Source organism: Rhinolophus ferrumequinum, chromosome 11, assembly GCF_004115265.2.
Source record: "Rhinolophus ferrumequinum isolate MPI-CBG mRhiFer1 chromosome 11, mRhiFer1_v1.p, whole genome shotgun sequence".
Taxonomy (NCBI): Eukaryota; Metazoa; Chordata; class Mammalia; order Chiroptera; family Rhinolophidae; genus Rhinolophus; species Rhinolophus ferrumequinum.
The window spans coordinates 75,563,168-76,139,883 of NC_046294.1; the positions used below are offsets into that span (position 1 = coordinate 75,563,168).

At 36.1% G+C, this 576,716-nt stretch overlaps 1 protein-coding gene and 1 pseudogene across 2 annotated transcripts; both read right to left on the reverse strand.

Moving 5' to 3' along the window:
- Positions 1 to 124,574: 124,574 nt before the first annotated feature.
- Positions 124,575 to 411,491, reverse strand: GUCY1A2 (guanylate cyclase 1 soluble subunit alpha 2). Of its 2 annotated transcripts, XM_033119793.1 has the most exons (9): positions 411,390 to 411,491; positions 406,100 to 406,190; positions 362,814 to 362,875; positions 354,918 to 355,039; positions 322,414 to 323,132; positions 225,788 to 226,273; positions 203,208 to 203,351; positions 148,450 to 148,604; positions 124,575 to 130,299 (listed from the first exon to the last, which is right to left on the reverse strand). In XM_033119793.1, exons 1-9 carry the CDS (start codon positions 411,410 to 411,412, stop codon positions 130,092 to 130,094), a joined length of 2,010 nt encoding a protein of 669 aa, XP_032975684.1. In that variant the 5' UTR covers positions 411,413 to 411,491; the 3' UTR covers positions 124,575 to 130,091. The 2 variants fall into 2 exon arrangements, with proteins under 2 accessions (XP_032975684.1, XP_032975683.1); XM_033119792.1 differs by lacking the exons at positions 406,100 to 406,190; positions 411,390 to 411,491 and adding an exon at positions 391,546 to 393,233.
- A 56,422-nt stretch (positions 411,492 to 467,913) lies between these two features.
- LOC117029777 (UPF0538 protein C2orf76 homolog) lies at positions 467,914 to 468,401 on the reverse strand (annotated as a pseudogene).
- Between the last annotated feature and the right edge of the window lie 108,315 nt (positions 468,402 to 576,716).

A 576,716-nucleotide genomic window follows, 5' to 3' on the forward strand; every position in this document is an offset into this window, starting at 1 on the left:
GAATAATGATTGATTAAAACACATGTAATATACAAAAATCTATGCATTCATTATGATATTTTAAAGAGAGAAACCAAAACTCATTGGACATTGGACATCCATTAGAGATTGCCTGGGCGCCAGTTCAATATTCTGAAAATTGGCAACTAAAGAAAAAGAGTTAAACATTTGCCTTGTTTTTCTGCAGTAAATTTTATTTCAGGGGATCCCATAAGTTCTGTGCATGTAGGAAAGAGTTTCATATAGAAGTATTTCAGTTAATACATGCAGAAAGAATGATAGAATTAGAAAGTCATTATGCAGACCCTAATGAAATAACTGACTTAGTAACTGTCATCAGTAGATGATAAAATTATTAAATGTGAAGTTCATGGGTAATTCATTGTCTAAACAGAGACATTTTGTGAAAGGTACACTGTTAATACTTTGGCCAGGAGCTCAGGCATAAACTGGTGCAATTCCAGGCAAAGGTATGTCGGATTATTCTATGCTGGGGACCTTGTGAAGGAGAGAACAGTCTGTCACTGACTTCCTGGTCAATTTTAGCAGACTAAAAGTAAGGTAACCATGATAGGCCTCTTGATTTCAGAGAATGTGAAGAATTCAGCACTGTCTGTCAATTATTGTTTCTATATATACATATTCTAGACTTCAAATCTTTAGTCAGCAGGCAATACAAGGGATGGAAAACAAGACAAAGGAAACCATGGAAAGTGTTTATCCAAATCTGGATAAATGGGACCTGCTACACTTCCTTCAACAATGCAATAGTGTTTAAAAAATGATGAAAGCAGGTGTAAAAGAGACTTTTTTTAAAAAAATGTAATTTAAATAAATTAATTGAAAAGGTATTTGGGGGAATAGTTGGATAAAATTTAATATAAATTGGGCATTAGATGATATTAAAGAACTGTTGATGAGTGGAAATGTTAGACAACGGCATTGGGATGGTATGAGAAATCCTTCCTGTCCTTTTTTTTGAAATTTGATGAGTTATTTAGGAGTGAAAGAATAATGTTTGGAAATTGTTTTAAATGACCCTAGCCAAAAAGGAGGGGGGTAGGTGAAACGGCTTTGGCAAAATAATGATTATTGTTGAAGACAGGCAAGTGAGTAAAGGTTTGATGTACTCTCAACAATGTTTCTCCATGTTTCCAATCCTGTGCACTGCGCCGTGGGCCACCGTGGTCCCTGTGCTGTGGGATGTGGACCAGCAGTAAATATAGGCAATCCTTGAATCTCCTGTTGATGCACCCATCACTTTCCCGAGCTATTTCCACCCAAAATAAGTTATGTTGAACTTATTGAACAGTTGAAGGGAGGACAAACTAAATGAAATGACCAGACAGGATATAATGCCTCTCTAACTTTTATTCTAACATCTATTTTTGTAAAACTCCACCAATCTTTTTGGAAGTTGATGGTACATTGTACCTTTGTAGTAGTACATTTCTCTGAGTCTGAGTAAAATGGATGGATCTCACACACAGGCATAGGTAAATACACACACACACACACACACACACACACACACACACACACACACACACACACACACACACACACACCCCTACCTCTTCCAAAGGATTGTTGTTAATACTCCACCGTTTCATAGCTTACTGAGGAAATGAAATATGTCTGCTTCATAGCCACAACTCAGCTTCTACACTTTGTAAATTGGTCCTTTGTACTATTATGCAAAATGGTGGTAGTTCCTTCTTTTCAGCAGCATCTTGGTCCAAAATATGTATTGTTAGAAATACTAGAAATAATAAAAAGGCTCATCCTTGAGCCACATACCCTTTAATGACATATCCCTTAGCTATAAATAGTTCTTATCATGGATTTAACATTGTCATTTGTAAAGACTCAATTATGTCCCCAGACCAGATGCCGTCCTTTCCCATAGTCTGGTGTAGAGGTGAGGAGATGGGTTCCAGTCTTTCAGTTATATTAATTTCAGTCAAGTTAAATTAAACTGAAATCTCTGAAAGTCCTGTTTTCATGTGAAGTTTGAGATTTGAGTTATTCCAGGGAAAGTAACACCAAAATTACCAACATAAGGACAAATACTATTACAGTTACTTTAGGGAATGGGGCAGACTCTCTGGAGAGTGTTGATTCTATTTCAGTAGAAACACTGGAAGCCATGGAAACAAATCCAAGCCGTTTGCTAACGACTGCCTACGTGAGAAACGAAAGCTGACACTGAACCACATCCCACAGGATCACAGATTTAGGCACATTTTCTGTAACCTAAGAACTTTTCTTAGTGGCCTGGGGATCACAGTAAAAGAAGCTGTGAAGTTAGAATGGCGTTTAATACCTGGTGTGTCACCTTCTTTGCAGCAGTGGCTTCTGAACCAACTCTAGTAACCTGATAATAGGCATTGGACTAGGTCCTATGTTTAAAATCTAGTGACATGAATGAAGGGAACGGAACATATGTTTAGATAAAACAAGCCCAATCATATGAAAAAGTCACATATGAAAAGTCAATACATAGCTAATTTTAAAACTGACAAAATAAGCAATGCTTTGAGAATTAATACAATTTTCAACACAGAGGTAAGAACAGTGAGCTCTGTAAGAGAAGTGGATAAATTCTATTAATCCCAGGGGACCAGAAAGGCATTAGAGACGAGCTTGGTTTTGAAGCAAAAGTGGTAGAATTTAATAGAGACAGAGAGAGCATTCTGGATAGTGAGAATATGTGAAATACTATTAGTGTTTTACTCAACAGCCAATGGTATTTGACAGTTCACAAACAAGCTCCCCTGCAGTAGAGAATTAACGGGAAATGACAATGGCAAGATAGGCTGGTGATATCTTTTTGGGTTCCCTTACATAATGCTTCCCAAAGGTTCAGATCCAGGACTGTCTTAGTTACACGTTAAACCGCATAACGCAGTAGCTCACTGCAAACTAGTGAGTCAACCCTGTTGCTGAACAGTGTAGGACTTTGTTCTCAAGGGTTTCTTATTCTCCCCTCCCCTGCCCCCATAAACTAGTAATCCTTTAGCTAGACCTCGCCCAACCATTTGCCTCTTGATGTTTCAGAAACAAACAAATCATTCATGAAATTTCCAAAAGACTCCCATTCCTAATATGACTGACGTGAAGAATTCAAGACTACAGTTTTTAATACATTTATTTTATTTACACAAACTCAGAATTCAGACTTCTGATGTTAATGTAACTTTTCCATTCACAAACTAAGATATTGATTAATTGTATTTATTGACTGTGCCTTTTTTTAATCTATATCTAATGTCCCTTGTTATTTTTTATTTATTTACTTTTTTATGCTGTCCAGTGGAATCAAGTTTTCTTGTTTGTTTTGTTCATTGGTTCAGGAGTTTACTTCATGGACTGCTTTTTCCTCAATTGGGCTAATTTAAGAATATGGTCCCTGACTGTTTTAGCTAATTGCTTTTAACAATTTACTATCATGCAAAACTTTGTTAACTTTTCCATCAAATGCCTCCTTGACTCCGAACAAGCAAAGCGCTATTCATCATCCCTGACTCCTCCCATGGATACCAGCAAAGGAACTAGGTTACATTAAGTCCTAATAGGATCTTTGGTTGCTTAAAGTTGATGGCTCATTTGTTTGCAATGGACAAACATTTCACACTAGGTCAAAGAAAGGATAGTTTATTCTGCAAATACCAATGAACTGGAAACTAAACATTAACAGAAACTAAGGCAGCTCTTGGGATTGGCTACTCATTTTCTCTCTCAGTTATCACAGGGTAGCCTCCTTTAGCTTCCTGATTTTCTCTGAATATGTTCTAGGCACCTCGCTATTATCAGTTAGGGATTGTTGTACTTTCAAAAATTCTGATGGTTCCAAATTTCAGCTTTGCCTGTACTCCTCCTCATGGGATCCCTCTGTGCAAATGTTGCCTTCTCTAATAGTCTCAATCCAAGAATTCCTGGAGAGGAAATTGGTTGCTTCAGAAGATCTTTTCACACCAAGCCACGAATTTAAAATTATAGGTCATTCAGTAATTTGTTTTTCAATTGACTGATTGTACTTGTGTCAAGTTTCCAACCTTTGTCTGATGGCCTTTGACTAAGGGGCCAGGATATCTTAGTACAAAATTTGGTCACTGTTCCTTCAGCAGTGCCCTAGGTGGAGCTATTTCTCTTTGAAGGGGAAGTAGGCATGGAAAGCCCTAAAACCTTTAAGTATAGAGATGTGCCACAGTCCCTGAGAAGTGCACCTATGAGAAGAGAGTGAAAGGACTGGCCTTTGTATGCACCACAGGAAGAGGAGATTCTTACATCAGAGTCAATCTTAGGAAAAATTGGAACAAGTGGTCATTCTGGTGTATGATTTTAGGGGTGCTGGTGAGGCTCTGGTTGTCAGTCATAATAGTTTCTTCTTTCAGACTCTGAATGATGCCTCAGGATGCTTTGAAGAAACTTCCTTCTGAACACTCCTCTCCAGTATTCCTGACAAGTGGTTATTTCGTTTCAACTTGGATTCCTCCAGTGGTAGAGAGCTTATTTGAAGGGGCTACTAGCCTTCTAGAAAGGAGCTACTAGCTCTCAATGTAATAGCATCTTCCCTTGTGTTAAGTATTTATGTTCAATTATTAGGACATTTCATAAGTGCTCTCAATTGCCTGTATGTACTAGTTAAGATATAAATAACAAAAACAGACTGAGCTAAAGCAGAAAGTGAAATGTATTGATGGAGTATTCATGTGTCTCACAAAATCCAGAGCAAGCTTCGGAAAAACAGGAATCGCAGCATCCCTGGGAATATAGAGTGGCAATTAGTCGATCTTTCCTCTGAGCACTGCAAGTAACATTATTCAGTTGCTAATAACTCCTACCCTTGTGTTTCCGAATTTAAAGCTCTGAATTCCTAATGTGGAATCAGTTGACTAAAAATGGGTCAGCTGTCCACCCTTCAAGAGTTAGTTATGTATGTCTGTAGGGTCAGTTGTCAAAAACATGGCTTCTTGGAGTCTTCTTGAGGGAGGGGAGCAGTTCTCAGAGAAGGGTTATGCAAAACACACAGTAAGTAGACACCACAGGAAAACATTAAGGTCCATATCCTTTAATATTGTATTCAAATGCCTCACTGATCTGCTCTCAACATTTGTTTTCAGCCTCATGTTTTACCACTTATTTTTATTTGGGTCACTGTGTGGCATGATAGTGATTAATGATGCCATTTGCCATCACACTTTTTTACCTTAGCTCATACTGTCCCCTCAGCAAGGAAACCACATCCATAACTGTCTCATCAACACCTCATTTAAATTTTAAATTCCTATCAGTTAATTGAAAAGTGTAATCTAAAAAGTAAGTCATCCCTTACCTCTCCTTAATCTCAGTTATGCTTCCCAGAGGCAACTGCTTTTAGCTCTTGTGGCTTCTTCTTTTGATATTTACATACATGTTGCCAAATAAAATACGTATGCTTCCATTGTGCTTTTTATATTGCACTATGGGAGCTCCCTCAATATCCATGTATACTTTGTCTCTCTTCTGTATGCTTCCAAGATAGTGTATATGTTTATGAGTTTTGATTTCATAACTCTTCAGAGTGTACATTATTATAGCAACGTAAATATTATTTACAATTAAACCACATAGTATGCATTTACTTGCTTATATAATCTTTTGTTTTCCCTGGAGTTAATAATTGATTTATTCTTGGTTGCTTTATTTTCTACGTACTTATTAATTTATCCACAATTTCTCTACCATAAGTATAAATCTCCCTGATGTGCTACAACGTGTTGAATAATGTATCCATTTCGTCTTTTTCTTTGACACATTCCTTCTGGAGCCTTCCTTCTTCCCAGTACAATCTGGATAGGCTGTTTCCTAGAACTGTGGCAACGCTGTTATCCTTGGACATCTCTTTACCACCTTGAAGATTATCTTTCCCTTCCTCGAGTAGTAGATACAGTATCTTCCTTTCTCTTGGTTTATTCCAGTAGCTAAAAATGTGGATGGTAAAATATAAGATTTATGATAGAAAATATCTTTATTCTGTCCTCACCTCTGATTATTTGGGCTATATACAGAATCTGTGCTGAAAATTGTATTTCCTCAGAAGTTTCAAAGTATTGCACCATATTATTTTACCTTCCACCTTTGCCATTATAAATTTGATGGCATTCTAATTCTAGATATTTTGAACATAATCTCTTCTCTTCCTCCTTCTTTCACTCTCATGTATATTTGTATCTGTTTCAGATTTTAGGATCATCTCTTTGTTTATGGTGTTCTCAAATTTCATGTTGATGTATATTGCTGTGTGTCTTTTTTTATCCGCTTTGCCAGACACTTGGGCACTTTCAGCCCCAAAATTTTTGCCCTTCAGTTCCAGAAATTTCTTTTCACTTATTATTTTGATAATACACTCCCTTTAAATAACTCAGTTCTATCATTCAGAAATTCCCATTTTCAATTTTAGAATCTGTAGTAGTCATCTTATATTTTTCTAGATTTTTTCTTCTTTTCTGTCTTATCTTTTTGTTATTGTCCTACTTTCTTGGGGATTTCTCCATGATATTCCCTCAAAGGAAAGGATTTGTGCTGAAACTGTGTGTGTTTGTGTGTCTGTGATTCATAATGCATAAATTGTAAATATTTTCCAACAGAATGCCTCCAAGTTCTCTAAATCTTCAAATCAATTTCATAATTCAGTAAAAGTTTGTTAATGGGTGCTTGCTTCATCATACTATACTGCTCAGAGTGGTCAAATACTTACGGTTTTTATGTTAGAATCAAAACCAAGGTACAGGCTTTCAAAAGGAAAGCTAAAGCTGTTATTTAAAATGCCTTGTCTACTGAATAATTTATTAAGAAAATTTAAATGGCCCCTTGCGTTATGTTCTCCAAAATGCCATTCTATGAAGGGCTACCTTGTTTCACAAATAAGGAAGTTAAAAATAGTCTCTGATTTGCTTTCCTGTTGGATTCCTTCTTCAACTCCAACAACCCAGACCATCAGACAGCACAATCATGCTTGCCACTCCACCCCTATGCAGACTCCCCTCTCCAGGTAATTGGAGGTTGATTATCACCATCAGATAACATATGTGCAACTTGCCAGAGTCCTTCTTTTCCCAATGCTTTAACCCAAATGATAGTGATGAATAGTGGCACCTGAAATCACCCACCTCCTCAAAGGTATATGGGAGGAGGAGGAATATATAGAGCCTCTGAGATCACATTATATAGGCAGGACTGTCTAACTCTTGTACTGTATGTGCAGCTGGAATACAGCAAAATAAAGGAAGTTCTCTTTCCCCCAAAGCCTGCCTCTTCCTGAATATTTTATTTTGGTAAATGGCTTAATCTAGAATGATTCCTAACTCTTCTCTCTCATTCATATTATTGGTCACCAAGTCCTTTAGTTATTCCTCCTAAGTATTTCTGGAAATTTTTATCTCTTCTCATTGCCAGATTTTATATGGTACTAATTCTTTTCTGAATTACTACAGTAGCTCCCTCATTATTTCCCCACCTCCAGCCTTGCTCCCATTCAATTCATTCTCTAATATTTCAACCAATGTTATTGTTACAAAATGCACAACCGATTGTGTCCACACCCAGCTCAAATTCTTTTTAGTGGCTACAATTACTTTTCTAGGAAAACTCAAACTCTAAACCATGTCGTTGAGACTGTGTTATGAGATAGCCTCTTACAATCCTTCTCACTCATTCGTAACTTATGTTCCAACTTATCATTTGTCGGGCCCCGATGCAAAATGAAAATACAGGTGCCTTGTTCAAATATTATTAAGAATTTTAAGATGAGGACAGCAGAGCATTAAATGAAGCATAGGGTATTTCTAAACATGGGATTCCTGTGAGTGCACAGATTGCATGCTCATGAAGCCAGCCCTAGCCCCAGCCATTAAAAACTAAAATTGATAGTAATAATAATAATAATAATAATAATAATAATAATAATAATAATAATACCACTAATGAAGACCCTTTCTCCCACCACTATTTTCAAAGCCCCAAATGTGCCATACTTATTTTTTTCTTCCTCTGCTCAGACCGCTCCCTCTGCCTCCTGCCCTTCCTCCATCTTTACCTGTCTAAATCTTGCTATTATATTTCTTATAAACTCAGTTCAGATAGCTAAAACTCTGGGAATGCTTTTCCTAATCTCTTCCCTCCTCTTCTAGCTTTGATTAAATGTCCCTCTTATAAATTCCTACGATCCCATGCACGTGCCTTTTCATTACTTTATGTAGATCCAGGTTTTATTTAGTATTACTTTTCTTCTTCAAGGATTCCTTTAACATTTTGTGTAGTAGAAACCTGCTGGTGGTGAGTTTATTTAGCTTTTCTGTTAGAAAAAAATGCATCACCTTTATTTTTGAAAGGAATTTTTAAGGAGTAGAAAATTCTAAATTGATAGTTTAAATTTTTCTTTACCTGAAAAAAATGTGTCCACTGCTTTCTAGTTTGCATTGTTTCTTATAAGATGTCTGCTGTCATCCTTATCTTTTTCCCTCTATGTATGTCTTCTTGGGTAGCTTCTAAGATTTTCTCTTTATCTCTGGTTTTGAGCAATTTAATTATGAAGTGTCTTGATGTACTTTATGTTTCTTGAACTTGAGGCTTGTTGTGCTTCATGGATCTGTGGGTTTCAAATTCACTTCAAATTTGGAAATTTTTCAGCTTTATTTAAATACTTAGAATAATTTTATGTTTCTCCGTTCCCCCTTTGAGAATTTGAATTTTGAATTTACATATATATATATATATATATATATATATATATATATATATATATTAGGCTTCTTGAAGTTGCTCCACAACTCACTAATTCTCTTTTCATTTCTCTTCAGTCTTTTTGCCCTGTGTGTTTCACTTTGGGTATATTCTATTACTATTTCTTCAAGTCCACTACTTGGTTCTTCTGCAATATCCAATCTGCCATTAATGTCCTTCAGGGTGTTTTTTTTTATCTTGGACATTATTATTTTCGTCTCTAAAAGTTTGATTTGCATCCTTTTAAAATATATTTTCTGTCTTTATTTAACATACTCAGTCTTGCCTCTAGCTTCTTGAACATATGGAACATTTATATATCATTTTCTATTAATTTCATCAGATAGTTCTTTCCCTGGGCTTATAAATTTTACTCACAAGGTTGTACATGTAAATTCTTAGCTAAGCTTACTAGGAGGACCATGCGTCTATCTCTGGAGTGATCTCTCTGTGCACCTTCTTCATTTCCAGTACTGTGTCCTGTGAACTAGCTGCTTTGGTTTCTTTATACTTCCTGCTCTGTCGTTTCACCTCTGTCAGTTCGCCCAGAATTACATTGGTCCTCCTCCCAGGACCCCTGTAGTCAGGCCTAAAACCTCTCTCAGGACACTAAGCTGGAGCAATTGTAGGGTTCATCTCATTTCTTTCTCCTGTCTAGATGATAATTACCTTTTTTGCCTCATGTCCAATATGTTGAAAGTCATTGTTTCACATAGCTTATTTAGTTAATTTAGTTGTTTCACATGGAAAGGTAAGTCCAGTCTGGTTACTCTTTCTTGGCCAGAAGCAAAGTCACTGTTTTTGAAATTTGATTAATTTACCCCCTAAGATTTAGCCCTGTTTCAGGTTAGCTAGCCGAGCAGTGTATTTTGTCTCCTCTGTCATCTTCCTAAAATGATAGTCTTTCAGAGAGCAATGTTTGACATGACCACACCAAATATAGGGTCCTCATTTATTATATATCAGAGATTTAAAAGGATGTGAATATTATATTCTGCAATGGAATGACACATTCAGTGTATTTCAAAAGCTCACATTCTGTGTTTTAAGTTTCTGTGATCCTAGTAACTAAAGAGAGAGAGAGAGAAAAGATTGATTAAAAATGGTTCCCATTCACAAGGTACTTCCATATTAATATGGAAAATACAAAATCACATATAAAGACCCATAAATATGACAGGATGCATCATTATAAAGTTATAGAAGTCATACTAATGGGTTTCTTAAGACAGGACAAGTCATATCTTCTTGGAGGAAAATCAAGAAAACCATTAAAAATCTTCCACACATTTCCACCACTGCATCTTTTAACCTGCCTATTTCTGTACCCAGGTACTCTGCCTTCTCTTTGGCTACTATTAATGATCTTTCAGTAACCTAAACAAATTTCAAACTCTCTTATTTGTGCAGTGGATCACATATTTTCTATTCATGGACATTGCCCCAGAAATTTTCCTTTTAATTTCCTGCACCAAGAATTTTTCATTCCTATTTTATTTTTTCACCAGCATAAGCACTACTTTTAATACTTTCATAAAACAAAGAAACAAACAAACAAAAAAATAACAATAAAAGGAGTTTCATATTTACAGTAGTCCTTTTTCTTCAGCATGCTGCTTATCTCCTTTCCCCTTTGCTGGTTCAGACCTTTACTCTCTCCCTTTTTATGTTTTTTTTTTTTATCACAAATTATCCCTATTTATGCTGTGAGTTGATTTCTGTGTTGCAATAGCAAGTTGTCTTTTTCCTCTTCTCTTAAAATTTTTTTTTCTTTACTCTGTATGTTATGTTGCTCAATATCACTAATCAACAGAGAAATGCAAATTAAAACTACAATGAGATATCACCTCACACCATTTAGAATGGCTATCATAAATAAGACTAATAATAACAAGTGTTGGAGAGGCTGTGGAGAAAAAGGAACACTCATGCACTGTTGGTGGAAATGCAGATGGGTGCAGCCACTATGGCAGGCAGTGTGGAGGTTCCTCAGAAAATTAGGAATAGAATTACCATATGACCCAACAATCCCTCTCCTGGTATATAGCAAAAAAACCTGAAAACATTTATCTATAAAGACATATGTGCTCTGATGTTCATTGCAGCTTTATTTATGGTGGCTAAGACATGGAAATAACCAATGTGATCTTCAATAGATGATTGGATAAAGAAGTTGTAGTATATATACACAATGGAATAGTATTCTGCCATAAGAAAAGATGAAATAGTGCCATTTGCAACAACATGGATGCATCTTGAGATTATTATGCTAAGTGAAATTAGTCAAACAGAAAGTCGAGAACCATATGACTTCACTGGTATGTGGGATATAAATCTGAAAGCAACAAGGGAACAAAACAAAGAAAGAAAGAAAGAAAAACTCATAGACATGGACAATAGTTCAGTGGTTACCAGAGGGTAAAGGGGGAGAAGGATTCGAGAAGAGGGTAAATGGGGTCAAATATATGGTGATGACCCCATTTATTTGACTTTGGATGGCAAACACACAATGCAATTTATAGATGATGTGTTACAGACTTGTACACTTGAAAAAATCAGGTGTGGCCATACTGATAGCAGATGAAACAGACTTCAGGGTGAAAAAGATAACAAGAGACAAAGATGGACATTTCATAATGGTAAAGGGGACTATACAACAAGAAGACATAACAGTCATCAATATTTATGCCCCCAATCAGGGAGCACTGAAATATACCAAGCAACTACTAATAGAACTAAAGGGAGAAATTGACCAAAACACAATTATACCAGGGGACCTAAATACATCATTGACAACTATGGATAGATCATCCAAACAGAAACTAAATAACGAAATGGCAGGCCTCAATGACACATTAGATGAAATGAACATAATTGACATTTATAGAGCACTTCATCCTAGAACATCATATTATACATTTTTTTCTAGTGTACATGGAATGTTCTCAAGGATAGACCATATATTGGGACATAAAACTACCCTTAGCAAATTTAAGAAGATTGAAATCATACCAAGCATATTCTCTGATCACAAGGTTTTGAAATTGGATATCAACTGCAAAAAGAAAGCAGGAAAACCACAAATACATGGAGATTAAACAACATACATTTAAAGAACAACCGGATCAAAGAAGAAATTAGAGGAGAGATCAAAAGATACATAGAAATAAATGAGAATGAAAATACATCCTACCAAAATTTGGGGGATGCAGCAAAAGCAGTTTTAAGAGGGAAATTTATATCATTACAGGCCTATCTCAAGAAACAAGAAAAATCTAAATAAACAACCTCATGTTACACTTTAAGAACTAGAAAAAGAAGAAAAAATGAAACCCAAGGTCAGCAGAAGAAAGGAAATAATAAAAATCAGAGTAGAACTAAATGAAATAGAGAACAAAAAGACAACAGAAAAAATTAATGTGACAAAGAGCTGGTTCTTTGAAAAGATTAACAAAATTGACAAACCTTTGGCTAGAGTCACTAAGCTAAAAAGAGAGAAGACACTAGAAATGAAGAATCAGAAATGAAAAAGGGGAAGTTGTAACGGATGCCACTGAAATACAAAGGATCATCCAAGAATGTTATAAAGGACTATATGCCACCAAATTCAATAACCTAGAAGAAATGGACAAGTTCTTAGAAACATATAGCCTTCCTAAGCTGAACCATGAAGAACTGGAAAATATAAACAGACTGATCACCAGTAAAGAAATTGAATCAGTCATCCAAAACCTTCCCAAAAGCAAAAGTCCGGGACCAGATGGCTTCACTAGTGAATTCTACCAAACCTTCAAAGAGGATCTAATACCAATCCTGCTCAAACTCTTCCAAAAAATTGAAGACGAGACGGTACTCCCTAACTCATATTATGAGGCCAACATTACCCTGATACCAAAACCTAATAAGGATAACACAATAAAAGAAAACTACAGACCAATACCTCTGATGAATACAGATGCAAATATCCTAAACAAAATTCTAGCAAATCGAATGCAACAATGCATTAAAAAGATTATTCATCAGGACCAAGTGGGGTTCATCCTAGGAGCACAAGGATAGTTCAACATAGGCAAACCTATCAATGTAATACATCACATAAACAAAATAAAGGACAAAAATCATATCAGTAGATGCAGAAAAAGCATTTGACAAGATACAACATCCTTTTATGATTAAAACACTTAATAAAATAGGCATAGGAGGAAAATACCTCAACATAAAAAGGACCATATAACCCTCAGCTAATCTCATAATTAACGGTGAAAAACTGAAGCTCTTTGCTCTACATTCAGGAACAATACAGGGCTGTCCCCTATCACCTCTGCTTTTCAACATGGTGTTGGAAGTCCTCGCCAGAGCAATCAGGAAAGGGAAAGAAATAAAAGGCATCCATATTGGGAATGAAGAAGTTAAATTGTCACTTTTTGAAGATGACATGATGCTATATATAGAAAACCCTAAAGACTCCACTAAAAAGCTATTAGAAACAATCAACAAATACAGTAAAGTTGCCAGCTACAAAATCAATGTACAAAAGTCCATTGCATTCCTATATACTAACAATGAAATCTCAGAAAAAGAAGTAAGAAAACAATTGTTTTTGCAGTTGCAGCAAAACAAATAAAATACCTAGGAATAAACTTAACCAAGGACGTGAAATACATGTATGCTGAAAACTATAAGACATTTTTAAAAGAAATTGAAGAAGACACAAAGAAATGGAAAGACATTCCATGCTCATGGATTGGAAGAATCAACATAGTTAAAATGGCCATATTACCCAAAGCAATATACAGATTTAATGCAATCCCCATCAAAATCCCAATGGTATTTTTTAAAGAAATAGAACAAAGAATGATCAGATTTGTTTGGAACCACAAAAGACCCCGAATAGCCAAGGCAATCTTAAGATAAAAGAACAATGCTGGAGGTATCAAACTCCCTGACTTTAGCTTGTACTACAGGGCTACAATAATCAAAACTGCATGGTATTCGCAGAAAAACAGACATATAGACCAATGGAATAGAATTGAGAGCCCAGAAAAAAAACCACATAAATATGGACAGATAATTTTTGACAAAGAAGCAAAAAACATACAATGGAGAAAAGACAGCCTCTTCAATAAATGGTGCTGGCAGAATTGGATAGCTACATGCAAAAGAATGAAACTGGACTGCTATCTGTCACCATGTACCAAAATTAATTCAGAATGGATCAAAGACTTAAGCATAGATCTGAAACAATAAACGGCATGGAAGAAAACATAGGTATTAAACTTATGGACCTTGGGTTCAAAGAGCATTTTATGAATTTGACTCCAAAGGCAAGGGAAGTAAAAGCTAAAATAAATGAATGGAACTATATCAAACTTAAAAGCTGTGCACAGCAAAAGAAACCATCTACAAAATAAAGAGGCAACAAACTGAATGGGAGAAGATTTTTGCAAACAGTGCCTTCGATAAACGTCTAATATCCAAAATATACGAGGAACTCATACAACTTAACAACAAAAAAAACCCAAACAACCCAATTGAAAAATGGGCAGAAGACCTGAAGAGACATTTCTCCAAAGAGGACATACAAATGGCAAACAGACATATGAAAAAATGCTCGACATCACTAATCATACAGAAATGCAAATAGAAACTACAATTTGATACCACCTCACAGCAGTTAGAATGGCTATCATCAAGAAGACAAATAGTAACCAGTGTTGGAAAAGCTGTGGAGAAAAAGGAACCCTCATACACTGTTGGTGGGAATGCAGATTGGTGCAGCCACTATGGAAGGCAGTGTGGAGGTTCTTCAAAAAATTACGAATAGAATTACCTTATGACCCAGCAATCCCTCTCCTGGGTATCTACCCCCAAAATCTGAAAACATTTATCTGTAAAGATATATGTACCCTTGTGTTCACTGCATTATTCACAATGTCCAAGACATGGAAACAACTAAAGTGTCCTTCTATAGATGATTGGACAAAGAAGATATGCTATATATACACAATGGAATACTGTTCAGCCAAAAGAAAATATGAAATACTGCCATTTGTGATAACATGGATGGATCTTGAGATTATCATGGTAAGCGGAATAAGTCGGATAGAAAGTCGAGAACCATGTGGCTTCACTGATATGTGGGATATAAATCTGAAAGCAACAAACAAGCAAGGTAAACAAATAAAAACTAGTAGACACAGACAACAGTTTAGTGGTTGCCAGAGGGTAGGATGGGAGGGTAGTGGTAGAAGAAGGAAAAGGGGTTCAAATATACGGTGATGGAAGGAGAATTGACTTTAGGTGACAAACACACAATGCAATATATAGATGATATATTATATAATTGTACACTTGAAACCTATATAACTTTACTAACCAATGTTACCCCAATAAGTTTAATTAAAAAAATAGAACAAATACAGGAAAAAAACACAACCTCTTGACAATAACTCCTCTTCATCTACAACTCCATTTCTCTCCTTTACATATTCAAACTTCTTACTTTCTCCGATATCTCTCCTTGACACTCTCTGTGTCCCCCTCTAATCTTTCAACTTCTACAGCTCTACCAAAATCAAAGTCACAAAAATATCTCCATTTTGCTAAATCCAAATATAAGTTCTCAGTTTTCATCTTCCATGAACTAACAACAATATTTCACACAGTCACTCACTAATCTCTTCAAGGAAAATCGAACAAAAAAAAATTCTTCTTTGCTTGCTAAAATACAACTCTACAATCTTCTTATCATTCTGGGTGGTCTTTTTCAGTAATATTACTAGTGTCTTCTCATTTCCCAGCCTCTTAGTCTCAACCTCAAGTCTCAGAAGGGTTGGTGTTTTGGATTACTACTCTTTTTCTACCCTCATTTTCTTAATCTCATTTATAATTATTTTAATAAAAATATCTGATATCTTTATCTGATATCTTCTATTATCTATTTTATAATATGTATAGTATATTTTATAAAGCAGAGGAAGATACATTTAAAATACTAAAATATCACATTATTTAGCTTTGCTTTATATTTATAGAATTATATGTACACATTTTATATATTTGTGTACACTAAGAGGGTCTATTGCTCAGCTTGTAATTCTTCCCATTAGATGTTTTTGCCCAGCTATCAGTTATTTTCTAACTATTTGTATCTAAGTAACTAAGGCAATGATTTAAACCAGACCAAATTTCTTCCAGGTCCTACCATTACCATCTCTATAGCTTTTAAAAATCTACAACTGGCTTTATTTTTACAAAGTTCACATAAAGCATATTTTGCCTTCTTTTATTTCTATTTCTACTTTGCTTTATTTAAAACTTTAGCTGAATAATTTATCTTTTTTATTAGCCTACATTTCCAAATTTCTTCTTCATGATTTCTTCCTGCATTGAAAATTTCCATACTGTTAGGAAAACGACAGGATAAATAACTTATGAAATAAGCCTTCTACAAATGATGACATGTACAACGGTATTTTTAGGTAGGACATGTAACTCTGATCACTGGCAACAAATTTACAACCTTAGCAACAAGAGTGGGTGCTTCTTTTTCCTAGTTTTTCCAACAACGATAGCTTCCCTTTTAGGCCATTTTCTATTATTGAGGAAAATATTAACCCAAACTGAACCTAAATAAATTGTGCACTAGAGTCTGGTATTATTCATTTAAATTTCTAGAATGGAAAACAAATAATAAAACTAGTCAAATAAACGAATTTATAGAATGTTACATTATGAAAAGCAATGAAGAAAAAAATTAATGCAGGAAAAAAACACAGGGATTGTTTTTAGGAGAGGGTAATTTGAGTTAGTGTGGTCAGAGATGGTCTTAGGTAATATAAATAGCCTAAAAAAGGTAAAGGAATTCAGTCTTAGAGATATCTGGGGAAATGAAGAACAGAAGTGGGAACAGTAAGTCCAGAGATTCTTGCTTGGCATGTTTGAAGGACAGCAGGGAGCCTGCGTACTAGCAGATGAATACCTCAGTGAATAATAGGAGATGAGAACAGAGAGGTAAATGGGTTAAGAGAGGGAGGAGATTGTGTAAGTCTTTCAGGCCTTAAGTAAGAATTAAGCTTTTTCTCATAGTCAGTTTAAAATCTATTCTGGGAGTGGGGGAGGTATATTCAGTAGAGAAGTGGCATGATCTGATATAGATTCTGCTATGGACTGAATATGTGTGTTCCCCAAAAATTTGTATGTTGAAATTTGTAAGGTTATTTGCAGGTGGGGACTTGGGAAGTAATTAAGTCATAAGGGTGGAGACCTCATGATGGGATTCGTGCTTTATAAGAAGAGACATGAGTGCTTGCTTCCTCGCTTTCTGCTCTTAGACTTCTAAGGATGCAACTAGGAGGTAGCCATCCATAAACTAGGAAGTGGGGTCTCAGCAGACACTGGACTTTTGACTTCTCAGTCTCCAGAACTGTGAGATGTGAATGTTGTTTGAGCCACTCAGTCTGTGGTATTTTTGTTATAGTAGCCTGAACTGACTAAGACTGGTTTGAAAAGAAGCATTGCATGTTACGAGGTGTGGTTAGAAAATATGGTGAATGTTTAAATAAAAAACTAGTACAGTAAAAGACACATTACCATTAATCCCCCTCAAAATATACTCCCTTGCTTCAAACACACTTATCCCATCATTCTTGCCACTGTTGGAAGCAGTTCTGGAAGTCCTCTTTCATGAGTGTCTTTTTTAATTAAACACACAGTGTGATTTATGGATGATGTGATACAGAATTGCACAACTGAAATCTATGTAATTCTACTAACAATTGTCACCCCAATAAATTAAAAATAAATTTAAAAAAAAAGTTTATTGGGTGACAATAGTTAGTAAAACTACATAGGTTTTAAGTGTACAATTCTGTAATACATCATCTATATGTCATATTGTGTGTTTACCACCCAGAGTCAGTTCTCCTTCCATCACCATATTGATCCCATTTACCGTCATCTACCACCTAGCTCCCCCCTTACCCTCTGGTAACCACTAAACTATCTCGTCTATGTCTATGAGTTTTTGTTTCTTTGTTTGGACATTTCTTCAAAGAGGACATACAAACAGCCAACAGATATATGAAAAGATGCTCAATATCACTAATCATCAGAGAAATGCAAATAAAAACCACAATGAGATATCAACTCACACCAGTTACGATGGCTATCATCAACAAGACAAATAATAACAAGTGTTGATGAGGCTGTGGAGGAAAAGGAACCCTCATACATTGTTGGTGGGAAAGCAGACTGGTGCAGCTGGTATTGAAGGCAGTGTGGAGATTTCTCAAAAAATTAAGAATGGAAGTACCATATGACCCAGCAACCCCTCTTCTGGATACATACCCCAAAAATCTGAAAACATTTATCTGTAAAGATATATATATCTGTAAAGATATATATATGTTCCTATGTATGTTCATTGCAGCTTTATTTACGGTGGCCAAGACATGGAAACAACCAAAGTGTCTTTGATAGAATATTGGATAAAGATGTAGTATATATGCACAATGGAATACTATTCTGCCATAAGAAAAGATGAAATAGTGACATTTGCAACAACATGGATGGATCTTGGGATTATTATGGTAAGCAAAATAAGTCAGACAGAAAAAATCGAGAACCATATGATTTCACTGATATGTAGGATATAAAACTGAAAGCAACAAAGGAACAAGACAAACAAAGAATCATGAGTGTCTTTAGTGGTGCTGTCGTGGCTGCCTCGATGTCCTGAATCATTTTGACTTTGGGGAAGAGCGAGAAGTCGCATGGTACCAGATCCAGTGAATAAGGTGAATGAAGACACATCGCAATATTTTTATTTGGCAGAAATTGCCATATCAAGCAATGTGTGACACGAAGCATTGTCATGATGGAGGATGATTTATGGCACACTTTAAAACACACCATCTCTCAACCCTAACTCACATCCAACTGACTGCATTGAACAAGTTGAAACTTGTCACACACTGTTACTAAAGTTTGACATGCTGCTTCTCATTTTGAAGATCCCTGCATTTTCACTGAATGGCACTGGTCCACAGCATTCACCATATTTTGTGATCACAGTGGGAAAGGCTCCATTTCACACATGATTTCTGCTACAGCAATTTCTGTCAAATAAAAACATTGCGGTGTGTCCTCATCCTCCTTATTCACCGGATCTGGCACCATGAAATTCTGGCTCTTCCCCAAAGTTAAAATGACCATGAAAAGTAAACATTTTGAATCAATTCAGGACATTGAGGCAGCCACGCAGCTCAACTAAAGACACTTATGAAAGAGGACTTCCAGAAATGCTTCAGAAAGTGGCCAGAATGATGGGATAAGTGTGTTTGAAGTGAGGTGGAGTATTTTGAGGGGCATTAATGGCAATGTATCTTATACTGTAATTTTTTTTTAATTTAAACATTTACCATATTGTTTGATTGTACCTTGTGTATTGAGAATAAACTATAGGTGGTTAAGGATAGAATTAAGGAGACCACTTAGGGTGCTATTGAAATATTTAATGACAGATTATGATGGTCTGGACTAAAATGTTAGTGGTGGTGAGAAATTGGCAGGATTCTAGATATGCTGATGCATTCGATATATGCATGAGAAAAAGGGAAGATTCAAGGGTGACTCCTGAGTGACTGGAAAAACTCAGTTGTCATTTGCTAAGACAGAAAAACAAATCAATAAATCAATTTTGGTTATGCTAGGTTTGAAACATTTAGTGGTTTATGTTAAGTAGACAGATGGGTACATGAGTCTGGAGTTGAGGAAAGTAACACAGACTGGAAATGTAAATTTGAAAATCATCAGCATATAGGTTGTATTTAAAGCCATGATTCTGAATGAGGTCACCGAGGAAATGGGAATAAATTGAGAAGAGGGGAAGTCCAAGTATTAAACCCTGGCACATGCTGATATTAACACATTGGTGAATTAGACAGAATAGCTAAAGGAGTAGAACGAAAACCAACAGAAGGTTCTGGCAGACCAGTGAAGCAAATGTTTTAGAAATAGGAAGTGGGAAATAATTGACCATGTCAAATGCTACAGTTAGGTCGAGCACAATGAGTAATGAGAATTCACTCTTGGATTTCACACTATAGAGGTCTTGGTGACTTTGATAACGGAAGTTTTTATTGGAGTCTTATAAGAGAAAGCCAGATTAGAATGGATTTAAGATAGAATAAAAGTAAGAAAATTGGAAACTCAAGTGTAGAAAACTTTTCCAAGGATTTTTGCTGTAGAGAGAAGGGAAGAAATGGAGCAATCTCTGAAAGGGAAATGAAGTCAAAAAGGAATTTTTAAAAAAATGATGCAAGTAATAAGAGCACGTTCATTGGCTAAGAAAAATCCAATAGAGATGGAAAAAACTAATGACACATAAAAAAGAAGAATTGCTGTGGCATATCCTTGTGTAAAGGAAAGGGGCGTGATCTAGTGTAGGGTGTGGTATTTATTAGAGTCACTGATACTATATTCATGTAGAGAGAAGGGGAAGCAGATTCCATGGACACAGATACAGGCAGGGGAAGAAATGTGCTGGTGGGAACTATTGAAATTTCTCTTGATCATTTGTACTATTTTTCACAGCAAAATTGAAAGGAAGCCATAAGAAAAGATGAAATACTGCCATTTGCAACAATGTGGATGGATCTTGAGATTATCATGCTAAGAGAAATAAGTCACTCAAAAAGTTGAGAACCATATGACTTCATTCATATGTGGGATATAAAATTGAAAGCAGCAAATGAACAAGACAAATAAACAAAGAAAAACTCAGACACAGACAACAGTATAGTGGTTACCAGAGGGTAAGGGAGGAAGTGGGTGATAGAAGGGGAAAGTGGGTGATGGAAGGAGAATTGACTTTGGGTGGTGAACACACAATGCAATATATAAATGATGTATTATAGAAATGCACACTTGAAACCTATACAATATTACTAACCAATAAGTTTAATAAAAATTTTTAAAAAGAAGAAAGGAAGTTCATTAGCTAAGCATGGAAGTGGGAAAGAGATGTTGGAATTTGAGAGAAAAGAAGGTATGAAATAGTCATCTATTTAATAAGAATGCGAGGACAAATGAACTAGACAAATATAGTAGACAGCAATCAAATAAGTTGTTATTTGAATTCAACTTTTGGTTTACAAAAGGGGATGCAAAAAAGAAAAAAAAGGGAAAAGGAGCAGGGGATGTAAACAAGGAGTGATTATATAGACCAACCATGGCATTTTGGCAAGGTATGGAAGGAAAAGAGGGCGTGAATGTGGAAGAGACAGTGAAAAGTGGATTTTAGCTTCCTTGTGTTGAATGTTCAAATTTGGAAAATTGGAGAGAATGAGCTAAATAGGAAGTGGGGTTAAAGAGTGTAGTGCTTGAAATTGAGCCTGTAGAGATGCTTCAATTACTGGTAATTTTATAGTAATAGGATGTATCCATGGGAGGGAGTGCCTGAGGTGGGGTGGAGGACAATATTATTGGAAGAGAAATGGTCAAGGGACTGAAATTAATGAGGATGATGTTAGGAGATATGAGTAGAGATCCCATAAGCTGTCTCTTCCCTAGTCTCCATATTTCTTCTATTAGCTGTAGTTAAAAGGGATCCCCAGAACTTAATGTGTTCCTGGCCACGTTCTTATATCTATCTGTCATGTGACCATCAGCAATTAACATGCCCTTTCTTCCTGTTTACAAATGTCACCACAAGAAGCCCAAGATTTCTTAGTCATCCACCACACTCCAGACTGTAATTCCCATATGACTCTGCACATTCCTTTTTCTGACACCATCTTCCACATGTACCTACCTTCTGAATCCCTTTCATCGTACTCCTTGGGTCTCAGGATCAGTCATCACTAAAGTTTCGGTGTACCCAACATCTTCTTCATTTTCTTTCTCTGACTTAAACCTGCCTTTCCTCTGAGGATCACTTCTCCATTGGTCTTCTTTTTTTTTTATGTTTTTATTAGGGAAGGGGAACAGGACTTTACTGGGGAACAGTGTGTCAATCTTAGTTGTGGAGGATGCCATTCAGCTTCAAGTTGTTGTCCTTTCAGTCTTAGTTGTGGAGGGCGCAGCTCAGCTCCAGGTCCAGTTGCCGTTGCTAATTGCAGGGTGCAGAGCCCACCATCCCTTGCGGGAGTTGAACTGGCAACTTTGTGGTTGAGAGGACGTGCTCCAACCAACTGAGCCATGGTGGGGGGTGGCGGAGGGGGCGGGGGGGCAGCTCAGCTCAAGGTGCCGTGTTCAATCTTAGTTGCAGGGGGCAGAGCCCACCATCCCTGCGGGACTCTAGGAGTTGAACCGGCAACCTTGTGGTTGAGAGCCCACTGGCCCATGTGGGAATCGAACCGGCAGCTCTTGTAGGTAGAAGCATGGAGCTCTAAACACCTGAGCCACCAGGCTGGCCCCTGGTCTTCTTTTAGTGGTGCTACTAAACCTCCTGAAATGCACAGGGCAAACCCCACAACAAAGAATTATCCAGCCCAAAATGTCTATAGTACTGTCTATAGTAGGGGTTGAGAAATCCGGGTCTAGGGTGGTGAGTGTTGTTCACTTTAAGATTTTCAGCCATGAAGATGTAATGATTTATCTCTCTTCAGTGTGAAGTAGGATACTAGCAGATTTAAATAGAATAGGAATACATCTATGTAACACACAAACACACACACACACACACACACACACACACACACACACAAACCTCTGGAGGATTAAAAGAGTTTTAAAATATAAAATATAATGTTCACACTTTCAGAGCCTCCAGGTTTTTAAAATTTCCTTCCTCATGGGTATAGAAAGTCTAACTAGGTGTTTTATCTAAAGTTGAAGTGGGGCTTAGTTCATGACTCCAAGTTTCCATTTTTTTTCCTTCATAGCCTAAGGAGCTTTTCACTTAGACTCTTTCCTCCTCGGCTTCCATTTGGAAGAAAAAATATTTTCAAACAGAATGTGATGCCACTGGCACACAGAAATGGTTCTGTTTGTGAACCAGGCTAGGACTCTGGCCTGGTCCTTTGAGCTGCTTCATTTAAGAGTGGGTGGAATACTAGGATTGTTAACCTCATTACTTTATAGAGTGACTGGCTCCATCCCACTGTCACTCATTTATTCATTCATTTTCCTCCATTCAGCACCCATTCATCCATTTATTTAAAAGACATTTATTGAATTTCTACTATATGCTAAGCGATGTATTAGCAGTGGGGATACAAGAATAAATAAGGAAAGGTCTCTGACCTCACGTTGCATTCACTATGGTAGAGGAGAAATCCACATAAATTATAATTATGTAATAAATTATTATTTAATAAATTACCTTAATAATTTAATACATTGAGATAAATAATAAAAAGTATGATAGTAGCACACAGAAAGGAACAACTTATAATTCTGTCTGGCGTTGAGAAGGAGTCCCAGCAGATTTACAAGATGAAATGACAATAGAGTTGAGATTTATGGATACAAAGAAAGAGGAATTTAATATTTTAGGGGTATCCACCACGAACCAATCCCTATGCAAGTCACTTAATTATCTTTTTCTCATTTAATCCTCACAGTAACCCTGCATGGTACATTATCCACATTTTATACACGAGAAAACAGAAACTCAGATATATTGGTCAAGGTTCCCATGGACATAAGTAGCAGAACTGAGATCTCGGTGTACATAGATTCCTTACACAGTACTCGTATTTTTTCCAATAAGCTGGAAAGAGGGGACAGGTTTGAACACTGAGGATACAATGTACTCACATTTTGCCAAGTATGCCAGACTTTTCTTTCTCATTTAACCTGCCTTGCTCATAGCTCCTGAAACATCTGATCCCCTTTCTCCTGCCAGCTGTAGCTGACTTGACCCACCTATCAACAGGCAGAACTGAGTCAGTGAGGTTCTCTCTCAAGAACGCGAACAAAAAGACTATACTGGTGATGGTGTACGTGACTGATGGTATGTTGCTCCGTTGGCCACTTTATGCTGAGGTTGAAGTGGACTGAAGAGAAGGAAGTGAGCCAATGTCACATGTGAGTCAACGTACTGTAGGATCGGAACCATGAGAAAACAAAGAAAACCATCAGAGGAAGAAGAAAGGGAAACAGACAAAAAGCTTCTGGAGAACAAAAGAGACTGAGACAGTAGCAGCTATATGTTTTGAAGAAAGCTTTTTGTTTCACATTAAGTGTGGCTGTACTTCTCAACATCTTACACTAGTACCTTTCTCCCCAGCGTCCACGATATATACCAGGTCAGACAATTAAGTTTGTGAACTTGTTACTACAATGTTGCTAACCTTTTTTTGATATCAGAGGGATTTTTCATTATGAATTTGTATCAACTGGACAAACAGTTAACCAAGTTTACTATTCGGAAGTGCTGAAAAGGCTGTGTGAAAAAGTTAGACAGCCTGAATTTTTCACCAACAATTCATAGCTCTTGCATCACATCAATGCACCAGCTCACACAGCACTGTCTGTGAGGGAGTTTTTAGCCAGTAAACAAATAACTGTATTGGAACATCCTGCCTACTCACCTGATCTGACCCCCAATTACTTCTTTCCTTACCCGAAGATAAAGAAAATATTGAAAGGAAGACATCTTGATGACATTCAGGACATCAAGGGTAATACAACAACAGCTCTGATAGCCATTCCAGAAAAAGAGTTCCAAAACTGCTTTGAAAAATAGACTAGGCACTGGCATCGGTGCATAGCTTCCCAAGCAGAGTACTTCGAAGGTGACTGTAGTGATATTCAGCAGTAAAGTATGTAGCACTTTTTCTAGGATGAGTTCGTGAATTTAATTGTCTGACCTCTACAAACCTTTAACTGGAGCTAAAATTTTATTAGATTTCTCTTTATAAAAATAGATTTGAACTAGACCAACACTAGTAAAAAAACAGAGCTCTGAGACAATAAGGGACAAATTTGTTAGAATCGCTGGAGCAGAATGGGCACCTATTCTACACTACGGAATCTAAAGAGGGAGGAGGCCAGGGTGAGACCATGAAGTGCTTTTTATGTTGGGCTGAGGATTTGGCTGAAGCTTATTCTAAATGCTTTTGGGAACCTTTGAATGCTTTAAAGCAGTTCCTTGAACTATAATAGTTGGTTTATTTATCCCTGTATTAGTAGCATTTGGGTGAGAGACTTGTGCAGTTTATATTTGATAAATATTTGTTGCTATCAATGAAAAAAATAAATAAGAGAAATAAAAATAACCAGAGAGCTTAGTACTACATCACAATTTTAATGAGTAAAATGATGGTTGAGATCCAGTTTTACAGAACTTTGAGGATGGGTTGAGTATTAAAGAATAACTGAGCATAAGTCAACAGAGAAACATGGAAGTCCCCCCCCACCAACTATGATATGAAGGCATGAGACAGCATTGTACATGCAGAAAATGATGAGTAGTATTATATAATTTTAAAGACCAGGGAAAGGGTTGTAGAGGGGGAAGTGTGAGAGATCAGTAGGGATTTGTTCAAAGATTTTGTATGACCTGCTAACAATTTTGAACATTAATGTTCTACTGTTCACAAAGAACCACTGAAGAATTTTCCATAGAGGAATTAATTCTTTCATTCCTACAACAAATACTTATTGAGAACATAGAACAAATGCTATAGCCCAGGTATTATTTTTTAATGTGAATGTTTTGGTGAACAAAATAGTAAAAACAAAACCAAACAAAAAACCTAGTGGAACTTACATTTTATTGGAAACAGACTGATAATTGACATAATAATAAGGAAGTTTGTAAAGTTCTAGAAGTGAAAGTACTATTGAAAAGGAATTAAGTAGGGTAAGGGGAATTAGGAGTGCTAGTGGGGAGTGTGCTGCAGTTTTATCAGGGTGGTTGGTGGAGGCCTCACTGAAAAGATGATGTTTGAGCAAAGGTGTGAAAGAGATGAGGGAGTAAACCTGGCTAATACCTGGTGGAAGGACACTCCAGGAAAGGGTTTCCTCCAGCCACTATGAATGGTCAGAGACAAGAGAATATCTAGACAGTCAGAAACAGCCAGGAGAAAGGTAAGAATAGAGCAGACTGAGTGAAATAGAAAGAAGAAGGAGGTAAGGTTAGAGAAGGAATGTGAGTCCAGAGTATGGTGGTTGTTCTGGCAGCTATGCAGAAGATATATTTTAGGATGATAAACTACCTAGAATAATTTTAGTTGTAAGTAATAGAAATTACAATAAGGAAATTTATTAGGTCATATTATACTATCTGAAGGTAAAGAATTTACAATAGATATTGCAAAAGAAATGATCTGTGAACTTGAAGATATACCAATATACTAACCAAAATAAGGCACAGAGAGGAGAAGAAATTTTGGGGGGAAAATGAACAGAACAGCATTGACTTGTGTTGTTTAATATATGAGTAATTGAAATCCAAGAAGAACAGAAAAAAATTGAGAAAATTATGAAAAAAATTTTCTAAATTCAATGAAAGCTATAAATCCAAGACTCAAGAATTTCAGCAAGTCTCTAGCATTATGATGAAAACCACATCAAAGATCGTCATAATCAAAAGTGTTGAAAAACCAATGATAAAGAGAAAATTATAAAGGAGCTAGAAAAATAATACAAAGTTAAGGAAAACTCTAGACTTGTTTGATGTGAGAACCCATGCAATCCAGAAGACAATAGAGATACATCTTTAAATATCAAAGGAGAAAAGTAAAGCTGACCTTGAGTTTTCTACTAGGCAAAAATACCTTTTTTTCAAAAAAACAAACAAAAAACAAACAAGAGCTGAAAGAATTCGTCTCTAGTAGACTGGTACTACAAGAAAGATTAAAGGAAATTTTTCAGGCAGACAGAAGGAAAATTCTACCAGATAGAAATTTGTATCTACACAAAAGAATGAAGATTACTAGATATGTAAATGTTTCTGAAAAAAGATTTTTTTCCCCCAAAATATCAATTATTTTTCTATCTCACATTACCTCCCTTGCTGTCACTCTGCTAGCCTACTACATCAGGGCACCATCATCTATCAATCTTTCATCTGGATTTCTGCATTAGCCTCCCAATTGGTCTCCATGGTTCTGCCCTTACTCCTATTCTCAGCATAGCAGAGAGACTTTTAAAATATATCTTGCAGATTATATCACCTCTTTGCTTAGAATCCTCCAATGGTTTCTCAGTTTATTTACACTAAAAGCCAAATTCTTCACGATACAAACAAGGCCCTGTAACATTGGCTCTCTCATTATCTCTCTGCTTACCTCTGAAACCTTGTTTTAGGAAACCCTCCCCTTCTCCCCTTCATTCATTCTATTCAGCAACATTGACCTTTGCGCGTCCTGGAAGACACTAGACATTGTCCTGTCTCAGTGTCTTTACCTTTATTCTCCTCTCCACCAGAACACTCTTCTGCAACATATCTACCAAGCTTGTTTCCTCATCTCCTTTGGTTTTTGTACGATACCTCAAGAAAGCCTACTTTATTCATATTTTAAAATCACACACCCCCAACTTTAACATTCTGCCTCCTCCTTCCATATTTTTTCTTAAACTTTATTTTTTAGAGCAGTTTTAGATTCATTGCAAAATTGAGAAGGTACAGAGATTTCCCATCAACCCCCTGCCCCCACTTGTGCATAGCCTCCTCCATTATCAAATCCCTCAGAGTGGTCCACTTGTTATAATTCTTCCATGAACATTTAATTTAGCATTTATTACCATCTGACATTCTCTATATATTTCTCTTATTTTGTTTATTATCTATCTCTTTTTCTAAACCATAAACTCCAAGATGACTCAAGTGTATCCTCTCTGAAAATTTCTTAGACTCCTCCCAGGACATTTACACTCCTCAGCTTCCCATTTAGACCCCAGTGTATGAGAATTGCAATTGATTGCATCCTCACTAACACTTGGTACTGTCAGTCTTTTTCTCTTTGGCCATTCTCGTGGAAGGGAAAGATTAGCTCCCTGAAAGATGGGAGGTATTGCTTCTGGAAGAAGAAATTTATGCTACGGGACAAAAGCACCAAATACACACACAGACCAGGGGAAATACCACTATATACTATACACTGAATTTGTAAAAAAAAAAAAAAAAAAAAAAAAAAAAAAGAAAGAAAAGAAAAAAGGTGGAATGAGCTCATTCCAATCCAGACTTCTCTAGGTTAAACATTCAACTGAATGACAAAAGGACAAAAAGGTGGAAAATTTTAATGAATTGATGACATGTACTAAATTATTTCTCTTGTTCTTCAGTAGGCACTGACAGAAAGTCCTTGTCAGCCTTTGGAATGTGAGGCAGATAGTAATTAATTTTATGCTTTTGAAAAGTTTGAGAGTTTTTAAAGTTCAGTGATTTAAATTATCATTAAATTCACTACAGCAAATTGTAACCAGCACTGTGGAGAATTCCTAATGTGTGTGTGTGTGTGTGTGTGTGTGTGTGTGTGGGTGGGTGTGTGTGTGTTTAATATTATTGAAGTAAAATTTAAGTACAGGAAGTGGCGCATATAACGGTACAGCACAATCAATTTTTGCAAATTGAATACACCAATGTGGACATTGTCCAGATCCAAAGCAAAATATTTCAAGCATTAAGGAAACTCTTTTGTGTTCTCTTCTACTCACTATCCACTGTCAAGAATAACCTCTATTCAGACTTCCTCCTGATTACTTTTGCCTGCTTTTTTACTTTTTGTAAGTGCAATCAAATCATATTCACCATTTTGGTGTCCAATCTCTTTTGTTCAACATTCTATTTATGAGATGCATCCACATTTTGATGGATTGTGTATTCTCATTGCTATAGAGTACTTAACAATTCATTTATTCATCCTACTAGTGGACAATTGTGTCTTCCCAGTTTGGAGTTATTGTACTGCTATTAACATTCTTTCTAGTGCATCTTTTGGTGAATATGCCTAAGCAACAATTCTGTTCGATATATACCCAAGAGTGGAATTGCTATCTTATGGGTCACACATACTCATATGTTTAACTTTTGAAGATACTACCAATGTTCCCATTTAACTTCTTATAATAAATAGTGGTTTTGATTATAGAAAACAAAGAATTTTACTTTCTGGCTATTGCAAAAATGTAGGTAAGCTGCTGATATGTGCATAATTTATTTTGGAACTATACACCATAAAAAATTCTCTTACTAGCTTTCTTTCTTTTTTTTAAAGTTTATTGGGGTCACAATTGTTGGTAAAGGTACATAGGTTTCATGTGTACAATTCTATATATCACATCGTTTGTTCACCACCAGAGTCAGTTCTCTTTCCATCACCATATGTTTGATCACATTTACCCTCATCTACCCCCAACCCCCTTACCCTCTGGTAACCACTAAACTGTTGTCTGTGTCTATAAGTTTTATTTCTCTTGGGGATCTTAATCCTGTATTTCATATTGCCCAATATTTGTTTTATATATTGTTTCCAATTTACCTTTTTTCCAACTTTACTGAGGACTAATTGACAAATATAACTGTATATATTTAAAGTGTACAATTTGATAATTTTATATATGTAGTTTTTGTAATTATATATATTAAAATCTTTATATATTTATATATGACTGATTACCAAAATCAAGATAATGAACACATCCATCACATGACAGAGTTAACTCTTTTTTTGTGTGTGTCTTGAGAATGCTCGTGATCTACTCTCAGAACTTTGAAGTATATAATACTGGAGTATAACTATAGTCTCCATGCTGTGTATGAGATGTTAAGAACTTATCCTTCTTATAATTGAAGTTTGTACCCTTGACCTACATCTCCTCATTTCTCCTGACCGCAGCACCTGGCAACAACCATTCTATTCTCTATTTCAATGAAATCAGCTTTTTTAAATTATTATTATTCCACATATATTGTTTCCACTTATTTACCGCAATAGAGCAAATCAGTTAATCTACAGAGCTGGAAAGGTAGTCCTCTTTTTTCATTCTTACTTTCTCTCAACCTGTTTTGAAGTTTTCTATATAGAGGTCTTGCATAAAATTTATTTATTCTTAAATACTACATCTTTTAAATTTTTTCATTCTACTTGTTTTTTGCTAGTATATAGAAATACAATTGATTTTTAAATATTAACCTGGTATCCAGCAACCTTGCTAAAATCAATGATTAATTTCTTCTTCCAGAAACAATACCTCCCATCTTTCAGGGAGCTAATCTTTCCCCTCCATTCAATTTTGTGAATGTCCCCATTCACAGGGACACACAAAGTCCCTATGTGTCAAATCAAGGAATTTGTAAGTTTTCCCGCTCCCACTTGAAAATCATTAACGTATTTTTAAGCAGAAGAGTAAAGCAGTGAGTTTGAGGTTTGAAGACTCTACTCCTGTGGCCAGTGCTGTCATGTATGAATGACCACAGACATTATGCTTGTACAGTTTCAAGGGGTGCCATTAACCTCTACTGCCATGTAAGTGCCATTAAGTGGTACCCCTGAAATTGTGCAACAAAGCAGTCCTGCTTGTGGAAGCATGAGAGATGGACTGGAGAAGTGTTCCTGGAGACAGGGAGGCTACTGTGCAGTATAAACAGACCCAAAGTTAAATAAAGAGAGGCTATTTAAAAGACTACTATAATAGGGAGAACACTCTTGACTATAAGATCTGCAAGTATCTCAAGGCTCAGATAGGAAAGGGTTTTTCTTATATAATAGCAAAGCTAGAAAGAACCAAAATCAGGGCAAGCAGAGCAGAGAATTGTCCCCATGCCCCCATCATCAGATGCTGCATGGGAGGGGTCCTGAAGAACTGCACTGCTGGATCACTTTCAGCTCAAAGTTCAGAGTTCATGGGTTAGGGAGAAGCTTAACTAAAGTTTGGTCAAGTCAAATTAACAAATACTTTGTTCCACTTGACCAATAAGGACAAATAATTTAGCTAATCACTGATGAGGCAAAAGTTTGGAGGAATTTGGAGGGTCTGTGTCTGGCCTTGTCCTAAAGTAAACAAGGGGACTAATAATTCAGGAGTCTTATCTAATTATGTAGGAATCCTGGCTGTTTGCAGTAAGTCATTTCCTGGAACACAAGGGATACGGTTATTCCTTGAACGATTGCTGTTTTCCAGGATTAAAGGAACTCAAGTGAAGTTCAAAATTATCATTACTTAGGAGATGTCACAGCTAAAAAGAGTCATTAGAAATAAAAATATTTTAAATGGAAATATTACAGGTATTCACAACCTTCTTGGTTTCTGAGCCACAATAATGTCAACAAAGCAACATCCTTATCTGGAGAAGAAAACAGAATTAAGGTTTTTCCTGAAAAAATAAATGTCTCTGTCTCCACAGTCGACCGCCTTTCTGTGGTTACTTTTATCCAGGGAGAGTCTCATACTCTGTACTCCCACTATCTTATTAGGGATGTTTTAAGTATTGAAAATTATAATGAACATAAAGCATTAATGCAGAGCCTGGTATACAGAGCGCTCTCAATAATTGTTAGCTGTTTTTACATTTTTTTGTTCTTGCTCTTCTGCCTGTTAAGGAATATGTTGTAACTAAGTATACAAACCCAGCCCATGCCTTATTTAATTCATGGATATGATAGGCAAACTAAAGCTAGATAAGTCTGATTATTAATTACTGGTCAGATTTTGTAGGAACATGGCAAATCCAGTGTATATAAATCCTTGTCCCAAATGCCAAGAATAAAAGATAGATTCTTACTCCCCCACTTCTCTTCCACACTTTTCTGCAATGGGAACTCCCAGGTGTGAATTATTTCCATCTTTTATTTTCAAATTATATGTACAACACTATGTCTTGTTATAATTCATTGTCTACAAGTTGCTGGGTGCTAACAGGGAAGCTTTTTCAGCACTCTCTATTGTACTATTATAGTAGTCCCCCCTAATCCACAGTTTCAGATACCCACAGTCAACCACAGTCTGATAATATTACTTGGAAAATTCCAGAAATAAGCAATTCCTAAGTTTTAAGTTGCACACCATTCTGCATCACATGATGAAATCTCATGCTGTCCTGCTCTGTCCTGCCCACATAGGACATGAATCACCTGTTCAGCTGATCCACACTGCATACACTACCCGCCACTAGCCCTGTTGGTTATCAGATTGACAGTCACAGTATCACAGCCTTGTGCTTATTGATAAAGTGATTACCATACAATAAGGTATTTTGAGAGAGACCATTTTCAATATCACTTTTATTATAGAAAATTGCTATAATTATTCTGTTATTACTTATTAATATTTATTAAATAATTATTATTAATCTCTTACTGTGCTAATTTATAAATAAAACTTTATCACAGATACTGCGTTTCCCCAAAAATAAGACCTAGCTAGACCATCAGCTCTAATGCATCTTTTGGAGCAAAAATTAATATAAAACCCGGTCTTATTTTGCTATAAGACCCGGTCTTATATACTATAATATACTATATACTATAATATAAGATTCGGTCTTATATTAATTTTTTTCTCCAAAAGACACATTGGAGCTGATCATCCGGCTAGGTCTTATTTTCGGGGAAACAGGATATGTATGTATAGGCAAAAACATAGTATATTTGGGGTTCAGTACTATCCAAGGTTTCAGGCATCCACTGGGGGTCTTGGAACTTGTACAGCTAAGTGGGGACTACTGTACTTCCAGTAATGACTTCTAATTATGACTCCAACTGAGATAATTAGTAAATAATTACAAATTCCTTTTCTAATAATTTTGGTGCTATTTAAATTCTGAAATGCTGTGTTAATTTTGGCAGCTTATAATAATTTCTCTCTTTTCCTCCCCTAAAGAAAAAATTTAATGCTCGCAAAAGCTTGCTTAATAGTCATTGCATATTAATGAATTGCATGCAATAAACAAGACTAATTTTCTAAAATAAAAGCCAAACTACCTTAATGAAACCACTGAGACCGCAGGGTTATACCTGAGTGAAGGAAGGACACTGAAACATTTCATAAATACTTGTTTATGTTCATAATAATTGATTGCCTCAGTTTGACACAGTTATAGTTAACTATTCAGCCATACATCTATTGTTATATTTCTTTTTTTAACAATTGTTTTATTTTTCAATTACAGTTGACATAACAATACTATGTTACTTTCAGGTGTACCACATAGTGATTAGACATCCATATAACTTATGAAGTGATCCTTCAAAAAATCTAGTACACATCTGACACCATACATAGTTATTACAACATTATTGGCTGTATTCGTTATGCTATACTTAACATCCTCATGACTATTTTGCCACTACCAATTTGTACTTCTTAATGCTTTGCTCTTTTCCACTCCCACCCCCAAGCCCCTCTCTTAGCTGGAAACTAACTATCAAAATGTTCTCTGTGTCTATGAGTTTGCTTATTTTGTTCTTTGGATTCCACATGTAATGAAATCATATGGCATTTGTTTTTCTCTGTCTGACTTACTACACTCAGCACAATAACCTCTAGGTCTATCCTTGTTGTTGCAGATGGCAAGATTTTGTTGTTTTATATGCCTGAGTAATATTCCATTGCATGTGTGTAGCACCTCTTCTTTATCCATTCATCCATTGGTGGACTTCCAGGCTGCCTCCACATCATGGCCATTGTAAACAATGCTGCAGTGAACTATGGATGCACAGGTCCCCTCAAAGTAGCTTTTTGGATTTCTTCAGATAAATACCCAGAAGTGGGATTACTGGGTCCTTCCTTGTCTCTTATTATAGTTTTTGTTTCAAAGTCTCTTTTGTCTGGTATAAGTATTGCTACTCCAGATTTTTCGTTTGTTTCCATTTTCATGAAATGAGTTTTTCCATTTGTTTACCTTTCTGTCTATGTGTGTCTTTCAATCTGAAGTGAGTCTCTTGTAGATAGTATATGTAAGGGTCTTGTTTTCTTATCTATTCAGCCACCCTATCTTTTGGAGCATTTAATCCACTTACATTGAGAGTAATTGTTGATAGATATGTAGTAATTGCCATTTTATTATTTGTATATTTGTCTTCTTTCCTCCTCTTCCTCCTCCTCCTCCTCCTCCTCCTGCTTCTTCTTCTTCAAGAAGTCCCTCTAACATTCCTTGTAATACTGGTTTGGTGGTGATGAACTATTTTTGTTATTTCTTGTCTGGAAAGCTCTTTATCTGCTCTTCAATTCTAAATGATAGCTTTGCTGAGTAGACTAATCTTGGTTGTATGTCCTTGCTTTTTATCATGTTGAATATTTTGTCCCAATCCCTTTTGGTCTGCAAAGTTTTTGTTGAGAAACCAGCTGACAGTCTTATGGGAGCTTCCTTGTAGGTAAATAATTGCTTGTCTTTTGCTACTTTTAAAATTCTATCTTTGTCTTTAATCTTTGGCATTTTAGTTATGATGTGTCTTGGTGTGGGCCTCTTTGGGTTCATCTCGTTTGGGACTCTCTGCACTTCCTGGATTGTTTGTCTATTTCCTTCATCAGATTAGGGAAGTTTTCCATCATTATTTCTTTAAACAGTTTTTTAGTTCCTTGTTCTCTCTCTTCTCCTTCTCGTATCCCTATGATGCGAATGTTGGTACACTTGATGTTGTCCCAGAGACCCCTTAAACTATCCTCATTTTTTGGATTCTTTTTTCTTTTTGCTGTTCTGATTCAGTGTTTTCTGCCACCCTGTCTTCTAAATAGCTGATTCGATCCTCTGCTTCATCGAATTTATTATTGATTCCTTCTAATGTATTCTTAATTTCAGTTATTGTAGTCTTCATTTCTGAATGGTTCATTTTTATGTTTTCTATCTCCATTTTTATGTTTCCATATCTCTTTGTTAAAGTTCTCACTGAGTTCATCTACTCTTTCCCTAAGTTTATTGAGCAGCCTTATAACAAGTGTTTTGAACTCTGTGTCTCATAGATTGCATGTCTCCATTGGGGGCTTCCAGTCAAGATGGAGGAATAGGCAAATGTTGTGCTTGCATCCTCTCATGACCACATCAAAATTATGACTAAACTACAAAACAACCATCATTGACTATCACCTGAAGTCTAGCTGAACAGAAGTCCTACAAGTAAGCACTTACAGAAGAAGTCACTGCGAGACTGGTAGGAGGGGCAGAAATGTGGAAAGAGCTGGTCCAACATCTGCATGTGGCAGTTAAAAATCAGGAGGGATATCTTGGTTGCAGAGGTTCCCCCAAAAAGCAAGGAGTCCCAGCCACACACCAGTCTCCCCAGACCATGGTTTCAGTGTTAGGAAGACCAGTACCCACAAATTCTGGCTGTGAAGACCAGAGGCTGAGTTAAATGGAGGGCTGCTGGAGTTTCAGGTATTCCTTTTAAAGGGCTCATGCACAGACTTCCTGATAGATTCACTTGCTCTGAGCTCTAGCTCTGGAGAAGCAGTGCAAAAGATGCCAGGGATATAAGAGGAGAAACTGAATTATCTGGCTTTAGGGGTAGGGCTAGTGGGGCAGCTTTCTCCCAGACAGAAGTGCTGTCAGAATCCATTATTTCTTTGTTGAGCCCTCCCACCTCCTGGCGTGCATATGCAGGAGATTGCTATATCTGAGACTCCATGAGTCTGACTAACACTGTTCACCTCGCCATAGTGATTTCCTGAGACCCACCCCACCCAATTTTCTGGCATACCCAAGCCATTTCCAGTGGCTTTTCCATACAGCAGGCTGTCTTGGCTCATGATGTGAACTTTCCTAAAATCTCTCAAAGGTTTACAAAACCCAAACAAGCAACATCTGGCCTTGACATGTCCTGTACCACTTGCTGAACAGCCCCTAGCCTGGTACTAGTGGCAGCCAGCCTCAGTTCATGCCTTGGCCTCTTCCAGGAACCTCCAAGCCCCGCCTGCCATCTGCAGATTGTTTTATGGCTTATGTCAGGTGGTCCTGGACAGGGCACAGGCTGTGGCTGAACTTCACCTGAAGCAGGGACTATCCTAGGAGGCTCTGGGACCAGCATCCTGGGTGGCTGACTTTGAACCACATCAGATTACCACCTGGCTGCTTCCATGGATGACACATCCAAAGGACAGACTAGACAGGCACCAGAGTCTTGCTAAAGGAATTCCTGTTCTGTAGGGTCAATCCCTGCACAACAGCTTCTTCACTATAGTCACGGCCAGTCCTTACAATCAATCAGCCTGAGGATCAACCCTTCCCATTGACTTGCAAACAGCAACCAAGTCTCAACTACAATAGGAAGTCACACATAACCCGCACAGGGCATACACTTGTAGCACCTGGCTCAGGTGAACAAGGAGACTACACCACTGGGTCCCACAGGACACTTACTGCATAAGGCCACTCTGTTAAGACCAGGAGATATAGCAGCCCTACCTAATTTATAGAAACAAACACAAGGAGACAGCCAAAATGGGGAGACAAGGGAACATATCCCTAATGAAACAACAGAACAAATCTTCAGAAATAAACTAAACAAAATGTATATTTCTTGAGAGAAATTTTTTAAAAAGAAAACAGAAAAATACTTACTTGCTTAAATGTCCTGCTTTCAGATGTTACTGTATGTTCTTAGAGTCCCAGGTACTCTTATATGTAAAATTTAAATAGCAGTTCACTCTGTAGTCATAACATATACAGTCATATCCTACCAGTTCACTTATAACAAGTGTTATAACCAATAAGATAACATATATTTAATTTAGACCCTTGCTCTCAAAGTGTGAAAACAGTAGCTTTATCACGCAGGAGTTTGTTAGAAATTTAGAATTTGGGGCCCACCCTAGACTTCCTAAGTCAGAACTTGCACTGTTAATAAGGCAAATGAACTTAATATTTGAGAAGCTGTGCCCAAGGATGTACATCTCAATTACCTTTAAAAAATGCAGCTGCCAACCTCCCAGGCAAGATTTACTGAAAGCAACTCTCTGAAGGTGAGATGCAAGAACTGCTAAAAGTTTTAATAGGTGATTTTAATAAAATGCCATGGCTTGCAACCACTGATGTAAGGGAGTCTTTAGTGACACAGTGATTTACCTTTGATGCTAATTTACTATACCACTTATCTGCATTATAGATAAGCAGATTTTCAAAACAATTAAGATATTAGATTCTATGGGCTCTCACAAACAAAGATTCAAATATAGAAAGTATCTCAGTAGGATGAAGGTTGTCTAAAATAAATATTTATGTAAACAGTTGCATAGTAGTAATCTTTTTGTAAAGGAGAAATAAATGAAAGAATCCTTGCTTGCTGAGTAGTGAGCAGCCAACGTGCTCAAATTTCAATAGACTACCTAAAGACAATGGATTAGAGTTGGCTAAGAAAAAGTACAGAAAAGTGACAGAAACTTGTATGAATACTAATACCCAAAAACCATTTATTTTTTTATTCTTTATTTTTTCTCATGTACTTATTCTGACAAATATTTTGTTATATTGAATGCATCTTAAGTGTGGACCTCTGCACCAGGCACTGAAATAAGCTGACATGTAAAAATGTGAACACAACATACACACATATTCTCACAGCTACGTTCAGATCAATGAGTTTTGAATAGAGGATCAAACCATTGCTTGGATAAAGGTATAATTTTAACAAATGACAGAGTAAGCAGAGTGACTCAATGCTTATTTTACTTCTCTCTTCTCTGCTGTTAAGAACAATATTCTAACAGTAAAGGATAGATCAAACATTTTATAAAAGGAATTAAAACCCAAAAAAGAAATAGTTATTAAGAGAACACATAGTTATTATAAATTGTCATCCTGGCAAAATTACCTACCAATGCATGGCCAAAACTTTCAGGTGTGTTCCCAGGAATACTGCAAGCATAGTGAATGTTACCATCACAGATGACACTTGCTGTAGGGCTTTGGCTCCCAGTATTTGCCTTTTCCACTGCACCATGCTACCATTATATCCCTTTAATATTGTTTAACTGAATTTTTTCAACAAACCCTTTAGTTACAAACAGCACAAAATGGCATTTAACCTGGTTGTGCTGAAAACACTATAATTCAAAATTAAGGGACACCACTTGTGAGGTTTTAAATCTGTTACGGATTATAGGTTCCTTTCAGAGGTACACTGGAGCGAGTTCCTACAGGCCCAGGAGAGCTGATTGTGTGTATCTCTTCCCAGCTCTGAGTTCAGCAACATCCTATTGGATAGCTTGAAATTGGCCATGGTGGGAGTATTGACACTAAGGAAATCAGTACAAGTTAGGGTCTTTTTTTTAAATAGATGGTTTACTGGCACATTATCAAACATTCCTGATGAGTATATTGGTTCAGACCAATAAAAAAATGCACTGCCAAAACAAAAATTCAAGCAAACCTAAAAATTGTTTAATTTTCATAAGAGTTTTGTTTTTATTTTTAAATACCAGCCCTCTTTCTTTTCCAGCTGCTATCATTCTAAAAAAGACATTTATAGTTTTCCTGGATACGATATTGCAATTGCCCCCTTAATTCTTATAACTCCATAGATTGATTAATTAATTTTTGCAACTCCATGGATTATTATGGAATAAAATATTTTTAAATATTTTATAAATGAATTCATTCACTGTATATTATTTTATGTCTGGTGTCCTTTGTTCAATGTTATGCTATTGAGAACTATACGTATTGTTTCATTAAACTAGAGTTTATTCATTTTCATTACTGTATAATGTAACTTATAATGTACTACAATTTCTTTTTCCATCTACTGTTCATAGACATTTGAATTTATTCTGTTTGGGACTATTACAACTGCACATTTATTACATGCCTTTCTGTTGGATATAGCTAAGACTGAAATATCTGAGTGGAAGAATATGTGTATGTTCAACTTTAGCAAGTATTGCTAAAGAGTTTTCCAGAGTACTGTAGCAATTTACATTCCCATCAGCAATGTATGAAGATTGAGTTACTCCACATTCTCATAAATAGTTGACATTGCCAGTCATTTTAATGACTGGTGGTTGCGTAGTGGATTCTCATTATGGTTCTAATTTGTATTTCGCTGGTGAGAAAGATGGGTAAGCATCTTTTCAATGGACATTGAATGTGCTTGTTTTTGAAGTTCCTCTCCAAGATTGGTTTTTTTATTTGTTTTTGTTTTTCCCAATTTTTCAACTGATTTGACTACATTTTTCTGTTGATTTATAGAAGTTTTTTATGTATTTTGGAAATGAGCTCTTAGCCAGATATAAGCATTTAGAATATGTTCTAATTTGTAAATTTTCCTTTTCACTCTCTTAATGGAATTTTTATTAATAGTAATATTTCAATTTTAATATAGTCAAATTAATGCTTTTTGTGTCAAACTTAAAAATAAAGTATAAAAACTATATTTTATGTTTTACTATCTATGTTTAGATCTAATTTTATCTGGAATTTATCTTTAAGTATGAGCTAGAAATCAGATTTCCTCACACACCTCCACAATAGACAATTATCCTAGTACTATTTTTAAAATAGATAATCTTTCCCTATAATCTTAAAATATTTACTTTTTTATAATTCAAATATCCATATATGTAAGGATCTGTTTCTAGAATCCCTATTCTAAATCATTAATTTATTTGTCTATCCTTACACAAATGGCATATGGCTTAATTAAGGCAGTTCATAGTAAATGTTGATATATAACATAGTGTGTCTTCCATATGTGCTCATCTTCATCAAGATTGTCTTAGCTATTATTGAACTTGGAGTATATATATATATATATATATATATATATATATATATATATATATATTAGGAAAAAGCTTGCCAATTTATACACACACACGCACTCCTGGGATTTTGAAAGAGATCATATTGATTCTATTATATTTTCCATTTTTGTAATGTACTTGTTAGTTTTGATATTATGATTACATGGATCTCATAAAATGTCTTGGTAAGTATTTAATTCCTATTCACTCTCTAGAAAAATTTTTGTAAGATTGATATCATTTCTTTCACTGTTAGAGATCACTAAACATTTGGTAGAAAATACCTGGACATGAAGATTTATTTTCAGGAATGTTTTGAATAACGAATACAATTTATTTCATAGTTGTAAGACTAATCTGTTTTTCTCTTTCTTTGGGGGACAAATTTAATAAGTTGTATTTTTCTAGGATTTTGTCTATTCCATTCACGGACAGCCATAAAGTTTTCTACTTTATTTATAATTCATATATTTCTTTCTTTCTTTCTTTTTCTTCTATTATTTGGGGGTTAATTTTATGTTCTTTTCCTAATTTCTTGATATGGATGTTTAGATAATTGATTGTAATTTATAATACACACATTTAAATTTGTAAGTTTCTCTGTAGGCATGGACTTAGCTATGTACTATGCATTTTCAGATGTGTTGTTTTCATTATGACTCAGTTCAAAATATTTTCTAATCTTCGTTGTGATTTCTTCATTGAACCCTGAGTTGTTTAAAGGTACATTTTTTAATTTCCAAATATGAGAGAATTTTCTAGTTATCTTTTTTTTAATATAATTTCTTACATCATTCCATTCCACTGTGGTCAGAGAATATACCTGGCATGATTTGAATCCTACTAAATCTGTTCAGACTTGCTTTATGACCTTTCATATCGTCAATTCAGTAATTGTTCCATGTGCACTTAAAAAAACAATGAGTGTTCTAGAGCTTTATATACAGTGTTGTATATAGTCAATTAAGTTAACTCTGTAAATATGGTATTCAAGTGTTTGATAGTTTGGGTGACATTTTTTTAATCTTCTTCGTCTGTTAGTTAATGAGATAAATTTATTAAAAATTTCCATTTTGAATGCAGAGTTATATATTTCTCCTTGTTTCACTCAATTTTTTTTCTTGTATCACTAATTTGTTTTATTATAAATCTCATTTTAAAATGGCACCTTGAAGAATTAGATATGAAAAATCAAAGAGCTTATAAAGCAAAGCTTTTCATTTCAATATTTTATCAATAAAGCATAGTTATAGTCTATCTATATCTTGATTGATACAGTGTGATGGACACAAATGACCAAGTTCCTGCTCCTGAACACTGGTGGCTTACAATGGTATATAATAGACACTAATCCAGACATATACAAGCTAGAAGAGACTGGATTCAGGGCCACTGCTAAGGGCTGGCACTGGTGAATAGCAGGCGAGGTTTTGTTACTCAGTCCAAAATAGCTATGGTACCTCCATCGGTCCATTGGCCATGGGTCAACTGCATGTGAAGTACCCAAGGGAAAATAATTGATATACTTAAGTTGCTACTGCAACACTGGAAATATAAATTGACAACAAAAGTTTCACAATTCTTGGACATGAAGAAACCTTAAGTATCAGATACAATTAACTGAGTTCTTCAAAGACAGGGACTATGCTTTATGGATTATTTTATTCTCAGCACTGAGTCTTCTACTTGGTATTTGGTGAGAGTTGATAAATATTTATTGAAGGAAACTCTTGGTCCTGCTTCAACAGAGAGGGAAGAACAATACGTCATGTTTCAGCGAGCCTGGAAACCCACGACAGCACAAGTAGGTCTCTAAGTCTTCAGAAAATATTACATTTCCCTCAGCTGAATGCAAAAAGCACAAGACAGGAAATGTTACCTAGAGTAGGATCACCTCTCCTATGACTATTACCTTCTGATGCCATAAGTCATTGGAGGAAAAAGTTACATTCATCATCCCGGGAAAGTGGATCGCCCAGTGTAAAATAAATCTGGGCACCTAATAATGCTTCTTTCTTTCTCCTTTTCTTCTCCTGGTGAGCAAACCTGCAATGGCTCCCCTGCCGATTACCCTTCAAAGACAGCATTCATTTTCAAGAATGACTAATGAAGTTGCAATAGAACAAAGATATATTTAACCTACAGCCCCATGAATTAGTCTCCATTGCAGTATATCTTCAGAGATAATTATTTATAAAGTAATACGCCCTTTAGAAAACACTGTGGTCATGTAACCAGTCCTTAAAAAGAGAGTAGAATCTAAACACAAATGAGTTCAAGAGTTAAGTCTCAGTGTATTTGTACACTGGGCTCTTTAAACTTATTAGGTGGCACATCTTATACCCAATGCTCTTACTCTGTCTCCTCACCTCCTGTTCTTTCCTCTTCTCTCCTCTCCCTTCTCTTCCCCTCCTCTCCAATTTTCTCCCCTCCCTTTCCTTGTCCCCTTCTCTTTTCTTCTCTCCTCTCCTCTCCTCTCCTCCCTTTCCCTTCTCTCTCTCTCTCTCTCTCTCTCTCTCTCTCTCTCTCTCTCTCTCTCTCCCCCCCCCACCCGGGCCACCCCACCTTCACACTAAATTCTGGATAACCTTCTCTTCCACCCATTCCAGATCCCATTTCCCAGCATAGACTATCCCTTGCTTCTTTCCATTTATCTTTCATTTATAAAAACTAATTTGAACCAAGATGTTTAAAACTTCCCATTTTATCTTTTCTGGTTTTGTTTGTTAACCTTTTCCAGGTAGCACTTTAACAATGGTTTTTATTTGGCTAAATCCAGAAAGAAAAATACCTTTAATCTAGGAAGACATGATAACAAAAACTACAGAGAATGCTATAGTTTTTACGTGCTGGAGAGAGAGGAGAAATATATTTATCAAATTGCTATACATTAAGCAAATAAATGGAGAGAATAAAAATAATCCAAGTTGTTTTGTTCATATTATCTCAACTATCTGTGTGATAGAAACCTCAGTGGCAGAGTTCCCTGAGAAATGCATGAAATCTCAGGAAGTCAGCTTTCATTCAGACAATACTTTGGGGTTACCTGGGAAGAACAATCAACGTCTAGCCCCAATATTTATTGCAGATTGCAATTTTCATACATACACTTCTCATTCATTTTACTCAACCAGAATGTCTTCCTTTAATCCTCAGATCCATAGGGTGATTGAGTCTTATATTCTCTTTTGTAAAATATGAAAAACAGTTTGTATTTTATAGGGTAACTGTGAAGTTTAAATAGAAAAACAGATGTAAAAGTATCTAGCAGAACCTAGTGCATAACAGACATTCTATTAATGAAGTATTATTTTTATCCTTTAATTTTTTTATTAAAGTTTATTGGGGTGACAATTGTTAGTAAAGTTACATAGGTTTCAGGTGTACCATTCTGTAATACATCATATATATATATATCACATTGTGTGTTCACCACCCAGAGTCAGTTCTCCTTCCATCACTATATATTGGATCCCCTTTACCCTCATTTATCACCTCCCCTCCCCTCTTACCCTCTGGTAACTAGTAAACTATTGTCTGTGTCTATGAGTTTTTGTTTCTTCATTTGTTTGTCTTGTTCTTTTGTTGTTTTCAGTTTTATATACCAGATGTCAGTGAAATCATATGGTTCTCAACTTTTTCTGTCTGACTTATTTCGCTAAACATTATAATCTCAAGATCTATCCGTGTTGTCACAAATGTACTATTTCATCTTTCCTTATGGCAGAATAGTATTCCATTGTGTATATATACCAAAACTTCTTTATCCAATCATCTATCGAAGGACACTTTGGTTTCCATGTCTTGGTCACCGTAAATAAAGTTGCAATGAATATTGGAGTTATCCTTTAATTCTTGAGCCCGAAAGTAACCTCTCTCACATCTGCTCTACCCTAGTATTTGTATCACTGCTTCTCTGCCTGATCTTTCATGAGTACTATCAAAATAATTTCAGAAAGAAGCAGACTACTTATGTAATGAGGCCCTAGAAATGGGGGAGAGTAAATATTCTCAAATCAACTGTGTATTCTTTGGAAATTTCAAGGAGACAAGAAAGTATGTACAGTTTCGACAACATAGGTCAAGTGGATTGAAAGAGAACTTCCCTTAGCTGTTAAATATTTGGGGTCTTCATGAAACCATGCAGTATCCCCATGCACACAGGGAATTTTCTGTAGCCCTGTCAGAGCCCAGAGGATGAAGACCCAGTATGGAGGCCAACACACTGACATCTGTAAATTCAGTAATGATCCCTCAGCAGAAATGATGGCCCGGAAGTAATAGCCTTGGCAGGTAAGTAAGTCAACCAGGCTGCCAAAATACTTTCCTAGACGAAGACAGATGGCATTCATTCTGCCATTCCAAGTGGTTTCCTATAATTGTTTACTTCTATTTTTAAATCATTGGAAGAAACAATTCAAGGAGTAGGAATTGCCATGAGCTTTCCTCAAAAATCTCCTCTTTCAGGGAAACACCGACTACTTTCTTTGGTTTATAATTGTCTAATCTGTGTTTGGTAGCTGGCCACTGCTACCTCTAGAAGATCTGCTTCTGAATGAGCTGTATCCCACCCAACATATGGTCTTAAATCTGGGCACTGTATGTTCACTTCTTTGGACAAACGTCTAGTCTAAGTACTGCCAAATGACACAGATGTGAGATCTGGCTTACTTACATTAGGGCAATTACACTGAAAACTTTGATGGATTGAGGCTGACTGGTTATAATACTAATATTCAGGTCCCTCTGGCCTCACTGAATTATAGAACCAGTACAAAGGCAGTAGAGCCCTGGGACTTCCCTGATTCCCAAGGTTTTCCAGGGTGAATCATCATCCTTGCCTTCTGTCACCCAAATCCATTGCAATAACTAGTCCTGTCAAATTTACCTTCCAAATACATATTGAATACACGCATTTCTCTCTCTCTTCACTCTATCTGTCCCAGCTACCATCTTTTCTCTTTTGATTTACGTTAATGTCACCTAACTGACCACCCACTCACTGTCTGCTCCTACCTCCCTCAAGTCCTTTCCCACACACACAGAGTGAGAGTAAATCTCTTAACATATAAATGAGATCTTATCACTGCTGAACTTAACATCCTTTAATGATTTCTTATATTTAACTCCAAAATTATTATGTCCCACATCTTCTCCTTTATTGGGATGTAAGTTCCATGAGGGCAGAGACTTGTTCACCACGGAATTATAGAGCCTAGAAGTAATTAATGGGTCAACCTAACTAGAATCCAGCCTTCTTCATAGCAGACACATGGCAGCATCAGTGGAGTGGAATTTAAGCCCAATTTCGAAAACCCTTTTCGGGTAAGACCCTGAAGGCCAGGGCCTGGAAGCCTGAGTGCAGGCTAGTCTAAGTACTGCCAAACTGCAGAGACATGAGATCTCTGTAGGCCAGTGGTGGTATTGTCCCTGCCCCTTTTTTGCAGCATGGGAAGCAATGGGAGAGTTACTGAGAGCAATGTCCAGAGGGATTTCCAGACTGGACTCGAACTGAAAAGGAGGCAGCAAACCAAGTAGTGATAGACAATGAATAGATAATTACCGGCAATTAAACGGAAGAACAAAGAGGACGGGTGGGGGGGGGAAGACTTTTTGAATCAGGTGCTGAGAACAGAGACTTGAGAAATTCCTGCTGCTGAGGGCACAGAGAGTCCTAGACTTTAATACTCAAGGCATGACCCTGCTGGAAGGGAGAAACGTGTCAAGAGCAGAGTACGCGCAAGTTTCCAGCCCTCACCACCATTTTCAAATCTGCACAGTTCACTTCAAAATGAACTTACCCACTCACTAAATGAACTAATTCACTCACCCACCCATTCGTTCATTCATTCATTCATTTATAATACAGTATTGATTGAGAATCTGTGACTATCCATGGAAACATTAGAATACACTGAAGTGAAATTTATTTCAAATCATCCTGCCGTCCATGTGTAACAAGCAGACTGATATTCCCAGGTTTAATATTCTTCCTTCTCTCACTCATCACTGAAGATTCAGCCAAAGTCCTTCTGTCGTCTAGCATTTTCTAAATTTCCTTCTGGTTTTCCATTTTCTAAGCTCCCTTTTCATGTACAACGGCCTCACATCTTTTAAGTCTTGAAAAATGGCTATCTGTGTTATGTTTAGATTGTATATACCTTAAGAACTGGCATATTTTATTATATCTGTTGTTTTTCTCATGGAACTTAGCTCAGATATGGGCGATTAGTGCATGATAAATGCTTGGGAAATATTTCAAATCTGTTGGCTAGTTAGCAAGGACATTATCTCAGATCAGAACTTTAGTTGAACTTTAGTTGAGTTAGTTCTCCTATTCTCTAGCTAATTGGGATATATAAGACCTTTCTCAGCAGTTTTTGACTTCTGTTGCATCTGTCTGCCAGCCAGAACCCATTCCCCTGTTCTCCCCACTGGCTCCCATAGCACCCCTTGGACTCCCTGAGTCATGATGGATTCCTATTTATACTGTTTGGTGATTGGCTACCTTGAATCCTTTCATGTTAACCAATCTAGGAATTCTCAAACTTCAAAAGTAAATACATTTTAAACACATACACACACATAAACACACACATGCATTTAGAGACATTGATAAAATAGTATTTTTCCAAGTTTATTATACTTTCTTTCATTTTAACAGTAACACATGGACATTAGAACTGTTTGACACAGAAAAAAAAAATCCTTGTAATCCCAGCTTCACAATAAACTTTGCATTTCATGATAATGTTTGCATTTTTTTACGTTTCTATCTACCTTTTTTATCTATTCGTTTTAGAGCCTGCCTTTTTTTTTCCCTCTTCATATTGAAATCGATCATGACACACTTACTTAGCTCATATTCTTTGTTACTCTTTCTGTTTCGAATCTGTGAATTTGCTTTGAGAGGATTGAATGAAATAAAAGGGAGGTGCAGTGTACTGAATATTGTATCAGAAGCCTTTTCTGTGTTGCTTATCCTTCCAACAATTATTTTTAATATTTCTTTGGTATTCTATGAACCACATGCATACTTTAACTGTTAATGGTATTGTAGCCAGTGATTCATGTGCCGAAGCAGCAGTGCAAATACTGCTTCATTTTATTTGGGCTTTTGTAACTGGCCTCCTGTCCCCAGATGTCTGTTGTAAGGTCACTCTGCACACACGCAAACACCTGCAGGATGTGGCTCTGTGGGGGGTGGTCACAAGAGGCATATCAGTCTCTGGAAGGGAGAGGGAGGGAAGACACACAAGTTAGGATGAAAGGAACTCTCAAGTGCAGTCTTCTTCACATTCAATTGTTTTTGCACCTTTTCTCTCACTCTTTGTGCAGAGTTGGAAGTGTGACATTTTAAAGTTAGTTTTTATAGAAACAAATGTCAGGAGAGATGAGTCATCCTAATATCTCTAAAAATAAACCCAGGTTGTCAAAGAAATAAAAACTTTGCCCTCAAGCTTAGCCAGTGAGAAAGCAAGATTCTTCCTACCCGTGGGTTGAGCAGCTGCTCGAGGTAGTCCCAAAACCTGAGGGCAGTATGGGGCTGGACAGGTTGAAAATAAGAAGCAAAAAGAACTTGGGATTTGGGTTTTATTTAAGTGAAAGTGGCCCTCAGGAAATGCACTATATTGAGAAGGAGAGAAATAATTTGACTATTTCAAATGAGGGCCAAGATTGGCCTCCTAAGGGAATACCCTCCCTTGTTCAGATTTGAGATGTAGCTTTATCAGCAGCCCAGAATATGTGCTAATAAGCATCCACAGTGGTCTATGTTCAGAAGTAGAAAAATATCCTCCAAAGCCCATCAATGTCAAAAGGAAATAAAAACTGAATTCCAACTTTGGAGACAGTAAACCTGACTATTTTTGTTTCCTCTCACATTCCTTTTCTGTAGCTCTCTCTCCCATTTCCAGTCATCCAGACAGCCAGTAACCATTAGCCTCCCTGCTCAGGCCTGGCCACTGAGTACCTGAATACTTCCCCTTGCCTGCTCTCTGGAGAATACCACGTGGTCAAGTTTTTTGGGGTTTGTTTGTTTGTTTTAATTGAGAACCCCCCCTGCCCTGTGCTAGGAACGGGTGATACAATGGTGAGCAAGACAAGTCCCTGCCATCATGGAGCTTACATTTTATCATGAAAGCCAGACAGTAAACATATTTACAAATAAATATATAGTATAACTTCATTATCATAAAGATAGAGTAAAATAATAGTGATTTCCTGTGTATGGATTGAGGTGGGGAGGTCTTAACTAGAGATGTCCTTTCTCTCATTTTATATATACAGAGGGTGCCAAAAAACGTGTACATAGTTTAAGAAAGGAAAAAGCTGTATTAAAATTATGCTGATGATAACCACCTTGAGCACATCTAGTAATTGCAAAAGTCAAACGTTATTTGTATTCATCTTTTGTTTCAGTATATATTATTATAATTTTAATACAGATTTTTCCTTTCTTAAAATGTGTATACATTTTTTGGCACCTTCTGTATATACATATCATACATACATGTGGTGTATATTCAGAAGTACAAGAAAGTGTACAATAAAAGGGAGCCTCTCTGCCATGAGGTATACCTCTAGGAGGCAACCACCGATACTGGCTTCTCAGATAACTTTTCAAAGGTATTTTATGCATATGCAAGCATAAATTAATTTATATACTTATGCATATATATTATTTTATTATGAAACTTTCAAATATATAGCAATATTGAATGAGTTTTACAGTAAACACCCAGATACCCACCACTTAGATTCTGCCATTACCATTTCACAGTACTTATTTTACCATTTATCTACCCATATATCCATCCCTTCATCTGTCTTACTTTTCATGCATTTCAAAATAAATTGCAGACATCACTATACAACTCCAAAACACTTTTGTACATCTGTTGTTAGCTAATAAACAAATTGAGCAAAGTTGCAGGATGCACAACATTTCTAATTATGAGAGAAATACAAATCAAAGCCACAATGAAATACCACTTCACATTCATTAGGCTGGCTATCATTAAAAAAGAAGAAGAAGGAGACGGAGAAGAAGAATTTAAAAAAAAACAAAACAGAAAATAAAGAGTTTAGGTGTGGTTTTGGAGAAATTGGTACCCTTGTGCACTAGTAGTCAGAATGTAAAATAAGGCAGCTATTATGGAAAACAGTCCAGCAGTTCCTCAAAAAAATTAAAAGTAGAATTACCATATGATCCAGCAATTCCTCTTCTAGGTATATACCCAAAAGAATTTAAAGCAAGAACTCAAATAGATACTTGTACACCCATGTTTATAGCAACATTATTCACAGTAGCCAAATGTGGAAGCAACCCGTGTCCATCTGTTAGTTACGTGGTATATATGCATAATGGAATAGTATTCAGCCTTAAAAAGGAATGGAATTCTGATACACGTTACAACATGCATGAGCCTTGAAGACATTATGCTAATCAAAATAAGCCAGACACCAAAGGACAATTACTGTATTATTCCACTTATATAAGACATAGTCAATCCATAGAGACAGAAAGTAGAATAATGGTTGCTAGGAACTGGTGGGAGAGAAATGGAAGTTACTTTTTAATGGGTACAGAGTTTCAGTTTGGGATGATGAAAACCTTCTAGAAATGGACAGTATTGATAGTTGCACAATAATGTATATGTACTTAATGCCACTATGTTAAATATTTTATGACAATAAAAAGTAAAAATGTCATAGTGTGGGGGGAGGACGTACTGTAAATCTCTATATCTTCATCCTAATTTTGCCATGAACTTGACTGCTCTCAAAAATGTCATGACAATTGGGTTTCTTCTAGTTGTTCCCTTGCAAAGTACGGGGTTTGAGATGAATGTTAAAATATTTTGGCCAGGGACAACAATAAAGAAAAGGCACTGGTCCATCATATTCCCATAATTCCACTTTGAGATTGTGTTGGGGCCATTTTTCATTGACTGTACCATTGTAAAGTTGCTGTACCATTTTGCATTTCCCACCAGCAGCAAATGAGAGTTCTTGTTTCTCCACATCCTTATCAATATATTGTGGTGTTAGTGTTCTGGATTTTGGCCATTCTAATAGGTGTGTAGTGACGTCTCATTGTTGTTTTTATTTGCATTTTCCTCATGACATATGGTATAGAGAATATTTTCAAATACTTATTTTTATTTGTATATATTCTTTTGTGAGGTGTCTGATAAGGTCTCTGGAACATTTTTAAATCTGGTTGTTTTGTTTTCTTATTGTTGAATTCTAAATGTTCTTTGTATATTTTATATAATAGTCCTTTATCAGGTGTGTCTCTTGCAAATATTTTCTCCCAGTCTGTGGCTTGCCCTCTTATTTTTTTGACATTGTATTTAACATAACAGAAATTTTTAACAAAAATTTCTGAAGTCCAGATCATCAATTCTTTTTCCTGGCTTGTGCCTTTGGTGTTGTATATAAAAAGTTATCACCATTCCAAAGTCATCTAGGTATTCTTTTGTTATCTTCTAGGAGTCTTATTGTTTTGCATTTTACATTTAAGTCTGTGATCCATTTTGAGTTGTTTTTTTTGTGTGTGTGAAGAGTATAAGGTCTGTGTCTAGATTAATTTTCTTGTGTGTGGATGTCCAGCTATTTCAGCACCAGTGTTGAAGAAACTATCTTTGCTCCAATGTATTAGCTTTGCTCCTGTGTCAAAGATCATTTAACTATATTTATGTGAGTCTATTTCTGGGCTATCTATTCTGTTCCATTGATCTGTTGCCTGTTCTTTCACCAGTACCACACTACCTTTTTTTTTTCTATTGGGGAAGGGGAACAAGATTTTATTGGGGAACAGTGTGTATTTCCCGGGATCCATCAGCTCCATCCAAGTCAAGTTGTTGTCCTTTCAATCTTAGTTGTGGAGGGCTCAGCTCATCTCCAAGTCCCGTCGCTGTTGTTAATTGCAGGGGTTGCAGCCCACCATCCCTTGCGGGAGTCGAACCAGCAACCTTGTGGTTGAGAGCACGCGCTCCAACCAACTGAGCCACCGGCCGCCCGGGAGCTGAGTGGCAGCTCATTGTCTTCATTCTAGTTGCGGAGGGTGCAGCTCACTGGCCCATGTGGGAATTGAACCGGCAGCCACGTTGCCCAGAGCTCGTGCTCTAACCAATTGAGCCACCTGTCCGCTCTACCACACTATCTTGATTATTGTAGATTTATAGTAAATCTTGAAAATAGGTCAGGAGAGTCCTCTAATTTTTTTTCTTCTCCTTCAATATTTTGTTAACTATTTTGGGCCTTTTGCCTTTCCATATAAACTTTAGAATCAGGTTTTCAATATCCACAAAATAACTTACTGGAATGTTGATTGGTATTTCGTTGAATCTATAGATCAATTTGGGAAGAACTGACATCTTGACAATATTGAGTCACCCTATTCATGACCATGGAATATTTTTTTCTTTTTATTTAGTTCTTCTTTGATTTCTTTTATCAAAGTTTATACATTTCCTCATCTTGTTTCTATTTTGTTAGGTTTATACCTAGGTATTCAATTCTTTTGGGGGGATGCTATGTAAATGGTATTTTGTTTTTATTTTCAAGTTCTACTTGTTAACTGTTGGTATATAGGAAAGTGATTGACTTTTGTATATTAACCTTGTATCCTGCAAACTTGCTACAGTTTTTTATTATTTCAAGGAGTTTTTTTTATTTATTCTTTCCAATTTTCTACATAGATGATCATCTTAACTGTGAAAAGAGACATTTTTATTTCTTCCTGTCTGATATGTATACCTTTATTTCGTTTTCTTGTCTTATTGCATTAGCTAGCAATTCCAGTATGACGGTGAAAAGGAGTGGGGAGAGAGGACATCCTGTCTTGTACCTGATCTTAGTGAGGAAGCTTCAAGTTTCTCATCATTAAGTATGAAACTGTAGGATTTTTATAGATATTATTTATCAAGTTGAGGAAGTTCCTCACTATTTGTAGTTTACTCAGAGCTCTTATCATGAATAGATGTTGGATTTTGTCAAATGCTTTTTCTGCATCTATTGATATGATCATGTGATTTTTGTTTTTAGTGTGTTAATGTGATGGATTACATTCATTGATTTTTCGAATGTTGAACCATCCTTGTATACCGGGGATAAATCCCCTTTGGTTGTGGTATAGAATGCATTTTATACTTCATTGTATTCAATTTGCTAATACTTTGTTGTGTTCCTGTATTTTTGCATCAACAAAAATAAGAAATCTGGGAACATGCTAAAGGTTTGAAGCAGGAATCAGAGAGGAGAATGTGATCCTGCTTTTACAGACCAGTCCTCACTAACACCACCCCAGAGCTATAGAAGACATGGTTTTGGCTGAGAATTGTGAGTACTCTGTCCTGTAGATAGTTGCTGATTAAATTAGAGGACTATAAAAAGCCTTTTTAAAAATTATCGAATATATTTTTCACTATCTACTGCATGGTAAAATTGCTGTGAGGTAACAGAACTCACGAAGGTTGTTGGGACAAACATGCTGAAAACAGCGCTTTCTATATCTTTAGCTTGCTTCAAACACTATATGGATCATGGAGTGGTCAGAAATAGGATATATTATTTTGAATAGGAGCCACCTTAAGCAATAGGTCAAATGCTAAACAATTTTTTGGCTCTTCCAAAACTTTGTCCTTGTCAATTTTTTATTTGTAATTCTTTATTTAAATAAGTACTTTGGATTGAAGTGGTAGAAGGTTGGTACCCATATATCTTCTTGAAATAGACTGAATTTATGTGATTTTTTTTTCCAGACTAAGGTGCCCAAAGTACTTTACAACATTATCAAAATGTTTCATCAAATGCCATTTTAAAGAGAATAGGGACACCTTTCAATGGGAAATGGATGACTGAGAGGTAAAGTAATCTCTACCATATTACAAAATAAATTAGAAGTGGACACTTTAAAGAAAAAAAAGGTTATCACATTCTCAAATGGAATATGCTTTATGTGATTTAAGAACTGCTGAATAGCTCTTTCTGCTCCAAACTATTCTTTATTTCAGTTTTTTCTCTACCTGAAATTCTGCCAATTGCAGATTCATTTTAGATAATTCAGTATGAAATAAGAAATAACTTTTGGACTTTGAGTCTATTCATTGTTCACATGTTTGTTTGAGTTAGTTGAATCAGATTTCTTTTTTTTTTTCCTAATTGAGCTGAACTGTTTCGAAGAAAGTGATCATGGGTGATGGGAAGGAGTGAAGAGATGAGAGATAATTGAAAAGACTGGGGCATTTATAATGCTATCATTCCCCACTCTAAGGCAGTGGTCTGAATCCTGCAGCATATTAAAACTACCAAGGAAGCTATTTTAAATGATACAAAACCAAACCACAAAACAAAGATCAATACCTAAACTCTTCATCCCCCAAGGACAATTACATCAGAATCTTGGTGGGAGGCAGGTTTTTTGTGTTTTTCTTTTCAAGGCTCCCAGGATGGTTTTAATTTAACAAGTGAGATTGAGAACCACTTTCTCAGTGCTAACGTCCAGGTCACAGCCCCTTCCAATTAAATTAGGATACCTGGAGCAAGGGAGCTAGGCATTTGTGTTTTATTTGTTTGTTTGTTTGTTTAGATTCCAAAATAATTTCACTGTGCAGTGAAGTTTAGAAACTACTGCTCTTGAGTTGACATCATAATAACCTATGGACTAATTAGGACAAAAATTATTGGCCCTACCCTCAGAGTTTCTGATTCAACTAGTCTGGAGAAGGGCCTGTGAATTTATATTTCTAACAAGCCCCCTGGTGGTGCTGATAATACAAGTGTGGGAATGTATTGGATAGGATCTCTTTGGAAAACTGGTTAGTATTAACTGCTAAAAGTAAAGTTATGCATAGCCTACCCAATAATTCCTTTCCTCAATATGTCCCCTACAAAAATTAATATTTTTATACATCAGGAGATATGTATAAGAATGTTTCTTAGCCATATTATTTTTAATGACCAAAACCTAGAAACAAACCAATATCTACCAGTGATGGAATGAAAATCAACTCTGACATGTTCAGACAATGATATAACATACAGCAATAACAATGAAAAGCATGTTTACACGTAACAATATGGATGATTTTTTAAAATCTAGACCCATACACACACACGAACACATACAATATGATTTCATTTATATAAATTTCAAATAATATTGACAAGACTAAAAGATGTCTGCTTAGGAATTTACACTTCAGAGTTAAAACAATTTTAAAAAATCAAGTAAGTAGTTGCATTAGTGGTTTCCTTTGGGGGTAACAAAATATTTTTATTGCGAAATGCTTGGGAGGGCTTCAGGGTAATGGCAGCCATCCGTGTCTTTACCTGGGAGATTATTATATAGGTTTTTTTAAAATACTAATTCCAATAAGCTTTTGTTTTATACCTATCGTATTTCACAATAAAAATAATCAAATATCAAACAATCAAATTTCAAAGGCCTGGTAAGTAGTAGAAAAAATGAAGTAGAATCAAAACTAACTTAAAAGCTGAACAAGATGAATTTCAAATTGTCTATAGTACGGGAAATTTTATTAAAGTCAGTTCTACCATGTTTCCCCGAAAATAAGACCTAACCAGACAATCAGCTCTAATGCGTCTTTTGGAGCAAAAATTAATGTAAGACCCAGTCTATTTATTATATTATATTATATTATGTTATATTATATTATATTATATTATATTATATTATATTATATTATATTATATTAAGACCCGGTCTTATAGTGAAATAAAATAGGGTCTTACATTAATTTTTGCTCCAAAAGACGCATTAGAGTTGATTGTCTGGCTAGGTCTTATTTTCGGGGAAACACGATATGAACTAAGTAGATAGAAAGTATTTCTATTATTTTGTTTAGAAAGCTGGAAGGAAACTATTTTGAATGATTTTGAACTTTAAGGAGAAAATGATGACAACTGTGCCTTTTTGTGAGATATGCTGATGTATACCTGTTGTCCCAGTATAATTATTAACACTTTCATTCCCAAAGTATTTTAATTTGGACAATAAGTTATGAGTATATGTCTAATTTTTATCATTCTTTTGTTAAACACCTGAAACATTAGAAAAACATGTGTTTCTGATGATGAATTGTAGTCTATACAATAAAAATTTCCAACTGGGAAAATGCAGAATGGACTTTTCATATGTATATGGTTTTGCAAAAACATTATTCATTTCCAAAGTCATAATATTTCTTTTTCTACAATCTTTTTTCCTTTCTACACATCCAAAGATTTTGTCTAATTGATTGGTTCCACTGAAATTAATTACTTCAAGTGCTTGCACCCACGCTGCCAAAAAACAAGCTTATTTCTTAAGAGAAACAATGAAAAAAAGACCAAGTACACCAAGACCACCAAACTTAATGATTAAATATTTAACATCTGCAGTGCCATCTGCTTTAAAATCTAAATGTCATTTCAGAAGTTTTTCTGATATTAAGTGAAAATGAAATCATGTGAGAGAAATGCCAAAAAACAAGAAAGGGGTTAGAAAAGGAGATGAGAGTCAAAGCGTAATGAAGAATAAAAACCTGTGCTAAGTTTCTAACTCGAATTTCCTAAACAAAATCTCCAACTAAAACACTGGGAACATCAAAGTGTTCCCACATAGTCACATCCTCCTCTTTTCCAGCCACTCTTGAGAAAGAAACAGCTAAAGCTTTCAGATCAGATTGAAATAACTCAGTAAAATTTATTAATACTCACCTAATTCTTAGGCCCTCAGGAAAAACTCCCATTGACATCAGTGGGAGATTTTTTTATGCAGGCAGTTAGTTGTGAACCCATCTCAAATGTTTCAACTGTGTTATTTAGAGCACTGCCATTTAAGGATGGAGCTTCAAAGACCTCACCTACCACTGCTAGGAAATTGGCATTAAGAGCTCAAAACCCCCAGTTGTAATGACTCCATCCTGGCTGTTTCTGAAGGATGCTGCTGGAACTTTGTGTCTGAAATGGAGACTCTGCAATGGAGAAATAGGATGAGAGTTTGCCTGGAAAATTCTCTTTTACGGTCATTGTCAATTTAAAAGTGTAAGGACTGGTTAGAAGAAATGATGTTGCTGACTAAGGAGCCAAGAGTTCATGTATATACATTCAAGCTGTGTGTGCACATACAGACTGATTTGAGGAGAGGGAACTAGTTAACTTCAGCCATAGACCTTTTTATAAAATAATATATCAGACCAGGATTTGGTTGCAAGGAACAAAACCCAGTTAAGCCAGCTTAAATTGAGAGGAATTTAGTTTTAAGCTAAAATACATAAACTCACAAGCATTTAAGGATTAGAAATAAGAGTCATGCCACATGAGGACAGGCAATAACACAGGAAATTCTGTCACATGGTCCTTCTTGGTGTTTCTAAAGCATGAGATTCTTCATCATCTCTGCTCCTTTTTTTTCTTTCCTTTAGCTTTGTGTGGTCCTGCATTCTTCTACTTGTTCTGATATTTCAATTCAGTTGTCCACTACCATCTAAATAATAGCCCCTGTGTCTCCAAGTGCAATTTCTCAAGAGAAAGAATCTATTAGTTCAACCCAGTTTATGCACTGGTTCCTGTGTTTGCGTTCAACCCTAGCCAAGTCAGCTGGTGGTCAGGAGTCACTTCCTACAAAAGTGGTTGTGAATGGGGAACATTCTAGAAAGATTAGTGTGGACTGGGTGCTCCAAAAATGTCTATATAAGGAGTTTATACAAATTATTTAAAAGTATTATATCCTGATGGACCTGTGTACAGATGCCCAAAGGGCTGGCTCTTCTTCCCTTGTCTTCCAAATCAATATAAATTCAGGAAATAGATAACTAACTTTTGAATAACAAGGTTGAAGCCACAGTAGCAGCTTTCAGTCACCTGCAATGGAAATGTATTTTAAAAACACTGGATGATGTCTCTAACATCCATACCCAGAAAGCTCAAAAGGCCTGTGAGGTTGGATTCCTTCCATTCCCCTAATGAAGGTTTATACATTTTTAACATGTTTCTGTTTAACACTCCCGCCCAACCTAATCTAAAGTGAAGAGTTGCTTGTATATTCCATTAATAATAGCAGGAATATGTTTGGATTTTGCTAGAAAATAACAAGATTTCCAAAACAAGATACCTTTAGGTCTTACTGAGCTTCTCAGAATATATTTTAGGAACCAATGGAATAATGGAAATCTTAATCAATGGTTTGGTTGCCCTGTTTTTCAATAGCTTTGATCTCATCTTTTAACTAACTTTTTTCTCCAAATTTAGAATATTCAGTTTATTTTCTCTTATTAAAAGGAAAACAAGTATTAGTTTTTGGGGATTTTTTTGATCACTTTGTAATTAGGTTTTACAAAAATTTCATAGTCTGATCTGTTGCTTGCTGCTGCAGATTTACAAAGGGCATACCTGATCCATTTCCAGAAAGAACGAACCACAAGGAAGACAAAGAAAAGTCAGCCATGCAATGAAAAACATTACATTTCCCTCTTTTCATATAATGTATTTTCTTGGCTTTAATACGCAGAAGCTGAAAATTTGGGGTGCACAATAACGTGGGCTCAAACTCCGAGCTAACAGTTTGGGGCTTGATGTTAAGTACAATGGAAAACAATTCATGTGTTCTGAACCAGGGATGACATGACCTCATTTATATTCAAAATAATGCTGGAATGGATTAGAGAGGATCAAAGGTTAAAATGCAGTAAAGTGACTTTAAATTACAGTGGAGGCAATGGAAATGGGGAAGTGGACTGATTCAAGACATCTCCAGGAGATGTAGCCAATCTATCAGCAAATTCTATTATTTATATCAGGAAAAAATAAAACAAAACATGATCTGGGCTTAAGTAGTTGGCAGTAATGGCATTGTAATGCCATTTACTGAAATGGGAAAGATTAAAGAAAGAGGGTCCTCTGAACTGAATTGTTTCCCCTAAAATTCATATGTTGAAGCCTTAACCCCCAATATGACTGTATTTGGAGATAGGTCTTGTGAGGATGTGGTAAAATTTAAATGAGGTCATAAGGGGTGACTGTAATCTGATATCTCCCTTATAAGAAGATGAAGAGACACCAAAGTTCTTTCTCTCTTTCCACCATGGGAGGATACAGTGAGTAGGTAGCCATCTGCAAGCCAGGAAGAGAGCTCTCAACAGAAACCAAATTGGCTGAATCTCGATATTGGACTTCTAACCTCCAAAAGCGTGAGAATACATTTCTGTTGCTTAAGCCATCCAGCCTGTGGCATTTTGTTATGGCAGCCCAACCTGTTTAAGACATAGGGGCTTTGAAGGATGCTTCTAGATTGATATGGACGTGAGCTAATTGATATAATGAATCTGGAGCTCATAGTGAGACCTAAGCCACAGATCAAAAACATTTAAAACTTATTTGGAGTCACAGATATAAACTAGATAATTTAAAACAAGTGTGTAGATAGAGAAAAGAACAAGAACCAAATCTTGAGAACCCCCTATCGTGTGTCCCTGAAAATAAGACCTAGCTGGACAATCAGCTCTAACGCGTCTTTTGGAGCAAAAAATTAATATAAGACCTGATCTTATTTTACTATAATATAAGACCGGATCTTATAATATAATATAATATAATATAATATAATATAATATAATATAATATAATATAATATAATATAATATAATATAATATAAAAAAATATAGGTCTTATATTAATTTTTGCTCCAAAAGACGCATTAGAGCTGATTGTCCACCTAGGTCTTATTTTCGGGGAAACAGGGTTCAGAGTTTGGTGCAGGAGGAGTAGCCAGTCAAATTGAGAAAGAGGGGCCAAAAAGGTGAGATTTGTTATCAGGACTTTGTGATGTTAGGAAAGCCAAGAGAAAAAAGCATTAAAGCAGAAGATACTAGTCAATTATGTTGAATATTGCTGAAAGTTTAAATGAGAAAAAGATGAAGAAGCTTCCATTAGATTTGGCAATATGAAAGTCTTTGGTAACCATTGGGAGAATAGTTTTGGTATAATCGTGTGGTAGAATCCATACTGAGTGAGTGAAAGGTAAAGAAGTGGAGGCATCTTTCATAGACTGTGTGTGTGCATGCGCGTGTGTGCGCGCGAGCGTGTGTGTGTGTGTGTGTGTGTGTGTGTGACCGTAATAGGAAGCAGAGTAATAGGAGGGTAATTGCATCTAATGTGTGTTAATGACTCCCCAGGGTGGATCAAGTCTAGGATGAGTCACATTTCTTGCTCCTTAGGAAATGAAAATGACTCTCTACCAAGTATCCTAGAAATTATATAGCAAAGTCTTTCACTATCATCTCTTATGGAAAAATTACTTTTGACATGTTTATTTTGGGATTAGATTTTCAAGAATGCACCTCATTACTATGATAAGAGTTGTCTACACTTTCATTTCTTTGGAATCCTTTTATGTTCACTCTACAGTCCTTTCAAGCAGTAGCTTTGTGTACCTGAATCATGGCTACTTTGGTTGGGTCTTTGTGACATTTCCAGACCCTTTGAGTTGGCTACCTGACTCTCTAGCCGTCTTCCTACCTCCTGCTTTTTGGATTTCTTTACATGGACCTTGGCCCATCTTCAGTGATTTTTTCCTGCATACTTCGAGACCTCCATGACAACTTGACTTCCTGTATCACATTCTGCTACGTGGTGTTTGGACCTCTTTTGGCCACTTGCTCTGATTTTCCATTATAATGGCATCCAGACCACCTAAGGACTATACTCATAATGAGTTAAGAGCTCAAGTGTTATGGAATGAGATATGAGGGCATAATGACCACTCACCCCACCAACAGCTCTAGGTCCATGGCCATGTTTAGTTCTCTAAGCCTGGGATCCACGATAGTGTTAAATATATTAAGAACGAAGCTTCAGACCAATCTGAATACTATGAGTATTTCACATATGTAACTTCTATAGAAATCTAAATATAATAAATATAAAAGCATAGAAAATTTCTGGTAGCATACACATGAATGTGTTACTGATTATATTGGAAAGTAGAATTGGGGCTGGAGGTAGGAAGGTTAGTGAGATTTAATTTCACTAAATACAGTTTATAGTTGGTTCATGGGAAGTTAACAAATTTACAATCTACTTATAGAAGAGATGGGTAAAAATAAGTGCAATAAAGCTCTCTAAGTGCTAAAACTGAAATATGCATTGGGTTAAGCAAGGATATAAAGTAGGGAGTGTTCAATTTTATATAGAGTGGTCAGAAATGACTTTTTAAGGGGAAGTTATCTATGAGCTAAAATTTGAAAGCTGGGAGATTGAAAAAGGGAGCAGGGTAGTAAAATATCAGGGATATCAGGGAACTAGGGCTGTAAAGCATCATGGAATGTTCGAAAATCTGCAAGTGGTCCACTATATCTATTCCAGTTAGCTGTATATATGGGGGACAATGCAAGGAGGTATGGCCATGGATAAAATTGATGAAGGTGGTAATAATAAGCATATGTAAAATTTAATAAACCATGTTGAGTGTTAAATACTGTACTAAGAGCTTTGTTATTGCAGAGGATGGTGAGGAAACTGAGACAAACTTTCAGGAAAGACTGAGTGAGCAACAATATCAAATAATACATAAAGGATCAGCCATAAGATGCTTGGAAAGAGTTCTTTCTTTTAATATTATGAGGTCACTGGTTACCTCTCTTACAGTGTTTTGTGAGTTGAAGAAAGACGGGCATTTTGGCCAATGGTAGCAAATGACAGGGCTGCAAGGTGGTTGATTACTTTGGGAGCTCTGGTGTCAGGTAGCTTGAGATGCAAATTGAGATGATTAGATTGTCTTTGCCCCACGTGTGCACTAGAAGTTGCTTAATCCTACTCAGGCAGTGAGGAGAACATGCCACAGGAAGTTATAAGGACGAAGATTGACCTTCCTCTGGTACCTCTGCAATTCATGGTGGCTGGGCCTTTTACAGCTTCCGGATGTGGAACCAGAGAGGCTTGGATCATCAGGAGGACAGGACTCAGCTGGTTGGGAGGCCAGAAGCAGCTCAGGTAAAATAGCCCTTGAATAAGATACTTCTCCTTTGAGAGTTTTACAGATAATTTAGACCATCTCCCCCCTGCGGGTATTTCTGGGGATGGACATCTAAACATACTTACATTTGTTTCTATCCAGAGCTATTGTTTCCCATAAATGGCTTCTGTGCCTTAATTCAGATGTCCTGTTGAATTCACTTTTGATTTAAAGGTTAAGAGCTAGGTTTTGATTGTTCAGTACCCTGACTTAACAACCTATGAAGCAATTTCATACCTAAACTTGTTAACAGGACATTGCGATGGATGTTAAAATGTGTCAGCAGAATAAATGTGGTCTGGAAATACCAAACCAAACACAACAAAACAAAAAACTTTAGTGTTAGGCATCAGCTTTGCCACTTGGCTAGGTTATGGACTTTTTCAAGCCTCTATGGCTCTGCCACAAATTGGGAAAAGTGTGTGAACTACCTCATGAGGTTTGTTTGGAGGTTCAGTTGAGAGAGCGAATTTAAAGGCCTTAGCATAATGTCATTGAGAAAGTATGAACCTTAAAAAACAAAGCTATATTCTATTATTATTTTAAGAATTGATCACTTCCTAATTTTATCTGATAGGTTTTCCTCTGAAATGAACTCAGTATTTTTTTCAGGTGCCCAGCTGAAGACACTCCCAGGTTTTAATAAACATTACAAATGGTAAGCCATCTGAAATCCTTTTGGCTATAAGACATATTATATTATTTTCTAAAAATCTAATAACAGAGCACTAACTGTATACAGAAAATCTTCTATTTTCTATGACCCTAGACTCAAAATGTAATGAATTTATGTATTACTTATTGCACACTTTAAATTTATTTGAAATATCCCTCTGTTATGATTTGTGACTAGCATGGTATAGTGGAAAATGTGATTTTCATTTTGAAGTTATATAGACCCAGATCTGGTTCCTGGGATTTCTATTTACTACTTCAGTGGCCTTATTCAACATACTTTAAAGTAATACAAGCTAAGATATATTGAGTACTTACTATATGCCAGTGCATATCTAATTTGATTCTTACAATGCATCCCAGAAATAAGTACTAAGAATTCTATTTTATTAGTTAGAAAAGTGAGGGAGGCATTATGTCATTTGGCCAACATCACAAGTAGGGAGAAGAGCTAGGATTTGAATCCAGTTCTGTGACACCACAAACCCCACACTCTTTATCCCAAACTATGTACTGTCAGTACAATGAGGCTAAAGAAACTTGCTTTGCAGAGTTACTATGAAGATGGGTGATAATGTATGTAATTTCACGTGGTGAACTCAGTAAATGTTAGTGATTTTTAAATTTTCATTTCTGTGAACAATAGTAATTTAAAATGAAAACCAAAATTTGACACTTTGGAATTTATAATATACTCATATATTTCTGAATATACCTAACAATAAAATGCATTGTGGATAGAAGCAGTACTGAGAATGTCAAAAGAACTGAAAACATTAGATTTTTAATAAGGACAAGAGGTAGGAACTTCCATTTAGGTATTTACAAATAGTGGGCAGATTCTAATGTTTAAATTTCTGTCTGATGGCACATTTTATCCAGTGCTCACTTTGTGTGAAAGAGGAAAGACTTGACAGTTCCATTAGAAATTTTAATCAGCTTTACAGGAAATTTCTGTGTGTCCTTTTAAAAATGCACTTTTTATTCAAGAAAACCTAAGTATATTCACAATATTTTGTTAAACTTCTGAATAATCCTCACATGAACTCCTTGCATACTGGACATTTTATTCTTCATGTTTCCCTCTGTCTTTACCATTTATATGTCAGTAAGTGAGCACTTATTTACCAAATGAGCATTTTACACGAAAGCAAAAAAACTGATAACATTTTCAAACACATCAGATTATGCCAAATGAAATGCAATGTGCCACATATATTTTAAATGACTACTATTAGCATTGCTGTGTTTGTTTGACTTCAGAAATAGATAAGAAATAATTAAATTAATGTATTTTATTTTACCTCAAAAGAGTTCACCAACCCCCAAACCCTATAACATCCTTATGTTCAATCAATGCTGAACTATCAAAACTAACAGAGAGGAGCAGACATGCGTGATATTGATGGGTCCTCTTTACCTCGTGGGTCCTGCTCCTAGTGTTTTCCAGAGTTGGCCTCTCATGCCAGTACCAAGCGCTCCCATTTATAATCTTATCCCCTTTTTCTGACTGTAACTGCCCTGTACCTCCCCACCCCAAATTTCCTCAGAAGCTAAACAAAGAAAAATAAGCCTTATTCAAGTTGATGTCTTGCTCAAGGAGCAAAAATAAGCCCAGCTTCAACTGCTGTATAATTTTAGAGTTAGTGTACCCCATCAATCAAAGATGGGTGTCTTCCTTGATAGCTGCTTACCACGTTCACAGTATTTGAATACAAAGTTAGAACTCTAATTAAATTATGCCAAAGGACTCTCACCATACAAAAGTATAGGCATGCTTGCCTTTTAATGGAGTGTTTTATTTTATAGTCCCCCTATTTCTGCCAGAAATCAGCATTGCAAGCCTATTTCCTCATCTATAGTTAATAATGAAAATAGCCAAATTCAGCTCATTTAATTCAAATTTTGATTCTGTCATTACATATAACTACATATTTTAGAAAATCAGCCAAAATATTAAGTATTTTTCCAACATGTTCTAAATCATCTTAGCATTTTCCTACCCTTCCTATCTCCCCATCTTTCTTCCTTCCTTTCCTTTTTTCCTTTTTCCCTTATTTTTTTCCTTCCGTTTTTTTTCTTTCCCTCTCTCTCTTTCTTTCTGTTTCTTCCTTTTCACCTTTACTGCCTTCCTACATTCCTATCAGCATTTTGTTATGTGTGTTATACCAGGTATTATGTTGACACAAATAAATGATTAAGCAAGATCTTATCATGAAGGAACTCTTAATCCAACTGACCAGCTGATCATTCAGCTTACTCCGTAAAAGTTAATCAAGAAAACCTTTAAATGGTATTTCTAAGTATGACAAATCTTTGATTTATTGCTTTCATACAATGAAGAAAAAATTTAAATATAAATATATATATATGTGTGTGTGTGTGTGTATATATATATATATATATATATATATATATATACACTTAAAGACTTCATTCTAAAGTAGATTTGTATCCATAGTTCAGATAGCAGCCTATCTTCAGAGTCACAATTTTCTTCAAATTATGGGATGTTGTTAAGGAAACTAAGCAGAGAAAATATTCTCCCTTACAAAGCTTTTGTTAGATAGTAAAGAAGTACCCGAATCAGGGAGAGACTGTTATTTTTCTATTATCTTCATATAGAAGATGCTATGGAAATGCAATGCTATATTTTTCTCCATTCGAGCTTTGCTTCAAGCAATGTTCATCTACTTCTTTCTGCATCACTAGTACTGCACATTGTGATTTCATCAGGACATTTATTGCAAAGTACTCTCTTAAATGAAATTCAGGGGAAATGAGCTAAACATAAGATTCCGCTGGTTTGCCAGTGCCAATCTTCTACTCACAAAATTCAAGTGCTACTTGTCTTTGTAATTGCAAGTGTAGGAACACATCTTTCCTCACCTAGAAGAAATCACATAGTGCCAGATCATTATTGGGTAGGGCAGCATTTGTGTCATAAATTATCACCCATCCATCAATTTGCTCTATAGTGATTTGGGGGGAGTCAAGTAGGAAATAAGTTTTGGATTTCTCTTGATTCAGATAGAGGGTATAAGAGTAAGTTTAAATGTTACTGTTCTTTTAGCAAAGACCAGTAAATTATATGCTACAATTAATTTTTTGTTGTTGGGTAATATTGGGGAATAATGTGTTTCTCCAGGGCCCATCAGCTTCAAGTCGTTGTCCTTCATTCTAGTTGTGGAGGGCGCCCCTCAGCTCCAAGACCAGTTGCCATTTTCAATCTTAATTGTAGGGGGCGCAGCCCACCATCCCATTCGGGAATTGAACCGACAACTTTATTGTTAAGAGCTCATGCTCTAGCCAACTGAGCCATCTGGCCACCCCTCTGGCAGCTCAGCCGCAGCTCATTGTCTTCAATCTAGTTGTGGAGAGTGCAGCTCACTTGCCCATGTGGGAATCAAACAGGCAACCCTGCTGTTCAGAGCTCTAACTAACTGAGCAAACTGGCCATCCTTATGCTACAATGTTTTAAATGCACGCATCATTTGAATAAGTTGTTAGATTTTGACCATTGATTTGGTTTTCCTTGTTTTTTGTTTGTTTGTTTGTTTTTCCCTAATGCTAAGCAGTTTACAGAAGTCATCATGTTACAATTGGCAAGAGGACAAATGTCAAATGAAAGGATGAAGCAATGAAGTCTTCTCAGTAAAGACAGGTAGATGGAAGGGTAAAACCCCTCTTTTATATTTAATTTGAAATATATAATCATGAGCATGTATAAGAGCCATGACTTGGCATGTATAAGAGCTTTCATGACAGTGAGTGTTTCTTCTTTTTCTGGTGAAGCTGGAGAAACAGTGAGTGTTTCTTCTTTTTCTGTTGAAGCTGGAGTTGAATATGGTTACTCAGAAAAGTAATCTAAGCCTTTCTTCTGATGGATTAAAGGTGGTTAAGTCTTTCTTGAAAACAAAAAAGATGTAAAACAAAATAGAACAAAAATAAGAAGCAACTGGAAAAAATTTGACCCAGACTTGATCAAAAGCATCTTAGCTGTTTTTACCTCAGGAAAAAATTGAGCTTAGTTTAATAGATTTAGGATAAATTAGAAAAACATTTCTAATTAAGCTAGGATAAAACCAGTTAATTAGGCAACCCTGATGTTATCTGTATTTGTGAGCAACCTTGATGATATCTGTATATGTAGCCCAAGTAACATCAAATATTGATACTTAAAAAAAAATACATTATTAAGTTAAAGTTGTTTTAATTAGATTTTAATTGCATAATATTTAGCAGCATTCATTCATATCATTTTTAAGATTCTATTTCTTAAAATTTAAGACAACATCAATTGCAAGACCCACCATTATTTTATGAACCACTAAGAAAGACAAAAACTCTGCCACATAAAATATGGCACAATGCATTAAAAATTTTGTATGATGCATGAACTGTTCACACAGCCTCTTATTGCTTGGAAATTACTTTCCTCTATTCTGTGGATCTTGGTAGTTTCTCCTGACTGTGTTGCCTAAATTGTGTCAGGTGATTCTTTTGTACTTTTCTCACGAACAGAATGTAACTCAGTTTCATATACTTGTGACTGTCCTCCTTTTTTTGATCCTATAAAGCACTCAGTTGTTTTGCAAGAAAATATAAAGTTGTGGTCATTCTCCCAACAATGGGTATTTGCTTCATTCTCTTCTTTTCCGGTGTTATTTTGAATAAAGAGGAATTTTCTTTTGAATCCTGAAGGATCAGGTAATGCTTTAATACATTTTAAACAGAAATTAAACTCAACAAGGGTAAGAGTATGTTCATTACTCTAGAAATATGCATGGCTATGACCCAGTTCCTCCTTGTAGGAAATGAAAACTAAGGCATGACTACGGCCTAGTCAATAACAACCCTAGGCACCATAGATTTTAAGATACATCCTTATTTCAGAGATTTAAAAATGTACACCCTCAAAAGTGTAAATGAAATAATAAGAATAAAAAGAATAAATGGAAAAAATTACTTATTTACTTTATAAAAGTAAATATTCCCATAAGAAAAAAATGCATACATCCCATAAGTATATTAGTAAGTACTCTGGGAGCTTGGATGTACTTTTAAGTACATCCTTTTTTTTTTTTTTTTAAGGACAAGACCGTAAAAAAAGCCACCACGGAGTTGGATGCTTGAAAACAAAGTGCCCCAGAGGAAGGGAACAAATTCTAGAACACTTCCCGCAAACTCAAATCTCTAAAGCTATCCCAATATCAAAGGCCAATAATATATAGAACAGAGTGCTGATACTTTGCTAAAAATATTGCGGTGAAAAAATATTAAGGCGGAGAGAAAGAAACTGAGGGAGGCAATGTGGGGAAGTAGTAGTTACTTGTTACCAGTCAGTAAGGGAATAAACCACAGGAGCAAGTACAGTCATCTCAGTCACCTGAAAAGCATAGTCTAGGTCAGGGGTCAGCAAATTTTTTCTGTAAAAGGCCACATGGTAAATATTTCAGGCTTTGCTGGCCATATACATTCTCTGTGACATATTCTTCTTTGTTTAATTTTTGATTACCTTTCAATGATGTAAAAACCATTCTTAGCTCAGGTCCCTATAATAAGAGATCGTGGGCTGGACTTGGCTGTCTGGCCTCAGTTTGCAGACCTGGATTTAGATCAGTGGTCGTCAAATTCTAACATGGATCAGAGTCGTCTGGAGGGTTTTCTAAAACAGATTGCTACTCCCAGAGTTACTGATTCAGAAGGTCTGGGGTAAAACTTGAGACTTTGCATTTCTAACAGATTTCTAGTCGATGCTAATGTTGCAGATCCAGGAACCACATTTGGAAAATCACTGGTCTAGTGATAGATAAAACGTGATTTGGGAGCAGTAACAAATTTAATTTAAAATCCTCACCCTTTCACTTAGCACCTATGAGAACTTCGGCAGCCTACTGAATTCCATTCAAATGTCAGCTTCTTCAGCGATAGAAGAAACAGAGATAGAAAGTACTTTTCTAGGCTCCTAAGAAGTTTAAATAAGATAATATTTGTAGAGTACTTGGCAGAGTGATTGCTACATAAATGTTAACCATTATCAGTCACACCAGGTGGGACACTATTTTGAAGAACGCAAAATGGAATTTTAAAAAAAGTTACATTCTTTCACTCTATATCGATTTATTTGAGGCTAGGGAAAATATCAGTTAAAAAGAAAGTAGTAATATAGGCATTACTAAAAAGGATACCAGATTCTTTCACATGTGAAAAGGCATGACATTTTTCTGGAGATAGGTTTATGGACTAAAAGACTAGATTTTTCACAGTCTATGAGCGAACTTTGTGATGAGCTGCATGCATACCATGATGTTCAAGAAGTGAAACATCTGGAAGGTTCTTCTGAAGTAGAAATGTGGGACTCGTTTCTAATGACAGCACACAAAATTAAGCAGCTGCTGCTGTTTCCTCGTCTTAACGTTCCCGCCGCCCAGACGGTGATTGAGCAATGTCTCTGCTACCTGGTACAGCTGTTAGATGGTTGGAAAGCGCCCTGTTTCTGTTTGAGGTTCATTCCTGCTGTGTGGTAATGCCAGTAAAGAAGTAAACAGCTCAGCTGCCAAAGGCACCTTTGGGAGTTGGTGGAAGATGGTCCCTCTCCACCAAGATCTAGATAAAAGGAGTGGCTTCCCATATTCAGGAGCTGGCCTCTTCACCAGTGTTCCTGGTCTGTAAGATATGCTGACCACAAACAATTGGAGAATGAATGAAATTCTTCTAGCACCCAATGAATGGTACCTATTTGGCAGATTACCTTTAGAAACACCCATGGAAAAGCCAATGAATCCATCGTCTTTGCCTTAGGCTACTTTTATCACATGAGTGTGCATCTCCTAAGGCAAGCTTTCTCATGTCTGGGAGATTCAGGACCACAGAATTTGGGTCAGATAGCCTTAGACATGATTTATGAATCTACAGGAAGATCTTGGCAAATTGTTGAACTTCTCTGAGCATCTGTTTCTTCTACAATGACTCTCTCATGGTTTAATCAATTTGGCCTCATGCTTTAATCTTGCCCTAGTAAAAGCTATCACCCAGAGTACATTTTTTGAAAAAAAATAAATCATATCACTTCAATTCCCCCTTAAAACCCTTCTGTGGCTTCAATGACACTTGGAATTATATATTAATTTCTTATCAAAACCTGCAACACCTGATCACCTGGGAGCAGAATCACAGGCCCTATTGCAGACCTTCTGAAGCAGTTACTGTTTTTTACAAGATCTCAGATAATTAATAGGCACGTTAAAGTTTGAGAAGCATTGGCCTGTACGGCCCTCCTGATCTCCCTGTGAGTCTCTGACTGCAATCCTTCAACCACTCAACCTCTCCTTCAGTATCTCCAAGTACTCTTTCAATCTTAGAATGCAAGAAGCTTAGGGCCTTTGCCCTCTGCCTAGAATATCCAGATTAATTGATGATGAGGCCCTCCTTGTCATTTGAATCTGAGCTTAAAATTGGCTTTCTCAGAACCACTATCCCTTTGTTTTCTTACTTATCATATGCTTACACCCACCAGAACCTAAGAACTATAAGAGCTGGCATCTGATCTCTTGTTTATTGCTCTATTCCTAGTGCATAGAATGGTGCCTGATATATAGTACATGGTCAATAAATAATTCTGAATAAATCAGGAAATGATATTTGCCTCCTAGGATTATATTGGGGATTAAATGATAAAGGATCTAAGAAACATTAGTATATAATGATTGCTTACCTAGTGTTAGTTCCCACCCCTTGCCTTTTTCCTCCTCCTTTAGCATGTTGTGTACTGATATGCAATGGTGCCTACAAGCATCCCTGTAGTAGTCCAAAACACTTTACATCAAGATTTTGAGAGGGCCTAAGAATTTTGTCACCTAGTGACTTCTCTGACCATTAGTTTTTTCCTTCTGAAATCAACCCCTAACAATTTTCTCCAATAGATGGGTCAGAAGCACATTTAGGAAAAGAAATGGTAAAAGAGGGGATAGACACACTTCATCTGCCATATAGGAACACAGCTGCACCCTTTGCTTGCATCACAATGTCCCTAGTTCCTAAGTAAGGAAAATCCTAACAGGAATATGTGGTGTAAGTGATCATTTAAATATAGGAATGTTTGAGTGCTGAGAGTTGGAACCTATTCAGTTGATTCATTTAATTTTTCTGAAGTTTTGATTGTTAGAATATAGAACACAATATGTGGTAAATGTAGCCAATTATCTAGCCATGGTATTGGAAATACTTCACTTTCAATATGTAGAAAATATGAGAAGAATGCTGGAGATTTAGAACTGAGGGAGTGAATAAAGCCAGACTATCTGTGAAATCTCAGGAAATGAGTGAAGGATATGAAGATGAGAAAGGGATTGAAGGAAGCCTTGGAGTGGCAAACCGTAGGTTTTGGAGTCAGATGAATACAGGTTGGAATTGTTTAGTAACCAGGTGACTGTGGAATATTACTCAATCCCTCTGGCCCTTAGTATTCTAATCTGTAAGAGGTAGAAAATATTAATGCCAGCTCACAGTTGTAAGATGAGATCTAGGTGTAAGAGCTTCATGGTACATATGGCGGGCACCTGGCCACAGCAACAAATACACAGCAGCAACTGTTAGATTATGACGGGTCAGGAAGTAGACTAACAGCAACATTTATTCTGCCTCCCTGGAGCAAATATATGTAAGTATATTTTAAATGCCCCTATCTTCCTTTCCCTATGCCCTCACACCTTCCTCTTCCTTCTACACTTGTCTCCTTCCTCTGGACAAACTTCTTCAATGACTGGATGAATGGGTCAGAAACACAGTTAGAAATGGACATAGTGAAATAGAGAAGGAACCAGGCTGACAAGGTCCTTTTTATTCCTTGTCCAAATAATAAAACCTAAAAATTTATTCCTGTTACCAGATAAAATTGGCTGCCTATGGAAGTGGTCTTGAAACAACTGAAAACATCTGTGAAAGCAATGTAGGAGAAACATGAGACTACATAGAGGAATAATTTTATCTACACTGGAATCGATTTCTGTGACTGCTGTATTAACTGTAAGAAAAATCCTTCATTTCCCTGGCAAACTAAAATAAGATTAATATTCTGTTTGATTTTACTTGAAAAATTAAACATAAGTGGTACACAGATGGAATAATTTAAACAGTATCATGATAAGTGTATAATTTATATACTGTAGGACAATGGACATTGATATTCCATTGCGATAAAATATCTGATGTTTTTCTTCTCTCACCTAAGAGAGTTTTTATTACTTATGCTGTTGGTAAAGTCGAAATAAGTTTAACTTTTTTCTATGAGATTTTGGAGTTTGTTTTTGTTGAATATAATAATAAGGAGGAATATCCTAAATATCTTCTTTTCTTATCACTCCTCATGAACTTTAAATTCTGTGCTGTTTATTTCTCATTAAACAATGGAGCTATGAGCTATTTAAAATACTTATTTATTACTCTCCCAATAAGTTGACATAAATGTGGGCAAATAATGTGTCTCATTTTTGATAAAGAAACAAATGTACTACATGTAGCATTAAAAATCATTTACTTCAAATCCGATTCTTACATTTCCCAGTGAGGTCGAGAAGCGTGATAATTGAGATCTGTTTCACCTGAATCTCATTCAAGCTCTTACTGTGACACTGTACTGATTCTTTTGCATATATATGTACCATGTTTCCCTGAAAATAAGCCCTAGCCAGACAATCAGCTCTAATGCATCTTTTGGAGCAAAAATTAATATAAAACCGGGTCTTATTTTACTATAATATAAGACTGGGTCTTTAATATAATATAATATAAAATAATATAATATAATACAATACAATATAATACAGTATAGTATAATATTATAATATAATATAATATATACCAGGTCTTATATTAATTTTTGCTCCAAAAGATGCATTAGAACTGATTGTCTAGCTAGGTCTTATTTAGGGGGAAACACGGTATTGTACTTTATATAACAAATATTGGGGACTGCAGGATTTGAAGATTGAATTCCTGGTTGTTTCCCCCAGGCCTGGGGTTAATTCTAAAATCTGCTAAAATATAAACCAGTGAATATCACCAAACCTCTTAATAAGAGGACAACTGAGTCCTGATGAACCCCTTTATCAGACAAAGTATATTAGTTCAACATTGCTGCTGTAACAAATTACCAGAAATTTCCTGGCTTAAAATGAAACAAATTTATTATCTTGAAGTTCTGGAGGTCAGAAGTCTAAAATCAGTCTCAGTGGGCTAAAATCAGCAAAATCTGCATTATTTGTGGATGACTTAAGGGAAAAACCATTTCCTTGCCTTTTCTAACCTCTAGGTGTTGCCTGCATTCCTTGGCTCATGGCCCTGCATCATTCTGACCTCTGTTTCTGTTGTCACATTTCATTCTCTGACTAATTCTCCTGCTCTCTGACTCTAATTCTCCTGCCTTCCTCTTTTTAATATAAGGACCCTTGTGATTACATTAGACTCACTCATAATCCAGGATAATCTCCCCCATTTTAAGGCCCTTAATTTAGTCATAAAAGTCCCCTTTTTTATATAAGATAACATATTCACAAATTCTAGGGATTAGGGTGTGGCTTTCTTTGGGAGGACATCATTATGCAGCCTATCACGCAAGTGTACTCAAAATTCTATCATCTTTTGCCTTCCTTTAACTGGCTTACCCCCTAACAGATCTGTGCTGTGATTACTGATGATGGAAGTCATTCACTTGTGTTTCCCCAACTCCATTCATTCTGGGCAGGCTGTCTAGTTTGTTGTGATTTCACAACAAAGTGGCTATCTATGAGAACTCTCGCAATAACAGCATAACCTGTAAAGATGAATCAGCAGTTCCCAAATGTGTTTTATTCATCTTTGCCACATCTATAGGGAGGTTGATATTGCCTCTATTCTAGTCTGCCAAACCTGGAAAGTGTTCAATCTGACTACTCAAAAATGAATGTCTTTTATAGACGACTGAAGTGATAGCCAAAAAAATTGGCTCTCAAGAAGGAATTGCAGATTTTCTTAGCTAGGCACATCTGAAGTGCCTGTGTTATATGCCCAACACTCACAGCCCTCAGGAAAAAAATATGTGTCTGGAAAGCTCACCCCACATTCCATATACAATGTCACCTTAAAAAAATCTCTTTGTAGCATATATTGCTATTTGGGAATTCTACATGGATTTATTAAAAGTTGGCTCTCTTCCAGGCACTGGCCTATATTTTAGGGACACAAAAATGATGAGCCACAGCTTCTACCTTCAAGAAGTCATTGTTCAGCACAGTGGTTTTAAAAGTGTGGACCCATCAGCATCACCTGGGAACTTGATAGAAATGCAAATTCTGGGGCCTCATCCAAGACCTACTGAATCAGAAACTTGAAGATGAAGTGTAGCAATTCGTCTTGTAATAAGTCCTCCAGGTGATTGTGACCCATGCTATGGTTTGAGAACTACTGAACTAATGCACGAGACAGAAACATATAGAGATTGCAATACAGTGTAATCAATGCTTCAATATGGCGTTGAGTATGTGATGTGGAAATACAAATGAAATGGTTACTGGGAAAGTTAAGCAAGTTTCACATCAAAGATAACATCTGATCTGGGCTTGGAAGGGAGAGTACAAAGCTTTCTAAGATTGTCCTTAAAACCTTGATGTGCTCTGAAACTGTTGCAGTTCAACATGGCTGATTGCACAATGTAGTTGGGGTAGGGTAAGGACAGATAAACAGGAGCTAGAAAGGAGTTAATTTTTTCTTTTTTTTAAGATTTTATTGTGGAAGGGGAGCAGGACTTTATTGGGGAACAGTGTGTACTTCCAGGACTTTTTTTTTTTTCCCAAGTCAAGCTGTCCTTTCAATCTTAGTTGTGGAGGGTGCCGTTCAGCTTCACGTTGTTGTCCTTTCAGTCTTAGTCGTGGAGGGCACGAGCTCAGCTCCAGGTCCAGTTGTGGTTGCTAGTTGCAGGGGGCGCAGCCCACCATCCCTTGCGGGAGTCGAACTGGCAACCTTGTGGTTGAGAGCCCGTGCTCTAACCAACTGAGCCATCCAGGAGGCAGCTCAGCTCAAGGTGCCGTGTTCAATCTTAGTTGCAGGGGGCGGAGCCCACCATCCTTTGCGGGACTCGAGGAGTTGAACTGGCAACCTTGTGATTGAGAGCCCATTGGCCCATGTGGGAATCGAACCGGCAGCCTTCAGAGTTAGGAGCATGGAGCTCCAAACTCCTGAGCCACTGGGCAGACCCAGGAGTTAAATTTTGAAGGACTTTTTATGTCAAGCTAAAATTTTATGACATGATTTTATATATATATATATATATATATATATATATTTTTTTTTTTTTTTTTTTTTTTTTTTTTTTAGTTGGAAGACTCTGACATCAATACGAACATGGATTAGAGAAAGTAGGTATCAGTGACAAGGATATAAGATAAAAGCTTGGTGCAAAAATAAAAGTGAATAATAAAGAGGGCCTTAACTAAAAGAGGTAGCTAATAATTTTTTGTTAATATCTTATGACAACTTTCAAACAAAAAGCAAAATTGAAAGAATTTTAAAATGAGCACCCATATATCCACCTAATAGACATTATCATTAACATTTTACTAAACTTGCTTTATTATCATCCATCCAGCCATCCATCCACCCATCCATTTCTTTATTCACCCATCAATCCATTTTATTTTTTGATTCATTTCAAAGTAAATTTTAAACATTGCTTTCTCACTGTATATATCAACATGCATATTATTCACCAGAGCTCAATATTTGATACACTTTTACCTTTTCAGATAACATTTATGTACAATAAAATGCACAAACCTTAAATATACATTGGCTGAATTTTGACAAATGCCTCCATCAAGATATAAAACATTACCCTCACTTCAGAAAAATTATCTCATACTACTTTTGATTAATTCCTATGTTCATTCCCAGAGGAAAACACTGTTCTGATTTTCTTTGGACCATAGATTTGTTTTGACTTTATAGAATTTCATATAAATGAAATAATACAATATGTACTCTTTTATGTAAGATTTGTCCCTTTCAGCATAATTTATTTTTGAGATTCACCCATACCACTGTGTATATAATTAGTACATTCCTTTTTATTGAGCAGTAATATTCCTCTGTATAAGTAAATACAATAGTCTGCATGAAATCACAGTTTGTATCTGTTCTCCTATTGATGGATATTTGAGATGTTTCCAGTAGTTGGTTAATATTGATAAGACTCTATGAACATTCTTGTGCATGTCTTTTTTTTTTTCATGAATACGTTTATTTCTCTTGAGTAAATACTTAAAAGTGGAATTTTAGAATCAGGGGTTAGGAGTAAATATTCAGTTTTATAAAAAACTACCAAATAGTTTTTCAAAGTGGTTGCACTCCATTTACAATCCCACCAAATAATGTATGAGCATCCCAGCTACTCCATGTTCTCACTAGTTTTATAGTTGTCAGTCTGTTAAATTTTAGCCATTATGATGGATCCATTTGTGGTTTTAATTTACATTTTCCTGATGAGTAATTAGACTGATCATTTTTTCATGTGCTTATTGGTCATTTGTATATGTGCTTTGTGAAGTGTCTTTTCAAACCTTTTACCAATTTTTATTGTGTTATTTGTCTATTTTTCTTAGTTGTAGGAATTCTTTATATTCCTACACTGAACACTGGTCATTTGTTACATATGTGTTTTATAATGTCTAATAATTTAAGGATAAGCATATATAAAACAAAACATAGTATTGCCTGCCTACAGTGTACTGAAAAGAATTCTGAGTTTGCAGAAAGTTTGAACAGGAAAACACATATGATTAATTATCAATGCCTGACGTGTGTACAGAAAATAAATATATTTTTTTATATTCTTGCCAGTGTAGACTGAATGTATCTTAGTCACCCTGGGCTCCTGTAACAGAATACCAGAGACTGGGTGGCTTCAACAATGAACATTTATTTCTCACAGTTCTGGAGGCTAGGAAGTCCAAAACCAAGGCACCAGCAGATTTGGTGTATGTTGAGGGCCCAATTTCTGGTTCGTAAATGGCAACTTCTCTCTGTGTCCTCACAAGGTGGAAGCAGCAAGCTAACTCTCTGAGGTCTCTTTTATAAGGGCACTAATCGCTAATCCCATTCATGAGGGCTCCTCCCCCCACCCCAACATAAGCACCTCTCAAAGGCCCCCACCTCCTAATTCCATCACATTGGGCATTAAGTTTCGTGGTATAAATTTTGGAAGGACACAATAATTCAGACTTTAGCAGGAAGCAAACAGAATGAAAACGAATTTCTGAGGTAAAATACAGAGACTGTGGTCACAATATAGGTGATGGGACAGAAGGAGATGGAATAGTTGAGCATGATTTTAGACTGCTAGTTTATATGACTGGATGGACTTAGTTATAAGAAAAAAGAAGAGAAAGGAAATATAATGAATTTGATTTGGAATTGTTATATTTTGAGATCAATTTGGACAGGAAAGTGTAGCTGTTTAACGGGGAGTTGGACAAAAAGGTCTAAAACTCCTTATAGATGAGCTATTCCACACTTTATTTGACAGATTAAGAAACTAACATCCTGGAGAGGAAGAGTAACTTGATCAAAATCCTAATGGCAGGTCCAGGTATAGAATCCAGGGCTCTTGCTTCTTTGGCTTGTGTTTTTTTTTCCCTATAACCCAGGACCCTCAGACATGGCATTCCCACAGCTGAAGTCAGAAATTGAGTGTAGAAACAAAACTTTATTTGATAAACATTTAAATATTTTCTCCAAACACCAACACACCAAAGGAACTACCAGATGCATTCCTCCAGTTCATTAGCTACTTTAATACCAGCTGCTGAGTTTACTCACCTGTGGTGATTAGAGGTCCTGGTTGTTTCAAGTGATGCCAGCTGTAGTTCAAAATTATTTGGCTCTTTAATCTTTTTCTCTTTAAAAGAGAATGAGGTTTCAGTGCCAACATGGTGTAGCTTAATTGACTATCTGATATCTAACAAACGTGCCAAAAACAGGTGTTTCCTAAAGCAGATGCAAAAATGAGATAAACAAAACAATGACTGTGGTCCTTTGTTGACGCGTATTGACTCCCCATGTGGAGGCAGAGGAGACATGAAGCGCCGTTCAATCTTGATTTTGCTTCAAATGCCAACAATTTCATGCCTGCTACTGTTATGAAGGTCTTGAATTCCACCTTTCAATTCCTAAAACCAAGATTAATAATTTCTTAGTAGACTGGCCAGCAATACAGACTCAATCCTCCTGCAAATTTCAAGCATTATTAATATCAGTTCATTTCCAAGCATCACTTTAAGAATTCTGGGATTTAGAAAGAAATTTCATGAATATAACTTTATAATAGGGAACACTATAAGTTCCAGGTGGAGGATATCTCATAATCATACATAAAACAAAAATAGAAGCGCACCAATTGGATCAAAGAGTTGATGTTATGCTGTGGCAACAATTAAAATCCTATCTGCTTGTTAAAGAGGTCTCCCATCAGTTAGCAGAGGAGTAGAGATTTTCTTTAAATTGAGATTCCAAATGAGAATTGAATAAGAATTCTAACTAAATACTCTACAATCCCATCTCCTCTTCTGAATTCACTAATTTCTCTGTCCAGCCTGTGGTTCACCAAGTCAGAACAGCCACCTGAGATGTGATTCTTCCCCCTTCCCTTTCCCTCAGGTAGCAACAAAGTCTCATGTAGAAAGAAATGACTTTCAAAATAATAATAAGACAGTTAAGGAATTATTTTTCCTCGTCCCTTTATATCACCAATTGTATGGATTTCACCACTATAATCAGGTTCCAAAATTCATTTAACAAATATTTAAGTGCCAACTGTGGACCGTGAACTGTTCTAAGTGCTGGGAATACAGCAATAAACAAAATAGAAAGAAAAGTCTCTGGTACCTTGGAGTTTACCTTTTACTGGATAGTAAGTAATATTTATATAGTGCTTATTCTATGCTGGTCATGTCCTAAGTGTGTACATATGCTGTATGTATTCATTTTATCTTTACCATACCTTAGTGCCTCATAATACAGATAAAGAAACTGAAGCACAGAGAGGTTAAGTAACACATTCAAGGTCAGAGAGATAGTAAATGAATATCAGAGCTGGAGTACAAAGTCAGACCCTTGGTTTTCCTTTCTACTCTAGCCATACTCACTCCCACGGGGATTTCATCTAGTCTCCTGCCTTTAAATAACATTTATATGGTGATAAGCCCCTAAATCTATATCTCACAAGTTGTTCTCCTGAATACCAGGTTCGTATATCCCATTGCTTATCCAATATCTCCCCTTTAATTTCTATCATTTTATTTTAAACTATACCAAATTGACTTGATCCCCCCATGGCTTCCAAAACTACTCTATTTGCGATCTTTTTCATCTCAATTGACGGTATTTGCATCTTATTAGTTGCTCAGCCTAGAACTTCTCTTTGTGCCACATTCCACATATATCTTGATTCTATGTTCAAAAGCTTCTGACAACGAACACCAGCCTCACTGCTATACCCTAGTGTGAGCCACTTCATCTCTCTCTTGAGCTACTGCGGTGGACCTCTGACTTGTCTCTCTGCTTCCACTTTTGCTTCCATATCACAGCCAGATAACACCTCTAAAATGTTAAAAATTCACCTCATATTTTGCAGTCTTTTGCTCAAATCTTTCTGACCACTGCCTAATGCCCATTCACTCTGATGTCACATCGGATCACTTGGCTTTAGCAATGCTGGCCGTCTTTGTCTATTGAACCCCACAGGCTTTCACCCTAGGGCGTTTGTACAGTCTCAGTCCTGTACAGAAATGTTCTTTCCACAGATACCCACATCTTAAATCTTGAACCTCCTTTAAGCCTTTGTTCAAATGGTGCTTAAAATTCTGACATCCCCTTTGCTCAGGTTTTCTACTCCTGCTTTAATTTTTTTCCTATGACACTATTTTTGCTCTATAACTTTTCCATAGAATTTTTCACACTTTAAAAAATTGTGTAGTTTATTTATATCTCCCTATCTTATTTATTTTGTCTATTTTCTGCTAAAATGTAAGCACCAAGAGGATAGAGACTTTTGTCTGTTCATTACTATATCCTGATAATCTACAATAGTGTCCTATACATAATAGCTAGCTGTTCAGTAAATTATTCTTGCATGAATTTAAAGAGGGCCATTTATAAAAAGTCAGAGGAGCATCATTCCAGGATTAGAGAACAATAAAAGAGAAGCACTTAGGTGGGTATGAGCTTGACATCTTCATGAAATTGAAAGACCAATGTACCTGCAGCCTAGGAACAGGGGGAAATGGTATGAAGTTGTGTTGCAGAGGTCAGGAAGTGCAAGGTCATGGAGAGGTGGATTAGCAAGGGCAAGAAGTGTGGGCTTTCTTCTCAATGTGGGACTCATTTGAGGGTCTTAAGCAGAGTAGAAACATAATGAAGTTAACATTTAAAAATCTAAACTGGCTGCTATGTGCAGGGTGAATTGTAGGGAGGCAAAATTTGAAGCAGGCTGGTGAAATTTTTAAAAAGTGAGACCATTTTGGAAAACTGTTGGCATTATTATCTAATGTTGAATATAAGTATGTCCTAGACTCTGCAAGTCCATGCTTAGTTATATACAGAAAAGAAATATATTAACATGTACACTAAAAAGACAGGCACAAGAAGGTTTATGATAGATAGCATTATTCATAATAGGCAAAAACTAGAATCAACCACATAACCTCAGCAGTAAATTGTAGCATGTTCTATAATGGAATATAACAAAGACCCTGAACTCCAACTACATGAAACCACATGACTGAATCTTACAAATATATTCTTAATTAAAAATCCTGGATGAAAAACGAATACATGTATACAGTAACTAGTCTCCAAAAATGGCCCTTAATAACTAGGCTTGCAGGAATCCATACTTTTATATAGTTGCCTGCAAAAATGAATATGACCTCTGTTATGACTAATTTTAACCCATAAATGTGGTGGAGGTCACATGTGATGTCCAGGCCTAAGGTTTGAGAAGGCTTAGCAGTAGTTTCTATTTCTGTCCATTTGGGAACTCTGAGCCACGTATAATGCCAAATCAGCTACCCTGCTGGAGAGACTGCTTGGAGAGGCCACAGGGAAAAAAAGAGGCTACCTGGAGAGGGAGCTACTTAGGTGTCCTAGGTGTGCCATCTGACTCTGAGCACAGGAAACAGCCAAAGCAAGAACCATCCACTGAACCCAGTCAACCTACAGAACCATGAAAGATAATAAATTGTTGTTTTAAGCCATTAAAATTTTTGATGGTTTGTTGGGCAGCAATCGATCATCAAAATATAAATTGGAGGTGGAGTATTGCTATAACACATACCTAAACGTGTGGAAATAGCTGTGGAAATGGGCTGCATACTGAGGCCCAAAGACCTCAGGTTTAGTATCAAAGGAGGCTGTAAGGATAGGGAAGAAATTTTCAACAGAGGCTGCAATAATGGTGACCCACATAATGTGAGGACAAATAGTTTGTAAACACTGTTATCTGCAGTAACATGGAAAATAGAAAATATACCTAATACACTTTGTAGATTTGGCTAAGGAAATTTCCAGGCATAATGCTAGAAGTGCCATATGTTTTCCTTTAGTGGCACTTAGTAAGATACGGAAAAAAAAAAAAAAAGAACGAACTAAAGTAGGAGCTGTTCAATTTTCAAGTAGATAGAGAAAACATTTCCAAGTCAGGACCTTCTGGGTCCCTGGCAAAAGACCTTCAAAGTAAGAAATGGCCTTAGAGGAAATATCAAATTCAGAGTTTCTCAATTAAAATATGATTATTTAGGGTCAAGATCTCAAGATTCTTTGTTAAGTTCTTAGAAAAAACTAAAGGGGCCCTTATAGACCCTCTCATCTAGATGTAAGCTCTTTATAATTTTTAAAGGTGCTGTTTCAAAGCAGCTGACTCTCAACCCAATGAGGACAGGGACCTATCTTGAAAAGATATATGGGTATGGCTTTCTAATGTCTATGTCTAATAGAGCAAATTATAGTTTGAATCACAAGAAAGCTGACAGAGTATTTAAAGAAATTATACCATTTTGGACTGAAAAGGGAAGAGATTATTCAAAGTGAAAAAAGGCTTTTGGGTCCCTAAATCCTTATGGACATGAAGTAGGCTGAGAAGGCTATGAAACGAGTTGTTTCTTATGTCAAATGAAGAATGACTCAGAGGCTAGAGCCAAAAGCTTTGTGCATAGAGCCAAAAGTCTTGGAGAATGACTTCTGGGGAACAGAAATGGGCCTTCATCGGAAACTGGCAACATGTTCCTGGATGCAGTTCAGATTTGTTAGGAAAGAGTGACTGCTATTTGCCTCCTGTTTTTTTCTTTCTCCTTTGAATGGAAGTGGCTATGGTGGTTGGTTCTCTTGTTCCTTTCTCATTACTGAATGTTGGGTGGTGGTTGGGAAAGGGGGCATATGACATCTCTTTAGTTCACATGTCTTCACATTGAAAGGACTCATACCCAAAGAGCTTTATCTGCACCTGGACCTAATTTAGAAGACAAGATCCTAGAATCCAAGCCCTTAGTGCCATGCTGTATTAAAATGAGATTTGGTGTGTGTTGCTGGGGAGGGAAGGGCGGAGCTGGGGGCTGGGCACAGTGTTGTATTTTACATAAGAGAGTTACATGAATCTTTGAGAGCCACATGGCAGAGACTGGTAGCTCAACTCCAAAAATGGCTCCCTGGTGAATTCTTCCTGACATTCATACTCTTGTGCAGTAATTTTCAAGACCGCTTTCTCTAATTATTCCTTTACAATTCTGTTCTTGATTTATAGATACAGTATCTTCTTTAGTCTGTCTAAAGATACTACTTTGAGTTACTTTCATTTGAAGTACCCTGAATTAACTCTTGTTTTACTCATGGTCATGTTTTGTTTCTGTTTTTCTGTGTGTGCGTATTATGTTTCTTTCATGTTGTAACCTTTCTTCAAATAACAGCTGATGTTAGGTTGTCCATTTATATTTAAGGATTAGGCAGTAAAATGGCTGATGGGAGACACAGACAAAGCTTGTCAAACAGTAAGTCTTCATTTTAAGATCACAGTTGTTCCCACCTCAAACATGTGGACTTGTTGCTCCTTTTACCTGGGAATTCCTTGGGAGAATATCGTCATGCCTGGTTTTTCTGATCACTCAGGTGTCCCTTCAAATATCCCATATTCAGTCATGCCTTCCCTGACAAAACTTTTTAATGTTACCTACCACCATCACCACATACATACACATGCTGTCTTTCTACATTATATTCTTATTAGGATAGACTATCATTTTAAATGATCCTGTTGATTTGTTAATTCCATTTGTTTATTGGCTTGGCTCTTGTACTGGAATGTAAATCTGTAAGAACAGGGATCTCATCTGCCTTCCTCCCCACTGTGTTCTCAATATTTAGAACAAGGCAATGCATATTGTATAGTCTTAATAAATATTTGTTGAGAGAATTAATTATTAAAGGCCCAGTCAGCCATCTTGATCTGAAAGTCTCACATATATATCATAACTCCTAGTAGCAGAATCTTAATGCAACTTGAAGAAAATGAGTGTAAAATGTTATAGATACTGTTGGCATATGCTATGAAATGCTCTCCTTATGGCATTACTAATGCATCACAAAAACCCAGCTAGAGGAGACTATTTTCAGCAGACTTTTTAAAAGAAAGATGATTTTATACTACAGTGGAGCAGGCCGAGGCATTGAAGAAAAGAGCATGAGAATTAAGTCAGAAAACCTGGGTTTGAATCAGGGTTCTGTCATTTATTAGTGGTGTGACCTTATTCAAGTAGTTTAAATTCTCTGAACCAATATCTTCATATGCAATTTGAGGATGATAATACTCACACACACAGTGGAAGTTCTGTGTGAAAATGCATAGTGCATGTCATGAAGCAGAGACTTAATGAAAAATTCTTTACTTCCTATACTATATTTTATAATTAAGGAGCAATTCTTTTTTTTTTAATTAAAGTTTATTGGGGTAACAATGGTTAGTAAAGTTACATAGGTCTCAAGTGTACAATTCTGTATTATATCATCTATATATCACATTGTATGTTCACACCCAGAGTCAGTTCCCTTTCCATCACCATATATTTGATCTCCTTTACCCTCATCTACCACCCCCACCCCCTTACCCTCTGGTAACCACTAAACTGTTGTCTATGTCTATCAGTTTTTGTTTGTTTGTTTGTCTTGTTCCTTTCTTTCTTTCAGTTTTACATCCCACATATCAGTGAAATATTGTTCTCGACTTTTTCTGTCTAATTTAAATCCCTTTTGATCTTTGTTCTCTAGTGTGAAAATGGTAACAGTAGATACTTGCCACAAATGGTGCTTTAAAAGTTTTACATTTTGTGTTTTCTTACAATTAATTTTAGGACTCTTTGTTCTGTTTCTATGAAAAATGCCATTGGAATTTTGATAAGGATTGCACTGAATCTATAGATTTTTTTGGGTAGTATGGACATTTTAACAATATCAGTTCTTCTAATCCATGAGCACAGAATATCTTCTCATTTGTTTTTGTCTTCTTCAGTTTCTTTCATAAATGTCTTACAGTTTTCAGTGTACAGGTCTTTCACCTCCTTGGTTAAATTTATTCCTAAGTATGTATTCTTTTGATGTAATTGTAAATGAATTTTTTTTCTTAATTTCTCTTTCTGATAGTTCATTATTAGTGTATTAACACTATGTTGAATACAAATGGTGAGAATGGCAGCCTTATCCCGTCCCTGATCTTAGAGTAAAAGCTTTAATCTTTTCACCATTAAGTATCATGTTAGCCATGGGCTTGTCATATATGGCCATTCTTATATTGTGGTACAGTCCCTCTATACCCACTTTGTGGAGAGTTTTTATCATAAATGGATGTTGAATTTTGTCAAATGCTTTTTTTTGCATCTGTTGAAATGATACTATGATTTTTATCCTTCATTTTGTTAATGTAATGTATCACATTGACTGATTAGTGGATGTTGTAACTTCCTTTGTATCTCTGGCATAAATCCCACTGGATCATGGCATGTGATCCTTTTAATTTGTTGTTAAATTCAGTTTGTCAATATTTGGTTGAGGCTTTTTGCATCTATCAGGGATATTGGCCTGTAATTTTCCTTTTTGTGGTATCTTTGTCTGGTTATGGAATCAGGGTAATGCTGACCTCATAAGATGAGTTTGGAAGTGTTCCCTCCTCTTCTATTTTCAGGAACATTTTGAAAAAGATTGCTTTGATTCTTCTTTGAATGTTTGGTAGAATTCAACAGTAAAGCCATTGGTCCTGGACTTTTGTTTGTTGGGAGATTTTTTATTGCTGATTCAATCTCCTTACTAATAATCAGCCTGATCAGATTTTCTGTTTCTTCGAGATTCAGTCTTAGAAGTTTGTATGTTTCTGACAATTTATCATTTCTCCTAGGTTGTGCAATTTTTGGCACATGATTTTTCTAGTAGTCTCTTATAATCCTTTTTATTTCTATGGTATAATGTCTATTTATAATGTCTATTTCCTCTTTCATTTCTGATTTTACTTATTTGAGTACTTTCTCTTTTTTTTCATGGTGAGTCTAGCTAAAGATTTGTCAATTTTATGTATCTATTCAAAGATCTAGCTCTTGTTTTTATTGATATTTTCTATTGCCTTTTTAATGTCCACTTCATTTATTTCAACTACTTTATTTCATTCCTTCTACTAACTTTGAGCTCCATTTGTTCCCCCTTTTCTAGTTCCTTGAGGTATAAAGTTAGGTTGTTTATCTGAGATTTTTCTTGTTTTTGAGGTAGGTATTATTGCTATGGATATCCCTTTTGGAACTTCTTTTTCTGCATCCCATAAATTTAGGTATGTTTGGAGGCATCACACTCTCTGATTTCAAACTATATTACAAAGCTATAGTAATCACAACAGTACAGTATTGACATAAAAACAGACACATAGATCAGTGGAACAGAGAACCCAGAAATAAACCCACACATATATAGTTAATTAATTTACAAAAAAAGGAGCCGAGAGAAAGGACAGTCTTTCAATAAATGATGTTGGGACTAATGACAGCCTCATGCAAAAGAATAAAACTGGACTGCTATATCACACCATTCACAAAAGTTAACTCAAAACTGATTAAAGACTTGAATGTAAAACCTGAAACCATAAAACTCCTAGAAGAAAACATAGGAGATAAGCTCCTTGGCATCGGTATTGGCAAAGATCTTTTGTATTTGATACCTAAAGCAAAGGAAACAAGTGGGACTACATCAAACTACAAACTTCTGCCCAGAAAAGGAAACCATCAACAAATGAAAAGACAACATACAAAATGAGAGGACATTTTTGCAAATCATGTATCGGTTGATATACAATATGATAAGGGTTAATGTCCAAACTATATAAAGAACTCACACAACTCAATAGCAATAAACAAACAAATAATCCAATTAAATGGCAGAGTAACCTTGGCATATCTTTCCAAAGAAGACATACAGATGATGAACAGGTACATGAAAAGATGCTCAATATAACTAATCATCTGGGAAATGCAAATCAAAATCACAGTGAGATAGCACCTCACACCTATTATAGTGGCTATTATAAAAGAGACAAAAAATAACAAGTGTAGGTGAGGGCGTGGATAAAAGGGGGGCCCTTGTGCACTGTTGGTAGGAATGTAAATTGGTACAGCCAGTATGGAAAACAGTATGTAGGTTCCTCAAGAAACTAAAAATAGAACCACCATATGATCCACCAATTGCATTTCTGGGTCCTAATCTAAGGGAAACAAAAACACTAACTCGAAATAATATACACACCCCTATTGCAGTATTATTTACAATAGCTAAGACATGGAAACAACCTAAGTGTGTCTACTGATGGATGAATGAATAAAGAAAATGTAGTGTGTGTACACACACACACACACACACACACACACACAGGAATATTATTCAGCCATAAAAAAATAAAATCTTGCCATTTTGACAACATGGTTTTACTTTGAGAGCATTACGCCAAGTGCGATAAGTCAGACAAGATAAATACTATATTTTCTTACTTACATGTGGAGTCTAACCACCCCCGCAAAAAATCTCATAGAGAGAACAGATTGGTGGTTGCCAGATCAGCATGTGGAGTGGAATGGATGAAGCTGTTCCAAAGTTACAAACTTTCAGTTATAAAATAAATAAATCATTGGATGTAATGTGCATCATGGTTATTATAGCTGATAATACTGTACTGCATATTTGCAAGTCGCTAAAAGAGTAAAGTTTAAAAGTACTCATCACAAGAAAAAAATTCCGTAACTATCTATGGTAACAGATATTAATTAGATTTATGGTGACCATTTCACAATATATACAAATATCAAATCATTATCTTGTATGATTTGTTGAGCCGATACTAATATAACTGAAACTAATATAACATAATATATCTCAATTATACATCAATAAAAAAGTTGTACATTAGTTTTCTAATGTAGGGGGCAGCATATTTAGGGGGCAGTCTATTGGAATACAGCCACGCCCATTCTTTTATGTATTATCTATGGTATGGCTGCATTCATGCTACAAAAGTAGAGTTGGTCAGTGTGAGAGAGACTACATGAAATCTTAAAATGTTTAATTCCAGCCCTTTAGAGAAAAAAAAAATTGCTGACTGTTGTTCTAATCCATTGTCAAGTTAACTTTTAAGAAAATATAAAATTTAAAACAGAATTTCTCTTTTTTTAAAAGTAACTTTTTTAAAAAAAAAAGGCAAAAGTGTGTAGAAGTCTTAAGCCATTGACATGCAAAGAAAACTCTCATTAAAAAGTCATTTCAGGAAATCTAAAACACTTCTTCATAGTAAAGAAACCATCAACAAAACAAAAGGGCAACCAACAGAATGGGAGAAGATATTTGCAAACAATACTTCCAATAAGGGGCTAATATCCAAAATATATTAAGAACTCATACAATTCAACAATCAAAAAATAAATGATTTTATTTAAAAATGGACTGGAGCAGACACTTTTCCCAAGAAGACATACAAATGGTCAACAGATATATAAAAAGATGCTCAACATCACTAGCTATAAGGGAAATGCAAATCAAAACCACAATGAGATACCACTTCACACCTATTAGAATGGCTGTCATCAACAAGACAAAAAATAAGTTTTGGAGAGGTTGTGGAGAAAAAGGAATACACATACCATGTTTCCCCAAAAATAAGACCTAACTGGAAAATAAGCCCTAGCATGATTTTTCAGGATGACATCCCCTAAACATAAGCCCTAATGCATCTTTTGGAGCAACGTTAATATAAGACCTGGTCTTACTTTGGGGGAAACACAGTACAAGTACACTGCTTGTGGGAATGTAAATTGGTATAGCTACTATGGAAAAAAGTATGGAGGATCCTCAAAAAATTAAGAATAGAATTATCATATGACCCAGCAATATCTCTTCTGAGTAGCTACCCGAAAATTTTGAAAACGTTTATTCATAAGGATATATGTACATTTATGTTCGTAGCAACATTATTCATGTTAGTCAAGATAAGGAAACAACCTAAGTGTCCTTCAATGGACAATTGGATAAAGGAGATGTGGTACATATATACCATGGAATAGTACTCAGCCTTAAGAAAAGATGTAATACTGCCATTTGTGACAACATGGATGGATCTTGAAAGTATCATGCTAAGTAAAATAAGTCAGATGGAAAAGGACAAGAACTTATTATTTCACTCATATGTAGGATATAAAACTGAAAAGCAACAAACAAACAAACAAAATAAACAAACTCATAGACACAGACAACAGTATGAATATTACCGGGGGAGGGTGGGAGGGGAAGGAGCTGGGGGGGAGGATGGAGATGGTAAAGGGGTCAAATATATGGTAACAGAGGGAAACAAGGCTTTGGGTGGTGAGCACACAATGAAATATACAGATGATGTATTATAGAATTGTACACTTGAAACTTACATGTTATTAGCCAATGCCATGCCCATAAATTTAATTTAAAAAAAAATCTAAAAATTGCTGTTATTCAAGGGAAGAAATCTCTTTTGTGTACAACAGTGGTTCACAACTGGGGCAGTTTTCTCCCCAGTGGATACTGTCTGCAGACATTTTGTTGATGTTGTCATAACTGGGGGTCACAGTACTATCGGCACCGAGTTGGAAGAGGCCAGGGATGCTATCAAACATCCTACAATGCACAGGACAGGACCCCAGAAAAAAGCATCATTCAGTCCCAAATATTAATAGTTATCAGATTGAGGTTGATAGACCTCAGTATAAAATGGCTATATACATGATTAAATAGTTCCTTTGGAATCTGTCATTGTTTCTAGTGTGAGTTCCAAAACTTTTGTACATCCTGACTGGCTCGTCAAGGAGAATCCAGACAGTCATCCAAATCAGTCTGCCTTCTATTTATGAGTTACTTGCAGGTAAAAACCATATGATTATTTTTCAATCAACATCACACAGATGTTTTTGCTACCCCACATTTCCTCTTGCCAGAGGAAATGGAACCTTACCAGATTCCCAGATCTCTGCCAGCACCTGAGGTACTGGAACACACTTCCTCAGCCCCTAATGTTGTCCGCTGCCTGGAAATGTGCAGGTAACGTCGATGTGCTGCTGCTAGCATCACTAGCCAGCATATTCTTTATTCTCCCCGTTACAGGTTGATTCTAAATATAGGCTAAAATCTTTGTTTCTTCTTCTAATCAGGTAGTAGAGGAAATAAGAAGCAATGAACACTCCGTGGAAATCAGCAACAGTGTCTTATCCCCAAAATAGCATTCAGACACCTGAAAAATGCTTTGGGGAGAGCATAATGATTATAATGAACACTTAGTACATATCATTTTCTCTCCACAGAAGAGCAAAGTGACAAATGAACAATTTAGTGCATCCTCACTGTTTTCATCATTAAAAATGTTTTTTATGCAAAGACCATGCTAACAAAGGATCTCTATGAACACTTCAGGTGCATATCATGCCCAGATCCTTTCTTAGGTTGCCTCTGAGTACATTTCGATTTCAGTGCTTGAATACCAAGCTGGATTCATTTTTAGACACAACATTCTATGGTCATACTATAAAATATTACCTTACACTGAGTCTATTGTCTTCTTTACTGTCACCGATATTAATCAAGTAAAATGTTTACAGGCTCAGTTATTTAAGTTCCTGCAGTTTTATGCCCCCTCCTCGTTCCCAGTCACAACCAGGAAGTGCTGCAAAACACTCCTGGGTTACATATAAAGAGCTGGGCTTGTCTATTGTATTAGTCAGGGTTTTCCAGAGAAACAGAACAAATAGGAGATCTATCTATCATCTGTCTATCTATCATCTAACTATCTATCTATCTCTCTCTCTATCTATCTATCTATCTATCATCTATCTATCTATCTATCGTCTATCTATCCCGCTAAGAGAGAAAGAAAGATTTATTATGGGGACTTGACCTGCATGATTATGAAGGCTGAGAAATCCCAGGATCAGCACACAAAGGCCTGAGAACCAGGAGAGCAGACATTGTGAGTTCCAGTCTGGGTCCCAGGGCAGGAGAAAGCCTATGTCCCAGCTCAAGACTATCAGCAGAGAGCACATGTTCTTTCTTGCTCAGTCTCTTGTTCTATTCAGGCCTTCAATAGAGTGGATGAAGGCTGCTCATATTGGTGAAGGCAGTCTCTTTCCTCTCAGTCTACTGATGCAAATGTCAATCTCACCGAACACAACACTCGCACAGCTACACCTAGAATAATGTTTAACCCAACATCTGGACACCATGTGACCCAGGCACGTTTACACACTCAAAAATTAACCCTCTGGGTAAAAATTAATGCTGTTAAAAAGTATGGAATAGGTTCAACAAAATATAAATATAAATGTGTGTGTGTGTGCGTGCATACTCAGGTAGCAGGTGCATTTTCTAGCTGGTTTGAATTGAAAGAAGAGCTCACTGCAATTCCTTTTGGTTGAGAAATATCCTATTAAATCCAATATGATTAAAATTTATCATACTTTAATGTGTGTGTGTGTGTGTGTGTGTGTGTGTGTATCCAAAATTTAAACTGATTCTCATGTCAACAGCAAGTTAGGTAGGTCAATACTTCCTTTATAACAAACACTTGGGAAAATATTTTAAAGTCTGCTAAAATAGAGGTGAAGATTCTTGAAAATAGCTTCTTTTCACGCACTGATATTTCAGTTTTTCATGGCTAAGTGAAGGACTGGTTCAATCTAAAGAAATGGATCATCAATATTAGGATTTTGGATTGTGGAACTATTGAGGTGAGGTTAGCTGTTGGCTGTCTGCCCTGGTTGCTGATCAGGTCAGCATTAAGCTTTGACTTCCATCTCTGCTTCTGTGTCTCACACCTCTTCTTAATGATGGGTGGAGCACATAGAAATGAGATTAGTTTGATAGAACACAGTTCTGGAGCACCACATCCTATTCATTATTCAAGACCCTGCCCCCAATTCAAGGACTGGGGTTTTGTAGTCATTTCAGAAGGCAAAATGTAGAGATATCAAGTTAGCCAAGAATTTGCTTGTGAGCAGAGAGTGAAAAGAGCCACAGAAATTCAAGGTCATTTTTATTATGTAGGAATAGAGGCAACATTGCATTGCCATACTGAAGTCTAGAAAGTCTAGATAAACACAAACATTTGCAAAGAGTGTAAGAAAACTACTTCAGGAATAGTTCTGCAAAGATCATGAAGACTTCCCCTTTAATACCTAGGTAAGCTTCTCTGTGTCAGATAACAAAACCACCTGACACCTCTATATCCGATGATAAGGACTCAGGTAGGAGGTGCATTTAGTTGCTGGTTTGAATTGAAAGAACAGCTCACTGCAATTCCTTTTGGTTGAGAAATATCCTATTAAATCCAATATGATTAAAATTTATTTTGGAAAAGTTTAAATGCAGTCAGCCACCAACATCCATGGATTCCTCTTTCAAAATAATATTTGTATAGATATCCCAAATCGTGATTAAAGAGGGTCTAGAATAATCAAAGTATAGCAAGAACATGATTCAAATTGATTCACCAAACAATATACTTAGGACAAACAAGATCAGGGATCTAAGATGATTTCTTAGAGATTTCTGAGAAACAATTCTGGTATAATAGGAAGTGGGGAGGACTGGTGGATTCATTCAATTCAACTTTGTCATTTAAATATATTGTATGGTTCAAATAATACACTTTATGCCCATTAGTAACCCATGAACACAGTAGTTGCAAAAAGTCCTTAGAGAATCTGTAAGTAAACTAACAACCATGCGGAGATTAATAATCTTTCAAGGGAAAGTCTTTAACAATTATCCCTGGAGCTGGTAGTCTATTTCTTTATTTTTTAATAATCTTAAGGGCAGCAAATCTTCAAAGTATAAGAATTTATTTAAAATTTTGAACTAGATTCATTAAAATAAGTAAGAATTTTTAATATGAAACATTCCCCCAAAACATAGCCGTAGCCTTCATAACGCAGAGCTACAAAAGAGAACAGAAATAATAGACACCTAAAATAGGTGACTTTAACACACTTTCTTGATCTTAGAAATTTCAAATGTATAGCAAAACAGTAATTGTATAACACACTGTAAAAAAATTTCATAAAGTGACTATTCCAGGAAAACCTAAAACACACGTAATGGAGTGTGTACTTTACTTTTGAGTATACGTGGAACATTTTCAAAAATTAACCGTATGTTTGGACACAGGAATACTCAGTAATAGACACATCAATGAAATGAGTAGGTCATCCATTAATTGGGAGAAAATAGCCAGAGTACGTATATTTGAAAAAGAACTTACATCCACAATATACAAAGAACTCTTACAGATCAATAATAAACTTTTTAAAAATTGAAAAGTTAAGGAATAATTCCCAAAGGAATGGTCAATAAGCACATGAAATAGTTTTTAACATTATTAGTTATCAGGAAAATGCATATTAAAAGCACAGTGAGATACCACTTACTACATACCCACTAAAATGGTTACTATTAATAAAATTGACATCAATGGTTAATGAGCGTGCCGGGCAATCAGGACACTCATACATTGTGGGTGGGATGTAATATTGTACAACCAACTTGGAAACTATTTAAAATTTAATCATACATCTACCCTATGACCTGGCACTTCCACTTCAAAGTATTTACTCTAGAGAACAGAAAATATATGTCCACAGAAAGACTTCCACAGAATGTTTATAGCCATTTTATTCAAAATAGCCAAAAAAACAAACAAAAAATGCTTCAGCAGAATAAACAAACTGATAACTATTGATAAATCTCAAATACATTATTCTGAGTTAAGAAGCCAAATAAATAAGGATAATTACTGAATGTTTCAATAATATGAAGTTCTAGAACAGGTAAAACTGACCTGTTGGAATGGAATTTAATGAAATGTTGGTTACCTATGGGAGAGAGACTTGATTAGAAGTAGGCATGAGGGAACTTTGGAGGTGATAGAAATCTATATATTGATAAGACTATGAATTACCTCAATTTATGCATTCATCGGATCTCTTGGAATTGTACAACTTAAGATCTATATTTTTCACTGTGTATAAATCATATATAAAAAAATCAAATGTCAACACAATTTGGCTGATCTTTATCTATGGGTTGTCGTTATACTATGCTCTGGTATTTTTGTATATGTGAAATGTTTAAAATAAATACTAAGAAAGACTCAATCTCATTGTGACCTCATATGCATAAAACACTAATGAAACAAAATTTCAAAATGGAATGTCGTGCTATCCCTCATCTCCACTGAGAGAAGCTGAGACTCCTGTATCCAAATTACTGAACATGCAGAATTGAACTTTCCTTCACTTGTCTCCTGAGAATGCTAATAAACTCATAGACATGAATTCAGCTTTTTGGATTCTCTGATCATGGCAATGTCAGTAGGTAGTTTGTACTTCCCATAATCTTCATCAGTACCATAATTCCTTCAAATAATGACATTGACAGTGATAATGTTAAAAGAAGATATAGGTCTCTGCCTATAAAAAAAGCAATGCATAAAAACAATGTACTTATATACAAATGTTGCTTCAAAACAAATCTGTTAGCCGTTTCTTCCTAGAAATTGCCAATCCTAACTTCTTGTATATAAATTTCAGAGCTGCAATGGAAGACAAAATATTTCATTTTATCTTTAGCCTTCTACCACTCAAGTACTTCTTTTTTCTGTTGCAAACAATTCCACTGCTGAATGAGTGTAGTTATGAAAGATCATCCTTTCTGTCCAACTCCAGATACTTGGTATGTCCCCGTTGCTCCCTTTTGATATCAGCACTTTGGAAGTCAGGAAAGCCTAGAAAATTCTGTGCTTATTGACTGTGCTCAGGTTTCCTCAAAATCTATTTCTCTTTGCACACACTGTCCTGGTGAGTCAGGGTTGAGATTTGGATTCACAGGGTATCATTTACCTGAGGACAGAATATTTGCTTTGAACAGAAAAATCTTAGCAATCCCTGTGTCACAAAGTATATTTCAAACATTTCTCTCAGCAGAAATGTTTCCAGTCTTCTCCCTTTATATACCCGTATGTTTGACATTTCCAGCCTCTTCCTTTAACATCACTCTGGAAAGCTATTGTTCATTTTGGTTCTTTTTGGAGACCTACAATTTATCCTAGTTGTAGGATGTCAGATTCTTGTCTTAAACTTACGCCTTGTTTTTCCAGATTTCAGAAGGAAAACTTACACTTCCACTTTCTCAACTTTCTATCATTTAATTTACCTTTTCTTCACGTACCAATATGTATACTTACCAAGTTGTAAAAGTTTAAATTTAAATACTTACGACTTCAAGCAAAACTAGTTTGTTTACTCTTACTATTATTTGTTTTTCTACTTCCATTTGTTCACACATGCACACAGGACACGACTTAGATGACAAAAATGTAATGCATGCAGCAATGGACTCATATTTAACTGAGACTGTCAGCCTGCATTTCTGTTCACCCCTATATAGTGTTGCTTAATGTCACTAAATAGCCCTGAAGCACTTCAAGAAGTGAAAAAAAAAGGAATCACCAAAAAATTTAAAAAGTATAATCTGCATTAATTTGGATAAAGTTTAAGAACTGAATGTATTTCATTTTACCTATTTGTATGTAACCTGGCAGTTTTGATGTGGTGTGTGTAGGAGTTTACTGTAAACTAAAATGTTTGATTTTATCATACTATGTCAAAATAGGAGTGAGAGCCAAAATATTTAACAACCAGAACCGCACAGACAACTCAGTCAGAACAGGCATCAGTCATAAGCAACCAAGTGGACACACACACTTGAATTTCTATTATACCTCTTCTTAGGACTTTTGACCTCAAATATTTTTTTAGCTTTGTTAGTAGGCTGTCTCTCTCCCTCCGGCCCCCTACTACTCATATTAAGCTCTAAATACATTACTTATTGGCACTATGTGAAAACATTTCAATGAAAACACTTCAGATAGTTCAAGACATTTCAGATTACATAATTAATTTTGTTCTATATACTGTTATATCATCCAATCAACAAAACAATGGAAGGATTTATTGTTCATGGACATTTGGAATGTTTTTTGCTTTATAACAAGGCTCCTATAAAAGTTCTTGAAACTGACTTTTGGTGCAAATGGAAAAAAAATTTCTCATGTATGCACACGATAGTGAAATTAATAGATCATAAGTTATAGGTATGTTGTGTATATTCACCTTTAATAAATGATGCCAAACTGTTTTTCAAAACAGTTTAACTGTTTTACAATCCCATCAGAAGTGTATGAGCGTTTCCATTCCTCCACACACTCTGGTTATCATTTGATACTCTTTTACTTTTAAATATTGCCCATCTGAAGGGCAGAAACGGTATCACATGGTGGTTTTGATTTATAGATCTCTAGTTGTTCATGAGATTTAACATTCTTCCTGTGTTTGGGTCAATAGTACTCTCATGTGAAATTTCTTTTCCTTTTGCTCATTTACGTATTAAGTAGTTTACTATCTTCTTACTTACTTGTTGGAGTTTTTTTTATTCTAGATGTAAATGCTTAATTGACTATATGTCCTTCCATTTTGTACTTGCTTTACCACTTTCTTTGTGGTTCTTAAAATAAACAATTTCATGTAGATAAATATACCAGCGTTTTTCTTTATGATTTACACTTTTAGAGTTTCATTAAGACATCCCTCCGTGACCTAAGATCATAAAGATTTTCTGTTCTATTTTCCTCTAAAAGTTTTATGGTTTGTCTTATATATTTAGTTTTAAACCAGCTGGGATGTATATTGGGTATGATATGAACTAGAGGTTTGATCTAATTTTCCACATGAATGTTACAAGGATCACTAGAAAAGCTTCACAATTTTGAAATTATGAAGTTTAATGATTTACAGATCAAAGGACAAACCATAAGGGAACTTAACTAATATTTAAAACTGAAAGATGGCAATCCTTTGGAATTTGTTGACACATGTCTTATAGCCCAGTGTGTTACAATTTCAAACCTATTTTTTGCACTTGAAGAGTATTCTGCAGCAATTAGGTAAATCGTTTTAGTTACGTTGTTAAATGTGTTGTTCAAATCTCCCACATCCTTATGAATCTTTTGTCTGCTTGATAAATTACTGAGGGAAGTATCTGAAAAATATTTTACTATGATTGTTGATTTTCTTATTTCACCTCTTAGTTCTGCCAGTTTTATTGGCATATATATCACATTACTTTTTATGTATATTTAATTATGTAATTATATATCTTTAACATATATATGTGTGTGTGTGTGTGTGTGTATATATATATATATATATATATATATATATATATATATATATATAAAACCTGTTTTTATACTAAGTAAAAGTTTTCAATTTTTACGGTGAACTGAACATTTTATAATTATGGAAACAACTTTTCAACATCTAGTAATGCTTTTGACCTAAATATCTGTTTTCCATAATATGAATATAGCTAAAATTTCGGTGTAGCATTTTCCCAATTTTTTTTTCCATCTTTTTACTTCCACCCTCCATATTTTTATATTATAAACATATTTTATATAAATAATATATAGATGAACATTTTCCCACAGTCTGATAATCACGTCTTTAACTTGGCCTTTAAATTCATTTCCCTTTATTATAATTATAGACATATTTGGATTTATTTAGAACATTATTTTGTGTGGTTTTTTTTGTGTGTGTGTGCCCAGCATTTTCTATGTTTCTTTTTCTTTACTTTCTTGCCTTGTTTTGAATTAAGTGATTGTTTTGTTATTCACTACATTTTTGCTCTGCTAATATGATGACTTTATAGTCAATTTTATTATTTTAATGTTACCCAATAAATTTAAACATACGTACATATTTTACTAAAATCTCAGGTTAATCAAACAGTGGTACCTCAGTTTTCAAACGTAATCCGTTCCAGAAGACCGTTCAAGTTCTGAAACATTTGAAAACAGATGACAGCTAAGCCTCAGGATCTTGCACTCAGCGGAAGCCACATGGCATGTTTGACTTCAGAGGCATGTTTGGAAACCAAAGCATTTACTTCTGGATTTATACGGTTCATAAACCGAAATATTCGTCAACAGAGACGTTTGAAAACTGAGGTACTACTGTACCTTTATTTAGCCTTTAGCAAATAACACAAGGATCTAATCTTAGAACATATAAGGATATATAAATTTCCTCCACATTATCTCTGATTAAACTATCCCAAACTATATGCTACGAGTTCTGACAATTAAGTCTGTGAACGTGCCACCATGTGCTTACATTGGCAGCACTGTTCAAATAGCTCAGTAAGGTTTCATAATCTTGGTATATCAGTGTCTCACAGCTGTGTTCATGTAGACGTGTGGCGGTGTCTTACTGAGTGGCGTTTATTACTGTTGTTGCGTGTTTTTGTGTGAGAATATCTGAGCTTGAATTAGAGCAACAAACAAACGTTAAACTTCTTGTTAAACTTGGCAAGTGTGGAAGTGAAATCAAGGACATATTAGTCCAAGTTTATGGCAATAATGCCGTGAAAAAAATGGCAGTGTACAAATGGATTAAACATTTTTCTGAGGGGAGAGAACACGTCACTGATGAAGAGAGTTCAGGGAGGCCACTAACGAGCAGAACTGATGAAAACGTTGCAAAAATTCATCAAATTGTGCGTGAAAATCATTGGCTGACTGTGAAAATCATAGCAGACCAAGTAAACATCCATAGAGAAAGTTAGGAAAATCTTAACTGAAAATCTTGGCATGAGAAAGATGTGTGCAAAAATGGTTCTGAATGAGCTCACCGATGAACAAAAGCAAAGGAGAGTCGAAGTTTACCAAGGTCTTTTGCAGAGGCAAGACCATGTTTTGGGCCATGTTATCACTGGGGATGAGACATGAGTGTACCAATACAGCCCCGAAATAAAGTGTCAAAGTGCACAATGGAAGTCAGCTAATTCTCCACAACCAAAAAATTCCGTCAGTCCAAATCAAGAGTCAAAACGATGTTGCTAACTTTTTTGGTATCAGAGAGATTCTGCATTAGTACCAACTGGACAAATAGTTAATCAAGTTTACTATTTGGAAGTGCTGAAAAGGCTGTGTGGAAAAGTTAGATGAAAATGACCTGAACTTTTCACCAACAATTCATGGCTCTTGCATCACGACAATGCACCAGCTCACACAGCATTGTCTGTGAGGGAGATTTTAGCCAGTAAACTAATAACTGTATTGGAACACCCTCCCTACTGACCTGATCTGGCCCCCAATGACTTCTTTCTTTACCCAAAGATAAAGGAAATATTGAAAGGAAGACATTTTGATGACATTCAGGACATCAAGGGTAATATGATGACAGCTCTGATGGCCATTCCAGAAACAGAGTTCTAAAATTGCTTTGAAGTGTGGACTAGGTGTTGGCCTCGGTACATAGCTTCCCAAGGGGAATACTTCTAAGGTGACTGTAGTGATATTCAGCAACGAGTTATGTAGCACTTTTTCGAGGGTGAGTTTGCGCACTTAATTGTCAGATCTCATAGTGTTTTCAGATATGTTTTATCTTATGTTTTATAACCCAGAATATTGTTATAATTGCTTTATGTGGCAAATGTTTGTTTATATTTATCCACATTTTCCCACTTTCTGTTGTTGTTTTTTTCATTATTATGGAGTCTCAGATGTATTTTTCTAGGTTTACTTTTCTTCTGTCTTGAAACACATCATTTAGAATTTTTTTTAATAAAGTTCTGCCAAGAAAATTTTGGCCCATAGTGCCTTACAAAAAGGGTTTTATTTTGCATTCACTGTTGAAAAATTTTGCTGCATATAGAATTCCAAGAATTGTTATTTCTTTTCTTCTGCATACCGTGAAAACCCCTGATAGTCTTGTGGCTTCCATTGTTGCTGTTAGTCTACCTTACACTCCTTTCTAAGCAATCTTTTTTTTTTCTCACTAATTTAAAAATGTATTCCAAGTTCTATCTAGCAATAGATTTCTACTTATTTGTTCTTCCTTAGAATTGTTTGGGTTCTAAGTGTTCTAGAAAGTCTAAGCCATTTCTATTCAAATATTTCTTCTGCCCGTTCTCCACCACAACCCCATTCTCTCTCTTTCCAGTTAAACATAGGTTAGCTCCTCTAACTATCCTTCATACCTTTTAATATTTATTTTATATTTCCATCTTTTTCTCTCTGTTCCATTTTCCCTTTATTTTTTTATTCTAGCTTCCCTTTCACTACTCTTTTAAAAATTATATCTACTCTACTGGTAGGCCTAAAGATTGACTTTTAAGTTACATTATTATATCATGCATTTCTATAAATTTTGCTTATTTTTGTTTATATTCTGCTTGCTATAAAACCTTTCTAAATTTCTTGAAATGTATTAAATATGCCCTATTTTATATTCTGATTTGCATTAATTCTAACATCTGAAAGTTTTCACCATAGCTTTGCCACTTTTTTCACCTGACTCTTTCTCATAATGCTGTATTTCCTTTTGCATTTAGTTATTTTTATCTGTTAAACACTTATATTCTTTGAAACTTATCTACTCGAATGTTTTTGTAGATAAGTTCCTTTAGAAGTTTTCTGTTTGCTTCTTTGGTGTTGGGGATGTGGCCAGTCTGAGATAACTCAAAATAATTCTAGGTTTTATTTAGCCAACCCAGCTAATGTCAGCTTGGCTCTCATACCTGCATTAGAATCATAATATGGTTATAGTTGCTCAAGAGAGATTTAATTTCATCTTCCAATCAATATCAATGAATGAGACAGACAGATGTTTTTGCTATTTTCTGAGTGGTAGAATGTGGTAGGGGAAGGAATCATTAAAGGTATGGCCCTTTGTGATTTGAGTAAATGGAGCAAAGACAAAAACCTGGATTCATTTTCTGTTTTCTAAAGACACAACTCCTCAACTTATAAACATCCAGTTTTACTGAGCATAGCAAAATGTTCAAGAGAAAGTTGCCTGCATTTAAGAATATGATTTTTTTCTCCAGTCAAAATGGCACATTAGGTAAACACTGTGTTTGCCTCCTCTCACAACCACATCAAAATTACAACTAAATTACACAACAACCATCATTGAAAATTGCCTGAAGTCTAGTCCTACAACTAAGGATATACAGAAGAAGCCACATTGAGACTGGTAGGAGGGCCAGAGACCCAGAACGAGCTAGTCCCACAATCGTGTGTGGCAGTTAAAAATCAGGAGCGATACCTCAGTTGTGGAGGACCTCCAGAGGAGCAAGATGTCCTAGCTCTACACCAGGCTCCCCAGCCCATAAGTGCCAAGAAGAGGAGACTCCATAACATTGGCCTGTGAAAATCAGTGGGAATTTCATCCGGCTGAGACAGAGGGATGCTGGAGTCCCAGATATTCCTCTTAAAGGGCCTACACATAGACTTACTCACTGATGGACTCACTCACTCTGAACTCCAGCACTGGGGCAACAGCTGAATAGATGACAGGGACATATAGGGACTGAATTGGGTGGCCTCAGGGCAAGGGCTGGAGGAGCAGCTTTCTCCCAGACAAAAGTGCATTGTTCCTTTGTTGAGCCTTCCCCCTATGCAGCATGCAGACAGCATATCTGAGTCTCCTTTATCCTGGCTAACACTGTTTGCCCTGACCTGGTGATTCCCTGAGATCTCACCGCATCCAACTTGCAGGGCCACCCAAGCTATTCCCAGTGGATTTTCCATACAAACATATTCTTCTGGCTCATGCTGCAGAATTTTCTAAAATCTCTCAAAGATTCACAAATCCCAAACAAGAAGCATCTGGCCTCAGTGTGCCCTGTACCTCTTGCTAAGCAATCCCAAGCCTGGCACTAGTGGTAGCCAGCCTTAATTCACAGTTTAGCCTCTCTCAGACACATACAAGCCAAATACAAGTGGCAGACATCTGCAAAACACATTATTGCTCATAGTAAGTGGCCCCAGGCTGCACACATGAAGCAGCTTACCATGGCCTGAGGCAGACCCCCTTGTAAGAACCCCAGAACCAGCACACTAAGTGACCAGCATCAGACCATACCACAGCACCACTCAACCACCCTCACAAACCATACACACAAAGTACAGACTGAGCAGACACCAGAGCCCTGATAAAGTGAACCCGGCTTTCTATCAGCCCCTGCATAACTCCTCCACTGTAGTCACAGACAGTCCTCACAATCAATCAGCTTGAGGATCAATCTCTCCCATTGACATGCAAACAGCTACCAAATCTCAACTACAACAGGAGGGCACACACAACCTCTACAAGGGATGCACCTGGAGCCCCCAGCTCAGGTGACAAGGGAGACTATGCTAGTGGGCCCCACAGGACACCCACTTCATAAGGGCACTCTATCAAGACTGGAGACATAGCAGCCCTACCTAGTACATAGAAACAAACACAGGGAGGCAGCTAAAATGAGGAGACAAAGAAACATGTCCCAAATGAGAGAACAGAACAAAACTCCAGAAAAAGAACTAAACAAAATGGAGACAAGCAATCTACCTGATGCATAGATCAAAGCATTGGTTATATGGATGATAAATAAAATTAGGGGAAGAGTAGATGAACTCAGTGAGAACTATAACAAAGAGATAGAAAACATAAAAATGGAGATAGAAAACATAAAAACAAACCACTCAGAAATGAAGAATACATAACTGAAATAAGGATACATCAGAGGGAATCAACAGTAGATTTGATGAGACAGAGGATTGAATCAGCAATTTGGAAGATAAGGTATCAGGAAATACCCAATCAGAAGAGCAAAAAGAAAAAAGAATCTTAAAAAAATGAGGCTAGTTTAAGGGGCCTCTAGGACAACATTAAGAATACCAACATTCACATTTTAGGGGTATCAGAAGGAGAGAGAGCAAGAAATTGAAAACCTATTTGAAGAAATAATGGCAAAAAAGTTCCCAAACCTGGTGAAGGAAACGACAAGCAAGCCCAGGAAGCACAGAGAGTCTCAAACAAGATGAACCCAAATAGGCCCACACAAAGTCACATCACAATTATAATGCTAAAGGTTGAAGACAAGAAAGAATCTTAAAAACAGCAAGAGAAAAGCAGTTAGTTACCTATAGAGAGCTGCCATAAGACTGTCAGCTGATTTCTCAATAGACATTTTGCAGGCCAGAAGAGATTGGCAGGAAATATTCAAAGTGATGGAAAGTCAGTACCTACAACCAAGATTACTGTATCCAGCAAAGCTATCATTTAGAATTGAAGGAAGATAAGGAGCTTCCCAGACAAGAAAAAGCTAAAGGAGTTCATCAACACCAGACCAGCATTATAAGAAATGTCAAGGGGACTTCTTTAAGAACAAGAAGAAAAAAAAGATAAAAATATAAATATAAATAATAAAATGGTAACTACATATCTACTAACAATTACTTTAAATGTAAATGGATTAAATGTTCCAATGAAAAGACATAGGGTGCCTGAATGGATAAGAAAACAATACTCTTACATATGCTGCCTACTAGAGACTCACCTCAGATCGAAAGACACACACAGACTGCAAGTAAAGGAGTGGAAAAAGATATTTCATGGAAACAAAGAAAGCTGGCGTAGTAATATCAGACAAAATAGACTTTAAAACAAAGTGTATAATAAGAGACAAAAAATTATCCAGTAATCCCACTTCTGAGTATTTATCCAAAGAAACACAAAACACTACTTCTAAGGGACATATACATCCATTCATATGTTCATTGCAGCAGTATTTACAATAGCCAAGATATGGGAGCAACATGGGTGTTTATCAATTGATGAATAGATAAAAAAGAGGTGGGTACATACAGTGGAATTGTACTCAGCCATAAAAAGAATGAAATCTTGCCATCTGCAACAACATGGTTGGACCTAGAGAGTATTGTGCTAAGTGGACTAAGTCAGACAGAGAAAGACAAATGCCATATGATTTCACTTTGGAATCCAAAGAGCAAAACAAACAAACAAAACAGAAAAGGGAGGTGAAAAGGGGGAAGGGATTAAGAAGTACAAATTGGTTGTTACAAAGTAGTCATGGGGATGTAGGGTATAGCATAGGGAATATAGTCAATAATATTTTAATAACTATGCGTGGTGTCAGAGAAGTAGTAGGTTTATCAGGGTGATCACTTCAAAGTTATATAAATGCCTAATCACTACGTTGTACACCAGAAGCTACTAAAACATTGTATATCAAGAATAAGATTTTATTTTACATATATATGAAAAATGTATATATAAATATATATATTTTTAATATATATATTTACATAATATATATGTATATATATATTGTATATATATATATATTGTATATATATACTATATATATATATATATATATATATATATATAGTATATATATATACACTTTTTTTAGTTTTTCACTGGAAGTCTCGGGTACATAAACTGCCCTATTTCCAGATATTGACAAAGCATTTTTCTTTAATATCTAAGGTGAAAATTCTCATTATTTCAACTGGTGATATTGATTTGCATTATCATTACTCTTATTTTTGGATTTGTATACATTCTGCTTTGTATTTTTTCTTGACCATGCTTTTCATTCTCTTTTCCTATTTCTTTGTATTGATCAAGGTGTTTTTAGTCCACTTCCCCTCTTTTTTTCTCTTTTTATGTTTGGCAGTTTTACAATAATATTGTTTCTGTTGAGCTTGCTCTTCAATTTTAACAAGCATAAACTGATGTAGAAAATCTAATCTTAATCAACATTTATATACTTCTGTCAAACAATATAAGACCTTAAAGTACTTAACTTTGATCATTTATTCCCATCTTACATGTCATTACTTTTTATATCTCCTCTATCTTGATATTTTTAAATCTCTTAAATTAGCATTATGTTTATTATTTATTTATATAGTCAAATCTTGTTTGGATTTACTAACTTATGTATTGATATCTCTCCTTCTTATTCTTCTTACATCTCAGAAAGTCTTTCTGAGATCCTTTCATTTCCTCCAGAAATATATTTTAAGTAGTTCTTTTGATGTGTTCATCTTTATGTAAAAATGTCTTTATTCTGCCCTAATTCTTGAATTCTGAATTTGCATTCTTTTTCTCTCAGCACACTAACATATGCCAGCTGCTTTCTGGCTTATGTTATGGCTACTGAGCAGCATGATATGCAATTATTATTCTGTTGTAGGAAATCTATGTTTTTCCTCAGGTTGTTTTTAAGTTCTGCGCCTGATTGAGATGGTTCTGTTTACTGAGATCAATAAGCCCTCCCCTCTCCAGGTTTCCCCACACTATTGTTTGTTAGTTTTCCTGGTGGCAGTTTCCCCATTTCTGTTTTAAAATTTGAGACTGTGAGCTAATATTTTGGAGTGCTTTATCTGTAAGCATTCATTTATTCTGGGTCGAAGTACTATCGTTCCATATACGTTTGCATTTTTTTTCTTTTTGATAGCCATACAAAAGGAATCTCACCCATGTAGCAGTGTAGGAAAATTTTTATAGGAGTATAATTTAGAAATCCTAACTGTGGACTGGGGTTATCAGTTCTTAGGGGAAGCTAGTATTTTTGGCCCACCTGAGCAATACTGAGACAGAAGAACTTACTCCATGCAACGTTTTAGCATAGGGTGGATCTTTCTTTTTCTTTTTTCTTTTCTTTTATCTTTTCTTTTCTTTTCTTTTCTTTTCTTTCCTTCTTTTCTTTTCTGTTTTGCTAGTCCACCATTTTAGGACAGTGCAATCCTATGTGAGTTCTGGTTTTGTCCTGAGGGATCAAATTTCCTGTGGCCTATCCCTGTGTGTGTTAAAATCTCTTGTATAATGACATCCTCTTAGTTTAAACACCTCTTTTCTCCCTCCCCACACCATTGTAGGGCTTCAACAACATCAGCTTACATGTTCCTTTAACTTTTGGCTTCTAGTTCATCTTATTCTTCATTATTCTCAGTGATGTATTTCCTCATCTCTATTATGTGCTAGCACAATAATTTTTAAGTTTTCTGCTGCACATTATCTGTAATTTGTAATTATACATTATTGTGCAACTTGTATTAACCTTTATCTCCCCCACAATTTATTCAACTCTATCACAGGATGAAACATGTATATTTGGCTGATTCATGATGGTCCCAGGATCTAGCACAGTTCCAGGCACAAAATTTATGTTCAGTAAATATTTGATGAGTGAATGAATATAAAGAACCTGGAAAGGACAATAAAAAATTAACATATTATCTATTAAGTGTTATGTAGGCTCTGTACTGGAAGATGAAGAGAATTGGAGCTGATTTTAAGATGAAGAAAAGTACCAAAAGAAAAGACATTGTCCCTCTATAACTGCTGGAGAAATACAGAGAACTAAATTTTATGATTAGCTTTATAATTTACCAGGTGATTTTGAAAATGTTGCTCATGTTCTATTTTTTTAAGGACAGATAATAATGCTTATCTGGTAAGGTTGCTATGAGGACTAAGTAAAATAAAGGCTATAAAATGTCACCTAGCATATAGTCTGGATTTACTAATAACCATAGCCCTTCTTCATGAAGAAAACTTTAAAAGAGAATTTACTTAGATGAAAAAAAATAGACTCGTTTTTAAGAAGTCCTTCCTGAGTATAAAGATGTGCAAGAATGGGCCGGTGAGCTTTCCTGCATGTGGGGCCATTGTGATCATGAACAGTGGGTGTGAGTCAGCCTGTCTTGAGGTATGGGGTGGCTTAAGTGGCCATTTAACTCTTTCTTAACTATGAGCCCTGATTAATTGCACATAGCCAGGGAGAACAGCAAAGTTTCCTTGAAGATTTCTTTCCCCCTTAACTGACTGAAAAGCTTGTTCTACATTTAAAAGTGTTAGTATTAGGTATTTAAATCACTTCTCACTCTCTCACATTAGTACTAACATGCTCAGTTATATTACCTTAATGAGGCATCTTGATAATGATGTGCTTCACCTGTGATCTTGAAGAAGAAAAATCAGCCTACTGGCTATAGAGGGACAGCTGTTCCCACAAGCTCAGTATTCCCACTAAATATGAACTTCCTTCTAGAGAGAGCATGCAAGGACTCGTTCCAGGTGAAAGATGAAGAGTAGAAGGAAGGGAGAGAACTTTAAAAAATATCTGTTTAAGATTTTTATCATCTCTTCTTGGGTAGGTTCTATCCCAAAGTCCTTGACTTCAATGCACTTAATAATTGAAAAGAGGTATGATTCTGAAGTGATATTAAATCTCACCTTCAATTTGGCTGCTCAGAGAGCATGCACATAGCAGAAGGCTACCTACATGATGTGACTTAAAGGACATCAGAAACTATATTCTTCATCCTGAAATGTTAGTCTCTATATAGTAGTTCACCATTGTGGTTGATTCCTACTTTAAAAATGAAAATGGAAATATCTTTAATACAGATACTCTTGGACTTACAATGGTGATATGTGCCAATAAACCCATCATAAATTGAAAATATCATAAGTAGAAAATGCATTTAATACACTTAACGTACCAAACATTCGAGCCTTGCTAGTCCACCTTAAGCATGCACAGAACACTTATGTTAGCCTACAGTTGGGCAAAATTATCTCCCTGGTGCTGCCCAGCATCACAAGAGAGTGTTTTACTACATATTGCTGGCCTGGAAAAGATCAAAATGCAAAGTATGGTTTCTATTGAATGCACATCACTATTGCACCATTGTAAGGTCGAAAAACTGTAAGTTGAACCATTATAAGTTGGGACCATATGCCCAACTTTGAATTGGCTACACTAGGATACCAGATGTCTATAAAATAGGTTGCATATTCTAGGTGGCCCATAAAGAGATTAAATAATCCTGAAATATTTTGCATCATTATAGCTGCCTCCTTGAATCTACTTCATCCCTTCCCCATAATAGCCAATCAAAAGCTACACAGATGTTCTATTGCCATGAGCTAACAGTATAATTTGCTCCCTCTTTAACCATGGCGGGTTAAAAACACAGTGAGAACACAGTATTCCTCAGGTCAAAGTCATTACTTTAGATTTGTTTCAGGCTTTAGATCTACACACATTATCTAGAGGAATAGAGAGTGTCTTCTCTTCTTCAACAACTGAACAAAAGCACTTCCAAAAGCCATTCTGTTCCTACAAGGGAAGCCAGTGTGAAGATCAAGCCAATACACAAAGGAGGATAGACTCACAGATAAATACAGGCTGTGTTTATCACACCTAAAGTCTAAATTCTTACTTTCATGAGCCAATATGGATTTTTTTTTCCAAAAGCAAACAAACAAATAGGGTTGAGTTTTCTGTTAGTTGCTAGTATACCCATCTTGCTCTTTAATTGGTTATTCCAGGGGCACAAGGATGGATCAACATATGCAAATTGACCAATGTGATACACCACATAAACAAGATAAAGGATTAAAATCACATGCTCATATTAATAGATGCAAAAAAAGCATTTGACAAGATACATCCACTTATTATTAAAACACTTAATCATAGAAGCATAGAAGGAAAGTACTTCAACATAATAAAGGCCATATGTGACAAACTCTCAGCTAATATCCTAGTTAATGGTGAAAAATTGAAAGCTTTTCCTCTAAGATCAGAACAAGACAGGGATGCCCCATCACCACTGTTATTCAATATAGTATTGGAAGTCTTAGCCAGAGCAATCAGGCAAGAGAAAGGCATCCAAATTGGGAATGAAAAAGTTAAATTATCACTTGTTGCAGATGACATGATTCTTTAATATAGAAAAACCCTAAATACTCCACCAAAAAACTATTAGAAACAATAAACTAATAAAGTTGCAGGATATAAAATCAATGTACAAAAATCCATTGCATTCCAATATACTAACAACAAAATTTCAGAAAAAGAAAAAAAAATAACAAAAAATCCAATTCCTTTTGCAATTGCAAAATAAAGAATAAAATACCTAGGAAGAAATTTAACAAAGGATCTGAAGGACTTAGACACTGAAAACTATAAGACATTATTAAAAGAAATTGAAGAAGACACAAAGAAATGAAAAGATATTCCATGTTCATGGCTGGAAGAATCAACATAGTTAAAATGGTCATATTACACAATGCAATATACAGATTTAATGTAATTCCCATCAAATCCCAATGATATTTTAAAGGAAACAGGACAAAAAAATCATCTGATTTGTTGGAAATCACTAAAGACCCTGAATAGCCAAAGTAATCCTAAGAAAAAAGGATAAAGCGGGGCTTCGATTTACACTACAAAGCAATTACAATCAAAACTGCTTGGTATTGGCAGAAAACCAGACACACAGACCAATAGAATAGAAATGAGAGCCCAGAAACAAACCCACATATATATGGGCAGATAATTTTTGACAAAGCAGCCCAAAACATACAATGGAGAAAAGAAAGCCTCTTCAATAAATGGTGCTGGGAAAATTGGAAATCCATGTGCAAAATAATGAAACTAGGAGTGACGTCATAAAATGGCTGCATGAGGTGAGCCTCTTGAACTCTCCCCTGGAATTTAAAACAAATTGAACAACTATAATTCCACAAAGGACTCCCTGTGCAGCAGAAAGGCAAGACTAAGAGGCACACTACTGAAATCACCTAAAGGTGGGCAAATTGAGTGAGCAGGGGAGGAGGGAAGGGAGAAGTGCAGAGACGGGGCTGCACGGGCACAGGACACAGACCTAGCTTGGTGCTCCAAGCTCGCTGCTTTCCGGAATTACCGCAGCTGTGGAAGAGGGAAGAGCTTGGACTGCTAGGGCTCCACTTAAGTCCCACAAGGTTGAGGGGACAGCATATAACACAGCTGGACCCAACACTCACCGCAGAGACCTTGGAACAAAGACTAAGGGAAGAAGACTGAAAATGGTGGCATAAGACCTCACTGCCACAGAGAACAGAAGCCTTAGCCACTAAGTCTAGCTGCCCCCTCCTCACCCCCCCAGAGCTCACCCTGCCCCCACCTGCCCAGTGCTAGAAGCAGAACAGTAGCAATGTCAAATCAAAAGAACAGAATATTACAGTTCTGAGGACTGTGGTCCACAGACACGGACTTGCAGCCCAGTTAGTTCTGGCAAAGGGGAGGGAGCTGTGGAAGCAGGACTGGCTGTGGTGGTGGTCGCTGCCATTGCTCTGGGCCACCTCTCACAACTCACCCCACCCCTGTCCCCACCTATCTGGGCGTATCCCTGCAGGAGTAAACAGAACTTCTGAAACATACAGGTACTGAATCTGGTGCAGGAATTGCTTTAGAACTTCAGAAGCTCTCCACATCCCCACATGGAGGCGGCGCTGTATGACCCAGGAAAACTGTTCACAGAGGAGAAGCCCGCCTTCCAGGGAATCCCCTCATTGTGTGAGAAGCTGGAATAGTGTAGAGAAAACATAACACTACAGAGTGAGAGAGAAAAAAGGGCTGCAGCCAGAGAGAAAATAAAACATACTACCAACACCTACTGGAAAACAAAAGAAAGACCTCTTCCTATCAACCTGTTGCAGAACCCACTGCTGTAGATGTCTAGGAAGACAAATAATAAATTATTAATTGCCATGAATAACCAAGGCAACAAGACAGCTCAGAAAGAAAATGAAAAGACTCCAGAAAATGAACCTAAAGACATGAAATATGTGACTTAAATGACAGAGAATTCAAGATTGCAGTTCTGAAAAAACTCAACGAGATGCAAGAAAACAGAGACAGGTAGTTTAATGAACTCAGAAACACAATCAAAGAACAAAATGAATATTTTACCAAAGAGATTGAAATTTAAAAAAAGAACCCAATAGAATTTCTGGACATTAAGAATGCAGTAAAAGAAATGAAAAATGAAATAAGCAGCTTAGGTAGCAGATTTGACCAGATGGAAGAAAGAATCAGTGACATCGAAGATAGAAATCTGGAAATGACACAGATGGAAGAAGAAAGAGACTTGAGACTTAAAAGAAATGAAAGAACTCTATAAGAACTTTCTGACTCCATCAGAAAGAGCAATATAAGAATAATGGGCATACCAAAAGGAGAAGAAAGACACAAAAGAACAGAGAGCATATTCAAACAAATAGTTGATAAGAACTTCCCAAACTTGTGGAAAGAACTGGATCCTTGAATCCAAGAAGCAAATAGAACACCTAATTACCTCAACCCCAACAGGCCTTCTCCAGGCACATTGTATTGAAGCTGTCAAAAGACAACAACAAAGAAAGAATCTCAAGGCAACCAGGGCAATGAAGACAGTAACACACAATGGAAAGCCCATTAGAATATCATCAGATTTTTCAGCAGAAACTGTACAAGCCAGGAGGGTGTGGAACCAAACATTCAAACTATTGAAGAGAGAAATTATGAGCCAAGAATAATATATCCAGCAAGATATCCTTTAGATATGAAGGAGGAATAAAGACCTTTCCAGACATACAGAAGCTGAGGGAATTTTCTAACACACTACCTGCAGTACAAGAAATACTGAAGGAGGCTATTCGACCAGCATCAATAGGGATAATTTGTGGCAACCAAAACATAAAAGGAGGGAGAGTGAAGGCCTGAACCGGAATATGGGAATGGAGAAAGTAAGCGTGCTGAAGAAAATGGAGTACTCTAACCATCAAACTTTCTTTTACAGAAACTTAATGGTAATCACTCAAAAAAAAAAAATCCACAACTGCAACATATAATGTAATAAAAGAAGAAACAGAGGGAAAAATCATAGAATACCACCACACAGAAAAAATAGACAACAACAAAAAGGCAAAGAAACAATGGAGACACAGCCTTACCAGAAAACTAAAGATAGAATGATAGGAAATTCTCACAGATCAATAATCACCCTAAATATAAATGGACTGAACTCACCAATAAAAATACACAGAGTAGCAGATTGGATCAAAAAACTAAACCCAACCATATGCTGTCTCCAAGAGACACGTCTCAGCTAAGTGAAAGGGTGGAAATTGACACTCCAAGCAAATGGTATCCAGAGAAAATAAGGTGTAGCCTAACTGATATCAGATGAAACAGACTTCAGGATAAAAAAGGTAACAAGAGACAAAGGTGGAAATTTCATAATGATAAAGGGGACTATACAACAAGAAAACATAACAGTCATCAATATTTATTCCCCCAATGAGGTAGCACCGAAATATACCAAGCAACTACTAACAGAACTAAAGGGAGAAATTGACCAAAACACAATTATACTAGGGGGCCTAAATACATCATTGGCAGCTACGGATAGATCATCCAAACAGAAAATAAAGAAATAGCAGCCTTAAATGACACATTAGATAAAATGGACATAATTGACATTCAGAGCACTTCATCCTAAAACATCAGACTATACATTTTTTCTAGTGTACCTGGAACATTCTCAAGGATAGACCATATGTTGGGACATAAAACTAGCCTCAGCATTTAAGAAGATTAAAATCATACCGAGCATAGTCTCTGATTGCAAGGCTTTGAAATTGGATATCAACTGCAAAAAGAAAGCAGGAAAAACCACAAATACGTAGAGATTAAACAACATGTTTTTAAAGAACAACCGAATCAAAGAAGAGATCAAAAGATACAAGGAAACAAATGAGAATGAAAATACATCTTACCAAAGTTTTTGGGATGCAGTGAAAGCAGTTTTAAGAGGGAAATTTATATCATTACAGGCCTGTCTCAAGAAACAAGAAAAATTCCAAATAAATAGCCTCATGTTATACCTTAAAAAAAACTAGAAAAAGAACAATTGAAACCCAAGTTCAGCAGAAGAAAGGAAACAGTAAAAATCAGAGCAGAACTAAATGAAATAGAGAACAAAAAGACAATAGAAAATAATAAATATGACAAAGAGCTGGTTCTTTCAAAAGATTAGCAAAATTGACAAACCCTTGGCTAGACTCACTAAGATAAAAAGAGAGAAGACACTAATATATAAAACCAGAAATGAAAGAAGGAAAGTTATCATGGATGCCACAGAAATACAAAGGGTCATCCAAGAATATTATGAAGGACTGTATGCCACCAAATTCAATAACTTAGAAGAAATGGATAAGTTCTTAGAAACATATAGCCTTCCTAGACTGAATCATGAAGAAATGGAAACTCTAAATAGAGCGATAACCAGTAAGGAAATTGAATCAGTCATCCAAAACCTTCCCAAAAGCAAAAGTTCAGGACCAGATGGCTTCACTAGTGAATTCTACCAAACCTTCAAAAAGGATCTAATACCTCTTCAAACTCTTCCAAAAAATTGAAAAAAAGACAATACTCCCAAATCATTTTATGAGGCCAACATTACCCTGATACCAAAACCTGGTAAAGATAACACAAAAAAAGAAAACTACAGACCAATATCTCTGATAAATACAGATGCAAAATTCCTAAACAAAATTCTAACAAATCGAATACAATAATATATTAAAAATATTATTCATCACAATCAAGTGGAGTTCATCCCAGGGGCATAAAGATGGTTCAACATATGCAAATCCATCCATGCGATACACTACATAAACAAAATGAAGGACAAAAGTCATATGATTATATCAATAGATGCAAAAAAAGCATTTGACAACCTACAACATCCATTTATGATTAAAACACTTAATAAAATAGGTATAGAAGGAAAATACCTTAACATGATAAAGGCAAAATATGACAAACCCTCATTTAATATCATAATTAATGGTGAAAAACTGAAGCCCTTTGCTCTACATTCAGGAACACGACAGGGCTGTCCCCTATCAGCTCTGCTTTTCAACATAGTGTGGATGTCCTCACCAGAGTAATCAGGCAAGACAAAGAAATAAAAGGCATCCAAATTGGGAATGAAGAATTTAAATTGTCACTCTTTGAACATGATATGATGCTATATATAGAAAACCCTAATGACTCCACCAAAAAGCTATTAGAAACAATCAACAAATACAGTAAAGTTGCCGCCTACAAAATCAATGTACAAAAGTCCATTGCATTCCTATATACTAACAATGAAATCTCAGAAAAAGAAAAAAAAATTCCTTTTACAATTGCTGCAAAAAGAATAAGATACCTAGGAAAAAACTTAACCAAGGATGTGAAAGACCTTTATGCTGAAAACTATAAGACATTTTTAAAAGAAATTGAAGAAGACACAAAGAAATGGAAAGACATTCCATGCTCATGGATTGGAAGAACCGACATAGTTAAAATGGCCATATTACTTAAAGCAATATACAGATTTAATGCAATCCCCATCAAACTCCCAATGGCATTTTTTAAAGAAATAGAACAAAAAATAATCAGATTTGTATGGAACCACAAAAGGCCCCGAATAGCCAAAGCAATCCTAAGAAAAAAGAATGCTGGAGGTATTACACTCCCTGACTTCTTCGGCTTGTACTACAGGGCAACAATAATCAAAGCAGTATGGTATTAGCAGAAAAACAGACACACAAACCAATGGAACAGAATTGAGAACCCAGAAATAAACCCACATTAATATAGACAGATAATTTTTGACAGAGAAGCAAAAAACATACAATGGAGAAAACACAACCTCTTCAATAAATGGTGCTGGGAGAATTGGAAAGCCACTTGCAAAGGAATGAAACTGGACTGCTATCTGTCACCATGTACCAAAATTAACTCAAAATGGATCAAAGAGTTAAGCATAAGACCTGAAACAATAAACTGTATAGAAGAAAACATAGGTACTAAACTTATGGACCTTGGGTTCAAAGAGCATTTTATGAATTTGACTCCAAAGCAAGGGAAGTAAAAGCTAAAATAAATGAATGGGACTCTATCAAACTTAAAAGCTTCACCACAGCAAAAGAAACCATCAACAAAATAAAGAAGCAATCAACTGAATGGGAGAAGATTTTTGCAAACAATGCCTCCAATAAGGGGCACTGTTCTAATTATACAAGGAACTTATACAACTCAACAACAAAAAAACAAAGAACCGAATTGAAAAAATGGGCAGAGGACGTGAAGAGACATTTCTCCAAAGAGGACATACAAATGGTAAATAGACATATGAAAAAATGGTCAGCATCACTAATCATCAGAGAAACGCAAATAAAAACCACAATGAGATATCACCTCACCCCAGTTAGAATGGCTATCATCAACAAGACAAATAGTAACAAGTGTGAGAGGCTGTGGAGAAAAAGGAACCCTCATACACTGTTGGTGGGAATGCAGACTGGTGCAGCCACTATGGAAGGCAGTGTGGGGGTTCCTCAAAAAATTACGAATAGAATTACCGTATGACCCAGTAATCCCTCTCCTGGGTATCCACCCAAAAAATCTGAAAACATTTATCCATCAAGACATGCGTGCTCCAATGTTCATTGCAGCTTTATTTACAGTGGCCAAGACATGGAAACAACCAAAATGTCCTTCGATAGATGAATGGATAAAGAAGTTGTGGTATATATACACAATGGAATACTATTCAGCGGTAAGGAAAGATGAAATAGGACCATTTGTGACAACATGCAGGGATCTTGAGATTATAACGCTAAGTGAAATAAGTCAGACAGAAAAAGCAGAGAACCATATGATTTCACTGATATGTGGTATATAAACCGAAAACAACAAAAGAACAAGACAAACAAATGAGAAACAAAAACTCATAGACACAAACAATAGTTAGTGTTTAGCAGAGGGTAAGGGGGGAGGAGGTGGTAGATGAGGGTAAAGGGGATCAAATATATGGTGATGGAAGGAGAACTGACTCTGGGTGGTGAACACACAATGGGAAGTTTCTAAAGCAGCTGCTTCAGGATTTGGTGACAGCAAACATGTTATGTGTTATATCGAATTATGTCACAGATTTATCTGATGTGACCTCAACTCTACAAACTCAGTGACATTTTAAATTCAAATCATGTCTCTAAAGTTTAGGATAGGCCTTTATAGGCAAAAATGTCAAATTCATCACCTGGGCTGTGTGAGGCAGCACCCCCTGTGGTCCAGATGTCACGTAGGTCCTGGCAGAACAGCAACTCCAGCTTTGGCTTTTTCAATTGCTTCCTGTAAGAGCTCACACTTATTTTCTGGGGCCAGGATGGGAAACTGATACCATATTGAAAACAAATTTTCTTTGTTTTCTCATTTTTTAATTTCATCAAAACCTTCATATAAAATTCTTCATATAATTTCTTCATATAAATAAATCAGCTGATGCAAATAGACAAACAGGCTCATTCATTTTTCTTAAGCTTAACTGGGACATTTTGTGGCTTCTTTACTATAATCGAGGAACTAGACATTAACATTTACCCAGCAGAAATGCATTCATATATTAAAGCCAAGAACATACTGAGATGATGTGTAGAATAATAGGATATATTTAAATTTTGATTAGGAGGTAGATCCAAATAGCTGTATGATAGAGTAGGAAGGCAGGTAGGAGCACTGAGCTGATCTGTAGCGATGTTCTGATGAATGTACTCCTCGTTATTTCCTACTGACTGACCCTTATTTGGTTGTATAGAAGGGACCCATAAATAAATCTTGGAGACTGTAATTTAAAGACAGCCAATATTGTCAACTTAGCCTTTGGAAGGAGATGTAATTTGTCCAGTCTGCATAGTTACCTCTTCGTTTACCACAACAAACTTCATCATAAATCCTGAAACTGAGGCCACCTGAATCACTAACGCTGTCAAAAGAGGTTTGCACAGAATTCACTTCAAATCAACAGATTCCTTGCCATTCATTTGTAATATAAAAACAGAACACATGATTTTTAAGTTGGTCCCTCAAGCATTCTGTATCGAGTGACAAAAGCTTAGTCATAGATCCATCATCAAATGACATTTGAAAAGTAAACCATTGCCTTCTTGAAGTGAGAGCATCAGATAAATTACATGCTAAAATAAGGAAATTGATAAGTCTAAAAGAGCTTCCTTTTGTCTTAAAAGAGAGACTCAGGCCAGCTCCCCATGTTGGAGTTTAGCAAAAGGACTGAGAAGTTTCCCTCCAATTGAAATCTAGGCTGACAGAAGCACAATTATCAAATGAGACAGGAGTATTTTCTGACGGTTTTCTAGCTAAGAAGTCACATACTTGGATTACTATCTGGTCTGTATAATTCCAAACATCACGCATTTAAACTAACAACTTGTACTTACTTCTTTGCATATATGGTTTTATAAGCATAACCTTCAACTAAAAGGCATAAATTCAGATCAAATTTTGTAAAGTGCTTTCATATAAAACTTCCAGGCTTTGAAAGTTGAAATCTTATGTGCATTGCCTTTTCAAATGGAAAATCTCCTAGGCTTGCAATCCCAAATTGAAAACCCAAAACTGTGCATAATCCATTCAGTACTGGGATGATTAGGGTTTCTTACTTCTTCTGTTCTGGTCATTGCAATTCTAATTAAATTAATGCAGGAACTCTTATTTTGGTACTTTGCATCTACCAGCTTTTCATTCAACTAGATTGTTAGCCCCTTCTTACCTGCCTGGCACATACATAAGATGGGCTTTTTCTCCCGAGGAATTTACATCACCTTCTACCCTCTTATTTGATCATCGTGGTGATGACACTTGGCAATGGAGTCCCTTTGTGATTAGTAGACAATGAGAAAAGGCTCCATAGTACCTGCCCACCATACTTTGAACCAGGGAACTGTGATGTATTTTCTTTCTTCTATTTTCTGAATGGCAGTTTTCACTGATATTATCCTGCCTGTGTGGAGTGTGTGAGTATGTGTGTGTGTGCACTTCCTTTACTTTAGCCTAGTCAGTGTCACTTCTCTCATGATTAGAAAGTAATTCAGTGGCATGACTTCAGAGCAGCAGATACCAATAAGACAAGGGCAGAAGAGGAGAGCAGCTTTATTTGTGAACACGGGATGGAGATTCCCTTGGGAGCTGCTAGAAATAGCTAGAAATAACTGTGGATTGGTTGAGACCAAGTGGTTATGGAGGAGAGGACAAGAAAATAACAGAGATGGACTGATTTTGTATATGTACACTGCTGGAATATAGGAACACTGGATTAAAACGGTCTTCTCCCTATCAGTGTGTGCTGCATCTAATCTAACAGTTGGATGGGGCACTGTGGGCATTCAATTGGCATTTAATAATGATAGTAAAATGATGCCTTTTCTCTGTCAATCCTTTCAGGGAGGCAACTCTCTGGCAACAAGACATGTGACTCCTGCCTTTCCTGTGTGATGTATACTTGAAGTACATAAAACTACAGAAATTGTAACCCGTGTTGCTGAGTTTTATAAGAGAATTGAGATATTTCATATTATAAAAATAATTCAAAATTGTCCCTGCCTAATATTGTTTCAAAAGCATCATCTTCACCCATAATGATAATGCACTGAGAACACTCTGTTCATTCATTCATTCCCTATTCTTTCATTTATGTTCATTCCCATCTTAGTCATTGTTGTTCATGGTATGAAAATATAGGATAAAAAGAATCTAGAGACTCATCCATTTTTGGTAACATTTATTGATTTAAATATTTTATGTGACATTTTGGATTTATACCGTAAATAAATGCATGAATTAAACAGTTTTGTAATGAATTATGTAAATATAACACACAACAGTCATTTCTAATTTGTTTTATAAGAATCCCAGGTTTTTACCTCTCATTTTTCATATATAAATTTACCTTATTCTGCAGTCTGTAAATACCAAGACACTTCACATAATGAAACATGCTATTTACACTGTGCATGATTTAGCATAATTACAAATAAACATAATCAAATAAGTAAAAAGTGGAGTAACATGAAGAGCAAAGAAGATACAGTGGACATTTATAATCCTATAGGCGCTTGCATACTTTTACATGTACTATTATTCTTAAAATTCTAGTGAAATGAGGCATATTTTATGATTTCAATCAGAAAAAGTTTCTATAAACCTGTTCTACTGGATAAAGGAAAATATTTTAAAATATAATATGAAACACCAAATGGAACTTTCTTTTATTAATGTTACAGTTGTAAGAGATGCATTCATCTTTAAAAAAACAAAAATTAGCTTGATATTTCAAAATATGTGCAATTTAACCATGCCCTACAGATATATTAGTATATTTATCTGGTATTATTTGATGACATTGTAATTTAAGTTTGTGATAACTAGATTTTTAAAAGAAATGATTCACAAAGTATAATCTGATAGCAAAATAGCAGATATACAATATTATTTACACTGCAAGCCAAACCAAAAATTTAGACCCATGAAATTACAGCAAATGAATTGGACAAAATGTTAAAATAATTCATGTATCTGGTTAAGTAAAACTTACCCCATGCAGAGGAAGTGAATGAAGGTCTAACACATTAGAACTATGTTTTTTTATTAAGTGAGTTGGGAAATCTATGCGTATTTATTATTATATAGTGCTGGAGTGTTTGATGGAAATGCACTGGCTGTTTATCTTATACACTGAAATGAGCAGGCAAGTTTGTACTTTTTGAATCTAAAGTACTGTTTGGGATATGAGACCCTTTGGTTTTTAAATTGGCTACTCACAGTTGACGAGTCAGAATTCAGGTAGGTTGATTTTGAAGTGAAGAATGATATGCATTATTTCTGGAATGCACTTAATTGGTACATTTTAAAAGCATAATGAGACAGTTTTGTCACTTGACTACCAATGTTATAATGTAGTTACAGGCAGCTGTTATAAAACTTTGTAGTTTTTACAAGGCAAAACTCTCAGGAAGTTGTTTTTTCAAAATACAAAAAAGCTGTTCTTTTTCTCCATGGACCATTTTTCTGTTTGAACCTAACCTGACTTCCTAGTAGGCATAACCTGCCATGATGATGTGAATCAATTTCCACACAGTCAGAGTAATTGTTGCTTATCTCCAGATTCTTAAAGGAGACAATGATTAGTAGCTTGTACATTTTGCCAATCTGGGCCTTACATATCAATTCAGAAGGAGGCAACAAAACAGAGGGAAGAAATTGGGACTGTGGATCAGAGTTGTTCAAATTTCATCTTAATCTTTTGTTTTCCTCAACCATATTTCTTCTATTTTTTCTTTCATTATTAAAATGAAATAAAAATGGTAAAGATATTGAAGGCCGTATTCTTCATTTGAATAAGTATTAAGATTGTTTATCATTTCAAGACAAAGGCTTTCTCAATACTGAAAAATCACAGGAAGAAAATTACTGGTTGTTTCATAGATGTCAATTTATATGATAGCTGACTATTTTTTTCTTTTTCAAAATTTCAAAATAAATTAATCAGTGTGAAATACATAAAAGTTGATTAACACAGAAATTCTTTCCTTTTGAAGCTTTAAAGTTTTCTACATTTTTCATATCCCTTTATTTGTCTATCCGATTTGTTAGAGTAGAAGAACCCTGAAATCTATAACAAAGAAATCCAAATGAAAATAAGAACAAAAATTCAAAGCTATTTGACTTAGTGAAGCATATCTTTCTAGAAGGAAAAAAGCTATATTATTTCTATATGATTTTCTGTTAATGAACACAAACAAACTTATGTCATGGAGACAATTTGTTAAGTAGTTTGAATGTAATATTAATACACTAACTTAAAATACACGAATAAAATAAAATTTTCCGTTTTGGAGGGTAAAGATTATTTAAATCTTGTTCAAGACTAGTTCAAATTATTATAGTGTCGAGGGTACCTAAAATGGAAGGACATACTCTTCTGTGTTCCTCATTTTCTTTTAATTAAAATATTTCACTCCTTTTTTCCTTATGAATCAAAGACTCTGCTGGAAATGATCGAATGTTCCCTGAAAACAAAAATGGCTTTGGATTGGGATTTGTAAATAATTGATCCCTTGATATATCATAAAATTTTCCAACCTGTGTTTTTTTGTATTTAAAAATATGGTAATTTGTGAATTCTGGTGATTAAGTCACAACTGTGATTATAAATAGCTATCTGAATATATGCTAACATCTCAAAGGCATGGAACTAATAAGTACAAAATACATTGTATATTGCTTTTTTAATACAGTAGACTTATAAAATTGATGGCAAATGTTTTCAAATCCTCAGAAAAGAACCCAAACACCATGCTATGTCAAACTGAGCTGCAGAGCGGTATACAGCAAGCAAGACAAGTTTATTGGTTATCTCTAGATAAAGAGCCAGTAGAATCAAGTAGCATTTGGTGTATTCACCTTATTGGGAAGTAGTTTTTAGAAAACAATTTCCCTACAAACAGAAGAAGCTCCTTTTCTATTTCAATCTTTAGCAGTGTGATACTCAAGTAAAACTTTACTATTTGAAAGTGAGAGGAATTTTCTAAATTAAGATATATGTAGGGGCAAAAAATAGGAGGTTGTCCAAAACGTCGGCCCTGATACTTTATGAGAACATGTTTAAATTCAGTGAAAAAGAACAACATGTGTCTTTTAGACTCATGTTCCTCTTACTGATGAAGCCTCTAAAAGACAAGGTCTCAATTTTCTCAGTCATTTCTATTCCCAAATGATCTATATAAATAAAATATTTGACTTTTTTTTCCTTATGAATCAAAGACTCTGCTAGAAATGACTGAATTTTGCCTGAAAAAAAACGGCTTTGGGTTAGGATTGGTAAATGAAGATTATATATATTCACCTTTTGACCTTTGTTTTCTTACCTCATGAATTCACAAACTTAAATCATGTGAAAGTGAAACAGGGAGGCCCCAGCCAAAATAATGAAATACTATTTTCACTTCCTTCATGAGAGAGACAGAGGAAGAGGAAGAGGAAGAGGAAAAAGAAGAAAAAGAAGAAGAAGGAGGAGAAGGAGAAGAAGAAGAGAAGGGAAGGAGGGAAGGAAATAAAGAATCAAAAAGAAAGAGAGAAACAGAGGATTCTGACATAGTTTAAGGGCCTAATTAGTTTACTGCATGTAATATCTATACATATATCCCACTTATTTTACATTCAACAAGAGTTTTATTCAGAAATAATATCAAAATCTATTGATATTCAAGTTATAGCCACACTTGCTATTTGGACTCTTGCATCCTTGTCATAAAGACTATACTAGTGTTTAATTAGATCATACAGCAAATATTGATTGGAGACATGGCACCAAACTTTCCCAACTGAAAACAAATTCTGTACTGGTGGGCATATGTAATGCAATAAGTTTTTTTTGTCCCTTTTAATAGTTTCATTCTGATTAACATATTTCTTAAGTTTCTTGTTTGTTTTACCAAAGTCTGACATGCTAAATTTTATGATATTCTGTTAAATATAAATACTGCATTTAGATGTCTATACAGTTGGCCCTTGAACAATGTGAGGCGTTAGGGACACCAACCCCCATGCAGTTGAAAATCCCCGTATAACTTTTGACTGCCCCCAAAAACCTCAGCTGTCCCTGAACATCTGAGAGGCACTGGTTCCAGGACCCCGTGGATATCAAAATCCACGGATGCTCAAGTTGCTGTTATAAAACAGTGTAGAACAATTCATACAGTTGACGCTCTGCATCCACAGAGTCCCAACAGCAGATCAAAAATACTGTTTTCCATCTGCAGTTGGTTGAACCCGCAGATGTGAGATACAGGGTTACGAATAGCCAACTGTATATTTATTGAAGAAAATTCATGAATAAGTGGACCCTGTGTTATTCAAGAGTCAATTGTAATCAGTTAGTCTTACCATCTATTTTTAGCTTTCTTCTAGGTTAGCAGGGTTGGGCTATAGACATAATTTTAATGCAGGCAAAGTTTGACTTTTCTCTTTTTATCTTCCCTATTGGTGTCCTTTCTTTCTCTTTGTTGCAGTCCAGCTGAATCTATCTAAAATATTTCATATATGCTCATAAAATGGAATACCTCCTATAGTCAGGTACTTACTTGCATTTTAGTAGGAGAATTCTTTTAGACAGAAAAGAAAAAAATGTTTTCAAGGATCCAAAGAGGAAGCAATGAGTACCTATTTATTCCAGGTCTTTTGAGTTACATAATAAATAAAAAAGATGAATTTTACAAGTGCCTGGTGATACAATTAAAAAGATAGGAATAACAATTTTGGCTGCCAACCACTAATATTATCTTTGCACAACAAGAACAAAAATCAAAGGATTTAAAAAATAAAAAAAAACTCCCTGAATTACTGTAGATAATTATACAGTCATCTAGTTTACCTAGACCTTCTTGGCTAGAATGAGATCTACCATAAGAATTTCTTCTTGACAATACCTTCTAGTCAAATAATACAAAAGCAATTTAGCTGAGACTCCAAGCCAAGGTTAGGTTTTGATTTCAACACAGTAACTTATACCAGTAAAAGGTGAAGATGGGTTTCATGTTGTTGAAAAACTATCTGGTTGCTCCAATATTGTGCTTCACTTTAACTTTGATGCTTTGAGTTAAAAAAGCTAAAAAACAAACCAAAAAACCAGGAGAGGGGACTTTTAAGTGATTATGTATAAGTATATTGATACATATCACCCCAGTCTCAGAAGAGAGCCATACTCTCTTGCTAGCCTTGAACGTTAGTGATATTGACGATAAAGAAATGCTTTTTTGGAGGCAATAACAGAATTGTTCTACTAGGATTTGAGGTTTCATTGGGTATGGAAATGCACGGTTTCTTGTTAGAGGTAATGTAAAAATATATTTGTTGTTTGAATGATTTGAACTAAAATTAGCTTTGACTTAGATTTTATTCTGAGACGTTTGAGATGCTTTGCTTTGTATCCTAATTGCACAAGTCTGACAGTGTTATCTGACTGGTATCCTTAACCCTTATATTGTTAAAAAGTTTATTTTAAGTAAAAGAATGTTACCAAATTTGCAAACCATAGATCAATGCCAAAATTTGTAAATTTGTCATATTTATGATATCTTCTACATCTTTATTTTCTGCCACAAATAAAAACCATGGAGAAAAAAATAATTTAAATGTAATTTAGTTATGTGTTATCTCCAGGAGATAAAATCTTAAGGGGTCCATCAACAAAATTATTTTTCTGTCTGGGTGTTGAAGAACTTGATACATTTAGAAAACTCCAAAGTCTCTAACATTCTGACTTTTTGACATAAGTAACTTGACTCTTCTGAGACAGCAAATCTTTGTTCTAAATTATTTTTCTGATAATTCTGATTTAAAAATTGTTCAGGTTTCCTCCTTTTAAAAATTCTGTTCTAATCAAACTCTGCTTGAATGAACCAATTACATGTAAGTGAAACATGTATGACTAACACTAAGAGACTACCTAACTACTTTTAATTTTGGAAGACAGTGCATCTCCACTTCTCCCTCAGATGTAGGGTGAAGTGATGTGGGGTGACTCTCTCCCTGGTTCCAATTCTCTGGAGCATCCTTGAGTGAGATGGAGAGGACTGTGGGACCATAAAGGCTTCTATCTACTCTAACGCTGAGCACTTGCTTCGCTAGCAGCCAAACCCCCATTTGAGAACAATGTGAAGAAAAATATGGAATATAATATAGCCCCAGAAATGATTTTTTTTATAGATTTTAGGACACAGAATAAATATTTCTCATTCTTCGTGATTAAATTTTCCAACTAGGGAAAGATAGTTTTTATAATGTCAGAATTTTAAAAATGATGTATAAAATCAAATTACATTTTTCTAACTGGATGTTAGCTCAGTCAGGCATGGTATAAAAGGAAAAAAAATGTTTTGGTTATCACTATGTGAGAGATATAAATGATAAATGTCTATTACATTGTTTTGTACACCTGAAACTAATAAAAAAAAGGAAAATATGTTTTGTTTTACTACCATTTGCACACTGATAGTCTGTTCTTTTGTACTAATTTTAGCTGCTTTTCTGTGACATATGGCAAAGCTGGCATTTGGCCTTCTTTGTTCCTTTAGTCCAGATGTTCTGACACTTTCATTTACCTTCATCAATGTAAACCAAGATTAGTTCTATCTGCCACCTTCAGAGAGTTTCTATATATAGCTCTGTGAGTTCCTCATCCCAGTTTCACTGATACGTACAGCTGTTGAGATGATACTATCTCCTAAGAATACTGAAAATGGCTTGTAAAGGATTTTTCTCCTTTCATTTTAAAATAAGATGACCAACAGTCAAATCACTTCGCTTTCATTAAACCCATGTATCTATTATGGAAATTGCCTCTCCTTTAAGAGTATCTATACCTTCGTGAAGAAAAGAATTAAATCTCTTTGCTCAGTCTCATTTAAAGCTCCTGCCGATCCCACCGCATCCATGTGTCCCAGGGTCCTATGTCTGATGAGTAACTGCCAGGGAGCAAAAAGGGAGCAACTGCTTTAAAAAGTGGGGTGGGGTGAGAAGCCATTGAACACAGTTCTGATTTTACCCCAATTAATACATTGCTGTCCTACTTATACTTAATTACATTTAATAGACAACAGTAAAATATATATTTAATAGAATCCTTGCTTTATCTCCAAATAGTGAAAAGGTCACAGAGGAAGATTGAATAACTGATTCCTTTATTCTTATATTTTAAAATATGTATCAAAATCAGAAACAAGCTATTACTCAGACTTGCCATTTAGTTTTTCTTGTCTCTTCTGCTTTCAAATAATAAGTAACAGCACTGAGGTCTAACACTAAGAATGATCTGATTGATCAGCAGCTAGAATTAACTGAGAGGACACATTCACCGTCATTTAATAGATTCAAATGAACTACTTTTTATTATTAATAACAATCAAAAGCATGCATATTAAGGGTTAAGCACCCAATGATACACAAAAACATAACTGTCAAAACTTTCTCAGTGAATCAACAACCCAATTTGATTTTTACAAGGGACTTTTCTGAATTGTGGGCCGAATGCTAACGTAAGTTTTGCTATGGGTAATAGGAACTGAAAATACTAGCAAACCCGCCCACCATTCTAATTGTGTTCAGATTCATGATTAGAAGAGAGTTTACCTGGCTGGGCAGTGATAAGAGCTATAATCTTATTTAGAGGCTTAGGAATGGATCCTAAACTTACATGACTGCTGAGTAATAATCTGATGCTTAGATTCTCAGTGTAATATAAGTTTACCTGTTGCTTTTAGCTATAATCCTAATACATTATTCTAAATGATGAAAGAGTAATTTAAGCATTAAAGGATTGAATATTACTGCCTGTGCCACATTTGACTAAAATTATATTTTAAGAAGTAAAACTAAAAATGTAAATTATTCATTTTGAAATCTGCAAACTTTAGTACTATCATCAAAGCAGTTGAGAAGAGCAGGTTATTTTCAATATGACTACATAATCATTTTCAGATGTTTAGTAATTATACTATAGACGACATTCAACCATATTCTGAAGCCTTAATACTATTATGGTTACTAAATATTTGCCATCATAGAAAAAAGTCATAATAAACTCTTTTTATCTTTAATCTTTCATCTTCTAAGACCTTATCAAACCAACACTTAAATTAATCAGCTTGTCCCAAGATCCATCTATATTTTTGCAAAGGCTACTTCCTCCATCAACTCATCCAACCTATGTTCTACTTTACTCATATATTCATCCTTAACTGCTCCTTACTATTGTATGTTACAAAGATCTGAAAATCTGAGCATCACACGCACACACACACAATCTCTTGAGAGCGATAGAAACCATATTATGAGAGGTATTCTAAAAATTATTACAACAGAAGTAACCTGACAGGAGTATATTATTTTATAGCATGTGTGTAAATAAATGTCTTCTGAGACAGATTAAGGATGTTGTCATTTGCTCAGATAATTTTCATAAGCCATCACTTGCTGCTCATTTTGTTGTAGTAGAATGGTGAATAGCTTTTAAAAGTCCACACAAGCTTTATTATTGCTTATATGAAACATGTCTCTATTTCCCGAAAAGTTCTGTGAAGTGCACAGAAGTGCAGGTTTCAGATGGCATCACCGCCATGGCTTACATTATTGCTTGAAAGTTTGTTATAAGGTATTGCTAGGGAATCATTTTCAGATGAATGTACAGTTCAATGTGAAAAGTACAGAGTGAGAGTAAGTATTAAGTTGGTGATTTTTCATAACATAAACATCAAAGCATTCAGAAATAAGGCTGTCACTTCGACATTTGCTTCTCTGTTCAAAGTTCATCGGCGGTGAGGATCAGCAAACATTGTGATATACTTCACAGCTCTGGCAGTAATTAGGAAAGCAGTACCATATGCCTAATAGCCCTATAGTGAGCAATATTCATCCCTCTTGCTTATCAGTGTTGATTTCTGTCTCTGGCAAGTTTGAAGACTCATACTTAGGAAGCAGACCGTAAATGTGAAACCAAAGCTAAATTTAAAATTTGTGAAAGAAATAATGCTATGAAGCCCAGAGCATTTAGCTGTCAAAATAACTACAAATGAAATAATATATTTCTATCTCAGTAACTTGTATTTATTCCTAGGAATTGGGATTATTTGACTACTCTTCCATGATTCCCAAATCTGGCTATATATTAGCATCACCTAGAGTGATTTTCGAAACACAGATTCCTGGCTTCACCTGAGATCTACTGATTCCAAAGTTCTGAAGGTAAAACCCAGTAATGTGTATGCCTAAAAGCCATACCAAGTCCTTCTAAAATGTCACTCCATTTAATCTTGAAATAGCTACATTCAACAAATACACACAGAAACAGAGGATTCATTATTTTATAAAACTAAAACTATTTTACTAGATGAGATTGGCTGTGATACTTTCTGTGTTATAAATATATCAATGCCTTTTTTTAATGAAAGGAAGAAAGAAGGAAAGAAGAAACAAAGGAAAGAAAGAAACAAAGGAAAGAAGGAAACAGAAAAGTGACGGGACATTAACATTCAGGTTTCAATTGTTTACATCAAGTGTGAGGAAGGAATTTTGCACACTATCTCAATATATTCACACAAGATTTATGTTAATCTGTATATAATATCAGATTTTAATATCAGTGTCTGTTCTTCAGTCACCACCAGGAGGATCCTGAAATTAAGTCCAGAGATGGGGTCAATTTACCCATTTAACAATAAAATTTGTTCAATCATTTTAATGCAATTTATGTGTATGTTAAATGAGCTGGCTGTGAATTAAGTATATTCATATCAGAACTACCCATAAAGAAGCATCATTCGGAATGGAGTATGCTAAACTTTAATAGTTAAGTTTCCCATGCATCAGGTTTTGAGGCTTGATCTAATAAGATATGTTTACAGAAGCCTCTGAAATAACAATTTTTATAGTTGATGATCTGTAATCTCATAATAGAAATGCCCAGGTTACAATATAGGGCTTAGTTCTTGGACTTGAGTTTATAGGTATTATTGGCTGAATGACATCTGGTGCCACTCAAAGCCGATTTAGAGTCATCTATAATTCATTCTAATGGAACATTCAGTGAAGTTATACCAAGCGCTCGGAGTCGGCTTGTATTTTGAAGAAAAAGCAGAGAGAAGCTGTAGATGTAAGTTGCGTCCCAGCACCACTGGGGATGGTTAGTTCACTTCGGAAGTGCATTGTTACTTGGGCCTGAAGTTGTGTGCATCTTCTTATCGGCCTGAAACAGGCATTAGAAACTCTTTCTGTGGCCATGTTATGTTCAGAGGTACAGAGACGATGGTGTTTGATGGGGCCAGACTTGAGGACGTGGGATAGGTTCCAGGGACGCCTGGAGTAAGAGAGGGTCTGGGCATGGGCTCTGTAGTGTTCAAAATGCATGAGAAGATGGGAATCCGTGTGTAGAGACTTTACTCTCTGCCTGATGATCCACAACACTTGCCCTTAGCAAGGCAGGAACCCAAGGAGCCTCCCTGAAATAGATTTCACAATCTTGATACCTCACAACCTCAAATACACTATTTCAATTGGTAGCAGAGTGACTGTACAAAACCCAGCCTCTTGGTTTTCCAAATTCTCTGTGGCCTTGCCTGTTGTATGTACCGATTTAATTTTGCTTTATTGCTATAACCCTTTGGAGGAATTTGCAAAATTAAAAGCCTTGCTGCACTTCTGAATAGGAGTGCTTTTTGTTTAAGTTGTTGTCCTGGTTTGCTTTGTTTTTCTTAGAAAGGCACCCACTTCTACCTTTTCTCAGTAAAACACGATGTTCTTGAGACGATTGTCAGTGGATAAGAGGAACAAGTGTGAGACTATGAGCGTTTACATTGGAAGTGCAGCGTCCATGAACCCACTCTCAAGCTTTGTAGGTCAGAGCTCACTGAACTCCACATATAATCACAAATTAAAAAGGAAGCCCCAAATACTTTAAAATGTAAGATAAGAGATGAATATTGAGGCAGATTTTAAGCAGTTGGGTCCTTTTCCACACACATTGCACAGCCAAGAGACCCACTATATGTGTTCTCCAGGCAGAGTATTATTCTTTTTATGATGGCTAATGTTACCAATTTATTAAGGTTCACAAAGCACATACTGCACAGTATGTTTTGGATACACATGGGGGTTTCTGACTTTGTGAGACAACTGATTTATCTGCAAACAGTGACGATCTCTCTATCAAAATAATACTGATGCCAATGAAAAGCTTTGGTACTCATGGCTAGTCATAAAGTGACTTCTTCAAATTCATTGCTTGAAAGAACACTAAAACAGAGGAGCTGTAGGTGCCAAATTATATTTAAAGTATCCTTTTTAGAGTGGGTTAAAGCCATGTCCCCAATTTAATACCACTTGATTTCTAATGAGACATCCATTTAAATTCCTTTTAATCTGCCTCATTAAAATGCATAATGTGTATAATAGTTTGTAGGTGAGAATAATGTATAGATATTAGTCAGATGAAGTACCAACTACCACCCATTATTATAGTCACAATTCTTAATGGATGTACGTGGACTGTATTAAATAGGACAAAAATATAATGCTTTTTTGCAGCTTTTAAATTCTATGACTGCAGGTAGAATGTTAAACCATACCTTGCAAACACATATAGCAACAGTGTAAATATAATAAACTGTACTAAGTTAGCAAAATGGTAACAGATTAGACCATTGCTTCAGACTATAGCTTCAAAGATATATTTAGATTATATTATATGAAAAATGTAGTTTATATCCTGTCTGTGATATGTAAGAGATCTCTGGCATTTTCTGCTTTGTGACATTTGTGACAATGTAAACGGCTACTTCTTCACCAAGTAAAATCACAGAAACCAAGAAAGAGTTTGTTATTCTTCTGACAAATTGAATGTATATACAGTTCTCGTCTTGGGCCCTACTACAATTATTGGGTAAGAAAGTGGATAATTTTTCAATGATGCTTTTAAAATATGCTCCCTCTGGATGATCTTAAGTATAGAGAGAATAGCCATATGTTTAGAATAGTTGCTTAGACAAATCTTTACAAGAAGCAGAGAAATAGAGTGGGTGATTCCTGGAAGGCCCTTTCAGCCGTATGGTTACAGACATGTTGTTCGCCACCAAAACATGTACTGATTTACCTCCCGTATCATAATCAGCTCTAAGTGGCTGTCGTGAGCCTGGTGCTCTCCCCATGCTCCTGTGCTAGAAGGAGCCCATGAGCATAGCTCAGGTGTCTCCTCTTCCAGGCCTGAGGCCTGAGGTGTTCCCAGCCTGCTCTGTCCACACTGACTCTACACTTGGCCCTCTGTTCCCTGGGAAGGTAGTGTGTTAACCTCCTGGGCCCCTGAAGAGTTTTGTGAGCCCGTGAATGCACACTGTCCTCAGCCTACACGGCCTCCTGTGAACACTCTGGCCTTCTCACCCCATGTGGTTAAAAACAGAGACCTAGACTCAGGAAAGAGAGGGACAGGCAAGGATTCAGAGAATGCAGGGACAGTGATGCACTAGTGTCCTCATAAGTCCCAGGGCGAGAACAGTTCAACAGTTATAAAAGTCATCACCATCATAACAAATACTTTGCATATCTATGTGTGATTTCTAGCTACACACTTAGAGAACTTAAAAACACGAATTAGGCCTCACAGACTACATTGGACACTCGTTAACATGCTCCTTAGCTGAGTTATGTCATAACCAATCTAATGCAGCCGAAATGCCTGACCAGAAGAAACATATGGCATTCAGTAGACATAAGCTACCCATGAGTGTACCTACTGGAGTAAGAAAACGGCCACCCCAAGGTTTCAAGGAAACAAATGCTGCCAGCTCATTAACTTCAATAGAAACTTAGGTTTTGTATATCTGATCCAAAATAGAAAAACTCTGGACACACTGTGCTCCTAATTTCAGGGAGTGTCTGTAATAATATTTTCATGCAGTGTTAATTATTGGGAGCTGGTCTTCATTTTAGTGGAACATGCAATGGAAGCCTATCTGTAACTATGGTGATTACTAAGTCTGAAGGTTAGACCTGCTTCAGTATTCTGAAGGTGATCCACTGAATTTAAAAGCTGCAATAATCAAACTGCAGAAGAACATTTATTTTTTTTAAATCTCAAAGCTATACAAACAGGTAATTTCTCCTTGCTTTTTATTATGCAAGAAGAAACAACACTCTTGGCAAAATGTCTGGCACCTCTTTCTCACAAATGCCAGTATCTAGGAATTAGCTCCCAAGGGTGGCCTTAGGAGGCTTCCAACAGGAAGAGGGACGACGGGGAGCGGGGAGTGCAAACATGTCATTAGTAGAATGCTGTCTACTAGTTTAGTATGGTGCAAAAGCCACCTGTATTTGTAAGTGTTCAGTTGAAAAGGGTCCAATGTAGAAAGCATTTCATTTTAACTGATATTTGTTATAAGATGGCAAAAAGACCTTTCTTGGTTACAGACATATCTGCTATTAGGAAATTCCATTTCCTCCGGATTCCATGCTACTTTAATTAAATCTAAAAGATATATTTACTAAGCAGACATAGAATGCTTTCTCAGCATCTGAAATCCTTGGTTATATGTATTCTCAGTCCAAGCACTAATGTCTCTAGAGAACTAAAACTATATTGAATTAATATGTTAGGGTTACATAATATACCAACTATACAGTAGCAGATTCTGAAAATCTAATAATGTTGTGTGAAATGTAATTATCTAGAAGAAGAGATATGTATAAAAATAAGTAATATTCCTAAAATATTTTGCTGAATTATAGTTCTTCCTGCCGGGAAGTTTACCACACTGCCATGATATGTGTATGAAATGTTTGTTCAGAAAAACAAAATTAGAAAATATTCTTCACATACCAACTCACTAAATGTAGGAATATATAATCAAAACTGGATCTCAAAAGTGATATAAATATATAGGGCAACATACCTGTATGTGTGACAAACAAGAAAACATGATATCTATTTATCAGTTAGCTTTGAAAGGGGGCTCGTACTTGTAATTAAAAAATATATATGACCCAAAACACTCATACAGATAGATACGCCTACTCCCCCCCACCACCCTCCGGTTTTTTATTGACAGTCATCACCCACCTTTTTCTAGGATTATTGCCTGACATAACAGAAATTCTGCTGCTTGTTCTCAACAAAGCAGTGAAAAACAATCTCTTTCCACTCTCCTGCCGTGACCCATGCTCTGGGCTTGTGCTTTTGGAGAAGTCTTTGATCTGTAGCAGGTCTCAGAGGCTCGTCTCCCGGAGGAACATGGTGCCGATGTTGTAGGAAACCTTTTTGATTCTCGATGAAGAAAGAGAAGGCTTTGGCTGCTTAGGACCAGTCCTTACCTCCAGGAAATAGCAGATCCCAGGGATTTCCTTTGGAAAGTTGTCTGGAAGCTCTTCTCGGGACCGAGGAATGAATGTGAAACTTTCTTCCCGTTTTAATAATCTAAGAAGAAAATATAGATAATGAGAATCAAATCGGCAAGAGAAATGTAAATAAATGAACAGAAATGCTAAAAACTTAGGAAGCCAATCAGTGACTGTGTTCATGCTAACGCCCCTATTTCTTTGTATGGATGTGGCCTTCATAGGATTCCAAATACTAAGAAATGTTATTTCTCAGGAAAGATCTGTCATGTATTATTGTTATTATTAATAATAATAATAATAATAATACAAAGCTGTTCCTGGTACTACTTAAAAATATTTGTTCAAGCTTGATTTATTTCTAAAGAACATTACTTGAAAATATTTACTCAAATTTGAGTTTTTTCCTTAAACAAAAGGCTAAGGCAACTCCATAATACAAGTTTTTATTCAAACATGAAGGATTTACCCTTTATGTTTTTAAAACCTGCCCAGATTCTAGATCACTCCTTTTATGTCTTGTAGGCTCTTGATAAGTTTTAAATGTGTGTCCTATGTCTCAGACACGTAAATCAAGTACTTAGTTTTGTAGAACAACATGCATAACTCCAGTGTCTCTGATATCTGTTACTGATTTCTGGCAATCCACGTTTTCTAAACTCACTAGCATTACTGGTCCAACAGCTTAATCGTTCCCTTCCAGTCACTGTTAAAGACTCTTTCCTAGTACACTAACACTGGAAATTTAATCTTGTCCAGTTCTATGAAACGTTCAGTTTGATACTTATGCTTAAAAATGTGGACCAGCAATTCAATTTAATTCAACAACTCTCATGGGCTGCTTCCTATTGCACAATAAAAATCTCCTAGACACTCTTCTAAATATAATGATAAGTGAGCACAACCATAGAAGTTCAAAGATTTATCAATAGAGATAGAAACAGGAATAAAAGAAGAGGAAAACAATAACTGAATAAACAAACAAAAACCACAGTACTATAAAAAAGTATAAAACAGAATAGGCTACGTATCATAAGAAAGGTAGATACTTGTATAAAAGGTGCTAAAATGTTGAACAGGAAAAATGTTTGCAGTGGGAGGACCGCAAAGTCTTCATAGAAGAGATGGTACTAAAAGATGAGAAGATTCTCAACAAGTGAATGTGGAGTACAACAGAATCAAAGGTTTAGAAGCAAATTATAACAGAATCAACACGTTTCCAACCATTTGATAACATCACAGGATAAGGTAAGAATGAGAGTTAAGATTGAAGTAGTAGGTTAAGACAAAGTTTTGCAACGTTAAACTAAAAGTTTAGACTTCATTTGAAAGGCAGTGGAGCCAAACTCTTTCCCTAAAAAACGATTCATCCTCTTAAGACAGGTTAACGTTAACTAGTTGTGCAATGTAAGAGATGGGTTGGGGGCAAGGAACCACGGTGACAGGGAAAGCAAAGTCAAAAAAGGCAATGTGTGGAGGGAGAACAAAGGATATGTGAAAATGTACAAGCAGTGATAATCATCTATACACTAAGGAAAAGAAGAAACAAATAATCATTCTGTCTCAAACGTTGCTAATGGATAAAAAATATTCTCCGAAGATAACAGTTGGTGGTACTAAGAATTCTTGCAATATGAGCAATCTATAGTTACTTTTATCAACCAGAGTTGTAGTATTTGGCTTTGTAAAGGATTAAAAAATAGTTCCAATTCATCCTTCCTTAAAAAACATCACACAATGATTATATTAACTTGGGACATAAAGAAGTGAGGCTCATGCTAACATTTCAAAATTCTTTCAAATGCCTTATCTCATTTCATCCATATAACATAACCCCATTCAAAAGCCAAACATGCTCTCCTCTGACAATTCATGAAGGGCAAAAGTGAGTCCAGAATAAATTAGAGTGATTTGCTCGTGGAAGTAGCAAAACAGTGGTGGCACTAGAACTGGAATTGAGATCTGCTAATTCCTAATCAAGCTGAGCCCTACAGTAAATACTAAGACAACACGAAGATAGCTTTCCACCACAAAACAACTAAACTGGTATAGGTGGGGCATTAGTGACAATCAAAATGGAAGTTGTCAGTACTGTGTGCTTTGCTTTTGTTTTCACAGGTGTTGATTTTCTTTACATATATTATATAATTAGTCACTTCAGATATATGTTCAGATTCTCTAAACAATAGTTTAATTTAGCAATGAATTCCATAATAATTTTGCTTAGGTGCTTAGCTCAATTAGAACAGTCATTGGTTTGCAACACGTGGGTGTCAGTCAGTGATGTCAATCAATCAACACACATTTGTTGAGTGCCTGTGACATGCTAAAATAGTACTCTGAATGGAGGAGAGTAAGTGTGGATGCACAGAATGACTTCATCTAAAATTTAAAAGACAAAAAATACTGATAGAAAGAAATCAGCAATACAAGGCATTATATTGACCACACAGGATACAATGCAAAGGAGGAAATTCTGTAGGAAAATGGGAGAGATGATGGCTGTGGATCTTAATACAAAAGTCAGGAATCAGAGCATCAAGTTCACTTCCACCGACCGTAAAACAGACCATAAGCTCAATCTTTCTAGCAAGTTTCCTTAAAGACCCACAATCAACCAATAAAAGAAGGCTACATTTCTCGTTCCCTATATTTTATGCCCTCTAATTTCTCTCTTTCACTTTGTTTGCTTCACCAAGGTCTTTATATTTTTGCTATAACAGATTTTCTGACAGTGAAAAACAAATTGGGGTTACATCTATGAAAGTACATACTTGTAAATGACTAAAAATCAGCACTAGCTGATTTGGATACTAGGATTTCTAAATAATTCACTGCACTTTGCTGGGAGGAAACTTCACAGTGAATTGATCTCTAGACATTTTAAATATATCTCGTATATACCATGCTAAAAAGTCACACAGACAACAGCTTTTATGGGGTTTTATTCTTTTCTAAGTAAATATTTTGGTGTCAATAAATATAGTTTTATATTTCAATAATAAAAATGAGAGCACATATGGATAAACTGGTCCAAGCTCCTGTGAGAGCCAGGATTTAGCGGCTTTTGTATATACGAACACGTCTATGTGATTTGTATATATGATTTCCAGCCGGACAACCTGAGTGAGTCACGGGTGGGTCTGGGCAGGAGGTCAGGAGGAATGTTTGACACAGCCTGCCTGGGGAAGACACGAGTCATGGTGCTGAATAAATGATCACATGTGTACACAGGGATTAAGAATTCTAGACACTGATTACCCCAGAACCTCCGATCCCTCTGAAATGTTTTATTAAGCCCAAGTCCCAGGGCTGGCTCTAAAGCTCTGTCTAACAATTCATTTCTTCAGCAACTCAGGACTGATATGGAAGCTTAGATTCTGCATAAATCTAAATTAATCCCCAGCTGGTTGATATACAACCTGCGGGTTTCGGCAACACGTACAGTAAGTATTATGAAGCCACCCAAATCCTAGTTTACCTGCCTGTCACTCTCCCTTCTCTCAACAGAGTTTTCTCTACAAATTGATTTTCAACATGAAAATTCACCGCAGCTTTGGATCAGTGGGTGGCCGTGAAGCACGTGAGGGAAGCCTGATTCCCTGGAGGTTCACGGAGCTGCTCCCTCACCACTGCAGAGATGAAGCTGATCTCTGATTCACTCGGCTCTTGTTTGAGGGCCCATTTTCCCAGGTTTTCACCATTGCTTGTTTATTTTGGTCTTTCTCTTTCATGTTGAAGGCATTCAACAAATTATTAACATCCTTAGAAGTCTCTTTCTATTTAAGTGGGAGGCATGAAAACCTGATTGGAAGCTTTACGGCAAAATTTTACGGAATTGTGGGTTTCCCTTGACCATTTCATTAGGGCTCCATACATTTTGTGTCTTTCCCTTGGACCAATTTGCCCAAGTACCAATGTTCCAATCATGCCTGTGGGATGACACCTGGCTTCTGGCATTCTGGAAGTTCAATGGAGGAAATGGATTGGGAATCTCACTGTTCAGTATGCAGACTTCTACTTAATCTCCCGTTATTCACCTGCCTGAGTTTGCAGCCTCTTTGGCTCAATATCTCAGGAGAACAAACTGCATATATCCTACTAGAGTTACTTCCCCCCTAAAAAAATCTATTTTTTCTTAGTAATAGAGTTTTTGATGGCTCCCCAGCTGGAAACTACATTTCCCAATTTCCCTTGCACTAAGGTTCTAAGTAATTATTAGGTTCCCACAATTAGATTAATTTGCCCAAGATTTGAGTGGCAGAGGTGAAGTAGATTCTATTTTCCTTTGGCAACTGACTATTAACACTGGCGACCAAGGTTACAATTTTCAGAAGAAGGATCCAGTTTCTAGCTTCCTGTGTGTGAAGGAAATGGCCCAGGATTGGTGACATATTCACCTAACTTCCTAATCACTGGAATACATATTTAGGCATCCAGTTTTCAGCTTCTTGATGTTCAAAGGCTGGTCTGGCTGTGCCAGGGCTCCAGACCTAGACCATTATAGCTCCTGTGGTGGCCTCAGAGTTGGGAGCTCGCCTAAGAAGTCAGTTTTATATTTTGGGTACATTATTTCAATATATCCAGCTGAGAACCTGTTCTCTTATCCTTTCCATTGATTCCGTAAGCACAACATTACTTGTATTAAATCTCTTTCTGCTTAAAATACCTGGAATGGTTTCTACTTCTTGTACATTTTCTGGCATTCCTCTCAGTCACATGTTGGACCTCGTACATTAATCTTCTAATTAACTTTTCTCTCTCCTTCCCATCCTGCCCCCACCGGTTGCTATTTAGATTTAGAGTGAATATGTTTGCTTCTTGCTGTACCTTTTTCTGTAGGACCTGAGATTCAGCTTTCTCCTGTGTACTAAGACAAATACCACTCATGTATACACCTTCCATCTTGCTCTCTTCCACTGTTAAGTTCTTCTCCATTCCTTGTATGACCATGCTGGAAGAGGGTTATACTTCTTTTATATCTTTACTATCACTTTAGTATTGTTTGAGAAGAGATTAATGATAAACTCAGGTGTTCAATCTGCTATTTAAATTAGAACTTTCTATTGTTGCTAATTATTCATCTAAACATCTTTTTGCAAAGGAATGCATTTGGATTCTAATTATAATGGAATTAGACTCTATATCTGAATGTTTGAGAAGAATGACAATTCTGAAAAATGAAAATTAAAAAGATGAAAATTTTTTATGTTTTCGAAGTGTTCCTATTCACTTTCTTTTTCCTATTCACCTTCTTTTTTCTACCCGAGTGGAAGAAAAGAAGGAACTCTGTCTGCTCCGTATTTCTGCTTTTTGCTTCACTACTCTAACATCTGATGCAGTGTGAAGATAGGGCCAATGAAACTATAGTTATTCAGTCACACAGGCAGCATAAAATCTCCTGAAATTCAATGATTCATTCTCTGAAAATAACACTGCTGTCCACATAAGGAAAGTAAGTCTAGCTTACCATGAAATAAAACACAAGGCTCTCACCAAATTTTTAGGCATTTTAAGGTTACAAACATTTTAAGTTGCACATTTTGTGAGAATTTTATAAGATCGCTACTTTGTGGGTTTTACTATTTAGGTTAATGGATAAGTTCTCAAAAAGGGATACTTTCCCTGCATGTATCCTGAGAATTTTAAGACAAAAAATCTCAGAGGCACGACTGTAACATGCCAGCTCATTTCTTCCTGCAGCCACCCTGAGTCACCATTAAGGGCAAAGCACGCATGCTACGGATTCCACGGTCTGCATGCCTGATGCTTGCTACCCAGTGCACATTTCGGCATGCATTTCCTATCCGAGTGGCCTCCTAAGTTCCTGAATTTTAGAATGCTGAATAGCTAAAGATGCTTCCACACCATTGGCTTCCGTGCACATTGTCAACTTTGTCCATTAATAGCCTAAAAACTCCATTTAACAGACTAAATACCAATAAGATTAAAATTCAAAACACTCAAAAATGCTGTATGCCTATAGGCAGAACTTTTAAAAAGGTGAGAAATGAGGGATTATAAAAGATAACTAACTACAATTCCACTGACTCTATTCCTTATGCTATACTCCATATCCTGTTAATACTTAAAAAAAAAGATAACTATGATCCGTACTTGTAAATTAAGTAGTAATTACCTCACATTTTTTTCATTACTCAGACCAAAATCCTTTCATAAGAACAAGTTCATCATCATGCTGACCTTTCAGTAAAAAAGATAAGGGATGGAATGGAAAGAAGAAAATATGAACATTTACTTGTTTTTAAGAAAGGACAATCCTTCATTGATTTCATTATAAATAAAAAAAAAAAATTTAGAACCAGAATCAATTTTAAAGAATTTTACGTCCTATATTTTCTGTATTTCTGAACCAAGCAAAAACAGAATTTGCCTTGACATACTGTCAGAATACACAGAATTGTAATGACTTCAGTTCCAAAAAGGACAAATCAGCCTGAGGAAAATATTTAGTGGCTAGAAAACAAAACGTAAACTTTTTTCCTCTTCTTCAAGGAAACTTTTGTCCCATTTCTTTTCACCTCTGCTTGAACAATGTTTTACAGCAAACATTCCTTGCAAATTCCCCTAAACTGGTATCTCTCAGAAATACTAATTTTTGTGGCTAGCTACTAAGGTAAGGTAGTAAATAGAAATGAGATAGGTGAAGAGCTTGGTAGATAAACTCTATAAATCTGGTCTCTTACATTTTAGGGTCCCCCTACCCTGTACAGGTGGCATAGGAGCAAATTAGCTACTGACTCGGGTTAAGTCATTTAAATTCTCTGGTTCTCTCAGTTTCCTTGTGGAAAAAGAAACCTTTGGATCTAATTTATTTCAAAGATTATTTACAGCTCTAATATTTAGTGGAGATTGAGAATTTAAATACTACTCAGATTATAGAGGGTCATGTTAGTTTTAGACTTGCAAACCTAAATATGTCTCAAGTAAGATCTTCAGAGAAAAACACTGTTGTGTTGGCCAGTATCATTAAAGCTGACTACAAAGCAATTTTGATTTAGTAGTGGGTGACTAATGCATGAGAATCTTTGTACTTTAATCAGAGCCATGAAAAAGACTCTTGAGCATAGCATTCAGAGCAGAGATTTCTCCTAGAGCACAGTGTTACACACAAATGAACAGGGAGAGGAACTGACTAATAAAGACCAGGTCCTAACTGAGATCACTTAATTTTCTAGTTTAAAAATTACTTCTCCAAACATACTGTATTTATTAGATATTAAAATGTATTTTCATAATACAATTCATGGTCATTTTTTTTTCTGGAAGGTAGACTGCTTTGTTTCAAAGGGAATTGAAACATACCTATTTACTTAATGTAACAATACAATATACAAACAATCCAATATATGATATATTGTTATTATATATAATTATAGAAATGATATCATTTATATCAATTTTAATATGATATAAAATTTGTGAATTCCTTTCAAGAACAATGTGTTTAAATGAGAAAAAGGGAGAAAGGGAAATTGATTTAGAAGAAATTTGATTATATGCTAACCCAAAAGTTACCCAAAGAACTTCAAAAGAAAAAAATCAGTTCAGAAGGAATTATTTTTAAAAATGAGTAAAAATGACTTTCTAGTTCTAACACTCTGAGGTGACCACACAATACATAGACTAGTTATGTGTTTTTGCCCAGTCGGCTGTGTAATTACTTCTTTAAAGGTGTTCATACCTTGTATGCTTTCGTTCTATTCCTACTACCACAGTTCTAGTTCATGACCATATCTCAGGCCTGGAACAACACTGTGTCCTCTTAATAGTCATATTTCCTGTAATTTTCCTTATTCTAACATCACCTCCAGATAAGTTTTCCTTTGAACCTGTTTTTCCAGGCCCCCAAAAATTCACTGGTCCTCCAACAGCATATAAGATCCACTATTATCTAAGTTGAAAATAAATTCTCAGTCTCTCTAGATGTTAGAACTGCAATAATGTTTTAAATAAACGTTTTATTTTGAAATAATTTCAAATTTAAAGAAGCACGGTAAAGATACTATATACAGTTGAGTTCCCCTAAATTCTTTACTCCGGTTCTCCCCACGTTAACATTCTACAAAACCCTGGTACATTTTTCAAAACTAAGAAATTAATAAAAGCATATTATTATTAACTAAATTACAAACATTATTCAGGTTTCACTGCTTTTTCCATTGATGTCCTTTATCTGTTGCAGGATTCAAGTGTAAAATTTTTGGAAATAATCTAGATTAATTGTTTTTTTCTACTTCATGAGGAAAGGGAGGATGAGATTATAACTGTGACTTATCTAGGGTTAGAAATAATTAGTGGCAGGACAGTAATGTGCACTTCAGTCTCCAGATATCTTTTATTCGGTCATTCACTTATTTAACCAGCCAGTAGCAGTTCTCAATATTTTCTGTATGGGCCACTTTGGCAATCTAATGAGAGCACTTGAAAAACTTCTTTCCAGAGAAGTACATGTGTGAGTAGAGTACACACACAAAATGTGTCAGGGAACTCGTAAACATACTAACCCCGAGACTTACATAAATGGTACACAATACCCAACACCTCAACAACACTACTTTTACTTGTATTCTGCCTTGGATTTCTAAAGCCAATTTTACTTGAATTGGTTCCATAGCCAAGAAATGTCTAAAAATTACTTTTCTACTTGGTCTTTTTAGCTAAAATATGAACATCTAAAAATATTCAGAAAGTGTCCTTTATCTTTTGTTAATTGTAAAATAAACATTGGCCTTCAGGTCACCTGAAATGATGCCATTTTTTAAAGAAGAAAGAAAAAGGAAAACGTGGGTTGGTTTTTCCCTCTTTCTTTAGATCATTCTCAAGTATCTTAGTCATTTTCACTTTACAATGATTTAATGTCAAACATTTAGCTAAACTTTGCATTATTTATAAACACATTATTTATGGCCAATAAAATAACTATTATTTATACTTCATACAAGTTCCTTTCTGTGTGAAATTCATAGATGTCCCCCATGTAACAACTATTGACATGAATCAGATTAGTGTCTTTAAATTCTGAACTCTAAACTAGGTAATTAACTTTTCAACACTATTGTCATGGGAAAAAAGAAACACCCTTCAAAAATAGAAAGGAATGTTTCTTTATATAGGACCAGTAACACCTCTACATTCGATCATTGGCCTAATCATACAGACCAAGCCTATGCCAAATGATCAACTAAACTATAAAGAAAAGAATGTCAAAATTATCATACCCACTATTTAATTTCAGATTTATGAACAAATAAAAATAACTAACCATTATTATACAGTACTGTTTATACACTTTTGCATTGATTCTGACAACTACTTTAAGCAATTAGACTTGTAGAAGTGAGCTAATAGATAAATACAATCTTTACTATAAAAATAACTGCAACATTATATTCTGATCCTCAAAGACTTTTACTACTGTAACCTTAAATGTGTTGGTAAATACGTGGAATGATTGAGGTAGGATATTCTAAAGGTCAACAAGCTAGGCTAGATTTATTTTAAAAAATTAGGAAGGCTTATGATTTCCAATCTTAGAATTATATTTCCTCGGAAAAATGATACTTCATACAGCAGGGAGACAAAGAGCAAAATAAGAATGTCGAAATGAGTAACATATCTCATTCAATTTTGCTAGATGTGACTTTTATGGGCACATTTAAAAGAGTAATATTAATGTTGCTCTCTGTAATTCGATAAATACAAATATAATTTTTGAGGCACAGCTCAAGTTTTCCTTTTGGGAAAACTATTAAGTCATTTGTCTTTACTGATTATTTTTCTTTTGTAAAATATAGTGTTTTGATGCTTCTAGAAAGGATGAGATGATCAATAGAGTCATTTCAAAAGACTGACAGGACAGTCTTTTAATCAGCCCAAATACTTTTTATTTTCTCTAAATATCAAGTCACTAGTGCAGATGAACATTTTGATTTTTTTAAAACAGGTGGTTATAGGTGAACTACTACACAGGAATTTCCTAAAGTTTGTTGGATGTCTTTCCCCACCTTAAGCATTTATAGGAAAAAGAGTAAGTATTTACAGTATGGTATCTCAGTCTTATATAACAATTATATTGACAAAGGAATAGAAGATTTTCTAGCTAGTGTTTTTAACGAGTGTTATTATTAACTTTTACATGCAAAATATATGTACCTAACTAACTTCATGTTTCTTCTATTATTCTACGCATATCTCAATATACTACAAAGATGCATTCCTCTAAATTGTCTATAAAGTACAATTCTGAATAGCAAACCTCTGTGACACAAAATGTTTTAGGCTCACAGAAACAAAAGATGGTTTTCTGTTTAACTTGGAAGCCTCTATTTACCACAGTTTTGTCACATACACTTAGGTGTAGATCCAGAGATAGAGATACCGATAATGGTTAAAAATGTGGAGACACCAAGTAAATATTTTAGGAAAAACATACCTCTTCTTTATCACCATGAGCATGAAAAGAAGTCCAGACAGCAAAAATGCAACCTGGGCGTATTTATATGTACAGAGACAGGAAAGGAGATGAGTGGACCTTTGGACCTGTCCAAAATATCCATGGAAACACTTGGGCGACACCAAAAGGTCCTTGATGTTTGGTTCTGCTAAAAATGTCCACACTTAAAAAATGTCCCTGGGGTAAACTAGTCCATAGCACTTATTGATACTTTTTGTGTACAGGATTAACACATTAAAAACACTGTCATGTTTTATTAGTCCAATAATTGTGTTGTGGCTGTTTTGCCAATGAGGACCCTTCTGGCCTCTGTAGCCTAGCTCGTAATTGCACATGGCGTTAGGTAGATGAGTTGGCATGGACCAAATGTCTCCGTGGATATTTTGAAAAGGACCAAATGTCCTGCAAGGAGAAAGGAACGGAATCTTCCTTGCTTGCTCCCTACTGTTCCCTTCACTGTTCTCCACCAGAGGAAATCCTCACATCAAGGCAAGTATATTCAGAAATTACTATTCCTTACCACTAGTTAATCACCCAAAAAGTCAGTTTGGCCATGAATAAGAACTAAGGCTCTAAATAAGGCAGCTATGAATCTGAATTTGGACTCCCACACTTACTCAGCTGTGTGTTCTTGGTGACTTATTTAACCTTCCTAAGTCTCAGTTTCGTCTCTGCAAAATAAAGACAATAACCATGCTTAACTCACAGCTTTGCTGTGAAGATTAAATGAGGTAATGTGATAAATTGCTTAGAAAGTATAAGTTCAATAAATGTTTACTATTACTATCATGACATTTTTGAGCAAAAAGAAATTTTAGAGATTCTCTAGGTCATTTCCCTCATTGTAGAGACGAGGAAACCAAGCCCAGAAACATTACCTGGTTTGCCAAAAATTACACAGCAAATTAATATCTGGACCAAGATGAAGGTCAGTTCTCTTGATTCCTAGGGTAGGAATCTATATACCAAACTCTAGCCTAAACAATGTCGTTCGTGGACTTTTAAGCTTGGTTCTAGTGGTCTAAACATAGCTGCAAATTAAATATTACCACTTCTTGAGTGCCCAGCTTTTTAGAGATTATAGAGGGGTGGCTATGTCTGAGGGAGACTGCAAAATGAGGGGACTGCAATTATCTTTATCAAAATTCCATGTTTCTCAGGGCTGCTTCTTAGTCTCCTCCTGATACCAAGGACTTTGCCGCTTCTTAAATAGAGAAATATAATGCATTGTTAGGAACTTAATGTACTTGTCCTCTCAAAATGCATTTGTTGAAACCCTGCCCCTCAGTGTGATGGCATTAGAAGGTGGGGCCTTTGGGAGCAAGTGAGAATTAGATGAAGTCATGAGGGTGGAGATTTCATGAATACAATTCTAAGAGTCATGGTAGAGATTGCGTTCTCTCTCTTTCCACTGCATGAAGATAAAAGGAGAAATCACAAAGACGGTTCTCATAAGAACCTGACCATGCAAGAACCACGATCTCCAATTTCCAGGGTCCACAACTGCGCGAAATATACTTCCGTTGCCTATACACCACCCAGGCTATGGTGCTTTGTTATAGCAGCACAAAATGACTAGGACAGCCCTGTGGCAGCTTTCTCTTTTCAGTAATCGATCTCTTTAGTTCCAACAAAAATCCTTTAAAAGCCAGAGCACTCAGCTTGCAAAAGTTCTTTTCTTCCCAGATTTTTCTTTTGATAGGTTAAAAACATAATTGATAGGTTAAAAAGAAAAAGTATGCTTAACTAACCGGCTTGCTTTTCTTTACTCATTTTATAGTTGATCTACTTCTGGACTTTTCCAAATGCCTATTTTTCTTTCACTGTGAACCCCCTTCTGTTAAAAGCAAGCTGCCTTCTAAGCACTGTTTTATATAAACAGGTCACCATACCAGGAGATGGACAGTGGAGCAGGAAAGGGTAATGGCCAACTGCAAAGATGAAGAAGTGTAAGTAGGATTGGGACTCTAGTTGTAGGCAGAGTTCAGCCCTTAGATTTTTCCCTTGATGTAGGCAAACACTCCACCCCTTAAAAAAATGTCTATTTCAGAATCCCGGGCACCTGTTAGCAAAGACAAACTAACGTTGCAGAGAGAATTAAGGCTGCTCATCAGCTGACTTTGAAATAGAGAAATTATCCTGGATTATCCAATAGGCCTAAGGTAAACGCAGGGTCCTTAAATGTAGAAGAAGATCTTTTTCTGAAAAAAAGTCAGAAAAAGAAGATATAACAATGAAAGCCGTGGTGGAAAGTTGCAATATTATTGGCTTTATAATGGAGGAAGGAAGCCATGAACCAAGGAATGCAGGTGGTCTCTAAAAGCTGAAAAGGGCAAGAAAACGTTATCTCCTAGAACTTCCAGAAAAGAATGCATCCCTGATGACACCTTGATTTTAGCCCACTGAGACTCATATCGGACTTTTATCCTACAAAACTGTAAGATAAATTTGTGTCATTTAAGTCACAAAGTTTGTGGTAACGTAATTAACATAATATGCAATTATGTACCTCTTCTTAAATTGGAGGATTTGCCAAGAACACAGTCAGTTTTTATCACATGATTATGATTTAGTCATCAGTAAGATGTCTTTGCTAATAAAAACTTGTAGGAATAAGCTGATTACTGGCTCAGTACTGAGTCAGAGCTCAAGATGCCTTTGTCCAAATTACCAAACCCACTGTTTCTTTGGGATTGCCAAATGAGATCTGTAATCCAATTATCATACATAATTCAACATGGCTAGACCTATAAAATATGAAAGTCAAGTGCAGGAATAAGATAGTCTATTCCTTCATGGAAAGAAAAGAATGAAGCAATAAATAATGTCTAGTATGTTCCAAGTATTAGGAGCTTTATGAAAATCATATTTAATCCTAACAATACTCTTCTGAAATAGGTACCAATTTTAAACATGAGAAAACTGGGCCCAAAGAACTAAATTGCTAAAATTCACAGAGAATCAGTTTTAAAGCCTGGATTTCAACCTAGGCACTATGATTCTAGAGTTTGTGCCCTTAACCACTACCCCTATCCTGCTCCATTGTACGGCTCCTGTTATGGTGAGCTGTTTATATAACAGTGGTTAGAAGGCAGCTTGGTTTTAACAGAAGTAGGGGCCTTTCCCAGTGAATGAAAAATAGGCATCATGAAAAGTCCAGTAGATCAACTATAAAATGAGAATAGCAAAAATATTAAAAGTTAAAGGAAAATTTTATTCAAAATAAAGAGTCTCAACATTCTTATTTTGCACATAGCAAGGAAATACAACTAATGATTTGTTCAGGTAAATCATTTGATTATTCATGCTATTTCCAAAATTGCTGAAACTGTCCTTAGTATAAACAATTATTTCAGTTTCACATATCAGTAGCTTGATGTTAAAAGAGATTTGTTTGTAATGTGTGCATTATTTTAAAATTTGGATGAGTGGGAACAAAGATGAGTAAACATCACATTTATTGGAGAAAAACGAAAACATCAAACACGAAAAATTAAAAACTCACTGAAGATTTAGTTTTGTCCAGAAAAAAAACTAGTAATAAAGTGCTCTAAGTGAAGAGGAAATGGTCCTTGGGCATTATTGCATGCTATAAGATGACTCATACACTAAAAAAAAAAAATGAAGGTTATCATATAAAAGTTATAGCCCTGATTTTAAAATCTTTATTCCTTATATCCAAAGGAATTAATAACATCTGATCATTTCAATTCTAATGACCTATAGGAAACTCAATTAATTACATCAAATGAAATGTAAAGTCGTCTAACATAATGACAGGTAAGTAATATTCATAGGAACACACTTTGTAATAACAAAAAAGTAGGGGGGAAAAGCTCTCAGTGTTCATCAACAGAGAAATAGATGAATAAAAATTAAAATATGGTGTAGTCATACACTGGAATGTTGTATAGTAATTAAACTGTTGAGCTAGACACATATGTCTCAACATGGATAGATCTTAAAACATGAAATTAAAAAAGTTAGAGAAAGGTTCATACAAATATCACTCACAGAAATTAAAACATGTAAAATAAAATTGTATTGTTTATGGATATATCTGAGAAAGTTAATGGATAAAACAATGGGCTATTAAACACACCAAATTCATTAGAGTATTTGTCACAGTGAAAGAAAGGAAAAATTCCAAAGGAACTGTTTTATTTATTTTGATTAAATAATAACTGAAGCAAATATAATAAATATTAAACCACTGGTGGGAGTCATGGGTATTATATTATTATTTTTTAAATTTTTAATACTTCAAAATATTTTTTTAAATCAACTATTTAAATATTTTAAGCTAACTGTATTTGGAATAAATTATTCAGAAAATAATTTCACTTTATCATAATATCCAAATAATCCACTCTCTCAAAGTTTGACAATCAAATAATCTTACTAAAAATAAATTAAATATAAACCTCTCTGAAGATTTCAAGATCACCAGACAATATTGGACATTCTACAGGATTTAATTCAGAAAAGAAAACTAGAAATCTCAAGCTCTCATGAGCTTAAAACTCAGTTTCATTTCACAAATTCTTATTTGCTATAAGAAAGTGCAATTTTGTCTCCTAATAGAAAATGTCCCTCAGAAGTCAATCCTGGCATTTCACTGTGAGCATCCTGGGAAAGGGGAGTACACTGTACAACTGTGGGTTCAAAAATCACCTGTACAGTTGGGAATGCAACAATTATATGTGGCAGAACTGTCTAAAATGCATAGATGAAAGGAACAGAAAGTACTTAGGCACCAAACCAATCCAAAATCTGAAAACGCTGTCACACTGAGATCATATACCTACATTTAATTTTCTAGAAATTTACCAGGAGCCAAGGTGTTTTTAATGGCATCCCAATCCCAGATTAAAATGGATGTCAAAGGTCATTGTGTCCAACCCACTTTTCTGAAGCATGGGAAGACAAGCTGAAGTAGCAAATGGTTGGGACTCTAGGGTCTCAATAATCGGCTTCCATCAAGGAAATGGGGATAAGATTATCTGCTCTCAATCACTGGATTGTAACCCTACCCCCCTCTTAATCTGGTCTCCTTTCTACAACCTTAGTGATCTTTTGAAAGCAAATCTGGTTAAGTCACTCCTCTGCTCAAAACCCTAAATGTCCTTCATTGCTCTTAGGGTTATCTTGAAGCCCCTTAACTTGACTTATCAGCTTTGGCTGGTCTAACTTCAGTTTCTCTCTCTATCCTCATTTTAGCCCATTCCTCCTCATGCTCTAATCAGAGTTTCTTGACCTCGACATTACTCTATCGTAGTTAATTGTTTATTCACCTACCACTTAGTCGGTGGTTTCCTTCACCAGGACAGAGGTCATATTTATACTATTCATTGCTGTAGCATTAGTGTCCATCATAGTACTTCGAATATAGTGCTATTCAACAAGTATTTGTTGAAAGAAGGAAAGGAGGGAGGAACACAGGGAGAGGGAGGAAAAAGGTTATTTTGTAGATAGACTAAGTGTAAAAATATGTTTATAAAGCATTAGTAGAAATCACATGATTTGGGACCAATCAGAGAAACTGTCTTTTAGAATCTACTTGCTGGCAGCTGAATGTGTCTACCTTTGGCTCCATTTTTGTTTTTTGTTTTGTTTGGGGGTGGGGGAAGGCAAGAGCAGACAGTAACAGAACAAAATGTTTCAATGCTTGCAGTGGTTGAAATGATTCATTCCTTCAGACCTATTGATCAACCATCATCACAAACTCAATTAATGTGAACAAGATTATGAAAACTCCGGGACAGTAACCAAATCCACAGACCCTGTGTGCTTGCGAGGTTTCATTATGGGTCACATGTAAACAAAGCCAGCTACAGCTAGGATGACTAAGTTCAGGGCATGAACTCCTCCCACGGTTGATTCATTCTTTCCACATCATTTTTAAAAATTGAGTTTCCACAGCAGTTGTAAATCTACACTAAGTTACACAACCATGAAATGTAAGTATAAGCATCATGATGGGAAAAATCATAATCACGGTAAAAAGATTTAGGCGAGCTGGTTGATCTTTAGAAACATTTCTTCAACTCATGGACTAGAACACAAAATGTCAGAATCACTGATCTAGAAAGGTTTCCCAAATTCAAGTCAATATGGAAATTATTGTCAGATCAACTGCATTATGCCCAGAATTGTGTCAGGAAATTAGGAGAAATTTAAGAGGCAAATTCTTATATAAGTACCGTAAAAATGACAGGTAGTTCTTAAGCAACTTTCTCTTGATTTCATATTTATAATTTCAGTCCCCTTTCTCATCTGCTCCTCAGGAATCTGGAAATAACTTGTCTTTCATCTAACAGAATTTAACTTCCCTCTGTACAGATGTGGTATCCAAAGCTTCAAAGTATTTCCATTTTGTTTATTATTGTAATTAACTTTTGTTATCTATATATGTAAATTTTCTGCTTGAGGGGTTCTTTTGTAGCCATGTTAATAAAAAATGTCAGTGGTCACTATTTCTACTTTATAGTTTTACAATGTCATTTCTAAGTCATCTTAATCATGGCATAACTAAAGAGCTTGCTTAATGCACTTAGCATAACACCTTCTAGGTCAATCCATGTTGTCACAAATGGTAAGATTTCATTCTTTTTTTATTCCATTGTATACATGTACCACATCTTCTTTATTTAATTGTCCATTATGGGCATTTAGGTTGCTTCCATATCTTGGTTATTGTAAATAATGCTTTGGGGGCTGGATGACAAGGTGAAGGGATGAAAAAGTACAAATTGGCAGTTACAAAATAGTCATGGGGACATAAATTATAGTATAGGGAATATAGTCAATAATATTGTAATGCTATATATGGTGCCATGTGGGTAACAGACTTATCAAGAGGGTTACTTTGTGAATTATATAAATGTCTAAACACTATGCTGTACACCTAAAACTAATATAAAATAATATTGAAAGTCAACTGCAATTGAAATTTTTTTTAATTGCTAAAAATAAAAAAAGAGCTTGCACACCAATACTTGGCATAAAGCCAAAATCTAACCAGGAAGAGACAGTCATACTGTCTTTTATTCTAGAGAAGACCATCTTACTAATGCATTTATTCATTGATTCAATAAATATTTATAGAGTGCTTATGATGTGCTAAATATTCTGGGGATATAATGAAGAGCCAAACAGACATGGTCCCTGCCCATATGGAACTTAATATCTAGTGAGTAAGATGATATCTACCAGGCACAAAATAAGGATGAGTTCAATTGTCAAAATGTGTATATTTGTCAAATATGATAAATTGAGTTTGAAGCTTTAATCTATATCTAGTATATATTTCACTTGAGTGAGTCCTTACATTCATTATTCAAAAGAAAAAACAAACTACCATCTCTACCTTACTCCTTTGATTTTTATAAACATTGAGGAACACTGAAAATACTAGAATTTCTAGTGTAATGCAGACCTTTAACACTGGTTCTCCTGTATTTTAAACAGGTATATCTCAGAAGAACAGAGACTGTGGAAAATGACAAACCTGTATTTACCTCTCAGTCAAGTCAGGTTTTCATGTACTCTTTTCAGGGTGCAAGCGAAAGTTTTGTCACAATTGCTGTTTTTCAGACGGGGTGTATCTAATCATATTGTCTTAGAAAATGACGAGATCAAGAAAAGGAACAGGGTCTTACAAATGACAGGACATTAGCTAAAGGCGGTGCCAAAGACGGGGGTGGGGGTAGGGGGGTGGGGGGGGTGGGGAGGTGACCAGAGAACACTTACTGGTAAGTGGTTGGGCTGACATTGATGCGCCGAGGGTGACTTCCCGATTCAAATTTGCTGGCCAGAGTGACATTATTTCCAAATAGGCAGTATCGTGGCATTCTTACTCCAACAACTCCAGCTAGCACAGAGCCTGAGTGAATGCCTATCCTCATCTAAAAAAAAAAAAAAGAGAGAAAAAGGATGTATTTATGTTTTCATTTGGTATGCAACTATTTTAATGAGACCCACTGCTAATTATGTGAACTGTTAAACTACAAACTCCCCAAGACAGGGACTGGGTCTTGGTCATTTGTGTGAGCCCAATATCTGGATGAACATGGATGCTGTGGAATAAATGAATGAATGGATTTATTATAGGAAAATAACTACATTTAATTTGCTACATAAATCTGGTTATGTTACAAGTTAAATCATTTCATTTATACATAATATGTTCTAATACATGGAAAATGTATTATTCTCCCTCCAGTTATTTACACTCACATAAAACTCTATTTTCCCCTCCACAGCATTAAACAGAATTATAAATTAAATATTTATATTTCTGTTTATTTCACTTAAATGTTGGATTTTCCCATGAGAGAAGGATTCATTACTGCTGAATATTCAGCACTTAGTTCTGTACTAAGAGAAAAGTATACACTCAATAGTAAATGATGAATGTTGAATAAATTTCCTAAATTCCCCAACATAGTATTAAAATGGAATTATAGAGAATTCAACTCTTGAGTCTGTCAAGAGTCAACTGAAAACCCTGTAGAGTAAGATAAGTGCTGTATATTTTACTCTCTGAGAATCTGATAAATATTAGTCTGGCCCATGCTTTGAAAGAGTCCTCATTATGCAATTAACATACACTTAAATAAGATTATAGTGATGAAGTTGTAGCCACGTGATCTACACCAAAATAACCAAAGCTAATGGTGACCAACTGGAAAATGCTATCCTTATTTCTAGGGGAATGTGGGCAACTCTGGGAGAGGAGGAGGGGATCTGACCCCTAGATGCCCACTAGGTAGGCAGTGTCAGCCCTTCAATACCATGTCTGCTATTGCCACTATCATTTTGATGATAAAAAAGTCATTTTTAAACTAACCCTTGTCATTGGACTGGAGACTTCTGCATGTATCAACCCATAATAAGACAGGCTGAAAACAATGTGATCTAGCTGCAGCTTCTAATAACCTCTCCATCTACTCTTTGAAAACTGACTCTAAAATTTATTTGAAAATTTAATATGCTAAAAAGAGCCATGATACATTTGAGAAAGAAGAAAAAAGTTGAAATACTTGCCCTATGAGATATCAAGTCTTTGTATAAGCATATTTAATTAGTGCATAGATATCATAATATTGATGCATACAGACATAGACTAATAGAACAAATAGCCCAGAAAGAGTTCCTTGCATATATAGGTGATTGATATATGACAGAGTTGGCATTTCAGATTAGTGAGAAGAAGATGGCGGTTCTATTAGGAGGTTCTGGATCTTCATGTGGAAACTGTGTCTTCATGTGGAAAAAAACATCCAAGTAGACTAAAGATCTCAATGTAGAAGGCACAACTTTAAGCTTTGAAAACAGTTGTTTTAATTAAAGTAAAGGTCAATCTGAAGTATCAGAAAACCCTAAAATATAGACACCTAAACACTGTAGACTCAGTAACAGTTCCTGCATGAGTGATCCAGATTGTGAGGCAGCTCAGTTCTCCTTCCTCAGTCAGGGACCAAGTTCTTATCACTGTTTTCCTCCTCGTATCTTGTCACATATTTCTTTTGGAAAACTTGAAACTGGCTCCGAAGCACACTCATGTTCCAACTCATGATGTAGCAAGACAGATAGCAGAAGTCCAAGGTATGGGTCACGCAGTTACCATTTAAGGTGATCTTCATTCTTTTCTGTAGAGCCATATTTACATCTGGTATCATTTTACTTCTACCTAAAAGACTCCCTTAAACATTTCCTTTTTATTCTAGGTCCACTGGTAATGAAGACTTTCAGCTTTTTTATATGTTTCAAACAGGCTGAATTTTGCCCTCATATCTGAAAAATATTTTGGCTAGGTATAGAATTCTAGGTTAGTAATGTTTTTCTCGCAGTACTTTAATGATGGTGCTCTACTGTTTCCTCATTTGCACTGTTTTCTATGAGAAATTTGGTGCCATGTTTATCTTAATTCCTCCATATGTAATACAGATGGGCCCCAACTTACAAAGGTTCAACTTACAATTTTCTGACTTAATGATCGTGCAAAACTAATACACATTCAGTAGAAACTGTACTTCAAATTTTGAATTTTTATAATTTCCTGGGTGAAATTTTTATAATTTCAATATGTGCTACGATAGATACTCTCTCCTAATGCCGGCGCACGGATCACAACAGTAAACAACAGACATTCCACAGTACACTGAGTTGCCACCATCTCTTGTATATTGTGTTCTGAGAACATTTAAGGTAGGTGGGGCTAAGGATGATGCTCGGTAGTATAGGTGTATTAAATTCATTTTTGATTCACTATATTCTCAACTTTCACAGGGTTTATTGGGACATAACCCCATTGTAAGTCAAGGAGTATCTGTGTATCTTTTTCTTCTGGCTGCTTTAAATTTTTCTATTTATCACTAGTTCTGAATAATTTAATTATGGTTTCCCTTGATGTTTTTTCTTCATATTTCCTGTTTTGGAGGTTTGTCCAGTCTCTTGGATCTGTGTGTTTTATAGTTTTTATCAAGTTTGGGAAAATTTCAGCCATTTTATTCTTGATACATTTTTTTCTATTTACACTTCTCTCTCTTTCTCAGAGACTCCAGTAACATGTATTTTAGGCTGCTTGAAGTATTTCCACAGTTCATTATTTTCTCTGTTTATTTTGGATAATTTCTACTGCAATGTTTTCAAATTTATGAATGTCTGATCTTTTGTTAATTACATCCAGTATATTTTTCATCCCAGATATTTTTATTTTCTCCTCTAAAAGCTCAATTTGGGATTTCTTTTTATCTTTCAGGTATTAAATTAATTTTAGGAATATGGAATACAGTTTAAATAACTGTTTTTTAATATTCTTGTCTGGTAATTCTAACGTCTGTTTCAGTTTGATTGATTTTTCTCATTATTATGGGTCATATTTTTCAGCTTTTCTGTATGGCTAGTAATTTTTGGTTGGATGTTAGATATCAATTTGACTTCGTTTAGTGCTGGATATTTCTATATTCTTACAAATATTCTTGAGCTTTGTCTTAAGATGCAGTCAAGTTACTTGGAAACAGTTTGTTCCTTTCAAGTCTTGCTTTTTAAGATTTGTTAGGCAAGTCTTGAGTAGTGTTTCAGGTAGGGCTAACTATTCCCCACTACTGGGCAAGAACCTTCTGAGTACTACCCTGTTTCCCCGAAAATAAGACCTAACTGGACAATCAGCTCTAATATGTCTTTTGGAGCAAAAATTAATATAAGACCTGGTATTATATTATATTATATTATATTATATTATATTATATTATATTATTATTCTACCTGGTCTCATAGTAAAATAAGACCGGGTCTGATATTAATTCTTGCTCCAAAGACGCATTAGAGCTGATTATCTGGCTAGGTCTTATTTTTGGGGAAGCACGGTATATGCAATGTCCATGCTTTATGAAGTTTTTCAGTCTTCCTGATGGGAATGGGCTTTTTTGTAAGTCCTGTGTGAGTGCTAGGACCTTTTTCCTCTAATCCTTTCAGGATTTTCCTCCACTGGGCTCAGGTAGTCTTCTCACATACAAACAACAATCAGTACTCTGTAGAACATATAGGAGGCCCTTAAGAAGATCTCTGGTAGTCTTTGTGGAACTCTCTCTTCATTGGTACTCTTGTCTGTGACCTTTAGCTTCCTTGGTTTCCACAGACTCTGAGCTCCATCTCTTCAACTCAGGAAGTTTGCTGGGTTCCTCTTGGTTTGCCCCTCCTGTACCATAGCCTGGATATCTCCCAAGGCAACACACCAAGGAAATCATATGCCTCATCTTATTTGTTTCCTATCTCTCAGGGATCACTGGATTCCACTGCATAGTGTTCAATGTCATGAATACTGTTTGTGTGTGTGTGTGTGTGTGTGTGTGTGTGTGTGTATGTGTGTGTGTATTTTGTCCAGCTTTTTAATTGTTTAAGGTGGGAATATAATCCAGTCCCTGTTACTCCATATTGACTGGAAGCAATGAGATATACTTTTTTTTTTTTTTTTAATTTATTTTTAATTTATTGGGGTGACAACTGTTAGTAGAATTACATAGATTTCAGGTGTGCAATTCTGTATCACATCATCCATAAGTCACACTGTGTATTCACCACCCAGAGTCAGCTCCCCTTCCATCACCATACATTTGATCCCCCTCACCCTCATCCCCCCCCCAACCCCCTTACGCTCTGGTAACCACCAAATTACGTTCCCCAGATTAATTTTCAAACCCCGTGGCCATCTTGTGGTCACCGACTGCCCTCCAATCCCCTCACCCTCCCCCCCACCCCCCACCCCTCCCGCCCATCTAGCAACCCTCAGTTTTTCCTCATTGTCTCCCAAACTGTTTCTGATTAGTTCATTCACTTATTCTTTTCTTTAGAATCCGCAAATAAGTGAGATCATATGGTACTTATCTTTCTCTGTCTGACTTATTTCAGATACACTTTTTAAAATAAAGTAAACTATCTGAAAAATTTAGGCCTATTTCTGATAAGAGATTGTCTATTTGGATTTAAAGGTGAAGAAAATGCTAAATACTAATATTCATTTTAAACAAGATCAGAATAAAAAACTTTCCTCTAAAATTAACAAAGTACTTTCTTTGGGCTTATGTTTGCTTTCAGGAGGACTACTTATTGTATTAAATTACTTTGTGTAATACAGTCTTGCCTAAAAAACACCCAGGCCTTAGATACAAAGATTGTCAGTATGGGCCTGTGATCACTATAGTGGTATTTTTTAAGCAGGAGGAGAGCAGAAGTAAATATCACACTGACACATTTTAGAGCCTATTTATTCTGTGCTCTTTGTTTGAGAAAAAGAATCCACCCCCCCACACCAATTATGTTGACATTATTATTATTTTTTTTTTTTTTTTACAGGACTTTATTGGGGAATGGTGTATACTTCTAGGACTTTTTCCAAGGCAAGTTGTTGTCCTTTCAATCTTAGCTGTGAAGGGTGCAGCTCAGCTCCAGGTCCAGTTGCCGTTGTTAGTTGCAGGGGGTACAGCCTTCCATCCCTTGCGGGAGTCGAGGGGTCGAACCGGCAACCTTGTGGTTGAGAGTCCGTGCTCCAAACAACTGAGCCATCTGGCATTGGCCCCCCACACCAATTATATACAAGGCTTATACAGATCCACCTCTGCCTCCTTTCAAAAGAAGCTGTTATTTATTTATTTATTTATTTATTTACCAAATGATCAGAATGAGAATTATTATAGCCTGAAAAATGCCAAGGACAAAACCCCTCATATCCTTGAGGGAATGGATGGAGAAATGGTCATTTAAAAAAAAAAAAGTTTTCTCTTAGAAGGCCACCTAAAACATACATATCAATAACCACAAAAGTAGCAGAGATTCACTATTACTACCTTATAATGGAACAGGACTCAGAGAATTATTTAAACTTGAGAGTAAAGAGATACCATTGGGAACTTACAAGCTGAATCACCAGACTCTGCTTTCTTTTGCATTTCTTTTGACAACTTATCCAAATTGTCCAGGAACTGTTGCCTACATAAGGAAATGACGGAGTGCGTCATTCAGAATATGCCAAGAGCATCTACCAGTTATACAAAATAGAGAGATGCATTTAACGATCAATGAGGGATTTAGATTCATTTTGGTAAGGTTTAACATTATTTATACCAAGCAGTAACATTTGCACCCATCTGGGTAGTATGCCTTAGCTAAAAAGGGTTGCTTTGCACTAAACCAGTGGTTGTCAACTGGGGCCATTTGTGCCCCACAGTGGATACCTGGCAATGTCTTGAGACATTTTTTATTTTCAAAACCAGGATGGTGAGCTGCTACTGGGATCTATTCAGTAGACCTGGAGATTCCCAAGGCAGCTTCCCCATGGCAAAGAATTTCCCCATCCAAAATATCAATAGTGCCAAGGTTAAGATACCCTGCCCTAAACAGACCCCTGGCAACCTATAAATACTTAGTAAATGAACACACAGACACAAATAAAATAATAAATGCTTCAACTAGATCAAAGCTTTGATGAATATACTACCCTTCACTCTTTAGGAAAAGTTCGTGAAAAAAGTTTGTCCTAGGGATTTGAAAAACACTAACTTTAGGATCTATCCTGAGGTTAGAATATCTATTACTCAATCTCCTATATTTATATGAAATGTATGAAATAATGCAAAACTCTGGGACACATCAAAATTCCAATTATCATAGGATTCAGTTATTTTCATAATACTGTACTGATTGTTTATGAGCTGAGGCACATAAACTGCATTTTTAGATAACATTCCTCCTATAACTCTTAAAAAATAGAAGGTTCATAAGGTTTGACCTCAGCGAACCAATACTTCCTCTGGTTTTGTAAGGAAGGAATGCTAGGGTTGGGAGGGCAGCACAGATCCTTTAGTTCAATTCTCTCGTTTTACAAATAACCTGAAGTCCAGAGGAACACAACGAAAAAGCGCAACTACTGTAGAGTTGGGGCCAGCTCTAGACTACAGGTTACCTGGCTCTGGGTTCAGTGCACTATAAAAAGTACCCCAAAAGAAATGATGCCTCAGGCTGTTTCTACAAGGCACATCCGACTAACCATCCAATACAATAAAATCATTTAATCTGCTTTGCCTACTGTCTATACACAGAAGGTATACACTTTCCAACTGAAACTCAGAAAAAATAAGTTGTACATTCTTTAGATCCAACATCAGAAGATTTCCCTTCTTCTTCCACACTAAATCTTTCCTAACTTGTCTACTCACCACACCCCCAAAATGCCTGGCATATCCATACTTTTGCTCAGAGGCACGGACTGCCTCCCCTGAAATACCATCCAGACTTTGTGCTAAGTACTCAGGACAAAAAGGGGAAAACAAAAGATTCATATTCCTTGCCTTCCTGGAGTTTTCACTTGATGTAAAAGATAGAATAGCTGACTGAAATCATGATAAATGCAAAACAGTTAAAGTGTAAAAGAGGGCAACAGAGGGGGTGGGGTTGACCAATCTGGGAGATAAAGTCTCCCTTCAGAGTGTACCCTTTGAGCTTAATTCTGAAAGAGAAATGGCTTTGGCTGAGAGGGAGGGGGTGGCAAAGCTATAATTGGATTGGTGAGGGGGTTCTTTCCAGGTACAATGAAAATAACACACAAAGATTCTAAAGCCTAAAGAACTTCGGTGCATTTGAACTGAAGGAAGGTAGACCACACAGAATAAGGTTTCTCAGTCTCAGCACTATTGACATTTTGGTCGAATCATGCCTTTTGTGGGGGATCTGTATTGTGCATCGTAGGCTGCTTAGTGTACCTCTATCCATTAAATGCCAGTTGTAGATTAAAAGCAGAGATTATGTTTTGCTAGTTTTGTTGCGTAGCCTAAAGGGTACAGACTTTATATGCAATCCTGGCTCCACTATCTACTTAATGGTGGCATTCTCCAGCCAATACCACTATGTTTCAGGCAATTCACTTGCATCTATTCTCAGTCCTGCAAATTTTATGAGACTGACTCCACCTCAAGGTCCAGGATTAGGCCCAATGTGGGAAGAGTATGTCAGTCCTTCAGTGTTAGAAATAATTTAAGAATGAAAAGTGATCCAATGTAAGCCAATGAGAGAGCAGATCTCAGAAATTATGTGAGAGCTACAAGAAGAGATTCTCTTTTCCCCAAGACATTGTGGTGTTCATTTGGGTTTAGTAAGTCCTCACTTAATGTCGCCCATAGGTTCTCGGAACTGTAGCAAGATGACACATAACAACCCAATTTTACCACAGGCTAATTGACATAAACAAGGTAAGTTCCTAAATCATCTTATTGATGTATTAATGAAACAACGTTATTCAAGAACCTGCTATATAGTGTTTCAATGAACAGCTGGTGCCATTTTGGAACCATGACGGGGGGGGGGGGGGGGCTTGGAGCTGCAGGGAGGCCCCTGGTTGAGCCTGAGGAAGAAGCCAACTCCAGGTAGGCAAACTAAAGAGAACAAAAAAGAAGCCAAGTTCATGGTAACATGAATATAGCAGCTACCTCCAGCCTCATGTGAAGCTAGTCCTCCCTTTGAACTTTTCAATTATTTGACCCAATGCATTCCTTTAATTGTTTATTCTGTCACTTGCAAAAGACAACTCTTAAGTCTTTCTTTTCTCCAGCTATGTGAATTTAGTCAGGTTAACTAACCTCTCTGAAGCTATGTGTAAAATAATAATTATAATACCCTCTTGGTGGGGTTGTTAGCAGAACCCAATGAGATAAAGTACAGGCCCATACGAGGCACTCAAAAAACTTGGTTCCCTTCCCACACCTCACGGTCACTATTGCATTGTTTACGGTGTCAAGGACGATGCCACATACCCATGTACAATACAGTAAATACATTTACTAATTCTGGAATGTCCAGGTCAAACTGAAACCATGATTAGCATTATCAGCTAGCAAGTTAATTAATAAATACCAATTTGTGTTGAAATGGATCCATTTCAGCAACACAAAATATCCAAATTAAAACAGAAAGGCTATAGTAGAAAAAGACTTCTAGTAGAAAAAGCGTTAGTGACTCATGTTTGCATTTAAATATTGTTATTAGATTTATGTGATTAAGATTTTAAGCTTTTAAAAAATCTTTAACTGTTTTCATAGTAAGCAGATTAAAATCATTATTCACATTGTTAGGCAAGAGGGAGGGAAACAAGTACTTCATCCTTTTTACCAGTATTAGTAACATGCATTATGAAGTTTTCTCGTAAAATACTCTTTTCACCAATAACATGAAATACATAAATTTCTTTTCATATTTTTTGTCTTGGTCTTTTATTAATAAGCAATATTTCCCTGACAAGAAATAATCAATTAATATTTTAAATTTTAATTTCAAAAGCTCAAGCTTCTTCAGAAGGATATAATCAACTCACGTAATCTATGTAGCTTTTACCATTTCTCCTTGTTTCCCCGATGTGCAAGAAAACAGGGAGAAATATCTCAGTGGATGTACAGCATTTTTTCTTTTATCAGGGGACTCATCCTCCAGTTTGATGGTGTCAAAATGTCACATTCTCAAGGAATATGCTTGGACAAATAGCACTTTGGGCAAAATGTTCCACTGCATTTATTTTGAACATTACAGAAATACCATTCATAGAGATATTTCACTTCATAGAAAATATTTGACCAAAAAAATGGGTTTCCTCACTGGTATCGTAACATAATTTCAGATACAATAAGAAGTATAGTGACATTTATAAAATAAAACATACAGCGAAATTTTAAATAATTGGCACTTTGGAGTTAGGGGGAAAAGTGAGTTTGTAATCTTGTTTTCGTTGTTTTATGGGGAAGAATGGAACCCTACAAAAGATGGTTAAGAGGGCATGCCTAGAATCCTATAGAGGACGGCAGCATATCACAGACGGCTAACGGGGTACAACAGTTTGGCTCAACTTCACCACTGCCTTCATACAGGGCACTACTTAATGTGTGTGATTAATTAAATACATCTGATACCTAATGAAAAAATTAAATTTGACCCACCTTGTAGAAGTGTTATTAATGCCTATAAGCTAAATCTAAAATTTTCCTTTGTGCAGAAAAAAAAAATGCTTTAAGAATTGTTTTTCAAGGTAAGAAATTGATTTAAAGCAATTAATACACTTAAATATTCATGTATTCAGAAATAGCCAGCATATAATTTAGCAAATGAAAAACATACCTTTTTGTTGTAGAAATATGGACAGCTGATATATCATTTAACAACATAGTGTCATAATTTAAATATATATGGAACTGCTTATTATAATAAAGAGTAGCAGCCAAATTAAAAGATAAAGATATTTAAAGAATTTAAGAAAGTGATCGACACTATTTTTTATCAGCATTTATTCTCATTCTGATATGTAGAAAAGAGTAGAAGCTTTTTCTGACATCCAATCTTTGGCTATCTAACCATGATGCTAAGGAAATACTTACTCTACAAATCATATCTCTAACATTAATTCCATCATTCTGTGATACTTTACTTAGTTTATTAAGTACATCTGTATTGTTTAATTGCATAGATTGAAATCTACTTCTTACCAATATGATAAAGGCATTCCTTGTTAATGCCTTCATTTTTAACAAAATCTGTTAATTGCTAAAATTTCAAAGCTCTTAGAAGTTTCTATTTTGAGACTCTCACTAGAAAATATTGCTACTGACTTACTAATTCTTTCAGTTAACTGACAGAAATCATTTTCTGTCAAAATGCAAATCTTAACAAATATTTTGCAAGAAATTTCTATTACTAAAGAAATTTTACTATATTGTGCATTCAAAAAATGACTTAAAAAAATCTTACATATGTAGAGATGGAATCCTTCAAAAAGAGACAAAGGAATTTAGGAAAGAATTTTAATAGTATGAAGCATGTATTTATCAATTTATCAGTTAATCCATCTAAACTATCAGAAATTTAGTTATCTATTTATTTACTTACTTATCTGAATCTTATTCAAGACCAAGGACCAGAGTCAACCAACAGAATAACTTTCAACAAAAACATCCCTAAGCTTGAGCCCTTTTGATAACAACCTGGGAGATGCACAATTTTAAAGAACAGAAAATAACCTCTGCCTCTCATGCCTCAAAGGAAATGTACATAACAAAATGTGGGGTCTTGTTTGCCTTTCACTCCTCCTTTCCCTTTTCTTCCTTTCTTTCCTTTCCTTTTTTATCCTCTCTCTTCCAAAGGTCAGTACATAACAATTCAATCCCAAGTACTTGCTAGGCATTGTGGATGACACAAAGAAGTGAAAGACTTTATTCTTTTCCTTCAAGGAACTTGAAATCTTACAAAGTTAAGACAGAAATCTTATTTCTTAAGAAAAAATATACATGTAGTGAACAACTATCACCTCTCAAATTTTAGCTATTGAAATTATTTTGCAATTTTATAAAAACTGAAAATAAAAATTGCAAATATATGACGTTCCCCTGACAGACTACTTAATAAAAGTTCCTCCATGAGAAAAGGGCATGTAGTATAATGATGTCCACCCTTACTGTTGATAATTGAATTTTTTGGGGGAAAATTTAGATCATATAAAATTTTAAGAAGTTCTACATATCAGACAGAAAACAATGCATTTGATTAGATGTGTAAGCAAAAAAAGAAATTTAAAAAATGAGTTTGATTAAATTCCTATCCTCTTTTGTAAGCCATAACTTTTTTGTTTATAGATATCACAGACAAGTTTACCCTAGAGAATAAAAGCACAGTAATGACATTAAACTCCTGAGTTACAATTTAAAACTCTTGCCTACATATTAGAATTAACTTGAGGAGTTTTAAAATTGCTGTTTTGGATCTCACTTCCAGATTTTGATTTAACAAGTCTGGAATGAAGCTTGGGCATTGGGACTTTTAACCCTCTCCAGGGTTTCTAATGTGTATCTAAAGTTTGAGAACCACAAATGCGTCATTTAAGTTTCACAGATATATTTACAAACTATCAATACTGCAGAAGCCAAGTAGTTTATATAGCTCTACTCTTTCCCAGCAAATGGTTTTAGCCATCATGCATTGTGTAAATTCTTCCCCATGCATAAACACATACTATATACTACCTTTCAATTTTGAGAAGGAAACACAATATTCCATTCTGTTTCGAAGAGACACGATATTCCTGTATGCCTCTTGAAGACTTTCAAAAGCAATGAAAATACATGTTTAATTAAAATATCAGCAAACAGGGTAGAAATGTGAATACTCCTCAGACTTAATGCATTTCAGTTTGTTAGAGACAGAGGTTTCCTTGAGACTTCAGCACATCGATTTTGGGGTAGGTAGCAACCTAGGCTCATCTATCGCATTTTATAGGGTCTCATATGTCTAAGGGCAATGGAACTAAAAGAGAAACTTCTTCATCTCTGAGTGTTGGTCATTAAGGGTGCCCTAGTAACAGCATGGCAGCTTGTGGATGCTGAAAGGAGTGTTGTCTCTTTGGAAGTTGTCACAGACTTCGGAATCTGACCCATCACTTTGTTGTATGAATCCGGGCAAATTACTTCTCGAAAACTCATCATGTATAATATGGAGACAATAATAATGTGTACCAGCATAGGCTGGTATATGATAAGCATTTCCTCATATCCAGTATGAAACATTACGATTATTAACTTTTACTGGGTAAATAGTGGTCAGTTTTATTTACCTTCTCTTAAGGGCTGGGAAATTTTCTGGTTCACACACCTTATTCCACAGATGCGGTAATTGAAAGCAAAGGGTAAATGGCTTGCGAAAGAACACAACAAGTGAGGACTATTAGAGTCCAAAAGGAAACATAATTCTTACGGCTACTGAATTAGTCTTCCTACCACAGTATCTTGGCAGTTCTTTTTCTTTTTCTTAATCCCCTTCTTTTTTTTATTTTCAGAGATAAAAAATGCATAATGATAATCCATGTTTATACAAACCTCATAAATTCTGCTTAGTTATATAGCATTATCAAAGGAACAAAATAAGGGACAGTGTTTTATGAAAAAAGTTTTTTTAAGATTTTGAAAAATAACAGAAAACTACAATAAAATTCAGATACACACAACATCAAACGTAAATCAAACTATCATAACCAAGAGTAAGGAGACGTGATTACTAAATGTAATGCAGTATCCTAGATGGATTTTGGAACAAAATAAGGACATTAGGCATCAACTGAGAAAATCTGAATATAATATAGATTTAGTCAATAATAATCTATCCATATTGGTTCAGTAGTTACAAAAATAGTATCATACTATTTTTCAGGGAAAACTGGCAGTGGGGTATTTGGGGACTCTTTGTATTATTTTCGCAGTAATTTTGAAAATCTAAAACTGGTATAAAATAAAAAGTTCATTCAAAAATGTAAATCGCATGTTCCTTCACCAATAAAAAGACAAATTTACAAATGTTTCTTATCTTTAAAAATGTTTCTTAGTTTTAAATTCAGATAGTAACAACTAACTCAAGGGATTGTGATGTGGAATAAAATAACTGAATGTGATAATGTAAAAAAAATAATAATTTACAAATCCTAAAAAGAAATCAACCAACCAACCAACCAACCAACCAACCAACCAACCAACCAACCAACCAAATGGCAATAGCCCTAAATTCTTTGATACATACATACATACACTAACTCTGTTGTATACGCGTATTACTGTTATTATCAACATTTACTCCATTTGGGCATTAGATGGCGCTCATGCTTGCTTTACTGAGCAGTTTGGTTTAATATCAGCAATCGATCTCTTGTTCCGAGATGTTCCTGGAAGACCTGGCCCAATACTAATTTTAGGGATAAATCATGAAAACAAAGTTAACCCCCATAATAAGATTTAAATAAACCTTGGGTTGGATGGAAAATTCAAACAATGAACAAAAACTAGAAATTAAAAAATCATTACACAGGATTCATAAATCTTGTCCAAGGAGTCCAATGGTGGACTTCAAGGCACCCACAGATCCTCTGAACTTGTGTGTGGGTGTTGCATCCACAGCGTTTATCAGCTTTTCAAATGAGTCCATGGATTCCCCAAGATTTGAGAACCATAAGTTTAATATCCCTTTCAGTTTCAAATCATTTCTGTATCTTCAACAACTCTCTCCCACTGAATTTTACGTTTAGTACACAATCTTAAAAGTTTTATTCAATGAATGAATAAGTGAATTGATCAGAAGAATGAAAGGAAGTTTTATGCTGGGCACAAATGTCACCCTTTCATGCCTCTAAATACTTGCAGCACTATATTTTCCCTATTCAAGTCATTGGATACTCATTCCTCTTTGTATTCCTCATCAATATTTGCAAGCTCAGAATGAAAAACACCTGTAAACAAGAAGCCTTGAATCAATGTTTTGTACTCAATCCTACTTCTGCTTGTCACATTAGTTCAATAATTGGTAAAGTAACAACATCCCAGAACTCTAAACATTGTATCCTTAGCTTCTCCCAAATCTGGCTAAAAATTAGGTTCAACTAATTATTGGTTGCAAAAGAAAATAAAAAGCTTAGTCACTGGAGCTAAAATAACTACTCAAAACTCAAAATTGTTTTTTTTTAGTACTGTTTCAATCCAGATGGTATGTTTTAATTTTGATGGTGTCCTTTAGTGCAAAATGAAAGAATAATTGATTCTCAGGAATCAATGAGATCATGGACTAGAATAAGTCATCTGATTTAACTAAGCCTCTGCTTTGAAACTGGGTTTTGAGAAAAAGCTTGAGGTTTGAAATTGAAGGTTTTGTAGTTTTTATTTGTAATTAGCATGCCATTGATCCCATCCAAGCAAGCAAAAGCAAACTAAGTAGGAAATGTTCTTCTTCTAAAAGGGAACTTAATAAACAAAGAACCTACGCAAAGTAGTCATCAAAGACCAATTCTGTGTGTATGATACACACAGTGTCAATTTTAAGAATTTCTTAGCACATAGAACTATAACAGTTAGTGTGTACCGATTTATTTATTTTTATTAAAATATAGCTAACGTATAATGTTATATTAATTTCAGGTGTACACCATAGTTTTTCAACATTTACATAGGTAAAGAAGTGATCACCATGATAAAAGTCCAGCAACTATCTGACACTGTGCTATACTATTACAATATTATTGATTATATTCCCTATGCTGTACATTACATCCCCATGGCTTATTTGTTTTATACCTGGAAATTTGAACTTCTTATTCCCCTTCACCATCTATCCCCCCCGACCTTTTAAAATTTTTCAATTAGTTGACATTCAATATTAGTTTATATTAATTTCATGTGTATAGCATAGTGGTTAGACATTTACATAACTTAAGAAGTGATCCCCCTGACTAGTCCAGTAGCCACTTGGCACTATACATAGTTATTACTACATTATTCACTATATTACCCAGGCTTTATTTTATAGCCCCGTGACTATTTTTTAACTACAAATTTGTATTTCTTAATGTCTTTACCTTTTTCATCCCGCCCCCCAACCACACTCCCATCTATCACCCCAACAAATCTAGTAGCCATCTGACAACATACATAGTTATTACCATATTATGACTATATTCCCTGTGCTATACTCTACATCCCCATGACAACATTGTAACAACTGATTTGTTCTTAATCCCTTCCCTTTTTCACCCCCTCCCATCTGGCAATCATCAAAATGTTCTCTGTATCTATGAGTTTGTTTCTGTTTTGTTTGTTCGTTTATTTTGTTCTTTAGATTCCATGTATAAGTGAAATCACACTGCATCTCTCTCTCGCTGTCTGACATACTCCACTCAGCACAACACCATGATTTATTTTGTTTTGACCCCTTTCCTCCTGATACATGAAATTCAGAATAAGAAATCTGCAGTTTTAACCAAACCCATCTCTCTATTTAAAAATGCATTTCTGATTATTACTTTACGTTTGGTAATGTATGACTTTATGAAACTATTAGAATATACACCATTGTTTTGATATATCTTATCATGGTACCATGTTACCTGCAGATCCTTAAACACACCAATCTGCTTTACTTCCCTGGGCCTTTTTGTTGCTGTTTACCTGCTCAAATTGCCTTCTACCACTTCTCTGTGGTAATTCACATCATTTTCATAGACCCAGCTTAGCCATATCTCTGCTCCATGCCTGCGAATAAGTTGTTCCCTCTGCTTTTCTCAATTCTTGATCTATCTGAATGGTTTCTCAGTTTTCAGACCACAGCTTAGAAGTCACTTCCTCCAGGAAGTCTTTCATTCGGAAGTTAGGTATCCTGATATGATTTGTACTTGCCATATTTCCTAGTAGTTACTATACTTTAAAAAAATTATCTTGTTATTATCTGTCTCCTCTGCTTGGTCCCAAACTCTGGACAAACAAGGGTAGCATCTATCTGACTGTGATAGCACCAGCAACTACCAGCAACTGCACATAGTAGTATCTCAATAAATATTGAAGTGAAATATGAATTTAAGCCATTTCTTTAAAAACTTCAAAATATAAACTCATATGCCTTTTGAATTAGATTTTTGAAATGTATTTTGTTTTCAAATGTCCCTCTTCATAAAAGGAATATCCTAAAAACAATATAATTTTAAGTAAAGAATAAGTTGCCAGAAACTTGCGTAAGGTATGCCTCCATTGCTTTTCACTCTACTCTTTCTACCAAGTTAAAAATAACCACATGAACTAACAAAACAAGCTAAGTCAGGTTAAGAGAGTGTATCTGAGCAATAGTCTTGCCCTTTGGAACTATCTAAGGGCTGCCTGTGAGAACTGTATGCCGGGTGGCAGCCAGGGACACAGCAAAAGGTGGCCAATAACTGCCTCCTTATTGACACTGCCCACTGACACATCTAACTATGATATCTATTTGAATGGTGCATGTAGGAAGACATATATATCTTACAATTACCAAAATTATACCAAACACTTCAATTTTCAACGTACCAGGAGTGCCAAAAAATGTATACACATGACTTGTATTCATCTTTTGCTATTGGTCTATATTGAGTATCACAATTTTAATACAGTTTTTTCCTTTCCTAAAATGTGTATACATATACATTTTTTTGGCACGCTCTGAATTTTTAAAAAGTTATTTCAGTTAGGTAAGGGTATTAGCAAAACAAAAATCAAGCCATGGTAGAATGTTACTTTTCAGTATACAGTAACACATTTCAATTTGTAACTATTTTCTGTTTCAAGAGTATGTTCTCATTGAAAGGAGTTAGAAGTGTTTCAGGGTACTTTGAACCAAATATTGGAAGTGGTAAGATATCGAGTTACTTTATGATCTTAAAAGGTAGCTGGTGACAGACGTCTAAGTGCCTGAATCTCCAGTGGCATCGCAAGGACAGCCCTGGACCCAAACTTCTTACCCCAGATCATTTCCGTCTGCCTTTTAGATAGCCATGCATGGATAGCAGAGTACTTTCAGGGGGTAAAGCCAAATGAAAGCAAATCATACCCAATATAATTCCCATTTTTTCACTAGGTAGACAAGGACAGACCATGGATTTCAAGTATTAAAGGACTTTAGATATGATTCTGAAAACTATTAAGAGTAGAAGACTCAGTCAAGTCTATCTTGTTTATTGTGATAACCCTGCAACTTTTCACAGAGTCTGGCATGTAAATAGGTGATTGGTAAGAATATATGCACTAGGTAAATGAGCAAAACTTAAGTAGTACTTTGGCAGATTATATTTCTGATTTAGAATATTATTATGGGCTACAGGATGGAGAATGACTTCAGATTTATGGCTGAGCAAGAAACACTACAGGCTAAAAGAGTTCTTAGTTAAATTTGGACAGTTATGCTATGGAAAGGAGGAGACTTAGAGAGATATGTTGGTGGCAAATTGACAGGACTTGGTGACTGAGTGTATGTAAAAGATAAAAGAAGGGAGTTATAAAGAATGCCCTAAACTCTGTAATAGTGTGCTGGATTGAAATAAGGGCTAAAGGAAGAAACATGAGATCCTTTTGGGTGGGATGAAGATGGCGGGAGACTGTGAGTTAATTTTGAATGGCAAAGTTAAATGTGACTTAAATCGGAATTGGGCGATACCAGCTTTGAAGTGGTTCTAAGAGCCATGGCTGTGGCAGACTTATCAGAATGTGTAGCATGGGAGACTAATTTTGGAAATGTAATAGAGTCATGATCATAGTATAACCAAGGATCTGAAGTTAGGTCAGGAGTCTGAAATTTTAGAGCAGGCAGGTAGGGGTTGTAAGTCAGAGCAAAATGGAGGGACAAAACTAGGAAGTGGAAGATATATGAGAAGTCAAGTGATTACGTTTAAGGCAATGAGAAAAAGGGAGACCTTGACAGCAAAGCAAACCAGTTAGGACAAGGGTCAGTCCCTTAGCAGAGCCTGCCTAAGGTCTGGAGAAAGAAGAAAGCAGGGAAGAAGGATATCAACGTTATGGTGAGCAAAGGATCAGGGGCCCATCCTGACAATGGCAGACCAAATTCAAGAGATGTCCTGAGAGACGAGCCCATCTTCAGACTTGCCCTGCTCAGAGTCCCCTGAACCAGGCTCACTGAATCTGGCCAATAGAACCCAGCCACTGGCATTTTTCCACATCTGCAAGATGAGAACATGAATTGGATGACATGAGCTTCTCAGTTAGATGACCTTAGTCATTGATCTTAGAAGGAAACCACAGACATTCTTAATTTCTTAAGCCTCTGAAGAATTTCCAATCTGCTAAACACAGCACTAAGGTCACATTTTTGAATTGTTCTTTTGACCCAGTCACTTCAAAAGAATTCAACAAGACAAAAAAAAATACACTTATGGAAAAAATAGCACAGATTTCTTAAAAATAAAAAGAAAAACAAATCGTATTCAGAAACTAGAATTTTGTACGTTGAAACCACGTAGGAAGTGTCCTACCTCCTAAATGTCTAATTGGCTTTTCTTCTTCATTCTTGCTGTTCCTACCTTAGCAGGGGCACTCATTCTCTTACTTGGTCTATCACACTAATCTCCTGACTTGTCTAACTGTCTCTAGCTTAGTTCCTCTTCAATCTTCCAATACATGGCAACCAGATGGTACTTACTAAAACATTCTAAGACATTCATCTAAATAGGTTTCTCTCCCCAATTGGAGTCTCAATGGCTCCTAACGTTCAACAGAATATCCAGACGCCTTCACAAGGAATTTGTAATTCTTAATGGCCTGGTATCTTGCCAATTTCCCATCTCATATGACACTTCCTGCCCCTATAATTTTTTGCTCTTAAAACACTACGCATGTTGTTGTTTTTTAAATTCACTGATATTTCTTCATGCCTCTGGGCTTTTGTACATGCTATTTCTTCTGCTTGTACTGTCCTCCCTACCTTAATTGCCTAACAAATTCCTACTCAATCTATTAATCTTCAATACTCACTTCTCCCACCCTTCACCAGCCACAGTTTGTCGTCCTATCATCTCTGCTATCTTGGTTTCTTGCACATTCCTCTATTTTTAGCAGGTATAAATAATAGGAGACTGTTGAAATTCTACTGAAGAGATGAAGCGGACATCTATTTGGAAATCCAAATAAAACTTTGGAAATCTCTAAATTCACAATGCCACAGCATCAAATGATTTCTCCCAAAAAATGTTTATCTAAGAATGAGACTGAACACAAACCATGTGGACATGCAGATAGTAAACGGCCAGCTAGGCTCACTGACTAGTTCCCTATCCAAGCCTTGCAGCATGGTTGATTTAAATGCCTATCTAGGTGGAAATATTATTTACTACGTATAATTACTCTGCGTTCACTCGTGAACAGGTAAAACTGAAAATGCAAATTTTATAAATATCAAGGATCCCTATTATGACACTGACTTGTTTATACATTTGCCACCACATCTAAGTCTACATTCCATGAGAGGCACGACTATGTCTATGTGTCGTTGTGTGAGAACTAGCAGATGTTTCATAAATGTTTAATGAATGAATGAACCAGATACTATCACAGATGCTCATTCCCTTTTCCCCTGCTTTTGAGAAGCATGAGAGTGGGATACCTTCTTGTTGATGAAAAGTATGGTTGCTAGAGGAAGACTTACTTCCTTCAATATTGATTTATTTCACTTATTTAGTCACACACCAAATATTTTGTAGAGTTCTTAATATATGCTGCGCATCGTTCTGTGTGTTGGGGATACAGGAAAAAAATACGATAGATGAAGTCGCTGCTTTTATGGTGTTCACATTCTAATGGGGACACAACGGTGAGAAAATAAATAAAAATCCCATATCATCACAAATTCACGCTTAAAAAAAATGTCTGTTTGTTCTTTGTAAAACCTGAGAAGGAGTTAGATATGGGGGTTGAAGTTAGGAAGGAAGAACTGATGGGTCTACTGTCTTCTGCTGACACTACACAATAAAAACTCTTGAGTTTTGCAATTTCAGTGTTTGAAGACTTTTCAAATCCTTGTAGTATTCCTAACCTGTTTGTATAAAAAGCATTATCAATTGAAGGACTAAAATAATTTTTCATTTCTGTGGACTGGGCGTGTGACTTTGCAAATGAGAAACTTTTCCAGCAAACTGAGACCTTTAAAAAGGTCTTATTTTTGTCATAGGGACCATGTCTTCGCTGAGAAAGCAACATGGAAAAAATACACAGCCATGTAGCGAAAACTGCTCTTTAGAAGTTCAGTACAATTTAATGAGAGACCATTTTCTGCAATGACACAGCCAGCCTATTATAAAGTCAGCATGGAAATAACTGGCAGAATACCTCTTTTTGTAAATTTAGAAGATGTCGTACCTGCCAGAGTCATCACAATTAATTATGGCAGGCTAGGAAGACTGAATGTATCTTGATAGTTTCTCACAACTATTCTCTTCTCTGGAAAAGTTTTCCCTCTACGTGTCCTTCAAGATCCAGCTTAGGGAATCCATCTTTTATAAGTTCTTTTCTTGAACCCTTCTCTCAAGATATTTAGTCCTTCCTCAGATATTACTGTACTCTATGTATACTTCAATTAGTTCACTGATCACACTGTTCTTTAATTATTTATAACAAACCTGCTTCCTGTTCTAGATTGTAATATTGTGTCCATGAATATCTTTAATCCCCAGAAGTTATCTTTCTGGATTGGATGAAACAAATGAATAATTATAATCTATTTTCTATACTGGCATAACCAAGCATGTTATTTTAAAGAGATAAGAAAAAGAAGTCACTCCTTAAATGGCTAAATGACTTTCTTTAATTAAGATGGTACATTTTTATATTCACATTCTTCAATTTTATGTAAAGTTAACTTCAAAACACATTTATCCACCTTTGTTGAATTTGTTCACTATGACAAAATGGAATATTTAATGAATTTATAACCTGTGATAAGATATTTAAATATCAAATATTAGAACTGCCTTTTCATACTGTCAACGACACATTTAGGTGAAGGAGGAAGAGGAGAAGCAGCATTATTATTTTCTTGAAGGAAAACGAAAACTTTTATTCCTAACAATGAAATGTTTAATGGGATTAGACTTAGTGAAGAACCAATACCGAGGGCAGGAAATTCTGTAAGCTCTGTCTTTCGGATGGACAATTTGTCTCACTACAGAAAGTAAAAAATGAGAGACAAGTGACAAATTTGTGAACGGGATCCAGAAACCATCTCTTAACCAAAGCTAAGTGATAAGGAGGTCCAAGATAGTGTGGAAGGTAACAGAAAGAAGACTGGGAGAAAATATAGACTCGAGTTTATAAAAACAATGTCATTACTTTCCCCGTCTCATTTATCTGCTACAAAATCATGTGTAGAAATTTAGTTTCTGAGAGAAAAATAATATAGGAATGAAAAAATTCAGACTGGAAATAATCATAGACAGTTGTAATCTATGATTATTCTTCATACATTCTTTTCACTCTGTAATGCTTTCGGAAATATAACACTTATTTTCCAGCAAATTAACCTATTGGCTACCAAATGTTATTTCTGACCAAGCTTGCCAAAAGGACTTATTTTCTAAATCAGTGTTTTTTAAACTGCTGGTTGCAATCTTTCACTGACTTGTAAGGTTAAATGATGTTTTATTAATTTTTTTTGTTTTAATTATGTGTATCTTACACACACACATAAATAATACACATGTGTGCTCTGGGTCAGGGAGTAAAATGTATTTATTATGAGCTGTTGTCAAACAATTTGAAAGCCATCATTTTAAAGAACATGAATAAGTTAACTACTATGTTTAGCGGATGTTTAAATACTCTTAGGAAAGATTAACTCAAGGTATAAATGAACTAAAGGAATACATACAATACGTTGACGGAGGGGCATAAGCAATATTTCCTCAGGAAGTTAACTCCCCAAACACTGCCCAAGGCACCATTCTCTTTCTACCTTACCTTAAAGACTCACCACTAGTGCCTTTACCCCCTGTTTTATTGAGATATAATTGACACATAACACTGTGTTAAGTTTAAGGTCTACAATGTGTTTATTTGACACATTTATAAACTGCAAAATGATTGCCACCATAGTATGAACTACACCTTCATCCTGTCACATACTTACCATTTCTCTTTTGTGGTAAGGACACTCTCTTAGCAATATTCAAGTATATGATACAATATTATTTGCTATACTCACCATGCTGTACATTAGATCCCAGACTTACTCATCTTAGAAGTGGAAGTTTGTGCCCTTTGAGCAATATGCCCCCATTTCCATTTGCACTTCTTTAAGACTAAAAAAGTCTGCTTCAAGATCATTTTAAAAGTAATTTTTATTAAGATGAGATGAATTTTTAAGTCTAGTTTATGGTGTTAGCTATTTAGTAAGCTGAAGCTACAGAAAGCCTGGCTCTGAGGGAACAAAGATTCAGAGCATACAGACAGTGTCTTCCTAATGAGCCAACTGAGTGGTAGGGGACAAGCAAGGGGGAAGGAAGGGAAGCTCGGCCAGGGGAGGTCTTCAACAGACAGAAGGAAAGAGTTAAGGAAGCCCAGACTTGATTACCGGAGGACATCAGGGCATATCTCTTCCAATATTATCAGTCCTCTCCTTAGAATGGATTCACTAACTCCTCCTAGAGGAGTATTCCTCGAGCTCCTGGAGAATGAAATCTTTAGCCACATGCAGACTGGTTAATCATAGTGTACAACTGTAGGTGTGAACAGATAACAATATATTAATCTCCCCTCTCCTTATTTCCTCTCTATAAAATACTTCTTAGCTTCTTTACCAGTAAAACAAGAAAAAGAAGGACCATTTAATAGTAACTAACATTGCACAGCATTTTTCAAATGTGCTTTTTAACTAACCACCTTCTGAAGAACAACGCAGGTCTATTATCCCAAGAGAAAACTCAGAGGTGATACGACACACACAAGTTCACAAACCCAGCAATTATTGGAGCAGGAACTAAACCCTGAGTCTTTGCACTCCAAATCTTTTGCCCTTTGATTACACTGACCTGCTTTTCCATTTGAGAGAGAACAAAAGGAACCAAAAACAAAGACACATTTCTCTTACCTCATGGTTTTGGCCTAGGCCTGCCATGGCCTCCGGCCACATTAAGAGTAACCTGCAAACCTGAGGATATTATTCTGGACTTCATTTGTTTATTTATTCTCTTTCACAATAGGTTGTAAAAATACTGTGTTTCACAGAATCTAAGGTCTATAAATTATAGGATACATGATTATTTTATGTACCACTAAGAAGGGGAAAAATAAACAATTAACCCATTACATATACTTTCATATCTCTTAGAATGCCTTGAACAATTACTAAAATATTTCTTTTAAACTTATTTATAGAATTTTTATCATATTCGCTCTGTGCAGCCATAAAAAAAATGAGCAAAATAATTTGGTTACGTTATTCCTAAAAGTGTCTCATTTTCAGACTCTAAGTCTTCTGAATCATTTTTGAAATTGGACCTATTGTTGTCCTTGTTTTCCCATCTATGCGACCCTCAGTAACAAATTCAGAGGTTCCACTCGTTAGCAAGCTTTGATGTTAAAACTTCTGGATTTACGGGAAGATGAGCAAAAGAATGTTTGCAGACAATCACTAGGACACATAGTGTTTCTTCCAATAATCCTTAAATGCTTTGTAGATTGAAACACCTAGGGTCGCATTTGTGTACACGTGCTCCCGGAAATAACTGTACATAGGCCCAGACAATAACAGCTACCTCAGCCCAGCTGATTCTTATGACACCATCAACTGTCAGACATATCTTAGGTTCACGAATGTTAATAGAAGGAGGAAAAAATGTGTTTTGGAACTGATCAAATAAAATATTCTCTTTGTTTTGTCTTTTTTCCTTTCCTTTTAAAAATAACAGGTGAGATACTTGGATTAAGACACTTTACCAGCCCAATTCATTCCAGGAAATCAGCCAAAACAATTTTCAAAATTAGTTAACCAAGAGTGGGCAAACATAATAGGTGACATTTATTGAACACCACAAGGTGCCACGCACTATGGTTTACATTATTTCTAATTCTTACAACTCTGCACGGAAGGCTTTGTTATATACTTTTGTTACATATTTTACAGATCAGGAAACTGAAACTCAGGGAGATTAAGCAACTTGCCCACAATCAAAAGTCCACACATGCGGAAGCCTTATTTCAAACCCTGGCAAGACACTTCACTACCTCATCTATAACCCTCATTTCTCTTTTACTTTCCTTATGTGCTTATCTCTATCTATAAAACATTTATTTTCCCCTCTCCTCTTTTTCTTTATTCTTTTTTTTCCCTGCTCATCAAATACTTTATGGTGAATAACAAGATACCCTAACTCTCTGGAGACATACTATTGGGAATTCTACTCTTCTCTTCCCATTCCCTATAGGAGTTATCTATGGCGTCAGGTGAGCTCTATCTTACCTTTCCACCTCAGTAGCCATAACCAAAGACTAGCTCCTACAGTCTCCTGCCAGCATAACTGAAGTAGCATCTCTCCGGCCTGTCATAAAGCTGCACTGCCTCCTCATCCTCACTGAGAGGGGCGGGACTTTCTTGCTGGAAAAAGGCCTGGGTGGAAACAGATGCTGTAGAGGAGAACTGATAAAGGGCTTGCAATATTTTCCTGGTAGATTTTTAGTTTCTATGCTTGACCATAGGAAACTGAGGTTATTAAATAGTATTTAAGGAGACTATTTCAGCAGCCTCTTTCATATTACCAGGCCTTTACTTAGGTCGTTTTCTCTACTTGAAATGCTAATAACACTCCTGTCGTCCTCTTTCTATGATGGTTCAATATCATTTCTTGTATGGATCCTTCCTTAGATGCTCCGTCAGAAATGATTACCCGTTCTTCTCTTTACACCCATCTGTGGATCTTATCACATTATGATATTATAGTTACCTTCAATGTCTAGCTGCATGATCCCAGAGCAGAAAGCATACCTTCTTTAATTCTAGTGTCCTGTATTGCAGAGCTGCCCAACAGAAATGTAATGCAGACCACAAATATGTAAGAGACATTGAAATTTTAAAAAGTTTTGTAGCCATATTAAAAATAAGAAACAGGTGATATTAACTTGGTAACATATTTTACTTAACCTAATATATCCAAATTATTGCCTTTCAAACTGTAATCAAATTGAAAATTATTGAGACTTTCATATATATATATATATATATATATATATATATATATATATATTTTTTTTTTTTTTTGTAGAGAGTGTTTGAAATCTGGTACGTTTCATTTACATCTCATAGCAACGTCTCATAGCACAACTTCATAGCACATCTCAGTCTGGACTAGCCATATCTAAAGTGTTCACTGGCCACATGTGGCTACCATATTGGACAGAACAACTCAAGAGCTGAACACAAAACCTCAAACATGAAGAGGGAAATCTCACATTTTTACTGAATGAAAAAGGCAAAAAGGTAGTACAGTGAAAAGATGAGCAAGTTGTGATGTCATTGTATATCATGGGAGAAGGAAGAAGGTCAAAATAGAAAATAATCATAGACTCATAGACACTGAGCTTTGAAGATCAGATATAGTGTTTAGACACAGGGAAATTATTAAAAATTGGAGGTTTTGAAAGACCAAAATAAAAGGTAATAAGTTTTGTAGCACTGTCAAATTATTCTGAAGGAAAGAAATGAAATACTTTCAACAAAAGTGTGGTTCTTCTCCTAGCACCACCCACATATATGTATTTAGAAAAAAAATGTATAATGGTGATAATGAAGAGACAACAAATACATGCAACCTTCCCCACTTTGTAGATACAAGCAATTATGATGTGTGATCAAAAAATATGGTGAATGTTTAAATTTAAAAAAAAATTATTACAGTAAAAGGCACATTGCCATTAATCCCCCTCAAAACGCCCCCCTCGCTTCAAACACACTCATTCCATCATTCTTGCCACTTTCTGAAGCAGTTCTAGAAGTCCTCTTTCGTGAGTGTCTTTAGTTGCGCTGTTATGGCTGCCTCGATGTCCTGAATCATTTTGACTTTGGGGAAGAGTCAGAAGTCCCACGGTACCAGATCCAATGAATAAGGTGGGAGAGGACACACCGTAATGTTTTTATTTGACACAAATTGCTGTATACCAGAAGCAATGTGTGACACAGAGCGTTGTCATGAGGATGATTTATGGCACACGTTAAACACAACTTCTCTCAACCGTAGCTCACACCCAACTGACTGCACTGAACAAGTTGAAACTTGTCACACACTGTTACTAAGGTTCAACGTGTCACTTTCCCTATGGTAGATTCCTGCCTTTCTGTTGGGTGGCACTAGGCAGCAGCATTCACTGTATTTTGTGATACGGTATTTTGTGATACAACAGAAAGGCTCCATGTCACACATCACTTCTGGTACAGCGATTTCTGTTAAATAAAAACATTACCGTGTTTCCTCATCCACCTTATTCACTGGATTTGGCATCCTGCGACTTTGGGTTCATCCCCAAGTCAAAATGACCATGAAAGGTAAACATTTTCAATGGATACAAGACATCAGGCAGTCATGTCAGTGCAACTAAAGACAGTCACGAAAGAGGACTTCCAGAACTACTTCAGAAAGTGGCAAGAACTATGGGATAAGTGTGTTTGAAGTGTGGGGGATTAATGGCAATGTGTCTTTTACTGTAATACATTTTTTTAATTTAAACATTCACAGTATTGTTTGATCACACCTCATATTGTGAATATGAGAGGTTGTACTATTAAATAAAATGTCACAATCAAGGGTAATGAATTTTTTTAGTTCTTAATCTGGATAATTGCTTCATGAATTTGATTAATATTCATTCCACACAGTGCACATAGCTAAAGAGACAAGGCTGGATAAAGTTATGACATTTGAATATGTAACAAGGCTGCTCATTTTTCTTCTCTCAGACTAATTTATCATTTGATAAAAAGAAATGGCCCCACTACAGCTACTTAGTGCCACTTTACTTAGCAATTACTGTCTTTCAATTGAGGACCATTTGAGTTATTTTATCACAGTTCATGATATCAAAATGTATTCAACAAATTCAAGTAATAAGTGGAGAAAAAACAGGCACATGAAATTTCAAAACAGACTTCTTAATAAGTAATGAGATATTTAAGATGTTCTGAACTTCAGAAGTGCTCTTTTCATGAAGATTCAATTTTTGTTTGGTTTGGTATTTTTAATCTAAGAGTTTTCTTTAGGTTTTGCTAATAAGGAAAAGTATAAATGTATCTTTTGACCTTTACTAGGTTCTTGTTAATGTCATATGCGTAATCTTGCACTGCTAAATTGCTCCCACCCAAGCTAGGATTCTGGGAGCAGTCTTTTTTTCTTTCATGTACCTTCATCGAATCAAATAAGAATTTCTGTCAATTAAGATTCATATGTATTTTTTGAACCCTTCTCCATCTCCTCTAATACTACTGACTTGCATCATCTCTTACAGGACTCCTGCAATAACCTCCTAATTGATCTTTCTGTTCCCAAGCTTGTCCCTTCACATTCATAAGCTACCCATCTACCAGAGTGGTCCTTTCCCTGCTTGCAAACAGTCATGTTCCTTAGCCTGACCACAGAGCCTTCCATGATGTGGTCTCTCTGTTCCATACATCTCACTTTGTGCCCTGGATTGCCCTCCATTTACTTGTATCACCCATACTGAACTGGTGTTTTTCATGACAACAGGTTGGGGTTGGGTCCTCCTCAATCTTTCAAGTTACTCATGTACTAATTTTTCACTTGCATTTAATCATATGTTTATGTCTTGTCTCTCCCACTAATTTGTGAGCTAACTGAGGTCAAGGAAATTCATTAATATTTTGAAAAACCTTTAGTTCCTCATATAACATAGCATATGGCAGGATCTTTACTAGAGAATCTAATTCCTAGAATAGTATTTCTTACATAAGGGGCACTCAGTAAATGTTTATCAAAATGAATTAAATCTATGAACATGTCCTGAGTTGGATACAAAATTCCAGTGTTTAATAATCTGAAAACTGAAAAGTTGCCTTTTTTTGTAAGCCTCCAGTTTAAGAATCCACCCCAATCTTAGATGAATCATGTTCTAATTTAGAATTTAGGTCAGCAATTAACTTCCAAGAAAATCATGGATATACAATATACATCATTATTAAATTATGAGTATACCTATTTGTCATTCATTACTGCATTTAGTGAATGCTGTCACACGGAATTGAAAAAGCTACTGAAAACAAAGAAGCTGAGGAATGTGTGAGAACCTTGGGAAACTTCCAGTTAGGAAATGTCTTCCTGTGAAATCAAAATGAATGGCTTTTAAATTATCAGAACGGTCCTATTCTTGAAGAATTTCACTGTATCTTGTACACTCTTTCCCCATGCTTATCCTTGTGACCTTACATATTCTTAGACCTTTTTGGGAGACATGCTTATGAAAGGTAATAAGCAGAAAGGTTTCCTGTGTTTTATGAGCTATTTGAAGAGTAATTGTGGACCTGTGTTCCTGCATGAAAACAGAGCCTGCTAGGACTTCCCTAACATTCAAAAATGTACTTTGCCATCCCAGAATAATCATGGGGATAGGGGAGGCAGAACTCATTTTATAGTCCATGGAAAAGCAGCTAATTATATACTTCATCAAAAACCATATTTTAGTGGGTACTTATATTGTCAAAAATGGATAATGATTGATTGCTCTTTGTCCTTAAACTGCTATATTTTAAATTAGGCTTCCACTTGGACATTTCCAAAACGGTGGCCTAACAAAACTTTTTTTTTTTAAACTCCTGAGTGTAAACTGCTTTTTATGAATTATTTAAAATGCCAAAACACTGTTGATCATGAAGGAAAAGAACAAATTTTATTAGATTTAAGAGTGAGAAAAACAAGTTAAACTCACCACGAGTTAACAGAGAATATAAACGAGGAAAGGAAAGTTTGGACAATTTGACATAGATTTACCCCTTCTAAATAGTTCACAGTAAGTGTGACTAGTGGTTACTAAAATACAATATTTAGATTGAAAATTATTTAGCTCTTATATTTTTATTTAATGGCGTTTATATTTATAAGAGTCTTACTAAACCCCACGATGCTTCTTGGGGAATATGTACTGATACCTGTACACACACATACAGACGTGAAAAATAAATGAGCAGTGTTTTGTTTGATTGGTTTTTGCCTTCTTCAAAAGATAGGTTATTTATTAGTCATTTTATTTTATCACTGGGTATTATGGCTCTTATTAAATTGCATCCCATTTTTAAATAATAAAATCCTATCAAATGTTTATTGTAATTACCATTTGTTGCTACATATCAGTATTTCAGTGGACTAATATTTTAATATTCAAATCGGTTTTTTTTGCCATGGTATAAACATTAATCAGTGTTTATTCCATTGCAGTAAGCACTAATGGACACTTCCTCTTTACTACTCACCCATCGTACACAACAGATACCAAATAAATAATGACTAGTCATATGGAAGGACTGTGCTAATATGCAGCAGAGCCACTCTCAGAATAAACTGCATTTGCAATCTAAGCTCCAGATGGTCAACTTGACATCTTGCATTGGATAACACATTCTGTCTCTCGCAATAATTTCTCCAAGCATCCCTCAAATCCTGTACTAGTGGTTCTGCACTAATGACAGTCATAAGGATATATTCTGTGTCCAGAAAATATGTATATTATCTAATGTAACTTCAATATATATCCCTTTTATTAGGCCTTTGTATTCAAGCTTGCATGTTTTTGATTATTTTTGTAGTCATCAATATCCGTTAGAGAAACACATGGTTAAGTTTCCATCTTTAACTCCACTGCTAAGATTCAAAAACAAAAGTGTTTTCTCTTTGTCTGAACGTTCAGGCACAGGCCTGGTAAAGTAAAAGTTATGAGTGAAAGCCACAGAAATCTGGGAGCACATCAATGCCTGGCACCTACGAGATGATCAATATTGAGGAGCAGCAGGTTCTGTGGGGCGGGGGGAAGCTTTGTGCTAAAATGACCTCGGTTTGATTTCTGGCTCTGCCATATATTACCGTGTGACCGAAGGCAAGCCACTTCATTTATCAGAGCCTATTTTATTTATAAAATGAGGAAATCAAGGCATGGGGTTTATAGGGTTCCTGTGAGGAATAAAATAATTAACATTACATATTCTCTGACATAGTTGCAAATGCAGTTTATTCTGAGAGTGGCTCAGAATATTTGTATGTAGTAGATGATGTTTGAATGAATCAATTAAGATTATAATCAGGGAAGTAAGGCAATAACCATGAATAACCAATATTCTCTTTCTCCCTTTTCTTGCGCAACTCCATTCAGCTTTAATAATGATCCAAAAAATTGCTGAACGGAGGTGAGAAAGGAGAGGAGTTCACTCCTCTGGAGCGTGAAAAGTCACACTGATATGCCAAGTGAATCAAAGGACAAGAATTAACAATCAATATAGTGACATTTTTATTTGCATATACAAATAGCCATGAATGTGTGGTTTATAGTTAATATCACTGAAGTGGATGATGGTGAGACAATAAAATTATCCAGGAGAGAAAGATTTGTTGTTCAAAGGGATGAGAATTTTTCCAAGGCAACTTAGAAGGATAAAAAAGCATCATAGAGAAAGGAATCTTAAGGGCCCCCAAGAAACAAAAGGGCACTCTGGTTAGAACCTGTTTTCCATACTCAGTTGTGCAAATAACCACTGTCTTTCCAGATAGCAAAAGATGTTTTATGAAATCATATATTTGGGAAATACTGGGTTAAAAAAGTTAAACAAATTTCTTAACCTTGAGACTTTTCAGAATCTTTAAAATGCTAATGTGCTTTGCAAATCCTCTTGGAGGCAGCACTTCTCAAAGTTACTTCATCACCAAACTTTCATTTAATCTGACACCCAAGTAACATCACATGAGACAGATTTACAGGAGTGCTGGGTGGGGGTGGGGCCTCCCAGGAGGGGCTGTCTCCACCAGCAAAGGTGGTATTCCTATACGTGAAGGAGCTTATGGAAAAGTTATGGCTGACATGAGGGTTACCATCCCCTTACTTGTTCATTTACCCTTTAACTTAAACAGTGCCCTTTTCTTAGAATGTGTTGTAACAGCAGTGCTTGTGGATTCCTGTGGCAGTGATATACTTAAACACAATAGTTGACAGAAGGAAGAGGTAGCCAAACCTCATAGAAGCTTGGTGGGATTTCCCAGATTCTTAAGCTCTCATTTCCTCCTAAGAAAATGAACAAATAGAAAAGAATAAAGTAGCTTCTTAAAAAAAAAATTTTTTTTTTTGATTTTTGAGGGTAAGGTGGGTGGTTGGATTATTATGATACACCTTCAGAACATAAAAATTACAGGTAATTTTCTCTTTTCTAAAAGGTGATTATAATAATAGAGCTCTGCTCTTAGGAGACTAAAAGCTCTTTCTCTATGAAAGAAGAAAAGAAGCTTAAAAATGACAACTGTCAAAACAAAAAACCTGAAACAAACATAAAATGCAAAAGGATCCTGAAATAATACTAGCCAGCTCTAATAATGGAGCAGCATACGGCTGGCTGCGTATACGAGTATCTACGTGTACCTATGCAGAATGTACACACTAAGTCTCCTCACTGTATATACATGAATTGGGACAGTGGGAAATTATTCAGCCTTTCTGTGTTCTCATCCGGTTCACACTCTTAGGGAGCTAGATGTTCTTTCCCATTAAGAGATTCTCAAACACTGAGAAATGAAATTCTGAACCAAGGGACATCGTTGCTTAAGAATTCAGTCAACTCTCTTTTAACTGACCCAGATAGTATGATTTTTATTTCTAAAAACTTCACTGTATATGACTCCAGGTCACAGCATTTTAATTATATTAATATGCTATCTTTTAACTTCTTAGTAAATTAGTTTAATTATCTTTTCAACCAGTGTTTTTCCAAACTATGGGTTTTGAAATTAATTTAGAGTCTTAAGACTAGCCTTTTTTTGAATTAAAAAGAACAGAATAACACAGCACAGTATAGAATACAAAACATCATATTGCTCTGTACACAGTAAGGGTGCATATTATTTCATAAAATTTTGTCTCTGTATGCCCAGTAAAACCATGATATAATTTTTCCTTACTGTTGTTCATAAGAAAACTATTTGAAATCCATTCTTATAGGTGGTATTTGGATATCATGTTTTTATTTATGCTGCGGAATAAGTCATGTTATATACACCATGCCTATTATCCTTCTGGTTCCCACTTTGCAGCTCCTGGGTTCAGCATAGTTGTAGCAGACAGTTCTATAAGCTTTAGACTCGCTCTGCATTGATAACGTCTTGCCATAAGCACATCTGTTTTTGTTTCTTTGTTTTGTTTTTACTTTTTACTCTGGGGATTTTCGAATGCTGCAGAGTGCTCTGGGAGTACAGCCTGGAAGTGAGAGGCATTAACCTTCAGCCCGTATAGGATAGAGCCTGCCTTTCCCTAGACAGAGAGTTTAAGAGGCATTCTCTATGCCTCCGAGGACGAACTCCCAGGAGAATCAAGTGTACACTGCTCACAGGAGTGTGACCTGGAATATGTCACCGAACATTTTCCTTTCCTCTCTCTCTGTCTCACTCTCCACCCTCATTCCTGACACTGTATCACCTGCCAAAAAACCTACCTGCATCCAAGGCCTTATCTCAGACTCTTCTGTCAAGGAACTCAGGTATGATATTGACATTTAAACTTAGAATTATCAAGTATTCAGTTTGGAGATTCCTTACACGTTGTCTATTTCTAGCATCCAACTCGCATTAACTTTTCTGACAAAGATCTTTTATTTATCTTTGGAATAGCGGTGTTTCCAAATTAATATACACACTTCTAACAGTTGCACTGACATCTAGTTGTAAATATTTCTTAAATGTCTGAAAGGACCGTGTGCAGTATTCAACAAATATTTATCACGCAACTTAATTTCTATGGGAATATTCTAGTTAACGCTACCTACAATTGTCATTAATAAGTAGAAATAAAAAAATAAAGGTAGCCTGAAGATTTGTTTGTTTGCTTGCTTGTTTGTTTGTTTGGGAATGATGTTGTTTCCTTCAACCGCTTTTATAATTGTAGGAGAGTGAAGCTTGGGACATTGGAATTACATAACCGACTGCCCTTACTTATATGGCAGGTGGGGAAAGTTCAGTATCTTACGTAATGAAATACACTCCTCAATTCCACCTGTCACTCTTAATAGAATCATCAAACTATTGGTCTTAAATAAGGCACAATATGGCTTTCTTCAAAATTTTTTATAGATGGTGACAGAAGGAGACTAGCCTTCGAGTGGTGAGCATACAATAGACTATACAGATGTCATATTATAAAGTTGTACATCTGAAATTTATACGACATTATTAACCAATCTTACCCAAACAAATTTAATATTTTTCTTAATTTATAGAAGGGATTGAGTGTCATATCATTTTTAGAGTGACATTATATTCCAAAAGGATTGAAAAAATATTTAACCACAAAATAAAATCCCTAACAGAAATATATATGACATAAATTTAGGAACTCTTAAAATCCATATGCAAAAATATCATGCAAGCTATAAATGGATTTTTTAAAAATATGGTATTTAAGATGGACAATAATAACTGTTGGTGAGGATGTTTAAATATTAGAATCCTCATATATTGCTGGTCAGAATGTAAAATGGTGCAGCTGCTTTGGGAATATTTCGGCAGCTCCTCAAAAAGTTAAACATAGAGTTACCATATGAGCCACCAATCATATTCCTAGGTATATGCCCAAGAGAACTGAAAACACATGTTCATGTAACATCTTCAACGTGAATTTTCATAGCAGCAATAATTATAGTAGCCAGAAAATGGAAACCAAAAGGCCAATCAATTGATGAATGGATAAACAAAATGTGGTACATACATGCAATGGAATATTATTTTCAGCCCTAAAAATGAACGGAATATTGATACATGCTACAATATGAATGAACCTTGAAAACATTATGCTAAGTGAAACCAGCCAGTCACAAAAGGCCACATACTGTATGATTCCATTTATAGAAGTTTTCAGGTTAGGCAAATCCACAGAGACAGAAAGATTAGCAGTTCTCAGAGGCTAGGTAAAGGGAGAGAAAATGGAAAGTCACTGCTAATGAGTAGTGTTTCTTTTTGAGGTGATGAAAAATGCTCTGGACTTAGATAATAGTGATGGTTGAACAACTTTGTACGTGTAAATTAAATATACTAAAAACCACTGACTTGCACGCTTTAGAACAAGTGAATTTTATAGCATGTTAATTAAATCTCATTTAAAAAAAAAATACAGCACTAAAGCTCCCGTCTGTCTTACACCAACAAAAGGACATAGACAGTAATATGCCACATGGAACACAGGTGCCATGCTGCAGTTCTTTAGAAAGAAATGTACGTCAGTCTTCTGTGAAAGTGGGTGATGAAAACCACATCTATTTACGTTACTTAGAAGATATCCAATATAGCATAGCCGCATGTAAACATCTAGCACCAGAGCTACCAGTAATAAAATACTGCATATTTCAATAATCTAAAATTCTAAAATCTTATACATGAAGAATAAGCTACTGCTGCAATTAGAAAACACAATACCGATTCAAATTACATAAAAATACAGAATGACACTGTTAGAAACGAAATTAACTATGTAGCACTATACATGATTGATAAATAAGAATGAAATATTTTATTTATACCAATCACTCCACAACTGAGGCATTTTCGAGTCTAGTGCGTTTAGTGCCATAGTGGATGTATTTTATCTTAAATATGTTCTCAATCAGAAAGACAGCTTCCTTTTTCATCTTTTTCTCCATATAGTTCTTTTTTCTTCTTTTGGGAAATATTTTCAAGGTGTCCCTGAATTATAAGAATGTAAATGTACTTGTTAAGTCCTACTTGTCAATCAAGTTGACAGCTATAAAATAAAATGAGTTATTCTGTTAAACTTTAACATTTAAGGTAGCATTTTTAGATCTGGAATGAATTTAATCATGTGAGTGCTTCTTAAATGAAAAGTTGATGCCTGGTTAATTCTCCCCATGTGCCACTGCATATCAATTCACATGTCTCCTCTTTATGGATATTATCCTAATAGGAAAATGTTGCTATGTAAAATATTTGAATAGTCCAACTGTTGGTGCATTGTGTGCTTTTCACCGCAAAGGCTTGATAATGACAATTCTAATAATAATTAATGAGTAAAAGGGCTAATTATTCAATAATTGGTAACTTCAATGAATTTTGGAAGCAGCCTCTAGATTCAAGGCATTAAAATGTACACATATCACAGAGAAGAATATGCTTTATGTTTAGAGCCTTGTCAGCTTAGGTAGTAAAGGATGTACAGTAGAATTGGATTTAATCGGCTTAATTAAACTCAGCTTGGGAAGACTCTCTTTGAAGTTTTATTCTCCTTTAGTTAGTGTCACTGGTCTAGTCATTAGATTACATCACTTCTCTATCCCCTCAGAAACTCCCTTCCTGAGACTTGACACAGGACTCGTTTCCAGGGCGTCTGACTACTGACGTGACTAGTACTATGTGACAACCCAGGATCCTGAGTACGGTTATTAATACACTCGTGCAGACACCCCCAGACTTTTCTGATTTATTTTAAAAATAAACTTCTATCTTTTTCATTTAAAATATAAAGACAATATTATGTTCCCCAACTGCTATCATACTGGGCTTATTTATACAATGAAATTGTACAATGAATTATAGTTTTCTACACCGACTGGGTATCGGCTATCAAGCACATAGTTGGGTCTTGATAAATATTTTAGATGGAAAAGCTTTATATGAAAAAAATTAATAAAGAATGAATATATATTAGGATACCATTCTCCCTATTTGTCAGAATTAATACTCTGCATCAGTGCTTCCGTTTTAATTTAATTCAACAAATATTAATAAATTGCTTGCACTATAATGTATAAAGATAAAGAAGACATAATCCTAGAGGTGAAAGTTCTTACAGCCTAGTTCATAATACACAGGAATATACATTAACAATGTACTTGCAAGATCGATATGTTAAATATGCACAGTTAAGTGTGACAAAAGTTATGAATTTTCCAAAGAAGCAAATAATTATCATTAAAGAAAACAGGAGTGCTGGGGATGATGTAATAGGAGTTGAGCTGGGCCTAGAAGGATGAATAGAATAGGAAAACAAACAAACAAACAACAACACAAGACAAACAAAACAATAACAGCATGGATAAAGTAAAGAGGCAGCAATGTACCAAATAGCAATTAGTCAGATATGTTTAATGCCATAATATTATGGCGGGACATTATTTATTTAGTTTGATGTAGGTTTGAAGAGGTAGCTTGGGGACAGACTAAAGGTACTGATTAGGAGGTTGTCCTTATGTTATAGGCAATGGAGACCTAACAGAGTGGTTTTGTTCTGGTTTGGTCTAAACAGAAAAGCAGAATACAGCCTAGCTAGAGGGGATATCTTTCATAGAAAATGACAACTTTGTGTTATTAAGAGACGAAATTTTATTGACACATGGGGGCCAATTGACGGGGGAGAGATAAAAGAGGTAAATAAAGAAACATTTGAAGAAAGGACAATGTTGGAGAGGAGTGTGGAAGAAAAGTTGAGATCTTTCATGTTGACATATTCTATCATTTCATTTAACTATGAAAAAAATTTGTTGAGAATAAAAGTAGCAAGGTTAAGAGACAAACTTAAAGACAATAAAAAATACGTGCAACAGTCACAGCTAGGGGATAGTAAAATGGCATCCCTGAAAATTTAGGGACCAGTTGAGTTCCAAAGGTATGCGTTATTAATGCATATTTAATTACCTTGATTATATCCTCTCTCCGATAATGCTCATTAATTCCAGACCAATAATTTTATATTTAGGTAGTTCAATATGATGAACGATAAAGACAAGTGAAACTAAAGGGCTATTAGGAGAAATGCTGAGTGAGATAGGAGGCAATGGAATCCTGGGTAGATAAAGTATGATGGATTGGACTGTGTCCTCCCCAACCCAATTCATATGTTGAAATCCTAACCTCCAGTACCTCAGAATGTAACCTGATTTGGATATAATGTCACTACAGATGAAAATGGTTACGATGAGGTCATGCTAGAGGAGGGTGAACTCCAAATTCAATATGACTGGTATTCCCTATAAAAAGGAGAAATTTGAACACAGAGATAGACATGCATGCAGGGAGAATGCCATGTGAAGATTGGAGTTAGGCTGCCACAGCCAAAAAACTACCAGAAGCTAGACGAGAGACCTGAACCAGCTCCTCCCCTAGAGCCCTGCCAATGCCTTGATCTAACACTTCTAGCCTCCAGATCTGTTGAGATAATAAATTTCCATTGTCTGAAGCCACCTAGTTTGTGGGACTTTGTCAGGAGGCCATAGTAAACTAAAACAGAAGGCACAATAGCCAAAAGATAAACTCAGGAACAAAGAATGGATGAGGCTTGGAGGTCACAGTGACCAGTGGAGATGGTAGAGAAGGAAATGGCAAAAGAACAAGAGCTTGTGGTTAGGGAAGGACATATAGAGCTGAAATTCTACAGTTGCAACAGTTCTAAGCTATGATGAGTTCTGAGGCATCACTGTGTGTGAATTTCTGAATTCGTTTGTAACAACATGCTGACATCAACTATCATTTATGTGAGCATAAATTTTTATAATTGTCATAATTTTTCCTTAGGATAGCTTCTTAATAGGTTAATAGCATGTATAACTTGATATTTGGGCAAAGTGTGCAAAAATAATTACTCTCATTTCTTTGACATATTTGAAGATGGCAACAAATATTAGAAACAATGAAAAATGTTTACATCCTGATAAAACATCACTATACTCTATTATTTTCAAAAAGAAATATGTTGTTAGAGATGAGATCGAAAAACCATGGGGATGCAAAAGGGTACTCATTAATATTTCGTTGTTTTCCCATTGCAACCTAACAATCGACCCAGCTAACCAATAGGAAATGCTGAAGGATACACGAATAAATCTACATCTAACAATCGACCCAGCTAACCAATAGGAAATGCTGAAGGATACACGAATAAATCTACATCTTAACCTTGACCAAGTTCTAGTAAATAGTTGTCCCAAAATCATCATGAGAGGCTCTAGCAGCAGGACAACTCAGGAACTGGGAAAAATAATTCATAGTTTTTAAAATAATTAAAAGGGAACAGTAAAAATAGTAATACTCTGTTAATAGAGAAATGATACTCAAGAAGTCAAAATAATTGGACCTTCTGCCGCAGATTTGTGCAATGTTTTCTACTTCTTTCATTTAACAACCTCGAAAACCCCCTTTCCAATGATGATTCTGCTATCACAATGAACAGTTGCTGCGGGGGGGAAAAACAAACAACTTCAAAATTATTTCTCCTTCTGTTTGGCCTTATCTTTTTCATTAGCTTCTTAGTAAATTTCAAATGTTGATATTGCATTGCTAACAATTATAGCTACATAATTCTTTTATACCTGTTTTATTGCATGTGGAATGACAGAGTTGTCCTCCAAGTTTTCTTTTAAAATCTCACAATTCCCAATTGTTAATTATTCATAACTGAATTTCCTAAGCTCTTATGTAATTACCTTTTTGTAATTTATTTCTGGTTAGTTCTGGCTAAAGTAGACTATAAGAAAAGAAAAAAACAAAGAGAAGGGCATTTCAGCTCAAGTTCAGTAAAGCCAAAAGCTTAATTTTACATTGTAATTGTATTGCTTTATCAGACAGCAGCAGCACATCAGAAAACATCTGGAGTCTTCAGACAAATACATTTGGCTCTAGAATATGGCATTAATTGGCAATCTAAACAATGCCATCAAACTGGTTGAAAACACATCATCCTGTGATCATTTGTCAAATAAAAGTACCAATCTATTTGAACACTAATAACTTTTCCAACTTAAAATAAGGATTAGTCATTTTGGAGCAAATATTTGAAGGCATAAACAACCTTGAAGCTCCAAAGTTAAAAGGGACTGATTGTTTATGACTGATATATTACACTCAAACTTCTGATAGAGTTTCTATTTTAAAAATATGGTATGACTCTTGCTTCCTTGGGCATGCCATTTAAATAATAAGATGAGCATTCTCACAAACTAAAGTTAAAACAGAAAGATAAAGCAAACAAAAATTGTGGACAACAATGTTTGGATACAACTTGCTATAATAACAGAGCTAAATAGTGAAAACTGACTTCGGTATAACATAGGATGTGCCACTGCATAGAGTAAGACATCACAACGTATCATAACTTCAAAACATAAACTCCCAATACTGGCATAATAAAGCAGTCCACTTTATTTCATTATACTTTTGGTAGCAAAATTACTAATTTCTATCTTGAATGGTAAAGGTCAAATATGAGCACGCAACGCACTATTTTTCAAAAGGATGTGATTCTGAATATGAAAATTTAGAAAAAGAGAAACATGAGAAAATAAGATAAAAGGAGATTACTATAAATTTATATAAACATCAGAATTCAGTGTACATACTTGTACACTAGGTAAATTACATGGCAAAAAATTTGCAAATGTAAAAGAATATTGACTTGTACAGCAAAGGATCAAAGAGAAGAAACTACATAATACAATGATATATGAGGTCCGACAATTAAGTTCGAGAACTCATCCTAGAAGAAAAGCTACATACCTCATTGCTGAATATCACTGGTCACCTTCCAAATACTCCCCTTGGGAAGCTATGCACTGATGCCAGTGCCTAGTCCACCCTCCAAAAGAATTTTGAAACTTTTTCTGGAGTGGACATCAGAGCTGTCATCTTATTACCCTTGATATCCTGAATGTCATAAAAATTTCTTCCTTTCAAGTTTTCTTTTATTTTCGGGTAAAGAAAAAAGTCACCAGGGGCCAGATCAAGTGAGTAGGGATGCCTAGTTATTTACTGGCTAAAAGCTCCCTCACAGACAGTGCCATGTGAGCTGGTGCATTGTCATGATGCAAGAGCCGTGAATTATTGGTGAAAAGTTCAGGTCGTTTTCGTCTTTTTCACGCAGCCTTTTCAGCACTTCCAAATAGTAAACTTGGTTAACTGTTTGTCCAGTTGGTACAAATTCATAATGAATAATCCCTCTGATATCAAAAAAGGTTAGCAACATGGTTTTGACTCTTGATTTGGATTGACAGAACTTTTTGGTTGTGGAGAATTGGCTTCCATTGTGCATTTTGATGGTTTGTTTCAGGGTCGTATTGGTACACCCATGTTTCATGACCAGTGATAATATGGCCCAACACATCTTCTTGCCTCTCCAAAAGATCTTCGCAAACTTTGACTCTCCTTTACTTTTGTTCATTGGTGAGCTCCTTCGGAACCATTTTTGCACACACCTTTCTCATGCCAAGATTTTCAGTTAAGATTTTCCTGTTTCTCTATTGATGTTTACTTGGTCTGCTATGCTTCTTACAGTCAGCCCACGATTTTAACACACAATTCAATGAATTTTTGCACTGTTTTTGCCAGTTCTGCTCATCACTGTCCCCTTGACCTCTCTTCATCAGTGACGAGTTCTCTCCCCTCAGAAAAATGTTTAATCCATTTGTACACTACAGTTTTCTTCATGGCATTATCGCCATAAACTTGGACTAATGTGTCCCTAATTTCACTTGCACACTTGCCAAGTTTAACAAGAAATTTAACGTTTGTTCATTGTTCTAATTCAATCTCATTCTCACGACAGAACACAAAAAACACGCAACAACAATAATGAACGCCACTCAGGAAGACACCACCATACGTCGACACAGGAACAGATGTGAGACACTGATATACCAAGGTTCTGAAACCTTACTGAGTTGTTTGTACAGTGCTGCCAATGTTAGAGCACAGTGGCAAGTTCTCAAACTTAATTGTCGGACTTAGTAATAACTATCAATGTTATAACAATGGAATACAATTCTCTTTATTTGGTAAAATTTAATTTATTGAGCATGCATGTCTAGAACATCAAATAATTATTTTTATCTAATAAAACAGTTATAGTCGAGACATTCGGACCCCAGCAAAGGAATACAAAGTTTGAATGCATAAATTTTCCAATGCTGAAGAACGATCATTAAGAAATTTTTTTGGACTAAATGCCATTAAGTAAATTTAATTTCTTGATTTATTTTTCCTACAAAATGCAATTAAAATATTTCTAATGTTACATTTCCAGTTTTGCTCCTCTGAAAATATTTTAATTGGCATCAATTCTTTCCCATTTAAATTTTATAGTGATGATTTATGACTCATTAATCCGAAATTTGCTTGTATTAATTTCTGTCAGTATAGTTTTCTCTTGTGACCATTATTTCTATCAGCCCTAATTTTCTTGGCCAAATATTTTTCAGCACAATTGTGTCAAAATTGTTTATTCTTCCACCAATTTTTAGCCAAGAAACATTTTTACCCTGTTCAGTTTTAGGCACTGTTTCCTGATTATTCCTTATGATTTGAATACATAGGAGAGAGCCTGTGTTTACTTAATTTTAAACCTAGATTTATGAGTTTGTTAAAGTATAGATACCTGTAAAGAAGGAAAGAAACAAAATCCATGATGGCACCACCTGCATAATTCCCATTAATACTAAAAATGAATACATAAAATAATTCATCCCCATTTTTGGAAAATTTAAACATATATAAAACTTCCAGGTTATAAAAGCCCCTTCTCCTCAATTAACCAGTATCAACAGTTTTCTCTGCATTATACATAAAAATATGATTTGAGTAAGTAACTCTTTGGTAACCCATAGAAAAATGACAAGCACTTTTATGAAATTGAGAGAGAAAGGGAACCTGAGTGGGGCTGGCACGTGGGCGGGGTTAGGGATGGGGGAAGCAAACTCAGAAAGAAAGGTAAACAGAATCGGAAGAGAAAACACACACAGATCTGGGGAAACAATTGGTTGAAGTCTCAGAAAAAATGAACCTTGTGTTTTCTCTCTTCCATGTCTACCTTTTCTTAGGTAAGATGCCAAGTATGTTGAAATAGCCAAACACAGGCGACTGAGTACTTGACATAGCTTTCAGATAAACTAATAATTAAGGCAAACAAGTTGAATAAAATCCTGGAGTCTGAAAATCTGGGTGGCTGATTGAATTTCTCACTGAATGGATTTAAGTGACCAGATGTTTTGGTATTGTGTAGAGAGAATTTTGACTTAATGAGAGCTAAGGAAAAAGCAGATTAGCATTTGGCACTCCTGCAGTTCCTCTGCAACTCAATTAGGTAGCTTTGCACATGAGAGTAATTCAGTAAATGCTTGCTGGCTGAGTGATCAAACCATTTTACTGTATTTTTCACTTTCAATCGGTGCTTTGGTTACTGTAAATATAAAAGTAATCTTGGATAACTTAATATACAAAGGGATCAACTGATACAATCTGGAAAATAGTATGTCCTAAAGAGCAACATTTCTTTTGAATTCTCTGTTCTGGTTTTAAATCTCCGTTTTGTGGTGTTGGCTTATTATATTGCCACGAAGAGGAGATCATATCTTGTACTTTTTAATAAAAAACTAATATTACAGAAGTTTATATTTCAATATTATTCCCAACTTAATTTTTCCTTCAGAGATTTTGAAATTTTATCAACCTACCAATTTTTAGCTCCTAACATTAAATGCAGACATAATTATCCTCATTATTTCAACATCTCCAAATACAGGTACAGTCAGTAGAGTTTTCCTCAAATTAGAATGCCATCAAGTCATTGCATTGCTATTACATCTGAACATTTCTTTCCCAAGGAAGAGAGAAAAGCAATAATTTTTTTCAAGGAAGATTAAAGTTATTAACTTAGTCACATGTTTAGAAATCATACGTTGCAATTATACTGTGGAAGGCAGCGTAGGTTAATGGTTAAGAACATAGACTTTGAAGTCAAACAGATTTAAATGCCAATTCTGAATCTACTCTTAGTCGTTATTTACCTATTTACTCTTATTTGACAGTAAGTCAACCGAAAATATTAAATGGAAAATTCCAGAAATAAACAATTCATAAGTATTAAACTGAATTGTTCTGATTAGCATGATGAAATCTAACGACAGCCCACTCTGGACCGCTTAGGACATGTATCATCTGTTTGTCCAGTGTCTCCACACTGTGGACGCTCCCCACCCATTAGTCACTTAGTAGCCACATGGGTTATCAGATTGACTGGAGATGTATTGCAGTGCTTGTGTTCAAGTAACCCTTATATTACTTAAAATGGCCCCAAAGCACAAGAGTAATGATGCTGACAGTTCAGATATGCCAAAGAGAAGCCTTAAAGTGCTCCCTTAAGTGAAAGGTGAAAGTTCTCTGCTTAATAAAGAAAGAAAAAAAATCATATACTGAGGTTGCTATGATCTATGGTAAGAACAAATTTTCTATCCATGAAATTGCCTGATTTATAAATTAAATGTTATCATAGGTATGTAGGTATAGGAAAAAACATAGTATATATAGGGTATATTAAAATATGCTTCACACACATATAAATGTAAATAAATCAACTACGTGTGTGTGTGTGTGTGTGTGTGTGTGTGTGTGTGAGAGAGAGAGAGAGAGAGAGAGAGACAGAGAGAGAGAGAGAGAGAGAGAAGAGAGAGAGAACAAGTTTGCACACACTCTAGCTTAGCATAATGCCTGGCACATAATAAACACTCATGAGAAGCAACTCTTGTTAAGTATTCAGGTAACAATTCTACTCTGGGCATTCTGGTGAGGTATTGACCAGTCTGGTATAGGAAAGATCAAAGTATTTTTTTCAAGCAGATACACCCATGTTCAAATTTAATTCTGCAATTGTTTAGCTGCATATTCTTGGTCAAATTATGTAAACTTTCTGAATCTCAAATTTTTCAAATGTACAATAATAAGAAAACTTACTTTTCAGGGTTTTGGGGAACCAGATTAAAAGAGATAAAGTGTATAAAACACCTGGAACAAATATGACTAGAGAACATGTACTATATATTATTTTCCCCATGATCTTACATATGTTCTTTAACCCTTTCATGTCTTACTTCTTGAACTATAAAATATATAAAAACTGCATATGTGACCTTATAGGATTGTGGTGTAGATTAAATGAGATGATATATAAACTATCAAACCAACCACCACATAGCTGGTTTTCAATGTCTTTCAACTCCACTTCTACAAGTGGAGTTGTATATAAAATCTACAAAGACACCAAAATAACATATGTCTGAATGTAAAACGTCTTAAATATTCTTTTTTATAATTAATTTCAAGTGTGCAAAACAATGTAATAGTTAGACATTTACACCCCTCCCAAAGTGATAACTCTCCTCCCCCAATCTACTACCCCTCTGACATCATATGTAGCTGTTACAATTCCATTGATTCTATTCCTTATGCTGTACTCCACGTCCTGTGACTATATATTAAATTATAGTTGACATTCAATATATTCAGCTTTAGCTTCAGTTGTACAGTGCAGTGGTCAGGCATCTACACTGTCCATGAAGTGGTCTCCCTAATAAGACAAGTGCCCGTCTGACACCCTACAAAATCTTTACATTTTTCATTATATTCCCCAAACTGTCTTTCATACCCCCGGCAATACTGTGGCTACCAATTTGTGCTTTCTAATCCCCTCACCTTCTCTCTCATCCCCATCTCCCTCCCATCTCTAGCAACCCTCAGTTTTTTACTCTATATCTTTGTGACTATTTATGTTTAGTTTGCTCATTTATTCTGTTCTTTAGATTCTACATTTAAGTGAGGTCAACATATGGTATTTGTCTTTTTCCATCTGACTTATTTCACTTAGCATAATGTTCTCTAGGTCCATCCATATCATTGCAAATGGTTAAGATTTCATTCCTCTTTATGGCCGAGTAATACTCCATTATATAAATGTACCACAGTTTTTTAATCCTGTCATCTACGGATGGGCATTTTGGTTGTTTCCATGTCTCGGCTATTGTGAATAGTGCTGCAATAAACATAGGGGTGCATATATTTTTTCGAGTTAGCGTTTTGGATTTCTCTGGATAGATACCTAAGAATGGAATTGCTGGGTCATAAGGTAGTTCCATTTCCAGTTTTTTGAGATACCTCCATACTGATTTCCATAGTGGCTGCACCAATCTGCAATCCCACCAACAGTGCACCAAGGTTCCCTTTTCTCCACATCCTCGCCAACACTTGTTGTTTGTTGATTTATCGATGACAGCCATCCTGACAGAAGTGAGGTAGTATCTCATTGTGGCTTTTATTTGCATTTCTCTAATGACTAGAGAGATTGAGCATTTTTTTCATATGTCTGTTGGTCATCTATATATCCTCTTTAGAAAAATGTCTCTTCATGTCCTCTGCCCATTTTTTAATTAGGTTTTTTTTTTTTTTGGTGTTGAGTTGAATGAGTTTTTTAATAAATTTTGGATATCAACCCCTTATCAGATGTATCATTGACAAATATCTTCTCCCATTCAGTAAGATGACTTTTTGTTTTATTGATGGTTTCCTTTGCTGTGAAAAAACTTCTGGTTTGATGCAATCCACATATTTATTTCTTCTTTTACTTCCATTGCCCAAGGGGATGTATCAGTAAAAAGATTACTAAAGGTAATGTCTGCAAATTTGTTTGGTTGGTGCAAAAATGATTGCAGTTTTTGCAATTATTTTTAACCTTTTAAATCGCAATTACTTTTGCACCAACTTAAGACTTCCTATATTTTCTTCTATGAGTTTTATGGTTTCGGATCTTACATTTAAGTCTTTAATCCATTTTGAATTTATTCTTGTATATGGCATAAGGAGGTGGACCAGCTTCATTTTTTTGCATGTGTCTGTCCAGTTTTCCCAGCACCATTTATTGAATACTGTTTTTACTCCTGTGTAAATTCTTGTTTCCACTGTCATAGATTAAATGTCCATATAGCTATGGATTTATTTCTGGGCTCTCTATTCTGTTCCATTAATCCATGTGTCTGTTTTTATGGCAGTACCATGCTGTATTGATTACTATAACCTTGTAGTATGATTTGATGCCAGGTAAAAACATCTTAAATATTCTTTCTAAGAAGAATGTAAAGTCTGCCAAATCTTTCCAAAAACCTAATAAAAATCTGTCAGTATTAAGACGGAAACATTATTGAGAGAAATCCAAGTGTCTTTTTCCACTTGTTAACCAAGTCAGTCATTTATAGGTGTTGGTTCCACAGAATGTAATTTCTGGGAGGGTCAGGGCCAAATTCTGTTTGCTTACCCTTCCAGCCCCAGTACCTAACCCACTGTCTAGAAAATGGCAAGTATTCAAAAAACATTTGTTCAACAAATGAGTAAAAGTCACTCCTAGCAAGGATCATGCAGAATCAGGCTTCCTCTGAGTTGAAACAACAAACTGCCTCCGAAGTATAAGCCCTTTGCCTTCTGGAATATTCAGTCCAGGCCTATGTTCCTACAACATGCATGGTCACTTGACCATTTAAATAACTGTTTCTTCAACTTCAACAGGTCTACTACCAGGAACTATTTGCATGTATTTCGCACATTATTGTCAAAATTACCATATGTCCCCAAAGAATGAGGTCTGAATTAATGAAGTTTTACTAAATTTATATTTTATGCGTGGTTTAACCTTTGAACAAACACATGAAAGACAAGTGATAAAGCAGAATATTTCCTTAGAATTGAATCGACACGTAAATGTGATCTTGTAACATTTGCGCACAAGGTGACAATTTCTGATGCAGTAGGAAGCATTACAAATGTGCAGAAATCAATTCAGCCACTAGGAAAAAGCAAGAGTTGCTAGGAAACCACATTCCAAATAACGAATATTATAGTGCTGACCCAGGCAATTACCATATGCCTGACATAACATCAACACAAAGCTTAACAGCTTTTTAAAAGCACTTGTGACAGTGAAGTGTTCACACCATATTTGCAACTCAGCTGATTAAAGAGTTGCCGTTCAATTACTTGAAAATTCAATTGTATGAACAGGTAAATACGAAATCAAAGTGAATTAATAACAAGGAAAGACGCTTCCTAGGGCTTACGAAGTCTCCCTGCATATTTAGGGAGCATGTATATGTGTTATAACCTCACTTAACTGAATAAAGTCCATTCAATTTTTAAAGGGTTTATTTTTCAAATTGGCACACTCTATTTCTATGTGTTTGTATATTCAGAGAAAAAAGCCTATGAGAATATACAACAAAATGTTTACTGTAGTTATGGTTGGTTGTTAGATTACAGGTGATTTCTTCTGGGTGCTAATTTTCAGGGTCACTTTACTTTTAATAATTTCAGAAAATGAATAGTTACTTCGAAATAATTTTTAAACTTTTATTTGGAGCTAGATGTGAGATTTTGAGGCAGAATAACAAACCAAAGGCATAAAACCTAACAGTGTGGTTAGCAGGCAGATAGCCTATTACTATCTTACACGTTATTCTTTCTTGCTATTTTTGCATCATTTTTGGTAATGCCAGATTCAAGATGCTAATGTTGGCATATGTGTATGCGACAATTAGCCATAAAAGAGATTAAGTTAAACTGGCACTAAAAGATAAAGCTCTCTTGTTCAATTATGCCAGAAATAGAGACCATATTCCAAAAGATAATGGACTAAACTACCCCCAAAATGGGCTGATGAAATCGTATCTTAATGTCTCTTTAGGAGTGAGAATTAGCAGGCAGAGATTCTTATTCTTTACATAAAACTCAGGTAGGTAAAAACACGAGCTACCTATCTGCTTAGAGGCTTCACACTTCTAAAGCACACTACACAAGAATCAAATAAAAATGAATGCCTTTATTAATATAATTATTAGCCTTTTGTTAGGACACTGTACACATATTCCTGGGAGAGACACTCTCTGGAGACAGGCTAAAATAAATGAAATAGACTTTAACCTCTTTAGGAGTATTTACCCCATGAGGACATTACTTAACAGAGAAACTTTACGAGTATAAAATACTTAAACCTTGTCTCCACTAAAGAATGCATTTCTCTCCTGAAAATGTGGAAATGAGAAGATCACTGCACAAAGTCAAATTGAGCAATTTTGTATTTTACATGCATAGTTTCATGCAAATCAATTTAGCTTTCCCTCCCATTGCTTGGTTTTGTTTTTCCTTTTACTAACTTATTATTATCACTAACTTTTCATGTAGCAAAAATATGCAAATACCTTCACAAAAGAACTGCCTGACAAAAAACATGTTTGACAAATACAATAAAATTCTTCTGCAAGATCAGGACTTTTAGAAATGTGTGCCTGACAAACTATTTTTTCATAGACTGAAAATGTGAATAAAAGTCTGTGACTATATTATCCTAGAATCAGTCATGATTAAAGAGAAAAGCTAAAGTAAACTAGCAACGGAATTCTATCTCATTCACATCCACGTTACATATGTAATACTGTGTTTAAATCATTATGCTGCCAGTTTACAGAGGGATTATAAGGCATTAAGGGTGCTCCGCTAACATACCGCTCAGCATAACATACCGCATCACGCCAGAAGAGTAATTCTATGATTAAGACAAATGTTTTGTTCAGTACGTAAAAACAATTAATTAGAATATAAGACAAAATCTGTAAATTCAAAAACTATCTTATAAAAAACATAAATATAACATTTCAAATATGTAGCTTCTGCATTACAATCCACAATAAAAAGATAAACAAAGGGAAAATAAACCGAGAAAGAACAATGGCATAACATGGATAGTGGAAGCCCCCAACTCATTCTGGCTGGTCATATTAATTGTCAGAACAGTGATGGAATAATACCTATTCCCTCCCTCCACACATAACTGAACCTATCTCTCCTATTTTCTAATTAAAAAATTAATCATTTCTGATGGGATGTCTCTAAAATAGACTACTTATTTCCATTCTCTTAAGAGAACATCTAGTATAAATTTAAATATTCTTGAAGCCTACAGCCATGAAAAGTCCAATTTACTAGATAAGGAAAGACTAAAAGCAATAGGAAAATCTGACAATATACAATTTATTTAACATGCTTTTATTTAACAAGTCTATGGAGTGTAGCAATTAGGTCTGGCTAACTATTATTTTATTCTTCTTTTCTTCACCTGTAAAATGAAAACGATGGCAATACTTCCCTTATGGCATTATTGTGAGACTCAAAAGAGTTGAATACATAGAAAGCACTTGGAACAGTGACTACCTGGCATACCTTTAACTGCTTCAATACATGTTATTTATTATTATTCTGCAGTAGCTAGTTTAAATACAGTTAGCTGTTTCTGTCCTTTCTATTTAAAGATAATTTCTTCTGTAACTTGTGTTGAAAATAGGCATAAATGTAGATTAGTGAGAATGACTCAGTAGTAACATAAAACTCTTATAAAAAATATACATCACTTTGCACTTCCATTTCCAGTAAGAGCAGATTATATAATTTGAATAACCCTCAGAAGGTCAGCTCTCAAGGCAATGAAAAAGTACTGTAGCAAGATATGAGGGAAGATGAACCTGAGGAGAGGTGAGCACAAATTGGAGGGTGGGCTTTTCGACGATGGGCATCTGCTGACTTTAGAAATGACCAAAAGGGTAAGAAAAGGAGCAGGTCTTGTGACAACATCACAGGACTCCAGGGACAAAAATGGGAGTGCAGGTATTGCCAAGGGGGGAGGACTTAGTAAACCCTCCATAGTTTGAGATGAGACCCTGCCAGGAAACACAACAGGTTAAGGGCAATTGCATCAACATAAAATGAATCAGACATACATTGGCCCTCACAGAGACCAAAACCCAGGGTTGGTTGCTAGAGCTCCTAGCAATCCTTTCCTGCCAGAAGCACGTATGAAATTTCCCCATAGGAGAATTCTGCGTTTCAAATTATTTCTATAATTTATATATATATATATATATATATATATATATATATATATATATATATATGTATATAATCTTTAGCACTCAAACAAAAAAATAATTAAGCACACAGGAGACAAATAACATGACTAAAAAGTGAAAGAATAAACAATGTAACAGACCACAGGGACTCTAGAGAATGAATTTATCACAAATAGTTTAATTATGGCTGATATATTTAAGGAAATAAAAACAATATAAAAATTTATCAGATAAATGGAAACTTAAAAAGTAGAAACTGCTATGAGCAACACTAAGTATTAAATGGATGGGCTTAACAGATAATTTTTATAACCAATTGGGGGAGTATTAGTGAGTTAAAAGATTGATTTGAAGAGCATATATAGACTTAAGCTCTGATAATTAAACAGAAGCAAAATACAAAAGAGAATCTGTTGTAATCTTATCTACTAGTAAACTATCAGTGGAAAAACACTTTCAACATATTTTTTAAAAAAAACATAAATACATTTCTAGTACCAAATAAACTCATTATTAGAATAGATCTACTAGAAAATATATTTAGCCACCAATTTTCCCAGTAGTATTACATGGTGTTTTGTATATTACTGCTACAATAAAACAATGGTTTACTAAAACTGCCACTATGTGCATTATCTAGGATATTAAAAGTAAATTAAAATCTGTTTATTGGATAAACATGAGAAGCAAGGATAACTGAGCTCACTATCTTAAGCGTGAGTTCATATAATACCTATGTAGCTCTTTCTGACCACTTAGGTTTATCTCCTTAGATATAGATTTTAGAGGTAGAACGTTTCAAATAAGTATACATACTTCATGGTGAAAAGGATTAATTAGAATTTTATAAGGAAACAATTAACGAAGAATCACAGAGAACTAATCCAAGTTATCAAATAGTTTTTTTTATTTTCTAAATACAATCTTGGGCTATAATCTCACAAGGTTAATAAATATTGCAATAGTTGTAAAGAGAAAAATCTCTTCAAATATTAAAATAACAACAGGTTTCCTTTGTAAATAACAACTATTTTAACATTAATTGAAATATTTATTTCATAATCTCAAAAAATCCTGCAAACTGATTAGAAGACTTAATTGAAGCTTAAGGAGCTAGAATTTAATGTATTAGTACACGTAAATTGTACATTAATATTCCTGCCTTTGAACGAGGCAGTTAGAAGAAATTCATAGCATTTCCCTGATTTGCAATGGAGATTGCTAAACATGTTAGTATTACAGCATGATTACACCATGTTTTTTAACCTCTATTTCACAATCTTGCTATAATTTTCTCATTACATAAAATGTTCTGTTTTCTGAACTAATAAAGGGAATTTGCATTTGTATGCCTATGTGATAAAATTCAATGAAAATATTTTTTAAAAACTGAAACCCGGAAGTAAAACTTAGATATCTGGACACACTAACTCAGTCTTCTTCAAAAGCTTTAAATCATGAAAATGTTCCTTGCCTTTCTATCCCATACTTTAGTCTGTCCTCAACCAGCTTCTCTTTCCTTACCACTTTTAAAAAAAGAATAAAGCACAAACAGTAATAAATGTTTTGTTATTTTAATTAACGAGTGGTTAAACTTAGCATGAGTTAGTCTTGCAGCACTAAAAACTCTCTTCAAAATACTTTGATAAGATTAGGTTCACAAGTTAAAGAGCAGCATGAAATTTTATAATTTCCTAGTGAAATCACCATATGGCTAGCTCAGACAATAGGGAGAGAATATGAATTTGATCTTACTCTTCTTCATTGTCTATTGTTTAAAATATTAAGAAAATCAGATTCCTCCTAGGGAGGGAAAAATGGAGTAGGCATAATGCTGGCATTTCTATATATTCAGCCAGTAGAATAAACATTGTATTGATAAAGTAAAAAAAAAAATTCTTAATCACTATTTTTAAAAGCAGCCTTTATTAAAGTCACTTTGGGCTGAATTTTCAGAATTTATTGCATAAGTAGACCAAATTTGTGTATGTTTTGCAGGTACAGTCTAAACGAGCCTCTGAGTTTCATTAGAGTACTTGTGGAAAAATAATTTGCTTGAGTATTATAAACTGAAGAAGTGAAATGCTATATTCTGGGTTTTTTTTAATTAAAAAAACAATTAACCCTATCAGTTTTACCGTTAATGATTCAACGACATTACCAATCATTTGCAAGCAATTATAACTGATAATTCAGGTTCCTACAGTGTTTCTTCCCTGAAAATAAGACCTAGAGGGGACAATCAGCTCTAATGTGTCTTTTGGAGCAAAAATTAATATAAGACCCGGTCTTATTTTATTATAAGATTATAATATAATATAATATAATATAATATAATATAATATAATATAATATAATACTGGGTCTTATATTAAGTTTTGCTCCAAAAGATGCCTTAGAGCTGATTGTCCGGCATGGTCTTATTTTCGGGGAAACAGGGTATTTCCCATCATGACAGGTGCCTCAAAAATTTATAAGGCATATAAAAATTATCAATTTACTTTTCAAAATTTGAGAGGTTTGGGAGTTTTCTCTTAAGCAATTATTGCAACTCAAATAGCTTAAATTTTAAGTAGCCTAAAAACTTAAATATTTGAAGTAAACAATCAGTTGATCACATACCAACTCTACTGCGACACCCAAACATTTTAAATGAAAGAGTCTTTCAATAAGTTTATAAATGTTCCCACGGCAACAAGGTAGAAGCCCATTCAAAATCAAATTAATATCCCAAAAAACAATCCCAAACCATGAAAGTAATATAAATTAATAAGAAGCTAAAATTATTAAGGTGGTTTATTATTTTGAATTCTCTTTCTGCAGTCTTATTAAATCTTTATGGACATTTTCTCTTCTGATCTAATAAGATTTTCTGATACGTAGGACAGAGCTAATGCTATATCCAACAAATGAAAATACAGATGGGCACACTGTGAAACAGTACTCCCTGGTCTTGTTCTTTGGTAACGTAATTTTGTTTTGACAATGCTGAATCAATGCAAACATTATACCTACATTGTATCTCCTATAAAAGAAAATCCAACATAGAAAAACAAATAATAACACTGCCCAGCTGGTAATCTTGAAAACTTACAAACTGATATAAATTAAATGTGGAATGTATATGCTTGCAGTTTGCAGCAGATCTGAGACAGCATTCCTTTTGTTCGTTTTTTCTGACTGTGGTAGAAGTGATTCATATACTTGAGTAACTCGATAATTATGTGCTGAGGGGACTTAAACTAGAAATTTTTTTAATGCGCATTGATTTTCTATATTCCCATCTGATGGGTGTCTTTATACGTTGTAAAACTGTCAAACGCAAACATACATGTGAGCACAAAAGAATAGGAATAAAATGAATAACTTTGCACTATAACCCCTATGTTTACTTCCCCTATTGCATCCTCTCCTTTCCCATCATCTTTTTTTCCCTTGGATTTAAGCACCATCTTGAATTTTGTATTAATCATTCCTTTTCTTTCCTTTAAACTTTTTCCATCAATGCCGGTATTTCTAAATTGCATATATTTTTTTTTTCAGTTTTCCCAGTTATGAAATTTAATTAAATGGGATAAAACGGCAACATTCCTTTATGACTGGCTTTTTTTGATCAACATTGTGTCTATGACATTCATCCATGTTGATGTCAATAGCTGAAGTCATTCATTTTCCCAACTGTATGGTACCCCAAGGCATAAATATATCACAGTTTATCCATTCTGTTAAATGGATATTGCAGTGATAGTACTTAACTATCGCTGCTAATGTCAGAGCACTTCATTTAAATTCACCACTCAAATTTTGTTCAGTCTACACATATAATGTGATCGGCAAATTTCTCTCGTTCCTATGAGTTTAGTGTTGTGCTTAATAGCCTTTAAAAATATTTGCAAAATGTTTAACACTGCATTTTAATCATTTTAATCAGAAGGAACGTTCAGGGTATCTAATTTTCCATGCCAGCAGCAGAAACGTATTAACATGTTGAAGCTTTTATCCCTCTATTTGTTTAACTCATAGTGAGTTGTTATAAAAGGGCTGTCCTAAATTCAAGGTTACTTCTCCAAGTACAAGATTTCTGTTTTATAAAGATTCATAGAAACACTTCTGGGATCCATCAGGTTTTGGCAAAACTACAGCCACGTGACCTCATCCATTCGCAGATGTAGATCCCAGATGGCAGGGAGCCATCAGTAGCATAAAGAGGACAACACCCCAGAAGGCACATTTTCCATTTTTAAGTTTCCTCAGTTATTGTGCTCCAACATTCAAGCTCTGTCACATAAAAATTGCAGGGATTCATGAGGAATACCTGTACACTACCCACAGGAAGTCCTCCATTGACTTGCTTCTTTGTTTCTTGTTTTTTGGATTCTCTCTCAGACCCTGTTTCTGACCATCATTCTTGCTTCGATTTGGTGACTTGGTCACTGACAGCAAGTTCTTCCACTTGTTCTAATCCTTTAGCTCCTTTTTTTTTTTCCATGGTATTTTGATTTCCACACACTTTTGCCTATTTTAGACCATATTTCATTTGTTCTTTTCCTGGATATATGCGTTATCTCTAGGTATTCTTTATCCTCTTGATCATCTGACTTATCTAGATCTATAAGTTATAGTAAGTAGCATTCAGAAGTGAATTTTTGCCCCCTTCAGTTAAATGTGCATGACTACTCAAACGAAATTGTTGAGCGGGTTACCTGAATTGGTCTTCCATCAGGTGTCAGGACCTCTTCTGACAGTTCCATCATCTTCAGAGCCATCAGGGCAATGGGTTTAGCATGGCAGAGGCTTTTTCTGTGGAGTCCTGCAGCAACACAGTATGCGTCACCTATTGTTTCCACCTGCAGCAATCAGACAAATTAAATGCAAACATATGATAATAAGCCAGAATAGAAATCATTAGTTATCTGCAATCACAAATGTTGCTGAAAAGCATGTCAGCAAAACATCGATAAATTAAGCAATTAGACAACTGAGTAATTACAGCAGAGTTTGCAAACAGCCACAGTAAAATACTGACATGTCACTCCAAGGCTGTTCATCAACATTATCACCATAGATGATCATTGAAATTGAGAACAACTGTAATATAAAATAATTATCCTCTGCAAAAATAGAACTGTCAGTATTTTACCTGAACAATTTCCAAATGATGACCTTTTTCAAGGCCACCCCCTCATCTCCTTCAAACCTTTAATATTGGTTATGTTTGAGAGATTAAAAATTGATGTGCAAAAACCCATCCATAATCCTCCAATTAAAGAGTTAACAGACACTGTCAGAGTCTTTCCCGACCCTGTTCTAATTCTATTGTTAGCATCCAGCCTGAATGGCCATTGCTTTTGTTCAGTATTTTAAATATTTACCCCAAGTTAAAATCCCCATATTTCCAAAGCATAGACGATAGATAAAAGTCAGGCACAACTTATTTTCAGACGAAAGTTTACTAGTTATCCAATGTAAATATGATGGTAAAATCTTCAAGAGTTCTAATATTTTAATTAGAGCAAAGAGATGAAATATCGCTCAGTTCCACTATCACCTTTTCTCTGAAGCCCTCCATGGTCCTTCCGTTAGTAGTAGAACTAATCCTTTCTTCTACTCTGGTTCAGCAGCATTTTCCATACCTCTTTGCTATAGTTTTCATCAGAAGCTATAATCAATATGTATCTATGTATAATTAACATGTATCCCCAGCTATGATGTGAGCTGTTTAAAAATGGGATGGTATATTTTTCATCTCTGTATTCATAGGGCTTATCATAGTGCCAAAAATGTAGATATTTAACAAATATCTACCAAATGAATAAATAGATTAATCCATCATGTTTACCATGATTACAATAACAGTATTTCTACTCATTTGCTCGTTTTCACCATTTGTTTCATAAGCATCGTGTAGATCTGTGAGCCCTGTAGTGCTATCTAGGAAAACACTGCCTCTAAATGACTGGAGATGCTTTTATCATAAATACACCAAGAGTTACAAGATATTCTATTAGTTGAGATTTAATAGCCATAATTAAATTTCATGTGAGTACATTCTAACACTATGGTATTAAAAGATGTAGTGCATTAAATTCCATGAACAGTAAATGAGAGAATATGATGAGAGTACTTAACAAGTTCGTAGGACAAGGAATGACAAAATTATCACTTGCTTATCAGAATCTTATCAGAAAATATGCATCAAAAAATGATTCCAATATGCTCAGACCGATCATGAAGTTCAAAATCTTCACTTCAAGATCTGTTTTCTGATGCCAGAAAAATAGAAGTAAAATCATATAATAAGAACAATAAGACAATGCAATGTGAGTTGGCAAAGGTTTTATTCTAAAGACTAAAATACACTGCCCTTAAAGAATTCCCACTGAGAAAGACACCCAGAAAATAATCGACATCTAATATGTGGCCATTTACCATTTCCCCCCTAGAAACACAAAATCCTTTGCTAATTCTCACTTTATCTCATCCTTTCATAATTCTTTAGAATTTAAAAATCTAGAATGGTGTTAGTTATGTGCTTTATAACTAACTTCTGATTTTCAGATATTAGGACACATAGGCAGTAAATTATTTGTGTAAATTGAATCGCTTCACAGTCACCCTGAATGTGCATGTTCCTGGAGCATGAGTTCTTCTTGAAGTCCTTTCATGATCCTCTTCCTCGACAGTGTTATCTCCATTATCTTTTCAGCAAAGTTTATTGAGTTCCACTAAATGTGTATTTGTAGAATTTGTACCAAAAGAATAAAGAATATGTTGCACTTTCTCCGTAGGAGTATGTAATGTAATAGTATGCAGAAGATGGACCGATATGTTATCAACCGATATAACACAAATCTAATGAAGCGCAAGATAAATGTGTGCACAATATAAATATAATACATTCACATTGAAACACAGATATCATCAGGTAAGATTTTATAGAATTCTGTTTCCAAATATTTGAAGTAGGTTAGCTATCAGAAATAACAGGATGACGAAAGAGTCAAGAAATAGACATCAGAAAACCATGGTCCATATGAAAATATGAAATTCTCACAATTATTCATAAACACCCAACATACAGAAAAACATCTCAAAGATGTTTCCATTGCGATAGGCTAGATTATGCTGCAGCAGCTATTTAACCTCCGAATCTTAATGCCCTGAAACAACAAAAGTTTATTTCTGATTCCTGCTATATATTCATGTGGATTAAAAGATTGGGGTAAAAGAGGGAAACACGGGGCCATGTCTCTTCACTCTAGGAACAAGGCTAATAGAATCTCCTCACCTGAGCTGGTTGTCACAGCAGAGGAAAAGATGTTCTGACAACTTATGCACTAACTGCTCACGCTTTCTCCAAGATGTGACATATAGAGCTTCTTCTCAAGGTTCATTCACCAAAACAAGTCACACAGCCATGCTTAAGGTAAAGGGGTTGGGAAAATGCAACCAACCTTGTGTGCAGAGCAGAGCCAGAAATATTTGGTGAATAGCATTATTGAATATATGAATAACTAGGTAATAGCTTAAAATTTTTCAAACACCCAGATATCTGTAAAGTATAAGCAACATATTTGTGTGATGTTTTTCTTTCCTTGCAGATATATTCAGCATCTTAACCTGAACATTTTGGCAGAAATGCTACCACCTTAGTAATGTAGCTTTCCTTTCGTCTTTCTTCTCCCTTCATCTATGTCAGGTCTATAGAAGTTTAGCAGAATTAAGTATATATAAACATTTTAGTGGATTCCCTTCAAAATAATTAGTTGACTTTTCCTTACATGGAGCTGTGAAAGTGAAAGCATTATATATCAATTATAATTGCTCTTGGAAACGTTTCCTTGAGTTAAACCAAAGTTAAACATGTGTATGCTGTAAATATATACAAAAACATGTCCAAAAAGTTGACTACATTTTTGAATTCCTTTGTAATTGCCTCAGTGTTTTTTAAATAGAATCTTAAACACAACAGACACCATATAAAATTGTGCATATCATTTATTTTCAGCATCTTCCACCTGTTCCTGAATGACATTAACAATAAAGATGTCTAACCTAGGCATGGAGATGGAAAAGATGGTGCATGTGCAAATGTCTGAAAAACCTTATATCCTTTTCTAAACATAGAAGAGGAGATTTAAGTACTAAAAATATTATGTAAAGTGTTGTCCCACATATAATTATTATAGCTGCTTTATCAAACTTTAAACAAGTCACTTCTCTCAGTATATCTTCTTCTCAACTTTATAACCAAAATGCTCACATTATTTCAGAAGTAAAGGTGACGTAAATAAACTTCTTAGACCTGTGCATTCACTCTTTTTACTTACTTTATCTTAATTTTAGATTGACCATTTAAAAGAATTTAGTTTAGCTCCTAGTAGAATCCTATTCCCATAACATTCTTCTCCCTTCCCTCCAGGCTAAAGCTCAAGAAATACCTAGGAGGATTCTTGGAAATTTGGGCACAGCGTGTTGTAGGGGAGGGTGGTGGTGGAACTGGGGCTGGGATTAGCCTAAAAGAACACTGTATACAATTGGGCAATTAATAAGCCCGGTCCCATGGGACCCATGCCCGCCTCAGTCCTTCAATCCTACTGTCCTGGGTCTGTCTTCCTTTGAACTTTCTAGGATGTGTGAAAGAGAGCTTGGGGAGGAGCATAAGAGCGGAGGGTCAGAGAACTCTGGCGGTCTACCTTACTGGACAACCTCCCTCTGTCCCTCTGGATATTATCCAGGAGAGAATCAAATTATAAAGTTCGCCTTTCTATTTGTTTTGCTTTCTGTTTTTGGCTTCTAGTGTCCTTAGAAACAGAAAAAGAAGAACAGGGATGGAGGGATGGAGGGAGGGAAGAAGGGTTGGGAAAGGAGGGAGGGAAAGGGAGAGAGAGGGAGAAGGAGAGGGAGGGAGGGAGGGAGAGACAGAGACTTAGAGAAGAGGTGTTGGAATGAGATGTAGGCAGAAAGATGAAGCCTAAAGATGAAAAATGTCTTCTTTCACCTCCCAGCATCTCACCGGGCACTTGGTCATCAGCTGCGTGCAAGAAGGCCACGTTCTTCACGAGCTCATTGGCTGCGACCAAGAGCACTTGACAATCCAAAAGGATACCATATTCACTCTTGCAGAGAGTTTGGAGCCACACCTGTCAGCCCAGTCACCTTTCTGACAGTAGGTATGGTTCTTGAGTGACAGGGAAAGGAGGTTTAGTGGAGGACATTTCCAATGGTTGGCAGGGAGCCTGAGTGCACAAGAAGTTCTGCAGGTCCTTACTGACTAGAAACTCGACGCTGGGGTTGCTGGTGGTCTGGACACAGATTATCCAAAAGGCTGGCCAGAAAAGGTAGAGCATGGCACAGGCCTTCTTCAAGACTTATTGGTAGCAGAAGAGCACGAAAAACTAGACTTGGGTCGATTTACAGGCCCCATACTTTTTGCCCTTTATCTCCTAACTGGCTCAGCAGTTCTCCACTGTTAATGTGTCCATTCCTCCGGATACTCAGCAGGGTGAGTGAAATGGGCTCCTCGCCAAAGATGCAAATCCTGGTGGTGGCAGCCAAGCAGAGGCCTTAGGGCCACGGAATGTCCACTGCACATAGGTGAAGAGGAGTAACTTGCCCCAGACAGTAAGCATGAACTCAGCTTTTCATTGTTCTTGAGGTTGCAGTTCTTGAAGATATATGGAGGTCTGACAATTAAGTTCATGAACTCATCCTAGAGAAAGTGCTACATACCTCATTGCTGAATATCACTATGGGAAGCTATGCACCGATGCCAGTGCCTAGTCCACCCTTCAAAGCAATTTTGGAACTTTTTCTGGAATGGCCATCAGAGCTGTCATCGTATTACCCTTAATGTCCTGAATGTCATCAAGATGTCTTCCTTTCAATATTTCCTTTATCTTCGGGAAAAGAAAGAGGTCATTGGCCAGATCAGGTGAGTAAGGAGAATGTTCCAATACAGGTATTTGTTTACTGGCTGAAAACTCCCTCACAGACAGTGCCATATGAGCTGGTACATGGTCGTGATGCAACAGCCATGAATTCTTGGTGAAAAGTTCAGGTCATTTTCGTCTAACTTTTTCATGCAGCCTTTCCAGCACTTCCAAATAGTAAACTTGGTTAACTGTCCAGTTGGTACAAATTCATAATGAATAATCCCTCTGATATCAAAAAAGGTTAGCAACTTTGTGGCAACAAATTTGCAAACTTAATCGTCAGACCTCGTATTGATCCCCTTAACACGACTAGTAAGTTCCTAAGTCAAAAGTTGGTAGGAAGACCCTGACACAAAGGTTCAAACAGTATAGACAAAGGCAGTGCAGTCTTCAGCATCATTTTCTTGGCTTGAACAAAGTGATGGCCAAGGCCATAACAGCTATATTCTTGAAGTTGAGAGCACTGAAGGCTCCAGAGGAGCTGAGGTGCAGAGAGGCCAGCACACACACATCAGTGATGGCCAAGCACAGGTCCAACAATTGATCACAAGTAATCTGGAGCAGGGACAGTTTTCAAAGGTAGAGTTTACGACACTAGTACCCAAATGGCTTGAGTATCTCCATAAGCTGCCCTGCTAAAAGTAGTCTGATTTCCCTTCACATAGTAGGTAGTATTACAGGAGTTGGGCCACAGATTCCCTTTAATAATAACAGCAATCTTGTCAGATTCTGGAAGCCTGCACTCTGAAGACCAGATGAAGAAGTGACAGGTGATGTCCTGCTCCTGCAGATAAAGGACTTGGTCCTGTTCATAGCATTAGAATGGGAAAAAAAAAATGCCACTTGTCCAGAAGATCTGACCTTATATTCTTTAATGAACCCTTTGTTTCCACAGTAGGAATTTGTTTAAAACAAGACTTTGAACTTGTAGCCTATCCTGGAATATCTGAACTCTTCCACTCTTAATTGATATGGACCTCAGGAAATCTGCATTGTTTCCCTTAAGCATGGCTGTTGGGTAGGGTTATTCCAAAAGGTGGTGTCCCAGAATGTGGGTATACTTTGGTTGATGAATATTGTACCCTCACTCAAGTACCACTGCATTTGCCAAATGTGGGCTCCAGCTGGAGGGAGGCCCCGTCGGCCTGAGCATTCACTGTCTCTAACTCTAGACTCAAGAAAGCCCTTTAAGAGATCGCATTCAGGGGCCAGGGCCTTGCTCCCTCCTTCATCTCTACCACTTTATTTTCCTTCACAACCTCTATTCCTCTCCTCATGTACATCACTCCATCATCTCTTCTACTTTCTTCTCCTCCACTTTTTCCTTCTCCAGAATTCCTGTCTCTCCACCTGCTTTTCATCCACCACTTTCATTACTTTCTATTACTTTTCATGTCTTCTGCTGCCACTGAGAAGACGGCATACTCATCAGTTGTCACCTTGTTAGCCAAACCCCACACCAGCTATTGCCTGAGAGCGCTACCCCACTGTGAACCAGATCTCTGTAGGGCTTTCCACCCAACACTAACAGGGTGTGGGGCGGGGGGCTCCTTCCTGAAAGCAGGTCCCTCACCACACCACAGGTTCCAGAGAAAATTGAGGCATCACAGGTGAGACTGGCAGCAGGGTGTAGCACGGATATTGCCACACCCCTGCCACCCCAACTCTAAAGGAGGGGGCATAGTGTCAGGATGCTCAACAAGAGTTTTATTAAATGTTTTAAATTGCATCTAATTTCTACATTTAGGGGTTGGGATTGTCCCCTAAGTAAGTTTTTCAAATGTAAAACTCAGGACCACCTGCATAAGAATCATCCGGAAGGTACTTGTGAAAAATTAGATCCCCAGGTCCCACCTAGATCTACTAAATCAACATTTAGGTATAAGGCCCAACTATATAGATTTTCACATGCTCTTAGGTGTATTTTATGGTTTTCGAAGTTTGAAGACTTTTGGTGTATGATGTGAGTTAAAAATATTACGATATTCCCCCAGATATTCACCTTTTTAAAGAGCCAATGAGCTTTCAGAAAGGAGAAAAGTACTTCTTTCCTGAATCCCAGCCCCATATACTATTTCTCTCTCTTCCTCCCTACCAATAGGAACAATAAACTCCAGACATTTCCTTATTTGTCAGAACTTCAGTACAGCTCCTAGTCCAGATACACACACACACACACACACACACACACACACCAATTACTGAGGTATTCAATAACCCAAAGAAAGTTTGTTGAGCTCAATTAAATGCATCCAAGTGAATTGTGCATAACGGTTTAGCAATTCAAATGGAAACAACTTTAAGAATTTACTAATAAAGCTATTTCAAAAAAAATCCCTTTATTTAAAATAAAATCTATCTAATACAATAATTTTGGTTGATGTTTTTGACCCAAATACTAACCACTTCTTTTAACGATGTCTCTATAGTGCTCAGCTGATACAGCATTGAAAAGGAGGTCATGGATATAAATAGAACAGTGATTTGGCCTGGGAATTATTCCCAAATGAGGGAAAATAGATTCCAAGTGACTGCTTATCAAAGAACGCTCTTCTGATAAAACTCTCAGTAGATCTATCAATGTAAATTCCAGTTCCTTCCCAGGAATCTCAATCATGTAGAAAATACTGTTCCAGGCCCCAGGTTGTTTATCATAAGGGTTATTGAATACTGAAGTATGTTAGCAAAGAAAAACATATTGAAATACCCAGTCAAAATTTCTTCTAAAGTCTCAAGTTAGATGTGGGCAACCGAACATTTCTTTCTGCTGTATAGTGAACTGTCCTCTAATATTTTCAATGATATTGCTCCATTTTCCACTTTCATCCACCACTATCACTTTGATTTACTCCATGCTCCAATCAATATGAATAACTCAATATTCTCTGCAAACTTTCTGCATCTCCCAGCACCATAGTTATACTTAAAGTTATTGCTCTCCCTGGAATCCATACAATCTTTATAAAGATCATTATTGAGTCTAGTATTTTCATGAAAAGTTTTCCAGAGATTCCTTATTAACCAGAATTTTGATTCTGTTCCCAGAGAATGGTGAATGTCTGCTATATTTTTTCATTAAATACATAATGAGTGCTAAATAATACTAGTTGACGTCACAACAGTGAATAGTTTCAAGACTTATTATAAAGCTACGGTAATCAACACAGTGTGGTACTGGTGAAAGAACAGACAAATATTTCAGTGGAACAGAATAGAGATCGTTCCAGAAATAGACCCCAATAACTATAGTCAACTGATCTCTGACAAAGGGGGAAAGGCAAAACCTGGAGCAAAGACAATCTCTTCAACAAATGATAATACAACAATAGGACATCCACATGCCAAAAAATGAATCTAGACACATACCTTATACCCTTCACAAAAATTAATTCAGAATGGATCACAGACCTAAATGGAAAATGGAAAACTATAAAACTCCTAGAAGGTAACATAAAAGAAAACCTACATGATCTTGGGTATGGTGACACCTTTTTAGATACAATACCAAAGACATGATCTATGAAAGACAATAGTAAGAGAATGAGAAGACAAGCCACAGACTGGGAGAAAATATTTGCAAAAGACTGTTATACAAAATCTTTAACGATCCCTTAAAACTCAACAATAAAAAAGCAAATAACCTGATTTTAAAAATGGGCCGAATACCTTAACAGACTCCTCACCAAAGAAGATATACAAAGAAGATGGAAAATAAACATATGAAAAGATCTTCACATCATATGTAATTCAGGGAAATGCAAATTACAACAACCATGAGATACCATTACACATCTATTAAAAATGCCAAAATCCAGAACACTGACAACACCAAAAACTAATGAGGAGGTTAAGCAACAGGAACTCTCATTCATTGCTATTGGGAATGTAAAATGATATAGCCTATTGGGAAACATTTTGGTGGTTTCTTACACAACTAAACATACCTTTACCATAGATTCTAGCAATTGCACTCCTCGGTGTTCACCGAAAGGAGTTGAAAACTTATGTCCACACAAAAACCTACATACCGATGTTTACAGCAGCTTTATACAAAATTGCCAAAACTTGGAAGCAACCAAGATGTCTTTCAGTAGATGAATGGATAAACAAATTGGGGTACATCCAGCCATGGAATATTATTTAGCACTAAAAAGAAATGAGCTATCAAGCCATGACCAGACCCAGAGATTTAAATGCATATCACTAAGCAAAAGAAGCAAATTTGAAAAGGCTACATACTGTAGGATTCCAGCTATATGACATTCTGGAAAAAGTAACACTGTGGAGACAGTAAAAAGAGCAGTGCTTGCCAGTGATTGAGGGGGCAGTAGGGGAGGGATGAACAGGCAGAGCACAGAGGATTTTGAGAGCAGTGAAAATACTCTGTCTGATAGTATAATGATGGATAGATGTCATTATTCATTTGTCAAAACGCATAGAATGCGCAATACAAAAGTGAACCTGAAGGTAAATTATGACCTTTGGATGTTACAATGTGTCGGTGTAGGTTTATCTTAGTAAAAATGCACCACTCTGGTGAGTGATGTTGGCAATGGGGAAAGCTAGGGGGCACAGGGTGTATGGGAAATCTCTGTTCCTTCCTCTCAATTTTATTGTAAACCTAAAACTATAGGAAAAACATAGTCTTTTTTTAAGTAGTACAGCCCAATTAGCAAATCAAATGGAAATATTTTATTAAGAGTTCGTTTTTTTTAAGGGAATATAATCTAACTTCCATAAATCCTACTAGTCTAAAATATCTATGGAATTACTTTCTTTTATCCCTCCAGATTAAGTATAGTTTAGAAAAGACCCCTTCCCCAATCCCCTTTCATGAATCAAAATCTGTTACATGCTTCCACGTCCATTTTTTATGTCCTTTCTTTTCTGAAAGTATCTCTAATCTTTCAGGAGGATATCATCTTTGCTCCTTTTAAAATTCCAATAAAACTCGGCTTCTACATCTCTTATAACTGCAGTTATATGTGTTCATACTTTCTCTACCATCATCCTGTCTAAATTTCTAAGTCATTTAATCTTTGAAGACAAGGGCAATATCTTTGTTATCTTTTTAAAGCCCTGCCGGAGCTAGCACTGTGCTAGCATAGTAGACACTTAGAGAATTAAGACTGAATCAAATTGTATCATAAACATCTCTGTCAAAGGCTAGGTCAATAAAGATAATGTGTAAATTATCTTTCAAAATCAAAGTCATTGTTACATGACTTTTCAAAATATGTCTATTCAATCAGCTCTGGTTAAGCCTACATAATGCCAAAACAAGAACATCTTCTGGTGATCAGGTGATTTGTATGAACAATGGAATGGAAGTATTTCCATTCAGTAGACAAAACTGACCACTTCTGTCAGGGCTTCAATATTGAGTTAGGCCTCTTGTACATTCCTTGCCAGCCAGGTAATGCTACCACTATTTCTCACTTGCACTATGGCCACAAGATCCTTATGTACTACTTTTGTCTATTAACTGTCTCTCCAACCCCACCCCCGCACTTAAATCTATACCCTACACTACTGTCAAAGTGATTTTTAGAAAAGCAAATCTATTTGCACCACACCTCTATTCAACATTCTTCAGTCACTTTACATTTGCTGGATCACTGAGACCCCTATGATTGAGACCCAAATCCTTGAAATGGTTAAAACATCTGTAGGTTCTAGCTCCTAACTACTTCTACGTCTTTCTCTTGTGCTACTCTTCTCCATTCTTCAACTTTTAATTGTTTATCATGTTCCTTTCTGACTCAGCCTTTACACATCCTGAGCCCACTGCAGAGAATCCTCTGCTTGCACCATCCCTGCTACCTGCCTGACGCCTACTCACCCTTTACATCTCATTTTAAAAGTCACCTCCTCAGGGGTGCCTTCCTGAACTCCTGGACTAAATCAGTGTCTTTATTATACTCTCTCATAACACCATGTAATTTTAATTAGTCATTCTCGTTGTGGTTTATAATTACATATTTTTGTGAGCATTGATTAATCACTGTCTTTCTCAATAGACTGTGACCTCCATGAAGGTAGGTGTCTTGCCTACTTCACTACTTGGTGTGGAGCCTGACACATGGTAAGTGCTCAAGAAACTTTTATTTTTTTTTTTTAAGGTATAAATGGGTGAAAGTGGTTGGTCAAGTCATAGACCTCCTTAAGACCACACAGATCAGACCTTCCAGAGCACACTTTTGGAATTGAAAAAGCCTAAGCAATGTTAAAGCCACTACCTATCAGCTTTGTAACCTCAAACAAGTTGTTAAACCTTTTTAAGTCTCATTTTCTTCTGTGAAAGGGAGATAATATCTATTTTACAAAGTTGCTGAGAAGATTAAAGAAGATAATTGTATACTTCTCTAGTGATAATCATAATTTTAATTAATCAATTATTAACTGAATATGCAATTATTTGTTTAATGTCTATCCTCAGTGCTCAACTATAAGCACCTAAGAATATGAACCATGCCTGTCTTATATACCACTATGCCCAAAGCCTAGCTGAGTATTTAGAACACAGAAGGTAATCAATAGTTATTTGTTGAAGATAAACTAAATCAATAAGTATATATAAAGAATTTAGCAATGGTACCCAACAAATATCAGCCCATACTATATGTTGAAAGTCTGTGTCCCCCAAAATTCATATGTTGAAATCTAATTCTCAGTGTGATGATATTTGGGTGTGGGACATTTGCGAGGTGATTAGGGACCATTGGAAGGGCTCCACCCTCATGAATGAGATTAGTGCCCTTATGAAAGGGACTCCAGAGAGCTCCTTGTACCTTCCACCTGTAAGGATACAGCAAGACAGCCATCTATGAAGTAGTAATGGGGCCCTCACTAGGCATTGAACCTGCAAATGCCTTCATCTTGGGCCTCCCAGCCTCCGGAACTGTGAGAAATAAATATCCACTGTTTATACACCACCCACTCTATTGCATTTTTGTTACAGCAGCCTGAGTAGATTAAGACAATCCCTTTCCCTCTCTTCATAGCAAATTTCCCAAAACACTCTTTCTAGCCTTGGTCTTCTTTCCTATGAATGATTCTAGACGAGTCAATTGCCAAAAAAATTTGAGACTTCTATAAAGAAGTAGAAGAAGGGCACAGATAGGTTATGTGACTTAAGTAACACAGACAGAATTAAAATTAGCTATTCAGGCTGAATATCTAATACCCTTCCCCTGACACTTAACTGTCATTGCACTGTCACAAGCAATCTCAACAGTCCTCGTCTGGCCTCTTCCTGATGGTCAAAGGAACTTTTTTTATCTGAGAGCTGAAATATGCCCTGTCGTTTATGAGGCAGTGACACTAGTAATTGAATTTGGTAAGTGGAAAAGGGAGAGGCACAAAGTTATCATTTTATGGCAGCAGGAAAAAAAATCTATACAATATCAGACTCTGAGTATCAAAGAGAAATACGAAATTATAAAATACTGCTTTGGACTATCTTAAGAACAGCATTATCATAATAGGCGTCCAACACATAGAATCCAACACATTTGGATGTCATTTGATTATGTCATTGGATTATCATTTTCCACTTTACATAAACCCAAATCATTTCAAGTTTGCCATATATGAATAACTTATTAATAGGGAGTCAGCAAGGTTGATTTGCATTTTGGGAACATTTTCCTAGCCAACTACATATAGCTCCAAAATTCAGTATTTAGAATCTTAGAATCTCATAGAAAGAAGTGACCTTTTCAAAATTTCTTCTATCTATGCCATCAAAAGATTAGTTTACGTTTGAATTACTCCAGTAACCAGAGTGGACAGTTGCAGACAATATTTCATTGTTGGACACTGACTTCCCTAATGACGTCCACTGGGCTGAAATTATGTTTTTACCTTCTGCATAAATATCCCCTTTAGCCTCTTGGAGCCAAAGAGAACAAGTCTTTATTGTAGTCAAACACATATTTAAAAATAGTGCAGATTTGTTGAATGCTTTAAAAAAGGAGACTTAGTTAGATTCTTAACTCTAGGCTAAAATTCAAATTGCTATTTAAAAATTCAAACTCACCCTCAACTGTTATGTCAGGGGCCTCTTGTTCCTAATAAAGGTATTTTGTTATTAGCTCTTTTCACCATCTGAACATCCTGTGACATACCATTGCTCTCATTTTAAAAGTATGAAATTGACCTGGTGATTGTCAAAGTTACTGGATACAGGATCCCAATTTATGAAATCTATATATATAAATGCTAGAACAATCTTTGGTCCTAGTTCTGCATCTAACTAATTAGGTATACTAGCTATCTGATACATAAATGATTTCAACCACTGTTTTCTAAAATATGAACTTTTTGCTGAATCGGAACTAACTTCAAATAACATCTCTGCCACTTACTAAACTCATCTACAGAAAGTACATAATAGCACCTATTCTACAGGGTTCTTGTGGAAAATAAGCAAGATATCACAATTAAGACATCTAGTACTGTGTCTGGAACACAGTTTGTATTTAGCAAATGTGAATTCCATTCCTTCAGTTCCATCTTGTTTTAAGGAATTTACACTTTTAAAATTACTGTTGTTCATTGGTAAGTAGTGAAAAGATTATATACAGCCTTTTTCCTACATAACAGCATTAATTAAAAGTTTAGTGAAAAAGGTAATAGAAACTATCCATTTCAATAAGATTTGCAGATTGCACTGAGGCTATCTTATCACATAAGCAAGAGGTCTCCTGTCTAGATCAATTTGTACTATATTTGGTGGTAAACTCATCAAATACCCAGGTATTATACATCTTGATGGGAACATAACTGACATTCACATTTGCTAGAATTGCTAGAAATCCTCTGTTAAATGAGCTCAGGGTAAAATAAATGATTACTTAATAACAATAATTCTTTATGAAGAAAAGTTGTTATTTTTAAGTGAAATTTTAAAATAAATGTATTGGTATAACTAATAAACTAGGTAGCAAAACTTAAAATTGCAAAATGTGCACACACTAAAAGCTACTTTCTCATACTATTCTGAAAGGCATTAATGACAAGAGCAAACATACAGTTTCAGCTCAGAACTGAACTTTTTTACAGTTTATTAATACACGAAAGAGAGACATTTTGTAATAACATAAAATCCATAAGGCTAATAAAAAAATCTTCACTTGCATAATAGGGCAACATATATCCTAATAGATATGGGAAATTCTAGCAACATGAGCCCAGTATACTAAGAAAACTTGCTAGAGACTTGTATCATATATATACTTCCAGACTGTTTTTAGAATCGATATATATTTCCTTGGTGTCTTGCATTCAGGCTGCTATAACAAAATACCATAGATTGGATGGTTTAAGAACAGGAATTTCTTTCTCACAGTTTTGGAGGCTGAGAAATCCAAAATCAAGGTGCTGGATGATTCGGTTGGCTCACTGATGAGGACTCTCTTCCTGGCTTGCAGATGGTCACCATCTACCTGTGTCCTCACCTGGCAGAGAGAGAACTCTGGTCTCTTCTTAAAAAGACATGGATCCCATCATGGCACCCCTTCCTCATAATCTCGTCTAAATTATCCTAATTATCCACCAAAGGCCCCCAAAACCATCACATTGGGAGTAAAGGCTTCAACAAATGAATTTTGAGAAGACACAAACCTTCAGTCCACAACACCTGGTATTATAAAAATCAAAAATATTATTCTCTTAGCAATAGCCAACACTCTTTAGAAAATTAAAAATCAATAGGGATTAAAAACAACAACTCCAAAATACTTCGATAAATTCAAGCAAGACATTTTATCAATTTTGATTTCTGTTTGGCAATCCACATTATTTTAGCCTTCTGGTTCAGAATTTGCCACAATATTAAAAGAAAGTGTTCTCTTAATATAAAGGGGAAATAAGTCAGGATGTCATATTAGAATATAGAAAAATAATCATTTTAGGTTCAGTTTCATGGTGTTGGTTATAGGCATTGCACAAGTCAGTATTACTTAAAGAAACACTGTCAACATTATAAATCTCCTGTTGTGACTCAGGTCATTCAGATAAAAGTGATTCGTGAAGAGAGACTATGGATTAATCTCCAAGAATGAGGATCTATGAGGACCCAGTGAAGATGATACAAATAATGTATTTCAGGGATCTATCTCTCTCGTCCCATACAGTTACCTCTCTCCCTACCCTTCCTTCAGTCTTTCTCTGGCATACAATGTAATTCTAGTAACCTGAAAGAATGAACCCAAACAAATAAGCATTTTATCTTTTTCTAATAAGCACTGGCAACACAATAGTTATATACATGCAAACACATGCACATACATGCATATGCACGCAGGACACATACCCACTCACCATATATACCTAGAAACACCTATTTGAGAAACGATGTTTCTCAATACTACCATGGGCCAGACACCTTAATAACTGACAGACACCTTAATAAGCAGTTTACATACATTTCCTTTAAAAGTTCAAAAGATATAAATATGCGGTAAATGCAATTAGTCTCTTTATTTACAGATGGTGAAACTGAAGCACAGAGATTAAATAAGTGGTTAAAGGTAGGAGGATGAGAATCCCAACTAGTACACTTAAGATAATGCTGGGGATTTAGCAGCTGTAGCTAAATGGAGTAAGAGGAACATGAAAAAGGATCCATCCTTCTCCTTGTTTCTCCCTTATCTCCAGCCTAAGAGCTTGCCAAAGGCAAAAATATAAATGAGGCAAAACCCTGGTGAGGTGAATTTTAGGGCATTATGGTATTTTGAAACTGACAGTATAATCTCCCCCGTAGAAAAGATACCAGAACAGAATGGTTATCTGTAACTCTCACCTTACCGTCTAAAGCATATAAATTAGTTCTTTTCTACTCATTAAAATTGTGCTAAAAATATATACTAATTTCCATGCATTTTGTAGGTTTCTATGGGAGTCACACTCTGTTTTCAAGTGAGTGTGTCAAAAAATGCTTTTGGAATGAGTGAATAAACGAATTTTATTTTTTTTACTTCAGAAATTTCAATTTTCTAGACTTACTAGAAAATACTGCTACTTAATTTTTAATAAAATAGCAGTGAAAGAAATGGCATTGATGTTGGTGGAATCCACTAAAAAGAACTAGCATAAATCTTTAGTAGCTTTTCATTTCAAAAGTGTGTGCACTGGTTATTAAAGCAGAAAATATGTAAATCTTGATGGGAAATGAACCAGTCACTCTTTACTAAATGGACCTGGCATTTAATGCTGGGAAGTGGAATAAAATGGTATATGCATATTTATAAAATTCCAAGAATAACCTAAGTACTTTAAAAGGCTATTTTATAGAAAACAAAACAAGTGGGAAAGAAAGCATTTCAACTTTTTCCTGCAAAATCTAATTCACACTTGAGTGATATCCTTGAGATTCTGCTTTATTTTCTGAAGCCTGGCTGAAGGTCCAGTGAACAGCTGGCTTTAGTAGCTCCATACTGTCAAATGTCAAGACAGATCAAAATTCTTGAGGCATAGAGTTCTGTAGCATTGTAACTTTATGTGAGAAACATCTGTTTTTGGCCCTTATTTAAGGAGGTTAAATATGGGGATTCCAGTCTGACATAGCTCCTTCCCCAATTTCCAACTGCCAGCACATCAGTGCAAAGCCTAGGGGGTCTTCGCCAAGACATCTGAATCTGAAGGGCTTACCTGTATTTATTTTTAGAACATACAAACATTTTCCCACAAGCTCTTCAAGGAGCTACAGTTAATAGGAATCTATAGATAATAGACTAAAGAGAGACTAAAGCAGAAAATTATCTACATATCAAAATTAAAGGAAATGTACTAATGTTAACAGATTCCCTAGCCTTTTTTATTGGCATTGTATTTATGGAGAATTGGAGCTTATAAAGTCAACACAGTGTTTTCATTGGTCTTCAGAGATTTTCAGAACTCAAGGTATCTAGCAATTTTCAAATTGTATTAATGCCAAGAATGTTCCCCAATATATTCTATTCATTTTCAAGAATGGGTAGAAACAGCCTGCTCACTATAGCATCTCTGTGGGTCTAATTTCTGTTTTGGCATTTAAAATGTCAGTGGACACCTCCATGTCCTTTATGAAGTTGCCGTATTTGGTTCCCCTTCGACTCTGTAGAGAGGGTCCTACACATTCTCTGGCTCTAAGTCTGGTCCTGGCCACAGAAAAGACCGTGGCTCTCAGTCAGAGTGTGTCCTGATGCCTGTCTTCATACTTGCTGCCTGGACACACTGCCTGCTTTCCAGTTCCAGTAATCCAGACCCCAGGCCCAGTCCCAGTCCCAGGGTTTGGTGTCCCCTAGGAGTGAGTCTGGATTTCTGTCCTTTTTACTTTGCTGGACTCAGCTTTTCCGCCTGGACTTAGAATACTTGTGTTCTCTGGCTGGTGTGAACTTTGTGCTGTTGCTTTTCAGATTTTTAAAATCAGATTCCCTGGTCTAACAGAATTCTGCTCCTGGCATTTTCTGGCTGCTCCATCTTTTCTTCCTTCCCCTTCTCCCCAGCCCAAGCCTGAAACAGATGGTCAATGTTTTACTCTACTGACATTTTCAAAGCAGGTTTGGGATTTGAGATGGCAATGCCCCCCTATTCCCACCACAACACTGAGAAGTGTATTATTAATAACAGTTTTCAGAGTTGCCTTGGAACAGTGATTAAAAACACACACACAAAAAACATATTCATTATTCAGTTTCATTATTTTACAATTACATCCCTTATTGCCCGCACTTGGGATCATCCATCCCACTGTCCCCTTCTTGGTACGCTATTTTTCCATGAGAGGAATTAAGGGAGAAGATGCTAGCTGGTTTCTGACCGAAAAACAGGATAGCAGATGGGAGAGTCCCCAAATTTAAGATGCAGCTACTCAGAACACTGAATTTTTTGCTACTGGAAGAGATGGGATAGATTTGGGTTATAGAGTTTTTCTCATCACTTGACAGTATAACTGTAACTATTGATCATGTAACCTAGTTCTGAAACAGTTTCTACTTTTTGTTTTTATTATTTGATCTTTGTCTGGATCACAGACTAGACTTGTAGAAATACTGGAGGCTTTAGAATCAGATAAGCCACAGTTCAAATTCTGACTTATGCGTTACATTATCTGATTATTTAACCTTCCTAAAACTCAGTTTCTTTATCTGCAAATCGAAATAATGTAACAACTCCCGCCTTAGTCATGGCAGATTAAATAAGATCCTATTTTATTCTTTCGTAATAAGCACTGGGTACACAATAGTTATGTACATACAGAAACCTACAAAATAATCACATAATGCATATTCCCATATGTTCAGATACAACTGTATGAGAAATTATAATGGCAGCTAAGATGTTCATTTACTAATGTATACCAGGTGTTGTTTTAAGCATTTTGCACATATCAGCTAATTCAAATACTCACAATATAACTGTAAGGTAGATACATTTAATATCAACTTTACAGGTCACAGAACTGGAGAAAAGCGAAGTTAAGAAAGTGGTTAAAGGTGAAAAGATGAGAATGTAAGGAGTATATTTACATCCTTATCTAAGATAGCACTGAGATACTGTAGCCTTGGCTGAATGGCATGAGGGGGGTATGAAGAAGGACTCATCCTTCTCTTTCCTTTTCCCTTATTTCTAACTAAACAGCTTACCAGAGGCAAAAATGTAAATCAAGGCAAAACTCCCATTAGGTTGCTTCAATATCCAATGTCATTATTATTATTATTATTATTATTATTACTATTACTAATTACTATCTGTATGCCATTGATTTAAAAAGTTAGTTACTGGCTCTTTATTTTGTTAATTCTCTATGCCCTATAAGCCTGAGGAACAAGATATTATATAGTATACTGTTTATATTGACTTTTTATTGCATATTTGTTTTTCCAGTTGTAACAGGATCAAAATTATAATCCATGCCTCTGTCAACTTACCTAGCTTAGTTAATGTATATACATCTTCACATCTTGACAGCCACGCCTTGTAAAGGCTTTAATTTTTTCAGCACTTGAAATACGTACAGTAAAATCTATAGCTTCTTCCTAAACCTACTACTTTATAGAAGGTTTTGATTATTTTAGCAAAACCTTCTTATTACAGCCTCATTTAGCTGAAATCTATGACTGGAATTATAATTCATCACTGCATCATCTCCCTAGTGATAGGAAACATGGAATAATAAGATGATTAAGAAAGGGACAACCATAAATTTAGGAACTGGAGACTTATTGTGTAGTACCAGACTTGGAATGACCCCTGTGGGACAGGCACTCTCTCTTTTTTCTTGGCATTCAGATTTACCTGGTTGCCTTTCACATATCTAACAACAACAACAAAAAGTGGGCTGTATTGTATCTTTCTCTGTGGTATGGTTGTTTAACAAAAGTTCTACACATACTTTAAACCCAGCAAAATTCTATTTCATTTTCCAAAATCAGCATATTTATGGTCATTAAAAAAATTCTAATCATGTTTGGAAATTTTTTTTTCAATAGCAATTAAAGCTTTAGCAGGTACCTCATGATACAAAATAACACTGTGTAAATTTTCTAGAAAATAACGTGGAATTATTATAATGATTAGAAATTTTTAATTAGGCAGTTCAGAGAGAGGATTTCTAATTTATATTCCTCCTAATATTGTTTTCTTATACGAGGGTAATACAAGGATGGACAATTAAGTTCATGGACTCACCCTAGAAAAAGTGCTACCCCATTGCTGAATATCACTGCGGTCACCTTCAAAACGCAACCCTAAGGAAGCTATGCACCGATGCCATCACCTTGTCCACCCTCCAAAGCAATTTTGGAACTCTTTTTCTGGAATGGCCATCAGAACTGTCGTCATATTACCCTTGACGTCCTGAATGTTATCAAAATGTCTTCCTTTCAATATTTCCTTTATCTTCATATAAAGAAAGAAGACATTGGGGGCCAGATCAGGTGAGTAGGGAGGGTGTTCCAATATAGCTATTTGTTTACTGGCTAAAATCTCCCTCACAGACAGTCCCGTGTGAGCTGGTGCATTGTCGGGATGCAAGAGCCATGAGTTGTTGGCGAAAAGTTCAGGTCATCTAACTTTTTCACGCAGTATTTTCAGTACTTCCAAATAGTAAACTTGGTTAACTGTTTTTCTAGTTGGTACAAATTCATAATGAATAATCCCTCTGATATCAAAAAAGGTTACCAACATCATTGCAACAAGTTCGCAAACTTAATTGTCATAACTCGTAGTCTCTTTTTTTTGTCTTTCCCTCTTTTTGACCACATTATCATCACTCTGGCTTCAGCACATAGACTAGTGTTTCCTAGTCTGGATCTCCAAACTTAACCCCCATAACCATGAATAAACATCAAAGCTTCCCTATACATCTGTCCAAGATACATATATATACTAACATCGAAGATTTGTTAAACACGCCTGGGCCTTGAATTGTATTACTTTGTAATTTATTACTAAAATTTCATAAGCAAGTTCTGTTTAAGAGAATTTGTGAACCAGAATATGTAAACAAAGTAATTCTGGTTCACAAATTCTCTTAAACAGAACTTGCTTATGAAATATATATATAGAAAAGATTTTATATATATATATATATATAAAAGATATATATAGAGAAATATATATAGAGAAAGATAGAAAACACAGTCTTGAGTATCAGAGAAATAGTAGATTCATTATGTAAGTTAAAACTTTCTCATAATTATTTATCAACTACATGGAACTGTCCATGATTTAATAACATTGGAAAATTTGAGGATCGTACAGCGTATTCCCATAGATTTTCTGTGAGGTGTCCTAGCTTATCTCAAAATAAGGGAGACTTGATGTCCATAAAAATCTAATAAAAATTACATTTTTAAACTTTGAAATTGTTTTGGTACCCTCAGAAGACATCCCATTTCTCTTTTCTCAAACCGTAACAGATACTTATATCTAAATCAGGGATTCCTGTGTTTTTCTGAAAGAGAATCTATTTATCTATCGCTTTCATTTAGTTGTATGAACTTAGAACCAAAATAACATCTGACCACTTTAGTTGGAAGAAGCCAACACAGCAAATCAGTGGTTTAGAGGGAGGAGACTGGTCATTGCAGAGATTAGTGCAATAGAACCCCAGTCCTGGTGAAAAGAAAGTACTGGCAAATTCAGGCTGACCTGCTGTATCTTCTGGAAAGGGCTGGGTATCGCAGTGGCAGACTCATTAGTGTCTGTGTGGTTTAGCGTCAGACATTTGGCTACCTCTACCATAAATTATATAACAAAACATTATAAGGAAGTTAAAAAAAATTATAAGAAGTCTTATTTTACATAACATATATACTCACACTGCATGTTTACTCCTCAGAAGAGACTGACTAAAAATTTAAGCACTGGCTATATAGTATTGTACATAATGGAAATAGTGAACACCTTTTTTTAAAGGAGATACACCTTTATGAAAATAATGTGAAATAGGTTCTTTCCAAAGAAACTGCTTATGTGCAGATCATACTATAAAAAGAAATAGCTGTCTAGGTGAATTAGTAAAGAAGAAAATAAAAACCTATAGTTCACTACTGTTTATTTATACTAAATGTACTTGCTGTCCTTCATGTAATAAAGCCATGAACCCTGACATTGTGCAATCCATGTGAAATTCTATGTGAGGTTACAGAGTTATTCCTTAGGTAGATATGGGGATGAATCACTCAAGATATTACTATGGTTTTAATAACAAATTAATAAGTTCATCAAATCAGACCAACCAACAGTGATTGGTATCCATTTCCAAAGCTCTCCCATTATTTAGCTTGGAAAATTAAGGTGCTTCCACTAAAAGCCAGTGGTCATTTGTGTAATAGCTTAAATACTGGCACGTGTCTTTCAGAACTAGCGGGACTTCACTTAATTGGCAATACAATGCAAAATACTGATTAACTATGATTCGACTGATAATGCAATGCATATTTCAACACAGCTTATTGCTTCTTTTTAACTGTCAACATAAAATTCTTAGTTTATATTGGAATCCTGATCTCTAAGAAAGACAATTACGTGGTTAAAAGTTGCCTAGTATTCAATAAGTTTAATTTTTCCATAATAATAAATTTAGAGGACTAGCTCTACAGAAGTTTTCCTTACTGAGCAATATCATGACTCACAGTTACCTATAGTATATCAACACTATGAATTGACTCAAAATCAAAGTTTACTCATAAAGTATAAATACCTGTACTCTGTATAAAAATTTCTAAATTAAAGAGATGTCCATCATTTACTATCAAGTTAAAGTAAAAAAAAAGAAAAGTGTATCCTTGCAATTTAATTTAAGTCACAATTTACTGTTAAAAAATATTCATATATAAGTAACTAAACCCCATTACCTTATAAATATCCAAAAATCCACACTGGTGATCAAATCGGGTGTACAGTTCATTCAGCATGCTGATCACTTGCATGGGGGTACACTGGGCACAGATGGCTGTGAAACCAACAATGTCCGAAAAGAGCATGGTGACATCGTCAAACTTTCTGGCCTGCACTTGCTGCCCTTGCCACAATTGCTGGGCCACATCGCCAGGGAAAATAGAATACAGAAGATCCACTGTTTTCTTTTTCTCTTCTTCCAGGGCCTGGTGAGTTCTTTCTAAAGTTGCTTTTAATTTATCCATCCTCTTCTTCAAGCCATCTTGGGCCTTTGCCTGCTCACCAACCAAAATGACATCTCGGGTGGCATCATGGATAGGGATGTCTGAGAGATGCAGGCCCCGGCCCATGAGTTCATCCAACTTGTCCACACACGGAGAGCCCAAGAATAAAATGGAATTTGATTCTGGGACATGTATCATTTGTCCTTTGACTTCCATCACCTGTAAAATTAACATGGAACTTTGATCAGTGCTCTTCACATAGTAGATTCACAAATTTAATGTATTCTCTGATGAAGAAGAAGAACAAGAAATGCTTTATTAGCTATATTGACTTTCTGGATTCATACAAGCAAATTTAAATATGATTTATAGCCAGTGTAAAATTCATGGTTTTGAATAGAAACATTTGCTTTGTCTCCCACTTGGCCACTTTCTAAAGACAATGAAATAAAAAGTGAGACCAATGGGAAATGAAACAAGAAAACATTTTCATTCAAAATGAAATTACAGGTACATCACGAAACTGGTTCATTAGCCAGTTCAAAAACTTTCAACCTGCTAATAATAATAGAATTAGAATAAATCCACCTGTCAAAATAACTACATTTAACTGTCATTAAAATAACACTCAGAAGATAAACCCAAGAGATTAAAATGAATCAAAATACCTGTTTGGCCTTATGTAAGTCATATTTCCACCAGTTATAGTCCTTTGAACATACAATGGTCTTTGCACTGACTAGATTAAGGGGCAATTTACTTGGTCTTAAAAATAAAAAATTAAATAGATATAATTAAGCCAGTATTATCAGAAAGTAACCAACACTCAACTAGCATGTTCAAGATAAACTAAAAACAAACCCCCCAAATCAGGATAGCCTTAAAGGAATTCAGTTAACAAAATAAAGAATCTGAAAATGTAGCAATTTAAATCTATCCCTCCCTCCTGTGCTCTTGGATTGGAGAATTGGAGGAAGTGATGTTTAATGGAAAACGTTAGTGAACACAGATTTATACTATCTTACTTTGGTGCCCTAAGAAACACTCAGAGGGGATGACCACCGGTATGAAAGTAAGGAGGACTTACAATATGACTATTTAAATATAGTTATTGGGGTTAGAATAAGGTACCTCAGCACACCTGGAGAGGAAGGTGGTAAAATTACCTAGAAAGAACAGCCTAAGAGTTGACCAACCGAGATTGTACATTAGTTTCCCCAATGTAGCTTTCCACCACCACATGGAATGTACTGAATAAATTCATTTTTCTTTATTCTTCATAGCATAAAGTAGTTAGGCTAGTTGATTAGCAAGAGGCATAGAGCAAATGTAGGGTAAAACTATAGAGAGTTGGATTTCTAAGCTAACTATAGTTTACTTTATTCTCCTCGCACCAATCACCAAGATCTAAATCTATATTAAGAAAATAAAATTGAATTTTTGTTTGATGTTATAATTTTTGTGACATGAAACGTTCACTTTATCTTATGTAAAGTTTCTGCTAGTATTTGGTATTTCATCCATTCACACACAATACTCTCACTTATTCATTGAAGTATTTATTGTTTACTATTTACTAGTACCGCTCCGGGTGATAAGCATAAAAAGATAAAATAAGGTTCCCCCTTTCAAAGATATCACAGTATGGGGGTAGGGAGGAAGCCAAATCTATACAGCACAGAGAATAGCATGAAGAGGACATTTTTAATTCAAAGTGGACTGTCAACAGATTGCACACTATGGCTTGAATGCAAAGAAAAGAATTGTTCTGAAAGTATTTCTAAGTTACTTTATATAAGCCTGATTTGCTTTCGAGGGGAGAAGTGTTTTAATGATATATACTTTCCCATTGTTAGAGTATTAAAGGTATAATAAAAAAAACACATAATGTAGAACTTTATTGCAAAAAATTAGTATGAATATATTAATTTTTTTAAAGATCTAAGATGAAAGCAAATCTCTGATGCTCATAGATTTCGACTTCTATCTGGGATCCATCTCCCCCCATCCTATCGCCTTCCTCATATTTCTTCTTCATTATTTTCTTTTTCTTCCCCATCTTGCTTTCTTCTTCCTTCTCCTCTTTGTTCTTTGGACTTCAACTTTTTTCAACATTCTTTCTTCATTTGGTCTTTCTCTCTCATCACTGGTTTTCCTCATTTTCCTCAGTAATTCTTCCTTTTTCTTTTTCTTTCCCCTTTCTATGTATCAACCTCCATGTTTCCCATCAAAAATGGACCTTTTCCTTTTTTGCCTTTGCCTCTATCTCTCTTTTATTTTAAATATGGAATTAGTATGTGTAGATGCATAATATTACAAATTTGCTATCTGTAATAAATAAGAGTGTTTAATTTATGAAGAAGCAGAATCGAACGTTACGTCTCACAAATATAAAACATAAATATATTCTTGATTTATATGTGGCCATTAACTCAATTTTTTTTAAATATCTGAATCAGTAGAGCTTCAGAGAAATAAAAAAAATAATTGCTTACCTTCTACACTGCAAACAACTCATGAAAGAGAAGCCCCAATATACACAGCAAACAACTTCTTTTTTAAAATATTTTTCATCACTGAATTTTCTTCTTATTTAATAACTGGGCATACTCATTTGGAGCATTTGTCTGTCATAAATGCAGTTTTATTTTAATTGGAAAATAAATTATTTTTCTTGATGGTTTTTGTTTCATTATAATTATAGATTCAGAAATTCACCATGATCTGCATTTATTAATTTAGCAATGTGCAAAACTATTCTAAGAACTACATTTTTATGTAGCAAAAACAGATTTGTGTAAAACTGCATTACACTGAAACATCTCTGTAAGTTTTTCCTGCATTCTAAATTATAGTAAAATTTTAATGAAATAGCATAAGGCATAAGAAAAATCAACTGTCTTTAAATCTATCACATTTCAGAAACTGGTAAGCATAATAAAGAGGAGTTTTTGACTCTGGGCAAAAGGGTTAAAAATCATCCTATATCAAAGCCTGATTGTCAAGTTCTTTTGAAATTACCTATGTTTTTCTATTTCTATGCATAGATATCTCTATGAGAATATTTACCACTATAATCAAAAATGAGTTGAAAATTAAGAATTTGGAAGAAGTCAGACATGGATTTGAATTCCAGCTCTCCTGACTTTAAGTGTGCACATTGACCTCCGTTCAATTATTTGGCCTTTCAAAGCCTCGGTTTCTTTCTCTGTAACATGGAGATGATCGTGATCATGATAACGCTGCTGACGACGATGAAGCCTGTAGCTACTCGAGACATCTGTTGAGCACTTGCTATCTATCTATCGGCTAAGTACTGTGTTGAGCACTTAATTTATATTTTGTTATTGAATTTTATTTTCTGCTAGCTATTACGATCCTCATTTTTTAGATGAGATTTAGAAAGGTAAAGAGCCTTGCCAAGAATACAGCTAATAAACAGCAGAGTCAGCATTCAAACCCAAGTTGGATTGGCTCCACAGGACATGTTCTTGGCGGGGTAGGCGGTTGCGGGGTTGGGGTGGGGAGAGAGACAATGACAATTCTAAATATGAATCAATGTCATGGCAAAATAACCTCAATGAGATGTTCACAATGAGCATTTAAAAGAGAAAAGTTGTTGCTATTGATTTATAGATGAAATAGCTATTTGCAATCCTATCCACTTAAATTCAGTTCAGTGAAAAGATCACTTCTAGATGTAATTTCAGATCTTTCAGATCTCTGGGATATAATTTATGAAAGCATAAGGAAAATGGTATGTCCCTGGTCTACAGAAGGACACAGAGTAAAATTCACTTTTGAAGAATTAGGACTAGCCAAAAAAAAAAAAAAAAGAGAAAAGAATGCCCAGACCAAGAAACTTCTATGTCCTCACAGTCCAGAGATTTTCTCTCTCACAAATCTTATCTTGAGTCCTCAAAAGACTGGAGTAACCTACCACAATTAGTGCCCAGCCAGGAAGTACTCTTTACCCACATGGTTGGAAAAAAACTTCTTTAACATAAAGACACTAAAACACCTGGTCTCAGGGAGCTTGTTCTGTTCCTCAAGCAGCATTAAAAAGGACCAGTGAGAGCCCCAGAGGCATGAAATAAACCAAGCAGATGAAAATAGCACCATATACCCTCTGAAAATTACATTGTCATTGCAACCACAACCTACAAAAGTAGGCCAGGATCTGTGTGCCAAACCGAAACAGAGTGGCTTCCTGATAGAATAAAACAAATTAAATAGGATCTATAGATGTTTAATATAATAGCCAACTGTCCAGTATAAATTAGAAAACAACCATCATAATAAGAACCAGGAAAATCATATCTTGAATGAGAAAAGGCAATCAATTGAAATAAGACTGACAATGAAATGAACAGATATTGAAATTATCTGTCAAGAATTTTAAGGAAGCCATCATAAAACATTTCAACAAGCAATTACAGGTTTATTGGAAGAAATAAAAAATCAGAAAAACTTAGTAAAGCAATAAAATATATAAAAATAACCAAATGGAACTTATAGAACTGAAAAATACAACAAAAACAGAAAATTCACTAGATGGGCTCAAAAATAAAGTGGAGATAACAGAGGATAGAATCAGTGAATTTGAGAAGAGTTCAACAGAATTTACTTAATCTGAACACAGAGAAAATAGACTGGAAAAAAAATATAAACAGAGTCTCAGAGACCTGTAGGACAATAACAAATAATCCAACATTTACATCACGGGAGTCCTAGAAGGAGAGAAGCAAGAGTAGGGTTGAAAAACATTTCAAGAAATACTGGCTGAAAATGTCTCAAATTTAACGAAAGATAAAAACCCACAGATTCAACAAGCTATATGAACCTCAAGTAGCATAAATTCAAAGATATTTACTTCAAGTCACATCATAATTAAACTTCTGAAAACTAATTTCAAAGAAAATATCTTGAAAGCAGCCAGAGGGAAATGATGCGTTACTTAAAGGGAACACTAATTTGAATGACAGTAGATTTCGCATCTGAAACTATGGCGACCAGATGAAAGTAGCACAGCTTTTAAATATCAAAGGAAAGAAGTGTCAACTGGGAATTCTATATCTGTGGAAATTATCTTTCAAGAATGAAGTGGATAGTATTCTATTGTGTATATATAACACATCTTCTTTATCCAATCATCTGTAGAAGGACACTTTGGTTGTTTCCATGTCTTGGTCACCATAAACAAAGCTGCAATGAACATTGGAGCACACATGTCTTTATGGATAAATGTTTTCAGATTTTTTGGGTAGATACCCAGGAGAGGGATTGCTGGGTCATACAGTAATTCTATACTTAATTTTTTTGAGAAATCTCCACACTGCCTTCCATAGCGGCTGCACCAATCTGCATTGCCACCAACAGTGTATAAGGGTTCCTTTTTCTCCACAGCCTCTCCCACACTTGTTACTATTTGTCTTGTTGATGATAGCCATTCTGACTGGGGTGAGGTGATATCTCATTGTGGTTTTTATTTGCATTTCTCTGATGATTAGTGATGTTGAGCATTTTTTCATATGTCTATTTGCCATTTGTATGTCCTCTTTGGAGAAATGTCTCTTCAGATCCTCTGCCCATTTTTTAATTGGATCGTTTTATTGTTGTTGTTGAGTTGTATGAGTTCATTATATATTTTGGATATTAGCCCCTTATCAGAGGCATTGTTTGCAAATATCTTCTCCCACTTGGTGGGTTGCATCTTTATTTTGTCAATTGTGGCTGTGCAGAAGGAAAATTATTTTGCCATAAGAAAAAATGAAATGGTGCCAGTTGTGACAACATGGGTGAATCTTGAGATTATCATGCTAAGCAAAATAAGTCAGATGGAAAAAGTCAAGAACCATATGATTTCACTGGTATGTGGGATATAAAACTGAAAGCAACAAAGGAACAAGATGAAGAAACAAAAACTCATAGACATAGTCAATAGTTGAGTGATTACCAGAGGGTAAGGGGGGAGGGAGGTGGTAAATGAGGGTAAAAGGGCTCAAATATATGGTGATGGAAGGAGAACTAACTCTGGGTGGTGAACATACGATGTCATATATAGATGATATATTACAAAATTATACACTTGAAATCTATATAACTTTACTAACCACTGTCACCCCAACAAACTTAAATTTAAAAAAAAAGAATGAAGGAGTAATAAAGACATTTGCAGACAAAAGCAGACCTACCCTTAAAGAACGGCTAAAGAAATATCTTCAAACAGAAGAAAATCAGAGATGGAATCTTAAAGCGTCAGGAAGGAAAAAAGAACAGAACGACTAGAAACATGGGTAAACACAATAGATTATTCTTCTTCTCGTGAGTTGTCTAAAACATACGAGGTGATTGAAACAAAAGTTATAACACCGTGTGATACTCACCATAAGATAGAAGCAGAGAGAGATTACACACACACGCACACACACACGAGAAGATGATGTGAAGAAAGAGACCGAGATTGGAGTGATGTAACCACAGCCAAGAAACACCAAGGCATGCCAGTAGCCACCAGAAGCTGGAAGAGTCAAGGAAAAGCTTCTCCCCCAGATCCTCAAGAGAGAGCATAACCCTGTTCACACTTTGATTTCAAATGCTGACATCCAGGACTCTGGAAGTATAAATTTCTGTTATTTTACGCTATCAAATTTGTGGAAATTTGTTACACTAGCCACAGGAAACTAATACAGATTGGAACAACAGAATCAAGAAATAGGATCTAACATATAGAAGACGATCCACCCAGAAATAGTAGAATATACATGTTTTTCAAGAGCCCATGGAACATACACTAAGACCACATCCTGGATCACATACAAAAACACCATATCAAATTTTAAAAATTAAAATTACACAGAATATGATCTCTGACTACATGGAATATAGCTAGAAATCAATAACCATAAGACATATTCATAATAGTAAAAGACTGAAAACAATTGAAATGTATTTCAGTAGGTGATTGGTTAAACCAAATGTGGAATACTACTCAGCAGTATAAAGAAATATTCAATTGACATAGGCAAAATTTTAGCGGAATTTGTAGGTAATTATGCTGAGTGAAAAACTGTTCAGTAGAAGACTCTGTTTTCTTTGCTTGCTTATTTATTTTTATCATTCCATTTTTTGTGGTTTGATTCTCAGAATCTAATTATCCAAAGAAATAAGGTGTTTTGAAACAAAACCAATTTTTTTCCCCAGGGAGTTATTGATTTTTTAAAATTTCAACCTAATGTCTGCATTTATAATAGCCACAGTTTAAAAAATTTGTCAATTTTTTTTCCTTTTCTGACAAGAATTCTTTATTAACTATTCTCATTTAAAGATGTAATGTAAAAATTCTTAATTCAAGTGCACTAAATATAATTTAAAAGAAATTAAAAGCATTAATTAATTTATTTATTCTTCTGTTTTACAAATATTTACTTAGTGCCTATGACCTGCCAGTACTAGGCTATGCACTTTAAATAAGCAGGAATTTAAGTGAAACAACTCTGCTTTTCTCTTATTGAATTGAACAGTAAATTCAATAGCAGAGTAGATATGTATCTGGGGGAATATTAACATCTAAGGCTCATTATGCTATATTTATTCTATAGATTAAAATGTTGCATTGGCTGAGATGAGATACAATAAAATTCATATAGTTCATTACTAAAATCAGCAAAAAGCCAAAAACATAACACTTCAGAGATTTTATCTTTCTGTGCTTGCTTTCTTTTCCCCTGTATTTATAGTTTCATTGCTATTTTTTAAATCTCAGAAATTCATTCTAAAAATGGATTTGAATTCTGTTTTGATAGATAAGCCAGTAAACCATATAATCAAGTCGATTTAATGTTCCATGATTAGATGCCACTTTCCTTTTTAAATCTCAGCAGTATTCACATAATATTGAAAGGAAATACGTTTATGCTTTATAGCTGAAACAAGTATATCAGTAAATGTTTTGGAATTCTATTGTAAAAGGTTTGTGTTTTTCTTTTAGATTCATTGTCATTTTTTATTTAACAAGCACAAAATTTCACACTATGTGAGGAATATTAAATTGAGATGCAATTCCTAATACTTTGCATACACAGACTGCCTTTTAACCCAGAGGGTGCAAATGATTTTATTTTTCATCACATTCACACAATCAGCAAATCACACACATTTAAGGAATAGCACTAAAAGTCTTCTTTGCTTTAACACCCACAGTTAGCCTGCACTTCTGGGGTGCTTTTGTCACCACACTGTCACTCACACATCCCATTGGAAATTCTGGTTATATTTCTATATATACAGTTTATAAAACTACACTTTGAAAAGCTATAATAAAATTTAGGAACCACCATTAAAGTATTCTGCAAAGACAAGAAATTCTATACTCTCATCAAGGAAATATTACAAAAATGATTCTGCAAAAAAGCACGAACACGTTATGTAAGGGTGAGTGAAGCCTCTTCATAGTAATAGAGAGCAATGTGGATGTGTAAAAAATATTGGCCACTTTGAACCAGCCAATTGAACATGAGAATATTCTGATAGGCCTAAAACAACAACAACAAAACAACTCAAATTATCCAATTATGTATTATTTATGTGTGTGTGTTGTGTTTTTGTGCACTTATATTAAAATATCTGTTTTCCCACACCTCATTTCATTCCTGTGAATAAGGGATAGAATGGAAGATCAGGGGTGGCTATTTAATATATTGCTTAATAATGAAAATAGTCTATTTGCATTTTGACTCGATTTCATTAAATATTTAAAAGAAATAACTAGAGTTTGTGCTTAAACCCAGGTTGGCAAAGCCCATTGTTGTATTTTTATATACATAAAAAAACTTTTATGTAGAATATTGAATTTTTACATAGAGAATTGTTATTCAGTAGATCTTTCTGTAATGATGAAAATATGTTCAGTGTGACTGAAGAAATTTTAAATTTGATTTGATTTTTAACAAATTGAAATTAAAATGAATATAGTCATAAGTGGTTACTGGCTAATGTATTAGCATAGCTCTGAAGTAAAATTTGTGGCTCTGATATTCAATTCATCATTTGATCTAGGTATTATTTTTCATTTGTTTGTGGGTAATAAATTAAACAATATTTGGGTCACATGGATAAATTTTGCTTTTAACGTCACATAGCAGCGTTGAGAAAAAAATTATGTATAGGAGCGTTACTCAGTGCTAAAGATATGAGTTGAGTTTAGACAGTCATAGACTCTGTCCTCATGAGCTTATATGCTAACAGAGTTAAGGTATATATATATATACACACACACACACACACACACACACACACACACACATATTTTAAGAATGGATAGGTTATAGAGAGCTGAGGGAACCTCCTGCTGCATAACAAATAGAACTTGATTAAAACATATTGTTGAAGCCCTGGTGATCTCTTAAGAGGTTGGAGAAGTTTCCAAGGACAGCCCCACATACACACACCAGAAAAAGGAACAACAAAATCAAAACAAAGCAAACAAATAAATAAAAAGTGAACCTTGATTTGGAGCCCTGACGGGGCAAAGAGAAGCCTGGCTGCCCTGAGAGCCACGTGGAGAGAACACTGCTCTTTGGGTTCTGAGACATGGGACATACGTAAGGTTAAGGAGCCTAGTCAAAGATTCTTGACTGATGACCCCCACACAAAGAAGGCTGGAGTGGTCCTCGGTAACTGGCATCTAAAACTTCCCCAACTTATGCTCTTGAGACTCTCAATATGATTAAAATCAAGCAATGGATGAAAACAAAGAAACAATGGACACAAGACTTAGCTCTCCAAATACTAGACATTGGGATTGTCAAGTTCAGAATATAGAGCAAGTACATCTTTACAGGTAAGGATAGACTCGTAAAGACAAACAGGCATCAAGAGACTATAAGCAATGAGCAGGCATTAAAAACTTGGAGTATATCATAATGGGAATGATAATAGTATTTACCTTAAACAGTTGTAACTATATAAACAAGCCTGTACACGATCTTGAGTACAATATCTGGCACAAATTAGACTTCAACAACTGTAAGCTAACCTCTTTGTAGATTCTGAATCTATGTCAAGCCTGCCGAATCAGACCCCGTTGTTGGGCTCAGAAACTGATTTGTTTTACAAGACCTAATGTGTAATTCTGAAAATTGGCTAGACACGGGAACTGTTGTCTCAAACATTTTGCTCAATCCATCCATCTCATAAGCATAAGTGGAGAAAATAAGCATGGGCAGGAGAGACAGCTTGTATGGGTTGCCCAGCAAGTTGGTAAAAGGGCAAGGACCTGAGGAGATCTCTGGGCATACACAGCCCCACTGCAGAAGGTTCGTTGTCAGAAAAAAATGTTTTGAATAAAATAAAGAGTGGAATGTGAAGTTCCGTGATGGCTCAGAGACAGGACATGAACAAATAGCTTATAAATATATTAATTAAAGGTGAGTCATTGGCACACTACTACATTTTATGAGAGGAATTATGTTTATTTTGCTATCTAATTCAGAGATTTGAGTTTTGGGGAGTACCCTTAATGTTTATCAAAGGTCTGTGTGACAAATAAACCCTATTTGTGACCCAATAATATTTCTTAATTATCCCTTGGATTTGTGCAGCATGTAGAATATTCAGAATGTTTCCACAGACATTGCTGTGTTTTGTCTTCCCAGTGTTCTAAGGAGCACACAATCAAGGTCACTTTCATTGGGGAAGCTAAGACCAGGGAAGGTTGAATGAGTTGCCAGAGATAACACAGTTGGTAAGTTAGGGAGCCGACTGGTGCCTAGACTACCTGACACTGCTCTTTCCATACGTAAGTGGAGGGATGAAAGAAGTGAGCGCTTTGAAACTAAAAATGACCTGAGTTTAAAGCCTAATTCCAACACTTGGCTTGCTGAGTAACTATGGGTCTCTCGGGGCCTTAGCAACCTCATCTGTAAAATTGGGATAATGACAGTTTTAATGGAATAGCATTAGGATAAACTTAGGTGAGATAGTACTTACAAAAAGCCTAACCTAGTACTCACATATATATACACTCAATAATTACTACCAATTACTATTGTTACTAAGCATTATGACAATGATAATGATGGTTTGGCTGATGCTAGAGAGATACTGCAAATATGAAATGGTAATAATATAATTATGTTAAAGAAATTATGAGGATAGCACACTTCATGAAGCTATATGGAATATGCATGGAATACGGGTTAAAAATATGTCCCTTTATTCAGAGAAGCATTTTCAATAACTGAAAAACTGGAAAGAACTTAAATGTCTGTAAATAGACTTCAACTTAAATGCGTAACGTGCCATCAATTAAAAAAGAAAGTTTCACAAACAGTACCAAATGCTACAATAATTAAAATGTCACAACAAAAGTTGACTTTGCATTAGCTAAATGTCTCAGAACACATCGTCAAAATTTGTCTTTGTAAATATTCTCTTAAATGTGAACAATGCGTAAGAATTCCTTGTCAAGATAATAGCATTCAACTGAACAAACATGCCGTGGAGGCTGTCGATGATAGTGAAAAGATAGGAGCTACTGGGATATAGCAAGGGAAATAGTCCAAGATGAGTGAAGGAAAGCTCAAAGGCAAAGAGAGAAAAGGCAGCATAGCACAGTTAGGGCAATGAAGAAGGTCTAGTCTGATTACAGCCAAAAAGGATTGACCAGGATCTAGTCAGGTCAAGGATACAGGAATGACTGAGTTATGACCATTGAAATGTGAGTTTAGCCTACGTGATTCTCCAGTCTTTTTTTTGAAAGTAAAATAAAAACTTACATTTTTATTACTCTTTTTTCAACTTTTTTCTTTTCAAGATTTTTATTAAAATATAGCTAACATACAATATTATGTTAGTTTCAAGTATACACCATAGTTATTCAACATTTATAGACCTAAAGAAGTGATCACCATGATAAATCCAGCAACCATCTGACACCATACTAAGCTATCACAATATTATTGGCTATATTCCCCATGCTGTACATTACATCCCCAACACTTATTTGTTTTATTCCTGGAAATTTGAACCTCGTATTCAAATTTCCCTTCAACATCCCCCCCAGCTTTTTAAATTTTTCAGACACAGTTGACAATATTATATTAATTTCAGGTGTACAGCATAGTGGCTGGACATTTATATAAATTAAGAAGTGATCTCCTTGATTAGTCTAGTACCCACCTGGCACTATACATAATTATTACCATATTATTGACTACATTCCCTATGCTTTACTTTACATCCCCATGACTATTTTGTATCTACCAATCCCTTCACCTTTTTACCCTGCCCCAACACCCTCCATCTATCACCCCGATAAAACTAGCACCCATCTGATGCCATACATAGTTATTACAATATTAATAACTATATACCTTATGCTGTACCCTACACCCCCATGAGTACTGTGTAACAACAAATTTGTACTTCTTAATCCCTTCCCCTTTTCACCCACTCCCAGCCTCCTCCCATCTGGCAACCATCAAAATGTTCTCTGTATCTGTAAGTTTCTTTCTGTTTAGTTTGTTTACTTTGTTATTTAGACTCCACATATAAGCAAAATCACATTGCATCTGCCTTTATCTGTCTTACATACTCCACTCAGCACAATGGACCCTCCAGGTCCATTATGCAGATAGCAAGAACCCATTCCCTTCCCCGGCCAAGCCATGTTCCACTGTGTATATGTACCACCTACTCTTTAACCATTCATCTATTGACAGGGACCCAGGCTGTCACCACATCTTGACCATTGTAAACAATGCTGCAGTGAACAAAATATGGATGCACATGGCCCCTTGAAGTAGCATGTTGGATTTTTGGATTTCTTCAGATAAATAAATACCCAGATGTGGGATTATTGGGTCCTTCTTTGTCTCTTTCTATAGCCTTTGTTTTAAAGTCTATTTTGTCTGGTATGAGTATTGCTACCCCAGATTTTGTTGTTATTGTTGTTTCCATTTTCAAGTAATATCTTTTTCCATCCCTTTACTTTCACTCTGTGTGTGTCCTTCAATCTGAAGTGAGTCCCTTGTATGCAGCATATGTAAGGGTCTTGTTTCCTCATCCATTCAGCCACCCTATCTTTTGATTGGAGCATTTAATGAATTTATATTTAGAGTAATTATTGATAGTTGTGTAGTTACTGCCATTTTATTATTCATATTTTTTATCTCTCTCTCCATCTCTCTCTCTCTCTCTTTTTCATCTTAAATAAGTTCAGCTAACATTTCTTATAATGCTGGTTTGGTGTTGATAAACTACTTGAGCTTTTTCTTGTCTACTTCAGAAACAGACAAGAAATGAAAGGTTTAGGGAAGTAGGGAGCAGCGCGTGGGCAGCCAGTTGGCCCGGCAGTAGGGCAGTGGGCGGTTTCCCCCTGCGAGTGCCCGAATGGGGCTGGAGGCGGCCCCAGGGTGCTGTGCCCGTCTGCCCTGCTGCGCGCTCTGCGCCCAGTGGGGGGAAGTGACATGGAGACGATCTGACAGCAGGTAACACTCAAGCAAGAGTCACTGAAGCTGAAGAGAAATTGGCTGTTGCCATTGGCTCCATAAGTACCTATGGATTATGGCAGGAAAAGTGAAAAGGGTCACTACTGTTGAGACATCAGGGCTGATAAATAACTTTGAGAAGATGGGTCCAAGTGACAGAAAATGAGGATTGGCATTTTTACTGACTTTGTTCCGGTGGCCTACATGCTGCTCACCCACTACGTTGGTGGAGCAGATCAGGAAAAGCCCCTCGAGCGCCTGGATCACGACACTTTGTGGCACATCCCAGGACAAGGGCATCCTTCTGATCAACAAGCTCTCGCAAATCAAAAAGTGGTCCAGGGGCAGCAACACACCTTCATTTGTGTCTCAATCCACTAAAGAAGCCTACGTGATCTCTCTCTGTGTTAACAATCCGTTACTAATCTGCAGGAGGCAGTTGGATCAGCGCTTGTCTGTCCTGGTGTCTCGGTACCCCCACTGTGCCATTACAGGTACAAGCTTGCGTTCCCCTTCTGCACAGTAAAGTACACCCCCAGCACCAGCGAGCTGCACAACATGTTTGTGCATGTCGCCGATGGTGCCATTCAGAAACATGGGGGAACAACTACAACCACATCCACGGCGGCAAGTGGGCTGTGAACAACCTGCGGCTCTACCTGGAGAGCTCCCGAGACAAGGACGTGACCAGCAAGCTGTTCAGCCAGACCCACTGGATCAACGTGAAGTCGGTGAAGGCCGTGACACCATGATGAACAACAACAAGCACTACTTTGAGTGCTACGGCTATGGTGACATCATCGTAGACCATAAGCTGAAGCCCTGACTGACCAGTTACCGCCAACAGCACCCACCGCCCATGATCAAATCCTTAAGTATAACCTGATTAATGACACCTTCAATATTGTGGTCTCCAATGGCAAAATTCCAGACTGTAAATGGAACAAATCGCCCGCAACGCAAGTTCTTAGCAGTTATAAAATTCTGTACGATGAAGAGCTGGCACAGGGTGGCCTTGCAGACCGAGAGCTGAGAAGTCGATTGGGCCAGTCACCAGGGCCCAAGGTGGGGTGGGTGTCGAGAGACTTGGGAGAACGGTCCTCACAACCTGTAAGTGACCACCAGTGACAGCAAGACTCCAACCTGGACACTACCAGAACCACACACTGCACTTGGGCCCTCACCGAAGACCTATTTTTAAATTTCCTTTATCTAGAGCTTTTTTCCTGCCCTAAGTCCTATAAATAAATAAAGGCACTTCTTTGGGGGATTAAAAAAAAAAAAAAACGTTTAGCTGAAGTGACAATAATAGGAACTCCAATGTTTTATATTCATAATTTTTCTATTCAATTAACTGACTCATTAGTTAAAATGTTTCAACAGTTTCACATGGCTTTAAGATAAAGACCAAACACTGTGCTTCCTTTGCTTTCTGCTCCAGTTGTAATAGATTCTTTTCAGTTGGTTAAATATGGCATGATCTCTTTTATCTCTGGGCCTTCTGAACACAAGATCTGCTCCTGCTGAAGCACTCTGCACTGCCTTCCCTCCAGCACCCCCACACACAGACACATCCTGACTTCCACGCCTCCCCTTAACTGCCCTTCACCATGGCTACCCTCCATTATCTAGCTGACTCCCCGTTTACATTTCAGATCTCAAATGCCTCAGGGAGGCTTCTTTTGGTTCCCCAATCTAAGTAAGGTATATTTGTTATACATTCCCAAAGAACCTATACTTCCCTTTTCATTAAACTTGAACTATCACTAATATCTACCTTCCCAACAAAATTATAAATTCTATGTTGTTGGGACCATATCATTTGACTCATTATTTTTGTGAATTTTAGTCTCAAAGATATTACCTGATATACAGCAGGTACTTAATAAATATTGGCTGAATGAATGCCACTAACAAATCATTCCACATATGTAGTCTAGATGTATTTTATATTTTCACTTTTAACCTATATCATAGCTTCCTAAAGATGGGGACCATGTTTTATACTTGAGTGTCCTTAATAGTACCTACCCAATACTATGCATTAAATAAACTCCAATTAACATCATTCTCTTGTCTAAAACTTTTCACAACAGTAAAGAGTATAAAAGTATCTCTTCAAAGCACACATTCTGCTATATCTCAGTTTCTTAGAAAATTCTTCTTGATGTTTAACATACATTCAACACATATCAATACATAAGTATATAAATATACATGCAAACAAATCTTTCCATTAAAACTTTATTACTTGCTAGACTATTTAAAAATCCAACCATCTTTTTTACTGTGTTAGATATTCTACATGTTCTCCCCAGAATCACTTTCTAACCTTCTGTACCCTGTTCTGCGCCCCAGCAGGATGACATGTATGGACTACATCGATTCGTTCTCTTGCACTCAGGTTTCCAGATGGGTTTGAACAATGATAGCCGCTGGCCGGTGATTAGAGTAGGTGCGAAGAGAAAGTGTGGTTTATTTATTCTGGTTTGCTTCATGAAGGTGATCTAGGGTATGTGGTGGTTGTATCCTTCTACCTAAGGGAAAAGCTCCTGTAGTCGGCCCTTTCCACAGTTAAAGCTCTCCCCAGGTAGCATTCCTTTCCTTGCTTCATCAAGATTAGGAGTGTTCATGGTTCCCACAATGCTAGTTCCTGGGTCCTTCACCATCCCCTACTGATTCTCTTTACTCTGCCCACTACTCTGTAAATACCCTTTCTATTTAAATAGCCTCTTCAATTATCTCTGTTGAGTATGCCATCAAGTTCCTGCCAAGCCCTTGAGTGATACACTAACATACATAAAGATCATCATATAATCCCCTTTGAGATAATGTTGTGGAATAGATAGACGTTGAAATGTCTGTGAACTAAAATAAAACCCCTGCATTCTTGATCCCAAGACTCTAAAAATAGCACTGCTACGACTACTTCTACAAGAAGAACAATTCTTGCCCACTGAGCTTCCAGCTGACTTGGTCAGTGTGGATGTCACAGGAAAGAAAATATCATTAATCCCTGTGGGTTAACTAGTTAACTAGTCCAGTAATTAGTTTTCAAATGGAGTTTGATGAATCTCTAGAGCAGGGCTTCTCAAAGTTTACTGTGAAGTATATCACTGGGTGATCTACTAGAATGCAGATTCTGATTCAGTAGGTACCACCGGGGTTTGCGATTCTCCATTGCAAACTAGCTTTTGAGATTGTGCATTTATAACCAGCTGATGCTGCTGACTCTTGACTACATGTTGAGTATTACGGCCCTCAGATATCTGTGGCGGTTCCTCACAGCTGGTCTCTAAAGTGTGGGGAAAGCTGAGAGGAAGGACGTCTCCTCTGCATCATTATTTTCATCTGTTTTATATATTATGATTCTGAGTAAGGTTTAATTCCAGGGGGAAAATGGTTTTACTTCTTTAAACATTTATAAACTACTAAAATACTAGCCTGATGCGCACTTTTCAAGTGAGGTCAATAGGTACGATGATTTACCCAAAGTCACAGCCACTTGATGACAAAGACACAATTAGAATCTAGGTCTCCAACACCACAGCCAGTTATTCTTACCACTTTACTGCCTCTGATTTTTTTATTCCTTTCTCTTCTTCCTATCTCTAATTTTGAATGTTATATTACCTTGAAAATTCTGAGAAAAATTTATTTTCACATAGGTTGTTGAGTACCAGTGCTGAGACCCATCTGGAGCTTTCCAGGGAATGGATATTGGGTCACCATTCTGTAATCCTGAAGGAGGGCACTCTTAAGTAACTATCTTCTTATAGAAACAGACATTATCCTGGGCAATGTTTTCAAATGCAAAGAAAAAATAGTATTTACGTTTCAAACTTGGCTGATGTTACTTTTCCTCTGTATTCAAAAATCTGTGTACATAAATATTTTCAGCCTCGGGGTCCCATACTGTCTGCCACCTTGCTTATCTGATTCCCTAAACCTTGCACTTTTCTCAAAATATAATATAGGAACAGAAAACATTTTGAAAGGGTTTCCTTCCATCGTTTTACAGAGTATATGTATTTTTACATTAAGAATCTGTATAAAACCTTAGAAACATTTATTACTAGACAAATGCAATAGTTTGGCTTGTCAGTATTTACTCATATTCATCTTCAATTTGGCTATGCTCAGTGGATCTTAAAATTGAAACCTTACTCTGATCTGAAGTCCTGACACAGTTGGTTTTATGCTTTTCATCTGGTAGCTATCTGTGACTCACTGCTCTTGATTGCTATTCCTTCGAAGTATTTATACTATGCTTCTTGTATCTCAAAACCAGTGTTTATAAGCTTGAAATTCACTTTTTAAACCTGTGGCTAAAGCAGAAACATGAAAACCAGCTTGGATTTTTTTTCCTCCTTTCCAATATTATTGCTATATCAGAACATATATTCAATAAATCATGTTTTGTTTAATATATTGCCACCCAGAAAAGGGTGTAATTTCTTTATACAAATAAGCCTGTTTAACAGGATTAGAGTGAAAGGGCGTGTTGTGCTACAAATTAGTTTCAGGACATTATCAAGAATAGTATCTTACTCTTCTCTAAATAACAAAATCATAGGAATACTTATGCCTGTGAGTCTCACAAATGAGTGAACTTTATTACATCATTTTTCAAATTATCTTTCAGGTAATCATGCCAGGAAAAAGAAGGCCTCATATGGGGAAGAGAAGAGGCAAATCTTTGTCATCAGATCACCTTTTGCTCATGTTATTCTTTTCACTTGGAGTTACTTCCCTCAGTCTGCTTTGGAATGTCCAAATCCCACACATTTTCCAAGCTGGAGTTACTTCTTCCGCTAAAGGTCCTCACCCCTGACAACATATAAAATCACCTGGAGGGAGTTTAAAATTTTAATGCCCGGGGTCCACCCCAGACCAAGTAAATTAGAAAGCAGCTGGCTTGTTTCATAGAAGCAGTGTTCTCTTCTTATTTAAAAGAGCAAACCAAAACAAACAAAAACAAAAACAAAAGCTTAAGGCAGATATTTTCTAAAATACTTTAGATATTTTCTAAAATAAATTTATTTTCTTGCAATGAATCAATTTCTGAGTCCTTAGGGTATTTTTCCTCCTTATCTTTTGGACTGGCTTTAACATTTGCAACTGAGTGGTTCTTTATTTTTTACTTGAAGAGAAACATATCCAAGGCTTAGTACTGGAGAAAAACATGTTATATGGATTGTCTTTGTTTTTCTTAAAGATTATTCACATGTTGGCTGAACTCCCCTCCTATATTGGAGGAAGTTAGACTAGAGCAGGTTAATGTAGGTACTGTTTATCTGTGTTCCCAGTTTTCATCAGACATCTGCCAATATTTACATCTTTTCTAATTAGGAGATCTCATTCTAATCCACTAGACAGAGAAAAGAAGCCCAGCATATTTGGGGCAGCTAGAGATCCTTCTTAATAAGGTCACAGTTGTACTTAAAAAGACCCAGCAGTATAATTAGATAATCGTCATTGTGCCACCGACAACGTAATAACTGATTCACTCAATGTGTGAAAAGTTGTTGGAGAACAGGATACGTTCACAAGGTCTAAAGTGACACCCAAGATAACTTGTTAATTACCAAATGTAAGTTACATTTTCAGTGGAGGGATCTAGCAGCCAACACCTTAACCAAGTGATACAAGTTAACATTAATGGCAAAAATTGACATCATGTGCCCTTAATGTGATAGAATAGGAAATACTTAATAGCACCTATCTAGTATTCTTTCCAAAAACCTTCAACTTAATCATATTCATGAGGAAAACAATCAGAAAAATTCGGATCACAGAATTCTTAAAAATATGTTAAAGTCATAAAAACAACAATGGAAGGTTGTTTATAATAAAGACAATAAATGATACATGAAAACTAAATGTAATGTTTAATATTCAGTTGGATCCTGGGTGGCATATGAGTAATAAAATTTTCGAGGTAATTGGGGGATTTGAGTATAAATTACATTTTTAGGTAATATACTTCCAAAGTTAAATTTTTGAGGTTAGAAAATGGCATATTGGCTGTGTAGATGAATCTTGTTCTTAGGAAATACACACTGAAATTTTAGGTATAAGGTGGTGGAATTTAATTTCAAACAGTCAAAGGTTAACAATCAATACACCTAGATATTAAAAATCTGTTTTGCTAGTTTTCAAATTTCCTGGAGGCTTAAAACTTGTTCAAATAAAAACTTGGTAGAAAAAAAATTTAGCTTTTGAATTACAGTATTAACATCTTCACAGAATTTAGCCCATAGTAAATTCACACTAAACCATGGTTGAATACTAATTTTACAAACCAATGAAAGAAAGCAGTGCTCTCTATTTGTATTGTTGCAAGGATTCTACAATGGTTGATGCACGTTAAGGAGAGCTTTAGCTGAAGTGTTTTGGATGGGCTTCCCAGACATTCTCATCTCTTCAACAGTAATTATCTTGAACTCTATACAAGATACCTCTCCTTACTTTCTGCTCCTTATACTGCCCAATACCTATGTAGCATCTAATCATTTTGTATTTTCCTGAAATAGAGAACTAAACAAATGAAATATAAAACTATTCAAAAAATATTATGCAGGAAACTTTCTGTGAAATAAGGAGAGAATCCAATCTTCAGCTAGAAACGGTAACACAGCGTTATCAGGGGGAAAGGTTATTAAACTTCAAAATTAAGTAAAAAAAATTCTTCAAGTACTCAAGTAGTAATAAGCAAGTCCCTTCAAAGGATCAAAACCGGGCTGATTTTGATCCCTACAAGAGCATTAGATGCCAGGAAAAAAGTTCTTAGGGGAAAAAAATACAACCCAAAGTTATTTTTCCCAGAATAATTTACTTGACTTTCAATTAGGGGCAGAAATAATCTTTATAAAAACCACAACATTATAAATATATATATATATATATATATATATATATATATATAGGCCCCCTAACTGGAGGCTTCATGAAGAGGTGATGTTTCATTCCAGATGCCCTTAGTAAATTTCAGGGGCACAAAGAAAGATGAATTGTTAATTAAAATTTGAGTCTGTAGAGGAAAAGCCCTAAAAAGTTTTGAAAATCCATTGTATTTCTTTCTATTTCAGCAAATGTTCTTATCTTTCGTGGAATAAGAGGTTAAAGAAAGGATAGGCAAAACAATAAATAATTTTTGAAAGACACTATAAGAAATAAACACTTTTTGAAAATGAGAAATGCCACCGATTTATTAAACGGGGTGGGCAAGAATATGATAAATGATTCTACAAAGTTACAGACTTTCAGCAGTATTTTTTAACTGTCTCTATGAAGGTCAATTCTAACCTAATTACCAGAACAACAGCTACTGCAATAAGAGCACAGGAACCTAAGACAAAATAGGGAAGGATATGGAAGCTGATTACTGAAACTAATTAAATGCATTCTGTATGCCCAGTGATGTTTATTATGCAGACATTTAGAATGGGCTGAAAGCATTACCGAGCTCTACAAGTCATAATGGGGAAGGCATGGAAGGCTGGTGAGAAATCTGAAACAAGTTTCCTTTTAGTTATTGATTAGATTTTGTTTTCATGATTAGGCAGAGGTATATAAATGAATAGAATGTATGCCAATATAAATAGGTCAAAAGCCATTTCATAAACAGGAAAAAATAAGAATTCAAACTGCAAGCATAGAATCAGTGTATTCATATTATAAATATAAAATAACTGATAAATATAAAATAACTGAATAACAATATACAGATATTGTTAAATGAGCATTATTCTCTTCAAATTAACACAAACATGATTCATTCATTCACTCACTCACTCATTCAAGAACCATTTAATTGAATGTTCAGCAAATGCCTGGCAGTGAACCAAGACATACATTTGTTATATTGCAAAACTCAAAACCCATTTTTAAAAATTGTTAATGGTAGCACACCTTTCTGTCATGAATGTGGATATAAATTTGGAAGCAATATAAAGTGATTCTAAGCTAAGCCTAGATAGAATAAAGTGGTTGACTAACTTGAGTAATATAATTTTGGTTACAAACCAGATATGGTTAAAAAGTACGAACATTGTTTACTCATGTAATTTTTTACACTGGTTTTGACAGAAATTCCAAAAGAAAAACTCAAAAATGCTTTTATAACATCACCATTAGTAAACAGTATGTTGCCTGCTAAAGATCACGTATGAAAGATGCTTATTTAAATGTTTGATCATGTATTGAAAATCCTATCTTACTGCTACATTACACCTTGCATATATGGGATACTTGTACAATATAAAGTATTTTCTGCATTTGTTTTTCACTTTTAAAAAGTTATGAGAGGAAAATTTTTATTTTGAACTTTATTTAAAATTCCAACGAGTCAGTCTTCTAGACCATTCTATTTTAGCAAGAGCTACCATTTTCTGGACAAAAGCTACTTACTGAATATTGAGCCTTGTAAGAGCATCCTTAATCTTAACCATTCTAGAATTTCCTGAATTATCAATAAGAGTCACTCACAGGGATTAATACTTAACTCCTCTTCCCTGGTATAGAGACTGGCATACGAACTATCCAAATGAAACACTTACTGAGTAGCTCGTGATTTGTAGGGAACTGTGTTAGGTCTTCAAAAAACTTTGAAAAGTTCTGTGTTCTAGAAACTTATAACTTACAAATTTAGTTAAATATACAGGATGTATATAATATATATATTATATATATATATATTTACATATATATAATATGTAAATGTGCAAATGTATATTTAAGTCTATAAAAGCCCACAGATGTAAACTGACAAATGAATTCTAGAAAAAGAAGCATTACAGAGGTTCAGAGGAGGTAGCAATTAGTGGTTCATGGTTTTAGCTGTTGTATTTGCCAGTTGGTAAATAACTATTATGGTAAATCTATTTGGCTGGGTGCATTCTGAGGAATAAAATATAAAAACATGGGCTACAAAATGTAAATCATCTCTCCCTCCAGCTCCAAAATTGCAATTTAAATCTTTGCTCAAATATCTGCAGCTATGTTTAGGGTAATTTTATAATGTTCCAAAGGAAAAGGTGGCCTCTATTTAAGACTCTCTTTTGCGAAATATTTGATGTAAATCAAATCTGTCTGATAATTCCAGTAAAAGCAGAACTAGCAATCACCTTTAACTAAGCATGATATTGAGAAAATTTAGGAAAACTGTCATAAGCAGGGGGACGTGATATATAGGTGAAGAGACTGTATCCACTGTCTTTATTTTGAACAGTGTTATTAAAATATTATTCACATATCATAAAATTCACCCAGTTAAAGTGCACAGTTCAGTGGATTTTACAGTGAATTTCAAAGCTGTGCAATCCTCATCACAAATTAATGTTAGAACATTTCATCAGCCACCCCAAAAAAAAAAACCTTATATGTATTAGCAATCAGTTCCTATCTGATCTCCCTCCTCATACCTAGTCAATTACTAATCTGCTTGTTTCCATAGGTTTGTCTTTTCTAGACACTTCACATAAATGGAACCGAATGCCATGTTTTCTTCAAGAGTTTTTCTGATTTAGCTCTTACATTTAGTCCAAGATCCATTTTGAGCTCATTTGTTTATATGGTATGAGTTGGGGATCCAAACTTATTCTTTTGCATGCAGCTATCCAGCTGTTCCAAACTATTTGTTGGGAGAAGAAAAAAACTGTTCTTCCCTATTGAATTACCTCAGTACCTTTGTCAAAAAACAATTGATCATAAATGTAAGGGTTATTTCTGGACTCCCAATTTTACTCCATTAGTCTATATGTCTATCCTTAAGCTAGAACCATACAGTCTTGATTATTGGAGCTTTGTAATAAGTTTTTAAATCAGGAAGTGTGAGTCCTTCATATTTCAAGAGTATTTGGCTCTTTGGGTCCCTTGCATTTCCATATGAATTTTAGGATCACCTTGTCAATTTTCTTTTAAAAAACTGGAATTTTGTGAGAGAATACATCAAATTTGTATATCATTTTGGGTAGTATTGCTATTTTAATAATATTAAGTTTTGCATCTATGAACGTCTTTTTATTATTTACGTCTTTAATTGCTTTTAAAATAGTTTGTAGTGTTCTGTGTGTAAGTCTCGCACTTCTTTGGTTACATTTTTTCCTAAGTATTTTATTTATTTTGATGCTATATTAAGTGGAATTATTTTCCTAATTTCATTTTTGGATTGTTCATTGATAATAAAGGAAATGCAATTGATTTCTGCATAGTGATCATACATCTTGCAAGCTTGATGAAATTGTTTATTAGTTGTAATTTTTTTGTGTGGATTCCTTAGGGTTTCTATAGAAAGCAGCATATCATCTGAGAAGAGAGACAGTTATACTTTTTTTTTTTTCCAATTTGAATGCCTTTTGTATCTTTGTCTTAGATCACTGCCCTGCTTAGAAGCCCCAGTTCAATAATTAAATAAAAATGAAAGCAGACATGTTTATATTGTTCCTGAAATTAAAAGGAAAGCATGCATTCTTTCATCATTAATTATGATATTAGATGTGGGTTTTTGCAAGTTTCTTTTAGTAGGTTGAGGAAGTTGCCTTTTTATTGCTAGCTTACTGAATGTTTTTATCACAAAAGGATGTTGTTTTGTCAAATGCTTTTTCTGTGTTTTCTGCATTTATAAAGATGAACATGAGATTTTTGTCTTTTATTCCATTAATTGAGTATATTACATTGACTGATTTTCAGATTTTAAACAAACCTTGCGTTCCTGGGATGAATTTTGTGTACAATCATTTTTACATGTTGCTGCAGTCAGTTAACTAGTATTTTGTTAAAGATTTTGCATCTATATTCATAAGGAACACTGGTCTTTGGTTTTATTTTCTTGGGATGTCTTTGTCTGGTTTTGGTAATATCAAGGCAATAATACTGGCCTCATAGAATATTTCAGAAGTTTTCCATTGTCTTCTATTTTTCAGAAGAGTTTGTGAGGGTTGGTATTAATTCTTTTTTAAATGTTTAGTAGAATTCACCAGTAAAGTCTGGGCGTTGCTTTCTTCTATTGTATTTTTATAAAAGTAATATGACAATAAAAAGAACTAGAGAATAGAAACCTATGCTTTTTTTCTTGATTCTGCTACTAAGAGGCTATATGACTTTTATTAATCTCATTTTTCATGTCTGCAATGAATGTAGACATAAAACCTTCCATTCTATCCACTTTCAAGGATTACTTTGGAAGATTAAGTAAAATGATGGATGCAAAAGCTTTGTGTAACCAGAAAATGCCATTCTACTCTACCCTGTTATGTTGAGCATTTCTTGGTTCTGCTAAGGAAAATTCTTTCTGCAGATAATCAGAATTTCCATTAAGTATCTGAGAAGCATGGCTGGCACCTTAAGCTATGCCTCTGGGGCAAGCAAGTATCATGATAACTGCAGTTGTGTTCACATTGTACTGAAATGAGTACCTGGGCAGGTTACCGAGCTCCTTTTTCTTCCCATTACTTTTTCTTCTAAACACTATACTGCCAAAAGTGGAAGTCAGAGCTCTGCCATTTTCCCTACTTGCCAATTAAATTGTCTTTATGAGAAAATCTGCCATCACCTGGATATTCTTGTCACTTAAAGTGAACAGTGAAGACTAATCCCCATAGTACTTTTTCACTATTGAATAAACAAAGCCAACCTCCAAATAACTGGTGTGTTTCTCCTACAATGGACTCTTTACTACCTAGAGAATTAGATAAAGGAGCTACTACATATCTATCTATATGTCCAAAACCTAGTATTCAGTGAATTTGATGTATTTATTTCTCTAACCTTGAGGATAAAGTTAGTCACCTACTTACACTAATTATATAAAATTAGCCACCACTGCTTCTTGGGTCCTACTCTCCCAACACACCTCATCCTGTCCCTACTCCTTCACTCTACTGTGGGTCTCACTGCCTCTGCCAAAGAGTTCATATTTTTGGAGAATGTATGCTTTAAAAGAAGAAAGAAAGAAAGAAAAGACTATGACAGAAAAATTAAACTTCCTGTTGTGGAAGTGGAGATAAGTCTCTGGCAATGCCAATCAACCCGAATGACAGTGTGCAACCAAAGTACCTGTTCTCTATATTGTCAATAGCCTTTACTTCAATTTATTTCCTTGCCTACATCTTCAACAAACAGAAATTAGTATGAAAAAACACAAAATATCTCTTCTTAAAGCACAAATAATTCTTCAAGGGTTATGGCTTCTGGTGACTCACATCTCAGTAAAAATCAATATAATTAAATTAATTTCCTTCTAAGATCTACCTGAATTCTATCAGCTATACTGAAGAAATGAATAATTTTATTTGGCAGGATACAAAAAGTAGATTAAAATCATTCTGCATTAGAAGCAATTTGTAAAGTGAGAAAATTTGGCAGGATCCCATAGTCAGGGACTCAGGGTGCTATAATGGTAACAATTATCACATACTCAGTCTGTTCTGGGCACAGTTCCAAGTGAGTTATTCCATTTCATCCTCTTGACACACCTATGAAATAGGTACCATTATTATCTTTGTTTTATAGATGAAAAAAATTGATACTAAAGGAAATTAAGAAATGTGTCTTAGGACACTCCATCAAGAGGTTGAGCCAGGATTTAAATCGAGGTCTGTCTGAACTCAGAAGGAGTTCTAAACATCTGTGATGTCTGGTGCCTAAAAGCTGAAGATCAGAAACTCTAGAATGTTATAAAGATGAAGTGCAGATAGGTGGGGCCATACCTCAGAAAACCTTCATTGGTATCAAATGTTAGTCTAGTCTTAGGTCTAGGAAACAACTATCAGAATCATTATGCTGCCCCCACACACACTTGTTGAGGTCCAAATTTCAGATGCATGCAATCCCGGGGCCACTTTACGTAACAGGCATTTGTAAAGTAACCTGGGGACTTAATAAGTTTTCATGTCATCTGCATAGACAATTTCATATCTAAATTGGAAATAGCTCATTTAAAAATGATCTACCGGCACAACAGTCACTCAATAGTTGAGGATTCCTTGACCACATATGAGCATAAGTAGGTTATAAAATCTAAAAAGTCTAAACTAAAATTAGCTCTGACCTACTACTGACATTATGTAAAATTCAATAACAAATTCAGATTAAAATGAAAGGTAAGATTGCAGCAATTGTAAATATGCTTACATCTAAAATTAGATTATCAGACACCTAATTGTGAACCAAAGTTATTCTGGATCGACAGCTTTAAATCTTGTTTTAAGGCATTTTTTGTAGGACTATTTAAACTTCCCTAAGGAATAGCAATTTGTAACCAACAGATGATAGTAGATATTGTCTCATACTTAACTTGAGCTGGCCATCCATGCCTAATTTATGTATTTGTTCTGCTGAATCTCATACATATATTATCCCTAGCCTGTTAGAAAATAAATAAATTAGAAGAAACGACATAAAGTCAGTGAATTTTTACAATGGATTTAATTAACTATTAAATCCATAAAGTTTATTAAACATCTATTATGCAAAAGGCATGATAAAAAATTCAGGTACTAGTCAGATAGCTTTGCTGTCCTCAAGGAACTTGTGTTTTAAAAAATGAATTAAGATTACATGAAAAATGACAATATTAATCATAAAACTAGGTAGAGAGTGATATAATCTAGCTCAGATGGCAAAAGAAGAGTTTCAACTGATCAGCATAAGCTAAATAAATAACATGTCCTAATAATACATGTAAAATGCTTAAAATAGTTTTTTTAATAAAAGTAGCTATTATTACTATTCAACAGGCATGGATTTTATGAATCACTTAAGTTCATATCTTTAAATACCAAAATATGTTTCAATTTTAACATTTTGGGTTAAAATGAGCTTATTATATATAAATATACTGCTCTCTTATTTTATGCAGAGTACCCTGATCCTAAAACTTTTCTCAAAACTCAAGACAATATTATGAACACTGATATATGTGCTGCAATGTAATACAATAATGCTTTTGGGGAAAAAAAGACAACTAACATGAACTAAGTATCTAGTATTTACCCAACACTTTATATATCTATATAAAGTACATATTTTATTGTCCATACCATTAGAGTTCCTGTCTTCTAAATTATAGGTCTTTTCCTTTATAGTTCCATTGACATAAGGCTTTCCACTGTCATACTGCTGTTATTAGAAACAATTCTCCCCACCATAGTACATTATAACATAATTATATATTACCTGTTGTGGATTGAGAAACCAGACAACCAAACATATTAAACTATGTATGAAAAGACCAAGTAAAGGTTTAACGGACTCTATTAAATAAAGTGCATGGGAGACATGGATTTTGTGGCCTATATTTTGGCTTCTCAGAACTTTTTGCTTCTTAGCTGAATTTTGAAAACTTGCGCTTGTCAGATATTGCAACTCCATATAAGGAAGTTGTTAGCGTCCATACTTTCATTTATTATAATGGTTGAATTAACCCACAAAAATTTAAAAGGTGCATTTTCTGTTGCTGCCACTGGACGTGTAATGCCATCATGAAGAGTTGAAAAATACCCATGCTTAGTACCATTTCAACTTGACTCCAGCCCAAGGTACAGGACACACATCAGAACAGAAAAGCTCCACCTTTCTACTGTAAAGACAAAGTTAAGGAGAAGAAGAAAAAGAAGAGAAATAGGAAGAGGCAAAAGAAGGGAGAGGAGGATGAGGAGGGATAAGAGGCGAATCAAGAAAAATTTTCTTTGCTTATAAAGGGGAAAGAGGCAGCTGCTTTCTCTCCCTCTCTTGAAAGGGTCTGTTTGAAAAAAAAAACAAAAACAAACAAACAAACAAAAAACTTGCGTGAAATATCATCCTGACTTCCTGGTTTTTGTGTGCTACCTACATGCATGTACTCTTCTGTTGCGTTTACTCAATAATTAATTAGTGTCCTTGCTCTAATCTACTAGAATGAAAATGGATTTCTTCAAGGAGAGATTAAGTCCAGTATTCTAGTTTTACAACACAAAGATTTCTCCAAGGATGTGGGCCTCACTACCCCTTGAAACATAAACATGTACCTCCAGAGTGAATCTAGTATCCTATCTTGAAATGTAACAAAGGAAATAAGAAAAGTTTTATTGTTTTCTTCTACTTTGCTGTATAACTTGTATGAACTGTCATCCTTACTTCCTGGTTTACCTTAACTGACATCCTTACTTCCTGGGCTACCTACGGCATGTACTCTTCTGTTGTATTTACTCAATAATTAATTGGTGTTCTTTTCCCCCATGTTGATGTGGATAGGTTTCTCTTTGTTGGTAGGAGCTTTTGCTTAGCCATACACTTGCCATTTGTCAGTCAGATCCCCATCAATTCTCAATCCTAAAATAATTCCCCTCCCAAAACACCCAACTTCAGATAAGAGTTTGAGCTACATCATCCAAGAGTTGTCACAGCTATCGCTAGCAAGATAAAGGCATGTTTTTAGGATAATACATTCCTAATTCTGAAGGCAGACATGTGTGTGAAAGGATAGGATTTAAAATTAAGATTTCCTTTTACATATTGTATATCCAAGCTTAAAATATGGTAATCACAATTTTTTTCTTAAACAAACAAGCCATTGAAAAACGAAATGCTCAAAATCAAATATGAGGAAATCACTCAAGTTTTTAAAAAATGTTTTCCTTGTTCTATCTCATTTCTCTGTTTTATTCTCTTAACAACGCTTATCATTATCTAAAATTAGATTTTATTCTACTTTTAAAATTGAAGTATAACTTGCATATAGCAAAAATCACCATTTGTAGTGTACAGAAATTTCTTTATACCAAATTTTCTGTAAAATAAAACTCTGACAAACTAACAGTGAAAAGAGGAACATTTCTAAAAGCAAGTGTTCAATAAGTATGTTTTTTGGGTTTCCTCCTCATTAAGCACTGTAGAAAATTTTGTGCTTAAAGACAGAATAAACTAAAATTGAGGAACTAAGTAGCTGGCCCCTTTCTTCCTCCTATCAGGAAGTAAGCTGTTGTAACAGTGTACACAGATGTCCTTAGGACCACTAAGAAAGCAAGGCAGAGAGTCAGCCATCCATCACCCATCCCATCAATAGATTTAGAATGCTGCCTTGTTCAAAAGCCACATTATTAATAGTGGAAAGCGCATATATGTATCATCCTGAGGTCAGAGGTCTGTGTTAGAAACAAATATCTGTTGTTTATTGACCTCAGATAGTTATTTAATATCTCATTTATAAAATGGAAATAATACTAGTGTACTTTTATATAATTGTTCTGAGCATTAAATAAGATATAGAAACTAAAGATAATAGATTAGTTTCTGCTACGAGCAAGGAGATTAACATTATTGTAGCTGACATTATTGTTGTTGTAATTATTATTGTAGTCATTGTTATTATTTAGCCATCCCAGCAGAAGCATCTCACTCTCCTCTGACAGCTCTTGAACGTCATGTAACTCTTTTTGAAGAAATAGCCTTTCCTATTGTGAAAACTAGAGGAAGCATACCTCACTGAAGGCGTTCTGTTTGCATCCTTGGGAAATCTTAGAGAAAGGTAACACTTGCTTTCTCCCTTAGGTAGTTAGTGCTCTATTATACAGTTTTGCAAGAGTGACTGGAAATTCTGTTCCAATCCTTTCGTTGACCAGAAATTGGGTAAGGAAGGAATGGGGTAGGAAATTCTCTGAGTTCTTTTCTGAGGGTTTGGATTGAAGAGAGGGAGGCATGGAAGCGGCTTTGTAAACTGCTCTAACAAACAGATCTCTGGCTGGACTTTCAGATGCATTAGCACAAGAAACTTGGTCAGTGTAAACTGACCTTTCTATTTAAACTTTCTTTCTATTTTATATTCTCTCTCTCTCTCTCTCTCTCTCTCTCTCTCTCTCTCTCTCTCTCTCTCTCTCTCTCTTTCTCTCTCATTTTAGATTCCTAGAGAAGACTTCTTTTGAAAGATGCTATGCTTTGCAAACTAAGAGGAAGAGATTTTCCCAACTTTGTGGCATTTGTGAATTACATGTGACCAGGGACTGGGGGGGGTGTGTGGCTGACCCTGGCTGTGCCTGACCACTCTCCCTGCCTGGGCCTCAAGGATAAACGTTTAATTAAAGAGATATATAATAAGGCAAAAACAGAGGGAAGTAAAACATGACCCTAAACTTAAATCTTTTTTACCTAGGATTTTTTTTTAATTAAAGTTTATTGAGGTGACAATTGTTAGTAAAGTTACATAGGTTTCAAGACATGGAAACAACCACCAAAGTGTCCTTTGATAGATGATTGGATAAAGAAGATGTATACACAACGTATACACAATGTATGCACAATGGAATACTATTCGGCCATAAATGAAAAGATGAAATAGTGTGACTTGTGACAATTTGGGTGGATCTTGAGATTATTATGCTAAGAGAAATAAATCAGGCAGAAAAAGTCGAGAACCATATGATTTCACGGATTTTTTTTTTTAAACTCTTAAAGCAATTAACAGTATACGTGACTTACTTCCGCTGGTAGAATATAAACTACTTGAGGAAATAACCTTTCTCTCATTCACTCTGGTTTCCTTCACAACATTGATTACAGCACCTTACACACAGCAAATGCTCAGTATATATGGGTCATGGCTTACAGCATTTGTTTGTGTTCTTATTAGCATGTATATTATAAGGAGGTAACATGTGGTGCAAAAAGACCTGGATCAGGAAAATCTAGGATCTGGTTCTGGCTCTGGCACTGTGGAACCTAGCTGGGCCTTAGCTGACTCAAATTAAAAAGTCGACTCTGGGTGGTGAGCATACAATGTGATATACAGATGATGTATTACAGAAATGTACACTTGAAACCTAACTTTATTAACCATTGTCACCCCAAGAAACTTAATTTAAAAAAAAAGAAAATGAACCTGAAATGATACTGAAAAAAAAAGTTAAATTGGATAATCTCTAAAATTTTGAGCTCTAAAATGAAAGGACAGGAAGGAAGGCTGGCAGGAAGGAAGGAAGGAAGGGAGGAAGGAAAGAGAGGACAGAGAAGGAAGAGGGAGGAAAAGAGGGCAGAAAGGGTGCTTCTCCTATCAGAGAAAATTCAACCACAGAAAATTCCCTAAGGAATCATACTTGCATTTAATGACTTTAACATAGGGCTTCAGAGACTGTGGAAGTCACTATTACTGTTTAACTAAAGACAAATTTTGGTGAGTTGAAAAGGATTTGGAGATAGAATGAAATTTCCCATGCCTGGCTAGATTCAAGAAAGAGAATGTAGATGAGTCACCGAAAATTACCAGTTTCCAATATCATTCTGCAAGTTAGTCCAGCTATGTCTTATTAGCACATCTGTATCTTTTATTTGGCCTGTGGTAATAATGAAATTTCTCTCTTTACTCGCTAAAACCTGAGCATCCATCCAGCTCCTACTCTGTAATTCATAAGGTGAAGAGCCAAATCAGTCAATTAAAATGCACAGTATCAGTGGTGTGTACTTCAGTGGTTTAGAATTGCTATCTACTGCTCTATAGAATAACACAGGAGAGTCTTTTATGCAGTGCAGATAATAAGAATCTTATCTTGCCATAACAACCTCCAGCAATCAATTATGTTGCTACTAGTTGACAGTAGTAACACCTTTTTCAGTACACGAAATTCATTTTAAAAGACAGCACAGATCATATCTGTCCACTAAATTTCTATAGGCCCTAAATACTGCTTTCCCTCAAGTGTAAGTATTAACAAATCTTTCTTTAAACTACTTCCTATGCACTTCAACACATAACTAACACTGAGTTTCCCCCAAATTAATTAAATTATTAATTAATTACAAAAAAAGTGTTACTGGGCTCACTCCTTTAAGAAGCTGAAATATCTGATGATTCTCAGAAGAAGGCAATGATCTATGTTTGCTATAGTTGGTTTTCTATCATAATGTGTGTGTGATTTATTTTTGAAACATCAGCCAACAGATAGCATGTGATAAACACTATACCGGAAAATAGAAGAAACATAAAGATATTTATTAGCCCGCTGTCACAATCTCAATCTTATTTTCTACTATCCTGTAGTGTAAAGATCTGGAAGATAGACACCTACATCAGTTACCAACATAAACTATGAGCAACAGAGGATCCCCAATTACGAAAAGAGAACAGAACGCACAATCACTTTCTAGTTGAGAATAATTGCGACGTCATTTTAAATTCTCAGTGTGCACAGAATCTCCTAGATTCTTACTTGGTTTGGCCAATTTTTAGTAGTGTCTCATACAAAATCCCAAATACCTAACCAGCATCTTATAACATATTTCACATAAGATGGAACAAATTAAATCCCAATTGAAGGTCCCAACATGAATGCTAAGGGTCATCGTAACACTTTACAAGTAAAATTCAAGTTTAATTCCTCAGTATAAGTTAAAAATTCCAAAACAGAGTTAGAACACACAGATTTTTAATGTAGATCACTATAAAGTTGATATTACATCCAAGACTATTTTACGTGGTTTAACTACCGTATCTAAGTAACACCTGTTCTAATTTTTGAAGCATTTAGAACACAAGAGAAAGGAGAGGAGCTGGAGGGAATTAAAACGCTTTAACTGATTATCCTCAGGGTTAGTAAAGACCGGATTATTTATAAGCTAATCTACATATGGAATAACATGAATTCCAAATTTATTATTGACTCTTTATAAGAATCACCTCCCCCCCATTACTCCCCTTCTTATCCATCAAGAAAAATAATTTTTTTAAATAATGAAAAATAAATATCTCTGGTCTGGTTACAGACACCCAGAGCAAATTAAAAGGAAATTGTGGAAGGTCTATCCCTCAGGTGAGTCACGAGTGTAGACTTGACATCATAAGGTCCATAACAAAACACTGGATAACACTGGATAAAAGTCAGGTTGGGGACAAACTCTGAAATCTGGTATCTATAAACAAAGCGATGTCTGTACTTGGAAAAGGCAAGACTAAGTAGATAAAGTGATTTGCTAAGTAGGTAAGTGATCATGTTGAATGATAAATTACAATTAAGGAAAATTATACTTCACATATGTAACCTCACAAGAATTGCAGTTTTGATCATAAATACTGCTTGCTTGAGAGTACATAGAGATCCCGCAGGAATACAATGTTATTGGAAGATAAATGTGATGACCATAAACACAGTCCTTAAAATTCTGTGTGAACATAGCATAATGTTGACAGGTAGATTTTATAACATCTTTGCACTTAACTGTAAATATTTAATTATAGACACACAAAGCTCATTGAGAAGTATCCAACTCTATATAGATCAAGGGAGTAAAACGTAAGTTCTTTCTCCATTTTAAAAACGAGTTTTCAAAAAATTCAACAATTCCAATATTGACTCAGTTCCACCCGCTGTTACTTAAAAAGTCTCGGTCATTGATTTGTTGTGGAAGAATGTTAAGGAGTATTAACCAAGTAACCAACTTCTAAACAAGAGTTTTCTAATACAGCTTCTATATTGTAGTAATTTTATTAATATTGTAGTTTAAGAAAGATTGCATTGAAGTAAGTGCTTTTGCATGTGAATTCCTTCATTTGGTATCTAGTGGCCATTGATATTATAACTGGTTCTCTTCAAAAAATCTGAAATCCAGTTCATATTACCAGAACTATAAGACTGTTCAAATCTCAAAAAATAAACAGAATCATTAACCAAAGCATTGACTATAAATAGCACAATTAAGAATTACATGAATACATGGTATAGTTTAGTTAATTTCAATTGGAATCCATTTTAGTGTCAGCTAAAATAAACAAATTATAAGAATTAAACTGTTCAACAATAAGTATTTTACCCAGTCACAACTTCACAACATTTTGTCAAGTCTATATCAGTGCTGTCCAGTATGGTAACCACTAGCCACATGTGGCTATTGAGTGCTTAAAACGTGACTTGTGTAATTGAGGAGCCAAATTTTAAATTTTATTTAATTTCAATTAACTTAAAATTAAATAGCCCATTGTGGCTAGTACGTACCAGATAAGACAGTGTAGTTCTGTTCATTAAAACTCGTATAACTTATTATGAGGTCAATTACGAGACAATTAAGTTCGCGAACTTGTTGCAACGATGTTGCTAACCTTTTTTGATATCAGAGGATTATTCATTGTGAATTTGTACCAACTGGATAAACAGTTAATCAAGTTTACTATTTGGAAATGCTGAAAAGGCTGCATGAAAAAGATGAAAATGACCTGAACTTTTTGCCAACAATGCATGGCTCTTGCATCACGACAATGCACCAGCTCACATAGCACTGTCTGTGAGGGAGTTTTTAGTCAGTAAACAAATAACTCTATTGGAACACCCTCCCTACTCACCTGATATGGCCCCCAATGACTTCTTTCTTTACCTAAAGGTAAAGGAAATATTGAAAGGAAGACATTTTGATGACATTCAGGACATCCAGGGTAATACAAGGACAGCTCTGATGGCCATTCCAGAAAAAGAGTTCCAAAATTGCTTTGAAGGTGCTGGCATCGGTGCTTTGCAGGTGCTGGCATCGGTGCATAGCTTCCCCAGGGGAGTACTTCAAAGGTGACCATAGTGACATTCAGCAATGAGGTATGTAGCACTTTTTCTAGGATGAGTTCGCGAACTTAATTGTCCGACCTAGTATGTGTTAATTCTGGTCTTCAAATATAATAATAATAGTCAAGCTCAGCTGTGGAACTGATTGACTATCTATAAGGACTTAAACTTCAGAAGAAAAGAACCTGAATTTTTCAATCCACCACTGTATCTTTAGTAATTGTCAGAATTCCTGAGCAATTATTGTGTAAGTAAATAAATAAATAATGCTAAAAGATAAAATATAATAAAAAGCAAAATATTCGGATTTCACTGCTATTTTTACTATGTCTTTGCTATCCATGTGGATAATCTTCAAACTGGAAGGAAGAGAACAAACCTGATAGCAGACTGGCAAGATCAGCTCAATCTCTTCCTTTAAACAAGTCTAATACAGTATTTTTTTCCAAATGGAATCTATTTACAATCAAATATTTTTAACAAACATTTTAAAAAATCATATCATAGAATACATTTCGTATAAAATATTTTTTAGTTGTAACTAAGAATTATTACATAATTTAAGTGCTTTTGTATTTGAATTATCTTGAGCTCTAAATAGCACAATTTTTATTGCCATAGATTAATAAGAAAAAAAAATGGGTTGCACTTGTGCTAAGTGAAAGTAGAAAAATATCAGGAAACCCAATGGTGAAGGATTTACAGTGGTTCAAATAGAAAAAAAAAAATGGCACCAGAAAAGAGTTATTACCTGACACATGGTAGTAAAACCTATACTATAGCTAATAAAGCTAATCTATTAGTTTGGCTACAGTTTTTAAAGCATTTAAGTGGAAAAAGACTATGACTTTTGTTGAATTATTAGATTTTTCTAAATCATCTTGTTAAATAGTCAAGCTTTGCTTTCAACAGTGCTACTTCTTATTCGTTCTTGTCTGGTTACAAATGTTTTAATGTTAAAGAACTGTATTTCTGTCATATATTTCCATTAAATTTTGTTACATTGCTAAATATGCTTATGGCTTCTGGTAGATTGGAAAATCTCAGAGAAGAAGTTGCATATTTTCAACCAAAGGTTCAAAAGAACATGCTCTTTTTACCAATAGTGCGTGGACAGGATAAGAGATATTACTAAAATAAAATAAAGCACTAATTGAAAATTGAAAATAAACAAACCTATAGTATAGCAGGTAAAATTTAGTTTCAGAAAAATATTTATTTTCACACAAATAATATTTTAAAAGTAAATTTGATTAATTTTATGGGCTTTTTGGTATTTAATTTATAAACATGTTTTTCTACATCATTGTATATGAATTATATGCACAAGAATTCTAGATACTTTTATGTTTGTATATGTATTTTACTAAGGTTAAAATAAAAATAATTTAAGTCAACACTGGGATCAACAAGAAGCTGTTTTGTTTTTTGTTTGTTTCCCGTCCTTTTGAAGAGTTTGCTTTATGACTCAAGTTTGGAGGGGTTGACAGTCATTTTAATGGCTGCCCATGAACTTCAGGAAAAAATTCAGGACCTATCATGAACTAGCTCTGGCCAACTTCTCCAGATCTCACTCTTTCCTGACACTGACCCGGCATTTTAACCCTTTTGCTGTAATGGTCGGATACATCTGAATGAATATTTCCATCCATTGACTATGGATGGAAACTTCCAGAAAGGAAGTTAAGGAAAGCAGATGTACATTTTTCTATGTTTTTGTGTTTTTCAAGAATGAATAAAAATAGAAAATTTTTATACATAAAAATAATGTCATTTGTATACAAAGCATTAAATGCATAAAATAGTCAAAATATCAATTTCTTGTTTTTGGGGGGATTTATGACACATTTTGGATAGAAAACTGGAAATCAGTTAAGGCAATGAAAGAGCTAAACATATCTGCTTATCTAAATTTCCAGAAAGCTGCTTGTTTTCTCATATCTCTATACTATATAATGTTCTTTCATTCTCCTAGTTTATTTTTAATTAATAACTCGATTTTTTTTTAAGCTTATGCTACTGCTACACATTCTATTGTATTCAGATTTAAATTCAGTGCTGTCATAAGCTTTTCCAGGTAAGCCTATCTTTCTTGCTTTCTCCTAGGACTACTGGTATTGTACTGATATTTTAACTGGCTTACCACCCTCCTTTTTCCATAAATTTCTTAAATCCAAAGATTATCTCTATACATCCAGTGACTACCTTAGTCCCAAATAAATAGTTAGCAATCAATAAATAATTTTAAATGAGAAAAGAGTGGGATAACAAGCATCTAACTACTTGAAATTTGTGAAAACTCAAAGAAATCGTATCCTACAGCATTCAAATATCTTGAAAATGTCATTATTAATCCACCTTCAATAATAGTTGTAGAATCATAGAGAACGAAAACATTACCAGAAGAATTAAGATATTGGCCTAATTTCAAAAAGAGGGTACAAGTGAATTGTGGATATTTGCATCCATGTCTTGATGTGTTAGATTTCCAGGGCTGTCAAAGCAAAGCACCACAAAGGAGGTGGCTTAAAGTATGATAAATTTTTTTCCTGTATAGTTCTAGAGGCAAGAAACTCTAAATCAAGGTGTTGATAGGGCCATGTTCTCTCTAAAAGGTTAGGAGAGAATCTGTTCCATGCCTTTCTCTTAGTTTCTGATATTGCTGGCAATCCTTGGCATTCCAATGTTTGTACACACATCATAAAATCTCTGCCTCCATCATCACAGGATGGCCACAGAATGGCATTCACCCTGTGCACCTGTACATATCTGTACCTGTGTCCCTTCTCCTCTTATAAGGGCACCAGTCATATTGGATTAGGGCTCACCCTAACAACCTCATTTTAACTTGATTATATCTCCAAGACCCCTATTTCCAAATAAAGTCACACTCTCTTGGAAAACTGGGACTCAAAAAAGGCTCATTAAGGAAAATTGGATGCCAAACTAACACTATTTCCATTTGCTTTAAAGTTATTACACTGTTTGATGCCAAAGTGGGCTCTAAGATGGTTGAGTAGATAAACACTGTGCTTAACTCCTACTGTCACAACATTAAAATTACAACTAACTTACAGAACAATCAATCTTCAGAAGGGAGAACCTTCTGAAGTTGAGCTGAACAGAAGTCCTATAACTAAGGCTATAAAGAGGGAGCCACATTAAGACTGGTAGGAGGTGCAGAGATGGGAAATGGGCATGTGGCAGTTGAGAATCAGGAGGAATATCTCTATTGCAAAGGTTCCCCTCCAGAGGAGAGATGGGTCCCAGCCCGACACTGGGATCCCCAGCCCAGAGTACGAGTGCCAGGAAAAGAAGCCCCCAAACATCTGGCTGTGAAAAACAGTGGGTAATCTGTCTGGAGAAAGGAAAGGCTGTGGGAAACCCAGACATCCTCTTAAAGGGCCTGCAGACAGACTCACTCGCTCGCAGGCACTCATCCTGAACTCCAGCAGAGGGAGAATTACTCAGAAGGCATCAGAGACAGAAAGGCTGAAGTTGTGTGGCTTCAGGGCAAGGACTGGATTGCCATTTTCCCTGTGTAGAACCTCCCTCCTGTGCAGCCATCTTTCCTCTGTTGAGCCATTCCCACACAGCCAAATCTGAATCTGTACTGACCTGGTGAACTCCACTCACTCCACCCTGGTGGCTCCCTGGGACCCTGCCCAACCAAACTCGAGCAAAACTGGAGGTTCTTTCTCAGCAAGTGCCCAGCCCTACCCACATTGCACTCTTTATTGGACAATTTTAAGGTGTCCGTGGACCCCAGGCAGGCAGCAGCTGGCCTCTGTGTGCTCTGAGACTTTTGCTGAGTAGCTCCAAGCTCAGAATTGGCACTAAACCAGAATCTACATTAACCTGGTGAACAAAACTAGTCCCACCCTGGTGACTCCCTGAGATCCCACCTCACCCAACTCTCATACTGCAGGAGGCTCTTTCAGCAGATGAGCTTTATGGGAGGTGGAAGGAGGCAGCAGATCTTGGGGTGCCTGATATTGGTGACAGCCAGCCTGAATTTGCAACATGACTTCTCCCATGCACCTTCAGTTCCAGCACAGGGAGCAACCAATCACAGATTGCTTTGTAGCTCTTAGCTGGTAGTGCCCGGCTGGTCATAGGCAGTGGCTAACCTGGGTATGCACTGGACCTGTAGCAAGAGACCCCAGAACCAACATAGCCAGAGGTCAGCTTCAGACCACAGCAGAGTGCCACCCAATTAGCCCCACAAGCAGCAAATCCAAAGGGTGGTCTCAGCAGGCACCAGAGCCCTCCAGAGTGAATCCCATTCTATAAAGAAAACCCCCTCACACAGCAGCCCATAAGCTGTGGATGTGACCAACTCCACAGCCAGTCAGCCTGAGGTTCAATCCCACCCACTGACATGCCAATAGCAATCAAGGCTCAACTATAAGATGAGGGCACACACAAACCACACAAAGGACACTCCTGGAGCAACTGGCTCAGGTGACCTCTCCCTGTCTTGATATCTTTGCATATTGTCTCCTCTGCCTGGCAAGCTCTTTATTGTCTAAGCTTCACGTTCAAATGTTACCCCTCAAAATGGCCTTTCCACCTTCTGCCACCTGTGTTAGGTCTCTGACTCCAGTGCTCCTCTACCTTTAACATATAGATCTATTTTAACCTTTATTACAGGGTATTACAGTAGCCTGGCCATTTCACTTATCTTTCTCTCCCATTAGATTGTGAACTTCCAGGGAGAAGGAAGGGATGTCTTGATTTTACCCATCCCTGATGCCCAGCACAATATCTGCTAATCAAAAAAGATTTGCTGAATAAATGTTGTAGAGTAAATTGCCCTACTGAGTAGGATATTGTATTGGATAACCTTTAAGAGTTCTTTAAAATCAAATAGACTGTATAGCCTTGGTAGATATGGTAGGATTAAATAGAGAAACCGAGTAGTCCAGGAATTGATTAAGACAGAAATAGCAAGTATAAGTGTCAAGGAATAAAATCAGCAAATATACAGAGGCCTCATAGTAATTAAAAGGTGGTCTAATTATCTATACAAAAAGAAAATTTTCAAATCTCCTCTCCCTCTGCCCAGCTTACTGTTAAAGAGCCTCAAAGCTGTATAGTTCTGAATAGTCATATGTTACATAGGTGACTTTGCTTTATTACTTTGGTTTTTCCAAATATCACTTCCCAAATATTTCTATGGTGTCACCTGTGTTTAAAACTTAGGTAATCTACTTTTTCAAAAAAGAAGGCTGAGCCTATTATTGGCATAAAAATCTCAGTAAACCAAAAGAAGCATGGGTCCTGTTAAGAATTAGCAACAGAATTACTCCCTCTGCCTCCTTTGTTATATGGGGTGATGAGACTGGAAAGCTATTAAAAGAAAGAAAACTGGATTAAATATTGTAATATTTAATCTTCAAAAAAAATTGTTAGTTTCTCCCTAAGCAGACTGGATGAGAATGGTGTCTGCTTCCTATCATTTACTGGATAGCACGCATTCAATAAAATCATTTAAGAGTCTGATAGCTAAACTATCTCTGTATTCTTTATAACTACCCCAGGTATTCTAAAAAATATATATCACTACTGAAATATGGGAGCGATCCACAATGACAATAGAAAAATTGAAGCCAGCTACATAATTACATAAACAGAAAAGAAAAAATGAAAACAGTATTTATCAACCAGAAGAGGATCCAGCTCTCATTAAGACAATGAAATTCTATTTTCCAAAATACATTTGTTGGTGCTACTAATAATATAGTATCACATTTGCAGTGAGTTTTATGACGCTGCAGATTATCAAGAGGTAATGAGGAAGTCCAGCTCACTCCTGCTGAGAGTACAAAATGAGGAAACTGAGGACAAACACTCTGAAGACCTTGGTCAGTATTCCAGAGAAAGACCTTGAAGAGACCCATGGAGCCCAAGTGAGAATCTGGGTGTTGTATATGTTTGATATTAGAGTGGACTCTTGATTTAAATGAATAGATGTATGACCAAAATCAGCTTAAACAGTGAAGAAAATATGCTGGCTTGTAAACCAGAGCTGCTAGGAAAAATTTCAGCTTCAGTCATATTTGGATCTAGGGCTCAAATAATATCACCATGACTAAGAAGAAGGTATTCTCATTCTCTCTCTCTCTCTCTCTCTCTCTCTCTCTCTCTCTCTCTCTCTCTCTCTCTCAGTCCCTCTTTCCCTCCCTCCATTCCTCCCTCTCCTGACTTTGCTTTCCTCTGCATTGGCTTCATTATAAGGGAAGCTCTCTCTACTAGCAACTTTCAACAGCCCCAAACTTAGATCCTACTGGCTTAACCATTCCAGTAGAGAGTGGGTGCCTCATTGCCAGTGGTTCTAGCAAAAGTCCCAGGCCTACTCTTCATTGACTCAAGTTAGGTGAAAAGCCAACTATGTAAGTCATCACTCTGACACTAATTGTCCATCAAGAGTGGGGTTAAGGGAAGGGCAAAATTCATGGATTGTTAAGGACAGGATAGAAGGGCCTATTACCAGCAGGGAAAACAAAGGGGTGGGGGGTGGATGCTAGATAAGTAAAAACAATAAATATCTATTATACATGCAGTCCCTTTCTCTTCTGATGCCAGAGCACATGTAGCTCTTCACACTGAGGTTAAATATAATTAGGACTCCATTTCCTTGTGACAATCCCAAACAACCACATCACAGAAGATATTCTATTATAATTAAAAAAGTGAGTCCTTTTTATCCAATTAACTGCTGCCCCTTTCCAGGTAAAACAATAAAAGCTTTTTTTTTTTTTTTTCAGTTAAGATGCATTTAAAGTAAATATTCAATCTTTTATATGAATACCTTCCACCTAGGAAAAATTCATCAATATTACAAAGATAAGAATTAAGGAAGAAAATTTATAACAAGTCAAAAGAAGTAATGTATCATTTCTTATATAAAGGTGATTTCACAGGAACAAAGGAGATTTCTCCAACTGAGAAAAGGAAGAGCCCCCTCAAAACAGCCATTAGACTACAGATCTTAAGACAGAAGATGATGCGGAAGCAAGGAAAAAACACTGACTGACAACTGAGTTAGAGCCTTGCTTCAGAGCCTACCCTGGTCATTAAAGACAACCATGACTACGGTCCAAATACCGGTAAGGACTCAAATTGCTGACTGGTGAGATTAATAATTGACACTCTAATTCAAGCCTTTAATCAAACAAATAATCTATAGTGGTGTAGTAAGTGTCCATATATCTAAAGGATTATGCAAGAAAACACATCAAAGTATGCATTACCAGTCTCACTGCATTCAAACTTTCTCTACGCCAGGGTCTCCTATAAATCCTATCCCACTAATCTCTTGTAAATAGCTTTGCACAACACTAGCTACTTCTCAAAAACTTGGAATGGTTCTCTGGTATTAACTGTATTAAACCTAAATCTCCTGTCCTAAATTTTAAAGCCCGTAGTACCTCATACCTGATTACTAGCAATTCTATTTGCTACACTCCTTAACATGTACTCTGCATTTCGTTTGGATCTTTTTATTGTTCAATTTAGACACTCCATGCTTTTTTCTACCTCCAGAACTTTGTTCATGAACATTCCCCACTATGGTAGAAAGAAGGACCCCACAAAGATTTCCATGTCCTAATCCCCAGAACCTGTGAACATGGTACCTTACATGACAAAATGAATTTTGCACATATCATTAAGTTAAGGCTCTTAAAATAGGGAGAATATTCTGGATTATCCAACTGGGCCTAATATAAACATGGGGTCCTTATAAGAAGGAGTCAGGAGGGTCCCGAGATGGAAGCTGAGGTTGTAGTAATGCACATCAAAGATTCAGGAAAAGGCCAAAAGCCAAAACATGTAAGCAGTCTCTAGAAGCTAAAAAAAGGGGCTAGCTTCTACAGAGAAATGCAGCCCTGCCAGCACCTTCATTTTAGCTCCACAAGACACATTTCAGACTTCTGACCTCCAGAACTGTAAGGTAATAACTTTGTATTATTTTAAGACACTAAATTTGTGACAATTTGTTACACTAGCAATCAGAACATAATACATCAACCAACACTGCTTTCAATGAATAAGTTTTAACACTATTTTGTCTACAAAGCTTTCTCTGACCTTTCCCTTTTTGGGACATGGCCTATACCAAGGTCTTCATACAGAATGGTCTTTCTTTATTAGTGTGCAGTCTTGAGTAAACTCTAAGCCTCTTGAGATCGTCAGAGCTAATGAATCACCTTCTCAACTGTTGTTATGCACTATATGTACAATGCATACTTGTTGACTTTGTCGTATTTGTATTCATTAAGCAAACATTCATCAGGAGCATGATTCATACAAAGTAATCTGCCAGTACCTGTAAAACTTAGTAAGAACAACTACTGCCCTACTCCTCCAGAACAAAATCTTGACAGTGATAAAACATATGTTCAACTAACTAAAGGAAAACCCAGAACAGGCTAAATAAAATGTAAGCGTTAAGACGGAAAAGTTTTAGGAGTTTAGATGTGAAAGAGCTCATTTTGCTGGGGGATTCAAAAATAATCTGATGGAGGAGGTGGCATGTTGCCTTATTTATCTTCAGCATGTCTACGTTTGACGTCTTTCTTCCCTTTCCAATTCCCTCACACTAATCATCTTCTTCATGACGTTCTCTGTATTTTTATTTGTTTTGAAGATGCCTCAGTGAGGCAAGGCTAGGGCTAAACAGCCTATCACTCTGAAATCGCTCTGATTCCTCTTCTCTCTTGCTTTCTCTTTATTCTTCCTATTCCCATTGCCAGAGCCTAACACCTATACTTACATTATAATTACTCACAACCATTTTCATTAGCCTGTTCCCCTGTCAGTTTTCATCAGAGAACCATATTCTCTCTTCTTAGCCCCTTCACTGAGCCATGAATGAAAGTTTTAAATGCACTTATGGAGCACGGACCTCTTTACTGAGCACTGACTGTGTACATGCTGCCCTATTAGTTAATCTAATTTTAAAAGTTCATCTATTATTCGACTAGAATGCACACTAACAAGTGATGTGACCACTTTCATTGCATTACTCAAACTTTCTTCCTCAAAATGTACTGTTTCATTAAACAAGGGCTCAGTTGTCAAAAAATCTTGGAAAGAGTAGATTAAACAGCTGTGGATTCCTTTACTGCAGGCCTTCACAGAGCCTTTACTACACTAATGTGCACGAGAATCTGCATGGTGGAATAGGACACAAAATTTCAAAACATTACTGTTGTTTGTTAGGTTTGTTGGTTTTGGTCACATTCATATGCACAATTTTGGAAATGATACTTTGGGATATACCAATTCAGTGGAAAGGAGACAGTGAGGAAAGCTCTGAAATGTTAATTTTAGTACAAGGTCTTCCATTAACGAGTTGTATGAAGAAGTCTTCTGTGGACTCTAATCACTTCCCCATTTATAACTGAAGATGCAAATTAGATCATCTCTGAGGTTCCTTCCAGCTCTAACCTTCTATGATTCTATTTTCCCTGAATTAATCTAATTGTCCAGTGTTCCAGATTGTGTTCAGACAATAACCAACGAATACTTTCACTTCCAATTGATTCTTGATTTTAGAAAAGACAACTCCCTTTTAAATGTTGGAAATCTTATAGTATCTTTAACTTTATATACATATAAAGCACAGATACATATGGAATCAACTGCATGTAAACATTAGAAATTTCATAAAGGTTCAAAGGATGAATTAATTACAAATGATCTATTTATTGATCATAAAAATGGAGTAGTCCTCAAAAGATGGCCATACCTCAATCTCTGACTTCATGAATTATCATGTTCATTGTTTTTGGTTTTTACATAAAATCTATCAAAATCCAAAATGATTATACAACTTGCTTGCTCAGATTCACAAAACTAGGGACTAGTAAGTCTGCCTTGAAATGTTGTATTCTTATTAAAAATTTATTATATATGAAAAAGAATAAGATTACAAATACCTATTTACCCATCATCCATCTTAAAGAAATAAAATGTTGCCAATACGGTTGAAGTCCCTACGTCTTCCTTTTCAGACTGCATTCTTCCTCTTCTCCTCAGAGGTAATACACAGTACTTTCAATAGCAAATAAAACAAAGAAATAAACAAGGAAAGCTCTACAGTAAATACAATTGCAACCAAGTCTACAGAATTTTGCAGAATGATTTCTGTCATAGCAATTTTATTTATTTAAATATTCTATGCATCAACACCTATTTTGTTCTATAAGATTTTTGAAATGTTAATCACTAATAAGGGAGGTTATATATTACATAATTCATGTGAAAATGAGTAAAGAATGATACAAGCATCATCACAACATATGAGAAGAGCATGCGTCAGGAATTCCTTGATAACATTTCAGACTTTGCCCTGATCTGTCAATGCTAGCACCATGAATCCCCCTTCTCCCACTGAATAATTTTGCCAAGCACCTTTCTCTCCCGCCCAACCTCCCACCCACCCTTCTTTCCTTCCTCACTTCGTTTTTTCCCTTCTTTCCTTCCTTCCTTCCTTCCTTCCTTCCTGTCCTTCCCTCCTTCCTTCCTTCCTTCCTTCCTTCCTTCCTTCCTTCCTTAATTTCTCATATTTTCTACCAAAAGAAAATAAAAATTGACTCAGCTTTTCACACTCCATTTCAGTACATAATAGCTGTAGGGGAGAAGTTAGTATATGCATCACTGTCATCCAAATGGACAAATCATTTACCAGGTTATTACATAATTTGTGAAGATGCGGAAATACTAAAGGGAAGACACAGTGAGTGGGATAGGATTTGCATTGTTAAAAATGGAATTTTACTTAAATTATTCAGATGATTGCCAACTGTGCATTTTTTTCCTTTCCTTAGTTACTCTTTTCCAAAATATTCTTGCAAGAATTAAAAGTCATGATTTATAACATATAACTTAAAATGAAGTGGGGGTTCAAGTGGGAGAGGAAGAGAAACAATTGTTTGAATAATCACTAAATTACTGTTTCCAAATGGCTAGGGTAAGATAAAATGTGTGATATGAGATTTAACATATCTAGTGAAAACAGACACAAAGTATTTCCCTAGGACTTTATAAATCTAATTCACAGAAGAAACTATATGGACCTAGGGTTGAACATGGATGTTCATTCTCATTTCACAGTATATGCAATTTTCCACTATCATTTCACAGAAAATTATACGTGTCAAAAATATACATTTATTTACTATTCAAATTTACCCATAGAAGAATAAAATTTGTCTCTAGAGGAAAAAACATCACGTTTGCTGAAAAGTTAATATAAGGATGTGAAGTATACCTGAACAGAAGTCCTACAACTAAGCACGTGCACAAGAAGCCACTTTGAGACTGGCAGGAGGGGCAGAGATGCAGAACTGAGTGGTTCCACACCCACGTGTAACCATTAAAAACTGGGAGAGAGATGTCGGCTGTTGGAGGGCCCCCTGGGAGAAGTGAGGGGTCCCACCCCCACACAAAACTCCCCAGACCAGGGTTTCAGCACCGGGGAGAGAAGTCCCCATAACTTCTAGCCATAAAAACCAGCAGAGATTATGACTGAGCCAAGATGAGGGTGGATGCAGTCTTAGGTGTTCCTCTTAAAGGGCACATGAACGGACTTGATGACAGACTCACTCACTCTGAGCTCCAGCACTAGGGCATCAGTTTGAAAGGTGCCAGGGACATAGTGAGAGGAACTGAATTGTCTGGCTTCAGAACGAAAGCTGGAGGGGCAACTTTCGCCCAGACAGTAGTGCTAGCAGAATCCACTGTTTCTTTGTTGAGGCCTCCCTGCTTCCAGTGACTCTTCCATATAAATGGCCTGTCTTGGCTCATGCTACGGACTTTCCTAAAATCTCTCACAGATTCACAAACCCCAAACAAGTAGCATGTGGCTTTGGCATGTTGCATGTCATTGCTGAGCAGCCCTAAACCCAGCACTAGTGGCAGCTAGCCTTTGTTCACAGCTTGGCCTATGAAGGCATCTTCAAGCCCAGTGGAGGCAGCGGTCACCCTCAGTTTGCTTTGTGGCTCATGCCTGGTGGCCCTGGGCAAGACACAGGCTGCAGCTGAACTTGGCCTGTTCTGGGGCCCCTCCCAGAAGGCCCTAGGGCTGGCATACCTGTTGGCAAGCTTGGTACAAATTTGGAGCACCACTGGGCTGCCTCCAGGGATGACACACCCACATAGCAGACTGAGCAGACACCAGAGCCCTGCCACCAGAATCCTGCTCCACAACAGCTGGAGCTGCTGCATAACAGCTCCTCCACTGAGTTATGGCCAGTCCTAACAACCAATCAGCCAGAGGACCAATCCTTCCCATTGACATGCAAACAGCAACCAAGGCTCAACTACAATAGGAAGGCAGACACAATCCACAAAAGAGACATACTTGGAATTACCAGCACAGGTGACCAGGAAGACTGCACCACTGGGCTCCACAGGACAACTACTACATAAGGCACTCTACTAAGACCAGGAGATAAAGCAGCCTTACCTAATACATAGAAACAAATACAGGGAGGCTGCCAAAATGGGGAGACAAAGAAACATGTCCCAAATAAAAGAACAGAACAAAGCTACAGAAAAAAAACTAAACCAAATGGAAACAAGATATCTACCAGATACAGAGTTCAAAACACTGGTTATAAGGATGCAGAATGATCTCAGGGAGAACTTCAACAAAGAGATAGGAAACATAAAAATGGAAGTGGAAAACAAAAAAAGAACCACTCAGAAATATAAAGGATACAATAATTGAAATGAATAATACATTATAGGGAATCACCAAGTAAATTAAATGAAGCGGAGGATCAAATCAGCAATTTAGAAGATAAGGTAGTAGAAAACACCCAAACAGAACAGCAGAAAGAAAAAAAGAATAAAAAATAATGAGGATAGTTTAAGGGATCTCTGGGACAACATCAAACGTACCACCATTAGCATCATAGGGGTACCAGAAGGAGAGGAGAGAGAGAAAGGAATTGAAAACATATTTAAAGAAATAATGACAGAAAACTCCCCTAACTTGGAGACGGAAATAGACATACAAACCCGGAAAGCACAGAGTCCCAAACAAGATGAACCCAAACAAATCCACACCAAGACACATTATAACTAAAATGCCAATAAGTAAAGACAAAAAAAGAATCTTAAGAGAAGCAAGAGAAAAGCAGTTACTTACAAGGGAGCTCCCATAAGACTGTCAGCTGATTTCTCAATATCAACTTTGCAGGCCAGAAGGGATTGGCAGGAAATATTCAAAGTGATGTAAAGCAAGGACCTATAACCAAGATTACTCTGCCCAGCAAAGCTATTATTTAGAATTGAAGGACAGGTAAAGAGCTTCCCAGACAAGAAAAAGCTAAAGGAGTTCATCACCACCAAATAAGAATTACAAGGAGTCTTAGAGGGACTTATTTAAGATGAAATATATATATATGTATATGAATAATAAAACAGCAATAACTACATATCTACCAATAACTACTTTAAATATAAATGGATTAAATGCTCCAGTCAAAAGGTAAGGTGGCTGAATGATAAGAAAACAAGACCCTTACATATGCTGCCTACAAGAGACTCACTTCAGATTGAAAAACACACAGACTGAAAGTAGAAGGATGGGAAAACATATTTCATGGAAATGGAAATTTTAAAAACCGAAGTAGCAATACTTACACCAAACAATATACATGTTAAAACAAAGGCTATAACAAGAGACAAAGAAGGAACCAGTAATCCCACTTCTGGGTATTTATCCAAAGAAACCCAAAATGCTACTTCAAGGGGATGTATGCATCCATATGTTCATTGCAGCATTGTTGACAATGGCCAAGATGTGGATGCAGCCTAGGTGTCCATTAATGAGTGAGTGGATAAAGAGGAAGTAGTACACATGTACAATGGAATATTGCTCAGCCAGGGAAGGAAATGGGTTCTTGCCATCTATGGCAGCATGGATGGACCTGGAGGGTATTTTGTGGAGTGTGTCAGACAGAGAACACACTTCCTTGAACAATAACCTTGAGCTAACCATAACCAGGTGAAGATTTGAGAGAATATTTCAGACAGAGAGAACAGCATGTACAATTGCTGAGTTGAGTAATAAAAGAAGGAAAGGAAGTTAGGGAGAGGAAAGGAGGAAAGGCTAGGAACAAGACCCATCCAGTGGCTGGGTGGACAAGGATGAGCCTGCCCGGTAAACCAAGAAGGAGCAGGCAAGTCTTTGGAAAGAGAAAAAGAGGGTAAATTTACAGAAACCAAAGGAAGAACTGTTTCAAGATGTAGAAGTATTTAATAATAGTTAATGTTACTGAATGGATGTGTGATGAGGACTGGAAAATATCCATGAAGATTATTAATATTGCCGAAAAGCTATATTACTAGTTCTATAATATATAACCTTATTAAAAACACATAAAGAAACATCACACCAGATTATCTTGTTTTAGCTTTTGATTAGTAGTCAATTCAGTTCATACCAAATGAGAGTTTAAAATCTAAACAACGTCACTTGGGTTTTAACTAAAAACTCAGTCTTTTCAAAAAAGATGGCTCAATTTGTGGCCCAGTCAGTAACTCAATAGCTTTTTTCCTCCATTGCTATTTTCAGACAAAGGTATCTTTAGAAAGTTTAGTTCCACAGATAATAGGCTAAAAATACTTTGTATTAATTGGAAGAACCATGGGAGAACAAATTATACACTATGTCCTCCAGAGCAATATATGGCATCAGCTCAAAACACCATGATTTGAGTCAGTTGTTGAAAATGTTTGCTTCATTTTGCATTAATAGTAATATTTACCAGGGTATTTTTTTTTACAAATTAATATTGCAGAAAAACAAAGATAGTTGAATTCTTTTATTATTTTGCACAGTGACAAAAAGGAATTAATATGTAGATAAGGTTGCAGATGGAAGGAAATGATGAGTAATTTACCTATCATACTTATGTTAACTAAGCAACACCAAACAACTGATGTGTCCTGTTGGGAAAAGAAAACAGTCACATCTGTGGGAAAATGGGAGGCTCTGACCATGTCCAAGATATCACTGCTCGGGTAAGTGAGAGGGAAAAATGGATTCTTAAATTCTAAGTTTTCAAATGAAAAGAATGTTATGTACACTGGCATACGTTCATTCAAACTATCAATTATTTTCTAATAATTCTCTGTTCTCAAAAATCTAGGCTGTTATTCTCTTCTATTAATAGCCCCAGAGTAGGGGGTCAATGAACACTAATCCCAGTTTCAACATCAAACCACATAATTCCATTTCTCTAGTAACAAAATGGGGATAGTACTGTCATCCTATTTACTTTAGAAATGCTATAGACATACAAGGTGCAGGTGGGAGGTGTGAGTGTACTTTGTAAAAAATTTTAAATCTCTATACAAATGCAACTTATTACAGTCTTCACATGTAGCATACACTAAGCCAACTATTTACATAAACGGAGTCATTCTGAAAATTGCTCATACTTAAAAAATGCCATTATTGCCTACAAATGTGTGCTGACTGTATGTTTCTCCAAATAGAAGAACTTCTAAGAACATGTCAACTTCACACACACACACACACACACACACACACACTCACATACTCTCTAGAAGAATTACTCTGTGTGTGTGTGTGTGTGTGTGTGTGTGTGTGTGTGTGTGTGTTGGGGAAACTACCCACATGCACGCAGCAGGCACTGTGAGTTCTCATACTGTATTCCTTCTTCCAGATAAGAGAACTGTCATAGTTAACTGGGCATATTGCCACCTAAAACAGATATATTGTATAGCCTCTCCTGCAGCCAAATGAATCTCTCAGGTTAAATTTTGGCCAATGGGATGTACATTGAAATATCATGTTAAATAAATCCCTAGAGTAAAAAGGTTTCTTAAGGTAAAGGGTATCTGTTTTTTCCCAACCCTTTCTCCTTTCTGTTAGTTGGAATGTTTATATTCTGCCGGAACTCAAGCAGACATCCTGGGCCAGGAAGAAACACCTAGAAAATGAGGAAGATGGAGCAAAAAGATAAAAGGTATCTGGGTTCCTGACACACAAATACCAACTCTAGACTGTCTACACATTTTTTTCCCATACAAGAAAAATAAACTATTGTTATTATGGGTCTTCAGTTACTCACAGATAAGCCTCATCCTATCTAAATTATATATATACATACATATACATATATGTGTGTGTGTGTGTGTGTGTGTGTAGATGTGTGTGTGTATATATATATATATATACACATATATATATATACATATATATAGTGTATGGTTATGTTATGTATATTTATATGTACAACTATTTATAAACACAAGCATAAATATATACAAATATTTATACACATGTACACATATATTTGTACATACTTAATCTGATGTGAAATAAAAAGACTGTGACTATTCAACTGTCTAGTAGAAGAGACATTTAAAATGTGAAACACCCTAAGAGGGCTACAGTATTACCCTATCCGATATAATGTCTACAATGCCCATAAAGTAGTCATTAGAAATTCTAATTCTAAATCTGATCTTGTCACATTCCATCTTAAAACCCTCCAATGGCTCTCTATTTTTATCAAGATAAAGTTCAAATAACATAGCGAGGCATACAGGTCCTTCCCAAGGGAGCTCCATTTGTCCTCTCCCGCATGCATCCTGTACGCCAGCCTCACCTGGACTCTATTTTTGTACAGAGAGGCATCTTTCTCTTCTGCTTGGAATGCTCACCCCAGGCCCTAAAATCTACCTTGTTAATGGCTATCCTTCAAAATTCAGCTGAAATCTTATTTCCTCTGGGTGTCTTTCCACGACACTCTTCCATACTCATTCCCCCATTGCCCTTGCTGGATTCATTCCTTCATGCTCCCTACTTATTTTGTGCATATATTTATTCTTCCAACAAAAATGTAAATATCTACTGAGTGACAGGCACTACCTATCTCTATTATAACCACCAAGTACATTGTAATTGCTTTTTAATCTTACCCACAGTCTTAGAGAACAGTCGTAGATAGTATGTTTTCCAATTTATTTCATCCTTAATGCCCTGTACAGATATTCAGTAATTGATTAATTAATTATTGGGAGTCTGCTCTACTCACTGTTCAACTGGATGACCCACTCAGCACCCTGTAGTCATAGTTGCTTGACTTCATTTATTTCATTGACCTTCCTCTCTCCATTTACATGGCCTCAATTTAAACAGTATCATCCAGAGACAAAGGTATCTTAAATATCAAAACCTGAAAGCTCTTACTCATTCATAAAACTATTCCCATTGTCCCTCAGCCACTAAACCTAGAGTTAAGCGTCCAATCCCTTGACTCCATGCTTTTCTCTGACCACCAAATATAACATAAAATAACATAAAATATAATATAATATAATACAAGGTCATAATATAATACAAGGTCATAATATAATACAAGGTCATAATATAATATAATATAATATAATATAATATAATATAATATAATATGATATGATATAATATAATACCGGGTCTTATATTAATTTTTGTAGAGGGTTTTAAAATTTATATGAAAATGCAAAATACCTAGAATTGCCAAAACAGCCTTGAAGAAAAGAACAAAGGTGGAGAATATACCAAATTCAAGACCTTTTATTAAAAAAAAATTAATTTCAAGATGATATACCAGGTTGGACAATTAAGTTCGTGAACTCATCCTAGAAAAAGTGCTACATACCTCATTGCTGAATATCACTATGGTCACCTTTGAAATACTCCCCTTGGGAAGCTATGCACTAACACCAGTGCCTAGTCCACCCTTTAAAGCAATTTTGGAACTCTTTTTCTGGAACGGCCATCAGAGCTGTCATCATATTACCCTTGATGTTCTGAATGCCATCAAAATGTCTTCCTTTCAATATTTCCTTTATCTTTGTGTAAAGAAAGAGGTCATTGGGGGGCAGAACAGGTGAGTAGGGAGGGTGTTCCAACACAGTTATTTGTTTACTGGTTAAAAACTCCCTCACAGACAGTGCCATGTGAGCTGGTGCATTTTCGTGATGCAAGAGCCATGAATTGTTGGCAAAAAGTTCAGGTCATCGAACTTTTTCATGTAGCTTTTCCAGCACTTCCAAATAGTAAACTTGGTTAACTGTTTGTCTAGTTGATACAAATTCATAATGAATAATCCCTCTGATATCAAAAAATGGTTAGCAACATCGTTGCAACAAGTTCACAAATTTAATTGTCTAACATTCATACTTCTCAATCTTAGTACCTAATAATAATAATACCAAGAAGACACAAGTAATACAGTTCTTTTTTGTTATGCTGATACTCTTCAGAATGCTGGTTCTAGCTCTTTGGTTAATTCCTCTTCACTTCTTGAACCTACAGCTTGAGTCCTTTAAAAAATTAAATATGCAACCATTATTACATTGCTTCTCTACTCACACTTTAGGAAGTTCAAAATCCAGCTACTTTTCTGCTCCAAAAGACGTGTTAGAGCTGATGGTCTGGCTAGGTATTATTTTCAGGGAAACACAGTACCACAGCAATTCTGGATAAATCACCTAAAAAGTTGCCCGAGAAGTCCTTTCTTTGAAGGGAACAAAAATGAGTAATCACCTGTGCCTAGCTAGTATGTTCTTAGGGTAAGTTGCCTGAAAAAGTCTGAAGATGCTGAGAACTAAAACTAATTCTGAATGACCAACTTATTTTCATTTCACAGACTTTTTTCATTTCACAGAAATTAGTTATCGCACACTGATTGGGAAAAGTTGGGAAAGCCAAACAATTGTTTTGCTTTCTTTTAAAGTCTATACTTTTATAGCCAGAAGGTGTTTGTACCATAATAAGTATAATGATTTAGTAAATATTAATTCATTTCTGGTTGCTGGATGGCATGGTTACAGCAATTGTTTGCTTGTCCCATAAAAATAGTTAGAAAAGTTCATTCCCTTGGTGCATTATTCTCTTTGATCGTTGGAAAAGCAATTGATTTCCTTTCCAACTTGGCATCTTGATATTTCCTCCCACTTTGGCCCATTCCCTACATTAGAACAACCAATTCTTTTAAGATTTATTGAGGACTGGAAGTGAAAAGGCTGAGTAAAAATGTTAGACGACCTCAACTTCTTGTCAACAATTCATGGCTCTTGCATCACAACAATATACCACTCACACAGCACTGTCTGTGAGGGAGTTTTTAGCCTGTAAACAAATAACTGTATTGGAACACCCTCCCTACTCACCTGATCTGGCCCCCAAGGACTTCTTAAAGTCCTCTATATGCAAAATTACAAAATTTTGCTAAGAGAAATTAAGGAAGACATAGAATTGTAAAATATACGATGTTCATGAATTTAAAATCTCTTTATTATTGAGGTGCCAGTCTCCCCACATTGATCTATAGGTTCAATATATGCCAATCAAAGATCTTTGGGTAAAGAAAGATCTAATTTCCTCTACAGGTGATGGTTCATGACTTTAACCTCTCACACTTCAGCACTGTATTTCTTGCTGGCCACGAATAGCAGCAATTAGATATTATGCCATCCAATCATTTTTTACACAAAATTTCACCTACTTAAGTCACCAGCAACACCACCTCCCTGCAGTCTTCACAGCTCTGTGTACTGCATAAACACTATGTAAAACACCATTTGAAGAATATTAGACTTCTGATCAAGATGGTTCTTTAAATTTAAGCTGAGAGAAACCACTGAAGTTCTATTGTATAGCAATGTTAGACAAAACAAAACAAGAGTACATTATAATGTTGTAATCTATTGGAAAACATTTGGGTGGCTTCCTAATTTGGACAGTTACAAGTAAAGCTACTGGAAACATTTTTGTGCAAATATTTTTATGAACATTGCACTTATTTCCCGTGGGTATACTCCCTGTAATGAAATGTTTAGGTCATATGGTAGGAGTATGTTTAACATTAGCAATTGCCAAACAGTTTTGCAAGGCGGTTGTACCAATTATGTTTCTGCTAGCAACATAGGAGGATTCTGTTTGTTCCTCATCCTTCCCAACCTTCAGTACAATTGGTCTTTCTAACATAACTCATTCTGTAGTGGTATGTACTTGTGGTTTTAATTTATATTTCCATATGACCACAATATTATGCTTTCCTATACTTTTTGTCCATTTACAAAAATGTTTGAGCAAGACTTTTGCCCATATTTTAATTAAGTTTACTTTTTGAGATACAGGAATTATTCATATATTCTAAATACAAGTTTTTTGTCAGATGTATTTATTCCCAGTCGATGAATGGCCTTTTTACTTTATACCTTTTGATGGGAAAAGTTTTCATTTTGATGAAATCCAATTTAAGTTGTTTTTTGTTATTGTTAGTGCTTACTATGCCCTGTTTAAATTTTTGCCTTCCCTAAGATCATAAAGATATTCATGTTTTGTTCTAAAAGTTTTATAATTTTAGCTTTCACATTTATGTTTATGACCCACCTTGAATTAATTTTTGTTTATATATGAGGTAGGTGTCATGGTTGTTTGTTTGTTTTTTTCCATATAAACATCCAATTACTGAAATACCATTTTACTTAAAGTTCTTCTACTCCTTACTGAATTGCTTTGGTTTATCAAAAACCAAATATTCACCACTGATGATATATTACAGAAATATACACTTGAAACCTGTGTAACTTTACTAACCATTGTCACTCCAATAAACTTTAATAAAAAAAAAATCAAATATTTCCAAACTTTCAATTCTGATGCATTGATCTATTTATGTATTATAATGCCAATAATATACTCTGTTAATACTGTCACTTTATAATAGGTCTTGAATTTGGGATGTTCTTCAACTTTGTTTTTTCTTCAAGACTATTTTGGCTATTCTAGGTATTTCACATTTTCATATAAATTTTAAAATAACCACTTCTACAAAAAAGTAGCTGGATTTTGATTGGGATGTGTTCAACCTATAGATCAATGTGGGGAAACTGGCATCTCAATAACAAATAGTTTTTAAATCCACGAACATTGTATATTTTACAATTCCATGTCTTCCTTAATTTCTCTTAGCAAAATTTTGTAGTTTTGCATATACAGGACTTGAAAATCTTGTATTAATTATTTTCCTAGGTATTTGCATCCTAGGATATCCTAGGTTTTTCCTAGATATTATTTGATGCTATGGTGGGTTTTAAAAAATTATTTATTTATTGTCATTTAGTTCATTTTCCAATGGCTTGCTGGTAGTACATAGACTTTTCCACGGTGACACAGTAAATAATCACCACAAATTTAGGGATATTTTTCCATGACTAACGCTATCTCCCATTTTCACATCTGTCTCCCATATTCTGTGCTGGTAATATTACTGCAGTCATCATCCAAGCCAGATTATAATGGAACTTTTATAATCATTTCTTACTTTTAGGATTGCCAAACAGACACTGAAATTACAGTCAAATTGGTATTTTTCTTTTTAAATTGATACGAGTTTGCTTTCCCAAGAAGCATCAAATGCTTCTTTCAGAAAATATCAGGAAAATATTTAAGGGGCACTTTAAGGTGATTTGTTCTTTTTTTGACATTTCAAGTATATAAACCAAAGTCAGATAAATAATCTTTGAAGATAATTCCTAAAGTTCTCTACAGAACCAGGTAACTGGCATCATATATAAGACATAATTTTGGAGAGAGCTGGGAAAGAATTTGACAGTGACAAGCACCAAATATTTATTTGTAATTATTGAATCGAAATTATGTTGGCTAAAGGCTTTTGGCTGAACTCAAAATGTACAAACTCTCACAGAATAAAAGACACAGTATTTAGTGTTTGGAAAAAATTCTTCAATATTTTTGGGGAAAATATTCCAACAAATTATCTGTGTTTTATTATTTGTCATATAATATCCCTAAACTTTAAACCAAATGTAAGTGGCATCTATACTGAAATACAAAATTATAACATACCACATGAGATATATACTTTAAAAATATATGGTGGTAACTTCTGGTTACCAGAGTATTGAGTGCTTGGAAGTTGCCACTCTGCCCTGACAACAAATAAAATTCTAAACGAACCAAAAAATCAACAACTCTTCTTAGACCCATAGAAGACATGAAGACACTGAGCAAATTGCTTCCAAAATTCAAGAGACAGACAGGAAAATACAGAGACTCACAACAAAGCAGAATCAGAGCAGAAACTCATTAGTAGAAACTTGCACAAAAGCCAGTGTCAGGGTGGGAAAATCTGAACTATAAATGAAAAATCACTGGAGACTCAATGTGTACAAGTTTGAGAGTTTAAAAACTATAGGGGGCTCCAGTCAAAAGGAGATCCTACACTTGTGTGAGTTTTACCTCCCAAACATCTACCAATTTCCCACAGTGAATACCAGAGAAAAATCTGCTGGTGCTTCCAGCGGGGAAGAGGAAAGGAACTATTTTAAAATACACCAAAACATTCTGTTCTTAACAAGGCTTGTGCACAGGAGAAACTATCTTACCTGAGTCTAAACAGCTAAAGTTTTATCAGAACATAACTAACCTGGAGGAAGAAAAATACCCAATTTCCGGTCATTCTAGCCATCCCATCCCAACTAAGGGGTGTGTGTGGGTGGATGTGTGTGGTTGGGGAGGATGGGAGACAAAAACTGAGACTTAGGAAATTCACAGTCCAGAGGCACAGGCTCACTAAAAGACTGAGACCTAATCATAGGAATATAGAATGCTTCCTTTCCCCTACACCTCACCACTACATTAGTAAAGGGCTATTTATAGCAGCTCGTTTTACCCAGTACATCATATCTGGCTATCAAGAAAAAATAACGAGGCATACTATAAGGCAAAAAACAAAACACAGTTTGGAGATCCAAAGCAGGCATCAGAAGCAGACTTAGATATGATAGGGATTTTAGGATCATCAGACCAGGAATTTAAAACAACTATAATTAATATGCTAAGGGCTCTAATGGACAAAGAAGATATCAAGAAAGACCATATGGGCAATGTAAGCAGAGAGATGAAAATTCAAAGAAAGAACCAAAAAGAAATGTTAGATCAAGAATACTGTAATATAAATAAAGAATGCTTTCAATGGGCTTATTAATAGACAAAGCCAAGGAAAGAACCTCTGAGCTTCAGGATACCTCAACAGAAACTTCCAATAATAAAAAAGCAATGAGGAAAGAAAAGAGTGAGGAAAAAAACAACAACAAACAAACCCAGAACAGATTGTCCAAGAACGGAGGAACAGCTACAAAAGGTGTAACATGCATGTAATGGGAATACCAGAAGGAGAAGAAAGAGACAAAGGAACAGAAGAAATATTTGAAACAACAATGACTAAGAATTTACAACAAACCACATCCAGGAAGCTCAGAGAACACAAAGCCAAATAAATGCACACACACACACACACACACACACACACACACACACACAGTATATACACACAAACGACACCTAATTGTATTATATTCAAACTACAGAAAAACAAAAATAAAGAAAAAGTCCTGAAAGAAGCCAGAGGGTAAGAGAGGGGGCACCTTACCTATAAGGAAGCATAGATAAGAATTAGATCTGACTTCTCTCAGAAACCATGTAAGAAAGAAGAAAGTGGAGCAAATGGTTTAAAGTGTTGAGAGAAAAAAAAAAACTCATCAACCCAGGATTCTGTGTCCTATGAAATTATCCTTCAAAAGTGAAGGAGAGATAAAGACTTTCTCAGACGAGCAAAAATTGGGGGAATTTGTTGCCAATAGACCTTCCTTACAAGAAATGTTGAAAGAAATTCTCTAAAGAGAAGGCAAATGATATAGGTCAGAAACTTGGATCTATATAAAGAAAAGATCTATATAGAGAAGGAATAAGTCAAGATAAAATTAAAAATTTTAATTTCTTATCTTAATTGATCTAAAAGATAACAATTTGTTCAAAATAATAATAGCAAAAATTGATCTGATTACGTATGCTTATGTATAGGTGAAATGAGTAACAGTAATGATAAAGGGACGGCAGGGAGAAATTAGGAAGTAGTGATGACAAGGAAATCAAGCTATACTATGAAAAGCTGACTCATTCAAAATGCATTTTTTAAAAGATCATTAAATTTTACTACATTTCCAGAAAGAGTTTAAATGAAACAATATAATCTAGAAGAATATATTGTAAACATAAAAGTAAAAATGTCCTGTGTGTGGAAAATTTAGTAGCAGCCCAAAGTATGCTGTTTCTACAGAGCAATAAATAGAATAAGTGTGAGTGAATTTCATGTATTGTAAATTAATTCAGACATACATATAATTAAAGTACTTGGGCTTTGTCCATATTAATGCCAAAATAACCTTTACAGAGAGAAAAATTCAAGCAACCAGTTGTTCGATCTATCCTGTGTTAAAATCATATTTTCTCCCCCACAGAATTGAAATAAATAAAATATTTGTAGCCATTTCCTTAAATACAGAATAACTGGGACTAAGTATTTTTAGGAAAACGTTTTCAAAATCTGATGGAATTTCACCCCATAAAAAGTGATCGTATACACAATTTTACGTATTAGTGATTCAGCTGTTTGATGAAGCCCCTGAAATACAACTACATGTCCTAAATTAAGAACCTGTGATATATGTAGTTAATCAGCATAGAGTATGTGGTAACTGCTATAATGTTTTAACAAAAAAAAACAAGCATAATTATTAGTCTATTAACTATAGTTTCATGCCTCAAATTAGCAAAGAAACTAAGAATAAAATATTTATACTCAAATAAACGCATAATATCTATAGTAATTGTGAAGACTCTTTGGTGTTTCTAAGAACACACTTCTTTTTTTGAATAATTTCTGTTATCTCCAGTTTTTCTGCATCCTCTCATGAGATTCCTAAAAAAATACCAGTACATTTTCAGAAAATGTATAAAACTTTTCATTACCAATAAAAAAGTCATTGTTGATTCTTACCCTTAACCAAAACTGTGCAAGTAATAGTTTTCCAAAAAGTACTGTAATTCTTCTAAAGAAGAAAACTGGAATTATTAGCATTAAAGAAAATAAATATTCCCAGTGCCATGGAACTTCAGAACTTTTCAAACAAGAGAGTTGCACTTTCAAGATCAAACAGAAGGAATAGCTAAAAAGAGGGCACGGTCTCTCTTCTCCATGGAAATCTTAGACCTAGAACTTCTGTACTTAAAATGTAGTCCTCAGATCTCCAGGAGTTTTACAAATTATATCAAGGAATCCGTAAGGTAAAAACTGTTTTCAAAATAACACCAAGATATTATGTGCTTTTTCTACTGCTGACATTTTCACAGGTAGTGCAAAAGCACTAAAGGGGATAAATCTGCTGGTGCCTTAACACAAATCAAGGCAGCGGCCCCAAAATGTACCAGATGTCCATGAGTGCCAGTTATCCATCATAACTGCAAAAGCATTTACATGTATCTTGATTATGAAGCAATGTCCTGCACAGACAGTTCAGATATAAAAACTCTAACCCAACTTCAAACATATATGCCCAATGACTTATTCTTTCCTCAAACTCTGACCTCATTCTTTAAACTTCCAAAGGATAAAAAAAAAAAAAAAAAAAAACTGTATAAATTAAATAGATGTGACCAAAGTTCCAAACACAGGAGAGTGCTAAATAAATATAACTTAACAATTATTCCATCTGATGAATTAAAAAAAAAAAAATTTCATTACCGATTTCAGAAGCTTTTCACAACCGAAGTCAATTTCATTCTACTGTTCTTCAATGCTATCTGGCAATATTGAATTTTCTCAGTTCAATTGCATTGCTTCCCTATCTTGATTCAATCTAAACTTGACCCTTACTGAACTGTCTCTAGAGAAACAATGATATGGAATTTCTCCGTATTACATTTCAGCTTTACATGAAGTATTATGGCATTATATTGCACCAAAACATAAAGCAAGGCCACCAGTAACCTTATAGAATTTCCCTTGGAGGCAAATAAACTTCAGTTTACCACACTAAAGAAGTGTTTGCTTCTATAACTTTCCCACAATCAATTTGCACTTAACCAGAACCAAACTTCAGGTAAAACCATAAATCTTTGGTCAGGGTTCTTTTTAAACTATCATAGTTCTCAGGCCCCGGAGGAGTCTGCAGCTAACTACTCAAAGGCAGATTTTTACAACTTTACTACCTAGTTTGAAATTTCTAGATACCTCTCAAATGGAGATTCATGATTTTTTTTTATTAAGACCTATTTTTTAGAGCAGTTTTAGTTTCACAGAAAAATCAAGTGGGAAGTACAGAGATTTCCCATATGCTCCCATGATCCCACATATGCATAGCCTCCCCCATGTTAACATCCCCCACTAAGGTGATCCATTTGTTATAACTGATGAACCTACACTGACACATAATTACCTAAAGTCCGTAGCTTACATTACCACTAACTCTTGATGATGCACATTCTACAGGTTTTTGACAAATGTATAATGACAAGTATCCATCTTTATAGTATCATACAGAGTAGTTTCACTGCCCTACAAAAATCCTCTGTGCTCCACCTAATCGTCCCTCCCTCCTTCACTGATCTTTTCACTGACCCCATAGTTTTGCCTTTTTCCAGAATATCATATAGTTGAAATCTCATCCAGTATGTAGATTTTTCAGATTGGCTTCTTTAAATTAGTTATATACATTTATGTTTCCTCCATCTTTTGTCATGGCTTGATAGCTCATTTTCTTTTAGCACTGAGTAATATTCCATTGTCTGGATGTACCACAGTCTATTTATCCTCACCTACCAAAGGACATCTTGGTTGCTTCCAAGTTTTGGCAATTATGAATAAAGCTGCTGTAAACATCTGTGTGCAGGCTTTTGTGTGGACATGTTTTCAAATCCTTTGTGTAAATACCAAGGAGGGTGATTGCTGGATCAGCCATATGGTAAGATCATGTTTAGTTTTGTAAGAAATAACCCAACTATTTTCTAAAGAGTCTCTACCATTTTGCATTCCCACCAGCAATGAATGAGAGTAGGAATTTTTTATACAAAAATCCTGAATATCTATTGTCATGTAAATAGCAAAGAAGACAAGGAAATTGCCAAGGGCAGGGAAAGTATTAGAAAATGACAAAGGGCTTTCTGTGAAATATATTACCTCTCTTAATTTACCCTCAAACTATAGCATGGTCACAATTGGGTAGAAGTGTCTATGACTGCCTTTTTGTAAGAATACTCACAACGTAATACCCCATAATTCCAAGGTAATAACATAAAGATGACACAGTTAATGTGGCACATTTTTTTTATAGGATAAGAAGCATTTTTCCAATCCAGCTTCTATGCCCTTTTTTAGTCACAAACTATGACTAAATCAAGGAAATTGAAGTAACCAGAATTATCTCATCTTCACTAAACAGAACACTATCAAGTCTTTCATAGCTGTCATAGCTTAACCTAAGGTTCTTTCTAAGCAACCAAACTTATTTGGTAGTGGACACAAAGCAAGAGTTACTGATGACAAACTATTCTCTACTTGACCTATACCATCCTCACAGCAAAGCAGTGGCCAATTTTCCACAATGCAAAATGCAGCTCTGAAGGACTTTATTTGTACCAGGTGTGATCAAACAATACGGTGAATGCTGCTGCCAAGTGCCATCCAATGGAAAGGCAGGGATCTTCAATACGGGAAACGGTGTGTTGAACCTTAGTAATAGTGTGTGACAAGTTTCAACTTTTTCTGTGCAGTCAGTTGGGTGTGAGCTATGTTTGAGAGAAGGTGTGTTTTAAAGTGTGCCAGAAACCATGGTTCATGAACAATGCATGAAATTTTATTTCAAACTGCAAAAAAGTGCTAAAGAAACACACGAAATGTTAAAATTAGTTTATGGTGATGAAGTAGTGACCATGATCTGGTACCATGCAACTACTGACTCTTCCCCAAAGTCAAAATGACCATGAAAAGTAAATGTTTTGAACCGATTCAGGACATTGAGGCAGCCATGACAGTGCAACTAAAGACTCACAAAAGAGGACTTGCAGAACTGCTTTAGCAAGTGGCAAGAACGATGCGATAAGTGTGTTCAAAGTGAGGGAGAGTATTTTGAGGGGGACTAATGGCAATGTGTCTTTTACTGTAATACATTTTTTTTATTTAAACATTCACCATAGTTTTTTATCACATCTCATATCTCATCCAAAATGGAGATGAATAATATTCTGGAAGTGTTTGTCTCAAGAAGTTTTCACAGCTTTTCTTACCACCCATGACAATGGCAGTATTTAAATTCCTATAATGTTGCCTCAACGTTACATTATGATGACTAAATGTTTAGAATGTGTAATCATTGACTATTTTGTTAGTAAATATCTCTACCCCAGTAACTCAAAAGTTTGTCACAATTATCCTTTGAGACGCACTTTAAAAATCAATTTCCAAATGTTTCATATTCTTACATATATTAATTTTGATATAAAGGGATTTTTGTTGTTGTTGTTGGTTTATAATGTATAACAAACATCTATCCATCCATTGTCCTGATACATTTCAAGTACTGAGGTAGTTGTTAAAGCTAACATAAAATTTATTTTCCAATCAGAAACAGTTTTGGAGACAAAGAGGAAAAACTGAGGGTTGCTAGATGGGCAGGAGGGGTGGGGAATGGGGGGGAGGGTGAGGGGATTGGAGGGCAGTCGGTGACCACAGGATGGCCACGGGTTTGAAAATTAATCTGGTGAATGTAATTTGGTGGTTACCAGAAGGTAAGGGGGTTGGGGGGTGGGGGATGAGGGTGAGGGGGATCAAATGTATGGTGATGGAAGGGGAGCTGACTCTGGGTGGTGAATGGAGGATGTGATACAGAATTGCACACCTGAAATCTATGTAATTTTACTAACAATTGTCACCCCAATAAATTAAAAAATAAAAATTTAAAAAGAAAATTTATTTTCCATACTTATGACCAAGCCTATGCTTTATGTAAGCCCAAAATATATTACAAATTTAATATATTCAACCTGAGGATGAGGTCATAATAATAGATATGATAAAACATCAGATTGCTATGACATATCTCCTTAAGGAAAAACATGTGATGCCAATTGATATCAAAAATAGTATAAGTGCAATTTTCTAATTTTCTAGGTGGCTCTGACTCCTGAAATGACCTACTCTAAAACAAACAAAGAAAAAAACAAAAAAACGAAAAAAACCATATTAAGATACGTAAGCAGTACTATTTGATGCTTCAGAAGACTACCTTACTGGTATCAGTTGACCTAACTGAATTAGACAGCAAAATAATTTCATATCCTGAGTGTCATAAATGACAGGAAATGATGCACAAAGCCTAACCACGACATAAGGCACTGAGACGGCTAGAAAAAGTAGTTGCCATTTCGGGTGGTTCATGAGGAGTCAGCAAACCTGGAAAGATATAACCAATGGCTCAGTTATGTTATTTAATGCCTAAATACCCTAGAACAAAAATAGACTGTTTTAAAATGATTTCTAATGGAAAGCTGACTCATAACTCTATCTGACAGAGTATTAATTAATATGGCAATCACTCTGATGTCAGCTCAAGCTGCCATAACAAAATACCACAGACTGGGTGGCTTACACAACAGAAATTTATATTCTCATAGTTCTGGAAGCTGGAAGTCCAAAAGCAGAGTGCCAGCATGGTTGGGTGCTGGTTAGAGCTCTCTCTGGCTGGCAGACAGCTGCCTTCTCTCTGTGTCCTCACGTGGCAGAGAGAGAACTCTGGTGTCCAGTGTCTTATATTTATAAAAGCACCAGTTCTACAAGATCAGGACTTCACCCTTATGACTTGATTTTGTCTCAACTGCCTTTTTAAAGGCCCTGTCTCCAAAATAGTCATATGGGGGTGGGGGCAGGGCATAATTCAGTCGATAGCACTTAGAAAACTGAAATCAAGTACACATCACTGGCAAAAAGGAGGTCCAAATAAGCCAAGACCCATTTGCCTGGGACTATTTTAGCTATAGCTAAGATATAGCCATGGATATCCTTTTGCAAATAAGCTTATCCACACAATTTCAGGAAGATGTAAACTGGGTTTCTAATACTTTTGATATACTGCTGTAATTAGAAATGACACAACACAATAATAAGAGAACACTTACAAGCTTTATAAGAGAAACTCTAGTATTATAATAAGTACTTAAGTGTTAGTTCATGTGCAACAATATGCACCAAAAATGCAGTAAAAATAATTCAAGCTTGGATACGAAAAGCATCATCAAAGAAACATTAGGCAAATGACACTAGGACTTCCTTGTGAAAATCTCCAGAGAGAAAGGAAACTATTCAAGGTCTCTATCATTTAGATCTTTCTTAGAATAAACAGTTAAGAACCCAACTGTTCTCAAATTAATCTAAAAGTTCAGTGTAATCCTAACCAAAATTCTAGTTAAAAATTTTAAAGAACTCAAAAATTCATACTCAAATGTATATCGAATAATAGAGATCCACAAGTAACTATCATTTAAACAGATATAAAGCATATAGCACAAAATTTACGTAACTGTTAAACACACACAATACACCACAGGTTTTACAAGGACACACCCATACATAAAATAGAAAACTGACCATGGCAGTGGATTTTAGGAGTGGAAACCAATGATAAAGAAGAAATGATAAGTAACAAAATGAATAGTGAAAATAAGGGCTTGGCACAGAGTGATGATGATTATAAACTGAGGATGTAAGAAATATCATTAACCTAATTCTCCTATTTAGAGCAAATTATAAAAGTAAAAAGTAAATAAAATCAGATTCCTTTTATATAAAAGAACGCTTTTAACAGCATTACTTATTGACCTAGAGCATATAAATAGGTACAGTAAGTTCATTATGCCCTAAGACAACCAGTGCTGCCCCAGGGGTCCTTTGGCAATTACTCTGTATCTAAAGAAAACAAAATTTTGAAATTAGCCTTAAGTCAGAGCTACCTTAAGATATGTCAGCGCAAGATTTGTAATCATCTTTTCAATCAGAAGGGCTAGAGGATGAAGACATACTTTTAGAAATTGCTATTATATTGCAAAAAGTACTAAAAAATTAAAGAAGAAAATAGGGGCAGAGAAACAAGAAAAGGTCTCAGCTGTATTTTGAATGTGTTTGAATTTTTAACTAGAATTATACCTGGATAGGAATAGTAGAGTAAAAAAGGGACATTTTCCTAATTACAATTACAGAAAAGTTTATAGCCATCAAATAACAGAACTTTTATTAAGTGTAATGTACTAATGCTACATGATAAATTTCATGCATTACTGTTTTCAATAAAATTTGATTTTGAGATGACTGTGGATTAATATGCAGTTGTAAGAAACAACAGAAATTTCATATTCCCTTTAGGTAGTTTCTCCAAAGATAATCTTGCAAAACAACAGTACAATATCCAAACTGAAAATTGAGGTTGATATAATCCACCATTGATCTTGTTCTGATTTTCCCACTTGTACTCAATTATGCATTTAGTTCTATGCAATGTTATCACATGTAGGTTTGTGTACCCACCAGTCGAGATGTAGAATAGGTCCATTCCCTCAAAGGTTCCTTGTGTGGACTCTCTAACCACACTCGGTTCCATGCTTCCCCCTCCCTCTCAGGAGCATCCTTAACGCAGGGCAACCACTAACCTGTTCATTATTTTTTTTCTCATTCCAAAAATGTCTATAAGTGGAATCATACAGCATTTTACATTTTGAGATTATCTTTTCTTCACTAAGCATAATTTTGGAGATTCATCCAAGTTTTACACGTATTGACAGCCCCATCCTTTTTATTGCTGAGTACTGGGCCGTGGTATGGCTGTACCACAGGTTCTTTTAACCTTTCATCCATTAAAGCACACCTGGGTTGTTTCCAGGTTGTAGTTATTATGAATAAAGCTTCTATGAAAATTCTATATAGATTTTTGTATGAACATAAATTCTTACTTCCCTGGGATAATACCCAAGAGTGCAATTGCTAGGTCATCATAAGGGCACATTTATTCCTGCTCTTGGGAAAGTAAAGTGGTAAAAAATCTTCGAAAATGGAAATAACAATATGTATTAAGAACCTAAAATATATTCATGCTCTTTGAATCATCAAGTAGTCTACGGTCATAATTAGAAATGCAGGTGTGGATTTATGTATAAAAATGTTCACCAAAATCACACTTATAATAAAAAATAAAAATATCAACTCCATCAATAAAATAATTATTAAATAAATTATGGTACATTTTTATGATGAAAATCTACAAAGCCATGATAAATAATGTTTTCAAGTATTTTTACTAACATGAGAAAAGGCTCAAATATTAATTTTAAATTACAAAATATAATTCAAAATTAGGTCCTATATTATGCTCCCAATTATATTTTTAAATGCATATAAAAGGCTAAAAGGAAATACAACAGAATTATGATATCTTTCTCTGGTTTATATGATTAGGGATAGATTTAATATTCTAAATTAGTTTATATATACTGTTATTATTATGTAAATATATACTGGGGGGGTGCCAAAAAATTATGCAAGTGGACACTTTGGTCTCACGCAGTAGTTCACCGTAATCAGAAGTGTCTGGACACTGATGGTAACCACTTTGAGCATCTCTGTAATTGCAAAAGTCAAACGCAACTTGTATTCATCTTTTGTTTTATATATATATATTTTTGTATACATATAGTATTAAATTTTTAATATAGTTTTGTCCATTCTTAAAATGTGTACACATTTTTTTGGCACCCTCTGTATAATAGTTATGTATAATTATATTATATATATTAAGTCTCTTACAAAGAACTTTTTGTAAACAGGAACAAAAAAGGTCGCAAATTACTTTTAAGGTTTTTAAATTGATAACTAGTGAAGAAACAAAAACTCAAAGACACAGACAATAGTTTACCAGAGGGGAAGGGGGAAGAGGGGTGGTAGATGAGATAAAAAGGATCAAATATATGGTGATGGAAGGAAAACTGACTCTGGGTGGTGAACACAAGATGATTTATAGAGGATGTAATACAGAATTACACACCTGCAACCTATGCAACTTTACTAACAATTGTCACCCCAATAAACTTTAATTTAAAATAAAAAAAGAAAGAAAGAAAACTAGTTATAATAAAATGCATCTTTGTGAAAGCTGGTTAGTTCTGGCTCAAGATAGCCATCCGTGACTGTGAATCCATGACCATTGACTATAGATCAAAGTTCATTCCCCACTTCTTTCTAGGCACAGGACTAGATGCTATTTCTCAGTTTCCCTTGCAGTTAATGTGAATATTTGACTATAAAATGTGAGTGGAAATTATGTATACTGTTCCTAGCTCTGGTCCATAAACCTCTCTGCACAATATTCCATGCTTTCTCCCCATCCCATGGGCCAAAATGGCAAAGACCAACAAGCCATGCTTCAGCTTGGGTCCCTCAATGACTATAGAGCACAGTTCCCTATTCCTGATTCGGAGCAATCGCCAACAGCTGTTACTTGAGAGAGACTTTAACTTTACTTGAGCTATTACATATTGGTGGTGTTTTTTTACAGCAATGTAGCCAACCCCAGCTAATATAATGACTCTCAGGGAAGAGACTTGCTGCAAAGCCAGTCAGCTGGATATATGAGTACAGAGACAGTTACCTAATTGTGTCCTTTGTTGGCCATGAAAACGGAAATTTCCTCCAACGCGTCCCCTATTAAAACATATGCAATCATATAGGCATGGCACATAGGTGAAGTTCAGTAAGTATTTGTTAAAGGAAAGAAAGGGAAGGAGGGCAGGGAGAAGGGAGAAAGAAGGGAATAAAGGGAGGAAAAGGCACTTGAAGAAGGAAAGTGAACACTCAGGAAAAGTGAGTAACATACTGAATACGTATTGCACAATTTTAAAAAGTGTTTATCCATGGCTAACCTCAATACGAATATATATTGCCAAAACAATGTATACAATTTTAAGAAAGGAAATCTGTATTAAAATTGTAATACTCAACATATACCGATAACAAATGATGAATACAAGTCACATTTGACTTCTGCAATTACAAGAGGTGATCAAAGTGGTTACCAATCAGTGTCCAGACACTTCTGATTACGGCGAACTACTGCTTGAGCAAGTGACCAAAGTGTCCACTTATATACATTTTTTGGCACCCCAGTATATATATATACATACATATATTTATGTGTGTGTGCATGTGTGTGTGTATATATACGTATAATATAATATATATACATATAATATTAAGTTATATATATTAAAGATAAAATGCATTAAAAATGTTTTCAGTTCTCACAAAGCCCAGTTCTACTGAAGACTACTAGGAAACCAAGCTCAAAGTAAAAGCAAATTCTTTAATATACAAGAAAATGCTAAACAAGTTACTGAAAACCACAGATCATCATAAACCTTATTTTACCTACTTCGTTTAAATTTTTTCTCCAATTTGCTTTGAACATCCTTTTTCTTCTCCCTTTTCCTCCCCTGAGAACACCAATTAGCAAAGAAATAAACAGTAAACAGAAGCAGCTGAAGTTACAGCACAGAGTTTAACTAATCCTCAAATCTGAAAATCATCTCTTCAGTGTCCAAACCATTGGTTTTGCATGTAAATTACAATTTGAAAATCCCAAGAGCTATAAAAGTGTAAGCATTTCAGAAAATGATACCAAGTTGTATGCACAGCACCTAATATTTTTGTTCATTATTGAGATCTTATTTTTTGTATAAACATGACCCATGCTTTTAAAATATTTTAAATGTTCATTTTAAAGCAAACTATTGAAAGCTATGCATAATTAAATACATAAAATTGTCTTGAGAATTTAGAGGTTTCTAAAATAAAATTTAATTTATATTATATAATCATTTAGATTGTTTTGGATAACAAAATATCCAAATATTCTAATATTTCTGGTGCTTCAATTAATCACTTACATCAGACTGGTTGCGCTAACTATTGAATCTATATACAGTATTTAAAAGAACTGATATGTTTGTTGTTAAGAATTAACCTGAGTAAAAATCCAAAACCACGGTGTGGGGACAGAGTCCCAGAGAGCAGTTTCCAGCCTCTTGGCCTCACGTGTGGAGGTGCTGACTCGGGTACTGAATGACCATCAACTGTGATTGGTTGGCCATCAGCTGTAACCGGTTAGCCAATTGGCTACTGATGTAACTGCGGGGCTGCGTTGATTGGTTGGTTGGTTTGCGGGCAGAGAAGTGACTGGCAGACTGCAGATCGTATGGCTACTACTGCATGTGTCTCGCCTGGCCTCCAGAGAGATTATAGTGGTGTGACTCCCCCATCTATGGCTCCGTGTGTGTTCCTTTTTGGCCTCACCATATCCTGCGTTCTTATGTGGGGAGCGGGACCAGAGGCCCCGCAGTCCGCCCCGCACAACACGCAGGAAATTTGTATTTTACAGTCACTTGCCTATTCTTGTTTATTTACTCCTCCAGCAAATTAGTTGCTGGAAAAAAATAAAAATGAATACAAGTTTTATACTGTAAGTCACCTGAACACTTTATATATACTCTATAGCTCAGATTAATTCACAGGTTCTTATTAATTCATACCTAAATTCCACAACAATTCCCATCCTTTTAAAAAAATCAGCTCTCACTGCAAATCCATCCTCAAAAACACTAAGGTTAAATTTTCTCAAAACAATTCTAATCACAGTTTAAAATACTGCCTTCCACTTAAAAATATTTTAAACTACTTGTTGAGCTATACACTAGTTCATGAATATTCCCAGCAGTTTGAAAACACATCTGTGGAGGGAAGGCCAAAATTCCATTTAAGCTCAAATCTTTCCCTCTGACTCAGATATTCTCTGTATTTAAAAGAATATTCTCTCCCGAACCACATAAATAGCTCTGAAGGACAGGGAACAGTGTAAATCTCTAATCTAGGGTATTTTCCACCTATAGATACGCGTGAACTAAATTTTCCTCTTTAACTTGAGAGAACTGCAGGGAGATGATGTTTGACTCTGTGATTCTCTATATTCAATCCTCATGAAGGCTTGGAAAGTAACTCAGCACAGTCCTGTCAGTGGATAGATTAAATGATTTCTCTAGGCCCTAACAGCACTTGGATGCTAAAATAATGTACATGAAATATCAACCTATGAAGAGAGAAACAGCACTATACAAAAAGAAAATTGTTAACTGTGCCCTTTAATGATCCCCATTGTTTCTCTGATTAAAGTTAAGTCTATATAGCGTTAGAAAACCAGCAGAGCAGTTGTTCAAACCAACTAGGAGCTTGATTTGCCTGCCTCCAAACAACCTACACTGATTTCTACCATTTAATTTCTCATAACAACCAAATACTTTTCATCACATAGACACAATGTATTTACATTCGGCAAACACGCTCTACAGAGATATTTGCCAAACCTAGGGAAACATTTTAGCATTCTACACACAGCTACAGATGTAAATTGATGTTTTATTTATGTCATGGGATAGTTTTTTAATAAACATATCTAAAAGTACTCAAATGCCTCAACACAATTTGTCTGATCTATGAAACACACACACACACACACACACACACACACACCCACACCCACACACACACACACAGTAAAGCTCTTTAAATATAAATCCAAGAGCCAAGGGAGAGTACCCAGGTATAAAACTAATGTGCTACGTAAATTTATGGACATATCTTGCTTCATCTCAAAATTATTGAAATCAAAATACCAAAGTTTATCCCACTATTCTCAAATTCCAAACGGATTTCTTATAAGGGAAAATGCCCTATATTTGAGAGCCAAAATATTCTTAGTCACAGTGTAGCAAGACTACTAAACTTGATTCAGTACAATCCATGTGTATAAATGGGGCAAAGACTAGAGGAGTGCCAATGTTTGTCAAATTGTTGATTTGTATCAGATAAAGGACAAAAAAGTTATTAGCAGGATAGTCAGGCAGGTAATACAAGCAATTACAGTACAGCAAGTACCATACACCAAATGCTCTTAACTTACCCTGAGGGCATCAGTGCCTACAGATTTTCTTCCAGGGACATGCCCTTGACCTTACTAGATCACACCACCACAATACCCTTTCACAGCTCTACTATGATCTACATAATTCATGTAAAAAATGACTCTACTTAAAATTTTTCTAGAGATAAAAAAAATTCCGCTGCGGAATTATTCTGGGGCATCAGCAAATGGTGATGACAGCCCGTTTAGCTGCTTGATCATGTAGTAAAGAGTCTTTGGTTGGTGTGTCATTCCTGCTTTGGATTTCGAGATAGTTTAAGAATAAATAATACTAGCCGTACCATATCCAGTAAGTGCAAATAAAGTGACAATATTCAAAGTACTAATACAAAGAGAACAAAGTACAAGGAAAATTAAATAAAAATAGTAACATTTTAAAACCTGAAAATCTAAGAAAACTAAGAATGTTGTGTGGATGTTTGGAATTTTCCAATGGTAAAAACTATTTTGAAAGACAAAGAGTAAGTCTCAAGGGGACTTCCAGTTTCAGCGCTGAATGTAAAGAGCTTAGAAGTTGTCACTCTGTCTTCAAACAAGAAAAAATGTTGAACAACTGAAAATCAACAACTTCTCTTGGATCAAATAATGCAAAAAAGAGAGTGGAGTGAAATGTGTAGTGTTGAAATTAAAAAATATCAACTTAGAATTCTATATCTAGTGATACTTTAAAAGTAAAGGGGAAATAAAAACATTCTCAGAAAAACAAAAACTGAGGAAATTCACTGCTAGCAAACCTGCCCATCAGGAAAATGTTAATGAAGCTCTTCAGAGAGAAGGAAAATGATATAGGTCAGAAACTTGGATTTATATGAAGAAAGAGCACTGGAAAAAGAATAAATAAATGTAAACTAAAATCTTATTTTCCTTATTCTTAATTGATCTAATATGTAACTTTATTCAAAGTAATAATAATACTAATGTATCGTGTGGGTAAGTGAAATGAATGAGAGCAATGTTGTAAGGAATAGAGAAAGGAACTGGGCATGCTCTGCTATAAGATATCTATTTGCACTGCACATGAAGCAGTATAGTGTCATTTGAAAGTGAACTTGTAAATATATAGTTGTAAATATATGTGTATATTGCAAAATCTAAGGCAATCACTAAGATTGAAAAGTATGAAAAGTGCCATGTTCATGCAATCAACAATTTATCAGTGAAAGATGAAAAACCTTTTGAAAGTGTGACTAGAACTTCGCATATTTGCAGGCTTAATGTTAATCCTGGGCACGGTAAAAGCTTATTCAAGAATATGAATGAAATATGGTGACCATCTTACTGGGGATTCAGTAGCCACTGAAGTATTTCTAAGACACTTCTGGAGACCATCAAAAAAAAAAAGAGGCCTTCTTGGTTCAACCCATAGTTGACACAGATGAGCCAGGTAAACCAACTGAAAAAGGATTATGCTTAAATTTAAGATTTCACACTATTGTGTATTTTAAATCTCACACTTATTTGTTATGCATGCAATTGGGCATTACAAGCTGAATTCCCTTTGGATTTATCAACAACCCAAATAAAAGCCTTCTGAAATCTAACCTGAAATAGAGGAGCTTCTACCGACACAGCATTTTTTATCTGTCGTGGTTAACACCACTCTCACTGCACAAATACACGAAGGGGAATGAGGGCACTCAGAGGAATAAGATACATAAAGAACATGATCAAAATACACTAAGACCAACACATTAAGTTGTGACTATGTTTATAAACAGACAGCTTTCTAAACATTGGTCTCAAGAAGCATTCTTTTGATTAAAGCATTAAAGAAAAAAGATTTGACAGTTTAGTCAAAAGCATAAAGTGCTTCTTAGGTTAAATATTAAACGTAGTTTGCAAATAAAAAATGACAGCAGCTGATACATCAATCTTGTTTATTGTCCATTTAGTTGTACAGGAAAAATACTTGTTTAGCAAAAAATATTAAAAATGTCTTCGTTTCAAAATGATCAGTCTATATATGCAAATAAATATTTTAACTTACTGATGTTCTCTAATCATTGTTAAAATGGAGATGATAATACCTATTTTATTCACCTGTTGTATTCAATATGAGTAAATCAATGCTGATAATCCTGAGCCTGAATCATAGTGTAGACTCTCAATTATCAGCAGTTATTCTTAGGGAAGTGATTTTGAGATGTCATTTACGCACCTGCTTAGAGGATCCCACATAAATGAGTTCATTCCTAAACTCAAAAACAAGAAAAGATAAACAATATACATTTAGAGATATTTACATTAGAAGGCCATTAGAAACAAAACAACAACAAAAATAGGAGTGATAACACCAAACCCAGGATGATTATTTCTTAGTGGGTAGAGTAGTGCAGACTCAGAGATTGAATAAGAGTGGATTCGGGGAATTGCCCAGTAGAAAACCGGGAATGTTTAAATTGTGTTACATTAGGGAATAGGTTCACAAGTTAATATTTTAACTTTGCTCTTTATAACTTTATATTATATATAGATTATATTATTTTGTCTGTATAAAATATTACTTAATGAAAAGATAAATAGCAAACTTCTAATGGCGTTTAATTGTGTTCAGGGAAAATCTATTCCTCAACTCACATTGAAGATTTTGGTCAATCTGGCCCAAACTTAACATTAAAAATGTACAAAGTGTTTAAAAGCAGGGGGATATCTTACAAAAGTAATCCAGTTATTTCCTACTTCTAGACAAAGGGCAAATCTCACACAGTAAAAGAAATGAAAATGAAAGTTCCGAAATAATTTTTCAATTTAAAGACAATGTGTTAATAATTGTTAAGATTTACTAAATTTTACTATATGTTTTTAAGTTAGACTGACTCTTTGAATTCCAAATTAACAACAGTTTGTGGAAGCTAAAAGGAAGAGATTATAAGCAATTCATAACCTATTATTTTATAAATACTTTTAAAAGACAAACATCTAAATTTTTATATACCTGGTATATATCAGGTGATCTATAATTTATAAACGAATAAATACAGGACAAATTAATGAATGAAAAGTTAATTATTGTAAAAGAGTGTATTTGGGCTTTTCAATTAACTTTTGATCATTTTTTAAATTTACTATTTAATGTTTCCTTTAAGTGAAGTCTTTCTTAAATATTGAGTGGTGTGTGTGTGTGTGTGTGTGTGTGTGTGTGTGAGAGAGAGAGAGAGAGAGAGACAGAAACAGAGAAACAGAGAGAGACAGAGAGAGAGAGATTTCCATTTCATATTTTAGAATCTTATTCCATGAAATTGTATTTTAATCTTTCCTAGAATTTCTAGTTTCTACTTCTCTAAAGTCCAGGGTGCTTATCTAACTATTCAGTGTTTTTCTTGGCTATTATGAAATCTAGGACTATATGATCGTTTTCTCTCAAGATCCCTATCACTTTTTATTTCCACAACCAACCATCCTTTCTCGAAAGAAATATGTCAGAAGAATTCACCTGTCAATTTCCATAATTCTTTACATATGTTCTACAAGTCGACATTTTCATCAAAGCAAGTAAAAAATTCGTATCATGTGCTCTGCTTTCAGTAAATTGCCAACAGATTTTTAACTGACATCTGGAAAATTGAAGTGTCTACATACATCTTAGCTTTGTGTTGAACAATTTCTGTTAGGAAAGCATCAGTCACATCTCCTGGCCATCTTCTCTTTAGGGTATACTCCCATGAAACCATCGTTTTATTTATCTCTCTTTTAAACTATCCCTATAATGCCTTTGTGTTTTGATTGATTGGTTTACCTAGGAATTTATTTCTTTGCTAATCTTCTGCTTCTCTTAGATCAGTTTTCCAAAACAAAGTTTACTTTTCCATTGAGTCTCAACACTGCTAAGTATTAGTGATGCTACCCATGGGACTATAATATACTAAACTACCTATTTCAATTTAATACCCATAAATATGTACCAGTATATAATTTTCACAGGCTATAATTTTTGTTCTTGACTCCTCTTTGCTGCTTTTTCTCTCAGTTAGTGTACAACAGCATTTTCTTTCTATGCCTTCTGACATCTGGTTTTCTAAACTTGTCTAAACTTCATTTTTAATTGCCACTTTAAGTTGCAATGAAAAGACCTCTTGGTTAGGTCAGCGAGTAGGCTACTTAACACATTTGTTGGTATCACTGTGAGCTGCACTCTATTCCTTCCTAGAATAACATCCCAGGTATCATGAACTACAACCTGTAGAATACAATCCTGGTCTTCAGCAACACTGATTATACCTGACTCTTCTCCCCGCATTTCTTCCTTTTGCTTTGACAGAGACTGACTTCAACTAGCACAAGAATAAGTGTAGTTCTCAATATATTTGGGGTCCTAATATAACAACTCTTTGGTTCCCTTGTATTATTAGAAATGATCAGCAGTCAATGGTGTTGATGGATCTTGGCACGAGCATGCACTTCTCAGTTTTCCAAGCCAGGGCTATACTTGGCTGCCTCCATGGCTCTCGGGGGGGGGGGGGGGGGGGGAAAGCACATACCATTGTTAGCACCTCTTCCTTCTAGAGTTTGGAAAAGGATCCCTTATAAATGTTAATGCTCATAAGTCTTTCTATGATTCTGTGAGTGAGGGTTCCAGTACAAGGGCCATTAAGACCTGATTCTACAGCTTACTATCTTCTAGAAATTACTCTAGTCCATTGAGCTCCAATTTCCTTATTTGTAAAGAAAAAAATTTAAAACCTCATAGCATTATTGTAAAATTAAATTAGTAATAACTTATATACCTACATTTCTTGACCCATAGGATATACATGTTGAATGAATTAAGGGCCCGGAGGGGGTGGGGGGCAGTCTTTAATAAGATTTCATTTCTTCCATTCTTTTCCTTTTAATTTACTTGTATGCCACACCATCCACTTACCTACCTGTTGTTACAAAGCTGATTCAAACACATAGCTGGTGATTGTCTTACGCAGGAAGAGATGGCACACACTTTGGCTGGTCACTCATAAACTGCCCATGGTGACCAATGTCACGGTGCCTCAGGCTGAATTAAGTCTTTATGACTCCCTGAAAATTGCCTCTTTGCTGCACTCTTTCATCACGAGACGGCTGAACTTGTGTGAACACCACCTTTATATGTCAGGCTCACCACTCCTGTGTGCTAAAATCTGCCATGTGGTAGAGATGGGTTCTCCCAGCCCAGTGCCGGTCCAGCCTGCTTAGGCAAATGTATGCCTTGGAAGCCGCTCACGCAGTTCATAACTTCTGTTCTGCCACAGGCGCCTTCCTATTCTGTTGACTCCTAACTTATAAGTCTCCATTTTCTCTTGAAAACCTCCCTTAAAACAACAAATGTGCAGCATGTTTATTTTTAGAAGTAGGAATGTCACTCCTCGCTAGTTATATATTTGTTTAGTTAGCGCAATGACTCACAAAAATAACTTAATAGTTGTAAACACTTTTCCACAAGTATCTCTTAGCCTGCTTTCTTGACCTAGTAACATTTTAAAACAAAGATAAACCTTTCAAAAGAAAAACCTTTTTTTCTTGACCAAAAAATTATAGTAGCCCAAGAATTATTTTAGCCATTTATTCCCTTTCATTCACATATATCTAGAAAAGGCAAGGAATAAAGCTCTCTTCTATTGGAAAACCATGTAAAATTAAGTTAAAAGGGAGTGGAAAACAGGAAATTGTAGACGAGGAGCAAATCAGTGTCAGGAGGGCTCTGACCAGCGACCTGAGAGCAGGGAAAGGACTAGGGACAGAATTCATTCACTACCTCGTTTTCATGTGATGATATTTATTGTTTATACCACACCTGATATTGGTCTTTGTACTGGCATTAAAAAGAGAATTATGATATGGCCCATCATTTGATTGACATTGACATTGGACAAATTATACGAAAATAGATGTGATAATGTTTATACTCTGCTGTATAACAAGAAAATTTAAGGAGTAAATCAAATATTATAGGTACTCTGTTAGAAATATGGGCAGAGCACTGAGGGGATTTAAAGATGGGTAGTTGTTCAGCTTTATTTGAGGGAGTTAAGAAAAGCTTCATACACGGTAGGTATTTCTGAATATTGGAAGATAGCTAGCAATTCATCATTATATAGATAAGTGACGTACAGCATAAGACAATGCAGTTTCCTTGTTTACACCTATTTTTTTGAAATTCCAGAGACAATAGAAACAGACATCAAAGCTCCAGGGACTAAATTCTAGGAGATTTAATCATCATCATCGTCATCATCATCAAATAGTATGTAATCAGAGAATATAAAGAAAAAAAGTTGATTTATTGTTTAGTAGGAACAATTTTATGGGGTTTTTTTTGTAGTGAACTAAAAATACGGTGAAGTCCTAGAAAAAGAGTTTTAAACTGTCAATCACAGTACCAATTACATAAATGCATTTACTAAATTTACTTTAAAATATTTATAAATAATTAAAATAGGAAAATTGGTTATCCTAGTAGAAAGAAAAAATATTTGGTAATGATGTTTTATGTGCTTTGAACAGATGTAATTATGATGCATTGCTAGTAATTACCTCTGACAGCATATGTAAATATGAGTGAAGATTTTCATCACAGTGAAAATGGGAAGTATATACTATGACAATACCAACAATTATTGTTAAAACATTCACAATAGCATCATATCATGTGTTATTTGATAGGATTTCCCTACTGTATTTTCCTCCATTCCCTTTTCATTTTTGAAGACACACTAAAACGCAGCCTTATAGAAGGCATATCTAATACACTGAAGACAAATGAGTCTTCAAAAATATTTCAGTAACTAGATCAACAGGCTAAAACTAACATGATGAGATTTAACGTGATAAATACTTTACACAAAGACTAAATTCAAAGGCAAACAGAAGAACTGTTTTAAGACAGTTTACTTCAAAATAATCTGGGCATGGTAACTGACTACCAATTCAATATGGGCCCAAAGCATAATGTTTCCTGAAAAAAAAGCACCGTACACTAATGGAAGCCTAGTTCCCACATCAAGTACGCCCAATCCTTCCTGACCAGACCACATCTAGGTTACGGCATTCACTTCAGGACCTAGTGGCAAAATGAGAGCCTGTCCCTTGGGGGCAAACTGGACATACAATCTCTGAAAACCATGCCACATGAGCAGGAGATTAAGAAAGGAACAATTCTTAGTCTCAAAAAGAAATGATTTAGAGTTACAAACAGCTGCTTTCATAGTCTTTCAACAGATAACTTGAGAATAGGTCAGGCTATCCACAGTTACCCAGGACTAGAGGAGACACACAAGACAGATCGACCCAGAACTAGGCTGGAACTGAGTTAATTAGCATGCAGAAGTGCAGACTAATTACTTTACTTCTTTCAATGGAAATAAATGCAAAAGGCATTAAATCATATAGCACCAATTCAAAATGTGTATCAAGGAGGGTGAAGTATAAATTTATTAAACCCCGTTAAAAGTGTAAATAAGATAGCTATTTCAGGGCAATTTTAATCTATTAAAAGAAAGTGAACCATGTTTAATGGTTTAAACATTGCCAATTGTTTGCCATTTGAATCATATAATTTCATATGACTCTTATAAAGCCATTAAAGCAAGTCCTATAAGCTGTTTCTTGTTAACACTATGTTAGCAGTTCAGGTGAGTAGCAGAACATTGTTGGTTTCTTTCAACAATACTGAATGAAGTTGACTATAACAAAATTGTATCTCGTTATAAAACAAAAATCTATGTTTCATGAGTTCCCCTCATTTAGAGCATCCTTATTGCAATTACTCTCAAATAATGGTACTTCAGTGCTTCGTTAACTGCTTAAACCAATGAAATTCTAGTAATGAAAAGCAGCGGAATCTCTGCTTTCTCTGAAATTTTTATTACATTTAGAATCTTATCATGAGCCTAGTTTTTATTTTTATTTTCACGTTTTATAATCAACTCAATATATGTAGTGTGTTCTAAAACCAGTGAAAGTGTAACTCTGTGTAACTTACAATGTTAAGCTATACACTCTGTCTTGCTCAGTCCATGTGCAATATAATGTAATTATGTGACACCATGGGAAAAGCAAGGAACAGGGCATGAAAGTCACCTATTTTTAAATCTTGTTTATGAGTTTCTCATCATTATTTCCATGTTCACAGAACTCAATTTCCCATATCCTGAATTGCTCCAACACCAGAACTTGAAGCATGATTTCTGCTCCTATTGGACATGACCAGAAAAATTCATCAGATGTTTCCATACTTCCAGCCAACTGGAACATTCTAAGATGTCCTTTCTTCATATTCCCAGGGATTCATGCCAGAAATGTGATCCTCAAGACAAAATGTGATCCAAAAAAGCCTTCAAAGATGACTAAAAGACTAAAACAATTCTGGTGAAAACCAGCCTCTCTTTTATTAAGAATATGCTTTAAATAAATCTTTTAGCACTCTCCCTTAACCAATATGTCATTTGTCCTATTCCCCATTTCCTTCTCCAAGTCCTCTACAAAGAACCAATTATTCACTGTTTGATGGTCCCACAACACAATATTCATATCTCAATTCTCTTATAACAGTGTATATATAAAATGTTTAGTCTAACACCTTGCTCACCATAAGCACTTGATGAACATCAACTAAGCAAACTAGCACAAAACGAAAACAAAAACAAAACTCTTCCGTTTTACCAGTTACCACAATGTATACGGTGTTTACTACAATGAACTTCGTCTTGCCCTTCACCAAGGTGGACTCATTGACCACAGATGGCTTATTAATCAGTGTATCCTAAATATCTAGCACAACACGGTGACTAACACAAAGTAGGTTCTCAAGATTTAATGAAGTTACTCAATGTATTAAGAAATATGCTTATTTTTATCCCGAAGAACAATCTTGTCATCAGGTGCACTCACAGGTGTCACAGGTGTCATCAGGTGTCAACGCAACTCCAAAAAAGTACCTATTCTATAAAAGTAAAGTAAGTAAGTAAATAAATAAATAAATAAATAAGTGTTAAACTCATAACAGTCCTACAATTAGCTTTTGCATAGTTTACTTTCCTCATGAAAATGACTCTGGGACAGATATCAGCAGACAGGGTGCTCGAACCATAGCATACGGTAAATCATTTCTACAAATGGCAATAACAAATACCTGCCCTCTTACTTTAAAATGTTAAGGTAAAAGAAAAATTTGAATTGAAATAGTTTTATATGTCCCTCATAATAAAGGATAAAATCTTTGTGAGTTTATTCATTTAATCAACAATTGATGCTTACTTTATGCCAAGCACAGTATGGGGTGCTAAAGAAATACTAGTGGATAAGATATAGTTTGTTTTCTTAATAAACTCACAATTTAGTGAGAGAGAGAGAGACACAGAAACAAAAAAATACACAATATGGATAGTGAGTGATAAGAGATTCCTTGAGGGCTGGAAATGTGTCACATTTATATGTGCATTCTCAATATGCTTATAATGAAATAAGTGTTTAATAAATGGTCTTGAACTGAATCATAACTAAATAGATGTAGGCAGCAATGGCAAAGGAAGAAGGGAAATAAAAGTGACTGAGGACTTAAGGTCAAAATTTAGAATATCCACTGTAGAAACATGCTACAAAAAAATGAGAATTACAATAGGACTGAATTACTTACGTTACGGGCAATGACTGAAATTAAACTAATAATCATAAATGGGGAACCATTAACAGGAAATTAGTTCATTAGGATTTTATTTGTAATCCTTTTTATTTTATGCCAGGCGGATCATAATGACAGAGAAGTACTGTTTAAGTAATCAAATTATTTTGCATTAACAGTGAGAGTTTAAATATGACCACTAATTAATGAATATTCATGAGAATACCTCAAAATTAAAATGTACTTTACAAAATGTTGTCACATATATCTCACACTTTAACCTTAACAACAAAACAGAATAAATTAGAAAATCATTCAGACATTCCCTCAGCAAACATTTCCGAGTGCTTGCTGTATATCAGATAATGGGGTTAACGTTAGGGGTAGAACAATGAAGAGAACTTGACATATCTGACTAAAAATGAAGGGAAAGAAGATAATATAGAGTCTGGGTCATGCATGCGTCTAGCCCAGATGAATTCCCAGGACTTCTTTTGAAGGCACAGAGCCACATCCCCATAAACATACCATTGTCAATCAGACATTTGGAAGAGGTAATATTAATGCAATGTTGTGGGAACTTTTAAACAAACATACAACAAAACATATTATTCAGCTATTGAATGCCAACTGTAATTTAATAGTCACAGGATGTGGAGTACAGCATAGGAAATAGAGTCAATGGAATTGTAACAGCTATATATGATGTCAAAGGGATAGCAGGATAGGATTATCACTTTGTGAAGAGTGTAAATGTCTAACTATTACACTGTTTTGTACACCTGAAAGAAACAAAAAAAAAGTTGGAAAAAAATATGCTCAGAGAGAAGATTAACCACAACATAATCATCAGAAGTAATAATAAAAGTGTTTCTGATTATAGCTAATGTAAAAATATGAGAATGCTGAAGAAGTGGTCAACAAAAATTTTAGTTACTATTTTAAAAGTTGCTCTAAAACATGCTTCCTTATTGCTTCACAAGTGTAATTCTTACTCTCCTGTATAGAGCACATGTTATTAAAATACAATCCTTGTCTAAGGAAAAAAAAAACTCTATTGAAGAAAGCAGGAAGGACAATGATAGACTTAAGACTTTAGGAATATTATATAAATAAATCAAGACAGTATTAGAATTGCCTATGATTTTATAACAAATAAGAAAGTTAAATTATTTCAATCTTCCAGAAATAGAACACAGTTTTCTCCATTAAAAAAACACTACTTCCAATAGCATAGTTTGTCACCATTTATACTTACGCTCATAGGACAATCAAAAGAATTACCTAAATGTGACATTTAAAAAGAAATTTAGCATATACACAATGGAATTCTATTCGCCATAAGAAAAGATAAAATAGTGCCATTTGCAACAACATGGATGGATCTTGAGATTATTATAAGCGAAATAAGTCAGACAGAAAAAGTTGAGAACCATGATTTCACTGATATGTGGTATATAAAACTGAAAACAAAAGAACAAGACAAACAAATGAAGAAACAAAAACTCACAGACACAGATAATAGTTTAGTGGTTACCAGAGGGAAAGGGGAAAGTGGGGGTAGTAGACAAGGTTTGTAAAAGGGATCAAATATATGGTGATGGAAAGAGAACTGACTGGGTGGTGATCACACAATGCAATATATAGATGATGTATCACAGAATTGTACACCTGAAACCTATGTAACTTTACTAACAATTGTCACCCCAATAAACTTTAATTTAAAAAAAAATTTAGTTTATCTCAAAGAAAGAGCAATATAATCTCAGACTGACATTAAGTCAAAGGCAAACATTTTATGTCTTCTGTTTTCATTATGACCTTTATTGATATTTTATATCTTATTTCCCACATTGATCTTAGACTCTAAGAATAAGAAATTTGTGCAGTGCTTATAACAGTCCCTTTAGCAATAAACATTAAAAATATATATACACTGATAGTCCTTCAGCAGAATATACTAATGAAGTTTATATTAGGCCACATATTGTAGCACAGGCTCTGGAGCCTGACCATTTGAGTTCAAATATTGCCTTTGGCATGAACTAGAAATACAACTTTAGTAGTTTTCTTAATGGCTATGTACTTCAGTTTCCTTATTTATAAAGTGGGCCTTAATAACAGTACCTACCTCACAGAGTTGTTTATAGTAATTAAATGAGATAATATACATAAAATGTTTAGAAGAGGGCCTGGTATTAAACACTGAGTAAGGACACATCATTGTTGTCATCATACTCACTATCTTTAAAGGGTATCAAGAAACTATTATGCAGCCTGTCAGGGGTTTACAAACTATTTTCCCAAAGTTCATTAAAATCCTGAGAAAGTTTTCAAAAGGAATAGTCCCAAAGATCTTTTAAATATATACATATATATATACAAAGCAGAGGTACATATACTCTACATTTAGGTTTTAAGAATACATATATACGTGTGTGTGTGTGTGTGTGTGTGTGTGTGTGTATATATATATATATATATATATGTAAACTTTACCAGAAACTAAGAGTTTTACCAAAAACTGGAAGAAGTCACCAATTTTTAAAAAAATTCATGTCACTTTTAAATTTCAATTAACTTTATTAATCTTTTACAATAACTGCCATACAAAATATGTTTTACATCTGTACCTCACTGGTAGAATTTTAGAATACATTCTCTTCTCTCCTATTGCCAGTCAATTCTATACTAAGATGTATGAAAACTGATCTAAATTATCTTTAGTTCTGAAAAGATAAATGATGTCAGGCATTCTGGGCCTCAATTTAAGTTAAATAAAAATGGATTTTTCAGTGTTTTGATTAATTCTGAGAAAATAAATGGGATAAATAATTAGATGATAATAGTTTTCAACTCTTGTATTTGACAAAATGAATAAAATGATTTTTGACGTTTTATATAGTAATACAGAAAAATAACGTCTACACTATAATATGTAATAGTTTATAAATAAGTCAATGATTGATCTGATCAGTAACCTTTAGAATCCATGCTATCAACACTAGAAAGCTCCTTCTAAATCATAAAATGTGCTTTTGAAAAATATAGTGAAACTTACAATATGTTAAAAATAGTGTCTTAGTCAATCCAATTTGCTAAACCAAAAAAGCCAACTCAAACATTAAATACAAACAATGATAAAGGAGACAGATAAAATTAAGGAATGGGGTGTCTCAAATAAAATAAATTAAAAAACTTGACATAAGCCCTAAATTTAGGTGATAGAAATTCCTAAGCAGGGTAGGGAGTGAATGGAATATAATCAAAAGTTAAACAAGGAAATCCTATGATAGTATGATAGGTAAAAGTAAATATAATTTTGGTATAATGAGTCAAAAATTATCAAGGGTAAAAATACAAAAATAATAGTGTACTCAAGTCAATTTTTGTACACATAATAAAAGCATTTAAAAATTTATGAGAATATTTTTCCTCCTTCAGGAAACATGAGATCAAACCCTTGTTCAGATTATAAAGAATGTTTCATACCAGACCTACTTAATTATTTCTTCCCCTTGGAATTATTAAATTAGTGGCTCAGGGAAACAAAGCAGATGTACATATACTCTATATTTAGACTTTAAGAATACTCTCAAACACATTTTTTCAATTCAACTACTTTAAATTGTTATATGATAGTGATGAGAAGCTAACTTAGAAATTGAATATTGGCGATGCTTAGAAAATCACAGTGTAGAACAGTGGTTCTCTTTAAAAAATATCTGGGTAAAGCTAAGGAGACCAAACTATATGTAACGTTTCCAAGATAATGTTCTTTAAGAAAATCAAACACATTTTATAGTGTCAAATGATCCCTATCAGTGACAGAAAGTTGGAATACTTTTTCTCACATACAAAATTGTTCATTCTCTTCTGTAATTTAGTAGTGTATTCAAGTTTAAAAAGTCATATCTACAGGAATAACGTTTCAATAATGCAAGATGAGTAAGTTCTAGAGATCGCTGTACAACACTGTGTCTATGGTTAACAATATTGTATCGTACACTTAAAAATTTGTTAGAGGGTAGATATTAAGTGTCTTATCAAAATAAAATAAAAGTTTAGAAAAGTATCTACTTATGAATGGAAAAACTGACAGACTGAAATGTCATAACTATGAAATACATAGCCCCATAAAATCAAAAAAATTATAAAGAAACAGAAAACAGAACTTGTAAACAATTTACTAGATATTATTTCTTTCTATAAATTAACGGAATAAGCAAGGACTCTAACTTCACAAAACTTTATATCCTTTTGAGTTTATATAGAATATAAATATTATGTATAAAGTAACATCTCACAGAATAATTATTTCACAGAATAAACAACTTGTAGTATGGAAAAAGTCTCTAAAACCAAACAGCAGAGTAGAATGGTAATTAAACCACTGAAAATAGTTATCATAATTAGTCTCATAAAGATATTAAGATTACAAGAATTTATAACCTACCTGGAAAATGCATCAGAGTGGCACAGAATCTTTTCAATGTAAAATGTTTAGAAGAACTTATTTCCAACTCTTATTAATTGTAATTCTAATACTTTTTTTAGAATTCTAATATTAAAGCTACACTTTTTATTGTACTCATAATAACATCTAAATTAGAAAATATGGAAATGCAAGGAACCATAGATCATAACATAAGTTTTCCATATATGTAGATGGAGATAGAGAGAGTCCCTCATCCCTTTCATAAAGTGAAAGGAAGAATTCTGAAGCCAGTGCTGAATGGTCAACAGAGTCACTCATTCACTCATAATTTGAGGTGTGTGAACTAGAAATCTCATTCCCTTTAAGGAGTTGTACATGTTATCATAATCACTGTTAATATTAACCACCAACAACATCACAGATAAGTCTACCCTGGCAAGAAATACAGTTCTTGAACTCTCGTTCAAAGAGAAAGAGTTTGGAGATCAAATTTCTTCCTCTGCTTGTCTTCTGCAGTAAGATAAATTCTGACTCCCTCGAATCTTCATGAAAAACACACACACTGTTTTCAGTTAAGGGAAAAGTGAAAACAAACCAAGATCATTAAGTGTTTCAAACATAAATACTTTGGTTCTTTTCAGAAAAACAAAATGCGGCAAACTCTACTCATTCCCTCACAAAATAAGGAAATACTGTTGAGCATGATCAAAGCGTCCTGGGTCATATTTTTCAAGTACAATAGAAACAGATCTAATAAGAGTTCAGAGTCTTTAACCACTTATATACTAGAAATGTGAACACTGGTCTTATAATTTCTATAACTAAATAAACCTGGACAAATCTTGTTAAAGACACATATACTAATGACTTGTTTAAAATTTCAGGATTTCCTAAAGGTCCAATTTCATAGATGCTGAAAAGCATAAATAAATAGCCTTCTCACAAAACACACTTCTAAGTTGAAAATGTTTTAAAGACAGCTGTTACTATGTATATGTATAATAGATCGCAGAAATCAAGTTTTCATTGCACTTTGAGGAGTGGAAATTGGCTGCTAAACTTGGAAAACCCAAATATAGGTGGCATTTCAAAAATATTTTATTGAATTGAATTTTGAAGGGCATCATGTGCTGAGTTTTAGAGGAAGAAGGATTGCAAAATAGAATGACAGCTTTGACAAACCTCTCTAGTCCACAAATTCATTAATTTTTAGATTACACAATATCCACTATGAAAATAAAATGGCACAGAAGTTTTTTCTTATAATAGTAGAGTCTATAATATGAATATTTATTTTTATAAATAACATTATAAAAATGTGATCATATTTTCACCTTTGAGGATATTGGGTTACCTCCATAAATCTTCAATAAAATATCTCAGCATTGACTAATAAAGGCTAGACTTACATTTCTATAGAACAGAAGTTTCTGAACAGAAGTTTCTCCATAAATATTTTTTACAGGGGAGTAAATTGAAGATTATACAAGATTATTATATAGGAATGAATAAAGATGGGTATACCAGATGTGCCAAAATATGTTGGACTTCTATTGAGTAATCAGAGAAAATATGCTAACTGCACAAAAAAATAGCCAACTGCACTACGAAGAAAAAAAAAATCTGGGAATAAATGGTAAAGACTAAATTGGCACATATTACTTTTTTATCAGAAAAACAGATTTTTCTAAACTCAATCATCTACAACTATAAAAATAATGAGATTTATAGGAAAAAGTAAAAATAGGTACACCAAAATGTCAGTGGATATTTCAGGGTATTGTTTATAAAAATGATGTTTTTGCCTAATGTTCTGCATTTTCCAAATTTTGTACAAAGTATACGTTATTTTAAGACAAAAATTAATAAAAGGAATACAAAATTGAAATATATATGATTAAAATGTATAGTAGCCACAAAAAGATATGTCTCTATTTAAAAAAAAAAAAGAAAGAAACAGAAAAGAAGGAAGAAAAGAAGAAATTAAACTGGATGTGCAAGGACACAAAATGTGTCACATGGTGCAATGCAGTAACCACTTTAGGAATCCTGTCAGTACCAGGATATGAGAGCATTGCATGAGCCTCATCTATTCCTTTTAAAAGAACACATGACACTTTCTCAATGAGCTCTTCTCTTTCCAATCAATCTCCTCAACACCTAAGACCAGTCACTCTTTATTACATCGCCATGTTCTATGTCCTTCAGAGAAATAGAGAGGAATAACAATATAATTAACAACTAATTTCTCACTGGCAACATTAGAGGCCCAAAGAGAGAAAACTGTATATTCAAATTGCTGGGGGAAAACTGTAAATTGAGAATTTTATATCCAGAAAAACTATTAAAAATGAAGATGAAATAAAGACATTCCCAGATGAACAGAGTAATAGAACTTGCAGCTATTGAGTGTACTTTCTGTACAAGGAACTCCTTCAAGTTGAAAGAAAATACATGTATACATGGGAAAAAATAAAGAGCACTGATAATACTAAATATGTGGATAAATATATGAGAAGATATAAATACACTTGAATGTATTTTTCCTTTCTTTTCCTAATTCCTTTTTAAAAACCCATTGATAGATATAAATATATAATGTATATAATTGCAATTATATATTATACATACAATTATTACAATAATTATTAGATATAACTTGGTTTATAACAAGTAAATAATACTACAAAAGGGACAGGGAGAAAACGGACGGAGGGAAGATGGAAAAGGAAAAAGAAAAACTGTCTCTACTCTCGGACTACATGATCATGGAAGTAAAAAGTCCTAAAGAATCTATAAAAAAACTGCATTTTTATCTATTCTATAATATTAAACTATTCTAATCTGAGTTTATCAAGGTCATAACTCAAGAACAATATACAAACATAATTTCCTATGTATTATAAAATTTATTTTCCTATCTATTAATAAAATAAAATTTTAAAACATTCCATTCACAATATCATCCATTCACAGTATCATCAAGAAAGAATAAAAATATATTTAACAAAAAAGTGCAAGGCCTGAGCAATGAAAACTGTACAATATTTTTCACACAAAAAATAAAGAAAATCTAAATAAATTGAGAGATATTTTCATGGGATGGAAGACTTAATATTGTTAACATGGCTATGCTTTCTAAATTGATTTATAGATTCAGTGCAATCCCTATTAAAATTCTGGAAGATTTTTTTTTTTCCATTGGCAAATGGATCCTAAAATTTATGTGGAAATGCAAAAGACCTAGAATAGCTAAAACAAATTTTAAAAACTTGGAGGATTTAAAATACCCAATTGCAAAACTTTGAAAATAGGAAAATAAATACAGTAATTAAAACATATTATCAGCATAAAGTTAGATATTTTTTAAAATAGGGGCACCCCCATTCAGGACCCCCTCCCACTCAGGAGCTCTGATGCTTTGCTTTCAATAAACTATCCTCTTTTTAAAACTCTGTGCCTCTCCTGGGTCCATGTTTCCATTCTTTGGTCTCAGAAGACACGATCCTGGCCTATACCCAGAAATTGCAGGCAGATCCTACATCAGAATCACCTGAAACACCTCCTTCCACCGTACCCCCACACACAAAAAAAATAGAATATAGAAAGGCTAGAGAAAATTTTATGGTGATTGATGTTTGACAAAGTTACAAAGGCAATACAATGGTGTAATGATAGTTTTCTCCACAAAATGTACTGATACAATTGGATGTCTATATGCAAATAAACAACAACAAAAACTTAGGCCCTCATGGCATAAACAAAATATGCCTCAAAATGGATCACAAATCTAACTATAAGAGTTAAAATTATAAAACTACTAGAAGAAAGAAAATAAAAGAGAAAATCTCTACGGTCTTGAGTTACAAAGATCTGTTAGCTATCATAACAAAGGCATAATCCATAAAATAAAATATTGGTACCATCAAAATTAAAATTATTCTTTAAAATACAGTACCTTTTGAAGTCAATATAATATCCAGAATATAGATTTTTAAAAATACAATAGTAGGAAGACAAACAACACAAATATGGACAAAACATTTAAATAGACATTTAATCAAAGAAATTATACCAACGGCTAATAAGCACAAGAAAAGATGCTCAACATCATTAGTCATTGGGAAAAGGTAAGTTAAAACCAAAGATACCACTTTGCACCCACTAGGATAATTATGATCAAAAAGAGTGACAATACGCAGTGTTGGTAAGTATGTAAAGAAATTTGAACCCTCATGTTTCTTGTCAACTGTGAAATGGCATAGCCTCTGTGTTAAACAGTGTGGCAATTTCTTTAAAAAGTTAAACATATACTTACCATATGACACAGCAATTCCTCTCCTAGGAATCTGACCAAGAGAAATGGAAATGTATCCAACACAAATTCTTGTATGCAAACGTTCATTGCAACATTATTCACAATAGTCAAAATCTGAAAACAATCCAGTATCCATCGACTGGTGAATGAGTAAAAAGAACTGTGGTATATCTATGCAATGTAACACTATTCAGTACTAAAAATGAACAAATCACTCATACATGCAAGAACATGGATAAACCTCAAAAACATTATGCCAGACAAAAAAAAAAAAAGACATATATGTGTATGACTGCATTTATAAGAAATGTCTAGAAAAGACAAGTCTATACAGAGGAAAGCAGACCAGTCGTTGTCTAGGATTGAGAGTAGAAGCAGGATTAACTACAAATAAGCAAGAAAACTTTTGAAGGCAATAAAGTGTTCTAAAACTGTATAGTTGTGATAGTTGCACAATTATATACATTTACTAAAAATCATTGCACTGTATACTTTCAAAAAACATTAATGTGAATAAAGAGAGCACCATTAAAAATGGTGTGGTACAAATGCATTCAAAACAGCTTTTAATTTACTGATACTTAAGATACCAGCTAAAGCAAAATGATTCTAAGTTAAAAAGGTACAATTAAAAGAAGATTCTGAAAAAATTTGAAGTAACAGTGCTAATTTCCAACTCCCACAGAGCCTACAACACTAGAACTAAATAACATCTGATCTCTGGTAAGAGGCATCTCCTTTATAAGTTCAGGCTGCAATCTTTCCTGCTAACAAAATAAAAACATGGCAAAATGTACACTTTAAGCATGAGGATCACTGTAGCGAACGTATATTTCATCACGTAATCATCTACCTTATCCTCTGACTATACAGAATACAGTAGCTACACAGTAACATAGCACTACATAGTAATTCTAACATTGTGGGCATTAAAAAAAAAATTGAGAGAGAGCCAAGTTGAACTTCATAATATTGGCATCAGAATCTCATTTTGCCTAACCTACTTTAAAAGGCAGTTCCTGGTTAGAGAGCAGGTCTAGAAAAAAATGATAAATTAGTATTAAAGCTCTCACTTATAATTACAAAAGCAAAGAAAACTCCAGATAATTCTGAATGAAGTTATATCTATGTTCTAAATATTAATTTATAGAGAAAGTCCTAATGTCATTTTGTCCATCACTAAAAATATTGTCCAATATTTGAAATTCTCTAATAACATCTGACCTAAACAGAGAAGGAAAGCTCACATTTTCCCAAATTAAATTCAAGTTGAACTCAAATAACATATCCTTGACAGTCAGATGAAACTTGTCTTTCGAGAGTATCATTATGGTATATTAAGATTAATAAATAGATTTTAAACTTTCCAATGATCATGTCAGAAGACTACGGGCATGCATCTAGAAAAGATAAAGGAGCATTTTGAAAAGCGATTTGACCACAGAAAACCATAGGTTAATTCCTCCTTTATTCTTTGAAAATTATTTCCTAAATTTATTTTGCAGCTTCTAATTAATAAGACAAATATGACGATATTTCTGGGGATCATAAAAGAAATGTGTTGTTATGCTCTTCTTCAGTTCCAAACCTGAGAACAAAAGTGAAGATGAACAACAATGCCATTGCTCTGTCGTAGGGATGATGTATTTCAAACGCTGGACTCCTTCCACAATGTTATTAAAGTTTTTTGAAGCGTTGCTGCTAAGGAAAAAAAATGTCAGAAGAGCTCATATTATTTATTGTTTCTCTTTGCTGTTTCAGGTTGTGCCTAAGCTAACGAGTCCATTTTATTTTAGAAACCACTGGCACAGCAAAATGCTGTAACAAGTGAACATAAAATATATTAGTAGACACAGGTGATAAAAACTTGATTCCAAACTCTAGTGAATCTGAAAAGAAGACTAGGGATTTTAAAACAATGATAGTCTGTATAAAAAGCAGATCCAAACAGAGCTCCTGTAGAGTAAGTGACAGGGTCTTCTAGTCTTTACTAAGAAGACAAGAAGTAGAGCTCAAGTCACATTTTGTGAAGATATTAGGTGAGCTTGATTATCTCTCTCAAATTATTAAACTTACTGATCTCCAATACTTCCTTCTCTACGGCAAGAAGTGAGGAGAATGGATAGGAGGAATGTTACAAGTGGAAAGGAACAATAATAATAATAATAGTGGTAGAAGTGGTAATAATAAACATATTCAACACTGAACCCAGGGGCCAAAGATATAATAAGAATTTTACATGGGTATGTTATTTAATCCTCACAGATAACTTTCTGAGTTATCTGACAGCATAAGCAACCAGAGAATTATTTTAATTTAGTCTTGATAATAGAGTGAGCTCTTTATGGTTGAAAAGTCCGATCCCCCTCTGCTCTCTAAAAACACATCTCAATTCATTGAATCATAGGGATGACAGAAAGCCTCATAATCAACTGACCTCATATAAATTTATATGTTAAGGATGACTTGTACAGGAGTAAAACTATTATTTGTCTAGATTCTGTGGCTCAGAGATTACAGGTATTTACTAAGATCACAACTGCCTGAGACCCCTCCCTCTGACTCTATTGCCACTCCCCCCACACATCATGACCTCACGACGCAGAGAAGGAAGTCACGTGCTGTTACTCTAATTTCTAACAGCCCTATCTACAAACATCTCTTCACACAAAAAAGCTTTGAAACCTATGTGAACGTTAGGTTTATAAGACCAAATGTTAACACCGAAATTACATACTAGACTGCAACAAATTTTTTTCTCAATGCCTCAAAAAATCTATGTGATAAACTTCCAAATTCTCAGAACAATATTAGATTTTTTAAAGAATAATAAACATTTATTTGAGCCAAAGGAGCTGCAGCCCGGCATACACAGATTCAGGTAGCAACCAAAATTGTGTTCCCAGAAGAGTATTATATTTGAATGACCTGAAAGATACACAGCACAAATTAACATGGAGTCCCAATTCAGTCTCAATTCCCAATGCTGAATCTGTTGCTGTTGCTTTTAAATAATGAACCAATTCATTCATATTTAATACTTGACATCTAATAAGGAAAGATGACGAAAAGGAAGATGGGCTTAAGGAAATATAAAAATATAGGAATGCCATATGGGGGAAAACCAAATACAGAAGAATATGTAAGGCATGGGTGATCGCTTAGAGAAGATATAGAGGGAACCAAACAATGGGCATCAAAGCTCGGTCATGCCATCGGGAAGACTTCCTTCTAACCTCAAAACTCTGTTGAATTAATGGCTGGCCAAGATTACTGCATCAGATGCTTCTCAGTTACACTCTTGCTACGCTTTTGTCATTATAACTCATCACTACAGAATCAAGATGTAAATTCTTTGGAACTAAGATGATGGCTTTCTTTTTCATTAGTATCACACCAAATTGCTCACAAGCACGCTCTACATCTATGCAGTTAATCATTAACTGACAACACAAAATGGCAAAGATCATGGTTTAGCAAAAGCATTACAATCCATGCTGAATAATTTACTGTCATTCAGCTGCATGATTAGCTCTTGTTTTGTTTTGTTTTGTTTTGTTTTGTTTTGTTATGTTTTGTTTTGCTTTATGACGGCAGCAGTGGTGGTGCATTGGTATTAAGTGAATAGCCAAAATAGCTCAATTATCATGAGAGCCTTTACTGCTAGACAAAGGAATAAATATTCCAAATTAGTTTTTAAAGTAGCATTTCTTATCAAAAACCACTAAAAAAATTAGACCCTCCAGACAACATGGTGTTATTTATTAACAAGAAGAAATATGGGGAAAAGAATGAATATCATGGTCAAATTTATCAACAGAATCATAATTTTACTCCTCATTTTCTTTTTTCTTTCCATGTCTTAAGAAAATACAAATTCGCAATTTGGAAGCATAATAACTAAACAATGCTGTTCACCTGCTTATGACTCCCTGCCACAACTTCATTCACTGTAATTTCCATTTGGGCTAACTGGGGCCTCCCAAACGCCCCACTTCAGCAAACCCAGGTGAATAAACAGAAATGTAAACCTAAGGATGAGAGGACTGTTACCCTTATTCTAACTAAAAATCCTGCCTATTGCTTTATTTTTAAACTGCCACTAACATGTTTAAATTATAATTGCATCTTCTCAATGAGCACAGTCCCTTATTATTGGAACTAGCAGGGGGCCTTGACATTTGAGTCATCGTTTCCTTATGTCTATTTCTTACCCTGGTATACAAATTAAATAGAAATACAAGCCAGATGAAATATAGGGGGGAAAATTTGACACAGAATCTTTAAATTGCATTTAATTTTTCACAAATCTGCACAAAATATAGAACAATTAACATTGGTAATAATATATTCTATTTCAGGCACATTGTCAAAACATTAACTTCAATTCTAAAAGCTAAAGATGCTTCAAATCTTCCTAGCCAAATTTTGAACTTCTGTAAGACAGCTTTAATATTCCCCATGTTACAAAGATAGAATAATTCCTGTTTTAAAGCAACTATACATATAGACAAAAATATACATTTAACGACTTTCTTCCAAACTAAAGAGCTTCAAAATGGGTAGCAATTATTGAGTATGTATATAGTACATGTGAAAAATATTATTTAAAATGTGTAATCAATGTAGGAATGAATAATAATAATTCATTCAGACTAAAATATCCAAATGTGCCAAATTGGAATCTTCAGGCTTTTCCTTCGATGTTTGCAATTCACTGACCTCACATGATAAAAATATTACAGAATGATTCTTTCTAATCTGATTGAGTCACACTAAATGAATGTACATCCTTTCATCTTTCTCAAATATTTTGTTTAAACTTTTTCCATTGCATTTCAAAATTATAAAAATTAATAAATTATGAAACTAATGCTGTATAAAATCCTCAAAAATGTCTTTGACTCTGCTCTCAGGAGGTTATTTCCTCACTTATTTTATTATTGCAGACACTCCAGCATATGTGTAGATTATTCATTCACTGAGTTTTCATTGTTTCTGCGATTCTTCCTTCCTTTAGCTCAGAGCAACCTGTTCATTTTTACAGCTTCCCAAAATGCCTGGGAACAAACTGAATAACCTAACGGAATTTTATCTATCTTGACACAAAATATTGAAAGGAAGCTCTACTGAAAACTGAATGTACATTCAAATGTCTAATCTGGAAATTCACATTATTCTTCCCTTTAATCACTGAAAGTATATAACCAAATTTAAAATAGTCATGGCTGATTTTCTTTACATTTTATTTTATTATTTATTTTAATGTTGACTTTTTTTCTTAAAAATATTCTACCTTAGGGAATATGTTTGTTTATATTCAACTTTTCTAAGATGTATTTCTCTTATCTTTTCATCATTTATTTATAATTTATAACCCAGATTTTCCCAAAAGGGATTCAAAGAAATTCACAATAAAGATTTCTAGATTTCACTGTATTCTCAAGGAGTGAAGATGTTCTAAAGAAATGAGTCTCTATTTCAATACTAAAATGTAATCAGAAGTCCTTAGATAGTCACTTCATTTCCAACTTTTAGGAAATACATTATTCTGCATTTAAGACAGAAATAGGATGTTAACCAGATATTCCTGGATTGTGAAATTTAAAACAGAACATATTAAAAGTGTAGCTAGCTTTTTGCCTATATTTATTTAAGTATAAGGAAAGCAAGTCCAACAGTGTTGAAACCAGTCTTACCATTTCCCTCAGTTTGACTTCCATCGGTGGAAATATGCACGGGTTTACAGTATCAGATTTTTAGTGAGTGCTATCATTTTTGTAATTACTATGGCTAGTATTAATAAGTGTCTTCTTTTAATATGCTGAAATAAATTAATGGAACATGCAGACACTATGCAAAATGGCTGGGAATGTGGCCAAATCTTATTACACACATCCAGGGACCAGTAATTTTCTAAATGGCACTTTAAGCTCTCTTGCCTAAATAATTACAAGTACAGCCAGCATGTAATTTACTGAACTAATTATGCACTCTTCGAGTTCCCATCACCCATCTCAAGTTCATGGTCACTTACCTTGTCTTTATTTTCAGTGCCAGAAGCCTCAGGCTTGGTCCTAATCACAAATGGGGTGGACAGGCGCAGAAGGACCCTTTCAAAGGTGGCATTGACCTTTGGAGAAACAATCTCAAAGCAGTCCTCAAACTTGAGCACTTTGTGAGTGTCACATCGGAGCTGCTTCCTCAGGCCTTCCCCCAGCTGGAGGACTAACATGTGGGGGTCAAACATCAAGTGGAAAGGAAAGGCTCTGCAGAAGGTGTTGATGCTAATTCTGAGGTCCGCAGGAACTTGGGAGGTTCCTTGTGGAAGGTTCTTCGTGATATTAGTGCTTTCACATTCTTTGATAAGGAAAGTGAGACAGTTACAGTTGCCTGGGTTTGAACTATCAGAGCACAGTTTCTCATTCGCAACTTGCTCCACTTCCACATCCAACCGATAGATCTTCTTTCCTGCAGCCTTTATCATCCCCAGCATTGCAAACCCCACAATGTGGTGAGGGTGGAAGTAGTGGAGCATGAGAGTACCTTCAGGAAGCTCCTTGCATAGGAATGATGGTGACTCCAGAGTGGCCTGTTTTCCAAAAGAAGTTCTAATGTGTTCCAACAAAGCATCAAAGCCATTGAAAAAGTCCTGCAATGTGCCACCTACAGCTCGAAGGACTCTCTCATTCTCATCAAAGCATATATTAAAGAACTCCTCACCAAATTTTTCTTGAATTTCCTCAAACTTCAAACCTAGAGGTAAATGGGAAGCACATGTTAGTGAAGTATAATACAAATAATTGAATTTTTAATTTTTTTAATGCATATCACATGAGATAGCTTAGTGACTGAAACCAGAGAGGTATTTCCCTCAGGTCCACAAATGTCTCAAATAGGTTAATTCATTCATTATTGAGTTAGAGAAAGTAAATTTCAGTTCATCTTCTGGATGCTTCTAAGATGTTAATGAGCATAAACATTTTTGTTTTTAAACAGACTTTATTTTTTTGAGCACTTTTAGATTCGTAACAAAATTAAGCAGCATGCAAAGATATTTTCCATATGCCCCAGTCCCCTCCACACACCAGCACCTTTGGCCCCCACTATCAACATCATGCATTGCACTGGTACATTTGTTCTAATCTATGAACCTACATCGATACAACATTATCACCCAAAGTCCATAGTTTACATTAGGGTTCACTCTGGTGTTGTACATCCTTGGGTTTTGACAAAGGTATAATGACATGTGTCTATTCTTGTAGCGTTCTGCAGAGTAGTTTCGCTGCCCTAAAAATCCTCTGTGCTCTTTCCTCCCTCCCCCAACCCCTGGAGCATTAAATTTTTAAATGCTGCAAGTCTAACTTTTCTTTTCAACACCCTATTCCATTTGCTGTAATTAGTACAAATAATGTCTTTTCCTTAATGATTTCCCTCATTGTTAAAAGATCTTTTTATAGAGGCAACTATAAAGGTATTTCTATATTATATCCATCTAATATTACCATCTTACTTATCAAAATACATTTGTTAAGTGGGAAATGTCAAGCAGAAAGGGATTCTATGGTCCATGAGTGGGGAATGGGATCAGACTATCTAGTATAAACAGAAGGACTTCAACGAGTAATCTCAAGGGAAGTCCTGCAGGTCAGCTAGACCCCAGGGAGGAAAGACAAAAGGAACTAAAAATGGCAGAACTGTGGAATGCTTTGCATTCTTTCACCCACAAAAGTGAGATTAGCCAAGAGTGGAGTAGGAATCTGACGAGCTTGAGTTAAAAGGTCTTTGTTAAGTTTTCTAAGTTCATACTCACACCTAGATACTGTGGCAAACAGAACACTACCTTATAGTAATGAAATTATAATGAAACACACACACACACACACACACACACACTCACACACACAGTGCATTATACAGTAATTAGAAACAGAGACACATGTGATCAGGTAGATCTATCTACCCTTGAGGATGTTCTGAGGAAATATAAGGAGGGAATTTATGGTCCAAAGAAGAAAAATACAACACAAATAAAAGAGTTAAGTCTGATGCTAAAAACAAGCTTCTATTAGAGTCACTCTTTTGCTTCTCCTTTGACTTTGGCTGTGTAGGGGAGCAGGATTTGTCACCCCAAAATACGTCTCTTTGGCATTAGAATTATTTTATGCTGATTATTTTTAAGAAACAAAAGACTCAGGAAAAGGCTTTTTACCTCCCTGTTAAGTGCCTAAAAGAATTTAGATACAGGGCCTGGCCCAGGAAGTACTACCACCAAATAACTACAAAGAATATGGATTATGTGTGGGAGGAAGAACTCCGCAGGGCTTAGATACCTAAGATGTCTCTATACCCCATTGTCTCCACATAGCCCAGGAAATTTTTGTTTTTCCACCTCCATGTGAATTGCCCTGCTCTCCTTTGAAGTGCCAGACTCCTACTCCTTCTCCTTAGTTCAGAACGGCATATGCACCCCAACTGCCGGACCATGTGTGGGCCTCTTATGGCACCTCAGTACATACATAATTAAATTGGTTTTTCTTCTGTTTATCTGTCTAATGTCAATTTATTTCTTAGAACAGCCAGAAGAACTGAGGAAGGTAGAGGATTGTTTTTCCTCTCCAACAGCTGAAATCAATACATGTAGTTTACATATTTATGTTTCCTTGCCTAGTCTACTCCATCTTAGAAGGAGGTACTGAAAATCAGGATGGGGAAAAGACAGGTCACTCTGCTAGCGTCCTGTTGGACTGCAGAGCAGTCTAGACTGTCAGTGGCTTGGCTTGTTGCTCCTACCTATTATTCCCTAAGGGTTCTCCCATCCAGAAATGAGGGAAGAAAACAGTTAACAATATTATTTTACAAATAGAGTTAAAGAAAATCAAATATTTTTGAAAGCTTACCATATACAGTCTAAACCAGGGGTGTCAAAACTGTGGCCCACGGGCCAACTGCGGTCCACAATCCATTGTTAATTGGCCCGCAGCAAATTCCAAAAATATATTTAGTTTACTTAAATAAACCAGGTGAGGCAATACGTACTTCACCTCGAGTGAGTGGCCCGGCTGTTTGTGTATTTTACCGCATATGGCCCTTGGTGAAAAACGTTGAAAAAAGTTTGGACATCCCTGGTCTAAACACTGTGGTAGCCAAGTTAAGAGGTCAGTTTGACAAAGGAGTTCTTAAAATCAATGTGTAATGAAAAGAAGTAAAAATATAAGTGAAAAGAATCCCTTTATTAAGAAGCATTTCACATTAATTTTAGTTTCATAGATTTGATGTTCAAGGCAAGCTGAGAAAGTTACCTGTTAAGATAAAAACACCAATCACCACTCACCTCACATTGTCACGTTACAGATTGCCTTTCAACATATGTTGCATTCACTAACAATACCAGGCAGAATTGATAACAGTAGCATTTATGTGTTCAGATGGCTAGCATGGGAGAAAACAAGATCGATGATATTCACCGCAATTTGGCGCCAGCTCCAACCTCTCCACTGAAACTGCTTTTATAATTACTTAAACCAATATATACTGTTTGTCCTTACCTTAATTAACCTTGTTTGTTGTTTTTCCTTTAATTTGATTCTACTGATCATCTCTTCCTCCTAAATCTCCCTTCTCTCTTGGCTTATAAAACCACACTCTCCTGGTTTGACTACTATCTGTCTGAAAATTCCTTCACTAAAACTTCTTCTATGCCAGATCCTTACATCACCATCACTGTATTATAATGAAATAAGTCTAATACAAACTAAATTTCAAAGACAATGTCCTGTCAAAGACGCTATTAAATTTTTTAATTATGAAATGCTAATTAGAAACTAAATTCAGAATAAAAATTCTCATAATCTGACTACATTTGCTGAACACAAAAATCCCATGTGACACTGAAAATATTCCATAGATTGCTTCTATACTTTTAAGAGTTGTATCTTACAAGGACTGAGGGCCTAAAGGTACAAAAAAGAAAACTAGAATTTCTTCTAACTTGCATATTTAATAACATTGAAAAAACCCTCACTGTTATTAAGAACCCAGATATAGACATAATACAGTAAGTTTATCTTCTATTTGCAATGCCAGAATCCCAAAGAATCACCCAGAAAATAAGACGTAAATTCACCAAAGAAAACAAAATAAAAACTACTCTGTGAGTACAGCACCAGAAATCCTTTCTGCCTTAAAAAGCACTTCTATACTTTACGGTACAAGGATTGTCAGTTCTCAAATAATGACACTAAGGCCTATCAGTATGCAAAAAATGATCTGTATCAATAAAGAAAAACTGAATTATTTTGAATATTACACTCAACTACTATACATGGTAATTTTATATAAACCACAATATTCAATTAACTAATAAAGATTTTTTTGTTCTCACAATTGTTAAACTGTACAAGATCAGAAAAGAAGAAAAAAATTCTTAGAGCTTGAAAAATTAAAACTAGGGAAAGATCACTTCAACTTTTGCAAATATGCTATCAATAGCCAAGACTTCCATTATAAGCTTTATCTCAAAATTTAGAAAGCACAGAGAAAGTAGTTCAGCTCCGATAACTGGTGCAGCTCTCACTCCCAAGGTTCCACCTACGATTGATACAAACCCCATACTTACAGTAAATCACTTGAAACATATAGACAATGCTAATCTCTTCATATCATAAGATAAAATGACAGTTTGACATTTGGGTCTATAAGAATACATTTCCTCAAGAGACAAAACTTAAAATTGCTTTCATTAACAAGTTAGAAGTCAGAATTTTAAGTTACTATTAATTCACCTCTTTTTTAAAAAAATGAATAGCATAAATGCTGACATCTTCAGCTGTAAATGAAAAAGTCTGTTCACTCATGACATGAATCTTTTGCCCCTCATGCCGTCTGTCCAACTTCACACTGTGTACTTCTTGATGACAAGGACCTTCTCCCATTTATGTCTGCATACCTAATACCTGGCACATTGAGACTTAGACTTCATTCATGCAAACTAAGTATAGGCCTAAGTATTTGTTTAATAAATATAATCAAATATTTAAAGCTACAATTGTGCCATATCTAAGGATACCGAAACAATTAAACATATTCTTCTCTCACATGGGCCCTCACAGATAATTGAATTACAATGTGATTGGGTTGTAACAGGCATACAGGAATATCTATGGAGGTATGGAAAAAGACTGACTCTCTCCTCAGGTAGATAACGTTTGAAGGGAGACTCGAAGAAAGAGTGGGTTCCAAAAGGCCAACAAGGAAAGAGCAGGCATACTAGCAGCTGGGCAGTAATGGAATATGGATAAACCAGAAAAGTAGCAGAACCCGGCATGGTCAGGGAAGAGCGAGTAGTAACTGGATAATGGCTGGGGAGCAGAGCGGTGAGTTGTAAATTAATCAGCAATGTTGAAGAGGGACTTAAGGGTGCCAAGACCAGAGTCAAAGACAGCAGCCAGAAAAATGTTTCAATGTCTGTAAAAGAAGATTGTATTGACTGAATTAGGCAGTTCCAGTAAGAATGGAAAAATGAGTACAAAGCAATATGCCAAATTTTTCATAAATCATTTAATTTCATATTTTTAAAAAATCCCTACCAAGTAGATATTTTTAATTGTCCTCATTTTACAGGTGAGCAATATTATGAAATTTGCCAAAGTTCACACAGCTATTGGTGGCACAGCCAGGTCTTGAAGTGAAGTCTAATATGAAATCTTGTCTAATAAGCATAGTATCAAAAGAGTAAGACATCAGAGAAGGTCCAAGTTTGCAGATTAGGTAAACGTTATGCCTACTACCTCCAGAATGTTTTCCTTGACACTCCAAGACTAAGACAAAAGCCTCTACTTTTTCAGCTTCCAAAGCTGTTCTTACTCCCATCCTAAGCATTTACTGGCTTGTTCATCCACTCAACCGGACTTAACCTCTTTGAAGACAGAGGTTATGTCTTGTCCACCACTTAATCATTTCTTTATTTTTCAAAAAATGAGAACATATGCTCTGTATCAGTCTCAGTGCTGAGCAATGGGGATACTAGAGTGATCAGAACAGACATGGGTCTCATCCTTAGTGAGCTATGTGAAAGACAAAAATTATCCAATAATGGTACATACAATCCCACACCTATACAAAGAAAACACATGATGACAGGTGTAATGCAGAGTCTGGACTGAATTTTCTGAGTAAATAGATAAAAGAAGAAATCAATTAATCAATGAACAAATAAAGACACCTGTGTGTGACTGATCACATGTCTGTGTATTATGTAATATGATGTATATATTATACATCACATATGATATATTATACATCACATATGATATATATATTATATAACATTTATAGTAGATATACACTCTGACCAGATTCTGACAGCAAGCTTAGCACAGGACTTTGATTAAGCTCCCTGATTACATACGGACTGCCCTGAGTCTGTCCATGTCTTTCTTCTCGCCTCTGGCTATTTGTTGGCAAAGGAACAAGAAGCATTTTTACAGCAGCAGATGGCCACAGCAGCTGGGGAAACTTTTGGTGGTGGGCAGTGAGTCACTACCTGCGCCACAGCCTCTCATGGGCAGCTCTCAGACAAGGGAGCCCCCGTAAGACTGGCAGCTGATTTCTCAACAGAAAATTTGCAGGCAAGCAGGGAGTGGCAGAAAATGTTCCAAGTGATGAAAAGCAACGATATACAACCAAGATTTCTCTTCCCAGCAAAGCTATCGTTTAGAATTGAAGGACAGGTAAGGAGCTTCCCAGACAAGAAAAAGCTGAAGGAGTTCATTACCACCAATTCAGAACTACAAGGAATCTTAGATGGACTTCTTTAAGATGGGAGGGAGGTTAAGGATGGGTGAAAGGGGAAGGGATTTAGAAGTACAAATAGGTTGTTACACAGTAGTCATGAGGATGTAGGGTATAGCATAAAGGATATAGTCAATAATATTGTAAAAACTAGGTATGGTGCCACATAGGTACTAGATCTATCAGGGTGATGATAGAAGGGAATGGGGTTGGGGACAGGGTGAAAAAGGAGAAGGCATTAAGCAATAGAAATTGGTAGTTAATACAGTTTGGGGAATATAATCAACAATGTTGTAAAGATCATGTAAGGTGCCAGATGGGCACAAGACTTATCAGGGGGATCACTTCATAGACTTGTGGCCAATGTGCTGTACACCTGAAGCTGAAGAAGAATAATATTGAATGTCAACTATAGCTAAATATATAGGTATATATAGTCACGGGATGTGGAGTACAACATAGGGAAGATAGTCAATGGTATTGTAACAGCTATATAAGTTGTCAGAAGGGTAGTAGCTTGGGGTGGACGGGTTATCACTTTACGAGGGATTTAAATGTCTAACTATTACGTTGCTTTGTACACCTGAAACTAATAAAAATAAACAAAAAAAATTACACACATAAAAACCTTTTTTAAAAAGGTTGAAAATAAGCAGTAGGCAAAAAATATTCCAAGAAACTACAAGAAGGAAAAAGCAAGAAGGGGAAAGCAATAATATCAAATAAGGTAGAATTAAGGTAAAAGTGCTCATCAGGATTAATAGACATTTACAACAAGATCATAATTTACAAAGATCTAGGAGACATAAACCTACATAAATCAAGCAACACTGCAGCTAAATGTATAAAGCAAAAACAATTAAAAGTTGATTACTAATTAATATGGAATTTCTTTATGGAGTGATTAAAAATGTTCCAAAATTGATTGTAGTAATTATTAGTTGCAAAACTATGAAATTTCTAAAAACCCATTGAACTTTACACTTTAAATAGGTGAACTGTATGGTATGTGAATCATATTTAATAAAGCTGTTATATATATATTAAAAATTAAGAATGAAAGAACTCTATACAATTATAATTATAGCAGGAAACTTTAATACACCTCCCTCAGGATCAGATGGCTCTAACAGACATAAAAGCAATTATCATACAGAAATTAAATGAAAGCATGTACAATGAAACAATCAATAAAAGAAAAACTTAATAAAAATAAAATTTTAATGGAAAACTGTATAAATTCCCCTTTGCAGAGCCAAAAAGATCAAATATTAAAATAGCAAAGTCATAAATGAATTAAATAAATATTAATGACAATAAAAATGAAAGTAACAAGGAAAGTCAGAGGAAAAATAAAACAAAATCTTACAAAGCAACAAATTCAAAACACATAGATGTACATGTACATCTGTGTGTTTGTGAGTACATATGTATATACATATGTTTGTGAGTATGAACAAATCATGTGTATATGAAGAAACTTATATGTATACAAAGAAATTACAAAAAATTGCTTAATTACTTAGCCACAAAATTCCCACAATATATTTCTAAGTAACAATTTTGCAGATCACAATTTCTAACGGTAATAAAAAAATAATAAACAGTTATAAATAACAAAAGAATAACAAAAAGTCTTCTCTATTTGGAAGTTAAGCAATATACTCTTAGATTAAAGAGCAAATCAAAATTGAAACTAAAACTTCTAGAAATCAATGAAAAGGAGACTACTTCATTGAAAATCCTATGAGGCAAAACAAAAGCTATACTCAAAACATATGTCATAAATACTTTCAGCAACAAAAAATAAATAAGTAAATAAAAAGCTTCTACTTAACAAAACTATGTCAAGCTTAAAAAATTAATAGATGAAACCTGAAATTAAGACAAAGTATAGTAAATTAGGAATGACAAAGAAAATATAGGTGCATATTAAGAAATAGAGAAATCAAAAAAAAAAAGAAATGCAATGTTCTGCCAACAAGTGTGTAAATGGGTAATTTTCTGGCAAAATATAAATGACAAAAATTGACCCAATAAGAAATGGGCAAGCTGAATTCTGGCTAGCCCTTAAAAACAATTAGATAATTCCAAAGTTACTTAAATATTTTCAGGCCATAGACAAATTAAAACTACTCAATTCTTTTTATCAAGCCCACATAACTTCAATGCCAAAACCTGATATGGTATACTGAGACCAATTTCTCTTATGAATATTTGCTAAAATAGTAGCAAATAGAACCTAGCAATTTATAAAAGAATAATACATCATGACTAAGTGATGTTTATATCAGAAATGAAAAAGTAGTTCAATAGTAGAAAATCTGTCAGTACAAATTATGACATTTATAAAATTAAATGAGAAAATAATATGATTGTATTGTATCAGTAGGTTCCAAAAAGTCTGAAATTCAACAGTGTTAATAAAAATTTTAAGTAAAATAGGAATATAAAGAAACTACTCAAGTATAACAAATGGTGATTTCCAGAACCAGAAACAAAGCTTATTCTAAATAGTGAAATACTAAAAACATTTCAACTAAAATCAGAAATTGGACAAATATGCTTCTATCACCATTGTTATTCAATATAATGTTGGAGGTTTTACCAAATGATATGAGTTATGAAAATACAACACTATATATTTAGAAAGCCGAGAAAGTCTTTTAATTTCGAGGCTCTTTCTTGCTTTGCTTTTTATTTTTATTTTATTTTATTTTTTTGGTAATCAAAACATTTACTATATATTTTATAGAAAAAAGCTTCTAGAATTAATAAGAAAATATGGTGAGTAGTTGAATATAAAATAAATATGGAAAGAATCAATAGCTTTTCTCTAGTAGTAAGGATCGAGAAGTAGCAATGGGGAAATATTCTACTCAAAGTAGCAATAAAAACTATAAAATCACTGGAATACACTTACTAAGAATGGCATAGAATTTATATTAAGAGAACTATTAAATTTTAAGAGAGAAAACAAAAACTGGGCAAATGGAAAAAATATTCCATATTTTAGGATGCAAATACCTTATATTATAAAAATATCAATTCTACCAAAATTAATAGATAAATTTAATGCATTTCCAATTGTAGTCTTAACAAATCTTCTTACCAATACAGTAATTTCAAGATTCATATGGAAAAATGAATGCCTGCAATAGCCCCCAAATGCTTAATTATGAAGACTACTAGGGAGGAACCAGATATTACAATAAATAAAATACACTATAATTAAAAGTTTTACTTTCATAAGAACAAAGAGATCATTGGGTCAGAATAGAGAATAAGTAAATTCAGATATAAACTATGGTCATAAGCTTTAATATATCACAAAATAGTATTTTAATTCAATGGAAAAAAGAATGGTTTACTTAATAAATGGCACTAGCCATATGGAAAACAGTAAAGTTAAATCCCATCTGATACCAAAAAAATCAAATTCTGCATCAATTAAAAGCTTAAAATATAAAAAACAGAACAATAAATATTTTAGAAGAAAATCTAGGAGAGTGTGTGTATATATATGTATGTATGTCTTAACCAAAACTGCAACCAAACATACAAAAAAAGACATGAATATATATTTGATTTTGTATGTTATAAAGCTAAGTTAAAACTGTCAGAATAATGTATAAAACACAATTTTAATTTAATAAAAATCTAAGTGTGTGTGTGCGCGTGTGTGTGTGTGCGCGCGTGTGTGTACATGCGAGCTTGTATAAGTGTGATACGCACTCCCAACATTCTGCTTGTTTTTCTGTCCCAAATACCACGACTTTGTTTAAGACCACCGTGATCAATAGTCTAGAATTATTTCAGCAGCCTCATAACTAATTTTTCTGCTTTCCATTCTCTCTGCATTCCATTCTCTATACACCCTTTCAAAATCATAAATCTTATATTATTTCTCTGCTTAAAGTACTCCAGTGATTATCCATTGCCCTAAAAAAAAGGTCCAAACTCAGCAGAGCTTGAACCAGCCTTTACTTATGGGCCCATCATCATCTTTCCCCATTTCCCCACTTCACATCTCTGTACAAACCATGATGAACTACTTGGAGTTTCCTGAACAAGCTCAACAATCTCTCTGTCTCTCTGTCTCTCTCTGTGTGTCTCTCTCTGTCTCTGTCTCTGTCTCCGATTCTCTCTCTCTCTCTCTCTCTCTCTATCTCTATCTCTGGTTTCTGTACATGCTGGTTTTGTGTTTGGTTTGGCTTTTTGATAGAATTCTGTTCTATCTACCCCCACTTTAGCTAGTTATCTGCTTAGCCTCATCTTGCAGATCCTTACACCTAAGTTCCTCCAGAATGTTTTCCTTGACACTCCAAGACTAAGACAGAAGCCTCTACTTTTTCAGCTTCCAAAGCACTTTGTTCTTACTCCCATCCTAAGCATTTACTGGCTTGTTCATCCACTCAACCGGACTTAACCTCTTTGAAGACAGAGGTTATGTCTTATCCACCACTTAATCATTTCTTTATTTTTCAAAAAATGAGAATATATGCTCTGTATCAGTCTCAGTGCTGAGCAATGGGGATACTAGAGTGATCAGAACAGACATGGGTCTCATCCTTAGTGAGCTATGTGAAAGACAAAAATTATCCAATAATGGTACATACAATCCCACACCTATACAAAGAAAACACATGATGACAGGTGTAATGCAGAGTCTGGACTGAATTTTCTGAGTAAATAGATAAAAGAAGAAATCAATTAATCAATGAACAAATAAAGACACCTGTGTGTGACTGATCACATGTCTGTGTATTATGTAATACACATATGATGTATATATTATACATCACATATGATATATATATTATATAACATTTATAGTAGATATACACTCTTATATAGTATGCATAGGTGTAGTTTTCCCATGGCTGCTTTTCATACTCTCCAATACTTGGTGGCAGGCCTTTTTACACAAGCATGGATGGGAAAGTTATGCTAAATGACTAATTTAATAGGTGTGAATGCTTACTATTTGACAAATTCTTGTTCCTTTGCCAACAAATAGCCAGAGGCGAGAAGAAAGACATGGACAGACTCAGGGCAGTCCGTATGTAATCAGGGAGCTTTATCAAAGTCCTGTGCTAAGCTTGCTGTCAGAATCTGGTCAGAATCTTAGTCTCCTGATAGGTGACTAAGGGCTCATCATTTCTCCCAGCCATCCTACCCAGCACTCTGGCAAGTTGCTGTGGAAGACACTAAGCCACCAGCCCAATAGCAACGTGGTGCAGAGTCAAAGAACGCACAGACCTGAGCTAATTACAAAGAGGAGCTGCAGAAGCACCTGCCTTAGCCTATGCCCACACCTGGTCCTGCTTCTGAAATGTAATCTGCCACATTGTGAAAAGATGGCAGCAGCTCACAGGCTTTGCAGTCTCCCTACAGAGACGAGCTCTTGTTATTGCTCTTACCTGCACTTTTACCAGTCTTTTTTACTGGTGGGTGGGGAAGGGAATTACTATGCAAATACATGGATTCTGGCTTCTGCTGATGCCGACTGGCCCACTGGAAATTGGAGGCCACCATATTGGCAGCAGGAGAGCATAATTTCCACAAGGATGGATCCTCAGAGGGTTTACTCAGAGCTGTTAATCACTGCTAATGCCTCTTTAATTGTTATGCTTTTTACAGTCCCTAAATTGCGATTCACCATCCTCAACTGCTCCAACCCAGTCTTGGGAGCTATGCCTCTGTCCAATTTGTACAGAGAGGATTAACTTTTGGAACAAAAGGTGTGTTGCAGTAAAGAAATAAAAATGGTGAAAATGTGAAAAATTTTATAGCTCTTCTATTGAGTTAGGTAATAAATACTTGGTCAAAGGCCCAGAATACGTGTTTCATTAGCCAAACAGTATCAGATTTTATGTGTGACAGACACTAGTGAAACATCATGCATCCATGATGTGGCTAGTACAGTCGCGTATGACAGCACTGACAACACTCACAAACAGCAGTCCTAACACACACTTCTGGAGGATGAGTACACATGACTGTATGTTTATTTAAAAGAGAGCTGTAGATACACCAGTTCGCATAATGTCAAAGCATGAAGTCAACGAGTGTACTGGGACTACACTGGTAACTCAGCCCTGAAAATATAATGACCCTCCTACTCGTAGGTACTCATCCTTCTCTATTTAACCACCACCCGCAGCAAGGAGCTCCTGAAGCTTGCTTTTCCAGTACTACCTCTAGTAATCACAAAGTTCCTTCCTTCTTCCACCCAAGTAAAGTCTATTCCTACAACTTTAGTCAACTCATGCTATTATGTCCTCTGTGGTGGTCTGAACAAATCTACCTGCTCGTCTCACAGAAATCCTTTAAAGTATCTGAAACTAGTTCTCCTTTACCTTCTCACCTTATGTTTCCAAAGAACGAATTCAAAATGTATTAAAGGCAGCTCTAGAGAACAATTTTATGTAGATATAAAAATAAACAAAGGGACGTTAGAAAATAGACACACACAGTACATATGATTTAGAAGGACAGTACAGGTTATGATTTGGAAGGAAACAAGAAAGCAAATAGAGATATAGGAAATCTATTTCAGGTAAGAGGAGCTAATGTGAGACGCTTCTATGCCAGGGTTAGTCTTCTACGTATACGTGCTCTAACTTGGGGAAATAGTTGTCTGTATTTATTATTCCTCCTCACTAGGAGGAATAAAAACTTTGAACTGTTTTCCAAATCATATTTGTTTGCCACGTTCCATTCACATTTTTCACAGTCAGTTCCTCTTTGATCATGCATATATAAGATGTTGGGCTGGGTAGAGAAGCAATTTAGGGCGGTGAAAATAAGTCGTCAGTGGCACTTGTAGGCATTGGACACATAACCACTGCTTCTTTTGCTTCATGGGTGAGGCCACCCTAGGAATGGCTGAAGCTCGCATCTCAGGCAAAGCAATTATTCATATTGTTACTATCTCCAAGTGAATGTGACAGGGACACGGAGGTACGTTTGTGATACCACACCTGGACATATTCAACATACAGAATATAAGTGAAAGCCTAAGACATGCAAGAGTTAATAAAAATAATAATCTTCACAAGTTGGGAGACAAGGAGAAAATGTACACCTCAGTTCTATTATTATAAAGGAAACTACAATCTGTTTGGTTTCATGGTTTATTTGGTGAAAGGGTTATGGTCTTATGAATTCTTTCACTTTTGTAATACAGTTATGTTCATGTTTTCTGTCTCCTTCCAGTTTTTGTACATAGACACACATATATTACAGAGCTAGATTCAGCATGTAATCATGTACACAAAGACACTTTGTGTTTGGCTCTTTTCTTGTAGTGTAATATTTCATCTCTATGGATGCTGGGAGTGTTTGAAGCTGTAAGATCTAGGCTAGGCCTTGCTTTGAGAAATTGCCTTCAGCGGAATAAAGCTGCCTGGCCCAATGTCCTGCCCCTTCTCCAGGGCAACCTACATCCAAAGATGGTCAGTTCGGAAGGTGGTGAGCTGTAATATAAAGGCAGGGCTTCCTTGTGCCTGTGGGGGCAATTCTGAAGAGATCAGCTGAGACCTTTGCTGTGATCGCATCACATAGCAGTCTAACTTCTCCCTTTCCCATTCTACTTTCTTCACATCCTCAAGGGAAAACAGTCTGGTAAACCTATTAAGTTGAAAACACATGCTACCTTTTGTGGAAAACGATGACCCAAAGGTTGAAGCTGTAAGCTACAAAGGATTATTCTCAGGCCTTGAAGCCTAATGTAATTTGCCTGGTTGAGCCATTGATCCTGAGGGTACTACCCAATAGCATTCCTGAACAAACTCTCCATCTTAATTTCCTGGAGAAGCAGAGCTGTGATGACATCATAAACATTTTCTCACTGAAACAGCTATTTAATGTTCTGTTAAGTAGATTTACCATACTTTAATTGAACATTTCCTTATAGTGGGACTGTTGGTTGTTGACAATATTTTGTCAGTATAAAGAGCATTCAATAAACATCAAGCTATTATTTGATGTTTCTTCTTGTTCAAAATTTTTTTTAAAAAAAAATCTGAAGTGTGGTCCTTTACTAAGAAAAAGATACAAAAGTTTTTGGTCTACTGATATTAAGGATTTGTGGATTATATAGTATTGTAAACTAAGTCCAATAATAAGATATACTACCAGAATACTAAGGAATTGGGACAGATTATTTTATACATTATAGTATCTTTGACCCAAGACTCAGAATAGGTGCTTGAAAGTCCCAAGAGAACAGAATGGTCTATAATTAACTTTGTAGCTAATTCTACTGTATTTGGCTGAGTAAATCAGAACCTACAGAATTCCAGCACCCTATATAAAATAAATATTTGCTGCATAAATGTATGGATGAATAAATGAATGTTCAGGTTGCTTTAAATTTTAATTTAAATTCAAGGATGCTCATTAATGTGGAAAATATAAATAATGTAGAAAACATGGACTGGATATTGAGAAGCTCTTGGCTTTAAGTTTTCAAACTATTCCCATTCCCAAACAAAAGTGATGGTGGTGGTAACTATAAAGGAAGAGTTACAGAGGAATAAAATAAAGTAATAGATAATAAAAGCACGCACAGTCAACTAGAAAACAGTAAGTGAAGTTTGCAATTATCACAGCAGGACGTGCACCACTAATTCATAGAAAGGGGTGCCAGAGACTAGGACATATTAGTGCAAATTCAAATCTTTAAATTTGGGGCAGATGAGAAAGGGAGACATTAAGTTGGATGTGGTGTATCTAGTGATATGTACTGGCAGATCCTATAGACATAAGAATTAGTCCCTGTTCTCATCTCTTAAAATGGTACAACTGTACATAATTCCATAAGTTATATAAATGTCTAATCACTATGTTGTACACCTAAAACTAATATAATATTTTATGTCAGCTGTAAATGAAAGATTAAAAAGAAATTTTTTAAATGCTCCAAGAATCATTTCTCAAATCAGGCTGGTCTCTCCGATGCCTTGTGAGCAAACCTTGCTCATTTCAACCTCTGCTGTCAGTCATACTCCCTCCCCTGGAATCTCCAAAAGACAGCAGCCCCCACTGGGCAGGCTTAAGCAGAGGGGACAAAGAGGAGGACATTCCACTTCTCAGAGAAGAGAAGGAGGGAAAAAAAAAAAAAAAAAAACAGAAGCAGGAGAAAGGAAACTGCACCAAAAGCTTACTTTATTCTTATAGATATTTTAATAGGTAAGCTAGGGGCCACCTGATCCAAAAGAGATGTAAAACAAAACTGTCTGAATTTGGAGCTCTTCTTTTTCCCATAAGCTTTTATCACTTCCCTGCAACACTTTAACTCCTACAGAAAACAAAGAGTTATATGAGAGATCTTTCTTAATATTTGAAAGCAAACAAAAACGCATTATCCAAAAGGTCAACCAAATCCAGTACTTGACAAGAAAAAGATATTATAGAGCTGTAAGGTCTTGAATTCACACACAATGAAAGATGCCACATTCTTTTCAAAGTGCTTCTTTACTACGCTGCAGAAAAGTGTCATAATTAAAAGTTAAAAAAAAAAATACATGCAGGCTTTTCTCTTCTCAGCCATTCCCAAGCCTTGCCAGAACGTCACTGCTATTTCCTTTCTAGCTTCCAGAAGGATGTCAAAGGTCAACATAGTTTGTTTTTTTCTATCCCACTAACAGTCAAATGGTTGGCCTGGTGCCCCAGAAAGCAAATAGATTTTTGAGGGTGTTTTTTTAGCCTGTGACTATGGTAACCTTGTGCTAAGTGCAAATCACATAATGTGGGCAACCTTCTTTTCAAACAATGAGCCAATAATCTTTAATTCTGCTATCTTCAGATCCTATACTTCAACAAAGAGTACTATTCACATCCCTGTTTCACTAATCAGAACTATTCAAGGATTTAACATCAGTAAGAATGAAGGCAAGTGCAGTCAAGTTCCTATGTGATACATCCAGATTATTTTACCCTGGAAGTCCCTCCTATTTGCCTGAGATTTATATATACATTGTGAAAGCAGGGACACCGGTTTGGGAATACCACTGTTACTTGGATTTTTGCCTCCCATTAGCAATTAGATGCATCTCATCACTTAAAGATTTTGTCCCCGAAAGATCAGAATTGTGAGATCCATGACTGTAAAAGTGTGTATACAAGGATTGAGAAAATGAGAGAGGGAAATTAAGGAGAACTTAGACAAAGGAACTCAAATGACGTTTATCTGCCTCATGTGTTTGCTTATGGTCCTAAACAAGTTTGAAATTTGAGGATAATTTACTTAAACCCCGTTATTTCTATACAATTAAGGTTTTAAATAATTTAATAATATGTATCTAAAACAAACACCATTTTTTAAAATGATACTTCATTTGTCTATTCCAACAAGAGGGGAAATGAATAGATGTGATAGATGCTTGAACCTATTATGATTTTAAATATCTGGGCAGTGGTAATAATATTAACCATATATAGTTAAAGTCACAGGGTTTTCCATCATCTTCTAAACAATTCACTTTAAATTCCTATTAGTTCAATTTAAAAACTAAACAGCTACTTAGCGTGAGTTCCTGCTTCAGGTGAAGATTCTATTTAACTAATTGTACCCACTGCTATATAAAGAAGCAGAAAGCACTGCTACTAAATATAGAAACACTTTTATAGCACACTGTAATGTTATCTAATGACTGATGACAGACTGTAAAAAGTAAGTTACCCTGGGTATTTAAAATGTCAGGGAAGCAATGAAAAAAATCAGAGTCTACAGAACAGATTATGTCAATGATTAATGAGGCTTTTGAATTCACCAGAAAGTATTTATGAAGACCAAAGATATCCTAAAAGTAAAAGGATTACAAGAAGAAAGGAGTATGTCCTAGTGCAGATGTCACTCACTATAGTATTAAGAAAACAGGTAATTTAAGCAATAGAAGTAGACAGCAGTTTTATTATTTTTATTGTACTGAAATGTGTGTTCTCATTCTTGAACAATATTTTTCTACGTGCAAAAGAATACATAAAATGGAGGAACTAATCACCTATTCTGATATGAATTGCCCTAGAATATTAAACAAAGTGGGACTATGTTCAGACAAAATCTAATTTCATCTTCAAGGTCCATATCATTAAATCAGGTTATAAGTAAGACCACAAAACTTGAGGAAAATAAACTCCAAAGATAAGTTTCCAATCTGGACACTGATTATATAAAATTTGGTGCCTTCATGCACGCTATTAGAAAAAGCAAAATAGAAAAAGCAAAATCACTTATGTATAAAAACAGACTACAAACTCTTAAACTCATTTATGCTTGTTAACTTAGTTGTGTTTTGAATTTTGTTAATTGGGGCTATACCCAAGTAGAAATAAAAATTCCCATTGGACTTATGATCTATTTTAGTATAATTTTACTTAACAATTTTTAGAAATGTTTTATTTTGATATAATTTCACTTAGAGGAAAGTTGCAGTAATAGCACCAAAAACTCCCATATTCTTTTAACAAGAATCACCAATTTAAAATATATGTTTAAATATATACCCCAATCTGCTTCGTTATTCTCTCTCTCTCTCTTTCTCTGTCTCTCTCTCTCTCTCTGTCTCTCTCCCTCTCCCTCTCTCTCAACCCCCCCCCACCATTTGAGAGTAAGGAGTAGATATGCCCCTTTACCCCTAAATACTTCAGTGTACACTTCCTAAGAACAAGGATGCTCCCTTATATAACCACAGTACAATGATAAAGATGAGGAAATTTCATATTGGTACTACTATTTAATCCATATTCAAATTTTGCTTTTTATCCCAATAATGTTCTCTATAGCTGCTTTTTTTTCCTAGTCCAGGATCATCCACTGTATTTGTCTGTCTTGTGTCTTTAGCTTTCCTTCCTCTATAATATTTCCTCAGTCTTTCTTTGTCTTTCGAACAATATTTCTAGGGTACCTACCCTTCTAGGCACTCTGCCCTGTTGGTGTCGTTACAAAGGGTTAAACATGGCACCTCATCACCAGGTACCCACAGTGAGGTTGAAGAGAAAGACATGTAAACAATTCGGAAGCACATAATGAAATATGCTATAATAAAAGTATAAGCTGGATTCTTTCAATTTTTATCAGCTCAAAATACTTCATCTCTGCATCTTTTTTTGTATGGAGATAGGAAAATATTTCTAAAACGAGAGTCATCATTGGCAAAAGTTATTGATCAAATATCTTTAAATTCAAGGAGTTGGCCAAAGTAAGAAATAGGAATGGTTCTTTTAAATGGAAGATGTGTGTATTGCTTCTTGGCCTTTGCCTAAAATCAAGTGTAAATGTTACAATTACCATTTATTCAGAAACAGAAAATTTTGACATACTAACAAGCACAGTTTTTCTTTTCTGTAGTTGGAAAAGCTAAATGTAAATCCAACTTCAATCATTTATTAGCTTAGTGATCTTGAGTAACTCACTTGCGACAGGGGCCTTAATTATTTCATCTGTAAAGTGGGATAATAATGGTTAACTATAGAGTTTAACAAGGTACAAAATAATATAGGTGAAAATTTTTTATAAATAGTAAAGTACTGTATGATTTATATACATGTATATGTATATGAGTATATACTCGTGTGTCTATAGGTGTACTTATGTACATAGGTATGTATATGTATGAGTATATATTGAATATAGAGAAAGAGAATGAGAATAAAAGAAAGCTTAAGGATGCATTTGATATGTGGACTTTTTTTAATGATAGGGTCCTCCCTCTCACCACATAAAAGAGTTTTGAATCCCAAATTTCTCAATCTATTTGGGAATGATGTTCCCACTTCTCTTGGCATGGCTGTCTTCCATTGGCCACACACAGGCAGCCTTCCATTCTGTCCACTAGGTACAGTTCTATTCCTCAGGTGACGTGACCTTCCATGAGGTTCAAGATTGACAGTGCCAGGGGAGCAGAGATTATGTCTGCCTTCCTGTCAAATCTCTAGAACCAGCTCAAGCCTGGTCCATAGAGAGTCACAATCGGACTTATCCAGCCCAAAATACTATGACAGCATTACTGCTTCCTTCTTGAGGCAACTGCTACTAAGACATCAGTGGGGAAACCAGAACTTGAATCAACTTCCTCCATATTAGGGTAAATGATGTGTTTTTAAAAAGCTCATTCCTGGAGTTGTGAATCTAGAAATACCATTGAAACAACATAAACACTATAATCCTGTAGAAATCCTACTGGAATTGCTTAAATGAATTAAAAAATGATTATCATTAACATATTAATTATTTAAGCTCTTGCCACTGTCTTTTACATTCCATTATATTACATTTCTTCATAATACACACCATTAGGAAGTGACCCTTTTTTTTGAATAATTGTTTTATTTGTCAAGTAGAGGTTTATTTGTCAAGGTTGCCAGACGGGATGGGGTTTGGGGAATGAATGAATAGGGGAAGGCATTAAAAAGTACAAATTGGTAGTTATCAAATAGTCATGGAGATGTAGGGTATAGCATAAGGAATATAGTTAATGATATTGTAATAACTAGGTATGATGTCAGATGGATACTAGATTTGTCGGGGAAGTTATCATTTTTTGTTATCTGTGGGGTTTTTTCTGTCTGCCTCCCATTTTCTGTCTGTCTTCCTCCCTGCTGATCCCTACAATAGTACCTGAAAAAGTAGATACTCAATAAACATTGATATTGATGGAACAAAGTTCTGGAACAGTGTTTCTTTAATAAGGCAAACATTCTCTATATTATTATATATACCCATCTCTGGATTAACAAACCTTTTCTGTAGTTAATACAACAATAAAAGTTAGCCTAGCTAAAGCCTTAGTGATGATTTAGAACCTGTAAGCTGAAGAAGTTTGATAGATTTGCAACTAGTTAGAGTCTCTTGATTACCAAATTTGCCATCTACAAAACTAAGCTTAAATATGGCAGGAAAGCAAAAAGTAATGACAAAATAAGAGAAGTGAATGTTTAGATGCTTGGCAGATCTGCATTGTTCCTTTTTATTATTATATAGGATTGAGAATCAGAATAATAAAAAAAGAAAGGGTATGAGAAAAACAAAAAAGAGGTCAATGAAAAACAGTCTGAAATATTAAAAGTGAATGAAGAGATGAAAGAGGCGTCATACTACTCTAGCAAGTACACAGAATCAGGAGAAATAGAAAGAAATATAGAAAAATGATGGCAATCTGGGGTATTTTCAGTCAAAATTTTTCTGGGCACTAATCACTCAGTGGAGTAACTCAGGAGAATCAGGATCATTTGTCACTGTTTTTGCCTGTTCTCTGGCTGAAATCCCTCTTCACCTCTCCTTTGTGAAGACCCTACAATGACTCTGCTTTATGAAAACTCACAGACAAGTATAAACTTCCCTTTCCCACAGCAGCTACAAACTCACTCTGTTGCCTACTTTATTCCCGCCCCACAGGCTAAATCTGTCCTCTGGTGATTAATAGGATTTCTGGTTCTAGTACTAGTGGAGAGAAAAATGCTACTAAAGCCAGCATTGTATTAAAACTACCTGTGACCCACTATTTCTGACAGTGGTTGAAAAACAATCAACCACATGTCTGTGCCAAGTTAATGACAAAGGACAAAGAAAAGAAGGGATCAACTCAAAACTAGATATGCCCTCTTAGGCAGAAACAGGAAGAAATCAGAAAAAAAACAAACATATCATAAATGTATGGTACAGATGGTGGCCGTCTAAGTCAGCAGTCCTCAGCATCAAGGAGATTTGGTAAAGACATAAAGAGAGGGGGAAAAAAAAAAAAACATGAATAGAACACAGAGCATCTAGCAGGAGGCATTAGGCCTAAGTCAGAAGACAAAGGACAGTGAATGGAAGCAGGCCCCGGTTCCTATTTAGGGTTCAGAAGCAGAACTAAAAGTCCTGAAGAGAAATGGAATAAGGAAAAAGAACTGAGTGGTGTACTAGGCAACAACCCACTCTCAGAAATAAAACAGAAACAGAAACCCAGATTCTAGAACCTCAAGTAGCAGTAAGTATAATTTGGTACCAAATTCACTTAGAATTAAACTAGAGCTTCTTAAGCATCCTCGCCCAAGAGCAGGTACAGCCTTGGAATTAAGGTGTCAAGTCATGTCTGCGCATCAATTACTGGAGAGCTTATTTTTAAAAACACAAAGTCAAACTTCCCATCCTAGATATGATAAATCAGAATATCTGGGTATAGTGTCTACAGGCCTCTTTTTTTTTTTTTTAAATATCTCCAGATTATCCTACTATACAATCACTAGTGGGATCCACTGTTCTAGGGTCTGGAGCAGACATAATTATTTCTGGGATTAAGATTTAAATCAATAATGCAAAACATACCTCTCTAGGAGGGCAAAAGCATAAATTCATCGATGTTAAAATAAAAATTGATATTTTCAGAGTTGGCTTTTCCTTTTTTTTTTTGCTTGCCCAGCTCTGGACAAGGGTCAATCCTGACCAGTATGTATGAGTCAGAAATTACTTTAGCATCCTTGCTTATGAAAATCATATCTGTTTTGTTTTTTCCTCAAATGACTCTTCTATGTGCCTCAATGGTTTCTTTTCATATCTGTCACCAACACTCCCCTAATTTCAAACGAAATTTTCCCCCATACCGCCACTTCTGTGGTGCTCCACTACTGGTGCTTCTGACTCCCTTTGTCTACATGGGAAGTGAAGTCCGATCCTTCATATCACCACCATTCTTTATTACCCACAATCTACCCCACCCCGCGTCTAGACAATGACAGTGGTGGACAACATTGTACAAGCTGCCCACAAAGGTTAAAATAAAATTCATTTATATCACAGGGGAAAATTCTGACTAGTATTTCCAAGTCTACATCTTCTTTCTTCACACAGGATAACTACCAATTCTCATCTGAAAGTTAAAACCAGACGTGGTAGGGGAAAAATAGCATGATAAGCCAGGAATTGGAAGTTTGGGCTCTGTCATACAACATTTGAAATGGATCTCATTTCATTTTAACTATTTACTATTACAGATAACAGAAATATCAAAAGAGAACTCCAAACATCTATAAAAGTTATCAACAATACATAATTGTCCATAGCTCACTACATAGAAAATAAAACATATGGGACTCTTTCACATGGGGCTCATGAAAACTAATCAAAAGATATTAATATTTTTGTTTTGAAAAATAGACTGACAGTGAGATAATAAAAGGAATGTACCACATATAAAAAGCCTTACTTTGAATAATATTTTTACTGTGACTCATAAAATTCTACTACTCAAATTAATTTAGATAAACTGTGATAGAAATATCAAAAACACTTAACATTGAAGATCTGAACTCAAGGCTAGTAAGAATGACAACTCATCTGGTTTAGAACATAGGATTTTTAAAAATTTAACTCAAATCTTACTGAAAATTTTCATTAATTTTTCAGACTACATAAACAGCACGTTATTAAAATGTATTATTGAGTCAAAATTAGAGTTATACAGCAAAAAGCATGAAAACAGAGACATCACAAAATGGACAAGAAAAAAATTAGACCCACATGTAAGAAATGATTTACTGAGTAACAGTTATCAAATAAAAGGGAAAAAGTGAGAGGAAGTAGGGAAGTGGTATGATCATTTGAGCTAAAGACTCAAACAAGGTAAAGACAAAAAGCAGCATTTAAATTAAAAAAGCAAATGTGCCAAATCACTATGAGTTTACTCCATGAGATGGCAACAAAAATGAGCTATGAGTTTGACATATGAAATGATGTGGGCCCACAATCATTTCTCTCTCATAGTAAGGAAAGAATAAACTTCTTTCCAACTCAGAGAAAAAAACAAAAATAATGCTACTCCTTTGTAACAGAAGCAGTTGAAGGGCCAATAATTAATGCAGTATACTCTTACATCAAAGCCTCAGTCTTCCTGCTTTCCCCACAACCTAATTGTTTGACCCTATATAAACAGCTTGACCTATCTGTGCTTCCATTTCTTCTGTTCTAAGTCAGACATAATTTTTCCCCATTAGGAATTTTGCAGATATTAAATAGAAGTGATACTATCTCCTGAGAAAAGAGCAATAGGAGATTTTTTTTAAGAGGCTTGAGAAACCTGCTTATGACAATGAACTGAGTAATAAGTTTTAGTTAAGTGAGTTAACTCACTGACCATTCATAGTGTCGAAAGGACTTAAACTACAGCAAGCTGGGGGCTCAGAGAGCATAAGGATAATAACAAAGACTGCTTGTGGCATCTTATACTTTAAACATCTTCAACAAATAGGATTACAAGTCATATCATTTAGAAGTTACATCCAAATTCCAAAAAGCATTCATTTCCACTGTATAATGCTGGCTAACTCCATTCCGGGAACTTATTTTTCAGCAGATGAAAGAAAAAGATTCTACTTACCAGTACCATGGATCATTTATGCTAAAAATCTGACGAAGAATTTTTTAAGCATCTAAATTAAGTCATAAAATTTTGGGGAAAGTACTCAGAATGACAAACAGGAGAACAAAATTCTCACAGTTTGCATGTGTTGAAACTGTAAGGAGATAGCAGGTGCTATTTTTGTTTATTAAAACATCTATTAGAATGACTAAAATCCAAAAACTGTTAATAACAATTTTTGGAGAGGATAAAGAGACTGGCACTCTGGAAGACACTTTGGTAGTTTCTTTCAAAGCTAAACAAAGTCCAGTAATCTCTCTCTTAGGTATTTACTTAACAACTTATGCAAGTGAATTTTTTTAGCAGATTTATTCATAATTGCCAAAAACAGAAGCAACCAAAATGTCCTTCAACAGGTGACTGCATAAGTAAACTGTGGTACATGCATATGACAGAATACTATTCAGAGAAAAAGAGGAATGAGCTCTCAAGCCACACAAAGACATCTATTAACCTTAAATGAACACTGCTAAGCAAAGGAAACCACTGTGAAAATGCTACGTACTGTATGACTCCATTTATATGACTTCTGGAAACGGAGAAACTATAGAGTTTCTTTAGAACTTTAGATCAGAACTTTCCTGGGATTTGACGTGGGGAGGGGGGTGGCGCTGCATAAGAGAAGCACAGGGGAGTTTTTTACAGCGGTGAAAGTATCCCACTTGATGCATGATGGTGGCTACATGACACTGCATTCATCAATACCCATAGAATTGTACCACACAAACAGTAAACCGTAATGTATGCACACTTTAAATATATATAAATATATATGTATTACAAATGTATGAAAACAACCTCACTGAAGGTGGTAGACTAGAAAGATACTGATCTACATAACCTTGGAAATGAGGCTGCAAAACTCCACACATTAACTCCATACTCCAAAACTGCACATAAACTCTGTCCTCTAGTTGATAAAATTGTTTCCCATGGGAGTCTGTGTTAACAATTCTGAAATAACTATACATTACATTGGAATTGAATAATTACGTAGATGGATGGCTAAAGGGAGCCAAGTTTCTCACTGCTGGAGTAAGAGGTTATACACAAGCATGGGGAAAAGATTAGAATGATCCAGCCATATGGTAATGGATTAGAGTTGGACACATCAGTACAAACTCATATTTAGTATAATATAGATACAGATGGACACATAGAAAAATATTTACAGACAGGCATACAGACACAAGTTAGTACACATATACATATTTCCTTGCTCTGTCAGCTGAGAGAGCCTAGAAGCAACAACATCGTAGGAACAAGATATTGGTTTCTAACACCGTACTCTAATAAAAGGAACCAGGACCCTTTGGAGAAATGACCGAGGCTAGGACTGGAGCGGAAAATACGCAAAATGAGTCTGGAGCATCTTACAGTAGTAGAAAGTAAAGAAGTACTCACACACACCCACCCAGGCACTGTGTGTACGCAGATACGCACGCACCCCCCACACACACACACACACACAGGATGATGCGCATATGTCAAAGTACAGAGGAGACAACTGAAAGAGCTGACCAGTACTCTTCAGAGCTGTCAAGATTATCAAAAACAAGAAAACCATGAGAAACTCTCTCAGCCAAGAGGAGTCTAAAGGAGACATGACAACTAAATCTAATGTGGTATGTTGAGTGGGATCCTGGAACAGAAAAAGGACAGGGAGAAATTAAGGATATTTGAATAAAGCATGGAATTTGGTGAATAATAATGTATCGCTTTTGGTTCATTAATTGGAACCAAAGTACCAAGTTAATGTAAAGATGTCATTCATAGAGGAAATGGGTGTGAAATATATGAGAACTTTCTGTATGTACTATTTTCATAAATTTTCTACAAATCTAAAACTATATTAAAATTAAAAGTTTACCTTAAAAAGACTTAAAGGTAAAATAAAAGTGAAACCCTACCTACATGAAAAATTCAGAAAAAGAGGACAACAGACAGTCTGATGAATGGAATGTGAGAAGTTGCCCTCCCACTCAAAGAAGAGATGCTGGACAGAGAGTTGCTAGTGATGGGGAAACAATGCATGAGAGGAAAACTAAGAAGACCAAAAAACAAAACAAAAAAAGGAACAAAAATGACTGTCATGTTTTTCCAGTAAGGAGAGAGGCTAAAGCGATGTGGAGAAATTTAACAGGAATAATGAGAAAAGGCCTATAATAGATTTCAGGGGGAAAAAAATGGTTCTAAGAGAAAACGAATATCTATGGGAGAAAAGAAAGTACCATATTTCTGCTCAGTATATCTTGTATCTTCTAAAACTGATCTGCATAATTTCAGCATCAGTTTTTATTAACGTGTTTATTGTGTACGTACTGGAGGCAGTGTTCACACTCAGTGGTCTTATTCCTTTTCAGGCTTACCTATTACACCTAATCATTTTGGGAAAAGTGTGCAGGCAGAGAGCAAAACGCAGAAGTTCTCTCCAATTTACACAGAACCACTATTCGAGGTCTGTTTGAGGAATTATTAAATGAGATACTGCAACAATATTCCTAAACTTATTGATTTAAAAAAATCAATGGCATCAGAAATACAGCTTTTTGCAAGCTTTGTGCCAGACGAATAATGTCTAACATCCATGTATTAAGTTAAGCCTCCTACATACCAAGATCGGCTTGAAATCTTGCAGCCAACAGAACTGGTATAGTGTTTACTACACACAACTAAGAAACCATGCTTGTGTCATGACGGCAAACACCATCACTCCTAATTTGCATTGTCAACACCTGAAATCTAAAGAAAAACATACTGGTTCTAAACTGAAAATTATCTTAATTACAATGAAACTGTGCTCTCCTCAATACTAATGAGAAAATAGTCTTAAACATTTTTGATACTACTGATCACATACAAGCAAATAGCCCAAGTACATTTTGAAATAGTAATAAACTGAATAAAATGCAATATCATGACAATCCTTATAATTCAGAGAACTAGGAACACTGGTGCAAATACTTATGTAACATTTGTTATTTATCAGGCTGTCCTGAGTACTGTATATAAATTTATTTAATCTTCTGAACAACTTTTGGAGGTATGTAATTATATTATCCCCATATTACAAATGAGAAATATGAAGGATGAGAACTATGAAAGATTAAGTAAGTCATTCCAGTTCATATAGCTAGTAAGTAGAAGAGCTTTTTTCAACCCAAGTAGTCTGGCTCAGTTTTGCTCTAAAGCATTACGTTACAAAACCATTATTAAATCAGTTAACTCCAAATACCTTAACTCCTATTCATCTCATTAAAATACTGACACTATTTACTTTTAATGAAAGAGAAAACGGATCAGTTAACAAGTTGCAGTAACAAAAACTATATTGGCAGAGTTTATTTATTGCTATTAATCTTAATTCATGTGTAAAAGTGGTAAATAGTTATTGCAACAACTAGTTCTCCAAGTTGCTAAATATGTTAAACATATTCCAATTCACTAAACAATTATATGATTAAGAGTTATTCTGAGAAATTCCCCCAAGGTAACCTTAACCCTAAGTAAGGCTGACTAATTCTTCAGTTTTATGGCCAATAAAAAGGCTGCTTAATGCACATTCCAAATCACAATACAACCAAAAAGTACATGCAAGTCAATATATAAGCAACAAATTATTACTTGTAAAAAACAAACAACAGGGGCCGGCCCGGTGGCTCAGGTAGTTAGAGCTCCATGCTCCTAACTCCGAAGGCTGCCGGTTCGATTCCCACATCATGGGCCAGTGGGCTCTCAACCACAAGGCTGCCAGTTCAATTCCTTGAGTCCCGCAAGGGATGGTGGGCTCTGCCCCCTGAAACTAAGATTGAAGACAGCACCTTGAGCTGAGCTGCCACTGAACTCCCGGATGGCTCAGTAGGTTGGAGCGCATTCTCTCAACCACAAGGTTGCCAGTTCGATTCTTCGACTCCCGCAAGGGATGGTGGGCTGCACCCCCTGCAACTAGCAACAGGCAACTGGACCTGGAGCTGAGCTGCGCCCTCCACAACTAAGACCGAAAGGACAACAACTTGACTTGGAAAAAAGTCCTGGAAGTACACACTGTTCCCCAATAAAGTCCTGTTCCCCTTCCCCAATAAAATCTTTAAAAACAAACAAACAAACAACAAAAATTCCATACCAGCTAATGATTCTGGAATCTGTGGCACTTTATGGAGAACTCAGGTTTCACAGTGTTTCAGGGTCCCTGAGAGGAAAATGTTGGGAGCTATAAGACCCAAAGGTCATCTCCTTCCTCCTCCTCACTAGCATCTTCCGAACAAATAATCCCGTGACAACATTCCTCTCATTCTGACTTTAAGTGTGCTAAGGTTTTGGAAACAATAAAGCCTCATCTAACAGAAGACCTTTAAAACAGAAAAAAACTTTAATGAATATTCTTTCACGTCCTTTCTGATTCTTATGAGAGAAAATGCACTTAACAAAAGCAGTATAAAACCATACTTTGTTAATACTTGGTAAACAACCAATGCCTGTTAAAACAGCAAACCTTAGTTTGCCATAATTATTCAGTAAATGACTTACCTAGAGCTCTCATTTCCATTTGATTTCTGTCCTACTGTGGGATGACTTTTTCTTATATCGTCTGCTCCATCTTATAACTCTTGATGCTCTACACTGAAACACCCATAACCCCTTTAATAGTATTAAATACTATTTAATAGTATTAAACCTGAAGTAGTCATACCCCTTGTTTGTTTTAAACTGTGTTATGGCAAAGGGAGCTGTGCATTTTACCATCCTTCTCCCTTAACTCTCCCTACTCATTCTCTGTCTCTGTGCCCCCGATATCACCTAAGTCCATGCCATAGGACCAGATGGCAACACGTCAGCAACAAACATGGTATAAACCCTTTCATGCGTTATCACAGATGCTTCATTGTACCACTCAACTGTTAAAAGTCCAAAGAAAATACTCAATGCCATAGCTCACACGCATATAAATGCATTTTTACGACTTAATTGGAGCTAAAAATGGGCTTTGCAGATTTCACTGAAAAAGGTTTACATTTTTCAGACAACTAAAATTAGAAGATCATTTTGGTATGCAAAAGACATGTACCAAATAAAGCCATAAATTTAACACTAAAAGTCTCCAGCAGGGAGGGCATGGTTCACAACTCTTTCTTTGTACGGCCGTGGTCCAGAGTTGAAGAGCCTCTTTAGAGCGCTATACTGCATCACCACATGGTACTGTCCCACCAGAGCGCCAAAATGAGGCTAATAAATGACAAGGAGCAGTCTGTACTTAATATCCCTAATTTGTAAGTGATGAGACAGAAATAGCAACGACCGGTTTCTAAGCCAACAAAAGACAAATAAATGGCAAAAACGTTAGCTGTCTGGAAATAATTCTTTCCCATGAGTAGTGGGGCATGAGCCACTCTAATGTGCAAGCGTTTCCAGGAAGTCCTAGGGAAGCTTGGACAGAACAAATGCACAACAGAGGCGTCACTTGTTTTCTGCAACAAGCTCTCTCTCTCTCTCTCTCTCTCTCTCTCTCTCTCGCTCTCTCTCTCTCTCTCTCTCTCTCTTCAGATTCCTCTTTTTATTCCATGCCAACCACTAACTCAAACTTCAACCTAAAGAGTCAGGAAATAATCAAACTATCTACAGTTTTCACTGAATCAATAGAGATGGTCATTCTGAAAGGAGTAAATAAAATTTGTTACTTTGAGCATATTTTCTACCTTATGACTTTAAATATTTTTTGTAATAAGTGAAGTATAAATAACATACAAGTAAGTGAACACATGTCTAGTCTCTACCCAACCCTGTAATTGGTTAGGAGGATGAGAAAAATACGTATTCCCCAATCCCAACCCACCAATGTTCTAACCACACTCCCCAAAGGTGATTAATATAAAGCATAGAGTAGGAAAACTGCCCTTTGGCATCCACAGAGAAGGTTCCCAGGCATGAAAATTTCTCTTAACCTGGATGCAATTATTTACCCATGCCAAACCCCCACACTCAGGAAAAGGCTTCCTTTCCTGTATGGTGTTTTCCTGTCTAGTAAGTTAATCAATTCTTGAATTCTCATAAATGATCGTACAGGAGAATTTAAAAGTAATTTTAAAAAAAGATGAAATCTAAGAAAGCCAAGATGAATCATAGTTCAGTGACATATTAAAAACAAAGCTTTCATTGAATATGACCAGTGAAGCTGTTATCTTTGTCCACAGAGAGTCTATATTTCAAGAGTCATGAAAGGACATTACTCAAAAGAGAACAGCTACCTCTTAGGCACATAATCACATGTTGGATCCATGCCAGCATCTGGTCAACAGGTGACAGGCATTTAGTTTTATTCTTCAGAAATTTAAATTTTACAAAGTTGTGCTTTTTTGCAAGTTGGGAACAACCCATTATTACTTAGAGGGGGGAAAAAAACCCTCAGATCTAATTATCTCTTTTCTAGAAAAATGTAATGTTTATAGAAATCCAACCACTGTTGTACAGTCATCTTCTAAATTCTAAGCACCTAGCTTAAAACTCCTCATTCCCTAATGTCATCAGGTAGCACGCCCCTGCTGCTCTTTCCACTCACTATGTGACCCATCTGTATCTCATGGCAAATTCTTTAGGGCAACTAAGCTGGGCTGGGACACCGTGTCACCTGGTGGTTACCATGTTAAATTGTCTGGCCTAGAGTTTCTTTGTGAGAATTGTGCACACTTGTGTGCAAGTCATGGCTCAGATGCCATTAGCACTCACTGACTCGCAAGGAAAGGAGATATGAGGGCAGGAAAACATTTAGAAATTTGGTAAGAGCAACTTTTCAAAATATTAAACATCCCTCTGCCAAAATTCTGATACATCCCTCTTAGTAGGGCATCATGTCAACAACCCACACCACATAAAAATAACAACGTGTCAAGAGAAATAGATGTTACTGATGAGAGAGTCCTTAAAAATACAAAATCAGAAAACTGTAAATAGCTCTTGGATAATGCCCATTTCCATCCCCCTTTATTCTCACCCTTCATCTTCTCCAGAAGAAGGTTCACTTGGGTAGTACAAAATTGAGGTAGGTAAATCTTTGGCCTTCCTTTTCACGGTCCATTACTGTCTTGTACGCTATTATGGACAAACCACTTATATCTACATACCTCCCTTCACAAAAGTTCCATGTTCTTAGTACAACATTTTGTGTTTTCAAAAGTTACGTAGGATAAAAGTACAGTCATGGAGAGCTGGAGTCCCAGCTTGAGTGTAAAAGCCAGGTCTACCTCTGAGAGTCAGATATGTTTAGAAAAATCCGGCAGACTCATGTGTTGAGGTCACTTGGAGTCTGTAGAAGGGACTCAGATATCTGCAGGCAAAGTATTTACTCTAAAGGGAAAGAAAGTCAGGCAAACATGTTTGCCCCAGTTTCCATCATCTGATTCCGAGATGTGATTCTGAGTTCTGTACTGAGTCAGCCACTAAGATTTGTTGTTCCCCATCACCACCTTCCACCACTGCTTAGATTCCCATCTGAGTCATAAAAAAAAAAAAAAGGATTCCAAAAAAATAAAAATAAATAAATAAATTTAAAGAGGTATTTTTCAGTAAAAAAAAAAAAAAAAGAAAAGAAAACCTCTGTAAAGCATTAGGGCAAAATATATTCCTGCTTTGGTATCTACTTTGCATATGATACAACATAGCTCTCACACACCAGGAATTTTGCATATGATACAACATAGCTCTCACACACCAGGAATATCAGATAGTAAGGTAGAAAGATAGTATAGCTCATTATGGTACAAGCGTTAGCTGCTTGATTCAGTGTAGTTTACAGCAGCACCCCTTAGTCATCTGGGGAGCATCCAGAAACAGCCCCCATGTCAAAAATATTAGTATCTTCAAGGTGGACACACATACCACCACACGCAGGGCACAAAGACCTCAGCGACCTACCTGACCACCTCTGAGTTCACTATAAGCATATACTCGTATGATCCACCTAGTACCCAGGGCCTCCCAGAAATAACAGAGTAATAATAATAGCAATCATAGAGTATGGGCTTAGAGAGGACAGAAAGATCCCCAATTTCAGCCAAGGTTCAGAATCAGAGAAATATGGATTATAGGAGGCTAATAATACTAACATGTGACTATTTAGAAAAGTTTCCCTGGAATGTATCTTTACTGCAATGCTTTTCAATCGCCAGGTAAACATCATGCATGTAACTTCCACTTAAACATCTTTAGGAGTGTTGAAATTAAATCACTTCAAGACAAGGTCTCAATTTGCCATAGCCTCCAAACTTCTCTTTAGTAGAAAATAAGACATTTACACCTTTATTTTTCCTCATTCATTCTCTCTTAATCATATAAATATAAGTTAATGTACCGAGTATATTAGCAGTACACTGAAGAATTCCTGAGACGTCTTCAATTTCCTCTTTGTTGGAATGGTCTGCATAGGAGCATCTGTTAGAGATATTGTGGAAATTCTTTTCTGCATCCCTATAACTAAGAAGAAAACAAAATTAGCATATGGAGACATTTTTAAAGCATCTGTGAATGCACTCATATACATACGCACAAGCACACGTAGTCTATGCTCTTAGCGTAATCACATTTTAAAATAACCGAAACTTAGAGACATAATTTCTGTCATAACCCACCATTAACATCAGCAGCATTAGCAGTGTGGATCTGGAACTGGACACAATCATTAATAAGAAAGCTATGTTTGGAGGAAAAAAAAATGAGGAAGACCAGAAAATACATCAGCTTTATGCAACCAATGTTTCCTTATCTGTGTGTGTTTCATAGCTGCTGGTAATCTGTTTCTATAAAGAAATTGCCTAGAAAAAGAATAATTAGCAGTACTAATTTGGTGCATTGGCACTAACCGTGTTGAAAGTAAATACATCTTAACCTCTATCACAGTCAAGAAGATAGCAGCATGGTACATAGATAACAAGTAAACAAATAAATTGTCTGGAGTCTGACAGAATGTGAATCATGGTTTACCATTTTCTGTTTGTATTAACATATAATTAATATACAATATTATACTAGTTTGGGTGTAAACATAGTTATTCAACATTAATCCACCTAATGAAGGGAGCACCATGCTACGTCAAGTAACCATCTGTCATCGTACAAGGTTGTTTTGATATTATTAACTATATTCCCTATACTGTACCTTCCATCCCAGTGACTTATTTTATAACGGAAAATTTGTACCTCTTACTCCCCTTCACTTTTTTTTGTCATTTTCTACCTGTGAGAATTTGGGTAAGTAACCTAGTATCTGTTAGTCTAACAGATAAGTCTTCCCTTATAGAGATGTCTCCTAGCGTTTTGTGAGGACTAAGGTACAAAATACCTGTGTAATTAGATGTTGACTGGTACTTTTCCAGTTGCCTCTGAATTAGAGCTAAGACACTAAAGCTGAAAACAAGAGGAGCTAAATGCTCCCACATTCCAAAAGAGGGGACAAGAAGACCACACGCCTCCTTCATAACTTGAGTGATTAAATGGCCACTGCCACTGTCACTCCACCACCAACTTACAGAAGCAAAGGAACAGAAAAAATTCAAAAGGATATCCTCAGAAGTTAGAATTTTGGCTAGGAAGAGAGTGTTTATCCCCTCCCCTACGAGAAAAGGAGAGAAGAGGTATATTCCCTGTGGAAGCCCAGTTAGTGAGAGAGGGGTCCATCCCGATAGAGTTTGCGGTTTGGGTGTCTCATTCCTCACTGAACATGTGCTGAGGAATTCTGGATCATCACTCTGTGCCTGACTGAACAGAGAAAGAAGGTTCCAGAGAGGGTTATAACAGGGAAAAGAAATACAGCCTAGTTGAGAGCAGCCTACAACCCCACCGTTTGACAAGGCAAAAAAGAAAAAGAAAAAATGAGTTTCCCCTGGATTAGGGACATGCCACTACAAAGAGGCAAGCCTGAGTTGTCCCATCGCATGATTTTCCCAGTCTAGAGACTGCAGCCAGGGGCAGGAATCTCCTAGCAAGCCTGTCCTCAGCTCCAGGGCACAGGGCATCTGAAGCAAAGCGGAGCCCATACACGCACCTCACTGAGGGCATTACAACCAAGAAAGGACTATTACAACCACCAGTGAATTTAAAAAAGCCTCCTGCCATTTTTCCATTTCATTCTTGCCTGACACAACACCTCAGAAGAGAAAGGGACCTAGAAAGGAGTGCATTGGGACAGAGGAGTGACAAACCACATCATACCCTTTCTACACTGCATTCCAAGTTCCTCAGGACAAGCCTGACCCCAGCAAAGAGGGATATGAGAGTGAGATTGGATAAGAGATTGGAAATCTCTATTGGTCTGTAGTGGACTTTATACTCCCTGAAAGAACTTGGAAAACAGACCAATCTGCTCAAAATAATATCAAAGGAAACTCATGCTAGCATGTTTGAAGTGATTGGAGAGAAAAAATGAAAGGGTTTTATGTTTGTACACCTCCCTGAGATTAGCCTCCAATAAACCAGTTAGGCAAAATGCTTAACTACAGTTTCTAGAATGCAGGATTCACTCAATAAAAGATGGAACTGGGAGCACAGGCAATAAACAAATACAGTGTCATTTGCAAACCAAACTCTACCATTTTCATCAGAGTAACCTTAAACAAAATATTTTCTCTCACGGCCTCAATTTGCTTACCTGTACAATGATAAGATGAAATAGATGGTTAGGTTGAAATAAAATAACCGGCGTAAGTGAGCAGTTTATTGCCTCAAACATAGGGAGCAATCCAGAGATATCAGCTTTCATCTAACTTCTTGTTTTTATTCAATAAGATAGTTCTTCTTCTTCAATATATAAAAAAAGAAGCTAGAGTGTGTTTTAGATAACACAATTTACAGCCACAAAAACTGACCATGGAAGCATAAGTAATATCATTGAAGTTTGTTTCCCAGAATAATCAGGATTCACCCACTCCTAATTTCACTTCTAATAGTCTATTGAAATTATTCTAGCTTAATTCCTATTCAATTGTCAAAAGAAAAAGAGAACAGAAGGTTGGCTGTATAACACAAACATAGGGCCCACAGTGATAATTGGAGTAACAGAATTTAATTTTAGATGACTATAGGAAATGATGTCCCAGGCTAATATGAGGTTGGCAGCAGTCCTACCCATGGTAATAGCATAATGATACTTATTCTGGAAAAAAGCATAAGAAGAATGACATGATTCTGAATACATACTTCTTTAATTTTTAGTGATTAAAATACATAATGAATGAACATTATATCACAGAAAGGTTGATTATCATGTGTGTTCCAATCTCAGTTTTAAAGAAATCACTGCCACAGTAATCCTTTTTTTTTGGGGGGGGTGGGGGTGGGGGTGTACTATAGACCAGTAGGAGTAAGGTAGTATAAACATGAGTGAGAGCAGTTGGGTTAGGCATTCTAGAGGCAGAATTTAGGTTCAAAAAAATCTAAACTCTGTAAGAAGAAAGCTATAGCTGCAACATGAATTGAGCATGTTTAGCTCCTGATGCTAAACCACTGATTTCAAACTTTTAAAGGAGTACAGAGAAAGGATATAGCAGGAGGATAAAGGGAACGACAATCAACAAAAATAGAGGTGCAAAGGAGTCAGGTACTACTAGTGGTAATAATAATTCAATGAATGTATTGGTTACCTTTGTGGACCAGGCACTGTACTAACTACTTTATGTGATATGACTTAACACATTATTATCATTAATATTTCCTTTAAATTTCACCCCAGCCCTGCAATTATTCTCATTTTAACAATGAGAAGACTGAGGCTGAGAGGTTACATAATCTGCCCAAGATCATTCAAAGGCAGAATCCAATTTTAAGTTTAGTAAATCTGGCATGTCTACTTCCAAAGCACATTTTCTCAGTCACTGCTCTATACTACAGAGCAAAGATGCACAGAGAAAAGGAAGGGTACAAGATAATGGCAAGAATGACATCAGAAACAAAAGTCAACATAAACCAGGTTTTCCTCAATCCTGAGTTCCTTTAAATCCCTAAGGGGAAGGCTGCCTGTCTTCTACTTTCCTTTTTGCTTCTCACTGTTCTTTTCACCCCACATGCCCAAAGACCTATTCTATTCCCTAGAAGCTTGAATTAAAGCGGCACAAAGATGTACACTCAACGACGCCTTTGCTCATTTTAGGTTAAGGGAAGAAGACTGTGCTACACGAACAAGAAGCTATCCAAGTGAACATGTTTGTGCAGAGTTCATATAATAATCAAAACTGACCACAAAGTCAATCTGACACACAGTGGCAGAACATTAAGCATCAATGGAAAACTATGCAGATAAATCAGTATAATTTAGCTATAAAGAAAAGGGTCCTGGATACTACAACTATAATTTTAGAACTATAATGGACCCTGGCTGGAGATTATTTCAACCCTCCATTTTATACCCTTCCAAGACTAATTTACTTTCTTATCCACTATACACATACCTCTGTGTACATACTCCTGGAGTGCAATTTATTCATTTCTTCACAATCCCCCACATATCCCCCCAAAATTGTTAGTCCCTCTTATGTACCAAGCACTTACAAAGGTACAGGAATATAAAAGTAAATAAAATAAATAACTAAATAATAAAATAAGCAAGATAATACAAGCTAATGATAAGCACTATGAAAAGCAATAATAAAACGTAATAAAACAAAAAAATACTGGGGTTAGAGACAGGTAGGGGTGGAGGGCTACTTTAGATTGGGTGGTCAGGGAAGGCCCTCCTGAAGATATCACATTTAAACAGGTATCTAAATGTATAAAAGACACCTAAATGTATAAAAAGAATAATCCCCACAAACATCTGGGGACAGAGCATTCCAGGAAAATGGAACGGTACTTGCAAAAGCCTTGAAGCTGAGCAAGCTCGGTATAGTTGAGAAACCAACAGATGGCTGGAGTGGCTAGAGTGGAGTGAAATAGGGGGGGTGGAAGGGAGTGAAATCAGAAAAGTTAACAAGAGGACAGATCACAAGAAGAGTTCAGACTTTATTCTTTCACAGTAAGTCAATATATGGTTCAAAGCAGGGATTTCAAACCATGATCCCTGGACCAGCAGCATCAACATAATCTGGGAACTTAGAGATGCCAATTCTTGAGTCCCTCCCGGACATACCTGATCAGAAACTCTGGGGGTAGGACCCAGCACTCTCAGTTTTAACAAGCCTGACAGGTGATTTTGATGCACATTAACACTTAAGAACCACTGGTTTAAACAAAGAAAGTGTCATGATCTAATTTTTTAATCACTTTGCTGCAGTGAAAATATGTTAAGGGAGAGGAGTAGAAGGCAGAAAACTAGATGGGAAGGAATCTCTAGGTGAGAGACTATGGTGACAGTGGAGATGAAAAGAAAATTTATCACATTGCATGAATAAATTATTTTAGCACTCATTTTCCCAACTTGAGTGGTGTCTATGAATAAATAAATGAACAAGTGAATGGATAAGTTAAGGACTAGAATAAACGTTTAAAGATAAAGTTGCTGAGATACAGAAAGGCTATCTTACTCCCTAACAAGAGACTCCATGGGCTATTCCCTCCCAATCCTCCATCTGCGTGATCCTTTGAACAGCTGCTCCCTGCATTCAAGTCTAGGTCTTGGAGACTAAAAATGCCTCGAAGAATTTCTAAGGGCTACCGCTTTATGAATTCAAGAAACAGAATCATACAATCCTGGAACTCTGATCAATAAAGTAGATCCAGGGGCAGAGTTTTAAAGGAGAGGAAAGGGAGGATGGAAAGGTGAGTGGTTAAAGGCCGAATTAACAAATTTAAAAGAACAAAACGTTAAAAGAGAAAGGCTAGCTTCTACTCTCTGCTATCTGTCGGCATTCATCATCCCAACCCACTGGCACCTAAAAACTAAATTACCTCAAGACACGCCTTAGGCAAAGCCCAATTCCAGGGATTAGGAAAAGCATCTTTCCCATCCTAACCACCCCTGGAATATGTACAATAATACTTGCCAGTCAGTGCCTATTCTCAAGGGCCTGAAATTCCTTTAACTGTAAGGAATGCATTTCTTTTCAGAGATAAAAAGCCTTTAATTGAATTTTCTTAAGAGGAACAACATATAGGTATGAATATATGTTAATCCAAATATTAGTGGTAATAGATGCTCTCCTTTTTCATTATTGAAAAGAGAAACAGAAAGCAGAAAGAAGGAGTCTAAAAGGCAAAAGAAGGAGTTAGACATAGAAGCCATGACTGAAGGAAAAGGGAAAACAAAGTCAAGAAAAGCAAATACTCTGCCAACTCATCCTTTTTGTCTTCATCAGCATGAGTACAAACAAAGGCAGGAAGCAAAGGTACTTCAAGTCCTCAGCAGAAAGCCAGCATCCAAGTGAAAATATGCTAATACGTCTATTTGGAACCAGTCGGACATCAAGACACGCATTCTGTTTTCATTATACTGGGTTCTGCACCAAACAGAACTAGAAAAGACCATTTAGGCAAGGAACAAAGAACCACCACAGGCTGTGTCTACAAAGATGAACAGAAGAGGAGAGTTGAGGCAGTAATTTAGAGAAAAGAGAACTCCATCTTACGAATGGAAAACATCTGCTGATTATGGCAATATAGTTTAGTTATCTATTTTGATCACATTTATAAGATTCCCACTTCAATTTGCCGTGAAGACATAGTTTAGTTCACAAATGAGACCCTTTTATCAGTTATTATTTGATTACAGAACAGACAGGGCATCCATAACTCCAGAAAACTATTTGCATTTCATTACTGGTATTGTTATAAAAATATTTGTAATAATAATGATGATGAACTGAAGTGCAAACATGTAGTATTTACCACATACCAGGAACTGGTCTAAGTGTATTGACTAATTTAATCCAAACATCATACTTGGAAAGCGGCATATCAAATGAGAGTGATTGTCTTATTTTAGAATGTGTGGGGAGAGATTAACTTGACATTCCTTATCTCCGTTAGGATAAACCATTTAAAATCTCTAATGGCCTAAAACTAAAAGCCATCTCATGAGTTTAAATAATATGTTTTTCCTAGTACTGCACTCTTGAGGATTGATGTGACAAATTTTCGAAGCAATTCCCTTTGAAATGACAATTAACATAACCATTAAGTACTTCAAGTGTATGGCATTGTACTAGGTACTGAGATTATTTTTCCAGTAAATTCTTTTCCCTTTTGTTTTGTTAAAAAAAAAAAAAAATCACACAACATCCTAATAGATAAAAATGTATTCTTGATCCCCATATAAATGACTGCTAGCCATAAATGTTAAATGATTCCCAAAAGTATTTCAAGAGGTACCAGGGTTTGAATTTTGACTCTTCAAAAATTCTTAAAATCCTACAAAGCACATAAAGAATACTAACAAGGTGAATTAAAAATATTTATTGCCTCTAATGTCAATGGAATTTAATTTAAATAGCTAGATTGCATCAGAAAGTGAATTTAGGATTTTGTTTTTTCCAATTGCTTTCTGCCATAGCCAATCAAAGGTATGCCTTACACTCATATGGAGCTTTCTGTTTACAAAATACTTTCATTGAAATTATCTCTTTTAATCATGACATCTAATCCTTGATTTAGTTATCATTCTCATCCTTTACAAAAGAGATAAAGTTACTTAAAAGTTCTGTGCTGGTGAGTCCTTGAATTCCTTTATTTTTACCTCAAGTTTTACTTTACACCATTTCACAATGATGTCAAGAAATGAGGAATTAAAAAGGAAAAATATGTGGCATGTAACTCTAGCTGAAATAATATTTCTCACTGAACTATACAAAGCTCGTAATTTTTGATTAAACTTTACTGAAGGATGCTAAAATCCCATTTAAAGCCTCTTAGTTGATACTATTAAATCTTACCACATAACTATGGCAAAACTATGAGATTCAGTGGATGAGAATGAGTGTAAGAACACAAGAAGAAGAAAAAAGAGAAAGAAGAAAGAGAGAAAGAAAGAAAAAAAGAAAGAAAGAGAGAGAGAGAGAAAGAGAGAGAGAGAGAGAGAGAAAGAGAAAGAAAAGAAAGAAAGAAAGAGCAATACCAGAAGGGAATTTCATTTAAAAGGATTAAACACAAATAAAGCAAAGGTAGTCACTCCAAGGGCCCCTTATAAGCCCCCAACTCCACACTGAGAGCATAGCCCCTATGAAATAAGGTTGACTTGGGTGGCAGAAAAACCACACGCTCAACAGCTATGTTTGAGTAATCATCTTTAATTTGCCCCCAGTAATGACCAAAATCCATTTTTACTTACCCAATAACTTGATGTTCATAATACTGCAATGTCCTCTTGAGAGTCTGCTGAATCGTCTGAGGCTACAGGATAATAACAATAATAAAAATAAATTATCAGCAAATTAGTGCCATTCCCATTCTGAGCATCATAGGCAGATATGTAGCTTCTGATCTCATAAGAGTTTTCACTTTACAATATTAACCCATTATGCATTTTGCCATGTATTTTCCCCACGGGAACTAATATGAGGCACTCAGCAATTACCCCGAATTTCCCAATTTCAAATATGATAGCATTTCCTTGCCATATTTTTCCCAGTTCTTTTGTACCAGCTATTAAGTTCAATAAAACACTAACTGGCTGCCTATAACTAGCCTAGGCCTTGGGGGCTGTGGGGAGAGCGTATACAGAAGAAATATAGGTCATGCCCACAGCAAGCCTGACTTCCTCAATGATACAAGAGATTTCAAGCAAGGGTTCTGGAGCCTCCAAGAGGTGCCACAAGTGCTCTGGGCTAGAAATGGGTGGGGTCTGAAGCAAATAACTAAACAGCGTATAACCGAATTTTATAATCTTCTCCTCTCTGTGGCAACAGAAGGTAAAGTTTCTTTATCCGAGATCAAGAAATCATTCTTAGACTTATTTAGGCAACAGAGCCTTACCTTGGAGTTTACAGACCTAGGGAGCCACGAAAGTGACACCAAGATCCCAGAACAGATTTTATTAACAAATTATGATAAAAACCAAACTCTCCATGGCAGGAGGTGCGAATTTTTAAAATAATAAAAAGTTGTAGTCAATCAAGCAGAAACAAGCCATCAAAAGCTTATCAAAATACTGACCCCGTGATAGCCATGGATGAATTGTAGGGGACCATAATGACTGTGACACAGACCCTTCAAGATGTGAGGCAGCGGGGTAGTTTGGTGACCTAGCAGGCTGCCACTAATCCCACTACAGTAAGAACCTAGACAAGTGTAAAAGGGTAATCTGCAGAAAGGATCTAGCACAGCGCGGGTCTAAGAAGCAGTTAAGAAAGATCAGTTTATCGCGCATCCTTAATCTTTCAGAGTGGCTGCCGTAAAAATATTTGACTTTTTAACAGAGGTTGTTGTCAAGGTTCACCTGGACCCCTTCCATGTTCACCTCTGTATGAAAACATCCAGGATAGATGCAACAATCTCCCTACCCAACACTTCAAAGTATCAACAGCCTCCTTGGTGGGAAATAGTTGTTTTAAAGCTAGGGGAAAGTGAACTTCAATTACATCGAGAGCAGCCACTGAGATCTTCTCTACACTATCATTTAGGAGAACCGTTACCCTGAGCAAATCTAAGGCCTCAGACACATGCTTCACGTTAGCTAAGCCAATTCAGGAACTAATTTTAGGAGGAATTGGCCTCCGAGTGTTCAAAGCAAGAGGTCCAGGGCCATTTCTTTCAACAAACTGTTTTTCATTTACACCAGGTTAAAAAGATGAATGTGAGGCATAAAAATAGGCACAGATGTTCCTACACATCAGGATAAAATCAAAGCAGAGTAAATAGAATGTATTAATATCTAGGAAAGAAAAGTCTTTCCTGAACCAAGAAGCAACGGAGCTGTTGAGAAATCTGAAGAGGATGAAACAAACGCAGCAATCCTAGAGCACATGAAAAGCGTGCTTTAAAAACCCAACCCACGGCCACCCTAAACCAAGTCCTTATCAGTCACCGGCTCAGTACCCAAGGGATCTGGGCCTTTTGCACTGGTTTGGCAGTTTCTGAGCTAAGATAACTTTCTCTTTGGCAACACGCCCGAAAAGCAGTGACTATCCACAGGGGGATTATCTTTCCAATAACCTCTGCTCACATAACATGGAACAGAAAGCAGAAACTGAAGTGCTCAGGGCCAGTTAAGACCAGAATGACCTCATTTGTACAAAAGGACATTTTTTTTCCTGTCCTAGGAATTTCCCAGTCATTAAAAAGCACATGTTTGTGAAAGGAGTTAAGCCTTTTCAAGAGCTGACTTTTTTCTGTTGTGAAACAATTATGTTTACTCCCCAAGAGGAGTTAAATTTATAGTTTCCAAATACATTAAAAGAAAAATGTTCTCTGGGCACATTCAACAAAGCTTCAACTTGACAAAGCATTTATATATGTTCTGCTGCTTGCCAAAGTCAGTGGGCACACTCTGATGGTCTAAACTACAAGCACAGAAGCTGACTGCAGAGGATCCCCTGATTTTCAGCTGGCCAAGGCTGACAGCAACACAGACCTGACTCCTCAGAATGTCTTAGCTCAGTGGATTCACTGGATCTTCTTCAGAGTTTGCCTGATTGCTCAACCCATGGCTTTATCAATGAGAGACATCGTCACATAATCTCAGGGTCTCTCTGACCTAAATAAAAAAGCACAAATTTAAGACCCACATGTAGGCCACAACCTTCTGTAGGGCTGACCTCTGCCTTGATGGCCACAGGGTCCATTTATTAAGTGTCCACCCACGTAGGCTCGTGATACAAGTCAGTGTGCTACAGGTATTAGTGGGAATAGCAAGCGCTACAAGACATGCACACTTTCTCGCCTCTGCGGTACGAATGCATCTCCACACCTGTGCCCTACTCAACAGTTCCATCCAACCTTCTGCAGGTAAAGGTTGATCCCATCCCTCTCATTCCTTTAAGAAGGAGTTGAGAAAGATTATTTAAAAAAGAGGTAAAACTGAGTTTAAAATCCAGCTCTGTGACTCACTAGATGACCCTGTGCAATTTACTTAAGCTCTCTGAAATAAGATTCTCTATGTATGCATTATTTGTACGGGAATTAATTGAAACAAAGCAGCGTCTCTTGTGCATAGCAGGTACATAATATATGACAGTTGTGACCATGGTCAGCTGGAAAGCATGGTTCCTGCCTTCAATAGTCTCCTAATCAAGTGGAACAGCACAAGGTTAGGTTAGAACATCCACCCCACAAGTGTAATGTCTCAAGATACTCATCACCTAAAAATTCAGTAGACCCACCACTACTGCTAGCAATGAGAAAATGGTGCTGATTCCAGTAGACAGAGGGAAAAATAGGAAACCGGAAGCAAATTTATGAATATTTCCAATGAAATCTTCAGATCAGTCCAGGGAGATGGTGACAAAAGCAGAATTCTCAAAGTTAAGATTGAGGATAGACCTAAAGCCAGGTCTCCAAGTGGGAAAGACATCGAAGCATCATAGCAAAGGTCAGGACTCCAGATATTATGCTTGATAACTAACAAGAAACGACCCATGAACTTCCTTCCTAGAACACAAAGAAAGTGTAACAGGAGAGATATGTGGCCTAATAATTTTACCGTATGTTGGATTATCGGAGACACGAGGGTGGGGAAGGAGACAAAATCCAATATTCTGATCATAAAAAGAAAATCAAAGAAGTCTATGATGTTTTTCTGCTTCCCCCAAACTACGATATAGATAGTGGCCTCTTATCGTCTTATTGTCCCTTCTCAACACAAAGAAGCAATGGATAAGAAAACAGCTAGAAAGACAAAGCAGCCATCTGTGTCCGGCACACGTATTGTCTGAGACTCAAACAGAAGGTACCCAAAAGCTTCCATCATGTGGCAACAAGAAGTCATCTTCACTTCCAGTCTCATTAACAGTAGTTGGCGAACTTCACTGTAGTTGGCCAGCAATTACCGAACCCCACAGACTAAAGGTTACGCTTATGAAAGGTCATGGGATCCAAACAGCGAGCCATAAAACTGTCCCAGCAGAGCCAGAGAAATGATCCCTGAGGAGTGGGAGGAAGCAGTTCCCAGCAGCTGGCCCTGCAAGTCACACAGTCCTGCGGAGGCTCCCACACAGCCCCTGCTCTGGATATCCGTACCAGATGGCGCGGAGATCAGGCAGGAGGCAGGGAGTCGAGGTGCATGTGTGTGTGTGTGTACACGCGCGTGCCATGAAACACAGTTGTCATCATACAAAGTATACAGTCATCTTAATTTTACAGAGATGAAGAAGTTGAGGCTCAAATTGGTTAGGTAAGTACCCCAAGATCACACTGTTAGTAAATGAATAAGTAATTGCAAGTCAGGATGGACTTCAAAGAGTGTCCTCTTTCCAACAGATGCTTTGAGGGTCCCTCTCACCTTTAAGTCTGTCTCTACATTCTTTTTTAATATATACAACACTTCGTTTTGCCAAAAGCAAAAAGTCCACAGATAATTTAAAAACAAACTCATGTCTGCTTTATAATACATATCCATAAGCTACAAAATTAATGGCAACAATAGGTCTGCCTTTAAAGACACATCCATAAATCACCATGTTATTTTATTTACTAAATATGAGAAAATTGTGTATCAAACTAAATGCTATGGATATGTATTTAACTATTACTGCTCTAAGACAGTGGTTTTCAACTTAGCCTGCATATTAAAATCACCTAGGAGCTTATATAAAAAATACCAAGGCCTGAGTGCCACTCCCGCATTTTTCAATTCAACTAGTCTTGGGGGTACCCAATTGCTTGTAATGTGTTATCAGGGTTGAAAACCTTTCATTTAGATATAAATATGATGGTCAAAACCAATACTCTATAAACCATACCTGATTAGGTCAGCATTAATGAGGGGAGTTTATACAAATATCAAGAGACGTAAGCTTCTGACAGGTGTTCACACAGAACTGCTAAATCAACACATTTCCATTTATTAACTGTCACTAATGGCTTATAATCAAATATGAATTTGTTAGATAACAAAGAACTATATTGCTTGAAGCATAAATACAGGATTTTTAAAAGAGTTCCAAGTAATTCACTCCAGTGCACTTGTGTCAGCATTCAATTTTGTGCTGACGTGTACATAACAACACAACAGCTAGTGTGATTGCTGTATTTACTCTATGCAAGGCAGTGCTTTATGCCCATGACATATATTAACTCCTTTGATCTTCTCAGCAACATTGTGTAATTTCTCATTGCATTTACAGATGAGAAAACTGAGACAGTTTAAGTTCCCCATGTCATATAGGTAAAAATGAACAACGCTAGAGTTGAAACTCAGGTAACCTGCTCCAGCGTCGAAACACATAATCTCCAACCTATACTGCACATAATATTTAACACTTTATATTTGTTTCAGCGCTTAACAATTCATATTTTTAAGGCATATTAATTATCCCAATTGATCCTTATACCAATCCAATGAAATAGTCAAACTGGCGTTATTATCACCACTTAACGGAAAAATGACGAAAGTTAGAGAGACAAGAAGTCCTCTTTGACAAAAAGAGGATCTCTTTCCCTAGGAAACTGTCTTCAATAAGAAAGTATTTTTTTAATGTCACCATAAAAGCAGAGAATCGCATGGATTCAAATTAATTGTTTTCTTTTTGAGAACAAACATAAACGTTCTTTAAACCAAACCTGTAAAACAAAAAATACATAGACAAAATCATATCGCCATAGGCAAATCATGGATTAAGTCTTGTCATAGATGTACTTCCATCTCCCCTTCCATAGCTTTCTCTCATCGTACGGCTCACCTCTTTCCTACCATCTGAGCAGCTAGTATCTTGATGCTGTGTTCCGATAGGCCAAATCCCCACCATTACATTTAAACTCCCAGAAGAAGTCTCCAAAACTCATCATTATATATTCTCTCTCCTTCTCAACAAATTTCACATCCCCTTAGTACTCTGATCTCAGATGGGGCTCATGAAAAATCATACCTGCGTTTCCTCAAAAACTTGATCCTCGATCCCTACTAAGGTAGATGATATATGAATGAGCTTATCTACATTATATAAGATGGTCGGGACCACCAGTGGTGGAAATTGACAAATAGGCTCATGAGCGATAAACTGAGGGGCAAGGAACCCTTCTCATCCTCCAAAACACAATACGAGAGCTCCACTTTCTCCAAAACATAAAAGCAATTTTCTTATTAGGACATAAATGGCAAAGTCCATGATTAAAAGTGACCAAAATTATAATGTTAGACACCTTATCTTTATAGTTAGGCCCTTAGACACCAATGGATCACATTACATGATTGGTATTATTAACAAAACTAGTAAAAATAATGTCACTTCAAACAACCAGATTAACTCCTTCTGAAAGAGATGTAATAGTAATTATCAGTCTTGCTATATATCCAGACATAATATTCATTTTCCCAGCCTCTAACCAAATGTACTACATACAACCTCCCCGCCCCCCCAAAATAACAGACTGCAAATTAAATATAGAACTTTGAGTCAGGACCTCTGTATTTCAAACCCAGCTGTGCTACTGACCTTTTTATAAAATTAGCCCAAATCTCTTCACCTGGGAGTAAGAAACCTTGGGAAAAACATGCCTCCCTTTTCCCATCTGAAAAACACTTACAAGAAGTTTGTGGTTCTCAGGGTTATTTTGAAGTAAAGCACTGCACAGTTAAGCACTTGTAAATAGAGGGTAAGAACATACTGGTGAATAAACCACCTTTCAGGAAACTTGGAAGACCATTTCAAGTGGTTAACACCAGTACTTTGCTAAACAAAACTGGTAGTCCAGACAATTAATTACAGAAGGCAAAAATAGTAAGTGTGCTAAAAGGAAAAAAATAAAAGCTAGATGTGCATTATAGTACAGAGCTCTTCTACCCACACTGATTGAACATGTGCACAACTTCATCCAGTCTCCACTTTGTTCTCCTTGTAAACAGGGGTATACATCTGAGTGAGAACTGCAGGAGAACTCAGGCTGACATTACGCTAATTGACCCATAAGGGATTCAAACTGATAACCTTGGTCTTATTAGAAATATGTTCTAATTAGCAAAGGACAGTGGTTATTATCACTGTAATTATTGATTGTAACTGAATATGCTTAAATATAATCAATATGATAATTAAGTCTTTCTTCACAAAGTATGCTTGCTTTCCAACTATTTTCCTCTACTTTTATTTTAATGCCTTTCCAAAAGTAGCCATTGCATTTGATTTGATACAAGACCTAATACCATCAATACTAATTTAAGCTGCAAACATACATTCCTTGAACTGATATAGATTCAAAGGGTTATTTATTTATTAGTCCCTCTGTTACTTTCAGACAAGGGAACATGTAAATCACCCAAGAATTTCTGAAGTTTTCAGCGAACTCCAGAAAATACCACCTTCAGTTTATATAATACTTCATAGTTTACAAATCACTTTCTTTCCCTTCATCTCATTAGATATTCACAACAACTTCATGAATCTCAAATACAATTAACCACACTTTACAGATGAAAAAACTGAGATTCAGAAAGGTCAAAGTACTTCCCCTCAGTTGGAAGAGCCACCTACAAGACGACGACTTAGGTCTCCTGTGCTTTTTCTCCCACAAGCTGCTGCTCCCATGGGTAACATTTCACTTTGGTGAGTATTAGGATATTCTTCCATGTCTCTAACCAAAATCCCTATTTGCTTTTATTTTCTTTTTAATAAATATAAAAACAATGTTGTAAAATTGTTTTCCCAAATTTGTAAATTTTGCTATTGTCATTTAAATTTCTCTGGTATGATCATTAACTTCTTAATAGAAAAACTTTAGGAGAAACATGCTTCACTGGTCACCATCTTGGCCAACTTAGCTGTGTGAACAAAACTACTATGAGAGAAGTAGTTTTTTCTGTTTGTGGACACTATCTCAGGAAAACCAATCATGCTAAACTGCAGACACGTGGAGGGCCATGACTCCAGTCCTGAACCCTTCCACCGAACAGAATCTCACAGATGGCACGGGCTCAGTCTACAAAGTGAAATAAGGCTAAACTTTCTAGATTAAATACTGAAACAGCAGTCAACAATGTTAAGTGCCAAATGTCAAACACTGGACCCAACATTACATGAAGCAACTCCTTTAATCCTCACAAAAATCCTAAAAAATGTAAAAACTAAACCTAGAGAAGTTAAAAAAACTTGCCCGAAGTTGTTTCAGTAGTGTCTAAATGTATGTAAACTTATCATCTACGTGGTCTGCCAATTAAGTTCGCGAACTTGTTGCAATGATGTTGCTAACCTTTTTTGATATCCGAGGGATTATTCATTATGAATTTGTACCAACTGGACAAACAATTAACCAAGTTTACTATTTGGAAGTGCTGAAAAGGCTGTGAGAAAAAGTTAGACGATCCGAAATTTTCGCCAACAATTCATCGCTCTTGCATCATGACAATCCACCAGCTCACAGGGCACTGTCTGTGAGGGAGTTTTTAGTCAGTAAACAAAATAACTGTATTGGAACACCCTCCCTACTCATCTGATCTGGCCCCCAATGACTTCTTTCTTTACCCGAAGATCAAGGAAATATTGAAAGGAAGACATTTTGATGACATTCAGGACATCAAGGGTAATATGACGACAGCTCTGATGGCCATTCCAGAAAAAGAGTTCCAAAATCGCTTTGAAGGGTGGACTAGGAGCTGGCGTCAGTGCATAGCTTCCCAATGGGAGTGCTTCGAAGGTGACCATAGTGATATTCAGCAATGAGATATATTGCACTTTTTCTAGGATGAGTTCGCGAACTTAATTGTCCGACCTCATATGTTTCAGGCCTCCAAAAGCCAAGTTTCTCATCTGCTCCTCCAAACTGAAATACATCGTTCTGTCTTCAGCAAGGCAGAAAAGGTTACAGTTGAAAGGAAGTAAGTCTGGGCTAGATTGTGTGATTTGGGATACAGGTTTTTATTTTTCTGAACCTCAATTTCCTTTTTCATAAAGTAGAGATAGTCCTAACATAACTATTTCTCAGGATTATTGTAAAGTCAAAATGAAATAAAACTATAAAGTATTATACAAATATGTGCCATAAGATGATTCTATGGGGGGGAAAAAAACTCTCTTGATGAGGAAGTAGTCAAAGATTGTTAAATTGAACTAAACTGACCATGTCTAACATCCAGGGCTGCTGCCAGTCATGCCTCGCAGTCCAAAGATGCCAATTAGATGTTGCAAAGCTAATTAGTGCCATTTCAACTCCAGAGGACCATACAGGAGGGCAGCAGCCCTCATGCAGGAAATAATGTCTAGCCTTTTAAAAGAGCTTCGCACCCTCCACTTGAGCATTTCCAAAGAATTCCCTATCGTCTTCAGTACTTGGGAGCTACAGTGAGGTGTTTCCCAGTCAGGAAGAGCCCAGAAATAAGGGAATATTTCTGCTTAACAGTGAAATTAAAAACTAACACATCAAACAGGGAACTGTTCTATCAACCCCAAATACACTGGCTGAAACAATAATTTGTAAATGGATGACAAAAAATTACCTCCAATCACCAGCCAGGGTACAGTTCCAAGCAGACTGGGCCACTGAGCAATAAAAGCAATGAATGTAAATGAGATGAAACGAGGGAGCGTGTGGGGAAAGCCGGTGAAGTCAGAGAGGGCATCCAGGGGAAAGAGAAGGGCGGGGAACAGTTTAGGACACATTAAACCTAATACTGTTCAGGGGCATATTGGTCCTCTGTCACACTGAGAAAGATTCTTCCTAAAGTAAGGGAAATTCTTCAACGTCTTCACAGAAAAGGGAATCTTATAAACGGATGTGGAGCCTCAGGTCTCATTGGCAAGGCCTTCCGTGCAACCAGACAGCTCCTTCAACTGGACTGGAGAATTTGGCATGAAATTCATTTTGCTTGGACCCTAAATGGATTAAAGTAAACTTTTGATTATGACTTGACCCCTCATGTCGGCTACAGAGGTAAGAAATGTAATGACCATGCAAACTCTGAGTAAGAAGCCTCATGTCAGTCATTGCTCACGTCAATAAGTAAACTGTAATTCAGATGCCAACCAAGTGCCACGGACATTTTGTTTAGCCAGTGGCTGCGAGTCTGATTATTTCAGGATACTGACAAGAACAAGTGCTTGGAGTTTAAAAGTCTCCGATGCTGAGATATGCAGAAACCATCAACACACTACCCAGGGCGGGTCCGACCCAGCTCTACTACTTCAACCTCTCTTGGAAGATACAACTCAATAAGGGTCTAAATATAATCACATCAAGTGTTGATTATAATCAGATGATCCAAATGGATACGCAATGTGCTTACTAGGCAAATGTTGGGCAGATAATGACCACCACACGACTAGTGTTCATAATGCACCACATTCATAAGCTAGAGTACAGACAATCAAACTCCTTTCTGGAAAAGAAACATGCAGGTGGAAGAACACATGCTATGTGACATGAAAAGTCTTACTGTTTTTCACTTAACTCTATCTGACCACATTTTTTAACCTAGGCATCACTTCATTATAATAATTATATGTTATTATTATGTTACTTCCTCATTTCTTCTATTGTGTTATTATACCAAGATATGTATATCAATGGGTATGCACAATTATATACAATCTATAAAGAGAAACAGACTCTTATGCATGTAATTATTTCTATGAAACCATGACTTCCTTCATATTCAGAAATCAAACTACATACAAGTAATGTCACTGCTCTTCCCAGACTCTGCAGCATAAGCTAAGCTGTTGGCAGTAATGATAGCTTTTGTCATTCTGTTCATAGCTGCCTCCACCCATGGGAGCCTGGAGCATACAAACATGACAGTAGACAGGCAAAGTAGGTCAGCCTAGAGGCAGATTCCTGATGAAGAAAGAGTCCTTTGTCATTTCTGTGTTGTGTGGACTTACAACACAGTCAGGAGCAAAACAATTGGTGAGAGGTAGTAAGATTCAAGAAAACCAACAGGAAATTCCTTCAAGTGTGTTCTTTATTTCAGTTATTGTATTCTTTAGTTCTAACTGGTTGTTCTTTATGATTTCTCTATCCTTTATGTCGTCACTAATCTCCTCAAACATTCTTATCATCAGTGTTCTCTGCACTGTACACCTGAAGATGAAGCTGAATAATAATGAATGTCAACTATAATTATATATATATATATAATTTATATATAATATATAAAATTATATACATAAACATAAGAAGTGGAGTACAGCATAAGGAATAGAGACAGTGGAAATGTAATGGCTGTGTGCGATGTCAGAGGGGTAGTAGATTAGGGGAGGGGGTTATCATTTTGTGAGGGTTATCAAATGTCTATTACATTGTTTTGCACACCTGAAACTAACAATAAAAAAAAAAAAAAGAAAAGCCAACAGGAAATTGCTACCAGCCACCCCTCAGCAAGTCACAAAGTAGGAAACATACATGAAGTGAAATAGGGAGTCTACACTGGACAACACTGTGCATGGTAACAGTTCATGGACATGTTGAGAGACATGTCGTGGTGGAAGAGCTTAGGGCCTGAAACAGGAGAATCAGGCACTAAAACGTAGGTGGTTAACAGCTTCTTGACTTTGGGCAAGTTACTGTCCCTCTCAACTTTTGTTTCCTAATCTTTAATTTGAGCCTAAAATTTATCCTTGCCCTGCCTACCTCATACATTTCCTGGGTGAATCAGGGTGGTATATTAAAGCATGCTTTATAAACTCTAAACAGATGCCATTCATTACTTGTGGCTTTTCTATTTGGAAAGTATAGGTCAACACATCATCCCCTCACAGTCCTAAAGTGGGGTGAACAAAGGAGGAAAAAAATGATGTCACTAATGCTTTATGTTCTCAGTATTAAAAACAGTATAGTTGTTGAAAGCCCTTGGTTTTTCAAAATTCTCTTCCAATTTGCTTACACTAAAAACTATTCAAAATAAGCCATCCTTCACAAAAATGGCCATCATAACATGAATTGTTGTGTTCATTTTAGAAGACATCAAAACTTGTTCACATTAGAATGAAATTTTTAACTCTGTAGTACATCTTAGTCATTTGTCTCGTTATCTAATGGAAAATTAGTAACTGGGAAAAGGGACGGTAAAAAGGATATGAGTAAGAAAGGGATATTGGGAACAGCTGTCTATAGAAGAGGGGAAACGTTTCTGGCACTGTATTGTTTTTTTGAAATTCTTTCTAGAACACAACACGAGTTGTAAATATCTTGTTCTGCCATTCAGTTTTACACATATCACTCAAGATTGACCCACATTCACACCAAACAAGGGGAATTTTAATAACATGATGCTTAGGAACAGGGTACTGATTGGGTATATTCTCCATTTTCCATTTTTTAAAAATAGTTTAATTTTCTTGCATGCATAAGGGCCTTTAACTGGAAATTCCAAGGCAAACCTAGTGCAGGGGCATCCATAATTGGAATAACGCATATTAATCCATAAATTATGCATATAAGTAGCAAAATCTCTGGAATCTCTAAGTATTATAAAACATAAGGACAATATCAGCCCCATTTAGTCCTACGAGCCTTATTTAACAGGAACCCTGAGGGAGTAGTAATGGTTCTTTAAAATAACAGAAAATAGTTTATGATAAAAAATTAATATAGTGCCACCTAATCAAAGATGCTGCATATTATTATTGTTTTTACCTCCCAATATATCTGTGTTATTCCTACAAACCAAGAACATTAAATAATTTCCTATAGCTACAGAGATCTCTAGCTGGCTGCCTGAGGAGCACCCAGACATAACCACTTCTATATAGCCATCAATACAGGTCAGAGCCTTATGGGGTAGACATCAGCTTTGATTTTAGAAGCATGAAGTGAGCTATCCCATCCCATCCATCACCTAATCCTCCTTGGAAAAAACTTACTTTCACTCCTGTAAACGTGCTTAAAATCAAGGAAGGTACTTTTCAATTAATTATTTAACATGATAAGGTCTTTAAAATGTACACAGTACAATTTGTCTGGTGAGAGAGGCTCATTGATTTTGTGGCATAAAGTTTTGATATAGGAATCAAGAGAGACAGATATGTGCATATCTATACATATACAGAGGGTGCCAAAAACATGTATACGGGGCGGCCGGTTGGCTCAGTGGTTAGAGTGCAGTGTTCATAACACCGTTGTCAGTTTGATTCCCACGTGGGCCAGTGAGCTGTGCCTCCCACAACTAGATTGAAAAAAAACAAAACAAAAATGACTTAACATGGAGCTGATGGGTGCTGGAAAGACACACTGTTCCCCAACCCCCAATAAAAAAAATAAAAATAAAGATACTTAAAAAAAATTTTTTTAATGTATACATGTTTTAAGAAAGGAAAAGTATACTAAAATTATAATACTCAATATATACTGATAACAAAAGATGAATACAAAAGATGACTTCTGCAATTACAACAGGTACTCAAAGTGGTTACCATCAGCATCCAGATACTTCTGATTACAGCCACTTGTATACATTTTTTAGCACCCCCAGTATATATATGTGTGTGTGTATGTGTGTGTGTGTGTGTAAATGGAGAGAGACAAAGAGAGAGAGAGAAAAATTGAGATTAGGGACTACCAAAAGTAAATGCCCCTACTTCACAATTTTTTGTCAATCTAAACCCATAATATATCAGAGTTTAAACTAGTATAAAATGCCAAGGCAAAAACTTTGATTTGTTTTACTTTGATATGCCTTTGCTTTGTGGATCTATTAGTTACTCTGGAAAAGCAAAATAATAAACTTTGTTATTTTAGGTTTTTAAGATGTTTCTAGGCAGGTTTGATTTACAAATCAAAAAATAGTTGAATACCTTATCTAATGAGCAAAATTGTTGGTCGATCTTATTTTTAGATTCCTATTTGTAGACTCATATTTTATAGTTTAATAATGGTAACACATTTACTGGCCTGTATTTGAAAGTGATTTACTCAGATGGGGTCTGACAATTAAGTTTGCGAACTTGTTGCAATGATGTTGCTAACTTTTTTGATATCAGAGGGATTATTCATTATGAATTTGTACCAACTGGACAAACAATTAACCAAGTTTACTATTTGAAAGTGCTGAAAAGGCTGTGTGAAAAAGTTAGACGACCTGAACTTTTTGCCAACAATTCATGGCTCTTGCATCATGATAATGCACCAGCTCACACGGCACTGTCTGTGAGGGAGTTTTTAGCAAGTGAACAAATAACTGTATTGGAACACCCTCCCTACTCACCTGATCTGGCCCCCAATGACTTCTTTCTTTACCCCAAGATAAAGGAAATATTGAAAGGAAGACATTTCGATGACATTCAGGACATCAAGGGTAATGTGACAACAGCTCTGATGGCCATTCCAGAAAAAGAGTTCCAAAATTGCTTTGAAGGGTGGACTAAGCGCTGGCATCAGTGCATAGTTTCCCAAGAGGAGTACTTCAAAGGTGACTGTAGTGATATTCAGCAATGAGGTATGTAGCACTTTTTCTAGGATGAGTTTGCGAACTTTGTTGTCTGACCTCGCATGTATTCTCTGAAAAATTATTATATCTCCTGGGGTAAGTTCTGGTAAAATGATTTTTCCAATAACATGTCCAATGGAATTGTTGATTTCTATAATTACAGTCATCACTCGTGCCATGAAGATGATATAGCCCATTGCTATTAGGTTGGTGCAAAAGTAATTGTGGTTTAGAAGGTTAAAAATAATTGCAAAACCGCAATTACTTTTGCACCAACCTAATATAATCAAAATAATTGGATAACTATGTTAACCAGGTATTTGAGACCTAGATTTTTCTCAGTAGTCAAGAATGCTAGGCTGATAGTGAAAAATTACACTTACAATTTAATTCAGTATTTGATTTCCTCCATCTTCCCCCTCTCCCATCCCAAAAATGCAGCTGAAGAAGGAGAGAGCTGCCAGGAGCTTAAAGAGCCAGCAGGCAGCCTCATATACCACAGTTCCCAAGTTAGCCCCTTGCAAGCTGCGGATAAATCCCATCCATTCTCCGTCAGCAGAAAAGTTAGTTTTGTACTTTACAAGCACACTTTTAGAAAAAGAATTTCATTCAGAACAAAAGGAAAGACTGGTTTTCTTTGAAATGTGTTTATAATGGCAGTAAGGTAACACGAGAGGGGAAAAAAGAAAGATTTTATAGATTACAAATACTGTCAGGTCCACAAAGCATTTATTGATCTTTATATCAGGAGGAAACAATAAATCTCTCTTCTCCAGGATCCACACTAGAAATCCCTTCATATTTGTCTAAAGCTTCAAATGGAATTACAATAGTCTGTAGCTAAAATTTACTCTTTCCCTCAGTCTTTGTTCTATTACAACATAATCATCTCATCATTATCACTCCTTACAACAAATGCCTTTGGAGGCAGATTCCTTTTTAAGGAGATGAAAGACATTTTCATTACTTGCGGCAAATTTTTAAAAGACACAAGAGTAATTATTCCTACTCCAGATTTCTATTAAATGACATTTTAAAATTCAGAATCCAATGGCAGAGTCATTTCTCTTCTGCCCTATATAATCAACAAGAGAGAGCTACATACATACACATATATAGATAAATAATAATGATAGATTTCAAAATGCCATTAAAATAAACTCAGGTTTACATCTGTAAAATACTATGATAAAAACACAATTTTAAGAATCTCTGCATCCTTTCCTTTTTGAAAAACAAATAAATTTCTTAAGTTAAAAATCAAATATTTGGTGAGACAACATTCAAAAATCAAAGATTCTCTCATACACAAATTAAACCAATCACATGAGGAAAAATGAAATGGAAAGATAGACACAGAGTGACCCTGCGCTACAAGAATTTGTACAACAGGCAATTTAAACAGATATTTTTTTCTTTTGTCGAAGTCTACCGAAACTTATTGAATTAGGATTACAGGCTTTTCGCTAGTACAGCAACAGGTTCTCCTTAAATTTGCCATTGGGGAAATGTGGGTTTTTCTTCCAAAAGTTCTTGCTTTGCCTTGGGAAGATTTTATACACGAAAGAGTTTGGAAGAAAGATAAAATCTTTCTGAACTTTCATTCCTGAAATGTTTGCAAGAGTCACAAGGAAAAAAAGGGGCGGGATTATAAATTTTTTCCCCATATAACTGAGACATCTCAAATTCCTGGCACAGAAAAGGCTAACAGCAAATATCTATTTAATGAACTAATGTTGAATTTTTTAAAAATATAATTAGATCATATAGAAAAAAACTTATTCTTTCCTCCTAACGTAGTATGTAATGGAAATTGGTGTAGCAGATTACAAGAGTATTTAAGGAAAATCCAGCACTTTTTTTTTTTAATTCTGCAGATAACTATAGCCATTTTCTGCTCCACAGACCTTGTGTTCTGGCTCAGTACACAGTAACGTCAAGCATGCATAGTGAGCAGATAATAAATGTGATGAAGAAATAAAAATAATATAATTTTGTTTATATTTATAGATTCTGTTTTGTTTTTGTTACTATTATTGATTTTATTTTTCTGCAGTGCATTTGTATTTATCATCTTATTTGTGTAGTATGGGTTGAATACATACCTTTATATTCACTCTAAATTTATTCACTTAACAAATATTTACTGGTCAACTATTATGTGCCAAGCACTAAAACGGGATTCTCAGTACACAAAGTAGACAAAAACCCTTGTTTAATGAAATTAAGCAAAATTTACCCAGAAAAGGAAAGGAAGAGAGCCAAAATGCTACATTTGATTCTGTATGTCCTGCTTGGCTTTATTTTACCTTCCACATCACCTTTCAACTGTGTAAACTATAATCAATATACCGACAAAGCAGAGTCCTATTTACTTTGTTCCTAATCCCTAGACAGTCCCTACTATTAGTGACTTTTCCATCATTGTGAAGAGCTCTAACACTAAACACAGTCATATCAGACATGGTGAGGGTAAGAATAGGGGTTATATTACACGCGCAAATCAAAAACAGTGCCCTCCACGTGGTGTTCAATTTATAAAGCCCAACTTTAGAAGGATAAGAGAAAATCTGAAGTCTTCAGATTGCTAAAACAATCTAAAAGCTACCTACAATGGAAAATATACAAGTGAAAAAATGCACACTGCATGATTTGACTAGAAAAATTTCTGAAGGATGAATTAGTGACATTTCTGGCCTCATGTGACATCCCATGGTCAGTGCAGCTACCATAGTTAAGATACACCTAGAAAGCTGCAAATAGCATGGCAATTTAAATTCATCAATCATTAGATACACAAAAGTACTGACCAACCACTGAGTTACAGTGATAAAATCAAGACAAGACTGTAATAAATTAAGTGTAAATAAACCCAAAATCTGACAGCTACCTTTGCACTATATTCTTGTTATGCTCTATTACATTCCCCTTAGATACAGAGACAGAACCCTTGACGAAGGAGTTAAAGAATGCCTCTAGATAACTCTCTTTTCCCAAAACCTATTTATCTCATCCCGCTCCAACTTTTCTGACTACTCTGCTACCTTATAACAGTTTCCACCTCTTAAATAAACATAGACATAGCCTGACAAGCCCTGCCAACTATCTTTCTTTACTTTTATTGCCAAATGTCTTGGATAGAAATTTATGCCCATCATATCCTTTGTTTACTCATCAAAACTTCCCTCTTTAAACTTTGTTAAATAGGTTTCTATCTCAGATTCAGGATGACACTGCTTTTCTGAGGCCACCAGCAACCTCCTTCATGCTGGGTTTGAAAGAACCATCCTTAGTCACCATTATTTGGCAAGTATCAACCACTTTTGCCCTGTCTCCCAGCTGCTCTCCAGCCACCTCCCACCCCCACACACAAAAAAAGCATCCTCACACCTACATTCTTCTGATTCTTTTTGTATATTGCTTCTCAATTCTCTATTGTTCTCATTTTTCTCTTTCTCCCTTTCACTCGGAGATGTTGCCCAATTTTCAATATGTTAGCTATTACCTCTATGAGTTGCTACCCAAATTCCAATCCCAAATCTTCAATAGTCTATTAACTATGTGATTGCCGACAATGTGACAGGCAGTGGGCTGAGGCTGGTGATCCAGTAATTCTAAGCCTGCAAAGAGCTCACAGTCCAGAGCTGATCATTTGCACCTAAATTCAAAATGTCCAAATCCAAGGTTATCATTATATTTCTTCCAAATGCCACCTTCTTAGTTTTGCACTTTTATTAATGTCATCACAGTTCTCAAATTCACTATGGCAAGTTGGGTTCCCTGAGAAGACTCTGGAAAGATTAGCATGCAGAAAGCTTATTCGAGAGTGTTCTTGGGATCAACAGCCACGACGGGGTATACAGGGAAGTGGAATGGGATAGAGGGACAAGTTGGACTGTGATGTGGTCTCAGTGGAGGCCTCAGTTGACCCTTCATGGCGTTGTAACTTCAGAGTTGGCTGAATTAGGGCTGGAGGCCAAGCCTTCATACCCCAGGCTGATTAATCACTGGAATGGGCCATGACCTTGACCAACGCGGCTCTCTTCAGTCCAGGCAATACACATAGGGGGCTTACAACCAAGGGTGATTAAGTCCTTCATTCCTAAAGGGGCATCTAGGCCCTCCATCACAATGTGCACTACACTCACAGAGGCTTGAAATATGTAATACAGTGGACGGAATACAGAGATTGGAGCAAAACAGACCAAGATTCTAATCCTATCTCTATCAGTAATTAGTTGTGCTCATAGTCAAGTTACTCAACCTCTCTGAATCTCTCATAAGATTATTTTAAAAATTCAATGATACATATTATGAAAACACTTAAACGCTGGGTCCATAGTACTTGCCTAACACGTGTTAATTCTCCTTCTCCCACCCTATGCTTTTTCTAGATTGTGCTGTTTCTTTTCCAAGAGCTAAGACTTCTCTCAAAATGACATGACTTCATTCAGTCAATAAAGATGTATTAAGAAGCTAATTCTAGCCAGGATTATTCTAGGCACTGCAAAGACCACTGTGAGCAACTCAGACAAGGCCCTCCTGTTGCAGAGCTTAAATGACAGTGAGGGAAGACAGGTAATACGTAAGTAAACAAGTTAATAAACAGGTAACTTTGACGGTGAGTGCTATGATGGAAATACACAGTGACGTGAGAGAGAATGGTTGGTGGAGGAGGGTACAGTGAGCAGAAATCTGAAAGCCAAGAGAGGGCCAATCATGTGAAGAACTGGAGCAAGGGGGCCTTTCTGTCATGGGAAATAGGACAGAAGTCCTGAAGTAAAATGACACTTGCCTGGAATGTGCGAGGAATATATTGTAGAACTGTGAGTGGAGGTTAGAGTATGATGAGGTGAGACGTCAGAGAGGCAGGCTCATGACACCTTGTAGACCATGGTAAGGCATCACTCCTGCATTACTGCTGTGAATATTTAGTGGAATACAACGTACAGAGCACTTATTCCATGCCTTGGACATGGTAAGGTCTTAATAAATCATCACTGTTGTTACTACCATCACCATCGTGTTATGAAGCATTTTACTATCTAAACCACTCCACTTACCAGGATGTCCACACATCTACAGCACAGTGATAATTAAGACTCATAATGATGACACTGAGGCACTGAGACACACAGAGAGTGTTTGGGATTATCAAAGACTGATTAACAGAGTGAAAAGTGTTTCACTCTTAAGTGTATTTTATTGAGTTTCATCTACTCACAAATTGATACTGCATATATGATAGTTTACTTCATCAGAATGTCTGATTCACCAGAACTAATGTTTACCTTTCCAGATAAGAAAATATTGGCAGTGCTACCTATGAGTAACACAACAGGAAATGTTTCGATAACCACATATTACTCCAAATTCCAGGCTATCTAATACTCAAAAAGCAATGTACTATCAAGTCTGAGCCAAGGAAACCTCATTGTGTAACAACTAAGGTCCATAAATAATGCATTGAATGATATAACTGAATATCCTTGTATTTTTCAAGGATTAGTGCCAATTTTGAAAACATAACATAAATACTTATCGAGCAGTTAGAACTGAGTTTCTCAAAGACTAACTAGTTACCAATTATCGATTCTGGTTTGGTGGGAGGGGAGTGGCCTTACAGACCAATCAGTTTTCTAAGAGAATGAACTAAATAGTGAAAGGATAAGACCAAGATACATATTAAATAAGCTTAGCATCAGATCTTTGTCCAATACAGGAAGGCTACAAATGCGTTTGAATGTTACCATCTGCCCCATTTGATATTCACTCTCATTATTTCCCAAAACATAACCCTCCACTCCCACAGATTGGTCCCAAACAACTTAAGCTCAATCTGACATACAGGCCTTTTAACATACAATGAACACCTTCACCACATTACAACTCTCCAACTCTGACTTACCCTCTCAGCTTAGGCTACAAATTTTCAACTTCAGCTTATCTCCAAATTATCTCCAACCTCAGCTTGGGCCCTTATAATACTTCTCTATCCCATAATACTTCTTCCTGTTCCTGATCAGTTTTCCTCCTTGTTTATTAAATCAACAATTTCTAACTTTACCACTCTTCCCAAGGACTCTCTCCCTCTAGTACCACTATTATGTCTACAATAATTACTGTAGGATGGATATGTGGATGTAATTGTTTGTAGAGATTTTTATTTAATAGGATATTTGCTACACAAATTTCTTATACATTGGCAATAACAATGAATAAAGCGACAGAGTAGAGATATCACCTCTATGTCTTATAGAGATACACATCTCTTTAAGAGATAGTATATACTTATAAGTGGCAGCACATATACTTCCCCAAATTGTTACTTTGGCTACAGGCATTTTAAGATAATGATACTAACCAAAGTTAGAAATAATTAACATAAAATCTACAGATTATTGGAAAGCTCCAATAAAATACCCAATATGGGGGAGTTTCAAAAACATTATTAAAAAGAGTTGTAAAACATTCTAAAAAAAAAGAAAAATGTTCCAACTATTTTTATTCTTATTTGTGTCTAAAAAAGCTACAAACAGAACAGTTAAAATAAAATAATCAACTAAAATATGGCAACACAAAAATCATTGCAGCCTCTGAGCATTATCAGATACACCATAAACTACACAGGATTTATTCAGTATTTATTCATTCTCCTAACAAACATTTATTGAGTGCCTTTACAAATCAGACTTATTGCTAGACGTGGGCATATGTAGATGGCTGTCTTAAGGAGGCAGTATAGGCCAAAATCACAATAAGTCCTATTACACACAACACTATAAGTCCTATTATAGAAATGTGAGAAATAACTTAGTATTCTATAGGGAAAAAATGCAGGGACAGAAAACAAGATGAATGTGTGTGTGTGTGCTTGTGCGTGCACTAAACTAAGCAGGAAAACCATTCTCCCCCACTATTAAATTGGAAGGCTCATGAAGGATCATTGCACGAAGGCTCTATGCATAAAGAAGCATAGGCATAAAGCAACAGAAATGGAAGCCTGTTTTAGAAGATTTTTATTTCCTCCACCGGGCACAGCAGACTTGTACATAACAAATATAGTACAGTGAATGGAAAAGGAGTCAAGTGGACTTTAAGGATTTGCAATTATGGTAACACCAGGACTTCCACACAGAGAGCCTCCTCTCACGATAGACGGATTCTAGAGTTCTCTGCAAATGAAAATTACTTCAAATGTTGGATCACCATTTGGAGCGTTCCACTAGACCCCTACCCAACTAAGCCACTGAATGAGAGAAAGACTAATTGGCTAAGAATGTAAAGATATGCAACCATTATCGTATTTTAGTAGGGTTTGAGGGATAGTTTCATACATCTGATATTTGAATCCCTTATTGCTTCCTTTCTAAGGAAAAAACAAATTTTCTGGCCTCCAGATCTGTTTTTTCTCCCTTCTCCTTTTTAAAAAAATTTCATAGGCACATGAACAAGTCATTGCTCCAAAATGAACCAGTAGATGGAGTATTTGAGAAATGTGTCAATCTCTGAAAAACACAAAAGCTGCTGGTACTGTCAAATTGACCCTCATCATAACCCTTCTCCCTTCTCCTCTATCATCCCCAACATTTTTGAATAGATTGTTTCTTTTTTTTTTGAGGAAAGGAGCCACACAGCATACTTATAGCAATGATGTGTGACCTACTAAACATAAACTTAGGATAGCTAACAAAGCACACTCAGGAAAAATGGGAAGAGAATCCACAAATATAAAACTACATATGGTGAAACCTCAAACACCTTCTACCACACAACCACCACGATTATTTGGAACACAAAGGATACAGCCATAGGATATAGCTCCACATCACCACCTTTACTCTGTTCCTATTAAGGCAATAATTGCCTGGTATACTCACCCCAAAGGGGCCACTTCCAGGATCATTCTTTCCAAAAAATCAGTCTGCAGAGCACACTGAGTCAAGATCAATGATGCTGAAGGTGTGGAATTCAGTCACTGAGGCACAAGTTTGGTGTTTCACCACAATCACCTGGAGTTTTGTTTAAAATATAAAGTCCAGACCCCTCCTAGAGTTATGAGACCAGACCCTCTGAAGAAGAGGCCCAGGAATCTTCATTCTTACCATTCTCTTCAGGTATTTCTTATGTTCACTGAAGTCTGATAACCACTAGCTTAAATGAAGAACTGTTTAATAGTTCTCAAATAAAGCCTGTGTAGGAAGTGACTTCTCACTGTTCTATGTATAAGAATGTTCACTCTTTCTCAATTCCCCAAAACAGCCCCACAAATCTCCAGCCTTCAAAGATATTACCAGCTCCTCTACTTCCTAAATCACTCTAGGCGAGTATTTTCAATTTTATGAGGTGCTCTGAGCTTACAGCACATAATTCTAGATCTTCAGATCCTGTCCTGAAGTGATATTTGAGGAGCTAGATTATGTCATTCCATCTCCTAGCAGTGCATTTTTGGCAACAGTAGCCCACTTGCTGACAAACATTTCTCCCTCATTTGAAAGAGAATTGTGCAGAAAATACAAGCAGACTGGAGGAGACTGGAAGAGAGTCATTACATTCATTTAGCTTCTTAAAATATAAATGGGCCACCTAACGAACTACAGAAGGAAGATACTACCCCATCTGCTCTCTCTGAACACAACTTCATTCTCAAGTTTGCTTTAAATGGCAGGTGCAAGTAAAATTCAAACAGGTTTGCATACTTGAATGTATTGCTCACAGACTGGGTACAAAAATCTAAATACATTGTTCGATAGAGCCAAATATAACATGAAAAATACATCAAACATAAGAGAAATAATGTAATTGATGATTAAACAACATCCATTCATTTATTTCAAGCACTTTATTGAACATCTATTGGGTACCAGGTACTGTGCTAAATATCAAATAAATATAAGAATGTTGAAATTAGAGTCAGAATTTTAAAAGAGGAACTTTAAAGTTTGAGCTACATCACTGGCTCGTCTATCAAACAAAAAAATACTTAGTCACCCTTACAAATATTCTCTCTGCTTACGCCACTTAATTACTTTTCTTCCTAGATGTGTGTGAAATTCCAAAAGGGATCATTATAACTTCTTGCTAACTCATGGTGAACAATGTATATATCTAGAAATAACACACTTACTTTACTATCATGTTCAATAAAACATGCATTTTTTTATTTTATCTTGAGCTCCATACGATAAAAGCAACAAGAGAAAACAAACGTGAATGAAAAGAGCAATGATGACATAGAGGGGAAAAAATACGTAATACCACTCACGTACACTTCCCACACAGCTCAGAGTCCTTCAAGGTAGATAAATTATTTACTAAAAGAGTATACGTAGTCACTCATCACCTCTACCTTCTAATTAATAATAATGGATGTCATTTTCCAGTGTCAAAATTTAGCTTTAAAATGAAGGCCTAACAATTGAGCTGGTAGCCAAAAGTGAACAGAGCACTATACACAAAACAACCTCATTCATTACCTGGGTAATTGCTGCATCTCATAGCCTAAAGCTTTGAACACACATACAAATTACTTTGAATGCACTAGATGTGGGAATGCTTGAAATTCTCAGGCAAATGAAATAAGCAGTTTCTCTTTCACCTATTTAATTTTTTTCTAATTTGAAAATAATCTGTGTGAAATACCTACATTCTACCAAGTAGGTATGTCCTTGTATTCTTATAGAATTTATACAAGTGTTTTTCATATTGCCACATAGCACTGTGCAGTTTGATAGAAATGTTTGAATCTGCAATGATCACATACACTTGTGCACACACGCGAGTCATAGCCAGGAGACAAAAAGAGACAACAGTTTTAATTTTTTTAATGGATCAGCTGGGCAGTACCAACAAAATAAACTCCTTCTTATCACTTTCTTCTTTTTTTAGGTACATGACATCAGTTAACCTACGAACTCTTTCAGTAAGGTTACCAGCAAGTAAATTATTGAGAAAAAAATTTTTAGATCATTAGGAAACATTCAAATTTGGTTGAAATTAATGGATCTCAACTCAAAACTATCATTTATTGAGTTCAAGGAGTTTTACAAAGAATATTGCTCCTGTTTCACAACAAATCTACAAGGTCATTATTACTCCTATTTTACCACATAGGAAACTACAGCTCTGAGCAGGTAAGAGCAGGTTTTCTCAGAGTCTCACATTTAGAAAGGGCCTCAGCAGGGAGTTGTTCAAACCCATGACTCAACCTGAATCCTTGTTCTTTCAACTCTGCCATGTCAGTTTCTCCGTGATTCCGGATGAGGCACAGAAAAGCAATAGATGGCCATTAAATTCTGATTTCAGATTATAGCATTTTCTACAAATGTGAAAACATCAAAGTTATCAGAATACATTTTGTATAATTTTCTAATTGTAATGAATCTGTTACTCAGAATTTTGTTCGCCAAATTGAGCCCAGATTTTAAACACTTCAATTAAGATACATAAATTTATCAAATATCCTACCTCACAAATGTATTTTATATACTTGGCATTATTTTCATACCAGTTACACTCAGTTTCAAGGCTTTTTTTTTAATGGTTTACACGTCAGAGTTAATTGTATTTAATGTTAAGAAAGGCTAACCATGTATTTTTTATGTCCTTTCACTTTTTCATAGGCATCTATCAATATAATTTCCTTTCCCAAAATAATGAAGCCATTTTTGCTTTTTTGCTACTTGAATCCAGGCTTCCCTTCATTTTTTCTTTACTCAGTTTGCTCAATTTCTTGGACTAGCCCCTATGTCAGTAGCTTTCTGCCCCTTTTCTGTCATCCTTCCAGTTCTGTCACTTTTCTCCCTGCCATTCTGCTCTCTATAGCTTCTGAAGTCTTCAAAGCCACCTGCAATGTTTGAACACGCAGTAGTTCTCCAACAAGAGCCCTACAGAAGTCTTGCCCTTGAGTTGGTCTCCTGTTATATCTTCACTGACAGGCTGACATTAGCAAGCCCCAAACATGTCAGAGTGACAGGGTTCTAGGCAATTCTCATTTATAAGAATAAAATAGAAATAAATAAATGAGTTACTAAATTCACCCTTGATGTAAAATCCCCAGCTGTTTCTCCATATGTGTTCCCAAGTAAATTATTTCCAAACAAAAAACATAATAAGTGATTTATGCATCTTCAGTCAGGTCTTTAGGGTTATTTTTATTGTTATGGCTGTACTCCAGAGAGTCACAGTGAACAAACTATCCAAAGTAGATGATAAATAAAACTTACCCTAGACATCCCCAAGATGATTGGAGTTCTTATGTTTTCCCTCTAGCCAGTTTCCTTAAAATAAAGGCTATAATTAAAGAAGTTCCATGAGATCAAAGACTGGAATTTTTTTTTGGTGGGGGGTGGCTAATGTATTGCTTTGCACAGTAGTAGGTTCTCACATATTTTTCTAATAATTGGGTGGAATAAATAGTACTTTGATGCCCCTACTTAAGAAAGTAATCTACTTTCCTCACTGTTTTAAAAGTCATAATATGTGCTTGTTTGGTTTTTTTTTCATACGCCATCATGATAGTTTATCGAAAGCTTGGCAATACATTGCATGTCTCCGGAGAATCCCAGAACAGGGAGGGACCCTAAGTATAATACCTTACAGATGAGAAGGATCCTAAGAGTTAAAATAATTCACAGAGATATAGAAATGTTTAGTTGTCCAAGGCACAACGAATGAGAACCAGGTCTCGTGAATTCTGAAATTTTTTTCTATTTCATCAGTTCAATTTACTTTTACTTTTATTATTAAACGGTGTAAAGTGTTATATAATCTTTATAGCCAACATCAATGTATAGAAAAGTGACTTTTAAAATATCAAAAACCTGCATTTGAGTATTCCATTGATCCAGTACCTAGTTTAATTACTTGGCAATATCCTAGTGTTTATTAAATTCATTTCCATTTTCCTACTTGCAAGTTATTCTGAATAAAGAACTAATATCCTGTGACTGAGTTGCATTCCAGGATGAGAACACTAAGAAAAGGGGAGCTTCCGAAGTATAATTTCTCCTGAAGTACGAGTATACTGTGACGGAAGGCAAGAAAGCTCCGGACACTCAAAACAACTAGAAATTCTTATCTAATAGTGCTCTGGTAATGGCGATTCTCAGAGATTTTTTTTTTTTTAAGTCATTTGGCTGTAATAAAAGGAATAGACAGCATGTAATCTGTCTCTGCAAGTGTTTTCAGAGTTTAGAGTCCTGCCAATGTAGGAGAATGAATCTACTAGAACTTTTTGAAGCAATGTTCCAGTTTGCCAAATAAATGGGGGTGGGGACGACAGAAACAAGTCACTGCTTTGAAATATAACCTGTTTTCTTTGTGTTACTATGTCTATTGGTGATATGGTTAGCCAATGAGAATCTATTTACACATGCCTTATGATGTTGAAAATCTTTACATTATATTCACCTGTATGTTCTCAGCATTCCAGCTGACAGACTTTTTTCAAAATAGAAATGAATTACAGCATGAATAATACGATATACATATAGCTGTTACATATATTAGATCACCGTGATTATCTTCAAATTTCTTATGCTGAAAACCATTACCCGGCTACGTGCTTATTATCCAGCAGAAATCCAGAGTCATTTAAATTTGACTTGTAAAGGTAAAAATCACAAAGTATTTCCTCCCTCTTATTCTGGTAGTAAATACCTGAGTTCTGTTTATCTGCTCCTCATGCAAGTTGTTGAGAATAGTCTTAAGTTAAATTGGCACTACCGGAGGCACTGCCATTACTTTTTAGAAATTTGTAAATTCTCACTGTTAGGCAAAAAGAAAACTCCAGGATTATGGAAACAATTCCCCCCAAACTAATCACTGTCTTTAGTAAAATCATTGAATTCATACATGAGTCTGTTGTACTGAAGAATTAGTGTGTTGCACCAATGTTGCTTTAGGTACCGACACAAAACTACAGACGCACAGGATTGCTGGACTCCTTTAATAAAGGCTTATAATGTTCAACCACTTGCAATATCAAGTCGTTCCTAAAATTACGCTCCCTGGGAAATATCTGCAGTAAAGAATAGCAAACAGTAACCAACTCATTCGGAGTTTTGTTTCCTAGGTTATCAATGGAAGAAGTGGCAGAAAGGTAAATAGAAGGGAAAATGTACAAGTAAAAGGAAGATGACCAAAAAGTAGTTTCACTGCTAAAAGAAAAGGTTGTTCTCCACCAATGCAAGGGCCACCAGGATATTGGTAGGACTGCCTGGTACCAGTACCCAGTCCCTCAGGATCCCAGCCCTTCATCAGGTCCCTCCTACCATCAAGTGCAAGAGTACTTTCAAAAGGTAGACTCAAGAGTAGTCAGATTAGATCCATGTTCAGATGCACTTTGGAAACTTCAAAGAAGTAGAAGTCTCCAGGGAGGGAGGTAAAAGCGCTGTCAGGAGTTGAAGTCCTTGTATCCAAAGTCAGGGTGAGAATAAAATACCAGACTGTTTATTTGTTTACATAGGCTAGCATGCAAGGATTACAGATGGAGGTATGACACTACATCTCCTTCCAATTCTGTGTACAGTGGTGTGGATTCCTTGGAAACCGAGGTCGTACAGATAGAGAAAGACTGGAACAGAGGTCTGGCGTTCCTGCAAATGGTACAAGTCAAGGGTAGCTGAAATGCCTGAGCAGGAATGAGCAGAAGTGCTCTGGAAGGATGCCTAGAAGCAGGGGGACTCTGGGGTACACCTGGATCTGCTCATATAGACATCCTGGAATGAGCACAAGTTTAGAGAGCTAGGAAGGCATTTATGCATTCAACATATATTTAGGAAGGTCCTAATATAAGGAAGGCACGGAAAAAATGAGGGGGAGGAAGCACTGAAAAATTCAGGGAAAGGAGAGTAAAGATCTGAGGTATGGGTGCAAGAAATCCCAGAGAGGTTTAGAAAACTAGACACCAGGGTTGCCCAAAGAAGGTTGAGCCAATACATCCGCAGTGAATAAGGAAAAGGGCGGTGGGATGGAGAGAATAGAAGAGATTAGACGTTTCTTCATCAGAAGTCTCCAGTTCCTGAAGACTGGAGAAAAGGATGCAACACAGAATGCAGATGGCCTGTGGAATTCAAAGATGTCAGAGGAGGTCACGCCAAGACCAAGAGAGTGTGGGAAAAAAGAGAGGAAGAGTTTCCTGGAAGGGGTAGGGGCCCCTTTGGGAAAACAGAGATGAAAGACATGGAAATGGGAACTCAGGAGCACAGAGCCTGGGAAAGTTTGGGGGAAAGAAAACAGGTGGGTGTGAAAAGCACGGGGGCCGTCAGGGTGAAGTAGGGTGAAAGGCTGGAGGTGGGCAGGCAGGCCCCCGAGTCAGGAGTCCCCGGAAGTGTTTAGTCTTACTCCTTTCGCGTGCCCTAATGCCCCCTTCCTCCAGAGCCCAGGGGTCGGGGTCTCGCCCCCGGGCACGCGGAACCGTAGAACCGTGGGGCGAGGCCCGGCCGCCCCCCAGCGGTCGGGCTGTGCGCGCACGCCCGGCTTGCCCGGCGCCAACTTTCCCAATCCCCGCGCTCTCTCCCGACGCGCTGGCCCTCCTTCCGCCCCTACTCACCGAGGGTGCCGTCAGGCGGCTGATGCTCTCGCCCAGCGAGTCCAGGTTGACCCGCCTCCGGCGCTGCGCCCTCCTGGCCCCGGCGGTGGCGGCGGCGGCGGCGGCGGCCGAGGCAGCCGGGGCCGGGGCGGCTGCGGCCGCCGCGCTGGGCTCGGGCGGCCCGGGCGGGCTCCGGCTGCCGTTCCAGCAGAGCCTGGCCAGGGGGCACTCCCCCTCCTCCTCGGGGCTGGTCTCCAGGTAGTCGGAGCCCAGGGAGCTGAAGGACTCGGACGAAATCTTCCTTCGAGACATGCTGCTGACGGCGCTGCGGCAGCCGAGGCGACAGCAGCGGGGACGCGAGCAGCGGCGGCGACGGTAGCGGGACCCGCGAACGGCGGCGTTAGGCGCGTCGGGGCCGCGGGGGGCAGCGGTCGCGCTCGGCCGAGAGGGCGCCCCCGGAGCCGCGGAGCCCCCAGAGCCGGCTGTTCATGGCGGGAACTTGGGCACCGCCGCACCTTGGGGCCCGGACTCGGCGGCGGCGCCGGGCTGGGCTGGGGGCGGGTGCCGCTTCTGCTGCTGCTCGCGCGGCGCCGCCTCAGCGCCCGCCTCGGCGCATCGCCGTGCGCCGCGCTCCCGCTCGCGGGGAGGCTCCGAGTGTGTGACCGCGGGCGGCGGGGCTGGGAGGGCTGCGGCCCGTGCGATCGGGCAGGCAGACGCTTCTGCCGCCTGCGCGCCTCTCTCGCCCCCCTTCCCCTCTCTCCTCCCACCTCTCTCTGCTAGCTGCCCGCCTCCCTCCGTCTCCCTTTATCCGCCCCCCCTCCATGCTCTCCCTCCGCCGGTATCACGTGTCGCCATCATACTCATTGGGAGTCTCTGCCTCGCCTGTCGCCACGTTTCAGGAGCAACGAGGACACTTCGTTGCCGTCCTCTGCGCGCCCTCCCCGCTCCCACCGTCTCCTCCGAGAAGGAGGAGGGCACACTAGAGCGCGTATCAAACCGGAGGGCCCCAACCCCAAAAGCCCTACGGGAGAGGCGGCTGGGGAGCCGACGGGCCCCGGTCGGCGTTAGAGGGGAGGGGAGTGCAGGGCCAGGGACGGAAGACCTTCGCCTGGAGCCTACTCGGGAAAGCCTGAGAGCGCGAGTGGGGGTTTAAGTCCAGTATATGTCCTTTTTCCGCCCCCCTCCGAGTTCATTTAGGAAGTTCTGAGGCTTGGGGAAAAGGCCGAGCGATCCAACCCGCCCATTCCAGAGGAGACGCTTCCAAGGGGAAGGGAAGGGGCAACATGTTGGCACCCATCCTGCTGGAGCGGCTCATGGGCACGAGTGTTCTCCACCTCGGGAGGTTGCGTGGGGTCGTAGGGAGCCCGGAGCCCGGCAGCAGTGAATGAGGACAGCGTCTGCTCGGGCCAGAGCCCTGTTGCTAAGTGTCTGCCAGGCTGGGCACGCCGGGCTCCTGGCTCCCGCCGGCTCCGCACTCGTGCTGGACAGCTCCGCTTGCCACCTGCGGCCGCGTTTGCGGCGTCGACGAATGGGGGACAGTTCCTCTCTAGACTCCACTACCTAGGACCCTGCTGGGGGAAGGCCAGGGAGGAGTACCCCCGAGGCCCTCATTCTCCCGACTCTTTGCGCCAAATATGCGATCTGTTTGCACTTGGCTGCAAATGCTTGGAAAGCTAAGGGGAGTGGGAGAAAGCTTTTCAAACCCAAGAACAGACTCGCCACGCGAGTTTGCGGTGGAGCTGCTTCATTCCAAAGCTCGCCTCCTGGCAAAGCAGCAGCCACTCTCAGCACCCGGCCCCACTGCGTTCGTTTTAGCTCCAGAAAAGCCTCGAACTTGTTCTAGCGTGGTAAGGGATTGGAAAAAGGGACAAATAAGAGTGTCCCGGAAAGAGGGTTCCCAGGCTGTGCTTCCCTTGCAGCAAAGCAGAGGAGCAGCACCCTCGGCCCCTCTCTTCCCCTTCCCGGGAAAGAAAAGTTCAGGGGCTCTGGCTTTAGCTCCCAAGCACACGGAAGCCAAAGTGGTCTTTTTAAAGGACTGGTCCCTCCAAGGTGAAGGCAGATGGGTTTGTGAACTGAGTTTATTTAAGAACAAACAAAAAATCCAAAACAACGAAAACAAACCTTTGCTTACCCCAACCCCAATTTGCTTTTAATTCTAAATCTTCCCGGTTGTTTATGAGGACCCAAATAAATATAAATGCTCTTTGAGATTTCCTTTTATATTTTGGAAAAATCCTCTCAAATTGGTTCAAAGACATGCTTGCTTCTCAGATTTTAAGTAGGTGTTGAAGATATTAAAAAAATATATATGTACTATCACTCGCATGCTCCCCTTCAAAAATGTGTATGTCTTTCTCAGCCTACTGAGTAAGGTGCTACCTATATAGTTTCCCTTCTTAGCAGAAGAAATTCAGGACTCTAAAATTATTATGATTATGATTATGATTATTTTGATTGTGGTGTATCTACTGTTGACTTTCCCATTACTTCACTTAATTCTGTATGCATTTTTCCCCACTGGAAATTAGACACAATTATACTTTTTATCATAAAGAATAATCACCAGTTCTGCTTAAAAAGTTTCGCTGGCCTTTTGTTTTTTGCTGTTGTTGTTTGTTTGCTTTTTTGCTGAATATAATGGGTGGTTCATTTGAAAATTACATTATTGCAACTTTGGGTAAACTGTTTAATATTCTTGCTGTGCAGTATTGATCACAGCATAATAAGTTAGAATTCTTACTTCGCATCTTTAGTAATGATGATGTAATTGTCAAGTTCTTTAGAGTCATACAATTTTACAGCCTCTATTAAGAATGCTAAATAGTATTAAGGCATTCACATTCTTTTAATAAACTACTGTTGAACACACACACACATCACATACACACACACACACACACACACACACACACACACACATTCTGTTATGGTAATGGTAAATAACCTTTGCATTGAACTTTAAACCAGAACTTTTACTTATCATTCCAACTCTTGTCTCAAAGTCAAAAATGACTGAGTGCTGAGCAATAAGTATCATTTTGTTTCCAAAATTTATAAGAAACCCAAGAATCTTCCTGTTTACACTGGAAGTTTATTGCCAGAAAGAACTCTGAACCTATGGGACATTTTTGCTTTGTGAGAACTATTTGAATCAAAGACTCTTTATAGAATCTAGCCAAATGAAGTGATCTTACAGTTTTCAGTATGAATTAGCCTCCCTTTGATCATCATTTTCCCACTGATTTTTAAACTGTAAACCAATGGAGGCCAGGGTATAGACAGCCCATCATCTGCATTACTTTCAAGGGTTTCCCTTTGTATTTCTATTCAGGAACAGGGTTCAAAAGCTCTCAATATGAAGAATGCTGTGTTCTATGCTTGAATTAACACTTTTTTAAGGAAGAGAATAGGAATAACCTATACTCCATTAAAAAAAAATTAAAGCCTTAGAACTAGTAAAAGGAACCCAAACACTTTAGGAAAGAGTAGTACACTTAAAGTGAAGAGTTTGTGCTCTGATGTTAGGCAAAGAAACTTGCATAGACTCATGCCCACAAATCCAGTCCTGCTGCATGTATCGTGTTCCAATAAATTCCTTAAAGTCCAGTCTCCTACTAGAATAGGGGACTGCAGGAATGTACTTGTTTTGTTTGTGAAGTCGGTGAGGGCACCTGAGGACTCACTTGAGATTGATCAATCTCCTTAAAGTAGATTCTCCACCTTAATAAAGATGGTGACTATTTCCCCTTTAAACATAAAACTAGTGTTGTGTATGCCTTACCTTCATATAGAACATTGCTATTTATAAACTCCTTTCACTTATTTTGCCTCATTTAATTTGATTTTCATCCTTCCCAGAGAAGTAGCTAAGGAAAAATTCACCTCCTTTAAATTCAAATAAAACTACAATCAGTCCTCACTCCCCAAATTCTTTGCATTTCAGAGCTCCAAACTCTTTCCTAATTTCTTTTCATCCATCTAAGTCTCCAGCAAGAAAACCTGCAACATCTGCATAAGCGTTTCCTGGAGTAGAGCTCTCGCCTGATATCATGAGACTGAGAAAATCTCTCTGTCCCTATAGTCAATCTTTACAAAAATCTGGCAACTCACATGAACTGTATATATAACATTAAAGCAAGTTCTCTAAAAAAAAATATAGTAGCTGGTGAATTCTTAACTAGGGCAAGTTTTTCTGGATCCCTAACCTAGAAAATTACACACATACACCTACTCCCCACCTGCAGGTTAACCCTGTGTACATGTTCCCTGAATGAGATTTGTCTACACCTCCCACTTCCTGTACTCTCTTTTTAAAACATGCTTTCTCAGTGAAAGATTGCGAACAAATAACAGTGGAGATACTGTGTTTTATATGCCTGCATAGTTTTGTAAGCGAAACCAAATAATAGGGACACTAGCAAAATGAGAATCAACTGCTTTGTTCATATATAAAGGGACACATGGAAGACAATGCAGCTCATCATTCTATGGTTATATTTCATCGTAAAACAATCTTGAAGGATTAGGGGACTTGTTAATCAAAACAAGGATGGGCACGGAGGAAATAAAGAAAAGCAATAAAGTCGATGCAACACTTAGAATTTGTACCAGAAAGATACTAATGAATTAGTGGGATGGCTGCCTTGTTTTTATGCCACTGTATCAAAGAGTGCAAGAAAGAGGGAAAGTAATCAGTGTCTTTTGGTGCCTCTGGCAGACAAGACTCTCTTATGTGACTTTGAGTGGCTTTGCACTCTTCAACCATGCACTGCAGAAATCCCTCCTCCTCTGAGAAGAGACCCTATAAGCCAATGCAGCCTACAATTCCGTCTTTTGTCTTCCACATCATTAGCTCTCTACACAACATTTTAGGTTGAGATTCTTTTTCAGGTATTAGGTACAGATTATATAGGAAGATTACTGTACCCTTCTCTGTGTGTTTTTGTAGACCACAGTATTGTTCTTATATGTCTAACAATAGCAACGTCTTGTCAATAAGCGATTCAATTGTGGTCTATTGTAGCCTTTAATAATTTACCTAAATACTTCTTTCTACCTTGTGCCTAAACCTTTTGCATTCCAAATTATTTCTAAACCTTTACTTTCCAGATCTATTTAGGTAAAAGTAACATTTTTTGAGAAACTACAATGGACCAGGGTCTGTTTATTTGTTGTTTCATTTAATCTTTATAGTGCCACAATAAGATGTATCTTCTCAGTTTTACAGATATGAAAAATACTTGCATGGAGATTTTGAAATACTTGCCCCAAGGTCATGAAGCTGATAAATTTAGTCAGAATTTCAGTCTTGACTCCTAAGCCCATGCTATTTCTGTGAAAACACATTTTCTGCCTGCCTCTTATAATTGTCCTCAAATGTCCTAAAAATACAAGAAAAACAAATCTGATGAATTAAAGTCACCATGTGAGTGGTCTATTGCATTACAAATAAACATTACCTACACAATTAACATGCTGGAATTGTTCCCTGGAATACAATGTCATGGAAAAGCACCAGTCTATGCAGAAGCTCTACATTGTAGTAGCTGCTCTGCTAATAACCAGCCATGTGACCAAAAACAAGTTGCTCAAAACCTCTCTGGGACACAGACTACTCAGCTCTAAATTAAAAGGGTTGGTAAAATCACTAGGGTATCATCAACCCCCAATATTTTATGATTTTTCTATTTGTAGAGCTGCTCATTTTCTTTCCAGACATATCTGGTGCCTAGAAAACTTTCCCCTCGCACGTCACAAGGTCAGCTTCTCTTTTTCCTCCCTATCGTACGTACCCTTTCTGAGAATGCAATTCTCCTGCAAATCCCTTCTTCAACTGCTTAAAATGTTCTCCTTATATGAAGCTGTCATGAACATGGCCTGCAGAATTAAATGAATGGAAAAGAAAAATTTCAATTCAATTGTATTTGGTGAGATGTTCACCATCTCCCTGTCTTTTCATAACCTAATTCTTCTGTCTGCTTTATTATATTATAGAAAGGAATTATGTCTTCCTGTCTGCAACTTATTAAGCTCGACATCTAACAATAATAAGTATGAATGATCAATAAGAATGCCCTGATATAACCTTGTTAATGTCAACAGACCTTTACTGATATATTTTCAATTTGTTATGAATATGCAATCTATTATTTATTATTTTTAAATAATGAATATATTTTTTTAAATCCAATTTTGATGTAAATACTAGAATTCTCAAAAGTTTTATTAACATTAAGAATGAAATGTTGTGCCTTTGTCACTAGATATAAAATAAACATTAAAAAAAGTTACTAATAATGATTAAATGGCAATGTACTTAGATCCCTTAAAATAATTAATAAGCAATTTTTCTGTTTAAGAAATTAACAAACACATCACAATTTATACTCATGCTATAATCATTTCTGGAAAACATTTTAAGTGGATATTGAAGTGAGTAACTTCAGCAATGAATAGATTAGTTCAAGACAAAAATAACAAGTTTGTGTTAAAATAATTCTAAAACATTTCTCCACCAAAAGATGTGAAATTTTTAAAATAAAACATATGTTTACTCATTTTTGTAAGTTCTCCTTATAGTGAGCAAAATGAACATTAATTCCTCTTTTGGTGTACAAAAATGGACAGGTATCTATCTGTACCGCAACAGTAAACTAAAACAAAAATGTTCCATTTCTTTAACTCACACGGGGTCTTATTAGGGCCACACAAGAGAGGAATCCTTGTTTCCAGATAAGCAGCATATAACTGTGAAGACAGTCATTCCAAAGCCCAAGTGCTCTGCACCAACACCCAACACGTGACTCTGTTTCCCTGCAGGTTATGCGAACATAACCTGCACCTATGTCTGCTCAATCTGATAAGGTCTATGCTCTTTTACCTAAGAGAAGAAAATTCCCAACTTTTCTTGGTTTTCAGGTTTTCTAAGTAATTTTTAACAGCACCCTAGACCAAAAGAAACACCTAATGATTCAATGTATAAGGTAGTTGCACCCATACAATTTAGTAAGCATTTCTATCCTAACAAGTTAGTAGCATTTGAAAATACATGTAAAGTGATATTTAATTTCATTCTTAAATCATTGGAAGTATTTAATTAATTAATTTAACTAATTAATTAAGTTGGATACTGCAGAGCTTCTCAAACCTTAGGATTAGATTAGACATTGCCACCCTCATTTTCTGTTTCACATTGATATCCCTGCAGTTCTTGCTTTTTATCATAACTTCCAAAAACCTGCCTTCACAAATGTATAAAGTAAAGGAAATAATGTAGCAAAATCCAATGCTAAAACTATAAATTATCTTAAACTAAAAGATTGCTCAGTTTTCAACACATGCTAAGTATTGCTGTGTTTCCCTCAAGTTTTTTAAATGTCGTTCCACACCAGTAATTATAGCAGCCCAGGACCTGTTGGGTCATAGTTTGAGAACTGGGACTCTGGTTATTCAGCCCTTCCCACGTTCTCAGAAAAGCTTTTTTTAAATGTTAATTACAGACTCTAAATGAACAAACAAAACAAATGTAAAATGAAAATTATGCATCTTAATGTCATTTTCTGCTACAATAAATTTGAGTACAGAATGTTACCCGAAGTGTGATTTATGTGTAGTGCACTGTTCTATCATTTAAAAAATTATAATGTTTCAGCTCATTAATTATCTACCGACTAAGCTTTGAATACATAATAAGAAACAAAATAATTTGGAAAGATTTGAAAAGACATAAACTATTTCCTTTTGATATTTCTCATATATATATAATCTTTTTACCGAGGGCTATATATGCTGATAGTTTAGCAGAACAATATTATCTCATGAAATATTTTTAAAAGACTTTTGACTTATTTTTTAAAAACTGACCCTGAAATCTTGGTAACTATTCTTTGTTTGAAAAGAACAAGAAAGGGAAGTGTAGAATTCATTATTCCCTATAAATTCTATTGTCAAACAGGGGAACCGAGGTACTTTATTGCATTTTGTTGACAGGGAAACAAAGGCATGCAAAGATTGAGGAACCTGTCCATGGTCCAATGGCACATAGTTAGTCATAGGTAGAGCTCTTAGCACAGCAAAATCTTATTTCATAGTTCTATTTTATAAGGCTGTCTCTACAAAAGACTGTCCCTTAAGGAGGAAAAGAAAAGTCTAGCTCATTATTTGTAGAAAATATCATCTGAATTGTTTTCTCAGGTAAGAGTAGGTTTGCATTAATCCAGTTAGAGATACCCTTCATGGCTAGGTTAACTCGTCCATATCAACACATATGTGAGTAACTAAAAGTTTAGCATTAAGCCAAGCATAGTGGACATTATAAAGACAAAACATGGTCCTGGCCTTTGGAGAATTTACACTCTAATAAGCATAAGAAAAAGTTAAATAAGTTAAGTTAAATGGCTAAGTTAAATAGCATAAGTTAAATGGCTATACAAATTAGTACCAGAACAGATGTCATATGGTAAATAAGTATTATAATATTTTAAGAAAAGGGAAGATGAACTTCAGCTATTTCATTATGAAGAAAATGGGACTTGAATTGTCCTTTGAAAAATGAGTAAAATTTGAGTGGATGTATATGAATGAATTGGGCATGGAGAAAGGAAAGAGTATGTTGTGTTTGTAAATACCAGGTATTCCGTACAAACAGGATCAGAGAATGCATATTGAAGAATGGTTAGAAAAAGAATAAGAAAGTAAAGACCAGATTGGGAAAGGGTTTACTATGGACTTTCTCTGGCAATCATTAAGAAAAAAATCATTTTAACTTTTGAGCTGAGAAGTGACATTAAAAGAGTGTTGTACAGATCAAGAAAAGCTACCCACTCATCCATGCAGTCCATTATTCCCAAGAACATACGCCAGCAAAGCAGACTGCCTCAGTTGTTCATGAAATGAGTTGCATACCATTAAAACTAAGATATGTGGCCTCTTCATGATCTACATGCACACACACACACACACACATACACACACACCCATTCTTATATCATTTAAATTTGCAGCATACCTGCTATATTTATTATTTGCCTATGATATTGTCCAAGAATATTATCCAAGTCAATAAAATATATCACCTCCTTATTTCAGTTTCTTATTTGTCTAAAATGGGTAATTTTCAAAGCACACCAGTCATTAACAAACCAATAAGAGGAAAAGCTACCCTCTACAGAAACTACTCTTTTAATGGAATCGCCAAAAGACCCTCTAAGTGCTACTTCTGTGTTAGGGGCAGTCTTGTACTTAATAGACCCCCAAATCCTTCATTGGGTGTCCTAAGACAACAACTTGATTGACTCAGTGAAGAGGATTCTAAAGCAGATTGGTCAAGAAAAATCATCCCACCTTGACTCATACCAAATACGTTGTGCTCTTACATTCAACCTAATACGTCGCCCTTTTCTATAAGAGAGAGATTTTGAACTTGTTACGTTTGGTTTTCAAAACTAAAAGAGAATGTTCATCCACACAAACTGAAAAGATTGGCTCTGAGGAATTTTTTGTCAATTTCTTGTCAAATATATACTTTGAAAGCACTGTCAGCGAGGTCCAGGAGTATTAGAGGCAAGGAGAACAGAGGAAGAAAGAAAGATGGCTGTGTGGATACTGACATTTGTAAAGATGACTGTAGGATATACAAGGGGGGATACCATGTGGTCCTAGGATAGCGATAAATACAACCCTAGAACAAAGACTGGCCAACAGGAGTGGAGACAGAGTATATGAAATGACCAGGCTGAAACGACACTGAAGTAATGTTTAGATGAGTTTACAAACTGTGCACAATATGAACAGGACCATCTTAGGAGAAAACACTGAACATTTTTACTGAACATTTTAATGAATGGGATCTTTATTCAGAGACAACACAACTAAGAGTGGTCACTACTTATGTATGAGAAAACAAATTTTAAAAGGTCTTGAAATTAAGTCATTCCCAAAATTTCTAACACACACTTTTAATTTTCATAAGGCAGTAGCCACCATTTGCAACTTTAAAAGCTCCTTAAAAAGTAATTTAAATAATTTGGTTAGAGTATAAATGCAAACAGCCCCATCCAAATATCATAACAGATTACTTCCAAAATGTTTTTTTTAACAAGATAACTAAGTATTTTTGAAACTCAAGTAGCATTAAAGCCACCAAAGGAATATGCTTAACTTGTTCTCTATTCATAGTTGTTTTTTTGTTGTTGCTTTTTCATTTCTCTTACTTTACATTATGCTTGCATTTTCAGGAGATTATGTAATGAACCATAATAAAATTAATTGTCTCCAGGCTGATGAGGTCATAGATTCTCAGTGTCCTTGATTTCCAATTATTTTAGCAGAAATTCTTCCTCAGTTGTTCCCTGCTCTATTTGGTGCCCTATTTCAAAAATGAACATCTTTGCTTTTTGCTATTTGCTTTTTGTTGGTAATTTTCCATTAGCAAAACAATACCTTATTCTTATTAGACAAATGACATAATATAATTTCTATGAAATCTGGCCAGATTTAAAAGGAAGTAAATATTAATCACTAAAAAATAGTGTCAATGCATAAAATAGATTATAATATCCTTCATACTTTGAGAATTAAGTAAATATGAGCAAATGTTTGGAAAATATTGGCAAAACTATATTGTCACTCAAATTCACTGGAATATATAGAAATTAATAACAACTTGATATTAGATTGTGGCAAGATCCAATGTTCTAAAACAAAGCTATACATTTTTTTCATAAAGAAAAACAATCTTTTTATTCCAAGTTAATGGTACCCAGTTTCTGAGATACAAAATAGACATATTCCTGATGAGTAAATTGACAAGTTAAAACAAATTATTGGTACTTTCATACTTGAATTGATACACTTACAAGCAAGAAAATATTTTACTTCTATCATTAGTTAGTTATAGGGAATTTAAATGTATGAATAAAGCTCCTTTACATATTCTCTTCATTAACCTTCAACTTATTTATACTGAACAGGGAAAAGTAGGAAATTATTTCTTAAGGGTAGTAAAAGCATTCTTTCTACTAAACATTAATTTCATAATTTTTTTTATTTTTATTATTTTGTATAAAGTAATTTCTTATTAAAACAGGAATCCATGGTATTAGTTTGCTTTTCTTCAGTATGATATTAGCCTCTACTATGATTATTGTCTAAAGACTTAGAGATAATGGCTTTATGCAGAAAACACAAAGAATGCTTCTGATTTTATTGAGAAAAATAATAAAACATTCATTCAACAAGCATTTAGTAATATTTTGTGTCTGGCACTGTACTAGGTATGGTGAAGAGAGAGGAGCATAAAATATAGTCTGTCTTTTCAAAGACCTGGCAATAGTTTTTGAAAAATAAAGTTTAAATACCTTTTTGGAGGTGAAAATGTCTAAGCTGAGTAACGAGGGCTTTGAAGACAGAGGAGTTAAGGTAAGGGCAGGGTATTCCAGGCAGTGGGTTAGCCAGAGTAAAGGCACAAAATTGAGAAACAATAGAAGTACACCAAGAAATGCAAGGAGTTCAAAGTTGCTAGAGTGTGACGTTAAAGCAGGAATCAGTAGAATATGATAATAAGAAGTAGACAGGTCCCAGATCACAGAGAGCCTTGTGAGTCTCATTGAGGAGTCATGTATGCATATTAAAAAGACTGTGACTGTGTGAAGAATAGACTTGAAAAGCCAAAACTGTTATCAAGGAAAATGGTTAGCAGGCTGTTTGTGTAACCCAGAAAAGATAAGAGGAATTTAACTAGAGCAGTAGAAGAAGCCAGACCCATGTTTAAATCCCAAATAGCTCACTATGTAACTGTACACAAGGTCCTGATCTCCCTATGCTTCCATTTCTTCATCTGTAAAGTTGGCGTAACAAGCTCACAAGAATTATATTTTATCATACCATTTTGCCAAAAATGATACTGACAATTGAAATAAGGATGCACTAGAGGGGACAGATTAGACAAATGTATAGAAGTTAATTTAACAGTACATGGTAACTGATTACTGATTTAATATGGGAACTAAGAGGGGGGTGAGATTTAAGAATGATCCCGTGTTTCAATAATGGAGAACATTAACTGATATAGAGAACATAGGGAGAGAAAATGGTCTGGTGAAGATGATAAGGTCTATAATTGAATTTGAAATAGATCCAGAAGAAAGTGTCTAGCAAGTAGTTAAACATGTGAATCTTGCATGCAGAAGAGAGCGCTGGGTAGAAGACACAGATGTGAAAATCATTAACATTTAGTTTTTTATCAAAACCTTAAGAATGAAGGAGATGACAAGAGTGCGACAGGCTGAATAATGATCTCCACATCCTAACCCCTGGAATTTATTAGGATGTTACCTTATATGTCAAAACAGAATTCATAAATGTAATTAAATTAAGAAACATGGGCTGGCCAGTTAGCTCAGTTGGTTAGAGCATGGTGCTGGTAGCACCAAGGTTGCCGGTTCGATCCCCATATGGGGAACTGTGAGCTGCACCCTCCTTAAAACAAAAACAAAAAAGAAAAAGAAAAAGAAACTTGAGATGGGGAGAGAGATTATTCCAGATTATCTGGGTGAACCCAGTAGTAATCACAGGGTCCTTATAAGAAGAATGTGGAAAGAATCAGAGTTAGCAGAGAAGGCAATGACAGGATCAGAGATTTGATGAATTACTTTGAAGATGGAGAAAGAGGCCACAGGTCATGAATACAGGTAGCCACTAGAAGCTGAGTGAGACAAGAAGCATATCCTCCCCTCAGCACCTCCAGCCCTTGGAACACCTTGAGTTTAGTCTAGTGAAACTGATCTTGGGCTTCTGACCACCAAAACTCTAAGAGAATGAATTTGTGTAGTTTTAAACCACAAAGTTTGTGGTAATTTGTTACGCCAGCAATAGGAAACATACACAGAGAGAATGCAGTGAAAATAAAAACAAACAACAATACTTAAGCAACACCTACACCTAAGAAGGACAACTCTCATGGGAGAAAGCAAAAGGTCAGACAAGGACTAGGAAGAATTAAAAGAATGTTGTGTCAAAGAATTTTAGGAATGGAAGACTCAATAGCTAAACATGACAAAGTAGCCCAATAAAAATATTTTTAAATGGAGAATATTCTTTGGGTTTAGCAATTAGAAGTCTTTGGAAATCTTAAAGAGAGCAGTTTTAGTGAAGACTAGAAGCTAGTTTGCAATGAATTGAGCAAAATAAAAGTGAGGAAGATATGAAGATATCAAGTATAGACTATTTTATACTCCACCCTTATTTCTATAGGGAGATAATGTAAATACATATCTCCCAATTATTTCAACAAGTGATCATCAACAAATAAAGGCCCTGGGTATCCAGTCAATTATAGTAGGATAACAGAGGGGTTTGAACATGTGCAGGATAAGAATCTGTAGAAGAGAAAAAACAAGTACAAAACCCTACAGTATGGAGAGATGCATAGAAAAAGACCTTAAGGCCGTAGCAATAAAAAACAAACAATAACTGGTAGAGAGTAAAACCCTCAAACACCCAAAGTTAATTATGGAAGGAGAAGAGGAAAGAGATGGGTGCCTTGAAGACCTTAATACCAGTAAACATCACTGGAGGAAAGCAGGCAGTACTGAAACAGGATCAGAGACTTGCTAAGTTGATAGTTGAAAGAAAGTGGAAAATAGCTATGCGTATATAAGGTTTTGTTTATAGCTTTATTATATGGATTTTTTTTAAGTGGTGACAATATCAGAACTTATCAGATAAAGAAAAAAATGCAGTTTTGTGCCACATAACATTTCAGTCAGTGACAGACCACATATGTAATGGTGGTCCCATAAGATTACAATGGAGCTGCATTTCCTGTAAGAAATGGAAAAGTATGTGGTTCGGGTGGAAATTTTTTTCTCTGACAGCAGCAATATCTTTGTGGCGTGGCAACAGATTCCCTCTCACTCATAGCACCTCGATTTTGAGTGCACACATTACATCCCCATCAGTCAGCCACTGACCTGTTTCAGTACAGAGAAGCCTATCCCCTGAACACTACTATTCAGAGGGCACTACAGCCCTTCCAATTCTAGCTTGATGGTCTTCAGAGGACATTACCATAAATTCTTGGTTAAGGACCTAAGATCCTGTACAAGGACACAGGTCCACAGGGACTACCTTAACAAGTAGCGTCATTGCTACTTTAGTAAAAGCTTTCTGTGGCAGTGCGCAGTCTGTCCCTGCACTTTGGAAATATTTTGAAGTTGTAATGATGTGACGCATAGATACGTTTTATTTCTTCCATCAGTTCAATACCAGAGAGAGTCCTTTGCACCAGATAGGATCAATGGAACTGAAAAAGCATTTCTTTCCAAAGTCAAAATATTGAATCCTCAGTTTTATACCATCTTCATGATGGTATACACTCTCTCTCTCTCTTTTTTTAATGAGAACCACAAATTTCCTTAATCTGACCACTGCTCCAACATGCAGTAGCCAAAACCACATTGCTGTGATAATCCCCTATGCTCCTTTTTCTCTCCACCTCGATGTCTTATTCCTACCGATACTTAGGCCACCTTTCACTCCCTCCTGACAGTCACAGTTATGGGGATCTGTGCCTTACCCAGCCAGTTTGCCCTCCATATTTCCAATCAATCCAGCCCATATTCCTGTTCGTGGAGCAGCATTGACAGCTTCGGTGTTCTATTTCTGACCTTGTCAGAGGAAGCAGAAGGAGACAGTATTTATAAAATCTACGTAGTGTACAGTAATGTCCTCAGCCTTCACATTCACTCCCCACTCACTCACTCACTGACTCACCCAGAGCAACTTCTAGTCCTGCAAGCTCCATTCGTGATAAATGCCCTGTACAGGTGTATCATTTTTATCATTTATATCATTACTGCACTTTTTCTAGGTTTAGATACACAAATACACACCATTGTGTTACAGTTGCCTAGAGTATTCAGGACAGTAATATGTTGTACAGGATTGTAGCCTAGGAGAAATAGGCTACACCATACAGCCTAGGTGTGTAGTGGGCTGTACCACCTAGGTGTGTGTACTTGCATTCTATGATGCTCACACAATGACAAAATTGCCTAACAACGTATTTCTCAGAATGTGTCCCAGTTGTTAAGGTGTGCATAACTGTAGTCAAATATGGGAGCATAAAAAAGATAAAAAAGATGGTGCATATTATAGGAATATCCTGAAGAATAGAAGGATGACACACTTGTGGTAGAGACAGTTTTCAGATTAAAATCTTGAAGCAGACATAAAGAGTAATAAATTCTGTTCTGAAAAAATAAACTTCAGAACATAATTCAGCCATTTGAAAAATTAGCACAATGGTCTATCAAGACTCTAGCACATATGTCTACCAAAAGAAGCACTATAAGAGAAATATCCGGCATGAGGTAGGTATTTTTTATCATATCTTTTGACTTTCATAATATTGGTATGTCTTTCTGTGTTTCATACCAAGGCAATTCCTAAGCCATTGTAACAATTCTGGTCTGTTTTTTTAAAAAAGAAACTCCATAATATAACATAGATTTCATAGAGAATTTTAAATATTATATGAGTCAGTCCTCAAATTCATGCTCAGCTACTTTCCTCATGAAAACTATACTTTCACTTTAAAATCTCTTCAAAATAGAAATGGTACCTATGTACCATACTATCTTACAGTATTAAATAAAAGAATAGCAACAGAGAGAAAAATAAGCCTTTTTATACCAAAGTTGATTGGCATATAAATTCATTTTGTATAATAAATGTATGATATAACCTCACTAAAAGTGGTAGGGGAAAAAAGGAACTTAAGTTACGAAAATGGTGTTTTGACTGAAAACTGTAAAACTAAAGACAAAAAGAACTGTACATAAACACAGTATGCTAGTTAGTAAATGTGTTTCTCATAGGAACATCAATTAATAATTCTGGAACTACTTTATATATTTACAAGGATTGAATAATAAGTGAATACATGCTAAATAAATAGGACGTAGGTTTCTTACTATCAGAGAAAAAAATTACGAATAAACAAGGGGGAAGTCTAGGGTAATCCCTGTGATATGAACTCATGTTTAAGATGATAGATGTTGTCACGCAGCAGCCTACCCGTCTGTTCCCTCGTACCTACCCCTAAAGAAAGGAGAGTCTGTGAGACTAATCCTTTCAGGGACTTTGCTTCACCTTTGTGCTCACACATTATGTCTCCCTGTTTGGCCCCAGGGGATGGCTGGTCAGCCAATGATGGGTAAGATTCCCCATGGGGGGAACAACCTAAGCCAGGTGCATCCACGTGGGGACCAACAGGAGAACCCACGTGTTGATAAAGGTGGGCATAGATCCCCACCTTCCCCTGGCTAAGGAGAGCTTCTACCTTTGTGGCTGCATTCCTTCCCACAACCTGCTTGGGAAGAGATTCAATGATGTATTAACATCAGTTCTCCATCTACTCATATCAGTAGGATTCAGCATAAAGGTTTTGTCCCTTGGGGAGGTACATCCTGAGAATTACAGTTCCGCTGTTTGTGGGCAAGTGTGATTAGTTCGAATCAGTTTCCTAGTATAATGTATGAAATTCACAGACCGTGGAGAAAACAATGTCACTTCCTTGTGTGAACATCAATAAAAGCCACAAGGTGGCCCGATTCGGGGCTCTCAGTCCTTTGAGGCTGTGAGACCCTTGGCCCCGTGTTTCATAACTTTCTTGATTTCGGTTTCTTTCTTAACCCTTCACCGCCCCTTCTCATTCACTCACTGCCTGTGTTGCGCTGGATGTGATAGATAGATGATGATAGATAGATAGATAGATAGATAGATAGATAGATAGATAGATAGATAGATAGAAAGATAGATAAATAGATAGATAATAGACAATAGATGTGTACACATTTTTAGCATACATACATATACTTCCTAGCTCTGTCCTCAGAGAGAGCCTAGAGGCAGTGACATCCCAGTAGAAATAAGCACTAAGCACACCCAGTACTCAGATCTTGGTTTCAAATATAATTTTCCAATAAAAGGAACTAGGGATCCTTGGAGAAATGGCTGATTCTAGGGCTAGTGCAGGGAAAATACAAGATGAGTCTAGAGCATCTTCTATTGCAAGAAAGTAAAGAAACACTAAAAAGGAAAATAAATAAACAAATAAACAAATAAACAAATAAATAAACAGAGGTTATGTATGTCAAAAAGACATACTAGAGCCAATCTGAAAGAGCGTCCAATGGACAAAGTTAGAAGAATTTTAAGGCCAAATAATGTATTATTAGACTATAACCCAAAGTATAAAATAAATATTCAGAAGTCCATAACTGATATAAATCAATTAGTTAATACATAAATAAATAAATAAAGAGGTGTGTTATCCTTACAGAAAAATTCCAAACAATATATGTAAATACTCCCCGCTCCAAGACATGGAGCTTAATATCCAGTCTCTCCCTGACCACTCCATAGTACACATGTTGAGTGTTGACTAGACTTAACCACCCACTTTCAAAGAATAGAATACGAAAAGGAAAAACAGTAACCTCACACTGGAGAAATTTGGCAGACATCGCCTTATCCAAGTGATCAAGGTTAACACCACCAGTGATAAGTTATGTTGATATTATGTATCCCTAATATAATGGGACAAGAATGGCTCTCTACCTCTGTGGTATTTGTCCCCAATTACCATCACCACAATCTAATTATATGAAAAGTATCAGACAACCCAAACTGAGGGACCTTCTACAAAATATTTGACCAGGACTTTTCAAAACTATCAAGACTATGAAAAACAAGAAAAGACTAAGAAATTGTCACAGATCTGGGAACTTAGTAGTAATACACCAATGTTAATTTTTTAGTTTTAACAAATGTACCACGGTTATATAAGTTGTTAACGTTAGGGGAATCTGGATGAAGGGTATATGAGATGTCTGTATTATCTTCATAACTTTTCTATATCTAAAATTATTATTCTAAAATAAACTATTTTTTTTATAGAGTTGGTTGGCAAGTTTTAAAATGCAGACTTGAACATTTGAGATTGTAAAATGTAACCACAATGAGGAGAGTTGTTTATAATGCCAAGATCTAAATACACTAGCTCCATCATATCTATGACCAACAAAAGTTTGCCAAAATGTTTTAATGACCTACAGTAGCAACAAATTCTATAACCTCCTTTTAGTAGACATTATGTTCATCCTACTATGAGAAGATCTAGATAAAGCCCTGTTTACGAGCTATAATTAAAAGGAAGTTTCTAACCAGAATATCCCATTCATAAGTGAGTCTGAATAAAGGGCAAAGTGTGAAGGATATATTTCGTATTAGGCTACTCTTCAGGACGAAAGCCTTCTACAACTAGGTGCAGTTATCCTAATAGTGTACAACCAGCATTTTAAGATACCATAAAAATGAGATCAAGAAGAGGTTCTGGGCTATGATAATTCCAACATCCCATCATCGTGTAGACTCTTCATAAAGTTTAAGCAAACTCTCATTTGAGATACACACAGCTAAATGTACCACATACCTGAGGTCTCTCCCTGTTATGACCTGCACTTTTAATGACGCTTACATTTCTTAGATGGCTGCTCAAAATGAAAGACTCTGATCATCTATCCCTTCTCATGACATTTGCTTTCCCTGTCCAAGATTCCTCTTTTCACACTTGACCTCCCAAGATATTCCCACCATGCCCTCCACGGCTCTAGCAGAATTGTTAATAATTGGGCTAGGTACATATCCTCATAATGAAATAGTACTTTATATCCACTAGTACGACTAAAATTAAGACTGGTTATACCAAATATCATTGAGTATGTGGAGCCACTAGAAACTTGTTATACTGTTTTTGGCAGTATAAAATGATATAACCACCTTGGAAAACTATTTGGCAATTTTTTGTAAAGTTAAAAAATACACTTACATTAGGACCCAGCAATTCATTTTTACGTATAAATTCAAAAGAAGTGAAAACATGTCTGCAAAAAGATGTACAAGAATGGTCACAGCATCTTTATTTATGATAGTCAAACACTGTAAGCAACTGAAGTGTCCATTAATCATACAATGGACAAGCAATTTGTGGTATATTTATATAATAGAATATTACTCACAATAAAAAAAAATCACACTATCAGTACCCCTAACAACATGAATAAACTTCAAAAATGCGATGTTGAGTGAAAGAAGTAATACATTAAAAAAAGCACTTCCCATTTATATGTTCAAGAAGAAGCCCTGTTAAACCACCAAAATAGCTGTCTACTTAAAATTTAGCCCCACCTTGTGGTAGTCTAGGAAACTGTGACTAAAGGCTCTTCATTGTCCTATTGTATTTTTGAAATTATAGGCATAAATGATACCAGTCCTACTTATGTTTAGGCCAAAAGAAAGTGGGTTGAAGGAAAGGCATCGCCAAGGAGTGAACGGTTTCCTCCTATTCAACTATATAATAAAGACATTCAAAGGTGTTTGTGAACTACTTTTGAGACAGGTTAGTATGTTGCTACATAGACAGGGAGGTCCCTGGTGGAATAAACGAAAGACAGACATATTCTGAGACTTCAGGTTTTGAAATCACTCCTTCGCTATAGGACAAAATGCAACAATGCCTTGGGGTTAATCATAAAAGTCCTTTTGGCCTGATAAACGGAGCAGATCTGATAGATAGGAGTGGGTTATTTTGCTAATTCCATCAGGATGGGCAAGCAGAACAAACCTGATGAATTTCATTAAAAGGCACCAGCTCCCCTTCCACAAACAGGCAAGGGAAGGTATAAAAGTAAGAGCTTTTGCCTCAGTCACTGGGCGCCCCCATTCGGGACCCCCTCCCGCTTGGGAGCTCTGTCCTTTTGCTTTCAATAAACTATCCTCTTTCTTAATAAAAAACTCCTCACCTCTCTTTGGTCCATGTTTCCATTCTTCCGTCTCTCAAGACACGATCCGGCACTCACAGCAAAAATCCCCTACATCATTTGGGGACTCACAGAGAAATATTCCTACGACACTTGGATTTCCTTGAACAAACCACATCTCTCAGTATAATTTTCACAGATCAGTGTGCTAAACAAAATGAATCTTCATATAACTTTTCTCCTTTGGCTCAGAAAACAAAAAGCAAGACAGGTCAAAAGGAATCTTTGGAAGGACAACAACTTGAAGCTGAACGGCTCCACAACTAAGACTGAAAGGACAACAACTTGACTTGGAAAAAAGTCCTGGAAGTACACACTGTTCCCCAATAAAGTCCTGTTCCCCTTCCCCAATAAAATCTTTTAAAAAAAGGAATCTTTGAGAACTAAATAGGGAAGTTAAACCATTCAAAAGAACAGAATGATGTGCTGTACCATCTCCACAACCATTGCAATTTTAGAGAAAATGGCAATTACAAAGTTATTACAGAAGACATTTTGGCAAAGATTCATGCTGATAAGTGACATTCAGCTAAAAGATAAAATTGGGATTTATTTCTTTGATTTCTTTTTCCATTCAAAATTATGTGGAGAAATGTATTTTTTACTGTGTTTTGGCAATAAAAGCAATACAGTTTTTGGAAGTGCCATTTAGAAATGTCTGTAGCCTGACCTTCCAAAGCTAAATGAAATCTGTTCTATGCAATTCAAAATAGATATTTTTTTCTAATTTAGATCGTTAACCATAGTATGATTCTGAATATCATGATTACTCATACATAATAATCAGAATAAAAATTACTCAGACATGACCATATAACTGAATTTGATTGAATTAAGATACTTCAGTAATTTATAAAAATACTTGTATTTGGATCTGTGTCAAGGTGGCCTGCAAATTTAGTCATGAATATAAACATGAATGATGAACATTGTTCAAATAATATTACCCAGTAATATTTCATCAATTTACTGCATCATTGATATGATATAATACCACACAGTCCAAGAACCCCTTTCATATGTTACACATTTAACTTTAAAAGGAAGAATGTGTGATTAATGTAAATGACAAAACTTGGTAGAAAAAGAGGTACTCTTACTTAAAATGCAATAAAATGGATTCCCAAAATATCATACCTAATAAATAGCTTTGTAGGTTGGCTAATATTTTCATATTGAATTAAATGGTATACTTAGTCATATATGTTCACAGATGCCTTATTTTATTTCTATTGATCATAAATTGACGTACAAATTACTAAAATATCCATACCTTAAGAGAGGCCCACCTAAGAAATCGTTGTTGAAAAAAGAAAAATCTTGGAACAAAAAGGCTCTTCTTTTACCAGCTAAATATATTTAATCATCCTTTATAGGATTTATTAAAGCAAAACAAATCTATACTGCTATAATTCCCATACATTTCTCACTAAATGTTATCCTAATAACACTGTTGGACAATCACTTCCATAGATAAATGAATCAATTAACTAAGGGTTATTCTGAAGTTCTAATGTACAGTAAGTATGGTCACTACACTTAGTAATAATATTGTATTGTATACTTGAAATTTTCTGAGAGAGTTGATCTTATGTTTTCTCTCACAAAATATTCTTAACTGTGGAGGTGATGGATATGTTAATTAGTTCAACTGTGATAATCATTTATATATACATAAGTGATATATATATACATATATGTATACATATATAAATGATTATCACAGTATATATATATAAATGATTATCATTTATATATACGAGGGTGCCAAAAAATTTATACACATTTTAAGAAAGGAAAAAACAATATTAAAATTGTAATAATATATACTGATGACAAAAGATGAATACAAGTCACATTTGACTTCTGCATATACAAAGGTGCTCAACGTGGTTACCATCAGTGTCCAGACACTTCTGATTACGGTGAACTACTGCTTGAGCAACGTTGACCAAAGTGTCCACTTGTATACATTTTTTTGGCACCCCTGATATATATATATATATATATATATCAAAAGATCACATGTACACCTTAAATATATCCACCTCATATTTGTCAATTACAATCTCAATAAAGGGGAGGGAGAAGTCTTACAAAAGACCACATACTTTATGATTACATTTACAGAACTTTATTCAGAATAGGCAAATTTATAGAGTTAAAAGTAGATTAGTACATGAAAGTGCTCAACATCAGTGATCATCAGGGAAATGGAAAGCAAAGCTATGAGATATCCCCTCACACCTGTTTGAATGGCGATCATCAGCAAGATAAGAGATAACAAGTGTTGATGAGGATGTGGAGAAAAGGGAAACCTTGTGCCCTGTTGGTAGGAATGTAAATTGTTGCAGCCACTGTGAAAATAGTATGGAGGTTCCTCAAAAAATTAAAAATAGAACTACCATATGACCCAGCAATTCTGTTCTAGGTATTTACCTGAAAGAAATGAAATTCCTCTCTCAAAGAGATGTCTGTACCCCATGGCCACTGCAACATTATTTATAATAGCCAAGACATGGAAACAACTTAAGCATCCATCAATGGATGATTGATAAAGGAAATGTGATATATATATCACATATATATATATATATATCACATATATATTGTGTTTCTCCGAAAATAAGACCAGGTCTTATATTAATTTTTGCTCTAAAAGATGCATTAGGACGTATTTTCAGGGGATGTCTTATTTTTTCATGTACAACAATCTACATTTATTCAAATACAGTCATGTCATCTTCTTCTGGAACATCGTCACAACATACCAAATGCGTCCATCTGGCTGACGATCTAACTGGGGCTTATTTTCGGAGTAGGTCTTATTTTCGGGGAAACATGGTAGATGGGAGCAGAAGTTGGGGGGTGGGTGAGAAAGGTGATGGGATTAGGAAGTATAAGTTGGCAGTCACAAATAGTCATGGGATTGTAAAATACAGTGTGGGGGATATAGTCAACAATGTTATAAAGACTATATAGGGTGTCAGAGGGGTACTGGACTTATGGGGGGGATCACTTCATAGATTATATAAATGCCTAATCACTGCACTGCACACCTGACACTAAAATAATATTGACTTCAAGTATAATTATATATATGCATGTATATATATATATATATATTATACACACACGTACACACACACACATATACACATGTATACATATACCAGGGGGTGCCAAAAAATGTATACACATGACTTGTATTCATCTTTTATTATGGGTGTATATTGAGTATTACAATTAATACAGTTTTTTTTTCCTTTCTTAAAATGTGTATACATTTTTTTGGCACCCTTTGTGTGAGTGTTTGTGTATATGTGTATATGTGTGTGTGTATATATATATACAGTCTACAGTTTTGGGATGTAAAGCTCAGCATAGGGAATAAAGCCAATGGTATTGTAACAGCTATATATGATGTCAGAGGGGTAGTAGACTTGGGGGATTTATCACTTGGTGAGGGGTGTAAATATCTCATCATTATGTTGTTTTGTACATCTGGAACTAATAAGAAATGAAAAGGAAAGAAATAGTATAAATTGGTTAGCTGTAGGGTAAGAGAAAGAGTTAAGGATGAAGTTCGGGTTTTCTGGCTTTTATAAGCACGGAAAATGGCACCCCTCAATGAACCAGGAAACACAAGAGGAGGATGAATAGCTGAGGAGATGCAGAATTCTTTGCACATATATTGTATCAGAGATCTTTGAACTTTTATGCATCATTACCTCTGAAAATAATTTTAAAATATGTAACTCTAGCACATATTTATACCATAAATGTTAAAAGTGGCAAGGGGTATAATTTCCAGCCATACGATAAAACTGACATTTTAAAATAAAACTTAGATTACTTTAAAAAAATAATAATACTATATCGTATGTTTGAAAGATGATAATAGAGTAGATCTTAAAAATTCTCATCACAAAAAATATGTGTAACTGGATGTTAACAAAACTTATTACGATAACCATTTGATAATACATACATACTTGTATATCAAATCATTATGCTGCACACCTTAAACTAATACAATGTTATATGTCAACTATATCTCAATAAAACTGGAGGGTGAGTAGATTAGTATTGCTCTGGACAGGGGGAAGTGGGGATTGGGGTTGAGTGCTTTTGGGTATGAAGTCTCCTTTAGGGTTGAACTGTATAATTTAAATGAATTGTATAGTTGCAACATTTAAATACAGCTATAAAATTAACAAAGGGTTTCCTGTTTAAAAAAATGAATGAGATTTTTATCTACACATTGTAGACGTTCTTTGTGTGTGTGTGTGTGTGTGTGTGTGTCCACTGACTTCCATTTTACAGGTAGATATAATGCTTACACACCTCCCGCCCCTCCCAAAATGTGCAATAAAATCCCCTTTTCTTTCCCCTTCCCCCTAACTTCTGCTCTCCTCTCTTTTCATTATTCCTCTGATTCTCTCACTTACCCTTTCTCCATCTCTCTTTGCTTTTTTTCCCTTTCTTTTACTAGCAAATCATAAAAACTCAATAAATGGTATGATTCTTTTATCTCCTTCATTCCATCTCTCTTTTTCTCTTTATGATCCTCTGTTTTCACTTACTTACTTGACTACCCTATAAAACTGATTAAATAAGTAATTAATTACATATTAAAAACAAATGTAATGATAGCTCAGACAGAAGAAATGCATTAACACTTAGAGCTTCTGATTATAGAGTTTTTTAAACTATTTTAAAATTATATACATACAGTATATATTTATGTATATATGTATGTATATATGTATGTATATATGTACAGTATATATGTATGTAAACAATTCTCATGGTTTGTGGTAGTTATGTTCTATAAAATTGTTGAGAACATTGAATTATCAAATATTGAACCAATGCTCCTGGGGAAAATACAGGACACAGTTCCTGTGAGCCTCTGCTCGCAACATTTTCCCTAACTGATCAATACATAACCTTGTTTTATGGTGTTTCTATTTTAAAATATCTTATTTAATATACATTGTTAATTCATTACCATTGAAGTCATGGCCAACAGCATGACAACTTATGCTTGACTGAAGCTTATCTAACACATCTATATTTCCATAAGGCATATCATAGTGTGCTTCTGCTGAGGAACACTGGAAAGAACACTGAGCACTAAACTTAAGGGTCATTTTAAACAAAGAAATTACACACACACACACACACACACACACACACAGCACAAACAGGAAAAATGTGGCACAAAATAAACCATGAAAAAGATACTTGTTTATAGTATGAGAGCTGAAACAAGATGGCAGAGTGCCACTTTCTTCAACTTCAGCTGGGAAAACTCAACAGGTGACTCAAATTTTTTGCTGCTCTGCGCATGTCCACAAATTGCCAGGAAAGTGTCATGAGTATTGATTTGGGGGGTTACAAATAAATGTTACTGAGTAGGTAAATTGCAAATACAGAATCAACAAATAATGAGGAATAACTGTACATTTGTTGCAAATACATATAATGCTATAATTAATAAAGTATGCTTGAGTATAAAACTTTAAGATACTCCATGGGGAAAATGGAATAAAAACACGAGTCTAAGGAAAAGAAAGAATGATGTATAATTTGTAATTATTAAAGAAGAACTTGTCCATGTATTTTGTAATCGTATGATGGTCACAGTATAGATTGGATATATTCAAAAGACTGACGTAACAGTTTTCTAGTTAAAATGGAAACATTTACAATAGCTGGAAACTTTACATTTGAAACTATTTAAACTTGTGATGAAAAATTTAACATATCCCTTAAAATGCATGAAGGAATGCAAAGTGGTTCAAAACTTGTAGACTGTACATGACTAAAATGTTTGAAAAGGGAGATAGTGAGCCTGATTTGAAAAGTGACGTCTCAGAATAGCTATGGGATATTGGACAAGTCATTTGTATTTTTTTGATTTATAGTTTCTTCATATTAAGGCAACAAAATATTTATCTGAAAGAATTATTTTGATGACTTATATAAAATAAATACACGAAAATTCTGAACAGCAAATTTTTCGTATAGTTGTAATTATAATTAAAAAGAATATGACAGCTCTGTGACGCCAGGACATTGGTAATTCAAAGTTGCCTAGTCTACGTGCCTGGACTCCTAGTGGACTATGAAGGCATTAATATAAGTTGTAGAGTTCTTTTTCATTATTTTTAAAGAATAACTAAGGGAAATTACACTTTATGTCTCTTAAATCAACGAAAGCCTGTCTAAAACACCAACTTTTCTATTTCTTCACTATAATTTTATTAATTGATCAGAACTATTGAATTATGGCTGCTGTTATTAACTAAAATGGGAAGAAATTTTACTCAGTACAATTTGACAGACAACAATTTTCAAAATATGGTGTGCTTGACAGAGATAGGGAATAAAAGATATCTGTGATGTTTAAAAGAGAGGAAAACTCTTTGCAACCAAGAGTTTAAAAACACCAGAGCCCTGTCACGGTTTTGCCACTTCTGCCCTGGAGAGAAAGCATCTGCATTTCTCTCCAACACACATTCCTATGAAAAGTGATGCTTCGTTGGGCAAAGATGCTTTGTTGGCCTTTTAAAATCCAAATGAAGACAAATTTGTGACTATCTATAGCAAACAATAAGATGATGGCGTATGATTAATTGTACACAGTAATAAAGAGATGCTTTGGTAGCAAGAACATTCTAAGCCAGGCTCTCCCTCAGTCAGGAGGGACCATATCACACACTACCACTTGGCACAAATAAAATCACCCTGGGCTCCTTGTCCACATTATGCATCCTTACATTCTTGCAAATGTGACACATGAACAATGGAACAATACCGACAACAAATTGATCTAGCTACTTGCCTGCAGCAATGAAACAAGCTTGGATCAAAACTCAGAGGCAGTGCAGAGCTTGCAGTGAAACTTCCCAGTCCCGGGACGAGGTGGGTAATGCTTTTACTTTGCCTGTGTGCTGCCTTTTTTTCTGGAAGCTCCTTAAAAACTGCATCTGTTCCCATCACGGGAATGCAACACCTACAATTTACCGGTTAACATAATCATTAATGTGATCAAAGGAGATACATAACAACTATTAAGAAACTAAGTACTCTTCTGTCAGTTCACACAGAGCACTTTACTAATAACTGCCACATTTGGGTCAGGTTATTAAAGAGACAGGAGATAAGAGCTCTCCCACAGAGCATCTATAGGCTCTGCCAGGCCTGTGGTTTGTATTTGAAGAGTACAATTTAGTGTTCATAGTCAACCACAAGTGATGATGCTACTTTGGAGGCCGTATTAAATACAGGTAATCTTGGCATCATGATAGTCATACTATGAACTCCAAGCCTTGTTCATGCACTGCCACTCATTTGAGCATGTTCTCAAACTGATAAGACCTAGATAAAAACAGCCCTTTTAAATGAGGTTCTAGCACTGTAATTATTAATTTCTTTCTACAGATAAGGAGCTTGCAGTACAAGAAATTAGAGGAAGTTTCTAACATTCTACTGATGGTGATTAATAGAACAAAACTAAGCCTGCCTCAGCCACCATTCAACTTTTTCTCTTCCCTCAAGGTACTCAGCCTCTTCCCATACCATCACTATATAAAGGGCCCAAAAATGTAGCTTTTTAAAAGCCACTAAAACAACCAAGGAGTCAAATAACACTAACTTTATGATAGTTTCAAATTTTAATACACTGACCTCAGGAAGTCCTACTGTCACTCCCTCCATGCAGATCAAAGCTGAAAATGAGCGACAGGCAGCGAGAAGCAGAACATGTGGTTGGAAAGCAATGGTGACCAGACCTGAGTTGCCAGAGCTTCTGTCATGTGGGGTGTCAGGCGGAATCTCTAGTCCTGCTCCCCACATAAAAATGCAGGATATGGTGAGGCCAAAAAGGAACACCCACGGAGCCATAGATAGGGGAGTCATACCACTATAGTCTCACTGGCGGCTGGGTTGGAGACACAGGAGCAGGAGCACACAATCCGCAACCCACTATCTAGTTGTCTCTGCCACCAACCTCACTTGCTAGCTGCAATCCACCTCTCTGCAATCCATAATCCACACTCCACCATGCCACTACACCACCACGCCACTTACACTACCATCTGCTAGCTTAGTCACGGCAGTTATATCAGTGGCTAATGGCTAACCAGTAACAGCCGATGGCCAACTAGTCACAGCTGATGACCACCTACTACCTGAGCCAGCACCTTTCTCCGTGAGGCCGAGAGTCTGGAAACTGCTCTCTGGGCTCTGTCCCCCACAGCTTTCTCTCTGAGAATGTAGAAAGTTTTAAAACTTCTGGTCATTAATGCATGAGAACGATTTTATCCTCTAAAATATACTTTTTCACATGACAAATCTATGTATTATCCATTTGCACATGTCATACCACTGCACCTTTTCAGCTAACAATTATGCCTTTCTTTCTTTACCAATTCACTTCCTGCTTTCTTCACAGTGAATTATTTTCACTTTTTCAGCAATTATTTGTATAATTTGTTGAACAGATCCTTCCCCAGCCTGAATAACCTTCTCGAAATGTTAATGTTCCTTTTAAATTGTGATTTGGTATTTAGTAAAACTTTACTTTTTTACTTCTTGAAAATAAAATAATGACTACATTTTGAGACTCTTTTTGGTTCCTGGACTCAATTCCAACATCGGGGGAGGGTTCCCACTCTAAACCAAAATTAATTTTAGACTGTAATAAAGAATAAAAAGCCTTTATTTGAGCAAAAGGAGCTTCAGCCCAGAAGACATAGATTCATGCAGCAACCTAAGTTTTGTTCCACCAGGACAAAATTGAGATCACATTTTATAGTTCCTGCCCAGGTTCTCAATTAGGTCCGTTTTATGTAAATGAAGTATCCAAATTGTGCAGTTCTGTTTGAATGGGTTAGGTCTCAGCCCATTGGTAGAAAGACAAAACCAGGGTTTCCCTGTGTTGCTGTAGGCAGAAAACACAGGGCCATGCGGTAGAGACAGGGGAGGAAGGGAAGGAGAAAGTTCGGAAAAACAAAGGAAGGAAGAGATGAGATCATTCTTAAGAAAAGGTGCAGCTGCAGCTAATTATAATATATTATAATACTATTAGCATTGCGGGCAGAGAAAATCTCCACCCCTATGTCAGTCACCATGATAGTTCCCACAAGGACCAAATAAGGCAAAAAATTCCTCCTCCTGACCAGAAGGAGTGGTCAGCAAAGACCCACCCTGGGAATGAACACCTAAAACACCTCCTCTAAATATTTCACACCCTCATTCAAATATAATCCTAAACTCTGTTCTTCGGTGCAGTTGCCCTTTTTTCCTGGCCTGCCCACCGTCATTCTTTTGGTAGTGTATTCTTTTTCTTTATTTTAATAACTCCTCTGCTTGTTTGGCTTTTTTGTGTGGCTTAATTTGGTACATCCTGGAAGTCCTTCCCATGACGTTTACCAAGAACCCTCATTCTTCGGTAACACGGATGGCATAAACAAGTGTGGCATAGTGCAGGAAGCTGAGAGTTCAGTCTGAAGTTCTTCGCAGTATACAGAGTACACAAGGAAGTCCTGTCAGCAAATAGCTGTAGGCTGTTATTTATAAAATTTCGGCCCTCAGTTGAACTTGGGGAGTCCATCTCAGCAGATAAATTCCTTCTCGGGTTCACATCAAATGAATCTTTCTTCTTAGGGTCCACACCACCACACCAACACACGATTCTGGGACACAAAAAGGATGTCCAGCTATCTACCTGGAGATAGCATCAGGTTTCACAGGTTAAGGGTTCAGTGCTACAAGACGGCCCCCACCACTTTAGACACCAGTCACAAGCCTAGGCTGCCACCTGCACTTCTGACCAATTGGCTATAGATTGGGGAGGGCGGGGTTCCAACAAAGCCCACCTTGGCTTTCAAATGCCAGGTGAATATCCAGGTTGTTACCTGTACTTCAGACCGACTGGTTATAAATCAGGTTCCCACAACCTCCTCCTCCTTGGGTTTGATTAATTTGCTAGAGAGGCTCACAGAAATCAGAGAAATATTTTACTTACTAGATCACTGGTTTATCATAACAGGATATAACTCAGGAACAGCCAGATGGAAGAGATATATAGAGCAAGGTATGAGGAAAGGACAAGGGACATTCATGACCTCTCCAGGTGCACCAGTCTCCCCCAAATCTCCATTTGTTCATCAACCCAGAAGCTCTCCAAACCCAGTCCTTTCGGGTTTTTATGGAGGCTTCATTATATAGGCCTGATTAAATAAGGCCTATGGCAATTCAATCCCCAAGCTCTCTCCCCTCCCTGGAGGTGAGATAGGGAAGGAAGGGGGTGATACTGAAAATTCCAAAGGCTCTAATCAGAGGATTGGCTCCATTGGCAACCAGCCCCCACTCTCAAGTGCAGTCCAAAAATCACCTCATTAACATAACAAAAGACACCTTTATTGCTGTCAACTCTTAGGAAATTCCAAGTGTTTTAGGAGCTCTATGTTAGAAACAGCAAAACCAAATATATTTCTTGTTATAAATTACAATATCATAGAGCTCTCTCCTGTGTGCCATTCAGTATGCTGAATGCTTTATAAGAATGATCTCTTATGAGGCTCATTTAATCATTATCTCAGTTTATTAAAGAAAAAAACAAGGTGCAGAAAGCACAAATAAATCCTTAAGTAACTTATTGCAGATGAAGAGCCAAGATACAAACCCAGGTCTCTTAGTCCAAAGCTATTGCTGGAAAGTGACACAATTGAGTTGACATCAGTGAAGTATGCCATTATATTTGGAATGCCATATTATAATATATGTCATATTGCATACCTTATCTTCTTGGTACTAAGAAACATTTTCTCCTCCACATTTTAAAGTTTCTGGAATCTGAATGTCTTTTATAATTGGTATAGCCCTCTGATGTAGCTGTGTTACCTAGATCCTCCCTAATCCCTGCAAAAAACAAACAAATAAAAAAAAGCGGTTATTAAGTGGCACATCTTAAAATTAACAGCAAAGTAGAATGAGGAAACATCTGACTTATGTTTAATTGTTTCTAGGTCTCATCCACCTGTCTATCTCCAGGTGAAAGAAAGAATAATAATAATAATAATAAATAATAATAATATAATAAAATTCCAGCCCTCAGGGTGTTTACACTGCCCATCTGAGCTGAAGCACAGCTTATATCCCCATGTCTCACGGATACCTTTGCTAAAAGAGTTTCTGTAGCATCTGCCTGGAGATTTCTCTCCATGGAGTCTGACCCTCAGGCCAAGCACAGCAGGCAAAGGAGTAGATTTCATTCCTGCCTCCCAACCATGCTTATCCCCAGATGCTCCTGTAGAAACTGCCTCTCACTCTTATTAGGAAATGAAAATCTAATGTCTTTGCAGCATTATTCATGAACATGTATGGAAACACCCTAAGTGCCCGTCAATGGATGAATGTATAAAGAAGATGCTCACCCTTCCAATCTGGTCTTGACTGTCATGCCCACCACTGTATCCTCAGCTCCAGAATAGTGCCTGGGGCATAACAGAAGTTCATTAAATGCTGGTTGAGTTGATACATGAGCTCATTGATATTTGTTTAATGATCAACTGAATGAATGTGCCAAGGTCACGGTGTGGTGCCTGAGATGTCCAGGGGCCACAACGTCAGGGAGTTCCCTTCCCCACCCCTTAATGTCACATAGAAAAATGTCAGAATATCTGAAAGAGTGCTCCTGAGGAGGAAATTTTGCCAAAGAAATAATTAGGCTAAAAATCTATGAAAATGACAAATAGGTTATCTGACTGAAAATTCTCAGAAGAAAGGCTAACATTTCTCATGCTTTTCTCTCCAGGGACTTATCAGCTTTCTTTTTGGGCAGACAGAATATTTTGTGTTACATAAACAGATATTAAAGACTATAAAATTAACGTGTACTTGGTGCATGCACTGTCTGGACTTGACTACCTGTCTAGTCATGTTCTCCATGACCCTCCATCCAAGCTCCTTGTCCAGTCAGACCAGCACACACCTCTAAGTTTCATCAACGATCCCTGTGGCATCGATGGCCTGAAGACAATGACAGGCACCAAGTGACCTCTCAGTTGGGACAATCATAAATAGCATGTGAGAAGGGGCTGGAATGACCATTAGAGACATTTAATACCCTTTTAAATATTATAGTCAAAAACTCCAAGAACATATTGAGACGTTTAGAAGCACTTAAAACAATAGGTACATGAGTGTGAAAGGATAGTGTGGGGAATTTTTTTGTTAAGAAGTAAAAATTTAATGCTAAAGTTGACTACTGTTCCTTTAACAATAAGTTTTATAATTCCAAACATAGTTTTAGTTTTGCAAAGTTTTCTCCCACCTGAATACTTTAACCATTTTAATTCTCACTCCCTTCCCTTTAATATAATTGTGCTTCCGCAGAGGAAAAATGGAAAGCTGTGCTCTTTAGAGAAAGTACTTAATGAGAATGAATTTTAGAAAGTAGAACAATATTTAACAGAACAGTTAGTGTGACTCAAATGGATGTCAGATCTCTCTGATGTGTGCATGCCATCTGGCTCATCAGGGCAAAGGAATCTATAATCCATGTGAAGACGGTAAAATACAGGTTGCACAGCATGATAGATACTGGCAGCTTTGAGGTACTTTTGTCATTAAATAAAAATTAATTATTTTAAACATTATTATAAAAGCACTAATAGTATAACATTATCATGAAACAAATAGAAAGGTCTTGTTGATATTCATGCACAGTTTTATGTAAGTATAATCATAGCAGAATACATTTAAAATTTTTCATATAACATAAATGATTAACATTTTTCCAAGTGACATTCATATCTATCATATTTGATTATCACATAAAATTCCACTAAGGAGATGAACCATAAATTATGTAACTCCCCTCTTCTGGTAAATAATTAAGGTTATTTCTGTTATATCCTTATTTTGAGTAATTTGAAAAATATCTATGTGAATACAACTTTAAAATTTTTTCTATGAATTATTTTCTTTATAAATGCTCAATATTCATTTTAAATGATTTGCTCATTTGTTCAAGAAATGTTTATAATTTACTATTTTGTTCAATGTGCAGAAAGAAACACTTGCTCAACAAGGATTTCTCTATTCCTCATTGCTGTTCTTTAATAACCATTATCATTTAATAATACGTCATGAAACTCGCAATGAATGTGCTCTTAAATTTAAAAATCCCTGCTATCCAGAAGCCTGAAGATTAGGTTTACTCTGCCTACAAGTTTCCCTTTTTCTTAGTCTGCTTGGGTTGCCTTAATAAAATACCATAATCTGGGTGGCTTACACACAGAAATTTATTTTCTCACAGTTTTCAAGGCTGGAAATCCAAGATCAATGTTCTGACCAATTAGGTTTCTGGTAAGGGCTGCCTCCTGACTTGTGACAGGCTGCCTTCTCACCATGTGCTCACTTGGCCTACCCTTGGTGCATGCACAGAGAGGGAAATGCAAGAGCATGCTCTAGTATATCTTCTTAGAGGGACACTAATCCTACTGGATAAGGACTCCCACCTTACAACCACATTTTAACTTAATTCCTTCCTTAGAAGCTGTTTCCAAATACAGCCACCTTGGGGGATCAGGGATTCAACGTATGAATTTGGGAGGGGGAGGACACAAATATTCAGTCCTTAACATTGCACCCATACAGGACTGTTGTATCATGTTAGGCAGAATTATGACCTTGCTATCATCTTCATTTGGAGATTAAGTATGGTTTAAGGAGATGCTTATGGGGGTTGACTTGTGTTGGTTAATTTTTTGGGTCAACTTGACTTAGGCCACAGGGTACCCAGATGTGCTTTTCTGAGTGTTTCTATGAGGGCCTTATGGGATGAGTTTAACATTTAAATTGGTGGACTGAGTAATGCCTATTGCCCTCCCCAGTGTGGGTGGGGCTCAAATGATCGGCCTGAGTAGAACACAAGGCTACCCCTGCCCCCACCCCTCACCAAATAAAAGGAAATTCCTTCTGCCTGACTCCCTTCCAGCTGGGACACTGGTTGTTGTTGTTTTTCTACCTTCGGACCCAAATGCAACATCAGCTCTTCCTTAGTCTCAAATCTGCCCACTTTCAGACTGGAGTTTCAGTCTGAAACGTCAACTTTTCTGTCTCCAGCTTGCCAGCTGCAGATCATGGAACTTTTCAGTCTCCATAATTGCATGTGCTAGTTCTTTATAATACATCTCTTTATATATGTAAATATATATATATATATATACACATATCCTCTTGATTCTATTTCTCTGGAGAACCCTGATTAATACACCCTTTCTTCAAGATGGTTTGTAAAACAGAGTTAAACAAATTCAAACTTAAACTGAAATCTGCCTTACTTAACAAGCAGTTGTGTTAGTAACTAAGACTGAAATAAAATGCCACAGTTCTCAGATCAATAAATTCTGGATGTGTAAATATTCAGCTCTGAAGTAGAACCATGGTAGATTTTTCAGGTTGGCAGAGCTCTGCTCAAGGCCAAGTCTTCCACTTCACTTTATCCATAGCAGGACTCTCAAATTATTTCAAATGAAGCCTCATAACCAGATGCAATCTCATCAATATTCTAAGTTAAACCTCAGCTTTGGAGGTGTTCAAAGCAACAAATTCACTAAGCACTGGCTTTTGCTTACTTCGGGCACAAAACCTAAGAATTTATCCCCATTCCCTTATCCCAGTGTAAGACCAAAGATCAAAAAAAACAATTACATATACATGGTGAAAGAGAACAAGATAACAATAACAACATAAATATTAATTTGAAGCACCTTTTTATTTTTCTATTTTCACATCAAGGAAAATGAACATTAAATTTGTCCTATTTTTAGCCTCAAGGTACCAAATCACTTTTGGCAAAGACAAGAAATAACTTTTTTTGGGGGGGGGGGTTATTTTGTTGTTTTTCTAATTAAAGTTTATTGGGGTGACAATGGTTAGTAAAGTTACATAGGTTTCAAGTGTACAATTCTGTATTACATCGTCTATGTATCTCATTGTGTGTTCACTACCCAGAGTCAGTTCTCCTTCCACCACCATATATTTGATCCCCTTTACCCTCACGTACCCCCCCTCCCCTCTTACCCTCTGGTAACCATTAAACTATTGTCTATGTCTATGAGCTTTTGTTTCTTTATTTGTTTGTCATGTTCCTTTGTTGCTTTCAATTTTTGAAACTGGGCTGCTATCTGTCACCATGTACCAAAATTAATTCAAAATGGATCAAAGACCTAAACATAAGATCTGAAACAATAAACTGCCTAGAAGAAAACATAGGTACTAAACTTATGGACCTTGGGTTCAAAGAGGACTTCATGAATTTGACCTCAAAAGCAAGGGAAATAAAATCTAAAATAAATGAATGGAACTATATCAAACTAAAATCTTCTGCACAGCAAAAAAGAAAAAAAAAAAGAAGAAAATATCGAAAAAAAAGAGGCGACCAACTGAATGGGAGAAGACATTTGTAAACAACGCTTCCAATAAGGGACTAATATACAAATGTATAAAGAACTCATACAATTCAACAACAAAAACAAACAATCCAATTAAAAAATGGGCAGAGGACCTGAAGAGACATTTCTCCAAAGAGGACATACAGTTGGCCAATAGACATATGAAAAGATGCTCAACATCACTAATCATCAGAGAAATGCAAATCAAAACCACAATGTGATATCACCTCACACCAGTTAGAATGACTATCATCAACAAGACAAATAATAACAAGTGTTGGAACAACTTTTTAAAACCAAGGGAGAAAGGGGTTTTAAAGTCATTTTCCTTTCCAACTACTACCTGCAAGAAAAGTCTACCTAAAATTACTATGTCTGATAGACAATAGTTTAATGATTACCAGAGGATAAGGGGGGAGAGGGACTTTAGAAGAGGGTAAATGGGGTCAACTATATGGTGATGAAAGGAGAACTGACTCTGCGTGGTGAACACATAATGTGAGACATAGATGATGTATTACAGAATTGTACACCTGAAATCTGTGTATCTTTACTAATAATTGTCACCCCAATAAACTTTAATTTAAATATATATCTCTATATATATATATATATATATATATATATATATATATATTTTAATACTATGTCTAGGTCATCTGATCTCTTTGACTCACCAAGTCTGGAAGAAAGAAACTTTAAAATGTTAACAAAGAGAAATTATTTTAAGGGAAAACCTTAGGATAGGTAAGACAGTTTCTGTAGATTTGAGGGTTTAAAAAAAAAAAAAGAGAGACAAAACTACTTCTTTTGACAGTGTACTGACTGCTCTCTCCCCTAAAAGAGACACGTTGGTCACCAGTGGTCTCTGAAAGGTACACCCACCGACATCCTGAGGAATGTGTTAGATAATTTTTAGTATCAACCTCTGGACTCAGAAAACATGCAATTATTCATTCTTTTATTGACACAAAACTATCTATTTATTCAACAAATATTTATTAAAGATTTTCCTTTTCTTTTTTCTCTCCCAATCCAAAAACTCTAGAACCTCCTATTACCAGGGCCCCACACCCCCAACTAATCTCGCGGTGATTTTCTTTCTTTTTGTTATAATTATTTTATTTTAATTACACTTGACATACAATATTATATTAGTTTCAGGTGTACAACATAGTGATCGGATATTTATATCCCCTACAAAGTGATCACTCCGATAAGTCTAGTACCCATGTGACATCTTCATGGTTTTCCAAGACCTCTTTTATAGGGTTCCACCCAGATTCATTCTCCCTAAAGTGTTCTAAGTTCCAAACATGAGTTTCAACATATTCTCCCCAAAACACACACACACACACACACACACACACACACACACACCCTTCCTGCTCTTCAACTAGGTGAATATCATATTGCAGGTAAGTATGCTGTGAATAACTACAAAATCATTACCCACAGAGGAACATATGAATTCTTAAATATTAATTAGTGGGTTATGAAGTGTTTTGGAAAAGGGATGATAACAAATGTATTCTGTTGTCAACAAATACCACCCACCTACGTGTCACATTGTCCATCACATACAGACATACACACCCACGTTGTTAGAAGAATAGGGATTAAAACTTTAGGAGTTAACTTGGAAATATTTTCAACTTCTAAAATGTTGCCAAACTTGTTTCTAAAATAATAAATCAGTGTCTAATCTGCAAAGACAGTGTGGCCTCTATTGGCAATATGAGAAATATTTAAATATTCCGTTTTATCTAGATATCTAACTAAAAGGCAGAACTGAATTATTCCTCATCACTGTTAATACAGTTAATCATTGTCATCATTACCATTATTGCCTCTTTAAATGAGAGAAGGAAAGGGTACTGTCTGGTCTATACAACCTTCCAAAATCATTTGGGTTTGTTTAATCACAGACTCACAATGTTGGATACTATTCATTTTGCTCTCTTTCCAGTTAACAAAATCATTTAGGTAGAACTCAAATTCACTGATCATAATTAACCAATCAGAAAGATTCAAAAAGGACAGTCAGTCTTCTTTTGGCTTTGCTTGCCTGGATCTTTGGCTGTATATCAAAAGCACTCCAGCACTCAATGTTGCCATCATAATTCTTTAATAATGTGGCTTGTAGTATTGATTTCGTAAATAGACCCTAGAGAGCTAATAGAGTTTAGAGAATTTATCAATGATAAGTGGGCACATTTGGTCATGTCTTACAGTATAATAAATGGCTGGGCCAATTTCTGTTGCCTTCCTATATGCAAAATCTATTCTTTGTCTAATACAGGTTTTGAAAAGAACTAGAACTGACTGATTAACAAAGAGTTCAAGCTACAGCATCTGACCACCAGATGGGACCCTGACTCTGAAAAATTATTGGTAATTTTGGAACTATTCATTCAAAATATTATTCAATCATTCAAAAATATTTATTGAATACTGACAATGTGTTAGGCACTATTTTAAGTGCTTGTGATACAACAAAGAACAAAACTAAGCTCTCTGTCCTTTGGAGTTTATATTCTAACAGGGAGAGAGAGAGAAAAAACAATAGTTATAATAAAGGAGTAAGCAACTATACATGGCATGTTAGAATGTGTTAAGTGTAATGTGGGAGAAAATATGGAATACAATAAGAGGGTGAAGGGGCTGTCATTTTTAATTGGGTTGTTTGAATAGGCCTTATTGACATTCAAAGAAAAATGTGAAGGAGGTGAGGAACTTGGACATGCCTGGGGAGTTCAAAGATCATAATGGAAGCCACTTAGGTGGAACAGAGTGATCTAAGGTCCAGGTAGTAGGAAAGGAGGTCAAAAAGGTAAAGGGAAGGGGTTTGGGTATATAGATCATGTAGGGCTTTGGAGGATATTGTGAGAGTTATGCTCTGGTAAAATAGGGATTACTGATGGTTTTGAGCAGTGGAGTGACATTATCTGACTAATGTTTGAAAGTGTTACTCTGGTTGCTGTGTGAAGAATGGACTGGGGTGGATAAATGGAAACAGAGAGATCTGTTAGGAGGCTATTTCAATAATCTGGAAAAACACAATAATAATAGCACTAGGGATAGTGAGACAGGGTCTGATCCTGAATGTATATTGAAGGTAGCATCAAAAAGATTTCCTGAGAGATTGGCTATAGGGATGGAGAGGAAAAAAAGAATCATGAATAACTTCACCTGCATTGCGCAGCTGTGTGAAAAATAGTGTTGCCACTGATTGAAATAAGCAAAGCTGTAGGTGGAGCAGGTTTGGGAGGACAATGAGTTCAGTTTTGAACATACTGCATTGGAGGCTCTAAGTGAACATGACAAGTAGGTAGTTGAATACATATGTCTGGCATTGGGAGAGAGGTCTAGATTGGAGGTATAAAATAGGGAATCACTGTCATCAAGAGATTACCAAAGGAGTAAGTGCATATAAAATAATCAAGAGGAGGAAGGACTGAGCCATGAGGTATTCCAATATAAGTGGTCAAAGAGAAGAGGAGGATTCAACAAAAGAGACTATAATGAATGACTAGTGAAGTAGGATAAAAATTGGGACGGTGCAGTGTGCTGAAGACCAGTGGGGAAGAAAATTATAAGCAGAAGAGAATTAATGATTTCAAATGCTGACAAAAATTGTTAAAATGAGGAATGAGAATTCACTACTGATTTCAGCAGCATGAAGGTTATTGCTGACCTTGACAAGAGTAATTTCGGTAAAGTAGTGGGGTTGAAAGCATAATCAGAATTGGTTTAAGAGAGGATAATTGGAAAGAGTGGAAATAGTGAGTGCAAACAACTATTGTGAGGAGTTCCTAAAAGAAAGGAATTAAATAAATAGGTTTATTTAAATTCCTGTAGGGGAGTTGTTGTTGTTTTTTTGTTTTGTCTCTTTTTCTGTGTTTCTTTTTTCCCCCAAAGGAGAAATAACACTGTGTTTGTATGCTAATGAGAATGTTCCAGTAAAGAGTAAAATTTATAATGTAGGAGTAAAGGAGAGATGCGAGAGCAGTATCTTTGAGTGAGTGAAAGGGGTGAGCGAGTTGCATGGTAAACAACTGGCAAGACTGGTTTGAACAAGACTATGGATATGTCATTTATGGTGGTAGCAAGGGAGAAAGTAGAAAATGTGACTGCAAGTATTGGTAGGTGGATAAATGTGAGAATGGTCCTTAGAGTAAGATTTCTCTGAGTGCTTCAATTCTTAGTAAAGTAAAAAAATTCATAAGCTGAGGGTAGCTTGGGGAAGGCAATGTTAGATGTGTGAGGAGAGAAAAGGTCTGAAGTAATTATCTAGAGGGTGAGAGTGAACACACTAGGAAAACACAGCAAGAGTGCCAAGCAGCACTGTGGAATTTCCCTAGAGGGTTCAGAGAGTCAAAGAGTGTACATGGGAATGATTACAATAATTGGCCATAAAATGTAAGTTGGGGAAAAAAGACATCAAGGGGGTGAAGATCGGTGAAAAGGAGATAAAACCAATCAATGGATTGGCAATTCCAGTGGGACTATGGAATTGTTAGAATTCGAGTACTAACAGGAGCAAGATGGAAAGAGGGAATGCGATTGAGATGATGGAGATGTTGCAGGTATTGATATAACAAGATCTAGGGTATGCACAGAGTGGAGTTAGCCGCTCAGAGTGGAGGACAAGACCATTGGAGGAGATAACTTCAAGGAATGACAGTGCAGGTATTAAAAGGATCAAGTTTATTTTTAAAAATACCAGATTTATAATGAACCATATTAGGGAGCTCCAATTAGGCAGGAGCTAAAATGATGGGAAAAGAAGGGGAAATGCTTCAGTAGTGTGAAGATGAAAGGAATGATGAGTGGTAGTAGGTAATATAATCTAATGGCATGAGAGTCGAAGATTGAAATTTTCAGAAGAGGAAGAGTGAGCATGGTCTGAAAACAACAACGGAGAGCAGAGAGAGCTCCCATCCCGTCTCCAGTCCTGGTAGGGCTACGGGAGTAAAAACAACCATCATTCAGGATGACTATAGAGAAAGCAGTGTCCTGTGCGGAGAGCTAGGTTTCTGTTACAGCAAGGAGAAAGAGGTGTTCTGAGAAATGGTTAAGATACAGAAAATTTTGCCAATAATGGACTGTGATTTTCAGAGGGCACAGTGAAAGGATGTCAGGAGGAGGAAGGAGAAAATAACATAATAGGAGATGCATGGGTGCTTATGAGAATTCCAGTATGAGACATGACAGTGCCCCGAGGGAACCAGAGTTTAATGAAGACATAACATGGATAATGATCATAATGAGAATATTCCTGTAAATTCAAAGCAGATAGTGTTGTGATGATGCTATGAGTGTTAGACGATGGGCGGTTATATAATAAATAAGTACTCACCACCCAAATTTAGTCCATCAAATCTGTCTCCACCCCACAGCCCCACTGAGATTTTCCTGTGAAATCACCAATGATGTCTATGGGCCGAATCCAGACCTTGCATCACTTGGCCTCTCACCAGCCTTTCGGAGAGTTGACTTCTCCATCCCTCACAGAATCTCCTCTCTGGGCTTCAGCAATACCACTCTCTCCAAGATTTTCTCCTCTTTTTCTAGCCATTATTTCTCAGCCTCCTTCGGTGGCTGTTTCTGCTTCCTTGATCCTGATCTTAGTGTCAGAATTTCTCAGATTCTTCTTCAGTTGGTTTCAATGACTGAAATACCATCTAAGCAAGATCTCAGCTCTAAGCTGACAGTCACCAGCCTAACAGTGAACAGCTACAATTGGATGTCTTCCAAACACATCAAATTTGACAATTCTAAACTAGAACTCTAGATTTTTCTCCTGCAAAACACCCCTGCCACTAACTCAAACCTTTTCCATTTTAGTGAATAACATGACATCCACCCAACAGCAGAAATAAAAAACCTAGGAGTTGGACTGAAGTACCTACTTCAGTAGCTACATCCGGTACATAATTAAGTCCTGTAAGCACGAGCTCCGCAATATCTTGCAACTGTCCACTTTTCTGGAGCTTTTCTGCTGCTACATTAATCCAGCCCCCATCATCTCTTTCCACCTAACTGCCACCTGACTTGTCTCCCCATCTCCTCTCGTTTCCCTCAGATGCATACCTCATATGAGGACAGCACCAAAAACGAGCTTTTAATATATAAATCAAACCATATCATCCTCTTGCTTAAAACTAGTCAATATAGTAGTTCCAGATGAATATATAGTTGAATTATTTATAATTTATTTTTGGAAAAGGTCTTCTAATAATGCCATAAAATCTAGGCACTGTAAAGAAGAATTTGATAAATTTGACAACCTGAAAATCAAAACTCTGGATAACAAAATATCAAGCTGGAAAACATATTGCCAGGCCATTTCCTTAATTATAAATCAGTCATTTCACAAGAAACTCATATAAATCAATAATGGAAAGAATGGCCCAGTACAAAATTGATTAAAATGCATAAACAGAGTCACAAAGATACAAATATAAAAACTTATCAGCTTAAGAAAAACACAATCCCATTCACAATTCAAGTAAGTTCTTGCAAAAGACCTTAAGAAATCATTTTCTACTTAGCAATTAGGCAAGAATTGTAATATTTAATGATATCCAGTATTCAGGAGGGGTCAGGAAAACAGGCATTTTCATAAATTTGGACGGAGTGGTTTTAAGTTGGTGAAATCATTCTTGAAGGACAATTCAGCAATCTTTCAAATTTTAAAAACACATAATAATGTTACTCAATAATGACACTTGTAAAAATGTCCCAAGATTTAGAACCAAAGATGTTTTGGGCAGTATTATTTATTATGACAAAACAAAAAGAAAAGCTACAAAAATATCAGTCAGTAGGTTACTGGTTATAAAAGGAAAGCTCTCACACCCATAAAATAGTATATTATGCAACTTTTTATAAGAATGACATATTCTTTGAGTGTTGGTATTAAGTGAAAATTTAAAGTGCAGAACATGATATAAACATAATCCCATTTGTTTTATATATATATATAAATATTTAAATGTTTGTATAAGATTTTGAAGGAAACACAAGAAAATATTTAATAGCGACTACCTTTGGGAAAAGGGCAAGAGCATCAAAGAAAGAGAAATATGTGTGCGTGCACATGTATATATGTGTGCATATGTATTTAAATGTGTAAAAACAAAACTTTTCTTTTTAATCAAAATATCATCAGGCTACCCGGGCAGGGAGATTATAAATCATTTAATTTTGCGTTTCAATGTATTAAAATACAAACAACTAAATGCTGTACAATTTAAAAAAGAAAATCTGTGCTGAGAAATGACAACAAAAAATATTTTAAAGTAGCTTCAGTGGTTCCCTATTATGTCTAGAATATGATCCAGGTTCTTACCATAGTCTGAATCCTAGACCCTGCCTGATCTAGGCCTTGTCTACCACCTTATACCGATCTTCTTTGCGACTATACTATATTCTTACCGTATTTTTTCAGTTTCTCAAATATGCTATAGCACTAGATCTTTGCATCTGCAACGCCCCCACCAGAGATATTCTTCCCCTGACTTTGTGGGGCTAACTCCTCATCCCTTAGGTCTTGCCTACGTGTCACCCCCTCAGAGGATCTTTTTCTAGCTACTCCAAATAAAGATGTCTCCCCATTCTCAATTGTTAGCTCCGGTCCTGGCTTTATTCCTTCATATTACCATGTAATTCTTTTATTTTTTCTGTGTCTTTTTTTTTTTGGAGGACGAGGCTGGACCTTCCACTAGAGCATAAGCTCCTTGCGGATACGGAACCATGTTTGCTTTGTTCACTTTTGTGCCTATCTCCAGGGCCTAGCATATAGGACGTATTCAATAAATAGACTGACCTTATAACTGATCCTTCAACAGGGACACTTTTGAGAAAAAAAAAAGGGAGAGATTAATATTCTTCCAGGGTCATATGTATAAGTAGGAGAGTCCACATAAACCATATCAAAAAACACTTGTAAAATACATGAATGACAATTGATAATGAAAAGCTTTAAGATTTCATTGGGAAAAAGAGACAAAACATACATATATTAAGAATTTGCTTTTAAAAGTTATTTCCTGATCTCCTCCTCCCCTCCCTTATGCTATTTCTTATTCCTGCTATGCATAAACAAGGGTGGAAAGACTTCCAATTTTCCTTTTGTGTCGACCTTCAAATGTAATTTAGCCATCTAATCTATACGATCTGCCTCAAAGTATAATTCTTCTTCTCAATTCCAGTTGCTACCCCTTTACTGCACTTGGCTAAAAAATAATAGCATGCAAACAATCCTCAAGAAAACATTCCTAATTTAGAGTGGAGCTTTCTCAAGGCAAAAATTCAGAAATGCCGTTAAATATGTTGCTAATTACCTTTTGAATTGTGATAACAATACCCTAAAGCTCCACCCATTTATCAAAGCTATTACACACACATGCATACAAATGTGGTGTGTGTGTGTGTGTGCACTCACACACTGAATAAAAGGTAGCCTACAAGAGTGTAATTCCTGAAACTCCAGGATGTCTGAACATCTCAAGGAGACAGGCATATTGCTTCACAAATTTTTGAGACAGTAGTCTGAGTTGGATGAACCTCAATTCAAACCACACTCAAACAGTAACTATAGAATCATTTAGCCTTCTCCCTCAGTTTCTAATCTTTCTAAATGAGGCCCATGTTATCTAACTGGTGGAGTTTTGTGGAGATTAAGTGGAAATCAAACAGCAACTAGCACAGTATCTGCAATATAGTAAATGTTCAATGAATGTTAACCTCTCTCGTACTGTACTTTATCTCCAGACCCAAGTCTCCGCAAGAGACCGGCATCGTTTCCACAGGCCACATCAACCTAACCTGGTGCTTTGGGGTGGGAAGAGGGCTGTAAGGCTGGAGGGGGAAAGAGGCAACCGTCGTGAGGACTTTAATTTTCCCTGTGGAACTGTGTTGCTTTCTGGCTGCCACTGCCTGTTTAACCGCCACGCTGACTCAGGAGATCCTTTGCTTAGTAGGCGCCACTTCCAGGTGTCCCGACAAGCCAAATTAATACCGGCACATTTTCACCTTTTAACTTGACGCTAAGGTATCAATTATACTTTCACTTTTTTAATATGAAGTATTTTATGTCAAAGAAACTCCTCCCTCATCCTGAGGAGGTCTGAGTGATTTCCCTGGGACTCTGGGGTGGGGTGAAAATCAAAGATGTTCTATCAACAGTGGTGTATGAGTCAGAGGTGGGTTGAGGATCTGGATGGAATGAGAGTCCCAGGGTCCATTGGTGCTGCCTGATGACACCACAAGCTAGAACTTGAAGGTATTTTTAAGGTCATGAAATCTCCATGGTATCAAATCAGACATATCCAAGGTCCTATTTCAGCAGCAACCATCAAGACAATAGATGCTGATCTTGCTGCAGCCCCCAAGCTCACCATCACCATTGCTAGAGACCTCTCCACCTAACCAATTTGACCACAGATCTCAGATAGCAGAAGAGGAATTGTCCCTTGCACAAGGCTTCAAAGGGTAGCCTGACCCTTTAATTTTACAGCACTTTAGATTAGGCTGAAGTCACTACCACTTACAGGACACAGCACCAAGTCTTATTCAAGTCCAGGGTTCCAAGAGGAAGTTGAGGAGCTACGACTCTCAAGTTTACCGGTTGGTATCAGCATTGACCTTTCTTCCCCCACAACACTTATTTTAGAAACCTCAGCCCCAGTGTTTTAGAGTTCCTCCATCAGTCATATTTGTATATCTACATGCAGATCAGACTCTCAACATCTCCCTTATTTTCCCAGAAATCTTGAGGCAGCAACGCAGACTAAGATTCACCTTATTACCCAAAATAATCAGCTTCAAACTTTAAAATTTCCACAAAGGATTTAATGCCCAACTTGGAAACCTGTCAAACATATTTGCAACTCCTTCTAATTTTTTTGGTGCAAAATATAAAAGTAGTTAGTAACCAGTATTTGAAGTTTCTCTTTGTCTATGTAAAACTCCAGCTCAAAATATTTTAGTATCTGTTTTTTCCTTCAGCAATGTTAAATGAAGCATTGCAAATTCAGTCTTACATACAACACTTCTTAAAAAATAAATCCTAGAAGGATATAATTATTTAAATTCAATTTCATAAAGATTGTAACTGCTTGGAAAAAAGGAAAATAATTACAAAAACTGTCACTGATATTTTGGCTAACAAAATGCAACAAAATAGAACACGTTAAAACCTGTATGCAAATAAATTATTTGCTATAAAGATGATGCATATCCAGGACTCCTCCTTAGTGACAATAAATTAGAAATAAAAAAGGTCAAATGAAGTGTAGGTAGTAGTTCATTTTATCTTAGAAATGGCAGAGCTGTGTCAGATCACAGGAACAGACCGTATTAGGTTGGTTTCTTTTCATTCTTGGCTACACTGATGCATTTTTCCAGTGCTTCGTTGTATCTCTGTTGAAGTATACCCTTCCCTTCTCAGAGGCTTCTTGTCTACCCTGTGAAACATGTAAGCTAAAATCTGCACACATCTTTGAAGTTACACATCTGAAACAATCACCTCCGTGTTCATCCTCCTCACCTGAAGTTTCAAACCAACACTTGAAGGAGGAATACTGAAGCAGAAAGAGCCCTGGCTTGGAGCAAGGCAGAACTGAACTTTAATTCTCTCTACAGCTTTTTCTACCTATCATTCCTTGAACAATGTAGTTACATGTTTGAATTAGTTTCCACGTCTTTAAAATAATGACGATAATAGTTATTTTGCAATCGTTATTCCTGTGAAAATTTAATAAGCTAATTCATAGAGCATCCCTTGTATGGTGCTACCACCTCTAAACTCGAGAGAGAATTGCAGTCCCTAGTTTGCCTCCTGGGATCTTGGTCTTGGATAAGACTTAGGGTAGTGTCAGTTAAATACTCTTTACTTTGGTCGCTAGATCAAGATGCTGTAAGTTTAGTGATCATGATAGCTGTACTGAAATGTGAGGTGACAATCACATTGACCAAGTGGATTACCTCTCTGTTGGGCGAGTCATCATCAAAGAGCAAGGTTCCTGAAGTTTTACTAACAGAAGACCACTTAGCATATACCTTTCTTCACCTCATGATGTATAAAAAGGATTTGTGTTTTTCATAGTCTGTATTTTTGTCTATTGTTATGTAAAAAATTAACCCCAAAATTTAGCAGCTTAAAATAACAACCGCAACAACAAAAGCCATTTGAGTTAGGATTCCAGGAATAGTTTAGTTGGGGGCCTCTGTGCCAAAGTCTCTCATGAGGTTGCATTCAAGCCATAAACTGGGGCCATGTCCCATCCAAAAACTTGATGGGAAGAGCATTGAGGGGGATCCACTTCCAATCCCATTCACATGGTTGTTGAGAAGCCTTGTCCTCTAACTATTAGGGTCTTTCCAGAGGACCAGTGATCTGACAGAGAAAGAAAAACAGTACCCAAGATAGAAGCGCAGTCCTTTTATAATCTAATCTCAGAGACATCCCATTACTTCTGCCATATTCTGTTCATTAGAAGTAAGTCACTCAGTCCAGCCCACACTCACTGGGAGGGATGGACACAAGGATATGAATACCAGCAGATGAGGGTCACTGGGGGCCACCCATTGTAGTCATGGACACAATTATTTCCATCTGAAAGCAAAGCTAGATGACTGCTCTGTGATAGTGGCCACTGTGGTGAGTCCCTAGATTGACAGTATACTGCTGCTCTCTCCTCCACTTTTTCTCCGAGTTGAGAGAAACTGGAAATTCATCACCTTTTAATAGAGTTCATATGTAGTAAGCATATCACAGTGCTTCAGACCATGTTTATAAGCCAGTGCGTACTTAGTGCAATTTCAGGATGTGCCTTCATGGAAAAAATAAGTGGAGAGCATGATCGAAAAGATCCATTGTCACTGGTATATCTGTACAAATTCTACCCTTGTCTAAGCTACTGCAGTGCATTTAGAACCCCGGGCACTCCCTGGATTGTCCTGATATTTACAAGTCTTCCAACCTAAGCATGAATATTTCCATAAACATTGGTTTTCAGTCCTTTGGAAGCCTTTCAGGCCACAATAGAATAGACTAATGTTATTAAATTTAGAGATGTTACCCTTGGAAATTGCTAAATGTTTCTCTTGTGACCTGAAGGAATTAGCATGACATAGATGGCTTAATTTGTAATGAAGGTGGCATTTGAGCACTGAAGGTAATAAAGCTCTTTATATTGGCATCCTACTGAGATCTTAGTGTGTTTTTGAAAACAATGCATACGCATATAATGACTTTTATTTTGTGCCTGGAGAACTAGAAATAATATTTAAATACCACTACAACTCAAAGATTACCAACAAGAGAAGAACACTGCTAATTTGAAAGCTAAGTATCTATACTTCAAATGCCACAAAAGATATGTCACTATTACTCATGAAAGACCAATCAATTCTGGCCACAAAAGGCAATCTAGAAAAATCATAATTTTCAAACTATGATTAATAGAATCCTGGGATTCCTAAGAGATTCCACCAAGGACCCAGAGGGAAGGAAAAGGGAAAACCAACTAGACAGGGCTTGGTGCCCTCCCCAGCTGGGTTCTCATTTCATTCAAGGCAGTTCGGCCTTGATCTGTTTTACACATTGAGCTTAGCTTAAAATGTCATCTAAAATTGATAAAATCGTGGATCGGCAAGATTTTGAAATGCATTTTGCACAGTGTAGATAAGAACACAAATTAGCTCTTAAGGCTGTGTCCAGTGATTGAAGTTCTCCATAGGCTATAATAGTTATTTAATACTGCTATGTTTTCCTGAGGAGATATAAGATCAATGAATGGTGATATGGGAAAGTAAATAAATGTCTCCCCAGTTTAGAAAAAAAGAAGAATGCAAAGTATTACAACAGTTTTGGAGGGCAATTTGACATAACCTATCCAAATTTAACTCAGAATATTTTTATTCCAATATTCTATATCTGAGGAACCACAGTGGGCTAATAGTTGAGTCTGGTGCAGTACAAACTTGCGCAAAGTGATACAATTACCAGGAGAGTGAACATACTTTGACTTTGGAATAATATAGCCCCTGATTGATTTTGTGAATTAAACTCTTATTGTCCTGTTTTGAAACACTATAACATGCAAGCATTTACAAAATTTGGCAAAATGACCACATGCACAACACTGTTTATCATTCACTGGACAGTAATTTTTTTAAAGGACCATAGTTTGCATTTTTATATCCAGTAGCAAGACCATAGCTTGACACATAGTACCTAAAATATGTTTGTTGAATAGATAAATTAATAAATGTTGAGTGATATGTAAATATGGTAAAGTATCAACTACGTATACTTTCATAAAGAAAAAGTGATAATGACTGTCTATTTGATAGTGTAGGTGGAAATACTTCTTTAGGAAAACCAAACAGCCAGCAGCCTGTTATATACTTTGTCATTCATTTTTGACTTAGATGAGAGAGAGAGAGAGAGAGAAAGGGGTCATGGATAACAATAAATTAAACAGATTGCTCCAAGACCATGAAAAGAATTATAAGATATATACCTATGACAGTAGAAAGTTCAAAAGTATTTTCGTTGTCATGAGGGCAAGAACTATTTCTTTGATATCTCCAGGAAATGAAAAATATGTACAGTTAGTTTTATATTGTCAGTTAGATATCAAGTCACCAAAGTTATAATTATACTCAATATTTAAAGTGATAGCCCAACGGGAAAGTTTGTCTGATCTGAAACATAATTTTCCGGACACACTCTATGTCAGTCTATAAATATATTCATACTTAGTGGATAAGATACAGAAATATGGCTTTCTATTACATGCCTCGAGAAACAAAATCTATACTACAATGCCATCTACATTGCACTTCTACCAAGAAGTGAAATATAGATTTAATACCCCATGTATTATCTGAAGAAGTTCAGGGAATATATCTATTTATATTTTATAATCAGTAGCTAGTATGGTATTTTCCACATAGTAGATACCCACAAATAATTGTTGTTGGATGATGCCCCCAACAGTCACTATACACACTCTATTCAGTATCATTTGTCTTTTCTGCTCCACTCCCACCAAACAGCTTTATTCAGGTATAATTTACATAGCATAAAATTAATTCAGGTGGTAGAATTTATATCCTTACTGGCCAATCTCTGACATACCTATTATTTGCAAAGCTCCATCTAATGGGCTCTGGCTTAGAATCTCCTTCTTAACTACTTACACGTAAGTCACCATGTTACTGCCACATCACCCCTCAAACTAGCTATTGGCTAATTCAATAAGAAATGGACTCCAGATCCAAAGGCAACCAGTTCTCAAATATCCCTTAGCCCATGATGTGAGATAATAGGAAAATTCTGTCCAGTAGGGAAGATGGTGACCACCTATATATATCCTTCTCTGAGAGAGTTTTAATTTGAGACATAGAGAATTGAAGATCTAGATGCTAAACTTTAATACCCAGAATATAGCAGAGACAAAGTGCAAAGCTATCATCACACTAAAGGGGATAATACAGAATCATTGTTGTGAGGGATGGATCAGAGTGTCTGCTTCACAGAGCTGAAAAACTATTCCAACCCAACTTCATGGAGGAGTGAGGGAGCCCTAACTAGTAACTAAGGTACAAGGTTTACCAGGGTTCACTGTTCAGCTGGTGCTGCACTAGTCTCCCAAAGCACCTTAACTATAGATGATCTTGATTCTAAAGTTCGGCAAATTTGTACGTAGTCCTTGCCCACAAAACTCCTTTGACCACACCATGCAAGGACCAGAGATTTGTCTTATTGCCTTGAGCTGCTAGTCAGACTAGGGGTTCAGGGATTTATTTTCCCCCAAGTCATTGTTAAAACAATTTTGCTTCTGATGAAAATGATAGTAGCAGTATCTTACATTTGCTGAGCATTTATTCTTTGCGTAGTCCATCTTTTCCAGATTAGATTTTTCTGAAGAACCAAATGAAGTAAGACTGACCATTATTCCTATTTTACAAGTGGACTAAGTCTTGGAAAATATTACGGAATTTACCCAGAGGCACATAGCCAGTTAAGTAAAGTCAAGATTCAAGCCAAGGCTGCCAGATATTAGATCCAGAGCACTTAGCCACTAAGCATAGGGACTTGAATAATTCAAAGGGTATACATATGACCCCTAGACATCCCAAGGAGAGTGATATATTCAAAGGCTATGCTCATGACCCCTGGACCTCCAAAGGAGAGTTATATATTTAAAGGGTATGCTTATGACCCCTGGACCTCCAAAGGAGAGTTAGCATTAAGAGATAAACTAGAAAAATATGTATAGGAGTCCCTGGTGCTCTGCAGGAGTATGGAAAAGAGGATGTGACTTAACAGAAACTGAACTGCCTCGCAGTTCCCTTCAGATCTGGCTTTGTGCAGTATCGGCTCTTCTGTAAAGGCAAATTTTCTGATAGGAATTACTGTCTTCTTTATTTCTGTTTATGATCTCACAATAAACTCCTACTTACTTAAGGTAGCATGAGTGTGTCTCAGCTCCTTGAAACCTAAAAACAAAACGAACAAACTGAAAAAAAAAAAAATCTAACTAAAACATATGCTGTTGCTAGGGAAAGACATTCATCCTTGGTTTCCTTCAAATAAAGAATGGATAACAGAGTGAGGAAGACAGCAATATGGTAAGCATAGCGATTATATCAGTCAGGGTCCCAGCAGGAAACAGCTGCACACACAAACTGGAGAATTTAAGCAGAGTTTAATACAGGGGTGATTTACAAAGGTTTAAGTAGGAATCATGGAAATCACATGTAATAATGATTCCATTCACTGTTAGGCCTGAAACGGTGAGGACATGGAGTGGTAACTAGAACATGGAGACAAAGAAAATTATGTGGAGAGGGCCATGTAGGAGTAACTTCTGCCTTTCGTCCTTTGAGGAGGAAGCAACAAGCTCAAGGCGACCCCGAAGAGTGGGAAACAGGGAAATAAATACCCTGACTCACTCTCTTCCTCCCTCCGACTCCTGTGATTCTCTCTGTTAGCCAAATTCAACTTAAAACCAGAGGAACAGGGAGCCTGTTGCTGTGGTCAGCATTCTGGGGCAAAGACAGGGCAGAGAGCGGGTATGGAAGGGAAAATTGGAAGATACCCACACAGAGTAGTAAAAAGAAAAGTTTCATAGGGATCAGCTTTAAGAAAACAGAAGAGACATTGTGACAATATGGAGCAGGCAGTTACACAAATCTGCCAGATTAGTGACTAGATACTCACAACATCCCTTTGCACCATCCTCCTTTGTCTCTCTTCCTCCTTTCACCTTGGGACCAATACTCCCACATGGCCTCTACAAGGTCCAAGGACTTTCAGTAGTACAGACCCCATTATAAGATTGATTCGAATGATTCAGTTATTCCAACTTTATTTTCATTGTTAAAAAATTTTGTTCCTAACATTGAAAAAATTAACACCAATTCTTCTCAAACTCTTTCAAAAAATTCAGCAGGAGGGAACACTCTCAAACTCATTTTATGAGGCCAGCATTACCCTGATACCAAAGGTAGATAGATAAGGATGGTACAGAAGAGAAAAACTACAGGCCAATATTCCTGATGAATACAGATGTAAAAATTATCAACAAAATATTAGCAAACCAAATTCAATAATACATCAAAAAGATCATACACCATGATCAAGTAGGATTTATCCCTGGCAGGCAAGAATGGTTCAAACACATACAAATCAACACATGTGATTTATCATATTAATAGAGTGAAAGATAAAAAAATCATATGATCATCTCAATAGACGCAGAAAAAGCATCTGACAAAATACAACACCCTTTCATGTTAAGAAAAAAAAAAACTCAACAAATTGGGTATAGAAGAAACATACCTCAATATAAAAAATTACATATGACAAACCCATAGCTAACATCATACTTGATGGTGAAAGGTTGAAAGCTTTTCCCCTAAGATCAGGAAAACTCCTGTATTTAGATTCCACAATATCATAAGTGTAACCATCACCACATAGTTTGCATTTTCAAGGATGTTATATAATGCAACGATATGGCAAAGCATAGACTATTTTGTTTGTTTGTTTTTGATCTGCCTTCTTTCACTTAGCACAATTATTTTGAGATTCATCTGTTATTGCACATATGAATCATTTATCCATTTTGTTGCTGATATATATCCGATTGTATGGATATATCTCAATTTGTTTATCCATTCACCTGCTGTTGGACGTTTGAGTCATTTCCAGGTTTTGACTATTACAAATAAAGTTTCTATAAACATTAATGGACATATTTGTAGGAACATATGCTCTCATTTCACCTGGGTAAATAAATCAGTGGGGACATATGGGTAATATGATAAGTGTATGTTTAACTTTTTAAGAAATTGCCAAAATGTTTTCCAAAGTGGTTGTACTGTTTTATATTCATATAAGCAATATATGATAGTTTTAGCTGCTCCAAATTCTCCCTGACACTTGGTATTGTCAGAGTTTTTTAGACATTTAAACATGTGTACGGCAGTATGTCATTGTGGGGGGTTTTCGTTTTGTTTTTCTGGTTTTTAAATTTTTAGTGGGGAATATTGGGGAACAGTGTGTTTTTCCAGGACCCATCAGCTCTAAGTCAAGTCGTCTTTTTTTTCAATCTAGTTGTGGAGGGCACTGGTCAGCTCCGAGTCATTGTTTTCAATCTAGTTGTGTAGTTGTTGTTTTCAGTCTAGTTGTGGAGGTTGCAGCTCAGCTCCAAGTCAAGCCATTGTTTTTCATTCTAGTTGTGGAGGGCACAGCTCACTGGCCCATGTGGGAATCGAACCGGCGACCTGGGTGTTATGAGCACTGTGCTCTAACCAACTGAATCAACCAGCCCTCCTCATTGTGTTTTTAATTTGCATTTCCTAATAAGTAATAATGTTGAGCACTTTTAAATAAGCTTGTTTGCCATCTGTGATCTTATTCAGTGAAATGTCTGTTTGAATAGTTTGCCCATTTTGGAGATTGTTTATTTTCTTATTGAGTTTTGGGAGATTTTTATATATTTATATAACCCCACTGAGACCACAGAAGAACTACTTTTTAGTAAAGAACAATTACTAGGAGTGTGTCAAATGTGAAATTTGCAGAGATAACTAAGATCTTGGAATTGTTCAATTTTCTTCAAGTCGGAGTGCAGAGTGTTTTGAATGTATTGGGCAGTTACATGAGATCTCAGAAGAACCATGGATTAGCTATGGGGCTACATTACCCCGGGAATAAAGACCCCTCTAGATCTTCCATAAAGAGATTAAAAACAAACTTCAAAGGGATCAAACATATAAGTATAAATAGTGTAACTGTATACCATAAAATTCTAACTTCTTTTTTTTCCCAAAGAACTCAATTTTTTTTCTATTAAGGTATAATTGGCATATAACATTATATTAGTTTCAGGTGTACAATATCATGATCAGATATTTCTATATATTGTGAAATGATCACCACAATAAGTCTATTTAACATCCATCACAATACACAGTTACAAATATTTGGGTTTTTTTATGAGGAGAACTTTTAAGACCCACTCTTTTTAGCAACTTTCAAATATGCAGCACAGTATTATTAACTATAGTCACCATGCTGTACATTACATCCCCATGACTTATTTATTTTACAACTGGAAATTTGTACCCTTTGACTCCCTTCACCCATTACACTGACCCCTCATTCTCTTCCTCTCGTCACCACCATCTGTTCTCTATGAACAGATCTATACACTTGGGTTTTTCTTTTCTTTTTTTTAAGATTCCACATATAAGTGAGATTACACGTATTCGTCTTTTTCTGTCTGACTTATTTCACTTAGCATAATGCCCTCAAGATCTATCTATGTTGTCGCAAGTGGCAAGGTTTCTTTTTTTTTTTATGGCTGAAAATTCTAATTTCTTTAAAGAAAAGCAATATAGTACTGTATATTGTAAAATTCATAGTGACTATAATCTAATAAAAATTACTGGACCTATGAAGAAGCTAGAAAATATTACCCACAACCAGAAAAAAAAAATCACTTAATATAACCAGATTTAGAAACAGCAAAGATGATGGAAATAAAATACAAGAGACATTAAAACAGCTATTTTGAATATATCCCAAGTACACAGGATTTAAAAAAAAAAAATCATAATGAGAAGTGCGAGAAAGAAAAAGACTCAACAGAACTTCTAGAGGTAAAAATGACAATATCTGAAATAGATTATACATTGAATGGGATTATCAGCATATTAAACATGTAAAAGAAAATATGCTTCACCTTAAAGACATAGCAATAATCACTCTCCCAAATGAAATGTAGAGAAGAAAAGACTGAAAAATAAAAGAACACAGAATCTGTGACCTGTGGAAAGTACTAACAGGTCAACTGAATTTATTTCATTGGGGTCTAAAGATGAGAGAAAAGTGGGGACTGAAAAATATTAATAAATATGAGTAATTTGCCGGAAAATTCCCAGGTTTGATAAAAACTATAAAACTGTGGGTTGGGAGGCTGGTTCCCCTTTATCACTCTCCTTGAAGTTACAAGTTGAACAGCTATAATTCAACAAAGAATTCCCTGTGCAACACACAAACACATCTGAGAGATCCATACAATGAAACATCTGAAGGTGGACAAATCAGGGCGAACAGGGGAGGAGGGAAGGGAAAGAACAGAGACGGGTGTGCGGATACAACCTGGAGCTCACTGCCATGAACACAGCTCAAAGCTCACTGCAGTCCCAGGAGAGGGGGATTCAGGCTGCAGATGCACTTTCTGTGGCCCCAAGCATTCTTGTCTGAGTGATCAGCATACAATACAGCTGAATCCAGTGATTGGGGCAGAGACCCAGTACAGAACTGTGATGGCTGTGGTCCAGCAGCCCTCACTGCCAGGCAGAAAACAAAGCCACAGAGTCTGGTCACCTTCACCCACCGTCCCAGAGCTCACCTCCTCTGCACCCTCCCAGGGCTAGAGGTGGACCCCAAAAGAAATTACAGCAGTGTCAGGTTAAAGAGCTGAATATCTACAGCCTTAAGAACTGGAGAGACAGTTCCTGAACAGTGGAGCTCATGGCAGTTAATCCCAGTGACAAGGGAGGAGACACCCACCTCCCCAGGGACTCTTCCACCGTGAGAAGCTAGAACAGGATAAGAGAAGATAAAGTGTCCTGGTGCTACCTACTAGGAAAAAAAAAAAACCTCTCTTTGTATCAACTTGCAGCAAAATTCATTGCCATAGATACTTAGGAAGAGAAGTAATCCATCAATTACCCTGAACAACCAAGGTAACAAGGCAAATCAGAAAGAAAATAAAAAATCTCCAGAAAATAAATTTAAAGACATGGAAATATGTGACTTAAATGACAAAGAATTCAAGATTGCAGTTCTGAAAAACTCAACAAGATGCAAGAAAACTCAGAAAGGCAGTTTAATGAACTCAGAAATAAAATCAATGAAAAAACTAAATACTTTACCAAAGTAATTGAAATTTTTAAAAAGAACCAAATAGAAATTCTGGAGATGAAGAACTCAGTAAAAGAAATGAGGAATGAAAGAGCAAGCTTAGGAAACAGAGCTGACTAGATGGAGGAAAGAGTTAGTTATATCAAAGATAGAAGTCTAGAAATGATGCAGATAGAAGAAGAGAGAGACAAGAGTAAAAAGAATGAAAGAACTCTACAAGAACTTTCTGACTTCATCAGAAAGCACAGTATAAGAAAAATGGGTATACCAGAAGAAGAAGAGAGGTAGAAGTGTACATAGAGCCTATTCAAACAAATAGTTGACAAGAACTTCCCAAACTTGTGGGAAGAACTGGATTCTCAAATCAAAGAAGCAAGCAGAACACCTAATTATCTCAATCCAAAAAGGCTTTCTTTAAGGCACATTATATTGAAACTGTCAAAAATTAATGACAAAGAAAGAATACTCAAGGCAACCAGAGAAATGAAAATGGTAATCTACAAAGGAAAGCTCATTAGATCATCATCGGATTTTTCAGCAGAAACTCTACAAGCCAGAAGGTGTGGAATCAAATATTTAAACTATTGAAAGAGAGAAATTACCAGCTAAGAATAATATATCCAGCAAAGTTATCCTTTAGATATGAAGGAGGAATAAAGACCTTTCCAGATATACAGAAGTTGAGGGAATTTCCCACCACAAGGCCTGCATTACAGGTAATACTGAAGTGGATTATTATTCTACCTGAAGCAAAAAGACAAAAAGATACAGAACCATGAGTAAGATGACTAACAGACAGAAGAAGGATGTGGCAACCCCCACTCAGAATGGGGCACTATACACTTAAGTATGACATGAAAGGTAAAGGAGATAAAAACATAAAAAAGAAAAAGAGAAGAAGACAATGTCCTATAGCAACTCAGAAATGAACTCACTGCATAGAGATAATTTGTGACAGCAAAAACGTAAAACGGGAGGGAGTAAAGGTCTGAGTTTGCAAAGGGGAATGGAGATAAGATGCATGCTAAAGAAAAAGGACTACTTTATTTATGGAACTTTCTTTTACATAATGGTAACTACTCAAAAAAATATCTGGAACTGAGGCACATAACATAAAAAAAGAGGGAACATGAAAAAAAATCATGGAGTACTACCAAACTAAAATAACAGACAGAAACACAAAGACAAATAAACAATGGAGACACCAAGTTACCAGAAAACAAAAGATAAAATGGCTGTAGGAAATTCTTATATATCAATAATCTCTCTAAATGTAAATGGACTGAACTCACCAATAAAAAGTCACAGAGTAGCAGATTGGATCAACACCCCGCCAAAAAACCCCCCAAAAAACCCAAATATATACTTCCTCAAAAATATACATCTCAGCTACAAGGAAAAATATAGACTCAAAGGGGGGAAACAATACTCCAAGCAAATGGCATACAGAGAAAATCAGGTGTATTCATACTTATATCTGGTGAAATAGACTTCAAGATAAAAAAGGTAACAAGTGACAAAGATGGATATTTCATAGTGATAAAGGGGACAATACAACAAGAAGACATAACACTTATCAATATATATGCTCCAAATCAACACCAAAATATATAGAACAACTACTAACAGAACTAAAGGGAGAACTTGACGAAAACACACTTATAGTACAGAAACTAAATACTCCATTGACAGCTCTCGATAGATCCTCCAAACAGAAAATCAATAAAGAAATATCAGAAAATCAATTGAAAAAAATTAGGCCAAATGGACATAATAGACATTTACAGAGCCTTTCATCCCAGAACACCAGACTATACATTTTATTTTTTCATGCACATGTAGCATTCTCAAGGACAGACCATATGTTGGACACAAAATTAGCCCCAGCAAATTCAAGATTGAAATCATACTGAACTTATTCTCCGACCACAATACTTTGAAACTGGAGATCAACTGCAAAAATAAAGCAGGAAAACCCACAAATATATGGTGATTAAACAAAATGTTATTAAAAAATGACTGGGTCAAAGAAGAAATAAGAGGAGAGATCAAAAGATACATACAAACAATTGAGACTGAAAATGCAACATATCAAAATAATTGGGATGCTGCAAAAGCAGTAATAAGAAGGAAATTTATATCATTACAAGCTTATTTCAAGAAACAAGAAAAATGCCAAATAATCAACCTAATATTATGTCTTAAAGAACTAGAAAAAGAACAAATGCAATCCTAAGTCTGCAGAAGGAAGGAAATAATAAAAATTAGAGCAGAATCAAATGAAACGGAAAACAAAAAGACAATAGAAAAAATTAATGCAACAAAGAGCTGGTTCTTTGAAAAGATTAATAAAATTGACAAACTAATAGTAAAAAATAGTAAAAAAAGAATAGTAAAAGATGAAATGGACAAATCCCTTGAAATATATAAACTACCAAAGCTCACTCAAAAAGAAATAGATAAAGGTTTTATTTATGGATTACAATGAGCATGTGTGATGAGTTCATGAGGGTTCATTATGTTATTCTGTCTACTTTTATGTAGATTTTAAAATATCATTAATTAATGTTTTTTTAAAATAAATGTATACAACACAGAGAAAAATGAATATCAAACATTTAATTTACTTTGACTGATGAGATTCTATGTAATCTCTAATTTTCTACCAGCGATTTGTATGGCCTTAGGCATGCTAGTTAACTTTAAATATCATTTTCTCTATTTGCCAAATAAAGGAATTGGCCTAAATTATAAGATTCCTTCTAGCTCTCAAGTTCTTGGAGTTTGGACTAATGAATTCTAAGACTTCCTATAAATTTTCTTTCACTGAACTCACTAGGTTATAGGGTGACAACATTTCTGGCTGTGAACGTTGTAGAAATGATTGTTTGATGGGTAGGGGTAAGAATCCACGACTTACCGTGTTTCCCCGAAAATAAGACCTAGCTGGACAAGCAGCTCTAATGCATTTTTTGAGGCAAAAATTAATATAAGACCCAGTCTTATTTTACTTTAATATAAGATCGACTAATATAATATAATATAATATAATATAATATAATAACCAGGGTCTTACATTAATTTTTGCTTCAAAAGACACATTAGAGCTGATGGTCTGGCTAGATCCTATTTTCAGGGAAACTGGGTAATAATGGCTCCCTTACTTTCTGAAAATATACAAACCAGAACATAAAAACATAAAACCCAAATTACACCTAACTAATTTGTTCTTCATATTTTCATATCTTCATATTCTCCCCCCACCCTCTGTCTTCCCCTCTCCCTCACTGTCTCTTTCCTATTTCTTCCTTCTGTCTCTCAATTCCCCCTTAATTTAATCCTCTCCACTCTATCTATGTGGAGGAAGATTTTTCCACAGATTTTCTCCATAGATGATTGACTATCCATAGATGATTAACCAATAAGCCCTGGGTCAACAAAAAGACATAATTGGACTTTTTATAAAAAGGCATTGAGTTTTCAAATGTACTTAAATACATAGTTTATTACAAAGTGTATATGGTGCACCTATTTTTAAAAGTATTTAGAGCTAGTGGGTAAACTACTTTGAAATGTCCTTTTAATACAAGAAATCAGTTTTTCACAGTTAATTATGAGATTAGCTGAGGGTTTGTCATATATGGCCTTTATTATGTTAAGGTATTTTCCTTCTATACCTATTTTATTAAGTGTTTTAATCATAAATGGATGTTGTATCTTGTCAAATGCTTTTTCTGCATCAATTGATATAATCATATGATTTTTGTCCTTTATTTTGTTACGTGATGTATCACATTGATGGATTTGCGGGTGTTGAATCATCCTTGTGCCCCTGGGATGAACCCCACTTGGTCGTGATGAATAATCTTTTTAATGCATTGTTGCATTCGATTTGCTAGAATTTTGTTTAGGATTTCTGCATCTGTATTCATCAGAGATATTGATCTGTAATTCTCTTTTTTTGTGTTCTCCTTGCCAGGTTTTGGTATCAGGGTAATGTTGGCCTCATAAAATGATTTAGGGAGTACTGTCTCTTCTTCAACTTTTTGGACGAGTTTGAGCAGGATTGGTATTAGATCCTCTTTGAAGGTTTGGTAGAATTCACTAGTGAAGCCATCTGGTCCCGGACTTTTGCTTTTGGAAAGGTTTTGGATGACTGATTCAATTTCGATACTGGTGATCGGTCTGTTTAGATTTTCCCATTATTCATGGTTCAGCCGAGGAAGTCTATATGTTTCTAAGTCTATATGTGTCCCTTTCTTCTAGGTTGTTGAATTTGGTGGCATATAGTCCTTCATAGTATTCTTGAGAGGCTGTGGAGAAAAAGGAACCCTCATACATTGTTGGTGGGAATGCAGACTGGTGCAGCCGCTATGGAAGGCAGTGTGGAGGTTCCTCAAAAAATTACGAATAGAATTACCATATGACCCAGCAATCCCTCTCCTGGGTATCTACGCAAAAAATCTGAAAACATTTATCCATCAAGACATGTGTGCTCCAATGTTCATTGCAGCTTTATTTACAGTGGAAACAACCAAAATGTCCTTCGATAGATGAATTGATAAAGAAGTTGTGGTATCTATACACAATGGAATACTATTCGACGGTAAGAAAAGATGAAATAGGACCATTTGTGACAGCATGGATGGATCTTGAGATTATAATGTTAAGAGAAATAAGTCAGACAGAAAAGCAGAGAACAATATGATTTCACTGAAATGTGGTATATAACCCCAAAACAACAAAAGAACGAGACAAACAAATGAGAAACAAAAACTCATAGACACAGACAATAGTTTATGGTTACCAGAGGGTAAGGGGAGATGGGGGTGGGAGATGAGGGTAAGGGGGATCAAATATATGGTGATGGAAGGAGAACTGACTCTGGGTGGTCAACACACAATGGAATTTATAGATGATGTAATACAGAATTGTACACCTGAAATCTATGTAACTTTACTAACAATTGTCACCCCAATAAACTTGAATTAAAAAAAAGACAAAGAAATAATATAAATGATCATTTCAAGTATATAAGAAATCATTTTTAGGGAATGATATATCATACTAAAGTTACTAGAAGAACATCAAATAACATATATTTATATTTAGTTGAGTCAAATACACACACACAAACTCAAGTAGCAAAAAATGTTTAATCTGGATATGAAAAGCTTTATATTTTATTCTTTCCTCATAAGTATTTTGCAAATTTAGATATGTAATCATCAATCAGAATGTTAGAGCAAAAACAGCTTAAAAAACGGAAATAAATAATAGCAGAATGTAAACAACACTGACAGAAATATTATTGTAAGTCTATTAGTATTTCGTAATGCAGCAGTAGCATTCTTAATTTCCCTATATCATTTTCTCCATTTGACTTCTGAATTCTGCTCAAAACTTAAAGAACATCCAAAACTAAAGGGCAGCCACAAATATAGAAACTTAATTCCTTTGCATTCCAAAGCAGCAAGGGTCCCTCTCCTCCCCTCAGTCTCTTCTTGCAACATTTTGACTTCACAATGGGCTACACCACTCCATTTTAATTACAAATGTCAGAAAAACTTCTGAAAGCTAGACATACTGAATACAATGTTCTCCACTGAAGAATTTCCTCAGGAATGAGAGAGGTACAGACCAACAATTTAGTCAAAAATAGTAAAAGATGAAATGGACAAATCCCTTGAAATATACAAACTACCAAGTTGAGATTGTATCATCCTTTTTTATTTTTGCTTTATTTTTCCCTCACAGCACTTATTTTAACTATTTGAATTGCTACTTTGCAGTGATATCTACCATCAGAACAGCGGGCTTATTAAAGTTTGACTCTTTTTTTTTTCTACACCATAAATCTGGAAATGAATTTCTGTTAATCACTTTCTTAAAGACCAGATCTAAGAGAGTCCTCAAGCAGTCTTATTTTTCCAGGCCTCAGCTCCCTGAGAGTTCCTATTTTATAGTAACAAGCTTAGTGTAGACATAGCTAATAATATATCTTCATGAAGTTAGCTTTAAATTCTATTCTACTGAACTCAACTGCAGCAGTTACCCAAGTTTTGTCTGATGGAGCAGAGATAAGTAGAGAAAAGATACTAATGTTTCAGTATTTTGATGAATGTTGTTGTTACCATCATCAAGGAGAATGAAAATATAATATACCTGATTTATTCATTCACCCAACAGCATGTGTGTAACACCACTATATACTTTGGCATATATATGCCTGCATATAGGAAATTTATAATATTAGAGAGACAAGATATATACATCATTCTTGGTGTCTGGGAATTTAGGTCCATTTTTCAAATTTGAGCAACATAATAAATTGTATGTGTGGAACTACCCACTATTATAAATTACTATTAGTTATTTAGTACCATGAAGGACATTTATCTACCATAAAAAAAGATCAGTGTCAAAAATTTTCAGTAACTATCCTGTCTTTTCATATTGACTATCTTAATCTATAAAGAATTCTGTTCTTGAAAGAGAAAAAGATTCCTTGATTCATTTAATAATTATTAAGCACCTAGATTTATTAGACATATGTGAAGCCCCAGGAATATAAAGATAATAAAGAGATAATCTTTGCTCGTAGGAGATCAGGTTCTAATCAGGAAGTAGGGTGCACACACATATAGAAAACTATCATGCCCAAGGTAAGTACTACAACAAGGAGACGATCAAATAGTGTTCTGGATCTAGCATAAAATACACATTTAGGGTGAAGAATGAAAAGAGTATATTTAAATACCCCAGAATAAACACTTCTTCAGAAACTAGGTATTTTAAATGCTGTGATTTCTGGCAAAAGTGGAAAATTCTTATTTACGAAATCCCCCATAATATGGTGAGTCAAATTATGTTCTTACATATATGATAAATTAAGAAAATAGAACATGAGGCCACCGGTTGCTCAGTGGTTAGAGCGCGGTGCTCATAACACCAAGGTCACTGGTTCGATTTCCACATGGACCAGTGAGAAGCAACGGCTTGAGCTTGGAGCTGAGCCGCTCGTGGGCGGCTGGTTGCCTTAGTGGTTAGAGTGTGGTGCTCACAACACCAAGGTCGCCGGTTCAAGTCCCACATGGACCAGTGAGCTGCACCCTCCACAACTAGATTGAAAACAAAGATTTGACTTGGAGCTGAGCTGCACCCCCGACAACTAGATTGAAAAACAATGACTTGACATGCCGCTGATGGGTCCTGGAAAAATGCACTGTTCCCTAATATTCCCCCCCAAAAAAATTAGAACATGGTATAATAAAATTAATACAAATCCTGCATGGAATACTGTTATCCTTCTTTTGTGATTCAGAAGGATTCAGAGTCATTTAGGATTGTTTCATTACCCAAAGTCCTAATTACATATTTTGCCATGTATAATGCACACTTTTTTGCCCAAATTTTTTTGGGTATTACACATTATATATGGGTAGTACTAATTCTGTATCTATATAAATGTTTTTAATTCCTTTATTTATGCTTATGAGTTAAAAGTGTAACTCTAGAAAGCAACGACAATATCCATATGCAAAATCATACCCTGGAATACGATAATTGGTTTTGTTGAACTTATGACAAACTTGCAACAATGAGTTCTTGGCCTTCTATGATGCATAAATATCATAAATTTGTTACCGGTACATAAAATTTCTTGTACCACAATATGTTAAAAAATAAATGCTACAATTCCTTTATAATACAAAAAACAAGTACCTAAATGTAAACAAATAAAAATTTGAATTAAAAATTAAAACGAAAGATTTTTTTTCCCCTGAAAGTTTGGGCTAAAAACATGGGTGTGCGTTATACACGGGAGCACATTATACACGGCAAAATATGTACATTGTAGATGCCATTTTTCTAATTCCCCCTTCACTGGGGCCAGCTCCCAGAGAAATATGTCCCAGAGAAATATGTCTGGCCCTTTCCTATCTACCAAAACTGATTGATCCAAGAATAGACCGCTGACACATACCAATCAGTCTGTCCTGAACATTTGAAAAGATAAAACAGGGCCAGAGGGTAAGTTCCATTGCTCTGAGTAACTGTGAAGGCTGTGCTCTGAATAAACAGAGAAAAGTTTATCATCTCTTGCTGCTGAATCCCTGTATCAATCAGTAATTAGTCATGAGGAAAAATCCACACTAGTAATTTCAACAGAGAGAATTTTATATGCAGAATTAAGTAGGCACTGAAGAACTGGCAAAAAGAAGACACAAAGATATCACGGAGGTAGCAAATTTAGGAAATAACTCCTATAAAATTGGGGAAATAAAAACAAGAGTCTGAAATTGTTAGAATTTAGAACACAATTCTATGTGTTTCTTACATCTTGAGATGGCAGAAGTGGGTAGGAGATTGCTTAAGGAACGCCTGCCCGTATTTGAAGTCAGCTGTGGAAAAGGAGAGTTCAATTTGGAAATGCCTAACTCAAAGTGAAGGTAGGATTTTCTAAATCCAAAAATGTGATTTCTAAAGTAACCTATTTTATAAATGAGAACTCTGCAGGAAATGCCGGAAAGAACTTGTATCTGGATCAAAGGCTGATATTACCTAAGTAGCTGAGAGAGGAGTTGGATTTCCTAAGGGCAGTCAAGTTCCCAAAACACTTGGTGGAGCTTATCCCTCACAGAACAGAAAAAACCCTGCCTAGTCCTCCACACCTCACCCCCAATTTGGGAAACAGTTCCTTGGGAGGTTCTATGAGCTGACTTCTCAAGAGGCCAGAGAATAAAATGGAAGCCTTCCTGGGAATTTAGTATAGAAGAAGAGTATGAGAAAACATTGGCGTCAGACAGATCTGGGTATGGAATGCCCAGCTCAATACTAGTAACTGATTGAGATACCTTGGGAAAATTTCTTTACCCTTCTGTGCTTCACTTTCATTGTCTACAAAAGAGGGATTACAATGACCATCTCATAGGATGTGGTAGTACTGAGGTTTACTTACTAGAGTATCCAGCTGTCTCTAACAGTAGACCTATATATACCTGCTGGAGGAGGAATCACTGTATGTATAACCCCATAGGTGGATAATATACCATAATTACATGGGGCAGCCCAGTACCGAAGCTGCTGGCTGCTTTGCTGTGTGTTCAATCATTCAGCATACATTTACTAAGTTAATACTCGATGTCAGCCTACAAAACTCTTGAATACCACGGTGAAAATAGGTCACAGTCCTGATGTTAAAAGAACTATCACTGCAGCAGAGGAGACGCAAGCAAGTAGAAGAACAATTACTAATGGTTAGCAGCAGGTCTTTAAAGCTTTGTGAAGACAGGTTTCATTAGGGCAGCTAAGCCAAAGTTGTCACCTCTCTTCACATGGAAAACGGGCAATCTATATGTTAAATGTGATAGGATATATAAAGTGCCTGATACATAGTAGCATGTAGCTGATACGGAGCTGATAAATGTGAGCTCCCTTTTCCCCTACCTAGAGATGTGTCTGAAATTCTCATGAACCTACCGCATGTTTTCCCATGTCTTTTGTAAACACAAGCTTTGCTTGATGATTTCACTCTTTTTATATTTCATATGAAATAAGACCTTTCTGGCAAACACTCCATGTTATCCAGAGATGTTTCTGTGCACTGATCCTTCTGTCTCTGCTCTTCTTGTCTAGGTTGGGGATTTCCCTAAGAGCTTTTTTCTTTTGAAAAGTCCAGGAGGTGACTGTGTGAAAATGTGTAAGAAATGGTGACTTCTGGCTTCCGTGGGAAGACAGCATTTGACTTCTTTCCCAAACAACCCAATCTGTGGAGAGCATCAAAGGTTAGTGGGTCGCTTTGTTGTGCTGAAAGTATTTCTGGCAATCCCGTTTGGGAAAAAGAAAACATTTCTCCTCTGAAACTCAAATTACCCCGAAATGGGATCTTTCGTATACTGTTTACACTGTAGTGTGCCTGTAGGTTATCTCTAATCTCAGTTCACAAAGGGAAAAGATGGCAATGTGTAGTTTTTAATAATTGCTTTTAGCTTTCACGTCCTGCCTGATCAAAGAAAGACCAGTTTTGATAACTGCACCTTGCTCTAAAAGTCCTTCCTTATCTAACTGAACATAATATGTTCATTTATTCTTATAAATGGTGATGTTTTATTATCTCATGATGTTTTAAGGTTGACCTATGGCTTTTGGCCATTTTATACATGAGTGCAGTTAATTTAACACTGTCAGATTCATAGCACTTGTTATACACAAAAACTCCTTTGGATTCAGGTTCATTAGCCTCAATTTAAACTCTAATCTTTAAATAAATTTAGCACTTCCTTAACTCACTAGAATGACAACTGATTTACTTAGTGGTCCACTGGATAAAAGCAAAATTCTGAACTGAATGAGGAAAGAAAAAATTGGAAAGAAAATAAAGATTGCAACTATGGCATGCTTCATCACAAAATGATGATTTTAAGAAAACTATTTTAATCATCAGAATTATTCTGTATTAAATAGACTCTGTTTAATTTCAAGTACCAGTCACCCTTAAGTAATGGGAACGGAAAAGGGTGAATGTTGAGAATTTAGCTAAACTACAGTCGTCCCCTCTCACTTGCGGTTTCACTTTCCATGATTTCAGTTATCTGTGGTCAACCAAGATCCAAAAATGTTAAATAGAAATTTAATACTTTTCTTCTTTTATGTGTTTAAATTCAGTGAATTAAGTAAGCAGATTTTTATGACATTGAAATCCTTATTTTGCTGCTCCACAGCTTCCATGGTTTTTTTTTGTACTCTGGTTGTAGTAGTGTCTTTTCTACAAAGTTCTGCTTTTCTACTGCAAGAGCTCCAAAGGTTTCACCAGCTCTAAACCAGTAATTTTTGAATAGCTTTATTAAGGTATAATTGACATAAAAATAAAATTCACGTGATTAAAGTATGCAAATTTTGAAAAATTTATGCACCCATGAAATTACTACTGTAATAAAAATAATTAACATATTCATTACCCAGAAGTTTCTTGTGTAATCCTATCCTCCTGACCCACAGCCACGCCCTCTTCCCCAGGCAACCACTGATCTGCTTTCCACCACTATAGCTTGCATTTTCTAGATACTTATATAAATGGAACCATAGATTATTCACTCTACTCTTTGTTGAATCTTTCATTGAACTATAATGATTTTAAGTTTCACGTATACTTTTAATATATATTTTTTAAATCAATAATTGGTTTCTTTTTATTTCTGAGTAGTAGAACATTGTATGAATGTACTACAGTTTATCAATTCAATTACCTGCTGTAGACACGTCAGTTGTTTCCAGTTTGGGGCTATTATAAATAAAACTGCTATGAACATTCTTGTACAAGTCTTTATATAGACATATGCTTTCATTTCTCTTGGGAAAATACCTAGGAATGGAATGTTGGGGTAATATAGAAGGTATATATTTACACTTTTTAGCATTTCCAAACTGTTTTCCAAAGTGGTTGTACAGTTTTACATTCCTAATAACAGTGTCTGAGAGTTGCAATTCATCCACATACTCATCAATACTTGATAAGTGCAGTCTTTTTAATGTTAGCCATTCTAAAAACGATATAGTGGTATCTCATTGTGGTTTAATTTGCATTTCCTTAATGATTAAGTATAAGTGTGGGGGACCCTTAAAGCTATAGCGCCAGGAAATTTTTACTCTTATGCAAGTCCACATACAGCCTCCAACAATTCATCACAGTTACCATTTAAATGGTCGGACCAGAATTTATGGCTCCAGTGGTTTTTATTACAAGTAAGCAGACTTTGGTTTCTGTATCTCTCTGGATTTGTCTTTCTCTCCAGACTTTGGGTAGCAGTTTGCCCTGAGACTTCACTTTGCTAATAGGTCCAAGAAAAGTCATTGATTTTCAGTTTGTCCAGCTTTTTCTTGTTGTGAGGATGGGAATGATGACTTCCAACCTGTCTATGGAAAGGTTTTTAACTAAAGTTTTTAATCAAAATTTAATTCATTCAGTAGATAATAGGCTATTTTGATTACCTGTTTTTTCCTTTTGTGAACTTTGAAAGTTTGTGTTTTCAGGAAATTTGTCCATTTAAGTTGTTGACATAGTTTTTTTTTTTACATAAAGTATTATTTATTGACATGTTTTTCATTATATTCCCTTAATGTCTTTTAATATCTATAGAATCTATAATTATGTCATCTATTTCATTTCTTATATTAATGATTATGTCATCTTTATTTTCTTATTACTTTGACTAGATGTTTATCAATTTTATTATCTTCTCATACAACCAACATTTACTTTTATTAATTTTTCTCTATTTGGTTTATGTTTACAACATTATTGATTTCCATTTTGATCTTTATTATTTTCTTTCTTTTGCTTAACTTAGGCTGTATTTGCTTTTCTTTATCTAGCTTCTTAATAAGGTGAAAGTTAAAATCATTGATTTTAATGATTCTTAATGATTGAGAATTTCTTTTCTTTTTTTTTTAATTAAAGTTTATTGGAGTGACAATTGTTAGTAAAGTCACATAGATTTCAGGTGTACAATTCTGTATTGCATCATCTATAAATCCCATTGTGTGTTCACCACCCAGATCAGTTCTCCTTCCATCACCATATATTTGATCCCCCTTACCCTCATCTACCTCCCCCCAACCCCCTTACCCTCTGGTAATGACTAAACTATTGTCTGTGTCTATGAGTTTTTGTTTCTCATTTGTTTGTCTTGTTCTTTTGTTGTTTTTGGTTTATATACCACATATCAGTGAAATCATATGGTTCTCTGCTTTTTCTGTCTGACTTATTTTGCTTACCATTATATTCTTAAGATCCATCCATGTTGTTACAAATGGTCCTATTTCATTTTTTCTTACCGTCTAATATTATTCCATTGTGTATAGATACCACAACTTCTTTATCCCTTCATCTATCGAAGGACATTTTTTCTTGTTTCCATGTCTTGGCCACTGTTAATAAAGCTGCAATGAACATTGGAGCACACATGTCTTTATGGATAAATGTTTTCAGATTTTTTGGGTAGATACCCAGGAGAGGGATTGCTGGGTCATACGTAATTCTATTTTTAATTTTTTGAGGAACCTCCACACTTCCTTCCATAGCGGCTGCACCAGTCTGCTTTCCCATCAACAGTGTATGAGGGTTCCTTTTTCTCCACAGCCTCTCCAACACTTGTTACTATTTGTCTTGTTGATAATAGCCATTCTGACTGGGGTGAGGTGATATCTCATTGTGGTTTTTATTTGCATTTCTCTAATGATTAGTGATGTGGAGCATTTTTTCAAATGTCTATTTGCCATTTGTATGTCTTCTTTGGAGAAATGTCTCTTCAGATCCTCTGCCCATTTTTCAATTGGGTTGTTTGTTTTTTTGTTGTTTAGTTGTATGAGTTCCTTTTATATTTTGGATATTAGCCCCTTATCAGAGGCACTGTTTGCATAAATCTTCTCCAATTCAGTTGATTGCCTCTTTATTTTGTCAATGGTTTCTTTTGCTGTGCAGAAGCTTTTAAGTTTGATATAGTCCCATTGATTTATTTTAGCTTTTACTTCCCTTGCCTTTGGAGTCAAATTCATAAAATGCTCTTTGAACCCAAGGTCCATAAGTTTAGTACCTATGTTTTCTTCTATGCAGTTTATTGTGTCAGGTCTTATGCTTAAGTCTTTGATCCATTTCGAATTAATTTTGGTACATGGTGACAGATAGCAGTCCAGTTTCATTCTTTTGCACATGGCTTTCCAATTCTCCCAGCACCATTTATTGAAGAGGCTATCTTTTCTCCATTGTATGTTTTTTGCTTCTTTGTCAAAAATTGTCTGTCCATATTTATGTGGTTTTATTTCTGAGTTCTCAATTCTATTCCATTGGTCTACATGTCTGTTTTTCTGCCAGTACCATGCTGTTTTGATTATTGTAGCCCTATAGTATAAGCTAAAGTCAGGGAGTGTGATACCTCCAGCATTGTTCTTTTTTCTTAGGATTGCTTTGCCTATTCGAGGTCTTTTGTGGTTCCAAACAAATCTGATGATATTTTGTTCTATTTCTTTAAAAAAATGCCATTGGGATTTTGATGGGGATTGCATTAAATCTGTATGTTGCTTTGGGTAATATGGCCATTTTAACTATGCTGATTCTTCCAGTCCATGAGCATGGAATGTTTTTCTATTTCTTTGTTTCTTCTTTGATTTCTTTTAAAAATGTCGTATAGTTTTCAGCATATAGGTCTTTCATATCCTTGGTTAAGTTTATTCCTAAGTATTTATTCTTTTTGCTGCAACTGCAAAAGGAATTTTTTTTTGTTTGTTTGTTTTTCTGGAATTTCATTGTTAGTATATACGAATGCAATGGACTTCTGTACGTTGATTTTGTAGCCGGCCACATTTTCTGTATTCGTTGATTGTTTCTAATAGCTTTTTGGTGGAGTCTTTAGGGTTTGCTATCTACAGCATCATGTCATCTGCAAAGAGTGACAATTTAACTTGTTCATTCCCAATCTGGATGCCTTTTATTTCTTTCTCTTGCCTGATTGCTCTGGCGAGGACTTCCAATACTATGTTGAAAAGCAGAGGTGATAGGGGACAGCCCTGTCGTGTTCCTGAACGTAGAGCAAAGGGTTGCAGCTTTTCACCATTAATTATGAGATTAGCTGAGGGTTTGTCGTATATGGCTTTTATTATATTAAGGTATTTTCCTTCTATACCTATTTATGTGTTTTAATCATAAATGGATGTTATATCTTGTCAAATGCTTTTTCTGCATCAATTGATATAATCATATGATTTTCGTTCTTTATGTTGTTTATGTGATGTATCACATTGATGGATTTGCATGTGTTGAACCATCCTTGTGCCCCTGGGATGAATCCCACTGGTCGTGATGAATAATCTTTTTAATGCATTGTTGCATTCTATTTGCTAGAATTTTGTTTAGGATTTTTGCATCTGTATTCATCAGAGATATTGGTCTGTAATTCTCTTTTTTTGTGTTCTCCTTGCCAGGTTTTGGTATCAGAGTAATGCTGGCCTCATAAAATGATTTAGGGAGTACTGTCTCTTCTTCAATTTTTTGGAAGTGTTTGAGCAGGATTGGTATTAAATCCTCCTTGAAGGTTTGGTTGAATTCACTAGTGAAGCCATCTGGTCCTGGACTTTTGATTTTGGGAAGGTTTTGGATGACTGATTCAATTTCGTTACTGGAGATTGGTCTGTTTAGATTTTCCAGTTCTTCATGATTCAGCCTGGGAAGGCTATATGTTTCTAAGAACTTGTCCATTTCTTCTAGGTTATTGAATTTGGTGGCATATAGTCCTTCATAGTATTCTTGGATGATCCTTTGTATTTCTGTGGCATCAGAGATAACTTCCCTTTTTTCATTTCTGATTTTACTAGTGTCTTCTCTCTTTTTATCTTAGTGAGCCTAGCCAAGGGTTTGTCAATTTTGTTAATCTTTTCAAAGAACCAGCTCTTTATCACATTAATTTTTTCTATTGTCTTTTTGTTCTCTATTTCATTTAGTTCTGCTCTGATTTTTATTATTTCCTTTCTTCTGCTGACCTTAGGTTTCATTTGTTCTTCTTTTTCTAGTTCTTTAAGATGTAACATGAGGTTATGTATTGGGGATTTTTCTTGTTTCTTGAGATAGGCCTGTAATGATATAAATTTCCCTCTTAAAACTGCTTTCGCTGCATGCCAAAAATTTTGGTAGAATGTATTTTCATTGTCATTTGTTTCTATGTGTCTTTTGATCTCTCCTCTAATTTCTTCTTTGACCCAGACGTTCTTTAAAAGTATGTTGTTTAATCTCCATGTATTTGTGTTTTTTCCTGCTTTCTTTTTGCAGTTGATATCCAATTTCAAAGCCTTGTGATCAGAGAATATGCTTGCCATGATTTCAATCTTCTTAAATGTGCTGAGGTTAATTTTATGTCCCAATATATGGTCTATCCTTGAGAATGTTCCATGTGCACTAGAAAAAAATGTATAGTCTGATGTTTTAGGATGAAGTACTCTATATATGTCAATTATGTCCATTTCATCTAATGTGTCATTTAGGGCTGCTATTTCGTTATTTATTCTCTGTTTGGATGATCTATTCTTAGCTGTCAATGATGTATTTAGGTCCCCGAGTATAATTGTGTTTTGGTCAATTTCTCCCTTTTGTTCTGTTAGTAGTTGCTTGGTATATTTCGGTGCTCCCTGATTGGGGGCATAAATATTGATGACTGTGATGTTTTCTTGTTATATAGTCCCCTTTACCATTATGAAATGTCCATCTTTGTCTCTTGTTACCTTTTTCACCCTGAAGTCTGTTTCATCTGATATCTGTATGGATACACCTGATTTTCTCTGGGTACCATTTGCTTGGAGTGTCAATTTCCACCCTCTTACTTTGAGTCTATGCTTTTCCTTGTAGGTGAGATATGTCTCTTGGAGACAGAGTATGGTTGGGTTTAGTTTTTTGATCCAATGTGCTACTCTGTGCCTTTTTATTGGTGAGTTCTGTCCAGTTACATTTAGGGTGATTATTGATATGTGAGGATTTCCTATCATTCTATATTTAGTTTTCTGGTAAGATTGTGTCTCCATGGTTTCTTTGCCTTTTTGTTGTTGTCTATTATCTGTGTGTGGTGGTATTCTATGATGTTTCCCTCCCTTTCTTCCTTTATTACAGTATATATTTCAGTTCTGGATTTTTTTTTGAGTGGTTAGCCTTAAGTTTATGTAAAAGAAAGTTTGATATTTAGAGTATTCCATTTTCTTCAGGATGCTTACTATTTCCATTCCCATATTTCGGTTCAGGCCTTTATTCTCTCCCTTTTGATGTTTTGGTTGCCACAAATTGTCCCTGTTGATGGTGGTCGAATAGCCTCCTTTAGTATTTCTTGTAGTGCAGGTCGTGTATTAGAAAATTCCCTCAGCTTCTGTATGTCTGGAAAGGTCTTTATTCCTCCTTCATATCTAAAGGATATCTTTGCTGGGTATATTATCCTTGGCTCATAATTTCTCTCTTTTAATAGTTTGAATATCTGGTTCCACTCCCTCCTGGCTTGTAGAGCTTCTGCTGAATAATCTGATGATAATCTAATGGGCTTTCCTTTGTAGGTTACCGTCTTCTTTTCCCTGGCTGCCTTGAGGATTCTTTCTTTGTCATTGATTTTTGACAGCTTCAATACAATGTGCCTTGGGGAAGGCCTGTTTGGGTGGAGGTAATTAGGTGTTCTATTTGCTTCTTGGATTTGAGTATCCAGTTCTTTCCACAAGTTTGGGAAGTTCTCATCGACTAGTTGTATGAATATACTCTCTATTCCCTTTTCTCTTTCTTCCCCTTCTGGTATGTCCATCATTCTTATATTGCTCTTTCTGATGGAGTCAGAAAGTTCTTGTAGAGTTCTTTCATTTTTTTTTTTTTAAAGTCTCAAGTATCTTTCTTCTTCCATCCGGGTCATTTCCACGTTTCTATCTTCGATGTCACTGATTCTTTCCTCCATCTGGTCAACTCTACTTCCTAAGCTGGCTATTTCATTCTTAATTTCTTCTATTGAGTTCTTAATCTCCAGAAATTCTATATGGTTCTTTTTTAAAATTTCCATCTCTTTCATAAAATGCTCTTGTTCTTTGATTGTGTTTCTGAGTTCATTAAACTGCCTTTCTGTATTTTCTTGCATCTCGTTGAGTTCTTTCAGAACTGCAGTCTTGAATTCTCTGTCATTTAAGTCATATATTTCCATATCTTAAACTTCATTTTCTGGAGACTTTTCACTTTCTTTCTGAGCTGTCCTGTTGCCTTGATTATTCATGGCAATTAATGATTTATTATTTCTCTCCCTAGACATCTACAGGAGTGGGTTCTGCAACAGGTTGATAGGAAGAGGTCTTTCTTTTGTTTTCCAGTATGTGTTGGTAGAATGTTTTATTTTCTCACTGGCTGCAGCCCTTTTTTCTCTCTCACACTGTAGTGTTATGTTTTCTCTGCACTATTCCAGCTTGTCACGCAATGAGGGGATTCCCTGGAAGGCAGGCTTCTCCTCTGTTAATAGTTCGCCTTGGTCATAGGGCGCCGCACCCCTGTGGGGATGCGGAGAGCTTTTGAAGTTCCAAAGCTCTTCCTGCACCAGATTCAGAGGCAGTGTGTTTCAGCAGTTCTGTTTACTCCTGCAGGGATCCACCCAGATAGGTGGGGACAGGGGTGGGGTAAGTTGTGAGAGGTGGCCCAGAGCAATGGCGATGACCACCACCATAGGCAGTCCTGCTTCCACAGTAGTTCCGGGATGCTGCGAGCTTGGAGCACTGAGCTATGTCTGCGTCCTGTGCCCCCGCGGCTCCGTCTCTGCACTTCTCCCTTCTCTCCTCCCCTACTCGTACAATTTGCCCATCTTTAGGTGAATTCAGTAGTGAGACTCTTCGTATTGCCTGTCTGCTGTGAAGGGAGTCCTTTGTGGAGTTATAGCTGTTTAATTTGTTGTAAATTCCAGGGGAGATTTCCAGAGGCTCACCTCATGCCGCCATTTTGATGATGTCTTGTCTTTTCTAATAACGTTGTTTAGTGCTATAAATTTCCCTCTATACTACTTCTTTAGCTACAAACCACACATTTTAATACGTTGTTTTAATTGCCATTTGGTTCAAAATATTTTTAATTCTTCATTGCTTCTTCCAATCTTGGATTATTAAAAGTATGTTATTTAGCGTTTTTTTTGTTGTTGTTTTTATTGAGGTATTATTGACACATCATTATATTAGTTTAGGTGTACAACTAATGATTTGATATTTGTATGTATTGCAAAATGATCACCACAATAAGTCCAATTAACATTTATCATGCATAGTTAGAATTTTTTTTCTCATTATGAGAACTTTCAAAATCCACTCTCCTATCTATTTTAGAATATGCAATACAGTATTATGAGCTATAGTCACCATGCTGTATTTTATATCCTCATGACTTATTCATTTTATAACTGGAAATTTCTATCTTTTGACACCCTTCATCCATTTCACCCATCTCCCATACCCTGCTTCAAGCAACCACCAATTTCTTCATTATATCCATGAACTCAGAATTTTTTTTTTTTTCAGATTTTTAATCTATTTTTTTTTAGTTTTGTTTTTAAATATCCTGGTTTTTCCTGACATCTTTCTGTTATTGGCTACTAATTTAATTTAATTTAATTTAATTTTGTTCAGAGAACACACTTAATTTGACTCGACTCCTTTAAAATATATTCAGACACTTGTTTTATGGCCCCAAATATGGGTCTATCTGAATAAGTGTTTTGTGCACACTTGAAAAGTATCTGTTGTTTGATGGAACATTTTATAAATGACACAGATCAAGTTGATCAATCAGGTTGTTCAAGTCTTTATATTCTTATTGACTTTTCTGTCACTCATTTTATTAACTATTGCAAAGATGTGTTAAAATGTTCAACAATAATTTGTGGTTTGTCAAATTACTTGCATTTCTATCAGTTTTTACTTTATTTATTTTGCAGCACTATTAAGAATCTTATGTGCTCTTGATAAATTGACCCTTTGTAACATTATGAAATCACCTTCCTTATCCCAGGTTATATTCTTTGCTCTGAAATCTAATTTGTTTAAAATTAAAATAACCACTCCAGCTTTCATTTGATTAAGGTCATTGTGACATATATGCAGAGGGTGCCAAAAAAAAATTATACACATTTTAAGAAAGGAAAAAACTGTATTAAAATTGTAGTACAAATATATATAGATAACAAAAGATGAATACAAGTCATGTGTATACTTTTTTTTGGCACCTTCAGTATTGTGGCTACCCTTTTATTTTTAACCTAGTTGTGTCTTTATATTTAAATTTTTTATAGGTTTCTTATAGGCAGCATATAAGAATGTGCAACTTTTTTTAAAAATCTGATTTGACAGTCTCTATCTTTTGATTATGATAATTTAGACCATTTGTATTTAATGTGATTTTTAAATATCTGTGGGTTTAAACATATTATCTTGATAGTTGTGTTTTATGTATTTCATTTGCTCTTTGATCACTTTTTTTTTCTTTTTTAAGACTAATTGAACATTTTTTATTATTTCATCTCCTTTTTGGCTTAATAGCTATAAATTCTTGTTATGCTATTTTAGTTGTTGCTTTAGAGTTTATATCATACATCTTTCATTTATCAAAGTTTACTTTTATGTGATATTTTATCATTTCTTTCATAAGAACCTTCTAGAAGTTCTTTACAAAGTTCTTTACAGAAGTTCCAATTCTCTTCTCCCAACCTTTGTGCTTTTGCTTTCATACATTTTACTTATATATGTTATAAATACCAATGCTTTATTAGTTTTCATTTAAAAAGTTAAGCATTTTTTAAAGAAAAATTATTTAAAGAAAGGAAAGTCTCTATATTTACCCAGGTAGTTAATATTTCTGTTGTTTTCCCTTTTTTGGTGTAAATCCAGGTTTCCACCTGATATAATTAAACTCTGCTTGAAGGACTTCTCCTAACATGACTTGAAGCACTGCAGGTCTCTGTGTGAAGAATTATTGTAAATTGAGTATGTGTGAAAAATGTCTTTTCTTTATGTCTTTAAAAACATTTTAAGTCTATTTGTCAATTTCAAGGAAACTCACTAGTGGAATAGAGTTTAAAATAGGTATGCAAAAAAGAAGTCCCATGAGGTTTTCATAAGATGAAATGGGATTAGCTTTGTAGTTCTTACACAATCTACTTCACAGAAGAATGCAATATTAGTTTCATGGATGACTCCAGCTGCTTTTAGAGTGCTCTCTTCTTTTAACAGGAGTCTGTTGTCATTTTCCAAACTCAACACAAGTTCATTTCTCTTTGATTTATGTGCTTGATGAATAATATTTAGTTTATTATATTTATAATTTCTGAATGGTGGTGGTAGGGTGGTTCTTAAAGGGGCACCTTGTTCTAGAAATACTATAAATTCCTTTTCAGTTTGGTCCAAATTACCTCTGTGATATACTATAGGCTTGAAATTGTGATGCTCAGATGAATGAATGAGGTGAACTGTAATGGCCACTTCTTTGAGAGGCATGTGAAGAAACACCTTTCAATCCAGCAAGTTCACTCACAGACACAAATGCTAGGGAATCCGTCACATATGTGCACAAGTAGAACTCTGTTAATAGACCCAGCAAGTGAAGCATGTGAGGAATTAAAACTGGTATCGGTATCCCAATACTCTTGTTTTCTGAAGAATATTTTTGATGGGTATATAATTCTAGACTGATAAAGTGTTTTTATTCATTCAGTACTTTAAAGATTCAGCACCTCTATTTTTTTCTTCTGTTGTTTCCAATGAGAAATATGCTGTCATCCATATCTTTGCTTTTATGAGCATAATGCACATATTTTCTGAGTGATTTTGAGATTTTTCCTTTTATCACTGGTTTTAAGCAATTTGATAATGCTGTGACTTGGTATAGTTTTCTTCATTGAACTTTTAGATCAATGTTTGTAATTTTCACCAAATTTGGATACTTTATTTTCAGCCATTTTTTTCTTCAGATACTTTTTCAGACCTCCCACCTTCTTTCCTCTTCTGAGGGGACTCTATTCATATATTTAGCTCCTTGAATATGTCTCATAATTCACTGATGCTTTTTTATTTGTATTATTTTTGTATTTCATTATAGTTTCTACTGTTACGTCTTCAAGTTCATCACTATTTTGTGTTCTATTGTCTAATCTTGTTAATAATACCCAGTGCATATTTTATCTTAGAAATTATAACTTTCATCTCTTAATGTTTGATTTGCTCTATCTTTCCTCTAGCTTTTTAAACATATGGAATGCAGTCATAATTAATCTTTTAATGGCCTTTTTACTACGTTTACCACCTGTTTCATTTCTGAGTCCATTTTTATTGATTTTTCTCCTCATTAAAAGTTGCATTCATCTATTTTTTTGCATGCATGGTAATTTTACTTGGATGCCAGACATTATGTTTTAAACCTGCTGGGTGCTGGCTCCAGCAGAGGGATAGTGACTCTGAGAGTGTCGAAGACATAGGGAGAGACACTGAGTTGTATAACTTTGGCACAGTCCCCATTTTCCTTCCTCCTATGCAGCCGGCAGGCAGGTGCCATCCTTCCTGTGTTGAACCCACCCACATAGGCTAAATCTGAATCTACTGGCCTGGTGAGCTCCACTGCTCCACCCTGCTGACTTACTGAGATCCTGCATACTGCAACAGGCTTTATCAGTGGCTGAACCTTATGGGAGCCAGCAGGTGGCAGCAGGGCTTGGAGTGCCCTGGCTTTTTGCAGAGCTACTTCAGACCCAGTATGGGTAGCAGCTGTCCTTGGTTTGCATTGTGGCCTTTCCCACCAGCCTTCAGGTACAGCACAGGCAGCAACCAACTTTGGATCACTTTGTAGATCCTACCAGGCACATCTCAGCCAGTCACAGGCAGTAGCTGACCTGGGCCTGCACCAGAGCCCCTCCCAAGAGGCCCCAGAACCAACACACTTAAGGTTGGTTTTAGACCACAGTAGAGCACCACCAATTAGCCACACAAGTGACACATACAAAGGGCAGTCTCAGCAGGCACCAGAGCCTGCTGGGGCAAATCCTGCTCTGTAGGGTGAGGCAACCATATAGCAGCACATAAGCTGTAGACATGGCCAAATCTCACAGCCAGTCAACCTGAGATACAATCCCACTCACTAATGTGCCAACAGCAATCAAGTCTCAACACAAACAGGAGGGCACAAACAACCCACACAAAGGGACACTCTTGGAGCACTAAGAACAGGTGACTGCCACTGTACCCCACAGGATACCTACTGCATAACAGCTCCCGGCAAGACTGGGAGATATAGCAGCCCTATCTAATACATAGAAACAAACAGAGAGGCAGCTAAAATGGGGAAACAAAGAAATATGTCCCCAATGAAAGAGGAGAAAAACCCATAAAAAGAACTAAACAAAGTGGAGGCAAGCAACCTACCAGAGACAGTGTTCAAAACAACGGTTATAAAGATACTCAAGGAACTTAATGAGAACTTCAACAATGAGATAGCAGGCATAAAAAAGGACATAGAAACCATAAAAAAGAACCAGTCAGAAGCGAAGAATACAATAACTGAAATGAAGAATGCACTAGAAGGAATCACAAGCAGACTAGATGAAGCAGAGGATTGAATCAGTGATTTGGAAAACAAGGTAGCAGAAAACACCCAATTGGAAGAGCAAAAAGAAAAAAGAACCCAAGCAAATGAGGATAGTTTAAGAGACTTCTGGGACAACATCAAGCATAACAACATTTGTATCATAGGGGTACCAGAAGAAGAGAGAAAGCAAGGGATTAAGAATATATTTGAAGAAATAATGACTGAAAACTTTCCTAACCTGGGGAAAAAAATAGACATATAAGCCCAGGAAGCGCAGAGTCCCCAAAAACATGAACCCAAACAGGCCCACACCAAGATACATCATAATTAAAATGTCAAAGGGTAAAGACAAAGAGAGAATCCTAAAAGCAGCAAGAGAAAAGCGGTTAGTTACCTACAAGGGAGCTCCCATAAAACTGTCAGTTGATTTCTCAACAGAAAATTGTAGACCAGAAATAATTGGCACAAAGTATGCAAAGTGATGAAAATCAAGGACATACAACCAAGACCACTCTACCCAGCAAGAGTGTCATTTAAAATCGAAGGACAGAAAAAGAGCTAGCCAGACAGAAAAAAAGTTAAAGGAGTTCATCACCATACCAAACCAGTATTACAAGGAAAATTAGAGAACTTTTTTAAGAAGAAGGAAAAAAGATCACAAATATGAATAATGAAATGGCAACAGCTACATATCTCTCAATAATAACTTTCAATGTAAGTGGATTAAATACTCCAATCAAAAGACACGTGGCTGAATGGGTAAGAAAACAACTCTTACATATGGTATGCTGCCTACAAGAGACTCACTTCAGATTGAAAGACACACAGAGACTGAAAGTAAAGGGATGGAAAAAGTTATTTCATGAAAATGGAAACAAACAAACATAAAGCTGGAGTAGCAAAACTTATACCAGACAAAATAGACTTCAAAACAAAGGCTATAACAAGAGACAAAAAAGATCCAGTAATCCCACTTCCTGGTATTAATCTGAAGGAATCCAAAACACTACACCAAGGGGACATGTGCATCCAAATGTTCACTGAAGCATGGTTTACAATGGCCAAGATGTGGAGGCAGCCTGGGTGTTCATCAATAGAAGAATGTATAAAGAGGAGGTGATACACATAATACAGTGAAATACTGCTTGGCCAGCGAAGGAATGAGTTTTGCCATCTGTGGTGGCATGGATGGACCTGGAGGGTATTGTGCTGAGTGGACAATGTCAGACAAAGACAGATGCAATGAGATTTCGCTTATATGTGGAATCTAAAGAACAAAATAAACAAACAGAACAGAAACAGACTCAGAGATAAAGAAAACATTTTGATGGTTGCCAGATGGGAGGGGAAGGTAGAAGAGGTGGGTGAAAAGGGGGAAGGGATTAAGAAGTACAAATTGATTATTACACAGTAGTCACAGGATGTAAAGTAAAGTAGGGAATATAGTCAATAATACAGTATGTAGTCCCAGGTGGGTCCTAGACTAGTTAAGGGGATCACTTCTTAAACTATATAAATGCCTAACCATATGCTGTACACCTGAAATTAATATAAAATAATATTGAATGTCAACTGTAACTGAAAAATTAAAAAGGGGGGAAAATATGAAGAACAATAAATGGTCCAAATTGCCAGGTATAAAACAAATAAGTCATGGGGACGCAATGTACAGCACAGGGAATATACTCAATATATTGGGATAACATAGTTCTGTGTCAGATGGTTGCTGGACTTATTATCACGGGGGTCACTTCTTTAGGTATGTAAATGTAAATGTTGAATAACTATGGTATACACCAGAAACTAATGTAATATTGTATGCTAACCATATTTTTAATAAAAATCTTTTAAAAATATGGAATAGTTTATTTCTTTGAAAATCTAATCAATCTTACATTTAAAATGTATAATGTACTTGTGTGAAGTTATTCCATCTAAAACTGCCAAGAGCCTACTCAGTACTCTATAGCCTTACAGCGATTCTGAGTGGTATATTAGCTACATTTTAACAAATGCTGCCTTTAAAAATTCAATAAAACTATAGACCTTTTAATAAAAATTTGCACAAATGTTTTTGAAATCCATTTGCAGACCTCAGGCTAGGAATCCCTCTTATAGATGTTTACTTTGATTAGGGCACAGATCCTATAATGAATGTGTTAATGCCAAGTTAACAGGGCCATTTGCCCCAAAACCTGATAATTTCTGAAGAAGGAACTACCTGGCGTGATTGTTTTGAAACAACTGCAATTCCATGGGTTGGTTGTTCAGTATGAAAACCAAAATGAAAAAAAAAAATCTGGCACAGTCATTGTGGCAGTGAAATATCACTCACAGGCAATTGATTATTATTTATATGTAATAAGTTTTAGAGCCATAGCTTAAGCTGTTTAACATTAAGAAGAAGAAGAAAAAGATCTAGAAATTACTAGAAAAGATCTAGAAAAGATCTAGAAATTAGACTAGAAATTACTAGAAAGGCTGAACAGTATTTAGAATACGAGTGCTTAGAATACTAGAAAGGGCAGAAATACATCTTCTTAAATGAAGCAAGGATGTTTTAACAATACAGAAACACAACACCTGATATGAGTGTTCGTGTTTTGGCTTCGGCAACTAGTGCAGTTGCTCTTGGAAACTTGTCTTCTTTAGATAAGACTAGAAAGAACACATCGAACCAAACTACATCCACCTTTCAGGTCTTACAGGTTTTAAAGTCATTAGTTACTATCCCTATCTATACTCCTTTTTTAAAAGCAAAAAGATAATATTCTTTTTAAATGACTTTGCAATCTCATAACTAAATGAAGAAAAGAAACCCAACACTTCTTTTAAGGTTGAAATTCATTTGAGCATAAAATAACAAAAAAGCCAAGAATTTTGCATAGAAATGATTCAAGTTTTATTTAACTAAATATGTTAGAATTTGGTTTAAGATATTTGCTTAAACTGCTCAGCCCTACGTTCCCTAGTAACCCCACAGTTTGAGGCCTGCCCCATGTACTGACCTCAAATTAGCTGACTTTCATGAAATGTTAAGATCCCTTATTAATATCTCCAAGTGCAGGTGGACATCTTTCAGATAATGTTGAAAAACTTCAAGAAAATAATTTTCTTCCCTACCAGACACAACATAGTACTTCTGATAACTCATGGAAGTTCTGACATTCCAGATAGTAAAGCAGCCCAGTCTTTTTCAAAGTGGAGTGAAAAGTGAAGCAAGATCAGACAATTAAACTCAGCACTGCAATATTTACAACACAGACTATTAACTTCGAGAGCCTCTAATTCAGTGTCTCACAGCTGGATAATGAACATATCCTGGTTACAGTGGGAACTTTCCAAATCTCTATTGGTTGGTGACTTTTTAGAACAGTATCAATACGACATTTATAAATAACCACAGATTTTTCTTCGTTGGCTTCATTCAAAGTCTGAAACTGCCTTGGTATGAGTAAAAAGGACTGAAAAGTTTCACATATTCACGAACAGCGGGCATACTATTCCAGAGCCTGGGAACACAATAAACAAAAACTTAACTATTCTATTTTGACTAATTCAAGAAATTGTCTAAGGAATGTATATAGGATATGCAAGACTTAAAAATACAGTAATATAGCCAAGGAAGTGTGACTGGAGCTGCTGGGTTGAGAGACGAACCATGTTTCCCCAAAAATAAGACCTAGCCCGACAACCAGCTCTTATGCGTCTTTTGGAGCAAAAATTAATATAAGACCCAGTACTATATTACATTACATTACATTATATTATACTAAAGACCGGGTTTTATGTTATAGTAAAATAAGACCCAGTCTTATATTAATTTTTGCCCCAAAAGATGCCATGAGAGCTGATGACCCAGCTAGGTCTTATTTTCAGGGAAACATGGAAGAAAGGACTGGTTAATCAGTTTAGTCAGGTTGCAGCCTTTAGAAAGAACTTGGATTTAAGTCAGATCTGCATCCTACCTCAGCTCTACAGTTATCATCTATATGACCTGAGGCAAGTGACTTATATTCTCTGATTTAGTTCCAGAAGAAATAATATAACCTTCCTAGGACAGTTACTGGTGATGATATTTTTTTAAATAAAATAAAAGCACCAGGAGTCTAAGAAGATGGATTTAAGTCTTGGCTCTGAAATGTCTGAATTAATGTCTTTGAATATGCCACTTAACCTCTCTGAACTTCAGTTTCTTCTCACCGTACATAAAAATTGCTGGTGCTCAGGCAGGCTACTGGAAGGCAAACATGCACCAGATCCACAGCAGGGGATCAGGACTCGAAGAACAAGAGCCAGAAATGATCTAGACTAAATGGACAGTGGACACTGGCATATATCTGCAATAAGAAAAGTTCCTAGAAACTGGTAAATCAATTGTAACTTGGTGAATTTATCGATTCTGGGAATTTGTAGTCCTTTTTATTTCAGCTGGTTTAAAGATAAGCAGTTTGATAAATCTATTCGATAAGGCAGAGTGGTGAACTTTGCAGGGCATAAATGGGATGATCCATATTGAGAAAGTCACTAACAAACAGAATTGGGGGGCCTGGTCTATAAAACAGAGATTCCTGCAGAGTTCTTTATAGTAAAGTGCTTTCCCCCATGTTTTTGCTCTCCTATCTCTCTTCCGCCAAACACTGACTAGGCATGAATAGAGAAAAATGATTTCAACATCTTAAAGTTAACAAAGGTGGGATAACAAAGGTTTTGTTTAGTTAGTGGTTTTTGTCCTTTTACAATGTCCTTTCTAAAATCAAAACTAATGAAAAGAATGAGAAGCAAAACAAACAAATAAAACAATAAAAAGAACCTACCCCATCTCTTATAAAACTAGAAAATAACTCCTAGTCACAGTCTATGAAGGACAGTTCAAATACAGTACAATTTGGAACAAATCCAGGAAAGATTTTGAGAATAGATGTATGTCTCTGTAGAATTCTGGCAGTGCCCCAAACCTACCTAAAGTGGGTGCAAAATTGATGTAACAAACCAGTGATCCACTGCTTGAACTAGCAAGATGTAGGAGCCTGGGCAAAAGGAAATTCACTGAGCTATGCATTAGAAGAAACAAGGCATAAGGAGGATTGGCTCAGACTAACCATCTTTCAAAGAAGCCAGCTGTTAGTGAGGCAGGATAGAAGAGGAGTCAGTTCTGCACTGTACAGAAAAGTCAATACTATAATAGAGTGTCATATAAAGGCCTAGTGAGATGCATAGTTTGCTATTAGCCAGTTCACATCACCAGGTCACCCAGAGCAGAGATGTAACTGAGAGACCCCATGAACGATATGGACAATAATTAAAATTGCTTACTGTTCCAGTCTGTTCCCTTTCACTTTCCCTTACATTATTTTCCCTTAAATACCAAGCATAGAAAATCAGCCCCTGTTTAAAGATCAGAGATGTCTGAAACATGATCATGAGTCGGGAGACTCAATGTGGTTATGAAATTGATCTATAAATGCTGAATGATGATCCCAACAGTCATTTGTGTAGAAATTGAAAGCTGATTCTATAGTTTACATGAAAACGCAAAGGAAATATAATAGCCAAAACAACTTTGGAAAGGGGGAACAAATTTGAAGAATTTATCCTACTGACTTTTAAGATTATCATAAAGCAACACTAATCAAAATTCTATGGTATCGATGTAAAGATAAACAAGATAAACAAATCGATTAATGTAACAGATTGAAGAGTCCACAAATGGACCCACACATATGTAGTCAATTGATTTTTGACAAAGTTGGCAAGGTGTTTTAATGGCTAAATAAATAAATAAGTAAATAAATAAAGTTTTGACTAATTGTGCAAAAATTGTAATTAGTATGGACTCTTCCCTCACACCTTCACACAAAATTGAAATCAAAATGTATCATAGATCTAAATATAAGAGCTAAAGCTAAAATTTCTAGAACATGGGAGAAAAATCTTTGTTATTTTCACTTTGATAACGATTTCTTAAATATGACACAAAACCACAAACTATAAAATAAAAATTCAATAAATTAGATTTCAGCAAAATAAAAAACTTTGTATTTCAAAAGACATTCAAGAAAATGAAAAGAAAAGCCATAGACTGGGAGAAAATATTTGTACATGTATCAGACAAAAGATCTGTCTCTAGAATATATAAAGAATTCTTTCAGCTCAGTGAGAAGACAAAAGGCCCCCCCAAAAAATAAATAAATAAGTAAATAAACAAATGAAAAAAATGATTAAAAAATAAGATAAAAGGCCTAATAAAAAAATATGGGCAAAAGATTTAAACAGATGCTTCAACAAAGACAACATACACATGGCAAATAAGCACATAAGAAAAGGCTCAGCATCATTAGTCATTAGGATATGCAAATTAAAATCACAATGAGATACCACTCATTAGAATGGCTAAAATTTAAAAACCTGATTATACTAAATGTTGACACTATGGCGTACAACTGGAACGCTCATATATTGCTTGTTAGAATGTAAAATTGCACAACCTCTTTGAAAAACAGTTTTGCAGTTTCTTAAACATACACCACCTAGTTTATACCCCAGACGTTATACTCCTAGGTGTTTATCTAAGAGAGGTATAAGCAAATGTCCACATAAAGACTTGTACACAAATGTTCGTAGCAGTTTTATTTGTAGTAGCCAAAGACTAGAAACAGGCCATCAATATGTAAATGGATAAATAAATTGTGGTAGAGTAGTCCCCGTTATCTTTGGGGATATGTTCCAAGACCCTCAGTGAATGGCTGAAATCCCAGATAGTACTGAACTTTATATGCACTATGTTTTTTCCTATGCGTATATACCTATGATAGTTTAATTTATAAATTAGGTACAGTAAAAGATTAACAACAATAGCAAATAAAATAAGACAAGTATAACAATAACACTGCAATAAAAGTTATGTGAATGGCTTTGGGGCCATTACTCTGGATTACTTCTGGTGGTTGAAATAGGTTTTATTATTAGTGATCCCTGCTGCAGCTGTTTATGACAAGCTTGATTGAAATAGAAGTGCTTCAGACAATTTCTAAATCTATAGCTAACACAAAGTCTCATTTTTCCAAAATACAACAGCCCAAGACCACACATCATAATAAAAATTAGAAAAACTGAACTATTTAAAGGAAAACACTATTAGACTGAGAAAAAACTGACACCAATATTTTCTGTCCATAAGAAATGCATTTATAGCAATCACTAGAAAGACTGAAAGTTAAAAAATAAAAAGGGGGGGACAGAATCATACTAGAAAAATACACACACACATATACACATACACACACACACACATGTATATGCACACAAGAAAACAGGAAGTTAGATATTAATATGAGACAGGGTTTAAAAAGGAAAAGTAAGGAAAGGTCACTTAATAATAATAAAGTGTAACTTTTAAATAAATTTTGCTGCATCATACAGTATAGTATCATCATTCAAAATGCCAATAAAACAATAACAGAAAGTAGAATAATATTAAGGTATTTTGAATTTACCACTTTCAGCTCATAAAAGAATTAAGTACATAAAAAAATAAGTAACAATATGAAAAAGAGTTTCTCAAAGTGTGCTTCAAGGATTACTTGCAGCAAATCTTACTAGATCTCTTATAAAAGAAAGTATATGCCAAGACCCTACACTAGCCTATAGCATCAGATATTCTGGGAGTGGTTCTGAGAAATCTGCATTTTAGGAAGCACTTTATATGTTTCTTACGCACTATTAGAGAGGGTATAAATGATATACTTAATAAGGTAGTACTAATATATTTATATGTAAATATACACTAAACAGAATATATAATCAAATGACCATAGAATGTTTGCAAAAATTTACTAGGAAATGTCATTAAATAAAATAAAAAAAAAGAAATTATAGAGATCACCTTTTTTCCAATTGTTAAAAAAAAACACAAAAGCTATAAATTAATGTTTTTAGAAAAGAAGGAAGCACCTTAGTCAGCTGAAAATGAAAAACTCTCTCATAAACAATTTGGACCAAAGAGAAAAATCAAAATCAAATTGCAGAAAGTTTAGAAAATAAAATGACAGAGATGTATACATCAGAACCTATGGGATATAACAAGGCTTGAGAGACATTCATTGACCTAAAGACTGAATTACTAAGCAAGAAAGATAATAGTAAATAAAGTCATAGTTCACCTCAATAAATTAGGAGTATAACAACAAAATAAAGCCAAGCAAAAGAGAAGAAAGAACTTAGTAAAGATAAAAGATTAGTGGACTGAAAATGATTCATACTATACCTAACAAATAATAAAAACTAAAGCTGTTCCTTTAAAAAAAATAAAAAGGCACAATAAATATCTGACACAATCAAGAACCAAAGATGACATATTGTCTGATTCTATTTATATAAAATTTTTAGAAAAGGTAAAACTAGAGACAGCATATTGATCACTCCCTGGGGCTGGAGGTAGGAACACAGATTGACTACAAATGGGCATGAGGGAACTTTTGGAGTTAATGATTACACAAACTGTAAATTACTAAAAATCATTAAACTATATACTTACAATGGATAAAATTTTCTGTTTTATATTATAGCTGTATTTCAATAAAACTGTTAAAAATATGTTGATAAAATATCCCACTTACTGTAGCAATAGAAAGGATGGAATACTTAAAAACATGAGGGTGGATTTTATGAGTGACATTGGCTAAGACTCAGATAGATAGGAGGAGACCCAAGATAGTGGAGTAAATAAACACCGTGCCTGCTTCCTTCCATGAACACATTAAAATTACACCTAAATTATAGAACAATCAATCTGGAGAACCATCTGAAGTCTGGCTGAACAGAAGTTTCATAACTAAGGATACAAAGAAGAAGCCACATCAAGACTGGTAGGAGGGGTGGAGATGCTGAATGGGCTGGTCCCAAAACTCTGTGTGGTGGATGAAAATTGGGAGGGTTACTTCGGCTATGGAGGTTCCCCCCAGAGGAGCGAAGGACCCCATCCCCACCCCAGATTCCCCAGTCCGGAGCACTGATGCCAGGAAGAGGAGCCCCCACAACATCTGGATGTGAAAAACAGTGAGGATTCCAACCATACAGGTTGGACAGAAGACTGTTTGTAAACCTAGACATCCTCTTAAAGGGCCAGTGCACAGACTCACTTGCTCTCAGGCACCCACCTTGGGCTCTGGCAGAGGAATGGTGACTCGGGGAGTGTCAGAGGCATACGGGGCAGAGGAGCAGATTTGAGGCCAGAGCTGGAGGCCAGTTCCATTTTTCCTGTGAGAGGTCCTTTTCCTGTGCAGCCAGCAGGCGGCCACCATCTTTAATGTGTCGAGCCCTGCCCATACACTTATGGTCAAATCTGAATCTGATTGGTGTGGTGAGCTCTGGGGCTCCACCCGACTCACTGGGACCCTGCCTCACCCAACTCCCTCAACACCAGAGGCACTTTATGTGAGAGCCCTGCCAGCATTGCACTCTTTCTTGGAAAACAATCAGAGTCCACAGGCCAGAGTCCACAGGTGGGCGATGACTGGCCTTGGTGTTTTCTGAGACTTTTGCTGAGTAGCTCCAGGCTCAGCACTGTCACCAAACCAGAATCTACATTAGCCTGGTGACCACAATGCTTCCCACTGTAGTGACTCCCTGAGATCCTGCCTTATCCAACTTGCACATCCCATGAGTATATGCAGCTGAACTTTAAGGTTGCTAGCAGGTGGCAGCAGGACTTAGGGTCTCCTGGCTTTTTGTGGAGCTACTCCAGGCCCACTACTTGTGGCAGCCATCCTCAGTTCACATGCCTCCAGGTACAGCACAGGCAGCAACCAACTGTGGATTGCTTTGTAGATCCTACCAGGTACTCCACAGGCAGTAGTTGACTTGGGCCTGCATCAGAGCCCCTCCCAAGGGCCCCAGAACCAACATACTTAGTAGTTGGCTTCAGACCACAGCAGAGCATGGCCCAATTAGCCCTACAAGTGGCATACGCAAAGGGCAGTTTCAACAGGAACAAGAGCCTGCTGGAGTGAATTCCACTCAGTGGGGTAAGCCTCCCACACAGCAGCCCCTAAGCTGTGGATGTGGCCAAACTCCACAGCCAGTCAGCTTGAGGGTCAATCCCACCTACTGACATTATAGTAGCACTCAAGGTTCAACTATAATAGAAAGGCACACACAGTCCACACAAGAGATACTCCTGGAGTACCCAGAGCAGGTGACTAGGGAGACTGTGCCACTGGGCCTCACAGGACACTTGCCACATAAGTCCACCCAGCCAAAACTGGGAGACATAGAGGCTCTACCTAATACATAGAAATAAACACAAATAGGCAGCTAAAATGAGGAAACAAATAAATGTGTCCCCAATGAAAGAAGAGGATAAAAACCCCATAAAAAGAACTAAACAAAATGGAGGCAACAAACTATCAGAGACAGAGTTCAAAATAATGGTTATAAGGATGCTCAAGGAACTTAACAAGAACTTCAACAAACAGATAGCAAGCATAAAAAAGGACATAGAAACCATAAAAAAGAAACAGTCAGAAGAAAAGAATACAATAACTGAAATGAAGAATGCACTAGAAGGAATCACAAGCAGACTAGATGAAGCAGTGGATTGAATCAGTGATTTTGAAGACAAGGTAGCAGAAAACATAGCTAACATACAATATTATATGAGATTCAGGGGTACACCATAGTTATTCAACATTTATATACATAAAGAAGTGATCACCGTGATAAGTCCAGCAACCATCTGACACCGTACTATTCTATCACAATATTATTATTTCCCATGCTGTACATTATTTGTTTTATATCCAGAAATTTGAAGCACTATTCTCTTCACCTTTCTCCTCCCCTTTTTAATTTTTAAATTACAGTTGACATTCATTATTATTTTATATTAATTTCACAGGTACAGCATAGTGGTTAGACATTTATATAATTTAAGAAGTGATCCCTTGACCAGTTTAGTACTCACCTGGCACTATACATAGTTATTACTGCATTATTAACTATATTTCCTATGTTGTACTTTACATCCCCATGGTTACCTTGTAACAATTTGTGCTTCTTAATCCTCTCCCCTTTTCAACCACACTTCCAACCCCCATCCCACCTGGAAACCATCAAAATGCTCTTTATATCTATGAGTTTGTTTCTGATTTTTATGTTTATTTTGTTGTTTAGATTCCACATATAAGCGAAATCTCAGTACATCTCTCTTTCTCTGTCTGACATACTCCACTCAGCACAATACCCTCCAGGTCTATCCATGACTCTGCAGATGGGAATAACCCATTCCTTACCATGGCCAAGCAATATGCCACTGTATATATGTACCACCTCTTCTTTATCCATTCTTCTATCTACAGACACGTAGGCTAAAAGATTAATAAAAATTTTTTTAAAAAGACTTAGATGGATAGATATGATTTTTTTTTCTTGCATAACACGAAGGATACAACATATTCCTAAATTTATCTATAGATTTAATGCAATCTCAACAAAAAATGAAATAAAATTTTAATTAAGCACTCACATTTAATTGGGCAAAAGACAATTGTGTAGTGGATGGTTGGGATGACCATTTAAGGATGGATAAAATTAAGTCTCTACTGCACACCTGACACCATAATAAATCCCAGATGGAAAAAAGGATAATATTTTGTGTGATTTGAAATAGTGAGGGTATATTTTATAGGAAGCACATATAACCCAGAAATAATAAAGGAGGAAATGGATCAAATAAACATGAAAATTAAAAATACATTAGTAGCAAAAAATAAAACAAAAACAAAACCGAAATATATGTACTGGGGGTGCCAAAAAAATGTATACATGTGACTTGTATTCCTCTTTTGCTATTGGTATATACTGAGTATTACAATTTTAACAGTTTTTTCCTTTCTTAAAATGTGTATATATTTTTTGTCTCTCTCTCTCACTCTCTCTCTCTCTCTGTATGACTATATATATATGACTAAGAACATCCAACACATTTGACAAAGATTTAATATTATTATTTTATTATTATAGAAATAACTCCAGTTACATAACCAATGTGTCAACAAACCATGTTGGCTGTACTTCCAACATATATTTAGCATCACCTTCACATTGCTACTCTGGTCTTTGTATCTGGAAACTATATTCTGGTCAAATTCAGTCTATGTCCTGAATAGAATGTATTCCACGGTCTGAATTTTTTTATTTCAATAGCTATATTTTTCATTCACATTGTTCTTACTTCCTTTGTATCTTGTTTCAAACCTTGTTTTTTGTTTGTTTGTTTGTTTGTTTGTTTGTTTGTTTGTTTGTTTTAATAAAGTCATGCTTTCATTGAGGACTTTGAACATCTTCAAAACATTCTGAATTTTTGTTGGGCTGTGTTATAATATTAATTTCATACGGATTAATTTCAACTACTGATTATTGATTGTCTTTTTTGAATTTGGGGACCTTCATTTTTAGTCTTAATTTTGAGTGGGAAGTATAATTGTTTGTTTGCTTAACACATGTTCTTTCTTTCCTCCCCCTCTTTCTCCCTTTCATCCACTAAGCTAGTTTTATGGTTATCTCTACCTGGGTTTCACTGAGCCAGAACAAGACCACAAGTGAATCTTCCAGGGTAACTACCCCACGATGATATTGAGAGTATAGTAGACCAAGTCATAGAGCAAATGCCTTTGTTCAGATTCTTACAGAGAAACTGTGTCCATATCCTCCTGCCTCCTGGGACCTTCAGCTCTTCAGCTTGCAGCTACGATACCACTGGGCATCTTGGCTTCTTCTTAGGGGTTGATGACTGCAAAGAGTCCCTCTCCAATGCCTGGTTTCAAGCAGTGGGCTTGAGCCCTCTATCTCAAGTGAAGTCCTTTGGTTCCTCTTATCTCAGGAGCTCAAGCCCTAACCAATTAAAAAAAATAGCCTAGTTAAAGAAATAACAAATAAAGCTGCCATCATCCATGTTTATAGCCCCTCCTGAAGATAGAGTGGTTAAAAATTAGTCTGTGTTCATTGAAAACACAATTTCATGCCTTCCAAGTAATCCTCACAAGGTATGTGAAGGATGGCCCTTTGTGGAACACACACCTGCTGTGAGGGGGCTCTTCAAAACTTCTAAATCAACAGTGCTCTTATCCTGTGAACAGTGCAATGCCACATGCAGTGCCCTTAACAATTTATATGAGCATATCATCTGTAGATGAGAATTTTTTCAAGCATACAAAAGAGAAAGTACATTTTACCTTCCCTAGTTTTGGCAAGTCTTACTTACATTATTGTTTTAAAATGTGTTTACAGGATCCATCACAGTGCTTCATAATTGTCACACTTTCATGCATAAATGCATAGATTTCTTCATTCTATCACCTGCTTGTGTTCATTCATGTGTCCACGCATTTTCATCTTTGAATTTATCTTCCCATAAAGGATGAATAGTAATATTTTAGATAGCATTACAAAAGTGTGATGTCCAGTGAATATCAGAATGGGTTCTTATATGTAAAGAAAGTGTGTGTGTGTGTGTCTGTGTGTGTGTGTGTGGTTTAAATTTAAATCATGTCATTTTCAATAATGTTTTCCATTAAATACTTGAAGTCTTGAAAAGTAAGCCTAAGAAAATTCCTCAGAATTCCCTGATGCCAAAGAATAATCTAAAAACCCAGCCAGGGGGAGGAATAATAATTCATGATTGCTCCCAAGCAATATGGTAGTTATCCATGGAATATAGGTCAGCAGTGAGGTCAGACATAGTCACCTTACCCCTATCCTGGGACAATAAGCCCCGGGATAGGGGTAAGGTGACTATGTCTGACCTCACTGCTGACCTATATTCCATGGATAACGTCCACACTACCATATTGCGTGCTTCCACCTGCCCATCCTTCTAAGACCAGTTTCTGTGGCACTTCCTACCTAAGCATTTCTCTGATCCTCACTCAGACAAAATCAGTTGTCCTTTCGTATGAACCTCTACAGCACCTTATATTTTAGGTACATTAAATTCACTATTTAAATATACAATTACCCCTTAAACTAAACATATATCTCAATGGTTAACTCCTTCAAGAATCAGCAACAGAACTGCTTGCTGTGAGAAGTTCCCTGACTCTCCCAGGAATACAGACTCTCTTTCCTCCATGTTTCTACTACTCTTGATTATAATTTCGATTATAGCAATTATTACATTATAATAATTGGTTTGCATGTCTTTCTCCTCACTAACTCACCTCCTTTTGATGGAAGAGAACATGATTTTTTTCATTCAACAGCATCTAATCAATAGTCAGCCATATATTAGGTCTTCAAAAACTTATTTATTTTATATAAGAATTAAATACACATATACATATGCATATCACAAAGACAAGGAACTATTTTTATTTTATTTTTGTATGTCCTGTGTTTGTGATAGCGATTGCTATATAACAGTGATATATAATAGGTGTTTAATAAATGTGAATAGGGTTGAAGTAAAGAGAATTCACTCTTCCATCCTGGAGGTTGTTATTGGTAGAGGAGTCTACCTAAAAGGTACATTATATGGGTTCCAGATAGTGCCCACATTGAATGCTAACGTTGTGTACTGAAACTATATGCCCTTCATTTAATACTGAAGGGTGATTTAGACCATGCCTCTTATTTTTCAATTTATACAGTAGACAAAATCTTCCTGACCATGGCAGTGAAAACATAACAGCATTCTCAGCAATGACAATGCAGAAACTCAATGGATTTGGTTACCCAGTAAGTTCCTACCTAGCTCTAGTATTGTGTAATCGAAAGCTCTTAAAAAATAGAACTGAAATGTTCACACACACACACACACACAAAGTAGATATGTGAAGTGATGGATATCTTAATAGACCATGCCTTTCTACTTAGCAAAGCTCAAAGTACAAAGATTTGAAAAAGAATTAACTGACACCTATTGGAATACACATTCTTTGTTGCTAAATGTGAAAGCAAGTTCAATTCTATAGAATCCTGCATCTGGAAGGTTACTATGTTTAAGGGTTTACTATATTGATACGTATCTCTGATGTATTGCACTTAATAATATAGTTGGTGAGTCAACACAGAACTAAATATAGGAAGAAACTTGCTTTGTACTATTTCAGATTTGCTACACATGAATATACATGTTCATCGAGACTTCACTTGTTATACAATTTTCCTCAGCTACCCAATTTCATTGTTATATTTTGACCCATATTCTCCCCAATAACTGTATCGGGTCTGAAATGTAGATTCTAAGCTTCACACTCTCTGATCATTACCTCCTATTCTCATAAAGATATCTCATACATTGACCCCAACTGCTTTTTCATTATCTGTCACGTTTCTCCTTTTTACTTCTGCCTGACATGATTGATCCGGGTAACCACTCTTATTTTTCTTCCTATATTTCCTAACTTGAAAAAAATAGGATATGACAAAAAATATAGGATATTAATTAATTCTGCTTACACTCAAATGTTACTTTCTCTGAGTCACCATTTGAATAGCTGAACATGGATGGAGGATAATAAAACACTATTCTGAGAGATCTTCATTTAAATTCATGACCACCAATTTTAAATGGGCACATACCATGGCCTGATACTCCTATTATACTTCCTTAACACGTGGAATCCCCCACTCTACAAATTAACCTTTTCACAACTATCCTCTGACAGTTCTCTTCATGCACTACACTCAGTTCATAACCTTGCCTCAAATTTCATTGAAAATTTTTTTTTTAAATAGATAGGAATGCCCTTCCCATCTTACCTTTGGGTACCTATACCCAAGTTCTCTGCTTTGCTTCCTATTTTTGTGCATAAGGGGTCTATGCTACTATTAAAGCCTTCCCCTCATGCTAGGGGTCCAAGCCTCTCTTGCCTTCACGAGGATTTAACTCCTTCAAATTTCCCCTCCTTTCTCACATTAATAGGGTTCTCAGAGAAATAGGCCACTACTCATTATTGTACTTTGACTCCCTTTTTGCTCCACCTGAAAGTCTATTTTGGTGAAAGAAAAATGAATCCTTGAAGAGATTTTTACTAGTGTTGTTATTTTCTCAACATGTTCTCCCTACAAAAGATGTGTGATACTCAGCCACTCCATATAGTAAGAGCCACATCATATATTGAGAATGGATTGGTAAGAGGATGCAAATAAATGTCAGTTGGATACCTTAGAAACTGCTGACAAAAAACAGTTCAAGAAGAACTTAGTGACAGTTGGAACTTGATCCTCCATTTTACATAATGCAGCACATCTGCAGGTCTCTATAAAACAAGGTTGGCTCAAAGTCCTAGCTGCAAGCAGTTCCAGGAGGAGATGGTTTTTCTTGAGCAAAGGTATTGTGTTCAGAGGTTGGAAGGCAAGCATGGAGAATCTTTTTATAATGGCTGCAACTGCAGACAAACATGTACAACATGTAGACATAAACAGGTAGAAAAGACTTGCTGTCATATATTGTTGGGTTTTCAGTCATCCACACACTGTGCTGAACTATTTTAAAAGTCATATTAGCTATCTTCCCAGGTGTAAAGGAACATACCGTGCTTCTTATAAAATTACCATCATCATCATCATTACTATTATTGTTAATTAGCGGTTTCAAGTGGAATAAGAAGTGGAAACTGGCAAAAGAATTCTAGTCTTCAAAGTCTCACAGACAACACACACACACACACCATATACCTGAGTCCCTGTGAGTTCTACTTGCTGACCTATCATCAGAGGAATTTTCCCAATATGCTGAGCATAAATAACATAACTCAAATGACAGGAATAAACTTTAGTTGTATAATCAAGGATTACAAAGGATGAGACTTATTTATGAAGATATGATAACATTGCTATTTCACTAGTTTTATAAGGTCCAAATAGGATGTCATTCAAGGAAGTTTAATTATGAAAGTTAAAAATAATTATTGTCATATGCTGTCTGTGTTGGTTAAGGTTCATAGACTGCAAGAAACAGAAACCAACTGTAGCCAGAGAAAAAGAAAACAAAAACAAAAAACAGAATATTTATTAAAAGGATAAGAAAGTACCATGACAAAGTGGGATTTATCCTAAGCTGTTTCAACATTCAAAAGTCAACTGATTTAATCCATCATATCAATAAGCTAAACAAAGAAAAATGACATGATCATATGAATAGGTGCAGAAAAAACTTTGACAAAATCCAATACTCATTCATGATCAAAATTCTCAGTAAGCTAGGAATAGAGAGGGACTTCAACTTGATAAAGAATATCTGCAAAAATTTTATAGGAGCCATCATACTTAATGGTGAGAAGCTTGGAGAGTTCCCTTTAAGATCAGATACAAAACAAAGATATTCCCTCTCACCATTCTTCCAATATTGTATTGGAAGTCCTAGCTAATTCAATAAGACAGGAAAAGGAAATAAAAGGTGTATATATTGGGAAGGGAGAAATGCAACTGTCCTTGTTTGCAGATGACATGATAGTCTATGTAGGAAATCTGAATCGACAAAAGAACTCCTGAAACTAGTAAGTAATTACAGCAAGTTTGCAGAAAAGGTTAACATACAAAAGTCAACTTCTTTCTTATATATCAGCAACAAACAAGTGGAATTTGAAATTAAAAACACAATGGCAATTAATTTAGCACCCCAAAATATGAACAAGGTTGGCTCACATTAAAATAAATTTAATAAAATATGTACAAGATCTATATGAAGGGAACTACAAAACTCTGATAAGCAAAATCAAAGAAGACCTTAATAAATGGAGAGATATTTCATGTCCATGGATAGGAAGACTCAATATTGTCAAGATGCTAGTTCTTTCCAGCTTTATCAATAGATTCAATACAATATCAATCAAAATTCCAGCAAGCTTTTTGTGGATATTGAAAAACTAATTCTAAAGTTTATATGAAGAGGCAAGAGACCCAAAATAACCAACACAATATTGAACCTAACTTTAAGACTTACTTTAAAGCAATAGTAATGAAGACAATATGGTATTGGTGAAATAATAGAAAAATTGATTAATGGAACAGAACAGCGATCCCAGGAATAGATCCACATAAATATAGTCAACCAATCCTTGAAAAGGAGCAAGGGCAATACAATGAAGAAAAAATAGTCTTTTCAACAAATGTTGCTGGAACATCTAGATGTACATGCGCAAAAAAATTAACCTACACACAGACCTTACATCTTTCACAAAAATTAACTGAAAATAGATTACAGATCTAAGTGTAAAATGGAAAACTGTGAAACTCCTAAAAGATAACATAGGAGCAAACCTTGAGTATAGCAATGATTTTTAGATACAACACCAAATGTACAATTCATAAAAGAAGTAATTGATAACCTGGACTACATTAAAATTAAAATCTTGTACTCCACAAAAGTCAATGTCAAAAGAATGAGAAGAGAAACCAGAGACAGAGAAAATATTTGCAAAAGATACATCTGATAAAGGATTATTATCCAAAATGTACAAATAATTCTTTTTTAAATTTTTATTTATTTATTTTTAATTAAAGTTTATTGGAGTGACACAAAACTCATAGACACAGACAATAATTTAGTGTTTACAAAGAATTCTTAAAACTCAACAGTAAGAGCACAAAAACCTGATTACAAAATGAGCCAAAGACCTTCACAAACACCTCACCAAAGAAGATATAGAGATGGCAAATAAGCATATGAAAAGATGCCCAATGTCATATATCACCAGGGAAATGCAAATTAAAAATATCAATGAGCTTCCACACACCTATTAGAATGGCTTAAATCCAGAATACTGACAACAACAAATTCTGGCAAGAATGTAGAAAAGCAAGAACTCTCATTCATTCTGATGGGAATGCAAAATGGTGCCGCCACTGTGGAAGACAGTCTGTTGGTTTCTTACACAACTAAACATACTCATTCCATATGATCCAGCATTCACACCCCTTGGTATTTCCCCAAAGAGTTGAAAATATATTCACAAAAACCTTCTCATGGATACTTTATTCATAATCGCCAAGACTTGAAAGCAACTAAGGGGTCCTTCAGTATGTGAATAGATAAACAAACCGTGGTACATTCAGACAGTGGAATATTATTCAGTAAAAGAAATTAGCTGATTGAAAAAAGAAATGAGCTATAAAGTCATGACAAGACATGGAGGAATCTTAAGTGCATATCACTAAGTGGAAGATGCCAATCTGAAAAGGCTATATACTCATGATTCCAACTATATGACATTGTGGAAAAACCAAAACTATGGCAATCAGTGGTTGCCAGGGGTAGGAATGGGAGGAAGGAATGACTAGGTGGAACACAGAGGATTTTTTAGCGCAATGAAAATACTCTGTATGGTACTATTAATGTAATGATAAATACAAACCGATAGAATGTACACCAGGAGTGAACCCTAATGTAAACTATGGACTGGGGGTGACAACGATGTGTCAGTGTGGGTTCATTGATTGTAACAAATGTACTCCTCTCGTGGGAGGTGCTGACAACAAGGGAGGCTGTGCGTGTGGAGGGATATGGAGCACATGGGAAATCTCTGTGCCTTCTCCTGAATTTGGCTGTGAACGTAATACTGCGCTAAAATAATAAAGTCTTAATCTAAAAAAAAAAAAAAAATTTAGAGCGGAAGCATGAAATTGTCTAACATCTGTCAAATGCCTGGCCTTTGACGAGGAAGGTCAATGCACATATTTAACATTTCAATCAAATTATACTCAGTGAGGATGAGGTTATCTCCCAAAAGTAAATTAGGATACTTTTAGGTAAGGGACATGAATATTAAGCAACCCATCCCCCCAAAATGACCGATTGGATCCAAAGAGAACATAATAAATTTTTTGTTTATATGTCTTTTCACTTACAGTTCCATTGCTGAATCAAAATGGTGACATTAAATTTTATTTAACATTCATTTAACAGATTTCGGACATTCTGAATTTTTCTAGTCACGGATCTACTGTCTAAATAACAGCTAGTAATAATTAATGATGTTGACATTTACACCTCTCATTTATGTCACCAGTTCCTACATCATAGTAATTGGCACTTCAGAGCCACAGGAAACATGTTTTTGAACTAAACACTGACACCATCATGCTGTTGCAATTTTTTTGAATCCAAAAGCCTATTGTACTGTTGACATATTAGTATCATGTTCTAATTGCATTTGCTTAGAGAAATTACTCTGAAATCATGAGAATTTTCAATAGGCAAATGTTATGTCTACTTTTACAGTTAGAAGAAAAGTTGTACATGTGAACTCATTCCTTAGTGTACTTTGTAATATCTTTGTAAAGTTAATATATAGCAAGCATAACCACACAGGCATTTAAGTTTAGTAGCTACAGACTATTGTCAGTATTCCTAAATTTAAGAGAAAAAAAATTACCTGTTGAAAGATGCATAGCTAAGAATGTCGGGCTCTTGAGCCAAAACTTGCAGACTGTACCTCTTTACTTTGCATAATTGTAAAATAAACAAATTTTGTACTGTTTGACATGGTGAGTTTATTAGAGAGTATTTGAGTTTATGAAAAGAAAGAGGCAAAAGGCTTGAGAAGAGATGAGAAAAGAGAAGATGAATAGATTTTAGGAACATGATTACACAATGACGTAAAAGCACCATTATGAAGAAAAGCGGTGTCCCCCTTGAAAGGGGTTCCTAAAATAAGTACACCTTCCAAAATATTTTCTCATTTATCCATAATCTTCCCCCTCAGTATCCTCTCCTCCCTCACTGAAAGAACATGTGGAAGGAAAGGTAAGCCCTGGGGCTTCCCTAAGCCATGCACCAGGGAACCATTAGGGAAACATAATTCACATAAAAACAGCATTTTGTTTTATAGCTCAGATGACAAAACACCCTTAACAGTCACTGAATGAATCAGTAGGTGTCTTTCACCTTTCCCTGGATGCAAAATTAATTTTTCTAACTCCTTAATCATTCCTCCTGGCAATATTCTAGAGAGCCTTCCCCAACTGCTCTTCATCTAATTAACTACCTTGGGTTTTATCTAGTTAAACATTCGAAATACAGTAGTCTTGCTTATCCATGGTTTTGCTCCCCGTGGTTTCAGTTACCAACAGTCAACTGTGGTCTGAAATATTAAATGGAAAATTTCAGAAATAAAAAATTCATAAGTTTTAAATTGTATGCCATTCCGAACAGTGTGATGAAATCTCGCACCATCCCATTCTGTCTTGCCTGGGATGTGACTCATCCCTTCATCCAGCATATCCATGCTGCATACACACTTCCTGCCCGCTAGTCACTCAGTAGTTGTCTAGGTTATTAGATTGGTTCTGAGAGAGAGAGAGAGAGAGAGAGAGAGAGAGAGAGAGAGAGAGAGAGACCACATTCACATAACTTTTATTATAGTACATTGTTATAATTGTTCTATTTTATTATTAGTTATTGTTGTTAATCTCTTACTGTGCCTAATTTATAAATTAAACTTTATTATAGGTATGTATGTAAAAAAACACAGCATATATAGATAGGGTTTGGTACTGTCTGTGGTTTCAGGAACACATTGGGGGTCTTGGAATGTATCCCCTGCGGATAAGGTGGAACTACTACACCACAATTTATTTATCCATTTACCTGTTGATGGGCTGTTTCCAGTATTTGGCTATTATAAATAAAACAGCTATGAACATTTGTGTACAAGTCTTTGCATGGACATTGGTTTATACTTCTCTTGGATACTGTGCTCCTTTAGTAACAGATACTTTGCTTGCCAACATTTAATTCTTCAGATCTAAAATTAAAACTGACTTGGACCATTAATCCCTAATGCTTTGATACCAAAGAAGCTATAATTCAATTCTAAAATTTTTTTTAAATGTATCCCTTTTAACAAAAGATTAGGGATACTTTTCCTTTTTTGTGTTTCTCCAACCCTCATCAAAAAATGGAAAAAAAAAAAAAGAATTTAGATGAAAAATATTTTCCTCATATTCTTTTAATAAGAAAATGCCTTCAACCAATCTATCTTAATTCTGAGCCAAACAGAACTCTATCCGCAACTTTGACTGTGGAACAATTGCTCATGGTAAAGTGGAACCCAAGAAGCTTGTAACTCACTACACACAGCTCTCGTCTCCTCAAATCCACATCTTTACTTTGATTCCCAACTGTGTGCTCTCACATACACATCTAATTAATCCCCATCCTGTTAATTTTACCTCCTAAAGATTTCTCCAGACTACTAACCACCTTTGCCTTCATTAAAGCTTTTATTTACCATCCCTTCCTGAGCTAATGACAACCATTCCTAACTAGCCCCTTAATCTAATTTCCTTCTGTTCAGTACCATTTTAACCAAATGACCTAACCTCAAATGTCTTGTAGCTTTCCTGCTGAAACTCCTTAATGGCTCCCCACTGTCTACAGGGTAAGTCCAAACTTGCTAATAAAGCACATAATGCCCTCCAAGACCTCGTTATGCCTAACTCTGCGTCCTTATCTCCTGTCTCCTGCATCTCACCACATTCCAATTCCCTGAACACATCATGTACTTTCACACCTCATACGTTTGTTCATACTGTCATTTTGTCTGGACACTCTTCTCACCCCCTACGCCCCCTTCTTTGCCTACTTCCTTTCGTCCTTTAAGACTCAATTCAGGCTTCACCTCATCCCCAAATCCTACCCTCACTCCAGCACCAGCACCCCAGGAGTCCCTCCTCTCACTCCTCCAACCCGTGGGCATAACTCTGCCCTTGCACTTAACCAGGACTGCAATGATCTCAAATTAGCTGGAAAAGGCTATTTCACTTAATGGCAGAAATTATGACACCATCTTCTTTGTGTGCTCATGGCCCAAGTTGTGTGCTCATGCCTGCACAAGTTTTTGTTAAATAAACATAGGAACAGTTGCTATATATTAGGTTGATGCAAAATGTGGTTTTTGCAATTATTTTTAACCTTTTAAACCGCAATTACTTTTGCACCAATCTAATAGCACCTGTCCCCACCATGGTACCACTGTCCGTCAGGTGGTTCAAATTTAAAATAATTAAATGAATAATTAAATGATTCCACAACTGAGCATTTTTCACTTCCAGTAGGGCCAATACAAAGAAAATGCTTCTACCTAAATATAGCGTTAATGTTAAAATAGAGTGGTGTATAGTGAGTGTGATCCCTGTTTCTAGTAAGGGAGAAAAAAATGTAATCACCATGAAGTCATAACTCAGGGGAGGGAAGTCATTTTGTCTAAGTCCCAGCCACCAGAAAAAGAATGAAGCCATCTCAGCTTGCCCAGACAGCCCTCGCTTTATGTTCTTGTCACCTTGTTACAGAGGTAGATGGAGGTACAGCTCTAATTTAGGTAGCTCAGCTCCGTACACCAGGGGCTTGTTTCTGTATAAGCATCTTTATTCTTTTTCTTTCCATGAGAGAGCAGGTAGCACAGGTAGGACAGCCAGTTGGCCCACCCCAGAAGCAAAAGCAGCAGAAGTCCAAGTCCCCACCCGAAGAAGGACTTGAATTACTCTCAATGTTTACTCCGTGAGTGTTCCTACTTTAATGATCTGTGCATCCACAGGTATCACCTAGCACGAGCTTTCTGGATACAGTGAGACAATCAGGACTTAGGTAAAGGGAAGAAGGTAGAAGAGGAAAATCACAGAAAGGCTTTAGGAAGTTTAAGTGAGGTGAGTCATTTGGGGGAAAAGTTAAAAAGAAAGAAAGGAAAATTCCTCCTGTGAATTTGTGGACAGTATGGTACAGAGGAGGAAGACAGCTCTTCTGCCAAAGTGAGGGGAGATCCTCCTGGGCAAAGAGACTGAACTTACCTTCAGGATTTCTCTATTCTTCTAGCTTGGCCTGGGTTTTGCACCTTTTAGATATGGCAGCTTTAACTTCAGGGGTACAGGTACAGCAATGCAGACAGGTTTGGGTTTGTTTTCTTTTTAAATACCCTTTTAAATTATTATAAGTGTTATATATGTGCTGTAGAAAAGCATAAACTGCAAGTTAGTAAGAGGAAAAAACTAAAATCTTCCATAATCATATGACTCAGAAATCAATGCATAGGTAGGATAAAAATAGAATTATAGTACTTAGGAAACTTGCTTTTCAAAGTTAACAATAGGTTGTGAATGGTTACTGGTGTTGTTCTTTTATAACATTATTTTTAGTGGCTGAATAATATTTCATTTTACAGATGTACCATAATTTATTTAACCAATTACATATTGATGGACATTTAGATTATTTCCAATTTTTCCTGTTATTAGCACTTCTATGATGAGCATCCTATGAGATAAAATTTTGACAATATATAATAATTGCCTTTGGAGAAGTTATTGTACATAGAATTGCTAGGTTAAAACTATGAATGTGCTGAAGCTAATTATATGTAATCTATATATAAATTGCCCTGCAGAGGTTGAGCTAATTTCTACTCCCACCAGCAGGGGATTAAAGCTCCCATTTCCTAATTCCCTGCAGAGAGTTTTTGAAAGCAGAATAATTGAAAATATTTTACAAAGCTCCTATTTAGAAACCAGTCCATTGACCACAGTTTATTCATCCACTTGGATTCAATTCTACAATTATAGAGAATCTTTCCTGTGCGAAGCAGCATAGATAGATAGAACCAACACATTTAATTAGTTTAATAATGCTTTAATCGATTTGGCCAAAATAGTCACACTGCTGATACAGAAAAGAAACACTATTAAAAATCATTTTATGGTTAAACTTCCCATGTTGATATTCATCTTCTATAGTTTCTGATGCTCATTCAGCCTCCACCCCTCAGAGTTTCTAGTGGACCAACCAGTGCCTAAGGTCAGAGTCTTTACTCAGGGACAAGATCTTTATCATATTAAATCCAAAATTTATCTTTGTAAATTCCACATATTAGTCCTATTATCACGTAGGAAAGAGTCCATTCCCTCTTCAAATGTTTCCTGTCCTCCAAACAAATAGCCAATACCTTCCACATTTCCTTATATAATATTTCCAAGATCCTGTTTCAGCCACCCGGAAGACCTACAATTATTTTTCCTTCTCTTTCCTACATCCTTGTGAATTCCTATGTTAAGGCAACCTCCTTCAAGGTCCAGCTCAAGTATAACCTTCCCTGACCCGTCACCCCCCTTCCCTTAAACCTGTTCACAATTAATTACTTCCCTTTCTGTATTTCCATAACAGTTTGTACATATCTTTAGTATAAGCTTTCATTACTTATGCTTTAATTACTTGTTTGCATGACTGTCTTCATGGTTCATCTGTGACCTCTTTGAGGATAAAGATTATGTCCAAAGCACCTAAAACAGTACCTCTTAGACATGGTAAGTAATAAAAAATACATACCTACTTTAAATGAAACAGAAGTTCACAATTTAGTAGGATAAATGAGATATGTTTATAAATAACTATAAGACAGAACATACAGAAGGTGGTAAACATCAGAGGATAATTATAATTAGGTTCTGTGGAAATGCAAAGATAAGGCAGAAAGGTGAACGGCTTTGAAAGCCAAGCTGAGGCTTCTCACCATAGACATTATGGACACATTTTAAACAAAGTGTGCAGAAGAGCTCCGAGGGAGAAGCAAAAAAGAGGTCCACGAAGAAGCCAATAAGCAGTCTAAACCAGGATCAGTAAGAACGGGATGAAAATGACAGATGAGGGAACCACTGAGAGGAAAGAAGCCTCACTTTTGGTCATGAATGAAATGGCAAGGAAGAAAACTAACGACTGAATAGAAAAGGAAGAAGAGAGATCACTCCAAGGTGTCCAGCCTGGATAATTAGGATACAGTTGTTACCCAAAGATTGCAAATGTATAGCTCTTGGGAAGATGAAACTTATAGATATGGATTTATGGCTCGTACACTGAATTAACTTTTCTATTTGAAGGCCTTTAGAGGTGGTGTGTTGCCTTCACTACAGCACAATTGCCACTAGTTTTTGTCTTAAACTCAGGGAATTTCACTCATTTACATTTCCTACTTGGCCCCTGTAGGCATTTGAGTTAGTGATTCCTAGTAACAATAATTGAAATTAAAAAGTCAAACGTAGAAGGAACTAGTTCAGGACAAAATTGGGTAACTCAGCAGATTCCACATATTCTTCCAGCATCACAGTTCTTGAGAAAAGTGAAATCTTACTTGGAAGTCCCAAATATAAAACGGCAAAACAAAGGTGGTCCAGGGAGTTGGACTGGAGGACTGGGAGGCTGCTTCTCACAACCACTAGCCCCATTCCCAGTTAGCATCTAAGCCATTTTCATGAACCGAAGGGATCTGGAAACCATGATTTGAAAACCCTGGAGAAGAATGATAAATTGAGTTTTAGGTGTACTGTTTTTGAGGTAACAACAGATCCACAGGTGAAAAGGTTCAGCAAGCAACTGAATAGAGAGAACAGGAGATTGGGAGAGAGTTAAGATCTGGATAAAGATTTTGGAGCTATTGGTAAGAAGGTGATGTTTGAAGCCATGGAATGGGTGAGATGAGAGAGAAACTGAGTGGGCAGGAAGATGACAGAATACAGGTAGGAATAGGACTTTGGGGAATGCCTGCATTTCTAAGGTGAGTGAAGTAGGGAAAATCAGCCTGATAGGTAGATGAGTAATCTGACAAGTGGCAGGAGAATCTGAATAGTATAAAGTATTAGAAGTCAAGGAGGCAGTTGCAAAAAGAGAAGGATGATGCAAAGTGTGGATACACCAGGAAAGATTGAGGAAAGGTACTTTGTTAGACCACTGTGAGACAACGGAGAATATGGCCCTTCTAGGAGCAACTTCATAATTATGGTGGAGACAAGAGGCAGAGTGGGAATGAGATAAGGAGTGAATAGGCAGAATGTCTATTCTCTTGAGAAGTTTGGAGGTCAGAGAAAAGGTATAAATAATGTGATAAATGTGTTTCCCCAAAAATAAGACCTAGCCGGACAATCAGCTCTAATGCGTCTTTTGGAGCAAAAATTAATATGACCCAATATTATATTATATTATATTATATTATATTATATTATACCACATCTTATTATATATTAAATTATATGTTATATTATATTATATTTTATATTAAAGACCCGGTCTTATATTATAGTAAAATAAGACCAGGTCTTATATTAATTTTTGTTCCAAAAGACACAGTAGAGCTGATGGTCCAGCTAGGTCTTATTTTCGGGAAAACACGAAATGTGAGGGCCTACCTAGGAATATGGAGAGATTGCTAAGAAATGTTGTGTTAGGTAAAAGTCAAAAACATTTTTATGGCAAGTGAATACTTATATTTCTTTAGTCCAACCTATCTGAAACATAAAAATGTACCCAAGCTGTCCACAAGTGGTTCTCAAATTATTATAGGGGTAGCTAGGATGAAAGGACTAGTAAGGTATTCTTGAGCCTTGAATGTCTGTGGTTATGTATCAGGTAAAACCTTACGCAGCTTAGCTTTAACCTCTGTTCAACAGAGATTATACATCACTAAGTGGAAGTGAGCTTGTTTTGCTGATGGTGGGACAGAGGAAAAGGAACCACCCCAAGATGATGAAGGCAAGTGAACCACCTGTAGGCTCAGAGCCATTCTGCTAGGATGTGCCGACACCTGCGATAATAATTTAGTTCTGCTCAAAGGGTTGTGAGGTCAGGGTCAAGGTTTCATTCCCTGTGTAATAATAACCATTTCTTTATTTGAACTGTGTGTATATCACATCCAAGGCCAATAATCTTATAAATGTTCATTGCTGAACATAAATAAAATCAGAAGAGAGAGAGAGAGAGAGAGAGAGAGAATGAATACGTGTCTGAACAAACTCGCCTATTGTGGAAAATAATTCAAAGTGATGCTGTAGTGATGGTGCGTCAGAAAAGACATTTTCCTTTGTGAAGGGCAGTACTTCTTAACGAAACAAAGCCCCAAATGAGAGAAGTTGGAATATACCACATGGATTTCAAAATCGTGGAATTATAATCACAGAGAACACCAAAATTTTGATGATGAGAATGATAACCACTATTATTTAAGATCCCCTATTATTCTCCAGACTCTCATTTAATACATATAGAAATCAATTAAAGTAGGCATATCAAAACAGATTCACAGGGGCAAAGTAAGTGCACAAGGTAACTTGGTTAATAAGGGACAGGGCAGGATTATGATTCATATCTCTCTTATTTATATGTCAGTGGTTCCCCACTAGTCTACACTGCCTGGTATTAGTGTTAGATAAAACCCTCCACTTTCCATGTGCAGGTTGACTGAAGTAGCTTCACATCACTCTTTGAAGGACAGCCTTCTCCCAAGAGACCAAATATTATTTGGCAGCTTTCTGCCTCTGCAGGACTATCTGCATCACTGGACCAGACCACACTTTGTGTGGCCCAGAAAGGTAGACTATGTCATTGAAATAAAGATACAAAACCATTTCTGTCCTAGAGCAGCACCAGAGAAGAAAGCAAGTATGGCAGGTAATCCCTCATACCCCGGGAGATTCCAGATCAGCAGAGTAATCTTACCCAAATGGTGATACTTAAAAGGCAAGACCCTTCTTATAAGAAGTAGATATGTTTGAGGAGTGTCCAAATGACATGCAATAGATCTCTCTTTCTTCATACAAGCTATTTTTTTCTAACAACGTCATGGAAAGGAGGGAAGGTAAGGGATCCAGTCCACCCTGTGCTGGCAAGGGTCAGGGTATGCTGAGGAGACTTCTATTCAGCACAGTATGTGGCATATACTTACATAATTAATTGCAGCATGGGTAGGTGGGTAAGATTACACTCTTGCTGCCAAGGCTTACTAAGTGGTTTCTTCCATGATGGGCTTGTGTGACTCTTATGTATTTACCATTTTAATTTGAAAATCTACACAAATCATAGTAACATTTGCAGCCCCAGTGTATTTGGCTCCGCTTGCCAAAATGGGTGCCACACAACACAACAGCTACTTAAGGGAAAACAAAAATACCACATCCTTCTTATAGCTTCAGGGCGTTAAGATGATCTAGGTTTTCCCTCTTTTCCTTAAAAGGAAAGAGTGTGGCTTGCTGGTCCTCAGTATGCTGCAAAGATGAGAGTGCCCTGGTTGGGACTGTGTGCCCTGAGATGTACCAGGTCTGACAATTAAGTCCTTGACTTGCCACCATGCGCTTACATTGGCAGCACTGTACAAACAGCTCAGTAAGGTTTCATAACCTTGGTATATCAGTGTTTCACAGCTGTGTTTGTGTCGATATGTGGTGGTATCTTGCTGAGTGGCGTTCATTATTGTTGTTGCATGTTTTTGTGTGCCATTGCGAGAATGTCTGACCTTGAATTAGAGCAATGAACAAACACTAAATTTCTTGTTAAACTTGGCAAGAGTGGAAGTGAAATCAGAGACATGTTAGTCCAAGTTTATGGGGATCATGCCATGAAGAAAACGGCAGTGTACAAATGGAGTAAATGTTTTTCTTAGGGGAGAGGATGCGTCACTGATGAAGAGAGGTAGGGTGTCCAGTAATGACCAGAACTGACAAAAACATTGTAAAAATTCATCGAATTGTGCATCAAAATCATCGGTTGACTATAAGAAGCATACCGTGTTTCCCCGAAAATAAGACCTACCCAGATAATCAGCTCTAATGAGTCTTTTGGAGAAAAAATTAATATAGGACCTGGTATTATATTATATTATATTATATTATATTATATTATATTATATTATATTATATTATATTATATTATATTATATTATACCTGGTCTTATAGTAAAATAAGACCGGGTCCTATATTAATTTTTGCTCCAAAAGACGCATTAGAACTGATTGTCTAGCTAGGTCTTGTTTTCAAGGAAACACGAGAGCAGACCAACTAAACATCGATAGAGAAACAGTTAGGAAAATCTTAACTGAAAATCTTGGCATGAGAAAGGTATGTGCAAAAATGGTCCCGAAGGAGCTCACTAATGAACAAAAGCAAAGGAGAGTCGGAGTTTGCCAAGACTTTTTGGAGAGGCAAGACAATGTTTTGGGCCGTGTTATCACTGGTGATGAAACCTGGGTGTACCAATATGACCCTAAAACAAAGCGTCAAGGTGCACAATGGAAGTCAGCCAATTCTCCATGACCAAAATAGTTCTGTCAAATCAAGAGTCAAATCAAGAATCAAAACGATGTTGCTAACCTTTTTTGATATCAGAGGGATTATTCATTATAAATTTGTACCAACTGGGCAAACAGTTAACCAAATTTACTGATTGGAAGTGCTGAAACGGCTGTGTGAAAAAGTTAGACGACCTGAACTTTTCGCCGATTCATGGCTCTTGCATCACGACATTGTACTAGTTCGCACGGCACTGTCTGTGAGGAAGGTTTTAGCAAGTAAACAAATAACTGTATTGGAACACCCTCCCTACTCACCTGATCTGGCCCCTAATGATTTCTTCTTTACCCAGAGATAAAGGCAATATTGAAAGGAAGACATTTTTATGACATTCAGGACATCAAGGGTAATACAACGAAAGCTCTGGTGGATATTCCAGAAAAAGAGTTCCAAAATTGCTTTGAAGGGAGGACTAGGTGCTGGCATCGGTGCATAGCTTCCTAAAGGGAGTATTTTGAAGGTGACTGTAGTGATATTCAGCAGTGAGGTCTGTAGCACTTTTTCTAGGATGAGTTTGTGAACTTATTTGTTAGACCTTGTATACCTGATCAGTACTCTGCAAAACTAAAACTGTCAATCATAAAAACCAAGGAAAGTCTGAGACACTGTTAACAGGAGTCCACATAGCCAACAGGAGCCTACAGAGACACGACAACTAAAGGCAGTATGGTGTCTTGGATGGGATCCTGAAATAGACAAAAAAATAAGTAAAGGCTAAAAAGATCTGAATATATACATTAGTTAATAATAATGCATCAATAAGTGTTCATTAATCATACTAAAAGAAAAATGTTAATAATGGGGAGAAATGGGTAAGAGATATATGGGAACTCTCTATACGATCTTTAAGATTTTTCTATATATCTAAAACTGTTCTAAAAAGTATAGTTTATTTTAAGTAGGAATTAATAAATGAATAAATAATTTTTTTAAATGCCACTTTCTTTTTTAAGAGCCACAGGCAGAGAACTGTAGTAATAAAATGATCAGTTATATATCCCCTTACTAGTTCTATGTTAACTAGGCTGCCTAAGCTTTCTGGACCCTCATTTCCATGTCTATAAAAGACAGTGTGGTGTAATGGGTAAGATACAAAGGCTTTGGGATCAGATAGTTTGCATTCTAGCTCTGCATCTTACAGGTTCTATGACCTTGAGCCTTAGTTTCTGAGGCTCATTATCTGAGGATAATATTGCTTTCCCAATAGAATTAATGTGAGGATTAAATGAGACAGTGTGTTTGGAAGCATTTAGATAAATAGCAGTATAAAAAAAGAAAGCCCTGTGATCGCTTGCACATGAATGGACAAAGTATGTCAGGTATTGTCAGCAAGATAACTTGTTCTCAAAGTCAAGTAGCACAAAGGGCAGAGACTACAGGGCTAACCCTGTACTTTTACAGACAGCTGGAGAGGGCAGGACTCTTTGTCTCGTCTCCTTCAAGCATCAGGTCTGATCATCCCTTCCTCTCCTAGGAAGGACTAGGAGCTAAGGAGATAAAACAGAACTGCTTGTCTGGACTTTAGATGAAAAGAAAGAGGCCAGCAGCCTGACTTAGACATTTTTATAAAGAAATCAACTGACAATTTTTATTTATTTCAGCTGTTTAGTAGAATACATTTTGTCAGTGGATGTTGAAATCTTCACTCCTCTCAGAAGAATGACCACTGCACCTTCCTCTTTGGGACCACTCATCTCACATTGAAAAAACAGCTTTGAAGCAGAATGAAATGTTTTCCAGAGCACATAGGAGTTGAAGCTTTGGCAGTAAGCTTCCCCATATAGCTTCAGAACTCAAGTCAAAAAATATACTACGAATAGAACGTGGGCTCTGCCCCCTTATTCCATGGCAAACATCCAGGGGCACTGAACCAATGCTACCCTGAGTCCCTACTGCCAAAGATGCAAAATTCAGGCCTTGCCCAGTCTTTGAATCCTTCGATGCTTACATAACCCTTTAAAAAATGTATCCTCATCCTTTTCAGCATTAAAGTACACAGTTTTTGACAATCTTTGTCTAAGACCACATTGGAGTCATGAAAAGACCTCAGCAGTTACGACTCCTTCAATATCAAAAATGACAAGAGTCAGAGAATGGCTTTGGAGTCAGAGAAGCTGGGTTTAAAGCCCAGCGATGCCACTTGTTAGCTGGGTAAACCTTCACGCAGGTCACTTAACTTCTCTGAATCTTAGTTTCCTGATCTCTAGAAGGGTAATAAATTCTTTAAAGACTGAAATTAGATGATGACTACAAAACACCTAGTACAACACTTGGCACACACTCAGCATTCAAAAAACAATACGTTTATCATAAAAGGGGCTTTAATGAAATAGAGACGGTCTCCGAAGTGTTTGGGAATTTGTCTAATATGGGAGAACAAGATACAGAAATGGAGCCTAATATAAGCTGAAATGAGTTGCTTGAGAAAAAACTAACTTTCAATAAGATTGTGAATCATTCCAGTTGGTTGGTTGGATTTTTTCCAAGTTTGGTCATCATGGTTTTAATTTGCAAAATGAGATGTGAGCTGCTTCTGAGAACTAAGAGAGCAACACAAGGGTAATCTGATCAACCTCTACCACCCTCTACCACCCCCAACCCACCTGGCCAACACCAACCAGCATCTCTCCACCTTACTTGGAGTCTCTCACTCAGCATCTTGTCTCCAGAAACAGAATTTCTTCATATATATTGTCACAACAGAGGATCACATCTGTTCTTGCCACAGGTAACACATGTCCCAGCCATGCTCTTCAAAGCAGAGGCAGTTCTCGGTACTCTCTATCCCCTCTGGCTAGTTCAAAATATGAGTGGAGCCTAAAAATTTCAGGAGTGATTGATAACAATTTCAATCCCCTGAGGCTTACTTGTTCCTTTTTTAAACAATTTGTTCTGCTTACCAGCTGCTTCTGCTCATAAAAGGCCAGGGAAACATGAGCACAATATGTCTTCTAGTTATCTGGGTGTCTAACGAAAAATGTATTTAAAAGATTCATCAAATCCTAATAGAAAGGCTAGAAAGGAAATCAGCCTATACCAAGAACTGAAGTTCTGGTTTCCTGCAAACGCTTCAAGGTTTCCGTTCCTTTCCTTGAGTGAAACCATAGCTGTGTCGCCACTAATCCTCCCAGCCTGTTTTCTCTTCCTCTTCAGTTTGCTTCTGGTGCCTGGCATGGAAATTTGCACCTAGTATGTTACACTTAAGGGAACGATGAATATAAGGGAAGAGTTGTCCTGAGTTATACTATTAATAGAAATACAGAGGTTTGATATAAATTTTAAGTTAGAGTTCCTCTGTTAAATTCTGGAGATGTAGTTGTTTCTGATGAGTGATACATGCTTGTATAATTGGCTATATATTGAGAAGGGTTTAAATGTAATCAATGATTTTTTTTTTTTGGATATATGGACTTGGATGCCTTGCTTCCAATTGATAAATTGGAGATGACTATTCTTATTTATCACTGCCTGTGGATGACCATAAACTCCACTTCTCCTACCAAAAGACTCTAAAACTAACTGGCTATCTGAAGATACAGAAATTACCTCCCTTGATTTAAAACCAATAGTTAACGATCTCAAGGGCTTACTAGAGAAAAATATGCTGGAGACTCTCTCAGCCCATTGTTCATATCCTTGGCACCTCATAGAATTGCAGTTAGTTGGCCTCGTGCTCATGAATCCTTTAGTGAAGAGACTGTACTTCTGTATGTATCCCCAGCACTGAGCACAGTGTGTGGCACAGGTGGCAGGTGACACAGATCAAGGAAAAACCTGAGACACGACGCAGGTTGGTGATTATTGTCCTAATCGACGCAAGTGGTAAAGCACTACCCTGCAGAGAGCAGTGGATGCCACAAGAATGACAAAACTGAAGGCCTGGTCAACAGCTCTCACCACATGAACATAGCACCCTGTTCTTTATTGCCTGAAATCCCCACTGCGTCACTTTCTAGGCTGGGCACCAAAGTTAGAAACAATAGCTCTGGACGTCCACTGCTAAATCATGCTATCAAGGGATATCTAGCCCTTTAGCATCTTGCATTTTACACTTTGCAGAGAACCAGCTGCAGGACCTTCTCTGCATGCAGGTAACAATGAGCAATCTAAGTCCTGAGTACATCCCTCTGCCAACACATTACCTCAATGAAATAGAAATATGAGGCCAACACCATTTCCACCAGATCACAATATCACAGACAATCTCACCTCTTCTCTTTCCAATTTCCACTAGCTTGTTGGCCAGCCAGCCCCACTATGGTGTTTTATAAATTCAGCTCTCACCACAGACACACGGATTAGGGAAAGGGGGCACAAGCAGCAGAGATCTGCCCTGAGTTAAATGCCTCTCCAGTGCTTCTGACAGTGTGACATCTCATCTGATGTGTGTTCATTCCAGCTGCACACAGTCCCCTGGGACGAGGAACGTGTCCCTGCTTCTCAGCCAACCTATTATCTCTGAATCACTGACAGTCTAGCTTCCGTGTGCCTGACTTTTTCCAGCTACAGCAGGGAAATGAGCTGTTTAGTGCAACCACGCAAATGATATATCTGGAAATCCATGTGCTTCCTTTAGCAGCTGTGTTTTCTAATAGCAATAGCAGGGGTCATAGGTTTGTTGGTTTGATTGATTTTATTTTTAAATGATTTGCAGTATACAAAATACTATAAATGATATACTATCCAGTTATGCAATACCTGACCTAGAGGCCAAGGCAATTGCAAGTTAGCTAGAAAGGAGTTCAGGTGGCTTAGCTCAAAATTCCTCTTAGTAAGAAGATGGCAGAGGAAACGAAAGTGACAGTCACAGTTGTTGACTCAGCTGTCCTGGATTAACAATATTTATTAAAGATTTTAGTACCCCAGGATATTATCAAAAGTTGCAAAAATGGTTTTCCTGAAACCAAAATGCTTAAGGGAAATTTCAATTCATCACATTACAGCTGAGAATTCTTCTTCTTTTTTTTTTTAATATTCAGCTTCTATTTTTGTAAATTGCTCCTAGAATCAGGAAAATACCCTTTATTTCCTTTCCAGTTTTGCCCTGTTCCATTTAGCAGGCTATGAATTCCTTCCTCCTGGAAGATCCTTGTGGAGTAAAGGTGATGATGGGACTGTTTCCCTTGGGGTTTCCGAGATTACGAGGTGAGTGGATAGTACAGGAAGATTGGCGGGGGGTTGGGGGGTACCTCTTGGAAAGCAGGGCAGTTTTCATGGTCAGTTCCCTTCTGTTAAGGGAGAGAGGAGGCTTGGAAAAATGCTCGTTTCCATTTATTCTGACTGAATAAATTTTAGATATTCAGGAACAGTTTTATCTACATAAACAACAAAGAAGCAATTCCACTTTTAAGATTAAGGCAAAAAGAATTTTGCTCTTCAAAATTAGAGACAGGTAAGGATGAACAGTAACTGAGAAGAATGAATAATTCTCGTCTACAGGACTTAAACTGACAGGAAAATGGATTCCAAAGATAATTAAATGGCAGTTAGCTTTAAGTAAGAGACTCCTTTAGGGCATTAGATCCTCCTCCTCTTTCTCTTCCTCTTTCCTCTAATCTCCTCTTTTTTCCAATGTCTTCCCCTTTCCTCCTCCTCCCCTTTCATTTAAGGTACCTGGAAGACCACAGCAAAGTCAAAGAACGAGCTCTCTGCTGAGACATTAAAACCTTTAAAATGGAGAAACACTAAATCTGTAGCATTTGAAAGGTATTGGAGCAGGAGCAAGAGTAAATCCCCGAACTGGGTAAATGTGACCTTTCGAAAGTCACCCACTTACTTTTTCCTGATTATTGTCTCACGCTCTCCCCTCCCTCCCATAGCCAACCTAGAAGTGGAGGTGCTATTAATGAAAAGGGCCACGAGCATGTTGAAGCTGCAGAGGTCAGCCTCCCCCAAGTACATTCTTTCCCCAACACCTAGTTCTGGGTTGTCCCCCTCGAAGTTTCCTCCCTGCATCCCAAGTTCCTCTACCCCTATTCCCATCCTCAATCATCCACTTCATGACTGGTCACAATCTGGAACTCCAGGGCCACAAGTCTACTCCAAGGCTTGCTCTCCTGTCCTGGCATCCTTTGAGAGAATAAGTCTTTTATCAGGTCTCCAATGCATGACTTTCAATCCCATGAAGAAAAACCCCAGTGACGGGGTCTTCAAAAACCACAATCTCATTTGGGGGCTGCTCTTGTTCTAGGAGTTAATCTTCAGCAGTTAATTCTTCCAGAAGTCTAAGCTATTAAGGCTGACTCCATAGAAAACCTGCAGCAAGAGGGCCTAGGGTTGGCTTTGACCCTCCAAGTCAGTGTGGGTGCTGAATGAGAGCTCTGCCTGGTGTTCTAGGGAGTAAACATTAAATCCAATGAAATAGAAACATAGCAGCACACATGCACACACCCATACACACAATACACCTCCACAAAACAAGCATTTGTTCTTAGAATCAATTTGATACTGACCCATACTAAAGAAAGAATATCTCAATAACCGTAATCTCCCTGCCACTGGATTTTCATTCTTATTTAAACATCCACCGTATTGTTTGGTCACACCACATACCTGTTATGTTTGGGTAATGTGACTTAAAACAAAATATCAGACCTGAAAAGGACCTCGGTACTCATCTTTTTAAAACAACAGCTTAACTGAGACACAATTTACATTACATAAAATACAATTTTTTTCATATGTACAAGTCAGTTGTTTTTAGTATATTCACAGAGTTGTGCAGTCATCACCACAATCTAATTCAATAAAATGATCATCAACCTCAAAGGAAACCCTATACCTATTAGCTGTCATTCCATATTCTCCTCTCTTTTCAGTCCATGGCAACTACTAATGTACTTTCTAAGAATCTGCACTTCTGGACATTTTATATAAATGGAATTAAACAATATTATACAGTATGATACGCCTTTTGTGACTGGCTTATTTCACTAAGCATAATGTTTTCCATTAAGCGTAACTTTTTCAAGTTATTGTATGAGGAGTTACCCTGGAGTATTAAATTAAAATCTTAACTTAAAACCTTCTAGTTCAGATAAGAACAACTTAATTTCCATAGTATACAAAAACTTTGCTGCAATATAGCTTTGATCCCACTTGCTTTGTGCTATTATTGTCATACAAATCAACTCTTTATGTATTTAAGCCCATCAACTCAACACAATTTTATAACTATTAGATATAATTAGAGAGGAGAGAAAAAATTACAAGAATTCATTTATACTGTATTTTATATTTACCTATGTAGTTACCTTTACTAGTCTTTATATCTTTTTGTTGATTCACATTAACACCTGTCGTCTTTCCTTTTGGCCTGATGTACTCCCTTTATTATTCCTTATAGAGCAGATTTGCTAGCAACAAATTCTCTCAGTTTTTGTTTATCTGGAAAGGTCTTAATTTTTTCTTCATTTTTGAATCCTAGTTTTCCCGGATATTGAAATTTTGGTTGGCAGTTTTTTCTTTCAGCACTTTGAATATGTCATTTCACTCTTTTCTGGTTTCTGATGAGAAAAGTCAGATGTTAATGTTATTGAGAATCCCTTGTACATGATGAGTCATTTTTCTTACCGCTTTAAAGATAAATATGTTTTTTTTTTGTTCTTGTCTTTCAACAGTTTGACTCTAATGTGTCTAGGCATGGATCTCTTAGGTTTTTCCTATTTCGTGTGTGTTAAATTTCTCTGATGTGTAGGTTAAGGTTTTCATCAAATTTGGGAAGTTTTCAATAATTGATTCATTAACATTCTTTCTGCTCTCTTTTCTCTTTCTTTCTAGGTTTCCCATTATATGTATGTTGGTATACTCAGTGGTGTCACACAGACCTCTGAAGCTCTGTTCATTTTTCTTCATTCTTTTTTACTTTCTGTTCCTCAAACTGTATAATCTCTATCAACCTATCTTAAAGTTCTCTGATACATTCTTCTCCTTGCTAAAATATGCCATTGATCCCCTCTAGTGAATTTAACATTTCAGTTATTGTACTTTTTAACTCCAGAATTTCTATTTGTTCCCTTTTGATAATTTATATCTCTATATTGATATTCACACTACTTGGCAAAACACTATTCTCATACTTTCCTTCAGTTTTTTTAGACATGATTTACTTTAGCCCTTTGAACATATTTAAAATAGCTGATTTAAAACCTTTGTGTAGTAAGTCCAATGTCTGGTGTCTACTGATTGCATTTTTTCCTGTGTATGGACCATACTGTCTTATTTCTTCATGTCTCTTAATTTTCATTAGAAACTAGATATTTTAACTAATATAATCATTTTTAATCATTATTTAATTATATGAAAATCTCATCCCATCTTCCCTAGGTTTGTTGTTTGTTTAGTGACTTTTCTGAAGTAATACTGTAAAGTCTGTATTATGTGTTGTGTGTGGCTACTGAAGTCTCTACTTGATTAACTTAATGGTCAGCTAATGATCAGACAGAGATTTCCCTAAACACTTTGAACCAATAAGCTTCCTAGTCTTTATGAGGGGCTTTGTGCATGTATTGAAGCATGCCTTCAATGCTATGGAAGGCAGTTTATAACTCTTCCTTAGCCTTTACTTCCTGTTTGCACAGCCTTAGGGTCAGTGCAATCTAAGGAGAGGGAGATGGAAGACAGCAACTTAAACACTACAAAGCTCAATGTTCTGACCATGATCTTGAATAGATGCTTTTCAAATGTTGCAACCCTTTCATTTTCAGAGTTCTGAAATTTTTAATTTTGACAATTTTTGTCAGTTTTCTTGCTGCTTTCCTGGAAAGAGGAGCAGATTTTTGAAAGTCCTTACTCTACCATTCTGGAAGTGCTTCTCTATCTGACTCTTATATCCTACTCTGCATTTTTAACAGCCATCCAAATATCTCTTTATTCTACACTCATAATTTTACATATATTTAAATAAATGGCACTTACATAAAGCATGCTATTATGGAAAGGCATTTCTCACTTATTAATTAATATGCTGTGGATCTTTCTGTGTCAGTAACTTTATCATTATTTTTAGTGGCTTGATTCCACTTAAGGCATATTCCCACATTTCAAAAAAGATTATATTATATTTGATACATAAACCATATATTTCAGCTATGAAGCATAACTAAAAAAAGTACACCCACAAACTGAACATCCAATTTAAAAATATCAAACCTGGTTTAAAAACCATCAAATAAGCTTAAATAATAAATTAGATATATTCTGTGTTTATGGATAGAAAAACTCAATATTTTGAAGATGTAATTTCTATTCAAATTAATCTATAGAATAATGCAATATCAATTAAATCTCAGTGTACTTTGTTGAGAAATTTGTCACATTGATTCTAAAATTAACATTAAAGAGCCAAGCCCCAAGAATAGTTGAAAAGAATAATATAGGAGATTTGTTCTACTAGCTATCAGGATTTATTAGAAACCTATAATAATTAAAGTCATTTATAGGTTAAGACCCAAAAAGGCACTAAGCATAAAAGATTGATAAAACCGATTGCTTTAAAATCAAGAATAACAACTAGAGTACCATAAAGAAAGTTACAAACACCAGGACCAGATGGCTTCACTAATGAATTCAACCAAACATTCAAAGAGGATCAAATACCTGTACTCCTCAAACTCTTCCCAAAAATTTAAGAAGAGGCAATATTTCCTAACTCATTTTATGATACCAACATCACCCTGATACCAAAACCTGGGGATAACACACACAAAAAAAGAAAATTGCAGACAGTATCTCTGATGAATACAGATGCAAAAATCCTAAACAAAATTCTAGCAAACTGAATACAACAATGCATTAAAAAGATTATACATCACGGTCAAGTGAGGTTCATCCCAGAGGCACAAGCGTGGTTCCACATACATAAATCACTCAATGTGATACACCACATAAACAAAATAAAAGATAAAAATCATATGATTATATCAATAAATGCAGAAAAAGCATTTCACAAGATATAATCTCCATTTATGACTAAAACACTTAGTAAAATGGGTACAGAAGGAAACTACTTTAACATAATAAAGGCCATATATGACAAACCCTCAGCTAATATCAGAATTAATGGTGAAAAACTAAAGCCTTTTGCTCTACATTCAGGAACAAAAGAGGGTTGCCCCTTATCACCACTGTTATTCAAAATAGTATTGGAAGTCCTACCCAGATCAATCAGGCAAGACAAAGAAATAAAAGGCCTCCAAGTTGGGAATGAAGAAGTTAAATTGTCACTTTTTGCAGATGACATGATTCTTTATATAGAAAACCGTAAATACTCCACCAAAAAGCTATTAGAAACAATAAACGAGTACAGTAAAGTTGCTGGCTACATATACAATGTACAAAAATCCATAGCTTTCTTATATACTAACAATGAAATTTCAGAAAAAGAATGTAAAAAACAATTCCTTTTGCATTGCAACAAAAAGAATAAAATACCCAGGAATAAACTTAAAGGATGTGAAGAATCTATACACTAAAAACTATAAGACATTTCTAAAAGAAATTGAAGAAAACACAAATAAATGGAAAGAACTTTCATGTTCATGGATTAGAAGAATTAACATAGTTAAAATGTCCATATTACCTAAAGCAATATACAGATTTAATGCAATCCCCATCAAAATCCCAATGGCATTTTTTAAAAACATAGAACAACAACAACAAAAATATCATATTTGTATGGAATCACAAAAGACCCTAAATAGCCAAAGCCATCCTAAGAAAAAAGAATAAGGTTGGAGATATCACACTGCCTGACTTCAGCTTATACTACAGAGCAACAATAATCAAAACAGCATGGTGTTGGCAGAAAAACAGACACACAGACTAATGCAATATAATTGAAAACCCAGAAATAAACCCACATACATATGGGTAGATACTTTTCGACAAAGGAGCCAAAAACATACAGTGAATGGTGCTGGGAGAATTGGAAAGCCACATGCAAAAAAAAAAAAAGAAAGAAACTAGACTACTATCTGTCACCATGTACCAAAATTAGCTCAAAATGGATCAAAGACCTAATAAACATAAGACCTGAAACAATAAACTGCATAGAAGAAAGCATAAGTACTAAACTTATGGACCTTGGATTCAAAGAGGCAAGACACACAAATGGCTAATAGATATATGAAAAACTGTTCAACTTGACTAGCTATTAGGGAAATGCAAATCAAAACCACAATGAGATGTGATCTCACCCCAGTTAAAATGGCTATCATCAACAAGACAAATAATAGCAAGTGCTGGAGAGGCTGTGGGGGAAAAGGAACCCTCATACACTGTTGGTGGGAAAGTAGATTGGTGCAGTCACTATTGAAGGCAGTGTGGAGTTTCCTCAAAACATTACGAATAGAATTACCACATACCCAGCAATCCCTCTCCTGGGTATCTACCCCAAAAATCTGAAAACATTTATCTGTAAAGATATATATTCACTGCAGCTTTATTTATGGTGGCCAAAATATGGAAACAACTAGTGTCCTTCAATAGATGATTGAGTAAAGAAGATGTGGTATATATACACAATAGAATACTACTCTGCAATAAGAAAAGATGAAACACTGCCATTTGTGACAACATGGATGGATCTTGAGATTATTATGAAAAAGTTGAGAGACATATGACTTCACTTACATGTGAGATATAAAACTGAAAGCAACAAATGAACAAGCAACAAATGAACAAGACAAATAAACAAAGAAATAAAAACTCATAGGCGCAGACAGCAGTTTAGTGGTTATGGAGGGTAGGGGGCGAGGGGGAATGGTAGAAGAGGGTAAAAGGGATAAAATATATGGCGATGGAAGGAGAACTGACTCTGAGTGGTGAACACACAATGTGATATATAGATGATATGTCATAGAAATGCACACTTGAAACCTATGTAATTTTACTAACCATTGTCACCCTCACTAAATTTAATTAAAACAAATAAATACATAAATATGAAAAAAATACACACACAAAAAAAAGAAAGTGACAAACAACAAGAATTTATGTGATAGTGAAATAGGAAAAAAGGAGGTCAAATTTTTAAGGGACGATTGACATTTCAAATTCATGCTTGTAATTGTTCGTTCCCTTGGTATTTATTTCCTTCTTTATTCTCCAAAAAGTGTAACAGCTGGTAAAATTAAATTCCTATTTCTAAGTTTATTGATCACAGAATGGCAATACGGAAGACTACAGAAGTGAAAGTCATCTTCAAGAAGAAAAGAAAGGAATGAACATTTCCTACATGCCTATCACATGCCAGGCAACTTTCATTTACATTCTCACTTACTCATTGTTCTCATTTAGTCCTCATTATTCTTTGAGTTTAGGCATTATGTCTTCTTTCCTAAAGTTAAAGAAATGATCACTTTGAGGTTATTTGCTGGAAATAAAATTAAAAATAATGTCTTGTTTTATTCCAACAGATGTATTCTTTCCACTTTATCCTGTTGCTTTGATATAAATTCCTTATAATTCATTGTCCTTGGGAAGATAGGAAAAATCCATATGAAGTTAAAGAAAAACAAAGCAAAAAGAAAACTGGAAGATTATGTTGATAGGATTTCACTTCTACAGATCAATTTGGGGAGAATTTACATCTTTACAATATTAAGACATTTTCCATGAATATGGTAAATCTTTCCACATACTTAGGCATATATAATAATTTTCAGGGAAGTTTTTATATTTTTATAGTTTTCTCCATACATGTCTAGCACATATTTTTAATTGTTCTTGTATATAGAAACCAAATTCATTTTTTATATTGGTCTTATACCCAGTCACTACAGCAGTCACTTTTGTGACTGCACCACATTTTTTTCAACCTGCTTCCAACTTTAGCACAATGGCAGTGGGCAGTTTGATACATATGCAGTGTCCTACTTCAAGTATAAAATGTGATGTCTCTCCACCAACTTCCCATCATTTGGAGGGACAGCTCCGAGTCACGTTCTATAGATCTTCAGAAAGTCACCGGTGAGATTAAACTCCAGTTGCCCACAGCAGTAGCTAACTCAACAACACACCATGTAGCGGAGCTTTTTTATTCCCTACTGCATTCTTCTAGCTGCTTCTCTGAGTTACCTCCCAAATAAATGACATACATCCTAGCTCCTTTCTCACTCCACTTTCAGATAAAACTAAAAACAGTCACCTTCCTAAATACTTGTTTTATTTCTAATAATTTGACTGTAGATTCTTTTTGTGTTTTCTATGTATTTAATCATAGCACCTTTGTATGTTGATAGATTTTTTAGATCCAAATCTTATATGTTTTGTCCAATATCTTTTCTTTCTATCCTAGCCTAGCTAGACCTTCCAGAAAAAGTGATAATGGGTGTTGTTATCTTATTCCTAATTTTAAAAGAAATGCTTCAAACAGTTTTCCATTAAGAAGGATGTTTACATTCAGTTTTTGTTAGATACCCTTTATTAGGTTAGGGAAGTTTCATTATATTCGTAATTCACTAAGAGTGTTTCTCATGAAAGGGTACTGATTTTAAAAATAAGTTTTCTGCATCTTTTGAAATGATTATATATTATTTTTCTAATTCCATTTGTTAATGACATAAATGACCTTTGGAGAGTTTCTGATAACCACTCTTGCATTTCTGTATTAAACCAAACTTGTTTATGATGTATTGTTCTTTTATGTATTGTTAGATTTGATTTGCTAATAATTTTTTTTTAGAATTGAACGCATTTATATTCACAACAGACATTTGCCAGTAATTTTCTTGCTCATGCTGTCCTTCTCTGGTTTTGCTGTCAATGTTCAATCTAGTTGCACAAAATGATTTGGGAAACATTCACTTTTTTTCTAGGCTCTGAAAGTTTGTATAAGATTGGAATGACCTTTTCACTGAAAGTTTCATAGAAACTATGTTTTCCTTATTTAAAAAAGCCTTCTGATTTCATTTATTTAATGATTGCCATGGACTGAATTATTGCTCCTCCAAATTCATATGTTGAAGACATAACCTCTAGTGTGGCTGTATTTGGAGTAAGGATATAATTAAGGTTAAATGAGGTCATAAAGATGGAGCTCATCCTATAAGATTAGTGTCTTTATAAGAAGAGCAGCCATGTGAAAACAATGAGAAAGTGGCCATCTGCAAACCAGAAAGAAGTCTCACCAGGAAACTTTTGATCTTGCACTTTCCAGGCTCCTGAACTTTGAGAAAAAAAAATTTCTATTGTTTAAGCTACCCAGTCTATGATATTTTATCATAACAGCCTGAGCCCACTAATCAATAGTTATTTAAGTAGTTATTCAGCCTTTCTATTTCTCTTCAAGTTTTTTTAGGGATTTATTCAATCAAATTTATTGGCATATGTTACCTGTCCTTCCATAGGTGATCAGATTGAAGCAGACAGAAGTTAAGTGACCTATTTAAGGACACAAAGTTAGTTAGCGGCTTGACTGAAAATTAAGTTTCTTGAAATTGAATTTTTGGTTAATAACCCTTGCAAATATACCTGCACAAAGAAAGTTTTAATTAAAAATTCTGATGCTCTAAAAACCATGGACTAGAATTCTAACTTTTAATTAAATATTATTTGAGATTGTATATTCAACTAGCTCAACCTTTGGCAAAAAGTTTGATAATCACATTGTACATCACCCAGCTCATTTTCTCTCACATACTCTCAATGCCTAATCCCCAAAGAAGAGAGCTGCCACATGAGCATTCGCCAATTATCCTTCCATAGCATATTTCAGAGCTATGTGTGAATCTGTCAAAAATCAGTGTTTCAGATGAGGCTGAGGCCAGTGAATGACATAATCAGTATCTGTGGGTAGCTTGTAACATGGCTGTGGGTCACAGGCTTAGCAAAATGTAAAGAAAGCTGGAAAAATAGCCAAATCCATGCAGTAAGCATTTGTTGGACATTAAAAGACCAAGTCCAGATGTGAAGATCAGGGATTCACTTTGATTTTACGGTAGGGAGCAGAAGAAGCCTGAGGGAAGATGCATCCACGAGAACATGGAGGGAGTGGTTTCGGAAGTGTTGAGAGAGATTAGGTGGAAAAAAAATCAGTTTCCTGAACAAATCCTTCCCTCAATTTTATGCCTTAAAGTTAAATACAAAGAACCCTGAAATCCTCAGCCAGTTAGATGGAGATGGAGCCTCATTCCACCTGCAAACCCCTTGTGAGGTGTTTGTATTCTGGGAGTCACAGGGAAAATTCTGGAGAGAAAGAAGTAAGAAGCATGCTAGCCACTATGAATAGACTGTCAACTCTAGACCTGAGGGTTTATGTAGATCATTGCATTAAACACTCTCAACCACCATAAGAAACAACTGAAGCTTTAAGAGCCAACATCTCACAGTTTACAAAAGATCAGACAGATATTACCACCATTGGACAGAAAATGGACTTGGATATTTGCAGTCCCACTGCAGAGTGAAGGTTCTTGATACATTTACATGCTACCTTCTTATTGCATCAGAGATGGAGCAGAGCTATCTACTGATAACTGAGCACTCATTCTGACTTCTGGAGTGGAACTAAAGCAAGCCAAATATAAAAGATCTCCATATTTGGCCAAAACAACCCCACAAAAACCACTGTTTAAGTATTTATTGTGTATAACAAATCACCGCAAGACTTAGTGGTTTAAGACAATAATGATTCATTATTTCTCAAAATTCTTCAGTCTAGGTAGGCGTCAGCTGGCATTTCTATTGTTGGGGCTGGATTATCCAAAATGACTTCTCTCACATGTGTCACCTTCGTGAGGATGGCTGGAACCACAGGGCCTGCTCCAGTTGTTCTAGCATCTCTCTCATGCTCCACATGATCTATTCAATAGAGTAGCCAGACTTCTTAGTGGCTCAAGACTCCAAGATTGAACAGTCCAAGAGCATAATACCACACTATGCAAATGATTTTCAAGCCTCTGCTTATGTTTTGTTTGCTGATGTCCCACTGACCAAAACTCAGAGTCAATAGCAGAGGAAACTGCATAAAATGTGAATATCAAAAGGCATGACATGCATGCTGTAAAATCTGAGTTAGAAATGAGAGTTTTTTGTTTTTTGTTTTTTTTCTGTCTCAGGGAAAGCCATCAAGTTCAGGAAGACAGATCAGGCAGAAGAGGACTGAGAGAAACCTGGAGCCAGTCCACCTGCTACAGGATGTCTGGAAGAGGATCAGGAGTACTTCAAGTGCACTGCAAATTTCTTGCGTCCCCTCCAGGCAGGCCAGATGTCAATAATAAGTATTAGTCCAGGACACAACCAGTCTCACAGAGTCTAACATGAGAAAAATGGGTTTTTCCAATTAACCTACTGTGGACTTTGCAAAGCAATATGAAATCTAGAAGCAAATTAGGTTCAGGAATCAAAAAGGCAGAAAAAATTGATCTCAAAGGACTAGATCCAACCATAGGATTCTAATTCCTGGTAATTTCAAGTCAAGGGGAACTAGGAAAAGTGGAGATATGATGATGGCACATTAGTCCCCTATGGAAATGGAGACAAAACAGTGTTAAGATACTCAGGGCCAAAGTACTGGGCAACAACTTCATCTCAGGAACTAGACAGAATCCTATTTTATGAAAATTAAAGCACCATCAGAGCTATACTGGCCCAAATATGGCTTGATTCTGAATCCCTGAATACTGGTTTGGAGGTGCTCCAATATCCCCAAATCATAAACATGGCTAGCCCAACCTATATGGAGCAGACATATGGCCTTTTCATATTAATGCGTCCTTTCCTTTAAAGAACCACCACCTCTAACGCATTGTGCATGAGTTTATGGGGCTGTACCTGGCACTTCTCTACCCCACAGAGCCAACAACGGGCAGGTGGTCAGGCCTTGTCAGTAATAAGTACCCTCCCAACAAGAGAGATTGATCCTAAGTTGTGAACCTGTGTTCTAGGCAGGGACAATCTGAGGCCTCCTCTGGGACTGATTTTCAGGCATGGGGAACATAACTTCCTTTCTGTTGGGATTGCTGGAGTAGGAGAATATAAATCTGAATTTGAGTAGTTTTCTTCTGCCATGTGGAAAGTCTTTCTATAGGTTAAAGTGAAGCAGATACAAGCACATACAAAAGACAGACAGAGAGCAAGTCTTGGTGGCTTTCCCTGATGCTGGACTTATAACAGCTCTTCCTTTAACATTGTGAGTTATGCCATTACCTTTCTACCAGATGAATGACTGTATGAGCCTGCTCAGGCTGCTATAATGAAATACCACAGACCGGGTGGCTTCAACAACAGAAATGTATTTCTCATAGTTCTGGAGGGTGGGAAGTCTAAGATCAAGATGCTGGCCAATTTCGTTTCTGGTGGGATATCTCTACCTGGCTTGCAGTTGGCCACCTGCTTTCTGTGTCTTTACATGGCCTTTCCTCCATGCATGTGGAGTGAGAGAGAGCTCTAATATTTCTTCTCTTTTTAAAAGGACATTAAATGCTATTACATCAGGGCCCTACCCTTATGGCTTCATTACATCCACAAAGGCTCTATCTCCGAATACTGAGCTTAGGGCTTCAACATAAGAATTGGGGGTATGGGGCACAAACGTTCAGCCCAAAGCAGTAATAAATCTACCTTTTTGCCTACGGTGAATGTTTTTGTGCCCCTTATAACCCAAATAATCCTGACTAAACAGAGAGAAGGGCTATTGTAGGCATGAGAAGTTGCCAGAGAGACCTTCATAGGTCCCATTTCTGAATTATCAAATCACTTCAACGGGCAGGTTTTGGTGCATTTCCACCCCTAGTTCTATGCTTTGAAGATGATGGTGAATTTCCACCCCTAGTTCCATGCTTTGAAGATGATGATGTACTGTTTCATTTACTCAATGGCAGTTTTTTTCAGCACCAATTATGTCTCAAGTGCTGGGAAATAGAAATTCAAGAAAGACCTGGCTGCCTTCTTTGGAGAACTCCCTTCCTCTCCTTTATATCTTTCCATGCACATTCACATATACTGTTGGAGGCATTTCAATTTTCAAATCCAGTTCTATTCATTACTAAACACTTGGCAAAACTAAACAGTGGTGTAGACTGTCAAGGAAAAAAAATGGATTACTCATATAGCAACTAAAATAATCAATCATAAATCATACCTCACAAACCCAAGCCCTGCCTGGGTAGGGAGTTGTCTTCTTTGCTTTCTGCAGGGGCACAGAATCTAAAATAAAGAACACCTTTTAAGAATTCAGAATCACGTCCTCACTGATCCTCACATTCACGGAAGACAAAAACCTTGCTAATGGGGATGGAGCCTTTCTCCTGTGGCATATTAATCTTCAAGGAAACTAACCAATTTCTCACCAGGAAATTCCAAATTTTGTCTCAGGACTGCATTATATCTATTATTCAACCAAATTAGACTGAAGTAAGAGGATGGGATTTAAAGAGGTGAAAGGAAAAAAAAAAAAAAAAACCACTTTCCCTTCTTTAATATTGGATCTGAAAGAAAAATTTTATTGCTCCAAATGATCTTCTCTTGCAACAAAAGCAACTTTATACTGAAAAAAAAAAATTCTTCTATTTGAAGCTTATCAGACACATAAAACGAAAGGGAACAGTGTATCGTAAAGCCAATTTTTTTTTTCACCTGATGAGGAGAGCAAAGATGTTCCTGCCACTTCAGCAAAATACTTTTTTATTCTAAATTTTTCCTACATATAGATTAGGAAGGAAAAATTAAAACTGTCTTTAACAGGTGACATGATTGACTCCTTATCCTCCTCCCCGTGCTTAGCTGTCATTTATCTGTAAATGGTGGATACATGACATTATGCACTTGTCAAATCCACAGTATTTTAGAGCATAAAGAGCTTGAACCTTAGGGTATGCAGATTTTAAAAAATCATTTAGGAGGTCAGAGGATCATAGAAAGAAATGCAGACTGCGACAAGAGGACCTAACTGTATAACAAATGCATGAATCAACCTCACTGTAGAGGTGGGGGGAATGATGCTGACCTAGTAGGTAAACTTTGGAAATGAGTGGATTCTGAAAGGTAAAAGTAATTACACATAAGCACTGTATTCTAGTTAACAAAGCTACTTTTCACAGGAATATGGTTTAACAATTCTGATGCTGTTATAATTGTACAAGTATACTAGAATTGAACAATTAAGTAAATGGATGGTGGACGATGGGAGTTAATTTTCTCACCATTGGATTGGGAGTTTATAGATAGCAGTGAAAGGAGGCTAGAGTAATGGATTAGAGTTGAAGACCTCAGAACAAACACGTATTTATCTTAATATAGATGCAAATAATCACATATGGAAATATTTATAGACATGTGTACATACATGTGTTAGTATACATCCTTGTATTTCCTGGTTAAGTCACCTGAAAGCCTAAAAGAACAATGTCTCAGTCACAATGAACCCAATTAGTGCCCACATCCTGCATTAATACCATTCTCCAATGAAAAGAGCCAGGTTCCTTGAGAAATGGCTGATTCTAAGACTGGACTGGAACAGAAAATATTCAGGATGAGCCTGGAACATCTTATAGTGTCAAATGTAAAGAAATGTTGAAAAAAAAAATCTACCATTTATGGTAGTAAATATGTCAAAAGGGCACAGGAGAAAACTGAAAGAGCTCTCAATAGCCAAAGCTGGAACAATCTGAGCAAAAATAATAATAATAATATTACAGTAGTATTGGATTATAAACCAAAGTATAAAATCAATATTCATTAGTCTATATTGATATAAATAGTGAATAAACTAATAAATAGGGTGAAAAACTCTCCCATGCAGAAGAATTCCACATAGTTTACGTAGACATTCTGCTTTTAAGAAAATGAAGTGTAACTCCCGACTCCAGTGTGGGCTGTGTGTGGGGACAGAGTCCCAGAAAGCAGTTTCCAAGCTCTCAGCCTCACATGGAAAGATGGTGGATCAGGTAGTAGATGGCCATCAGCTGTGGCTAGTTGGCTGTCAGCTGTAACCAGTTAGCCAATTAGCCACTGATATAACTGCCACAGCTGCGTTGGTTAGAGAGTCAGTCGGTTGGTTGGCGGGCAGAGAAGCAGACAGCAGGTTGCAGGTCGTGTGGATCCTGACTCCATGAGACTATAGTGGTATGACTCCCCTATCTGTGGCTCCGTGGGTGTTCCTTTTTGTCCTAGCCACATCCTGCATTCTTATGTGGGGAGCGGCACTAGAGGCCCCGGAGGCCGCCCTGCACGACACTGTGCATAGTGATTTCCTTCCAAAGTATACAGTATAGAAATGGAGAAAAGAGTAATTTTACAGTCGAGCACCCTGACAAACACTGCCTCAAGCAAGTGATGATCAAGAGCAATATCAACAGCAATAAGTTATACTGATAGTATGTATCCTTGCTATGACGTGATGAAAGTGGCATTTTATCTCTGTGATATTTTCCCCCCAAACCGATAACTTGATTATAATTATGAGCAACCCATCAGACAAATTCCAATAGAGGTGAATCTATAATATGCCTGACCAATACTACTCAAAACTGTCAACGTCATCAAAAACAAGAAAAGTCTGAAAAACTGTCACAGCCAAGAAGGGAGAACATAAGGAGACATGACCACTAAATTTAAGATGGATGAGATCCTAGAACCAAAAAAAAAAGGAACATTAAGTAAAAACTAAGAAAATCTGAATAATCTATACTTTAGTTAATAATAATATGATATTGATTCATTAATTGTAACAAATATACCATGCCAACATAAGATTAATTATAGGAAAACTGGGTGAGAGGTGTATTATAATTCTGTACTATGTTTACTGTGTATCTAAAACTGTTCTCAAAAATAAATCTATAAAAACAAATGTATGCACCAGCTTTCTACATCAGTCTTCATTAGTTTCACTTGACCCCCCAGTTCAACTGTTCATTGGACACTAACTGAAAAACCTGTGTCCTAATTCTCAGCAGAAAGAATTTGATTGCCCAATTTGGGTCAAATGTCTGGTCTGCCTGAGTCTAATTAACAGTGTCAGGGAGTGTCTGGCCACATAGATCCTATTTGTAATGTTTGGGCCATCAGATCAGCTTCTCTGATGTAAAAAGTAACTAACATTTCCACTAACTCACCTTAATTCCCCAAATTAGAAGAGAGCAGACCCTTGGGGAGAGGTGAGGAAGGCTGGGTAATTTTGGAGCAGGAAGTGGTCCCTTTAGCCTGAAGAGAAAACCAGGTTACAAAATGGTAAATATTCTCATTCTATCATTTCTTCTTCATTTATTAATTGTAATACCTTCCTTTGTCAAGTACTTGGTTATCCTATGGTACAATTATATAGGAAAGACAAGTTTTGCCTTTCCTTCTATTTATCAATTTTCAAAACAAAGAGTTGATTTCCTGGCATCCTCTACAAACTCAATGAGGTTTTTTTTTTAAATTTTAGTGTTAATAAACATATTTGATGTGTTTCAACCCACTGCAGTTATTGTACTTATTGATGTTCAAAATTATCCCATTTTCAGTCAGTGTGATCCTATCCACGTTTATTTTCACGTCCTTTGGGTACACCATATGTTGTGCGGGGGACCCTGCTCGCTGCACCATTTATCGTGTGGGGCGGCAGGCAGGGTGTCTGGGCACAGCCAGTCTTTCTCACATATTCTCCATGGTGTCTGGTCAAGACACAAAAGCAAACATCCGCCAGTTCCACTATATGGTGGTACGTTCCCAAGCAAACAGTCAAGCAGTCCGTTAAATTAGGGATGGAGCCCATTCCCCATAGTCCACAGTTATTCTCCAGGGCTTGCATTAGCCTCACAATGTATGCCCTCTCCCCAGAGCACAGGGCGAGGGCTCCAAGTCCTCCCCAACCTGGGGGTGAGGGCCTCAGCAAGCACTTCCCAGCCCACAGGGCCGCAATGACCTTCACTTTCTCAGGTCTGTGCTGGTTGGGGAACCGTCCACGTCTTCCCACCCCTCCACGGGGGGTGCAGCTTTCCAGCAGTTGCTCTTCCTGGTCTTCCTGAGACTGAGTGTTCATACCCACAAACTGCTACACCACCCTTCGGAGAGCTTTGGCGGGCACTGTACCCTGCTCGCTGCGCCATTTGTCATGCAGGGTGTCATGCGGGGCCTCTGGTCCCGCATGACACCCTGCAAGACACAATATTAGTCTTTAATAGCTTTCTTGCTTTCTGATATAACATAATGTTCTAGACTCACCACACACGTTTCCTTCCCCAGACCGGAAATCAATCATTTTTCCAAGAAGTTCAGTTTCTTCTCAGGGAAAATGACATTTAGAGAACATAATTCAGGTGCTGGTGAGCTTGTTGCTACTGGACAGACCTAGAAAGTACATATTTTTAAGATAAAATACATTATAATATAAAAGTGACATTTCAAAATCATTACAGAATGACAAGATTTTTACTTAATCCTATCAACATTAAATTTGCATGTCCTTTCAACAATACCAAAAATCTTGGTTCTCCAAAATGCCAACATAATTGTTCATTAGCTTTATCACACAAGCCACCCACAACCAATGCTATCAACATAATTATTGAAAACAATTTAAGATATTTTTAGTTCTTTTTATACTGAAGTACATCCCAATAAGAATGCACAGATTACTGAGTTCTAAATACACTCAAAATAGTTCTTTCTGTTTGGTTATGCCACCAATGCAATGCAATGTTAAGTTCACTTATTTCACTTTGCTTTTAATTATTAAAATTTGCTTTTTAAATTTATTTTTGCTCTATAGCTGTAGAAAACATTTACACGGTTTCAAATAAGACCTAAAAAACTTATCAAAGAAATTTAGGTGCCATACCCCAATACCTTCCCCCTCCCATTCCTAACCATTCATTAAAATTGTACTGTTTGTCTTTCCATTTTTTTAACTTAAGCAGATATGTGTGTATCTGCCACATTTCTTAAATCTCACAACACACGATTTTCAACCTTTGTGTTATTTAAAAGGTCCCAAATATTATTGTGTAATAGTAAGAAAATTCCTCTTTCTTTTTTCTTAGCTGCATAGTATTATTCCATTGTATGAATGTTTCATAGTTCATGATACCCTATTAACAAGCATTTTGGTTATGTCCAGACTTCAGCTATTACAAACAGTGCTTGCAATGAATAGCCTTGTTTATATGTCTTCCTACTATATAACTTTGTGTGGGACCTTGGAAGAGAATCCTAAAGTAGAATTGTGGCATCAAAGATAAAGTCATATGGGGGTCTGACAATTAAGTTTGCGAACTTGTTGCAATGATGTTGCTAAACTTGTTTGATATCAAAGGGATTATTCATTATGAATTTGTACTAACTGGACAAACAGTTAACCAAGTTCACTATTTTGGAGGTGCTGAAAAGGCTGCATGAAAAAGTTAGATGACCTGAACTTTTCGCCAACAATTCATGGCTCTTGCATCACGACAATGCACCAGCTCACACGGCACTGTCTGTGAAGGAGTTTTTAGCCAGTAAACAAATAACTGTATTGGAACACCCTCCCTACTCATCTGATCTGGCCCCCAATGACTTCTTTCTTTACCCAAAGATAAAGGAAATGCTAAAAGGAAGACATTTTGATGACATTCAGAACATCAAGGGTAATAAGATGACAGCTCTGATGGCCATGCCAGAAAAAGAGTTCCAAAATTGCTTTGGAGGGTGGACTAGGCACTGGCGTCCGTGCATAGCTTCCCAAGGGGAGTACTTCGAAGGTGACTGTAGCAAAGAAGGTGATTCAGCAAAGAGGTATGTAGCACTTTTTCTAGGATAAGTTCGCGAACTTAATCGTCAGACCTCATTCACGTTACTAGATATTATCAACTTTGTTCCAAAGTGGTTCTACTGTTTTGCATTCCCACAGCAATTTATGAAATTACCTACAGCCCCAAAGCCTCACAGAATAAATTGTCAAACTTCTGAATTTTTCAATCTGATAGCTGAGATGTACAATAACTGAGCACCTTTAAGTTGCATTTTTATTATGAGCAAATTGATCATATTTTCATCTGAGTGAGAACCATTTGCATTTCTATGAACTGTTCTTTTTTTCTAGCTCAATTTTCCATATGACTGGTCACCAGTTTCTTCTCTATCTGCTGAAGTTCTTTATATATTATGAATATTAATCTTTACTTTTATGTATTTTCAAATATATCCTCCAGTTTATTGTTTTCAATTTTGCTTATGGTGTTTTTTTTCCATGCATGATTTTTAAAAATTACTTTTATGTTTTGAAGTTTATCAATTCTTTCACATACTGCATCTGAATTTTGTCTTACTTAGGAATGTTTTCCCTGCTTCTAGCTAATGGAGGAATTCAAGTGTGATTCTTATATGGTTTCATGTTTTACATTTAAATCCCCAATCCACTGAGAGATTATTCTGGTTATAATTTGATGAATAGATCTAATTTTATCTTTCTCTATGTCATAATTCAGTTATCATATCACCACTTACTACAATGTCCATCTTTTCCTATTATTTGAAGTGCCGGCTTTATCATATGGTTAATTTTTATGCGTAATTGAGTCTATTTCTGAATATTCTATTCTGTTCTATTAATCTGTGTGTCTGGTAATACACCTATACTACACTGGTTTCATTTATGAACACATTAATAACTAGTAGGGCTATGTCCATGAATTGCTCTTCTTTTTTCATTAATTTCCTGATTATTCTTGCTTGCTTGTTCTTCCAAATGAGTGTGTATGTTTTGAGTTAGATTTGTCCTGTGGGCTCTAGTTTGCCCAACCCTGGTTTGTGGGATCTGACTCAGCATCTGCTCTCTTCTTGAACACATCCACAAATGTATCCTGTAAAGCCCCATATAAAATTTTACATGCTCTACTCAGATTGGCATTCTGAACTTTCCACTGAGTAGCAATTAGTGTTTATGTAGAGGTATCTCATTGTCACTTTAATTTGCATTTGTCTGATAATTAATGCTGTCGAGCACCTCTTCTTTTGCTTATTTTCCATTCATATATCTTCTTTGATGAAGTGTCTGTTCAATTATTTTGCCATTAAGAAAACATCAGGTTGTCTTCTTATTGCAAAATTATTAACTTCGAAGTATTCTTTCTATATTCTGGTCTTCTATTTTTTGATTTTTTAAATTAGGTTTTTCTAAACCTCAAACTATGAAACACAGTATGAAGTAAAAATCAGTATTTATTGCCCAGCACCACTTTTTGAATAATTTCTCATCTCCTCATTTATTTATGAAGACTGCTTTGTCATAGGTTTTATTCATCTATTCAATATCAGGAATTGAATCTCAGCTATTAGTCAGTCTAGTTTCATTCCAGTGTACCCTATCAATAATTTTTCTTTTAATATTGTTTTAGATATTTTTGTTCATTCTTTAAAATGAACTTTAGAAAACTGGGGACGGCCGGATGGCTCAGTTGGTTAGAGCACAAGCTCTCAATAACAAGGTTGCCGGTTCCCACGTGGGATGGTGGGCTGCGCCCCCTGCAACTAAGATTGAAAAGGGCAACTGGACTTGGAGCTGAGCTGCACCCTCCAAAACTAGATTGAAGGACAACGACTTGGAGCTGACGGGCCCTGGAAAAATGCACTGTTCCCCAATAATCCCCCCGCCAAAAAAAATTTTTTTTAAATGAACTTAAAAAAAATGAACTTTAGAAAACTTAGAAAGTTAAAAAAATCCTATTGCACTAAACCCTTAGATTACTTTGGATGAATATTCAGTGTTCAAATCTAATTTGGATTTTTTTGTGTCAGAATAAAATTTTGTTTTTCTTCATTTACATCATACAAATTTTTCTTATATTATTCCATTTTTATTACATCATTTTCGCATATTGTCTTAACTTTTTCTGATACAGGAAAATTGAGGGATTTTAAAATATTTATGTTATATACAACTACCTTAATAAACCTTTTCAGTTTAATAATTTCTTGGTTCATTCTTTTGGATTTCCAAATAATATGCAAAAATATCATATGGAAACTATAATAATTTTGTTTTAATTTTTGCATATGCATGTTTGCAATATTCTGTTACAGGTTATCTTAAATTGGCGAGAAATTCAGAAAATGTTTAGCATATATTGAAACATTTAACATTTTTAGTTTGCTTCTGATTTACACAGCAGTGTCTATAATATTTCATGACTAAACATATTATTGGCTTTAAGTTAAATATTACCTTTCTGAGATACATATTCCAAATTTCTAAGATTTTTAAAATCAGAAATGGTTATTAAATTTAATGAAAACTTTTTGACATAGAGATAAAGTCATCTTGTTTAGGAAACTTCAGGGATGCAATCCTTTGAAAACATTTTCAATTTATTCAATGGTGATTCTGCTATTCTCCTTCTGAGTCAACGTTAGCCTTTTATATTTTAGCAGAAAATGATCAATTCCTTCAATATTATGAAAAGTATAACTGTAAAGTTACACAACTTTATATTTTACCATTTTAGAGTTTCTAATATTATTTTTAAACTTCATTTTTACCTGTTTGTAAAAGGGTCTGATGAAATTTGCCAAAAAAAAGATAGAGAGTTAATCCTCATTATTCATGGATTCTAAATTTGCAAATGTACATACTCACAAAAATTTATTTGTAACAATACTCATAGTGTCTTCACTGTCATTTGCAGCTGTGTGCAGAGCAACGAAAAATTTGAATTGCCTAAGAAGCACATCCCCAGCTGAGGTTGAACAAAGAGATGCTGTGTCCTCGTTTTAGTTCCTATACTGTGAAAAAGTGTCTTTATTGTAGTCTATTTAGTGCCACTTTTTTTTTGCACTTCTTTAGTGATTTCACTATTTAAATGGCTCCAATGCATAATGAGGAACTGTCAAGTGTTACTAAGCACAAGAATCCTGTGGTGTGCCTTTTGGAGGAAATCCACGTGTTAGATAAGCTTCATTGAGGCACAAGGTACAGTGCTGTTGTCTCTAGAGTTCAACGGTAATGAATCAAATATATATAAATATACATATTTTAAAGAGAAAACTATATATATGTATATAGTTTATATACATATATACATATATGTGTGTGTGTGTAGATAGATAGATAGATAGATATTGTTTTTAAAGAGAAGCACATATAAAACAAGGTTATATATTGGTTGATGAAAATATTGTGACCAGAAACTCACAGGTACCTTATCATGTACGCACAATGACTCAATCTCAGAATATTTGGCTAATTCAATGTTTGTGGTGACTTTATGGAGCATAATTATCATGAATAATGACAATCAATAATACAAATATAAATACAAATATATAAATTTTTGTAAGGGTTTTTGCATCTATAAAGGACACTGGTTCTATAATTTCATGTCTTGTCAGATTATTGAAGCAATATTGTGTTGGTCCCATAAAATGAATCAGGAAGCATTCACTTACTTTCTTTTCTATGAAAGATTTTGTGTAAGATTGTTGTTACATCTTTATTAAATGCTTGGTAGAATTCACCAGTAATCTGGGATTAGAACAGGGTTTTAAATTAGAAGTCCAATTTCCTTAACAGGTCTACAAGTGTTCATATTTTGTATTTGTTTTGTCAGTTTTGGAAAATTGTGTCTTTTAAAGAATTTGTCCAATTCCTAAGGTGTTGAAATTATTGGTGTAAAAGCTGTTTATAGTATCCCATTTGTATCTTTATAATGGCTGTAGGTATTATAAATGGGTGTATAATCTTTATAATGGCTGTCCTCATTCCCATTACTGATTTGTATTTCCTCTCTCTTTTAATTTTATAAATCTTTTCAAAGAAGAAATTTGGGCTTTAAAAATGTTCCCTATTGTTTGATTTCTGCCCCTTCTTTTGCTTCCTTCTTCTTTATTTGTATTTAATTTGCTATTTTTTCCTAGCTTCTTGAAGTGAAAGCTTACATCACTGATTTTAAACCTTTCTTTCCTTTTTAATATGTGCATTTAAAGCTATAAATTTCCCTTTAAGTAATGATTTAGCTACATCCCACAAATGTAGAAATGTTGTACCCACATTGTTGTTTAGAATCAAAATATTTTCTAATTTCCAAGAGTTATTTAGAAGTACATATGTTATTAAATTTCCAAATATTTGGAGATTTTCTAGTTACCTTTTAAAATATTAATTTCCAGAAAATTCCATTGTCAGTGAAAATATGCAGTATAATTTCCATCCCTTGACATTTGTTAAGATTTATTTATACCCCAGCATATGGACCATATTTTGGTGAATATTCCACATGACTGAAAAAGAATGTATAATCAATGAGTATTGAGTATATACTGTTCTATAACTGTCAATTACATCAAGCTAGTCCATCGTGTTCAAATTGATGTTTTTGTCTGCTTGTTCAAATAATTACTGAGAAAGGAATTTTAAAATTTCCAAAATTTTTGTTTATTTCTTCTTCCAGTTCTGTCATTTTCCCTTCATGCATTTTGAAGCTATATTTTTTTACTGTAATGCTTAGCCCCTCTAGTGATTTGAAGCATGAATTCTTTTTTTTTTAACTTTTTTTCAGTTACAGTTGATATTAAAGTCAGAGGTTTGAAACTTTTTAGATGAAATGATATATTAACATTATAAAGAATCCCTCTTTAAATCTGGTAATACTTTTTTTGTGTTAAAATCTATTTCATCTGAAATTAATAAAGCCAGATTACCCTTCTTAAGATTAGTATTTGTATGATATATATTTTTTCCATTTTTTTCTTGTTCACATTTTATTTAAGATGATATCTCTTATAAACAGAATATAGTTGGGTTTCGGTTTTTTTTTTCATATAGAGTCTGACAATATCTGTCTTTTAATTAGAGTGTTGGCTCATTTACATTTAATGTAATTATTGATATAGGTAACTTAATTGAGTATGTTAGTATTCTACTTTGACTTTTTTATTGGCCTTTAATCTATATCAATTTGTGTTCTTTTTGATAATTGCTCTACAGATTACAATGTGAATTGTTAGCCTATCACAATCACAGTCTGCATTGAATTAATGTCATTCCACTCCATATAAAATATAAGAACCTACCACAGTAAAATTTCTTTTAACTTCCCTTACCCTTCGTGTTACTTTTGTCACACATATTTATTTACCTCCAACACAGTACAAATCCTACCATATATTTTCATTATGTCTACTTTAAACAATCAATCTTTTAAGGATATTTTAATGGGCTTTTGTTAAGACATGTATTGATTACTTCTAGTGCTGTGGTTTCATCTGGGATCATTTCTCTCTAGCCTAAAGAACTTCGTTTTCTATTTCTTATGGTTTGTTTTTGATATCAACAAATTGTTCCAGTTTTTTTGTTTATCTGAAAATTTTTTTATTTCTCCATTTTTAAGGGACATTTTTACTTGATGTAAAACTTCAATATATAGTGTTCATTTATAATATTGTTTATTTCTATATTTTTTAAGAATTTTTAAACATTTCGATTTTATTTTGTTATCTATCTAAATATTTTTTATTCAGATCTCTATATTTATACTGTTTCTAATCTTACCTAATGGCTTTTCAATTTTTTTAATTTTGGGTTTTGAATAATTCATCTCTCAAGCAAAAGAATATCTCAACCAAAGAACACCTTTGGGTAATTATTTTTCATGCAGCTTTACATAAATGGCCTATTTTAAAGCTTTGACTGCCTTAAAAATCTGTTGCCCAAATATATGATCATGAATGGCAACTCTACTGGGTAATTTCTCTTTATGTTGCTTCATTTTTTATGGCACATAGTGTTTTAAAAATGTAAAATCAGCCTGCTTCATGTTCTTTGAACAAAAACTGGACTTTATTTTCTACTTTGGTCATGGGTTTCTTTTCATTGCTGTTGAAATTTTAAATATCTTCTATAAAGCCTAGTTATAGATGCATTACTACTCTTAATATTACCTAGAAAACAGTGATCCTTTATAATTTATAGACTTAAATGGAAATTCTCTATTTTAGTGTATATTAATGCTTGCGATCTATATATCTTGATCTTATTTAGGAACACTTAAAATTTGTAGACTCTTCATTTATCAACTTTCACTATTGTTCTGTTTTCACTCTATCACTTTATATTTCCTTTTCTACTTCAGTCTATGAAACTTTGAAACTTTTTCTTCATCTTTGTGATTACATTTTCTAGAGTGTCAATTCTGCTTCCTTCAGATAATTTGGCTCTGCTCATATATATTTAAATTCCTTGCATTCTTTTCTTCATAACAACTACCTTCCATTTTATATTGCCCTTTACCCCAGACCATCTTCTCTTTATTATTAGTTACTCATGCTTCATAAAAGTCATACCTTCAAACATTTCACTGAGAACACTAAATAGATTATTTAGATATTCTTCTATTTCTTATCATAAATAATTTTTACAGGTGTACTCTTCCTTTGAACTTTCAGGTAATACCACTTCTTCTTGGTGCCATACAATATTTCATAGATCTAATTATTCTGTTTTTGTTTATTTTTTTATATTCATGGTTGACTGAGTTGAGACCTATTCAAGTCTAGGGCTACTAACAGACACGGTAAATTGTGCATCCTCAAGCATATCCTCAGTGGCATTCGAGGCATAGGATAGCTTATTTCCAATCTAAACTTAAAACATGAGTGTACCTCTAACCCAATTTATGGTATATAACAAGCACTTATCACTTGAGGCTCTGCTGAAATATTATCCTTTGCTGTTAGATTCTCTATGTTAAGTAATAAAATACAAATCCCAGGAAGGCAAGGAAGCAATGCACATTTTCTTCTCTCCTGGTGGTGTGTTCTGGAAGCTGCAGAATAAAACTGATATAGAAAGAGATAATTGACTTGCTTTGGTTAAAGTGAGAGGTGGAATACTGGGTCAATCGTAGAAGACTTTTGAATGCTTCAGAAAATATTTCCTGTGCAGTACAAGGGTGACCTGCCTGATTAGTGCACCCCTTTTTGTTCCTGAGCTACAGGAAGACAGAGAAAATGAGTCAAAACTGCTCATCAAAGGGTCCACATGTACAACGTAGAGGGAAATGTTTCTCAATTGAATCCGATCCATTTTTCAATTAGGAGAAACTCACCTCAAATGCTAACTTACACTACATTCTTATCACTCATTTCCAATGCTGTTAAAAATTTGTGTATATTCAAGGATTTTTTAAAAGGAAAATCTAGAAAAGACAGCATCCCACCACACTGCCTCCCTCAGAGTTTCCAGTGATCACTTGTAATAGAATTGGTATGTACTTTCACACCATTTACTTCCTCCTACTGACAGTCAGTAAATACAAATTTCCCACCTGTTTTGCCTTTAAGTTTAGATATGTAATGCCAGGAATTTGGGAAGATTCATGAGAACCATATGTGTGGAATTGACATCCTGATTCTCACTGATGGAGAACAACCTCTGGGAAATAATAAATGTCACAGCCCATGAAGAAATTAGGCCCTTTGCCCAGAATCCTCTGCCCATCTGCAGACTTGTCAGCAACAAGGAACAAAGAAGTACATGATTATAGATTTTTTTAAAGTTGAAAATCAAATGTCTTTTAAGAAACATTGAACTTGCCTTTTTTTAATCTTTCAAGGACCAACTTGAAGTCATCTGTCTTCTCTAAGAAATGTCTCTTCTGAACTCATGTACTTAGTACCAAGGCCACAGTGTTTAGCTCTAAAAAACAAAACTGAGTAAAGTGCTTGGTGATAACATGTTATTATGCTGCATTTGGAATACAATGAGACATTTTATCCTACATGTTTACAAAATTCTAAAATATAATTTTATTATTTTTTTCACTTAAAATGATTAAAATAAATTGATTTTGTTCTTCAGAAAACTCTGAAGTCACACCTATAACATGGGAATAATAACAGTATCTGCCTCAGAGTGTTATTTTGAGGACTAAATAAAACAAAGTATGTAATGCACTTAAAAATAAACAAAATAAATTAATAAAATCATTGACAATAAATGCTCACTGTAATCATTATTGTTATCACAAAATTATTTTTGCATAATTAAGTGAATTTTTAAAAAGCAAAACAATGAACATATAGTTTTTTTGACTTGCTCACTTTTTTTCTTTAACATGGGGGCTCTGTTCCTTTATTTCTTTCTCTAGCCCACAAACTACCAAGCATGATTTTCAACCCAAAGCAAAACTGTTTTTTTTCCATTATGGACAACATATGACGATAATTTCCTATCTGTCTCCCTAGACTATAAATTCTTGAAAGAAGAGATTACACCTAGTCATTTCTCCATATGTCTAAGCTAAGGACCATACATATGGGCAACTCACTGACCCAGTTCCTGAGGGGACACTTTACCTATACAGTCACATCACTGGAAGAAATTCATCTATCCTTTGAGTGTATTTTCAGCTTCTACGTATGAGTCAGTGGAACTTTGCAACTTGTGGAACTGGTGTGTCCAGCATGCCCAGCTAGTTAAATACTCACCTAATTTTAATTGAGCACTCTCTATGAGTCAGGCAATATAGCAATTGCCAGGGAGACAACCACAAGATGTAGCCCCTATCTTCAGGGATCTTACAGTCTAGGAGAGGGAACAGACTGTAAAAAGAAAAATAAATCATAATTTAATGTGACAAGTGCTTCAGATACTATGAATAAAATTGGGAACCTCCTAGCTGAATTGATTGAGTCATGGTTAGCCTGAAGAGTAAGTAGTAGGAATAGGGTACCGCACCTACAACCCCCAAACACTGCAGGGTGGTTGACATCTGGACACTCCGTGACATACTGCCTGGGTTTGGATCCCAGCCAGGTGTTAGCTGAGTGAGCTTTGGCAAATCATTTGACTCCTTGGGGCTTTACCTGTAAAATGGGAATTACAATAATTTCTAATTAATGGAGTGTTGGGGACTGTTGCCTTACAGCTGCCAAACCGTTTGTTCCCCCCACGCTCTTCCCAGGATCTCACAAGGGAGTGCCTCAGCAAACAGGCCCGATGGAAAGATATCAGAAAAGCCCCTGTGAGGGGAAGTCTCAGCAAACTGAGACCCAATGGAATTATATCGGTCCCTCCCCTTCAATGGATTCCTTGGAGATGTGTGCGTGTGTGTGAAGGCAAAGTCCAGGCTGGAACATTATGGGAACTTTCGGAAAAACAGCCATCAGGCTACTAACACACAGATCTTGAGATTAACAATCTTTTACCTCTTTAGACGTTTACCAATAAAAACTACGTGTTGGCCCGATTTGGGGTTCAGTCCCTGAGGCTGTTCCCCTTGGCTCCGCGGTCTGCATTCTATTCATGGCTACTGTCTTTTCCTAAACCTGCGCTGCCGTTCTCCCTCCCCACAACCCTCGTCGTGCTGGATGCCACAGGGGACCAAATGGGTTAAGAAAAGCTTTTAGCAGGCCCTGGTTCGCAGCAAGCCCTAGTCCATTGTTAACTTTTATTATCATTATTATTGGTTTTCTTTCCCTTGGTGCCCCTCCTTGAAGTTCCCAGTCAAGTAATAATCTTTGTACGAACTTACATCTCAGGTACATTCAGGGCAGCCCCACGCTGCAGGCATTCAGTGAGGGTTCTGGTCAGAGCTCAGGAGAATTCACTTAAGCCTTATCTGAAAAATGAGCCAGTTAATCAGCAGCCTAAGGTTGAAAACGGAAGGAGCTTATTTCTTCAAAATGCCTCTGGATGATTATAGGCAAACTATCCTGATGGGTAGAACATGAGTGTTTTGCGGGGAGAGTGTTTGTTTCAGTTGACATTAAAGCTGAAGGTTTGTGTATGACTTTTTTATTACAAGAGATCCATGCAACCCCAGAAGTGTAAACAATTACCAATTTATAAAAATCATTATCAGTTGTAATCCCACTGCCCAGAAAAAAAGCACTGTGGCATTTTGGTGTAAATGCTTCCAGCCTTTCTTCTATACACACATGTTCTGGTAAAAATATATCTACCATTCTGGTCATCTTACTACTAATTCCGTTTATATCTTGACTTAAACACCGCTGGAAGGGATAGTTTGTCATTTGATTATCCAAAGTTCAGAATAGCCACTGTGCCACATTTAACCAGTGAACCAAGATATTATACCTTAAAGACCCCCAGCTCTCCCCCTTAGTTCACTTTTTTCTGTGACTCTGTGATAAGAAAATCAAGGACTGCACAGGTCTTGTGTGTGTGTGTGTGTGTGTGTGTGTGTGTGTGTGTGTGTGTGAAAGAGAGAGAAAGAGAGAAATATCTGCTCTGTATTCATAACTAAACAAGTAAGTTAAGCCAGGACAGGCTCTGCAGACCCAGCCATCTTTGATTCAGGAGGCCTTACTTAAAGTATCTCTGGGTTTAAGCATCTTCCCCTTGTTCTCCTCTTGATCAGAGAGCTCCCAGGGTGAACTAGGTGCTTATCCAGTTACCAGTAAACTATATCATCTCCAATTGTTCCTCGACTATCACTTGCTTGGTTGGCAACACTTAAAAAAGACACATGATCAGCATGGCTGAAACCTGGCATTCCTCCATCTCTGACCATAATACTGTGAAACATTACCAAAACCTCATCTCTCACCTCTAACAATTTACACAAATAAACCCACTTATTTTTATAAAAATGAAGTTGTACTATACATATCACCTTATTAACTGTAACATAAATGGTTGAATGGTCAATAACTCAATCATGTTTTATATTGATGTATATTTAAACTGTCTACTTCTTCATTTAAAAATTTTTACTTAATTATTTTCATGATTTTGTTGGGTGAATACAACTATAATTTACTGAGCCAATCCTCTATCATTGGTAATTTAAATTGTTTCCAATCTTTGGCTTTTAAAAATAATGTGTCAGTGAAAAACCCTGTATGTGTATCTTTGAGATCGTGCCCAATTATATCCAATGAATATATTCTTCCATTCACCATGACAAATATACATGGTATCTGGCCATCCTTTCTACAAAAGCTTGATTTTCCCTGGTCTGTATCCAGGCAGCTAGGAGAAGCTCAGAACCACTCCGCTGTAGATAAAACTGCATGCAAATGTCCTGAGCTGCTTGGAACTCCAAATTGAATTAATTGGTCCCTCAGGTAACTAATCTTGAATTTCTAATGTGCCATCTGGAATAGGAAGCCTCAGAGCTGAATTTAGTTATCAGAGTTAGGCCTAACAATACGACACACAATCGACAAACAGAGGTAGAAAGCTAATTGGGGCTAATTTAACATACCTGCTGAAGCTCCCACTATCCAACTGCTGGACTTGGGGCTGGTGTGAGGGGTAATAATCACTGGACCTCAGAGTCACACTGGGCCTAGCTGGAAGGACTTACTGGATATTTTAGAAAGTTTTTCAGGATGTGACTAAAGCCACATACCAAAGGTATTCTCCTTTTCAAATCTTTAATATCTCCCTTATAAGTGCAGATGACTCAAGAGATAATTTTATACAATTAAATCTCCTTTGATGGATACAATGGAACCACATCTTCCTAATTAAAAAAAAAAACATTGCCATAGGTATTGTGTTTGAAATAAAAAAAACCTTAAATTTACAAGTAATAATACTCATTAACATCTGTCATGCAGGCATCCTGGTCCCACTCCCCGCACGAGAATGCAGGATATGGTGAGGCCAAAAAGGAACATCCACGGTGCCATGGATAGGGGGTTCATACCACTATTTCTCGCTGGCAACTGGGTTGGAGACACAGGGAGCAGGAGCCACACGATCCGCAATCCGCCATCCACTTCTCTGCCAACCAACCAACCAACACCCTGGCATAGCCATGGCCGTTATATTAGTGGTTAATGGCTAACTGGTAACAGGTGATGGCCACCCAGCCACAGCAGATGGCCATCTCATTACAGTGGATGGCCATCTAATAACCGAGCCAGCAGTGAGGCTGAGAGCCTGGAAACTGCTCTCTGGGACTCTGTCCCCACAACATCATATTTCAAAATAATTATCTTTCAAAACTCATCATGTGGGAGAAAAAAATTCAAAGCCAAACAGGGCTGGGTGACCGCTACAAAGCAAAGTAAGGAATGCGTGAGTATAGTGAGCACTTGAGCAGAATTTCCAGGGATTGGAGCCACTGTTGTGTCCTCTACAACCCTCAGAATGACTCAGAATTTTAAAAAGCCTTACAAGTTACACCTGTAGTTCCTCCCTATGCATTCTTCCCTCTTCCCTCTTTTCATTCCTTTTCACTTAAGAAACCACCTAGTCCTGCCCTGGTAGGATCACAATCACCCTGCCTCCCTTACCTTAATGGAAGGTACGTGACCCAGACTGTCCAGTCAAAGCACTCAGACCCCTGCAGATAGTGATTAGCCCAGGGGCAGGTTTGTGACCCAAGCACAGCCAGTGATGATCCTTTATTAAACGTTGATAGGGAGCTGAGAGAGAATTTCTCTCCTTCAGAGATCATAAGCCTATGGACGTAAAGCACATAGCTGATAGAGGGCATCTTAGTTATTTCATAGAAAAAAACAAATCAAAAACAAAAAAACCTTTCAAGATACCCAGGTTCTCTCTCTTTGTAAATGAAGAGACTGGGGGGAAATTTTCTGTTTCTTTCAATTAAAATAATTCTCATCCAAAAATCCTAGGATCATTTGATTTCTGCAACAAGTCATCTGCCTTTAAATAAAAGACTAATGTGGAATTGGAAAATACCATCATAATTCACTTATAAGTAGGAAGTAACATGGAAACTTGGTTCTGGTTTGATTTATGTGTTCCAGGATTACTTGTCTTGAGGAATATATTTGACCTCATAGTCACATGTCTTTCTGGGGAGAGCACTGACCAAATTCAGAATAATCAATACTTCCTTTATTTGCATTCATTCATTCATTCATTCAAATTACTACCTGACAACTTTTACCATCATCTTCAAATTCATTTAAAATGATGCTTGATCACATCATATTTATTTAAATAGAAATTACAAGTGTTGCTTGTCCTAAAACATTTTAAAAATAATTGTAATGAGGCAGAAATGGAGAGCTGTAGCTTAATGGGTATAGAGTTTCTGTTCTTCAAGATGAAAAGTTCCGAAGATCTGTTTCACAATGACGGGAATATACCCCATACTACTGGACTATATATACCCTTAAGAATGGTAAAGACGGTACATTTTGTTATGTTTTTTACCACAATAAAACATTATAATCGCATAAAACACTAAAATGTGTTTTAATACTTTGTAGTGCTACAGGCTTAATTCATCTGAGGAAGAAAGGTATATTGTTGGAAAAACTTTCTGAAAAGCACTTGGGAGGAAAGCTGAACCCTCAGGAACTTAGTGTTGGCACCAGCGCTTCCCAAAATAAGGAAAATTATTTTGTATAGTAGAAGGCAAAGGAGTTGAAGCTTCTGGAAGAAATCCAGGACAGAAATAAAACAGTAAAATGGTTGAATGCTGATTAGGGTATGATTTGACCCTTCCCTAGGACCACATGAAAGGCTAGCACTGGAAAATTCTTTGGGGAGGAATTTGCAAAGACATTTCATCACATGTTATTACATGTCTGGGCCAATGCTACAAGGTTGAAAAGGACCCAACTGATGTCTGGATGAAAATGGCTTACAAGGCACTTCCTTTCATAATCTGATTAGTCTCCAGTAACTTATAAAAATGGTATTAACACTAGTTCTATTTTACAGGCAGGGAAACTAAGGCCCAGAGAAGCTAGTCATGTTGTCCATCGTCACACAGTCAATAGGGATGAGTCCAGTCCCCTGCTTGAAGATCCACACTCTTCCCCCACACGTTTCCACGTTGTCCTCCACCAATACTGAGCAAGGCCATAAACACACTCTCTTCAAAGGCCACACCTGCCTCCTAGTGGCAGCTCAAACCATGCATGTACACCTAATCTCCAGTGTGCAAATTTTGGGGATAATACCTGTCTCAGGTATTATCTGAGACAGAACTCTTGAGTGCCAGGACCATGATTCTATTCATTTTTAAATCCCTAGTGCTAGTCTCTTTGTAGATATTTTTTATATGCTTGCTGAATATATGCCATTTCAGTTTTATGCATTTATGTGACCTCCCATTCCGACCTTGTAGGATATGAAACCATTCATTTCTTGATGACATTCAATAAATCCCAATTTATTGGATTGAGTTTAAAATTGCTTCCCTAATTGTATTAGGGTTTTAGAACCTAGGGCTTTATTTCACACGTTACATCTTCCTTTAAAAGTATGGTCTATCCTCAGTCTCTTACAAGAATGACACCAGGGAGAATCAATTGATGTGAAGTATAATCATCAAAGTAAGCCCACTGAAAAACTGAGGTGCGCCAGTCACCTTCCTTATTATTTCCTACCAGTTTAAGCTTAAAAATCCTTGAAATGCATTATGTCATTTAAAAGGAAAAAATTCAAATATTCATTTTTTTTCTTTTTATAGAATCATAGAAATGAAAGACTTTTAAAACTTGGTCTCTTTTGAAAACTTGCATTGGTAATTCACTGCCTACGAACAATTCAAAGTACTCAGCTTCTGACACATGCCTGGTTGCATTTGTTTCTCTTACTTGAGATATGAGACAGGTAACTTTTGTTCTCCAGTATGGCAATGGTGAGAAATAGTCGAAAGAATCTAGACAAGGAAAAGCAGATGAGGTGACCATGTATCTCCTTCAGGCAGAAAGAAAGAGTGGAAAGAATCAGGTTCTTGAGTTTGTATTTATGATCTTGGACCAATAACTTCATTTCTCTCAGCCCCATTTACTTCACAATAAAAAAATAAAGGGTAAGATTGTGTCTTGAAGCCATCTAAGGTTCTGAGAAGGTGCCTTAAGAGATGAAGGGGGTGAGCTAAGCCAGAGACTTACGGGAAAGATTTAATTTGACAAAAAAAAAAAAAAAAGATTCCATGACTAAAAAACAATTTGAAAACCACTGATCTACCATCCCTTTATAAGTTAATATTCCTTGCCTCTAATGTCACTAAAAACTACTAAATTTTTCCACTATACTATTCCTAACCATAAGAAACATCCCTGCCACTGCAAGTTCATTACGCTTGTGTGGCTGTTCCCACCTAGGACATTTAATAGTATCCAATAGAATAAGTTTTAAGCACTTTGTCCGATGCTTTCACATTCATGATCTCATTTAATTGACATGTATGCTGCCTTTATCAGTTTAACACTACTAAGCCAGCTGTTATAGGAAGTGCAAAAAGAATGTAAGGAGGTCATATGGTATAGGTAATTCTACATAAATTTAAAGCAAAATAATGTAGTTAGTAGGAAGAGCTCAAGCTATGGTATAAGAGATGTGTGTTTGCCAATGCTGATGCTACCTCTGATTAATGTAAATCTGGGCAATTTCCTTAACCAGTCAGCTTCAGGTTTTTCACCTGTAAGATAGAGGGAATGTCTACCTAATACGATGGTTCTTTAGGTTAATCGTAGTGAACATATATCAAGCGCTTAAAATGTGTTACCTGTACTCAAGTCTTTTACATGTAATAAATATCTAATTTAATCTTCACGACAACCAAATGAGGTTATCATTAGCTCCACTTTACATGTAAAATAATAACTGAAGCACAGAGAAACTTGTCCAAGTCTACACAGCTGGTGAGCAATGCAGCTAGTCTTGAAACTAGAATCCACAAACATAACCTCTGTACCGGGAGATAACAGGCAGACAGCATCTAACACCCTACCTAGAGCTGAGTATGCCAAATTCCTTTCTTTCCGAAACAAATTCTGCTCTTTTTCTTGTGTGGGTGGAGATGTTGAGTACTAAATAAAAGCACGATATCGGAGAAACCACGATAAGAGCTTAAGCAAACATACATACTATCCATTCTATAACCAAATCAAAATGAAGAAAACAAAGTTGCCTATCAGTGGGATAAATTCATTAAAGAAGTGGATTTCTAGCTGGGCCCTGCAGAAAAGGGTGGGTGTGGAAAGACAGAAGGCAGATCCGCATTTCGCATTTCCGAAAAGCAGAAGAATCATAAGCAAAGGCACTGAGCGTAGACAAACGTGTAAACTGGGGGCAGGGAAGAACGTTGCAGATACACATGATTGCCCTGATGTATCTTTATAAACATATGCTAGACACGTTTAACATACAGGTAACCCCCATGTAACACGGTTGTTAGGTTCCTTAAAATGCCGTATTATGCGAGTCCGTGTTATACGAAACAAAGAACTAGTACAAAAGAGGGGGTTATGTTCCAAAAATTAAAAAAAAAACACATTATTATATTTTTATAATTAAAAGAAATATCTTTATTAAAGCAATTTTCACCAAAAGTATAACATAATAATATGTATTAAACAATGTTTTCTTCGTCATCACTACTAAGCTTTTATTATGTTCCGTGTTTTTTGGCGATTTCCCTAATTTTAAATGAGGTATTTTTTGCTCTTAAAAGCTCTTATTATGCTCGGTGTTGTTTGGGGATTTCTCTAATTCTCAGACCATGTTAGAGTGAAACCGTGTTCTAGGACGCCGTGTTGTACGAGGGTTTCCCCAATTCTCCAACCATGTTCGGGCAAAACTGAGTTATAGAAGTGCCGTGTTACACGGGGGTTGTCTGCATAAAAAAAGATCTGCATTTTCAAGAAAAAAAATAGCGATTATCATTAAGTTTACAAAAGTACTCTACATCTCAGAAGAATTAAACTAAAGAGGTTACCTTGAAATAATGAGCTCCCTTCTAGAATTTAAAAGTGTTTGATTTTCAGAAAACAAGTTAACTTACACGCTATTTTTAAATATAGGTTCATTCCTAAAGCAGTGAGATGCATGCTTGTTTTCAGAGCAGAAACCCTTCCTTCAAACCAAATAATTTATAGCATCTCAACACATAAAATAAACCAGAGAGAGAGAGACAGAGAGAAAGAGAGAGCTGCTCCGGCTGTAGCTGCAAATATTAAAAAGCAAGATATTGCCTCCCGCGTAACACTGTGGAGCCTAGATCAACAAGCAGGAGCCCTTCACGAATGAGTAACACTTCTCTAAGCTCAAGTGACTGTGCCAATTCTCTCTTTTCAAAAAATCATAATATCTGACCAGCCTCTCTGGCTAATGTTGGTTGTGTAATGTTACCACTGGCCAGGGTTTGAACTCAAACAGCAGTAACAGATGGCAGAAGGGTAACTCATGGGCTGCCACCCTGAAGCTAAGTAAAGTTAACATAAGTCCATGCAGTATGTATTTTGTTGAGTAGTATTTTACTTGCCTTTTCTATCTCTATTTTTTTGTGTGTGACATGTTACTTTCCCACACTGTTTCTTACATGTTAACAAAATAAGTGACACTCAGAAAGAGCTGGGACAATGCCAGGTTTCTTCATGAATGTGGAACAAAGCCAACCACAGTTTTCTCTGTGTTTTTTTTTTTTTTTTTTGATAAACGTGACTTTCTGTTCTCTTTTGATAAGCATGCCCGACCTCAGTTCTCTTGTTGACTTTCATTTTGTGTAGAACTATTCACCACATCAAAAGAACAGAAGATTAGCACTTCTGTAATATAAAACAAAATCGATCACTTGAGAAATTCAGGTCTACCAGTGGCTACATTATTAAAAACTGGTAACAGAAGAGCAGTAATTTCCTTTCCTAAAAGCAGACCCAATTGGGCCCTATTGAATTGCTTCACTAACTAATAATTAGAACCCTCCAGTCCTACTGAGATGCCTGTACAAAATAAAATTAAATGTGTCTTATCTACCTCCAAAAGAAGCCCATCCAGACAGGAGTCCTTAATTTATCTGCACACTATTTTTAAGTATGGTAGAAATTGTTAAGGAAGTCAGCCTCTCCCACTTCTCCACAGAATATTTCTGTTTTGCTCTTCCATTACAAAAAGGCCATTACATTTTTACAAATAAGAGGTCATCTCAGGTGCACAGACTATGATTGTAACCTCTATCCAGTGACATAAGGGGCTGGGGGAACGATAAAGTGGAGGAAGAATGAAATACAGAACTGCTCTAACACTGAGGAAAGGAGTTTTGTTTCTAAATCCCCAAGGATGTGGGCTGTAACTGCTTGGGAGGCATGAGTAGAAAAATTCCTTTTCCTCTTGGCCTAATGAAGCAAGGCAACTTGAGATTTTTCAATAGGAACGCTAACAAGAAAGTGGAAAGCAAAGAAGATGCAAGAGGATCCAGATAGATGGGTTTACAGAGCAGACTTCTTAATCCAAATATAACATGTGTTTTCCGAGTCTTTATCAACCTGAGCATGAAAATGACATCCTCATCCTGGGCTTTGGGCAGCACACCCATAAAGAAGCACTTAAATATGAATCTCAGCATCTCTCAGCAATCTTACAGGGTGAAATCGACACGGTTAGCCTCAGTTTCTAGTTACTCAGAGAATTGTTAGTGATTTTCCACATAGCCTACCAAAATGGTTAGGCCAGACCTGGAACTAGAACTCTTAACAGATTTTTGCTTTTCTGCTCATCAGCTGTCAATAGATTCTCTGGATAGTAAGCTTCTTATGTGCCAGGGAGATCCAAAGTCATCTGATGAGCTAGTGGCCTACAGAAAAGATTGAGGGACCTTTTAGGAAAGTGTCTATAGAGGGCAAAGGTTCTATTCAAGTACAACACATGTACTCTCTATGGTACAAACTTTCCCAGGAAAACAAACTGTGAGACAAAATGTGAAAGGATGCTTCTCACCAATTTGGGTATGAAGGGTTTAAATAAAAACAGATCCATGGAAGCCTGTGAGACACACAGTGGCGGAGGTACCTGGAAATCATTGTGGCTTCTGCAACTCCAATTCAAGCAGGACTCCATTTTCAGCTCAGTCTCAGAGCTGAAGTCTCCTGAGGGATTTCATATCGCCTTTTCTGTGCCATTGTAATCTAGAACAAAGAGGAAGAACCAGCCTGTGAAAAGAGAGCTCAGAACACAGGTTGTGGATAGGAGCTGCAGGACCCACTCTCTCAGAGAAGCCATTTCCAGGGTTACAAGCTACATGGAGATCCAGCATTCTGCAGACTTCGTTAAAGAAGAAAAGCAACACCTTGTAAGGATGCCATTAACGATGGCTTTTTAAGCTCTTCATTTCTCTTTTGTCATGCACTACAATTTAATAAAGTGAGGGTGGACGTGCAACCTCACTCAGCCACTCTACCAGAGCTCTTAGAAAGGGCTTTGTCCACACCCTGCAGAGGGTGTCAAAGAGAGTCATTGCCCCCTTTGAGGTAAGAGTGTTGGCAACAATAATCCAAACAAGGAAACTGCTAGAGAAAGTAAAATCAAGACAGGGGCTTAGGCAATCCACCAGAAAATTGTCTTCCCAAAGCAAAATTTGGAGATTTCTGAATTGCATTTCTTAAGGAAGAAAGGTTTTATTTGTTTGCTTGTTTGTTTGTTTTTATCCTACCTCCAAACTTGACACTTTTTGCAAGATTGAATAACTTGGGATGAAATAATATCAAACTATTTGAGACCGTTTGACACAAAGCAGGCTCTATATTATCTGTACAGAGCTCTGTACATTAATCACAGAGAGTGCGTGTCTCTGGTTCTGACACAAGAACTCACGGAAGAAGAGGGCAGGATGTGAGGTAGGATGACATCACAGAGGCACACAGGCAGGGAGCTGCTAGAGCAGGCCTGGGGTGAGGTCACAGTATGTGGGTGCATAGTAGGGAAAAAAGCAGTGATGCCAACATCACACTGAGTCCTACAGCTGATCAAGCAGAGGGTTGGAAGCACAAAGCACATCTTAGTCCATGCAAGTCCTAGAAAGCTCCAGAGGCTGCATGACAGGTCCATCTTAGAGGAAGCTGAGGGAAAAGGAAAGAAACTAATCTGTGATGTCATTTTACTATGCTCTGTGCACTGTGCTAGGCAGTATACACACTGGAGAAATTCACCGCTGAGTCCCTCACGACCCCTTTGTTAGTCATCCTTCTACTACCTTCCAAGTCCCCTTGCCCCTGAACAGTCTGGGTCCTCAAGTAATTTCCTGGTGAGTTCCACCTGCCCTCCTCAGCAAAGTTACCTATGGACCTTTCCTGATCTCTTCCCCCTTCCTTCTTCCAATGCCCTTTCCCCAAGGTCTTGCTAAGGGACCGCTATTCTAATCAAGGCTTTGGCCTGCCAGAGATTTCAAAGCCTTTACTTTTGAGAGAATTTTCGGTCCAATGATAAATCAGGAGATAGAAAAATGTGACTGTTCAAATCAGTCCCAGTTGTCTCAGTTTAAAACCTTGAAGTATTGGGAGGCCTTGAGTTTTGTTTTGTTTTGTTTTTAACATGCTAGACAAGGTCATTAGGAATGTGAATGTCACTTAAACTAGATTCCCAACCCACCTTGGGAACCCTCTGCCCTCCTCTGCCGTGTGACCTTTTTGTCTCATTCCTCATCACGCTCTTATCTCCACAGTGGTGATTTTGTTTATGTTTTGCCTTTGTGTTTGCAAAAACAAAACAAACACCATCAGGAAAATTCAGAGGAGCATGTTTGCTTTACAAAGTTTACTTTCTTGTAAACATGAGAGGACAAAAGAGTCAACCAAACATAAAAAAAAATCAGAATCTGTTCTTGTGCAGGTAGAAGTGTAGTTTAGGATTGTAATTACTGATGCAAGCAGGGGTACGCCCAGTCTCCTTATTACAGAATTCTAATGTACACCAAGCTTACTGAAACCATTACATAAAATGAGGAGTAAATTAAAATGTACCTAGTTATCAACCCAGATGTTTCTCCATGCAAAAAGTACAAGGTGCCTCCTGGGAAATGCAGAGGCAGAGGCGCTATACGTTGAAGTTTAGACTGACTTTTTCAGAATGAGAATGATTTCTAAAATACTCTAATAGGATAATAGTTAAGGTCCTGAAATCACTAGCTATAGAATTTTATATTCACACAGCACCAAGGATTCAGGCTCTAAAGAAGAGTTAGCCTAGAAAGTAAAGAAACAAGCTTACATTTGCTGCCCCCAGGGCAAACTGAGAAAGGAAGGTGATAAAGGCAAGACTGGGAGCTGTCCCAGTTCCATCACATGTTCAACTTTCTTACTCACATAATCCCAGGTACTGACTCCTCTCCTCTGAGATTTCAGGAAAGGTGATGAAAAGAGGCCTAAGAATCAGGAAGCATGATCCGAAAGGGAAAAACAAACAAACAGATCTGTAAGTATGAGGAAATATGGCAAATGTTATTTATTTTTACTTGTCTCTCGAATGAGTGACCCAGTCTGGGAGATGTAATTTTTCTTATCTGAAATTATCCAATATCCTGCTGCCAGCTTTATCTTCATCAAGAAAAGATCTGATCATGTCAAACATAGAGCAGAAAGCTTCAAGGCTACACAATCTGCCTCCTTCTCATTGCGTTTAGAAAAATTCACCCTCCCCAAATGCTGTCACATTTCCTATTTACTGGGGGGGAAAGGAGCGGGAAACAATGGACATGGGAAAGCGGAGACCTGAAATATGTTAAACTCTAAATATCTCAAGCATTGCTTCAAGAATTCTCTCTGGATTTTTACCAAACCTCTCACCTACTAAATTTCACCTGGAATTCAGTTTCTAAGAAAAATGAAGTCCAGAACACTTTTATTCTGGAAATGTATGGTCTGGTTCTTTGAGACCCAGCGCTCTTCCTTTAAAACCAATATTCCCCAAGGCCCCTGAACTCTCCAGACATAAAAATTCAGATAATCTATCTCTATATATCATTCAAAGGTAAATAAAAGAGAAGTCATTTATAATAAAACAACACTTTTTTAATATTTAAAAACCACATGGGCCATGGGACACACCTCAGTTGTGCTAACTTCCCCCCAGTGTGGGCCTCCTAGCCTCCTGGCTCAGATCTCTGCAATGCCAACAGCACTCCCAATCATATGACAACAAAATCCTTCTACGAATTTCCTAAGGGCCCCTCCCAGCTCTGTGGAGAACCATTGACCTAGCTGATTGATCAAAAACTGCCTGTAAAAACAGCTGAGACTGAGAGGTTAACTCTGCCATTCCACAAGGAAAGGCACTCAACATCATCCAACAGCTGGGTTTTTTGCTCTAACTTCCACATTGATTTTGTCACTTAGTTAGGCCTGAATAAATGTATTTAAAGTAGTGTTAATAGTGACTGAAAATCTCAGGATGAGAAGTAAAACTATCCAGTAAAAACTGGGTTGTTAGGACACCAAACATCGGAGTGTTTCCAAATAAAAATAGGCCTTTCATCAAATATCTAGACAATGGACATCCACATAACCTGAGTGGTATTTTATCTAGACTTTTTTCAAGTTTTATAGACCAGAATGAAAATGTATGCCTGGTGCTGGTCAGTACACATGTGATCCAGGCATAGACATGCCTCCTACACATGGAAAAAAGATTGCTTTTGTAGAAGTTTGCATTTTCATTAACGCTTTCTGAATACCTACCCCCACCACAGTCTTACCCTCTGTTGATATATGTCACATTTCCAAGATAGCTTTCATCCATGCATTCATTTACCCATTCATTCATTTCCTACAATTTACCGGATACCTCTTACAAATCAGTCACTCTTCCAGTCACATAAAAATTAACAACATGGCCGTGGCCCTCGAGAAGGTCAGACTCATATATAGGAGTCAGACATGAAAAATAATTACAACACATACGGTGCTTCAATGATACACTGAAGAGTAACAAGAGGTAGCTTAGGGAGTTAGGCTGCCACATCTAAACCAGGTTCTTCTATTTACTTACTTTGTAATATTAGGCATTTTACTATGCCTCATTTTCCTCAGCTGGAAAATGAGAATAACAATACAACCAATAATGTTATCTACTTCACAGGATCATTGAAAAAATGTATTTAATTAAAAATTTTTTTAAAGATATCTATGGAACGTATTTAGACTATACATATTAATTGCCTATTATTATTACTGTTATAATGAATTCAGACAGAAAGGATTTTATTTTAATATTCTGAAGGGTAACAAAGGCATTTCTGGAGATTTTGCTCAATACCCTATATATTGAAAGAGTTTTCCAAAATAATTCTAACCTCCACCCAATTCTTTTGCCAAGTGTTCTGGACAAGAATAATCTATTTACAGATATTGAAACAATCTGATTAGCAATTGATAAGAGAATAGCTAAATAAGTTAGAGATATTTTATTCTTGTTCACCACTGTGTCTCAGCATGGGAACTCAGTAATTATTTGTTAAATGAATGACTAGATCAATGAAATATTAAGTAGCCCTTAAAAAATATATGTCCTTATTTATTGATATAAAAATCCATTTATTAAATGCACAATAGTCACAAAACAGAAGAGTATGATCTCCATTTTCGTCTTTAAATAGTTGATCTATTTAGATCAGTGGAACAGAATAGAGAGCCCAGAAATAAATCCATGCCTTTATGGTTATTTAATCTAAGACAAAGAAGCAATAATTTATGTTAGGGTGAAAACAGTCTATTCAATAAACAGTGCTGAGAAAACTGGACAAATATGTGCAAAAAAAAAAGAAAAAGAAAAAAACTGGACCACTTTCTTACTCCATATACAAGAATAAACTCAAAATAGATTAAAGACTTAAATGACCCGAAACCACAAAACTCCTAGAAGAAAATACAGGAAGTAAACTCTCAGACATTATCTTAGCAATATTTTTACTGATATATCTCCTCGGACAAGGGAAACAAAATAAAAAATAAACAAGCGGGACTACATCAAACTAAAAAGTTTTTTCACAGCAAAAGAAACTACCCACAAAATGAAAAGACATCCTACTGAATGGGAGAAGATATTTGCCAATGATACATCTGATAATGCGCTAATATTTAAAATATATAAAAAATTCATACAACTCAACATCAAAAAAACAAACAACCCAATTAAAAAATGGGCAGAGGACATGAAAAGACGTTTCTCTAATGAGGACATACAGATGGCCAAAAGACATGAACGATGCTAAACGTCACTAATGCAAACAAAAATCACAATGAGCTATCACCTCACTCCTGTCAAAATGGCTGTCATCAGTAAATCAACAAAGTGTTGGCAAGAATGTGGAGAAAAGGCAACACTAGTGCACTGTTGGTGGGATTGCAAACTGGTGCAGTCACTATGGAAAACAACATGGAGCTTCCTCAAAAAATTAAAAATAGAACTACTTTATGATCCAGTAATTCCACTCTTGGGTATCTATCCAAAGAAATCCAAAACACTAATTTGAAAAAATATATGTACCCCTATGTTTACAGCAGTGCAATTTACAATAGCCAAGACATGGAAGCAACCGAAATGCCCATGAATAGGCGATTGGATAAAGAAATTGTGGTACATTTATACAATGGACTATCACTCTGCCATACAAAAAAAAAAAAAAAATCTTACCACTTGCAACACCATGGATGGGCCTAGAGGATATTATGCCAAGTGAAATCAGCCAGACTGAGAACGACAAATACCATCTGATCTCATTTATATGTGGAACCTAGAGAACAGAATAAACGAACAAATAAAACAAAAATAGACTCATAGATATAGAGAACAAACTGATGATTGCTAGATGGGAGGGGGTTGGGGGATAGGTGAGAAAGGTGAAGGGATTAGGAAGTACAAACTGGTAGTCACAAAATAGTCATGCGGATGTAAAATACATTATGGGGAATATAATCAATTATGTTATAAAACTATGTGTGGTGTTAGATGGGTACTAGACTTATTGGGGGGGATCACTTCATAAATTACATAAATGCTTAACCACTGTGCTGTATTCATATACCTGAAACTAATATAAAATAATATTGAACGTCAACTATAATTAATATATAGAGAGGGTGCCAAAAAACGTATACACATTTTAAGAAAGGAAAAAAACTGTATTAAAATTGTAATAATCAACATATACCGATAACAAAAGATGAAGACAAGTCACGTTTGACTTCTGCAATTACAAGAGGTGCTCAAAGTGGTTCCCATCAGCATAATTTTAATACAGATTTTTCCTTTCTTAAAATGTCTATACATTTTTTGGGCACCCTCTGTATATATAATATAGTCACGGGATGTAAAGTACAGCATAGGGAATATAGCCAATGGTACTGTAATAGCTATATACAGTGTCAGAAGGGTAGTAGACTCACTGGAGCAATCACTGTCAGGTGTGTAAATGTTTAATAATTATGTTGTTTTGTAAACCTGAAACCAATAATAAAACATAATAAATAATGGATGTCCCTGAAATAAAAAATGGTGATCTCTTTATATGCATTACATATGCATAAATTCTAAGAAAATACACACCAAAGTGGTAACAGTCTCTTAGTAATCAGATTATGATTGGCCTTTGTCTTCCGCTTTGTAATTTACTGAACTTCACTATACCTTTTTGCAATACACATGTATATTTTTATTATTTATTATTTTCAGGTCAGCATGTATTTCTTTTATAAATAGAAAAAAAGGAAATAAAACTCTTTTAATGGGACACTAATGAGAAGCTAAGTGGCCAAAGGTAAAGAGAAAAAAAATAGTAATAAAGGGTAAAAATTAACCACAAACAGGTCATTGGCCTAGTACAGAAGTGACTATTACACAAATAAACTTCTGAAAATTATACTAAAATTATGTATTGTTAACACTTCTTTTTCTAGTTAATTATCTCTCTACCTGCCTTATGCATCCACTTTGGTTACCATAAGATCTGGTCTTACCACTATAATCACATTATTAAGAATTTATTATTGGTAGTCCATAGTAATTGACTATTTCCAATGGAATATCCGTTCCATCTTGGTTTAAAAACAAAATGCTAAGCTTGAATGTTTTTTATCCCTGTAAGTTACTTCTCTATGTATTTCAGAGCTTCCCCATAGCATGGATCAATCAATATCTTTATCCTTATTTACAATAAAAGATTTATGAATTAACTGAGTCTGAGGGCTTTCTGAAAGTGCGATGTTTAAAATTCCCAATGGTTTGCTGCCTCTTTCCAGCAAATGAAAAATGAACTGCATAACCGAGCTTGTAGGTTGAGGACAAAGTGTAATTACTACAAAATGACAATTCAACTATGAAAAAAAATTGTAATTGCTGAATTTGCATCTGAAACACTCTTCTGAATTTTCATGCAGTGTATAAAAGAGTTCTGGATTAAACTCCTGGGATTATTGGCCTGTTGAATGCTGCAATGAAAAAGTGAAATAGCACATTGAGGAAGATGCATTTTCTTTGTAAAAGTCAGAATCTTAACTGAAATTTCCAGTGCATCATGCCACATAAGGACAGCTTGGTGGAACAATAAATGCTACTCTCCATATGTCAGCAGAAGCAATGTTTTGACAGTCCATGGCATATTTTGTAGGTCTACTGAGACCTCAGGATTGTATTAAAGGAAGGATTTAGTCTTGTTTCTATGGAAACCATAACTACTCTATAATCCTGTTAAAAAAAGATAGTTTGCAACATGGTGTCTTATTCATGATGAATAGTCTTTGCAATACATCATTGATAAATTTTTCAATCTAGATTTCAAAATCTGCCTGAGAAAACTCTAAATCTATGATGACTTCACAAGAAAAAGATCAGCTGGCCACAGTGTGAATAAACTTTGCACTCAGGTTCATATGCTGGAAATCACAGTGGCCTCTACTTGAAGGAAAAGGGATTCTGTCCAGAACTCAGGAATAACATTTTTACTTTAAATAACTGATGAGATACCCGCATTTTTCCCAACTAGGTTTTATTTGCATTTCTTTGAATTTCTCAATTTTCTTCACTGTAAAGAGATTAATGCATTTATAATTAAGTTGCTTTAAGGATTAAGAAATGGAAAATATGTGTTGTCTATTCTACCTACTAGTTGGGAATACTGGTGATCTAACACCTACTAGTTTTTTACTGTTAGATCACCAGTACTGTTTTTACTGTTGGATCACCAGTACCTATCATAATACCCAGCACTTAGGCGAAAAAGCAGTGATATTAATATGATAGCATTATCAGCCACAATTTTTATTGAGCAACAGCTATGTTCCAAATAGTGTGCTTAATGTTTTACATGAATTATCTCATTTAATTCTCACTACAGCCCTATGAGTAGATTCTTTGATTAGCCCTGAAGCATAGATAAGGAAATTGAAGTTTAGTAGGCCTAGGAAACTTGGCCAGCACCACACAACTACTAAAACAGCCAGAAATGGAATTAAAAGTTTGGTCTGATTCCAAATGTGATCTGACACTGTGCTATTCTGCATATTGCTAAATGAATAAATAATTAATGATGCAACTCCTCTCAGCCTTTGTTGCCTCATCTCTAAAAAAATGAGGATGGTCCCTACCTCACAGAGGGCTTGTAATAATTCTATGGTTTATTTTATAAGCCATAAAAACCTATAAAAATTTTAGCAGTGATAGTAATTATTATTGGCTGTCTGTATTTGTAAACAAGACACCATCTGGATACAATAAAAGAACAGTGCTCGAACTTACTTTTTTTTCCATGTGGGTGAATTGCTTTTAATAGTAATGTCATGAGAACATCACGTAGTGACTTGCAAAGAAATATGAGTATGAGTAAGTTGGACATTAACCCTAATGACAAAGTAGTTCTTTTGTATATTCTTTTCCCTTTTCTCTGTACCAAGTACCATAGATCTGGGGACTAGAACAGTCTCTAGAAAACCGAGAGCATCCTTTAGCCAGAGCTGGTTACCACTGCAAAGCCCAAGGGAACCAAACTATTGCAGTATTCATTGTGGACGAGCTGGGTTTCTGCTGATTACAATTGGGTTTCCGTCTTATCAGGACCGAGAGCAGTGAAAAGTAGTGAGCAGCCAGGTAGGCGGGAATTTGGCGGGATGGGTGAAAGTGAAGGGATTAACCAGTACAAATTGGCTGTTAAGAAACAGTCACAGAGATGTAAAGTACAGCGTAGGGAATACAGTCTATAAGATTGGAATAAATATTTATGGTGTCAAGGGGGTACTATACTTATCAGGGGATCACTTCATAAGTTATATAAATGTCTAATATAACATTGAATTTCAAATGTAACTGAAAAATTTCTTTTAATTTTTTTTTTTAAGTAATGAGTAGCAAAGGAGCACCTCGTCAACATTTATTAATTAATTGATGACGTAGCTGATGACGACATGTATCATTGGACACACAGGTGTTTGCGTACCAGTGACTGCCCTTTGTTTCTGGGGACGGTGGGCACTTGTAAGAGCTGTCACTCATTGCAGGCCACCATCCTGTGAGGGTGAACATGCAGATGTCGCAGTGGAACCAGAGAACCAGAGACCTCAAGAGTTCTACCTTGATCCTACTGAGCTGTATGGGACTGTGACAACAGGACTTTGGGGACAGAGCCACGCTGGTGAGACAAGCAGGAGAACAGATCCAGCTTTAAGTTCTAGCTGCACCACTAACTAGTGTATGGTCTTGGACAAACTACTTAATCTTTATATATTTTGGTTCCCTAATTTATAAGTAGAAATAACAATACCAGTGTGGAAAATGAAAAGAAAAGCGCCCAGAATGGGATGGAGAAAGGGCTCATCGAATGCAAGTTGCCATTATTTGGGGAATTACCATATTTAAAGTTCTAAAATGAGAACTTACTTTTTCAATTGGCTCTTTGATTTTGTAAACCAGATACCCTCTGAATTGGCAGGACTACCATGTATATATATTAATAAAAGATTTTTAGACATTCTTCAAAAGGTTGTTTAATGTATCTATGTCTTGCCTATCATGCATCCGCTGTATTTCTAGGAACTATGGAAATGACGATGAATAGGATTCTGTCTCCAGGAAATTCACAGCAATACCCGGAACACAGTAGATGTTTAATTACTGCTTATTAAATTCATACATGAAGGAAAAATGTCATTAAACTCAGTTTCTTGGATTCACTGGAATAAATACATACTTTGAAACTTAAAACTAAAATTTAGGTCTTCTGATCATTTGCTAGTGTCAAAATAAATTGCTCTCAGGGTAGAGGAGGCCCCTGTGTTCAATCTGTGGACTTATGGGCAATATTTCTTATCCATGACTAGAAGAGGGAGCTGGACCCAAGGTCAGCAGGAATTATGTACAAAGCAATGCAGAACAGAGCATTTTGCAGCTAAGGCCAGTTGACCTCAATTCATAACTGACTCTGTTTCCCTGATTGCAGATGATGAAAAAGCAATATATTATATTCATCACACCAAGAAGTTCAAGTTAATGACATTAGTACATAGTCTTTGGAAAATTAATGCTGCAGAAATCATAGTCCCTGTATCTTAACATTATTAAATTGCAAAATTTTAGCGTTGAAGAGATCTTAAGGATCAAATTTTACCTAACGTCTTCATTACAGATGAACAGTGTAAAGTCCAGAGAGCTTAAAAGGCTTTCTGTGATCACCGAGCTAGCCCAGTGACACAGCTAGGGCCAGAATCTAACAAAACAGTAATAAGAAAACTAGCATGCTCTGAGTGCTTACTATGTGCCAGGTGGTACTACCAGGTGGTACCTCTTTCTGCCACTAGAATCTTTAAAAAAGAAAATAAAAAGAAGCATACAGGTAGATTTGTCAAAATTTTGCCTCCATTTGTGAAAGAAAAAAACCACATTTTTTTTTTGATATGGCCAAAAATATGGATTTCCTGTTATTGGTCCTTTGTCTATTAGGGATTTAAGGTCCTGATATATTTGAAAACCACTTTCCCTTTTAAGTATTTCCATGTCTCTTAGCAAACAAGAGAATCCAAATAATTCTTGTATAACACATGCTAACTTAAAGGGGGTGAAGCCTTAACAAGGATTCTATTTCTAAAGTGGGGAAGGACTACATGCAATGTGACCACACAACTACAGGAAAACAAATAAATGACACAAGGCTGGGAAGTGAAAAGTCACTCCCTTTCATTTCCTGTCCTTACATCCCTCTACCCTCCTGAGTCTTCTTCTAACGATGTAAAAGGATGTGCCCAGGAAAATATGCCTTCAAAAACTTTAAGATAAATGTGGCAAGTAAGGTTTATTCCAAACCAAATCAGCTACCTGGTCTTGTTTGAGCTACTTTAGAAAATGGTCAATCAGCTCAGATGGTCTCAAAGCCTTTTTACAGTGCCCATCTCAGGGAGGCTGTTTCAGTGTCCTGCTGTGGGTACTTCTGGGAACAGAACTCCCCTGAAAAGTACAGTCTAAAGCAGACCACATTAGAGCAGATGCCTGAAATTGCTACTGTGTTGAATTGATTATACTGTAGCATCAATATTTTACAGCAGTAAGGAATAACAGAATTAGACATGCATTAAGCTTGTGAAGACTTTTCATCATTTCAAATATGTTTTATCATCTTGTCCATTTTCAAAAGTCCAGGATTGACGGTTACTTTTGCCTTCACTCCAGCCATCTAGTTGTACTATTTACACTTTTCTATCCCTTCCAGATGTTCCCCTCCCTCCTATCAGGTTGGTCTCTAAACATTTTCCAAATGAGCAGAGATCACGCTGGTCTCCAAGCCCTTGCTGGCAAAGTTTCCACTTCTTGAACATATCATCTGCATTCTTATTCTGTCAGAGTAGTAAGGCAGGTAAACTCATACAGTCCCAAAGGTTATGATAGAAAAGAGATAGAGACTTTAACTCTTAGCTGTTTATACACTCTAATTACCTCTGCATTCCTAAATAATTTATGCACAGTGTTACCTCTTGAATTTTAAACATTATCTACTAACTTGCTCTTATAGTAAAAGAGAATTAGTTCTCTTACTATATCCTCCATATTTTTAATCACAAATTTTAGTCACTATTTGACTGTGTTAAAATTGTTTGTGCTGAGCCAAGTAGCAAACTATGATTATGGTTCCTTACTTGTACAAATGTTTTCCCCTAGAGTTAATAAGTATCTCATTTTGTCATTAATTTAATTTTTGAATGTCTTAATTTTCTTTCCACATCCTCTGAAAGCTCTATAAAATGCTGCTTAATACAATTTTCCTCTTGGTCAAACCTGTCAGATAACCTACTAAGTCCATTTCTCTCCTGGAGACATCCTTCCTGGAGCCCTCCCTTTTCCTGATACAGTCTGGACTGGTTGGCCCCTACCCCTGGTGTGAACTTGAACTCCTTGCCTCTCTCTTGTATTGAATACTGTTTCCACACTCAATTGTCTTCCTCCTTCTTGCTTTAGACTTCAATTTAATAGAGAACTTCTAGGATCTCCTTGAAATAGGGCACTTGGCAGACATATTTTTTAAATTCTGCATGCCTGGAATATTTTTATTTTACCTCATACTAGAATGATCATTTTGTTTGGTTTAGAATTCTATGTTGAAAATCATTTTCCTTCAGAATTTTGAAAACCTTTTCTAGTATCTTCTAACATCCAGCGTTGGTACTGAGCATTGTAATGCCATTCTGATTCCCAGTCCTTTGTATGTGATCTTGTTTTCTTCTCTCTGCAAGTTTTCGAATCTCTTTTAACCACAGTGTTGGGAAATTTCATGATGCTGTGCCTTTCGTTAATTATACTGGGTACTCGACAGGCATTTTCAATCAACAAATTCATCTCTTTCAGTTCCAGGGAAATTTTTTCTATTATTGTGTTGACTCCTTTATTCCCTTCTGCTTGTCTTCTGGAACCTTCATTTTGATGCTAGAGTTCCAGGGCTGATTCTGTAGCGTTGTTATTACCTCTCCTATTCTCTACTTCTTTTATTCCACTTTCTGGAAAATGTCTTATGTTTGCTATCCTCCTTACTATTACTCTTTTTTTCCTGTCTGCAGCGCCGATTAGTCCAACATTGAATTTACCCTCTAATTTTCTTAACTTTTTATTGTTCATTCTTTGACTCTTTTAAAATCTAATTTCTGGGAGATTTGTTTAACCTTTACATGTTACTATTTTGTTATTTAAAAAAAAAATTTCCAAGAGTACTTTACTGTTTTCTGATCCTCTTATAGCATCCTAAGTCTTATGAATACAAAAAAGTCTCACCTCTCCCAGCCACTCTATCATTTCTTCTACTCTCTGCGTTTTTATTATTGCTTATTTTGGACTTTGTCTTTCATGTTCCAGAGCCATCTGGGGAAACAGGCTTCATCTTTCCATTTTTGCACTTTTACATAATCCTTCAGTTTGATGTCTGATGCCACACCCTTGCCCTCCCTAGGTCTAAGAGCTCGGCTAAGGGGGGCCAGAGAGGCAGTCACCATGCAGAGTAAGGATTTTTGCTTCTTATACAAACTTACTAAGAACCCGAGCTTTTCAGCCTTCTAACTCATTCATCGACCTCCAGCCTCACACTTTCTGGGTACCTGGTACATCCAATGACTGAAACTTTTTGGACATCGGCGGAATGAACTGGCTTATTTCTCATTGGTATCCTCTCTGTATGCATCCAAGTTTGACTTCCTCCCTGCCACCAACTTTCTTACCCTTCTTTCATCTCCCTTTCATCCTCAGATGCTGGTTTAGAGTTACAGATGCACTTATTTCTTCTTCCCCTTGGTTTGTCTTAAATTTAGTTTTTTGTTTTTTTCTAAGAGCAAAAGAGTGGAAATATCTTTATTCCCCTTTATAACCATTATTCTCCTCTAAAATCTTTTACAGGATACTCTGGGTCATGTTTTTCTTTCCCTTTGCTCAAGTCTTAAAGTCAGAGTATAAGTGACCACTGTGGTTTCCCAGGTGTTGCCCACCTTGTCTGTACCCTTTCACTGTGGTCTGGTCAAATTCCAATCTACTTCTCTCTGCTTGAGGGACCTTTCTGGAACTGCAGAAGCTGTCTACCTGTGTATACATGGCAGTCCAGAAAGAACGGGAAGTTATCACCCACTCGAAGCATCTCCCCATGGATGACACTTGGGAACTGATGTAGCAATACCCAAAGTACCTTAGCCCTGCAGTGATAAAATAATGAAGTGTGTGTTCTCTTTCTCTCTTTCCTTCCTCCCTTCTTTCTTTTTTTCTTTCCTTCCTTCCTTCCTTCCTTCCTCCCTCCCTTCCTTCCTTCCTTCCTTCTTTCTTTCTTTCTTCCTTTGTTTTCCTTCCTTTCTTTTCCTTCCTTCCTTCCATCCTTCTTTCCTTCCTTCCTTTTCTCCCTCTCTCCCTCCCTTCTTCCCTTCCTTCCTTCCTCCCTTCCTCCCTCTCTTCCTTCCTTCCTTTCTCATAGTTTTGGGATTAAGCTCCAGCTGCTCCCAATGGTGGACAACTTAATGGCGGACCCACTTATGGGAGAACCAAATATAAAACAATTGGTAGCATAAGTGCTCCTGGAAGAAGAGCCTCAGGAATTGGATCACTCAAGGCCAAATGGCAACCAGAACATTGCTGTTGACAAGTGGGGTTTTGATGCTGCCTAAGCATGCCAAAGCATCACAATCACTAAGACTGTCATTTGGGGTAAATGGAGATGGGATCCAGATGGAAGGGGACACACTAGCTTGTGCAATCTCTCCAGCATGGCGGATATATGGTAATTAGAAGCAATATGAAGTTGGTGGGTGGCTCTTATGTGCCCCTGATCACTGAAGAAAGAAAATGATAGGCTCAAGTCACATCAGCTAATGTGATAGTAGAAAACCAGAAATACATTCTAAAAGTGATGAAAGGGACCTTTAGCTTCTGCCCAGATTCTCAGCATCTTGTCCCCAAACCAAAACTCGATGGTCTGAGGGTAGAAGTGGCATGCAGCTTACTTTATCTCTAAAGGCTTCACACTCTGACTTCCTCAGCAATTCTCCAATGCCTTCAAACACATTTATTTCCTCTATTTTATCTTATGTTTTTTCAGTTTTTCTCAGTAGAAATATTTGTCTGCTACAAGCTACTCCACCATAACAGTTTTTTACTTAATTTAATCTTGTCTTTCCATAAAAATCTATTATTTCACATTTCAAGTAATTTCACTAAAAATTGTTCATCATATGTACTAAAAATTCTACCAACAGTTACATTTAAAGTGAATTTAGTGTTGCAGGACATTTGAAATGCTTGATATATGAAACAATTTTTACTGTGATAAATTGTAATGGACTTACAGAATATGTATCATTTTTGCCATTTTCCCACTAAATGCCAATATATCCCAATCATTATGGCAACAAAAAAGATTTCACTACAAAATACCAAATTTCCGGGAAGTGAACGATGTCCTTTCTCTGGGAACTATTGGTCTCTGACAAACACTGTAACCCCTTGTGTGGGGACAGAGTCCCAGAGAGCAGTTTCCAGGCTCTCGGCCTCACATGGAAAGGTGCTGGCTCAGGTAGTAGATGGCCGTCAGGTGTGGCTAATTGGCCACCAGCTGTACCCAGTTAGCCAATTAGCCACTGATATAACTGCCGTGGCTGCGCTGGGGAGTGGGAGTCGGTTGGTTGGCAGACAGAGAAGCGGACAGCAGGTTGCAGGTCGTGTGAATCCAGCCTCCAGTGAGACTATAGTGGTATGACTCCCCTACCTATGGCTCCGTGGGTGTTCCTTTTTGGCCTCACCATATCCCGCATTCTTATGTGGGGAGCGGGACTAGAGGCCCCGCAGGTCACCTCGCACGACAAATGGCGGAGCGGGCAGGGTCTCCCGCATGACACCTTGTCAATGATTATTTCAGGAATCTAGACATAGGCAATCAACTCATGGCATTTCTCTAACATAAGTTAATGGTTCAGAGGGAGGCTCAGGGTCTAAATTGGTGCAAAAGAATGACTCTGAAAAATATAACCTGAGTTCTTGATGCCATGTGGTGCTGCTTAATCAACCAACCTTAAAGCCCATCCTACCTCTGGACTTCTAGTTATGTGAGATAGTTACATTATTGTTTAAGATAGTTTGAGAAAGGCTTTCTCTAATTTTTAGTTTAAAGTGATTTAACCGATACAAGTGGAGAAATCTCACTCTCTCCTCTGTTATACCAAGTAATAAAGGTCTGACCTCAACTTACATGGCCTATCAGCAAAATAAAATTCCTCCCTTCCATCCTTAGGAGACAGTTTATCAATCACCTGTGGCCAATTGAGCATTGTTTTATGCTTTTCAAGGGAAATAGAAATATATACACACACATGCACGTGCGCGTGTGCACGCGTACACACACACACACACACACACATATATACATATATATATATATATATATATATATATATATATATATGTATATATATTTGGATTTATTATAAGAAATTGGCTCGTGTGAATATGGAGGCAGGCAAGTCCCAAAATGTACAAGTGAGTTGACAAGCTCAAGACCCAGGAAGAGTCAATTTGAGTCTAAACGCAGGGGAAAAAAGCCATTGTTCCACTTTGAAGACAGTTAGGAAATAATTCTTTCGTACTCAGGAAAGGGATAGTTTTTTGTTCTATTCAGGCTTTCAACTGATTGGGAGGACAATCTGCTTTAGTCAGTGTTGGAGGAGGTCATCAAGAGGACGTGACCTCTGGCCGACTTGAGAGCTGGATTCGGGCACTCAGAGGCCCCTCACCCCTTCCCCTGTCCTTGGAATGTACGTTCCACCCACCATTCCCACCTGAGGAGCTGTTCCAAGGACATAGCCTTGAGAGAGCAATGTGTTGTTGAGAACATCTGAACTGAATATGTGAATAAATCCAGTTAAGACCTCTATAAACTTTTAAGATTCTGGAGGCCGGGTGCGGAGATCTAGTATGCATCTTGTGGTCACCCAAGGTAAGCCTCGTATGTTAAGTTTCCTTGCTCATTAAATCTGCCACTGACCAATCTGGAACAGCCTGTCTCTTTTTTCAGGTTTTCCTTGTCTTTCATGTAACTGGGGGCCAGTTTGGGAACCAATAGTCAGTCTACTGACTTAAATGTTAATCTCATCCTAAAACACCCTCATGGAAACATCCAAAATAATGTTTGAACAAATATCTGGGCACCCTGTGGCCCCGTCAAGTTGACACATGAAATTAACAATCACAAGCAAGAACTTTTAGAAGTCCTATTCTACCTCACCCAAGTAGTTTATCAAATAATTATTGCCAACTACACACCATACTCACCTGAGAAAAGTTTTGAATAAACATTTATACTGTCCCTTATCTCCTTACACTTGTAGTGGTATTGTAGTATCCTTTACAATTTGATGGCCAGCCAATTGCCACCTTGACTTGCTCCTTATTTGGCTTTGCTTCAAGTGCTTTAAATAAAACTAGTAATAATCACAACTATTTTTTACAAATGAACAAACAATCAAGGAATATACTATGACAAACTTTAGTTCTAGCTTTTAAAAATCCATCTTGAAATAACTGAAAAGTGCTCGGAAGCTAATCAGACAGTTAAATTAATGAATAAGCTATTGTGTACAAATTAAACCAACCTGGTACATGGCAGAAGAGAGCAGATCGGAGGGGGAAATGACGTAAATTTTCTGCAAGTAGGTAAATACCTCCCTCTAATTGGAAAAAGAAAGAAACAGAGGTCCATAAGTAAGGGCAAGTTGTGTCTTGTTTGAGGTGGAGAGAACTGAAGAAGAGGAGAAAAGAACTGAATTAAGGCCATTCTTTCCGCACTCTAGTCCTCTAATCATTCCATTTCTCTCCATCTCTCTTGCCATTCTATACTTCAGGCCACCAGCATCATTCCCAGAATCACTGGGCCTCCAAACGGCTCTCCTGGCATCCTGGATTGCATCCATTCACTATACTACAGTCAAGTCATTCTTCCAAATGATAACCATGGTCTGGTTATTTCCCTGCTTCAAACTCTTCCGCAATATCTTCTATTCTCAGAATAACATCTTAATTCCTTATCAAGAGGGACAAACCCTTCTCAATCTGGACCCTGCCTATACCTACATCTGTAATCAACTGGGCACTGCTTGCACCTTATGCTCTAGCCATTCTCAAATATTTTCAATTCTAGGAAGGTACCATGCTCTCCCTCACCTTCAGATTTTGTAAATGCTTCTCTTTTTTACCTATGATTCAGTTAGGATTAAGTCGTGCTGCAAGTGACAGTGATTTACACAAGATAGTTTATTTCTTGCTCCCATATTCAAGTCACCACCAAGGGCTGTTGTGGAAACTCTGATGCAAGGTGTCAGGGCTGAGGACTAATTTGTTCTTCTGCTCTGCCTGGCCTCCAGGCCTAAGCTGACTCTAAGGTTTAACATAGTTACCCTAGCTCCAGTTATCACAACTGCATTGCCTTGAGAAGGAATGAAAACTGGAGATGCAAAATACATGTCTGTTTCCTTTACGAATACAGCCTGCAAGGAGCGCCCACTGTTTGTGCTTATATCTCATTGGCCAGAATATCGTTACATGCAAGTCCTAACTTCAAGGAAGGCTGAGAAATGTGTTTTCTGTTTTGGGCAGCCATGCTCCTAGCTAAAATTCTACAATTCTATGATTGAAATAAAGGAAAATGGATATTGAGAGACAACTAGCAGAGTCTGATGTCACCTAACCTGCACTCTCTTTTCTGCCATATAGCCTGGCTACTTCTTGGACACTGCAGGTCTCAGCTTCACTGTCCCCTTTTACAGAAAGCCTTTCTGAACCCTTAGCTCAAGTCTAGGTTAAATGACCTTCTTTTATGCTCCCACAGTCCCCGTCCCTCCATCCCGAGTCAATCTACTAATCACCCCCTCCACATACCCTATTATGGACCGAATGTTTGCATCCTCCCCAAGTTCATATATTAAACACCTAATGCCCAATGTGATTATATGAGGATGGGGAGGCTCTGGGAGGTGATTAGGTCACGAGGGTGCTGCCCTTATAAAAGAGACCCCAGAGAACTTTCTCTCCCCTTCTGCCACTTAAGAACATAGCAAGAAGGCAGCCGCCTACGAAGGAGGCTAACTGTGAACCTCACCGGATACTAACTCTGCTGATGCCTTGCTCTTGGACTTCCTGGACTCTAGAACTGTGAGAAATACATTTCTGCTATTTGTAAGTCATCCGGTCTACGGTCTTCTGTTACAGCAGCCTGAATGGACTAAAACACAGGCTAAGTGATTTGCCCAGATCATAAAACAATAGGGGGTTTAATTGGTACATGAACCCAGGCAATCTGTCTCGAGAGACAGATTGCCCTGAGCCACTTCCTTAAATTTACCTTGTAATATTTCCCCACTAATCTCTGTGGGGGCAGTAAATTGCCAATCTCAGTTACCATTGCTTTCCCATTACCTAGCCCAAAGCCTGACACTTAGTAAGGTCCAAAAACTATTGTTAAATCAATGAAAAGGCAAATAACAATGCCTCTCACTGAAATCTGCAGCTGGCCTGTATTATCTCCAGCCCCAGGCAAATTATACAAGATAAAGAGTGGCTATAGCTTGATTTGTAATGAGATCACTTATTCCAGTCCCTTATTTAACAACAAAGTAAAGAAGAAAGAAAAAATATCTCACTGTACACCTGAAACTAATAACAAATAATAATAAAAAAACAAAACAAAACAAACAAAAAGTGATGATAGCTAAAAGAAAAAGAAAAAGAAAAAGAAAAATATCTCACACACAAAACAAAGATCTTCAACTTGTTTTTGATACACCTAGGGACTAAATCTTCTGGGTCCTTGTCCAAGGTACCATACAGGCTCTCGAGTGACAGGTACACCTCTGAAATTCTAAGATGATAATAAACCCACACGTAAGAACACCTGCTTTAAACACAGTCATTCACAGGAAAGTAAAGGGACCAATCAGTCACCATGAACGCGATCTCCTAGTGCCGTTTACCTTTTAGTTAATCTGGATATAGAACTAGTTTCATGACAATGTTAAGTAATAAAACATTTCTTAAATAAAGCTTTCCAGAATGCAGTTACGTGTTTGATAGCTTTGCTTTCTCTGTGTGTACTCATTTACTTTCAGCTGGAAAACCACAGTGCCTTTATATTCATTGCTCTCCTACATACTGCTAAGAAACCAGGATTGTACCCTATCCTTTGGGAATGAAGCTTCCAGTTGTCTCATTCTCGACCCAGCTGAGATTTTATTGCTTTTGGTCAAAGATCACTGTGAGAGTTACATCATTTATATGATCATTTTTAAAACCCAAGCACATTTTCCCAGATATATAAATGTGGATTTATATTTGATGAGTGCCTACATTATTTAGAGCAAAGAAGAAAAATCTAAGCATGATTTAATAACAGCCTCGAAGACATCCAATCATTGTGCTGATATATGACCTAAGGGCTGGACACAATGGGAGAGGGGTAGGTAAATTGGATCAGGGAGAATTTTAACTAGTCAAAAAAAAACTCTTCTGTTTCACCATCACCTCTCAGCTTCCCTTTCTTTCCCCACTCCAGCTCCAATTCACACCTCTACTCACAAGCCTATGTTCATAGTGAGGTACAATCATCATCTTGGATTGTTTTTTCCAAGAGATTCCATATTTGAACATTCCATTTTAGCATCCAAACTATCAGAGTACAAGTCTCAAAATGTTAAAAACATAATTTGCATACAAATAGAGCGTGAGCATTAATGCAAGTACTAAAATAACAATGTTGATTCAAAGAGAATTTGAAAAATTAAGATTTTTATTGTGAATAGGAAAAAAGGAATGCTGAAATTAGACGGCTGCATTAAATATAAAACTGAGTAATATCTTTCAAGGCAATAAAAACCAGAACATTATGTGCTATCTTTTCTACAGAAAAGGAAAAATATCATTTAAAATGATCATATTAAGTTTATAGAATTGTTTACTCAATCATACCAAGTTTATTCTCCTGAAGAGTCAAAGGATCTTTTAAGACCCATTAGACAATGTTCTTTGTATGATATTAAAACTTCACATAATCAACTCTTTGCTTTAATCCTGTCAATGCACTTCAGCCAAAGTCCACCAAGAACACACCTACAATTGAATAATTTGGGTGCATCACATTGTTGCAGCGAGGGAGAATGCTCACATAGGGAACTGTGGGGTGTCTCAGTAGGGGGACATGAGACAGAACCTTCTACAGGATTTGGGTTGTGGTTGAGTATTTGGTGGAGGGGGTCTAAAAAAGCCAGGGTTTGACTTAGAGTAGGTGCTGTCAGAAAGCAAGGGGCAATTGTATGATTGGGTGTCTCATTAAGTCTATAAATATACATATATATATATGTGTGTGTGTGTGTGTGTATATATATATATATATATAATGTTATATACACATATACACACACATAGCTCATTTCAGGTACTCCTTACACTGTGACATTGACACCCCTCCATTGAGACACAGGATCCATACCCACCTCCCTCTTCCTCCATCTTGAATCTGTGCTGATCTCTGTAATTATCTTGAGCAATCAAATATGGCAAAAGTGACATTGCTTGACTTGTAAGGTTAGGTCATAAAAGTCAATATGATTTCCATCTGTCTATCTATCTGTCTGTCTCATATTTGCTTGCCCTTGGAACCCAGCTACCATGTTTTAAGGAAGCACAGGCCATATAGAATAGCCTCATGTACATGTCCCTGTTGACACAGCTGACAGCTCTAGCTAGGACCCCTGTGAAGCAGAGGCAAGTCATCCCCATCTTATGCTATCTGAATTCCTGACCCACAGAAACCATGAGAGGTAATGAATGATGGCTATTTTAAGTTATGAGGTTATTGGGTGATTTGTTATGCAGCAATAGATAATACACATAGATGTACCAATCAACTCCTCTCAAAAACAGATATGGCAATCTTAAAACATATACTCTATCTCCTCTTTCCACTTCTTGTTCACACATGAGAGAATATGCAGGAAGTCCATCACTGTCTTCTTCAAGTTAATTATGGAAGTACTAAGTTTCAAGTTGAAAAACACCACTATATTTGGTACAACCAGACTCTCAGGAAATAAACCAACTCCCACATGATTAGTATACAAGTGTAGTCTTAACCAATGCAGTTGTCATACCATGTTCTTGATTCATCCACTGTACAGTGGGAAATACTACAAATATAAAAATTTCAATCTCTGAAGTACAAAATAAAAAGTTTGATTTGAGATTTGATGAAGTAAATTGATCTCTTCCGTCTCTTAAAAAAAAAAAAAAATATATATATATATATATATATATATATATTTTTTTTTTTTTTTTTTTTTGGTATCATTAACCTATTTTTCTCCCCACAGGAGCCTAATAAAGGGCAGGGCAGCCAGCCAGGCCTTGAGAGCATCCAAAGAATCCTTTACTCTGAGTTAAGCGACTGTCAGACACTCTTCTTACAATGTTTCATTTAATACCACATGAACCCTGGGCAGTTAATTTAATTCCCATATTACACATGACGAAACTGAAGCACAGAAAATTGGACGGAGGCTCTTCCTAAACACATCAACTCAAGTGAATTCAAATATACACATTCAGTCAAACTATAAGACAAAATACTTATTTTTAACAGTGCCTATGGCTCCAGACATTTCACTGAATGAGCATTTGCTTCAGATGTCAAATGGTATCTCCAAGAGAAAAGATTGGACCTTAAAGAGTATATGACCACACAGAAACACTTGAGTTTGTACTGAAAGAAGGTGAAGAACTGTCAGAGGTCACTTTGACGATGCACACTGACTTGACAACCTGACCCTCATCACCATTAAGCCCCCACATGGTAGTAATTTATCCAAAGTCACAAAACTAGAAGGTGGTGAAGCTAAGGTTCAAACTCGGGTCCACTGAACTCAGAATCCCATGCATAATTTACTCCACTATGTCTATGGTTTCTCTACAGATCCATTATGTTTACTTTAGAGATTTGCATGCCTGCCTGCTTGGGGACAACGCATCTGGAATCATCAATATCAGGACCATAACAACAGAAAGCACTGGAGGGTGGGTCAGAGTAGAACACTGGTTGAGAGCAAGGGATCTAGACCCAAGCTGCCTGGGTTTCAACCCCAGCTCTGCCATTTACCTGCTGTGCGAGTGTTCTGGTTATCTATTTTGTATAATAAGCCACCCTAAACCTTTGTGATTTAAAGCAATAATGAATTATTAGCTTTCATGGTTTAGTGGGCTGACTGGTTTTAGCTGGGTAGTTCTTGCTCAGAGTGTCTGACACAGTTGCAGTCAGATGTTGACTGGGGCTACAATCGGTCATCTGAAAGCTCAACTGGGTTAAACATGGAAAGGGGATTTTATGGCTGGTAGATCATCTGGGGCTGTCAACCAGAGCACATTGACATGGGCCTCCCATTGAATTCCTCAGCTTTGTACAGGTGACTGGGTTCAGAGAGGGAGACCCCAAGAGCAAGTATTCCAAGAAAACAGGGAAGAATCTATAAGGCTACTTATGCATTAGCCCTGGAAGTCATGTGTCATTACATGTGCCATATTTTGTTGTTCAAACAGGAGTCACAGAGGCCAGAAGAGATTCAAGGTATCAGGAGGCACAGTTCATTAGAAGCCTCATGTTTGGAGACAAGCTACCACAGTGTCCTTGGGTAATTCATTTCAATGCTCTGCACTTCATTTTCTCTATCCATAGAATGGAGGTGATAAAGGTGACCACTTTGTAGGACTGTTGTGAGGAGTCAATGAAGTAAGACATGCAACATGGTTAGAAGAGCACATAACAGGTACTCAGTGAAAGTTATATTGCTATTATTTTTCTATCTTAGGAACACCATGTTAGATACTAGGACCGAGTGCCTCAATCGCACACTATACTGCTTTTAGAGGCCATCACCAGGACCATGATCATTCTCGGACAGAGAGCTTCACAAGGGCATCCTGGGAACTCTTTGGTATGCTTCATGAGGCTCATTCCATTCCCACCATGTACAAATGCAGACATTCTATCACTTGTTGTCAACATGGAATCTCGATGAGGATAGTTCAAAGCCAGCCACACTCAACAGGCTCTCATCCAGGCAGATGAAGGAGCATACTCACCAGCTGTCTTCACAATTTTAAACATGGCTTCAAGTGGACCTGTTTAGCAGTAAACTGCCTCCCATCCACTCCTGGAACCAAGCTGAGAACTTCTGTTCTTTTAGAGGTCAGCTTCAAAGACTGGAGGGCAAACAGGGACCTTGTGGTTCCCAGGAACCTTGGCCCCAAGCTGGAGAACTTTCTATACAACCAGCCAGCTGAGGTTCCTTTTGAAAAAAGGAGAAGAAAAAAAAAAAATCACCCCAGGCTCCACATAGCTGAAAAACTGCACAGTTCTGAAGAAATCCCTGGCATAACTGGCCCATGGTCACATCCCTTATCCCAGTGCAAAGATTTTTCCCAGGCTCCTGCCACATGGACTTGTGGCATCAAAGTTTAAACATAGCTGGTAGGAAGATTAGACCCACAGTGCAAAATATGGAAGCTCCACTTAATGCAGGCTTAACTTCTTTCTTTCTAGATTCCTTCAGAACTCTCAGGAAGTAGCTGGGCATTGTGGTCCGTTCTAAAGAGAGTCACCAGTTCATCTACCTCTAAGTGCTCAGAGATCCTTGGTGAAGCCAGCCATTTTGGTGAATGGCACAGATTAGCACTGGCATAGGGGAAGTTGAGAGGCATCAGGGTGGACCCTCTGTTCCAAACTGCTTCCCTTCCAATTGCCATACTGCCTGATATGCCACCAAATGTGCTGTATTAATTTTAGTGCTGTGTCCTCTTGAAAAATAAAAATGTTCTAGATTGAGTTAATTCATTATGAAATGACAGTTTTCAGAACTCTGAATAATATTTAAGAAAAAAATGAGGAAAACAGGGAAGGAGAGGAGTAAATATTTCTTGATTAATATGAGTAAATTTCAGGAAAGTTAAGGGTAGAGCTAGGCCTAAGAGAAAACTGGAAGCAGACGCTTGACTTCTGTAGGACTCGAACTCTCAAATGTGTCAGCTTTTTATCTTAAAGAAAGTCTCTACAATTGAAAACGTGGACACTAGCAATTATAGGCTTCTATTCTTTCACCCTCAATATCAGAGAGGAAAGAGACCATTATCTTCCTGACAGGTTAAAAAAGAAAATTGTAAAGAGAACTCTGATTGGCCAGTTTAGATTACGTTTTTATTCCTAAACCAATTACTGTGGTTAGGGAGAAGGAATCATTAGAAGATTAAAAACTCTCATCTATATATAATTGTGAAAGTGAGGTAAAAAAGTGATTCACTAAGAGGAAGAAAGTGAGAGTCTCACAAGAAGAAAGAGGTTCTGGACACACACACACATTACAAATACCCAGAGTAGATGTTATCAGCCAATAACATTTTAAAGTATATTATTTTACCAAATCAATTTCAGGTGAGACAAGTGGACTGAAGGAAAAGGGATGTTACTGAGGAAAAGGAGATAAGAAAGAGGTCATTTTGAATCTGAATTTATATATATTTGCAACTATTAATTATAATTTGTATGATTTTTTCTATAAATACATTGGCAAATCTTTTGTCAAACCACGTGACATAATTTTTTTTTTTTTTGTCTAGAACGTAGAATTATTTTAGTCATGGTACCTAAGAAGGCAAAAAGTAGATAAGGGAACATCAATTGTCATTATAAGGATACCAGGGGTGGAGTAAGGGTGGGATGGAGGGGGTAGGACCATCACAAAAAAATGCAAAGTGAAAAACTCCCCAAAATAAACTTCAATGACATCAGTTTTGCCTTTGGTTTAGATTTTTGGATCCATCTGCTCCTGCATGCTTTTCCCATTCAGTAGCTTCCGTTTTTATCCAGGAAAAATATCTAGGCAAATTTTGCCATATCTCAGATGGAATCACAACATCCATTATGGCTGGATTTGCCGATCTGCTGCTACATGCATCCATTTCTAGTCTGCATACAGAGCACAACTCCAAAGGTTTTCCAGTGTGAATCTAAGCACCTATAAGCATTGCATGCCTAATAAGCTACAGAGTGAAGCCTCTGAATTTTCTTCTTCAGTTTTTTTTTCTGAGAAGTTTCATTGAATGATAAGAATTAGGGCTGGAAAGATTTACACTTCACTGGACACATTTTGCCAAATGAGATTTCAAACTTTCTGTAAAATGTCTTACAACTCTTAACCTCCCACCTGCAGTAAGACCATGTAAACCTCAATGTTTACCTCAAGAACGAAGAGCTCAAGTCATTTTATTTGCTCGGCGTTCGCCTGTACAATAGCGGTGTCAAAGCAGAAGCTCCGATTTCCCTCCCCTCGTCTGTAAATGGCAGTAATGACTGTCATGTGGTAATAGGAGCAGGTGCAGCGGTCCAGTGCCCGGCACACAGGAGTAAGAGCAGTTACCCTCCTGTCGAGGAATGAGTCTCATACCTGGGGAGTTCTCAAAATGTCGTCCATCTTTGTAAAAATCACTGTGTCTAACTGTCCAGGTCAAGATCTACTCCCTTAATTGGTTTCCTTACCTCAAAGGGAAATTTGCCCCTTTCCCTACTTGAAGGTGATATGTTTATCTGCACTCTGGATACCACTCTTTCCATTCCCTCAGCATTCCTTTCCCCACTCCTTCACCTGCTTCGGGTCTTATCCCACCAGTATCCTCCTTTCTTTTCCTTTCAGTCTCTCCCTTCTTCAGGCTTTCTTCTCACTTCCAAAACACACCGAGGCCTCTAACAGCTCCCTTTGAAGAAGAAGCTGTGTTTCCCTAGAAGGAGACCAGAAAAAGACCCAGTGCCTTTTCCTTAGAAGAGCCAACATTTAGGGATGGAGGGAGAGTGGGGTGGAGGAGAGGGAGAAGAGCGAGCGAGCACAGCAGCTGTTGTCTTTTGCTTGGGGTAGGATGATATTTTACTGATTCCTTAGAACTCTAATTTAGCACAAGTTGCATCCTGCTCAGAACAGTGCTGGCAGAGAAAATAATGTAAGACATGGGATGAGAACCATGTAGGTGAAGACACAGGAGGTGAAACCTAAGACATTGACAAGCTCAAGGCTGCAGAAATGTTACTGAAATTCAGTGAAAAACAAACAAACAAACAAACAAAAACCTTTGCTATAACAGATAAGACCTCTGTATAACTACATGCTTTCCAGGTTGATACTAACACAGGTACAGGTACCAAGTTATGTGACAAGTTGGGGAGATGGTGCCAGATTCCTGGGCTATTATAGCGGAGAGATTTCCCTACATTTTTGGATGAAATCTCAAAACAAGAAATATGCGCCATTACTATAAGGTCACCTTCCTGCCACTCTCCAACAGATGAATTTAAATTTTAACTTTGTAAATTGAATTATATTTTCTCAATGAATGGCAATTACCAAGAGGCTCTTTTCCATTTATGACTGATCTTCAACTGAGTATTTGTCTTTAGTCCTTTAGCTTTTACTTTGTCTTCTCCCATTCTCTCTTGTCAAGTGGCTAATGATCCATAAACAAGAATTTGAAAGAAAAGACTGCTTTTATACTATGAATAATTATTTTCTAATTTGAATAATGAACCCTATTCCTTCTTTGTTCCTATCACAACCTCATTTGTGTGTGTGTGTGTGTGTGTGTGTGTGTGTGTGTGTTTGTGTGTGTAATAGGTCTCTTTTAAAGACAGGTAAATACAACAAAGATATCTGGGGAAAATTTTTTCCTACATCATGTTCTAAATGCATAAAATGTGTTTTTTTCTCTCTGTCATGCAGGGTCTCTGGTCCCACTCCCCGCATAAGAATGCAGGATATGGTGAGGCCCAAAAGAAACACCAACGGGAGCCATGGACAGGGTGTTCATACCACTATATTCTCGCTGGCGGCTGGTCAAGACACAAAAGCAAACATCCGCCAGCCTTCCCACACCCCTGTCTTGCTGGTAGCTGGGCGAGACACAGGAAGCAGGATCAACATGATCCACAAGCCGCAATCCACAATCCACTTGCTAACCGTACTCACTAACCGTGATCCGCCGTCTGCTTCTCTGCCAACCAACCAACCCCCTAACATAGCCACGGCAGTTATATTAGTGGCTAATGGCTAACCGTTAACAGCTGATGGCCACCCAGCCACAGCAGAAGGCCATTTAATGACTGAGCCAGCACCTTTCCACGTGAGGCCGAGAGCCTGCAAACTGCTCTCTGGGACTCTGTCCCCACATTCTCTCTTCCTAAAGCCTCAGGATAAAGAAAAGCCAAATTCTGCCTTAATCTTGGCATTTCCTTTGAACAAGCAGCCTGACCTAGTTTTCTCACTTAGTGTCACAAAGTCCTCTGAGCACCTGCAGAAAAACAGACAAGAACAAAACCCATTTACTGGATACCCAACATCAGATATGTATAAATATGCATATTTTAAAGAAAAGACTTTACAGAGTATAAATTTTAACATAATCATGGAGTCAGATTTGCAAGAATATAACTTACTTTCCTTATAATTGAACTTGGCTTAGTTTCCAAGTTTTTCCTTTCACTAATAGCAGAAAACCGAATCTTGCAATTCAATATAAATTCAACGATTTCTGTTTTAAAACTCAAAATGGCTCTTTCTGGGTTAAAAATTTAGTTAACTTAAGATTCTCAAGCTGCTTCTTAATCTTACGCTCTCTTTCCCAGGGATGGAACTAAATGATGGGCGGGGGCCAAGGGCTTTCTATCATTTTGGCATCGTGGGAGAGGTGCCTAAGGCCAGGCCTCTGCTCAGATGGCCTTGGTTTTAAGCATCTCTTTAGAATTTTAAAATACAATTTTTTTCTTTTTGGTAAAATCCAGATTGATTTCCCCCTTTAGCATGTGATCACCAGATAAATCACCCATTTAAAGTTTCAGACTAACACATGCTTAACTCAGTTCTGCTCATAGCAGGCCCTTCCACATCTGAAATAGTAGCTACATTGAAAAGAGAGTAACTAAAGCTCCTTTGAAGATCAAAGCAAATAGTATATGAAGTCAGTGAGTTATAGTTTCTAAAATATGCAAAGGTTAGGGATGTTACTAGGGTAGTTGGGGACCTTGTGTTGGTAATTGGAATAGAATTCTCATATCCTCATCAGAGTTCTAGCCATTAGAGAGCCCACACAAAAACTGGTATCAAATGGAATTCACAGCACTTGACTACATTAATTGGTCTACCAAATGCTCAGGAACTTCACAGGATAGCAATGGGCTGGCCTGGAAAATGCAGCTTGCATATGAGAACTAATTAGAGGTCTTCCTGGGAGATACTCTGGAGAGAGCTTGGTTTGCAAAGCAAATTTAAACTATCTCCACATTCAGCTGCACAAATCTAGTTGCTAGAAGAATAAAGAAAGAGAAAAAAGATCAAGAGATGGGCCCATATTGTTTTTTCTGTGCCTCTATCTCCTTCCCCCAATAAAAATGGTGTCCAGTGAATACCCCCCAAACTGCCCAGTTGAATAAGCTACTCTTCTTATCTTCATGAGTTATAAATAAGTGTTTAAAGTGGGAAAGGTTCAGTTCAATACACTCCTCTGATACGAAGGAGACTAAAGTTTCCCTCTCTATTGAATAATGAGAAAGGAAAGCTACAGATTTTCCACTTAACACATCTCCAAAAATAAGGAAGATTTTAGAAGAATCTGGTACAGTAGTCACCTGAATAAGAAATTTACTTCATATGTAATCTTGTATATAAGCACAACTTCATTAAAGCTTGGCCCAGAAAACAGAGAAGGGCAGTGTTTGCCATTCCCTCACCCTTCTACCCCCACAAGACTGAGGGTCTGTTCTTGGCACCCTGCTTTTCTCTCGTCCCACATTCTCCACAAAACATCCCATACTCGTTTTTAAGCAGATGACTCCCAAATCCATCTCTCTCGTCCTCACCACTCCATGAACTTCAGACTCATCCATCCAACTGCCTGCTATACACGGTCATTGCAAGTCCCATGGACATTTCAACATCAGTATAACCCAAATAGAATCTCACAGAACTTAGTAACTTCCCTCCCTATTCCCATTCCAAACTTTTCCTCCTCCTATGTTCCAATTATTGCTAATGGCACTTTTACCATCTACTTAGGCATCAATCCAGAAAACTCAGAGTGACTCTAGGATACCCCCTTCCCTTACACATTCCATCAATTGCCAGGTTCCACTGATTTAACATTTTACATGTCCTTGAATCTTAACTCCTAAGACAGACTCTGGGTTGGGTCCTCCTCAATTCTTACCTGAATGACAAAAGCAATCTTCTAGCAAGTCTCCCTACCTTAACTTTTGTCCCTTAAATTCATTCTCAACAATGTCACCTATCTAAAGTGCACATCTGACCTGCCGTGCACTAAACCCTTCGGCAATCCTCCACTACCTACAGGGTAAAACACAAGCTACTTAGCATGGTACATAAGCCTTCCAATACCAAGTGCCCACCTACCTCTTAAATCTTATCTTTCTACCTCACTTTTTTTATGTTCTAGTCATCAAACCACTTGCTTTCTCCACACTCCATGATCATCCAAATATCTGTGACTTTATAAACAGTCCTTTGCCCAGAATATCATTTCCACCTTTTTTCCCTCCTAATTGTATTTATCCATTATCATTCAGCCAAAGTGTCATTTCTTTCTAGAAGCTTCTCCTAAACCTCCAGTTTTTGCCAAGTGCCCCTTCCCACCCTGTACTTCTATGACACCTGCATTTTTCTCTTTTACTAAATACACAATAGTGCACTAAAATGATCTGTGCACATTTCTCGGGCTTTTGGAGAGTTGGTCAATAACAATCCTCTTTTTCCCAGCCGAGTTAGACACCAACTGAAAAATAAAAGAACCAGGTAGATGGAAACAAAAATATCACCTTTATTACGGATAAAGCTAACATTTGAGAATGTGGCAGAGTCTGCCAGCCATGTGGGTTGAGTTAGACTTACCTGGAACACTTTCTGGTGCTTCTGTGCAACCATAAGCCTCCCCCAACCCTCCCCCACATGAGGGGCTGTCTGGCCCTGAAAATCCACAGGGAGGCACAGGTAGAATGCATGCGTTCTTCAGATAAGCATATCCTAAAGAAAAGAAGAGAGAGAAAGACTAACCCACTCAAGGTCTGTTTTTTCTGAAAGAGAAGCCATCCTTCCTCACCCAGAAGGAGGGAGAGGAGGGTTTGGGGCAAGAGGCCATGAGTGTCACTCTGGTGGGCCTCCCTCCACATGGAACATAAAGCTGAAAAAGTGAGGTTTACCTCCAAATAGCTCTCTCCCTCATTAGATGGCAAGCTCCTTGAAGGCAAGACAATATCTTATTCCTCTTTTTCATCCATAAAGCTGTCCTCAGTGAATCCTTATTGAATTTAAGTGATTCCTCAGCCATAATCATTAATATCAATTTTGGGTAACAGTTATTGAAGATAGTTACAGAAGGAAGAGTCAAGGTAAAGGCAAAAAATTGAAAAGTATCTAGCCTAAATTGGTGATAATTTTTAAATGTCTGCGATGTAATAATAGAGCAGAAGGAAATAGGAAAATATAATTGGAAATAAAAATTATTACATTGCCATTATAGAATTATTGGTGATGTTTTTAATAAATAATATTTTTTAACAATGTTTTTTGAGGGAAAATGTTTTAATATATAAGGCAGTTTAGTGGACATTTATTGTTTTATCTACTCAAAACAGCACCCTCCTTCTTCTGTGTAACTGTTCCTTCTCCTCTCCCACCAGGTGATTTTCATAGGAACTGCCAGACACAGTACCTTATCGTGGTCAGAGGGGCGGGCACCTGACCGCGGCCAGACACAAGTCCTGACTAACATGGGCAGGTGGCAGGGAGGGGGCTCCCATTAGAATCCCCTGCTGTAGAAAGGTTTGGTGTGCCTTGTGAATGGCAGGAAACTTACATATACTTTCTGATGAGAATTTACTGTAGTTGAAGACAAATCTTTCCTCAGAAAAGCAGCACCTATCTCATTTTCCCCTTCTCTCTCATTACCATTTTTCTGCTAGTGCTTATGAGAACGGCTGGTCAGGCTCTGTGGATTTGGACATCTCCTTGTTAAACAGCCAGTAGGGAACTCTGCTAAACCACTACCTCCATACCCAGGGCCTTCTTTCCAATTAATTCTGGGAGTCCCAGCAGGTATCTTTCGGTGTTCAAGAAAAATTCTAGCCAGCCAGGAAATGGCCTCTCTCACTTTCTCCCTCTCCCTCACAAGTCACCCTCTGGCTCAGTCCTAGTCAAGCAGAAAGGTCATTGTTCCAATGGCTCTTTGAGTGGGGTACAAGGGAGTGGGTGCTCCAGCTTAGAAGAATGACTCTATCAAAACTCCCTGAGGAATCTGAATAAGACCACACACCTTCTTGGGCTGTGGAGAGCCCAGCCTTGTTCTTGCCTCACAGCTGGAGGGCCCAGCTTCTCTGGGTCATAGCCAAATGATGCTTTGTTTATGCCCAGTGAGAAATGTGAAAGGTTCTTTAGTTGAGTGAAGTGCTCATTTATACCTTACTAGCTAACGATACAGAAAGTGCATTAATGTTAATTGATTCCATTTGTTTCTTTCATTTGTTTCTCCAAAAGTGGGGTAGAAATAAAGCGAAAGTTAAACATGCTGAATGGTACTGTTTTAAGAAAACTGACTATTATAATTTTGGCCATGGAGCTCCTTTAATGAAGTATGTTCTGTGGTAAAGTGAAAGAGAATGCTTCTTCTCTTTTTACACAATTCTTAGTGACAATAACTTTTTCCTCACAGCCTCAGTTTTCCTAGGTCCCAACATAAATGTATGTGGAGCTGTTTCAGGTACAAAAGATAGGTCATACACAACAGAAGGAACCCATGATTACCCACCCTCAGAAAAAGAAATTTCTGTTGCTGCATGTCAGACTTGCCATTCTTGAGCCTGTCATACATCTCTAGATGTGTCTGCTCCCTACAGTAGACATAATTAGATTCTCTGAAAACTCTATAAAATTTAATATCTCCTTGTGTTTGTGTCCAAAGTTCTCAAATACATTATATGAGCATATAATATTTCTATATCAGTTCTATACAATAGAACTTTCTGTAATGATGGAAATGCTTAATATTTGCACTGTCCAATATGGTAACCACTAGCCACATAGGGCAACTGCACACTTGCAATGTGGCTAGTGACACTGAAGATTGCATTTTCAATTTTATTTGATTTTAATTTAAACAGCCACATGTAATGAATGACTACCATTGGACAAGACACTTCTGTAGGGAAAAAACAATTCCTTGAAAGTGACCAAGGATTCCAAAACAGGTAACTAGAAATGGGTGAATAATATCAAATTAATTTTGCTCAAGCTTTTACTTTAAGATGTTCCTAATAAATAAGCAAAAATAAAATGAACTTGTAAGTCTGGGGCATTAGGGATATAAACATTTCTTGGAAGTATAGGTTTTTCTAATGTATGCATTGTTTCTAATCAAGTAAATACTGTGTTTTCTTAATTAAAAATACTGTTTAACATTACTTTCCAA

What these genes read in the sequence shown, in the direction of transcription:
- GUCY1A2 (XM_033119792.1), bottom strand. Translation starts at nt 391,836, where the DNA reads ATGTCTCGAAGGAAGATTTCGTCCGAGTCCTTCAGCTCCCTGGGCTCC. An exon ending in GCCGCCTGACGGCACCCTCG is followed by an intron (nt 362,876 to 391,545) that starts GTGAGTAGGGGC and finishes ATTATCCTGTAG; the next exon opens with CCTCAGACGATTCAGCAGAC. An exon ending in TATGAACATCAAGTTATTGG is followed by an intron (nt 355,040 to 362,813) that starts GTAAGTAAAAAT and finishes TTTTCTTCTTAG; the next exon opens with TTATAGGGATGCAGAAAAGA.